This window comes from Homo sapiens, chromosome 4, assembly GCF_000001405.40.
Source record: "Homo sapiens chromosome 4, GRCh38.p14 Primary Assembly".
Classification (NCBI taxonomy): Eukaryota; Metazoa; Chordata; class Mammalia; order Primates; family Hominidae; genus Homo; species Homo sapiens.
Window position 1 is genome coordinate 17,793,240 of NC_000004.12, and position 576,716 is coordinate 18,369,955.

Consider the following 576,716-nt stretch of genomic DNA (forward strand, 5'->3'; position numbering starts at 1 on the left):
CACACCAACATGGCACATGTATACATATGTAACAAACGTGCACATTGTGCACATGTACCCTAAAACTTACATAAAAAAAAAGTGTTTGGCAGTTTTATTAAAAATAAATACACAACTACTCTGATATAGCAATTTGGTGCCTAGGTATATACCCAAAGGAATGAATACACATATCCACAAAAAACCAAACCAAAACAATACACACAGAATGTTTATTATAGCTTTATTCATAATAACAAAAAATTGGAAATAAATGTCAACAGGTAAAAGGATAAATGAATTATGATATATTCATATAATCAAATAGTCTATAACAATAAAAAAAAGAAGAAGTACATTGCTGAAAGAAGCCAGGCATAAAACAATATATACTGTATGATTCCATTCACATGAAATCTGAGAACAACCAAAACTAACAGATCTTTAGAAAAGAAGAGTTATTTCTGCGAGATGTATAGACTAGGAAAGGGCATAAGAGAATTTGAAATTTTTAATACTTTGATCTGAGTGTATACATTTTTATATGATCTTGATACGAATGTATACACATGTAAAAAAATCAAGTACACTTATGATTAGTGCACTCTATTTACTGTATATTTGTGATTTCTTACTTAGAAAAAAGGAGATGGACAAATTGGCCTGGCATGGTTTACTCAATAGATTTGATGACAGAGAGAAAAACCTATCAGCATACATATCACTTGCAAGTAAATAAAAATTCACTCTCAGACTATGTAATATTAACATAAACAAAGCAAAGAAAAAAACCCTGAATCATGACTCATAAGGAAACATCTAAAATATTATATAGGAATATATTATGGACCAGCCACTGTATGTAACCATATCTTGATAGCAAAAATAGCATGGAAGATGAAAAACAGTATCGAATTTCAGAATATTATTTTTAAAAAGTAGATACAGGTTGAGTATCCCTTATCTGAAATGTGTGGGAACAGAAGTGCTTCAGATTTAACTTTTTCAGATTTTGGAATATTTACATATACATAATGAGATATCTTTGGGATGGGAAGTCTAAACATGAAATTCATTCATGTTTCATATATACATAGCTTGAAGGTAATTTTATACAGTAGTTTTAATAAACTGTTGTGTGCCTTTGTTTTGACTGACCTGTCACATGAGGTCAGGTGTGAAATTCTCCATTTGTGCTGTCATGTTGGCACTCAAAAAGTTTTGGATTTTGGAGCATTTCAGATTTCAAATTTTTGGATTAGGAATGCTCAACCTGTAATTCTTTATGCTTTTGATTCTACAGAGGCTAAAATTTAAACAAAAAGCTTGCTGAAATTACTGCTATAGACTATGCATTATTTCTGTAAATAAATACAAAATTGAGATTTCCCTAAGCAAATCAAATACGAAAACAAATTGAAAAACTTTTTATTTTCTAAAAATATCTTCTGTGGCGCACATCTTATTGAAGTCAGCATCTACTGCAATTGTGGAGTATTATGCCGTAAGGACCAATCTAATTATAGCTGACAAGACTCCAATTTGCCTATACTTTTAATGTCAAATTTTTAAAAAACTGATTACTAAATAACATACTTTCTAAGAAATAAAATTTCAAATTTCCTGCTTATTTATACACTTTCCATTGTACTCAAATACTTTGTTCCCAGTTTTCCTAGATACCTACTTCCTGGAACCTCTGTCCTACTTACTTGACACAGTAGTCATCCTGGGACTTTCCTCGTTTTCCTTTGTGACATCTTTTAGTTTCAGGATCCCATGCCTTCTCAGATTACTCCCTCATTTTGGTAAAGCACATCCTCCAAGTGGCTTCCTAAGAAAAGGTAGATGGTGAGATAAAATTCTGAGACCATGCAAGTCTTAAGGTATCTTTATTTTAGCCCCACTCTTGATTGGATTATTTGAGTACAAAATTCTGCGTTGGAAATCATTTCTTTTTAAATTTAAAGACCTTGCTTTCATAGTCTTTCCGCATCCAGTGTTGCTACCAAGAAATCTAAATGCCATTTTGAAAACGTATCCTTTTTATGTAACTTTCTCCGCTACATTTATTGGGAAGCTTTTAGGTCCTTCCATAACTCTAGCATTCTGAAATATCCTAACAATGTGCTTTGGTATTTTTTAATTCATTTCACAGGGCACTTAGTGGACCCTTTTAATTTAGAAGACTAAAGTCTTATTATTTCCGGGAAATGTTATTTTAATTTTTTTCTCTCTTCACCTTCTTTCTCTGTTCTCTCATTTTGGAACTCATTTATTAGATGTTGCATCTTATTCAGGTTTAAGTTTCTTTTTTGTTCTTGCCTGCTTTTCATCTCTTTGTTCTACTTTTTAAAATTTCTTCAAGTTATTTTCTAATACATCTACTGAATGTTTACTTTTGGTTTCCTGTTTTTCCAATAGCTTTTGTTTTTGGATTGGTCATTTTTTAAAATAGCATCCTGATCCTATTTGATGGAAGCAGTATATTCCTTTCTGAGAATATCACAGCTTCTTTATGTTCATCTTTCATGTTGAAGGTTTCCTCAAATATCTAGTGATCCTTGGCTATCTGTGTACAGTGATTCCAAGTGACTGAAAGCTGTATATGAAGGAGCAGGCCTTGTGGACTCTCAGTTTCACTGTAACAAATAATCGAGGGTCAAGCTGTTTTTTTACTGCTTGTCTTTTTCGGTCAGGTGAGCAGGGCTGGGTATAAGCCCCATTGCCAGATTCTGTAGCCAGGTGGAGAAAAGTGGACTGGAGGCTCATAATGTTCAGAATACTCACATTCTGTTAATCATTTTGTCTTCCATATAGCACATCACTACCATTACCATCCTCCCCCTGTCCTCAGTTCTAAGTCTGTTTGGTTTAATTTCTCCAGACAATAAGGCTTCAGTCATCTGCTAGAGAGATAGCTGCCTGCCTACAAAAGAAGAGCAAAAATAAATGTTCAAATAATCCCCTTGTTTCAACTTTCTTTATTACTCCCACCTTCCAGGGTACCTTGTGCCTTTAAATCCTCAAGTCTTTTGGGGGTTCTGGAAGGCAAAGATAGGTGTTCCAAATTTGTGAACCTTTTCTGTGATGAAGAATGGGTATCATAACTGTGCTACCTATCGAGTATTTTTTGTTTTTAAAGAGTGATATACTTTCCCTTCATGGTAAAGAAGAGTGAGAAAGTAACTGCTTAAAACACACACAGATGGCCAGGTGCGGTGGCTCACGCCTGTAATTCCAGCACTTTGGGAGGCTCAGGTGGGTGGATCATGAGGTCAGGAGATTGAGACCATCCTGGCCAACATGGTGAAACCATCTCTACTAAAATACAAAAAATTAGCTGGGCATGGTGGTGCGCACCTGTAGTCCCAGCTACTCAGGAGGCCAAGGCAGGGAAATTGCTTGAACACAGGAGGTGGAGATTGCAGTGAGCCGAGATCGCACCACTGCGTTCCAGCCTGGCGACAGGGTGAGTCTCCATCTCACAACGACAACAAACCACAAACCCAAACTACCTGCTGTTGAGACAGCATTTAAAAAATTTGTGTTTGCAAATATTGTAATGGTTATGTGGTTATTTTAGCTAAATACCACGTGTCTCCTATAAAAACTCTCATATCTGCAATTGGGCCTCCTCTTCTGACACTCAACAACAGTTCTAAGAAATAAATAAATAAATATATAAGAAATACAACTTGGGTCAACTATGTGTGAGCCTTCCTTGCCCCCAGTCTCTTATTATTAAATATTATTATTTTAGAGATGGGCGGTTGCTCTGGTGCCCATGTTGGAGTGCAGTGGCATGACCATAACCCACTGCAACCTCAAACTCCTCAGCTCAAGCAATCCTCCCAATTTAGCCTCCTGAGTAGCTAGGACTACGGGTGTGCACCAGCACTGCTCCTGGCTACTAGTCAATTACTTAGACATAAGAAAACAACACATACTGGAAAGAGTCAAGACAGTTCCTGGGAACAACTACATAGACTAAAACCCAAGCTTAATCCATGCCACTAACATATTTATAGGGTTGCAGATAAAATGCAGGAAACTAAATTTGAATTTCAGATAAATAACATAACTTTTTTTCTGGTATATGTGCCATATTTCATTATTTTTCTGAAATTCAAATGTATTCGGGTGTCCTGTATTTCTTTTTGCTACATCAGGCAACCCAACCCATTTAAAGAAACGTGTCCCAAGTAGGATGTGACAACACAGAAAAACTGCATTCAAAGAAGGAAACTGGGGTCTGGTCCAAAGCTTTCAAGCCATGGGAGTCTACTTAAGTACCAAGTAGGTAGACAGGGATCAATATCATATAACACACTTTGCAGTAAGTCTACATGGAATGCATTGTCTGTGGCCAACATTAATGCCAGCTTTCAATTGATTCAGAAATTAGAGTTCTTCAGGTAGTGGCTGCACCCTTCTTTCACCAGAGCTCTGCCAGTCTATCAGGCCATTCTGGTTACTCAGGGTGCAACCAGAAAGCCCACCTAGGGTCTTTTTTGATGGAAGATGGCCATGCCCTTGGGCTGTTCCACTTGTTTGGGTACCTCTCAAAGAAGTTGCCCCTACTGGTCCATTGCTTAATTAATTTATTGTAAACCAAAACCATCAGCTGATACATTGGAGTGTCAGGTGCCACAGCTGATACCATAGATGGAAGGGTAGTATCAGGCATAGGCTGAGCAGTTAACCCAAACTTAACAATTTCTCCCCAAATAAAACTATAGTACCAGCTCCTTATTTTGCAACACTCATTTGAGGAGTTTCATCTGGTTTCTGTTGCTAATTTGAGAAACTAGCTTGGTTTATGTGTATACTAGGAAGTCAGTTTTAATCTTGTTAAGCTAACCAGTATCCTGAGTCCCTCCTGAATGATTGTTGTTATATAGAGCCTAACTCCCCTAATGATCCCAGGAATTTTCATATCACGTGTCAGAATCTTCCTAAATAAACTGCCCAAATTCCAGTCAACTTCGTTTTATGATTCAACTTGAAACTGTTGCTAACGTTTTTAACTGACTCCACAGTTTAGAAGAAATAACCCTATCGCTGTCTTCCTGTTACACTGTTATTTTCCTTTTTTTTTTTTTTTTTTTTTATACCAGGTACCAGTGTAACACCAGCACTTTGGGAGGCTGATGTGGGAGGATCACTTGAGCTCAGGAGTTCCTGACCAGCCTGAGTGAAACTGCCTCTACAAAGAAATACAAAAATTGGCCTGTGTGGTGGTGTGCACCTGTAGTCCACAGCTACTGATGAGGCTGAGGTGGGAGGATGGCTTGAGCCCAGGAGGTCGAGGCTGCGGTGAGCCAAGATTATGCCCCTGCACTCCAGCCTAGGCAAGAGCGAAACCCTGTGTCAAAAAAATAAAAAAATAATAATAATAATAAAAGAAAACCAGGCATTCATTTTCCAGAGCTCATTGAGAATAGCTGGTCATAGCTCTCACAGAAGATGGGAAGCCAGCAAGTGTCAGGTCACTGTGGTATATCCTCATCCTTTCCATTTCTTGGTCTCAGTTGCAAACTTAAGTCTCACTGCGGCTGCTAATTGAAAGGAAGAGCTTGGCAAACTGCATGGAATTAGCAGACTCAAATATGTAGTCATTAACTCAACTGTATTTAAAATTATTTGAGACACATCATAGACATTTTTCTTTTAGCAACAGCAAGTTGACATAGAAGTACTGGTGGTTGGTCCAGCTAATGTAACTCCCTCAGTCCAATGGGTATCACTGGCGGACAGATACGTTACCAGCTTGCACAGTTAACTCATGAAGTCTGAGAAGTTATCCATACTTCTCAGGCTGTTCTATATGTCCTAGCTACCTGAGCAAAACACTTTTGGCCCTGATCTTTGTGCCACTACCTTGTGATTAGCAGATATAATTTAAATCTGGATACAAAATATCTATATATTTTCTCCATTTCCTTGGCTGAGTATCCGTTGTGGGGGTTTAATTGAAGTCTGCCCTCCAGATGAATCTTCATTATACTTGGATGGCTGCTCCATTCAATTCTTTTATATGATTCTCCACTATAAGCTATTTTCAATATGTGAAGGGCCAACATATGGATTAGGGTTTAGGTTTATTTAATATGACCCTAGACAGCAGAAATGGCTTGGGGTAACATATAGGTTCATATATTTTAAAACTAATTTCCTATGTGTAGTAATCTTATTTAGTTTTGCATTCCCAGTGTCTGCACTAGAGTAGGCACTTCTCCATAGCAATATTGGATGAATGGCTAAATTTCTAACAAGAGATATTTAAAACTAACAGGCTGCTCCAAAAGACATATTCTCTAACACTGGAGCCAAAAGTAGAAAGCCAGATGCAAGCCAACTTACGCATCAGAAAATAACCCAAGTGACTTCTAAAGTCTTTAAATGCTTTAGCTATTTACACTATCAAAACATTTTCATCAGAGACTTTTTTTTTAAAATATGGACAGGTGTGATAGAAGACCCAGCAGGAAGGGCTTCTATCCCCTAGAGGGGACCTATCATATGCCCTCCTGCCATGCATGTATGGATTTTTTTCTTTTCTTAGGAAGCAGATGGGATTAAAAGACGTGATTATGGTCTTTGAGGCTCAAGGTATCTGGACTGTTTTAATAAAAATGTTGCCTATGGCTGGGCACGGTGGCTCATGCCTGTAATCCCAGCACTTTGGGAGGCTGAGGTGGGTGGATCACCTGAAGTCAGGAGTTAGAGACCAGCCTGACCAATTGAGAAACCCCATCTCTACTAAAAATACAAAATTAGCTGGGCGTGGTGGCACATGCCTGTAATTCCAGCTACTCGGGAGGCTGAGGCAGAATTGCTTGAACCCGGGAGGTGGAGGTTGCAGTGAGCCGAGATTGCGCCATTGCACTCCAGCCTGGGCAACAAGAGCGAAACTCCATCTCAAAAAAAAAAAAAAAAAAAAAGTTGCCTATCTGCACTGAGAAAGTAAAAGACAGTTAATGTCCACTGGTTTAGAAATAGTTTCCTTACTCCTTTGATAAATATTTCTATAAATAGAGGATAAAATAATCTTTTTATCTTAATTATGGTGACTGCATTTAACAGAAGCCAACATAGGGAGTGCAAAGGTAGTAAATTCATTCCCAAACCCAGTGTTTATGCCACACAAAAAGTTAACTTAAGGCTTATTTAGGTACCTGTTATTTTGTGCAACCTGGAATTACTTAAAATACATAAACAAATAAGCTCACTTTGAATCTTGACTGAATATCAGACATTTTCTTCTTCAAGTGTGTTTCTTCTCTAGAGACGCCAAGTCATCTCCTGTCAGACATACTATATAGATTCAGGTACTGTATCTATTAACTCTATTCAGTACTTAGTGAATGTAGAATATGCCTTAAGCAAAGTAGGATCTATTTCATTTGTTGAGGACAAATGACCATACTCTGTTCAGCATGTACAAAGCTATTGGTTTATTCAGCTGCCAAGCTGGGGAAAGGCTTCCTTTCGAAGTGAATAGCAAAAATGCATTCATGAGCAAGGCACTTTTATACACACACAGAGAGAAAAAGGAACGTATTATGAACACATGAACATAAACATATTTTAATATTCAGACCTCTTCCCTACCTCCTCCCACCTCCACTTAAACAAACAAACAAAAAAAAAGGAAACAGTTTCCTGTAACATTTTAGAAACCAGTTTCACAGAATACCTACATAGGAACAATTTCTGATACATTCAGTTACACTAACAATATGATATGGTTTCAGGTCAATAATTTCCACTAACAAATACTTTTATTCTACAATTCCCTCTTTTTTCCTTTAGACAAGACAACTAAGGCTCAGCAGAAATATTCACTAGGTTATAAGCATTCTTCTCTCTTCTTAAAGTTGCTATATATTTACACAATTTGTGATTCCTAACCTTTTTTTTTTTTGAGACGGTGTCTCACTGTTGCCCAGGCTGGAGTGCAGTGGCGCGATCTCAGCTCATTGCAACCTCCACCTCCCAGGTTCAAGCAATTCTCCTGTCTTAGCCTCCCAAGTAGCTGCGATTACAGGCACATGCCACCACGCCCGGCTAATTTTTATATTTTTAGTAGAGATGGGCTTTCACCATGTTGGCCAGGCTGGTCACGAACTCCTGATCTCAAGTGATCCACCTGCCCTCAGCCTCCCAAACTGTTGGGATTACAGGCATGAGCCACCATGCCTGGCCTGCTTCAATTTTTTGATGCCACTTTGTAAACGGCACTTAATTATGGAAAATAGGAAAAAGCAAAACTAAAATAAGGAAGAGGATATATATATAACTTTTCACAATCTCTTTTCTGATTCCCTTTAGATGCCCAGTCAACCAGGACCACACACAGATTTCATTTTATTTGTAGAGTATATGAAAAGATTTAATAGTCTCATGCATTTTATTTTACGTATACTGATTTCTACGTTTTGACTGACTATTTAAATAAACAAAACAAGACTCATTTACAAGGGCATATACTCTTCCTTGTTTGGCCAGAAGAAAATCTATAGCTAAATCTACTTAGAAAAACAATGCTGCTAAAACTCTTAACTTCAGATTGTATTAGGCTGAGATTTTCTAATAACAAGGTTCTTTAAAATTAGAAGGGTTCAATCCCAGCACTTTGGGAGGCCGAGGCAGGTGGATCACGAGGTCAGGAGATCAAGACCATCCTGGCTAACACGGTGAAACCCTGTCTCTACTAAAAATACAAAAAAATAGCCAGGAGTGGTGGTGGACGCCTGTAGTCCCAGCTATTCGGGAGGCAGGGCAGGAGAATGGCACGAACCCGGGAGGCAGAGCTTGCAGTGAGCTGAGATCATGCCACTACACTCCAGCCTGGGCGACAGAGCAAGACTCCGTCTCAAAAAAAAAAAAAAAAAAAAAATTAGAAGGGTTCCTGAAAAGTTTGCAATGGATGTGGAAAGTACTTGAGCTTTTACTCCAGGAAATGCTATACAGATTAAAATTTTAATCCATTAGCAGTTAATGCTGAAAGCAGAAATGCTCTCTTAATCATTTTTCCATTCATCTTTTGAAATGTTATTTACTCTTGACAAAAGTCTGAGTACCAAGATTCAGGAAACACATTCCCTACAGAACAGGTGTTTGTTTAATCCCAAGGGATGATCTTATAGGCTGATTTAGTCAGAGACAGCCTGGTGGGAGACTCCGATATAGAACGTTCATGCTGTAATTTTAAGTACCATAATAAGTTTGTAGTAGTATAGGCTAGGCTTAAAACTGCACTCCTCCTGCCTCCCCGCCCCCTTCCAAAAAAAAGAAAAAGTGAAAGGAACTCTAAAGAGTGTCATATGCAGGCACATCTATATAAAAGCTGGGAAAGAAATTCATATCCCTGCCATTTTCCTTTGTGTAGTTACCCAGTTTAATTCAACTACCTCAAAAAAAAAAAAAAAGAAAAAATAAAAGGAACCCTAAAGAGTGTCATATGTAGGCACATCTATATAAAAGCTGGGAAAGAAATTCATAGCCCTGCCATTTTCCTTTGTGTAGTTACTCAATTTAATTCAACTACTTCCACAGAAATGTATGTTAGAGAAGAGTATGCTCAGAAAGGTATTATTGTGGGTAGCTAACTTCTTGCTTTCAACAATGGCTGTTCTAAAGTCTGGATAACAAAAGGGGTGGTGGTCTACTTTTCTTCATTAATAATCAGGTATCTCATTAAAGCCATTCAGAAAGGCAGAGTAAATTGGGGTGGGGAGGGTGAGAAGTGAGTGTGAAGAATATTCAACTATCTTTTGTAATATGGTCCCCTTAACTAATTCTCCTTTTTTTTTTTTGAGACTGAGTCTCGCTCTGTCACCCAGGCTGGAGTACAGTGGCATAATCTCAACTCACCGCAACCTCCGTCTCCTGGGTTCAAGTGATTCTCCTGTTTCAGCCTCCCGAGTAGCAGGGATTACAGGCGTGCACTGCTGCGCCCGGCTAATTTTTTTATTTTTAGTAGAGACAGGGTTTCACTGTGTTGGCAAGGCTGGTCTCAAACTTCTGACTTCAGCAGATCCACCCGCCTCAGCCTCCCAAAGTGCTGGGATTACAGGTGTGAGCCACCATGCCTGACCTTGATATTATCATTTTATCCACAGGGTTTGTCAAAGGGTATCCTCATTGGCTTGCCAGGGCATAAGAGAGTTTGACTGAGAAGGCATTAGTGGGCTGTGTAATGACTAACTTTGTACCACTTTCTCAATTAGCAACATCAGAGATATCAGAGCAAATGGTAGATCTTTACAGTGATGCAGTTAGGAGTTTGTTAACTGCCTTTTGGAAGTCAGTGTAAGAATAAGTAGTGTTGATGGGTTCAGTACGAGTTGTTTCCTTAACTGTTTTAGTCAGCCAGCCACAGCAACACCCAGAAACACATGAATTAGGGATCTGTTTTAGGTATTCAGGTATGGGAGTGGCTCTACTCAATGTTCGGCTTAGCTGTTTGGTGGCAAATTGCAGTGCTCCATTTAGAGTGGCATGATCTCTAGAGAGCCGGCTGGGACTTGTAAGAGGCTTTTGAAAAGGTGGGACTCCACAAGAGGCCAGAGGGGGCCATTCAGGAATTGGTTCCAGTTTGGGGACACAATGGGAACAATGGGAGAGTCTTAGACCTATCTCTCGAAGTATATGGACTGGTGTGCTTGGATCCAACAGTTTAGCATGATACAACCAGGAATTAGGATTTAAAGGTTTCCAAGTTGTGGAATATTTTAAAAGGCACTTAACCTGCCAGGCAAGACTCTCAAGAGGCGATAAGTTGGGCACCATAGAGTCCTCTTCTTCAGAGGAATCCCACTCTTCCCCAGAACTCTCATTTAGGTAACTAATATTTTCTTCTTCCTCACTTTCTGATTCTGACAAGTGGTCAGGAGAGGGATTTCTAGGACCCATCAGAATAAAACACAGTAAGGAACCAGAAAAAGGTAATAATCTAAGCCAGCAGAACACTGACTAACACTGGCAAATAGAAATAAGAGATGAAAAATCCTTTCACCAAGATTAATTTGTCTTTCAGTCCGTTACACACATAAAGTATGCTTGTGGCCCATACCACTGTGCCGTTCTTCAAGATTATGTTGTATATTCTTCACTTACAAAGAAGACATCTCAGTTTCCAGGACCAGTTCAGTGTGTAAAAGTATTAGTCACTTACCACTGGCACAGGTCAGAGTATCTCCTTCAAATCCTGGCTACCCAAGAATAGAAGGGGTCCTCATCTAGGCAAGCTGATTTACTTAGCATAGTCCCAACTGGTAGTGATACTGTGAAGAGACACTTTTTGTGCTGTTTTGCTGGCAGTGATATTATATCTACTTGACAATCAAAAGAAGCTCAGTAGTTGTCTTGCTTGTCCGCTGGTATAGCAACTTTTGTGCAGGGGGGAATGACGGGATGAGCTGTCAAGAACATCTGGTGTATAAGGATCCGATGCTTTCCATAGGTGATGCAAATGCCCTTGGAAACTGGTGATTTAGCTGTTGGATTATCTGGAAAGGTAGCCTTAACCTGTGAATGAGAAGACTAGAGACATGATATTAAAGCCTGAAAGCACTGGATAACATTATTGCCTACCTAACTTCAAGATATCTAAAATCAGAACAAATGCTGAGCAAGAAGTCTTACAGACTCTTCCCTCTCTATCTCACAGACTTAGGCCAATTTACCTGTTGGTAATAGCTCTTACAATCACAATATTGGGGAGCAAAGTCTGGGGCCATTTTAATTCTTTGTTGGTACATAACTGGGCCAGTTTGTATGCAGTTTTAGCCTAGAAAATTACTTTTGCAAAAGCTGATCCCTTATGCCCCAAACTCCAAATAGAGAGCTATAAAAGTTTTTTTTTTTTTTTTTTTTACCTTCAGAGGTGCTTGTTGGAATTAGTTTTAGGGGGCCTGTCCTGGTGGTAGAGCTGCTAGATGTTAGGACTCTTGCTGGGACCTCAGAAGTTGTGATCCTATCACCAATTCTATATAAGCTGTTCCACAAAAAAGAAAAAAGCATGAAAACTGACCAGCTACTTTTATAAAGATAATAAAAATAAATCCCAAACTTAGAGATGAACCAAACAAGAAAAGTATAGGCTCACTTCACTTGCAAAATCCTAAATATCACTTAACAGAATCCAACAGTACATTAAAAAGAATGTTATTATCAAATATGGCCTATCCCAGGAAAGTAAGAATAGCTCAAATTAAAAAAAAGTATAAATTACCAGAACTAAAGGAAAAAAAGAGAGAATTTTATTGAATGTGGATAACTTTTGTTAGTTCCTGACCACCATGTATTTATTATTTAAAAGACAAAACATTTTTACCAAACTAGAAAGAGAATGTAACTTTCTCAACTTGGTAAAGGTTATCTACCAAAATCTTTAAGCAAACATTATCCTGAATAAGATGAGATACATTTCCTTTAAAAGTGAAGTCAGGGGCAGGACACAGTGGCTCATGCTTGTAATCCTAGCATTTTGGGAGGCCAAGGGTGGAGGATCACTTGAGATCAGGAGTTCAAGACCAGCCTGGGCAATATGGCAAGACCCTGTCTCTACAAAAAAATTTTAAAAATTTAGCCAGGCGTGGTGGTGTGTGCCTTTAGTTCTAGCTACTTGGGAGGCTGAGGCAGGCGGACTGCTTGAGCCCAGGAGTTGGAGGCTGTGTGGTGAGCTATGATCACACCACTGTACTCCAGTCTGGGTGACAGAATGAGACTCTTCTCTACAACAACAACAACAGCAAAAAGTGAAATTAGCTAAAGATAACCATGTTGACTGAGACTGATACTGTCTGACACAGTACTGAAAGTTCTAATCAACATTTTTCTCTTTTTGGAAAAAGATACGTTAAGAATTGGAAGAGATAAAACTATTAGCTTACAGATGATATCATCCAATTTAAAAAACCATACAAACTATTAGAGTTCAACAATGTTCCTGATCTGAAATTAACCTATGAATATTCATTAATTTAATTACTCATATAACACTATTTGCCATGTACTACTCTAGTAACTGCACAAATGTTAACTATTTTAAAATTCTTCTAACAACCCTAAAAGTTGGTACTTTTATTGTCCCCATCTTACCTGTGGATTAAGTTACGTGATCAAAGCCATTCATCTAGTAAGTCACGGGGCCAGTGTTTCAACTCAGGCACTGTTAACTTTTATACCAGCAATACTAACTTTTATACCAGCAATACTAACTAGACCATATATAAAGACATTTCACAGAAGGAAAAACAAACAACAAAAACCTAATCCTATAAAGAACCTAGGAACTAATCATGAATATGTAAGACCTAATAAACAATATAGATGATAATTTAAAATACAGACATTCCATGCTCTTGGATGGAACAAATATCATAAAGATATCAACTTTCTCCCTATTAATTTATACAATTCCAATCAAATTTTTAAGGAACTCTATAAACAAACCTTAAAGTTTATATAGAAAGAATAAAATTCCACATATAGCCAAATGAACTGTTTAAACAGTAAGGGAGTTCCTATTCTTCAAGGTATGTCCTATGACTAAAGTCACAGACATTAAAATAAGGTAGGATTAGCATAAGAACAGACAATAGTCCAATAGAGCAGAATAGAGCTTAGAAACAGAGCTATATATAATTTGGGAATGTAATATAAAATAAGGTTGGCACATAAACTAAGGGTGAATGGATATGTTTAGTACATATTATTGGTACAACTGGCTCATTATATGAAAAAAAGTAAAACTGTATTGGAATAAGAATTAAGAAAAAATTAAGAACAAGGTTAAGAAAAAAATGAAAAGTAAAACCATTTAATACATATACATATAATGACATGTATAAGGGAGGATTCATGATGGATTAAAGACCTAAATGGGGATGGTAAAACTATATAGTTAGTTAAATATAATACAGAATATCTTTGTGAAATGAGGCCAGGGAAAGACTTCTTAAACAAAAAAGCATAAAGCACCAGACCAAAAAATGAATTTAATCACATCACAATTAATCATTTCTGGACTGAACTAAAGATACCAAGGACAAAGTTAAATCAATTTTTAAGAAAGCAACTTCAATAAAGAAATGAGCAATGGACAAAGATATCCAAATTATAGAAGAGAAAATCCCAAGGCATGAACAATATGATCACATTATGCTATCAGTTTGGTAGAATAAGAAAGCTGGATAACACCAAGTGTCAGTGAGTTCTTTTTTGGAACTGGCACTGCTGGTGGGATTGCAGAGTGGAGTAACTGTTCGGAAGAACAGTCCGGCAGCACTACTTAGGCAAACTATTTGCACATCTCATGATCTAGCAATCCTACTTTTGGGCATAGATAGCAAAGAAATTCCCGTATGAACAACATGTATGAAGATATACCCTGAAGCTACATCTGTGATGACAGGAATTAGAAGCATTCTAGGTTCCTATCGCTGGAGAAGCGGACTGGTAAAATGTGGAAACACATTCCAAGTATATACAGCAACATGGGTGGCCTTTAAAGGCATAGCTTTAAATGAGAAAAGAGACAATATCAATGTCTCGTTTATGCTACTCTGTAGGGGGGATTTCCAAAATCAAAGTCAGTGAACATTTTCATTATCGAATACACTGAGTTGTGCTAATAAGGTCATATGGTATGGCTTCAGGTCAGCAATTTTCCTCTAATGAGTATTTCTCTGGCTTTCACACACTCCTAGCACAGTGTCTGGCATATATGAGTGGCTCAGTAAATAAAAGAGTCAGAGAATGGCAAAGGCCTGCAGTAAGTAACTACCACAAGCATGTTCTATTTTACTCCAGGGAGAGAACAGTTCCAAGTTATATCTTGGTGATTTGGTAATGTTAGACAAAGACAAATGAGATAATTTTTTTAAGGCAGGATCAACATATATGATGCTACTACAGCAATATAAAGGAAACTGCTTATAACTTTAAGAAGAAACAATGTAATACTTCTAAGTTTAGATTATAGTACTATTACCTTGTTCAATCTGAAAAAGAGTATTCATTCTTTGTCGTGGACCGTAAGTCTTTATTAACTGAGACAGGAGAAGCTGTTGGCTTTTAATTGTGCTGTCCTCTAATATTTTTACTATTTTCACTTCAACCAGATTGCACCTGTGAGATTACTAATTGGCTATACTTCAGTTATTATGTTACTCAGAAAATTTTTAAAAAGGCTCTTACTTTCCCATAATTGTTTTTGTTCTGTTTCACAGTACAAAAGTCAGGAAAAATGTAAGCTTTAAGGCAGTATACTATGTTGTTTAAATTTAATCTAGCACCTTTGAAAAAATATTTTCAGATTATAATATCAAAAAATACTGAACCAATACCCCCATGGCTTTAACCATTAAAACAAAACAAAACAAAAAAAAAAACTAACCGAAATATAGTTAGGCTGACCTCTGGCGGCCAGATGTCTCATTCTTCTGTAACTGACAAAATGGTGTGATGTCTCTGTTGGTGAGACAGCCAAATAGAATATAGTAAAGAAATACTAGCCGGGCGCGGTGGCTCACGCCTGTAATCCCAACAGTTTGGGAGGCAAAGGCGGGTGGATCACCTGAGGTCAGGAGTTCGAGACCAGCCTGGCCAACATGGCGAAACCCCGTCTCTATTAAGAATACAAAAGATTAGCCAGGTGTGGTGGTGCATGCCTGTAACCCAGCTACTTGGGAGACTGAGGCGGGAGAATCGCTTCAACCCGGGAGGCAGAGGTTGCAGTGAGCCGAGATCGCGCCATTGCACTCCAGCCTGGGCGACAGAGCAAGACTCTGTCTCAAAATAAAAATAAAAAAATATATATTAGAAACGTCACAAAGCAAAATTATGGGCAACACAAATGTTACCACATTCTTAACTAGCAGCTGAATATCTACAAAGTTTGAGGAATTAAGCAGGAGAATGGATAAGGTATGGCATATTAATACAATGGAGTACTATAGCAACCTGTCTGTGCCGTAGTTTCCTCATCTTAAAAGAAGATCAAAGTTATCCTACAGGGTTTGTGAGCAGTAAACGAAGTAAAGTGCTTAGCATGGTGTCTGGCACATAATAAAGGTTAATTAAGTGCAAGTTACTATTATGAACATATCAATATGAACCACAGCAATATTGATTGAAAAAAGCCAGATGCACATATAATTATTCATTTAACGGTTAAAACATGCAAAATAGTACAATATCCTCATTCAGGGATTTATTCATGTCATTAATATATTAAAATATGTCATTAAGATATAGAAAGCTGCATGGTAAAAGTTAACAGTAAATTCAGAAAATCCATTACTTCTTCGGAGGGCAGGTAATTCAAAAGGAGAAAGATGTACAGGTGGCTTTAGTAATGTTCTATTTCTTCAGCTGGCAGTAGGTTACTGAGGTGTAGGAGAGGGAAAAACGGCTTCCCTCCATCCTCCTAGGTTCTTTGGCTGGGTTACAAATTAACCTGACATAGACATTAACAAGAAAAAAAACCCGTACTTAATTACATACGCAGAGGAGTCCCACCATGGTCAGATGATTGAATATTATACAGCATCCTACGCTACTCAAGAAATGGGGGCTTGCGGCTTTCTGGGGGATGGTGGCCACAAAGTTGTGGAAAGGTGAGGGGAGGAAATATACGGTGAATAAAAGTTGTCTTGGTATGCAGATAAGATCTCCCAGGTAACAAAAATTATCGCAGAGCTGCCCTCTTTCTGATACAGATCCTTTACTGATGTATATTTCCTCTGTAGATGTCAATTTCTTTTACAACAGGACAGATTTTCAGAGCGACTCCTGTGTCTGCATTTTATCAGAATACCAGCTCAAAATATACTCTAGAAGTATATTGTAGGGTGGCATATTTTGGTCTCCTACAGTCCTATTTTTGGATGGTGCATCCTGAGATCCAACAGAAGTTCTGTCTGATATAATTTCATTTAAAATTTAAAAACCTAGTTCCTACTCTTCTTTATTTTAACCACTACCCGAAAGACCTTTCCATTCTCTTGAGTTCTCCCTTAATACACTGTCCTTATGCACACTTGTAAACAGGGCCTACACAGCTGCACATCTAGAAACGGCAGCAGCTAAGTTAGCCCGCACCCCCCTTCGCAACGATCCCCGGACTGCCTGCACGCCCTGTGGAACCTCGCAGTCGGCTTCACCAGGGCAGGGACTAAGGCCTTCAAAAGACAGCATCCGTCTCCACTAACCTCGGGTCGCCCCGCTCAGCGGACCCAGCAGCGTCGTCTCCCTTCTCAGAGGTGGCCGGGCCTCCGGAACGCGCTACGAACTTTCCTTTGTCGCCGTCTCTCGAAGCGGAGCCCTCGTGTGGGGATCCCCCGCCCTTCGGCCACAAGGGAGGTTGTTATCCTCGGCAGATCTCCCGTTCTCACTCTTGGAGGATCGCTTTTTCTTTCTAGCCTCACGCTCAGCCGCACGACCCAGCCAGGCCTAACGCCAGCAGCCCTTCCCCTCCGGTGGCAAGGCCACTCCGCTCAGCTCCCGCGCCGACGCTACTTCCGGCCGAGTCAAGGCCCCTCCCCCTTAGAAACGCCACTTCCCTCCGTGAAAACGGCTGGACAAGGTTGAACCTAGACGCATGCGCCCAAAGCGCGGGGTGCGAGGTGGGTGGACCCATCGCTTCCCGCTCTCTTCTCCCAAAGCGCTTACGGCAGTCTCGCGGGATTTCCCCCTCTCGCGGGAATTATTTGAACGTTCGAGCGGTAAATACTCCCTGGGGCTGTCATAGAAGACTACTCGGAGAGCGCTGCCTCTGGGTTGGCGGGCTGGCAGGCTGTAGCCGAGCGCGGGCAGGACTCGTCCCGGCAGGGTTCCAGAGCCATGGGAGCGGAAAGGAGGCTGCTGTCGATTAAGGAGGCCTTTCGGCTGGCGCAGCAGCCGCACCAGAACCAGGCGAAGCTGGTGGTGGCGCTGAGCCGCACCTACCGCACGGTAAGCGCTCCCGGCCCCGGCCGCCGCCTCTCGCCCGCCCCGGCCCACCCTCCCTCAGGGGCCCTCCGTGGCCCTCGGGCTCGGCGCACCGTGACTCCAGCCTTGTTCACCTTCGCGACTCACTTCATAGGGATCTGAGGTTCGGAGAAGTCAGGGACTTACCCGAGGTCGCCTGGGCCCAGGCCAGAAAGCCTCCGAAGCCTGGGCGTCGTTCACACGGGCCCCGCCTTGGCTTTTCTGAGCCGACACCCCCAGCTTCTGGGCGGCGTGGACCGTTATTCCTTAGTCCGATCGTGAACGTGGAGAGAAACATTTACGACCACCGAGGCGATCAGACATCAAATATTGAACCGCAGAGTGGATCCTGAATGCGGGGGTTCAGTGGTCGTTGCCCCTGGGGTCATCGCTCCCCGCCGAACATCAAATGATTCTACCCTTGTCCTACGGTTACGTTGAATCCAATCACCAAATACCAAATTATTTTTAGGGCCTGGCCATTCTTATTTATGTACATACTATTTGTTTGTTTTGAGTGGAACCTTGAGAAGAATAGAACAATTAATTTGGGGAAGATGAATTATCTTGAGGTCCAAGAAAAATTGTGAGTAAACATCACAGGGCTTTGAGGATATGAGATAGGATGTGCAAGTTATCTCATAAAGAAACTGCTGGTGATAGGAAGGCCTGAATATGAGAAATATAAAAGCCAGTATTGATTTTGGGTTGTTGAAGAAGCGTATTTGTAACGTACTGGTACTAAAGGCTTATTGAGAATCAAAGATATTGAAAAAAATATATCAAAGGAATCTTTTCACTGTCAAAAGTCAAGCTTGTGTACTCCCATTATAGCCTGGAGAGAAATTCATGCAAATTGATTGCCCTTTGGCTGGTTTGGATAATTAAGAGTTTACTAAATAAATATTTTAATTTGTCTGCATTATTATGGCTAGTGCTTTCATCAGTCTTAGGGTGATGTTGGGAATAAAGGATTTTTATCGGTGCAGTTTATGAAGGGTTTCTTTTGTCTTTCAGATGGATGATAAGACAGTTTTTCATGAGGAGTTCATTCATTACCTTAAATATGTTATGGTGGTCTATAAACGTGAACCAGCTGTGGAGAGGGTAATAGAATTTGCAGCAAAGTTTGTTACCTCATTTCACCAATCAGATATGGAAGATGATGAGGAAGAGGAAGATGGTGGCCTTTTAAATTATTTGTTTACTTTTCTCTTAAAGGTACTATGAAAATGATAGCTTTGGGGAGGGATTTTAGAAAATTTTGCCACTTTAAAAGAGTCGTGGGAGTTTGTATGTTTTTGACAATGAAATATCTAGTGATTGAAAAAACCTGAATGAGTCTACCTTTCATAGGAAATATTAGAATTATCATTATGATTAAAAAGTGGACTTTAACTCCAGCATTAAATTTTTAATGACCTCTTTAAACCAGTTCTCCTTTGTTTATTTTAAATGAGTTCTGTATTTTAGAAGCCTCTACAAAGAGGACTATGTAACTTAGCAAAGACTTCTTTCAGACTGTTCATTTTGAGACTGTATAAAATATATATATTTGCTATACATATGGACCAAGGTAGCATTATAGGTTCTCTTCAGGAAATGAATTGTTGTTGTAACTTCTTGCATTCCGAATGTATAGAGTTCAGATAATATTGATTATTTGGGAGTGGTATGTGACTATGAATAAATTTTGATTTGTTTCTGTTTTAGTCTCATGAAGCAAACAGCAATGCAGTGAGATTTAGAGTGTGCCTGCTCATAAACAAGCTTTTGGGAAGTATGCCAGAAAATGCTCAGATTGATGATGATGTGTTTGATAAAATTAATAAAGCCATGCTTATTAGATTGAAAGATAAGATTCCAAATGTGAGAATACAGGCAGTTCTGGCGCTTTCACGACTTCAGGATCCCAAGGATGATGAATGCCCAGTGGTTAATGGTGTGTGTAGTTTCCTAAATCTTTTTTCAGATTTGTTGATTTTGTTAAATTCTCAGTATTTGAAATTTTTTATTATGGTCTATACATTTGAAGAGTATAGGTAATTAATATATGATTCCGATTAAACAAAAAAAACCTAAGTAGCAACCACCCAGCTTAAAAAAAAAAGTCAGTACTTGCATCCTATCCCAGTTGCATCCCTGTCCCTCAGAAGTAACTATTAAATCCTCAGTTTGGGGTTAATTAGTCTCTTGCTTAAATTAAAAAAAATTTTTTTGCATAAATCACATATGTCTATCTTAATGTTTTCCTGTCATTTTGTGTAAATCATGCTGTATGTATATATTTAGCAGCCAATTATATTTCTATATAATACCTGTTACTGTGTTTTGCCCATTTTTTCATTGGGTTTTTAATTTAAAATACTATTTTAAAAAATTCATTTGCATTCTTTATATATTTTGAAAAGAAATCCTTGGGTTATATGAATTGTAGATCTCTTCCTGTTTTAGGTGGCTCATTGGGGTATCATTGTTTCACTCCCTTTGGGGTATCTTTTTTTTGAACAGAAATTCTTATGTCAAAAATATAAATCTCTGCCATTATGATTCGTATTTTTTAATCTCTTTTTTAAGGAACTTTTTCTTACCTATGGGGTCATAAAGGTAGTTGTATTTCATTTTTCCATATATGCCTAGGTATGTTTTAGGCACTCTTCTGTCCTTTTTGTCCCTATTACCAGTTTTATAATCACTGGTATATTTATCACTATAGTAGTTGGTATTTTTTTTGGTGTTAAAAGATACCCATAATAATATTGTGTAAAACATAGGTATTTGATAGTCAACCTGTACTTAATAATTGAGGTAGGAAAGATGTGAGAAGTACAGATAAATATATTTAAATATAAGAAATGGGTTTGTTTCAATGAATAAAACCAAAAAATATTTCCTTTTAGGTCTCATTAAAAACCAAAATAATGGGCCCTTATAAAGCCATATCAGTTTAAAATAAACTGTCTGCTATAGTAAGCTTTCTCTTAAATATTGAGGAGTAGCACAGACATAATCTTAATGATGAATTTTCTGTGACTTTTAGGGCTATTTGTTTTCACTTTTGGCCTAAGAGCCAGTCCGTTGACTAATTCCCCCTTGTGTCTTTAGAAGGGAAGTTGGTGGCCTGCGCAGCAGTGACTCAGGCCTGTAATCTCAGCACTTTGGCTCCAACCTGGGCAACATAGTGAGACCTTGTCTCCAAAAAAAAGAAAAAGAAGGAAGTTGGTGGGAAAAAAACTTCAACTAAAATATGTGAGACTAAAAAAATGACATTACTTTCTATTACAGATGGGTTCTCACTCGGGCTGGATTGCAGAGGTGTGGCCTCAAACTCCTGGGCTTAAGTGATCCTTCCACCTCAGCCTCCTAAGTAACTGGAAGCGCCACTACCATGCCTAGCTAATTTTTTATTTTAAAATTATTTTGTAGAGACAGGGGTCTTTCTATATTGCTCAGGCTGGTCTTGAACTCTTGGCTTCAAGCTCTCCACCTACCTTGGCCTCCCAAAGTGCTGGTTATAGGCAGTAGCCATCATGCCCAGCCTATCTTTATCACATTAAAGGCATTTTAAAATATCAAAATGTGTGTTATTTTATGACTGTAGTTAAATAAATAATTTCATCAGTACTAAAATGTATTGCTTTATTTTTAGCATATGCTACTTTGATTGAAAATGATTCAAATCCAGAAGTTAGACGGGCAGTGTTATCATGTATTGCACCATCAGCAAAGACTTTGCCAAAAATTGTAGGGCGCACCAAGGATGTGAAAGAGGCTGTCAGAAAGCTGGCTTATCAGGTAAATAAGTTCAATGTCTTGTGTTGGCATATTCTTAAAGGACAAGGAGCCATTTTCTTAAAGTGCCTTTGAAAAATACTTGGCATGTAATAATTTCTTCAGTTGAGGTTTTATGGAGAACACAGGTAATTTAGGTAGAATCTTACTGTATTAAGTATGTTACCAGGTATTAATTTCTTTTGGAGATTCTGGGTAATTTTCTAAGATGGTGATATTCTTATGAAATCTATAAATTGTGTTGAGGTTAATGACCATCTTTATAAATTATTTTTAAGGTTTTAGCTGAAAAGGTTCATATGAGAGCTATGTCCATTGCTCAGAGAGTAATGCTCCTTCAACAAGGTCTTAATGACAGATCAGGTAAGATAAACAACTTTATATATACAAAACTTTAGTAGATTTTGAGGTCAGACTTAACAAGGTTTAAGAAACGAGTGTCAAATCAGGTCAAGTAAGCCTGCCAGTCCCATGAACCTGGTGAAATTTATCTTGATGTATTATATAGAAAACACAGGGCTAAAGATTTTGATATATATATATTTTTGAGACAGAGTCTCACTCTATCACCCAGACTGGAGTGCTGTGGTGCAATCTTGGCTCACTGCAACCTCTGCCTTCTAGTTTCAAGCGATTCTCCTGCCTCAGCCTCCTGAGCAGCTGGGATTACAGGTGAACATCACCATGTCTGGTTAATTTTTATATTTTTATAGAGACGGGGTTTCACCATGTTGGCCAGACTGGTCTCGAACTCCTGACCTCAAGTGATGCACCTACTTCAGCCTCCCAAAGTGTTGGGATTACAGGTGTGAGCCACCGCGTCTGGCCAAGATCTTGGTATTTTGAAGGAGCAGAGCTTATTTCTTTCACCCTTTCTGTATTTTACAGATGGAGAAACAATACTTAAGTCTGTAGAGCTAATTCATGTCAGAAGTAGGAAAAGATCTATTTGCCCTCTCTCTCTGACTTAAAAAAAAAATGCTGTTCCTTATGTGTATACTTTGGTATGAATGTGTTCTGTGTATCAGAAACAACAAATAGGAATGGTCAGACCAGTATAATTTTCTTATTTTTTTTTTTTTCTGTTAGAGTAGAGTTCCCCAACATTTTTGACACCAAGGATCGATTTCATGGAAGACAGTTTTTCCACAGAGGGCGGGCTGGATGGTTTCCAGATGAAACTGTTCCACCTCAGATCATCAGGCATTACTTAGATTCTCATAAGGAGCGTGCAACCTGGATACCTCATGTGCGCAGTTCACAATAGAGTTCCTGCGCCTGAGAGAATCTAATGCATCTGCTGATCTGACAGTAGGAAGAGCTCAGGTGGTAATGCTCGTTAGACCACGGCTTACCTCCTCCTGTGCGGCCCGGTTCCTAACAGGCCACAGACTGGTACTAGTCCGTGGCCCAGGGGTTGGGGAGCCTGAGAGAATCTGCTTATAGGAATGATATTTTTTGAAGTTTTTAACTCTCATGAGAAGGCCAAGATGGCTCTATTGCGCTGTAGTGAGAAAACCGACTTGCGTTTGAAAACATTGTCAGAGGACTAATTAGTAGGATGACCTTAAAAGCTAAGACTAAGGTTTGTTCAGTGACGTGTGCTTGTATAGTTCACTACTGCAAATAGCAATCGTGTAATAGATAAAATCAGATAACAAGTGAGATAATAGCTATTACATATTCTGGGCTAACACCTGAAGCCCATTGAACCCAGGGGAGAAGGAATGTAAAGATATTTTTGTAGGCTGTGGTATTTGGTGCTGAACCTTTTCCATTTTTATTTGTAAGTGACCATTACAGTGACTTTTGCAGTATCATGGTACTTCTTTTTTTTTACCTTTAATATGCTTAGTTGGCTGGGCGCTATGGCTCACACCTGTAATCTCAGCACTTTTGGAGGCCGAGGCAGGCGGATCACGAGGTCAAGAGATTGAGACCATCCTGGCCAACATGGTGAAACAAAAATTAGCTGGGCGTGGTGGCGCATGCCTGTAGTCCCAGCTACTCGGGAGGCTGAGGCAGGAGAATCGCTTGAATCTGGTAGGTGGAGGTTGCAGTGAACCAAGATCGTGCCACTGCACTCCAGCCTGGTGACAGAGCGAGACTCTGTCTCAAAAAATATATATATACATGCTTAGTTGTGCCTCTTAACCTCTACTATTTCTATTGTAAATACTGACTTTGTTAATTAAAACAGACAAAATACAAGAGATGGAAGCTAGAGGGAGCCTTTGTTCACCTATGTTTCAAATGACTCAATAGATGCTGTGAAACAAGCTATGCAGAAGCATCTTCTTCAAGGCTGGTTACGGTTCTCTGAAGGAAATATCTTAGAGTTGCTCCATCGGTTGGATGTAGAAAATTCTTCTGAAGTGGCAGTCTCTGTTCTCAATGCCTTGTTTTCAATAACTCCTCTCAGTGAACTGGTGGGACTCTGTAAAAACAATGATGGCAGGTACATAAAGGATTCATTCTTTGAAATGTAGTACTGATTAACTTGTGCAATTAATTTGTTTTTTTTCCTCCCCATAGCTTAAGATTATATTAATACCTTTAATCTTAACTCTCTTTTGTTTTCTTTTAGTCTGATGAATATCCTTTTATCCTTCCTTTTTCCCCTCCTGGTGTAAGAACTCATAACTTTATCATAGACTATCTACTTTAGCTATGCTTTTCCCCCCTTCAGTTTCTTACTTTGATTTTTGAATTAGCCTACCATGAGAAAATCCAGCAACATGCACCCCTAGTATATGTTTGCTTATTTGGTTCTTTTTTGTTCTAAGTTTCTTCATTCCTTTTTGTGTGGATACATTAATGACTCTAATTAAAAGGATAGTGTAGTGGTTTTAAAGCAAATCTTATTATTCTCATTTTTGTACTCTTCAATTCTTAATGATAAAAAGATCATGCTTTCTCTCACACTCTTTCTTTTAAATGAAGGAAATTGATTCCAGTGGAAACATTAACTCCTGAAATTGCTTTGTATTGGTGTGCCCTTTGTGAATATTTGAAATCAAAAGGAGATGAAGGTGAAGAATTTTTAGAGCAGATTTTGCCAGAGCCTGTAGTATATGCAGACTATTTATTGAGGTAAATTTTTTTTCTTTTAGTTTGGAGAGTGATTGTGTTGCTGCATGTGTCAATCTCCCAGTCCCCTTCCTCAAAGTCATGTTTGATTGTGAATATGTTAAAAATCCTTTTTTTGTACATGTAGGGATAGTTATATACATCGAGTCTTTTTGAATATCTTGTGCTGGTCTGTATACTGAAAGAGCAAGTCACTATGTTTAGGATCATTTCTTCAAAACTGTTAAGATATGATTATGACCATTTCTGCATAAAGTTGATGATGATGATATATTATTTCTGAAATTGGTTGGCACATTTTCTGTTAAGTGTCAGATAATAAATATCTTAGGGTCCTGTGGGCCATACCGTCTGTCACAATGACTCAACTCTGCCATGGTATTGTAAAAGCAGCCAAAGACAATGTAAGTAACTGTTTTTCAATAAAACTTTTATTGACTTTTATGGCCACTAAATAGTTGAACTTTAATATTCATGTGTTAACAAAATAAGAAATTTTAAAAAATGATCAGTTAAAAATTTAAAATAGTCTTAGCTTGCAAGCTATATAACAGGTAATAGGCTGGATTTGATGCACGGAACATTGTTTTCCAATTCACAGCGTGGATCTTTGTGGCCAGTTTTATTTATTAAAAACTTACTATCTAGCTTCATGTTTTAAAGTTTTTTCAAAATATGCCTTTTTAAAAAACAATTTGGATTACCATAATTATACCTCTTAAGAAATTATTTGGATTACTTTATTTCACTTTAAAATTATACAAGAAAAACATGAATGCATTCTTGTCAAAATTCAAATACAGAGGTATAAGGAATAAAAATGTGGAATTCCCTCTTTTATTTCCTACTTCCTCAATCCCATTGATTAGCAACTAAGTGTATATTCTAGCAACCCTTAGAATTAGCAACTAAACAATATAGGGTGTATATTCAAACCTCTTTCTCTGCATTTATATACATTTTTTGAGTACAGGTTTCTTTAAAAATATAACACTGTGTATATACTTTTTTTTTCAACTGATAACTGAGATCATTATATATTGGTGCATATATAATGTAATAGATACTGTTACAGTCTTAACAGCATATCATTCCGTAGTATGGTGGTAACATTTAATTTATTCCTCTGTTGATGGACATTTAGGATGTTTCCATTTTTCACTGATAAAAGCAAAAGTATGTTAAATTTCCTTTACATTTTTGGGTACCTTTGGGATTTTTGGGGGTTAATTCCAAGAAATAAGTTGCTACACCAAAGGATAATATATGTATATTTTGATAGATATTGGTATGTAGGTTTTTAACTTCAACTTTATGGTTTATTTTTTTTTTTTTGAGACGGAGTCTTGCTCTGTCGCCAGGCTGGAGTGCAATAGTGCAATCTCGGCTCACTGCATCCTCCGCCTCCCGGGTTCAAGCGATTCTCTTGCCTCAGCCTCCTGAGTAGCTGGGACTACAGGCACGCGCCTCCATGCCCAGCTAATTTTTGTATTTTTAGTAGAGATGGGGTTTCACCATGTTGGCCAGGATGGTCTCAATCTCTTGACCTCGTGATCTGCCTGCCTTGGCCTCCCAAAGTGCTGGGATTACAGGCGTGAGCCACAGCGCCCAGCCTGATGTATTTTTTTAAAAAAGCTTCCATATAATATGAATTATGGACCTGAATTATCTGTATGAAGTACAGTTCTCTGCTTTTGTTTAAAATGATCTCACATAAAAGTTAGGCAGCAAAGCTGTGCATGCCTCTAAATTTCCCCTCAAAAATCCTAAATCTAGGATAAGTATCTCAAATGTGAGCCAGTAGGGAAACTATAGCTCAAGCCCATGTTAACATCATGAAGAACCTGTGTGAATCTAATGAGCATTTTAATGTTAATTATTTCAGACTTTGACATTTAAGTAGGGAATTCATTATAATGCTGTTTGGGCCATGTTGAAATGTTTCCAAAAGGAATGAGTTTGTGGCAAAGTTTAATAATATATATAAATATAAAAGATGTTTATAGAAGGTAGTGAAAATATAAGAAAATATGAGGAAATGTTAAATATTTAAATGGCATAAAGGGGGAGGAGTTTTCCTCAAGGACAGCATCAGAAGGTGACTTGTAAAAAGCTTGATTCCTCCCTTCTGAAAGGTCAGGGATTAACATTTCCTTTGTCACTCTCTTAGTTTTGAAATAAGTAACTTTAACCTCTTCGACTTATTTTCTTCACCTTTAAAGAGGAAAATTTTCGGCTGGGTGCGGTGGCTCATGCCTGTAATCCCAGCACTTTAGGAGGCTGAGGCCGGTGGATCACGAGGTCAGGAGATCGAGACCATCCTAGCCAACATAGTGAAACCCCGTCTCTACTAAAAATACAAAAAAATTAGCTGGGCGTGGTGGCAGGCGCCTGTAGTCCTAGCTACTCGGGAGGCTGAGGTAGGAGAATAGCGTGAACCTGGGAGGTGGAGCTTGCAATGAGCCGAGATCGCGCCACTGCACTCCAGCCTGGGCAACAGAGCAAGACTCCGTCTCAAAAAAAACAAAAAAAAGAAAACTTTCAGAAATTTATTTTAGTGATTGTTGAAAGAATACCTAAAAAATAGAATGAGTGTCTTTTTGGAGGAACATGACTAGATGGGATTAGTATACTTGAGTACAGAAACAAAATTAAATTGAAAAATTGTTTCCTGATAATCTCAGGAATATGTTTTCAGGCATACTGTATATTTTAGGCAGTAGATTCAATGACTAAGAACTCTGATGTGAAACAATTTTGGTTAACCAAGGTGCTCACTTAAAGAGCAAACGAGGAAATGAGGATTATCAAATTAGAGTAAGTAAAAGGGACAACAATAAAATTTGTTGAAAGCCATCTTAAATATAAATTCTTAGACTTTAAAATACTTTCTTGAGTGGTCTCTTCATTATAATAAATGTCTTTATAAATGGTTAGGATTTCATGGTAACTAAAATTGGTGGGTCAGTTTTAAGTTGTATTTATGCAGTTGAGGATTTTTAATCTATTAATTAAACAACTGTTTGAATTTACTTAAAAAAAAAAACTCAGTCAAGATGCTGTGCATTTTGCTAAAGCTGGGCTGGAGAAGTGGGGAGAGATACAAAGATGAGTATAAATGAAGGTTTTCTTTTAGCCTGTCAGAAAAGAGTAACTCTACTGATTGGTTGATTTTGATAGTTATCGGTAGTGTAGTTTTCCTTAGTTTCCTACTAGAACCCAAAGGGTGGCTGATGTCTTAAAAGTCCTAATCTTGTGGCCAGAAATTTATGAGCTTTTATTTACTCTTGGTCATCACTTTGTAATACATGAGAGTATACTCATTATACATTATACCACAATTTCTGTAACTTGGTTTTTGTCACCCCCGCCTTTTTTTTTTTTTTTTTTTTTTAAGAGACGTAGTCTTGCTTTGTTGCCCAGGCTGGAGTGCAGTAGCGTGATCTTGGCTTACTGCAGCCTCTGCCTCCCAGGTTCAAGCAATTCTCCTGCCTCAGCCTCCTGAGTAGCTGGGATTATAGGTGCCTGCCACCACATTTGGCTGGTTTTTATATTTTTAGTAGAGATGGGGTTTTACCATGTTGGTTAGGCTCTTCTTGAACTCCTGATGTCAAGTGATCCTCCCGCCTCAACCCCCCGAAGTGGTTGGGATTACAGGTGTGAGCCACTGTGCCCGGCGACATTTTTGACATTTTTTAAATGACATTTTTGATCAGGATTGTTTTTCATGTTACTTCCATCTTAAAGGCACTTCGCTGTCTAAGCTTCAATTCTTAGTTCTGCTTTTAAGTAGCTTTTTTTATTCCACACAAAAAGCAGAGGCTACTGAATATACAGCCTTCTTGGTGAGGATTATAAAGGGCTTTAGTTTGGGTGGTGATGTCTGTAGTAAGAATAAAAAGTTAAAATAAAAGGTAGCTGATGGTGGTGGTGTATACAGAGATTAGTAGGGTTTCTAAGAAAGAATAATAAAAATTTGTGAAATTGTTTCTATTTTTCTGATTTTTTTCAAAAAAGATAATTGTATTCATGGATTACTTGTGTAACTATTGTTACAATTTTTAAAAATAAAAGAATGATAATTAGGCATGATGAAGATTAAATCTTTTTTTTTTTTTTTTTTTTTGAGATGGAGTTTTTCTCTGTCACCCAGGCTAGAGTGCAGTGGTGCGATCTCGGCTCACTGCAACCCCTGCCTCCTGGATTCAAGCAATTCTTCTGCCTCAGCCTCCTGAGTAGCTGGGATTACAGTAGCCACCATGCCTGGCTAATTTTTTTGTACTTTTAGTAGAGACAGGTTTTCACCATCTTGGCCAGGCTGGTCTCGAACTCCTGACCTTGTGGTGCACCTGCCTCGGCCTCCCAAAGTGTTGGGATTACAGGTGTGAGCCACTGTGCCCGGCTGAAGATTAGATCTTTATGACTAATTGGATTTTTGGGTAAGGGATTCAGAACTTGATAGATGCTTCTTGACTTAAAGTGGGGCTATGTCATAAGTCAAATGAGTTTAATTCTCAGATAAACTCATCCTAAAGTTGAAAAATTGTAAGTTGGGCCACCTGTAATTGGGGACCATCTGTAATTGGGAGAATGCTAGTGACATTGAAATAATTAGTTATCAGTTAGACATAAATATGTACCTTTTGAAAATTTCCCATAGAAAATTTGAGTCATTATTGAAAATACATTTTCAAATTCTTTTGATTCATCAATAAGTTTGTTTGCAAAAGTTAATGACAGTGGCATAGAATTGAGTTTGTAGACCAAATTACATGGCATAGATATGTATTTAGACGAATATGACCTGAAAATGGCCCTTTTCTGACCTAATGGTGGGAATCAACTCTTGTTTGATGTTTCTTAAAAGATTCTACTTTATTAATTCTGCTTGTTTTAGTTACATCCAGAGCATTCCAGTTGTTAATGAAGAACACAGAGGTGATTTTTCCTATATTGGAAATTTGATGACAAAAGAATTCATAGGTCAACAATTGATTCTAATTATTAAGTCTTTGGATACCAGTGAAGAAGGAGGAAGGTATGTCTAAATGTTAACACTCATTCTAATTTGCCCTTCTAATTTCTTATATTGAAATATAGTCCTTTTACAATATAACTAAACATATTTACCCTAGCTCTCTAAAGTGGTATAAAAAGTTTTCTTTTCCCTTCTACATATTTCCATATATACACATACATTTATATTTCTAGTTCAATTTCCTCAGAATAAATCAATGAAATTGCAGTTTTTGGTTAAAAGTTTCTGTTTAGATTTATTAAGGCTAGTAGCATTTTCTAAAAGGTTTAATCATTTCTGGTATTTTGTCATTTTATCATGTTGATTTATTAAAAATCATAGGGTGTTTTATAAAAATTTTTTTTTGTGTGGAATAAGAATATTTGACCTAAAGTCTGTACATACAGATTTTTGTACCTATTATAGTGATAAACCTAAGTGAAAGAACTGAGGCAAATGTAATTAAGTTTGCAGAGTAGGTGAATGTTAGAGATAAAACATGTTTTGTCATAATAATATTTAAATTAGTTCTTTTTGACTGCAGAAAAAAACTGCTGGCTGTTTTACAGGAGATTCTTATTTTACCCACAATCCCAATATCCCTGGTTTCTTTTCTTGTTGAAAGACTACTCCACATCATTATAGATGATAATAAGAGAACACAAATTGTAAGTAATTTTCCTCATTGTTGATAAAGAGGTTTTGGTCAATGACATTGAATACTGTCTTATTTTCTGTTTAGAACTTTTTGTTTTGTCTGTTTTGTTTTAGGTTCGTCTCTTTAATGAGTTTTAAAATTTCTTAAAACCATTATCTATCTCTTACATACACAGAATATTTGAAAAATGTCACCTTCTTCCTCTTAGTGTACCTGTTATTGTTGAATCAGTTTGAAATGGAGCAGGTTTGGTAGGAAGTTACAAGTGGGGATATGGTTTTGTCCATGAGGCACTGGGTGCTAGTGTTTTTGAGAGCTTACTCAAATTGTACATACTAGGGTTTAGAATCTCATCTGACACTTTCTGGCTTTGTGGCTTTGGACAAGTTATTCTGCTGTTTTACTTGTCTGCAAATAAGAATAGCAATGAAATCTACCTTTCATTTTTCAATGAGGTATTGTTCATAAAGGTATTGTTCTGTATTGCTTGATAAATACAGAAATAATTGTTTACTATAATACTATTTCAGTGTTATTTTTTTCTGGCATAGCCAAAAAAGACAGATCTGTATCATTTATTTCATAAAAATCACATAATTTCAGTTGCAGGTTAATTCACAGATCATCTCTTCCATCCTCTCCTTATATATACACCCCTTCTACAACATGCTTAGTTGTTATTCAGCATCTGCTTAAATACTTTCATTTGGGAGGCAGCCTTTTCCTGATCAGCCAATTCCAATATACAAGTGGTTCTGAAAGGAAAGTCCTTCCTTATGCTATTATTATTTATGCATTGTCTACCCAAAGGAAGAATAAAAGGATATTCCATTTTTCTGTGTTTAACTCCTACAGAGCTGAACAAGAGAAGGGTTGAGGATTTTAGGCAGAGAATTTAAGTGTCTCATCTTAAGCACCATAATTCATATTTCTGTTTTTCAAACATTATATGAGGGATAATTTACTTTCACTGTCTGTGTGCCTATTTCCCTTCCATTCAAATAATTTCATTTTGTAGTCAGATATATTGTTTTGTTTTGTTTTTTTCTAAAATTGTCTAGCAAACAGAATGTGTGCTATTTCTACCAGTATGTTTTTGCTCCATTATTCAATATATGGTGGATACTACTTGGAGTTTTATATAGAATTTTGATACTATTTGCTGATATATCAAACATATATTAAAGCATGTACTCTGAACTTACAGGTTACAGAAATTATCTCAGAGATTCGGGCGCCCATTGTTACTGTTGGTGTTAATAACGATCCAGCTGATGTAAGAAAGAAAGAACTCAAGGTAAGTCTCTTTTAAATGAAAGAAGTGCTTGAGTGTAATGTAGCTGGGCAAGTCTATTCTTTCCTCTTGCTGTGCAGTTCTGAAATGTTTCTCACATAATCAAATTATTGTTTAATTGTTAAACTATAAGAATATTTAAAATGTTACCACATATGTCAGTCTCAGAGATATGCAGATCTCTGTGTCAGGAAAACTACAAGTTTGCATATGCCTGACTCATTAAATTCTGGGCAGTTGAGATATTAAATAATACTCCTGAGTTGCTACAGATATTCATATTAACAGTTTTTGTTCAGTGTTGAAACAATTTATATCTTCCCTTAGATGGCTGAAATAAAAGTTAAGCTTATCGAAGCCAAAGAAGCTTTGGAAAATTGCATTACCTTACAGGATTTTAATCGGGCATCAGAATTAAAAGAAGAAATAAAAGCATTAGAAGATGCCAGAATAAACCTTTTGAAAGAGACAGAGCAACTTGAAATTAAAGAAGTCCACATAGAGAAGGTACAGGTAACTTTTTTCATACTAAATCTCAGGTGTTATTAATCATCTCAACTAAATCTTATTTTCTCTAACTTCTAGAATTGCCAAAATATATTTACTTTGAGCACTTTGTAATAGTGACATGAATTAAAATGAAAAAAGTTTTTCCCTGTTTCTATTTTTGGACTTTGAAAGGCCTTAATTAACTTTAATTATTGGAGGTAGGACTTTATTTGCTTCCTTGTCATGCTAATCTCTAGAATCCGAAGTCTTTCTTACCAGGGAAGCTAGCTTTCCAGTGGTTCACATCTGAGTTTTCTGTTTTTTGTCTTGAATGGTTTAAAAAAGGAAAATACATCCATTTTCCTCTTATTTGTGGAGGATCAATGACCTTTCTTTTTTATTGCTAGCAAAATAATTTCTATGGTAACGTGCATTTTTTTAAAGCTAAATTACTTTTGTGTTTTTAGAAAAAGCTACGCAGCTTTGTTATTTTTAATGAAATACTGAAATATGTCTAGTAACATTTAAAGCTTGCTTTTCAGTAGTTCGTTTTTTAAAAAATTAGTTTGTTAAAGTACTCTCTTAAATGGAGTATGTCTTTCCTTCTGAAAGAAATTTTTTGTTAATGGTATCGATACCATTCTGTCTTACAACAAATGATAAATATGTAAACATAAGATAGGTATCAATTAATATTTGATATTAACTTTAATTTCTTTTGGGATCTTGCCTTTTGTAATGAACATCATTTATTGTTGTACTTTTGGGATGTGCTGATTATTCTCATAAAAAGAATGCTAAATAGGAGACTCTTTTATATAGGAGAGTTTCATGAGTTATGTTTCTGATCTCTTTAGCCATAGACATCCCAACTCCAACACCCACCTTCCCAGAGTGTATGCCTGAATTTTATTTTGATAGCTGGTGGCTTCTTTTATTTGACGAAGTCTGTGGGCCATTATAGGCTATTAAATTTGGAAAGCAAATTTAAAGCAAAAACTGAAAATATCATCTGAAAAATGACAAACTTTAGGTCAAAATTATAAAATTAGCAAAAGTAGTCTATCATGGTTAATATCGTCTGTTTAACTTGACTTGCTTTGACCATTTATGTGTCTATTTGTCCTGTTCGAGGGCTACAAATCTGTTAAAATGCAACTACAACAGAGCATAATAAATGCTATGGTCAGGGAAGTATAGAGGTTTTATGGAGAGGTTTCTAGTGCTGGTAGAGTATTGTTGGCTTCCCCAGAGGAAGACATGTTTTATCCTGAGATTAGAATAAAAATAACAATATAATCTAACAGTCAGAGGATACTTTTTCTGTGGTAGTCACAGCATTAATTACTTCACAAATGTGAATTCATTCTTTTCTTCCTATAGGCCTATGAGGTTGGTACTATTATTATCTTCATTTTACAAAGGGCAAGTAACTTGCCCAAAATCACACAGATAGTAAATGGTGGAGGCAGGATTTAAACCCAAGAAGTGGCTCTAGACTTGTGCTTTTAACTCACTCTGTGCTGTCTCTCCTCAATGAATTATGGAAGGAATGTTGTAGACAGATGGAGCAACATCTGTGATGGTCCAGAAGTTAAAGAATGCCTATTATGTTTTAAAACTTCAGGTCCATGTGACTAGAGAATTGATGGGGAGAAGCAGGAGAAAAATCTGGGGAAAAATTAAGGGCTAGGTCATGTAAGGCTTTGCGTAAGCAATATTAAAAATTTTGTATTCTAAGGATTGTGGTGAACCACTAGTATTTTAAGTGGTTAGGTAAGTCTTATGTCTCAGATCACTGTTGTTTAGGAAATGGATTGGAGAGTAGTAAAAGCTTAGACAGGCATAATAGTTGGGAGACTTACAGTAGGGTTGGGAGACTTACAGATGATGGTAGTCTGAACAAGATAATGACAGTGGATTTGGAAAGTAGTGATGAACTTGAGAGGTATTTAGAAATTAGTAACGGAGAAAAGGGAGTCAGGAATGTATCTTAAGTCTTTTGGTTTAGACAACTGGGTAGATGGTGATGACAGTATGAAGATAGAGAACAAGGAAGAGGAGAGATTTGTGTAATGATGAGTTCCCTTTTGGACATGTTGAGTTTGAGGAAACTGTGGAACATCAAGAGGAAATGTCTTTTAGCAGTTATATATATGAATCTGAAACTTAGAAAATAGCTGGGCTAGCTCATAGATGATAAACGAGGTTGTCAGGTTTTTTTTTTTTTGAGGTGATAATTAGGCAAGATGAAGATTAGACTTTTTTTTTTTTTTTTTTGAGACAACGTCTCCCTCTGTTGCCCAGGCTGGAGTGCAGTGGCATGATCTCAGCTCACTGCAACCTCCACCTCCCGTGTTCAAGCCATTCTCGTGCCTCGGCCTCCCAAGTAGCTGGGACCACAGGTGTGCACCACCACACTAATTTTTGTGTTTTTAGTAGAGATGAAGTTTTGCCATGTTGACCAGGCTGGTCCTAAATTCCTGACCTTAAGTGATTTACCTGCCTTGGCCCCCCAAAGTGCTAGGATTACAGGCGTGAGTCGTTGCGCCTGGCTGAAGTTGCCAATTTTAAAATCCTGCCTCTACCATTTACTATCTGTGTGATAGCTGTAAGATCACCTACAGAGTCTATATAGAGTGACAGTATGCCCTACACAAAGCCCTGAGAAAGCAAACATTTAAAGGATGGGGAGAAGATATTACTAATGCTGAATATTTTGTCTTCATTTTAGAATGATGCTGAAACATTGCAGAAATGTCTTATTTTATGCTATGAACTGTTGAAGCAGATGTCCATTTCAACAGGCTTAAGTGCAACCATGAATGGAATCATCGAATCTTTGGTATGTTGATGGCCTCTTGGGCTTTATTTTAGTCCACTCCTTTCTTATTTTGTAAGTGATATGTTCTTTAGAAATCAAAATAATGAAAAGATTACTGTCTTAAATATCTGATAAGTATAAATGATAAAATATATATATATAGCAGCTACTTCATATTGTGAGGATTAAATAAGATGTCTGTAAAGGACCTGATATGTAAATTACAGTCTTTTACATATTTTAAAAAATGATTTTATACTGGAAAGAGATACAGAATATCTTCATTTTTTGAATAGTAAGAGAGGAGATACTGAAACATACCAAGAATATTTAAGTACTGGAATTGTGCTACGTAATGAGACTGAGACAATCACATTTTATGCCCTGGGAAAGGAATTTATTTATTATATTTAAAGGGCTTTTAAAATAACCCTTTGTAGGTAATTCCCATAGGGACACAAGTACTGTAAGACTCTAGAACATTACTTTCTGATAAGGAATATAGTGCAAACCATATGTAACTTTACATTTTTTAGTAGCCACATTAAAAAAAGTGGCTTTTTTTTAAAGCCACTGTTTTAAAAAAAAAAAAGAGGATAATTTTAGTATATTGAATATATCCAACTGTATTATTTGGATATGTCCAATATATCCAAAATATTAATCATTTCATTATTTACTCACTATTAAAACTGTTGCAATGTTTTACATTCTGTTTTGCATACTAAGTCTTATAGCGCATCTTAAACTGGACTAGTCACATTTCAGGTGTTCAGTAGCCACATGAGGCTAATGGCTACAGTATTAGTGCGCTGTTTTGTTGTTGTTGTTGTTTTTGATAGTACTACTCATTCAAAGCAAATTCTGTATGTAGCCAGGTTCTTACAGAAGTCTCTCAAAACTGTATTTACTTGGTATTAGTGAGAAATAGCCAATGAATGTAATCTGAAGTCTAATTCCTTGGGTTGTCATGAGTTCCTGAATGTAGTAAAGAAAACCAATTTTAATAGTTTAGAGCTTCTGGAGAAATACTGTTTTGTACTCAACCATTAGAATTTAGCTTTATTTTTGGAAAAGCAGTTATCTTTAGTGAAAAGTGATGCTTAATTTGTGCTTGGGCATTTTATGTCTGGTCCTACAAAATTGAAGTAGTAAATACGAAGACTGTATATATGTGGGAAAGGATATACAGTGTTATGTGAAGAATAAACACAAAATTGAATGATCATAATGATTTTAAATGTATAAAAATCTGGTTAAAGATTGAAAGAGATTAGTAGAGGAATATAAAAGATGTTTGGATAAAAGTTATATTTTTATGAAGTTACTGTGTTTTAAATAAAAGATTTAATTATTCATTGGGAAAATACAAATTATTCATTGAGCAAATATTTACTGAACATCTATTACATACTAAGTGCTGGGATGGTACATGGTATACAAAATAGATATAGATTGCCCACGTTGATCTGGTCAAGTGAGAGGAGCATCGATTAAGTAAAGAAATAAGTGAAACTTTGTGCTATTAGTGCTTGCTATGAAGAAGAGCTATATGGCCGTATGTGAACTTATAATAGCAGGATTTGAACTATTCATGGAAGGTGACCCTGGTCTGATATTTGAGTAGACATTACATGTATGAAAAAGTGAGAGAAGATTGTTTAATATGGTAGCTGTCAGCCACACATGGCTTTTAAAAACTAGACCAAAATGAGATATGCTGTAAGGATTAAAAACATGTTGGGGGTTGGGCGTGGTGGCTCACACCTGTAATCCTAGTACATTGGGAGGCCAAGGCGGGATGGCTTGAGCTCAGGAGTTTGAGACCAGCCTGGGCAACATGGTGAAACCCCATCTCTGCAAAAAAATAGAAAAATTAGCCAAGGGTGGTGACTCGGGCCTGTGCTGTCAGCTACTTGGGAGGCTGAGGTAGGAGGATCACTTAAGCTTAGGAGGCTGAGGTTGCAGTGAGCCGAGATTGCGCCACTGCACTCCAGCCTGGGTGACAGCGTGAGACTCTGTCTCAAAAAAAAAAGAAAAGAAAAAAGAAAAAACCATGTTGGGTTTCAAAGACTAGTACAAAGAACAGAAGGTAACTTATCTTGTTAATAGTATTTATATTGATTAAATACTACAGATACGATGTTTTGGTTATATTGAGTTAAATATATTAAGACTAGTTTCACTTTTTTTTTTTTTTTTACTTCAATGTGGTGGCTACTAGAAAATTTAACATGACATATGTGGTACCCATTTGTGACTTCTATTATATTTCTGTTGGATAGCATTGAATCCAAGCCAGACTAGTTGAACAAACTGAGCAAGAGGTAGCATGGTATAAGAAGATTGGGAAAGAAACTACACAATAGGGAATAGTATATATCATGTTAAGGAGTTTTATCTTGTTCTGTGAGCATTGGGAAACCATTGAGTCCCTTTTAGCAGGTGGAGGGGAGGTATCATGGTCAGACCCTATTTCAGGAAGGTCACTCTGGCTATATTGTTCTGTTTTAGCAATTTAATACTTACCTTTTCTTTAAAAGTGAAAAATGACACCTTTGAGGTAATAGACAATAGGGAAATGAAGTAGATCTATGAAATCATATGGAAAATTTCTGATTCATTTTAGATTCTTCCTGGAATAATAAGTATTCATCCTGTTGTAAGAAACCTGGCTGTTTTATGCTTGGGATGCTGTGGACTACAGAATCAGGATTTTGCAAGGAAACACTTCGTATTACTATTGCAGGTAGGATTTATCTTGTGATAAATCTCAACTGTATTTCCTGAAATACTCTGTGGCGATAATGCTAATACTCTGAATTTATCTATTCTGATTCTTATTGATGATGATTATTATGGATAATCTTTGGAGACACAATACTTTTATCTTTTGATTTCTTATTAAAATGTCTTTGTAGAAAAAGATGAAACGCCAATTATGTAAGATATTCTTTTAATTATTCACATAGCAAATACTTATTGAGTGCGTATTATGTGCCAGCAACTGTTCTAGACTTAGAAGAAATAAAGTAGGTAGGTAGTGAATAAAACAAGATAAAATGTGTTGTCTTAATGGAGCTTACATTCTAGAAGGGGAAACACACAGTGAAAAATAAGTATACAATGTATCAGATAGAGAAAAATAAAGCAGAGAAGGGGATTAAGCAGTGGGAAGGAGGAGAGGGAACTGTTTGGTTGAGAAAGACCTCACTAATAAGTTGACATTTGAGCAAATACCAGAAGGAAGTACAAGAGCGAACCACGTGGTTATTTGGGTTTCCAAGGAGAGGCAAGAATAAGGGAATAGGCACTGGGGTGTAGGACTTTGGGTGTGTTCAAGGAATAAGAGAACACATGGCTAGGAAAGATTGAGCAAAGGGAAGAATAATAGGAAAAAGGGTTTGCTGGCAGCAGGATGTCCATGTCTTCTAGGACCTTATAGACTGTAAAGATGTCAGTTTTCACTATAAATGAGATGGAAAGGAATTCGAGGGCTTTGAGTAGAAGATTGTTATGATCTGACTGGGCATAAAGTGGTGTAGACCAGGGAGGGTTTGGCAAACCTTTTGTGTACAGGGCCAGAGAGTAAATATTTTTAGATTTTTGTGGGCCATATGATCTGTCTGAACTCCTCAGCTTTGCTTTTGTAGTGTGAAGACAGCTGTAGATAATACATAAATGAATTAGTATGGCTGTAGTCCAGTAAAACTTTATGGACACTGAAATTTGAATTTCATGTAATTTTCACATGTAATACATTTTTTTAAACCATTTGAAAATGCAAAACTTCCTAACTTGCAGGCTATGCAAAAACAGGTGGTTGAATGGATTTGAGCTGTTTGCAGATCCCTAGTATTAAGTAGGGGTACAAGTATGGAAGCAGGGATACTAATAAGGAGGGTATTTGATAATCTAGGAAAGCGATGGCGATGGTTTGGACGAGGGTTGTGGTTACTGAGGTTGTGAGCAGGATGGTAATCTAAGTTTGAAAATAAAGTCTAAGATTTGCTAATGAATCTGACATGGTATGTGAGAGAAAGGTGGAGGATAATTTAAAGATTTGCGCCAGAATAACTGGATGGATGAATTTGCGTTTTCCTATGATGGGGAAAGCAGAGGAGCAGGTTTTGTAGCAGATAGGATGAAATAAGGAGTTCAATATTGGGCATGATAAGTTTACAGTTTAAGGTACAAGTGGATATATTGAATAGGCATTTATATATGAGTTTGGAGTATAGGGGAGAGGTCCAAGATGGTGAGATGGAAGTCTTTATTCTTTTGGTAGTATCTGATAGTATGCAACGCTTAGAGATAGGATGTTGCCTGAGGAATGAGTATAGACTGAATGAGTGTAGGGTCAACTTTATAGGACCCTAAGCCTCAGATAAAGGTAGGGGAGATGAAGAGGAACCAGTAGGGGCTAAGGTGAATTGGACAGTAAAAGAGGAATGGTGTGATTTCCTGGAAAGCAAGTGAAGATAATATTTTAAAGATGATAGAATGACCCAGCTGTCCCGTGTTGCTTCATAATGGACCATTCTGGATTTATAATGGACCATTTCTGGCAATCAGGAACTGCTCTTGAAATTTCTTTAAAAGTTTTGAAAAATTGAGCCATTTTTCTCAATTCATTATTTACAGGTGATATTTATTTGTTCTAAAAGCCAAGTTATAGAGCCAAGTTATTTTACCAATTACCTAAATTTAATTACATTAAAGAATATAGTAAATTGGCACACACCCGTAATCCCAGCACTTTGGGAGGCTGAGGCAGGTTGATCATGAGATCAGGAGTTTGAGACCAGGTTGACCAATGTGGTGAAACCCCCATCTCTACTAAAAATACAAAAATTAGCCAGGCATGGTGGTATGTGCCTGTAATCCCAGCTACTCAGGAGGCTGAGGCAGGAGAAACCCCCATCTACTAAAAATACAAAAATTAACCAGGCGTGGTGGTATGTGCCTGTAATCCCAGCTGCTCAGGAGGCTGAGGCAGGAGAATCGCTTGAACCCGGGAGGTGGAGGTTGCAGTGAGCTGAGATTGCGCTATTATGCTCCAGGCTGGGCAACAGAGTGACACTCCATCTCAAAAAAAAAAAATATATATATATATTTTTGTTGTTGTTGTTGTTGTTGTTGTTATATATATCTTATTTTTCCTACTGGATTTTAAATTTGGATAGACATTTTTATTTTACTTTTTTAATATCTTAATTAAATCCTAACTTTCACTATCATACTTAATTTCTCACTATATATATATATTTTTTGTAATATAAATACTGAGCTCTGTATTTTTTTCATGGCTTTGAAATTTGGTGGGCATTTTTAAACTTAAGATAGACTCATACAAAGTGCTGTGTTTCGTGATTTACGTCTTTTCATAAAGGAGTCTAGTTGAAAACTGAGTTTACTGTTAAGGAATTCTAAATTCATTGAGCTAATGAGAGAAAAATGAAACTTGATAACCTAGAAGAATACTGTTCTAATGAATGCCTTTCATTGCTTAGAATGTAATGTTTTTCTCTTGACAGATGGGCTAGAACACTTTCAACATAATTGAACAGTTTTTCTGGATCTTAAAAAAATAAAATCATAGTTGAAGGCATTGTTGATTCTTTTTTAAATAAAAGGAACAAATAATATAATTCAGCCTGACTCCAACTCCAGAAATTTTTATTGACTGTGAAGATTAACTTTGTCTTAAAGTATATAGCTCTATTATATGTTATGGTTCAAATAAATAAAAATAACATTTTTTTAAATTGAAATTTTAACTGTATTTTTGAAAAGTGATGTTTTCTTTAGACTAGACACTGTCATTAAAATTTGACTAAGAAAAAAACAAGATACATATTAATTTTATGTAAACAGAAACAAAACAGTTTACTGAATTTACTTTTTTTGGTGGGGAATATCTTGATTTAGGTTTTGCAAATTGATGATGTCACAATAAAAATAAGTGCTTTAAAGGCAATCTTTGACCAACTGATGACGTTCGGGATTGAACCATTTAAAACTAAAAAAATCAAAACACTTCATTGTGAAGGTACAGAAATAAACAGTGATGATGAGCAAGAATCAAAAGAAGTTGAAGAGACTGCTACAGCTAAGAATGTTCTGAAACTCCTTTCTGATTTCTTAGATAGTGAGGTAAGAAATAATCCAGTCCTGTGATTATGAAATGTCATTTTCAGCATGTATTTGTTTATTATTATTATTTTTTAAATTTATTATAGTTTAAGTCCTGTGATACATGTGCAGAACATACAGGTTTGTTACATAGGTATACATGTGCCATGGTGGTTTGCTGCACCCATCAACCCATCTACATTAGGTATTTCTCCTAACGCTATCCCTCCCCTACCCCCCTATCCCCTGATAGGTCCCAGTGTGTGATGTTCCTCTCCCCTATGCTCTTTATATCTTATTTTTCCTACTGGATTTTAAATTTGGATAGACATTTTTTATTTTACTTTTTAAATATCTTAATTAAATCCTAACTTTCACTATCATACCTAATTTCTCACTATCAAATTGTATATGCAAAGAAATGAAGTATAAACAAAAATGAAGTGATTAAAGTGGGTTGTTATTTTTTATTTCTTTATGTTGTATTTGTGATATAGAGACTCTAAGATTTATCCCCAAGACTTTTAAGAAATAGTTTAGAATAATTTTATATTGGGTGGGTAGAAGATGTAAGATAGGGTATGGGATTGGATCTCTTTTAAGTACTCTTGAACTACTATTTTTGTAGCACACATGTAAACCAACTGATTAAAAATTTTTTATACTGATTGTAGTTTTTCATTGAGTTAGAAGTGATATAACAAAACTTAATTTTATTTTTTTGAGATAGGGTCTTGCTCTGTCATCAGGCTGGAGTGCAGTGGCGTGATCATAGTCCACTGACCCCTCACCTGCTGGGTTCAAGCAATCCTCCTGAATAGCTGGAATGACAGGCATGTGCCACCATGCCCGCTGATTTTTAAATTTTTTGTAGAGACAGGGTCTCGCTCTGTTGCCCAGGCTGGTCTTGAACTCCTGGCCTCAAGTGATCCTCCTGCCTCAGCCTCCCAGAGTGCTGGGATTACAAGTGTGAGCCCTCGTGCCTGGCCCAAACTAATACTGTTAATGTGAACAATTCATTGGCATTTAGTACATTCAAAATGAAAGGCAACTACCACCTTTATCATCTAATTTAAAACATTGTCATCATCCCAAAAGGAAACTACTCATTAAGCAGTTGCTCCTCATTCCCCCTTCTGCCAGCCCTGACAGCAACCAATCCGCAGTCTGTTTCTATGGATTTAACTGTTCTGGATATTTTGTGTAAGTGGAATCATACAGTATGTGACCTCTGTTTAGCTTTTTAAATTTAGCATAACATTTTCGAGATTCATCCACATGGTATCTTGTATCAGTACTCCGTTCCTTTTTGTAGCCGAATACTCCATTTTATGTATATATGGTGATTTGTTTATGCATTCATCCATTGAAGGACAGTTGGGCTGTTTCTACCTTTTGGCTATTGTGAATAGTGCTGCTTACTATGAACATGGCATGTATATGTATTTGTTTGAGTAGCTGTTTCAATTCTTTTGGGTATCTGTATACCTAGGAATTGTGTTGCTCAGTCATTTAACTTTTTGGGAACTTGACAAACTGTTTTCCACAGTGATTGAACCATTTTAAATTTCCATCTTCAGTGTAGAAGGTTTTCCATTTCTCCACATCCTTATTGACACTTAGGTTCCATTTTTTAAAACATTATAGCTATCCTAGTATATATGAAGTGCTACTTCATTGTGGTTTTGATTTGCATTTCCTTAATGACTAGTGATGTTGAGTATCTTTTCATCTGCTTCTTGGCCATTTGTATATTTTGTTTGGATAAATGTCTGTTCAAGTCCTTTGCCCATTTTTAAGTTGGGTTGGTTGTCTTTATAGAGTTCTTTATATAGTTTGGGTAGTAGATCCTTATCAGGTATAATTTGTAACTTTTATTTTACAGGTTGTCTTTTTACTTTCTTGTTAATATACTTAGATGTATTAAACATTTTTAATTTTGGAGATACACTCATTTTTTTCTTTTGTTGCTTCTGCTTTTGGTGTCCTATCTAAGAATCCAGTGCTAAGTCTAAGTCATGAAGATTTATCCCTGTTTTCTTCTGAGAGTTTTCTGGCTTTAGCTTTTATATTTAGGCTGTTGATGCATTTTCAGTTAATATTTGTATATGGTCTAAGGTCCAGCTTCATTGTTTTGCCTGTGTACATCCAGTTGTCTTTTCCTTTGTCTTCTCTAGACTTTTGTTTACTTTTTCTAGGAATGCCTTCTGCTTCAACACCTTCTGTTCACATTCTATCCATTATTCAGACAAATTGCACTCCTACATATGGAGCTTTTGCTTATAGATAGGCACCTTCCTCTAATACCAGGGGCCAGGGTTTTCTATGTCTTAGAAACCCTAAGCATTTAAATATATGTTTTGCTCTTTTTTTCCAACAGTTATAAAAGGCCTTTTGGTTCTTCTAAAAAGTTTTAAGATAATTGAATTTTTCATGGCTAGACTAAGCATTTGTCTAGTCTCCTAGTCTTTTAGATTTGTCTAAAATTGTTATTCTAGCTTTGAAGAAACAGTCTTTTTATTTGCCTTTAAAGAATTTGTAATAACTCGAATGGTTTTTGGATGGTTCGTGTAAAAATACTGTAGGACAGGCTACATTGAGAGGCTTAAAAAGGAGATACAAATAAATTTCTTCTAATGAATGTCATCTTTGTTAGGTATCTGAACTTAGGACTGGAGCTGCAGAAGGACTAGCCAAGCTGATGTTCTCTGGGCTTTTGGTCAGCAGCAGGATTCTTTCTCGTCTTATTTTGTTATGGTACAATCCTGTGACTGAAGAGGATGTTCAACTTCGACATTGCCTAGGCGTGTTCTTCCCCGTGTTTGCTTATGCAAGCAGGTATTGAGTCATACTGATAAATCAAAAATCTGACTTGACATCAAATTCAAGTCCCCCATGAATTATATCTATAATGATATTTTGTTGTTGATACTTTTTCTGTCTTTAGTAGATAAATGATGAAATGACAAGAACGATACAGATTTTATCTATCTGAATTTTTGGCTCTTTCCTAGATGAAAATGCACTTAATGAGTGAATTTCCTACATAGTAGTTTTGAATTTCATACTTTTTCTCTCATCAAATAATGTTCTGCCAACATACTTTGAATTTGTTTCTCAATAGGACTAATCAGGAATGCTTTGAAGAAGCTTTTCTTCCAACCCTGCAAACACTGGCCAATGCCCCTGCATCTTCTCCTTTAGCTGAAATTGATATCACAAATGTTGCTGAGTTACTTGTAGATTTGACAAGACCAAGTGGATTAAATCCTCAGGCCAAGACTTCCCAAGATTATCAGGTGAGTGACTGTGGTAACTGCATGCAGATCACTGTTTTGGTAAAATAATCTCTCTCAAAGATCCCTTGAAATACTGAGGAACTGCATTTTGGTCTTTAGACTTCTGTCTCAAGCATATACCACAAAGCACGAAAGAAACATGACCTTGGGAAATGTGGAGAAATCATATGAAAACAGAAGTAATCAATGCTAACATTTTTGCTACTGAAAAGAAATTACTAAAAATCCACCACCCACACCATGCCCACCTAGTACTGACTGTTAATCTGAAGTAATAACCTATGTTATCTAGGACTCACAGAGTCTTCAAATGTTGGCTTACCTGCTATGCTTCTGGCACAAGAAAGGAGAATTCAAAGACTAGAACTCACCTCAAGCTTTTTTGGCTTTTAATTCAAAGAAGATAAATCAATTGCACACTGACTCACAGACTGAACTTAAGCTGGGTTGTTTTAATCCTTTAATGGCATTTGGTCAAACTTGTTACCATTTTTGAAATTTAATGTATTAGTGATTTCAGATGCTAACAGATTAAGTTGAAAGTATTACTCTATTTTATTTGATATTTAGTGATAAGCTACTCTGTTCAATTCATATGTTGTATATTATTGGAAAGATAAGATTACAAAGGATATTAGGCAAAATTAGGTAAGGGTCAGTAATAGAGCTATTAAGCACTTCATGACTTGAGACAAGGGCAAGAGTCATGTGGTAGGAATGATGAGTACAGCATTAGTTTTAAAACTCATTGACCAAAATTCAGTTAGGCCTTGTTGGTATTTGGGGAGTGGTTTGGGTAGAGGAAGGATGTTTTAGTAAAGGTGATATATGTAGATGGTTATGCAAATATTGGGGAACTGTAGAAAGATGACTTTGGCTAAGGATCCTGAATAGGACTGTTAGGGCACAACACTGGGGGTAGATTATAGATTGCTTTAAAGGCCAATGTAGGGAATTTGGAGTTGGCCTTATGTGCAATGGATAATTATGCAGGGCTTATGATGAAAGGGTTAATGTCATGAAAACCACTTATTGGAAAGATTAATTTGGTGGTCAGTGGTGGTTATATGAGATGAATTGGTGAGCAGAAAGAAAAGAATATTAATAAAGAAAGCAGCTGAAAATCTGTATAATTCGCTTGTAGAAAAAGTACTAGAAAGTAATAGTAGAAAGAATAGAAATTGACCTAATAAAGAATTATGGGTACAAGAATCTAAAAGAAAGAGCTTGAGAGGCAAGGGAGATGGAGGAGTCCAGGAAAACTCTAAGTATGTGTAACAGCAGACTTCAAAGGAGCTGTTGACATAGTTTAATTGGGGAGTACTCTCATGATCAGTGTCTTGGAAGAGTAAGGGAAAAGTAGATTGGGGCATAGCCCTAAGTTCAACTACTGCTATGCAAACAAAGGCCCCAGCCAATCCCATAGGGAGTTCCGGAACTGGGATGTTCCTTTGAGTTGTCCAGAATGGAGACAAGCTGAAACACTGTACTTGTGCACGGGCCAGTCATTGGATTTGGACAAATCTTTGGGAGAAGAGGTATGATCTTGGACAAGGTCCACCAAAGTCCACCATTGTCAGCCTGGATCAGTACTGCAGCTGGGAACTTTTACCCTCCAAAACATGCAGCAACTGGGGGATGAGTGCATCTTTCCTAAAGGGAGTGGAACTGGGCCCTATATCACAACATCCACAACAAGAAGTCAAGAAGGGGAGCTTATTTTGGGGGTAGGGAGGATGTTAAATTTGGTTTTAGACATTTTATATTTGGGATTATGGCAAGAAAATTAGTTGGAAATATTTGTTAGATGTGTAAGACTATATAATAATCATAATCATCTTCAATTTACAGAGAATTTTCTCTTAATTTTTTAGGCCTTAACAGTACATGACAATTTGGCTATGAAAATTTGCAATGAGATCTTAACAAGTCCGTGCTCGCCAGAAATTCGAGTCTATACAAAAGCCTTGAGTTCTTTAGAACTCAGTAGCCATCTTGCAAAAGATCTTCTGGTTCTATTGAATGAGATTCTGGAGGTAAAGTAGTTTCTCATTACTCTAAATTAGTTTGTGTTTATATTTATACATGTAGAATTTACATGGTTGTATTAGATTATACATATGTTAGCATATTGTGACTTATTTGAAGTATTTTCTTCATAAATTTCATATAATTTAGTGTTTTTAAACAACTTGATATGTATTGGTACTATTTTCAAAGATTAGGGAATGCGGTGTTTACAAAATGTTAATAATGTTTTCTTTTATAGCAAGTAAAAGATAGGACATGTCTGAGAGCTTTGGAGAAAATCAAGATTCAGTTAGAAAAAGGAAATAAAGAATTTGGTGACCAAGCTGAAGCAGCACAGGATGCCACCTTGACTACAACTACTTTCCAAAATGAAGATGGTAATCACATACTGAACAGAATATTTATAAGGTTCTGTTTTTTTTTTTCCATCTTTACTGAGACATATTTTTTTCTACTCTAACATGTTTGGTTGGACATCAGAAATGAATGAAATTTTTTTTCTAATTAATCCTCTTGGGAAAGAGCATTACTGATAAATGTTTATTCTGCTTTTCAAGTGTTTTTTGGCATGCATTTCTCAACATATGACCATCTTTTTAAGAGTTTTGCTTCTTTTTCCAATATTCAAATTTTCGAAAGGGTGATTTATAACTTTTCACTAGCTGCTAGAAGGACTTTGTCATTTCAGTTTTATAAAAACTGGTCTTAAAAAGACAATTTAAAATATTTCATGAGGTTATCTTATTTATATTGTTGTATTATTCCCTTTAATAGAAAAGAATAAAGAAGTATATATGACTCCACTCAGGGGTGTAAAAGCAACCCAAGCATCAAAGTCTACTCAGCTAAAGACTAACAGAGGTAGTGTGTGGATTGACCATCTTTATGATAAAAGTTTTAAATTTTATCTTCCAATGAAAAATACTTGTTTTGCAAGTTTTCTTATCTTTGTTTCCTTAGGGATAAAGATTTTTTTTAAAATGTCTTTGGTATCCTTTCTTTTTAATTCTTTCTGTGGATGTCAGTTTTTGCCTTGTGTCTAAAGATTATAAAATCAGTGTTGCTCTTGGTGCTTTAGATTGAAAGAAGTATGATGCAAAAGATATTACAAAAGACAATTTGGGTTAAATTAAGATTTGGTTAAATGATGGTTTTATATTAGTTATTTGTGTTCTATCCTTCCTGTAACTAAGCATTTTTAAAAAATCCCTGTAGTATTTTTCTGGGCTTTGTTTTCCTTCTATTCCCATCTTATTTCATATTTTCCCAACTTATTTCCCAAGGGCTATCCAACAATAGGGGATCTGTTGGCAAAGTAAATGCTGACTATTAGGGGGTCACTTGGAAAAAAATCTGAAATTCAAGATCTTTTTATTGTTTTATTATTTCCTCATTACAAAAGCAATGCATGCTTATTACAGAAGAATCAGAAAGTACATCCAGACAAACTACTATAAGGAACACTAATAATCCCACCCATGAGCCAACCATGATTTTGATTTTAGAAATCTATTTTTTAAGGCCCTTTTCGATGCAGATTTAATTTTTTCTAAAATGGAGTCTGGTCATAATATTGTTTTGTAACCAGTAAATTATTTAAATACCAATTGCTGGATATTGTTCCAAATTAGTCCCATATTGTTGGATGTTTTCTTGGGGATAAATGCATTAGTAAAAGCAGGTAAGGAGTAGAAAAAAGTGTAACATGAATGAAGTAGAGTATATAATTTTCAGACTGTCACATTGAACAGTTTGGTTTTGATCAGATTTTTTTTGTGGTATATCACACCATGAGAACACCATCCTTTTTAATAGACCAAACTTCATATATTCATATTGTTTTATTCCTTATAAATGAGAAACATCACAAGCCAAACTTTGTCTTACTCCTTAACCTTGTAAATTTCTAGTAAGTAGAATCTTATAATCCCCAGTATATAAAGGTTCTAGTTTTTACATTGAAATATATTTTAGAACACATTTGAATTGGTCATGTATGTTATTTTACAAGAAGCCATTATTACCTTACTATGTTTTATCACCTTCCAAGAAAAAAAAAAGTTGTTTCTTTAGCACCTGTTTATGCACCTAACCTACCTTTCTAACCCTTAATTTTCATGAGTCTCCACAGACTTTGTGCTATAGCAATAATAGAGGTACTTCATTATAACACATTTTTCATATACTGTCCTCAAATACATTGAACTAAAATTTGCCTTCTTTTAACTTGCTTGAAATTTCCTTATTTTCCCTTACTCATTATTAGTGCTTACAAAATAAATTAAGTTTTAATCTTGCTTGGGTTCCTTTTTCTGTGGCAGTGATAACTGGTACCAAGATGGCTAGAACAAGTAGGAGATACATGTGTTGAAAGGATTGTTGTGTTGAAGACAAAGGATTTAGTTAGCCTAGAAACTAGATTAAAAACAAAAAGCAACTGATAATAAATCCTGATAATGAATTATACTATCTTCAAGGACAGAGAAAAGTGACAGTTTCAGCTAGGACGAACAGGAGGTGTCAGACTGCTGAAGCCGACTCTGAAAGGTATGTCATGCATGTCTAGAATATATGGAGGCCTATCTTCACTTTTTATTTCTACAAGTAGAAAAAAACTAATTTTCTTGCGAATGAGAGAGAATATATAACAAGATAGTGAAAACTATAAATAGCTGTCTTAGGTATATAGTCTAAAATTCCATCATCAAGAGCATTTGACTTCTTACGGCGTGTTTGCTTTTGCCTATTAGCTGGCATGGTCTTTAGTACTATCTTTAATATGTTGTTTCAATTTTTAATTACATGATGTGACTCCTCTTTGATCTTCAGTTAGCAAACTCTTGATTTTGATAATATTTGGGTTCTCTACACTTACATACTGATAGAATAATTCTGTCTATAATTTGGGTATATTGTGTGGTAGAGTGTTTTATTTTTGGCTTCTGTCAGTCAAGCCACTGTTAGAGCTGAAAGTTGGTAGCTGTCTTGTATTCATTTGCAAAATTGTATTGTGTGTATTTTCAGTACATAGTTTTACACTGTTGATTAAATTTGTCTTTTTTGGGGGGAAACTTGTTTTTTACTATGTTTTTGGAATTTATTGCTTAAATCAAGAGAGAGAACTTAATTTTTTTGTCACTTCTTGAGTTTCAAAGAAATCTCTTTTGGACAGTTATGGTCCTCGTTTAATTACAAGCTTCATTACAAGTTTGTGGCTTTTTTTCCTGTATAACACCAGGTTCTGTTATAGTATATAAAATCATTAGCTAGATTTTCCCTGATTCACTTTGCTAGATAGCCAAGTCAGTGTTTTTTTGACATTGAGATTTTAGTTTTAAGCTAAGTCAATGGAATCAGGCTATCAATTAAACACTGATAGAATGTGAGTCAGAAACAAAAAAGTTTTATTTATAAATAAACTGGTTTTAAAGCTTGTATCTAAATTCGTGTATTTTCAACATCTATTTAGTGATCATGAAGTTCCAGAACCAGAATCAGAAATGAAGATGAGACTACCAAGACGAGCCAAAACCGCAGCACTAGAAAAAAGTAAACTTAACCTTGCCCAATTTCTCAATGAAGATCTAAGTTAGGAAAGACGATGGAGGTGGAATCCTTTAAGATTATGTCCAGTTATTTGCTTTAATAAAGAAGAAGTTACCCTTGTCAAAATCAGAACAAACCTGATGTCTTTCTGAAGATTTTCTGCTGTGCGCTTCCACGTTACTTTGGCCTGTATTAAAGCAGTAGAGCAGCATCAGTTATTATAGTCCAGAAAAAGTGTGCATCAGTCAGTCACACAGATTTATCACAATCTGAGGTGGGCCTAGGAATCTCATTTTTAAATAGTCTCTCCAAGTGATTCTTATGAACTCTTTATGTTTAAAATCATGTCATTATGGAAAACTTACAAGTGTAACTAGCTAGTAGCTTGCATTTGAGAAGCTTATGACTTAGATGGGCAGAATCAACAAAGATGAAACCGCCTGAGGACACATTTAACAAGTAACATTTCTAGGGAAAATGAAGGAAGTACCACAAACTGGCTAGAAAGGAGCTTATCAATCACCAGTGAGGAAGACCAGTATAACGTTCAACAACAGTTATTTTGACAAAAACTTATTTTGTGATTCCTACAGTGAAAACATTTTTGGTGATATCTGCCTGGGAAATCTCTCTTCCTAAAGTATTTGTATATGGGAGTCCTTGTTTGTGAATGTTTCCTGGATTAGGGAGGTGTCAACATAAATGTATTATTAACCATGAAGCTGCTCGCTATATTTTTGGCATAACAAAATAATATTTATTTACTGTGGATAATAATTCTAGTGGGAATATAATGTGACAGGAACTTCTCTTTATATACGCTACCAATTTATGAGCACTATTCACTGTCAATTTCATTTCTTGTCTTTTGAAATTGACACTTGGCCTGACTTACGAAACTTGTACTATATGAAATTGGTCCTCTTTTCTGCAATACCCAACGAAACACCTTTTCTCTTTATTATTCAGAAATGTCCTAACATGGATCTGTTTGTTTTAATAATTGTGCTTTTTTTAGGCTTATCATCTACTAGAGGCCATTTACTTAAGGTGAAATTTTAAGATGGAGCTAAAGTAAGATCACTGGTTTTTAGAACCAAATTGCTATACATATGTGCCTCATAGAACTTATAAAAGGAGTCAAAGTTTCAAAGCAAGATAGTTATTAAGCAAAAGGAAAAATGGTAATGATAGAAAGTCAGTTAAAAATAGATGATTGTTCTTCATTCTGTTTGTTGGCTCTGTGTTCTCCTGTGCTTCAGATTCCTTATGTGTTGTTGTTTTAAAGACAATTTGCAGGGGGTTGGGAGAAGGACTGAAAAGGTACATTAAGTGTGCTGTAAGGAAAAGTCTTAGAAACATAATAAGCTAAAATCCCATTCACACATGGCCAGGCTATCCAAAAAGAAAGGAGCCATGTTCTCATGTGGTTTACCATACCAAAGCTTGCTTTCTCTGGCATGGGAAAAATAAATTTAAGCACCAAACCTTTAGTATTCTGAGTATTCAGTTTTTAGACATAGTCATGTAGCCATTGCTGAAACTGTGCTTTGCACTATTAAAGGTAGGGAATGTCCTGCTTTTAAAAGTCATCCCTTTAACTTTAAAATAAAAGGCTAAGGTACAATAAAACAGATGTAAATCCATTTACCATTTTTCATTCAAAACTGGTAACTTACAGAAACCACATAGTATTTTTCTCTATCAAGAGGCACAGATTTGCTGAACAGTAAACATGCAATTGTGCCATTGCTCTTAAAGCCCACAGACTTAGATTTAAAATACAGAGAAAGAACTGATAAGCTCACATTTTCCTGTGAATGGGAAACATGCTACTTGACAAAAAGCTATGATCAACTTTTTTTCTTCTGTACATATATAACGTTGAAGGAGATTTACTTCTAAGAGATACCTTTGCCTTTTCTTTCACCAATTTGCTTCGAGGTAGTTGGTATCCACCTGTTTTACAACTGCTCATGGGTCAGGTTATCATCACAAATCTTTACAATACTAGCTTTATAAATCACAATGTGTTATATATTAAAACTTTGTGCACAGAAATAAAACTAGGGACAATTACGTATTTAAACTTAGGGCATAAAAAATTCACATAATACCACTAAAAGAGAAACATCAAAATCCGTTTACAAAATTCCACAATGATCTGATGTAAAACATGTAAAAAAAACATATAAAGAATATAATCAAAATGATTAATGCTAATGATTTAATATAAAGACAAATCACAGGACTAGAAATACTTCAAGATCAATTGATAAATGCTTATTGTTCAGAAGGAATACTGACATACAAAATAAAGATAGTGCAAGAAGAACTGCAATCTATTTCTCTTCGCTTTTGAGATTTTGGTTATGAACTGTACAGCTCGTTAGAGATGCTGTTGTCAAATTCAGATTCCATTCAATGGGACGATTAAGGCACATCTTAATGGGGCTCAAAGGGCAACTTGCTGTATTCTCATCAGACACATTCAGTTTCTCATCAGTTTTCACTTGTAGCATGCTGGAAGAAAAAGTGTAAGGCATTTTAGTTTTACTTTAATTTCAAAGTAATTATCAACCTTGTAAAAGAACATTTAGTTGTAGTAGTGTTTGGACCTCTAAATTTTAGCATACATAAAGCATTTATCCTGAAAATACAACAGTTTTCTCTCCCGCCTACTTACTGAACTAAATACAATGAATAATGCCATGTAACCTGTGTAACTTGAGAAGTTACATATGACTGAAAAAGTAACATTGCATATATGGATTACATCAGTATACATCAGAAATTATTTAACCTTGTGAGCCTGGTAGGATTCAACCCTTTTAACTTGCCCTTTTGTGGATCAGAATGAGAGCCACTTTGAGAAAAAAAAGGGATCAACATTTGTTGAATGCCTATTACGTTCTAGCCACCTTCACATGTATTGTCTCATCTGAATTTTGCAAAAGCCAAGTAAGGTTGGTATGCTTATCCTCATAGTAAACAATAAAATCAAGACTCTGAGAGTTAAGTACAAATATGCCTGAGGTCATACAGTCACCTGCCTGGAACTGGAATACAGCCCTTTCTCTTTTCCTTATGCTTGTCTACTAAGCTCTCTGATGAGGCTGGAAAAACATCAGGAATTAAACTTATGGCCAGCTCATCAGAGGAGCATGCGGCATCCACAGGATACTCTGGTTGTTTTTTCTGTTGAAAAAAATTTCCAAGAATTTTTTACATTGATGGGAAAGTTGGCTTATTTGGCTTTACATTAGGTTGGTCAGATCTCTTCAACATTATTCTTTAATATACACCCTCTGTTCTGGACTGGTGTCTTATTCCACAAGTTCATGAGCACAGTCCTGTCTGTTCCTAAATGTTCCCACATAGGGAACCTTGCTCACCACTCTGCTTAACCAAACCTTTACCCATGCCTAATCCAATCTCACATCTCTGAACTTGCTCTCAGTAAAACATTGCATTGGATTGTGAACTATTTGGGGTTCTCCACTATTGTTTCATGTCTAATAGTCTGATAACCCCCTCTAGATCAGAAGGAAAGGATGGTAACATTCTTTTCTCTGTGAAGATAAGCACAGTGCTAAATACACAGTAATTACTCAAAAATTCAATAAACATTTATAAAAAGCCTGTTGTGAAACATCTGGAGCAGAGTGCTACTCTTCAGAATCACAGACACGTGACAGTCAAAAGGGGAGCTAGTCCACTCTGTGTAATGAATACGCCATCCCTAGTTTTAAATATTACTTATAGTCCACATATTCAGATGTGAATCCTTATGTTTATAAACTATTCAACAGCTCTCTAATTCACTTGACATTTAACTATGGTTAGTTCATTTGAACTACATCATTCCTAAACTTCCTCCAACTGTAGCTCTACAAGTCTTCCTATTAGCAATGAGGTTCAGGGTCTCATATTTAAGTGACTTGGTAGAGTTGGGAAATGGGAGCGTCCAGACTCCAGTAGATCTGTCCTTGCAACCTCAACCAACCAACTCATATGCCATTCAATAAGCTAAATCCGTTATATCCTGTTTTACCACCACTAACATATCTAACTGCATTCTCCCCAAACAGTCCCAGTCCCACAGAATACAGTTTCAATTTGTATAAATAGATACTAGACAAAATGACAAACTACCAGGTAGCTTAGTATGCATCAATAGTAGTAAACCACTTTTTTGAAAAGCTAAAACGGATGTGATTAAAAAATAATATAATTAAAGTATATGTGACAAAGAGATCCAAAGTACAGTATTTTCATACATATTAGAAATGATAACTGAATTTAGAAAAAATTTACATTATTATTAAAATGTCCTCAGGGACCTCATTTTTGTTTTTCAAGTTAGCAAAACTCAGATAAAGCCATTTCCTTCCTCCAAGGACTGCTAGTCTTCATATTTGTATTGCTTGTATTTTCAAAGCAAAAGTTTGATGTACACCTTTTTGAGAAACTCTAAGGCAAGCTATAAAAACACAATTATATTAATCAAGATAGCTTGGTAGGCAAGTATAGTAAGTATTAAACTCCAAAAAATAAAATGAAGGCATAGAACAAATAATCATGGTCACAAATAAAAACAAATTTTGTTTTGTTTGCTATTTGACTAAGGTGTTTTCACCAGAGAAGAATACTTTAATAAACTACATGATTTTCCTTTTCAAAAACATACGGCGGTTTTCTTAAGTAACTTTTCTAGAATGGTATAGTATAAATTTGGGTACACAGATCCCACAGGTGCACAAAACTATACTTATGTATGGGAAGAAAATGTCAGTTTTGAAAAAAACCTAAATTTACTAATATACAGCTTGACATTTAATTCATATATACTTAAAAAACAGTGGATATGCAAAGTTTGGGCAGTACTGCTCTACAGAATTCTTAGAATACAGCTATCTTAGGAAGTGCTGGAACCAGGGGCATTAGAACATTACAGCTAGAAAGTATCTTTCTAGATGTTTGCTTTTTGAGACAGCGTCTTGCTCTGTGGCCCAGGTTGGAGTGCAGTGGCACCATCATGGCTCACTGCAGCCTCCAACTCCTGTGCTCAAGCAATCCTTCTGCCTCAGCCTTCTGAGTAGCTGAGACTACAAGTGTGTGCCACCACACCCAAATAATTTTTAAATTTTTTTGAAGAGACAGGGCTGGAGCCAAGATGGCCAAATAGGAACAGCTCAGGTCTACAGCTCCCAGCGTGAGCGACGCAGAAGACGAGTGATTTCTGCATTTCCATCTGAGGTACCAGGTTCATCTCACTAGGGAGTGCCAGACAGTGGGCGCAGGACAGCGGGTGCAGTGCACCGTGTGCGAGCCGAAGCAGGGCGAGGCATTGCCTCACTCGGGAAGCGCAAGGGGTCAGGGAGTTCCCTTTCCTAGTCAAAGAAAGGGGTGACAGACGGCACCTGGAAAATCAGGTCACTCCCACCCCAATACTGTGCTTTTCCGACGGGCTTAAAAAACGGCACACCAGGAGATTATATCCCACACCTGGCTCGGAGGGTCCTACGCCCACAGAGTCTCGCTGATTGCTAGCACAGCAGTCTGAGATCAAACTGCAAGGCAGCAGCGAGGCTGGGGGAGGGGCGCCCACCATTGCCCAGGCTTGCTTAGGTAAACAAAGCAGCTGGGAAGCTCGAACTGGGTGGAGCCCACCACAGCTCAAGGAGGCCTGCCTGCCTCTGCAGGCTCCACCTCTGGGGGCAGGGCACAGACAAACAAAAAGACAGCAGAAACCTCTGCAGACTTAAATGTCCCTGTCTGACAGCTTTGAAGAGAGCAGTGGTTCTCCCAGCATGCAGCTGGAGATCTGAGAACGGGCAGACTGCCTCCTCAGGTGGGTCCCTGACCCCCGAGCAGCCTAACTGGGAGGCACCCCCCAGTTGGGGCAGACTGACACCTCACACGGCCGGGTACTCCTCTGAGACAAAACTTCCAGAGGAACAATCAGACAGCAGCATTCGCGGTTCACGAAAATCTGCTGTTCTGCAGCCACCGCTGCTGTTACCCAGGCAAACAGGGTCTGGAGTGGACCTCTAGCAAACTCCAACAGACCTGCAGCTGAGGGTCCTGTCTGTTAGAAGGAAAACTAACAAACAGAAAGGACATCCACACCAAAAACCCATCTGTAAATCACCATCATCAAAGACCAAAAGTAGATAAAACCACAAAGATGGGGAAAAAACAGCAGAAAAACTGGAAACTCTAAAAAGCAGAGCGCCTCTCCTCCTCCAAAGGAACGCAGCTCCTCACCAGCAATGGAACAAAGCTGGACGGAAGAATCAATATCATGAAAATGGCCATACTGCCCAAGGTAATTTATAGATTTAATGCCATCCCCATCAAGCTACCAATGACTTTCTTCACAGAATTGGAAAAAACTACTTTAAAGTTCATATGGAACCAAAAAAGAGCCCACATCGCCAAGTCAATCCTAAGCCAAAAGAACAAAGCTGGAGGCATCACGCTACCTGACTTCAAATTATACTGCAAGGCTACAGTAACCAAAACAGCATGGTACTGGTACCAAAACAGAGATATAGATCAATGGAACAGAACAGAGCCCTCAGAAATAATGCCACATATCTACAACTATCTGATCTTTGACAAACCTGAGAAAAACAAGCAATGGGGAAGGGATTCCCTATTTAATAAATGGTGCTGGGAAAACTGGCTAGCCATATGTAGAAAGCTGAAACTGGATCCCTTCCTTACACCTTATACAAAAATCAATTCAAGATGGATTAAAGACTTAAACGTTAGACCTAAAACCATAAAAACCCTAGAAGAAAACCTAGGCATTACCATTCAGGACATAGGCATGGGCAAGGACTTCATGTCTAAAACACCAAAAGCAATGGCAACAAAAGCCAAAATTGACAAATGGGATCTAATTAAACTAAAGAGCTTCTGCACAGCAAAAGAAACTACCATCAGAGTGAACAGGCAACCTACAGAATGGGAGAAAATTTTCACAACCTACTCATCTGACAAAGGGCTAATATCCAGAATCTACAATGAACTCAAACAAATTTACAAGAAAAAAACAACCCCATCAAAAAGTGGGCAAAGGACATGAACAGACACTTCTCAAAAGAAGAGATTTATGCAGCCAACAGACACATCAAAAAATGCTCACCATCACTGGCCATCAGAGAAATGCAAATCAAAACCAGAATAAGATACCATCTCACACCAGTTAGAATGGCGATCATTAAAAAGTCAGGAAACAACAGGTGCTGGAGAGGATGTGGAGAAATAGGAACACTTTGACACTGTTGGTGGGACTGTAAACTAGTTCAACCATTGTGGAAGTCAGTGTGGCGATTCCTCAGGGATCTAGAACTAGAAATACCATTTGACCCAGCCATCCCATTACTGGATATATACCCAAAGGATTATAAATCATGCTGCTATAAAGACACATGCACACGTATGTTTATTGCGGCACTATTCACAATAGCAAAGACTTGGAACCAACCCAAATGTCCAGCAATGATAGACTGGATTAAGAAAATGTGGCACATATACACCATGGAATACTATGCAGCCATAAAAAATGATGAGTTCATGTCCTTTGTAGGGACATGGATGAAATTGGAAATCATCATTCTCAGTAAACTATCGCAAGAACAAAAAACCAAACACCGCATATTCTCACTCATAGGTGGGAATTGAACAGTGAGAACACATGGACACAGGAAGGGGAACATCACACTCTGGGGACTGTTGTGGGGTGGGGGGAGGGGGGAGGGATAGCTTTAGGAGATATACCTAATGCTAAATGACGAGTTAATGGGTGCAGCACACCAGCATGGCACATGTATACATATGTAAGAAACCTGCATGTTGTGCACATGTACCCTAAAACTTAAAGTATAATAATAAAAAAAAAATCAGTGAAAAATGTCATATAATGGAAAGAAGTCTATCGGTGCTCCAAGCCCCTCTTCTGGGGCAACTATTGTTACCATTTTATTGTCTATTCTTCAGATAGTCCCCTCACATTGAAATATGTAGGTATCTGTGTTTCAACTCTCTCCTTGTACACAATTCTACCATTCTATATACTGTTCTGTATCTTGCTTTAAAATATGTATTTTGGATACTGTTTCATATTTGTACAATGAATACTCAATTCTTTTAACAGCTAAATAGAATTCTACTTTATGGATAAATCTTAATTGATTTTATCAGTCCTCAATTGACAGAATTTTTGGCTGTTTTAATCTATTGCATAAAATAGCAATGATGCATTGAATATTCTTGCATGTGTTCAAGTATATCTATAGAGCTGACGAGGAGTAGAATAGCTGGGTCAAAGGGTGCTTTTACATTTTTGATATTATCAAAGTGCCCTTCGGAGACTGTACCATTTTACAGTCTAACCAACAATGTGTGAAGAGGTCTTTCATTCCTCTTACTCTAACCAATAATGTATAATAAAACTTACAGATCTTTGAAAATCTGATGTTAAAAAGTGGCATACCATTGTTTTAATTTGCATTTCTCTTATGAATAAGGTTAAGCATATTTTAATGTTTTAGAAGCCATTTGTGTTCCCTTTTTATGTGTTCTTTGCCAATTAGTATAATGTTTTTCTTGTGTTATGAAAATCCTTTGTTCTATAGTGATTTGTGATCCCACTCTCCTCCCACCCTATCCAGTTTATTAGTTTATATCTCTTATGGTGGTTTTCTCAGGAATACATTCTAAATGCTATGTCATCAGATTTATCACTCTTATGTCATGGCTTCTCTGTTTCATAAAATGATTAGAAAGCTGAAAGCAGCAGCAGTTAAGTCATCTGAGAAAGTGACTTTATATATCTATATCCTGGATTCTAATGAAAGCTCAGCAATAGTATGTATACAGTGGTACTCTTGAGAGTAGAGTTGGGGGGAAAAATGTAAAGACCTGGGCTCAATTTCTGACAATAATCACAATAATAATGACCCTGGACAAGTAACCTTAACCTCTTGCCTCATTTTCTTCATAAGAAAAAAAAAAGGTACTTTCGCTGCTTATCTTACAGATTTGTTGTGACAATTTAATGAGAGCCAATTAGCATGCTTTAAAAACCATATGGAGCTCTATACAAATACAAAGCCTTAGTTTTGCCGCATGTTTTGGTGAAAAGAGAAAGAAGTGGGAGGAGAAGTGCTTATCATAAGTAAGGCCTCTTCTCTATCAAACTAGGAAACTAATGCAGGTGAGGGTTGAACAAGGGCAAGAGGAATCTGAAATGGTTACGTAGGCATCTAAGCCTATTTTCAATACTTTGGTAATCCCATGGACCCCAAGATAGAGTCCATCTCCACCATCTGAATGGAAGTTTACAGAGTATGTGCATTTGCAAAGTGTGAAAGATGGAAATCTTTTGGGAGTCATAGAAATCCAAATAATTATTTGTGATTTAAATTAATGATTATTGATAAGTCTAATCTTCACAAAAGTAAAATTGTATCTAGCTCTAATAATTTAAACTTGCATTACTGGAGATATGCAATGTTCATTTCTGTCATAGGGACAATAAACTTGAATGTTACCTAGCCGACTCTTACAGGAATCAAATTTTGGTGCAACCAAGACAGGTCTGAAAATATCACTTACAGAACAGTAGCTACGTACCAGGCAGTGTGCTAAAAGCTTGATTTTTTTTTTTTTTTTTTTTTTTAACAATACAACATTCAGTCCTAACAACTATTCACTGAAGCTCACAGAAGTAAAATGACTTACCCAAGCCACATAACTAGTAAATGGAAGTCTCCAGGGCCTATGATCTATCACCTTGTACTGCATACTAACTCTTGGATTGTTCTAATTCTGTCATGATTCTCCATGTTAATACCCATTTTTCTATTCTTCAGAAGGCTTAACATGTGAGATTAGTGGACAAGTGTATGGTTTATAGGTTTCAAACAGAAAGATATGCCTAAGGCTATAGTTGTAACCCCATCCAGGAGAGTTAAATATTTAATGCATGAAGTTTCCTCATGGCATTAACTAAATAAGTAGCAGCTACTCATATCCTTCAATTCCTGAAAGAGGAGAATAATGTTCGGGCATAGACTGACATGTTTTTGAGAGCTAACAGAGTATTCTTTAGGTCAAGAGTTTCAGGGAACACCAAGTTCATCTTTTCAAAGGGAGAAGTCAGCTGTATCACAGATAAACTGGGCTCTGGTACAGGATTTGGACTTGGAATAGTTAATGTACTTGACACTGTCAAATCTGAACTCATCTATTTAACTCCAAATTCTGGATGACAGCTTACTTTCTTCTGGAATGGTGTCTTCTAAATATTACTAGAGTAAAAATTTACTGACTAGCTATTACAGCTCAGCTCTGTCCTGCAAATTGATGTCTCCACAAATCTATCCAAATATCACGATAGGTTTGTTAAGTGCACGAACCTAGATGAGAGAACCTTCATGAAGGTCACTTATCCTTTCTTCTAACCCTCAAGCAGTACTTACTTAACATATTAGGAGTATTTAAAAAAAGTGATGGTATCTATCTTTCAGGGGTTTGCGGCTTGGTAAGGAGGCAGAGTGAGAAAGTATTCATAAATTACCAGAATAAAACAGCAGCATGCAATAAATATAAAGGAGTAACTAAGGACTAAGGGATTACAGAGAAGGGAAAGATTAATCCCAGCAGAGCAGGGAGACAAGGGGAAGAAATATTTGATAACGGTCTTTAGGGATAAGGATGTTGGTAAGCTGGGGCAGAAGGAAGATTTGTAGAGCTCGAGTTCTGATCCTGAGTCCAATCACTGGCCAGCTAAATGCACATTTCTTAATCTTTCTAAGCTTCAGTGAAGATAATGAAAGTCACTACCTTTTATGGGTAATGGGATTGTTAAAAGAATTTATGTAAAGCACTTGGCACAGAGAATAGAATGCACATAAAATGCCTGGCATTTTGACTGGACACATAATAAGGACACAATAAATGTGAGTTAATGTTAGTACTATTAGCAAAACATAAGACAATCAAAGATATCCGTGTTTTCACTGGGGATAAAATATGGCAAATATGTGTATGATTTGTTTCTGCATTGAACCATATTAGGTTATTCCTGTAATTCTCATAATCAGATATAAAGATTAAATTTGTGTAGACAGATAATACAATCGTTTAATTTTGAGTCCCTGGGCTTAAGGGAGATCAAAATATCTAGCCAGGTAAACACAGTTTCTAAGGGTGACCATGAGGTCTAAAATTTGAATAAATCCTTTCTTTTGGTTGGTAAACAGGTAAGTTTAGACTGCAATTGCTTTTTTAAAAAAAAACAAAAACAAAAAACTTAGTTTTTCTCAAAATTTTCCTTTGGTAGGATACTGATGAATTTAAAGGCTTTGGTAGATTAAGTAGAAGATTTTATAGACTTTTTCTCTACTTGCTTGTGATTACTGTATTTGGAGTAGAAGAACATGATGGTTAAGAACCAGACTCTGAAGACCAACAGTCTTGGGTTATAATCTTAGATTTGCAATTTGATACAGCCAATTTTAGGAAAATTATTTATATTAACTTTGTTTTGAATATAAAGGTGACACAAAGATTGGCACTCTGGTGCATAGTGTGTGCTTAATAACTAGTAAGTATTATGACCATTAGAGCAAACTATGGCAGTCAAGAATTCACAAGAAAACATTTAGAATAAAAAAAACAGTTTTCTCCTTAGAAATGGGAGAGCCACCTGAATTTTTAATAGAATGGAAATGAAGGAAATTATAGTCGGATTAAGGGCAGAGAACCAACAATCTTCAGAAACTAATGAACACTGCACTGTTATGCAACTTAGAAATGACCCTTGGCCATGTAAGAACAAAAAAAGACTCCCTGAATTTCTATAATAAGGTATTCAAATACCCAAGAAATATATAAATATGATTCAGCTACATTTATAAAAAGAATAAAAATAGGAAATTTTAGTAATGTGAAATTAAAAACAATTAACAAGTTGTTGATCTAAAACACTGCCAACCAACTGTAAAAGACTGCAAAAACTGACATGGTTTATAACGTTCCGAAACCCTGTTTGCATCTATCTGCCTTCTCAAGAACTTATCAATGATCATAATCCTTTTTTTGATATACTATCAATATCAAATTGATTGCATTAATAGTCCCAACTCTTTACTCATCCTTAAATTTACTTTCTTTGCCCTATAATTTTGCAGTGTCTTCCCATTCTGCCTTACCCACGTGATTTGCTCTGGCCAACAGGATCTTAGCAAATATGATGGAAGCTGAAGCTTGAGAAAAATTGCTTGGGCAAACCTGCTGAGTTAGTGTGAGGGACACATGGAGCAGAGATAAATGTCCCACCTGTCAGTCAGCTAACACCAGGACATATGAGGGAGCCCAGCCAAGATCAGAAGAACATCCTAGCCTATCTGCCAACCACAGACTCATGAATGAAATAAAAACTGCTCATTTATTTAAGCTAATAAATGTTGGGGTAGTTTGTAATATAGCATTATTGTGGCAATAAATAAACCACCTCTTCTCAATTGGATCCTCACCATGATGCTTAAAAAAGTACAAGGTCTCTCATTCTTTAAAAAATAAGACTTTACTCAATCTTTCGTTTTCCTCAAGATAACAGTTTTATAACTAGATTACTTTAAGCAGTTATCTTATACTTGCTATCACGATTTCCTTAGCTCCTCATTCCTTAAACGATTCCAGTATGGCTTCTAGTGCTTTTACTCCATTAAAATAGCACTTAGTAAAGCCATGAATGACACATTGATAATTCCAATGAATTTTAGTTTTTGCCCCCTTGGCAGCATTCAATATTGCTGACCATTTCTTCTGCTATGGACTTGAGTTTCTCCTAAATTCATATGTCGAAGCTCTAACCCTGAAGGTGACTGTATTTGGGGATAGGACCTTTAGGAGGTAATTAAGGTCGTAAGAGTGAAGCTCTAATCTGATGACGCTGGTGTTCCTGTAAGAGGAGGAAGGGGTACCAGAGGGTCCTCTCTGCCATGTGAGGACACAGCAAGAAGGTGGCTATCTGCAAGCTATCTATCAGCTTGCAAACCAAACCTGCTGGACCTTGATCTTGGACCTTCCAGCCTCCAAAACTTTGAGAAAATAATTTTCTGTGGTTTAAGCCATGCCATCTATGTTATTTTGTTGTGGTAGCCCAAGGAGACTAAAGCACCCTCTTTCATGAAACTAATTTCTTTTGGCTTTTGAGACAAAACACACTTTCCTTTTGCCTCTTCCATCCCAAGTCATCCTACTTTACTTGGATAATAAAAGTTCGAATTTCTCAAGGATGAGTCCTAGTCTTTCTTTTCTCCTTTATTCTACACAGTCTCTTTGGGGGTCCTCATCCCTACTCACAGTTTCAGTCATCAATGATAGCCTAGATGTCTCAACTCCATTCATAGGTTATGCATTACTTATTCAGAAAGGATTTCCCAGACAACTCAACCTAAAGTAGCTCCCCCTAGAAACTCCTTTCTATCATCCAATTTCATTAACACAATTTATCACTGCTTTGTTTTCTATGTTTGTTTTTCTCTCTTACTAAAATACAGACTGGTGAGAATAGAGATCCTCGTTGTTCTTGTTCAGCATTTTATCTGCAGTACTCGGCACATAGAAACTGGACAAATATTTGCTGAAAGAAAAAATATGATTTCTGCTTCTGGCCATGATGAAGTAACAGGGTAGCAGGGACCAGATACGTGGCTTACTGCCTGGAGAGTTTTCAGGCTGCATGATACGGAGAGAACCCCAACAGAGCTTGGAAATATTCCTGAGTTGGGGAGACAGTGACTGGAGTTCACGAAGTCCCAGGTGACTAGAATCTGTGGGTTAGAGTATAGGAGAGACATGGGGGTGGGGGGAGAAAGGAGAGAGAAGGAGACAGACAGATCTGCAGAGGATTTTCCTTGGGTTAAAGATAAATACTGATCAGTGGATAAGTATTTCCCAAGTCTGTGAAAAGAATCAATGAAAAGAACCAGGTAATAATTTTCTGGAGGCTATATATAGCTGGATATAATTGACCTTCTGACACATGGAGCATTTGGTAAAGTCCGCAGGTGGGTACTGGATTGCCTCTATAGTGAGGTCAACTTAGCCCTACCACAGGGCTTCTTAACATCAGCTTCACTAACATTTGGGACCAGATAATTGTTTTGGGGGGCTGTGCTAGACACTGTAGAATTTTTAGTAGCATCCCTACATTTGGGACCAGATAATTCTTTGTTTTGGGGGGCTGTGCTAGACATTGTAGAATTTTTAGTAGAATCCCTAGACTTTATCCACTAGATGCCAATAGCACCTTCTAAATGTAAGAGCACAAAATGTCTCTGTATATGCCCAAATATCCTCTGAGACAAAATCATCCCTGGTTGTAAACTACTGTCTGAGATTAAAGGGTGTTCTGGCTCTGGCCAACAATGCTTAAGACATGAAAGAATCAAGATATTTCTCAATAAGTTAACAGTGTCCCAGAACAGAGCCCAAGAACATTTAACATTGCAAAAATCCCAGCTCACAATAATATAAAATTCACAATGTCTGGCATCCCACTGAAAATTACCATGCATGCATGCATGCAAAAAACATATATGATCCATAATAAGGGGAAAAGTCATTAAAGAAATAGATAAATAAATAACACAGATTGTGAAATTGGTACATGAGGATGTTAATGGAGATATTTTAAATACACTTCATAAGTTCAAGAAGTTGAAGAAAGCATGAGCACGACGTGGACAAATATGGTAGATATAAAGAATACTGAATTTGAACTTCCAGAGTTGACATACCACTTACGAAATAAAAAATATCCTAGATGGTATTAATAGCAGATTAAACAATGCCAAAGAAATGATTAGTGAACTTAAAAACACAGAAATAGTAATATGCAGAATTAAAATAAGGAGAGGAAAAAAAAAAACTAAACAAAAGTGAATCGCGTATCAGTGACCTGTGGGATAAATACATGTGATTTATATTCCAGAAGGAGAGGAGAGAGGAGAGGGACAGAAATACATTTAAAGAAATTGGCCAGGTGCAGTGGCTTATGCCTGTAATCCCAGCTCTTTGAGAGGCCGAGGCAGGTGGATCACCTGAGGTCAGGAGTTCGAGACCAGCCTAACGTGGAGAAACCCTGTCTTTACTAAAAAAAAAAAAATACAAAATTAGCCAGGCATGGTGGGGCATGCCTGTAATCCCAGCTACTTGGGAGGCTGAGGCAGGAGAATTGCTTGAACCAGGGAGGTGGAGGTTGCGGTGAGCCAAGATCGCGCCATTGCCCTCCAGCCTAGGCAACAAGAGTGAAACTCCATCTCAAATAATAATAATAATAATAATAATAATAGCTAAAAAATGTCTAAATGTGATTAAAAATATAAACTGACATATTCAAAGAGTTCAACAAACTCCAAGCAGAGAAAACATAAAGGCAACCATGCCAAGCCCTTTCATAATCAAACTGTTGATAACCAGTGATAAAGAGAAAATCTTAAAAGCATCTGGTGGAAAAAAGAACATACAGAGGAGCAAATATAAGAATGCCATACCCATCTTCTGAAACAATACAAGCAAGAAGCAAGTAGAACAATATCTGTAAAGTACAGTCTCTGGCTTAGGATGATTTAACTTAGAGTTTTTCAACTTTACAGTGGTGTGAAAGTGATAGGCATTTAGCAGAAACCATGCTTTGAGTACCCATACAACCATTTTGTTTTTCAATGTCAGTATTCCGTAAGTTACATGAGATAGTCAACATTTTATTGTAAAATAGGCTTTGTGTTTAACGGTTTTGCCTAGCTGTAGGGTAATGTAAATGTTCTGAGAATATTTAGGGTAGGTGAGGCTAGGCTACGATGTTAGATAGGTTAAGTGTATTAAATGAACTTTTGACTTACAGTATTTTCAACTTACAAGGGTTTATTGGGAAGCAGCCCCATCATAAGTTGAGGAGCATCAGTACTAAGAGAAAAATATGGTCAAATCTGATATCCATATTCAGGAAAAATATATTTTTAAAAATGTGATATACAGACTTTTATAGACATACAAAGGCAGAGTGAATTAATCAACAGCAGACGTGCACTACAAGAAATGCTAAAGGAGTTCATTCAGGTAGAAGGAAAGATATGGGATAGAAATCTGGATCTGTCCACAAGAATGAGGAGCACTAGAAATGATAAATTCATGGGGAAAATACTTATTTTCCTATTTTAAAAATCTCTGAATGATAACTGTGTAAAGAAAAAATAGGAACAATGTACTATGAGGTTTATAACATTTACAGAAGTAAAAGCACAAAGACTTGGAGAAGAAATGCAAATGTATGGTTGTAACAACTTCAGTAAAGTTTCAGGATACAAAATCAATGTACAAAAATCTGTAGCATTTCTATACACCAACAACAGTCCAAGCTGAGAACCAAATCAAGAAAGCAATCCCATTCACAATAGCCACAAAAGAATAAAATTTGTAGGAATTTATTCTTCATTCTTAGGTATGGCTAACCGGAGAGGTGAAAGTTCTCTACAAGGAGAATTACAAAACACTGTTCAAAGACATCAGAGATGACACAAACAAATGGGAAAACATTCCATGATTATGGGTAAGAAAAATCAATATTGGGATAGGAAAAATCAATATTGGGCCATATTGCCAAAAGAATTTTAGAGATTCAATGCTATTCCTATCAGACTGCCAATGACATTCATATGGAACCAACAAAGAACGTGAATAGCCAAGGCAATCCTAAATAAAAAGAACAAAGCTGGAGGCATCACATTACCTGACTTCGAACTATACTACGAGGCTACTGTATTAGTCCATTTTCACACTGTTGATAGAGACATACCCGAGACTGGGCAATTTACAAAGGAAAGAGGCTTAATGGAGAACCTACAGTTTCACATGGCTGGGGAAGCCTCACAATCATGGTGAAAGGTGAAAGGCATGTCTCACATGGTGGCAGACAAGAGAGCTTGTGCTGGAAAACTTCCCCTTATAATAACCATCAGATTTTGTGAGACTTACTATCACAAGAAGAGCATGTGAAAGACCTGCCCCCATGATTCAATTACCTCCCACCAGGTCCCTCCCACAACACATGGGAATTCAAGATAAGATTTGAATGGGGACACAGCTAAACCATATCATTTTGCTCCTGGTCCCTCCCAAATCTCATATCCTCACATTTCAAAACCAATCATGCCTTCCCAACAGTCCCCCACAGTCTTATTTCAGCATTAATTCAAAAGTCCACAGTCCAAAGTCTCATCTGAGACAAGGCAAGTCACTTCTGCCTATGAGCCTGTAAAATCAAAAGCAAGTTAGTTACTTCCTAGATACAATGAGGGTAGAGGCATTGAGTAAATACAGCCATTCCAAATTGGAGACATTGGCCAAAACACAGGGGCTAAAGGCCCCATGCAATTCCAAAATCCAGCAGGGCAGTCAAATAAAGCTCTAAGATGATCTCCTTTGACTCCATGTCTCACATCCAGGTCACGTTGATATAATAGGTGGGTTATCATGGTCTTGGGCAGCTCCACCCCTGTAGCTTTGCAGGGTATAGCCCCCCTACCCTGGCTGCTTTCATGGGATGGCTTTGAGTGTCTGAGGCTTTTCCAGGTGTATGGTGCAAGCTTTTGGTGGATCTACCATTCTGGGGTCTGGAGGACGATGGCCCTCTTCTCACAGTTCCGCTAGGCAGTGCCCCAGTAGGGACTCTGTGTGGGGGCTGTGACTCCACATTTCCCTTCTGCACTGCCCTAGCAGAGGTTCTCCATGAGGGCCCTGCCCCTGCAGCAATCTTTTGCCTGGGCATCCAGGCGTTTCCACACATCTTCTGAAATCTAGGCAGAGGTTCCCAATCCTCAATTCTTGACTTCTGTGCACCCACAGGCTCAACAGCATGTGGAAGCCGCCAAGGCACTGGGGCTTCCACCCTCTGAATCAACAGCCTGAGTGAGCCGTACCTCGGCCCCTTTTAGTCACAGCTGGAGTGGCTGGGACACAGGGCACCAGGTCCCTAGACTGCACACAGCACGGGGACCCTGGGCCTGGCTCATGAAATCACTTTCTCCTAGGCCTCTGGGCCTGTGATGGGAGGGGCTGCTGTGAAGACCTCTACCATGCCTTTGAGACATTTTCCCTGTTGGCTTGGAGATTAACGTGTGGCTCCTCATTAGTTATGCAAATTTCTGTAGCCAGCTTGAATTTCTCCTCAGAAAATGGGTCTTTCTTTTCTATCAAATTGTCAGGCTGCAAATTTTCCGAACTTTTATGCTCTGCTTCCTTTATAAAACTAAATGCCTTTAACAGCACCCAAGTTTCCTCTTGAATGCTTTGCTGCTTAGAAATTTCTTCCGCCATATACCCTAAATCATCTTTCTCAAGTTCAAAGTTCCATAAATCTCTAGGGCAGGGGCAAAATGTTGCCAGTCTCTTTGCTAAACATAACAAGAGTCACCTTTGCTCCAGTTTCCAACAAGTTCCTCATCTCCATCTGAGACCACCTCAGCCTTGACCTTATTGTCCCTATTGCTATCAGGCTTTTGGTCAAAGCCATTCAACAAGTCTCTAGGAAGTTCCAGACTTTCCCACATTTTTCTGTCTTCTTCTGAGTGCTCCAAACTGTTCCAACCTCTGCCTGTTACCCAGTTCCAAGGTTGCTTCCAGATTTTCAGGTATCTTTTCAGCAGCACCCCACTCTTGGTACCAATTTACTGTATTATTCCATTTTCATGCTGCTGGTAAAGACATACCTGAGACTGGGCAATTTACAAAGGAAAGAAGCTTAATGGAGAACCCACAGTTTCACATTGCTGGGGAAGCCTCACAATCATGGCAAAAGGTGAAAGGCACATCTCACATATTGGCAGACAAGAGAAGAGAGCTTGTGCAGGAAAACTTCCCCTTATAATAACCATCAGATTTTGTAAGACTTACTCACTATCACAAGAAGAGCATGTGAAAGACCTGCTCCCATGATTCAGTTACCTCCCACCAGGTCCCTCCCACAACACGTGGGAATTCAAGATGAAATTTGAGTGGGGACAAAGCCAAACCATATCAGCTACAGTAACCAAAACAGCATGGTACTAGTACAAAAGCAGACACATAGACCAATGGAACAGAAAAGAAGGCTGAGAAATAAAGCTGCACATCTACAACCATCTGATCCTTGACAAAGCTGACAAAAACAAGCAATAGAAAAAGAAGTCCCTATTCAGTATATGGTGCTGGGATAACTGGCTAGCCATATACAGAAGATTGAAACTGCGCTCCTTCCTTACACCATATACAAAAATCAACTCAAGATGGATTAAGGACTTCAATGTAAAACCTCAAAGTATAAAAACCCTGGAGGATAACCAATGAAATACCATTCTAGACACAGGCCCTGGCAAAGATGTCATGATGAAGATGCCAAAAGCAATTGCAACAAAACCAAAAATTGACACATAGGACCTAATTAAACTAAATTATCAATAGAGTAAACAGACAACTGACAGAATGGGAGAATATTTGCCAACCATGCATCTGGCAAAGGTCTAATATCCAGAGTTTATAAGATGAACTTAATTAATAAGCAAAAACCAACCACATTAAAAAGTGGGCAAAGGGGTCGGGCATGGTGGCTCACACCTGTAATCCCAGCACTTTGGGAGGCTGAGGTGGGTGGATCACCTGAGGTCAGGAGTTCGAGACCAGCCCGGTCAACATGGTGAAAACCCATCTCTACTAAAGATACAATAATTAGCCAAGCATGGTTGTGGGTGCCTGTAATCCCAGCTACTTGGGAGACTGAGGCAGGAGAATCACTTGAACATGGGAGGTGGAGGTGGCAGTGAGCTGAGATTGTGCCACTGCACTCCGGCCTGGGCAACAGAGTGAGACTCTGTCTCAAAAAAACAAAATATGTGAGCAAAGGACATGAACAGACACTTTTCAAAAGAAGACATTCACACAGCATATGAAAAAATGCTCAATATCACTAATCATTAGAGAAATGCAAATCAGAACCACAATGAGATACCATTTCTTATTAGTCAGAATGGCTATTATTAAAAAGCCAAAAAAATAACAGATGCTGGCAAGGTTGTGGAGAAAAGGGAATGCTTATACACTGCTGGTGGGAATGTAAATTAGTTCAGCCATTTTGGAAAGCAATGTGGTGATTTATCAAAGAGCTAAAAATAGAACTACCATTTGATCCAGCAATCCCATTACTGGGTATATACTCAAAGAAATATAAATGATTCTACCAGAAAAGACACATGCACATGTACATTTATCACAGCATTATTCATAATAGCAAAGACATGGACTCAACCTAAATCCCATCAATGGTAGAATAGGTAAAGAAAATATGGTACATATAGACAACGGAATACTATGCAGCCATAAAAAGCAATGCGATCATGTCCTCTGCAGCAACATGGATGGAGCTGGAGCCCATAATCCTAAGCAAACTAATGCAGGAATGGAAAACAAAACATTTATAAGCATTCTCACTTGTAAGTGGAAGTTAAATACTGAGTACACATCGACCAAAGAAGAGAACAACAGAAAGCAGGGCCTACTTGAGGGCAGAGGGTGGGAGGAGGGAGAGGACTGAAAAACTACCTATTGGGTAGTATGCTTATTACCTGGGTGATGAAATAATCTATACAACAAATCCCCGTGCCATGCTGCATATGTACCCCTGAACCAAAAATAAAGACAAAAAAAAATTTTTGGCTACCCATGAAGTACTATATTATTATTTGAAGGTAGAACCCTGATAAGTTAATGATGTATACTATAAACCCTATAGAAGCCACTTTTTTTTTAAAACAGTGTCTCATTCTGTTGCCCAGCCTGGAGTACCATGGAATGATCTTGGCTCACTGCAACCTCCACCTCCCAGACTCAAGTGATCCTCCTGCCCCAGCCTCCCCAGTAGCTGGGGCCACAGGCACGTGCCACTACATCTGGCTGATTTTTGTAGAGACAGAGTTTCACCATGTTGCCCAGGCTGGTCTTGAACTCCAGGGCTCAAGTGACCTTCCACAGTGGTGGGATTACAGGCATGAGCCGCCTCACCTGGCCAGCAACCACTTTTTAAAAAGCAAATCAGGAGATTAAAAAAATAATAAAACACACTGTATTGATCCAAAAGAAGGCTGGAAAAGAGAAAAAAGGGTGGAACAAATAGTAGGTGGGACAAATAGAAAGATGGCTGATTTAAACCCAACCATGTTAATGGTGACATTAAATGTAAGTGGTCTACTGAAAAGGCAGAGATTGTCGCACTGGATACAAAGGCAAGCCTCAATTCTGTGTTGTTTAATAAAAGAGATCATCTTTAAACATGAAGACATAAATAGGTTAAAAATAAAAGTATTGTGAAAAGATACACTATGATAACAGTAGTGAAAAGCAAGCTGGAACAACTCTAGTAGTTATCAGATAAATTAGATTTCAGAGTAAGGAACATTTCCAGGATTAAAGAGGAGGTTAATTTCATAACGATAAAAAAGCCAATTAATAAAAAGTACCTAACAATTCTAAATGCATATGCAACTATTTACAAAGCTTCAAAATACGTGAAGCAAAACCTAACAGATCTGAAAGGATAAAAAGGAAAATACACAATCATAGTCACGGATTTTGATATCCCCCTTTCAAAAATAGAACAAGTAGACTGAAATTCACCAAGATGGAAAAATCTTGAACAGCACTAGCAACCATCTTGCTTAACTGACATTTATAGAACACTTCACTCAACGGCAGTAGAATATACATTATTTTCAAGAACACACAGAACATTTACTTAGATTTGCATAGATTCTCGGCCATATAAAACATCACAAAAAATTCAAAAAGACTGAAATCACAAACAGTATATTAGAATTAAATTAGAAATCAGTACCAGAAATATATCTGAAAAATCCCTAAATATTTGGAAACTAAACAACACATCTCTAGGCAGGGTCTTGCCATGTTGCCCAGGCTGGTCTTGAATTCCTGGGCTCAAGTAATCTTCCTGCCTCAGCCTCCCAAAGTGTTGGAATTACAGGCGTGAGTACTGCGCCCAGCCAACATGTCTCTAAATAATCCATGGGCTAAAGAAAAAATCACAAGAGAAATTAGAAAATATTTTGAATTTAATTAAAATGAAAACACAGCAGAGCAAAATTTGTGATATAGCTGAAGAAGTGTTTAAAGGGAAACTTATAACATTATGTTCATATTAGTAAATAATCTTCCTTCTACCACTATAACACTTACACTCTATTACCAGTGGTTCTCAAAGTGTACTTCCAGGTCCAGAAGCATAAGCATAAGTATCACTTGGGCCCCACCCCATACTCAATCAAACTCTGTAGGTGGATCCGCACAATCATTTTAACAAGACTTGCTGGTGATTCTGATGCACACTAAAGTTTGTGAATCACAATGGTCTAAGTGTGGTTAGGTGTCTTGCCCTACACCCTTCCTTCTTCACAATGCAACCAGGGAGATCTTCTAGAAAGCAAAATCTGATTATGTCATATCTTCCCTGTCCACTTCCAATTTAAATCTCCGCCCTAAGTGCAATGGGGAGCCACTGAAAGTAGACAAACTTCTTGGCATGGCTCATAAGAACTTGTATAGTCTGTTCCTTTGCTTCCTTCTCAATCCTCCCTACATCTGACATCATCTCCTTCTTTCTTGACTAGACACACTGGCCATGACTTACACCTCTAACCTGCCAAGAATCCCACACCTCAGCATTTTTTCCACATCCAAATCCTTCTTCCTACCCTACTGGTTCTCCACCACTTGGCCTAGTTAATTCCTCCTCACCCTTCACAGCTTAGCTTAATGGCCATTTGCTCAGGGAACTCTTCCTTCACTTGGTAAAACCTCCCAAAATTAAATTCCTATAGCACCACATACTGAGAATGTAACAGATTTGTGTATTTACTCAATGTCTGCCTCTCCAAATAAACTTGAACCGTGAGGGTAGGAACCATATCTGGTTTTGCCCCCACTATTTTGCATGTGTCTAACATACTGCCTAGCACGCAGAAGACAAACACTTTTGAATAAATAAAAAGAGTTTATAGGTACAGGCTTTTAAAATCTAGCTTTCTATGTTTGCATAACACAGAAAAAAAGTAGCAAATAAATGCATTTTCCAGGTTGCCTGGAACTGGGAGAAGGAAAAAGAAGCCAAGGTCTGGTTTAAATAAAACAAACACAAACAAGAAAAAAAAAAGTGGCAAGATGAAATCATTCAGACACCTACCCTTGCCTTTTTTGTTTGTAATTAAACTATAGGTGAATTCACTAGGCTTAACGTTACGATAATCACAGAATGCTCAGCTCCATGACAAGAAAACTGTTACTGCCCAGGAAAAACGAGAAGAAAAAATGGTAGTTAGGAGAGCTGAACTAAGAATTTTGAATTCTTAAGAAATAAAGAAGGAAGAAAAAAGGAGAAAGAGAACATTTAGACCTTGAGGCAGGAATTTATCATGGTGTGAGGCATTGAAACCAATCTCCTTCTAGCAGGTGGTAGCAGCTGGTTAAAGAAGAAAAGGGTGACCCTTGAACTTACCTCAGATAGAGAAAGCAGGTCTGGAGGCTGCAGGGAGAGAATAAAGATTTACAAAACAGAATACAACTGGTGTTCATGGCTCCCCCAGCACCACTCTGCTGGATAAAGACAGATATTGACCCGTAAAGATCAAACAAAACAGAACAGCTAACATGTCAAATACATTGTATTGTGTTGAGGGAGCGAGTGTTGAGGAAGAAGTGGATGGGGTGTTGGGGACGAACAAGATAGGATGACCTTAATATATTTTTTAAAAGCCAACAACTTATTTTTTATTTTTTTCAAGCCACACCATATCAAAATTGTAGTGATACGAACAGAGTCGGCAAACTTTTCTGCAAAGTGCCAGGTAGTAAATATTTTAGACTCTGTAGGCTTTATGGTGTCTTGTTGCAACTATTCAGCTTCTGCAGCACAAAAATAGCAATAGGCAATATACGAGTGAATGAACATGGCAGTGTTCCAATAAAACTTTATTTACAAAATAGGCCATGGGCCAGACTTCCCAATTTAGAGAATTAAATCTATGTCTGAAAATAGTTCTGTTCTCTACAACCACCAGTATGTGGAATCAGCCAAATTATGTTTCTTTTACTAATTATGTTGCCAAAGTAAAAACTTGAAATATCTTCTAGATAAATTCCTTGAGTTCCTTTGTGACTTGAACATCTAACACAACACCTGATACATCAAAAGAAAAAGTATCCAATGTTTGTTAAATAAACTGAATGATTTTCTGAGAAAGATATGGGGCAATTAGTAAAACAGAATATCCTGAAAACTCAGTAATAGTTGAGAAAGCAATGGAATATAAAATATTCAAGAAAAATTCTAAGAAAAAACATCAAGACAAAGATTGTTTACCTGTTTTACATTTTCACAAAATATTATGGCAAAAGTTAGAGACTCTTTAAAACCTAAACTCTTCTCTTAATTCCTAAGAAAATTACAGGGGAAAAACTCAAATATAAACAGAATGTATCTTTATTAAAAATTCCTCAGGGGGGTTGGGTGTAAAAAAATTCCTAATTTCATTAGAATACTTTAACAGAATCAAATCTTAACAGTTGTACTTAAAGTAATCATTTCCTTTTATCTTGTGTTCAGTGTTCAAAATATGTGTTAAAATGCTCATAAGCAAGATCAGAGGAGTATGTATGGTTAGTCTTGGTTTCTGGTAGTTGAAGGAGTATATTACTTAGTTAAAAATCAGCCATCAGTTACAAACCTGTGTGAAAACCAGAATTCTGAATGGGAAAAATGTAAATTCAGTTATTTTTGACGACAGATGGCAAAATAGAAGAAGCTGACAAACTTTTTTTTTTCAGTCATCTCAGAATTCGATTCAAAGTGTCAACTGAATTCAAAATTTTTATGGGAAAATTTAATGTTTTAGGATGGCTACTATTATTACAGGAGCTTCAAGACCACATTAGGTTATTTGATTCTTAAAAGTTTACTCAGAGGTGTCCAGAGTCAGCTTATTTATATCGAGATGTTTATCAATTAGGAAAAGATATACACCTGCTTTGGGAACTCAAAAGATACTGACATTAAAAAGGTCTATATTATTTCCAACAGTCGCACTCCATTTTTAGGCCATTACCATCTCAAAAATCATCTCCTGCAACTGACCTTTCACACATCACATTTCCCATCCTCCACCCCCTGGATCTATATTTGTGCTACTATTAGAAAAGATTCTCTAGAACTCTGCTTTGATCATATAGCTTCTCACTATTCACAGAACAGATATATTCTTGGCTCGATCTCTTTGTCCTGTCATCCCCACGTGGTGAACTTGACTATTACTAAATCTAAGGGCCCACCTTTCTCCAGGCTTACATTCTGGCAGCTGAGATAAAACCAGTTGTTCTATCCTATATTTCTTGAGACAGCTATTTCAAACCTTGTCCATATTCCCCAATTACCCAATCCCACATACTACTCTTGATTACCTCTTGATTCACAGAAAATGGACTCTAATATCTCAGGATTCTGCCCACAAATTACCGATTTGCCTTCCCACATATTGTTCCCACTACCTTTTTTTTTTTTTTTTTTTAGAGAAAAGTGACCCTTTTGGCTAAGACCAATCTCTCTAACCATGTCCTAGATCCTATACCCAATAATCTACACAGGGGCTTCACTCCATTTCCATTGGTTGCCATCTCATTTCTTTATCTTCAATTGTTTATTCCCTATTGGCTTTTTTCCATTAGCATGTAAATATATATCTTTTAAACCTGTCTTCAACCCCAGCTTAATCTAGCTAACCTTTGTATATTCTCTCCATTCATGGTCAATTATAGTTTTCTGTGCTAATTTTCTTTCTCTTCCTTCATTTAACTCATCTAGCCTTGAATATGACTTGTGGCTCTGTTAGTCCACCAAAGCTACTCTTTCCCAACAACTAAGATAAACTCTTGTTGCTATATTCAATGGAACCGTTTCAGGGCTCATCTTAGTTGACTTCTTATCAACAGTTTACATTGCCTTCTCCCTTCTTACAACACATTTCCATTCACCACATTCTCCAGGCTTTCCTCTTACCTCTCAACTACTGTCATCTGTCTCCTTTTGTATACATCCTTCCTTTTTCCTAAATCTTTGAGGCTCCGACTCCCTAGGCTCTTTCAATCTTACAATGAGTAATCTCATTGTAATCTCTTCCACTCTCATGGTTTCAGTTATTTGTTGATTCACAAATCCTTATTTCAGCTCAGGCCTTTTTCTTGGGAAACAGATCCGTATGTTTAGGAAGCATATCCATAACTGCTTCCTAACATCCTTTCTTGGATATCCCACTGAACACCTCAAATTTCTCACATCTAAAGAGCATTCTATCTTAGTAGATCTTACTATCCTCTACCCAGATGTTCAAGGCAAAAACCTGGATGTTCTCCCTTTTTTCTTCTAATCTTTAAGACATTGATTTTACTTTATAGATCTCAAATCTATTCTTTTCAATTACTGCTACTATTAGGGCTTAAAACATTTTTTGTTTCATTATTTGATGCTGACCTCACAATATGGGCTATGCTTCCCTCAGTAGCTTCATTGTTTTACCATTTTCCCACTCCCTCCTGATCCATGATTCCTATTTTATGCCTCAGTTCTGATAAATTACTCAATATTCCACATATGCTTGCTCTTTTTTAAAAAAAATTTTTGAGATACCTAGGTTGGAGCACAGTGGCACAATCATGGCTCACTGAAGCCTCGACCTCCCAGGTTCAAGCAAGGTGTGGGCTACCACACTTGGCTAATTTTGTTTGTTTGTTTTGCAGAGATGGGGTCCCGCTATGTTGCCCAGGCTGCTTGCTCTCTTTTGTCATCCAAATTTTCCACATCGTTTGCAACTGCCTGAAAACACTCCTCTTCCAACTTCTACTACATCAGCCTCCTTCAAGCCTCAGCTTAGATGCAACAATGTAGGAAACCTTGCCTAATTCCCTAAATCTGAGTTCAATTCCTCTTTAATGTGCTCTTACAATCCATCGCTCTCTCTCTGATCATAGCAGTCATCATCCTTCTACTGGAATTGGCTATCCATTTTTCTATCCTTCATGACATGGAGGAACATATAAGAGCAACAACCATAAGAGCAACAACCATGACTTTAACCATTCTATCCCCTTAAGGCATATAATATCCCACTTAAAAAATGAAATACATTCTATTTACTGAATAAATGATGTAGCTCTTGTTTTCTCCCTTAGATGGAAAGGAACTATTTGAACCTTCCACAGTGCTTAAGAGCATATTGTAGACATTCATTAAATACTTGTTGAAGTAAGAATAGAATGGGATTGCATTTTTCTGCCTCCTTTCCATGTGCACACTTGATATATACAGCAGTACAAATGTGGTGAAGTATAAATTTAAAAACTCATAAATTATATCTGGACAGTTCATCTCAAAATGTACCAAACAAGATATTTGTGATAGAAGCAAAACTTTTCATCAACAGTAATATTTCAAAATCTCATATACACTGCCTTAGAAATTTTTCTAGAAAAGTCTGGTTGTTAAGTCTCTTAAGTCTCCAGTCAGTAATTTATTCTACAAAGAAGAAAAACACATATAAAACTAATAATGAGTTTTAGCATCATTTCCAAAAAGGCAAAAAGAAGTATGAGATACCAAGAATGAGAAAAAAATAATACTTTAAAAATCAGATAAATATTAACAAATATTTCTATAAATACAACTTTATAAAAATAATGTCCTTGTTGATTGACTAAAAAAAAAGAATGTTAAAAAATAAAGAAGGAAAGTTATCAGTGAAAGATAGATAAAACTTTAAGCAGAACAGGAAATAGTATTAGTAATTTTAAAAATGAGAAAGATCAAAAACAGCTCTTCAAATGATACTAAAAATTTTAAAACTGCCCAAAAGGATTTTGAAATTAATTTGAAAAAGTAGTCACTAGGCATCTTCCATCTTATTTTTTCTAGGATGATTTCATATTTAGTGGGGGTAAATAATCACATTAAAATAAGCTTGATATTTATTTCTTAGGAAGATACAATGATTAAGAAGCTAAAAGGACAAAATACGGTTCTGTTGTAAAATGAATTAATGCATTTACTTCTGGTTAACTGTAACAGCATGATATGAGGATGATATAAAGAATTAAAAATGAAGCTTTACATTTTATTCTCCATTCATGACAGTCTTTAAGAATTATGTGTGTATATTTTCAGATGAATTATAATAAAAAAAAAACCACTATCAGGTTTTTTTGCCTCTCTTTTTCCTGACATGGCATTTGATATTTTTAGTTATCCTAAGAACAAGAAACAGGGCACTTTTTAAAGTTTTGATTCATCGTTTATAATGGAGAATCTACTTTGGCCAACCTTTAAAATTTTAATCATTGCATGTTAGATATTTGAAATTTTAATCACTACTTTCTGAAATAGGTTTTAAAGTTATATAGTTGAATAACTGAATCTTGGGGGTCATAAAATCATTAACTTATTAAAAATCAAGAATTTACTGCTTTTACTATTTTAATATAAGACCTGATACTACCTATTTTAGCTTTTAAACAAGTTTTAAAAAGAGTAGTAAAAATAAAGCCAATACTTCCCCAACCCCCCCAAAAACACCCCTAAAATATATAATGATGCAACTATATAATATCTTTAAATTTCCAAATGTAAAATTTCTTTCATGTTAAGCAAGTAATCAATAAGTACTTCCATACTCCTCAATATCCCTCATTGTCCAGTACTTATCAATAAGAAGAGCTGGAAATGGCTACACTGGCAACTATAGTGTTCCTATATTATTTTTACTAGGTTTTAGCAGGGGTGTCTAATATTTTGGCTTCCCTCGGCCACACTGGAAGAATTGTCTTGGGCCACACATAAAATACACTAACACTAACAATAGCTGGTGAGCTACAGAGACAAAAACAAAAACAACAACAAAAAAACACAAACAAATCTCATAGCGCTTTAAGAAAGTTTACAAATTTGTGTTGGGTCACACTCAAAGCAGTCCTGGGCTGCATGTGGTCCACGGGCTGTGGGTTGGACAAGCTTGTAGGGTCCCTGAGTCTCCCTGAGGCACCAACATCTGGTCAGTATAACTGAGTAAAGGATGTAATTGTTTGCTAAGGTAATTCTGGTTTGCATTTTGAATTTGGCATTACCTTAACAATAACTTGTATATGATTCTCTTTTGCTAGTTATGGATTACCTGTGAAAAAGAATCCTCATCTTTATATCTGTGGAAATGAGCTCAATGTCTGATATCAAAAAACTACTCAACAAGTTTGCTGATTTATTTTAAAAAATATTGTTGCTCTACCACTCTTCAAATCATCAGTCTTAAAGTGAGCTCCAAATGACATAACAACTTGGTGGGTGATGTGAGATTAGGATTATCCTAGGATATGTTACAATCTATCAATTTAACAGATAGTCTTTACTTTTTTAAAAACATGGTCTCATAGTTGTGGTTGATTTCTCAATTGAGTAAATATTTACTAGTTTATAGTGTGGTACTTAATTTTTAGTTAGTTACTTGGTTATATTTATCTGTCAAACTGCTTACTGCTTTTATTAGATCTACCAAATGCAAAAGGAGATAACATCTACATTATTAAAATAATATATTTTAAAGATGATTTCTATGTCTCTACTATATATATTTTTATTTGTGTGAAATCCTGGACATATTAAGAGGTGGGGAAGCGCACTGGTACATTTAGCAGCACCTAATTTCACGAGTTTCATACTAGGTGCCAAGAAATTAGGTTGTCCAAATATTTTGGAAACTAATTAAAACTGCATCAGCTGTTCCTTTTCTACCTGTTATACTTTACTCAAGGCACCTACAATGAAACTTTAAAATTAAGTAGAGAAGAACTTACCTAGGGATTTGGAAAAATAGTTTGCCATTTGTCCACTGTTGCAAGACTGTCGTTTATGTCTTTTTGTTGACATTTCTGTGATCTTCCATGGTGGTCTTTTTCTTTTGTTCAAATTGCTAAGAACTTCAAAACTATCAGGATTCTTGTCAAAGTTAACACATTTGCTTAATTTACTATTGCCAAGATGGTCAGCAAATTCATCAGCTGAAGGATTATTTGTGTTAGCATTTTCTATTTCTTTAGATTGCTTTTTAAAAGAATTTTGCCTAGCAGAATGAGATCTTAAAGTAAAGCGCTTTGATTCTTCCATATGAGTCTGATGAGTATTTCCACTGTCAGTAGATTCAGGAGAGTAAATGATTGTATTTAGCTTAAAAGTATTTCTGTGTTCAAGACAGTTGAGCTTCCTCAAAAATATTCTACAGTCTTTTAAGGTTTTTGACCTCCAACTATTAGGACATACATTTTCTAGTCTTGGTCCCTTTTGAAAGTCTTTTTGGCTGCAATTTGTTCCATTCTCTTTTGCTTCTGACTTAAATTTATTCTCAAAACTAGCATGTATTTTGAAGTCAGGCATTACTACCCTCTGCTGCAAGTCACCCCTGATCTCAGGTGGCAAAACACACTGATTATCTACTATGCTTTTTCCTTGGAGTGGGATGTCAGCATTTGTTTCTCCCTCAGTCTTATTTAAAAATTGGTTCTGGCAGAAAAATCTTAAGTTTCTCCTTTTAGAGTTCCAGTCAACTGTTCCATGGTTGTGCAGCTTTCCCTCTCTTTTCCACCTTTCATGATGCAACCTCTTAAACTCAGTCCTTTTTAATCTAGCTATTGCTAAATTACTTTTCACATTTAAGAGTGGAGAGTTAGCCACTTTATGCAGTATATGCAATTTCTCTGCTGATTTTGAAGGAGAAGAGAGTGCAAATTTTTTAAAGTGCTTTCTGAAGGGGCTGGCATTAAAGTCAGAATATTTGGTCCCTAATTTGATTCCCCTGGTATTTATTACTTCCAAAGGGTTTCGGGCATTTGCTTTTCTAACTAGTGAAAGAGACTGTGTTTCTGTTGTTTGCATAAACCAAGTACAGAGTTCATTCAAATCATACTTTTTCTGAAAAAGCATTTTTACAGGTGAAACTTCAAGTTCTAAAAGACAAGTTTCCAAAGGGCTTGCTACTTTGAAATGATCATTTTCAATGTGTTCTCTTTTTTTATGAATACAATTTTCAGCTTCATCTCCACTTACTTGCACCCAAGCATTTGTTATTTGCTCAAATCTATTGTTTAATTCCTCTAATAAGGAATCATTTGAAGCAGAAGTAGCCCACCACCTGAGCAAAGGGTTTGATGAAATTATAGGATCCAAGGATACTTCAGAAATAGGTACTAATTTATTATCTTCCAAACACTTTTTTGCATTCCGCGAAAGTCTGTTTCTTGGGGTATCTTTGTAAGCTATTTTCATCTTTGAGTGCCTATGTTTTTCCTTCTGACTTTTATTTTTCTGCAAATGCAGTTTATATGATTTATGGAGCAGAGCGTTTCTATAAATAAGTGAGCTAGAAGATGCTAATGAATGTAAGAAATGCAGAGATGGTTTTCTATCCCTAATAGAATGTCTCAAAGGTACAGTAGCAATCATACGTTTTGATCCATTTTTAAATATATCAGCTTCAGTGTGCCTTATTTTATCCATTTGAGTGCACTGTTGGTCATACTTTTCTTCAGGCAGATTTTTTCCTGACGTATTATCCTGTTCTAAAGGAGGCAAGCAGCTGCTAATACTTACTTCTCTTTCCTGAGGTGAAGTTCTATTAATAGTCACAGATATGCCAGAGATTTTCACTTTTGCCGGTCTACCAGGCTTCCTACTTATTGCCAAAGGCTTCTGATTTGGTCGAATAATGTTCTTGGAAGGCTGAGGTATCACAGATTTGTTCTTGATGGGTCTCACATATTCAAAGCCAGACCCCAAGATCTCACTTTCAGTAGTCAAGCTTGCTACAGCACTTATTCTTTCACCCAAGTCAATTTTGTCTTCACTAATATTTCTGGGACTATTATATTCAGTTGGAAAATCACCAGCATTATTGTTTAAAGACATAAGGTTGCTTATGTTTACCCTTCCTTCAGAAACATGCCTTTTAGTTCTTCTTGACCTTCCGTAAATAACAGTTACTGTAATACTCTTTTTATAAATACCTTCTTTTACTTCTGATATGAGACATTCTGGGCTTTTCCTTCCAGCACTAAAGGGCTCATTCTGGCAAACAGTGATGTTTGTTTGATCAATTTTAGGCTTTGGTGGTCTTCCAATTGGTCGCTTAATCTGTTTCACAACTTGGGGACCTATTTTTTTTGGTCTACCTGGTTTTCTTTTAAAAGATGGATCAGTAGCACTGCTTGAATTGTCCTTAGGTTCTTCTTGTGGCTTATCACTATTTATATCACCTATAAACATTGTAGAGGATCCTGCAGTTTCTTTTGCATGACTGAATTTGTTTAGTTCTCTTTGAAAAGTATCAGTATCATAATGACTGGAGTGATAATTTTCAGAGTTCGCATTTGAGATATCCTCATTTGTTTCTGTTTTTTCTTCAGTTACGTGATGGGTTGTAGGTTTTTCAGAAGGGAGAACAACATTTGAATGGGAAGTGCCAACTGAAGTTAAAGTATATTTGACCCCTTCACTACTTTTAACCTCAGATAAAAACATGAGTTTGATAGGACTAGAATAGTTGGAAACAGATGAACTTTCAGTACCTTCATATTTTGCTGGTACATTTTCAACACTGGAAATCAAGCGACCCATATCTAAAATAGATGACTTTTTCAGATTTTCAAGTCTTTTGTTATTCAAATCCACTGTAGGCATGCAGTGACTATTGATAATATTGCCGGATGCTACCACAGATTTTGATAAGCTCTGTTCTTTGCATGTCATTCTATTTAGAGTAAGAGTCATATTTCTGTCAGCATGTTGGTCTTTACCATCAATTTCTATCAATTTCTTGGATGCTTTATATCCTTCTGATAATGGCTGATTATTCCAGGATTTTTTGGCTATACTTATTGTATCTTCCAAACGCTTCACAACCACTTGTAAATTAGAATTCATTGCAATTTTGTTTAGGTCTATATTGTGTGAGCTTTCAATGTGAATATTTTTCACTGGATCGTTTTTTGTTGTGGATTCGGATACTTTTTTGGCTTTAGGGGATTTTTTAAAAACATAATTATTTGTTACATATACAGAATACCACCCTGGAGGCACAATATTTCGTTTAGTTCTGCTCAAAAGTCCAGAAACATCATTTCTCAAAAGAGTTTGAGTATTACCTAACTTTGGATTTTTCCTATCATTTTGCAAAAATTGTTTTCCATCTGCAGATTTCTCCTGTGGCTTTCTTATGCTCATTTTCTCAGGGGAAGTTGTTTTAAAGCTTTCTGAAAATTCATTAAAAGACAAGTTAGTTTCTGAACTATGAAGAGGTAGTTGCAGTGACTGTAATGCATAATTTGGTGAAAATGATGTTTCAGCATGATTTTTACCTTGAAGTCTTTTAGAATTTTGTAAAGAAGGCCCTTGGTCATGATAGAATTCTCCTTTGTCTGATGAAGATATCTCATTGTTTTGTGTCAATTTCCTTGAACTTTTTTCGGTGTATTTTTTTCTTGTAAAATTTTCATCAAGACTAGCAAGTTCTCTTTTTATCTGTAAAGACTGCCTTCTAAACATGGGTGAATCAGAGGAGTTGCGCATTGCAAATAAAGTTTCTTGACGCTTTCGAAATCTTGTCTGAATAATTTTATTTTCTACCTTTTTATCATGTTGACTCAATAATTCCATAAAACTATAATCACTGGCTTTTGCATTATGCAAGAGAGATGTTATGAAATCTCCCAATTTTAAATCATTATATGTATTATAATCACTGCTAGATAATTTTACAAGGCTTGTCATATCCGTGGTTTCTATTGATTTTAGTTTTTCATTAATGCGATCCATTAAATCTTGAAAAATTACAGCAGTTTCACCTTTTTCATGATTTGTAGTAGAATTATTGCTGTCATTTGAGAGTAAAGAATAAGAGTTACTGGATTTTTTAGTTTTAAGTATTTTATCTTGATGATCACTCTTATTGCTGCTGATTTCTGCTGGTGTGAGAGATGGAGGCTGGTTAATGTTTGCTTCAAGTTTGTTATTTTCTAAGGCTGAAATCTCTGAGATGACGTCTTTCAATTTTTCAAATCCTTCAGTTTCTATAGGTGATAATGGTGGGGGTGAGGGACTTCGAGATCTACAGGCATCTTTAAGAGTGACTGAAAGATCACATACTTCCTTTGACAAAAGAGGACTACGAAAGGCTGATTTTGTAGAGTGAATGTTTGGTAACAGTCCAGAACAGCACCTGTGAGAATTATAACTGTCTGCAATTCCTCTATTCACTACTGGCTTAACGTGTTCAACAGTTACAGTTTGGCAAGATAAACAATGTAAATCTTTAATACAGACTGGCAGAGGTTCTAAACCAGGGCTTTGTTTTTCGTTTTGTAAACAACCTCTTTCTGCCAGCCTATATTCACAACTACAGAACAGACCACATAAATCATCTTCGATTAAGGGCTTTTGAGATTCTGAAGACACAACACATGATGTATTACAACAGCAAAGAGAAGCAGCATTCTGCTCTTGGACTAGAAATTTCAACATAGCCAAAACTTGTTGCTGGTGATGTATGCACAAAGATTCCAAAACTTTGTTTAATGCTGATTTTCTTTTTTCCATTTTAGTAGCTTCCTCTGATTTTGCATCAACAGTTGAACTAAAAATAAAAATCAAACAAAAAATGAATTGCAGCAAAAATACCACTATAAGGAGTTATAATTTTAACAGTGTTTGAAAAAAGATATTTTGGTATTGCTGGACTCCTGACTCCTAGAGAGCTGCAATAATGGCATTTTGATTATTGTTTAGCAAAAATATAATGAAGCACTGATAATTAATTTCCTATGACAAAGTATAAGTCAAAGCAAAGCCCTATTTTTGCAATATAAAAGCTGATGATTATACATATGATTACATTTATATATTGTCTGTTTTTAATGTATTAAGAATATTTAATGGAAAGTGCTTCAGAAGGAGTTAAATTTTTATGAAGTAGCCATTTTATAAATTATTCTGATACATAATTATCAGTCTACATTAGTGCAAATAAGGAAAATAAAATGTAGGAGTACAATCTTTATTTAAAATAGATATTTTTTCCAAGGCAGTGAAAATAATAAAAGCTTTCCATAATCACAAGGAAAATTAAGGGATTTAGATTTTATGTAAATAAGAGAATGTCTTTCCTAAGATTAAGCTGCAGGCGTTAGCTATTTAAAAATAAAATCTATTTTTAATTGATGTTAAATACTAAAGTAATTTCATAAAAGCTAAAGGCATTACTTACCTAATTATTAAGTTTCAAATGCTGGAAAATGGCCCACTACAGAAACTAATATACATCTAACTTTAACTAAGAACCGGGCTTGCTTATCGACCAATATAGAAGTCTACACATTTTTTTTTAATCCAATACCAGCAGCAGGAAGAATAAAATATATTTAAAGAGTTCTGTTTCAGAAAAGTATTTTAATTAAACATATCACCAAACTCTGTACATGAAAATTGCCTTTCACTTACAGTTTATTACATTTGTTGTTTTTAATAGTTCCTGATTTCTAGAAATTTTAAGGTTGGAATAATGCTGATTATGAACTACTATTGAAGAATGTATTTGTTTAAATGCAGAATTATGCTCATCTATATTAAAAATTATAAGATTTTTACTTTAAAACAGGAAGTGGAATATTTTTATTTTGCTGCCTAAAACTGACATAGCCTGTTTCAGAGGTAATATTTCACTTATATTTTATAAAAATTATGTTATTTGAGTAGCAAAAATAAGGAAGCAAATTTTAAACATGTGATCAAAACTTTTCTGGAAAAAAAGATAACTTTACTAGATTCATCCAATGTTCCACTAAAACTAGTGATCTGACATAAAGAAGCTATCAAACAAAGTGAGAAGAGATGTGAAATTAAAATAAAACTTTTAAAGTCACTGCCGCCTCTAGACAGATGAAGATAGGACATGACCCCAGTATCCTTTCCTTTTTGAAAATAATTTTTTATAAACTTTGTCATGGTTGGGAGTGTAAAATGATGCAACTGACTCCCAGGATTCAATTACATAGTTTTAAAAAATATATGTAGAGAGCAAGGGCAGGAAGAAATGGTTAACTACCAAAGATTACAATATATTTTTTTCCAGCAAATTAAAAATGACTAATTTTCACACAAGCAAAAGAAAACCCAGAATGTTGTGAGAGATGCACTTCAGTAGTTTCTAAAGTGATGTTATGGCATAATAAAGAGAGAATTTACATGTTTCTTGGAAAAATATGTTGTATTTTAACGATTAATAATTGTTTATAACTCTTCCTGAAATGCTCAAAGGCTTTTTTCTGTTAATAAAGCCAGGTATGTGGTACAAGTAATCAAAACTAATGACTAGTGTTAAGTATTCTGAAACAATGTTATAATACCAACTTGATTAAGCTCACAAAATTACAAAAACCACTGCTTTTTATATCCCTTTTCTGACATTCTAAGCAAAGCTTTTAGAGTTTTCTTATTCAATTTATTAATAATGGAATTTCAAAAATACTATGGTAGCCAGTAATTCCCATCTAATGCTATAAGAACAGCTTAAAAAAGGTATAAATTAGATATTCAGATATTAGATTCTATCTTATGTATCAGATATCAGAAACTAAGATCTCAAATTACAGAACTTCACAATATGCTTATTTGGCTTCAAACATTCTCCCCCATATTTCTTGCATGTTAGGATCTTAAAGAAAAACCTAGTAATGAGTAAATAATAGTTGAACACACATATAAATATCCAGTCTAGAATTTATTCTCAGGTGATTATATAAGGTTCTAAAATTGTATTTTTTTTGTAGATCCTTTGCTTTTAAAGTTTTCTAACCTTTTCCTGTTTGATTTATAAACCAAACATACTGCCTATTTTTAGTATGTTACTATCCATTTTGCCCACTAGAAACTTGTTGGAATATTTCTTCAGAAAAAGTAAATTAGAATACTATATTTAATAAAACTGCTTCCTAAAGTAAATCAAACAAGTCAGTGTAGTCAGTTTTTTTCTTTTCTTTTCTTTTTTTCTTTTACTGAATGAGTAAATCAATCACACACCAACAGTGTTGTAAATTTAAGTGCAAAAGCATTGAAGTGCTTTACTACAAATTACAACCTAGAAACACGTTAACTGAACAATTAAAATTCATACAATCAGATTTAGATATATAACAACACAAAGTAGGAACAGAATTACAGTACATTTACAACACAAGACAGATACATGAATTCATTAGAAAATATTGTAATAAATAATTCATGAATTATAGTGCAATTGATTTATGCATAAATATAACTAATTGCCTAACAATCAGTTTATATTAACAAAATCTGTCAAAATCAAGGCAGCCACAGAGTTTTACTAAATTACTGCGACATTGGAAATACTGCAATTAAAAAACAAATACAAGTATTTGTACTGTAAACAACTAAAAAAATCAGTCTCACTAAAGTTAGTATACAATTTAATATAAAATTGTCATTAGCTACCAGAAATGGTTTAAACAACTTTACTGAGCAGTAGTTTTCTAAAAACAGAGGCACTGTTTTCTCTTTTCCTTCTTTTTTTTTTTAATATAAAATACTTGAGGAACATTCAAATAAGTAGAAAGCACATAAGGGTTGCTTTCACCTTCATTAAGTCTGCTGAAACGGGATTTTTCAGAAAATTGTCAATTAATAAATAGTAACTGGTAACTAAATTCATAAAGTACTTTGAAAGTTTAACATAAAGGTCATCTTAATAGAATCACTGGGGAGAAGGGGAATTTCCCTGCCTTTCCTAGTTTGTATAATCAAATGTTAACTCAATAATAGAAATGTTTTGTTTCTTTTAAAAGTTATGGGTTGATTATTACCTATAAACTATCAAAAAATATTTTAATTTACTATTTCTGACCAAAAATAAATAATACAAGTACTAAAATGCTGCAAATTAACTATAATATTACCTATAAAACTACTGATTACTGTGAAGTCAATAGCAAAATGATCCCTGATTTATGAATCCTGTAAAGTTTTTGGTCAGGTCATCTTTTAAATGATACAAAAGTGTTCTGTAAGTTTCCCTTTACTATAAACTTCTCAATCAATTTATTAATGTAAATATAGTGTGAGGAATAAAAAAGCTCAATACAATATAAATATTATGTAATGCATTCAAAGCCCCCAAAGTTTTCCAAGTAAAATTCTGTATAAAGAGGTCAATAAAATTGTTTTGAAATATGTACTTTACCTTTAACTTTGCTTTCCATTGGGGGAAGGGGGAAATATACTAAATAATGCAAGTTCTGGCCCTCACAAAATATGGCTTAATTCTTTAAAAAGAAAGATGACCCTGACATCTGCTGTTCTGTAATCTATTATGTATATTTTCTTGGGGTGAAAAAAAAAAAAAAGAGGATTCATACCCTAGTGTGCAGGTAACATTAATAGCTGAAGAGGGTTAAGTATAGATCTCAGAGACCAAATAACTGCTTGGTTGTGTAGTTTCTCACTCTTCAGTTTCTTTAAACATGTAAGCAGTTTTAAAATTTAATAGCTGAAAATCTCTTTAGTATTACACGTATATATGATTATTAAATACACACAAACACAAGTGTAAAAACACAAGCATTTGACAAGGTGCACTTATTTTTTAAATTCAGCTAAAAGTATTCCTTTTGGACTTAGGAAAACTGGCTTAGAAAAATGATCAGAACCTGAATTTTAACAGAGAAAGGGGGCACTCAGAGAATTTTGAATACATAAAGCAAATCCCTATTCTTTATATGAAGGCATATGCTTTATAACATTTTACCACTACAGTTGCATACTCCATAAATCCAACAAGGATACTTTGACCCATATTTTAAAACTGCTAGGTAAAAATGACCAGTCTCTCTTATGAGTCTAGTAAAAGTTAAAATGCACTGCCCAGCTTCTAACTACCCAATTAGTAGAGAGTTTACATTACTGAAAGTTCAAAACAGCTTCAGTGTTAAATATTTGTAAATCTATTCAAGACCCTGAACAAACTGCAAATTTGGTTATTAGCAAAATGATAATGTATCGCCCACCAAAATGAAATCTGCAATTCATTTTGATAAACTGAAAATGTTTTGAAATGTCACAGCAGCAAATATATTAAAGTTACACTGAGGTTTTTCAATAGTAGGAGTGTGTCACAATCCTTAAAATTTAAAGTAGTCATAACATCAACTAACCAGCACATTTAAACCAAAATTATCATTCTCAAGCTTTTTCTGTGCACATTATAAACATGCTCTAAGTTGCATTCCAACTTTCTTTTCTAACCTTACACATTAGCTTATTTTTCAAATGAAAAACAAAACTAAATTATTTTAATAATTAAATTTAAATTATTTTTTGTTCTTAGTACTCCATCTTATTATATTAAAGGGTTCTATAGCTGCTGGGGTTAACTATGTGTCAGTTTTTTTAAAGTATATACCTTATAAACCCCAACTTCTTGCTAAATCAACTATTAAATGATAAATATTAAATTTCATTATACATATCCTTTAAGGTTTTCTTTTCTATTCCTGGTGGATGCACTTGAGTGCATTTTGTATTTCATAGAATGCACTGTCGTGTACTAATACTGTATATATTAATTTTTCTTAGTATGGAGATAGCTATTTAAACTTTGATTGGTTGCTTGACATACATACAACAAGTGTTAAGTCTGTTGTATAGAATGTTTATAAACTATGAATATCATATTTCCATTATAAGATGGTTCAACTGAATGGCTGGAATGGTCTTTCACCAATAAAAATGTTTCACTTGACAATTACTCGTTTTCCCACAACGCTTTATGCTATTGACTACTAAAGAAAACCTGAATCTTTTTCACCTATTTATACAAGGATTAAATACAAACTATCAGAATTAAGTAAGCAACTATATAATTCTGTCCACAGTGAAAACCCTGAATAAAACTTTTTTTCAAAAGGCATGTAAGTGGTTTTTGAACTGTAAAATTTCATGTCTCCTGTCAGAGTGAGCATTTGTAATTCCCACGTGTGTATATAGACACACAAATACACACCTGTGCACATACACACACACGCAAACACACACACACACACACACTCACAAACATTTTCCTAACAAGTAATCTACACAGGCTTGCTGCTGTTTTTGCAGCTGCCAGTCCCTGAATCTGTCATATTATATAACCCAGTGTCTGGTAATCGTAGTTTCTTCTTCGGAGGAGTCTTCAGTGTTCCAGATCTTTCTTTTACCTTGTATTCTAAAGTGCTGTGAGGTACCCCATAAATTCCTTGTGCTTTGGAAACACTCATTTTTCCGCTCATTACCATTGCAATAGCTTCTTCCATTATTTCATGATCATATTGCCGATAGCGGCCACGTTTTTTCCTGGGCTGCTTACTGTCTTTTCGATCTAATCCATCTTCAGTATTTTCAGAGGTTCCATCAACTGTTCCATTTTTAGAATTAAGACACAAAGGAGAGAGGTCCCCATGTAGAAAGTAAGAGTCAACACTTGAGTGAGTTACAGGCCCAGAACATTCTATTTTGTTCTGTTTAGGGAGTATATTTTTCAGTTTTTGGAGAGCTGATCCTTCTAGGACTGAAGAGGTTTTGGAAACTTGATACATAACATCCAACAGACCAGAACCATCAGGTTGTGATTTTGAGACAGAACTTACTCGTAGCTGAGGAATTTTTAACTGTACAGTAGGATTTGAAGTTTCATATTGGAGGCTTTCATTTTTTTCTTTAAACTGAGTGACCATTTTCTGTAGAGTTAGCTGATGGAGGTAAGTGGAAGCTGTTGGGAATTTTATTTCTGAGGTTTCAAGTAGATTGAGTTTACTTTTTTCTGTGCGCTCTGCTTGAGCTCTTGCCCACAAGGCTACTTTTTGCAGCACTGCACAAGTTTCTTTACTGTCCTTATATGAATAACTATCATGGAAATCTCGAGTTTTGTTTTTAAAAGATGCAGGCTTCCCTGCTGGTAAGGCTTCTAAGTGAAGAAGTAAAGTTTTTTGAGGTATGCCATAAAGTATGCCTGCTTTATTTATGTCCAGTGCTCCAGACTGAATGTCTTTCAAAGCTTTTGAGAGCAAACCATCTGCAAACTCAGCACTTCTTTCCACATAGTCCTCTCTGTTTCTGTGTAGTCTCCTGGATGGATGGAATGAAACGATGGTAAACTGATGCATGAGAGACTCTCACACAGCTATGGAAGGGGAGGGTCCACTCCTTTATTATACTCCTTGCTTAGGTAACATCACTGCTTATGACACTTTTAAGTCTGTGAGATGTAGTAGTTACTCCTTATCAAAGCAAACGCTACAGTCCTGGTAGGACAATGTGACAATGATACGGTGGCCTCAACGGGCAGACCTTCCAAGAACATAAAATCCTAACTCAGTATTTGTAAAAATATTCTCATGATGTTGCTATTCCTCTGATAGATGCTTGCAGAGCAACACTTATAAATTTTATTTATACAATTAGAGCTCCATTATAAAAAGTACCCAAATCCTAAAGGAGTTTTTGTTAGTACAAACGTGACGTTACCGCTAAACAAGTAATAAAAGAGTCAACCCCTTTAAAGGAAATTTGTAGCAGCAGGAATATTTCCAAACACAAACATCCCATATTTCCACAAGACTAATTTTTCTCTAGACAAGAGCTTAAAACTTGAAACAAGTAGATGTTATATTTGAATAATTTAATTTTAGATATTATAAATGTCACTATTTCAAATTATCATTGTAATTTTCAAAGTTTCTCAAACAGAAAGCTTACTATACCTTACGACTCAAATACTACTACAGCCGTAGTTGAAACAAATTACAATCTACCTCTAAGATTTAAATGTGACAAAAAAGCTTCCTATGCAGTTAGTTAATGGGAAGATGCAAAAAAGTTGTAAAAAAAAATCCAAAAATCCAACAGAACAGCATTTCACTACTAATTATTTATTTAATGATTAATGACACTTTTCAAAACATGAGAGGACTTTTTGTGGTGATTACTAGATATATTTAAGTAGTTTGCCACCACATCTAAAGTGCAATAAAAAAATCTAAACACTATAAACTAGCATTAATTAGTAAGTACAGTGCTTTTGGAATTTGTTCATTGTTTTAAAAAATTAATAAATTACATATTTCCCTTAAAATTGCGTCCTGAGTATTTAATTTAATATTCTCTTACTCGTCCTGCTTCTTAGTTTGTATTCTATAAGTTGGTAGTTCATTTTAGTAACATGAACTAAAGTTTGGTGATTGTTCTGATAACTTTTCTTTAACAGAAAGAATAAAAAAGAAAGAGAAAGGACAAATGAAAGGTATGAGAGAGAGACACTTATGAGTGACAAAAATTCTGGAGGAAAACTATATACGTCAATACTACTCAGAATAGTATTAAGAGTTCTCTGCAGAGATAATTTTATATTAATATTAAATTATATTTCCTAGATATTGCTTACCCAGCCACTGAATTTTCAGAAGAAGGATCACATATGGATGACTCTTCAGATTTTATGCTGGTTTTCTTTGTAGAGAGATCTAACACTCCATCCCCTATAATTTTTGCAAGAGAAAAAACTTTATATTTGCAACAGATAGGCAATCCTTACATTTTAATATTTCATATTTTGTTGATCTAATTCATAACACTAGTATTTGATATGTGGCCATTACCTATTCATCTTAAACGGGTTTAGGAACAGGATATGACTGGGAAGGCACTATATAGGAAAAAAAGAACAGAGGAGGAGCTGGCATTGCCAGGTGATAGGAAGAAACTAACTAAATATATGATATAAAATTTGTCTAAGATAAACTTTTAGTCACCTCTCCACCATTTTGTAGTGAATAGCCATTGATTGCTCATTCATGACTGTTTTCCATTCAAAGCTGCCCAGATAATGCTTTGGGAAGGTGGGAGTGATGTAAATTGTACAAAATGGAGAGAATAGAAAATGTGATGATGAGTAAGAGAATTGAATAATTAGCATTTACTAGGACTAGCAAAAGGTAAACTGTGGCTGTACGTATAAACATGTATTTTCTAGAACTCATAGTGTAAAATTTTACTCTTTTAAATTATTGAACTATACAATAGTTAAATCATTGCCTACATAATAAATTGTGCTTATATCTACGACTAAAGACATAATTTACGATAATGCAACTTTAGAAAAATAATGTTATAAAATAACTGCCTACGCATGTTATTAAAATGTAATTATAACATTTACATAAATAAAAACTCAATGATTCAGACTTGTTAATCTGGCATGCTTCAGGATCAAAAAGGATAAAAATAAACCATGAATTTAAAACCCAGCAAAGAATTCCGTGAATGTTTTTATTGTTAGCTAAAAAACTGAAAGTTTTAGCTCTAAGAAAAATTATTATTGAAAAATACATGTTTAAAAATATACTAATTCAACTGGGCTTAAAAAATTCAACTGGGTTTTACTGTAACCATAATCAATCCATGAAATATGTATGTTCCTGGGCAGATACAAAGATGAAAAATAAAACAAAACATCCTATCTATAGCCTCCTATATAGACTTCGACAATAATTTATTGAGCGCTCACTATATGCAAAGCACTATTTTAGGCACTAGAAGAGCATCAAAAAAAAAAGTCATACAAAGTACCTATTGTCATAGTCATAGTGCTTAGGATCTAATGAGATAATTCATACAACACCACAACCAGCACCACTACCACCAGCAATTATGATAGTGCCACCCTGGAAAATAACACAGAGTAAGCTGATAGAGTAATGAGGGTGGGGCTGAGAATGCTGCTGTTTTACACAGTGTTATCAGTGCAGGCTTCTTTGATTTGAACAGGGCCCTGAATAAGGTGAGGATCACCAACTAATCAGATACATGGGAGAACGTTTCCAAAAGAACAGTCTGTATAGGGGCTGTGATATGGAACCATGTCTGGAATGTCAGAGGAATAGCAAAGGCCAGGGTATCTGAAATGAAGGAAGCCAGGCCAAGAGTGAGCTGAGATCAGAAATGTTATAGGAAGAGGTTAAACAGGGCCATTGGGCCATGGCAAGAACTTCGCATTTCATTCTGACAGAGACAGGAAGCCACTGGAGAATTCTGGGTGGAAGACTGACATGATTTCAATTTAGGTTTTTAAAAGATCAATCTGCTATGGGAGAATGGACCGCAAGGAGCTAAAGGTGGAGCAGGGAAACCTGCTGGGAAAGTGCTATGCTATTTCTCGTTTCTGGGCTTTCACACTTGGAATTGGTTTCCTCTGCCTAGAAGATTCATACTCTTCTCCTCCTGACCCCCGCCTCACCCCGGCAACCCCTCCTAATTCTCACCAAATCTAACTCATCAGCCCCACTCAGAACACAATGTAGAGTTGGCTGATCATCATAATAGGTTACTATACCAGTAACACTTACTTACAGTATTTAGTGGGTTGTAATGCTAGTTGTTCATATACCCACCAGTGCTAGCCACAGACTATAAGCTATGTGAAGGCAGAGACCATGCATATTTTATTCATCAATATATTCCTGCTGCTTAGAATAGTGCCTGGCATACAATAAGTATTCAATAAATGTTTGCTGAATAGAATTTCAAAGAACTGGAAAAATTCAGTGTGGCTAGAGGTTAGAGTCCACAGATTAGAAGGGTAAAAGGGGGAGACTGAAGAAGCAAAGTACCTGGCACAGAGTATCTCGAAAAATTATTAAATACAGTTTATTGCCCCAGTTTACCCATCCAGCTTAATTTTAAGCTTAGTCTCCAACTCATCTCAAACCTCACGTCTCATTTATCTATGTAACTACTTGAATTCCCTCAAACGTGCTATGCAGTGTTATGCCTCTCAAACTGCAGTACATTGTTCCCTCTGCCTAGAATGCTCTACTTATTCAACTTGTCAAACTTCTACTCATCAAACTTCTACTTATCCTTAAAGACTCAGATCCCCTGCCCAGGCAGAAGATGCTTATTTTGTCTTCCTGCGTGGACAGCATCCTATAATACTTATGAAACTATCATGCAATTATTGATTTATAAATCTTTTTCTCCCATGAGACTGAATCCCTCAGGGTTCAGGATCTTGACTTATTCATTTGTATTACTAAACATTGGTAGAGTGCTAAAACCTACTAAAAGGAGAAAGAAATGTTTCCTCTGTTCTGTCATCTCATTTCTCTTTTTTGGCAATTAAAATTTTACTACTTTAAGAACTTATAAGAAAGGATAACTGCCAAACTCATATTCAAGTTTATAACTTTATTCACTCATTTTGATTTTGCTCATTTTATGTACAGTTTATGGCATATAAAACACATTCCCCTAAGTCTGTTACTCTTAGTCTCAGAATGAAGTAATGAAATTTCCCCCATTCTAAGCTCTCTTAGACTTGATATGCTCCACTTAAAATTATTTCATAAAATAGAAATTATGGAAGGAGGTACAGGAACCCCTTTCTCTCCTTTACAGATACTATAAAAACTAGGCTGCAGCTCTCTACTTGGGGCAATAAAGGTTTCTTTTCTTTTTTTGGACTACTCACACACGAAGCACCAACTATAGCGCATTTTAATCTGAATGAGCTACATATAAGCTCTACTCCATCTTTCAGAAACCTATGCAAATAGGCTTATACTTCTGATTCTTTCTCTTTAGGAAGTCTAAACAATGACCCTATTGAGAAATGCTTTTATCTCTTCTTCATAGCCCTTTCTCCACATCTAGGCTATGTTAAAAGTTTTATTCTAAAAGGATTTGACAAATAAAGTAATATATTATGGTATCTAGTGAAAATGAAAAATGTACTCCATATTTCTGTCACATTGCATTAAAATTCTTTTATCAATTAATGTCTACATAGTAAACACAAAATACATAAATATGTAATAGTTGCAATACCATTAAGAATTTTAGATCAATTTTAGTTATCTATGGAAAATCTCACTTTTTGTTAGCAGTATTAACCATCTATACTATTTTGCTGATAGCATGATTCCCTTTTCTTCATAAAGCCTGTAGTTCAAGGGCTGGAAAAGTCAAAAGAAGATACTCCTAGGATTGTCTGAATTAGAAAAACAAAAACAATGAGACAGCCAGCTTGGGAAGGATAGAGAAAGCCCAGGAATGGTGGGGGTGGGGGAAGGATATTTTCTTTTTCCTCATAATTTACATTTATCTGAATGGTGATTACATCACTCTTTCACAATGGAGATATAACTAGATTTTGTGTGTACATCATTCCAAAGTACTAAAATTAACTCTAAATATATGATAAAAATCTGTTTAAAATCAACTCTTGGTAACCTCTCCCACCATTTTGTAGTGAATAATGTAGATAAAATTAAGCGCCCAGCATGCTATTACAAGATAATACAAACTAAGTAAGGTGGAGGGGGAGGTAATTAATTCAATTTTACTAGTATATTCTCTGCAGTCTATCTTATTACACTGTAATTTATTCCCCATTTATTTACTGTTGGTATTCAGGTTGTTTTAGTTTTTCACTGTTACAATGCTGAAATGAATATCCTTCTAAATTTTTCTTGTGTTCATGTACAATAATTCTCTAAGATAAACTATCAGAAGTGCTGAACAATAGATATTACCAAATTTATTTCCCACATCCTTGATAACACTTGGTGTTGCTGTGATTTTTAATTTTTGGTGAATAAGTAAACTTCAGGATTAAGTGAAAAAGACAGTGTATTTATTATGCCATTTATGTGAATATTTAAAGCACACAAAACTATTTTGTTTACAGATACATAAATAGGTGGTATCATTGGTTGCTTCCAAGGGTAAACAAAAAGATCTAAAAGGATCTTAACTGTATTTCTAGAAATACTTTAGTTCCTTAAGAGAAGACAAATCAGAGGTAAATATGAACAAGTAACACGTTTATTAATTCTGGTTAACAAGTACAGGATTATTACATTGTATTTTTCTGTATATTCAAAATTTTTACTAACATTTAATAAATACAAAATTGTTTTCATTTACTGGTTGGAGACGGGTCATTTAACACTATAATTTAATTATTTCTGACCAAACGCTATTGTAAAATGTACAGAATTAAAGATAAGCCAATCTAATCTTTGAACAAGGTCAGGTAATTGTCTATATAACACTACCGGAATTCAATTTAAAAATAAACTGACGTTTCAAAAATTGAAGTCATGGCCACATTGGGCAATTTCTTGAATACTGACACTTTATTGGGTTTTTAGTTAAAATTCAGATTTCAATTTTTCATTTATAAACTGTTTTCTTTCCTGTATTGTCATGCAAATTTCTGATACAGGATCTATTCAAAAAGGACAACTGGAACCTTCATAATATAGAATTGTTTTCCACCCCTCCAAGGAAATCATTCTGTTTCATCTCTTATCTGGCCTTTTGCTATTCTCCTCTCTAGGAAATTCTTATGGTTTTGTTAATTATATTCGACTGATTGCTAGAAAATATTAGTAACTTACATTAAACCTAATGTGTTTAAAACTCTATTTTTCTATAGTGTACTTAAAGTGTGCGAAGCATTTGCTACAAACATTACATGTCTTAACTCATCCAGTTCTCACAACAACCGGATGGCATAAATAGGTTTATTAATGTGCAAATTTTGATAATAAAACTGAAAATGAAAGAGAAATCAACTACTTGAGAGGCTGAGACGGAAGAATTACCTGAGCCCAGAGTTTAAGTCCAGACTGGGCAACATAGTAAGACTCCTGTCTCTTAAAAAACACAAAAACAAAAAACGATGTAGCCATATGTCTTCAAAAATCTTAAAAATGTTTACACTCTTCTAGGTATCTATTTTAAGAAAATAATATTTAACATAAAAAAGGTTCTATATAAAAAGATATACCGTAGATTGTACAATTTTTTAAAAACACTAAATATTTAAAAAATGGTTACATAAATTATGGTCCCTTCACTTGTTTGAGAATTAGATTTAACACTGCCAGTAAGGCATTAATAAAGCATGAAAAAACTGCAAATGCTACTGTAACGTTTTTAAAAGGTATGATATAAAAATCTGATATACAGATGATGTAAACATGTAAATGCAAATGCTACTATAACATTTTTAAAAGGTACGATATAAAATTTGATATACAGATGATGTAAATATGTTTTGCATGTAAAACAAGAACCCCCAAATAAAATGAAATATAGAATAAACTGTGGAAGTAAATATACAAAAATGGGAACAATGGTGATCTTTGGTTGATAAAGCGTCGAGCAGTTAAAATATGTGATTGTGTGCATGCACATACCTAGGTATGTATGTGCCTACATATACACTTACACATACTTTTCTGCCTTTCCCAAGTTTCCATAATAAAAAAAATCCGTAAACTTAATTAGCAAAAAAATCAACAAAGTGTAAAAGCATTCCCTGGGTTTATCCAAATTTCGATTTTAAAAATTTGAAGTCTTATGCTCACTGCAAATAAAATTGTTTTGATTGTTACTGTTTAACTATGGCGTTTCAGTCATGGGAGAAATAACACAAGAGTAGCACATTATTCCAGCCTTAGGATTGGTTTTTCCTTCATTTGCCTACCTCTGCAAGTCAAATAGTATTTTTTTTTTTCTTTTTTTTTTTTTTTTTGAGACGGAATCTCACTCTGTTGCCCAGGCTGGAGTGCAGTGGCACAATCTCGGCTCACTGCAACCTCCACCTCCTGGGTTCGAGTGATTCTCCTGCCTCAGCCTCCCAAGTAGCTGGGATTACAGGCACTGGCCACCAAGCCCAGCTAATTTTTGTATTTTTAGTAGAGACGGGGTTTCACCATATTGGCCAGGCTGGTCTCGAACTCCTGAGCACCAAATGATCTGCCCGCCTTGGCCTCCCAAAGTGCTGGGATTACAGGCATGAACCACCATGCCCGGGCTCAAATAGTTTTTTAACTGGAAGGTTATTTTCTTCCCGATGTGTTTTGTTTTGTATATATATAGCTGAAATACTACAGAATTCATTAATCTACTATTTATTCACGATGAGATGATATAAATCAAAGTAAAGTGCTTATAGTGAATTTAAGATGTAAACATTTATAATAGCAAATTTAGGAAAATGCTATAGGTGAAATTAAAATAAGGCTTCAACATTTCCACCAAATGCCACTTTAGACTTATTGTAATTCTTTTTTCTTTCTTCAGTTATTCCTGCAAGTACTGAATTAAATCATGGCTTCAAAAGGTTTCAAGTCAGTACCTATGAAAAACATTTTAAAGAACATGTTCTCTTTTATCCTCTATATTACATTACCTTATTCTGTAAAAAGTTTTAGCCAAATATATTATTTAAAACATGGTTTGTATACTTATTGCAACATCATAGTGGAAGACTTTAGATTTTTTTAACCATGCATTTGAGACTCCTTGTTATGCTCCTCCAAAAATGATTACTTTTAAAAAACCTTTTATAAATGTTTTACATAAAAGTACAATCTAACTATACAGTTTAATGAATTTTCATGAACTCAACCTTCCTGTATAAAAACTACACCTACTTACCAGTGTCAACCCTGATGCTCCCCCACCTCAGTATCTTCTTCTGGTCACCACCTTGCCCCTACCCCTACTACCATAACTTTCAACAGCATTATACATTCTTTTAGATCCAGCAATTTCACTTCTAGGAATTTGTCCTGAAGTAAAAATTAAGATTGAGTTTAAAACCTTAGCTCAAGAATGTTTATTTATATATACAAGACACACAATATGTGATCCTTCCATACTATTGAGCTAAGTAAATGAATTTAAGTATTAAAATGATTCTGCAGAAAAATACTTAGTAACATAAGGATGTCAAAAATATAAATTATGCAAACAGTTTACAGAGGATATATATCTCATGTGGTAGGTCAGTGGGGCTGAGCACTGCGAGTGTGTTTTGTGCACAGGTAGATATTCTTCAGAAAATGGTTTGGAAGGACTGAACACAGGAGCACCTGCAGATAGCTCTGGGTGGAAGAATACAGGAAAATTGTTATTTTCTTCATTTTCTTATTTGTTTTCTAGTTTTGCTACAGTAGGTAAAGCTATCTTCTAATGCATAATTTGCATTGAAATTTCTTGAGTCCAAAATGTGTTTTTACAGCTGGTATCTTCAACTAGAATCAAATAATGTCTCTGTGTTACATTTGATTCTTAGTGTGACACATTTGATTCTAAGGTTATTTATTTATTTATTTTTGAGATGGAGTCTTGCTTTGCTGCCCAGGCTGGAGTGCAGTGGCATGAACTTGGCTCACTGCAACCTCTGCCTCCTGGGTTCAAGCGATTCTCCAGCCTTGGCCTCCTGAGTAGCTGGGATCACAGGTGTGCGCCACCATGCCTGGCTAATTTTTGTATTTTTAGTAGAGATGGGGTTTCACCATGTTGGCCAGGCTGGTCTTGAACGCCTGACCTCAAGTAATCCACCTGCCTCAGCATCTCAAAGTGCTGGGATTACAGGCGTGAGCCACCACGCCTGGCCATGGTCTCTAATTTAGGGCAGCACTTTCCCCAATTTATGATGGGGCTATGTCTTGATAAACCCACTGTAAATAAAAAAATATAGTAAGTCAAAAATGCATTTATATCCCAATACACCCATTGTAATGTTGAAAAACTGTAAGTTGAACCATCTTAAGTTGATGACCATCTGCACTATTTTCCTGTGGTATCATTTACTTTGCTTCAAAAAATTTCTTGTATAATAATTCTGATAAACTTGGAATTGGCAATAAAGCAAGTAACTCAAACTTGGATTTCACAATTCCTTTTTACTCTTAAAAATTATTGCAGACCTTTTATGTGGGCTGTATCTACTGATATTTACCATAACAGAAATTAAATAAAAGGATTTTAAAAGTATTTATAATTGATAACAATAACAACGCTAAAAATGTTAATGTTCATAAAAACACTTATGAAAAACGTTTTCAAGATGAGTAAAAAGAATTATATTTTAAAAACAGTTTTGTAGATCTCTTTAATGTCCAGCTTAATAGAAAACAGCTGAATTCTCACATCTGCTTCTGCATTGATTGTGTTGAGATATCACACATCATGTAGCTTCTGGGCGACTTTACTATACACACTTGTGAGAGAATGAGAGTAAAAAGAACAAATAACATATTACTAATTTTAACCTGGTATATCTCCTGAAAGGGTTTCAGGGATTCTCAGGGCTTCCTGACTATGCTTGAGAACCAGCGGTCTAATAATTGTTTAGATCCGTGTTCAACATTTTTGGTAAGAATACTTCACAGGTGAAGTGACATATCACGAGGTACATAAAGTCTATTTTCAATGATGCTCAAGTGATCAGTGTGTTCTGATGGTGACAGTCTGACCCCTCTGTTGTAAAGTTCTCAAAATAATCTTTCCTCTGATATTTATCTTTATATATATATGTTTATATATATAATATATATAAAAAAAGTTTTATTGGTTTGAATTGACACATAATTGAACCTATTTATGGGGTACATACATGTATACATGTACACATTGTACAGTAATCAGTGTAATTAGCATATTCACCTCAAACACTTGTCTTTTTGGTGACAACATTCAAAATATTCTTTTAGCTGTTTTGAACTATGTTACCATTAACTATAGTCACCCTATTGTGCAACAAAACACAAGTATTCCTCCTACCTAACTTTGTACCTGTTGATCAACCTCTGTCCATTCCCCTCCCCACACCCTTTTCCAGCCTCTGGTAATCACTATTCTACTCTCTACTTCTATGAGATCGACTTTATTTAGATTCCACATGAGTGACAAATACACATATTGTATTTGTCCTACTGTGCTGGACTTATTTCATTTTACTTAATGTCCTCCAGTTTCATCCACGTTGTTGCAAATGACAGGATTTCATTTTTTATTGGCTGAAATAGTATTCCACTTTGTATATATACCACACTAAAAAAAACCATTCATCTGTCGATGGACATTTAGGTTGATCCCGTAATCTTGGCTATTACAATTCAGCAGTTTTCTCTGTATTCAGAGTTGTGCAACCATCACAATTTTAGAATATTTTCTCCACCCTAGAAAGAAATCCTGCACCCTTGGGCGACTGCTCTCCCTTGTCCTATGACTCCTGGCCTTTGGCAACCAGTAATCTACTTTCTATGCCTATGGATTTTCCTATTCTAAACATTTCATACAAATAGAATCATATATTTGGTCTTTTTTGACTGGCTGCTTTTACTTAGCACAATGTTTTTAAGGTTCACTCATGTAGCATGCATCAGTACTCCTTTCTATTGTTGAATACTATTCCATTGTATGGATGTACAATATTTTACTTATCCTTTCTTCAGTTAATGGACATTTGGGTTGTTTGCACTTCTTGGCTATTATGAATAATGCTGTTATAAACATTTGTGAACAAGTTTTTGTGTGGACATATGTTTTCGATTCTCTTGAGTAGGTTCCTCAGAGTAGAACTGTTGGGTTATATAACTGGATGCGCAACCTTTTGAGGAACTTCAGACTGTTTCCAAAGGGGTTGCATCATTTTATATTCTTACCAGCAATGTATCAGGGGTCCAAATTTTCTGCATCTTTGCCAACACTTCTTGTATCTTTTAGATTCTAGCCATCCCTAGTGGATGTGAAACAATGTCTTTCTTTCTTTCTTTTCTCCTCTCCTTTCCTTCCCTCTCTCTCTCTCTCTTTCAAGAGGGAGTTTCGCTCTTGTTGCCCAGGCTGGAGTGCAATGGCACAATCTCAGCTCACTGCAACCTCCGCCTCCCAGGTTCAAGCGATTCTCCTGTTTCAGCCTCCCAAATAGCTCGGATTACAGGCATGTACCACCACACCCAGATAATTTTTTTGTATTTGGTAGAGACAGGGTTTCACTGTTAGCCAGGCTGGTCTCGAACTCCTGACCTCAGGTGATCCACCCGCCTTGGCCTTCCAAAGTGATGGGATTACAGGTGTGAGCCACCACGCCTGGCCTGTGTTTCTTTTGTAAGTTTTAATTTTTGTGGTTACTGAGTATGGGGTACATGAGACATTCTGACACAGACATACAATTGTATAACGATCACATCAGGGTAGACGGGGCATCCATCACTTCAAGCATTTATCCTTTGTGTTGCAAACAATATAATTATACTCAGTTATTTTAAAATGTACAATTAAACTGTTATTGACTACAGTCATCCTATTGTGCTCTCAAATACTAGATCTTATTCATTCTACTTTTTTGTACCCATTAACTATCCCCACTTCCTCCTTACCCCACCCCCCACTATCCTTCTCAGCCTCTGGTAACCATCCTTCTACTATCTCCATGAGTTCAATTGCTTTAATTTTTAGCTCCCACAAGTAGGTAAGAACATGAAAAGTTTGTCCTTCTGTGCCTGATTTTGCTTAACATAATGACCTCCAGTTCCATCCATCTTGTTGCAAATGAAAGGATCTCATTCTTTTTTATGGCTGAATAGCACTCCATTGTGTATGTGTACCACATTTACTTTATCCATTTGTCTGCTGATGGACACTTAGGTTTCTTCCAAATCTTGGCTATTGTGAATAAAACTGCAATAAACAGGGGAGTTCAGACTTCTCTTTGATATACTGATTTCTTTTTTTTTTTTTTTTTTTTTTTTTTTTTTTTTTTTTTAGGGTATATACCTAGCAATGGGATTGCTGGATCATATAGTGGCTCTATTTTTAGTTTTTTGAGTAACCTCTAAACTGTTCTCCACAGTGGCTGTATTAATTTACATTAGTCTTTATCTTCTGATTCTGTTGTTTGATTCAATTATCTTATTGGGGTGGAAAAACAGTAATATTTTAAGTCTATTATGCCTTCCATATTTATTAGCCAACATTCTTCAAGAATTTTCTTTAAATGATTTGGTTGTCCTGAAACACAATTTGTATAGAAAAAGCAAAATAAATACTTAACACTTTCCTTTAATTGTTAATTTTCACAGTAAAGAACTGGTGTGGTGTGTACCTCCAATAGAGACTACTAACTCTGGGGGACACTTTCAGTTTCTGGTTCTCATAAATGAGTACATTTTAAAACATTCAATATTTTTCATTCCACCGAAATTGTTCTTCTACTGATGATCAAATATTTTCATACTTGACCACCTGGGAACCTTTAACATTGACTCCTGTATTCTTTTAACAAATTCGTCTTTGGGCTTCCTTGCCTGCTAGCACAAGATGTTCCAGGCTCATCTTGTACATTTCCTAGTCCAAACCTGAAGTCCAAAGAGGCCTGCTTCCTTTCAAAGGGAAATAATGTTTAGAGACCACACTCCAGGTTTAGGTTCAATGCCACTGAGTTTTCGTTGCTTATAGGCTATTTCAGTGATCAGATGAGGAAATGTGTATTTTTGAAAATAATTCATGGTTTGCACTGCGTTTCCAATCCACATGTAATATAAGGTTTTTTACTTGATGTTGCTTGTTTTTTCTCTTACACTGAAAATACTGGTTTCATAATGATGTTAACATGATTACATATTTGGTTTGTTCTACAGACTCAAAAAATAATGACAACATTATTACTAGTATTACTAAAAAAAAGGTTTAAGGGTTCCTTAAAGTATTTTTTTGCCCTTGGAATATATTCTATTGCCCTTGGAATGTATTTCACTAAGAATGTATAGTCAAAATGCTGGGTAAAATCACTTGATATAATTCTTTTCTCAATGTTATGTTACTAACATTATGTTACTAATTTGACCCAGCCAGGTTTATTTGTTATATTCTACTTCAAGTTTTTGGGATTGCTCTACTTTAAAAAAATGTTTATCCTTTGGAATATACAGAATATTTACATAAAACTCAATAACAAGATCTGTTGAGAGCACTTCCATTCCTGTCTCATCTGCCTCATTTACTTCATCCCCTTCTTGGTAACCACATTCATTGTCGTTAGTTTTTGGCTTATCTTCCCTGCTTTTCTACACAAAAGAGAGCATGTAATATATGTATTTCTGCAACTTGCTTTTTATTACCTCACAAGAAAACCTGGAAATTCACTATCAAGAGATCATTCTCACCGTTTTTTTTTTTTTTTTTTTGATGTTTGCCTTCCATTGTGTGGATATAAATAATTTAACTAACCAGGGCACTACTGATGGATATTTGGATTATTTCCAATGTCCTGCTATTACAATTAATGTCCCAGTGAATCACCCTGAATGCATATCATTCCATATTTGTGCAGGTGTAATTAAAGGCTTGATTCCCTGAAATGGGATTGCTAGGTCAAAGGACAAACGCTTATAAAATGTAAGATACTGTCAATGCCTCCATAAGGACTGCACCAGTTTGTATTTCCACAGTAATGCATGAAAATGTCTGTTGCTTAACAGCTTTGACAAACAGGGTATATAGCTAAACTTGAATTCTTATCAGTGTGACAGGTGTGAATCACATGAGTATGGTTTAGAGTATTTTCCTATGTTTAAGGGCTTTTAAAATTTCTTCTATGAACTGACAGTATAATTATGCTCATTTTTCTATCAGGCTGTTCATATTTTACATTTCAATTTTTTGAAACTCTTAATAGATTAGAATCATTCATTTTTTATTTTATAAGGTGCAAACATTTTTTCACAGACTGCCACTGTCTTTTGATTTTTCTAATACTGCTTTCTTCTGTGTCATGAAGAAGTTTCTTTTGTTTATACATTGAAATTTGGAATTTATCATTTTCTTATTGTTAAGGGGATACTCTAGCTAAGACAGAAATGATGAACAGGGGGCAAGCCAAAAAAAAACAAGAATATGTGAAGGCAGAGTAACCCAGGCAAAGGGATCAGCAGCCCTGAAGTACAGTGGGCTTGGCAAGTGTCAGACATAGACAGTGTGACTTACACCTAGGCGAAGAAGAGAAGGAAACGGAACAAGTCCAGAGTGGTAGGCAGGAACAAAATCTTGGCAGAACCTAGTAAGTCATTAAAAGAAATGTAAATTTTGTTCTTAATGTAACAGAAAACCAAGAGGAAGATTAAATACAAACTATCAGCTTTATTACAACTGGGCATAAGAACCCAATTTTGGCATATTGATAACTTCAAGGTTATAAAGTAGGTACGAAAGTTATCTCTTTGGGGAGAGAATACTTGGAGAAATTACAAGGGAAAAGAAAAAAACAAGAATTGACACTTGGAAACCCACAGGGTTGGTGATCAACTTTATATCATATGAGTACTTAACATGAACTGCTTCATGCACAAAATTATTTAAAATATTATATAAAATTACTTTCAGACTGCTTGTATAAGGTGTATATGAAACAAATGAATTTTCTGTTTAGCCTTGGGCCCCATCCACAAGATATCTTACTATGTACATGCAAATATTCCAAAATAAGATAAAAATCCAAAATCTGAAACACTTCTGGTCCCAAGCATTTCAGATAAAGAATACTTAACCCATATAACAAATTTTTGTAAAAAACTGAATGGCAACAGAGGACACTAATTTCTTTTTTCTTTTTCTTTTTGCTTTATATACCTAATAATTAAGTTAGTCAAGTGACATTTTAGATAGCATTTATGGAACTTCTGAATTTAAAAAGTGCACTTTTTAAAAAAATGACATTCTTTACAAAACAGAAAAAAGAAAAATCCAGCTTATATATACTGTAACAATTTTATTTCTTCACATTCTATAATCTCACCTTATTAAAAAAGCTTTGAACAATCTCTTGATTTTCACCTGAGACAATTTTCATACAGTTCCTCAAATATATCTGATATATTCCTGCCCTGAGTTTTGATATTGTGTATTTATATTTGATATTTCTTCTGACTTAAATGCCCTGACCTTAGATCTTCATATGGAGGACTTCCTCTCATTATTCAAGTCTCAGCTCAAACTCACTTCTTTATGGAGGTCTTCCTCAACGATCTTATCTAAAATAACCTCTCAGTCACTTTTGATATCTTGCTTAGTGATTCTTTTGTAAAATTATGGGCATGCTGACAGGCATATTTGGAAAAAGTAACAATTAACTTCTGGAAATGAAAAGTATAATGACAAATTAGAAACTCAAGACACAGGTTAAATCATGATTAACATAGCTTGAAAGAGAATTAGTAAATTGGGAAATATTTCTGAATAAACTAATCATGATATTACACAGAAACAAAGAGATGGAAAATGTGAAAAGGAAGAGGTAGGGAGGATAAAATAAGAAGATCCAAAATATGTCTAAATGGATTTTGACAGGAAATAAAAGTGAGAGTAAAAATATATTTGAACAGATAATGGCTGAAAAATGTCCACAATTGATGAGATTTCTCCTTAGTTTTAGGAAACATATAACTCTTAAGTAGAATAAAGAAAGGAAATCTGCTTCCCCTGTCACCTCATCAAACTGCTTGTGACCCATGCTGCCTTGGTTGGATTGTGACCCGTGCTGCCTTGTTGGATTGCCGGAATGTAGACAGAAATGTATTGTTCTTTTTTTTAAAAAAAATGTAATTGCTACTTGGTAAGGACAGAACATTATTCTAGTTTCATGTTTAATCTGAATTAAATATATTCTGTGGCTTATATGAAGAAAAAAAAAAGAAATCTGCTTCCAAACATATCCAAGACAACCTGCAGAATACCATAAACAAAACAGGGAGAGAAAGAGTGAGAGAGAGCCCAAAAGTAGAGTGTGTAAAGTTACCTATAAGGAAAAGACTATTCGTTGGCAGTCACAACAATCATACCAAACAGATAATTATGTACCTAGAGAAAACGTCTTTTAAGAATGAAAGTGAAAAAGAAAATGAAATAAAAAAAAAAACAACAAAATCCTGAGAGTTTACTACCAATAAACCCTTATTTAAGGAATGTCTGATCCCAGAAGAACATGTGAAATATAAGAAGAAATGATAAGCAAAAGAGATGATAATCATGTATGTAATTCTCAACAAAAATTGATGATATAAAACAAATGGTTGTGTTTAAGTTGTGATGTCACAAGAAGGGAAACACAGCACACAAGGGAAACACAGCACTCAATATAGCTGTAAGTGTCAGGGCAGGTGACTCTAAATTTTTTATATTAACTATACCTTTAAAACCTTCTAAGGTAACTACAAACTTAATAGCAGTAGAGTATATAACTTCAAAGTAAGCAAAGAAAGAAAAGTGAGGAAACCCAATCCAAAAGAAAATAAGGAGGAAAAAAAAGCATAACAAGACCAAATAAACAGCAGATAAGATGGTTGAAACAAATAATTACAAGGGTAACAAATGCTACAAAACAATATAGGATATTATATAAAAATACTGTAAGAACCCCAAACTAAATATGAGTAAGAATAAGAATATCAATGTGTGTGTCTGTGTACATCCAATATGGGAGGTGTGGAGGAGGCTTTCCTAAGAAACTAATGTTTAAAAGGAGACCTGGAAAAAAAATAAGTAATATGTACTTACAAAAAAAAACTGGTTGGGGGTAGAAGGTAGCTTTTTTGTCAGTGTTCTGAGGTTCTGAGAGTGTATGACATATTTAAGAAAATGAGAAAAAGCCAATATGAAGACTAAAGAAAGAGAGACACAAGATGTGGCTGGATAGGTGGGCAGGGGCTGGTTCCTGGAGTTTAGGATTTTAGACGTTATCTAAAGGGCAATATGAAGCCATTAAAGGATTTTCAGCAGGAGAGCGTAGGCCTAGATCTGGAATTTTAAAGTATCACCTGTTTCTTCTATCCCTGCAGTCAGAGGAGGTTAGATTAGAAGGGACACATAACCATCTAGACATATGTTTTATTTTTCAGGTCGACTAAAACATGGCATCTTCCCAAGCATGGAATATAACATTTTCTTCCACATGTTTTTAGCCACAGAAAACAAAAGCTCGGCATAGAAAAACAAGATAGACAATTTCGTTAGCGGACATAGAAATTTTTTTGAACTGAACTTTAAAAACTGTTTAGTGATTTCCAAACAGAATTACAAAACTTAATTTATAAACCACATAATTAAGCATACATAACATCATAAAACTATACGTGACTCTCTTACACATAGTAACACCTACCTTAATCACAGCCAAGAAAGCACAACAGTGGTGGTGGCAGCAGCAACAAAGGATACTTAATGACAACTAAATATGCGGCTGAAATTCATATATTTTATTCAATATAGTCTCTCAAATAGTCACTTGAAGCCTACTTAGTATTAGTCCTATACATAATTTGTTAAAAAGAAATTTAAACTAGAAGTTATGGATTCCAAAGTTGACCCTACTGATAACATTTTGAAGTAATTAAAAAAAAATCTTACTCATCTCTTGCTAATTAAGAGAAAATAATCCTAAAATTTTCAAATCATTACATGGTGGTACAATAGTTAATGTCCATTATCATGACACAATGTTCCACATGGCATTTTAAAAAGTATTAAAAAGTATATTTCAGAATATTTTGCAACCAAAATGTTTAAAATGGAAAATTTCACTGCAGAAACGCCCTAAATGCAATGGTCAAGTCTCAACTCTCATTTTAGTTATCTGTGGCGTCTGAGGATGGTGAAGATTTTTAATTTAATAAATAAATCCAATATACTGTGTACCATACCAAGCAGTGGAGACACAAAAGTGAAAAAAGACAAGTTTCCTGCTCCCAAAGGCAGATAAACATGCAAACAATTACAATGCATTGAGAGGTTTACTATAATGAAAGTTCTACCAGAATATTCATCGGATCTTATGGCAGAAGACTGTATTAACAAAGTTAATGAAGTATTCCATCTCTGCCCAATCTGATCTTGTTCTGTATAGGATTGCCTATGCTTCATAGTTGTTACAGTAATGATAAAGGTCTCTAAGTTGCAAATTTCTTCTTGTACATTGGAATTTAGGAGTTTTTACTCTGGCCCTAGATTAAAACTGATATTTAAAAAATATATACTTGACACACTAATGTTATTTATATCTGTTTCTTAACTCAATGTACTAGGACAAAAAAGAATCCTGGGTATAGGCAATGCATGCCTCACCCTTCTACCACTTTCTGAGGCTCAGAGTATTTATACAAATCTAAATAATTTAAAATGCACAAAGAAATATCCTCAAATATTTGAAATGCCTGGATAGAAAGTACAATGGAGAGGAAAATAGGCATGTTTTCCTCAGGGTAACCATATTTTAAGTGAGTGTAGAGTTTGTGAAAGAGAAGGCAATGACAATGAGGAGGATGGAAACTGACTTATGAAGAACAATTAAGGAAGTTGAAAAGATTTGTAGAGTAAACAGACATTTGAAGAAACCTAATAGTTTCAACAAACATTTACAGCATTACTATGTCAAAGGACTAGAGTTTCTCATATTGTTGCAGAAAGAAAAACAAAACAAGATGGAAGAAAACCCTAAAGGTTATCATGGAAAAGGGAAGTCTTGGAGACATAATAATTTTTACAAGTATTTACAGTAAAGTAAAACGCTGTTGCAGATAAAAAAAATATAAAACAATGAGTATATTCTTCATAGATATGAGCCTAACTATTAGAGTTGTCAAAGATTTTTGGTAAATACTTATTCACTCAGAGGCTGAATTACCATCTCTTATAATATAGAATAAAAGAATCCTATATAGGGAAGGAGGCTAGGCAAGATATTCTTATAAGTATCTTTTTCTTTGCTTATTTGCCTATTCCAATATCTTCTTCTGAGACTTGTCTTTGCCTATTTTTCTTATCAGTTGTCTGTCTCACTGGCTGTAGTTTTGTTAGCTGAATGCTTTCTAGATACATCAGTTACAGATGAGGCTTGACATTTCACTTTCTTCAGTGACTTTATACTTAAGTTTTAGATTTGAGTATAGTCAAATATACAAAATTGTTGTATGGACTGTGATTCTTGCATTTTAAGAACTTCTTCCCTACTTTGAATTAAGATATTATCCTATAATTTCCTCTCTTTTAGTTTTGCTTTTCACATTTAGCTTTTAAACCCAACTAGAACTACTTTTATGAGTGGTGTAAGGTAGGGATCCGCCCCTTATCCCCCTTTTGGGTAATCAATTGCCCTGGAACTATTTATGAATACAGTATCTTTCCCCGTGATTTATAATGACATTTCTGTCTTGCACTAAGATTCCACTAATGTTTGGGAGCTTCTGGGCTTACTGATCTGTCCTACTTATTTTTATCCTGGCCAATAGCACCCTGTTTTAATTACTGCACTTAATTAATGCTGCTACGTTTAGCAAGACTTTATTTATCACCTTGACTTGGTTACTCTTGGCTCTTTAAGTCTTGCTTGCAAATTTTAGGATCAGCAAGCCACATTTAACAACAAATCCTGTCAGAATTCTGCCTGGAATGACACTGAATCTGTAAGCATCAGTCCTCACATTCATTTAAAGTATAATCATTCATTTTGCTGGTCTTCTTTTACTTCCTTCAATATATTTTTATAATATTCTCCATAAGACCTGACATAGTTTATCCATTTCATTCTTAGGCATTTCACTGTTTTTCCTGTTGTTGCAGCTATTGCAAATGTAACTTTTTTAAAACTAGATTTTCTGATTGGGTGGCTGAGTAAGGACCTCTCATCAAATGTTTAAAACTGATGATAGTGTGCATTTTTTGTGTTATCTTTTATTTTAAATCTTTAGGTTATAATGTCTTTGGTAGTGGAAGTGCCCATCTATTATTCTTTGTTTGATATTTTTATCATAAATATATCAGCTTTTGTAGAATAACTTTTTTTGTATCTATTAGGACATAATTTTTAATTTAGAAAATTAAGAAAAGTTTTCAAATGCTTAATCATCCATGCCTCCTTAGTCATTATTTATTATGTTCTTATACCTCACTTTACTCAATTTGCTGATATTTATTAAGGATTTTTGCATCTAGGTTTGTAAGTTGAAATATTTCTTTCTTTTGCTATCTTTGTCTGGTTTTCGTATCAAGATTATACCAACATTTCTTTTTTTTTCTACTCTTTGAAACAGTAGAAAAAAAGGAAAGCACAAAATAGGAATTATTTGTTGCTTTAAGAGTATATAAAGTTACCTATAAAACTATTTGGCATGGAGAATTTCATAAACTTATGGTTTATACTATCCATAAATGTATCTACATCATTTATGGATAGATTATCTATTGGATTTATGGATTGTCATCTAATTTGAATAAAGCAACTCACCAAATAAATAACTGGCTTAAATGAGTATTGCTAAAAAATTACAGAGTGAGAATAATATGAAAAATGTAAGCACTAGCAAATAGCAACATAAAAAAAGGCATAACTGACACTGCTATCACTAGTATGAGCTCTTCATTGACTATACTATGAAGTAAAAACAGTGAAATCAGGCCAAAAAAAGGTTAAATTCTTAAGGAAGCTATGTGAAATATGGGTTTATACTTTCTATCATTGTTAATGAAACTCTTCTAAAGTATATTATCATTCAATAAGATACTGGCAGTGAAGTCATCATGATTAGCAAGACATTTAAAAATTGTTTATAACAACTTTGTTTAAATCCTAAAATATTTATAGAAAGACTGGTACACATACTGTGTTAGTGGGTACATATACACACATCCATATGTACACACAAATGCATCAAAGGGTATGTGCTTCATTTTTCCTTGTTTGGTATGCAAGTAGACAAATTTTAAGAAACTACCCATCCATACCATGGCAGAATGCTTTCATAAAAGAAAATCTGATCTTGTTACTTTCAGTCTGGTAGCTTTCTATGACCCTAAGAAAAGTCAAAATTTGGTCCCTACCTACTTCTTTAGCTTCATCTACCATCACTCTTCCCCGTGCCCTCTATACCTCAAACCACATTAAACTAAATAATTTCTATCCTCAAGAAGACTAGAATCACATATGACAATAAGTCATTCAAAAACTTAAAATTATCAAGAAGACTAGTTATAGATTTATATCCACTATCACTACTCTTTCCAAACTCAGGATTTTCACATATATTTGCACTTTGTTTAGACTATTACAATAATTTAAATAATTACATGACTTGTGTTCTACATATACATGGATCTGTCTTGCCACTTAACTTCATAGAATCAAAGATCTAAGGACTGGAAATTTACTTTTAAAATGCCTTTTTTTTTTTTTTTTTGAGACAGAGTCTTGCTCTGTTGCCAGGCTGGAATGCAGTGGCGCGATCTTGGCCCACTGCCACCTCTGCCTCCCGGGTTCAAGCAATTCTCCTGCCTCAGCCTCCCAAATAGCTGGGACTACAGGCATGTGCCACCACGCCCAGCTAATTTTTGTATTTTTAGTAGAGACGGGGTTTCACCATGTTGGCCAGGATGTTGATCTCTTGACCTCGTGATCCACCCACCTCAGCCTCCCAAAGTGCTGGGATTACAGGTGTGAGCCACCATGCCCGGCCAAAATGCCAACTATTCTAACCACTCATCTGATGCTTTTCAATACCTCCAATGACAAGGCAATCAGGGAATCATTCCTTCCTTCCTTAGCAATTTCCTTAGAAATATTCTTTCTTATCTAGACCTGAAATCTGTTTCCCTCTAACCTCTAGCTAGTGATCCTAACTCAACTCACTGGACCATTCACAGAAAACTCAGTCCTACGTTACTGTAACAGCCATACAAGTATTTATAGATCACTATCACGTTACTTCTAAGGCTTCTTCTGTGGTGATGAGGAACGGGGGGTAGACAGTGCGGTGAGAGTAGTATTTGAGAATCTTTCATGAGTTTGTTACTAAATATTTAATTCTCACATTGTTCCAATGGGTCCATTATTATTATGGCCAAATTACAATTGAAGAAATTAAAGGTCTGACAGGTAACATTACTTGTTCAAGTAACTTAAGTAAGTAGCAGAGCTGGGATTTCAACCACTAGTCTGTCACATACCAAAGCCTATGTTCTAGTCTCTTCAGAAATCCCCAAAAGGAGAGGAGATATAAGGGAATATAAGGCATGGAAAAGCAAATAAAAAAAATTCTAAAAATCCTCTATTTTCCGAGTTCCAAAATTCTAAGTACTGATATTTTTTTCCTTAAGCCTTCACAGGTGTCCAACCCTTTGATTGTGAGGATTTTTTTTACCCATCTGTGGTGGCAGATATCATAAAAATAACACAGGGAACCCCCCCACCGGCTTTTTAAAGCTCATCAGCTATAGTCAGTGTGTTAGTGTATTTTATGTGTGGCCCAACACAACTCTTCTTCTTCCATTGTAGCCCGGGGAAGCCAAAAGGTTGGACACCCATGCGATATCATAGTTATCTTTTGACATTTCTTTCCCTATCTTATAAGCTATTATCTTAAAATCTGTCAGATATTGTCACATAAATACTTGCAACCTAGTATTAGGGAACAAAAAAGGAATAATTATTCCCATATTTCAGCCCCTCTAAATTTTAATCTGATTTACACACTGAAAAGACTGTATCTTCAAACACTAACTAGTATATTCTTCTTTTTTTTTAAGAGACAGAGTTTCGCTCTTGTTGCCCAGGCTGGAGTGCAATGGTATGATCTCGGCTCACGGCAACCTCTGCCTCCTGGATTCAAGCAACTCTCCCGCCTCAGCCTCTCGACTAGCTGGTATTACAGGCATGTGCCACAGTGCCCGGCTAATTTTGTATTTTTAGTAGAGATGGGGTTTCTCCATGTTGGTCAGGCTGGTCTTGAATTCCTGACCTCAGGTGATCCACCTGCCTCGGCCTCCCAAAGTGCTGGGATTACAGGCGTGAGCCAGCGCGCCTGGCCTAACTAGTATATTCTTCTTAAGAGCCCCAAACTAACATCACTGCCTTCTGGAATCAAATTTAATGATGACTTTTTTCTTATGGCTTCAAAGACTGACAATACTATTCCTAGTCCATATTAACAAAAGCTACCTAAATTGTCCTTTGTTCTGATAAACACTTAAGTCCTTCGCACACACTTAAAAGGCTCTTCTTCTTGCCTTTCCTCTGTGAAGTTATGGTTCTCTTTTAATTAAACTCTATAAGTCCAACATGGTCTTCATCATTCAGGTTCCTTATGACCAATGTTTCTCCATATAGTTAGTTACATGATAACATTATATTTGTCACAGACATTCCATTTCCTCTGTTCCAAGTTATATTATAAACAACTGGAAGATAAATAATCTATTTTTTTCTCACTTAAATACAAAAAAAACGAACAAGCAAGTGCTTACTGTTTTCAGCTTTCCACTATAAAAATAATTATTTCTTATAAAAATCTATTTATATCCTTTGTTTATATGCTTTATTTTTAAGCTGTTTATTAGGATACACTTTATTGCAAAAGGAGTTGAGAGCAACTCAGATTTTCTCTTTTATAAACAAAGATGCAAGTACAAAAGCTGTAAATAGGTACTTCTCTCCAGCACATATTACATAAGCAAATTAAAAGTCATATTACATCCAAAATAAATTTCCCTATGAATATAAAAAGTTATAAATATACATTTAACGATATAAAACATCAAATTATATATTAAATGCACACAAAAAATCTTACCTTGCTGAGTATTTTGTTCTTGCATTCGATTCACAGTGAGGTCTAAGGGGCCTTCCTGCTCTTCCTGAAGGGAGTTTTCTGCTTGATTCATTTGGATACTTTTACATACTATACTTGGTCCAATTGAACCATTTCTATTCTCTTGAGTTTTACCACTTTTTGAAATGTACTCAATCGCAAATTGACGTATCATCTTTTTCATTAATTCCTGAGCAACTAGGGGAATGTTAGGATCACAGTTCTGAGGAAGATCTAGGGAAGAAATAAATATAATAATCATTTTAAAAAGAGAAAGGCAAATCACCAACATTTAAATTTATTTTTATTACAAATTAATGACTTCAGAAGTCTTTTAGCATCAGTCCATAACTCCCAATGTTTTCTGGGAATTAGCAATAAAAGCTTTGTAGATTTAATCAGCTTTATAATAATATATCAACCAAAAATGTGGCATATTTAATTACTTCTTACAATTAAACATTCTCTGGTCCCAAACTAAAATACAAATAAAGAATTAGACATAGAAGCGGAACAACTTATTCTCAAGAGTTTTAATATTCATTCAGATATATTTTACTAGACATTAAAACACTCAGTATGTGAATATAAATTGTATAAGTAACCAATTTTTATCCTAATATACAATGTGCATGCATTAACTAGGAAAACGTCTAAATTCTTATAATTCTGTATCCATTAAATTCAATTCTATAAAATGTGCATTTCATATATAACCTGAATTTCATCATCAAGGATTTTCTTTTGATTTTTTATATAGAAAAATTTTGATTATAAATAAAAAATGAAAGAATAGTACAATGACATAGCTTCCACTAATATTCAAGAACTGTCACTAGTCTGCCAAATTAGCTTTCTTTTTACTTTATTTTTATTTGTAGAACCACTGAAACTGTAGAATAATTACAATTTACTTCTAAATATTTCAGCACGGATATCCTAAGATACTTCTGTAAAATGAGAATATCACTGAGAGTTTTAACCAAAACATTTTGATCAAGTACAACTATAATAAAGTTCAACAGTAATAATACAACTCTGTCTGAAACTTATATAATTGGTAAAACAACTGAATGATTTTAGTAAGAAGTGTGGGATAAGAACAGATCACTTATATACACAGTGCACAATAGCGATACAGAGATTTAGTATTGGGGGTGGTGGCTTTTACACACACATTTCTGGTTTGGCTCCATTCCCTTTATTTATTCTGCCCCTTTAGATGTAAGGTGATTGGTAAATTGGGAAAGATGACTAGAGAAACTTGTTTTTTGAGTAGGGATATACTTTTTCCTCTTAGAAACGGGCCTACTTGTAGAGATACTAGTTCTCTACTCCTTAAATGTCTAAACCCTTACTCAGGTAGATCAGTGTTATATGAATAGGCTTTCTCTGATCCATGGCTGTCAGAGACTGAAGTGGAAGTCTCCCTAGTTTTGTGTTTCAGTATTAGTTAAAATACTTGTCTAAAAGACTTAAAGAGAAGTCTTCCAAACAGCATCTATCATTAGTTGGTCCATGGCTGTAAAATACAAGAAGGTTTCAAAATACACTATTTGGAGGTGAGGAGAGGCAACAAACCCACTCTCACCACAACTATTGTCACATTTGGTAGCAAAACATGACTTAAGCTGATATAAGCTGGTCCTGCATAACTGTCAATATATTTGATCACAGGGTGCTATCTCAGACTTGTTGGAGATATTACAAAACATTGTATTACCTGTTTCAAAACAAATAATTTTGAATTCTGAAAAACATCTGAAAGAGGGAACTATGGGCCTATAAGAAAAATACAATTTTATCCTTCACTTCCATTGTTTGTTTAGAACCTGATAGGAAAGAGGGACACTATTCGTTTTGGGGCAGTGGCGTAAAAGACCTAGCTATAGTTTGGGATCTTAGCCATCTTTATGAACTTAGGCTAGTTACATATTCTCTCCATGCCTCAGTTTCTACATTCATTAAGACAGAAATAATAATAGAACCTGGGATACTATTTATGGGGCTTGCTCACTGGATGCTGTAAGGATTATATGAGATTGTAGATAAAATACTTAACTCTGTACTTGGCATATTAATAGTCCAGTAAATGTTAGCTGTTAGTAGAAATAATATGACAAAAAAAAAGATGCAGGCTGAGCACTTATATTTTATTTAAATCACCAAATGGCAAATAAGTAAAAGTACGAGGGGTCTTCAAAGTTCATGGAAAACGCATATTATAAAAAACCTATGCATAGGTTTCAAAAATGTTTTGCACCAAAATAAACTACTAACTTGTTATAACATGTGTAAACGGCATCTAGTTTGAGGCACTAAGAAGGATAAGACATCAGTCTGAAAACATCCAGTATCAGTGCAACATGAGTTCTGCTAAAATTGAAGCAAGAACAAATATTAACTACACGGTAAAGCTTGGGTGGAAGAATGGTAAAATCACTGGTAATTTTGAAAAAGCTTATGAGGATAATGGCCTAAAGAAATCAGCAGTTTAAAAATGGATAACTTGGTCGTTGGCAAAGTCTGAGTCCTGTCCTCTCACTCTCCTCCCTGGACAGCATGAGCTTCACCACTTGCTCCACCTTCTCCACCAGCTACTGTTTCCTGGACTCCGTCCAAGCGCCCAGCTATGGTGCCTGGCTGGTCAGCAGCGTGGCTGGCGTCTATGCAGGTGCCGGGAGCTCTGGTTCCCTGATCTCCATGTCCTGCTCCACCAGCTTCCAGGGCGGCTTGAGGTCCGGGGACCTGGCCGTGGGGATGGCCGGGGGTCTGGCAGGAAAGGGAGGCATCCAGAACGAGGAGGAGACCATGCAAAGTCTGAATGGCCAGACCATGCAAAGCCTGAATGACTGCTTGGCCTCCTACCTGGACAGAGTGAGGAGCCTGGAGACCAAGAACTAGAAGTTAGAGACCAAAATCTGGGGGCACCTGGAGAAGAAGGGACCCCAGGTCAGAGACTGGAGCCATTACTTCAAGACCACCAAGGACGTGAGGGCTCAAATTTTCGCAAATACTGTGGACAATGCCCGCATTGTTCTGCAGATCGACAATGCCCGTCTTGCTGCTGATGACTTTAGAGTCAAGTATGAGACAAAGCTGGCCGTGCGCCAGTCTGTGGAGAGCAACATTATGGGCTCCTGCAAGGTCACTGATGAAACCAATGTCACTTGGCTGCAGCTGGAGACACAGATCGAGGCTCTCAAAGAGGAGCTGCTCTTCATGAAGAACCATGAAGAGGAAGTAAAAGGCCTACAAGCCCAGATTGCCAGCTCTAGGGTGACTGCGGAGGTAGATGCCACTAAATCTCAGGACCTTGCCAAGATCATGGCAGACATCTGGGCCCAATACGATGAGCTGGCTCAGAAGAACCGACAGGAACTAGACAGGTTACTGGTCTCAGCAGATTGAGGAGAGCACCACAGTCATCACCACACAGTCTGCCGGAATTGGAGCTGCTGAGATGGTGCTCGTGCAGCTGAGACTTACAGTCCAGTCCTTGGAGATGGACCTGGACTTGATGAGAAATCTGGAGGCCAGCTTGGAGAATGGCCTGAGGGAGGTGGAGGCCTGCTATGCCCTGCAGATGGAGTAGCTCAATGGGCTCCTCCTGCACCTGGAGTCGGAGCTGGCACAGACCCGGGCAAAGAGGCAGCACCAGGCCCAGGAGTACGAGGTCCTGCCAAACATCAAGGTCAAGCTGGAGGCTAAGATCGACACCTGCTGGAAGATGGCGAGGACTTCAATCTTGGTGATGCCCTGGACAGCAGCAATTCCATGCAAAACATCCAAAAGACCACCAGCCACCGGATAGTGGATGGCAAAGTGGTGCCCGAGACCAGTGACACCAAAGTTCTAAAACATTAAGCCAGCAGAAGTAGGGTCCGCTCTGGGGAGGAGGAGGCCAATAAAAAGTTCAGGGGTCAAAAAAAATGGACAACTCATTTTAAAGGATGAGATGATGTTGAAGATAAAGCCTGCAGTGACGGAACATCCGCATCAATTTGTGAGGACAAAAATCCATTTTGTTTGCATCCCAACTGAAGAGGACTGGTGATTAACAACAGGAATGACAGTCAACACCACAGACATCTTGACGGACGTTAGCTTACACAATTCTGACTCAAAAATTAAAGCTGAGATTTCCACTCAATGGGTGCCAAGACCATTGCGACCAGATCAGTTGCAGACAACAGCAGAGCTTTCAATGAAAAATTTAAACCAGTGGGTTCAAGAGAAGCATGTCTTCAAAGAATTGTAAAAGGTGATGAAACACGGCTTTACCAATATAATCCTGAAGATAAAACACAATTAAAGCAATGGCTACCAAGAGGTGGAAGTGGTCAAGTCAAAGCCAAAGCAGACCGGTTAAGAGCAAAGGTTATGGCAACAGTTTTTTGGAATGTTCAAGGCATTTTGCTTTTGACTTTCTGGAGGCCCAAAGAAATAACGTCTGTTTATTATAAGAGTGTTCTGAGAAAGGCAGCCAAAGCTTGAGCAGAAAAATGCCCAGGAAAGCTTCACCAGGGTGTCCGCCACAACAATGCTCTTGCTCATTCCCTTCATCAAACAAGGGCAATATGGCAAGAGTTATGATGGGAAATCATCAGGCGTCCACCTTACAGTCCTCATTTGATGCCTTCTAATTTTTTTGTTTCCTAATCTTAAAAAAACTTTAAAGGTCACCCATTTTTCTTCAGTTAATAACGTAAAAAAAATTGCATTGACATGGTTAAATTCCCAGTTCTTTCCAGTATGGACTAAATGGCTGGTATCCTTGCTTACAAAAGTGTCTTGAATTGGATGGAGCTTATGTTGGGAAATAAACTTTGTATTTTTTATTTCTACCTTTGAATTCCATTTTTCCACGAACTTTTTAAAGTCCCCTCATATTTGTTAACTTCGTAACTGGAAAAATATAAAAGACATACTTTATAAACCCATGTGATACTTTTTTAGTCCAAACTAGATTATATTAGCACATGTAACCTAACTAAAGTGCATTATCAAAACAAGAAATATCCATGTTGCAGAAAGGATTTCAAAGATATACCATTGCTTGATGATTATCTTTAGAAATCTTTGAAGGCTTCTATGAACATTCTTCTTCACCTTTTTTCAAATCTAATCTTGCTTTGTATTATGTATTTAAAGGAGATACCAGCTTTACTTTTAGGTATTTTAGCTAACTGTCCTGAATTGTATTACTAACATCATCACTTTATCAATTCAATATGATTATATCTGTCATAAAGGACAGACATTATTAGACCCATATCATGTGACTAGGGCTATACTTTAGGATTGAATTTACAGCAAAGTTTAAAGCACAATACATAGTGCTACTCTGTTTTATTCACCCACTCACTTTTTGTCCCTTTATACTATATTGTGGAATAAGTCCATGTTTGAGACCAAAGGACCTGGCAAAAGAGAGGGAGCAAAACAGACAGACAGACAAAGAGAATGCTTCTCAGCTGCTGACTGGTTAGTCAGCCTCTTAAATCACTTGCACAAGTTGTCATAACTACAAAAAAGCAAATAACTGAAGATCTAGATGTAGGTTAGGAATTGTAAACTCAAATTTTTACAAGGATCAGGCTAGTAGTAAACATTTGCCTAGAAGAATGTTGCCACCCGGAAATAGGGTTTACTGCCCCCTATCAGACAAGAACAATTATTTTTTGCCTTATTTCTTCACTTCCCAAAGTTAACTAATTTAAAAAGACCTGTGTGGCTGCTGCTTCAAGATGGTCCTCAATAATTCCTGCCTCCTGATATAACACTGCTGTGCAATACCCTCTTAGCCTCCATGTTGTATCATGGGTGGTCTGTGTAACCAATAGCGTACTGCCCAAGTATTTGTCACTTTGGAGATTATGTTATAAATGAATGAAGTTTTCATACTGGACACTGATGAACATTGATGCTCCTGGTTGTTTTCTCTTTTGCCCCTCTTCTCCCCTCCTTTTATTTTCTCTTTCTCCCCTTCTGTTTCCCTCCTCCTCTATCTCCTTCTCCCCTTCATTTGTCTATCCCTTCATCTCTCTCTCTCTCATCACTCCAGAGAAAGCCATAACTATGAGCAGTCCCATGAGGTGGCTCATGTGAAGAAAGATGGAAGCCTCCTGCAAGCAGCCAAATGTGTGGACTTGCAAGACATTCTACAGCAATCAAATCTCCTATGACCACAACCCAGCTCACTCCTTGATTGTAGCCTCATGAACAAGTGAGCCAAAACCAACTAGCTGAGCAATTCTCAGGTTACTGACCCCAGAGAAAATATGAAATAATAAATGTCTGTTGTTTGAAACTCAATTTTGAAAGTAATCTGTTATAGAGTCATAAATAATATAGATTTTGGTGCATATTAGTGGGATGCTGCTGTAATAAAAAACTGAAAAGGTAGGTGTCACTTTCAAACCAGGAAGTGGCCTTTGGGAATAGTATTAATGAAAGTCTGAAGTAACTTCAATAAGCTGTTAATAGCCACAGCCTTTAAGAAGGCTGCAGAGTAAGAACCTCTAGAAAAATGAGGTAAATATTACTGGAATTATGTAATGGGAGAGTTTCACAACACTATTATCTTCAGTAACTTAGGAAGTAGAAAATGTGTCCAATGAATTGGATGATCTATCTAGGGAAATATCTAAGCAAAGTGTGAAAGGTGGCCCCTGGTTTCTTCTAGTTAATTAAAGTGCAAAAAGAAAGAGATAAAATCAAGGAAGAACTGTGATATGGTTTAGATGTTTGTCCCCTCTAAATCTCATGTTAAAATGTGATTCTGAATGTTGAAGTTGGGGTCTGATGGGAGGTGATCGGATCATGGTGAAACCAACCCAACTGCCCCCACAGACTGTTCTTTTTGATAAACATAGAAATTGCCCCTTCTGGTCTTAAAAAGCTTGAAACTTGTATTTGTTTTATCTGAGTTCCTTCCTCAGAAAAGAACCTTCAGGCCTCTCAAAGAAAGTATCAAAGAACTGAAACTCACCAGATGATGGCACCACATCATGAATCCCTCATTCACCATGATTGCGTCCTTGACCCTTCCCTAATTTTTGTTTTCTTACACACTGTTACGTTTCTCCCCTGCTATACAAACTCTTAGTTTTAGTCAGGCAGATGGATTTGAGACTGAGCGCCCATCTCCTTGGCTGCAGCAACTGATTAAAGCCTTCCTTGGCAATAACTGTTGTTTCAGTGATTGGCTTTCTGTGAAGCAAGCATCAAGACCTACATCAAACCACTGGTGTTTTGGTAATAATGGGGCAGATCCCTCATGAATGACTTAGCCCCATCCCCTTGCTGATAAGTGAGTTCTCCCTCAGTCCACGTGAGATCTGGTTGTTTAAAAGTCTGGGACCTCCTCTCTCTTTTTCTTTTGCCATGTGATGTGCTGGCTTCTGCTTTGCTTTCTGCCATGATTGTAAGCTTCCTGAGGTCCTTACCAGAGCTGAGCAGATATTGGTGTCATGCTTGCACAGACTTACAGACTGCAAAAGCATGAAAGCATGAGCCAATTAAATGTCTTTTTTTTTTTTTTTTTTTTTTTTAGATAGTGTCCCCGTCACCCAGGCTGGAGTGCAGAGGCATGATCTTGGCTCACTGCAACCTCCACCTCCCGGGCTCAAGCAATTCTCATGTCTCCATCTCCCGAGTAGCTGGGATTACAGGCATGTGCCACCAAGCCCAGCTAAGTTTTGTATTTTTAGTAGCGGCTGGGTTTTGCCATGTTGGCCAGGCCAGTCTGAAACTCCTGGCCTTAAGTGGGCTGCCTGCCTTGGCCTCACAAAGTACTGGCGTGAGCCACCATGCCTGGCCAAAGCTCTTTTCTTTATAGATTACTCAACCTCAGGTATTTCTTTTTTTCTTTTCTTTTCTCGAGACAGTCTCACTCTGTCACCCAGGCTGGGGTGCAATGACAATCTCGGCTCATTGCAACCTCTGCCTCTTGGGTTCCAGCGATTCTCCTGCCTCAGCCTCCTGAGTAGCTGGGATTACAGACATGTGCTACTGCGCCCAGCTAACTTTTGTATTTTTAGTAGACGGGGTTTCACCACGTTGGCCAGGCTGAGTTTTTTTTGTTTTGTTTTGTTTTTTTTTGAGAAGGAGCCTCGTTCTGTCACCCAGGCTGGAGTGCAATGGCACGATCTTGGCTCACTCTGCCTCCTGGGTTCAAGTGATTCTCCTGCCTCAGCCTCCCCAATAGCTGGGATCACAGGGGCCTGCCACCACGCCCGGCTAAGTTTTGTATTTTTAGTAGAGATGGGGTTTTGCCATGTTGGCCAGGCTGACCTTGAACTCCCGACCTCAGGTGATCTGCCCGCCCTGGCCTCCCAAAGTGCTGGGATTACAGGCATGAGCCACTGCGCCAGCTGAGATATTTCTTTATAGCAATGCAAGAGCAGCTTAATGCAGACTGTTAAACAAAGAGACAGCAGGTTTTGATTGTTTTGAAAATTCTCAGTCTATACAGAAAGCAAATGATGCCAACATTAAGAAATGCTTATTGAGCTAAGATTAAATCAGGAAAACAGCTAGGAAAATATACTTCAGAAAGGTGACTGGTTGTCTTCCAGTTTTGACACTTAATGTTGTGGGTCTCTTGCGGGTTGTTGTTGCTGTTTTGCAGGGTGGGAGGCGGAATGCAACTTCATTAAACAAAAGAACTCTGGGAATTAACCAAAAGCTTATAGCCATCAAGGAATGTCTATTAAAGAAAATCAGCTGAATCTCAAAATCAACTGAATCTCAGTAAGTACAGCAAGCTATCATGGCACTTTAAATTGCACTATCCTTCCTTTGCGCTGAAGTTACAGGTTAACAAAAACAAAACAAAACAAAACAAAACAAAACAAAACATCACTGAAACAAACAATTGCACTATTCTCAGCCTTCCTCCTCAAGACACATGGAGCCCCCATGGCAAACACTGAGAGTCTTACGATTGTAGACGTATGAGGAAACATCTGTTCAATCATTAGTTGATTGATCACTAAGCTAACTAGGTGAAGATGTCAGTGGGCACAGAATACAAAGAATACTATCTTCACAGAATTAGTTTAGAAAAGTCGCTAAACAAAGAATAACAACAATGACACAGCAACAACAAACCTTGGGGTGGAGGATAATCTGATTTCCTGTTATCACGCTGTATTATTTTAAATATTTTGTTTTTAAACAAAACATTATGGGACATGCAAAGACATAAAAACGTACCACACATGGGGGAAAAAGTCCACAGAAAATGTCTCTGAGAAAGCCCATATATTGAACTTATTAGACAAAAAAAACTTTAAATCAGACATTTAAAATAGGTTCAAAGAATGAAAGGAAACCATGTATAAACAACTAAAGTATGAGGAGAATATTTTACTAAATAGGCAATTATATAAAGTTATAATAAAGAACCAGACAGAAATTGTGATGTTGAAAAGTATACAAATTAAAATGAAAAATTCACTAGATATACACTGGTAGATTTGACCTGGCAGAAAAAAGAACCAATCAACTTGAACATAGGCAGGTTGAGATCATTCAGTCTAAGGACAAAGATGCAGAGGGTAGGTAAACAAGTAGGTGAACAGAGCCTCAGAGACCTGTGGGACACCAATCAAATGTATCAAGATTTGCAAAAGGTATTCCCAAAAGGAAAGAAGAGACAAAAGTAGAAAAAATATTTGAAAAAAATGGCAATGCCCCCAATTTGAAGAAAACATTTATTTACACATCTAAGAAGCTCAACAAATGCCAAGCAGAATAAACTCAGAGATCACATTTAGATGCATCCTAATCAAACCAAAGACAAAGAATAAATTTTGAAAGCAGCAAGAAAAAAAAGTAAAATAAAGTCATCACAAGTAAGGGACTAAACAAACCTTTAGCTAAACAGACCAAGAAAATAACTAAAGAAGGCCTGAGTTATTTTCTAAAACCAGAAATGAAAGAAGATATATCACTACTGATCTTAAAAAAACACAAAAGATTATCAGAAAATACTATAAAAAACAGTACACCAATAAATTAGATAACCTAGATGAAATGGCCAAATTCCTAAGAGGACACAAACTACCAAATTGACTCAAGAAGTAACAGAAAATATGAATAAATCTGTAAAAAGCAAAGGGACTGAATTCATAACCAAAAATTTACCCCAAAGAGAGGCCCAGGAACAAATGGCTTCAATGGTAACCTCTACCAGATATTTAGAGAGAAATTAATCCCAATCCTTAAAAGCTCTTTAATAAAATGGAGGAAACACTTTCAACTCTATTTAAGGGTCAATATTATCCTGATATCAAAACTAGAGAAAGCAAAACTATCAAATAAAAAAAACCTATCCATTAGTAATACACATATTAGATATTGCAGGTTCAGTTCCAGATGACTGGAAAAAAGTGAGTATTGCAATAAAGACAGTCACAAGAATTTTTTGCTTTCCCAGTACCTATAAAAGTTATGTTTACACTATAGCCTATTAAGTGTGTAATAGCACTATGTCTAAAGAAGTACCCATATCTGTGGTATAATGCTACATATTGGTTCTCATCCATGTTTCTTGGATCATAACTTCCACAGCCCTTGTTACAGTCTTTTATTAGGGTGTTGTGTTGGGTGTGTTAGGTCTCAGGAGCAGGCCCCAGGAAATAGAATCTCTCCTGCCCTCCTTTCACCTGCCCTGAAGTAGGACTCCAATTCCCTGCCTTTCTAACTGTGGGTCTTAAGACCATCCTTAGAGATGGTCTTGCCCTATACTCTGGAAGACAGAATGCTGATGTCATGAAGCTTCCATAAAAACCCAAGAGGGCTGGGTTTGGGAGGTTCCAGATAGTTGAACATGTGAAGTGCCCTGGAGGGTGGCACACCCAGGGAGGGCATGGAAGCTCCACACTCCATTCCCCATGCCTTGCCCTGTGCATCTCTTCATCGGTATCCTCTGTAATATCCTTCAGAATAAGCCAGTTAAGTGTTTGCTTGAGTTCTATGAGCCATTCCAGCAAATTAATCGAACCCAAAGAGGGGGTCATGGAACCCCAACTTGAAGCCAGTCACCCTGTGAGATGTAACACTATCTCCAGGTAGATAGTATCAGAATTGAATTAGAGGGCACCCAGGTAGTAAGCACTGCTTGGTATGTGGGGAAAACCATCCAGGCCTCTGGTCACAGAAGTCTTTTTCTGCATTATGGTGGTATGGAAATAGAGGAAAAAACGCAGACATTGACAGAGTTTTTCCTGACCAAATACCTTAATTTAAGAATACCTTATTGTTAAAAATTTCTAACAATCATCTCAACCTTCAGCAAGTGGTAATCTTTTTGCTGGTGGAGGGCTTTGCCTCAATGTTGACACCTGCTGAATGCTCAGGGTGATGGCTGCTGAAGGGTGGGGTGGCTGTGGCAATTTCTTACATTAAGACAACAATGAAATTTGCCCACTGATTGATTCTGCTTTCAGGAAACATTCCTCTGTAGCATGTGATGCTATTTGATGGCATTTTACCCCAAGTAGAACTTCTTTCAAAATTGGAGTTAATCCTCTCAAACCCTGCCACTCCTTTATCAACTAAGTTTATGCGATATTCTAAATCCTTTGGTGTCATTTCAACAATGCTCACAGCATCTTTGCCAGAAGTAAATTCCCTCTCAGGAAAGCACTTTCTCTGCTCATCCATAAAAAGCAACTCTTCATCTGTTAAAGTTTAAACATGAGATTGCAGCAATTCAGTCACATCTTCAGGCTCTACTTCTCTTTCTAGTTCTCTTGCTGTTTCTACCACATCTGCAGCTGCTTCCTCTTGAAGTCCTCAATGTTATCTATGAGGGTTGGAATCAACTTTTTCCAAATCAACTTCTTCTGTTAATTCTGATATTCTGACTTCCTCCCATGAATCAGTAATGTTCTTTTTTTAATTTATTTTTTATTTTTTGAGACAAAGTCTCACTCTGTTGCCAGGGTGGAGGGCAGTGGCGCAATCTCGGCTCACTGCAACCTCCACCTCCTGGGTTCAAACGATTCCCCTGCCTCAGCTTCCCGAGTAGCTGGGACTACAGGCACACACCACCACACCTGGTTGATTTTTTTTTTGTATTTTAGTAGAGACAGGGTTTCACCATGTTGGCCAGGATGATCTCAAACTCCTGACATTGTGATCTGCCCCCACCTTGGCCTCCCAAAGTGCTGAGATTACAGGCGTTGAGCCACCGCACCCAACCGAATCAGTAATGTTCTTAATGGCATTTAGTGAATCCTTTCTAGAAGCTTTTCAATTTACCTTGTCCAGATCTATCAGAGGAATCACTATCCATGGCAGCTACAGCCTTAAAAAATGTATTTCTTTTATAATAAAACTTGAAAGTAGAAATTACTCCTTGATCCATGGGCTACAGAATAGATGTTCTTGTTTTCAGGGCATGAAAACAACATTAGTATCCTTGTATATCTCCATCAGAGCTCTTAGGTAATCAAGTGCATTTTCAGTGAGCTATAATATTTTGAAAGGAATTCTTTCTTCTGAGTGGTAGGTCTCAACAATGGATGTGATGGTTAATATTCAACTTGACTGGAATGAAGGATGCAAAGTATTGTTCCTGGTTGTGTCTGGGAGGGTGTTGCAAAGGAGATTAACATTTGAGTCAGTGGACTAGGAGAGGAAGACCCACCCTCAGTCTGGGTGGGCACCATATAATCAGCTGCCAGTTAGGCTAGGATAAAAGCAGATAGCGGAATGTGGAAAAATTAGTCTGGCTAAGTCTTCTGGCCTCCATCCTTCTCTCGCGCTGGATGCTTCCTGCCCTCGAACATCAAACTCCCAAGTTCTTCAGCTTTTGGACTCTTGGACCTACACCAGTGGTTTGACAGGGGCTCTCAGGCTTCTGACCACAGACTGAAGGCTGCACTGTCGGCTTCCCTACTTTTGAGGTTTTGGGACTCAGGCTGGCTTCCTTACTCTGCAGCTTGCAGACAGCCTATTGTGGGACTTCAACTTGTGATTGTGTGAGTCAATACTCTTCAATAAACTCCCTTTCATATATACATCTATCCTATTAGTCCTGTCCTGACTAATACAGATTTTGGTACCAGGAGTGGTTCTAGAGGAATAGAACTTTAAAGATGGAGTTTTTAAGTTGGTTTTGGGGTTTCTGGAATTGGCTGCTTAATATGATTAGACCCAAAAATGTTAAGGACTCTACTTCTAAAAGTATGGAGAACACTGATAGTCCTTGGCATGAACTGTTTAAAGAGTTAGGTAAAATAAATGCATTTGATACTCCTGATTCACTGCTTGTGAGAGGCAAGTTTAGTGACTCTATACATAATACATTTGACCATATGTAAAGAACCAAGGAATATAATGAAGTCGGTTGGTTGCTCCTAAGTTCACTAGAGAAAGTGATGAAAGAAAACTATGAACTCAGGGATTCTATCTCCCGGCTCAAGAGGAACATACTGAGTCTCAATCTTCTAAGATTGCCCTGAGTGACAGTTTTATCTCCTGTCAAGAAAGAGCTGAAATTGTGGAAAATCAGACACAAGCTCTTATCATGCGAGTGGCTGACCTTCAACAAAAGGTGCACACACAGCCTCGCAAGGTATCTAGTGTTAAAGTGAGGGCAGTGACTGTAAAAGAATGGGGCCTTGCAAATTGGAATGGGGACTTGTGGGAGAAACCTGATGAGGCTGGGAACACTGAGCTCCTAAATTCTGATGAGCTTTTAGTCAGAGGAAACAGCCTCCCCACTCCCAGTGGTGTCAACATCCCCAACACATCCCTTCCCCAACCTGGGCAGCCATCAGCATTTCCACCTTTGTCTGAGGAGATTAATCGTGCACTGCCTGAGGCAAAAGTGATGGCCCCCCCAAGGCAGCTTCCAGGAAAGACAGTGACGATTCTCCTCAGGACCCAACCCCAACACCCCTGTTTGCTTCTAGACCTATAACTAAAGTCCCGGCAGGCCCCTAGAGGTGAAGTTCAAAGTGTGATCCATGATGAGGTGTGCTACACTCCAAAATAACTGCTTGAGTTTTCTAACTTATATAAGCAGAAATCTGGAGAACAGGCATGGAAATGAAAATATTAAGGGTGTGAGATAATGGTGGAAGAAACATAAAGTTGGATCAGGCTGAATTTATGGATTTAGGCTCACTAAGCAGGAATTCTGCATTTAATGTTGCAGCTTGGGGAGTTAAAAAAGGTTCTAATAGTTTATTTGCTTGGTTAGCTGAAATATGGATTAAATATGGGCTCAAGGCCAGGTACAGTGGCTCATGCCTATAATCCCAACACTTTGGAAGGCCAAGGCAGGCGGATAATTTGAGGTCAGGAGTTCGAGACCAGCCTGGCCAACATGGTGAAATCCCATCTCTACTAAAAACACAAAAATTAGCCGGGTGTGGTGGCGGGTGCCTTTAATCCCAGCTACTTAGGAGGCTGAGACAGGAGAATCGCTCGAACCCGGGAGGCGGAGGTTGCAGTGAGCCGAGATTGTGCCACTGGACTCCAGCCTCGGTGACAGAGTGAGACTCAATCCCCGTGCCCCACCCTCCCCCAAAAAAAGATGGCCCTCTGTGAGCGAGCTGGAAATGCCTGATCTTCCTTGGTTTAATGTAGAGGAAGGGATCCAAAGGCTTAGGGACATTGGGATGTTAGAGTAAATTAGTCACTTGAGACCCACTCATCCCAGCTGGGAGGGTCCAGAAGACATACTCTTGACCAATACTTTGCAAAATAGATTTACAAGGGCAGCACTGCGTCTTTCCCGAATTTCTTTGTCACCAATTTCCCAATCATGATTCTTCCAAGTCCATGCAGTGTGGGCTTTCCCTTCCAAGTCTAGGAAGGGAAATCTTCCTAGTGGGCAGAACTTCGAGCAGTGCAACTCGTTGTGCACTTTTCTTTGAAGGAGAAATGGCCAGACGTGTGATTATATACCGATTCACGGGCTGTAGCCAATGTTTTGGCTAGATGGTCATGGACTTGGAAGAATCATGATTGGGAAATTGGTGACAAAGAAATTTGGGAAAGATGTTGTGTGGCTGGACCTCTCTGAGTGCTCAAAAATTGTGAAAATATTTATATCTCATCTGAGTGCTCACCAATGGGTGACCTCAGCAGAGAAGGATTTTAGTAATCAAGTGGATAGGATGACTTCTTCTGTGGACACCACTCAGCCTCTTTCCTCAGCCACCCATGTCATCGCCCAATGGGCCCACGAACAAAGTGACCATGGTGGCAGGGATGGAGGTTACACATGGGTTTAGCAACATGGACTTCCAATCACCAAGGCTGACCTGGCTACGGCCACTGCTGAGAGCCCAATTTGCCAGAAGCCGGGACCAACACTGAGCCCTCAATATGGCACTATTCCTCGGGGTGATCAGCCAGCTACTTGGTGGAAGGTTGATTATACTGGACCTCTTCCATCATGGAAAGGGCAACAGTTTGTCCTCACTGGAATAGACACTTACTCCAGATACAGGTCTGCCTATCCTGCACGCAATGCTTCTGCCAAGACTACATTCATGGACTCATGGAACGTCTTATTTACCATCATGGTATTCCACATAGCATTGCCTCTAACCAAGGCACTCACTTTATAGCTAAAGAAGTGAAGCAGTGGGCTCATGCTCATGGAATTCACTGGTCTTACCATGTTCCCCATCATCATGAAGTAGCTGGATTGATAGAATGGTAGAATGGCCTTTTGAAGTCACAATTACAACTCCAACTAGATGACCATACTTTGCGGGGCTAGGGCGAAGTTCTCCAGAAGGCTGTGCATGCTCTGAATCAGCATTCAGTATATGGTACTGTTTCTCCCATAGCCAGGATTCACGGGTCCAGGAGTCAAGGGGTGGAAGTTGAAATGGCACCACTCACCATCACCCCTAGTGATCCACTAGCAAAATTCTTGCTTCCTGTTCCTGTAACATTATGTTCTGCTGGCCTAGAGATGTTAGTTCCAGAGGGAGGAATGCTGCCACCAGGAGACACAATTATTCCATGAAACTGGAAGTTAAGATTGCCACCTGGCTACTTTGGGATCCCCCTACCTCTCAGCCAACAGGCTAAGAAGGGAGTTACAGTGTTGGCTGGGGTGACTGACCCAGACAAACTATGAAGATGAAATTAGTCTACTGCTCCACAGTGGAGGTAAGGAAGAGTATGTGTGGAATACAGGGGATCCCTTAAGACATCTCTTAGTATTACCATGCCCTGTGATTAAGGTCAATGGGAAACTACAGAAGCCCAATCCAGGCAGGATTACAAATGGCCCAGACCCTTTGGGAATGAAGCCTTAGGTCACTCCATCGGGTAAAAACCCACAGCCCACTGAGGTGCCTGCTGAAGGGAAAGGGGATACAGAAGGGGTAGTAGAAGGTAGTAATTAATACCAGCCAGGACCACGTGACCAGTTGCAGAAATGAGGACTTTGTCATAAGCATTTCCTCCTCAATTTGTTAAGAACATGTTGTGGCTGGGTGCGGTTGCTCATGCTTGTAATCCCAGCACTTTGGGAGGCCGAGGCAGGCAGATCATGAGGTCAGAAGATCGAGACCATCCTGGCTAACATGGTGAAACCCCGTCTCTACTAAAAATACAAAAAATTAGCCAGGTGTGGTGGCACGCACCTGTAATCCCAGATACTCGGGAGGCTGAGGCAGGAGAAACGTTTGAACCTGGGAGGTGGAGGTTGCAGTGAGCTGAGATTGCGCCACTGCACTCCAGCCTGGGTGACAGAGTGACAGAGTGAGATTCCATCTCAAAAAAAAAAAAAAAAAAAAAAAAAAAGAACATGTTCTGCATGTATACACTTGTACTAAGAAAATACCTTCATTTCCTTTCTTTTCCCTTTATCGTGTGTCATAAGATTTACTGACCTAATATCGGCATTGAAGTGCTGTTAACTTTATGTAATAGCATTTGGATTGGGGACTGGTGCACTGTATGAAGGATAGCTGTATTATGTTAGGCATAATTATTACATTACTGTCTTTATTTGAATATTATGTGTGATTTCAGATGTGTATGGGCTCAAGTTGACAAGGGATGGACTTGTGATGGTTAATACTGAGTGTCAACTTGATGAGATTGAAGGATGCAAAGTATTGTTCTTGAGTGTGTCTGTGAGGGTGTTGCCAAAGGGGATTAACATTTGAGTCAGTGGACTAGGAGAGGTAGATCCACCCTCAATCTTGGTGGGCACCATATAATCAGCTGCCAGCTCGGCTACGATAAAAGCAGGCAGCGGAATGTGGAAAAATTAGTCTGGCTAAGTCTTCTCGCCTTCCTCTTTCTCCTGTGCTGGAAGCTTCCTGCCCTCGAATGTCAAACTCCAAGTTCTTCAGCTTTTCGACTCTTGGACCTACACCAATGGTTTGACAGGGGCTCTCAGGCCTCTGGCCACAGACTGAACGCAGCACTGGTGGCTTCCCTAACTTTTGAGGTTCTGAGATTCAGACTCCTTTTCCCTACTTTTGAGGTTCTGGGATTCTGGCTTCCTTGCTCCTCAGCTTGCAGACAGCCTATTATGGGACTTCACCTTGTGATCATGTGAGTCAATACTCCTTAATAAACTCCTTTTCATATACACATCTATCATATTAGTCCTGTCCTTTTAGTGAACGCTAATACAGTGGGCTTAAAATATTCAGTAAACCATTCTGTAAACAGATGTGTTGTCATCCAGGCTTTGTTGTTCTACAAATAGAGCACAGGCAGAGGATATTTAGTGTAATCCTTACAGGCCCTAGAATTTTTGGCATGGTAAATGAGCACTGGCTTCAAGTTAAAGCCATAGTTGCATTAGGCCATAACCAGAGAGTAAGCCTGTCCTTTGAAGCTTTGAAGCCAGGCATTGACTTTGCTCTAGCTATGAAAGCCCTAGACGGCGTCTTCTTTTAACAGAAGACTGTTTCATGTATTAATACATTGAAAATTTCTTGTTTGGTACAGCCACCTTCATCAAAGACCTTAGCTAGACCTTCTGGATAGCCTGCTGCAGCTTCCGTATCAGCACTTGCTGCTTCACCTTGCAGTTTCATGTAATGGAGACAGCTTTCTTTAAATCTCATGAACCAATCTCTGCTAGCTTCCAACTTCTCTCCTGAAGCTTCCTCTCAGCTGTCTCGGCCTCCAACGAATTAAAGAGACTTAGGCCCTTGCTCTAGTTTAGGTTTTGTCTTAACGGAATGTCATGGCCGGTTTGGTCTTCTACCCAAACCACTCAAACTTTCTCCCTATCAGCAATAAGCCTGTTTTGCTTTATTATTCATGTATTCACCGGATTAGCACTTTTAATTTTCTTCAAGAACTTTTCCTTTACATACACAAGGTGATGCATTGTGCAGAAACTGTTCGATGCAATAGGAGTAGCTTTTGGCCTATCCTGACTTTTGATATGTCTTTCTCACTAAGCTTAGTCATTTATAGCTTTTGATTTAAAATAAGAGGCATATGACTCTTCCTCTCACTTAAATACCCAGAGGCCATTGTAGGGTTATTAACAGGCCTAACTTCAATACTGTTGCATCTCAGGGAAGAAGACAGCCTGAGATGGGAAAATGACTGGTCAGTGGAACTGTCAGAACACACACATTTCATCTTCTCATATGGGAGTGGTTCGTGGTGCTCCAAAATAATTACAATCATAACATCAAGGATCACCATAATAGATATAATAGTAATACTAAAAAAGTTTGAAATATTGTGAGAATTACTAAAATGTGACACAGAGACATGAAGCGAGCACGTTATAAGGAAAACGGCGCAAACAGACTTGTTCAATGTACGGCTGCTACGCACCTTCAATTTGTAAAAAAATGCAAAATCTACAAAGCACAATAAAGCAAAGCATAATAAAATAAGGTTTGCCCCTCTAGACTCAGTACTCAATAAAATGCTATCAAAGAGAATCTAGTAACACATTAAAAAGAATTATACACCACGAACAAGAAGGATTTATGTCAAGAATTCCAGGTTGGTTTAACATATAAAAATCAGTCCACCCTGGCTGGGCATAGTAGCTCAAGCCTGTAATCCCAGCACTTTGGGATGGTAAGGTGGGTGGATCACTTGAGCCCAGGAGTTTGAGATCAGCCTGGGCAGTATGGTAAAACACCGTCTCTACAAAAAATACAAAAATTTAGCCAGGCATTAGTGATGGCTGGTGCCTGTGGTCCTAGCTACTTGAGAAACTGAGGTGGGAGGATCACTTTAGCCCAGGCAGGCAAGGCTGCAATGAACCATGGCTGCACCACTGCCACCCCAGCCTGGGTGACAAAGCAAGAGCCTGTCTCAAAATAAAAACAAAACAATCAATTCATATAATTCAGCATGTTAACAAACATATTAACAGAATACAGAACAAAAGCTACATAATCTCCATACATGTAGAGAAAGTCCTTGACAAAATATAATTTCCTTCCATGGCAAAAACAGTGAACAAGCTAGGAACAGAAGAAAATGTCCTTAATCTCATTAAGGGTATCTGTAAAAAATCCACTGGAAACATGGTACTTAATGGTGAAAAGCTAAAAGCTTTCCCCCAGAATGCTTTGTCAGGAACAAAACAAGGATATATGCTCTTATCACTTCGACACTGTACTGGAGTGTTCCAGCCAAGGCAATAAAGCAAGAAAAATAAATAAGACATCTGGATTGGCAAGGAAGAAGCAAAACTCTCTTTTTATAGAAATAATATAATCTTGTGATATATAAATTTAATTTAGATTACCATTGTATAATCTTGTATATTTGCATATAATCTTATATACATAAATTTCTAAGGAATCTGTATACAAACAAACATTAAGAACTAATAGTCAAGTTCACAAGGTTACAGGATACCAAATCAATATACAAAAATGAATTTTATTTCTAACCAATAGCACAAAACAATTCCAAAATGTAATTTTTAAAAAATCACATTTACTACAGCATCACAAATAAAATACTTACAAAAAATAAACTTTAAAAGGCAGAAGAGTTGTACACCGAAAACTGGAAACATAATAAAGACTTAAAATAATAGGAACATGTCCTCTGTTCACAGATTGAAGAACTTAATATTCTTAAGATGGTAATACTCCCCAATTTTTATCAACAGGTTCAACAGAATCCCTATCTAAATCCCAGTTGGTAGTTTTATAGAAACTGGCAAGCTGATCCTAAAATTCACATGAAAATGCAAGGGACCCCGAATAGCCAAAATAATCTCGAAAGAGAACAAAATCGGAGGATTAGCATTTCCTAATTTCAAAGCTTACTATAAATACAATAGTCAAGACTAGGTGTTACTAGATAGACATGTAGAACAATGGAAAAGAATCGAGTCCAAACATAAACGCACTCATATACAGTTAATTTATTTTTGATGAGTACTAAAACAATTCAATGGGTGAAAGAATAATCTTTTCAACAAATTATGCTGGGATGACTGGATATTTCAATGCAAAATATGAAGCTGGGCCTCTACCCCACACTATATACAAACATTAACCCAAAATGGATCAAAGATCCAAATATAGGAGACCAAATTATAAAACTCTTAGAAGACATATGTGTAAATTTTCATGACCTTGGATTAGGCTATGATTTCTTAGATCTGACACTAAAAGCACAAACAACAAGAACAGAATGGATAAACTGAACTTCATGAAAATTAAAAATTTTAAGCTTCAAAGGACACTACCAAGAAACAAAGACAGTCCACACAATGGGAAAAAAATATTTCTAAACCATGTCTTATAAGGGTCCAATATCCACCATACATGAAGAACTCCTACAATTCAATAATAAAGACATGCCAAATTTGAAAAATGGGCAAATGATCTGAACAGACATTTCTACAAAGAAGATGTTACTGATGGCTTATAAGTACATGACAAGATGCTTAGCATGATTAGTCCTTAGGAAAATGAAAATCAAAACAATGAGATACTATTTCATACCCAGTAAGACTGTTGTAATAAAAAAAATACAGATAATAACAAGTATTGTGGAGGATGTGGAAAAACTGGAACCCTCATACAATGTTGGTGGCAATGCAAAATGCTATAGCCACTTTGGAAAACAGATTAGCTTTTCCTCAAAAATGTAAATATAAGCCAGAGGAAGTGGTAGAATGCCTGTAGCCCCAGCTACTCAGGAGGCTGAGAACCGAAGACTGCTTGAGCCCAGATGTTTGAGTCCAGCCTGGGCAACATAGTGAGACTCCGTTTCCACACACAAACACGAAGTAGAGTTTTCTACTGTTTAATTGCACAAGCCCAAAACTTCAATACAGTGTTAAATAGTAGAAGAGACACAGGAGAATAATGTCTTGTTCCAATTTTAGTTGGAATGCTGCCAGTGTTTCCACATTAAGTATTATGCTGGATTTAAACCTAGGATATATGTGTTCTACATTTAAAAAATACATCAATTCCTGTTCTACTGAGTATTCATTTTTTGTTCCTCTTTAGATTAACAAGTGAATAATATCAAAGGATTTCCTAAAATTGAACCACTTTTGCATTAATGGAATAAATGTCATGACTGTCATGTATCATTTTCTTAATGTAGCATAGGATTACGTTTGACGCTTTTGTATTGACATACGTGAGATTGTTCTGTAGTGGTATGTATGATTAGTCCTTAGGAAAATGAAAATCAAAACAATGAGATACTATTTCACGGATACACACACAGTGTGTGACTGTCACATGATTTTTATCTAGATTAATACCATACTCAAAAGTAATTTGAAAACTGTCTTTTTCTATGTTCTGGAAAAATGTATAGAGCATTGAGATGATCTGATCTTAGAAGTTTTGGTAAAACATTCCTTTGAAACCTTCTGAGCTTGGTGCTTTTACTGAGCTTTCTTGATACCTTTTGCTATTTCTTCTGAAAAATTTCATCTGTTTAACTTTTCTATTTCTTCTGGGACAATTTTAACAAACTGGATTTTCCAAAGAAATAATCCATTTCACTTAAGTTGTGCAAAATAAAATCTTATCATTTTTAAAATTCTCTGTTTCAATAGTTGTTATTCTCCCCTTGTCATGTCTTGCATTTTAATACTTTCTCTCTATTACCCCCTCTCCTCCTCCCACCTCTACCACCACCAATTAGGTTAACTAGTGGTCTATTTTGTTGACTTTTTCAAAGAATCAGTATTTTTTTCTATTTACTTTTTAGTCCTATTGTTTTTGTCTTCAACCTCATTAATTTTTTGCTTTAATCTTTATTATTTCCTTCCTTGTTCTTTATTCGGATTTACTTTGCGATTTTTCTTAGCTTTTTTTGATGAAAATGTAATTTATTTTTCTTTAATTTATGGCTGTAAATACATAAGGCTGTTGAATCTTTTTCTAATCTGTTTTAATTATATCCCCTAGATTCTTATATGTAGTTTTTTTGTCATTATCAATATTTTGAAGAAATTCTGCAACTTTGCTTTCTTCACTATACACCTAAAGTTGTTTAAAATAGTATTAATACTGCAGGTAAATAAGACTTTTAAAATGTTTTGTTATTGATGTCCATCTTTATTGCATTATAATGAAAAAATGCTTTTTGTATTGTTTCTACTTTATGGAACTTAGGATTTCTTTTTGACTTAATATATAAAAATTTTTTGTGAATGTTCCATGTATACTTGGGAAGAAAATATATTTTATGTTATTTGAGAATTGAGTTCAATATATATTCATAAAATATCCCTTGCTGTGCTTTTAGGTCTTTTATATCCTTACTTACTTTAGATTCACTTCACATATCTTGGACTAAAAGTGATGGGTTAATTCTGTGTATTTGTCCTTCTGAATTCTCTGTAGTTTCTGTTTAGGAGGATGGTTGCTAATGTTATCTGGTACACAGATACTAGTAAATGTTACATCCACACACATTATGAATTACGGTCTTTAACACTATGAAGTAGCCCTTTCCGCCGCTAATTTCTACCCTGGGTAACATTAGAATTAATCTTGGCTTTCTTTATTGTTTTCAATTTGCCGTCCATACTTTTTCTCACTCCTTTTAGTCTTTTAAAATCATTTTATTTTAGGCATGTCTTGTCAATATATACACCTCAAACCTGAGTCTTGCTTCATGAACCATTCTGGACATCTGTTTAACAGGGGAGTTCAATGTTTTCACATGTCCTACAATGACTCATATATTAGTGTCAGCTTACAGATTTAAGTTTTATTTTTCTCTCTTCCTGTGGTCCATTTTCTTTGCTTTGTAAAATTTTTCAGTATTTAAGAGAGTTTGTCTGTTTGTTAATTACCAGTTTTACCTACTACTTCTTATGATGCCATTAGTCCCCCTTTCCCTTAGTTAGGCTGTTTGGTATTCAGGCTTCAAATGATATCTTTGATTCCTAAATAATACATAAGTGACACTCAGTGAATTTTTCCTACTTCATTTCCCACTCTTCCCAACCTTCACTCTGCTTTAGCCTTAAATAAAATATGGCCAATGCTCACAATCACTCCTTTTGCCATTTATTCATTGCAAGAAATGTGCCATAGAGTACGAGGCTGAGCAAGCAGGGGGACATACGTGGCCCATCATCACTTTTTGTAGATAAAGTTTTATTGAAACACACCCATACTAATTCATTAATGTACTGTCTATGGATATTTTTGTTATAATGGCAAATATGGTGAATTGCAACAGAGACCATATTGCCTGCAAAATCTCCAATATTTATTCTCTGGGTCCTTCACAGAAAATGTTTGCTGACTACAGCTCCAGTAGATTATTCTAGCAGTGCTTTAAATACAGTATTTCTTGAGTTCTTACACATTTAATTATGTTTTGACCATCTTCATACATGAAATAGAACTTGACTGAACACAAAAGTTTCACTTATTCTTTAACTTCTTTGAAAATGTTGCTCTGGGGCTGTCTTTCTTTAAATGTTCTTGTTGAGAATTTTGATTTACCTGATTTTTATCTTTGTGACTTAGTATTTTTGTCTTGAGGTCCATTGGGTTTTTCCTTTTTTAAAATTATCATACTTTTACCAGGATGTCTCAAAATTTGTTATTCTGTGTCAATAATCCCAGGTATGTAGTGAGCTATGTAGTTTCAAATATATTTCTGGAAAGCTATGTAGTTTCAAATATATTTCTGGAAAGTTTTCTCAAATTATAGTTTCAACATGTTCCACTATTTTGTTTTCTTCTTTGGGTCTCCAATTACACCTGTGTTGGACTTTTTGTTGTTGTTCAAGCACTGTTCTAGCAACAACTTTTTTCTCTACCTTTTTACCATTTTATTTCATTTTCATTCTCTTAGCCATTTTCATAGCTTTCTCCAAAGACTCTATATTTTCAGTCAAATCTATTCTCCTTTGAAATTAAGTCTTTATTTCTAAGCAGATTTTTTTCTAAAATTGTATTCCTAAGTTTAGTCAATTCTCCATTCCCATTTTCCTTTTTATCTATTTCTTTTTGAATGCCTGGATTTTGTGTAAGGTGTTTTATCATATCTGCCAATGCTTCTTTTAACAATATATAATTCACTTTGAGGTGTTATGATGTACTATTCTTCTGTTTTTCTGCTTGTTTTGTTTTTAGAGAGAATTTCATATGTCCTATACTCTATTCATTTTGAATTACTTTATATTCCCAAACCAGCAATTACTGTCATATGTAAAAACTGTTGTATACAGAGATAATCTGGATGAAAAGAACCCTTATGCTGGTATGGTATAGTTTATTTAATTAGTGGTGCATTTGAATGGTAGAATGGAATGAAGAGTTGATATGTTTTCAGTTTTGTGATTCTCTTTTGTTTCTACAGGACCCTTAATTTCTTCCTTCTACTTATTAACAAGATTCTAAGTAACAGTCCTTTTAGCTCACCCTTCTCTTCATTAGAAATGGTACCTTGCCAAGACTGCTACCTCTGGTCCTATGATTTTAAGACTCTTCCTTTTTATTTCCTAGTATCAAGTACTCAGACTTCAGGGATTTTTCACAGATTACAGGGATTTTTAGGGAAGTGATATATTATGCATGATACTGTAATGAAGGATACATGACTGTGTATTTGGCAAATCCACAAAACTGTACAACATACACAAACTGATTCTGATGTAAACTATGAACTTCAGTTAATAATAATGTATCAGCATTTGTTCATCAAATGTAACAAATGAAATACACCAATGAAAGGTGTTCTTGGTGAAACTGAGGGTATGGGGGAAAAGTGATTATATGGGAATTCTGTACTTCCTGTTTAGTTCTTTTATAAACCTAGATCTGTTCTAGTAATTGAAAATTAAAACAAAACAAAAAATTGAATTAAGTGAAAATCTATTATTTGATTTCATGTTTTTTCCTTTAAAAAGCATTCAGTAGATGGCACCAGAGATCTTTTAGAATAAGGAATCACTAGATGCACTGTATAATTCATAAAGCTTAGTTCTGATGTTGATACATGCTTTAGAGATGCTATTTATTCCTTAATGAATAATGTAATTGATGCTCTGAGAAAGGTGTGTTGAAGACAAATTTAGCTGCAAGTTTTATCATTCAGTAAGTAAATAATCATGGAAATGCAGGAATGCAGATCTGCAGAATTATGGAGCAACAGTAATTCTACATTATGGGTAAATTTTTAAATTCCAATTCACATTTTGACAACTACAGAGCACCTTCATCTGGCACTTCTTTACTACTAGTGAGCAAGTATCTCATTAGTAAAACTGTTTTTCTTCATAGACTAAAAGCATTCACGAAACATGGTATCAAGGTATTTTAAAATATATTTTATCCTCAGGCTAGAACAGAATAAAGTATTAAGTCTTTCTAAAAAACGGAGGGTGAAAACCAATCAGTTACCCACTATGTAACTAACTGCCCACTCACTGGCATTCAAACTGACATACTCAATATGTAGTTTCATAGAGAACAAATGAAACAGTTCTGACTAAAAAAAAGTGATATTATACAGATGCCTGGTTATTACATACTTTGCCCATTAATGAAGTCTCAGTATTATATAGGGCCGCTTTGGTAGGTACAGAAGAAGAAAGAAGGAATCAAAGTAACATCTGGAGAGAAGACTAAAATGTGTTCTTGTTCTTCCAGATTTAGAATCCAATTTTCAGAAAACTATCAATGATAGCAGTGCTGAAATAATACAAATCAAATATATTAACCATTACTTGCCATTATAGTCTTTTGTAGCTTAGAAAATAACTACTACTTAACATATATTTCCATGAAAAAAAATACTACTCATGAGTTCCAAATGAATTAATCAGTAACATGGTTTAGATGTTCTGTCCCCTCCAAATCTCATGTTGAAATGTGACCTTCAATGTTGGAGATGGGTCTAGTGGGAGATGTTTGGGTCATGGGGCCAGATCCCTCAAAGATGGCTTGGTGCTATCCTCAGTAATAAGTGAATTCTCACTCTCTGGGTTCATGTGAGATTTGGTTGTTTTAAACAGCCTTGCAGCTTCCCTTTCCCTCCCTCCCTCTTCCTTTCTCTCTTGTTCTTCCTCTCTCACCATGTGATACACTGGCTCCTCCTCCACCTTCTGCCATTACTATAAGCTCCCGGAGGCCCTCACCAGAAGCAGATGCTGGCACCACACTTCTTGTGAAGCCTGCAGAACCGTGAGTCAAAATAAACCTCTTTATAAATCACCCAGTCTTAGTTATTCCTTTATGGCAATGCAAACAGACTGACACAATCAATAAATTTTTAGAGCATAATTTAACTACAGTTGAAAAATAACAAAAATATGGAATGAAATTAAGTGTAGGTACACAGTAATTGAAAAGCAATTTTGGAATTAAATCCTCTGAAAGTATATTACACATTACTGGGTAATAAAAAACCATGACCACTTAAAGAACTCTGAATTCTCCAGAAATAAATAAGAGTACTAAACTTACAAGAGTAAACTATTCACCTATACCTTTGGAAATACACATTAGAAAACATATAGCTAATGATTTCCAATCTTGTATAATGTAATTCCCTACTTTTAATTCAAAGACATTTTCAATAAGACACAAGTAGCTTGGTGTGGCAATTTTTATAAAGAGTAATATCAATTTGATCCAAATATAAAAGAAATTTGTTTGACCTACAGTCTTAGTGCAGATAATTATATGACTTCTTAAGGCTTTTTGAAATGTTAAAAATAGCTCCTAAACTTTTATCCACTTTTCAGGACCACTAGAATTTTGGAACTACCAGATTTTAGATAAAATCTAATCCAGTCTCATAATGAAAAAAAAAAAAAAAAAGAAACAAAAATCCAGAAAGATCAAATCAGTGATAGTGGCATAGTGGCATAGTGGCAGGGCGTAGAACACTGGTTTTCCCATCTTCCAGATCAGTATTTTTTTTCCACCAGATCATGTGGTCTCACCAACAAAAACAATAAAATGTGTATCACTTCTTATTCAAATCTATTTAGTTCTTGAGTTCACATAGTTTGAAGAAAAAGTTCAGATAGCAATGGATATTGCAGAATCTGAATCTGTTTGGTTCTTGAATTTTCAATAGCAAGGAATTTATTTGAAAATTTATGTGAACTTATTTAATTCCTGAGTTTAGATATTTTATGAGAGGTTAACGGAGAATATTTTGATGCATCACTTTCCTTTTCATGTATGTGTTTCTAATTCTATCCTTCCCTCCCCTTCCTATTTTTTGCAGTAGGGGTGGCACAATAACTTAGTTTAATTAGAAAAGATCATTTCAGTTTCCCCCAACTCCAAATGTCTCTTCACACAGAATATTGCAGGAAGTTCCTAATCACCACCAGCAGTAACATGTACAATAAAGTTGAACAAATATGTAAGTCAATATGCTCAATAGTCATGGGTCATTTTTTATTATCCTGCAATAGTTTCATAATGCATTACATACATTTTATAATCTATGTAATTTACATATAGGGCTAAAAAATTTATAAAATCACATATATGAGATACCCCCATAATCCTTCTGAACAATTCACAGGTATTCATCCCCAGCTTAGGTGGGTCTTTGTTTCTTGTCCCCATTTCTTAATGCCAAAATAACACTGCTCTGGGTTAACATTTTAGTCATTTCCAAGTTTTCTGAAAAATTTTGCCAACATTCTATTGCAATTGTTTTTCTAGCACATTGTAATATGCTTCCACTGCTAGATACAACTCAACGAAACAAGCTCTAGCAGCCATACTATATCAGACAACTGGGGAAAAACAGTAAAAAGGCAGTGTCCATTAATAAAAAGTGTTATCTTCCACAACCATTGTATTATATCATCAAAACCTGGTAATCCCTCAATATAAAGAGTAATATTAATAAATCTAACTTTTTAAAGCATTTGTCACAATAGAATATAAGAATAGCAATAATCTGAACTTCTCAAAGTCATAATAAACAACTGATTTTTCACTAATAATTTCATTCTTCCCTTACCGAAACCTCCTGTGATGAAGGGAATAAATGAAAAACCTTACAGACTTAGATTTCTTCTCCTTTTTCACATCATTCTCCATAGAAACATATTAACAAGTATGCTAGTTAGAACACCAGAAGGGAAACAGCAGCATGCACCCTTGCCCCCATAACTAAGAGGTACAGTTAAGCCATATAAAAAGACAAATTTAAATTCATTATATTATTACTTTATCTATGGATAAGCCTAGCTGTATATTTTTCAAACAAAAACAGGAACTAAAGGGCAATACAATAGAACAAAATCTGGTCTACTTTCATATCTAGCATGGAAGCAGCCAGGGGAGTCATTTGACCTGGGCTGCACTTTATAAATTTATAACATATTTAGAATTTTAATATAATTTTCAAATTAGGTTACATATTTACATGTGGCAGGAATAAAAGGAAGCTTTAGACTTATAAATTTAAACAATTTCTTTTTTTTTTTTTTTTTTGAGACAGAGTTTCGCTCTTGTTTGCCCAGGCTGGAGTGCAGTGGCGCGATCTCAGCTCACCGCAACCTCTGCCTCCTGGGTTCAAGCAATTCTCCGGCCTCAGCCTCCCGAGTAGCTGGGATTACAGGCATGTGCCACCACGCCTGGCTAATTTTTTGTATTTTTATTAGAGATGGGGTTTCTCCATGTTGGTCAGGCTGGTCTCGAACTCCCAACCTCAGGTGATCCTCCTGCCTGGGCCTCCCAAAGTGCTGGGATTACAGGCATGAGCCACCACGCACAGCCATAAATTTAAACTTCTATCCTACTGGACTTACCTTGATGTTACAAATTAATAATAGATCCTTTAATGATCTTGGGTGTGTAGTTTTACTTCATTTTGTAACTGTTTCTTTCTTTTTTTTTTTTTTTTGAGATGGAGTTTCGCTCTTGTTGCCCAGGCTGGAGTGCAATGGTGCGATCTCGGCTCACTGCAACCTCTGCCTCCCAGGTTCAAGCAATTGTCCTGCGTCAGCCTCCCGAGTAGCTGAGATTACAGGCATGCACCACCACACCCGGCTAATTTTGTATTTTTAGTAGAGATGGGGTTTCTCCATGTTGAGGCTGGCCTTGAACTCCTGACCTCAGGTGATCCACCCGCCTCAGCCTCCCAAAGTGCTGGGATTGCAGGTGTGAGCCACCGCGCCCGGCCCTGTAACTGTTTCTAAAGTTTAATTTATTATACAAAATACTTAGAAGATAAAACAATTTTTATAACCCACTCAAAAAGTAAAGTTGCTAAGGCTCTCTCAATCTGTTTCAGAGTTCCCCTTTCTTATTTTCTTAGTTGTCTTAGTCTTAATTTAGTTTCTCCTGTATGTCTAGTTTCTTTACCTACCCTAGGGAGGGCATCAGAACTAACACATCTTCAACCTCACAAGGTTAATCTACCCAACTAATTAGGGACAAAGTCTATAAAAGCACTTCAACCAGGCTAAAGCATTATTCAACAAACATAAAACATTAGTAATTATCTGACAAAGGACTTTTATCCAGAATTTATAACAAACACCTACAAATCAACAGAAAGCAAACAACCCAATTAAAAATGAGCAAATGACTTGAACAGATCCTTTAAAAAGGAAGATACATGAATTGTCTGTAAGAACGTGAAAATGTGCACAACATCATTAGTCATCAAAGATATGCAATTTAAAGCAAAATGAGATACCATTTCACACCCACTAGAACAGCTAGTAACGGAATGATAACATCAATTGCTCAAAGGCATGTGGAGCAACTGTAATTCTTACATATTGCTAGTAAGACTCAAATAATATATTTTCTACAACAGTTTGGCAGTTTCTGATATAAATAGCTTTCATATTAGATAATATAAATAGGTTTTATGTTTTATATTTTAAATATACATTGATCCCATAACCCAGCAATTCTACTCATAGGTATTTTCCCATGAGAAATGGAACAGATGTCTAAAAAAGAGACTTACACAAGAATGTTCATAGCAGCCTCATTAATAATCCCTAGCTATTTATTATAACTCCTTTCAGAGAAAGTAGTAAGAAGGTACAAAGAATAAAAAATTATTCTTGCAATTTAACTCTGGGTGAGTAGGAAAGTGTCAATGGCACTAATTAAAGGAGAACACAGCAGAAAAAAGAACAAGTTTTAAAAGCAAAGTAAGTTTAGTTTTAGATCCAGTGACTTAAAATTCTTCCCATAATATATATGTGAAGGTGTCTAGAAAAGAATAATGAAAGAGGCGGTGGTTCATCTAAACAGAGGTGAAGTGTTGAAGCCAGGAGAGGGGATGAAATCTGGAAAAAAATAAACCTGGGGAAAAGGAATAGGTACATGTACACACACACACACATATATGTATATATACATATATGTACCTACATATGTATATGTACTATATATTCATATACTATATACGCATATACACACTATATGCATGTACTATATATGCATATATACACTATATGGTATATATGCATATATACACCATATGCATATATATACACACTATACGCATATATACACTATATGCATATATACTATATATACATATATAGGTAGATATATGTGTGTGTATATATATATGTATATGTGTATATATATGTATATATGTATATATATGTATACATGTATATATATATATATACACACACACACATATACAGGTAGATATATATGTATATAAAATCTAAGGACACTGTCCTTAAGGTATGACATTCTAGGGACAGTATAAAGATTAAATAGTAAAGGAGGTAAACAGAATTCTTAACTATTTTGTGCAAGGACTCCTCTGTCAGTGTGGTTAAGCCCACGGGCTCCTTCTCTGAATCATGTTTTTAAATGCATGAATATATAGGAAACAAACTATATTAAAATAGTTTTATATTACTATAATATAGTAATATATATGTAATATATATTATGTAATATATGTAATATATATGTATTATGTAATATATGTAATACAGATGTAATATATATGCCTCTTTTAATGCATTAAAATATAAAATCTAGTAGTAAGTCCAATGTCTACCATAATTTCAAAGTAGTTGAGAATGTAAAAAATAATTAAAGATATGATATAAAAATATTTATGATTTCTATTATCGGAACAGGTACTACTAATACCACTGTTGTTTGTTGTCTATGCTTACAGTTGAAGTAAATGTTACATTTCAACCAAGGGTCAATGAAAATAAAAATGTAATTTTTTCAACCATTCAAGTTCATGGACCCATGAAATCCTATCTATGAACTTTTGGGCAAACTATGTGGATCCCAGGTTAAGAATCTCTGAGCTAGAAAGTAAAATTAAAGATATATAAAAATCTGATAAATAGTATCATGAAAATTACAGCAGCAAAGTAGTATATGCTGATTTTAAGTTGCAATTACGAAATGTTATATCCACTGTTTCACTTCTTGTAACTGTGAGGTAGAAAAAGAGAGGTCAGAGAACAACCTGCCAAGCAAAATAAAGTAGAAAAGATTCAGAGGTTTCTGAATATTATCAGAAAAAGAAAACAAATGTTTAAAAATGCATCCCCATCAGGGCCGGGCGCTGTGGCTCACGCCTGTAATGCCAGCACTTTGGGAGGCCGAGACGGGCAGATCACGAGGTCAGGAGATCAAGACTATCCCGGCTAACACGGTGAAACCCCATTTCTACTAAAAATACAAAAAATGAGCTGGGCATGGTGGTGGGCACCTATAGTCCCACCTACTCGGGAGGCTGAGGCACTATATATGCACATATACACTATATGCATATATACTATATATGCACTTATACATTTTTATATGCTACTCAGGAGGCTGAGGCAGGAGAATGGTGTGAACTCGGAAGGCGAAGCTTACGGTGAGCCGAGATTGCACCATTGCATTTCAGTCTGGGCAACAGAGTGAGACTCTGTCTCAAAAAAAAAAAAATCATTGATAACCACCATAACCATAGACTGCCATAATTATTCTGTATCAATGTTCTCAGACATTCCACTCCCATCCTGCTTCATCTAGCTTCCACTTCTTATATAAGCTAACGATATATTCCACCATGCAAGACAAGTTCAGAAGAGATGAATAATAATGGCACAAGTCTTCCAGCTAGCCTCTTACCCTTGATATACAAAACACTTAAGTATTGTAATTGAAAAGGAAGGGTAAACCATTTTCTTCTTATAGGAAAGCAGTCAAGCAATTTACTCTAGATACATTACCCCAATGTTCATATTTCTCTGCACAATAGTCTGAGTTGTAGTGGAAATTTGACCAGAGATTATTTGGAATGCTGAATCATTTCCCATGATAGAATTTTTTTTTTTTTTTGCCTCCTCAGCAGTGATGACACTTGCTATTAAGTATCATAAATCTCTGAACCATCAGAGTCATTTAGATAATGCCTTATTCCTATCACAGCCACTTTCAACACAGCTTTAAAGTTATTGTCTAGAGGCTATTGTGGAGAATTATAGTTAGGGGTGCCACAAATATCTGACTTGTTAGAACATAACCAGTCTAACCAGTATGGTACTCAAGAAATGTCAAAACCTTTATATAAGCTTTTAGATCTACTATAGCTGGGGCATTCTTATGAACAAATGTAAAACAAAGTAAAAGTGTTAAAAAGCAGATTTGTTTCCAAAGAAAAGCAAATATTTTGACAATAGAGTGAAACCCAAATAAGGGTAAAAAGTCAATTCTAAGTCAGTTAAGTTTTGTAAGGACCACTATGGACTACTATAGGATTTAAATGCATTATTCTCTGGTCATGACAAGACCATGCAAAATATCTAAATGCTACAAAGCAAGCAGAAAGGTAAACTGAGGAATTAGGCTTAATAATCAACTACCAAGACTCATACTATTGCTCTATTTTATCTACTGAATGAGCCATAAAAGACCCTCCCAAATGTTGCTTTTTAATCATCTTTAATTTTCAAATAGCATAAGACTGTAAGCAAAATGCAAACAAATTACTATTAGTATTAAGAAAAGCATTTACCTAGAAAATACTGTAATAGGATAATTACAGAGGCACAGAGCTGGGTTTCAACTAGAGATCATCTTTCATTTTTATAAGTTACTAAAAATCAATTATCAAAACTCTAATATAACTATGATACTTGCTCAGGGTAATAAAAGATACTGAGAAAATCTATGTATTTTCTGCTCTCTAGGAGTTAACAACCTAGTATGGAAGAATACAATATAAAGATTATATATTTCTTGGAGACGTCCCCGACCCCTAGGCCACAGACTGGTACCAGTCCATGGCCTGTAAGGAACTGGGCTGCATAGCAGGAGGTGAGCAGCCAGCAAGTGAGCATTACCGCCTGAGTTTGCCTCCTGTCAGTTCAGCAGTAGCATTAGATACTCATAGGAGAACCAACCCTATTGTGAACTGTGCATGAGAGGAATCTAGGTTGCATACTCCTTATGAGAATCTAACCAATGCCTGATGATCTGAGGTGTAACAGTTTTATCCCGAAACCATCTCCCTGCAACACCTTGCCTGAGAAAAATTGTCTTCTACGAAACCTGTCCCTGGTGCCAAAAACGTTGGGGACTGCTGATCCGGCGGCTCATTTTGTCTTCAGTTTCAACACCCCTGAGATGACAAGAGAATCAAGAGCTCATATATTATTCTCCCTATTGTATCTCCACCGTATCCTACTGTAACAAGCAATGTCCTCCTTGAGACTAAACACTAAACCTTACTCAACTATTTGGTGATCAACCATGGTAACCACAACTCAGTAAGGTAACTCAGTGAGTATCTCATAAATGAAATGACTCTTCACTCTTCAAAGGGAATAAGGACTGCATTAATAATTGAGCAATAAACTAATCTTTTAAAATTGGTAGTTCACAGAAAAACAAAAATGAGAAAACATTCCTTTATTCTCTCACACCTTATACCAAAAGTTACTAACACTCGCTGAAAGGAATTACTAGAGAAAAATGATTTTTCTTCTGGAAGGCTTATGAGTTAGCTGGTTCAAAGGCTGGCAAGAATGAAGACTTAACACATTGCTTATGTTGCTTTCACTTTGGCTTACTATTTCACCACTGATATGCGCTGCAAAGAATAAATACAAAATCAAGGATAAAGTAAGTGGACATGGGCTTCCTGAAATTTCTTTTTATTCTACAGATTTGATGGTCTCAATAGCCCATGTAGAATGAGGAATATGCCAGGTCACAGGAATATAAAGAATACAGAATCATAGGACCTTTGGTTTTTAAAACATTTTAGGAGTTTTTGGCGGGGGTAGGTTAAGGGGTACAGACACATTATCATAAGAATCCATACCATTATCACAAAAGAAAACTTGCCAGACCCATTATATACTTCCAAATTTCATTTGTTACTCACACTTTACTTAAGGTTTTAGTGAAAGCCATGTCCTACCATAGCTTAATGAAGCTACCCACCCTAGGTGGTTTTCCTCAAAAGAGGATATGGGCATGGTATCTTCTTTTAGTCTTAAATCTAGTTTACCCATACTTATTCATGCCACTGTCCATAGTTTTTTGCCTAATTAAAGCCAGGACCTGACCACTGTATTTGTGAATGTCCTAGACTTGTTAAAGCAGAAGTCTGATTCCCTTGTGACTACAGTTTTCCCTATTACATTCTTTAGCAGATACATAGTCTTTTTAAGTAGGCTCATTGATTTTAGTTACTTTAAAATGTACAATTAAATTATTATTGACTATAGACCCCTGTTGTGCTATCAAATACTAGGTCTTACTCATTCAATCTTCTACCTTTTCTTTGTACCTATTCACTATCCCATTCCACATTTTTTAACTGGAATATTTATTTCTGTAAGAAAGAACTGCCCCTTCCTTCTCATTTATTTATTCACTTATATCAGTATTAAAACATGGATATTAATTTTATTCTACAGGTAATAATCCAAATTATTGTTATAACTATTGTTGTTTACTTTGTTGCTCAAATTGTTGCAACTCTGGCCATCAGGAGCTCTTTCAGGATGGCTCCTGTGTTCCCATACTTTTTTTTGAGCACTTCCTTACTTTCTGGCAACACAAAATGCTCCAAGCTCATCTTTATTTTCCTAGCCCCAGCCATGCAAACAACCACTTCTCCAAGGGGCTTTGGTTCCTTTTATTGGAGAATTCTTATTTTATGAAGGATATATATAAATAGAAGTCCTGCACTTCAGCGGACATCTTAGATAATAACCCCTACCTATACGCACATACTATTTTACAGAGCACTTGTCTTAGTCTATTTGGGTTGCAATAATAAAATACTTTAGACTGGATAGTTTATAAACAACAGAAATTTGTTTCTCACAGTTCTACAGGCTGGAAAGTCTACAGATAAACTTTACAAAAACAGTATGAGCAGGCTGTGGATATAATATACAACTAGCCAATAGCAGACAGTAAACTGCAGCAGACAGTTCATAATTATATGTAAAATAAAAATGGTGAAATAATATACAAAACTAATTTATCACACTTCCCAGGTACAGTATTTAATCACACCCTCTGCAAGAATTATAGATTCCTTATATCTTAGCAAATTAAGAAACACAGAGAAAGAATAAGACGCTGAGGTTCCAAAGTACTTTAGAGATAAGGGTAATTCTTGACAGCAGTTAACTACATCACATTATTAAATGAGGTACATGGGAAAACTCATGTATTATTAGAGCATGTTTTACAGAGTACTATTATTATAAAAATTACATTTAAAAGATGATAATCTTTTAAATTATGTGAGAATACAAACAAAAAATATCAGAATCACTCATGACACGACAGAACTTCAACATTTTATAAAATAGTTGAGATGTTGGATTGATTCAGACACTGACTGGCTTATAAATTGGGGTTTTTTTTTTTACACTAGAATTTATCGTCAATACAACTAGAATATATGGAGTATACAGAGAAAATTATCTGGCAAAAAAATAGCTGACCCAGCAATATACCCCTCCTTTTCTCCCTTTCCAAGTAAAGGAGACTTACAATATTTCAGTCCTTGGTTAATTTCTACAAGCATTACAAATTTTACTTTTTCCTTAAAAGGCCCTGAACTTAAGATTCTAATACCACCTAATTTAGTATGTTGGGCTATCTTAAGTTTGTAGGCAGACTACAATCAAATTAGTCTTATGGTTAAGATATCAAGAGGAAATAAAGTTTTAAGAATTCTGGATTAGAGTTTTAGATGCATTATATATAGTGGCTATGAAAATTTTCTGTATTTATGCTTTGACAACGTATATGTTAAAAAAAAAAACTAGGCAAAATAATTGTCACAGTAGTTTCACTCTAAAGTTACCTAACAGCCTGCTGTTTTTATGACAGACATAACCACTGTTTTAAACACATTTAAATACCATGAAGAACTTAGAAACTTAATGAGACAAAATTTAAAAAGAAATAAGAAATAGAAAAATCAGAGAAAAGCAGACATCTAAGACATATAGATTTTTCTGAGGAGTTTAAAAAAACCAAACTCTTGTTTCCACGGCATCCTCTAACACAAAATTTGTGGCAGGAAAACTGCATATGTAAACATCAGTTCTCATAACAAAACAAAACCATGAAAACCCACCTTAGAAACTATTATTTTATAGAGCAAAACGTTAAGATATCTAAACATATGGCAACTAAGAAGGTGAATGCTGACCAGTAAACTGCTTTCACACCATCTTTTGAGTAGGTTCCTCCTTTATTTCCTTGGCCTTTTAGCAATTTTTCTGAACTGTATTACTGTATATGGTATCCTAAAATTTGTTAGACTGCTTTAGCCATGCTATTTTAAAAACCACACACATGCATGTAATGTGTATAAACATGCAGTTTTTTAAAAAAGATTTCATTTTCCCACCACTTATACCTAAAATATATAATTTAGTAAATTGAGAAGCAAGTATGTATCCCATGTTGAAGAGTATGTTATGTTTTTGTTTTATGTCACAGACTTAAATTCATTTAAAACATAAATGTATTATACAAGGAACTGAAAATATAAATCTTATTTAGGTATTCCTTGCCTTTAAGGAGTTTAAAATTTACTAAGATCAGTACTCTTAAGAAGATAATGACAAAATAGTATCTAAAATTGACAAAGAAAGGTAAAACTCATGGTAGAGTCAAAATTATCCTTAAAAATCCCTTAAATAGCCCATAAGTGCAGTCTGCATCTTTTAAGGCCTACAATCTCATACATCATTGTGTATTAGGAAACATAACATCTTTTAAGCATGGGAATTACACTCTATTTGCAGAGATACTTAGAGTATGTGAGGCATATAGAAACTAAGAGCTATTAAAAGAAGAAAAAATTGCAGAGAAAAGGGAACCCATGTGCACTGTTGGTGGAAATGTGAATTAGTACAGCCATTATGGAAAACTGGATGGAAGTTCCTCAGAAAAACTGAAAATTGAATTACTGTATGATCCAACAATCCCACTTCCGGGTATTCACCCAAAAGATTTGAAATCAGTTTGTTGATAAAATGTCTACACTCCCATGTTCATTGTAGCATTATTCACAACAGCTGAATCATGGAATCAAGCTAAGTGTCCAGCCGCAGATGAATCTGAAAAAAGAAAATGTGGTGTGTGTACATATGTGTATGCGTACACACACACATACAATGGGATACTATTCAGCCTTAAAGAAGGAAATTCTGTCATTTGCAACAACATGGATGGAATTGGAGAACATTATATAAAGTACAGTAAGCCAGGCACAGAAAGATAAATATTGCATGTCTTCACTTATATGTGAAATCCAGGAGAATCAAATTCAAGAAGCAGAGAGCAGAATAGTAGAATACAAGAAGTACAGAGTAGAATACAAAGGCTGGGGGTATGGGAAATGGGGAAACAGAGTCAAAGGGTACACAATCTCAAAAGGAATATGGATTTGTTGGTTTTTTTTTAGATTTATTGCACAATGTGATGAATAGAGTTAAAAATAGAGTACTATACCTTTCAAAATCACTAAGAGAGTAAATTTCAAATGCTGTCACCACAAAAAATGTTAGGTATTTGAAGTGATGGATGTATGAACTAGCTTTATTTAATTATTCCAAGTTGTGTCCATAGATCACTTTGTACCCCATAAATTTATGCAATTATAAATTGTCAATTTACAATAAGAACATTTTTTAAAAAGACCAGTAAATCCATTAACTCCAGTATCACCATCTGTATAGAGTGTATTCTCACCAATCAGAACAGATACCCACGTGATATAGGTTTTAGTTTCTTATTATCCTCTCTTTTTGGCAAAGCACATCTAATTTATGTTCCATTTTGCATATACAATGTGTTACAGGAAATCTAAGAGGGAAACTTTTATTTTTGCCTGGAGGTAATGAAAAGAAAAACAGGAAAGGAATCAGGGAATATGAAACATTTCTTCCTTGAAAGATGATTTAGAGTTTATCAAGCAAACAGGAAATGAGAAGCAGCAAAAACACTGAAGTACACATAAATATAATTGGATTTTAGTGTTGATACTAAGCAGCAGCAGATAAGGGAATAATGGCTTTGTTTTAAAAGAAAGTGATAAATATGTGGAGGGTTATAGTGAAGCCAAGAAAATATGAACACCTGCATGGTCGATAAAAAAATAGTATTTTAAGTAGAATCAATAGGATTGAGGGGACCTGGTAGATTCAGTTACTCAACAAGTATTTAGTGTGAAGTTTCTAATCAAGGTAACTGGAGGTATGGGTTATTTATGTAAGGAATCTGGGCCACAGAGTAGGGTTTTAAACTTCTCATTTTCTGGAGAGCAGAATAGGAAACATTCATTACACATGTATTGAGCATAAATACACGTGCTAAGTACTAGAAAAAAATGATGAAATAAAAGACAGTGTCTATCCTCAAAGATTTCATATTTTAACGGAGGAGACAGGAGTAGAAGTCAAAAGGAATAACTAAAATTTTCCAGTGTTATACATATTACCTCCTTTGAAATTCTTGTGGGTTGTATCTGGAAGTTGATAACCTAGAAGCAGCCAGGAATATGAACTTGAAAAATCAGGACTAGCAATGCAGATTTTCTATCACTATGATGTGAGAGCCTGAAGCTTAAGGTTGTTCAGGGAGAATGCATAAAATTAAAAGGAGGCTGAGAATTGAGCCTTAAGAGAATAACATTTAAGGGATGAAACAAAGAATAAGAAAATCTACCTTACCTGACTTATTATACCTTCCTCCTCATATCAGGGAAAAAAAAAGGGAGAAAATGGGAAACAATTTTCAGAGGAGTAAAGAGACAATTTTCAGAGGAGTAAAGAGACAATCTTCAGAGGAGAAAACGGTACAGTGAAAGCCAAAGGAAAGAGAGTTTCCAAGAAAGAGAGGAGTGATGAATGAAGTCAAATACTGTAGGGTCTAAGCAGCGTAAGGGCTGAGAATATGTCCTTGTTTTTGGCAAATTAAGGGGTTTAACAGATATCTGGCTTTGTGTGTGTACTGTCCAGCAACAAAGTCTCCTATTTTTAGTACCCTAATTCCCCCTTTTCCAGGATTTAGCTAGCAGGTAGAGAGTACCATCATAAAAAGCATACACACTTCACCTGACAACTCTAGAATCTTATGCTTTTTATACACTTGGTCTCTTTGGGCATATTCATTTTCCAGAGTGCTACTCTCATCTTTTGACTACGTGTACAATTGATGTGGAAGAGGCCAGATCCCTCCTCTCCTTCTCAGCCATAGTGATGCTAAGGGTGGGCAGACAGATGTTTTAGAATGGGCCAATTAAATGAATCCTCTCAGGACTTGGAAAAACGAACACATTATGGAAGCATAAACCTCAGGTCATGCAGACTTGTTTATTATAATGCGTCCTTGACTGTAGTTCCTCTGTATTCTTGGATTTTTTATTTGCCAACCTTGGCCCTCTAGCCTCTAGATAATTGTGAGAGCCCTGAATAGTCTCCCAATAACCCCCTCTTCCTTAACATGGCCAAAGTTAGTAACTTTAAATCAAGAACCCTGATACGGGAGCTATCCATTTTCCTTTGCTTTCTTTTACTGAGGGAATTCTGCTCAACTGTTATCACTATTGTAAAGCCTGTATTGGAAACAATACACTTTCTTCTCCTAGCTCTTACTTCAAGTAGAATTTATACTTCTTGTAATTCCATAAAATCTATTTCTTAAATTCTGTTATAACAAACAATCACACTGTATTTATAGTGTACCTCAGCTGAAGAAGGCAATGATTCAGTAAAAGAGTTGAGTTTTAAAGGATGTACAGAGGGGTTTGAGAAACTTAAGAACTGTACAAACTACATAATTTGAGGATCACAGTTCAGTGAGTAGTTTCTGCTGTCAGTGAGGCTGTAGCAGCACTCCTCACTGAATGTGAAAAACTACAGTATTGACAAATGTGTTTAAACCACTATGCACATTTTCAATCCTGATGAACTAGAGCTTTTATGGGGGAAAAATGCCACCTCAATTTTTTTTTAGACAAGAACAGCATTAGAACATCAAGAGGTCAAAGATAACTCAACATTACTTTTTAAGTGGAAAGTGTAAAGATGATATTAAGCTAAAACCTTTTTTAGTATACCACTTGAAAAACTCAAGAGCCCTTAAAGTAATGTTAAAGGAAGCAATGCTTATTTTATGGTGTTCAAATCATAAAACTTGCATATGAAGGTATTCATGATGTTGTACAGAACCATTCTTTATTATTCATCAAGGAACATATGGAGAAAGAAAATCTTAAACAAGGCACTTCTGATAATAGAACATGCTTATGTATATCTCTTTCTGGTTAACATTATTTCTGAAGACAATATTTAAATGGACTCTTTTGCCTTCCAATTGAATGTCATTAACGCAGCCTATAGACAAAGGACATATCACGCTTCAAGCATATTGATGATGAATATCTGATGTGGGGTGCTAATACATTTAATACTTCTTTAATGTAGGATTTATAAAAGAGTTTTCATAAGATGATACTATTAGCCAATCAGGCTTGGAGGAAAATATCACTGCAAACAATGAATGGAGTACGGAAGAATCCAGTACATATTTTGCTAACTTCCAGGAGTTAATGGAAATGTTGACCATAAAGCAAAAGTCTTACATCTTGCTAAAGGAGGCTGAATTTAATGAAATGGACAGTAGAAATGTTGATGTTTATAAGTGAAAAAATCTTTCCACTTGATGTTCATCATTAGTCAAGCAAAGAAAAAGGAGTCACAAATACTTGACACCGAATCTTAAAAAAAAAAAAATTTAGACCACACAAATAAAATGTTTGTTGTTACAAGTGAGTTTGATCATGACAGGAGAAGACTCACCACATTAAAAAATTAAACTACAAATAGAGTATTGGGCGACCAGGAGCTGAAAAAGTGCAAGTAAAGTAACTTTAAACAGTTTATTCATTCTGAGTTTTTTCATCCAGTTGGTTTGTCTATGGCTTCAGTTGATGGTTCAGAGCTACTTCCATGGATTCAGACATGGATGAACCTCAGGCATCTATTTCACTACACCAGTTCACTCTGGCTTAACTCACTACCAAACAGCAATGGGCGCTAAAGCTCCTATTTCTTTTTTTAACCACTATATTTCACTCAACCAACTCTATAATCAATTAATCAGACATTTTAAAAATTGCCTTATTTATTTTGCAAAGTGCTATTGACGATCATTAATTATCTAACATTATTTCGTTATTTGTTTACACTATAGTACATGTTCATTGGTGAAGTTAACTATTTCTTTGTATGTAAAGAAACACAGACAATCTCTAACTCCTCTTCCTGCTTTAAAATGCTACAATTTTAGATTGTTCTTTAGAGAAAAACAAACATTCTATAAAACTAAAGAATGGGAATGGCAATCACCTACCACATGCCAAATCCATAATTTCTCAAAATTGTTATTATTTTAATTCCTGAAATATATTTCTCCTAAGATCTCTATGGTTTGCTACCTCAACTTTTTTTTACATCTCTGCTCAAATGTCATCTGATTACCACTTATAAAAATGTAATCACCATCTCCATGCTTTATGTCCCTCTCCATTTTGTCTCCATGGCATTTATCTATATTCATATACAACCAGCCTGTGAGAGGTTTGGATGTGTGTATATACACATTCAACCACAGGTATAATTTACTTGTTTATTATCTGCCTCCCTTCACTAGAACATAAAGGTCCACGAAGACAGGGATATTTTTTCTTTTGTTCACTAGAGCAGTGCCTGGCATGTAGTAGGAGCTTAGTAAATCTTTCTTAAATTAATGAACTAGTCATGGACCAGAAATATGTTTTATAAAGACCAACACGCTAGTTGTGCTTGGGAGAAAAGTCACAATTGGGGAAAAGAAAAAACTAAATTAGTAGCATTCTATACAAGAACACACAGGTGATGATACAGTTGGTAAATTCATGAGTTACTCAAGAAAACTGGGAAAAATATCATTAAAAAGCCTTATTTAAGACACTATAATACTAACCAGTCATATAGCACATATTAGTTCTTCTGTTACTTCCACATAAAAGTGCTTCTTCCCATAAAGTACTTAAATATAAAGTATTTTGAACAGCACATACAGATTGCTATATATTAAATATAGGCTAATTTTACTGACTGCCATATTAGAGACAGCACAGGGAAGAAGCATTACCTAAACACAGACGGTAATTCAAAAAACAGGGCCCCAAATAGAATTACATCTCTTTTGATGATCAGGTCTGCATTCTCACCTACTATACTTTCTCAAATGAATTAGAATACACATTAGAATACAGAAAGAAATTATTTAGAAAAACTCCTAACAAATTATATAAAGATAAATAAAAAACCCATTTTCTTTCCCCTCAAAAACAATTTTTTTTTTTTTTTTTTTGAGATGGGGACTTGTTCTGTCGCCCAGGCTGGAGTGCAGTGGCGCGATCTCGGCTCACTGCAAGCTCTGCCTCCCAGGTTCACGCCATTCTCCTGCCTCAGCCTCCCCTGTAGCTGGGATTACAGGCAGCCGCCACCACGCCCGGCTAATTTTTTGTATTTTTAGTAGAGACGGGGTTTCACCGTGTTATCCAGGATGGTCTCGATCTCCTGACCTCGTGATCCGCCCGCCTCGGCCTCCCAGAGTGCTGGGATTACAGGCGTGAGCCACCGCCCCCGGCCAAAAACAATTTTTTAAAACTTTTATTTTACGTTCAGGGGTACCTGTGCATGTCTGTTATTACAAGCAAACTCATGTCATGGGGGTTTGGTGCACAGACCATTTCAACACTCATGTACTAAGCATAATACCCGATAGTTATTTTTCCTGATCCTCTCCCTCCTATCACCTGCCTCCCATCCTCCTCCCTCAAGTAGGCCCCAGTGTCTATGGTTCTCCTCTTTGTGCCCATTAGTTCTCATTACTTTAGATTCCCACTTATAAGTGAGAACATGTGATACTTTTTTTTTTTCCTGTTCCTGCGTTAGTTTACTAAAGATAATGGCCTCTGGTTCCATCCATGTTGCTGCAAAGGACATGATCTCATTCTTTTTCATGGCTGCATAGTATCCTATGGTATATATGCACCACATTTTCTTTATCCAGTCTACCACTGATGGGCATTTAGGTTGATTCCATGCCTTTGCTATTGTGAATAGTCCTGCAATGAACATATGTATGCATGGGCCTTTATGGCAGAACAGTTTATATTTCTTTGGGCATACACCCAGTAATGGGATTGCTTGGTTGAATGGTAGTTCTGTTTTTAGCTCTTTGAGGAATTGCCACACTGCTTCCCACAATGCCTGAGCTAACTTACACTCCCACCAGCAGTGTGTAAGTGTTCCCTTTTCTCCACAACTTCGCCTGCATCTGTTCCCCTCAAATTTAAACATTTACCCCAAAGGATATTAGGGATGTACAAAATCACTGAAAGAATAATGACTAAACATTTCTGAAAGGAATTTAGAATCACTTATATTTTCAGTATTTTTGGCTGATCCCTAGAACACCTTAGAATATTAGCACTTACTTGTCATCTGCAAGGACTCCCTCATGATGTTTATCTAAAGGTCTAGCATACTGCAGCTGTGAGTTACGTTTTTAAAAAACCGTTGAAAGGCCATCATGATTTTAAAGCATTGCTTTTGATTCTGAAAACATTTCTTTTCTAAAAGATTTAAATGCACTCAATTAACTGATTGAGTGTTAATGGTGCCAGGTACTATTCTAGGTGCTAGGGATATAACAAAACACAAAATCCCTGCCTAATTTGTTCTTATATTCCAGAAGTGGCAGATAAACAGATTTTAAGAGGAGTAAGGGAGAGTTTATAAAAATAATGTGAGGGCCAGGCGCGGTGGCTCACGCCTGTAATCCCAGCACTTTGGGAGGCCGAAGCGGGCAGATCACGAGGTCAGGAGATCGAGACCATCCTGCATAACACGGTGAAACCCCGTCTCTACTAAAAATACAAAAAATTAGCCAGGTGTGGTGGCGGGCGCCTGTAATCCCAGCTACAGGGGAGGCTGAGGCAGGAGAATGGCATGAACCTGGGAGGTGGAGCTTGCAGTGAGCCGAGATTGCGCTACTGCACTCCAGCCTGGGCAACAGAACGAGACTCCATCTCAAAAACAAACAAACAAAAACAAACAAATAAACAAAAACGTGAAAGAGTGACTGAGATGAATTATCAATAGGGTGGTGAGGGCAGTGCATCGTCAGGAGAGAGGCAATATTTGATGATATGAAGAAGTTAGCAATGTGCACTGGTAGAAACAGGATTCTAGACAGAAGTAACAGCAAGTCTAAAGATCCTGAGAAGAAAATAAGGTTAGCTCATTTGAGGAAAAGCAAAAAGTCAGTAAGTATTCAAAAGAACGAATAATAAGATGTGGTCAAGGAGGAGACAGAACCAGACCACATAGAGTCCTTGAGAGATTTTATTCTAAATAACATGTAAAGCCACTAAATGTTTTTGGACAGAGGAATAATGATCTGGTTGAGGCTTTAGAAACATCATTTTTCTTTTTGCATAGAAAGCTGAATTGGTAAGATGGGGGGAGAAGTAGAAACAAAAGGACTAGTTAGAAGGCTCCTTAGTAGTATAACCAGACCAGATGGGCCTCAGATTAAGGTGGTAGCAATGGAAATGATGAGACATGGTGAGATTTAGAGTAGATTTGAAGGTACAGACTTGATAATAGGTTGCATGTGGGCTGTAAAAGATACTGAGAAACCAAAGAAGGCTCCTGGCCTTTCAGCTTGACCAACTGAGTCACGAGTGATACCTTTCACAAAGATGGAAAAAGCTGGGGAAGGGAAATAGGATAAAATCAAGTGTTCTGTTTTAGACAGGTCATTGTGGGATGCCTATTAGCCACTGTAGTGAAGAATTATCAACTAGGCAGTTAAATATATGAGTTGGTAAAGCAGGAGGAAAGGTCAGGATTAGATTGAATATGTAGTTATTATCAGCACACACATGATAATTAAACCCATAGGACTGAGTGAGGTTATCAAGTGAGTGAATGTATATCAAGAAGAGAAGACAGCTGAGGACTAACTCTTACGGCTCTTCAACATTTAAAGGTCAAGAAGAAGAAAACCAGCAAGGATCATGTGAAAGAAGCAATCTGTGAGAAAGGCAAAAAAAATCCAAAGGGTATAATTTTCCAGAAACCAAGAAAGTGATCAGCTCTATCAAACGATGCTGAAAGGCTAAGATGAGAAATGACTGGCATTCCTTTGAATAGGACAAGATGGAATTACCAGTGAAATTGATAAAACAATTTCAGTGGAGTGGTAGGAAAGAAAGTCTAACTAGGATGGATTGAAAAGAGAAGGGAAGGTGGAAAGTGGAGATGGCAAAAGTATGGACAATAACAAATATTGTTACTAAACACCTACTGTGTGCTAGTTCTTGAAATATATTAGTTAACAAAAATTCAGTTCCTCATGGTGCTTATATTCTAGCAGAAGGCAACAGATAACAATAAACAGAATAAGTAGAGTATATAGTATAATAGAAGGTGATTGTTCTATAAAAAGGAAGGAGAATTTTTAGTCGGTGGAGGTTTGAGGAGAGAGAGAAAATAACTTCCTATAAGAGAGGAAATCGACTAAATAAAGGAGACTTAGAAAAACAGCATGATTGGATGTTTTCCTCATCAAGTTCAGCTATTCTAGAGTAAGTGTGTAGTAAAAGAGAACTGAATTAAAACACAGATAAGATTCTGAGTGTTAAATATGACAAAGGCAAAGAGAGGAAAGGGAGTTAAGATCTTACATGAAAAATGATCATGGTTATCAAGCACAGTATCTGAACTGAGTACAGAGAGAAGTGAAATCATGAGGAGATAGTCAACAGTGAAAGTGGTGTGGTCTATACATTGAAGGCTGCAATGAGGTGAAAAAAGACTGGATACCTGCATAAATAATCCCATTAAAAAGTGGGCAAATGACCTGAATAGACATTTCGCAAAAGAAAGCACACCAATGGACAACAGGCATATGAAAAAAATGTTCAACATCACTAATCACCAGGGAAATAAATGCAATTCAAAACCACAGTGAGACATCATTTTACCCCAGTTAGACTGGGTATTATAAAAAAGACAAATAATAACAAATGCTGGCTTGTGTGAAGAGGAAAGGCAACTCTTTTACAGTTTCTGGGAGTGTACATTGTACAGCCACTATAGAAAATAGTGCGGAGGTTTCGCAAGAAACTAAAAATAGAACTACCATACAATCTAGCAACCCCACTACTGGGTATCTACCCAAAGGAAAAGAAATCAGTATATCAAAGAGATACCTGCATCCCCATGTTTACTGCAGTACTATTCACAATAGCCAAGTTATGAATTCAACTTAAATGTCTATGAATGGATAAAGAAAATGTGGTATATCTACATAATGGAATACTATTCAGCCATAAAAAGAATAAAATCCTGCCGTTTGCAGCAAAATGGATGGAACTGGACAGCCATTATGTTAAATGAAAAAAGCCAGGCACAAAAAGACATATATCACATGTTCTCATTCATATGTGGGAGCTTAAGAAAACGCTGACCTCATAGAGGTAGAGAGTAAAATGATATTTATCACAGGCTGGGAAGGGTGGGAGGGGATGAAAAGGTTGGGTACAAACCTACACAGTTAGCTAGAAGGAATAAGTTTTAGTGTTTGATGGTACAGTAGGGTGACTACAGTTAATAACAATATATTGTATTTTTCAAAATAGAAGCAAAGATGTGAAATGTTCTCAACACAAAAATAACTATTTGAGGTGATGGATATTCTAAATACCCCAATTTGTTATTACACATTGTATACATGTATCAAAATATCACATGTATCCTGTAAATATGTATAAATATTATGTATCAGTACAATAAATAAAAAATAAATATTGGAATGAGAGTATTGGGATAAGATGGTAGTCAGAAAAAGGGATAGGTAAAATTAGATTTGGGAGGTGATAAAGGTATAGGAATGTGGGAAAAGGTGGCTAGAGTAGAATAAAGGAAAACAGCGTTGGAAATGAAGAAATCAAGTAATGGAGAGGCCAGGGTGTTGGATGTATCAGCTACATAGAATTTGAAGTCAACATGAGCTATGATGGGAATAGTATTTGGGAGGAAGAAAGCAAAAAGCCTGGTAGAGACAAAAATGTAGATGGAATACTTTAATGCCATGGCTTCAAAGAAGGTTACGGTTTTGATCAAGCAGGGCAGATATAAAGATCTTGAAAGTTGCCTGCCAGTTGCCTCCTTATGTTACATAAAGTAAGGAATTAAAAACAATAGCAAGTGAGAAGTCTACAAAAGCATCCTTTATGAACACATAAGTTTCAATTAGAGCAATAAAGAAAGAGGAACACTCAGAGAAGAGACTGAGGGATTCTGTTGATGGAAGACCAGAAGCTCCAGAAGACAAAGTAGAAAGAATTTGGGTGATTGTAAAGGGGTAGGAGACTGGGTCAAATTAGGGAATTAAAAAGCCAAAGGAAGAGGAGAATCTGGGTGATGATGGGATGAACTGGTAGATTTCCTTTAATTCCTTCTATGGATGGACTTGCAAATAAAAGGGAGATTTTTATCAGAAATGTAAAAAGTCTTCAATCCAGTTCTAATTTTAAGTGTGTTCTTAGAATTTGTTTACTATCTTACAGGTACCTGGTAAGAAAAGAAGAAAAATCTTTTCATGAACACCTCTAAATGCAGCTCATAATGGTATATCAGTTATTTTATGGCAATTACAATTCCCTGAGAGTTCCAAAAGGGCAACCTATATAAGAGAAATTCAAAGTATGACCACGATGACATCACAAAGGAACACTTACTAAGAAACACTTAAGGCCTGAATGAATCATGTTAAATTTACATAGTCAATCAAGGATGTCTGCATTTAGAGAAAAGCACTCTAAAAGATTAACACTACCTGTTTTTAAGAAATCAATTACTTTATCATCAGTCATAACCCAACTGGTTAATGAACCATACTAGTATTTATATCATGCTAGAGTACAAAACAAAACATTAACAGTTTAAAAGGAAAAGGGTCAGTGTTCCCAAAAGGCACGGGAAAATAAAAAGGTTTTTAATATAAAACCTGGCTATCAATTAACTTAAGGGAAAAGAGTTTGTTAATAGGAGCTTTCAACTAACGGCATCAAATCCATCAAGAAGGTCCTTCAGGAAAAAAACAGAATTGTGGGTACGTGAATGCTAAGCATGTGTGGGTATTAAAAAAAAAAGCAGGAAAAACATATTACATTTTGATGAAGGATGACTTTGTTATATAGATAGCAGTATGATTCGTTCAGCTACTATGTACATATTATCTGTTCAATTTAGTCCAGTCCAGCAGCCTTCAATTTAAAAATAAAAGATGAGACATCTTCCTGAATCATAAGCCAGTGACTTAAACATTTCAGGTGATTAGAGAATCTGCAGCTAAAGGCCAAAATAACTTAGTTTACATTTCATAAGGATATCTGTAAACAAGGCATTTTATATCTATATGCCTATGTTTATCAACATTCCAAACAAACTGGCTGATATTCAAACTATACACAGTAATACTTTAAGTACAAAGCAGAGAAAGGTTAACTATATGTACGTACAAAATAATTTACTTCTTCAAAACGAACAAAGGAAGTACTAATACTACCGAATATTCTGAGAAACTGAAAGATATCTATCTAGGTAGAGTTTATCTTAGTATTCATTTATTCACCCAAGAAATACTAACTCAGGACCTAACATGCAGGTACAGTCCTAGTTGCCGAGATTCTGCAATAAACAAAACAAAGTCCCTGTTATTATGGAGATTTTCATTCTACTCTAGCACTCTAGTTAATTTTAGTGTTAACCTCTAGAAGGAATTCAGTTTTTAAACATTTCTAAAGTAAAGAATATACAAAATTAGTTAAAGTTCACCTTTGTCCTAGAACATCCTCCTCTGCATTTGACTTATTCAACCCTGAAAGAGTATTTTTGACTAGCTTCTAAATACAATGAATTGCTTGAGCTGTATTTAAGTAATACGCTTCTTCCAGTCTTGAGACGGTTTAATGCCAGTGGCATTCCTACAACCTATTTATTATTAAGCACTATAAGGGAATTAATCACTGAAATTGTTCAGAGGCCACATGAAGAAAAAATAGAAACCTATAAGAAATATAGAGTATTCCCCATAGTTCCTCTCTAGTCTGCTTAATTCAAATAAAATAATTCTAATCCTAGTCTGCTAACTAGTGGAGAATGGGAAGTGTTTTCTACTTAGTACTTAAAAGAGTCTAGGTGCTCCTCACACAGAACACTGTTCATTTTTTGAACTTCTTCTGGACGGCTCAAATGTTCAGCACACAGAGCTAAAAATCATGGTATTTAACTTTTCTGAGCTTCACAGTTCCTACCTGTTAAACAGTACTTACCCTCTTAATATTGTTTTGGCATTAAATGAGATAGAGCATAAAAAAGGTTTAGTGCTCAATCACAACTGATGATATCAATCATCATCATTATCCCAGGTAGTGATATTCTCAATAGTAATAGCTTATATTTATCATTAGCACCATCTCAAAAAGCATAAGTTGGGAAAGACAATAAATTAGTTACCATAAGGATATTAGAAGATTTCTTTGTGTTTTAGCAAGATGATCAACATGCACATGTTCCTCAAACTAAGCAAAAGATTTAAAGTACCAGGAATACTAATGCCATCCATATCCAGGATCCCTAAAAATGATTGCATTTGGGATATTTTCAGGGAAAAAAAATCTGCACTAAAAAGATGTTTTAACAACACGTCATAATACTACTCCAAAGACTCAGAAGTATTTCCTGTCTTTAAAATAATATTTCTTGCCTTTTACTTCAAAGTAGAGTTAATAGTAGAACTCAAATGGCAAACTAACAAAGGAGTTAAGACCATTTAAAAGATATTGTTACTATCTTCTAGCCCCATCTTGGTCAGACCATTTGGAAATCTCTAAAATGATTTTATTGAAAGCAAATTTAAAAAGCCCAAGTAAACAAGCAGAAAAACTTTTATGTTTAATTAAATCTGGAAAGTGATGAACTACAAATAAAGAAATTAACAAAGGCCTAAAATAAAGCAAAAACACTAAGAAGAATCTTTAATTTAAAAACTCTGCAATCTTTCAAAAGATGTTGAAGAAATCCAGAAATGGAGAGGTCACTAAATATCCAAGAACACTCACCCAACCATTGGTAGGAGACCTCTTGGAGACCCAGATGCTTGAATCAGCTGAAATAGTACCAAGTTTTTACTGATTACTCTTAATAGGGCAATGGAGCATAGGCTAACTCCATAATATCAAAAATTAAAGGCTATTATTATTGATAATTCTAGTTATTACCATTACAAATGACTCAAAGGAAAAAGAGACTGAGTAATGACTTCCAAGGTAAATGAAACTTACTGTGTGCATGTGTGTAAATGTGTATATTTCTTCCAGTTCTCTTAGTGATACAAGTCTGATAACATAATTTTTCCTGTAAGTGAATACTAACAGAATAAAATTTTCTACATTAATGTTACAAAATCCTTAAAGAAAGTATGTAAAATTATTGTTTTAAAGAGATGGGGTCTTGTTGCCCAGTCTGGCCTTGAACAAATGGGCTGAAGCAATTCTCCCACCTCAGCCCACCTGTTAGCTGGGACTATAGGTACGTGCCACTGTACCTGGCCATAAAACATTTTTAACACTGTACTAAAAATTTTGAAAAAAGATTTGATTTTTAAAGATAATGCAGATTTCTCAACAGTAACACAAAGGAAAAGATTTTCAGTCTCTTGCTCTTAAAAATTATAGTTCTTAATTTTAGGCCTTTAAATTATATTAAGACTCTTCTAATAAGAGGATTTCCATATTCCAACATATAAAAGAACTTAGAACACTTAAGACTAAACAAAAGACTCTTGTATCACAGTCAAGTACTATTTTAAACATTATTGATTTAAACATGAAAGTTATCAATTTAGTAGAAAAATATCTAGTGATATCTCATTCCAAAGAGGAGTAAAATAGGGTCAACAAGTAGATGATGACAATATGGTAATGTTTTCTTAATCTCAAAGTTGAGAGAGAGAATAATCCCCCAACCTAAACATGCACCATAACTTAATCCAAAGGTCCAGGTGGTAAAAATAAGACACTCTATTACTGTGGGAACAGCCAAGAACAAAACATGAAAGGTCCTACATTTCTCTAATTCTCCCAAGTAACTAAAATATAAAAACTACTACTGCTTGATACATGAGTGTAAAGTAAGGGAACAAGTAAAACAAAAGCTATTTGGTTTGAGTAGTTTGGAGAGACAAGAAATAAAAAAGAACATTGATTTTTTTAATGTCTACTAAGCAAATTAAAGTTACCAAATAAATATTGAAATAGCAAGTCAGCAAATATACTCCAACCAAGCTGATAAGTGATTTCACTATTACATTATCAGGCATAGCTTTGCAATATAATATTATATATCTGTAACTTATTGAACATCAAACAAATTTTGAAGTGTTCAAGACAGCAATACAATAAGGAAGACCAGAAGCATAAGAAAAATTTTTAAAGGTTCCTATAATAGATGAGGAAAATGTGTGATAAAGTCAGAGAGATACTTGAAAATAGAATGCTGAACAGGAATGCCTAATACAAGACTAGTACTAGAATGATTGAGACTCCTACTGTCCCTAAAAATATAAAGAAAAATTAAGAATAAAGAAACAATAAAGAGTGAAGTAGAGAGACTGACATATAAAAAACTTTTGTGTAAAAAAATTCCAACATTTTACATCTCTATTGCAAATTTTAAATGACAAAGCATACCAATATTACCTTTCTTTCGAAAGAGTGCATTTAGGTAATTTTCTGCTTGGCATTCAATCTTATCAGTGTTGGACTGGCCCTGAGATGATAGCTCCTCTGTTGGTGTTGACTGTGAAGAATCAAGAGATGGTATACAATCCTAAAAGTATAAGAAAACAACAACATACAGAATTATTTTTTAATTCAAACATGGAATTCCATTAAAAATGACAAAAAATTAATGCTCTAAATGCCCATTTGTTCTGCTCTTTAAATTGTATCAAATTAGATAGAGGGAACATAAAATTCAGAATGAGTCAGGAAAAAAGAAATAGCTCTGATAGAGAGTCAAAATAACCTTATTCCTTAGCAAAACTACAGTCAAAAAAAAAAAAAAGAGCATATGAAACATACTGGTGAATAAATTCACTATATTGGCATGCCAGTAATGCAATCCTATCGGAGAGTTTTAACAACAAAGCAGATGTGTTTACCCACTAATCTGACCAAAATTGGTACAGGTTCTCAAGTTTTCAATTCTTCTCAGCCCTTCTCACAACAGTAGAAAAGAAATCAGAATTTCCCACCACACAAGAAGATGCTGGTTGCATAGTTTATGCCCCGTATACAGTAGACACTTACATATTTCATCATTTACACAGGAGATAATTATGATATCCAAAAGACTTCAAGAGTAAGTGAAAGGCTAAAACAGCACATTATTCCCCTACTATTAATTTCTAAGAAATCAGATTGTAGGGTGGTCTCAGACCAAAGTAGGCCTTCAAGCTCATCCCTCTATACCTAAATACAAAATAGACCTGAACTAAACTTAATGAGTCAGGGTAAGTAAGAGTAAGAAAGAAATGTGAAATAAATAAGTAAAAAAAAAGATGAGTTTTCTAGGATTTTCACCTGCAAGTTAAGCTAAATGTTAGATTTCTAATATGACTTTAAAATATTATTTTCGTTTACCAAAATCAAATACTTAAACTTCCACTGTGAGTCACAAATTTTCAAAACAAATTAAGATAAAAAAAAAACTGTGTTACAATTGTGCATTAGTTTAAAGATAATTTCATAGCACTAAAACTTACACTGACTGCTTCTCTCTGTAGGTTACAAAATGAACATTTTTCATCCATAGACCAGTCAGTCAGCTCTTCTGGTTCACAGTCTTTAAAAGAGGGAAAAAATTCATTAAATATACTAACTTTATTAAAACAAATAAAATTACCACTCTCCACAGCAATGGCTCACATAATAATAATTTTTAAAAAACTAACAGTAATGGGAGAAGAACTAACTTTAAAATTAAACTCACAACATCTAGAAATAAACAGAGAAGGCTGTAAGGAGAGTAATCTGCACTATTATGGGACAAAATAGCAAGAACAATGAGCTGGTTATAAATTAACAATTTTCCAACAATAGGGTTTTAAATATCATCTAACTTTCTGAAAGATTCAACTTATCATTGTGCTTTAATTTTATTTTTGCTATGAAAGGAATCAGAACAAAGGGGGAGATATCTGGAGGAAATAAACTTTGCACACCATGAAAGACAACATAAAATAGAGAAATAGAAGAAAGCACTAGAAAAGCCCACAGATTTCAGAAAATGGAATGATGCCCAAGAAAACAAGTAAAAGTCTATAGCTCAAAAGTCAGAACAGATTTTTATTAAATTGTTTAAAGGCTTTGTTGCAAGAATTAAGAGTAAAAATCAGGTAAACAAATAAGGTATATTATTTAATATAAAACATAGATTTTTTTTTTCCAGAAGAATATTCCTTATAATCCAACTGTCGTAATATATTAGAGAATTTCTGGAAAACTAAAATAGTTCCTACTGAATTTTATGAAGGCATAATAATATTGTCATCCTAAATATATCTGGCATAGACATGATTTTAAAACTTAACCCTTGCAGCAGAAACTCTCCCCAATTTCTATTCCCAAATAAATTCATATGCAGAACCTCAAACATAAAAACCATTATCATCTAAGGCAGCTATACTGTGACTGATTTGAAAAACACTGGTCTATCACTGCAATTTTCATACTTTTGAAATACATGATGAAGTTGAATACACATCTCTGCTAAAATGCACAGATAATAAAGTTTTTCTTTTTTTGAAATGCTAATGAATAAATACTAGTTAGGATCAGTAGCTAGGACTCCCCTAAATCAACTCAGAAACACTGATCAGAAAAGAAGATAATATGTTGGAATATAAAGAACATAATAACAACTCCCTTTAATTTCTGCAGTAGTACACAAACTTATTACTAATATCTACATAAACTTGGACAGAGCAGGGAATGGAAATTAAGATGCGGTGTAGGGTAATGGAAAGATAACTAGATTTGAAGTTTCTGAAAATGTGGGGTGGAATCTCAATTACTAGTTTAAGCTTTTCAAGCCACAAAGTTGTTTTAATTACCTTGTATGTGAATAAGGATCACATCATCTAACTTATTTATGGATTAAATGAAAAAATGTAAAAATACTTTATAAACTATGAAGCACCATACAAAAGCCAGTTATAAACAAGACAGAATTACCAGTCGTTATTTTTTAATCCTATATGATTGTATGTGATTTAATAAGGTCAGTTTGCAGAAAGATTTTAATTAAATTTTAATTAAGAAAACTGGTCACCTTCTGTAAAACCTGACAAATCAAAAAGTTTCAACATTCTATATAATTAAAAACCCAGCTCCTATAGAACTGTAGCTATGTAGGCTTACGTAGGTTTCAAACTTTCACCCCCTCACTAGGACAGAATCACCATACAACGTAAGAAGAACTTGGGACCTCACGCTCATGTGAAGATGTTATTCCCCACTCACAGCCTGAAGTCCAGCTGAACCAGATCACCCATAAGCGTGCAAAAGATTTTGGAGTTGTTTTGGAACTGTTGTGCCAAAAACATGATTCCTATGCCAAGCGTAACATAATTCTGATAGGTCAAGGAAATCTTACTGCCCTTTTTTTTTTTTTTCTTTAAATCAGTGTCTCATTAAAGAATTTTTGGAAAATAGCTTGTAGGCTTCGGGAAGGGGTATTTTTAAAAAATAGCTGTACGGTTTCATAAAGTTTCAGTGATAAATATCCTCAATCAAGGGCCAACAATTTTAGATTAAGACAATTGCCAGTTGTAAGATAATATCAAGGCATCCTGAGATTGTCACTTATTTTAGATATTTTAGGAGTTCTTCAAGAAAATGTTAATTACAACAAATGTTTACACAGTCAAATAAATGGCAATGAATAATCAATTGAATATAAAGACCATTAAATTTTTCTGAATTCAAAATGTATAGCTTTATAGCTTTACTTACAAATATTTAATCACTCTTTCTATATTAACTTTTTATTTTAAACCAAACAAATGATGTTTGGTGGGATACATTTTTCTACATGGAAAAATAGCTTTTGAAAAATCAACTCTAGGCCAGATTTTCACTCTCCCCAGGTTATCTTTCATGTCATTAAAAACTAAATAAATGCTGAAATAAAACATTCATTTTAATCTCTCAAACAACGAATAAGATACTCATCTCTAAAAGATGTTATCTCTCTTTTTGAAACTGTAATGCATAAACTCAAAAGAGGTTAAATTATATATCTTATAGAAATAGCTTCATTAGTAAAAGGTAACGTCATAATTAAAACTAATAGTCAATGAATGACAAACATCAACCTTTCCACCATGGATATATACTCTTATAGTTAAAATCTGGCTTGAATCATTTTATCTAATCCAGATTTTGAAATAGGAGAACCCTAGTACTGAACTTTTTGTGGCTTTTCCACATACTCATGTGGCCTCAGTCAGGCAAGTTAACTTGAGTTTCAGATTCTTTGTTTGAAAAAGAGAATAATAATTACATGTTAAAGCTGTAGTAAAAATTAAAGCATGTGTGAAACACCTCAACAGATGTAATTTTTATTTTCTTCTAAATAACCTCATTATTAATAAATAATTTTTGAGTGTTTTAATGCTTTTTGGTCCCTTTAATCCATAGGCTGTAAATTTAGCGTTTCCAAAGACAAAGTTCAGTGAAAAATGAAAAAGAAGAATATTGAGCTAGATTTTTCATGAAGATCATGAAACACTGGTTATAACTGTATTGGTCTGAGGGAAAGATACTAATCCTTAGGCAATACAACTAAAAACTGATTTTTCATTATGGAATTACATATTAACTATATTGAAAAGTACAAAGGAGAAAAGAAAAATTCATAATCCCATCATCCGTAGACAATGATTAACATTTTGTTATAGATTCTTCTAGTTTATATTTTATGCCGCTTAAAAAACTAGGATCAGCTGGTTCATTGGGGAAAAAAATCAGTAAAATAAACCTCCAGACAAATCTGGCTAGCCAATGAAGAAAAAAAGAGAAAGCACAAATTTTTAATACTAGAAATGAAAGACTGGCCATCACTACTGATCCTATGGGCATTATAAGGATAATAAAGGAATATTATGAACATCATGCTCACAAATTTGATAACTTTAAATAAAATGGACCAATTCCTCAGAAGACACAAACTACCAAATCTCACACAAGGTAAGATAGATAACCTCAACAGCCCTGTATCTATTAAAGAAATTAATAATTAAAAACCTTCTGAAACAGAAAGCACCAACCCAGATGATTTCCATACAATCTGTCTCTAAAAACAGCAGCAGGGGAAATATGTCTTCACTTACTCTACGAATCCATCATTGTCCAAATATCAAACTCTGTCTGAATAGATACATCACCCAAGAAGATACATAGTGGCAACCAAGCATATGAAAAGATGCTGAATGTCATGTCATTAGGGAACTACAAATTAAGGCAATGAAATACCACTATATACCTGTTAGAATGGTTAAAATCCAAAACACTGACATCAAATATTGGTGAGGATGTGCAGCAACAGGAACTTTCATCCATTGCTGGTGGGAATGCGAAATGGTACAGCTACCATTGAAGATACCCTTACAGTTTCTTACAAAACTAAACATAGTCTATCAATGATGCTCCTAAATATTTACCCAAATGAGTTGAAAAAATTTGTCCACAAAAAAATTTGCCTGTGTTTATAGCAGTCTTATTCTAAATAGCCACATTTTGAAAGTGAGCAAGATGTGTTTCAATAGGTGAATGAATAAGCAAACTGTGGGTACATCTATACAACGCAATATTATTCATCAAGAAACAGACATGAAAAGTAATAGAGGACCCTTAAATGCACATTTCTAAGTGAAAGAAGCAAATCTTTAGAAGCTACATACTGTATGATTCCAACTATATGACATTCTAAAAAAAACAAAACTTTAGAGACCATAAAAAAATTAGTGTTTGCCACAGGTTTGGGGAAGTGGAAGGTATGACTAGGTAGAGTTTAGAAGACGGTTTTTGGCAGTGATATGCACTGTGTCTGATACTATAATGATGGATCAATGACACCATGCATTTGGCAAAACCCAAAAAACTGCACAACACATAGAGTGACCCTAATGTAAACTGTGGAATTTTGTTAATAATAATTTATCAATTGGGTTCAATAAAATATGCTAATATACAGGGACCTGAAGGCAGAGGAAAGAGAGTACATGGAAACTCTCTGTACTTTCTACTCAATTTTTTCTGTAAATTTAAAATTGCTCTAAAATATTTTAGTTAAAAAAATTAAAATCATATTATACCTTTATACTTATTTACCACAAATATTTCCCATACTCAAAGTAATTTTTGGTTAAGTATAGTCCATCAAAAAGATGCACTACAATTTATTTAGCCAAATTCTATTACTGAATATTTAGCCTGTTTCTCCAGTCTTTGTATTACAAGCATTATGATGAATATACTCAGGTAAGTCTTTACTTCAGATAAGTATGTATCAAATATCAGGTTGGTGCAAAGGTAATCGCAGTTTCTGCCTTTAGTTTTAATTGCCATTTGCCATTACTTTTTTTTTCTTTTCTTTTCTTTTTTTTTGAGATGGAGTTCCACTCTGTTGCCCAGGCTGGAGTGCAGTGACACAATCTCGGCTCACTGCAACCTCTGCCTCCCAGGTTCAAGCGATTCTCCTGCCTCAGCCTCCTGAGCAGCTGGGATTACAGATGCCCGCCATTACACCTGGCTAATTTTTGTATTTTTAGTAGAGATGGGGTTTCACCATGTTGGCCAGGCCGGTTTCAAGCTCCTGACCTCAAGTGATCTGCCTGCCTCGGCCTCCCAAAATGCTGAGATTATAGGTGTGAGGCACTGCACCCGGCCATTTGCCATTACTTTTTATTGACATTACTTTTTAACGACATTACTTTTTAACATTAAAAGTAATGGCAAAAATCACAATTACATTTGCACCAACTTAAACATACATATGTGATAAGAGCTAATATAATTTGTAACTAAAAATAACATTAGATTCTCTGGCTTTAATTGTATAATATAAATAATCATCAATTCATATTAGAAAACTACCAACTTCTGAGTAAATACTAGGCCATGAGTTCCTAATAAGAAGAGAACTTACTTATGCACCTTTTATTCCTTATTGCTAATCACAGCATCTAAGACAAAATAAGCATTCAAAATATTTCATTAAACAAATGTTATTAAAAAGTAGTTTTGTTGTCTCCATCATAGTGTTAACAGGTAGAAAACATGATATTAAGCCAAGTATATTAAATTTCAGTCAGTATTATAAGTCAGGGGTCAGCAAACCTTTTCCATAAACAGCCAAATAGTAAATATTTCAGGTTTTGCAAGCCATACAGTCTCTTCACAACTACTTAATTCCATCATTATAGTATAAAAGCAGCCATAGTCAAGGAATGAGTGAGACTATGTCCAATAAAACTTTATTAACTGAAAAATTAAATTTGAATTTCATATAATTTTCATGAAATGTTAACTTTTTTAACCATTAAAAAATGTAAGAACCATTTTTAGTTCATAAGCCATTCAAAAACAGTCAACAAGCTGGATTTAGCCCACATGCTGTAACTTGCAAATCTCTGATACAAATAATGCCTTTGATATGTTGCCACACCTAGAGAAAAAACAGTAAGCATTTATCAGTTTCTACAGGCCTAATGCATTGAGGTTCATGCCACATACAATCTATTCATATTTTTGTAAATATACACAGTCAGGTATATAAAATCAGATGGCCCCAACCAGATGAAAGAAACTGGCCTACCAATAAGACATAAAAGATTAACTAAGGTAGGAAATGAGTAGTTTTTGATTAAAAAGTCCTATGACACCAGAAGTGCAGTTAGGGTAGATGGAGGAGCAAGACAGGCATAGAGTACTGGGAACTCTTCTAAAAGTACACCAATGTGTGAAGTTTGTGACTTCTTGGAGACCTCACTCCAAAAAGAGAGAATAGTTATGCTTTCTTCATAAGGACAGTCATAAGACAGACTAAAGAAGATTTTGTTTCTAACAAATTAAAAATAAGCAGCACTCAAAAGTTTCTTTCAAAACCACTCAATCTGGAGGTGGTTGCGAATTAAATTCAAAAATTAAAATGTAAACCTCTCAAAACACTAGCGTGTAAGATAAAAAGTCTTTACCTTTAAAATGCTGTGCCAACGTTGATTTTTAAGGTAGTAGGATGAACTTTAGAATATATTTTTCAAGAGAAAACAGTAGGTTTGCAAACTAAAAGTATAATTAACTTAAATGTATATAATACGCATTTAATTTCATAACTAAAAAGAATTCAGGATAATATACAAGAATATACAAGAATTATATTATCCTGAAGGATGGCTGAAGAAACATCAAGCATGGGTTAAATTCTTGATTCTTTAGATTTTTCCTTTGTTCATTCGTAAACTCAGCAGAAAAACTGGTTAAACTAAAATTAGCATTGCTTAAATATTTCAGATAAAAATACTTAATTCAGTGCAAAACTATGTTAAAATAAGAAATGATTAAAATTAAGAGATTTCAGAAAAAAAGCTCTCTTAAGCCATAAGAATAATAAAACACTGGAATGGGTACATTTTGGAGTCTCCACCCTTAAAGTCGTGTTGTGTATGGCTATCATTCCATCTGACTGGTAATATATTGCTGGGATATCTTTCGTATGTACTTTCAGCTTTGTGATTCAAAACTGAATTACCCTGCTCAACATTAACAAAGACAAGCAGAAAACTTCTATCACCACTATCACTTCCTTAACTTAAAACATGTATTTATACAAAAGAGAGAAGGATCCTTAGAGATACTTTGTGTCTCAATAGAATGGAAAGTACCATAGTACGGTGGAAAGTAGCAACAGCACATAAAACTGACCAGATAGAAGATCCAGAAATAGCTCAATCAAAAACCAAAGCAGAAAATCTAAACCAACACTACTCATTTTGTAAATGAATTGTACTATAACATTTCAGATATATCTACAAAAATGTTCTCTCCTTGTGCTCTACATTTCCAAGCAAGCTATAAAACAGCTAACCTGTTTATGTGGTATTGCAATTACATCACAGATCAAAAGCTTCCAAGAGTATCTGAGCTAGAGCCTTTGGAAGAGAAGGCTATAATAAATAACAAACAATCTAATGTAAAATATAAAACTCTGAATACACAAGGTAGTATTTCTTGGAGTGGCAATCCAAGTTCCACGCTGCCTGTATCATGAGAAATAGAACATAACAGCTGCAAACCTGTAACCTACATTGCCAGACAGCAGCCAGGAGCCCAAGGGCTTCAATGGGCAATAAAGGCACTTTTGAGCACTGACCAGTTGCTACGAATACAAGGTTTAATGCCATATCCTTGTCTTCAAGGTTTGAGAACCTCAAAGGCCTTAAAGCTGTTGCAATACATTTAAGATAATCCACAAGTTCTCTGAAAACCTCATGGGAAAGACTGAAAACATGCTATGTTCCTATATTCTTGCAAGATCCCATTCCCTTCCCAAGGACAGTTTAAGAAAACACAGGTTATATGTCAAAGAAAGTGTTTATACATATGAGAACCCAAATAAAATTCTATTTCCTTTATGGTTCTGTAATTTATAATATTGGATAAAGTTCATCTGATATTCCACACTAGCATTACACATATAATATGATCAAAATGACTGGAAAAACTAATTGTTGGTAAAAATAGATAACGCTCTAAGGGAGGTCTCAGCCATAGACCTCCCTTTCCAATACTGGTAAGAGTTTCAGTAAGAAAAATACGAAGTGTGCTATTTAAAAGTTTCATAATTTTCATATTTTAAAAATTATATAACACATGTTTGATTTTGGAAAAAGCCACATATATAAAAGGAAACCATAACTATCCATAATCCATATTTCAAATATAACCACGACAAACATTTTGGTGTCTTTTCTTTCTAGTCTAAAATATACACACTTTTCTCGTTTTTGTTTTGTTTACAAAAATAGAATGAGTCAATATACAGTATATATACACTGCACTTGCTTTTCTTCAGTCTAACAATTCTTCCACATCATTAATAAACTCAACAACATAACTGTTAATATCTGCATATATCCGAATTATAAATATAAAATATTAAATAGCCCCTTTTTAAATACATAATAGCAAAAAAAAAACACTAGAAACAGCTTTGAATGACCTATAATGAGCAGCCTTATACAGAATACATCTTTTGCATACTTATTTGATTATTTTCTTGTGATACCTAAAAATACAGTGTAGTTATGTGTTTTTTTTTGGCTTTGAATATTTATTGATAAAACTGCTTCTTTTAGAATGGCTGTACTAGTAATACTTAGGAGCTCAAAATTGCATTAATACACAAAAAATCCTTTTCCCAACCATACTTTAAAAGCATTAGATTTTATCATTAAAAATACTTTCAATCTGATAGTAAACTTGTTCTTTGGCCTAAACTGTATAAAATATAATGATAATTAAAAAATTTATAAGCAGTATGTAACACTTTGGGAACATCCTAAAATAATAAATTGTACTCAATATTTAAAATTTATATTAAGAAATTAAGAAAATCTTTTAAGTTACTACTTAGTAATATCCCTTGGATATGATAGTTGAAAAAAAATCAAAGCAGGTCACGCCTAATAAGAAATGTATTCATGTTAAGTTAAAAAAATTTTTTTAATTGATCAAATATTAGCATCATTGCTACAATACCACTACCAAGGACACTTCTCCTTTGAACAATAGCAAAAAAGGCTCTATTTAATTTTGAAAACTATGCCAGTGAAGAGACAAGTTTATAGGTTAGAAATATGTTGACCTTACAGGTTTAGGTGACTAAAGTGACTGCCAAACTCAGTAAAACTAGAAAAAATTAATCTCCTGACTTCTACTCAATATTTTCTATAAATTCCTCATTTAAAAAATGTTTTACAACTCTAGCTCTTCAGATATTAGAAAGACATGTCCTAACAAAAACAAATAAAAGGAGTCAATATATTAGTTCACTTAGCCATTGTTTCTTCCTTCCCAATATTCACGTGTTTCACTAAGACAAATATTAAAAGAACAAACAAAAGTAAAAATGGGTGATAGCTTTTTAGAAGGCAATTATTCAATTGAACATTTAAATTGAATCAATTAAATAATTCAATTAAAGTTTAATAATTTGATTAAGCAATTACCTAACTCAATTTAATTAACATTTATTTATTTAAATCTTATTTAAGAGTAAGTTAGGGCGTAGAATCAATAAAACAACAAAAATTAAATTACACCATTGACCTCCAAACAAGCTTTATTTTCTATTTTGATTTAGTATATAAAATTTTTTAAAAATATGGTATGTAATAAAAATATCTGGATTACTTTATTAATTTTAAAATATTTTCTAATTAAATTGGATCATAAATTCATGTTTAATATAAAGTTAGTATAGAACAACAATTTTTCATTTGTTAAATAGGATGGGAAATGACAACTTTTAAATAAAATTTTAAAAATTACCTTCAAATAAACTGAGGTCTCTTCGTAGCCGTGGTCCATAAAGCCCTTCTAAAATACTCTCAAAACCTGTGTTTTTAGAGAGAGAAAAGTATATTAACTACTAGAAAAGTTACATTTTACAATTTAAAGTCATAAACTCTGTATCAATCAGCAAATTAATTTAACATACCATAAATATTTTTCCTCTAGCTGCATTAAACTGAAGTAGGCAATATACAACATAACAGTCACACAATGACTACCAGAAATTACATGACTGTAAAGAAATTAAAATATCAAAATGGAAATATTCACTACTAAAACAACTAAACAACTTTATCATTTATAAGTATTCCTGGGTAAAATATTATGGGCAGATTTTGTATGTAATAATCTTGCAGAGAGGGGAAGAATAATTAGAAGACACATAATTGTTTATGTTTGTTTTAAAAAAGTAAACATGAAAAATAGCATCTTTAACATCAATTACAAGAATGAGTAAATGAGGGTCAATAGGGAGAAATCTTTCTGTTAAACATATGATGTATAAAATTTAAACCTACTTGTAAAAATCAAAACACAACAATTTGGTCATTGCTATAGACTGCCCTAAATTTTAGGTAAAAAAAATTACTGAAAATCTTACCAAGTTAACAAAACCCTAGTTTATGCATTTCCCAAGTATTCCACTTTCTGGATATACTAGTTTTAAGATTTTACAATTTTCAACTTTGAAGTCTGTAACATATTTAATTTTAAGCAACAATCAACTACAGACATCCAAAAAAAAATATGATCCTGATGGCAAAATAATTGAGAAGCTAAGAAAAGGAAATAATGTAAGCCGTGTGTGGATTTGGGAGGAAAAAACTAAACATGGCATGACAGACCCTATAAATCAAAGAAAAAGTAGATTTTCTCAGTGGTATTCCTAAAATGTAAAACATTATTAATACTTCTATAGAAATATTTCATAAGTTATAAGATGCTTTTGAAAAACATTAACATCTCCAAAATCAAGACTCATCTTAGAATCTACTGTCATAGTAAAAAACTAGCCACAGTTTTTCATTTAATAAAACATGAACTACTGATGCATCCTACAACTAATAATGTCTTAGATTTCACAAAGTAAGGTAGCTATCATGATACTTGGTAAATATGTAATGAAATAAAATCTTCTGTGAAATGACAGTACTAGTTCCCATGAGTAGAAATTTCCTGGTAAAAAAGTGAATGAACTACCTACTACTCGAGCAAGCTATCATACTGGGTAGAGACTCAGACAGATTAAGCCCAAATCCTTCTATAGAAGGGTTATTCTATTTTAGAGTAGAAGATACTCTATTTTTCTGTCATCAACGTGCTTCAGAAATATTACTGCACTTGTGAGCATCTGTTGCTGATAACATAGTTCCTAAGACTGATCAAAAGTGTATTAGTTGGTCTCATTATAGTCTTCATGCTACTATCTCTCTTCCGCATTTTATGTCTCTTTAGCTTTCTTTACTGCATTTTAGTTAACTTCTTCTACTATCTATTCCACTTCATGAAATTCTTATGGTTCAATCTGCTGACAAATACATCTTTTTGTTTAAAAAAAGTCAACTTTATTGAGGTATAATTTTCATACAAGGTATCCATTTTAAAAATAAAGTTCAGTAACTTCTGAAAATCCATACTTTCATTTTGCCAAGAACACAACCAAGACAGAAACTATTTCCATCAACTCAAATGGTACCCTTGTGCCCTTCTGAGTAATCACCTGGAACATTCCAAAGCCCATTCCAAAGCATCTTTTCTCCTGTAATGGTTTTATTTGGTTTTGGTAACAGAGTAATGCTGGCCTCATAAAGCAAACTGGGAAATGATCCAAACTTCACCATTTTTTGAGTTTGTGTATTATAATATTTATTAATTATTAGTCAGACTTGGAGCTCTCTTTGTGGTAAAATTTTAATCATAAGCCCAGTTTTTAAAAATCAGTAAAAAACTATTTAGGCTATCGATTTCTTATTAATTCAGTTTTGGTAATTTGTATAAATTACAGCACTTATTGGCAAAAAAGTTGCTCAAAAGATTCTTTTAATACCTTTCACCATCTGAAGAATCTGTAGTTGTGTCCCTCTTTCATTCCTGGTATCAGTTTAGGTATCGTCTCTCCTTTTTCACTGATTACTTGACTAAAAATTGAGTAATTTTATTGATCTTTTTACAAAAGATCAATTTTTGGTTTTAATTATTTTCTTTCTTGATCACTCATTTTCTATGTTTTTCATTTCTGCCCTTTCCTCTTTATATCCTTCTAATTATTTTTTATTTTCACTGAAACTTATTTTTCTAAGTTTTTAAGGTGGAAGCCTAGATCACTTATTTGAGACCTTTGTTCTTTTCCAATAAAAGCATTTAAAGCTATAAATTCCCCTCTATTCACTACAATAGCTCTATCCCATAAACTGTGATATATTCTTTATTTTCATTTAGTTCAAATTGTTTATAATTTCCCTTATGATGTCTTATTTTACACATAGGATATAAATGTGTTGCTTAATTTCAAATATTTAGGTATTATTCAGAAATCTTTCTCTTTGCTGAATTCTTTTGTTTTTTTTTTTGAGACAGAGTCTTGCTCTGTCACTCAGGCTGGAGTGCAGTGGCGTGATCTCGGCTCATTGCAACCTCCACCTCCTGGGTACATGCGAATTCTCCTGCCTCAGCCTCCTGAGGAGCTAGGACTAAAGGCACATGCCATCACGCCCGGCTATTTTTGTATTTTTAGTAGAGATGAGGTTTCACCATGTTGGCCAGGCTGGTCTCAAACTCCTGACCTCAGGTGATCCATCCATCTCAGCCTCCCAAAGTGCTGGGATTACAGACGTGAGCCACTGGGCCCAGCCTGTTATTGAAATGTACAAGATTCTTTGTGGTTGTAAAACATGTAAGATTACAGTCATTGTAAATTTCCTGACACTGAATTTATGGATAGCATATGATATACACTGGTGAATATTCCATGTAACACGGAAAAGAATATGTGTCTGTAGTTACTGGGAGGAATGTACTATAAATGTTAATTAAGATTTAGCTGATTGATAATGTTCTTTGGGTCTTTTATCTCTCATGATTTTCTGTCTTTTCTCCTTTTCTGCCAATTTTGATGCTCTGTTATTGGGTACATTTATATTGCATATTTTTATGTCCCCTTTGTGAATTGATATCATCATTATAAAATGCTCCTCCTTGTCCTTGTTCTATTGTGTCTACTGTTATATCAGCTACACCAACTTTCTTATGATAAGCAGCATTTTCATTATGTATTTTTTTCCAATTGTTTAACTTTTAACCTGTCTTTATATTCAAATTGAGTTTCTTGTGGACAATAGAGTTGAATCTTGCATTTTTATTCAGTCTGAAAATATCTGTTTTTTGAGGACAGTGTTTTAGACCATTAAAATTGAATGTATTTATTAAAATAGTTGGATTTATATCTACCATCTAATTTGCTATTTATTTCCTCTGTTATACATTCCTCCCCATTCTCCACTCCACAACATTATTTTAAGTTAAATGAGAAGTTTGTAGTATTCCATTTTGTTGCCACCATAAACTTAATAGCCATACCTCTTCTAGTTTTTTTAGGGCTTGTCCTAAGGTTTACAATATTCATTTTAGCTTTTCACCATCTACTTTAAAACATTATAGTACCACTTAGTATGTAATGTAAGAATCAATACATAGAATGTAATATAAGGATCAAATCTCATTATATATAACTTACTTAAAAACATTTTAAATATATTAAAACATTAGAAAGTCTTTTAAATTTACTCACAATGTCACTTTTTTGTGTTTGTAGACCTATGCTTAAAGATCTACTAGCTACCATTTTTCCTAAAAGACAAAATCATTTGTCTCAATTTTTTAAAAAATGTTGTTTTGAGTATAAAGTTGTAGGTTGACAGTTTTGGTACACTGAAGATGTGCTTTCACCGTCTAGTGGTTTGCATAGTTGCTGGCAAGTTTACAATCTTTCTTTCCTCTGTTCCTCTGTACTTCGTAATGTGCCTTTTTCTGACTGCTTTTAAGATTTTCTTTTTACCATTGATTTTCAGCAGTTTCATGATTATGTGTCTTGGCATGGTTTTCTTTGTTGAGCTCACTAAATCTGCGGAATTATTTTGATTATTGAGCTCACTAAATCTGCAGAACTATTTTGATTTCTATGGCAGATTAGTTTCTATTTTCTAGACTTTCATGAGAATCGAATCTTACAGAACAGACTCTCTTTTGTGGGGGCTGGTCTTTTTCACTCAATAGAATAATTTTTAGCTTTCTCTGTATTGTTGCTGGTTATCACCAGTTTATTTCTCAGTATATTCCATTATATTAGATATACTACAATTTTTAATCTATTCAGAAGTTGGTGGATATACGTTTTCATTTTTCTTGTGTAAATAATTAACAGTGTAAATGTAGGGTTACAAAGTAGGGTTACATTTAGTTGTTTAAGAAACCAAACTGTTTTCAAAGTTATTGTTATCATTTTACATTTCTGCCATCTGCCATCCATGTATGAAAGTTACCATGGCTGATTCACATCCCAATCACCACTTGGTTAGTTGTGTTTTTCTTTTGCTTTCTTCTAAAAAAATAATAATAAAAAACAGTGATTTGTAGAAAACATTCTAATGTCTTCATGTCTCCACGTGGTTTTAATTTGTATTTCCCTATTGACCATCTTTTCACAGGCTTACTTCAGATACCTCTGTTCAAATCATTTGCAAAATTTTTAACTGGGTTGTCAGACATTTTATTACAGCATTATAACAGCCTTTCCTATTTTGTTTTAAAATATATTCTGGATACAATTCCTTTGTCTAATAATATATGTTGTGAATATTTCTCCTAGTCTATCATTTGCATTTTTGTTTTCTTAGTGGTGTTTCCCAAAGAACAACAGTTGTTAATTTTGATGATTAATTTACCCAGTTTTTTCTTTACAGTGGTTTTTCTGCTCTAACAATCATTTTCTTTATCCCAAGGATGCAAAGGCTTTCTCCTAAAAGTTATAGAGATTTAAATTTTACATTTAGGTCTGTGGCCCATTTTGATCACTTTTTGTGGATGGTGTGAAATGACTGATCTTTTTTTTGTTTCTGTATTGGTATCTATTTGATGCAGCAAACTATTTGTTTCTACCCTAAATCCTCCATTTCCCTCTTATGTTCATGTTACCTTTTTAGTCCTTGAACATAACTTAGCAAACTTTAATAGCAGTTTTAGTATACTTCTTTGCAATTTCGATCATCAATTATTTCTGGTTCTACTTCTACTGATGTTCTCCCAATTACGAATCGTATTTTTCTGCTTTTTTGCATATCTAATACTTTTGCTTGAATGCCAGACATTGTGAATTTTACATTGTGAGTGCTGGGTTCCCCATTTTTTAAAGGGAGTCAGACCATGTTTATTCAGGAAGGTAAGTTACTTAAAGTTCATTTTGAGGTTGTTAAGGGGCTGGGCACAGTGGCTCATGCCTGTAATACCAAGAACTTGAGAGGGTGAGGTTAAGAAGATCACTTGAGACCAAGAGTTTGAGACTAGCATGGCCAACAAAGCAAGACCCCTTCTCTACAAAAACATCTAAACAACTGGCCCAGAGTGGTGGCACACACCTGTAGTCTCAGCTAATTGGGTGGCTGAAGTGGAGGAATGCTTGAGCCAGAAATTGGAGTCTGAAGTGAGCTATGATCACATCACCATAGAGCAAGACCTTGTCTCAAAAAAAAAAAAAAAAGTTTAGCTTTCTTGGCTTCAATGACTGCTTTCACTTTGGGTGGTGGGAACTTGAATAATGATTGCCAGCCCTATATAAGTTCTGAAAATTGTTTACATTATAGGTTCCAGAAACTGCTTTCCCAAAGGTGTTATTTGTCAGGTTTTATGGATGTCACCCTACACACACGAACTGGTTTTCAGCCAGATTCAAGGGCACTGCATGCTGATTTCTTGAGCTCTTTCTCTCTGCAGCTCTCTCCGTTCTGGTACAATGCCCTCATAAATTCCGGCCACTCACAATACACTAAAGGCAGATCTCTGCCTTCTTTTTTTTATTTTTTATTTTTTATTATTATACTTTAAGTTTTAGGGTACATGTGCACAACTTGCAGGTTTGTTACATATGTATACATGTGCCATGTTGGCGTGCTGCACGCATTAGGTATATCTCCTAATGCTATCCCTCCCCCATTGCCCCACCCCACAACAGGCCCCAGTGTGTTATGTTCCCCTTCCTGTGTCCATGTGTTCTCATTGTTCAATTCCCACCTATGAGTGAGAACATGCGGTGTTTGGTTTTTTGCCTTCTTAAGTCAGCAAGCCCACTGGGCTCTTTTTAGGCCAACCCTGCCTGTGCTATAATCTGCAAATTACCTACAGGCAAAAAAGCTGGCATGATCATATGGCCTAAATCATTAGTTTCCTTCTTCTCAGGGACCAGTTTTGTGCTCCCTGTTTTCCACTGTCTGTGCATATATGGTCCAGTTTCCTAGCTGTCTACAGGAGAAGATAAGTCCAAACTCTATTACTTCCTCATGCACAGAGGTGGACGTTCATCCTCTGACTTGTTAATCTCAGCAATTTATACAAGCTTTATTCTGTTATTTTTGAAAACTTAAAAACTTTTTAATAGCTCTCCATACCTTACAGATATTCAGGTCTATAATTTATTTCTTTAAATATGAAATATTTTAAAATCAGTGTTAAAAAATTAAATTGGTATCTAATCATTTCAATACTTTTTCTTGAATAAGTCTGTTTCTGCAGTCTGATGCGTCTTGCTCATCTTGCCCTGTTTCTTCATGCAATTAATTCAGTACTTACTGGCTTTTGCCCTCAAAAGATCAAATTCCCTAAGGCCTAGAATGGAAGTGCTCTCCTCCAGAGAGTTCTAATACCCAGTACCCTTGAGCAAACTATGCTACATGGCAAGGGGGAAACAGGCTGCAGATGGAATTAAGGTTGTTTATCAGCTGACCTTAAAATAAGATTATCCTGGTGGATTCTACATAATCACAAGGGTCCTTAAATTGGGAAGGAGGCAGAGGAGTCAGAAAAAGAGAGATGAAATTGTGAGAAAGAATCAACCAACCACTGCTGGCTTTGGAAATAAAAGAAGACCTCATGCCATGGAATGCCAGCAGCCTGTAAAAGCTGGGAAATGCAGGAAATTTGATTCTGGCCTAGAGCTTTCATAAAGGAAGACGGCCCTGCCTACAGTTTGATATTAGCCCAGTGAGACCCATTTCAGATCTCTGACCTCCAGAACTATAAGATACTAAATTTGTCACGTGCCACTAAACTTGTGGTATTCGTTACAACACTAATAGGAAACTCATACCTGCTTCAAACTAATTTCATGGCTTGAAGTTCCTTGATTGACTCAGGGTACAGATCTACTAGAGGGCTGGTCTGTGGCAAATTCAATATTTGATATTCTTCTACCTTTACTTTTCTTGTCCCGCTCTGATCATCACCAAAGCAAACTTCTGGGACTGGAGAAAGGCAAGATGATTTAGACTGACTTGCTTTTATTCTAAAGCATAACTCTTTGATGTCACAGCTTAACGTAAAGACAATCTCCCATAGAATTATTTGGACAGGCTATTGCCCTAGAATTGTGATCCTCTTGTTTAAACAGCCATGAAAACACAAATACGTGGTACTCACAAAGACTTCGAGCTTAAGCAGCTTTTTACCTCTGATTTTCTACTTATCTCTAAAATTAGCTTGGGTATTCTCAACTGCCTTTTTAACTCTTAGCCATTTTTAACTTTTTAAAAATCCAGCACTTTTCATTGTTTTTAGAAGAAAGGTTGATTCAGAGCAGGAGTCCCCAATCCCCAGGGCCATGGACCAGTACCAGTCTGTGGCCTGTTAGGAAAGGGACCACACAGCAGGAGGTGAGCAGCGGGCAAGCGAGCATTACCTCCTGAGCTGTGGCTCCTGTTAGATCAGATTCTCACAGGAGCGTGAGCCCTATTATCAACTGTACTTGTGAGGTATTCTGGGTTGTATACTCCTTATGAGAATCTAATGCCTAACGATCTGAGGGGGAACAGGTTCATCCCAAAACCATGCCCCTGTCCATGGAAAAATTGTCTTTCACAAAACTGGTCCCTGGTGCCAAAAAGATTAGGGACCACTGACTTAGATAACTTAATCCTTCCAAAGACCAAAATTCATAGTTCTTTAAGACTAATTACACTATAGAGTTCATTTGTATAAGTACATAGTTACCCATTTCCCTACTGAAAGCTATATAACTTTTTTGTTGTTATTGTTATTACAAACATTGCTGCACTGGAACCTTTCATAAACGGCTTATCCTGTCCAACTGGTAGTTTCTACTGAGTAGAAATCTTTAAGTGGGATTACTTAACCCTAGAGTATGAATATTTTAAACTTTACTACAATAAATATTGCATCATATGGCTGAATCATCTTAACAATCTTATCAGCAATGTTTGAGTTCCTATTGTCCCCAAATGGTCACCAAAAGTTATCATCAGACTTCATATTTGTCCAACACATGAATACAAAATTATCATTTTAATTTGCAGTTCTCTATTACTGAGTTTCAGTATATTTTAAATATTCTACTTTCAGATTTCCTTCAGCCAGACACGGTGGCTCACGACTGTAATCCCAGCACTTTGGGAGGCTGAGGTGGGCAGACTGCTTGAGTCTGGGAAACATGGTGAAATCTCATCTCTCTCTCTATAAAAAAAATTAGCTGGGGGTGGTGGCATGCACCTGTAGTCCCAGCTACTCAGGAGGCTGAAGTGCGAGGATCACCTGAACCCAGAAGGTTGAGGCTGCAGTGTGCTAAGCCATGATCACGCTCCTGCACTCTAGCCTGGATGACAGGCTAGAGTCATCCAGGCTTTTCTTATTACTTTTATTTTAGGTTCAGGGGTACATGTGCAGGTTTGTTACATAGGCAAACTGATGTCACAGGGGTTTGGTGTAGACTATTTCATCACCTGGGTAATAAGCCTAATACCCAATAGTTATTTTTTCTGATCCTCTTGCTCCTTACACCCTCCATCCTCAAGCAGGTCCCAATGTCTGTTGCTCCCCTCTTTGAATCCATGTGTTCTCATCATTTATATGGTAGAATACATGGTATTTGATTTTCTATTCCTGTGTTAGTTTGCAAAGGATGATGGTCTCCAGCTCCATTTATGTCCCTGCAAAGGACATGAGCTTGTTCTTTTTCATGGCTGCATAGTATTCCATCGTGTGTGTGTGTGTGTGTGTGTGTGTGTGTGTGTGTGTGTGTGTGTATACAAGATATTTTCTTTATCCAATCTATCAATGATGGGCATTTAGGTTGATTCCATGTCTTTACTATTGTGAATAGTGCCACAATGAACATATGCGTGCATGTGTCTTTACATACAATACAACAATTTATATTCTTTTGGGTATACACCCAGTAATGGGATTGCTGGTATGAATGGTAGTTCTGCTTTTAGCTCTTTGAGGAACTGCCCACAATGCTTTCCACAATGGTTGAACTAATTTATCCTCCCACCAACAGTGTGTAAGTGTTCCGTTTTCTCTGCAACCTTGCCAGCATGTTATTTACTTTTTAGTAATAGCCATTCTGACTGGTGTGAGATGTTATCTCACTGTGGTTTGATTTGCATTTCTCCATTATCAGTGATACTGAGCTTGTTTTCATATACTTGTTGGCTGCATGCACACCTTCTTTTGAAAAGTGTCTGTTCATGTCCTTTGCCCGCTTTTTAATGGAAATTTTTTTTCTTGTAAATTTAAGTAAGTTCCCTATAGATGCTGGAAATTAACCTTTGTCAGATGCATAGTTTGAAAATATTTTCTCCCATTCTGCAGGTTGTCTCTTTATTCTGTTGACAGTTTCTTTTGCTGTGCAGAAGCTCTTTAATTAGTTCCCATTTGCCAATTTTTGTTTTCATTGCAATTACTTTTGGCATCTTTGTCATGTAATCTTTGCCCGTGCCTATGTCCTAAATGGTACTGCCTAGGTTGTCTTCAAGGGTTTTTATACTTTTGGGTTTTACATTTAAGTCTTTAATCCATCTTGAGTTAATTTTTGTATAAGGTATAAGGAAGGGGTCTAGTTTCAATTTTCTGCACATGACTAGCCAGTTATCCCAGCACCATTTATTGAAAAGGAAGTCCTTTCCCCATTACTTGTTTTTGTTAGCTTTGTTGAAGATTAGATAGTTGTAGGTATATGGCCTTATTTCTGTGCTCTCTATTCCATCCAATTGGTCTATATGTCTAGTTCTGTATCAGTACCATGTTGTTTTAGTTACTGTAGTCCTGTGGTATAGTTTGAAGTCAGGTAATGTGATGCCTCTAGCTTTGTTCTGTTTGCTTAGGATTGCCTTGGCTATTCAGGCTCTTTTTTGGTTCAATACAAATTTACAAATAGTTGTTTCTAGTTCTGTGAAGAATGTTATTGACAGTTTGATAGAAATAGCAGTGAATCTATAAATTGCTTGGGGGAAAATGGTCATTTTAATGATATTGATTCTTCCTATCCATGAGCAAAGAAGGTTTTTCCTTTTGTTTTTGTCATCTCTGACTTATCTGAGCAGTGTTTTGTAATTCTCATTGTAGAGATGTTTCACCTCCCTGTTTAGCTGTATTCCCGGATATTTTATTCTTTTTGTGGCAACTGTGAATGAGACTGAGTTCCTGATTTGGCTCTCGGCTTGCTGTTGTTGGTGTATAGGAATGAGGGTAATATTTGTACATTGCTTTTGTATCCTGAAATTTTGCTGAAGTTGTTTATCTGCTGAAGGAGCTTTTGGGCTGAGACTATGGGGTTTTCTAGATATAGAATGATGTCTATATCATCAGACAAGTATAGTTTGACTTCCTCTTTTCATATTTGGATGTGCTTTATTTCTTTCTCTTGTCTGACTACTCCGGCCAGCATTTCCAATATTATGTTGAATAGAAGTAGTGAGAGAGGATATCCTTGTCATGTGCCAGTTTTCAAGGGTAATGCTTCCAGCTTTTGCTCATTCAGTATGATGTTGGCTGTGAGTTTGTCATATGTGGCTCTTATTATTTTGAGGTGTGTTCCTTCAATACCTAGTTTATTGAGAATTTTTAGCATGAAGGGAAACTGAATACATTGAAAGTCTTTTCTGTATCTGCTGAGATAATCATGTGGTTTTTTGTCCTTAGTTCTGTTTATATGATGAATCACATTTATTGACTTGCATATGTTGAACCGATCTTGCATCCCAGGGATAAAGCCTACCTGATAGTGGTGTATTAGCTTTTTGATGTGCTGCTGGATTCAGTCTCCCAGTATTTTGTTGAGGATTTTTGCATCTATGTTCTTCAAGGATATTATCCTGGAGTTCTCTTTTATTGTTGTGTCTCTGCCAAGTTTTGGTATCAGGATGATGCTGGCCTCATACAATGAGTTGGGGAGGAGATCCTCTTCCTATATTTTTTGGAAGAGTTTCAGTAGCAATGGTACCAGCTCTTGTTTGTGTATCTGGTAGAATTCGGCTGTGAATCTATCTGGTCCTGAGCTTTTTTAGGTTGGTAGGGTATTCATTACTGATTCAATTTAGGAGCTCATTATTGGTCTCTTCACGGAATCAATTTCTTCCTGGTTCAGTTGTATGGGGGGGTATATGTGGCCAGAAATTTATCCATCTTCTCTAGGTTTTCTAGTTTGTATGAATAGGGATGTTTGTAGTTGTCTCTGATGGTTATTTGTATTTCCATGGAGTCAGCAGTAACATCCCCTTTGTCTTTTCTAATTGTGCTTATTTAGGTCTTCTCTCTTCTGTATTATCTAGCTAGTGACGTATTTTATTAATTTTTTCAAAAAGCAACTCCTGAATTCGTTGATCTTCTGAATGGTTTTTCTTGTCTCAATCTTCATCAGTTAAGCTCAGATTTTGGTTATTTCTTGTTTTCTGCTAACTTTGGGGTTAGTTTGCTCTTGCTTCTCTAGTTCTTTTACTTGTGACGTTAGGCTGTTAATTTGAGATCTAACTTTTGATGTGGGCATTTAGTGCTACAAATTTCTCTCTTAACACTGTCTTAGTTGTGCCCCAGAGATTCTGGTATGTTGTATTTTTGTTCTCATTAGTTTCACAGAACTTGCTGATTTTTGCTTTAATTTCATTATTTATCCAAAAGATAAACAACGTGCTATTCAAGAGCACGTTGTTTAATTTTCATGCAATTGCATAGTTTTGAGTGATTTTTTTTGTTTTAATTTATATTTTTATTGAGCTGTGGTCTGAGAGTTTTTAATATGATTTTGGTTCTTCTGCATTTGCTGAGGATTGTTTTATGTCCAATTGTGCAGTCAGTTTTAGAGTATGTGATGTGCCATGTGGTGATGAGAAGTAAGTATACTCTGCTGTTTTGGGATGGAGAGTCCCGTAGAGGTCTATCAGATCCATTGGGTCCAATGTTGAATTCAGGTCCTGAATATCTTGTTAATTTTCTCCCTTCATGATCTAATACCCTCAGGGGAGTGCTGAAGTCTCCCATTTTTATTGTGTGGGAGTCTAAGTATCTTAGTAGGTCTCTAAGAACTTGCTTTATGAATCTGGTTGCTCCTCTGCTGGGTGCATATATATCTAGAATAGTTAGGTCTTCTTGTTGAATTGAACCCTTTACCCTTATTTAATGCTCTTCTTTGCCATTTTTGATCTTTGTTGGTTTAAAGTCTGTTTTGTTTGACATTTCGATTGCAACCCTGGCTTTTTTCTCATTTCCGTTTGGTAGATTTTCCTCCATCCTTTTATTTTCAGCCTATGGGTGTCACTGTGTGTGAGGTGGGTCTCTTGAAGATGGCATACCATTGGGTCTTGCTTTTTTATCCAGATTGCTACTCTCTACTTTTCAAATAGTGCATTTTACCCATTAACATTCAACATTAGTATTGATATGTGTGGATTTGACCCTGTTATTGTGTTGTCAGCTGGTTATTATGCTGGCTTGTTTGTGTGGTTGCTTTACAGTGTCACTTGTCTGTGTACTTAAGTGTTCTTGTATTGGCTAGTAATGATCTTTCCTTTCTACATTTAATGCTCCTTTCAAGATCTCTTGTAAGGCAGGTCTGATAGTAACAAATACCCTCAGTATTTGCTTATTTAAAAAGGATCTTATTTCACCTTTGCTTAGGAAGCTTAGTTTGGCTGGATATAAAAATCTTGGTTGAGAATATTGTTATTTAAGAATGTTGAGTATAAGCTCCGAATCTCTTCTGGCTTGTAGGGTTTCTGCTGAGAGGTCTGCTATTAGCCTGATAGGGTTCCCTTTTGTAAATGACCTGCGCTTTCTCTCCAGCTACCTTTAACATTCTTTCATTCCAACCTTGGAAAATGTAATGATTACATGTCATAGGGATGATCTTGCACAGAATCTTTCAGGGGTTCTCTGTATCTTCTGAATTTGACTGTTGGCCTCTCTAGTGAGGTTGGGGAGGTTTTCATGGGTGATACCCTGAAATATGTTTTCCAAGTTGTTTTCTATTTCGCTGTCCCTTCTAGGGATGCCAGTGATTTGTAGGCTTGGCCTCTTTACATAATCCCATATTTGTTGGAGACTTTGTTCATTCCTTTTCATTCTGTTTTCTTTATTTTGTCTGACTGTCTTATTTCAGACAGCCAGTCTTCAAGTTCCAAGATTACTTCCTCAGCTTGGTCTATTCTGCTGTTACTACTTATGATTGCATTGTGATATTCTTGTAGTGTGTTTTTCTGCTCTATCAGATCAGTTAGGTGTGTTGTTTGTTTGTTTGTTTATACTGGCTACTTTGTCTGTCAGCTCCCGTATCATTTTGTGATTCTTAGTTTCTGTTGATTGGGTCTTGCTGTTCTCCCGAATCTCAATGATCTTTTTTTTTTCCTATCTATATTCTGAATTCCATTATTGCTATTTCAGCTTTGGCTACTTCTCAACTGAACTGTTGGTCTTTTAAGAATTCAGGCATAGTTTTATGTATTCTGGGTAACAATTATCAAATTCATAAATTACAAACATTCCCAATTATGACTACACTTTTCATTTTGTTTTTGAGTGGTTCTTTTGGTTTAATGTACCACAGTTTAACCTTTTTTTTGTATCTTGTTTTATGCTTTGTATATTTTTTCTTACATAAGAAAAATTTTTGAAAGTCAAAAATCATTTTATGTGTGAATACGAGTGTGCATTTGGTTTTCACATGTGGTTCTTTAATATAGTGGAATTAATTTTCTTATAAACTTATAAACGGTATAAAACAGAAAATCAATTTTATCTGAAGCACCATTCATTTTCAGGCCACTTTTATTACTCATGAAGTCTCAAAATGATGTGGGTCTGTATTTCTTGTCCATTCATAGCTTTACTGAGATATAATTTACTACCATAAAATTCACTCACTTTCCATTTCTATACATTTGCCTTTTCTGATATTACATATAAAGAGAATATCACATATGCACTTTTGTGTCTGGCTTCTTTCACTGAGCATAATGTGTCTGAGATTCATCATGTTGTAGCATACATCAGTACTCCAATTCTTTTTATTGCTGAATAGCAGTCCACTGTTTGGATATACTACATTTGTTTATTGATTTGCTAGCTAATGAAACTTTGGGTTGTTTCCACTTTTTGCTATTGTGAATAACACTACTATGAAATTTACATGAAACAGATTTTCATTTCTACTAGGTAAGACTATAGGAATATAATTGCTGGGTCATATGGTAAGTTTATATTTAACATTAAAAAAAACTGACAAACTGCTTCCCAAAGTGGCTTCACCATTCCTATAACAATTTCTCCACATCCTTACAAACACTTTGATTATAGCCATTCTAGTGGATGCAAAGTGCAGTCTCATTTCCCTAGTGACTAATGATGTTGAACATTTTTTCATGTGTTCATTGGCAATTCATGTAAGTTCCTTGGTGAAATGTCTATTCAAATTTTTTGCCCATTTTTCAATTGAGTTATTTGTCTTTTCATTATTGAGTTGTAAGCGTTATTTTGAACATAAATCCCTTATGAGATATTCACCCATCTGCAAATATTTTCTTCAAGCCTGTGGATTGTCTTTTTCTTGATACAGGATGATATGGTTTGGCTCTGTGTCCCCACCCAAATCTCATCTTGTAGCTCCCATAATTTCCATGTGGGAGGGACCTGGTGGAAGATGACTGATTTATAGGGGCGGGTCTTTCCAATGCTGTTCTGGTGATAGTCTCTGATATTTGATGCTTTTAAAAATGGGAGTTTCTCTGCACTACCTCTCTCTGCCTGTTGCCATCCACGTAAGATGTGACTTGCTCCTCCTTGCCTTCCGCCGTGATTGTGAGGCCTCCCCAGCCATGTGGAACTGTAAGTCCAGTAAGCCTCTTTTCTTTTGTAAATTGCCCAGTCTCGGGTATGTCTTTATCAGCAGTGTGAAACTAATACACAGGGTCTCATTCTGGAATTCAGGCTGAAGTCCAGTGGCACTATCATAGCTCACTGCAGCACTTCCTGGGCTCGGGTGATCCTCCTGATCCAGCCTCCTGAGTAGCCAGGACCACAGGCATGCACCATGCCTGGCTTATTTTTTTATTTTATTTTAGTAGAGACTAGGTTTCGCTATGTTTTGCATGTTTCTTTGACTTTCTTTTTAGACTTTCCATTCATCTGCTCATCTACTCCTAAGCTAATACCACAGTATGTTAAACATCACTATTTTATGATTTTAAAAATATTCTTAGTAACATTTTATCATTTCTTTAATAAAGGTCTAGCACATTGTTTACTGGATTTATTCTTGCTTATAGTTTTTATAATCATCAAAGATGTTAACTTAAAAATAATCTTGTTTCTGGCCGGGCGTGGCAGCTCACGCCTGTAATCCCAGCACTTTGGGATCAAGGCAGGTGGATCACTTGAGGTCAGGAGTTCGAGACCAGCCTGGCCCACATGGCGAAACCCTATCTCTACGAAAAACACAAAAATCAGCTGGGCATGGTGGTGTGCGCCTGTAATCCCAGCTTCTCAGGAGGCAAGGCAGGAGAATCGTTTGAACTTGGGAGGCAGAGATTGCGGTGAGCCGAGATCACGCCACTGCACTCCAGCCTGGGGGACAGAGTGAGACTCCATCTCAAAAATAAATGAATACAAAACAAAATTTAAAAAAACTTTCTTTTTGGTTTCCATGGATGTGGCCAATTTATATCCAAAACACTTGCTAAACTATCCACCAGCTTTAATAGTATATCTATAGATTCTCTTACACTTCTATACAAATACCTGTGGAAAACGACAATTGTAATTCCTCTTCCAAATCGTTTTCCTTTATTTTATTGTTTTGATGATCTCCTCAAGGTAATGTTAAACAAAACTGGTAATAATGAGCATCCCTCCCATTTTACTGATTACAATGAAGTTCTTCTAACATTTTGAAGTCACATACTATACTTGTCATAGATTTTTTGTAGATATCATATCTTTATCAGAATAAAGATTTCCTTCTATGGCACCTCTTTTTATTTTGATCCAGAGTAAAAGAATTTGTTAATTGGGCACATGGGGAAAGAGATGGACAGTGTCAAGGGCAAAATATTTCAATGACACCAAAGTAAGTTTACTCAGTTCGAGAAAGTAATAGACAGTGAATTACACTAGAGTTTATGATTTCAGATATTGAAAAATTCTAGGTACAGAGTCTGCAGAAGTATCTCCCAAACTTTTGGAACACAAGCCGCATCAGTAAAAACTTGACTGTGTACCCTCAATATCTTCATATATGTCCAAAATAAAAAAGAAAAAGTTAAAAATACTATAAAATGTCTTCATATTGTTCAAGTCATAAAAATCATTAGTTGATCATTCAAGGCATGTGTATTATTTATCTACTGTGATATAACAAAAGACCACAAACTGTGCCTTAAAACAACACAAATTTACTCATCACAGCTCCTTAGGCCAGAAGCCTGGTATGATGTGGCTGGTTGACCAAGCTGAGTTCTCATCTGGAGGTACCAGGGAAAATCTGCTTCCAACTTCATTCTTGTTAGCACAATTCAGTTTGGTGTGGTTGCAGGACAGAGGTCCTCATTCTCTTACTGTCAGCCAAGGGCCATCCTCTGGCTCCTAGAGGCCACATTTATTACTTAATATGTAGCTCCCTCCATCTTCAAGCCAGCAACTGTGCAGAGAATTTGAATCTCCCACTTCGTCTTCTACCACCAGCAGAAAAAAAGAAAACTCTCTGCGTTTTTTTTTTTTTTTTTTTTGAAATGGAGTCTCGCTCTGTCACCCAGGCTGGAGTGCAGTGGCACGATCTCGGCTCACTGCAAGCTCCGCCTCCTGGGTTCACGCCATTCTCCTGCCTCAGCCTTCCGTGTAGCTGGGACTACAGGCGCCCACCACCACGCCCGGCTAATTTTTTGTATTTTTAGTACAGATGGGGGTTTCACCATGTTTGCCAGGATGGTCTTGATCTCCTGACCTTGTGATCCACCCGCCTCGGCCTGCCAAAGTGCTCGGATTACAGGCATGAGCCACCACGCCTGGCCAAAAACTCTCTGCTTTAAAAGGGCTCATTTAAGTTTAGGTCAGACCTACTCACATAATCTCTCTCTTAATGTCAACTGTGCCTTATAACAAACTAATCATGAGGTGAGGGAGTGGGGTGGGGTGGGAGGGTTGGTCTTGAGGGCTGTCTTAGAATTCTGCCTACTGTATCATGATATGCACTAAGGGTAAACTTCATTATTAATGACAGTGGCTATAAATTCACATATTAAATTCCCATCTTGGTTTTTTTTTTTTTTTTTTAGAGAATTCTTTTTATTACAAGTGAACAGGTACAGGTAAGCAGGTCTCAGCCTTCTGCTGGTGGTGCAGCATCTCCACAAAGGGCCTCAGCCCGGTCCTGGCCCTGACTGAGGACTGCACTGTCAGGGTTTAAAGTAAGGATGGGAGATTAAAAACTAGGTGTCAAAGCCACCAGTGAATGTGGAAAGATATCTGGCTTTTAGCACACTCATGCCATACTAAAAAGTCCACGATCCTCAAAAATAAAAGGCATTTTGTATGGGGGCACAACAATGATTTGAAAGCAAAATCATGTTACAGAGTACACACAGAAAAACTACCTTCAAAAAAATAAAAATAAAAAGCTTTTTGAGAGTAAATGTTAAGGATAATGAGGTATGGTCACATGAATATAACATTTTATAGAAGAGCCTAAGGAAATTACAGGAAAATTCAAAGAAATAAAATTTTTTAATAAATAAAAGATGAATAAAAGAATTTAAGTTAGTCCTAGTTTACCTAGCATAACCTCTCTCATCACTAGTTAATCCTCCACTCTACTCTGGTGCTCCTCTGTTTCAATTCTTCCCAAATACCCTGCTCATTCATTCTTCTTTGCTTTTAAAGACTCTACTCCTTGTTCTTCTCCATCCCTTCTTCTAACTCAAATTCTGTGTCTTTAAGGAAGGCGCCTCTAATTAAACCATTCCTCATTAATATCTGTTCATCTTTAAATGTTTACCATACCTATTTGTGTCACACAATTCAAAGTATCTAAGCTATATCAAAGAAGCTTTTCTAATCCCAAATGTAGCTAGAGTCAACTGAGTTCAGAAAACTGGGGTTCTGATAGTCACACATTCCAAGTTGGAATATTTGAAATCAGAAGTATCTTGGGAAATCTATTATTTCCCTAAGGCATTCTGATAATATTTGGCATCTAAACTTATTCCATGATAGCCTCATATTGCTGAATGAACAAACCCAAAACCACAAATTTAAAAACCTATGTCTTTTTAGAACACATATCCAGATCTCTGGTAAATAAAATACAGTCACCAAATTTATTACAAATAGACAAGAGGAAGAATATGTCATTTGCCCCTTTCTTAGGGCACAAGACCAGCCCTGGACAAAAATTTCAAGCATGCCCTCCTTAAAAAAGAAAAAAATCAAATATTTTCTAATACCCGCTAATACCATATCTGAAGCCCTAAACTTTGCTCAATCTAATCTCTCCTCACCCTCACCCTCACAGAGAGGTGTATCTGAAATTAATGATTACGGAAGTGAAGCACACAAAGTGATGGTGAGACACAGAGAGTAATGGATACCTAAAGGGGAGCAGAGGTAAAACCTTCTGATGACAAGTAATCATACTATAAACTTCAGAGTACGTACCATAACGTTTTTGATATTCCCTAATCTGCTTATATTAGTTCATTTTTATGCTGCTATGAACAAATACCCATGACTGGGTAATTTATAAAGCAAAGAGGGTTAATTGACTCACAGTTCCACATGGCTAGGGAGGCCTCAAATAACTTACGATCATGGTGGAAAAGGAAGCAAATGTGTCATTCTTCATATGGCAGCAGGAGAGAGATGTGCTGAGTGAAGTGGGGAAAAGCCCCTTATATAAAACCATCAGATCTCGTGAGAACTCACTATCCCAAGAACAGCATGGAGGAACCGCCCCCATGATCTAATCACCTCCCACAAGGTCCCTCCCCTAACACGTGGGGATTACAATTCAACATGAGATTTGTGGGGACACAAAGCCAGACTATATCACTGCTTGTCATAATGCTATTTAAACTGATCTGATGGCTACAAATTTAATGCTGTGTTTTCATAATGAAAATACGTCTGATTTCATTACATTGTATAATTCTGGTGCAATGCTTTTCTATCTACCTGTAAATTTACCTATTTATCTTTGAACAGATTCTTGAGTTGCTAGATTCAATTCTACATTATAAAATTTGCTTAAGTGTATGCAATTATTATCAGTCAAGGAGCAAATCTGATAACTTTGACCTCCATAACAAACAGACTCTATCTTTTCCTAAGGTCACACTTAACTAGTGAAGTGCTTCTTTACTCAGTACTCAGACGATAAATCCATTTAAGTGTCACTCATGTGCTGGTAAATCCAAGCACCATACTCATAAATGTAAAACTGTAATTTATAAAAAATCTTTATACTTTGTTAGAATTTTGCTATTAAGCACTGACTCCTGGGTTTAAATGCAAAAAGACATTAAGACAAAAAGTAACAACACACAGACTTTAGGGTTAGGGGAGAGACAGAAAGATGTCATTTGATGACATTTGATGATGATGCCCAAGTGGAGTCTTAATGGAAGAGTAAATGTTAGCTAGGCAAAACAAGGAACGGCACATTACACGTTTAGAAAAGGAGAACAGCATGTATAAAGACACAGGGACAAGAAAACTTGATATGTTTAAGAAGAGCACTATCCAATAAAATTTTCTGTAATGACAGAAACATTCTGAATCTGTGCTGTTCAATACAGTAGCTGAGAATATTTTATTTAGTTTTATTAAATTTATTTATTTTAGACAGACTCTCACTCTGTCGCCCAGGCTGGAGTGCAGTGGCATAACCTAGGCTCACTGCAACCTCTGTCTCGGGTTCAAGCAATTCTCCTGCCTCAGCCTTCCAAGCAGCTGGGATTACAGGCATGTGCCACCACAACTGGCTTAATTTTTTTGTATTTTTAGTAGAAGCGGGTTTCATCATGTTGGCCAGGCTGGTCTTGAACTCCTGACCTCAAGTGATCCTCCCGCCTCAGCCTCCCAAAGTGCTGGGATTACAGGCGGGAGCCACCACACCCGGCCTAATTAAATTTAAATACCTATGTCTACAAATTGAAAAAAAAAATGGTATGAGTAAAGAATGTGATATGAAAGGAGGACAATATAAAAGGCTGAAGATGTGTGCAACACAGATCCTGAGGAGCCTAGTTATGTTTTGCCAAGGAATTAATTTTTATCCTGAAAGCCAAATGAACCATGGAAAGTCTTGAAGAAGTCAAGAAACAGGATTAGCTTTACATTCAGAAAGGATTGTTCAAGCAGCAAGTGGCGAATAGAATGAAAAAAGAAAAGAATGAAGACAGGATGGTTAGAAAGCTTGCAAAAATACATGAGAGGAAAGACAAGAATGTAAATTTAGGTGATGGAAGTTTACCTGAGAGAAAGAAGACAGCTTTGAACAATACAATTAAATGGAAAGAATTTAGTGATACAGCGTCATTATTTTGAGGTGGGAGTGAGAGAAGTTAAAAAGTTCTGGCTTGAGAAATAGAGTGATTAAATATTCACTAAGACAAGAAATTCATGAGGTTTGTTTTGCTTTGAGTGGTTGTTTCAAATGAAGTTCATTTTTGGTTGGATATGTGGGGCATAAATTAAACAAATATATCAGGAGGTAGAAACAAAGACTTAGAGAAGATCAGTATGCAGGTGGAAGATGGGGTCTAATTTCCTAATTAAATTAATTAAAACAAGTTTTCTTCAAGTATCAGAATCAAAATATTTTTAAATTACCATTTAAAAGCTGCTTTTCTATTTTCATTGCTATATTGTCATGATGCTATTTTGTTTTATAATATTCCATATTTCAGTACAAAATAAAAGAAAAATCAATATTCCGTCTCATGTCATGCTACTCCCTGACCCCCGCACCTGCCAACACCCAAACCCTATAAAATGTGGATACTTCAGGTATTCACAGAAGCTGTTTAATCAGACACAATACACTCCAACCCCCATTTCCATTCCCAAAACATGTCTGGATGACTCCTACTCATTCTTAAAAATTGTAGTTTAAGAATCACTGCCTCAATTTAAAGTTTCATCTGATCTATTTTGCTTTAGACTAGATTAATTGTTACATGCTTTAAATTACATAACACCCTGTATTATTCCCTTTGGAACACTGATCACAACTCTACTTCATCACCTGTAATTTTTTAATGTCTCTTTCAACTAATCAATTATTCATTTAACAAAGATTTCCCTGTTTACCAGGTGCTCTGGGGATACAGCAGTGAGTAAAGAGAAAAGAGTTGCGCCCTCAACTCAAACTGGGAGAAGGGGAGTAATAGGGAAAAAAAAAATCACATAAATGTTAATTTATGTGATTTTTTTATTTGATAAATGCCATACAATACTATAAGCTCCAAAGAAGCAAGGATCCTGTCATCCTGCTGGCTATGCTAGCCCAATGCCTGGTCCATGCTAGGCACTCAAATATTTGTTGTATAAATGTTTGAGGGAAAATGTCACTCTGAAACCAAAGCTATTCATCCTCAAAACAACTTTTAGAATACAGCCCAATTTGCAAGTTAAAAACTGCCTATTATTAATAATTATCTTTCCTCACATCAGGTAGCTTTCTGAAATTCACAGCCACAGTGCCATATTTACTTACATCCTACTTTCTTCTAAGAAAGACAACCCATTTTTTGTCTGGCTTTGTTTAGTGCTTTTTCAATTTATTTAGTTTCAGGGTAACCACTACCTTTCTTTTAAGCATTTTTTTTTTTTTTTTACTATTCTGTTCAGTCATTTTTTTTAGGCATATGTCAGATGTATTTTCTGCTATGACTTAAGGACTACAGTGTCTCCATTAATAAAGGTGTTGCTATTACAAGGTCCTGGTCTCCTTAATCCCAAACACAAACATATAAATGGAACTACTGGCATCTTGTGGGAAGAGGCCAACTGTGCTGCTAAATATCCAAAACAATTCACAATAAAAGAGAATTCACCGGCCCAAAATGTCAATAGCACCAAGGCTGAGAAACTCAGCATTAAAGAAACCGGATCAATGTATCTAAATAGATACTAAAAGAGAAAAATCCAAAGAACACTTTAATTATCCACTGATTTCCCTAATTTATACTTATGCAACAAGTAGAAACCAAACTAGTCATAAAGAATTACTGAGGAATAAATACATGTACAAGATATATGGTTCCCCTGTTGAAGGCTTAAACACAACTGATTTGATACTAGAATATTTTGCTCTATTTAAATGCTTCTTAGTTACCATTGGGGAAACTAGTCTCACCCTCTCATTAGCGTCCCCTGAGTTTTATATCTAATATTATATAAGTTTGTTTTGCCCTCTCATGAAATATAGAATGTAATGAATATGGAGTGAAGACTCAGGTTGGAGTCCATGATTTGCCATGGTACTAGCTGTAGTAATTCTGGACAAATGTATCTCTCTGAATCACTGAGATAGATACATCCTCTTCTTTAAGACTTGGAATATTATCAACACCTCATATATTGAAAATTTAATTATTTCATGAAAAACATTTAGTAAAACAGATATGTTCCAGATACTGAATTAATTTGCATGGAACTTCTTGAAAAAATGTAATGCAATAAACAAATGCTAGATGCTGTCAGAAACTAGAAATATACAATTCAAATGTGTGAACCAGATTTACTCATGCCTAAGTTCTTAGGCACAAATTCAGGAGATATATTCCAACCAGGATATATCCATATTATTTCCCTTTATCTTTTACCAGCTCTGTAAATTATTACTTATAAAGTTGTAATACTAGAATTTTTATATTTATAGCACTGATATGTATCATTTTATGCAAATGTAGCTAAATAATCTAGATGTATAGAGAAATGAAAGGACAAAATCTGGGGTTAATAGCATGCTTTAAAAGAAGAAACAATTTAAATAGGAGGTTTGTTTAGCAAAATAATCAGACACAGAAAAACTCTTATAAAAGATACCTAGTAAATAAAGTATAACTGATTCATTATACTGAAATAACTTATAGAAAACAGACTATGAATACTTTATAGAAGACTGATAGTGAGTGAAAAATATATACCTCCAGGATGGAAGAAAGGGAAATGGACTGGCAAATGACAGATGGGAATTTCAATTTCATCTGTCATATTTTATTCCTTTAAATGCAAGGTAGTTGAACATACACTATATTCCTCTGTAAAATTTCCAGAGGCCTGACATATTTCATAAATTGAAAAAAAAAGTTTTATAATTCCAAACAGTAAGCTTGATACATTAAAGATTCAACTCTGTTGAACATCTTTCTCAGCAGTACAGAAAATTCCAGGTTCACTAAAACCTCTCTCTCAAGGCTTTTATAATGGATATCAGAATCATTGTTCTAACCAACTTTTACCATTCAGAAAGGAAAAAGTCTATACTAACTCTGGTTCTCTACTGTCTACAAAATGAATTATAAATATTCTAAGTTAGCATACGTAGCCTTCCCTGATCTAACTCCTGCCTTTTCTCCAACCATTCCGTAAGTAAATTATATGCACTTATAAGAAACAACTAACCCATGACGCTGTTTAAACATTTGAACTTTTGCACATACTATCTGAAATGTCTTTTTCCCCATCTCTGTTCATCTGTCAAGTGTCCTGTCTTCCAAACTAAACTAAAACAGTTTCTTCTAGTTTTATCACAAACCGAACAATTACCTAACCACACTAAACAACAGTTTGTTCATACGTAACATACGAACAAGTATGTACTGGTCTAAATGATGTCTCAACGCCTTCTCCAATCTTACTTGTTGGAATTCGTTGTTACCAACACCACATTCTCCAAGCACATTCACATTCTAATTACATTTATGATTTGAGAATTTGGGGAAAGGGAGGGTTGGGGAGGAGGGCTAGAATGTTTAGCTCCTTGACAACAGGAACAATATTACTGCCTTTGTATTACCCTCTGGATCTGTCATAGTGATTCACCTAATAAAAGTAATTGAATTTTATGGCTGATAAAGGGTTTACTTAACATAATGCTTTTTCAATAAAGAAGCAGAACAGTTTTTAAATAATAAGAAAGATGACTAATACAAAAATGAGCACTTGTGGCAAATGATAATGCTTTAGAGAACACTAAAACAAGTGACAAAAGTCTTCAAATTTTTTTTAAAGTTTTATTGAGCTCCCAATAAACACCTACCTTAAACTCATAGTTTGGTGGGAAAGATAAAGATGCATAAAACATCTGAGATCAGCAAGAATAAAGAGCTAAAGCCTAAGAAAAACTGGGAGAAAGAGGATGGTAGAAGGTATACTACCATTATTGTTTGTTTGTTAGTAATGGACACAATGGTTAAAACAAAGATGAAAATTTTAATTTCAGAGAAGACAAATTCAGGATAAAGAAGGCTAAAAATGAAAAACAAAATACTCTTGCAAATTGAAGAAATAATATTCAAGTATAAATTAAGGGCTTGTGCATTGCTTAAAAATGGAAACACATTCTGATAAATGCATCTTTGAGGTGATTTGTTGTTGTTGTGCTAACATCAGAGTGTACTTACACAAACCTAAATAGAAGAGCCTACTGTATACAGTCTGTACAGAACGTTACTGTACTGAATACTGTAGGCAATTGTATTTGTATACCTAAACGTATCTAAACATAGAAAAGAACAATAAAAATATGGTATAAAAGATACAAAATAGTATACCTGTATAGGGCACTTACCATGAATGGAGCTTGAAGGATGGGAAGTTGCTCTGGGTGAGTGAGTGAATGTGAAAGCCTAGGACATTACCATATACTACTGTGGACTTTATAAACATTGTACGACTACACTAAATTTATTTCCTTTCAAAAATAATCTTAACTTACTATAATTTTTTTACATTATAAACTTTTAATTTTTAAAAGCTCTTTGGTCTTTTGTAATAAGACTTCTTTATTGATAGTCTTATTCTATAATTTTTTTCTATTTAAACTTTTTTTTAAAACTTTTTAACCTTTTTTGTTAAAAACTAAGACACAAATACACACATTAGCCTAGGCATACACAGAGTAAGGATCATCAATATTACTATCTTCCACCTTAACATCTTGTCCCACTGGAAAATCTTCAGGGGCAATAATAGGCATGGAGCTGTCATCTATGATAACAATGCCTTCTTCTGGAATATCTCCTGAAGGACTTTTTTTTCTAAATTAAAATAACAATAAAAACTATAGTACATGTTCGGACATGGTGTTCATGCCTGTAATCCCAGAAGTTTGAGGCTAAGGTGGGTGGATCCCTTGAGCTCACGAGTTCAAGACCAGCCTGGGCAACATAACGAAACCCTGTCTCTGCAAAAACCACAAAAATTAGCCAGGCATGGTTGTGCACATCGGGAAACTTAGCTAATCAGGAGGCTGAAGTGGGAGATCACCTGAGACTGACAAGGTCAAGGCTGCAGTGAGCCATGATCACACCACTGCACTCTAGCCTGGGTGACAGAGTGAGACCCTGTCTCAAAAAAAAAAAAAAAAAAAAAATATATATATATATATATACACACATATATATATATATATATATAGTATAGTAAATACATAAACTAGTAACACATTCACTTATCAAGTATTATGTACTGTACATAATTGTATGTGGTATATTTTTGAAGGGCAGTAGATTTGTTTGTACTAGCATTACTACAAACACGTGAGTAATGCATTGCACCACAACCATTAGGATGTCTAAGCCTGTAATCCCAGCACTTTGGGAGGCCGAGGCGGGAGGATTACGAGGTCAGGAGATGGAGACCAGCCTGGTGAACACGGTGAAACCCCGTCTCTACTAAAAATACAAAAAAATTAGCCGGGCGTGGTGGTGGAGGTGTGTAGTCCCAGCTACTCGGGAGGCTGAGGCAGGACAATGGCGTGAACCCGGGAGGTGGAGCTTGCAGTGAGCCGAGACTGCGCCACTGCACTCCAGCCTGGGAGACAGCAAGACTCCGTCTCACAAAAAAAAAAAAAAGAACAGGATGTCGAAGACATCACTAGGTGATAGGAACTTCCCAACTCCATTATAAACTTATGGGACCACCCTCTTATATGTGGTCTGTTGTTGACCAAAATGTCTTTACGTAGAACATGACTATACAAATAAGTAATTTGCAAGAGCAATCAATTTTTAAGGCAAAAGAAACTCAAAAGCACAATAAACTATAAACTCTGGTTTATCTCAGTGATTTAACTTAACCTAAATTCAGCGACAATTTGGTAAGAAGAAATTGTTTTAAGGACACTAGTAGGTGGGAAGTAGGGGAAGAAAGCCAATGTTCCTTAAAATCTCAGTTCATTTTTGATACGATTTCTCAGTCTTTTTGGCAGTTTCCAAATGTCTTTTGGCAATTTTCAACACTCAAGACTACCCATGAAGAGCACATACTAAGTCTGCTACAAATAAGGTTGTTAAATGTCCCACAAGTTATAAAAACAATGTTCATAAATACTTTATACAATAGCTGTGGGGTAGAATGAGTGTACAAAAGGGATAAGATGCCTGGCACATTAAAAACTTTTAGCACAATTTGACAATAACACATTTTAAGGTAACTCTGCACATCTAACCGAACAAAACAAAGACAGAGAGTAACTAAGTTTATTACTCAATTTCCATTAGATTTGTGGTTCTTTTTTTTTTTTTTTTGCACTGAAAGAGTGAATGTATTAAAAATTCATTCACTCAACAAATATTTATGTATTTGGTAAGTGCCAGAAAGATAGGGAAGGGGAAAATATGGTACACACTTCTTTGTGGACACACACACATACACTTTGAACTTGGTGAGAAAAAAACAAGCAATTAAAAAATAGCATAAATGCTTATGATAAAGGAAACAGAGTGATTATCACTGCACAAAGAAGGGGGCAAATCTCAAACTTGGAGAGGCTAAGAAAGGATTCCTGGAAAAAGTGAAATCTAGACAACTAAAATGAAGTTTAAAAATATTCCAGGAGTTGAATCAAAATTAAGAATGTGTAATGTCTAAGAATGTTCATTGCATTGTTTCTAAGAATGTAAAATGAAAACAACCTAAATATCCTTCAAAGATGTTTTGATACAGTTACATATTAGAATATTATAGAGCATTAAAAGTGAACGAACTATATCTACAGGCAACCACATGAATGAATTACATAAAATACTGAGCTAAAGAAGCTAAACACAAAATATATACTACATAATCCCATTTCAAAGTTTCCCAAAACAGGAACAAATAGTCTACTGTGTTAAAAAGTGAGAATACTATTCATATTTTACAGGGAGTGGGAGAGATTAGTGACTGGATGGGGATATGAAGAGACTTCTGGGGGTTCCATTTCTTGATCTGGTGGTGGTTATAAGAGTATGTTCATTTTGTTCACTGAGGTGTAAGATCATGATCTGATACATTTTTTCCATGTAGTTCTATTTAGAAACAACAGTTTACAAAAAGTAGCAATGGAGCAGCAGCTACTGTAATCCAGAAAGAAAACAAATATGCAAAAGCCCACAGGCATAGTGTTTGAGAATCCAAAAAGAGTTCAAGCTGAGTGAGTTGGCTCACACCTATAATCCCAGCACTTTGGGAGGCCAAGGTGGAAGGACTGATTGAACCTAGGTGTTCGAAGCTGCAGTGAGCTATGACAGCACCACTGCACTCTAGCCTGGGCAACAGAGCGAGACCCTGTCTCATAAACAAACAAACAAAAACCAAAAAGGATTCAGTGTATGCTAAAGACAATGCCTATACTCAAGATTATTGTGAGGATTAAAGGATATAATACATGTAAAGCATATACCTGGCATAAGTATTAATAGATAGTCAATAAAAGCTGCTATTATTACCATACTACAATTACTCTGCTACTGATACGCTCTTTGACTGCAGTGCTCAAAGTAGAATGAAAAACGGAAAGGCTAAGGCAGTACAGAGCAGGTAGGCTATGCTGAGCTTTCTAAGCCATATTATAAATTTAAGGCTTTATCCTAAGGTCAATGGAGGAACCAATGAAGATTTTTATTCAGGGGTAACATGAACACATTTGAATTTAGAAAAGTTATTCAATAAAAGAACTTAAAAAAAGAAGTCAAGAAGAAAGGGGCTACCAATATTCTTGCAGAGAAAGGTTCAGTATAAAGAAAGAAAGAATGGAAGACAGAGAAAGGCACAGATCTGGAAATCAGTATGCAACTATTTTTGAGAACACAGCTCGTAAATTTTGCAAGGTTACACAGTTAATAAGTGACATCTACAATGTGAACATAAGGTGTTAACTCCAAGATCACAATTCACTACAAAATCACAATGAAATACATTTTATGGATTTTAATTCTACACAAATGGTAACAGGTTCATTAAAATAAAACAAATTTTTTTTAAAAGTCTCCCAGAATCATTATACTTGTTACTAACTACAAATTATATACATATATGGAAATAGACAGTCCTATACACACATCTATATATCTATGTTTATCTATATCCATCCACACACATATGTTTGTTTCTCTAAAATTCAGATTTTCCAAGGCATAATTTGGTGTGGATCTTTAATAAACACCCAAGACATAAGTACCAAATTATCATGAGTGCTGACAAATACTGTAACACTAATGTGAAAACATTTTCATTAAGTTATTGTTATTTCAACAACCAAGTAAGATGAATGCTCTGAGGTCTTTCTACCCATTAGTTACATCACTGTTAATTTGGTGGCTCTACAAGATTGAAAAACAATGAACCACTGTTCAGCATATGCTATGGGTCTATAATAAGCAATATCTTCTTTGGTTTGCTTCATGAATGTAAACTGTCAGATACATCCAAGACATAAACAATGCTTTCTTACTGGGTTTTAGAGTTACTCAAAATGCATTTCATATACAAGGTGCTCTCACCAGCACCACTCCCGCCTCTCACAAAAGAAAAAAAAAAACCTTCTGGGTTCTAGAACTTAAATTTTTTGGTTTATAACTAAACCATATAGTACAAACAAAAATAGTTAATATTAAGCTAAAAGCAACAGTAAGACAACATGTCATGATGTTAATACTTTTCACTTTCTGTTGTAAATTTACAACTCCAAGAAAATGTGTAATTTGGGTTTATTCAGATGAGAACATGGAATGAATTACAGTACATCAGACAACCAACATATAAAATGTTTTGATAATTTTTATATTAAAAATTAAGCCAGAATTTGTTATATTGTTAAAGCTAGGTCACAAAAACATTGAGATTCATTATGCTTTCTCCTATTTTTGTACATATTTAAAATTGTCCATGATAATTTTTAAAACTCAGCCCAAGTCTTCATATATTCTCTTGGGAAGGTATTCTCTCAGGAAAGCTTTTGATTTCTCCAAAGAAAGAGTAATCAGAGTTTGCATGGGGTTGGTATAAAACAGAACTGCACCAGTGAATTCACTAAACGGAATGTGGAAAGTGGCATCTCTATCAATCCCACTGCTTAAAAACAAACTTAAATATCAATTTAATCCCAATTAGCAACAGAAAAAGAACCAAAGTCCACAGGACAATACATATTTTTTTAAATCGCAATCTGACCTCAAGCCAACTTTTGTACAGCCATGGTTTCTGCCACACTGCAAATTTGGGGGTGCTATAATTTTCCAAGAACAGAATATATCCATATCTCCGTGCTTTTGTCGTTGGTGCAGAAGTCATTAAAGGTTGAGAGCAGAGCAAAGTACTTAAACAGATTTTTCTTTGCACCATGGAAGACTAAACTAGAGAGAATAAAAGGAGAAGACAGGAAGCCATATAAGAATTTTTTGCATCAGTCTAGGTAAGAAATGAGGCTGACTTCAACTGGAGTGAAAATAAAGGGAAATGAATGGGTTTAAGATATATTTGAAAACATAATTGGTGGATTGGCATAGCAGATGAGAAGGAAGATAAGTAAAAGATTACTTTCAGGTGTTTGACTTGTGAAATTTAAGGTACGTTGAGATAAAGAACACCAGAGAAATAGACTTTGTATTTGGTAGAGAGAGATCAAGAGTTAACTTTTAGGTATGTTACATATTAGGTTGGTGCAAAAGTAACTGCAGTTTTTGCCATCAAAAGTAATGGCAAAATATCCTAATATTAGAATACCTGAGAGACATACAAGTGGAGAGAGATCAAGTAAGTTAAATATTGGGATAGGTAACTGGTAGGGAGATAGAGAAATGAAGATCAAGGAAGTGTTTTAGGTTTTAAGATGTAATCACTATATGTCAAAGCTACAGGGATCTAAGACCTACAATTTTGAAGCACGTTACAATCACTCTATCAACTGAAAACTGACTTGAGGTGTAACTTTTCCAAATAACATTTGTTATTAAATTATTCAACATATCACATAAAAATACCACATAAAGTTACTCAGTTTATCTTGGATAAATTTTCCTGACAGAATAAGTGATCAAACCTGGGGGAGGGGTGCACCACACACACCAATAAAGTCCAAAGCCACCTGTGGATCTTCAAATGTTAAGAACGCAAGAATGCAAAGGTGCTACATGCATTCCTGCAGCAGAAACACAAGAGCTTTTGAACCAAAGCACAGAACTTGTAAGTAGAAGGGAACTCCATTCTATAATTGCTTTCTCTGGGAAGTATTGGTGTACATATCCTTGCAATGACTGGCTTTAAGACAAACTAGCAAATAGCAATGTGTTGATCCGATTTCAGTCTATATATACTGACTCCACCTACCACATATACTAAATGAAAATACATGTATTATGTGAAAACATATTATTCATATATGGATTTCACATTGTACTAGCCCATTTTCATGCTGCTAACAAAGACATATCCAAGACTGGGCAATTTAAAAAAGAAAGAGGTTTATCAGACTTACAGTTCCATGTGGCTGGGGAAGCCTCACAGTCATGGCAGAAGGTGTAAGGCACATCTCAGAAGGTGGCAGACAAGAGAAAAGTGCTTGTGCAGGGAAACATCCCTTTTTTAAAACCGTCCGATCTCATGAAACTCATTCACTATCATGAGAACAGAGCAGGAAAGACCCACTCCCATAATCCAATCACCTCCCACCAGGTTCCTATCGTGATACGTGGGAATTGTGGGAATTACAATTCAAGATGAGATTTGGGTGGGGAAACAGCCAAACCATATCATTCCACCCTGGCCCCTCCCAAATCTCATGTTCTCACATTTCAAAACCAGTCATGCCCTCCCAGCAGTCCCCCCGCAAAGTCATAACTCATTTCAGCATTAACTCAAAAGTCCACAGTCCCACATCTCATCTAAGGCAAGTCCCTTCTGCCTATGAACCTGTAAAATCAAAAGCAAGTTAGCAGATACAATGGGGGTAACAGACATTGGGTAAATAGAGCCATCCCAAATGGGAGAAATTGGCAAAAACAAAGGGGCTACAGGCCCCATGCAAATCCGAAATCCAGCAGGGCAGTCAAAGCTTTTTTTTTTTTTAGATGGAGTTCCACTCTTGTTGCCCAGACTGGAGTGCAATGATCTTGGCTCACTGCAACCTCCACCTCCTGGGTTCAAGCAATTCTCCTGCCGCAGCCTCCCGAGTAGCTGGGATTACAGGTGCCTGCCACCACACCCAGCTAATTTTTTGTATTTTTAGTAGAGACGGGATTTCTCTATGTTGGCCAGGCTGGTCTCGAACTCCTGACCTCAGGCGATCCACCCGCCTCAGCATCTCAAAGTGCTGGGGTTACAGGCATGAGCCACCACACCTGGCTAGCAGTCAAATTTTGAAGCTCAAAAATGATCTCCTTTGACTCCATGTCACACATCCAGGTCACACTGGATGGGTTCCCATGGTCTTGGGCAGCTCTGCCCCTGTGGCTCCGCAGGGTACAGCCTCCCTCCCAGCTGCTTTCACAGGCTGATGTTGAGTGTCTGCAGCTTTTCCAGGCACATGATGTAAGCTGTCAGTGGATCTACCATTCTGGGGTCTGAAGGACGATGGCCCTCTTCTCACAGCACCACTAGGCAGTGTCCCAGCAGGGACTCTGGGCTCCAACCCCACATTTCCCTTGCACACTGCCCTAGCAGAGGTTCTCCATGAGAGCCCAGCCCCTGCAGTAAACTTCTGCCTGTGCATCCAGGCATTTCCATACATCTTCTGAAATCTAGGCAGAGGTTCCCCTAAACCTAATTCTTGACTTCTGTGCACTCACAGGCTCAACACCAGGTGGAAGCTGCAAAGGCTTGGGGCTTGCATCCTCTGAGGCCACGGCCCGAGCTCTATGTTGGCCCCTTTCAGTAATGGCTGGAGTGGCTCGGACACAGAGTACCAAGTCTCTACACTGCACAGAGCACAGAGACCATGCATCCGGCCCATGAAACCACTTTTTCCTCCTAGGCCTCTGGGCCTGTGATGGCAGGGGCTTCCGTGAAGACCTCTGACATGCCCTGGAGACAATTTCCCCACAGTCTTGGGGATTAACATTCGGCTCCTCATTACTCACGCAAATTTCTGCAGTGGGCTTGAGTTTCACCTCAGAAAATGGAACTTTCTTTTTTTCACATTGCCAGACTGCAAAATTTCCAAACTTTTATGCTCTGTTTCCCTTTTAAAACCAAATGCCTTTAATGGCACCTAAGTCACCTCTTGAATGCTTTGCTGCTTAGAAATTTCTTCTGCCAGATACCCTAAATCATCTCTGTCAAGTTCAAAGTTCCACACATCTGTATAGCAGGGGCAAAATGCTACCAGTCTGTTTGCTAAAACATAAAAAGAGTCACCTTTGCTCCAGTTCCCAACAAGTTCTTCATCCCCATCTGATACCACCTCAGCTTGGATCTTATTGTTCATAACACTATCAGCATTTTTATCAAAGCCATTCAACAAATCTCTAAGAAGTTCCAAATTTTCCCACATTTTCCTGTCTTCTTCTAAGCCTTCCAAACTATTCAACCTCTGCCTCTTACCCAGTTCCAAAGTCACTTCCACATTTTCAGGTATTTTTTCAGCAGTGCCCCACTCTACTGGTACCAATTTACTGTATTAGTCCATTTTCACACTGCTGATAAAGACATACCCAAGACTGGGCAATTTACAAAAGAAAGAGGTTTATGGGATTTACAGTTTGAAGTGGCTGGGGAAGCCTCACAGTCATAGTGGAAAGTGAAAGGCACATCTCAGATGGTGGCAGACAAGAGAAGAGAGCTTGTGCAGGGAAAGTCCCCTTTTTAAAACCATCAGATCTCATGAGACTCATTCACCATCACAAGAACAGCGCAGGAAAGACCCATTCCCTATAATTCAATTACCTCCCACCAGTTTCCTCCCATGACAGGTGGGAATTGTGGGAGTTACAATTCAAGATGAGATTTGGGTGGGGACACAGCCAAACCATATCACATATATTATTATATTATATGAAAATACAATGCTCTATATCCTACTCTGGATAATGGTCCCATAATCCAGTTAGGCCTCCTAAACAGAAGCTTGGAAATGATTCTCTGTTCTTTCTCCTTTTTTCTGTATGGCCATATCTAATCAACAACTAAAATCCGTTTATTGTAACTCCTCTTGTAATAGTCTCCCCCTCTTCTCTGTTTCCACTACTACCCTCAAAACTTGCTTGGTCTATCTTGACATCTCCTGATTTGCCTGTTATATTCTCCATACTAGCAGAGTAATCTTATAAAACCACAAATTAAACTATATCACTCCCATGCTTAAAATTCTTCAGTGGTTTTTCTCCACCTCTAGTGTAAGTGAGTTAATTGCCTTATCTATAAAGTAGGATGAAAAATATAGTTCCTGTCTTATAAGACAGTTATGAAAATCAAATAAATTCTAAGTATAAGCACTTAATGCCTAATCCACAGTAAAATAATTTAAAATAATTACTACTATATCCTGCTTACATGTTTCTTCATGATTCAATTAAACAAACTATCTTTTCTCATTTCCCACAATCATCTTATGATTGTTCATGGACTCATATAAGGAAACCTCACCATTCCCCTCCTTTATGCTACAAATTTAATACTGTATATGCTTCTATTATCGCATTTATCGTATTCTGTAGTCAGAGAGCCTTGTTTTCCCCAGGAGATTGTGCTTCATGAAGACAATCTAATACACCTGAGTCTCCTAGTACAATGCCCTGTCCATAAATAATTACTGAAAAAAATTATGAGGAAGAAAATATAAGCAAAAGGATTTTAGCAGATGGCCATGCTTCTTTCAACACTGAAAATACTATTATTCTTTATATAAAATAAAGGCAGCAATTTTAGAATGGGTCTGAGGAATGAGTAGGTCAGCAGAAACTCACTCTGACAGAGGATGAAAGGATCTGTGGGCTCAGACTGTTAAGAGTGAAAAGTTAGACAAGCAAGCTAATATGTACTCATAGGCAAATTCTATTCTATTTATGTGCTATGCCAGAACACAAATACTAAAAGGTTAAGAAAGCAAAGAAGAAAAAAGTAATTATTGGGCTGATCCCAAAAGAGTAGTATGTAAAAAAAATACAGGATTTTACCAAGAAACTACTTTTCCATACCCTAAATTGGCACAGATAAGTACAAGGAAAGGAAGGTTAAAATGAAACAATTAGCTATATCCTATTAATTCATCTGCCATTCTTGAGGAAAGTTCAAAAGAGATGGAAAGGTATTGCTCATCATTCTTAGAATTAGGATAGAAGGTAACTTTATATCCAGACTAAAACTTAACACTGCAAGTCTGTGCCATGGAAAAGCCTTGCCCACTAACTCCATGTTCTCATCATCAGTTGTAAAAGCAAGAAAAAAATTAGTGGATATTTTCTCTGATTAATCCATCACAGGGGAATCCTTATCTCTGACACTGTGCATTCAAATACAGAAGTCCCGGTTCTCTCTCACTCCAGGACAGGAATAAAAGGCTGAGGAGGCCTAAACCCAGAATACTTTTTCCCACCCCTGAAACTCAAGTTCTAAAATAAAATGAAAACAGCACTACTAAAGTTTTAGATGTAACAATCTGACCAGAAAGGATGAGACTTGCTAATTTTTAAATGAGGTTTGACCTGGTATAGTGGTTAAGACTGGATGTGAATTCTACTTTTGAATTTGCTAGGCAGAAAGACTTGGGCAAGTCACTTAGCCTCTCTAAGCCTGAATTTTCTCATTTGTAAAATGAAGATAAAAATTGTACTATTTCATATGGAAAATTATATGTGATAATACATATAAAAACTTAGAATCTGCCTAACACACGGTAAGCACTCAATAAATATTATCTATCATTATTTCAAGGGGCAATTCTTGGTGCTGGAAAATCTGTAAGACAACATGTATATTACTAACTATGGTAGTTAGGGCTGAAAGTGATTAATTCACAAGAACATACGTAGACTAATGACACTGTTTTTAAATACTTTTATGTTTTAACAATCTTTAACTTAAAAGTTTTAAGTATAGTAAGGAAGACCTTTATCTTCCCAACCATTTGAGAGTAAATGTCTACATAATGACCCACCACTCTTGAATTCCTAGTATTTCCCAATTCTCTCACAAAAACAACCATTAAAATCAGGAAATTAACGGTAATACACTATGCTCACTGCTACCGTACTGCCACTGCTCCTAAGCCCCTTCTCAATGACCAGTATAGGGCATGTGTATGTATACATACACATACATTTCTATATCTATATATGATGAAAACCATGAGTTCGCACAAGTACTTCATTTCCTATCCAACACTACAGACAGCATTCTAATTTTCCCTACTTTCATATTAGTAAATCCCTTCTCAGACAATGAGAAGCCTGGCTCCCATTATTCTTAATACTGATCAATCTTCATGTACGTAACCAATCTCCCACTGTAGCTGTCTCTTTCCCTACACGGACACCCTCCTCACCTCTCTTGGCCCCAAAATCCCTACCCCATGTATATAATCTCCTTACCCTGTTCAGGTCCCTATTCCTCATGCCTGGCATCCCTCCTACAAGAATATCCTCCCTACCCTGCTCAGGCTATGAAATCCCATATTGTACCGAGCTCCACTGAGAGGCCTTCCTCCCTTTACCCTCAGGCTCTAATACCTTGGACTCAGATACCTCTATGTATGGACTCCCTCCTCATCTCACTTGAGCCTTAATATACCTACACCAGGCTGCAATCCTACATGGGTCACTCCCTACCCCCTGGTATCTACTGGGGCCCTGAGAGCTCATGCAGGATGACATCCCACCCCAAGTAGATGTCCTCCTTGCTGGGACCAGCTGACCTTCCCCCATACCAGGCCACTCTCCTTCACAGATACCATATCACCCTGCTTGGGCTCCAATACCCTGCCTTAGCATGCCTTCCAATGGAGAGGTGCTCCTTACCCTTCATTCCATCAACCCCCATGGACACCCTCCTCACCCTATAAGGTTCTGAGATCCCACTCCTCTTACATGACGATGTGGCTCTGCCTCCCACGCACCCCACCCAGTGTGGATACCTACCCTTGTTTTCTCCCACTTGATGTTTTAGTACTGAGCTGTTCAGAAAGGGAGGAGGAAGAAGACATTGAAGAACAATTAATTATATTTTAAAAAAAGAGACACCAGTGAATAAACTGTGTAAGCACCTATAATCAGAGCTAATTAAAACAACAATCTATTTGTCAGAGTACCTGCTTTTTTTCCATGTAAACAGTGCTCTATTCTTTTACACTAATTCCTTCTAAGTTTAAAAAGTTAATTGAAAATTATAATACAGAAGAGAGCACTGGGTTTCCTTCTAACCAAACATGCATTTTACTTAAGTATCTTACATAGGCCTGTGGAAAATCTAGTTAATTTAAAAAGAAGAAAAAACCCTACTAATTTTATTTTGAGAGTTTAAAAAATACAGTTGTTCCAAACACTAAAATATACATAAATGTGTGTATGGGTACATATATATATGTGTGTGTGTCTGTGTGTGTGTGTGTATATATATATGTATGTATGTATATATGTATGTATGTGTGTATATATATATATTTGAGATGGAGTCTTGCTCTGTTGCCCAGGCTGGAGTGCAGTGGCATGATCTCGGCTCACTGCAACCTCCGCCTCCCGGGTTCAAGCGATTCTCCTGCCTCAGCCTCCTGAGCAGCTGAGATTACAGGCACCTGCCACCACGCCTGGCTAATTTTTGTATTTTTAGTACAGACAGGGTTTCTGTACATGTTGGCCAGGCTGGTCTTGAGCTCCTGACCTCATATGATCTGCCTGTCTCAGCTTCCCAAAGCGCTGGGATTACAAACGTGAGCCACCGGGCCCGGCCATAACATATTTTTTAAAATATCCAGAACAAGTAAATTTGACTTGTTTTCAGAATATTAACAGTTGTATTGTTTCCAGTATACTTACCCCCAGATACAACCCTGCAAAAATTAACAGCCATGATTGTTACAATACCTTTCCCTTGCTCCTGGTTTCTATGAGGAAGGATGCATCAAAAGCACAACCTGAGCCTCTTTTTACCCTTAGCTAGTAAAGTGAATTATCCGATTGGTGATTCTGGATTTGAGGAAGAGCTCAGTTCTATTCCTCTTGCCCCTGGGGTTGAGCTTTCAAAGGAGAACAAACCTCCAAAGACTCATATTCAGCTCTGCTTCTCTACTGAGCCTAGGACTGGATGGATAAGTCAGCCTATGCCAGACCACCTGACTCCCCCATCAAGCTATTCCTCTAACCTGGCCTGTATCGGTAATAGAAAGATTATTTTGGCTTCCATCTTTCTCCTTGTTTTATTTCTCAAGTTGTTCAGAGCCCAAGCAGAATGTCTTAATACATTCAAGTGAATGAAGACTGCTCATTTTCCCAGTTTTGATTTAAAAGGGCTGCTTTAATTTGAGCTTCTTAAAACTATTGCAAACAAAAAGCCCTCAAACCTGCACCAACAACAGATGTTCCAAATGAAAATAAGCTGACTTATCTGATCATGCTTATTACCCATTTTAAAAAAAAAAAAAAAACAACTTCAAAGGCTTACAATTTCCTCCTTGTAGAAGCTATAATTTATACTTCCAGTCCTACTTTCTGCTGCTAACCTATAAACCAATGGCACTGTAATGCTAAATATTTTCAGAATATATCATTATTTATACTTAAATATATTTGCTTATACTATCTCTGCCCATTCCCTCCACTCTACTTTCCTGCTGTATCCTTTATCCCAGAGATCAGCAAACTATGGTTTATAGGCCAAATCCACCTATTTTTATAAATAAATGTTACTGAAACGCAGCCATGCTTATTAATTTATGTCTTTCTTTTGGACTACAACAGTGGAGGTGAGTAGCTGCAATAGAGACCAGATGGCCCACAAAGCCTAAAACATTTACTGTCTGGCCCTTTAGAGAAAAAGTTTGCCAATCCTTGCTTTCCCTCAATGTTTTGAAGCCTAGTCATTTTGAATCCTTCAAGTCAAAATTAATTGTTCCCACTTCTGTCTTTCCATTACATTACACCAAGTCTAATATTTAACATCCCTGATCACTGTGAACTCTTTAAAAGCAAGGTAAATCCTACTCCTGTGTAAACAGTAAGCTTTTTGAACCACACCACAGTTCCTGTCTTTTCCATAAAATAGAACTCCCACAAACACTTTTCACATTCTTGGGGGAAGTACTTTGGAAGAAACTTGGCTCTTTTCTCTACTACTTATTCAGTTCTCCCAAAAGAAGGAAGAATAACTAATATTGGCAACATCCTTACAGTTGGTCCCTAGTGGGATGGATTAATGTTTTAAAAGTCATTTTTCATTCACGGCCAAGCCTCCTGCTCACTCCTACCAACAAGCATGGTAAACTCACTAGGGTACAGCTTCCTTGTATTTTAAGACGCCTGCAGCTCCAGCTGTACTGTCTTTGATAGGCTGATAAGTTCAATTCAGGGAGTCAGGCAGTAGGGCAATCTAATGTCTAATTTTGGCCTCAGTTCCAAGCCAAGTTCCTCAATGCAACCTTACCATTTTAAAAAGCTAATATTTTGATTTTTTATTCCAAAGTCTATTTCTAGTTCAGAATCCAGTAAAGAAGAAACATAAAATTATACCCCCAAGCAATGGTCACACGTAGGACTCAAGATAAATGATGACTGACAACAGTAAATTAATTGTAGAAAAAAACATTCTTTTAAAATGTGTAATGCACCAATGTTACACATACCACATCTCAGTAACTTGATTAGGAAACTTTTTTGAAGGGGAAAAAAAAATACATGTAGAATCCATACTAAGAGATTAAAACCAACTCTATCCCATTTCTTTATCTAATATATTTGCCTCAGTATTTTGTTACTATCAGCTCTCAGCTTAATGAAATTAACATATAAAAGAATCATGGTTATCACTGATACAGAAAAGTATTCCCCATCTTACTAAGTATGGTAAATGGTAACGCCCATCTAAAAAACAAATATCCCTAGACCCCAGATGTCTCCAATTACTGCTGTATTTATCAGTTCTTCCTCAAAATATAGCTCTTAAATTAGTTTACGACAAATGTTATCTCCACTTGCACATATCTTAATTACTTTCTAACCTATTATAATATGGCTGCCATCTCCCTCACTACTGAAATTTATCTAGTCAAGGTCACCTAGAGCCAAAAACAATGTACACTTCCCTGTTTCATGGTACTTGACATCTCATCAACACGTAACAATCCCTCCTTATTGTAATATTTTTCTCTCTCCTCTTGGATTTGGTAATACCACTCCCTCCTGGTTTTACTCTTCAGCCAGTGACCTTACTTTGAGGTTTCTCTTCTTCTGCCCAAGGAAGGCTAAGATTCCTTAAGGTGTGGTACTGAGTCACCTACTAGTTATACTATCTAAACTATCTCTGATATACTCAAGTTATACTCTAGATATACTGTCCCCTATTCCTAAGTAATCTCATCTATTTCTGTGGATTTAAATATCATCTTTATGCTGGTAATTTTCTAATTTATACCTTCAGCCCAGATACTACTACTACATAAATATTATAGCATCTTTCATAGGAATAAAAATGGCAAACATTTGAGGACAGATATTATCCCAGTTTCATAGGTTTCCATCTGTAAAAAGTGGAATGATTTGTGCCTAATGTTACAATGATAGGGGCTAAGAAGAAACTGGGTTATTTCCATTAAGTCCTTTCTACCACTTGTGAGGACTTATTAGTTACTGTCACTAAACAGTTTATAATTTAAACATGAAGACTACTGGACAAAATTACGTCCTATGTGCACACCTTGCACATACTAGTCAGAAAAGAATTGGCCAATTTGAATTAATGGAGAAAGCTCTTAAATTTGCTTTTCAATAAATACTTTAGAAAAGCCTCTAGGTTGCAGTTGAATTTTTTTTTTTTTCGGAGTCTTGGTCTGTCACCTAGGCTGGAGTACAGTTGCATGATCTCATGCACTGCAACCTCCGCCTCCCGGGTTCAAGCGATTCTTGTGCCTCAGCCTCCCGAGTAGCTGGGACTACAGGAATGTGCCACCATGCCCAGCTAATTTTTGTATTTTTATTAGAGATGGGGTTGTGTCATCTTGGCAAGGCTGGTCTCCAACTCCTGGGCTCAAGTGATCCGCCTGCCTCAGTCTCCCAAAGTGCTAGGATTACAGGGATGGGCCACCGTGCCCGGCCTGCAATTTAATTTTAAAGGCGACTGAGGATGGAGGGTAGAAGATATAAAAAGATACTCAAGAATTTGGGGCAATGTGGATAAAAAAGGACAAAAGTCTATGAAAAAGGTTGAGTTGTCTAAAGAAGAAACTAGACAAACTGAAGAAGCAGGCTGGTAAACTATGACCAACTAGATAAACATGGCTGGCAGCTTTTATTTCATGAAAAAAAGACAAATGGGAGATACTACAGCTTTGTAAACTATGAAATCAAAGCAGCTACTTTAAACAATGATTTACTATTGGTTGTAAGTCAGACTGAAAGACAGTAAAACCAGCAATGCAGACACTGATATAAACCAGAATCTTATCTGGATCTGTCCTAATGCTTACTGCATAAAAAAAAAAATTGAATCCATGAGATACTGTAAAGAAAGTAATAATAGCTTGGCAACAGATTAAGGTAAAAAAAAGAAAAGTAAGACGCAAATGTAGCAAGCAGGATAGGGTTGCTGCCAATTATGGGGAAACTATATGAAAGGAAAGGAGATGAGACACAGACAATTCCTCATTTTAAGTTTTGTTTTCTATCAAACACAAAAATTCTCAAAACAAAATTTTTATTTTGCTTTAATTAAGAACAAAGTGGTATTCTTCAAATACAAAGATGGCATTAGTTTGTTAATCAGTTTTCTATGGGTAGCAGTAGGCTGGTCTGGGCCCCCCATTCACATTCTCTTATCTAGATTGCATTGTGAATAAAAACTCTTGCAAAGATTACTTGATTACAGATTCAGCTCTTAAGTATGAACTCTATACAGTTAGGCAGGTCCTTAAAATTTTGGACCTATGTCCTTGGTGCTCTGTTATCTATCAGCCATGAATGCTAGTTATATATACCAAAAGGAAGGAATACTACTAAAAAGAAAAGATAGAAACTTCCCACCAAAAATGTAGGTTATTACAATTGAAAGATGAGATTTACTAATGAGGAATAAAAAGTTACATAACATAACCAAAAATCTATATATCTTTGTTGCTCCTCCCAAGACTGCACTATGACAGAAGAATTAAAGACCAGGGTTGAAAGTCAGACAAATGAGAGGAATGTAGAGGACACATAACAGCAATTTATCATGCGCACAGCCAATCAGGAAGCAGCGCACCCATGTAGCCAAACAAGGGATGTAGTATGTGCACAAAGAGGGCATCACACAAAAAAGACTGGTTAAGACCAGTCTGTAGCCCATATCTAACATTTACAAAATATAAAATTACACACTGCTTGGTTCCAAAAATGGCAGAATTTTACTCTTTCAAATATAAAAAGATCCAAGAGTACAGAGAACTTCAAAATTTGCATGCAAAATTCATCAATATGCCTATTTTACAGAAAGACTTGATACATGTCTTAACCATCCAACTACTCATCAGCATCACAGATTCCATTTGTCCAATGCACACTATTAGAAGGTGCCACAATTTACATCTTTTAAAATAGAAAACATTTGATAGTGCTTGAAAAAAACAGCTGTATAAACAAAGTCTTTTGGATAGCAGACCCATCCATACCAGTCCCATCAATCCAGATTTCTAAGTAAATCTACTCTTATGGGGTTTACATGGCAACAGTGACAAGATGAGGGAGAAGTTAGTGGTAAGATAAAGGAGCAGGAGACAAGAAGCATCCAGAAAGTAGCAACAAGTTGATTAACAGGAAAAGTAAAATAGAGAGTAGATACCGACAAAAAGCAACTTCAAGATGATCTAGTATGATATAAATTTTTTAAATGAGCTAAAAATAATTTATTGTATTCAGTTACCACATAGCCAAAAGATTCCTTTCGGTATCAAAGGCCTTCCTGGTTTCATACATAAAAAGCCAGGATTAGACTAAGTGATACCCTGTGATTCTAAAACTATAATTCTATGGCTCTAGAATAGTCTAGAATACAGACCATTCAAGCCCTTACTATCTTTTCTTTAACATGTTCCATGATCTTTTCACTGTTCATCAGGATTCCTACCAGAAAGAATCTATTGGCAAAAACGTTAAGAGTTCAAAGCTGCTAATAACCTGTGTAAACCAATCATACTAGCAAACACTTAGGGAATGCTTTCTATATGAAAGACACATATCAACATATATTAACACAAAATTAGCAAACAACCTGATTATCTCCAATTTACAGATTAAGAAACTAAAGTATAGACAGGTTAAGCTATTTGACCACACTGCTAAGTGGTAACAACAGGATTCAAACACAAGTAGTCTAGCTCTAGAACCTTTATGTTTATTTGCTGTTTTACACTACCAAAATAAAAGATTTGAGGAAAAATAAATTAAGCTATAGGTTTGGTTATTATTAACAGGCTTTAATTAAGTGGTATCATGGTAATCAAGAGTTGGCTGGAGCAACTACTGTACAGAACTGAACTATGCAAAGTGAAAGCCATTTGCTACATGTGACTATTAAGCCACCTAAAATGTGTCTAGTCCAAATTGGGATGTGCTATCAATGTAAAATACCTGATTTTGAAGACTTAATATTTTTGAAAAATATAAACTAACTCAATAATTTCTATATGGATTGGTGTTAAAATGATAATATACTTAACACATTAGGATAAATATGCTTTTTAAATGTGGTTATTAGAAGACTTAAATTTACATGTTTTACTTCCATTATATTTCTACTGCACAACACTGTTATGTAGGAAAGATACTGAAGTTTACAGAATGATTCTAAACCAATCTTTGTCATTCTGTTTTGCTGCTGTGCCCTTAGACAAAATGGTTACAGTGATTATCAGCTTCTGTATCATAAAAATCAGGTTTAAAAACAGTCCTAAAACCTACTGCTTATATTTTGGTATCTAAGTCTATTTTCCACTGAAAAGAATGGAGGTAAATTTGGAAAAGGAGCTCATGCCACAGCTTGGACAGATAAAATACAAAATTAAGCTGGAGTATCTTGTTTTTGCAGAAATAACACTGGAACCAGCTTGATGAGACACCCATTGGCCAAACCTGGGACAATTTGTGAATCAAAATAATGACAGCAATGGATTTAACCACTGAATAAAATTAAAAATCCATGAGTTCATACAGATAAAAACAACTGAGTAAATAATGGAGATGGGAAAGATTACCTTATGTCTGAATGTCAACTAATAATTATAGAAGGAATGAAGTCAGATAATCATCAACTGATGCTAAAACTTGTGGGTGAAACTTTGATTATACTATGTAAATATACTGTTCCCCAAAATAATTTTTCCACAAATTGCATATTAGTTACAATGAGATAAATAATAACTTTCAGGGATACATATGAGGAATACCAGCTTAACAAAATTTTCAAAGCTAACATCACCAACATTGGTACACACCAACATCATGAATCTCAAGATATGATGTACTAAGAAGGGCAGAACATCTCTTAAGTGGTATTCCTGCCAAAATGCATAACCAATCTAATCATGAGAAAGCAACAGATAAATTCAAATTGAGGGACATTCTACAAAATAGCTGCCCTGTACTTTTAAAAATGTCAAGGTCAAGAAATAGTAAGGTTGACGAAGTGTTCCCAATTGAAAGTGACTAAGGAGACATAATTACCAAATGTAATGCATGATCCTGAAGTGGATCCCAGAATAAGAGGAAAAAAAGCTAACAGAAAAAATAGATAAACAGATATAATCTGAATATGGACCATAAATTGGGTAACAGTGTATCAGCATTAAATCTTCTGGTTTTAATAACCTCACTGTAATTAGGTAAGACAGTATCCTTGTTTTTTAAAAATATACACTGAAGAATTTAGGGGTAAAGAGGTTGATGTCTCTGAATTACTCTCAAACTGTTCTGAAAAAATATAGAGAGATCAGTATAAAGCAAGAATGATAAACACAGCAAAATGTAAAACAACAAATGTAGGTACATAGGAGTTCTATTCTTCCAACTTTTAAGATTGAAATTACATCAAAATACAAAATTTTTAAATATTGGCCAGTCTCCCAGATCAGATATCCTAATGGACTATACAAGTCCTGATGATGTTTAAAAATATACAGGTGTATTTATTTTATTCTAGACCTGTTTTAAATTGTATGACTTATCAAATGCTAATTATATTATACATTTCATAAGATCCAGGACTATATTTGCTATTTCTCAATATCATAGTTAGTACTAGGATACTATTTACTACATCCAATAAGCACTCGAACATTTGTGACATGAGCTACTGAAAACTATAACACAGTACAGTATAGGATAATTATAGAAAAACAGTCAAATTATAGAAAGTACCACAATGTAAGTAGAGATATTAATTGGGACAAAAGGTTGTAGGACAACTCTTCAATGAAAAGAAAACTATGTGGAATGAACCAGAACAGTAGTTAAAAATCTAACATAAAGAGATGAATGCCACAATTAGAGGAAGGTAAATATCTCATTCCATATTAAGAGTTAAACGTTTACCTTTGTGGCTAACTACAAGCAGTCATGACAACTAAAACAACTTTCTACCCTATAAAATTAGAATATTATATGAGTTATAAAATGAATCAGATTAGAGTTAGGCTAAGAACTGAGATTCAAAATCTCATTAGGGGCTCAATACTAATTTGCTGTACAACCCTGAGACGCTGCCTACAATTCCATATCTCACTTAAAATTAAGATGTTTGGATCATTTCCTTTACCAAAAGACAAGAAGGATATTATTTTATAAAAATGATTGTAAGCAATGAGAGCACCGAATATTATATATATACTGAATATACACATATGTGTACGCATATATATTCACACATGTATACACATGCAAAGGGAAAATAATATGGCTTTTTTATAAATATGTTTATAAAGTAATGAATGTAAGGCACATTAATAGCAAAAGGTAATTATCCAAACTCCATTTAATCCCAATTCACACTATAAATAAGTGCTTAACACCTAAGATGCTAAAAAAAGCCCAATCGACAAGTGTATACTCTGTTTAAATGGATGTTATTGTTTATTTTAAAATAACAATGGGATTCGAGACCAGCCTGGCCAACATGGTGAAACCTAGTCTCTACTAAAAATACTAAAATTATCTGGGCGTGGTGGCGGACGCCTGTAATCCCAACTATTCGGGAGGCTCAGGCAGGAGAATCGCTTGAATCCAGGAGGCGGAGGTTGCAGTGAGCTGAGATAGCACCGCTACACTCCAGCCTGGGCGACAGTAAGACTCCATCTCAATAAATAAATAAATAACAAAGAATATGAGACAGGTTTTAATAGGGCTTAATTAGGATGGAGACTGTGGGAAACAATTCTCAAATATAGTTAGAAGCCAGGGACAAAATTTCTTTTCACATACGATACAATGTAATCACATATTGCAATAAAAGTGTAATACAGTAGTAACTTTCAATGTCTTCCAATTTTACTTGAATATACAAGTAGGTAAGGCAAAAAGATATTCTAGTCCCCTTTTCCATCAAATCCAATGAATTGTGTTTCATTTAAAGTTTGACTATTTTTCAAGTCTATCTATTTTTATGATGCAAAGCTATACTTAATGTATCTAAATAAGCAAGAAGACCAGAAAAAAAAACCAACCAAAATATTCCAAAACATAAAAAGACATCCTCAAATCACTTTGTGCCTTGACAAAACTTAACAGTAATATCATAAGCCAGTGTTGCAATGCTGTCATCCTACCTAATTCTACCTAAATGAGCTCAGTAATTTCTAAATTGGTTTCCAGAAGAGATCTTTACATAAGCAATTATCAAAAACAGCCCATTTTGTATTCAAGAAGCACAAACAACAATATTTAGTTTTTTAAACAATTTATATAAAGAATACCTAGAGGTTTTTTTTTACACTTCATAAACTAAAATCACTTACGAATACTTGACTAAAGCTATTTCTCATCATCTTTCCTTAGAGAAGACCAAAATACATTTTTCGTAAGGGCAAAACAAAAGCAGTAAATTACTTAAACATCACTTAAATGCCCCCTAAAGTAACCTTCCTTTCTCATACATTTTCCTATATTCATCGCGTTCTGCGGTACACATTTCTGAACTGAAATTGTATTAAGTTTAACCTAATACGATCTCTTCTCTACTAGTCAAAAAAAGATCTTAAGACGTTAACCAAATACATGGGAGGCGGGGTCGGGGGTGCGAGGTGGTGCCAGAGCAGATGGAAACAAGGTAAGAGAGTTGTTTTCTTAAGACACTAGGGTTACTCCCCAACTCCAAATGCCAAGATTCACTCGCCAGTAGAGCAAGCTGCTGCCACTATCCACTGCTTACACAATACAACCTTCCTTTCTACCTCTTCCCCTACACTCCCACCCATAACCCCCTTCCAAAACAAACACCCACAACGCGCCCCATTCCATAATCCGTGTTCGCCCCTCTAAGCCCACTAAACCAACCTGCTGGATAACAGCTCTATGCATTCGTCTTAGGCAAAAAAAGAAAAAAAAAAAAGCGACTGCAGCAAGGTCGGGAGTCCCACCATTCCTGTCACCCTAAACAATCCACAGGGTGAGAGCCCCAAGCCCAGAAGTTTGAGGCAAAACGATTCAGATCCAACCAAAAAGAGGGAATTGCAGTTGAATGGGGATGGGAGGTGGGGAGGGCGATGCGTATGCGTGTATATGTGTGTGTGTGTGTAAGGAAGAGTCCATCACATGACAGTGAAAGAGGACCAGAGTCGTCGGGGCGTCCGCAAGCAGACGGGGGGGAGGGTGTCGTTGCCGTGGCAACACCCCCCATCCGTCCAGACTTCCAAAGAGGGAGGAAGAACTTCAAATCCCAACCGTCAGCGCTCAAGCGGCTCCTTCTTAAAGGGGTACACACAGCGCCGCCGCCGAGCGCGAGAGGGCAGAGTTGGGCGCCCCCCGCCCCTCGGACGACGCCCCCGCCGCCCCTCGCCCCCAGCCGGCCCATCAGCGGCCCCCGCCCTGCGAGTGCCCGTGGGTCTCCAGGTCCAGGTCCCCGGGAACTGGCCGCGTCTGCTCACCCGGCCCCCGGCGGCGACAAGGGGGTGTGTGTGCGCTCGGCGGGGGCGCGGACCAGCCCGCCTTCCTCCGGCCGCCCTGCCCGCCGGCTCTCCTCCGCCAGGGCGCCGACCCACCGGGCCGCTTCCTCCGTCCTGTCAGGGTGGACGGCGGGCGACGGCGGGCAGCGACGGGCGCCGAGGAGTTTCGGGGAGAGAGCGAGCGGGCGGCTTCCGCGGGGGCTCAGCAAGCGGGTCCAAACTAACAGTTCCCGGGGAGCCCAAGAGCTGGGAAGGCGAAGGAGCGCGGACCGCGCCGGGCCAGCAGCCCGCAAGACAAAAGGCGAGCGCCGGGGCCGCCGCGCCGCGCCGCTCCCATCTCGCTCCCCCACCGAACTAACCCGAACGGGAGATTCAACTAAACCCCTCAGCCACAAACTCCTCGGGCTGCGACAGCGGTCGCCGCGCGGAGCCCGGGGCCCCGGCCCGCGTCTCTCTTACCTACACAGTGCATGAGGCGGTGGCGCCAAGAGTCGAGTTCCCGCCGGAATCCTCTTCTCTCCGCCGCGCACCGAGGGCTCCGGCACTGAGCGGCGGCGGCGGCGGCGGCAGCAGCGGCGGCGGCAGCGGCCATTCTCTCTCTTCCCTTGTCCATCTGCGTCCCGCGTCACGCGCCCTCATTTACATACGAGCAGCGCAGGCACGAGGCAGGGGCGCGAGCCCTCGGCGCGAGCCCCGGAGCGCGCGCCCCCCGGAGGGGGGTTGATTGACACGTGTCACTACCTTCCCTCTGCCCTGCCCTCCCCCTCCCACCGCTCCCTCAGGGAGAGGCGGGGAGGGAGCCAGAGGAGAAGGAAGCAACCTGCCGCTTCCGCTGACCCCGCCTCCCCACCCACTACCCTCCTCCCCCTCCCGCTGGAGTTTACTCAGGCGAGCCATACCGCTCCCGCCGCCCGCGAAAACCCTGAGCGGGAGCGAGAGACCCGGAGCCCAGCCAGGAACCGGCGTGCTAGTGGAGCGGACTAGCAACGCCTACTTTCTGCCTTCACTACGGGACTCCGACAGTCCGGAGACTTCACTTCCCAGGCTCCATTTCGCCAGGATCCCGAAGCTGAACTTGGCGCCGTGGCGCGTTGCTTGCCGGTCATTGTAGTCCAGAAGAAAGGATTTTTTTTGTTTGTTTGTTTTTCTTCCCCCCCGCACTTGGGTATGCAGGCTGGCCTGCAACTTCTCTGCGCCGCGCCGCTGGGGGGCTGAGTCTGTCGCTCCCTGCGCCCGGAACCATGCGCTGCCCGGTGGCCGGGTCTGACCCGACTGCTTTAGCTTCCTTAGGCTCCGCGATAGAAGGGTGGTGGAAGCCGCAAGAGTTGTCGGCTCCTTGTGGGTTCAGGCTGCGCTTTGCGTTTTAAGTGCTGGAAACTTTCCGGGGTCGCTGTCTTCCTGTCACTCCGCAGGGAAAGGGCAAGCCGGTCATTCGGCTACATCTGGAATAACTGCCAAACGTCCAGAGAGAGATCCCGGAGTGACTTCGGTATTCAAGGCGAAGAGATCTCGGAAAGCCAGAATATTTGCAAGGACTAGGAAAAAGATGCGGGTTTTTTTCACTGAAAATTACTTGCAGGGGACTGGGTGTAGCCGGCTGAAAACTGCAGAAGGAAAATTTTCTTTATAAGCTCCTGGAGGGCAGCGACCCACTGAGATCTCTGTACCGTGACATCTGTCACTCGCTAGACCCTAGTACAGTGCGTGACACGGGATTAAGCACTTTACAAAGGTTAATGGAATGAATTCTACCACGTGCTAGAGAAAATAACTTCTTCAGAGAGAGCTAGAGAGGAATCTTACGTTTAAATACAGACTCCAATCACAGTTTTTACTTTTGCACCAGAGCGATTGTGCGTTTGTTTCCGTATAAGTGCAGTTTATCAAGCCGAAGCTAAGCTACCCAACGTTTGCTAAGAAGTACTGTGTATTTCTGGAAATTTATTCACAAGTCTGTGGGAAATATGTTTAATTCTTCTTGGAAATCTCATAAACTCTGAATTCAGTACCACCTTCCCTGTTTTGTGGCTTATCCTTATCCACCTTCTTTTTCTTCCTATGAGAAAGTATTTCTTTGCTCATTATGACTTCAGTAGTGAAGATGTAATTTTGCATCTTCATAAGTTAAAAATAATAAAGTTTGAACGCATAATCACCTTTTCTAGAACGGTCACAATTGGAGTGCAGGTGAAATCACTAGTGAAGGTGATTTTGGAATTGTCAGTGGATGGTTTTAGTTAACCACTTCCACTCACAATTGCCACGATGATCAGCCTTTGCAGTTTTCCTGATCACTTTTATAGTAATCTACATTAGTTAGGATGGGAAAAATTATGGTGCAGTAATAAATGATCCAAGAATCTTAGTGGCTTAAAACAACAACAAAAAACTATTTCCTGATTATCTACATGTTCATCTCTGGGTGGCAGGAGGAGGGGGCTTCATTCCATGTGGTCTCACTAAGCAACTGGATCCTTAAAGAGGCTGGAATCTCTGCAACGTCCCCCCTTGGGTGATAGGCAAAAGGAAGATGAAGAATGGCGAACTGGTTCTTCCTAAAAGTGATACAAGTCAGTTCTCACATTTCATTGACCAAAGCGAATTATTCGGGCGTATCTATCTTAAAGGGAGCAGGGAAGTGCGATCCTATTATATGTGCAAAAAGAAGATAACCAGAATTTATTGGTAAATAGTATCAAGGATTACTGTGATCTATCCTTCTGGTCACCAGTTTACAGTTCACTTTCTTCACACTACAAAATAGATTTACTCCTATCACAAAGTGAGACAATCCAAAAGTTCTGTTCAGTAAAGGCATTAATCTCAAAGTCTGGCATCTCTGGGTGATGGTTGGTAGTCTCCATATTGGAACTGGATAAAGCTTCTCTTGTTATAGACAACTAAAAAGATAAGGTATTCTCCCCAGATCTCTCTCACTCGCGATCTCTCTTCTCTCTCTCTCTCTCTCTCACACACACACACACACAGACACACACGCACAGTGATGGAATAGGGACTAAATAGACATGGTGTCTTAGTCTATTTTGTGCTGCTGTAATGGAATACCGCTGACTGGGTAATTTATATGAAGAGCAGACATTTATTGCTCATGGTTCTAGGGCCTAGAAAGTCCAAGATCAGGGTGCTGGCATCTAACAAGGGCCTTCTTGTTACATGGCCCCACAGTGGAAAGGCAAAGAGAAGGCAAGTGAGTAAAAGGGGGCCAAACTCATCCTTTTATAATGAACTCACTCCTGCTATAAAGAATCCACTCCCTTGATAATAGCATTAATCCATTCACTATGCCCTCATAGCCTGTCACTTCTCATTAGGCCACAGTTCCCAACACTGTTGCATTGGAGTTTATGTTTCCAACATGTGCTTTTTCGTGGGCAAATTCAAACCACAGCATATGGTAAACATTCCTGTTTAGAAAGGAGAAAAATGGGAGACACACATGAACCGTTTCAGCAAATATTTTACGACAGTTAGCATCTCCAACTTTCCAGCCTCTGACAATTTCCTTGCTACCACCCACTGAGCCTCTAAGTTAAAGCCACATATTTTAGATTTTCTGTTATAACTGTACCTCCTTCTGGGTGCCAATTTATATATTAGTTAGAATGTGCTATGTTCTGCTCCAGTAACAAACCCAAAATCCAGTAAACTCAAAACCTCAGTGATTTAATACAAAGGTTAATACAAAAGTTTATTTCATAGTACACTATCTGTCTTCCAAAGGTCAGTGTGGAAAAGGGTGGAAAGAACATGAGCCCTATAAGCCTCATGTCCATCTCGGGACTGAGGCTTCTGGGGCTATGCCATTTGGAAGCTCCCCAGTCACCATGACGAGAAAGATGATGCTAAATCACAGTCCAACTCTTAAAGGCTTCTACCAGAAGTGACACATTTCAGTAGATGAAGCAAATTTTATGGTCATGCCTGACTTTTAAGGAGTTATATATTAGATAGCTTTGAGGGCAGGACAAACTACCCCACAACTTAGTACCTTGAAACACCAACTAATCATTTAGCTCATAATTCTGTGGAATGAAAATTTGTGCTAGGCTCAGCTGGACATTTCTGTTGGCCTCTACTGGACTCACTCAGGTGTTTGTGGTCAGCTGCCTGTCAGCAAGGCAGCTCTGTTTCTGAGGATTCACTGACTGTCAGCTAGGAACACAGAGCAATGAGGCCAAGTATCATCAAGAGGCCAGTCCTAGCCCTAGCTTATTCACATGGTGGCAGTCAGAGGGATCCAAAGTGCTGCAAGAGAAGAAGTCCCCATGCACACTTTTCAAATCTCAGTTTGAGTCACATTTGCTCTGGTTTCAATGGCTAAAGCAAGTCACATGGCCAAGCCCAGAGTCGATATGGGGAGATAGATTCTACCTCTTAATAGAAGGATCTGCAAGTCACATTGCAAAGGGATTTGGACAGAGGGAAATAAATAATTTGTGGCCACTTTTGTAGTCTACCACATTTCGGGAAGTGCAAGATTACCCTATTCTCCAAAAAAAGGAGAACTAAAGATATAAACAGAACTAATGAATATCACATATCTAGAATTTCTGGGAGAAGATAAAGATTAAGACCAGAAATATTGAAATACACAAATGGAATTAACTTTGGAATTCAGCGTCACTTTGAAGAGCAAAGAAGTTTCCACAGAATGTATTATAATTACCCAATGAACATAAAAATAGGAGTCTAACTGATTAACCATTACATTCTAAGTATCAAGTGCTGGGCCAGGCACTAATATGGTGTCTAATATTTATTTATTGGTTTGATACATGTTTGAGTTATCTATAAGTTCAAGTATAAAAAGAGGGCCATATCAGCCAGGAGCAGTGGCTCACGCCTGTAACCCCAGAACTTTGGGAGGCCGAGGTGGGTGGATCACCTGAGGTCAGGAGTTCGAGACCAGCCTGGCCAACATGGTGAAACCCCATCTCTACTAAAAATACAAAAATTGGCTGGGCGTGGTGGTGGGCACCTGTAATCCCAGCTACTTAGGAGGCTGAGGTGAGAGAATCGCTTGAACCAGAGAGGCGGAGGTTACAGTGAGCCAAGACGGTACCATTGTACTCCAGCCTGGACAACAAGAGCAAAACCCCGTCTCAAAAAAAAAAAAAAAAAAAAAGAGGGTCATATCAAAAATTGTCTCCTACACTGAAAATCCAGTTACTCACAAAGGATTTTCATATAACAACAGGTATATGATATGAAATGTTAATGTTCTTTGGAAAAATAATTTTGTTCTACTATCTACTTCCTATATATGTTGTACCAGTTATTTATTGCTGTGCAGCAAGCCAATCCGTAGGGTAGTTGCATAAAGAACAACCAGTAGATAATATTCACAAGTCTGCAGGTCAGGTGGGCTGTTCTGCTGATCAGGTGAAGCTCTGCACATCTTACCTGAGATTGCTAGTCCTGGAAGCTGCGTGATCTAGAATGGCCTCACTCTTGGTGTGTAGTTTGGCTCCCAGTTTGCTGGGGTAATGAGAATGACTGAGTCATGTGTCTCTTACCATCTAGAGACTAGCTAGAGCCAATAATTTATGTAGTAGCAGCATGTGAAGCGCAACATAATGATAAGTACTAATGTAGAAGTGCTTTTCAAGTCAGCTTGCATCATGTTCTGCTTGCTACTATCCTATTGGCCAAAGCAAATCTCATGGTCAAGCCCAAAGTCTGAATATAAGGACACTAACGAATGGCATGGATTCAGAAAGGTGTGAACAAATCTGAGTCATCACTTCAAACTACCATAAATAACTATCCAAGTTCACTATTATCCACCTAAAACTGATGAGCACATCTACAGAGTTCTTAGACAGCACCAAGACATATAAATTGCAGGGCCAAATAACAGTTTATTAATTTATTTACCACTTAGTCAATTGCAAGCTAGGGTGCTTTTTAGGAGGACATGATATAACAAATACTAATACATTGGAGTAGTTTGAAATACATTTCCATGATAGAGAAATACAAAATTACAGAGGGGTATGACTAGAGTCATATTTTTGAGATATTAACCCAAAATTAAAGCTATTCTTATATTTTGTAACAAATATAAACAATCCAATATACTAGTAGGATTGTAAAATACCTACTCAATTCTATATTATCCGTATGTACCAAAAAACGATATATTTTATAATTTAATAAAATCTAAACAATTTTGTATGCATTAGATATTTACAGTTGTAAAGCGTAACTACTAGATACCTTAATTAACTGTACAATGCTTTATAATGCTGAGAAACTATCTTTTGAGTAAATTATATCTGTCTTGTAAAGAATCGCATTTTACTGTATTTCCTTTGGTTCTGACCTGTAATACAGTTCACCGATCTAAGATTAAAACATCAGAGAAAAATTTGATAAACCAATTATTTAGGACATAGAACAAACTTCCCTTCCAAAAAATTTCTAATTAACTACATAGTCATATTATACTAAACTTTATGCAAACATCTTAGATTCATCCAGGCTCATGAGTCAAAGATTTCTCAATAGTCTTCTCCCTTATGGAAGTATAGACTCTAAAGACATCATTAACTGAAATACATACATGTTAATGTATTTATTTTCAATACTGCAGTTAAATAGTTAGAGATATCTAAAATATATGATGATTTTGTCTTCTTGATGCATTTCCAAATACTATCAACACTTTTTGTACATTTTGTAGGAACAAAGATAAAATTTTACAACAGGAATAATGATTGAAAAAACAGAAATATAGTGATAATGTACTTCATTTCTTAGATTATAATGTCTCCTTTTTTCCTATTCTAAGACTCCTTAGTATACATAATAATGGGCATGATAGCTGGTCCAATTCTGTCACTCATATCAGAGTGGCATCTCAGATTTTTGTTCTTTACTTTCTTTGTTGAGTTCAATCACTGGATACTTTAAAAATATTACTGTTACATCCTGTTACTGTCTTTATAGTAAATATCACATAGTTGGACATAAGTTTTACTATATTAGGACAACTCAGGCCCTAAACTGTCAGGATAATTAATACCAAAATTAGCATGAGTATGTTTTCTGATTTTTTTTTACATAAAATCATACACCTTTGAGCTTGGCACCTGAATTTAATACCATTTACCATCTACTTTCTCTTACATCCAGACATGATGATAGGACCTGATCTACCACTATTCTTTCTGTGTCCACTTGAAATCACTTCCCTGGCCTAACGCATTATTGTCACTTTCATTTTCAGCCTTTTAATAAAATTTCAATGTATTAAAGGCTCAATGAAGGCAATTTTATCCAATTTAATCCAATTGCACAGTTCAGTATCAAAGTAAAATAAGAATGTCATCTATAGTACCTAGACTATCAGAGTTTAGAGGGAATACAGATCATCTAGGTCAACCCCCTAATTTTGCAGATAGGGAAATTGGGCCCAGAGAGGATGAGCAATTTATGTAAGTCACAGGGCTTATTAGTAGCACATCCAAACTAAAGATCAATTTCTTGATTCCTAATGTTGACTCTTTTTCCTATAATAAGAGCTATCAGTGGTTTGGCATTTATACACATTATTAATTCATTTACCTTTTACCATAATCTTATGCAATTAAGTACTCTCATTATTATTATCCCCATATCAGAGAGAAAGAAATATAAATTGACTTAGAGATGTTAAATAACTTAAACAAGTTAGCATCATCTAGCTAGTTGCTGATGAAACTAGAATTTTAATCTTTGTCTTTCCAAATTTAACTACTGCTTTTCACTGGAGAACAGGAAAGAAGGTGAAAAGCTGCCTATTAAGGAGTCAGAAATTGAGGAAGCTGGATTTTTTTCTGATTTTCAGGAGTGGCTACTGATAATGTCACTATCTTTGGGGGAAGATAGATAGTGACATTTTCAGTAGCACACAAAATTATGGTCTCTCAATATTTAACCTATCATTCAGCCAAACTGGGGTTTTTGCTGTCCCCATCTGATATTCCATGCGATTCTACTCCCATAAAGAACACTTCTCAACTGAGTGGTGATTATTACTGCTTTCTATGCTCTTAGAACACTTCATTTTTCTCATGAGTCTTACCGCATTTTTTCATGTAATATAATTATCTGTGACTATTTCTTATTGTTTCTCTCTATAACCTTGTAGACTGTGAAGTCAGAGCCTGGTATTCACCACCTCTGTATACTTGCATTCTACACCTAGTTGGTATCAAAGAGACTTTTGTTGAATTGAAATAAAAGAGTAATTAATTGAGATTTTTTAAAGAAAGAAACATGGAAGATTATAGGGCTTCCTTCACCCATGATCTACCCTTATTCTCAAGTTCTACTGGTAAACCCAAACTTATTTTTCACCCAATGTCAGGACAGTGACAAAAGGTGGTCACACAATTTCATTTTACAGAGGTTATATTTCAAACCAAGAAATTAATATCATTTGGCCTTTCTGCATGTTGAAACGCCTGATACAAACTAAGTCATAACACTTATATGAACAAAGCATATCATTTTACTTACTAGCATGCCTTAGGCAGACAGAAATATTAACAATTTATGAACTTGACAATTGTTTCTCAGGCTGTTGACAATAGGATTTGGCTCTCTGTTTCAAAATACAGAAAAATTTTTATATGAAAATAGTACAAAATACCAATATTTCATGGTAAAGAGGCCAAGCAATAAACCTCTGAAGTAAAATCCATTGGGTTAAAGAAGTTTATTTTAACATATTACTATAAGGAAGGCTTGTTTAAACTGTGAAATCTGATAATGGCCCATATTAGTATCTACCTGGAGAATACATGTGCATAAAGAGAAAAGAATAAGGCAATTAAATTATGTTGTGATTTTCCCTTATAAAAAAGAGTTGTGAATGAAAATGTGGAGTTGGTAAAACTTTAATACCTTTTAACTTAGCCAAAATTGTATAATATTTGAAGATTTAAGTTATAATAAGTTTAAATTAAAATTAATAATCACCCTATGCAACAATGGAAAGTAAGAACCACCTAATATCCTATTATAGGCTTTCAAATTCAATAGGCAAAACCACCTGATTTTATATACTAAAGTCATTAAGCTCTAAACCTGAAAGTTGAAAGAAAAATAAATCTAACTATAAAACAGTATGGTTTGGCCCTGTGTCCCCCACCCAAATCTCATCTCAAATTGTGTTGAGGGAGGGACCTGTAATCCCAACATGTCTAGGGAAGTAGGTGATTGAATCATGGGGGCAGTTTCCCCCATGCTGTTCTCATTGATAATGAGTGAGTTCTCATGATATCTGATGGTTTTATAAGTGTTTGAAACTTCCTCCTTTGCTCTTCTCTCTCCTGCTGCCATGTGAAAAAGGTTCTTGCTTCCCCTTTGCCTTCCGCCATGATTGTAAGTTTCCTGAGGCCTCCACAGCCATGTGGAACTGTAAGTCCATTAAACCTCTTTCCTTTATTTAAAACAAACAAACAAAAAATCACCCTCATGATCCAATCTCTTACCTCCCTTGACACGTGGGGATTACAAGTCCTTCCCTCAACACATGGGGATTACAACTCAAGATGAGATTTGGGTGGGGACACAAAGCCAAACCATATCAAAACTCTGTAACTATTTTGAATATCAGTGATCTCCCCCAATCTCTTTTTGTTTTTCGTTGTTCTCAGGAAATAGAACAATTGTAAAGCAGAAAGTAAGGGTAAGAGTCAGAGCTGATGGCCTGGGGATTTGTTGAAATGTTATATAAGGAGCTGTGAGAACCACCTGCTCCTCCAGACTTTGTCTCCACCATAATGTAGTCAGGGATTTTTATACCAACCCCTGCAAGAAATTTACTCTGTGGAAAAATTGGACTGAAAAGATTATGGATTCGAGGACACCAAGCATGGTAGAAGGGTAGGGCAAATGTTGTAGCGTGAACACAGATTAAATAGTCAAAGTTTGCTGAATTCCTCCACCTTGTTCTTGGTACACCTGTAACCAGATTTATTCCCTTCAGCAAAAAATTGGCAATCCCTCTCAAGAGAAACTCAAAGTCTCAGAAAGCTCACCTACCCTGCAGACCTTTCCATAAACATTTAAGGACCTCACTCATAAATATATATTGACATTTGAGGAAAATATCCAACTTGAAAGAGAGAGAGAGACCAAAACAAACAGATAAAAGAAACTCAGAGAAAAACAGAAACATTTCAAGAAATAGAACAAAGCTTCCAATTAATTATAATTAACATTTTCAAAAAGATTAGAAAAGATATTGCATCATTAAAGAAACAATTACTTTGAAACAAGATGCTATAGAAAGAGAGAACAATGAGAACAAGAAAGAGCTCTTGGAAATTAAAAATATGTCAGATGAAATTAAAACAAAATTTTAAAGAAGTGCTGAGAGATAAAGATGAGAAAGTTTCATTGAAGTAGTATTAAAAAATATGAAGGCAGATAATAGGAGATAAGAAAATTTCACAATCAACCTAGGAAGCCCAATGTTTCGCTGACATGGGTTTCAGAAAGAGAGACAAAAGCAAACTTAGGAAAGAGTATTATCAAAGAAATAATAAAGAAAAGTTCCCAGAATTGAAGGAAATGATCCTCCAGATTAAGTAATTTCACTCCAAGACATGTAATCATGGAAGCTGAGGATTCTGGAAATAATGAGAAAATTCTTAAAACTTCCAGGGAGAAAATATAGACCCTGTGCAAGGGATTAAAAATCAGAATAGCATTGGGCTTCTCAACAGAAAACAATGGAGCAATATCTTCAAAATTATAACTGAAAACAATACCCATCCTAGAGTTCTAAAATCCATCAAACTATCAGTCAGTTGTGGGAATAGAGTGGATTTTTCAGGCTTGCAAGTTCTCAAAACATTGACCTCACAAATACTGTATCCCTTTTCAAGATACTACCGGAGGATGTGCTTCCTTATTACAAAGAGGTATAGTGATCTAGGAAGTAGGAATCTAACACAAGAAAAAAGTCAAGGAGTTCCTAAGGGGAGGGAGGGCAGTTACAGATCAGAGACGACAGCAAATCCAGAAATTAACAAGTCCGAAAGCAAGTAAGGTGATGGAGGGATCCAAAATAGAATTTCCTGGTACAAAATGGAACAGAGATTATATAACAGATTTGACTTGTGGAAAATTGAACATTGAAAGTATATTGGGGAGAGCAAGAATAATTAGCAATAGGCACATTGTTAATGTAATTCAGAAAAATAAAAGATCCTCAATATCTGTGACTTTAATTCCTGTCTTTTCTTCTCCAGTGCCTAAGATAGTGCCTGGCACAAAAGAATCTCAATGAGTGTTTCCTGAATGTATAAATGAATGAATGAGTGAATAATAATAATAATAATAAACTTTGCGGCTTCCTCCACCAGCACCCAATGCAGTTACTTGAACATAGACAAGTGCTAAGAATGTTTGTTGACTTGTATGAATGCAATTGTTTATTCAATTATTTGTTATTTATATTAATCAGTCTTCTTAGTGAAAGACAGAAATTAAATTTAAATTTGTTTGATCAAAGAAGGGTAACTATTAAACTGAAAAATTCTGGCTGGGTGCTGTGGCTCACACCTGTAATCTAATCCCAGCATTTTGGGAGGCCAAGGTTGGTGGATTGCTTGAGCCCAGCAGTTCGAGACCAGCCTGGGCAACATGGTGAAATCCTGTCTTTAATAAAAACACAAAAAGTATCTGTAATACCAGATACTCGGGAGGCTGAGGCATGAGAATCGCTTGAACCCGGGAGGTGGAGGTCGCAGTGAGCTGAGATCCCACCACTGCACTCCAGCCTGGGTCACACAGCAAGACCCTGTCCCCACCCCCCAAAACAAACAAACAAACAAACAAACAAACAGAAAAATTCCAAGTGGCAGCTTTAGTAACAGAATGGATCTAGGCATTCAAACAGAACCTGTTTCTTCTTGTCTCCTCTTGTTGGTTTCCATTTTCAGGTCATGTGCTGGAAAAGGTGTGTGTAAGTAGTTGCAGACTTAATCCCCAAGATGAGCAACATCTCTTTTTCTGTAGTTACTCAAAATCACAGAACTGATTCAATTGACCAACTTTTATCAATTTCCTGAGTCAATTATTGTGGCCATGGGAGTGGAATATTCTGATTGGTTAGTCACACATTCAGCTCTAGAATCATGGGTCAGCCTCAGCCAAACCACAGGGTCTCAAAATCAAGGAGGGAGAGAGTTCCTCAGAGAAGACCAGTACACTGTTAACAGAAAAAGAGAATATATCTACCCAGCAGGCAAAAACAATTAGCAACTTTATTGAAAAACTGCACCTACTTTATCTTGACCTCTACTAGAGAGACAAATATTTCTCCAAAGAAGCCTTTCAAAACAAAATAGCACTGAGTATACTGTTAAATATGACTTCAACCTCATTATATCTCATCTCTGAACATTCTAGCTTCTTGGCATGTACATTGTGTACTAGCACTGCTCAACAGAAACATAATGTAAGACACAAATGCAAGCCACATGTGGAATTTAAAGTTTTCTAGTAGCCGCCTTTAAAAAGTAAAAGTGAAATTAATTTTAAGAATATATTTTATTTAATACAACATATCTAAAACATCATTTAAAAACATAAATATGAAAGTTATTACTGTGATATTTTACTTTTTTTTCTGTATTGTCTTTGAAATTTTATATGTATTGTACAAAACAGTACACTTCAATTCAGATTAACCATATTTCGTAATCTCAGTGGCTAGAGGCTATATTTGGCAAAGCAGTTCTGGACTGTGAAAGATCTCATATACTACTAAGTAGAGTTTTCTTTTTCTCCCTCCTTCAACCAATTTCTCCTCTTAAAAACCTTCCCTTTCCCTTCTAGTAATTTTTATGCTTCCAATAAAGTAGTACAATGTATCAAACAGGACAATGTTAATTTATTCACAGTCTTATAATTTGGAAAAGGGAAAAGAAGTGTTCTTTTTACCACTTTTCTACTTTTCAATTTTCTACTTTTCAAGAATAAGAGCTGAAATAAAATGGCAAATCACACTGGTGCTTTCATTCAGCATAAGTAAAAGCAATATGAAACAGATGATCCTGTCTTGATGACAATTATGGTACTACTTGGCAGGAAGAAGTGAAGAAAGAATTTGGCTTGTTAGCATTAAATGGCTGCCCAGATAGGTTCTACAAAGAATAGAGGGAGTGAGAAAAATCAAGTTACCCACACGCAGCTAATGAAATAGTTGCGTCATGCTGTTGGGGGACTCTCAAATGCTAAGATAGAATACTTGTTAGCACACCTTTATTCCTCAGAGAAGTCTGGTTTGCACACACTTTTGAGAATAAATCTTCAGATGTACTTTTTATTACATTTAAAAAGAAAGATTTTTTTTCTGTTATGAATCCCTTGATCCAAGAGTTTATTTAGGCACTTGGAGAATTATGTAAAACTTATTGCCAAAGCAGCATTTTCAATTAAAGCATAGGTTTCCAAGCACTCCTTAGGTTAAGAAAGATTTAAAAAAATAAAAATAAAAAGCCCTCCAAAATGTCAACTACTTTGGGATAGATTTTTCATGACTTTCTCAGTTCAGACAAAACTACAGTATATATAAAACTGTGACAGAATTTTACTTTGCAAATTTAGTATGATTAGAATTTATATCCAACTATAAAAATTCAGTTCATTTTTCAGACATATCTTAAACAATTTGAACTCATTTGAACTGGGTGATTTAATTTTAAAATGTCAATATTTAAGATATATACTTTATCATAAAGTATATCTTTTTGTCAGAAAGCAACACCTTACAAATAAAAATTCAACAAACATTTTCACACCTAATGTTAGTCAAGTGCTATACCAGGTGCTGAGTCTTTGGAGATAAACAGAATCTACTCTTGTGTTCATGGTGGTTTGTCTGTAGTATTTGTTGCAGAGCATTTGTAAACCTTCTTTTTGGAAACATGAGTTTTATTTTTTCCTGAAGACTATCCCCTCTCCTGTTCTTAATTTATCTGCTTCCTATGGAATTGACTCCGCCCCGACTGCAAACTAGAGTAGGTGGCTCAGGACTGGCCAATCAGAACATCGAATCACCCTGGCCATAGAGATTGGCTCAAGCACAGGTACACTACCTAGTCAGAGTCAATGAGACACAGTGAGATTTGGGAAGAGACCCTTCCTCTTTTCCTTTAACTGTGCTACAACTGTATTAATCCATTTTCATGCTGCTGATAAAGACATATCTGAGACTGTGTAATTTACAAAGGAAAAAGAGGTTTAATGGATTCACAGTTCCACATGGCTAGGGAGGCCTCACAATCATGGTGGAAGGCAGCAGGCACGTCTTATATAGCAGCAGACAAGAGAGAATGAGAACCAAGCGAAAGGGGTTTCCCCTTATAAAACCATCAGATCTGGTGAGACTTATTCGCTACTATGAGAACAGCATGGAGGAAATTGCCCTCAGGATTCAATTATCTTTCACCAGGTCCCTCCCATAACACGTGGGAATTATGGGAGCTACAATTCAAGATTAGATGTGGGTGGGGACACAGCCAAACCATACCAACAACCGTCTTGCCACTACATGTAGTTTGAGAACAAAAACCAACGCTAAAAAAAAAAAGCTTACCAAAGGACAGAGGATAACCAAGTCTGTAATGAGCTTGTCTAAAGCCAATAAACTTGGAATAAAGGAGGAGAAGAAGAAAGTAAGCTGAATGAAGGCAATTAGGTTGAGGAGAAGAGATGTTGGAGTTTAGGAGAAGAAGAAATAGAATTTCAGCCAGATAAATACAAGACAAAAGGCAGATACAGCATGATGAGTGGGGAAAACCTCAAACAGTTCATTTTGGGGGACATAAAGCAGTAATACTGGAATGATAAGTGAAAAGAGTGGAGAGGTAGGCAAAGAACAAATGTTGGAAAATCTTATTTCCCAGAGTAAGGAACATCACGCAGGGGATGGCAGGATCACTGACATATTTTAAGCAGGAGAGTGACATGGCCATATTTTTGTGTGAAACAAAGTACTCTAGAGGTGTTGTAGAAAGGGTCGGAGGAGTCTAGAGACAAGAAAACACTTAGAAGTCTTTACTACTGTCTATTCCAATGACTATAATGGGGCAGGGGCAAGGAGAAGGCAAAGGAGAAATGAAACATTTATCTCTTTATTTTATTAAATTGAAGCCTAAAATATTTTTAATCAAAGTAATATGTACATATGATTTAAGAGTAAACTCATACAGAGTGGTTTACACTGAAAAAAGGATAGTCTGTTTTTGCTTTTCTCAAGCTCAGTCCTATTCCCCAGAACAAATGACTTTTAACTTTTTAAACTGTTCATGTCTGTAGCTATTCTTGGCTGGGTGCAGTGGCTCATGCCTGTAGTCCCAGCACTTCGGGGAGGCCGAGGCGGGTGGATCACCTGAGGTTAGGAGTTCGAGACCAGCCTGACCAACATGGTGGAACCCCGTCTCTACTAAAAACACAAAAATCAGCTGGGCGTGGTGGCGCATGCCTGTAATCCCAGCTACTCGGGAGGCTGAGGCAAAAGAATCACTTGAACTCGGGAGGTGGAGGTTGCAGTGAGCTGAGATAGTGCTATTGAACTCCGGCCTGGGCAACAGAACAAAACTCCATCTCATAAAAAAATAAATAAATAAATAAAGCTATTTTTGTGGTCGGTCAGGACTGCCATATTTAGTTGTACCCTTACCAATCTGTACAACTCTTGTGTGGCATCCCTCAATTAGTGCCATATCTCTAAATTATATTTTCTTACCACCAATTCTTCACTTCAATTTTAGACATTATCAAGCTATCCATTTTCCCCTCCTCCTCTCTTTCAATAGATCCATATCTTAATACATTAAAAAATACATTTGTGATTGCTATAGGCTGAAATGCATCCTCCCCAAAATTCACGTTGAAGTTCTAACCCCTAGTACCTCAGATTGTCACTGTATTTGGAGATAGGCCCTTTAAAGAGGTGCTTAAGTTTAAATGAGGCCATTAGGATGGGCTGTAATCCTATATGACTGGTGTCCTTACAAGAAGAGGAGATTAGGACACGGACACGCATGGGGGGAAGAACAAATGACACATGGAGAGAAGGGACATCTGAAAGCCAAGAAGACAGGCCTCAGGATGAAATGAACTCTTCCAATCTTGAACTTCTTCTAGTCTCCAGGACGGTGAGAAAATAAATTTCTGTTGTTTACGCCACCCAGTTTGTAGTTCTTTGTTATGGCAGCCTTAGTAAACTCATGCTGTGATTAAAATTTTAGAAATGTGTAATATACTTTTATTGCCTGTTTCATCAACCACAGACAATATATTTGATTCTCCATTTCTCAAGATGAGGGTTTTTAGCACTCATTTCTGCTTGCTCTTTCTTACCCTCTCAATTTCTACTTTTCATTTTCTGTACTTTCACGTCAAGTTTGATAACATTTACAATATATTCTGTAACCATATTTGAATCTTCTATGCTTTATTTATAGGTTGGGCCTAAAAATCAGTAATCAATAAAAGTCATCTTCATGTAATGACTATGTTCACTGAGTTGCCAAGTAGTTTGTTTTTTGTTTTCTTTAGGTTTCCAATTGCCTTGTCCTTTTGCACTATGAATCCTAACAGAACCTTGAGGGCATTTTCAAGGATACTTGCAAACCTGAATTTCCCCTTTCCCCCAGGTACCTCCTCTGGCTGTCCTCTTTTCTCCTATTCCAATACGGACTGGCTACTTTTTAGGCAGGTAGGCACAAGCACTTTCTGTCCTTGCTGTGCTTGATAGGAGCCATGGGTGAATGCCTTCTCTTTCTTGGTTTACTCCTTCATGTAGTGGGATTATATCCTCCAGGAATTTCCTGGTAAAGGGTGTCTGAGTGCATTTTCTTAGGTTTTATATTTAAAATTTTAAAATTCTGCCTTCATGCCTGATTAATATTTTTTATCCAGAACTTTGAAAAACATTGTTCCAAGGTCAGCTAGCACCCTGAATTACCAATGAAAATTTTCATGGTATTTTCATTTTTATTCCTTTATAGGATTTTCTTAGTCCATTTTGTGTTGCTGTAACAGAATGCTACAAACTGGGTTTTATAAAGAACAGAGATTTATTTCTTACAGTTCTGGAGGCTGAGAAGTCCAAGGTCAAGGGGCTTGTATCTTGCCAGGGCCTTCTTGCTGCATCATCCCGTGATGAAAGACCTCATGTAGGAAAGAGGATGTATGTGGTGAGTGAGGGGTGGGTGGTAGCACAAACTGGCTTTTATAACAAACCCACTTTGAGATAAGGATGTTGATCCATTTCTGAGAGCAGGGCCCTCATGACCTGATCACCTTTTAAGGCTCCACCCCTCAGTATTGTTGTATTGGGAATTAAGTTTCTGACACGTGACCTTTGGGAGACACATTCGAACCATAGCAAGAACGATTTTAAAAAAACCTGGAAGCCCTTAAAGTTTCTTTATCCTTAATGTGCTGAAATTTTATAATGATATGTAGAAAGCTAAGTCATTCTCCATTCATTATGTGGGATATGTAAAAGGATCTTTCATTTTGATGACTCAATATTTCTGCTCTGGGAAATTATTTTTTTTTTTTGAAAATTTTTTCCCTTCCATTTCCCATTTCTCCCTTTCTTGTACCCCTGTCAATCAGGATTCATTCCATTTCTTACTTTTCTCTCATATTTCTCATTTCTATTCTTTTCTGTACATTGTGGAAGATTTGTTTATGTTTCAAACTATTCTACTGGTTTTTTTTTGACTTAAACAATTATTTATTCATATGTATGTTGTAATACAATGACTGTTGTTTTTCATAGCATCTTATTCTTGCTTTATGTTACATTTTTTTAAAAGCATATCTCAGGATAGTAATTCAAATTCATTTTAAGTTAACTTCTCCTTCCTGAATTGTTTCTTCTAGTATCCCAATCTCCTTCTCTTTGTTTACCTTATCCCCTATGTTCATGTTTACAGTTTCCTTAAATGATTGGTGACCCTTAGTTATACTTTTATATTTAACAATGAGATAATATAGAAACCTGTTAGAAACACTGTGTTCACAGACTGAGTTTCTAAACTAGCAATCTATGCTTTAAGGTGAGCTGGTGAGCCAGAATGTGGAGGTCTTTGCTCTCAGGCACTATTAGTCAGCTATTGCTGCAATTCTGTGGTAGAATACCTAACTCTCAAAACTCTGTGGTTTACAATAACAGCAAACCTCTCTCTCTCTCTCTCTCTCTCTCTCTCTCTCTTTCCTCTCTCTCTGCCCCCACTCTGTCTCTCTCAACTTGATGGATTTGTGTAGTTTTTCTAGATTCAGGTAGACGTGGCTACAAGTTGCAAGTCAGGTTTACGTATGCTCCACCTGTTTCACTCTGGGATCCATGACTACTTAGGACATGCCTTCATCACAAAGATTTCAGAATCGTATAACAGCAAGAAGGCAACATGAAACATTAAAGCCTCTCCTTATATCACATTAGCTAACATTCCATTGGTCAAATCAAGTCACATGGCTGAGGCCAAAGTCTGTGAAGTGGGATTTTTATTCTGCCCATGATGAATCTTGGCAAGCACTGTGGGGATGGAAGGAAGGATTATGAGCAAATCATATAATCTCACACAGTTACCAATGGCTGTGATAAACTACCATAGTTTTCTCTAGATTATTTGCTTGATCCCTTTGGAGAGTAAATTATATTAAAAATAACTTATTTAGAGTCAGGCACAGTGGCTTATGCCACCCAGCTGCTGGGAGGCTGAGTGGGGAGGATCTCTTGAGCCCAAGAGTTTAAGGCTACAGTGATCTATGATTGTGCCACTGCACTCCAGCCTGGGCAGCAGAGTGAGATCCTGTCTCTGAAATAAATAAATAAATAAGTAAGTAAATAAATAAATAAATAAATAACTTATTTGATTAAGCTCCTTGGCAAAGAGAAAAAATAAAAAAGCAATTTGGGCAAGCACGATGAATTCTATTCATGAAATGAGGCCAACTGAGCAATGGCTGCAACAACCCTGATCTGAGTTCTTTCTGAAAGTGCTCTTATTATTAAGTGATGAATTTTGTAATTCAGCAATCTCAGTGATGTTAATGGATGCAAGTTTAAACTGTAGTGATGGCATTTCCATTCTAAAGGGCATGGTTTGGTTGTACCATTTTGTTTACTTTGTTGAACTACTTTCCTCTGTCAGTGTGAGACTATTGTTGGAGAAAACCAAAGAGGTCTGTATTCACATCTTGGCCTGAATGTATCTCATTGTTTCTTTGGCCATTAATATTTTTGTATTTTATAAACAAAATTATCCAGGTGTGGTAGCCCATGCCTGTGGTCACAGCTTCTTGCGGGTCTGAGGTTAGAGGATTGCCTGGGCCTGGGAGGTTGAGGCTGCAGTAAGCCATGATTGCACCACTGCACTCCAGCTGGGGTGACAGAGTGAGACCTTGCCTAAAAAGAAAAAAAAATTGTGTTTTGACTAGTTATTTTTTCTCCCACCTGTCTATGAAGCAGACATGGAAAGATCTTACAGACAGGTGAAGAAAGTTTCTGTTGTCATGGAATGTTTCAGATTTATTCCTGTATCAGGAATATTCTATTTTTGAGAGTTTAGAACCAGAAATAAGTTGCCAAATCATATTTGTGACAGCCATTAGTAGCTAATCTCTGAATTTATTTTGAAAGAGTAGTTCTATGTAGTAGGCAGCAAGGGAATTTGCATAGTCAAATTTTTGAGCTTAAAAAATGATTCCACAATATGCTTTATGTGCAAGCTCAGGTGCCAATCAACTATCACTGGTTATGTAGAGAGAACAACCTTAAATTCACTGTAGTTTCTTCCTTGGAGTAGCAGTCTTTTATTCAACTAGAGGAGGAAAAAGGATGAAGCAAGGGAAATGGTAATTGCTAAGTTGGTGGTGGGCAGGGTATTTCGTTTTTTTTCTCTCTGTTTTTTCTGCCTCACCTGATAAAGTAAGACGGTATCAGGCATGTGAATTAGTTTCTAGGGCTGTCATAACAAAGAATCACAAACTGGGTAGTTTGAAATGGCATATTATTCTACAGTTCTACTGGCTAGAAGTCAGAAATCAAGGCACTGATAAGACCATTCTCCCTCTGAAACCTGTAAGATAATCCTTCCTTGCCTCTTCCTAGCTTCTGGTGGTTTGCTGAAAATCTCTGCAGATCCTTGGCTTGCAGTTGCGTAACTCCAATATCTGCTTTCCTTATCACTAGACATTCCTCCTTTGTGTCTGTCTTCACATGGTATTCTTCTTAGAAAGACACCAGTCATATTAGAGCAGGGGCCTTACTCCAGTATGAGGCCCACCCTACTCCAGCATGGGGGGAGCATACAAGATTCAACCCATAACAAAGTGTAAGGGATAAACTCAAGAGCAGAAACAAGTCCTGTCCAAAAAGGGCCTCTGTTCACCTGTATGGAGTCTGTGTGAATTAGGAAATATGCTCTCTTTGGGTGGACACATGCCAGGGCTCACAGCAAGAGAGCAGAAAACCAGCTGGATTTCCACTCTCCGTGTTCCCTGGGCATAGCGTCTTTACGTAGTGCACAAATAGCCCAAACTAACAGTGGCTCAGAGACTGGAAGTAGATGATGATGGCAAGGTGTGGGCGGCAAGAGTGTTAGCAAGGTCAAGTTCATGAAAATGGAATTTTTTGGTGGGAATGGAGTAGAGTAGGAAGAAAAGATGATATTTATTCACTCATTCAACCAGTATTTATTGAGTATCTGTTTATACTAGGTGCTCTGATGTATCTCAAGGAACTTGATATACAGCCCAGAATGGATTGGTATAGGCATGTTTCCCCTCCCTGTTTAATTTTTCTACTTTTTGATACATATGTCATGGGGGTGTGATAGGGGGAGATGGCTGACCAAAAAATGGAGTCCCAGACCTCAATACAGAAACTCAGTACCTACCAATAACTGATGTGTGTTAGTTGTCTCAGGTTCTCAATGACAAATTCCAAGTAAAGAGAGCTCAGTAATACATTTTGTCTCAGTGTCAACTCTGGTCTAATTGACTGTGGTTGGGCAACAGAGTTGACCTAATACAAAGGTCAATACTTGGAGTGAAGTAGTATGGGTTTGGGAGAAGTCCTTAGTAAAGGGAGCAGGAACTGGACATATACCCCGTAAGTGTTTACTATGACTTGCAAGTTGACAACTTTGGGGGAAATAGCCACATATTTAAAGTATAAGTTTTTGAATGTTTGCTTTAAAAAGTTACTTTCATTTATAGTCACCTCTTCTGTACAATTTGTGAAATTTTGACAGAGTTAATGTGCAAACAATTCATAGAAGACTCTAAGTAGGTAGAATAAATTAATTATTAAAAGTCTTACAAAATCACTGCAAAAGGTACAACTTTATTATTTTGTAATTTTGAAAGTAGGAGAGATTTTATTATGGCATTCCAAAGAAGACAGTTTAGAAAGGTAACCAAGAAAAAGTATAGAAATTATTCAGTACATGTTCCTTATTATTTGCAATAATTACTGAGAAAAAGAAAAATGAAATATACAATAATAATACAAATAGACCTAAGAGTAATGTTAACAAGAAAACGTAATATATAGAAAACTAAAAACTTTGTTGAGACATAATAAACAGAAAGCTCAAAAAAATAGAGATGTATCATGTTCATGAATGGAATGGCTCCAGTAGATACAAATTTGTTAGGGATGCAGAGGTGAGTGCATAACCAATCTTGGGCCAAATGCAATACTTTATTTCTCCTGCAGGAGTAACTGGACCGAAAGGTGAGTGCTCAGACCAAACTGCAACATTCAGAAACTTTCTCAGGATTAAAAAAATTGAAGCTAGGGGAGACATTCCACTAGTTTTCAGGTCTTGGAACTGAAAGAATGTGAATCTTGGAGTCCTGGCAACTATGTTTTCTACCGTTTTGGAGAAAGTCAATCTGTGGTAGCAGAGAATGAAGCCCAGAGAGATAAGCAGTGATAAGACAAAGTCAGCAAAGTTTGAAGGAGTCAAGTTCCTGGGGCCAGTCATTGAGCACTCCAGAGCTACTGTACTCCTTACTTTGTTAATTTATTTATTTTCCTTCTGTGAACTACTTCAGCATCCTTCCAGTGAATTCTCACATCTTTGTTTTTATTTTTTCCACATTTATTAAATGTCTAACACATATAGGACAAGCCTCCTTTTGCTCGTAGAGCTTAAATTCTAACAGGTGGTGATAGGCTATAAACAAATAAATCAAAAACTTGAAAATATTAGATAGAGATAAGGGCTGTGATGAAAATGAAAAGGGAAAATAGAATGAAAATTGATGGGAGAACTACAACTTAAGATGTTAGGAAAAGACTCTCTGATGAGAAAATATTTAAGATGAGACCAGAACAATAGCTTACTTATTAATTAAACTGATATTTTGACTATATACCAGATAATGTTTAATATGATTTACAAAGATTAAGTTAGTTTTCCCTGGATTTCTCTCACCAGCAATGGAAAGAATTCAGATTAATACAAATGTCAATTGTTCTCAAATTTAGTTCCAATCAAATTTTCAGTTTTGTCAAATTTCTTGTCAGAAATCTATAAAATACATAATTTCAATAAACATTCCAAAAGATTATTTATTATTATTATTTTTAACCTGAGGGGAACACAAAATATCAAAGCAGCCCAAAATATGGGAAAGGGTAAGGAATGGGGGAAAACTTGCCATATCAGATAATAAAATACATCATAAATATTATAGTTAAAAATTATTACATGGAAATGCTGTAAAAATTAGATAAGCTGATCAATACAAAAGTACTAATGGCCTAGAAACAGGATCTTAGTATATATAAACATATACAGTATGATGGCAGTGGCATAAAAAAAGAGGCAATGGGAGAAATTATTAAATAAATTAAGCTTGATCATTAGGTAAATGTAGAAGGCAGAATTTACAATGACTCCCAAGATTTGTGGCTCCTGGTGTGGACAAACATTCTTTGAATAATTCAGTCAAAGATGAATCTAGGTGCTGCTGTGAAGGGATTTTGCAGATGTAATTAAGTCCCAAGTCAGTTGGCCTTAAAAATAGGGAGATTACTGAGGTGGACCTGACCTAATCAGATAAGCCTTAAAAGGGACTAAGCTCTTTCTGGAAGGAGAGTTTAAGTGTGAACAGGATTCCAGAAGAGGGAGATTCTCCTTTGAAGCCTCCAGGAGGCAAAAGTAGCCCCCAGCTGACAACCTGCCAGTAAATGTGAAGCTCGGTTCTACAACCACATGGGCCTGAATTCTGCCAAAAACCTCAATGAACTTGGAAATGGATTCTTCACCAGAGCCTCCAGAAAGAAAGGCAGCTCAGCTAACATGTTGATTTGAGCTCTGTGAGATCCTTAGCAGAGAACTCAGTCACACTGTGGTTGGGTTTCTGACCTACAAAGTTATGGGCTTATAAACGAATGTTGTTTTAGGCTGCGAAGTTTGTTGCAATTTGTTATGCTGCAATAAAAATTTAATATATTAATTTAAAAAACATGGAGAATCACCTCTCTATAATACATGAAAATAAACCCCATAAGTGTTGATGCTTTAAATGCAAGGAATGAAGGTGTAAGACCAACCTATTTGATCTTAGAATGTGGAAACATTTTCCTCAATTTTTTATTATGTAACATCAAATACAAAAAAATACATGCAATATATAAGATTTGATGCATAATCACAAAATGAACACCCTTAAGCCCACCACGAAACTTAAATAGAGTATTAGTATTACCGGTGCTGTAGAAATGATCTGTGTTCCTCAAGGATGCTTTTCTTCGTATTCTGGGCCTCCCCTTCTCTATCCCAACCAGGTAAACTGTGCTGAAGTTTATGTTTATCCTTCCCTTGCTTATGTTTGCATTAACAATAAGTACCATTTTTGTTTGCATCCTTAGAAAACATATTGTTTAATTTTCCTTGTCTATGAGCTTTATAAAATATCACACTCTGTGTAGCCATCTGTGGCCTGCATTTTTCCCACTCAAGGTTATGTTTTTAACATTTTATTCCCATTGTTGTCTATGGCTTTGGTTCATTCCTTTTAAAATCCAATGTGTCAACATATTACATCTAATCTTCTGTGATTGTACATTTTTGTTATATCCATTATTTTTACTGTTATAAACTATGCCTCTATGAATATTCTGATCCATGTTTCCTGGTTTTTCTAGAGTATATAAATAAGAGTCAAGTTGCTGGGTTGTGTTCAACTTTACAAAATAACATCAAATTTTTTTCTAAAGTAATTACACCAAATTATAATCCCACCAACAGCATTCTTGTGAATATTCATTATTGTTCTATTTTTCCCCCTCTGATAATCTACTGGGTATATGACGTGCCTTATTGTGGTTTACTTGTCTCTGTTATTAATGGAGTTGAGGACGTTTTCATATACTGAACAGATCTCTTTCCAGTGCAATGATTGTCCATATCTTCCACATAATTTTCTTTTTTTTTTGAGACAGTCTCGCTCTGTTGCCCAGGCTGGAGTGCACTGGCACACTCTTGGCTCACTGCAACCTCTGCCTTCTAGGTTCAAGTGATTCTCCTGCCTCAGCCTCCTGCGTAGCTGGGACTACAGGCACACACCACCGTACCCAGCTAATATTTTTTTATTTTTAGTAGAGACGGGGTTTCACCATGTTGGCCAGGCTGGTCTCGAACTCCTAACCTCAAGTGATCTGCCTGCCTTGGCCTCCCAAAGTGCTGGGATTGCAGGTGTGAGCCACCTCTCCTGGCCATCTTTCACACATCTTTCTACTGAATTATTTGGCTTTTTCTTATTGATTTAAAGATGTTCTCGATATATTCTGGATACTAATCCTTTGTCAATTATTCGTGTTGCTGTTCTCTTCAATAGTTTCTGGTTTGTATGTTCATTTTATTTACGGTGTCTGTAATAGGTAGAACATTTGTGTCCGCCACCCCCAAATTTAAATGTTGAGGCTCTAACTCCCAATGTGATGGAATTTGGAAATGGAGCCTTTCATAAATAATTAGGTTTGGATAACATAATGATGGTGGGGCCCTCATGATGAGATTCATGACCTTATAAGAAGACATACCAGAGAGCTTTCTCTCTCTCTCTCTCTGACATGTGAGAACACAGCAAGAAGACAGCCACCTGCAAGCCAGGAAGAGAGTCCTCCTCATCAGAACCCAACCATGTTGGCATCCTGATCTTGCATTTCCAGCCTCCAGAACTGTGATAAAATGTCTGTTGTTTAAGCCACCCAGTTGATGGTATGTTGTAATGGCAGTCTGAACAGACTAACACAGTGTCTTTTGAGGAAAATAAATTCTTAATCTTAATATAGTGGAATTTATACGTTTTTTCCTTAATGACTTTTATCTCATTTAAGAAATCCATTATCCTAAGGTCATACTATATTTTCCAAAATTTTTCTTCTATAAGTTTTAAAGTTTTATCATCACATATATGTTTCAAACACATTAGAATTTGATTTTTATGTATGGCATAAGGTAGGGATTTAATTTTACTTTTTATTTTTTCCATGTGGATAGCAAATGGCTGTTTGGCCAGTTGTCTCAGCATCAATTGAAAAGTCTGTTCTTCCAATTATCTGTAGGGTTGTTTCTGCCAGATATCAATATTCCATACATGTATGGGTTAGTTTTTTGGCAGTCTATTTTGCTCAATTGAGCAATTTGTTTATATCTATGCTCATAAGTCACTATCTTAATTAAAATAATTTCATAATAGGTTTTGATACTTGATAGAGAAATTTCCTGCACTTTATTTTTCTTTTTCTGGGTGTTTTGCTAGTTGTGGCCATTTATTTAGCCATATGAATTTTAGAATCAGCTTGTTAAATTTCTAGGAAAAAAATCCATTGAGACTGAGGAAAAACTTTTTGTTTTAAAAAATTTCTAATGCACATAAAAATAAAGAGAATAGTATATTGAATATATCAATATATCAATCAACTAAATTTAACAGGTATTAACATTTCCAATATTGCTTCTCTTTTTTTTCTTTGCTGAAATATTTTAAAGCAAATTCCAGATGTCCTGATATTTCTCTCCTCTATATTTCAGGAAGCATCCTTTTAAAAGAGGGGGCATTTTCTTGTATATCCAACAGACCATATTATGCCTAACAAGAGTAACAATAATTCCTTTATAAAATCTAATATAGTTTATATTCAAATTCTCCTAATATCCCCCCTTCTTTTGTTTTACAGATGATCTGGTAACATCTAATACAAATAAGATGTTCACACTATATTTGGTTGTTATGTTTCTTAGGTCTTTTTTAACCTAGACAGTTCCTTTTAAAGCCAATGACCTTTTAAAAATGTCATTGGCTTCTTGTAAAAACCTAGTCACTTGTTCTATAGAGTGTCTTATGTTTTGAGTAGATGTCTAATTGCTTCTTGGGGTTTCCTTCACCTTATTTCTCTATCTCCAAAATTTCAGATTTAAAGTCTTGCTTTAATTCAAGCTCATGATGAATATAATGACTGGTTGTATCACTTTCAGGGTTCCTAACCCAAATCACACAAAATGAGGAGAAAGCAGTTTCCAAAAGGAAAGGATGCAGAGAAGATGACACAAATGTGCAAGAAAGTTTGTGTTTGGGCTGATGCCACATAGTGGGATGTGCATGTGCAAAGCACAGAATAATCGTGAGAATGTGATCATATAGAGAAATATGGAAATTCAGTGAGCCTAAAGCCCAGTTTTCACATTTAGAAATGGTTCTAGAAGAGGAGATTGAGGAGAAATAAGGTCAAAGAGGAGCACATGGGCCCCATAACGTAGGGCCATGTATGCCGTACTAAGGAGTGTGTACACTCTCTCTAGAGGCAAAGGAGAGAGCCTAAAATTGTTTAGGTTATAGTGAAATGATCAGATTTATATCTTGGAGGGAGTGTTTTGGTGGCTGTGTCAGGGACAGAGGATTAAAGAGAACAGCCTGGAAGTCAGGACACTTGTTAGGATGTTGCAGTGCTCTGAATGAGAAAAATGTAAAGGGCTCAGTAAAACTAGGGCAGTGTAGCTTCAGAGAAAAAGATGCATTTGAAGGATATTGAGGACTTGGAAACCCTAGAACGTGTTGAATTATGTGAATCAAGGATGACTCCCGGGCTTCTGGCCTAAGCTGTCCATTCTCTGCCCGTTTCAACTGGAACATGTCTTCCATTCATAATGATAGGATTTAAATAGAAATCACATGCATCCACCATTGGTCAATTCAGAATTATTACAGGGAAGCCTTTTCTCCTGGTGAGTACTGGGGATAGACACTAGCATATCATATCTGAGGTTCAGGAATCTCAGTTTTGAAAGTCATTATCATACAACTATTAGTTAACACCATAGGAATGGATGACCTAATTCCAGGAAGGGGTGTAGAGTAGATTTTGAAGACAGCCTAACTCAGACCCCAGGAGGACAACAGCATTTGGGTGATGAGTGAAGGAAGGAGAGCTGAGTTACTGTGGCCAGACTAGTAGGAGGAAAATCAAAAAAGAGTAGTAGTATGGAAGTTAAAGAATGAGAAGCTTTTAAAAAGGAAGGAGTCTTTTTCCGCTCTGGCTACAAAAGGAAAACACCACAGACTGGGTGACTTAAGCAAAATAGACATTTATTTTCTCACAGTCTAGAGGCTGAAAGTCCAAGATTAGGGTGCAAGCATGGTTGGGTTCTGATGACGGCTCTCTTCCTGGCTTGCAAATGGCTGCCTTCTCTCTGTGTCCTCACATACAGTCACATTGGGGTTTAGAGTTTTAACATATAAATTTCGTGGGGTCTGGAGTGGACACAATTTAGTTCATAACAGAAAAAGTAGCAAATTTTGTCAAATAGAATAAAAAGTTCCAGAAAAATGAAGACCAAATAGTTGTCCATTTGATTTGTCAACAAAGATGATATTTGGGACATCAGAGAAGGTAGTTTCTGTAGAATGATGGCAAAGAAGACTTATTGCTGGAGGTTGATGGGCAAATAGAATTTGTGAATGTAGACACATGAGCATTAATTATTTCTTTAGGAAGGTTGTCTGAGATGGAAAAGAAATATAGAACAAAGGTACAGGATATAGGACAATAGTTGAGTCTTGAAGATTGGATAGGATTTAGATTGAAGAAAATAATGGGGTGAAGATGCCAAGATGGAGGGGCGTGTCATGGTAACAGGTATAGAGGTAAGAAGGTAGTTGGTCTTTTATGCTCTAGTGAGTCATTATTGTACTGGAAAAAATTATTTTTGTAAGACAGTTGTCGGGGGCTAGATGTCAAAAGATAGTGTGTTTACTGGCTAGGGCTGCCATAAGAAAGTACCATAAACTGGGTGGCTTACACAACAGAAATTTCCTTTCTCACAATTCTGGAGGCTGGATGTCTGAGATCAAGGTGTTGGCAGGATTGATTCCTTCTGTAGGCTGCGAGGGAGATCTCTTTCGTGCCTCTCTCCTAGTTTCTGGTGGTTTGCTGACAATCTTTGGCATTTCCTGTAGATGTCATTTCCCATGTGTCTTCCCATGATTTGCCCTCTGTATGTGTCTTTTTTCAAATGGTGTTCCTTTTATAAGGACAGGAGTCATATTGGATTAAGGGCCTACCCTATTCCAGTATGAACTCATCTTAAGTAATTATTATCATTATTATTATTTTTTGAGACAAAGTCTCGCTCTGTCACCCACACTGAAGTGCAGTGTTGCGATCTTGGCTCACTGCAACCTCTGCCTCCCAGGTGCAAGTGATTCTCCTGCCTCAGCCACCTGAGTAGTTGGGAATACAGGTGTGCACCACCAGACCCATCTCATTTTTGTACTTTTGGTGGAGATGGGCTTTCATCACGTTGGGCACACTGGTCTTGAACTCCTGACCTCAAGTGATCCACCTGCCTCGGCCTCCCAAAGTGCTGGGATTACAGGCATGAACTACCGCGCTTGGCTATCTTAAATGATTATATCTGCAACAAAGCTAGTTCCAAATAATGTCACATTCTGAGGTACTGGGGGTTAGGACATCAACATATGAATTTTTGGTCGAGGGAGAGGGAGGAAACAATTCAACCCATAACAGATAGTTTGAGACCACAATGTGGAGGGCATTAAAGGACATTTGAAAGACTTTTATTTATTTTATGGGAAGATTTGGAAAGTTTATGAACAGAAGAGTAATATGATTAGATATTTCAGGAAAATTAATTTGACAGCAGTGCTTTATTAGAGAGTTATAGTGGAAAGCTAACTTAAGCTCAAAAGTAGTTTTGAGCTTGGGCGCAATAGCTCATGCCTGTAGTCCCAGCACTTTGCGAGGCCAAGGTGGGAGGATTGCTTGAACCCAGGGGTTCAAGACCAGCCTGGGCAACATAGTGAGACCCTGTTTCTACAAATAATAATAAAAAAATTAGCCGGGCAAGGTGATGTGCACCTGGTCCCAGCTACTTAGGAGGCTGAGGTGGATGGATTGCTCGAGCGTGGGTGGTTAAGGCTGCAGTGAGCTGTAATCACGCTACTGCAGTCTAGCTTGGGTGACAGAGCGAGACCCTGTCTAAAGAAAAAGTAATTTTGAGGGGAAGAATATGGGGGAACTCACATCAGGGAAGCCTAGAGAATCAGTTTTAGATTCTCACAAGACCAAGTCCACTACAGGGATCTAGGTAGAGAGATTACAGAACTGCCATGATATATCACCTTAAATAAATTAGATACAACCATTTGCAGTTTTTGCAGTATGTCTGCTCAATATTTGTATTTCAAGAGGAAATGTGTGATAGTTTATTTTAGTCATGGATCTGCTTTTGGAGGTTGGAGTTCACCTTGATTAATAGTCTCAGATGCAATGAAGGAGAGGTAATTATCTAGCAAAATGGGGGTACTATTACTAAATGAGAAAATGTCCACAACAAATGTTTAGGAGAGACGCTAAAGATGGAGCCAGTGAAAAGATGATTTCGAAAGTGCCATATGGGGTGATGAGAAATTGGACTAGAGTGAAGAAGATACCATGAGGAAAGTTTTGATAATACCCCAAAACCAATTGATAATGATGAGAGTATCCACATGAGTGATTTGAGGATAATGACAAAAGCCACATGGTTAGGAGGGAAAGCTAGTTTTATAGGAAGGTGCAGAAACATTTGCTGGTTTTGGCTGCCCATGACCCAAATACTCAATTCCTATTGTGTTTATTAATTTTATGTGTCAGCTAGACTGGGTCACAAGGTGCCCAAGTAATTGGCTGGACATTATTTCTGGATGTGTCATCGAGAGTGTTTCTGGATGAGATTAACATTTGAACTGGGGGACTGAGTAAAGCATATTGCCCCACCCCTCCACCCTGCCCAATGTGTTTGGGCATCCTCCAATTTGTTGAGGGCCTGACTAGAACAAAAAGGTAGAGGAAGGGAGGATTTGCTCTCTCTGTCTCTGTGCCTGACTGGCTGAGCTGAGACATCAGTCTTTTCCTGCCCTCAGGGTAGGACTTGCACCATCAGCGCTCCTGCTTCTCAGGCCCTTGGACTCAGATTGGAACTACACTACTGGCTTTCCTGGGTCTCCAGCTTGTAGACTGCAGATTACAGGACTTCCTAATTTTCCAATTTCCATATGTATATATCCATCTCCATAGAATATATATATTATATATTTTTTATATTTTGCTTTTTTGGAGAAAACTGACAAATATTCCTACCTCCACCATGGGAGCCAGAAGTGTGTGTTCAGGAGCAGATAATCTCTTTCCAAGATTTTGCATACAGTAGCTAGGTACGTGCCCTAGTAGTAGTAGCTATGTGACCTAAGCTAGGCCCACTTGATACTCCCATCTGGAACTCTGATGCTTGAGGAAGTAATGAAAAGGGGCAGTGGATGGTCAGACATTTTTTGTGTGTGTGGCAGAGTTGAGAGTCCAACCAACGCTTACTTATAATAGTAAGTGTTGGATGATGGTGGCATGAGGGCAGCATCTTCAGCAGCCTGGGTCTGTGGTGGGGTGTGCCTGGGTCTTGGCTCCCATTGGCTTCTGCCTGTTTTCTGAGTTTCATTCTCCAGCCCTCCCATTGATCCTGGCAGCTACCCACACAGCCTTCCCATCAATTCATTTTCTCCTTCAGCTGAGAGTTTGTTTTTTGTTTGCTTGGAAAGTTGGATGATGATGTACGGAGGATACAGTGAGGTTAATGGTGACTGGCATTTTAGTCATGATGAGTGATAGCAAATAGCATGACAGTCACACTGAAATGTCCAGAGTCAGCTAGATAAGCACAAGGAAGGCATGAAAGGATGCAGGAGTGAATGCAGATTTGGTTGTTATCTACCTAGATGTGATTCAGGCAGTTATGACAGTGAATGAGCTTGCTGGGGAGACAGAGTATGATGAGATAGAAGAATGCCAAGGACTACTCTTTGGGTTAGCCCACAGTGGGAGAAAAGAAGAAAGGAATGAATAACAGCATTCACAAAAGTGGGTGGAAGGATAATATAGTTCAATGACATAGACGTTAAGGAAGGAGAGAAGTTCAAGGAGAAGCTAAAGGGTCAAATGTGTTGTGAAATGTTCAAGGAGAATGAGAACTAAGTATATTTTTTTCAATTTGTCAGTTGAAGCATTTAAAACATTATAAATACTGAAGTAAAATATAACCTATGTAATATGCCGACTAGTTGGCAGGCCCTGTGATAAGCACTTTATGTATTATTGTATGTGCAATTAATAATATTGGTATTACTTAGTGAAATGAGGTAATGTGCCTGTGTTCACATGGCTAGTAAGTTGCAGATCTGGAATGAAAATGTGTTTGTAGGACACCCCATTACAGTAAATGATATGGTTTGACTGTGTCCCCACTCAAAGTCTCACCTTGAATTGTAAACCACATGATGCCCATAATCTGCATGTGTCAAGGGAGAGACCAGATGGAGGTAATTGAATGATGGGGGGTGGTTTCCCCCATGCTGTTCTCGTGATAGTGAGTTCTCACGAGATCTGATGCTTGTGTAAGTGTTTGGTAGGTACTCCTGCGTTCATTCTCCTTCCTGCTGTTTTGTGAAGAAGGTGCCTTGCTTCCCCCTTGCCTTTTGCCATGATTGTAAGTTTCCTGAGGCTTCTCCAGCCATGCTGAACTGTGGGTCAATTAAACCTCTTTCCTTTATAAATTACCCCCTCTCAGGCAGTTCTCTACACTGTGTGAAAATGGACTAATACAGTTAATAAGCTTGGCAAGATGGCCATATTTTAATAGACACCTTAAAGCAGCGTATTTAAGTTCTATTAAGCCTTTTGATATAACACCTCTAGATATAATATCTCATTCCCTTTGCTGTTGGGTCATTTGTACCTTGTACTACTTTAGAGTTTGATGCTAATGGAACTTTGCCATTTATAAATGCAGCCAGATATGGCTGAGTTTTAAAAATAGGGTCTGATTGCTTTTTGAATATTTGGACTTGAACAATTCTTAGCATCAGAAAATTTTTCAAACTTTTGTAAAACATAGAAATCTTTTTCTTACGATTTAGTTGTTTTGACTTAAAAAAATTTTATACAATACTTTCAACAGTTTTCTTAAAATTTTTCAAAAAACTGATAAAAATCATGTATGCAATGATTTGTTTAGATGTACATATACAATATTTACATACATGCAAAATATATATTTGTGACATCTTTAATACAACATTAAAATTTTAAGCCTATAAAGAGATAAAACATTCAGAAGGCATCATTTCCCTTGCTTTTTTCCTCTCCCTGCCTTCCATTGTAGCATGATAACTTGTTCTAGCCCTAATGTTAGACTACCTGGGGTTCACTGTTGGCTGTGCCACTTTTTAAGTATTGGTCTATGGGCAAGATACTCAACCACTCTGAACTTCCATTTCTTCACCTGGAAGTGAAGATTATAATCACAGCTGCTTTGCTGGGTTCCTGGGAGGACTGAAAGAGAAATATTGGGGACAGCCCAGAATAGTGTTCAACTCACACATAGTAGCTCCTCATTAAATGTTGAGTGTCTTTATTCCAAATTATCTCAAACCCTATACAGCAGGCCGGGAAACTTGTTTGCTGGTTTTGGCATGAAGTTTGTTTAGATCCTTCAAATTTCTGCTATCATCCCTTCCTCCCACTGGCTGCCTTGTCTTCTTCATATTTCCACGTCCCATTTTTTTCATCAAAATACGACTTAAAAGCATTTTTGTGTGCTTTTAAGAATTCTTTTAAGAATTCTTAGTTCTTTCTGTGCTTGTAGAACTAGGTCACTGAGTAATATTCAAGGTATTTTTTATTCTTAAGCTTTAAGAAATTATGTTGACATTGGGATAAAGAGTTGTATGTATATCTCAAAAACCTGATAAAGATGGCAAATTGGTGTTTACACAGTCTGAGGAAAATAGACTATTAGAGAACACGAAGCTAGACCATCTCCTACAATTGAGCTGGTTAATATACCCATAATGTCAGGAAACTGAGCAACTGTAAGAGGTTTTAAGGTCTCTACTTTCCTAACAACCCTTTCTAATGGGAATTAGATAAGAGTCTAATAACTGGACAAGGGTCTGATTGCTTCCAGGAATACTCAAGATTCCAGAGAATTCAAACAAAATATTCTCTAATCTGTAGAGCAAAGTGGGTTTTCTTTGGCTTGACTTACGGTGCCCATCAACATTTCCTAGAATTTGATGTAGAAAACACTGTTTCTTTGGCATATTTAGAGATGTTCCTTGAAACAAGTGTTCTTGGTTCAGATATATTTGGGTAAATCCGAGTGAAGCAAAACTGAAAAAAAGAAAGGTTTTAAATTGTAGTTCTCAGTGTTTAGAATTAAATATTAATTTAATTTTTTGCTTTACAAATATTTGTTAAGTATCTTCCATAAGTCACTAGCAGCCTTTTGGACATAGTAGAAGCATCTTGCATCTTTCCTACTTTTAGGGAAGTTAAGGGTGTGTGAAAATCTCTTGTCAATCTGCAAGCAAATGGTAAGGTATGCAGAATTTCTCATACTTTTGTTTGCTTGCATTTTGTTTTTTAGCAAAATGTCATCAGTATTACTTATTTCCAGATTTGAGACAAAATTAACAAATAAAATTGCATAAATTTCAAGTGTGTGACATGATGTTTTGATTTACATATACATTGTGAACTAATTACCATACTTTTTTTGATCACAAGAATATTTCTTTTTTTCTCTCCCTCAACCATTTTTCCTTCCTTCCTTCCTTTCTTCCTTCCTTCCTTCCTTCTCTCCTTCCTTCCTTCCTCCTTTCCTCCTTCCCTCACTCTTTCTTTCTTTTTTCTTTTTTTTGGTGGAGCATCTCCAGGGGCTAGCTTTCTGAGGGACATGCTTTCGGTAAAGGTAGGACCACATCAATTAATTGATTCCTTGGATATTACCTTTCTGTAGGGAAAAGAGTAATTTTTTGTTTTCCCTCTGAAGTCCAGATGTTAGAGAACAAGGCCAGGATGAGCAAGCAATGAAGTAGACCCAACTGACAACTTTACACACCAATGTCTCTATGATGCACCCAGCCATGGTGAGGTAGCACTGGGAACACAGGGGCAAGATGGAAAACAGAGTACTTGGAAGTAGTGAAGATTTTCAGCGGTTTGATATCAACAGGGATGCTGATGGACAACACTGACATTTAGAAGTTTTCAAAACATCAATTATCCAACCTGAATTTGAATCTGAGAGATTCTGTGGGAACCACATCTTTTCTGTCTGGGGTAGAGGAGATACTATCAGGAGACTACTTTGTGCTTTAGGGTTAAAGGGCTCCAGGTATCTTTTCTTTGTGGAAAAGACCAACCAGGCAAAGGTTTGAGAGGTAGGAGCAGTGAGAAGAGCATGAACCAGGAACACAAGTTGGAGAAGCCAAGTGTATAGGTTAACTGAAATCTTACATAAGTGGAGGACCTGCTACCAGTAGAACCTTACACACTGTTTTGCAAAATGAGTGACTAGTTTATGGTGCTGGGATAACATCAGGAAAGGGTAAGACTGTAATGTTAGATAGACTTGGATCTGAAGCTAAGCTGTTTCTCTTTCTGTTGGATGCCTGTGGCTTATAATAACTGTGCTTTCAACTATGTGTGCAGGCGCTGTGAAGGTTGCAAAGATGAAACAAACAAGAACACTGTCTTCAAAGAGCTTATGATTTGAATGCGAGATAAGGCATGCACTTTTTTCCATGATAAGTTAAAAAATAAATATCAAGAGAGTTATGAAGTTCTATTTAACCCAATTTTTCAATTAATAATTTCATTCTTTTTGAAAATAAGAGGGCTTCTCAGTTTAAAGACTGTGTCACAGTGAATTTGATTTATTAAGAAAAAATATTTATTTACGAAGCATATAAAATTACACACATCTTCACTTTGAATATATTTCTATTTAATAGCAGGTTTTGATTTATTTGTTAAAATTAGGCATTAAACAATTAATGGTATTTCTAATAATAAACAATGTGAATAATTTGTATAGTACTTTAAAAATTTCATCCAGATTTTGCATCTATTTTCTAATTTGTTCCTCTTAATAATTACATCTGGTAAGGAATGTACTAGTGCTTGTTTTTGACAGATGAGGAAACTGAGGCTCAAGGTCATTGGGCCAAGTTCAACAAATGAAGCACAGTCAGAAATAAAACCAGAGTTTACTGGTTTCAATACCTGTAATTTTTTTTCTTGCGTACTGTAGTTTCCCACATTTTGGGCTTCTGAGTCTTAAAAAGGCTATGAATTAATTGCAATAGAATAGTAAATCCTATCAGTTTATATGAGAAATCAAGAGACTAAAGAAATTCATTCTCACCCATGTATTCACTATTATTCCTCCATTCGGTTAAGATGCTATTATGACATGTATAGTGCAATCTCATTTAAGAGTGTAATTAATTCACAGGTTTTTTTTGTCATTAAGCATTTTCTTTAACTATTATATGGAGTATCTTTTACTGTTATTATTTTTTAACATGGAGAAAGAATCCTTGCTGCCTCCTCCTCTGGAAGGAAAATCATCAACTGTTTTAAATAAAATGCAAGTCAATCAATTGAAAATAATATTGCAGAGAAAGTTTGTTTTTTGTTTTTTTTTAAAAACAAAACTTCCAGCTAGGTGCAGTGGCTCATGTCTGTAATCCCAGCACTTTGGGAGGCTGAGACGGGTGGATCATTTGAGGCCAGGAGTTCGAGACCATGCCTGGGCAACATGGCAAAACCCTGTCTCTACTAAAAATACAAAAAAAATTAGCTAGGCATGGTGGCCCACGCCTGTAAACCCAGCGACTCTGGAGGTTGAGGCATGAGAATTGCTTGAACCCGGGAGGCGGAGGTTACAGTGAGCTGAGATCATGCCGCTGCACTCCAGCCTGGGTGACAGAGCGAGATCTTGTCTCAAAAACAAAACAAACCAAAACCAAAACCAAAACTTCCTGCTGGTTACTATTTTGGAAGCCTGTGGTTTCTTTGTAGTTCAAAGTATTACTTGTAGTTTGCACCCCAAAGCTTGGGATTCTCAAATTGACACAGAAGACCAGATTTTCCTTTTGACGAAGCTGTTTTTGAGACAGGATACAAAAGTTCCTTTATTTTTGCAACTGCTCTGAAAATCTTACAAAATATTATAATATTTAAGGTTAGGTGATCCAGAAAACAAACAAAAACATCTTATATTTTTCATGAACTAAAAACTAGTTCTGCTACTGTTGTACAAAATGATAAAATCTTTCCAGTTAACTCCTCAATAAAAAGAAACAGCTTTTGAATTAAGGTTTTAAAAAAATCTATATTATCTTGGGCCAGAAGAAAACAATGGCAGACCAGGGAGATGATAACTGCGCAAGAGATGTGTGAAACAGCAAAGAGAATCATGTCAGCCCCCTCGGGCTCTTCTTTCCATCCCCCTCCACACAAATACCTCATCACTAGGACACTTTTGACTGAAAGAAAATGCTATTAAAATTGTATATTTTTTAATTTTTAATTTATATCTGGTATATATTGGTCAGTCTGCCCCTAAAAAACAGGAGTAGGGTTCAGTAAGGTACATTTTAGAACAGTTAAAGAATTTTTAAAATTCCTCTTCCACTCTCACAGTTGAGCTTTGACTACCTGTATTAGCAAAATGGTATGCAAATTTAGTTGCTTTCTTGTTCAAAGACAGCAAGAATAAGAAATGCCTTTCAGTATGTGTTAGAGTGATACTTCCATTAACCCTTGTGTTTTAGCTCTTTCAAATGTCTCAGCATTATAGATAAGTGGTTGACAGAAGGAAGTCTTGCCAAATATGCAAATGAGAGAAACAATTACAATAAAAGGTTATTTTATATAAAAATGAATGTATTCTATTTCTTAAGGGAAATAAAAAGGAAGTTCAATTTAAAAAGATATTTTTATAAGAATTAATATGAATATATATTTTCAAAGTATTTAACATCTTTCCCCAGTTGCTTTTCATGAATCTCACCATTGCTTGGTACTGTACTTTTTGTTCCATTTAATTAATTTTTTTCTGTGTTGCTATTTCTCACTGGTTAATAATTGGCAAATTTATAAAAAAATTAAAATGACCTTAAAAAGATAAAAATTTATAAAAGAAGAACATTTATTTTAAAAGATGCAAAGCTGACTATTCTGTAGATTAAAAAACAGAGATTTTTCTCCCTCATGAAATGAAGGATATACTGAGCGTATTAGTCAGCATTCTCCAAGCAGACAAAACCAATAGGATATATCTATTAATGTATTTGTCTGTCTCTATCTCTCATCTCTCTTTATGTCTATCTATAGATAAATATGTTAGGGAAAATTTATTAGGGGAATTGGCTCATGTGATTATGGAGGCTGAGAAGTTCCAAGACAGCCCTCTGCAAGTTGGATGCTGGAAGCATGGCTCAGTCCAAGTTTGAAGGTCTAAGAACCTGTGGGGGCCACTGATATAAGTCCTAAAGTCCAAAGGCTGAAGAGCCTGGGTTTCTGATGTACGAGGGCTGGAGAAGAAGAGTGTATCCTGGCTCAAGAAGAGAGAGGGATCAATTTGCCTTTCCTCTGTTTTCATTCTGTCAGGGCTCCCAGTTATTTGGATCATGTCTGCCTATATTGAGGGTGGATCTTCTCCACGTAGTCCACTCACATTCACATGCCAATCTCCTCCAGAAGCAACCTCACAGACACACTCCTTAAAATAATACCAGTTATCTAGCTATTTCTTAATTCAGTCAAGTTAATACCTGAAATTAATCATCACACTGAGATTTCTACAGAAGATTCCAAAAGCACCCAGGAAAATAATTCATTATTTTTAAATTTAAAAAATACACAAAGTGAGATTTAATACCCAGAAAAATGGCTGACACAATAACATAAATACAGATTCCCCTCTTTTTAAGAATTTAAGGATGCTAGAACTGACAGACTATATTTAGAACATTTTAGATATTGAAAGAATAAGGAAAGCAGCTGGTAAAGTTTAAAGAATATAGTTGGAACTACACTTTTCAAGCTTTTAGATGGCTCACTTGGTTTTTATTTATGAAAAATTATATATTATTTAAAACTTTGTACTCTACTTGAGGACAAACAAAATAGTCAATTCTTGTTATTCATGGTAAAGTTCTGTAAACATCGAGTTAGCAAATACAAAACTATTACTCCCGGGAAATACAGGATTAGGTTCCTGAAAGCCTCTGGTCACATTTTCATCAGTTGATCAATACATAACATTGTTGTATGTTCATTTCTGTTTAAAAACACCCCATTTAATATACATTGCTAGTTCATTAACATTGAACTCAGTGGCTGACAGTACTATAACTCATGTCTGAATGAAGCTTCGCTAACATACCTGTCTTCTCTGTGAGGCACATCACAACCTCCTTGCACTTAGAAACACTAGACAACACTTCAGTACTATGCTTGGGGACCATATTAAACAAGGAGATTACAAAAAAAAAAAAAAAAAGCACAAAAATCGGCACTAAATAGACCACTAAAAAGACACATTTATAGTATGACAGCTGAAAAAGAAGACAGAGATTCACCTTGTTCAACTTCAGCTGGAAATGTGTGACTCAAATTTTCACTGATCTGTGCATTCCCACAAATGACAATGAAAGTGCTTGGGGATTCCAAATTAATTTTAGGGAGTAGGCTAATTTGAAAATATGGAATCATGAATAAAATGAGATTGTATCTTGTTCACCTTTGTGTCACTACTGTCACTACTGATTGTAATATTTTCTGTCATGTGGTAGTAGTTCAATATATATGCATATATATATTGAATAAATGGAAATAGTGTTCCTTAATTTTTAAATGAACCCCATTGTATAGTCCTATTTTGTTTTACGCTCTTGAGAAGTTTGTGATAGTCTGTAAATATTCAGTTAGTTTTCAAATACAAACATTTTATAATAATATAAATGCTTGTTTTGTTAGGCTTACATTTCCCTTTGGAACTTTGAAGATATTGCTCCCTTACCTTTGGCATTTAAAATTAATACAAATTCTGATGCCACTATAAATCTCAGTCTTTTGTGGTATTAATGCCCCTCCCCTCCCTACTTTGGAAGCTTTTAGGATATTTTCTTTTGCTTGAAATTCTGAAAATTTATAATAGGTATTTATACTCCTTATAATATGTACATTAGACTCTGGAATGTTCATATCTTTTATCAATTTGGGGAAATTTTCTTCTTTTATTTCTTTGGTTGTTTCTTCTCCATTCTTTGTTATTATTTCTGAAAAATCCTATTAAATATGTTCTAAACTTCTGAATCCAGTTGAAGTATTTCCTGAAGTTTTGAAAATACATTCCTCTTTGTCCTTTTATACAGTGTTCTGGGAGTGTAAGTTGACTTACATTTCCAACTAACATATTTATTTTCAGCCATATTTATTACACTATTCAGTCCATCATTTGAAAAATTATATACATCTTAATTTTGAATTAAGTTTTATAAATGGCATGAAGGGTACACCTTCATTCTTTTGTGTGTGGATATCTAGTTGTCCCAGCACCATTTGTTGAAATGACTATTCTTTTCCCATTCAATAGTCTTGGCACCCTTGTCAAAAATCAGTTGATCATAAATGTAAGGGTTTATTTCTGGACTCTTAATTCTATTTCGTTGATCTGTATGTCTTTCCTTACATCAGTACTACACTGTCTTGGTTACTGTCGTTTTGTTTGAAGTTTTGATATCAGGAACATTTCCAACTTAGTTCTTTTTTAAGATTGATTTGACTTTTCTAGGTTCCTTACATGTTCATATAGATTTCAGAATCAGCTTATCAATTTCTGCAAAAAAAAAAAAAGGCAGCTAGGACATTTTTTTTGAGATGGAGTCTCAGTCTGTCATCCAGGCTGGAGTGCAGTGGTGTGATCTTGGCTCCTTGCAATCTTCACCTCCTGGGTTCAAGCAATTCTCCTGCTTCAGCCTCCTGAGTAGGTGGGATTACAGGTGGATGCCACCACACCCAGCTAATTTTTGTATTTTTAGTAGAGACAGGGTTTCGCTATGTTGAACAGGCTGATCTCAAGTTTCTGAACTCAAGAGGCCTTAGCCTCCCAAAGTGCTGGGATTACAGGTGTGAGCCACAGCGCCCAGCCCACAGGTGGGATTTTGATAGGAATTACATAGAATCTGTAGATCCATATGTTAAAAACACTAAGCCTTCCAAATCATAAATAAATGGTGAATGTGTGCATTTTTATCTTATTTCTAATTTTAGGGGGAAAACACCCAGTCTTTCACTATTAAGTATAATGTTAACTCTGGATTTTTTTTTTTAGGGTATATTTATCAGATTAAGGAAGTTTCTCTCTACTCCTAATTTAAGTGTTTTTTACAATGACTGGATACCAAATCTTATCCAATGTTTTTTCTATACTTATTGAGATGACCAAGTGGTTTTCATCCTTTTTTCTATTAATATGGTGTTTTATATTGATTAATTTTTCTGCATTAAAACAAACATGCATTCCTATGATAAAATTTGGTTGGTCATAATTGTACTCCTGGCCTCCAACATAACATTTTTTTTTAAAAAAAGATACAGGTTCTCACTCTGTCACCCAGGCTGGAGTGCAGTGGTGCACCTCGAATGCCTGGGCTCCAGTGATCCTGCCACCTCAAACTCCCAAGTAATTGGGACTACAAGCATGAAAAACCATGCCCAGTAAATTCTAATTTTAATTTTTCTTGGTAGAGCCAGGGTCTTGCTATGTTGCCAGGGCTGGTCTTGAAGTCCTTGCCTCCAGCAATCCTCCTGCCTTGGTCTCTCAAAATACCGGGATTATAGGTGTAAGCCACTGTGCCTTGCCTTTTTTTTTTTTTAACATAGACATTTATAGCTATAAATGTCTCTCTAAGCAGTACTTTAGTTGCTATGTTGCATTTTTATTTTCATTAACCCCAAAGTATTTTTTAATTACATTGTGAGTTCTTTTTTGACCAGTAGATATTTATAGTATGTTAATTTCCATATATTTGTAAAATTTTCAAATTTTCTTCTTCTTGTTTTGATTTCTAATTTCATTCCATGTGGTCAGAGAATATACTGTGTATGATTTTAATTATTTGAAATTTATTGACACCTGCTTTATGGCCTAACATGATTTATTTTGGAGAATATTCTACATACACTTGAGAATATGTGTTCTGATGTTTTTAATGGAGTGGTATTTAGATGTCTGTTTGATCTAGTTGGTTTATAGTATTGTTTAAGTCAAGTCCTGTATTTTATTCTTGATCTTATGCCTAGTTTTTCAATTTCTGAAAGTGTAGTATTGAGTTATGCAATCATTTTTGTGAATTATTGATTTCTATCTTCAAAACTGTCAGTTACATGTATTACCAGTGATCTTTTATTCTCATGTGGATTTAAGGTACTTTTTAGTATCCTTTTATTTGGCTTAAATAACTTTTTTTTAGTATTTTGTTTAGGGCAGTTCTGCTTATGATAAATTCCCTTGGTTTTTGTTTATCTAGGAAAGTCTTTAGTTCTCCTTTGTTTTGGAAGGATAGTCTTAATGGATATGGAATTCTTGGCTGATATTTTTCTTTCAGCATTTTGAATACATTATTTCATTGCCTTCTGACCTCCATGGTTTCTGATGAAAAATCAGCTGTTCATCTCATTTAGGCTCCCTTGTGAGTGATGAATTGCCTCTTTCTTGTTGCTTTCAAGATTGTGCTTTTGGCATTGCCTTTCAGCAATTTATTTATGGTGTGTTTAGGTGTAGATCTCTTTACCTTTATCCTACCTAGAGTTTATTGAAATTTTTAAATAACTAGGTTAATGTTTTTTATTAATTTCAGAAAGTTGTTGGTAATTATTTTCCCCCCTTATCTCTTTCTTCTCCTTCTGCAACTTTCCTTATGTGTATATTGGTACTCAGTGGTGTCCCACTTGATGGTTTTCATTAGAGTTTCTTCTTATTCCTCACACTGAGTGATTTCACTTGACCTATTTTCAAGTTCCCTGATTCTTTTCTTCTATCATCTAAAATCTGCTGGTGAGCCTCTGTAGAGAATCTTCATTTCAGTTATTGTACTTTGCAACCTCAGAGTTTCTGTGTGGTGCCTTTTGTTGTAATTTTAATCTATTTATATTCTCCATTTGGTGAGACATTGTTCTGATGCTTTCCTTTAAATTTGTGACATGATTTCCCTTACTTCTTTGAACATATTAATGATAGCTGCGTGCATTACAGAATTAACTCAGTGGGCTTGGGATGTTTAAACCCTGCACATTACAAAGAAAAAATTGGCCCTGGGAGATAACCTCTAATCTCTCAGAATATCCTGCCTGATAAGATTGTCTTTGTATACCTGGTGCCTTGAGCCAGTCCAGATAGATTATGCTAGCAATATGCTTCATGGTGAATGCCTGCTTTTGTTTCCCTGGGGCTGTAGGCTATGCTGTATCAGTTTGACCACTGTGAGGAGGTGCTGGGACTACGTAGGTAAGATGAGTCACATGGGTGCCTCGTGTCTACATGATTAACTCCCAGTAAAAACCTGGAACTCCAAGGCAGGGGTTTGCTTCTTTGATTGGCAATACTTAAGATACACATTGTCATAGGTCATTGCTGGGAGAACTAAGCTCTGACTGTATGACTCCACTTGGAGTGGACAACTGGAAACTTGGGCCTTGTAGCTCTTGGACTCTGCTGTATGTACTTTTTCCCTTTCCTGACTTTAATTTGTATCCTCTCTTTTTAATAAACTATAATCATGAGAAAGACAGCTTTCCTGTGTTCTGTGAGTCCTTCTAGTGAATCACCGAACCTGAGGGTAGTCTTGGGGACTCTCAATCCACTTTACTTCCTAGGAAGTAACCCAAAGTTTGGGTTTCCTCAGGGACAATTTCTATTCATTGCCCATTTTCCCCATGTATGGACCACACTTTCCAGTTTCTTTTCATGTGTCATAATTTTTGGTTGAAAACTGGATATTTTAAACAATATAATATGGCAATTCTGAAAATCAGATCCTCCCTCCTTCCTTCCCCATGGTATGTTGTTGTTTATGTTTGTTTTTGTTGCTCTTGCTCTGTATTTACTGAGTGATTTTCTTGAACAAATTCTGTAAGGTCAGTATTTTTTGCCATGTGTGGCCTATTAAGTCTCTGCTCAGCATAGTGGTCAACTAAGACAGGAATTTCCTTGAACCCTTCAAACCTAGTGGTTCTACCAGCCTTTGCCAAACGGTTATGCGCATGTTTTGGCACACTTCCAATATTCAGGTAGTTCCATTTTGTTTTTGTCTTCACTTCCTGCTTGCACAGAGCCTCAAGTTCCACCAGACATCAGTTCTTTCCTGGGCATTTGCACAGCCCTATGCATGTACTTTACCTTCTAGATTCACAGGAATATATTGGTGCCTTCTCAAAGCCTCCTGTGGACACTCATGACTCAGTATTTAAAATTTTTTTTAGAAAAGTTATTTAGTCAGCTTCTTGTTTATTTGCCCCTGCTGTTAATTCTAACTTGGACAGCTGTGATATTAAATAATTGTCACTGGTTTTTGTTTCAACAAATGCTCTGGGGAAAAGGCAACAGCTAACAGCTCCAAGTGAGGTCAAACAAAGACAAATTCTATGAGTGGAGGTTTCTAGGGAGCTGCCATAATAATAATAATGCTCTTCTAATGAAGATTTGCTGGGCACTCTAAGCATGTTCTGCCTCATCCACTGGCTGTAGGCTGTTTTTCACAGTTATTATAGTTGCAAGACTGTTGGTTTTCAAAGCTGCTATAGAACTAGGGATAAGGAGATGGGAATAGGGCAAGTGAAAATATCACAAGGTTCACATTCTTACTGAGCTTTGATCATTTTTCCTTAATAAAAACTCCTTGGCTTGTCTTAAGCCTTTCACTAATTTCCAGAGTTCTGAGATGTTGATTTTGATAATTTTTGCCCGTGTTCTCTTTGCTTTTATGTAGGAGCTTACCTTCAAAAGTCCTTATTCTGCTATTCCAGAAAGGTTTCTTCTCCTCTTCTGTTTTTGTTTTTGCTGTTGTTTATTGTAAGTGTTTAGCGACTCTTGTCTATTTATCTTTGTGTTGGAAGAAATCCTTTTTGCTTCAGTATGAGTGATGATTTGGTTATGAAATTTTGTGATTATGGGTGAAAGGCAAGATGTGTACGTAAGTAGGTTACACTGAACTTACGGATATGGGGGCCTGGGTGGAACTAGCAACCCCAGTCACTACCCTAACTCTTTCTCACAAGAATTTTCATAGGCCAAAGTGGTGAACCCACTGTTTATTATTCAACACAAGGAAGTATGGAGGAAGGGATGACTTGCATAGCTGCTCTGATTGCTGTTCTCCCATTAGCCACCCTGATGAGTGTGGGAGGGCTTCGGCTCCTTGTACTGGTTGTATCTGACCCAGAACACTACTAGGACTTCCACAGCACCCCTCCTCAGAGCGTATTTTGTGTCATGGTTCCCTCTGTTAATCTGATCCCTTTTCTTTTCTTTTCTTCTCTTTTCTTTTCTTTTCTTTTCTTTTCTTTTCTTTTTTTTTGAGATGGAGTCTTGCTCTGTCTCCCAGGCTGGAGTGCAGTGGCGCAATGTCGGCTCACTGCAAGCTCCGCCTCCCGAGTTCACACCATTCTCCTGCCTCAGACTCTCGAGTAGCTGGGACTACAGGTGCCTGCCACCACGCCCAGCTAATTTTTTGTACTTTTAGTAGAGATGGGGTTTCACCATGTTAGCCAGGATGGTCTTGATCTCCTGACCTCGTGATCCGCCCGCCTCAGCCTCGCAAAGTGCTGGGATTACAGGCGTGAGCTGCCGCGCCTGGCTGATCCCTTTGCTTTTTATATTTCTGGTCCACTGATGATATGCTTACTTCTCGCCATTAACATCAAAATAATTTCTTTATCCTTTTCCGTTCCTTCTCCCTTTTGTCGTCGTCTTCTTTTTTTCATCCTCCACCTTCTCTTCCTCTTTCCCTCTTCTTCCTATATATTTCTTCTATGATTTCTATAGATTGGGGTGGATAGGAAGGGGAAGTTGGCCTTGTTCACTATCTTAATCCAAGTCTTTGCCCTGTGTAGAATAGTAAAATGTAAGGAACTTCTAAAATGAGGAATGATTAACTAAATTGAAGCACACCTACATAATGGTACATTGTACAACTGTTAAATAGATATGTTTAAAAAATGCTTAAAACCATGCAAAATTTGGATGATGTAAGAAGTATAAAAAGCAAGATTTAAGAGTGTATTTATAAAATAATCACAATAATGAACAAAAGAAAGCATGATTAAATTCCTAGGAAGAAGAACTAGATGGAATATGCCACAATATTAATCAAACATCAGGAGTATAATATTCAAATATGTATCCTATCCCTTGAAGATTAGTTAGTAGCTAAGATTAGTTAGTGGTTAAGCCAAGGCCTGTAGCTTCTTACAGGCTGTAGTCCCTAGGCAATTGGTGGCTTCATTTTGGACTTTGTCGCCCTTGCTCTCTCAGTTACAGACACACTGGCTTCGTTTCTTGTTCCTTGGATACATTGAACTTGCTTCTACCTCAGGGCCTTTCCCTTACTGTTTCCTATGCATGATTCATCATTTCCTAGGTATCCTTGTGGCCTAGTCCCTTATTAATTCAGGTTTCTAATCTAATGTTACCTCATCAGACTATCCTATAAAAAATAGCATCTCTGTCTTCACTATCACTCTGTGTCCCCTTACATTGTTTTTTCTTCACAACACATTATTATCTCAATATGTTTACTTTTTCCCACTTGGTACATATAAATGCCACAGAAACAGCAACTTTGTTTTGTTTTCTACTGTATTTTCAGAACAATGCCTAGCCCATAGTAGACACTTAATAAATATTTGTGAAATAAATAATTTTATGAATGAATACCTGACAAAATAGACAACCTGTTATTTTAGTCTATCATTTTAATTAAAAAATATATCCAGGCCGTAACTTCCTATTGAAGTTTGGGGAGTTAATATGGTAATAAGTATGGAAATAATAGTGTTTTAAAATGTAGATTTCTAAGCTCCTTTTTTACAATGCATATTTTATCTAATAACTGCTAACAATGATTGAAGCTCTCATTCTGTTACGAGGTTGGCTTTTTGACTTGCCAGAAAACTTAAATAAGGTAAATGAGTGTGTAATAATTTGTTGAGTGCCTACTCTATTGTATTTTTATACATAAAACTAATTAATCTTTGCTACATACATATGAAACAGATATTACTATCCTCACTTTTTAGATGAGGCAGCTCAGGCTGAAGAAGATTAATTATATGCCCAATGTTACAAAGAACATAACTCATGAAGCCTGGGTTCAAACCTAGGGTTCTCAAACTCTTAACTCCTGGGCTTTCTTCCTAGATTGATTCATTAGTTAAAAAAATATTTAATGAGAACTATGTGTCAGGTTCTGTTTTATGCACTAGGAATACAGCAGTGAACAAAACAGAAAAAAATACTCATGGCTTGTTACATTCTAGAGGAGGTGGCAGGAGAGACAGAAAAACAATAAATTAATAAGGAAAAAAATAGAACATGTTAGATAATGATGAGTGCTATGGAGAAAATAAAGCAGGAGGAAGACAGGGTGTTTTGGAAAGGGCATTGGTAGCATTGGTGTAATATTTTAAATAAGGTGGTTAAAGATGATGTCAATGAGAAAGTGAGATGAGATAACCTGGGGAATGAGCATCCTTAGCAGAGAGCACAGCAGGTGCAAAGGCCCTGAAGCTCATGGGTGCCTGATGTATTTGAGGACAAGCAAGGAAGCTATTGTGGGTGGAGTGGAATGATCAAGATGGAGAGTGTCAGATCAATTTCAGGCAGGTAAAGGGAAGGAAATAAGACAGAGCTTTGTAGGACATCGTAAGGGCTTTGGCTTTTACTCTGAATGAAATGAGAAGCTATTAGACAGTTTTGAGCAGAGGACTGAAGTGTTGTGATTTATGCTTTAAAATGATTCATATGATTTATGTGTACTGAACAGGCTTGTCTCAAAAGAGCAACTGTTTGTTTCTAATTCATCTTACATTTGAGATGCCTGACATCTTGAGGAGAAATACTGAGCAGGCAATAGGATATAGAGTCTGTAATCGAGAGGAGAGGTCTGAGTTGGAGATATAAATTTGGGAAAGCACATAGATAGTGTTTAATGTAATAAGTTTGGATGAAATCACTTAAGGAATGAGTGAAGATGGGGAAGAGGTCCAAAGATTGAGACCTCGGGCTCCAACATTAAGAAGAACCAGCAAAGGAGGCTGAGAAGGCTCACTCTGCAAAGCAGGAAGACAACCAGAAGAATGGGATGTCCCAGAAGCCAAGAGAAACAAGTACTGGAAGGATGAGGGAATTGTCAGTTGTGTGAAATGGTGCAGAACTGGCATGTGTGAAAGAGAGAGGAGAGAAGTATTTGGGGGATTATATTCCTTTGTTTTAGCTAAGAAGGTTTTCTTTCCTCCCAAAGTCTCTGTAAGTTCAGCCATGTGGTGATGTAAGGTGATGGGCTGGGTTGTGTGCTATGGTTGACTTGTTTTTGGTATGTGTAATCTCCCTGTTCCTACTCTGCCATGATTATTGATGATCCTGGCGAGCAACATTTCCACGGGGATGTGTGCATTTGCTATGTCTGGCTTGTAAACAGTAAATACAAATGCTGCTTTATCAATTTACAGTACAATTGCCCTATGGCCAAAAGCAAAGTTGGAAGTCTGCCTCTCACTGCCTTCAGGATAAAGGCCAAACTTGGGAGCATGCCATATCGGCTTTCAGAAGATGGCTTTACATCTTACCACCCTCTCACATCTCCACCTCCCCTACCTCCCTCCACCTCTCTTCCCTGCCACACACTCCTATGCTCCTTTCACCCTGGACTCTAGGGACATTGTGCTTGTGCCTCTTCATATATGCTATTCCTTAGGCTTGCCATGCCCAACTCTGCTTTTGTTCTCAGGAAAGTACCACTGATGTTCTGAAGTCCAGCTCATGTGAGATTCCACTGTGAAACCTTCCTGATCCCCAGGCTAGAGTACTTATTCTTTTCTCTGCTTCACCTTCTTTTATTGTATTTCCACTATAGTCTCTAATTACTCAACCCAACACTCATCTAGATGTTGCTGTGAATGTATTTTATAGATGGGATTAACATCTACCATCAGTTGAATCTAAGGGGAAACTGTTCCAAATAATTGGGGTGAGCCTGATCCAATAAATTAAAAGGCCTTAAAAACAGAACCCAGGTTTCCCTGACAAAGAAGAAACTCCGCCCGTGGACTGCAGCATCAGCTTCCGCAGGAGAGTTTCCAGCCTGTGCTTCCTGACATCCTGCCCTACAGATTTCAGATTTGCCTAGCCAGGTCATTGTGTGAAATTGTGTTAGCCATTTCCTTGCAATAAATCTCTCTCTGTCTCTGACTTTCTTTCTCCATACAACACACACACACACATACACACACACACGTGTACATATACATAGACACACAAATCCTACTAGCTCTATTTCTCTGGTGGAACCCTGATTGATACAGAGAGCAAATAAAAAAAGTGACTATAAAAGGAGACAAAAAGAAAGAAAGTAGCTGAGTAAACGGAGGGAAGAATATAGTATCGTAATAGAAAATATGTAGAAAGGCGGAAGAGTGGAAACATCAAAGGAATTGAAGGGTTAATTGTCATCCTTTAAGACTCTGCTTAGATGCTTCCTCATCTACACAATCTTCCCTTCTCTAGGTATTCTTATTCTCTCTTGCATCTTGTCACCTATCACAGCACAAGTATTATAACTTCATGTTGATACCTTTGTGATTCCTGTTTTGTGAGTTTAAGACCTCAGAGGATAAATTCATCTTTCTATCCCTAGCACCTAGCTTAGTGCTTGGCTTATAACAGGGGCAGAATAAAACATTGGATAATAAGTGAATGAGAGTTTGCAGCCTTAGGTGCTCACAGATGCCCAGCTCAGGCCAGCCCATGGACCAGAGAAGGTTTTCTGAAGGAAGCAGCCTGAGTACCATCAGAGGGAAACTCCAGTCAGCTGTTCTAGCTCCTTCCCTCCATGCATTCATTGGCACCTTCAGGACCACATGATTTGCTGGGTCTCCTTCCCAGTATGTTGTGATGCTACCAACATACTTCCAGTGCCCTTAAGAAATGGCACTCAGTTCCTCCTACTTGAGGCTGCTTCATGGAAAGATCCACAGGCCACTTAACACACTGTGGCAACTCTCATAAGGGCATCTGAGTTGAAGGGCTTGTGGATATTTCTGTCTTCATTAAAGACTTTCCCTGGGCTCCTTTTATCCTTTTTGTTGACACCAGAGTTTGGACCATCTCTGGAGCACATAGATGTGCTGGATGCTTGTCGTCTCTTTGCAAGATGAGATGCAAGAACACTTTCCTGCAGGAAGGAGAAAGCAGAGGGTCTTTTGGAGGCAAAGGACTCTCTAGCGATGCTCTGAGGCATTCCATGTAGTGACTTCCTCTTGCAGATGGATTTCCCCTTTGACAGCCTGAGAGTGTGTCTTACTTGCGGGGAACAAGCATAGAAAAGGAGATGCAAGTCTGCTTCGTTCTCCCATAGGAATCTACAGCTTTTGAGCCTATTTCGTTGTGTCTGCCTCTCATATCTTCTTTGTTGGAAGTGAAAGGAAAGAGGAACCTCATGACTATTTATTGAACAGATAACTGTTGAAAGAACTAAAATTGATAGTAAAGATGAAAATACAGTACAATTGGAGAAATGGCTGATACTAGGATTAGGGCAAGGAATAATACATAATGAGCCTGTGACGTTTTACAGTGTCAGGAAGTAAGGAAATTCTGAAAAACAAAACAAAACAAAAAAACCCGCATTGATGTGCATGTCAAAGGGGCACAGGAGCCAATTGAGAGAGCTGCCAATGGCCAAAGTGGGAAAAATTTGAGCAACAAGATAAATAAAATAGTACTGGATTATAGCTCAATGTACAAAATAAATATCCACGAGTCCACACTGATATACATACATTGTTGAATAACTTAAAAAAAGGTAGAGAAGAGACAAATCTCCCATGCAGAAGAATTTCAAATAAATCATGTAGATTCTCCATCCTAAAGGGGAGGAGCATAATCCTTCATTCCTTAAGTGTGGGCCAGACATAATATGTCCCAAAATGTAGAGACATTATGGAAAGAGGAAGAAAAGCTTAACTTTACAGTGGATAAACCCGACAAGCACTGCTTCAGCTAGGTGATCAAGGTTGACATCAATAGTGATAAGTCATGTTGATAGTATGTGCCTTGGATATGATGTAGTAAGAAATGATCTTTTGCCTCTGTGGTCTTCCTCCAAAAATGCATAACTCCAGCCTAATAATATGAAAAACATCAGACAAATTCCAATACAGGATCATCCTACAATATGCCTGACCAGTACTCCTCAAAATTGTCAAAGTCATCAAAAATAAGGAAAGTCTGAGAAACTGTCACAACCAAGAAGAGCCTAAAGACACTTCATGACTAAATGTGATGTAATATCCTGGATGGAATCCTGGAACAAAAAAAGGACATTGGGTGAAAACTAAGGAAATCTAAATAATTTATGGACATTAGTTAATAATAATGTATCAGTATTGGTTCATTAATTGTGCCATACTAATGTAAGATGTTAATAATAGGAAAAATTGTGTGTCAGGGAGGCTATTTGGGAACACTGTACTATTTTCTCAATTTCTCTATAAATCTAAAACTGTTCTAAAAAACCTATTTTTAAAATTTTATTTTTAATTTTAATGGGTACATAGTAAGTGTAAATATTTATGGTTTACATAAGATATTTTGATACAGGGCATATAATGTGTAATAATCACATTAGGGTAAATGGGGTATTCATTACCTCAAACATTTATCCTTTGTGTTGCAAACAATCCAATTATATTCTTTTAGTATTTAAAAATACAATTAAATTATTATTGACTATAGTATTTGTGCTATAAATACTAGATCTTATTAATTCTTTTAAACTATTTTTTGTACCCATTAACCATCCCTACTTTCTCCCTATGTCCCTCACTACCATTCCCAGCCTCTGGCAACCATCCTTCTACTCCCTATCTCCATGAGTTCAATTGTTTTAATTTTTAGCACCCACGAATACATGAGAACATGTGAAGTTTGTTTTTTTCTGTGCCTAGCTTATTTCACTTAACATAATAACCTCCAGTTCCATCCAAGTTATTGCAAATGACAGGATCTCATTCTTTTTTTATGGCCAAATAGTACTCCATTATGTATATGTACCACATTTTAAAAAAATCCGTTTGTTGATGTTTCCAAATTTTGGCTATTGTGAATAGTGCTGCAATAAACATGGGAGTGCAGATATCTCTTTGATATCCTAATTTCCTAGCAGTGGGATTGCTAGATCATACGGTAGCTCTATTTTTAGTTTTTTGAGGAATCTCCAAACTGATCTCCATGGTGGTTGTACTAAATTACATTCCCACAAACAGTGTATTAGGGTTTCCTTTTCTCCACATTCTCACCAGCAGTTGTTATTGCCTGTCTTTTGGATAAAAGCCATTTTAACTGTGGTGAGATTTTTAAAAATCTATTTTAATTGACAAGCAAAACCTAATTAAACTAAAGAGCTTCTGCACAGCAAAAGAAATGATCAACAGAGTAAACAGACAATCTATAGAATGAGAGAAAACATTTGCAAACTATGCATCTGACAAAGGTCTAATATCTGGAATCTATAAGGAACTTAAACAATCTCACAAGCAAAACACAAATAACCCCATTATAAGATGGGCAAAAGACATGAACAGACACTTCTCAGAAGAAGACATACAAGCAGCCAACAAACATAGGAAAAAATGCTCAACATCACTAATCACCAGAGAAACGTAAACCAAAACCACAATGAGATACCATCTCACACCTATCAGCATGCCTATTATTAAAAAGTCAAAACACAACAGATGCTAGCAAGGCTGCAGAGAAAATGCAACACTTACACACTGTCGGTGGGAATGTAAATCAGTATGGCCACTGTGGAAAGCAGTTGGGAGATTTCTCAATGCAGAGAAAACAGAACTACCATTTGATGAAGCAATCCCATTGTTGGGTGTATATCCACAAGAAAACAAATTGTTCTACCAAAAATACATGTACTCGTGTGTTCATTGCAGCACTATTCAGAATAGCAAAGACATGGAATCAACTTGGATGCCTATTGATGGTGGATGATATAGACAAAATATGGTACATCTGCACCCCAGAATACTACACAGCCACAAAGAGAACGAAATCATGTCTTTTGCAGAAACATGGTTGCAGCTGGAGGCCATTATCCTAAGTGAATTAACACAGGAATAGAAACAAAATACCACATGTTCTCACTTATAAATGGGAGCTAAACAATGGACATAAAGATGGCAACAATAGACACTGGGATATTCTAGAAGGGAAAGGTAGGGAGCAGGGCAAAGCTTAAAAAACTATTGGGTACTATGCTTAGTAACTGGGTAATAGGACCCATATCTCAAACCTCATTATCACACAATGTATACAGGTAACAAGCCTGTATCTGTATCCTCTGAATTTAAAATAAAAATTGAAACTATATAAATATAAAAGAAAAGGTGAAACTCTATACCCAATAATAACTCCCCAAGCTTCCCTTCTTTCAGCTCCTAGTAACCATCATTCTTCTATATGTTTCTGTGAATTGGACTACTCCAGTTACCTTGTGTCAGTGGAGTCACACAGTATTTGTCTTTTTTGTGGTTGGCATATTTTACTTAGCATAATGTTTGCAAAGTTCTTCTATGTTGTAACATGTATCAGAATTTTCTCTCTTTTTAAGGCTGAATAAAATTATGTTGTATATTTATAAAATTAAAAAATCTTATTTTTAAAAACTGAGAAGAAAAGAAAAAAGCATAAGAGCTTGCTATGGTTGTATAAGTGTGTAGAATTAGGTGCACACACACACACAGACACAATCAACACCTTATGACAATCTGCTAAAATGAAAGGTAAGATATTGCATGGTAATTATGAGACATCACCTGCTTCTTACCTCAGATATCTTTCTGGTAAGGCTTTGTCTACTGGAGCTTGATCACTCTTTCTCATGGCCATTATTTCTTGGAGGGAAAAGGACAGGAAGAGAGAGAGGGAGAGGAGAGGAGATGCTGGGTAGTATGTTTATGTGGAACACTTTCCAGTCTTCTTCAAATTGACTCATTGGTAAGATTGTATTTCTTATGGTTAAGATAATATAAGGTAATCGTGAGGGAAAGAGTAAACAGCTCACAGACAAAACTCTTAGGATCTCCTAACCCTCACTTTTGAAATTCACAATTGCTTTGAATGAAAAGGGAGTAGATAGTCTATTGAAGGAGAAGATTATTACAGATGAGGTTTAATATGCCCTCTTGACATATCCTATTCAGTAGAGCCCAAGAGTGATTGCAAATCCCCCAAAATGTTAAACTGAATTACTGAAAAGGATAAAAGTTTGGCAAAATGGTGAAAAAGAAAAACTGCAAGGGGTCCTCCTGGAGCCTTAGGTTTAGAGTCAGTTGTACCTGAATCAAGAGTTAAGAGGAACTGGAGTTTTTAAAGAACACACCACAAAACAAGTAAGCAGTTTATATTAACACGTATTTTCCAAACCAAAGTCAGCACACATGAACTAACAAGTATGAGGGCGTTTGGGGACAAAGGGGTAGAATACTTTTAACTGAGGCTACCTTGGGAAATCTGGGTCACAGAGACAACAGAAAGTGAAGGGGTGATAGGCTATTGATCCTGCCTGTCCTGTCTCTTGTGATTGACATGTGTTAATCACCAAACCAATATCCATACTCTCTTCTTCTTTTTTCTTGTTTTAAAATTGAACTCTTCTTTTATTGGTTGGCAATAGGACCAGCTTAAAAACAAACAAACAAACAAACAAACAAACAAAAAACCCAAAACATTTCCCAGGCTCCCTTTCAGCTTGTGCAGCCATGGGATTGAACTGCATGAGACATATTATGTGTAACATTTGGCGTGGTTATGTTCAACATTTAGCATGGTTCCTGGCACACTGTAAATAGTGGTAAATGGTGGTTATTATTGCAAATGAATTTTTAAAATTTCAAGTGTTATATAGTATAAAGGATCATTCTTCTGATTATAACTGTGCCAGTTATTAAAGTATTGTCTTTGAGCTCCAAATCCTCTTTTCTAGATTTGTCTCCGCAGTGTTGGGGCTAAGACTTTGCAAAACGTATTTCTGCTTTGTCAGCAGTTCCTCGTTGCTCTTCCATTAGGGGGCACTAGAGGGAGACTGAGCGTGGAGGAGGAAGAGGGTGAGCGCCGCTTCCTGTCTGGTTCTTGTTGGCTTCTGATCAGCTTCCTGTTCACGTGAGCTGCACTCTAGCAGTGCTTTTCCCTCCTGGCACTGGCAGTGCTTTTAAGAATTGAATCCAGTTTGCAGTTTCTCTGACACTTTCAAATATTGTGCTCCACTTCAGAGTCACTGGCACTGCCCATGCCTCATTTTTCAGAGGTCTGTGTCTCAGGCCTATGGGGCCTTTTCTCAACTCTTCTCAACAGTACCAGTTGAGCTGCACCCCCTCCTGAGAACTCTCACTTCTGCACAGGGCCACTCTTCCAAGCTCCTATGTTTTAATAATTCCAGCCTCTTCCTGTCAGCCCTAGGGGTGTCAGGTGTTGCCTGAAGAATTTTCAGGAATTTTGCAAGTAGCTAAACCATTGGCGGCAGACCCCTATTTGGAGCTCTGGCTGGTGTTCTGAGCCTGCATTGTACACTGGTTCCAATGTCCCCAGACACGACATTGTATTGGGGCCCTGAGTCTTTTTCCTCAACCATGGTGGAAGGATTTACATCATAGAATTTGGCAAATGGTACAAATAAGATTTCCTCAACTAAAGGGCAAGTTGTAATCACTTGGGAGCCTATCACTACTTTAGAGTTTATTTTTTATCCAATCAGTTACTCAGTTAACACAGTTAATTTATATTCATTTCACATAACTATTGTGGTTGTGTGTTCTGGATCGACCTTGAATGATATAAGAACCTTGTAGAGTTGTTAACCATCAACCCTGGTTGTACTCCAGGAAAACTGGTATATGTGTGTAATTTTCTTGACACATAATTTTTTTTTGAGACAGTATATCCCTTTGTCTTCCAGGCTGGAGTGCAGTGGCACGAACACAGCTCACTGTAGCCTTGATATTCCAGGCTCAAGTAATCTTCCCACCTCAGCCTCCCAGGTAGTTGGGACTACAGGTGCACACCACCATGCCCAGCTAATTTTTTTTTCATATTTTTTGTAGAGATGGGGTTTCTCCATGTTGCCCAGACTGGTCTCAAACTCCTGAGCTCAAGCAATTCACCCACCTCGGGCTCTCAAAGTGCTGGGATTACAGGCATGAGCCACCACTCTGAGCTGACAAATAACTTTTGTAAAGATTGCCTGACACCTAGAATATTAGAGACATTTGATTAATTGTGTTACTAACATTAGTTAACATCAGTAACATGAGTTGATGCTGGTTGAGTCTCCAGGAGATATATAGAAAGCAATCTTGCATGTTTTAGAATATAGTTTATAATTTTGTCTTTTGTGTAGAAGGGAATGAGATGTAGCTACTAATCACATTTTTGCTGAGCAAGGATGACACGTTTCTTGAAAAAAAATAAATCAAACATTGTTTTAAATATGTTAGGGTACTATGGGTCATAAGGTGTCCTATTATAAATCTATTGTAAAGGAAACAACCATTTCCTATTTTGGCACTGGTGTAGATTTTGTTTCACAAATCAGGTTTCTAAAAAGCAAGGTATACGTGATATCTCTTGATTCCTTAAGATATACAGTCTGGATCTTTGGATAACTATATGCTTTCAGTTAAGGTTTTTGATCTCCATTTTAACTGCATAATTTTGCTTATTAGACTTGGAGAAACCTTTCGTTGGCTCTCCAAAGCTTTGATCTTGCTCAGTATGCCTATGTGAGTCTCCACAAAGTTATATTCTGAAAAGAGATGCCAACATTCTAATATAATCGTCAAAATGACTTGTAAGAAAAAGCAAACTTTTCATACAAATCCTACACTTAAAGATGCCTTCCTTCCAATAACATTCATTAAGGGACCATCTGTTTGCCTTTCATTATCATCCGGACCACTAATAAGCGAGTTTAATTTGAACAATGTTATTTGCACGCTACTTCTAAATTTAGTGCTTTTCAAAGAAGTCAGCAAGGCTGGCCTCCAGGAAATAGTGACTTTGATGTAACATCTGGTATTCAGGGAGTTTCTGTGTAGTGCCCAACTAGTGGGTGGACCAAAGGGCAAAGGGAAGTCAAGCGACTTGCCCAGAGTCATGTAATTAGTTAATGACTTAACCTGGCATATCTGCGGTTTCTATCTGTGGCTAAAAGTCCTAGCCTGTGTATTTCTATTCTGTATGTTGTATAGATAATGTGTATGCAGACATAGCACCCCCTTTCCAGCTAATATTCACAAACAGATAAACAAATGTGTATTGATCGGTAAGACTAATTATAGACTTATTTATTTGCGTCTTTCTCTATGGCGCTCCCTCCCTGTATTGTGGGAAGGAAATAAATTTCCTTGTATTAACCTTCCCTTCATTAAAAAATGGTTTGAATTAACAGGAAATTGTTATTGCCTGCAAAAACTTCTCTGTAAGTGAACTGATCTTTTTCCTTGCAAGAAAAATGGAAGGTTACACTGAACTAAGAGCCCACTTGATTTGCGGGAGACTGGAAGGCATCAACATTCAACCTTTTTTCCTTCTTAATTGTTTACCCCATTCTGCTTCCCTGGGCTGGAGATCAGAGATGTCAACACCTAAAATGTAAGATTATAAAGAAAGTTTGAGGTTATGATGCTTTTATTATAAAAAGCAATTCTTTTTTGCTACTTTACTGGGTCAATACATTTTATAATCAACGTGTCATTTTAATATCCTTGCACCAATTATAGCATAATATATTCCATCTGATTAGTACTTTTAACTTTAGCGATTTCACATCTATGATTTAATTTAATCTTCTCAGGTTTTTATTAAAAAATTATTTGCATATTATGCATATTGTATATGCTTAGAATTGTTTTTTCATTACCAAAATAACTGTTTCAAATTTTATACGGTCAAGCATATCTTAATATCTTAGAAATTAAGAAAATTAAAATTCTAATCTGAAAAATTGGAGTTTAAATCTCAGCTCTACTGGCTGTGTGACCTTGAGCAAATTATTAGATCTTTGTAACTTCAAAGTCCTCATATGTGAAATATTTCACAGCATTGAGAGAATGAAATGAAATCACATGTAAAGCTGTTAGCACAGTGTTCTGATAAACGTTAAAAGGTCGGGAAATGGTTATTAATTGTTTTTCCCATTCTTTTTCTTTTTCCCTGTAAAGTATATTAGTGTTCTGTGCTGGTTCTTGCCTGACCCTTAGAGAGTTTATGAAAATCACAGACACATCGTGGAATGAGAGGGCTCTTGAAAACCTTAGAAAGCTTAATTATAAAGTTAAACGGTGTGGTAGAGACTTGGTATTTAGCTGGACAGGATCCATTCCCTTTGCTTTGGGTGATGCCACCATGATTTACTTTAAGGTCATTCCTTTTGCTCTTTTCTGTGCAGTATTGGGACTACTGCCAGAAAGTGACATGGTCTCCCTTGGCCAAGGGCTGGGCATGAGACCCAAGCTGTTCCAATTGTGGTGCCTCTCCTGGAAATTTGAATCCTGGTGAAATAACACAAAAATTGGAAAATGATTGAAGCCAGTGGGGCCCTGAATTGATTATCCATCAGAAGAGCTATGTAGTACACTTGAGTGTCTAAGAGCAGTGACTTAGAGCCAGACAGCCTGGGTTTAACTCCTGGTTATATCACAGTTAAAGCAAGTTACTTATGGTTTAAGTGACCATAGCTAGGGCAAGTTACTTACCTTCTTTATGCCTCAGTTTTTTTTTTATCTCTAAAGTGAAATCATTAATAGTACTGAATTCGCAGGGCAGTTGTGAGTATTAAATAAGTTAATACTATTTAATAGATGTTTAGTGAATATCTAAAGGGCTTAGAAGGTACCTGGTATATATTAAGTAGAGTATGCATTATAACTGCAACTGCATATACTGGTACTATTATTACTACTCTGTTCTTGCCTCAAGATGCCCAAACCTACTCTCATTCCTGTTCTTCCCTAATTTTGGTTCTCTAGCCTTCCCTTTAATTCACTGCTTGAGGGCAGTGAACAAGAAGAGTAGTGAGGTCTGAGGGGCCATAAGCGGAAACCATGCAGGGCATGAATTAATAGTAAGGACGTTGGATTTTTTTCTAAGTGTAATGAAAGCAGTGATGTCCTGGAACTGGTTTACACCATTAATGAGACCTGATTGTTAGCTCCTCTTCCCAAGCTTGTGTCCAGTGATTTCAAGCTGGTTGTTAAATATTGACCAGCATACCAATGGATAGGAAGCTCTTGGATAAGGGAAGGAGAGTGGCACAATCTCATTTACCTTTTAGGAGGATCACCCTGGCTGCTCTGAGGAGAACAGTTTGCAGAAAGTCAAGAGTGGAAGCAGGGAGACCAGCTAGGAATCTATTGGTATAGTCCTGGGAGTGTTGATGCTGGCTCAGGGGTTGAGAGTGGTGATAGAGTATTAACAAATAGTGAAATGTAGGACACATTTTAGAGTCAGAGTGACAGTATATGCTGATGAATTAAATGAAGGATGTGCATGAAAGAAAGGAATCAAGAATGACTTTATATTTGGGTTCTGAGCAACTGGCTTAATGGAGATGCTGATTATTGAGATGGGGAAGGCAGAGAAGTAGCATATTGGTGTTGAAACTTGTAGTCAAAAATTGTAATTTGGATCTCTGTTTCCAGTGTAGAAAAACTGAGGAACAAAAAACAATAATCATTGGAAAGCGTGTTGTAGTCAGCTTGGGCTGCTCTAACAAAATGCCATAGACTATCTGGCTTAAACAACAGACATTTATTTCTCACAGTCCTGGAGGCTGGGAAGTCCAAGATCAAGGTGCTAGCAGATTCAGTGTCTGGTGAGGTCGCCCACTTCCTGGCTTGCAGACAGCTGCCTTTTCCTTGTGTCCTCACTTGACAGAGAGAGAGTTCTAGCTCTAATCTCTTCCTTTTCTTATAAGAACATTAATCCCATCATGGGCACCCGTCCTCCTGACCTCATCTAAACCTAATTACCCACCAAAGACCCCACCTCCAAATACCATCACATTGGGTATGAGAGCTTTAACATTTGAATTTGGGGGAGATACGAACATTCAGTTCATAGTAACAAGTGACTATTGTTAAAAAGCCATACAAAGAGGACGATGAAACTAGGGATTTGTCAGTTGGTAGAAGCAAAGCACTGGTGAGAAGCCAGATTATAGCTGAGAGTGAAGAATTGAAATTAAAATCCTTGAGGTCAAGTGTTAGCCTATTAGACAGAGAGCTGGCCACTTCTTAAAGTCTAAATAGGTTTCCAACTAACATTAAAAATGTACCTATTGCAGGGCGGGAGTGGTGGCTCATGCCTGTAATCCCAGCACTTTGGGAGGCTGAGGCGGGTGGATCACGAGATCAGGAGATCGAGACCATCCTGGCTAACATGAGAAAACCCTGTCTCTACTAAAAAAATACAAAAAAATTAGCTGGGTGTGGTGGCGGGTACCTGTAGTCCCAGCTACTTGGGAGGCTGAGGCAGGAGAATGGCATGAACCCGGGAGGCAGAGCTTGCAGTGAGCTGAGATTGTGCCACTCCACTCCAGCCTGGGTGACAGAGTGAGACTCTGTCTCAAAAAAAAAAAAAAAATTGTACCTATTGCATAAAGAGCTTGAACAAACATACGTACAGCGAATAAAAACATTTAATTATTGCTTTTCTAAGCTTACACTAGATTATCTCCAATGACTAAAGAAATTGCTGATTATAAGGTTTCTATTTAACAATTCATGGTGACTCTTCAGGCCACGCTATTACAGTGGTAAAAGTATAGAATAATGGCTAAGAGCACAGGTGCTGGAGCCCAGATGCCTGGGTTCAGATCCCAGCTCTGTCCATTTCTAGCTGTGTGACCTTCAGAGAATTGATGGAGCAGTTTCTTATCTGAAACTTGCAGGTCTCATGGCAGAGGGAAAATACAGTTGGCTAACAATGTGTTAATGCTTACAGTTTCTTCTCAAAAGTGACAAATATGACTTTTGCTCATATTTCATTGGCCAAAGACAGTTAAATGGTCAAACCTGATGTCAACAGCATAGGGATATTTGATCACCTCGCAGAGAGGCAGTACAAGTCACAACGCCATGCCTGACTTCGATCTCCTTCAGGCAGTGACAACCAATATTTTGAACAATAGCACAGGCTACCTATATATACATATACATGTGGACCTCATTGTTAGTATTTAACGACATATGATCTTAAAGCTTTGGCTCCATGTTTATTACTGACAGCATCAAGATTCTCTAAAAAAAATTAAAAATTCTCATTAACACCTAGAAGGAACAGACCAGAGAATTATACTCCTGGCAGCTCATTAGAAGAGAATGGCTGGCTTTCTTATCTATCTTGGAATTTTAGAATGTGTTATAATAGCAAATTTCTTTTGGGGACTTGAGTTTCTGTGGATTTCATGTCTAGGTTTTTGCTAGCAAGTGCTTGGATTTCTTCCCTGGCTGCCCTACAGGCATGGTGCTGCAACTCTGCCACTCATCACACTCCCTGGGTCTCATCATTTTTCTGCAAAACAGGGTAGACCAGTTGTCATCCACTTGACTCACAGTCATGTTGTGAGGATTAATGAGTTAAAGTTTGTAAAATGTCTCCAGCTCCTGAAAGGTGATAAGTAGAAGGCATAATTATTGGTATTTTCCCATCTTTATTTAGACTTGAAAGGCCTTTCTGGTCACCTTTGAGATTTTGACATAAGCAGGCTACAGTGGTGAATTATTTGTTTTACAGCCTTTCTGTTTGACATTTCTCTACCCTCACCCCATCACAGTGACTTTAAAGAAGGAATAGTCAACGTTAACCTTTCCTGTCTCCATCTGTTGAGATTTTTGGCTTGTCTTATTGTTATTTTGTATATTTTATTCTACCATTTATAAGAACATGCGCTCAGACCTATGCTATTAGCTAACTAACATGGAGACATAAAGGGCAAACTATAGTCACATGTTTTATTCTATATAGTACCTGGTAAGTTCATAGGGTGGTTCAATGATTAACTAATATTATTCACAAACACAGGCTTCCAGTGAGCTCTCAATATAAACACCTCGTTACTAATTTAAAATGGAGTTCAAAACAAATGTTTATTATTAATATATTCAGTACATTAACATATAGGCACTTTCCATCCCTGGCTTTGACCAGATAGCATATAGAGAAAGGAGAGAGAGAGGAATATTCTATCTAGAAGTCATTTCAGGGATGTCATTTAAGTTAGCATTATTGTATCCATTGTGATTTTGCCTTTGGGGTACAAAAATAAGCTGCAATACTTTTCCAGCCAGGCAAATTTGGTTTCTTTTAAGAACATACAAATAGATAGATTCCATGTTCCTATCTAAAGTCAGTACCACTTCAGAGTCACCTTTCTCCTTTAATTCTTGCTTCTGCAAAGCTGAATTTGGCTTTCCTTTAGTTCTAATGGAGGCAAGTTGGTAAATCCCTATCTACAATGAGGCTCAAGAAGTTACATGTAAAATTTGAATCAGGAAGTTGAGGATTCGAGTTTTGGCTCATTTCTCTATTCAGTCAACAAACATTTCTAATGTGTTTGTTAGATATGGTACTATCTACCACACCACCCAGTACTACCTATCTAGCCTCCAGTGAGTTCTTGATTCACGGCAGTTTATTCAGTATGTAGCGATTGAGTGCAGGTGTAGGAGAAGCTATGGATTCTTTTTATCAGTCATCTTTCTATGCTGTGTACAAATAATAGATAGACTGGTTATGGGTTAGGCTTTCCTGGGATCGAGTGATTTAATGTATGTTAATTTCTACCTCCTAAGCAGTTTTTGAGAGTTAGAATTTAGATGCACAGTTGTCACTGTTTTCTTAGGCAGACTTCTTATGTTCCTTGGCTGTTTAAAAGCTAAAGAATATTAATGACAATGAACAACATTAGTCATTACTCAGCTCTGATTAAACAGGCATTCTAAATTGCTCAATGTATTGGTCTATTGATGCTTCCAAAATCCTCTGTGACTGATCTTGGGCAAGTTATCTACCCTCTCTAAATCCTAGATTCTTTATCTATGCAGTGCAAATGATCTTGGTTACTTTCCAGGATTGCTACAAGTACTAAATGAAACCATGCAGTCTTCGGACGAGTATTTATTGAGTGCTTCTTATGTGTTAGGTGCTGAGCCAGCTCCTAAGGGTATGGCCATGAAACAAATCTGGCATTGTCCCCATTGTCATGGGGATTAAAGTCTAGGGAGGGAAATAGACATTAAATAATACAGATCATAATTACGATTGTGATCAGTGCTACAAGGTGAAAAACAGAGTAATATTGACAAAGATTCTTTGCTTGACCAAACTCCTGAGCTTTCTCCTCGGCTTCTCCTAGGGACATCCAAGTACTTCTTTGTAAAATCCAGTTTTAGCAAGAACTCTGCTAAGTCAGTTACCTCCATCCTCCATATCTGATTACCCTTGATAACTAATTGCATTTTTCATCCTCTACCATTCCCCAGGTGATGTCTGACCACACTGACCTGTCTTCAGCAAGAATCCCATTAAGTCTGTTTAGCCAGAATCCCCCTTACAGCTGATGTTGCCTGTCAGTAATTTCCTAATCACTGACCCCCACACTACTCCTTGGCTATAAATTCACACTTACCCATGCTGTATTTGGAATTGAGTCCAGTCCTATACAGAGGCCTCTTTTCTCCTATTGCAATAGTCCAGTTTTTACCACCTTAACTGTGATCTGGTTCTGTTTTCTTTTTCACTATAAGTGAGTCTTACAGAGAAACTGAACAAGAATGTGGAGGTGGGGAAGGAAGATGCCCTTGGGAAGGGGACCTATAAGCTAAGACTTGAGGATAAGTAAGAGGAAGAAAAGGGGAGAATCAGGGAGGAGCATTTAGGCAAAGGAAATAAGCTGAGATGAGATGGAGTTTGGTGCCTTAAGGCTATAGTGAGATTTCAGTGAACAAGAGTGAGAGGGATGCAGATGAGCTCGGGCGGCTGTTCAGGATTTGATCGTGCAGAGCTTTGTAGGCTGTAGAAGAACTTTCGATCTATTCTAAAGGTTATAGAAACTGCTGAAACACATTAAGTAGATTTGAATTACAGTACCTTTTCATCTGACTGATAGCAGTGTGGAGAAAAACTTAGAAGGAGGTCAGAATGGGTACAGCAAAACCAGCTAGGAGGCTGCTGTAATTGTCCAGGTAAGAAATGCTGGTGGCTTGGGGCTTGTGACGTCTTCATGGATGCAGAGAAGAGATGCATTGGATATGGTAGGCAAGGTCAGGGGTGGGGGGGCAGTTAAGAAAGCTGCCCACGTTTTCTGGGATGAGCTAACAAATGGAATATATTAGTGCTGTCTTTATTCAGAAATGGGACACTCCAGGTTAGACAGAAAATACTTTGGGGTAGACAGAGAATGCTAACTTCATCTTCAGGTATGTTTAAGTTTGGGGTGTCTGTGAAACATACAAGTGAAGACAACAAGTACACAGTGAATATATAAAGATCTAGAGCTTAGAAAATAGGCCTGGATAGAAAATAGATTTTGACATAGAAAGGATGGTTATTAACATCATAGAATGAATGAAGTGGCTTAGGGAAAGGGCACAGAGTAAGAAAAGCAGACCTAGGACCACACTTAAAGGAATATCAGTATTTAAAGGCTAACTAGAATAGTATTGGCCAAGGAGGCTAGAAAAGAATAGTAAAAAAGATAAGACAGAAATTAAGAGTGTGTAGTCACAGTACCAAACAAAGGTAGTTCTGAAGAAAATAGGCATGGATAGGCCCAAGGAATATTTTTGAAAGGATGGAAATGTTTTATTATTGACTGTGTTGATGATTAAATGGCTTTGTAAATTTTCTAAAAAGAGTTGAATTTTATACTTAAAAAGGATGAATTTTATGGCAAATAAATTATATCTCAGTACACGGTAAAGGAAAAAAAAAAGAAAAAAGGCATGGTAATCATGTGGACAGTTGAAGAAGGATTGAGACAAAGACTAAGAAGTATCTCTTCTTTTTCCATCAAAAGAAGCCTTTCACTTATCCACCACGATCAAGTCGGCTTCATCTTAAGGATGCAAGGCTGGTTCAACATATACAAATCAATAAATGAAATTTATCACATAAACAGAACTAAAGACAAAAACCACATGATTATCTCAATAGATACAGAAAAGACCTTTGATAAAATTCGACATCCCTTCATGTTAAACACTTTCAATAAACTAGATATTGAAGGAACATAGCTCAAAATAATAAAATAATAAGGACAATTTACGACAAATCCACAGCCAATATCATACTGAATGGGCAAAAGCTGGAAGCATTCCCCTTGAAAACCGGCACAAGACAAGTATGCCTTCTCTCACCACTCCTATTCAACATAGCATTGGAAGTTCTGGCCAGAGCAATTAGGCAAGAGAAAGAAGTAAAGGGTATTCAAATAGGAAGAGAAGACGTTAAATTGTCATTGTTTGCAGATGACATAATCCTGTATCTAGAAAACCCCATCGTCTCAGCCCAAAAGCTTCTTAAGCTGACAAACAACTTCAGCAAAATCTCAGGATACAAAATCAATGTGCAAAAATCACAAGCTTTCCTATACATCAACAAAAGGCAAGCCAAACCATGAATGAACTCCCATTCACAATTGCTACAAAGAGAATAAAATAACTAGGAATACAGCTAAGAAGGGAAGTGAAGGACCTCTTCAAGGAGAACTACAAACCACTGCTCAAGGAAATCAGAGGGGACACAAACAAATGGAAAGACATTCCATGCTCATGGATAGGAAGAATCAATATCATGAAAATGGCTATGCTGCTGAAAATAATTTATAGATTCAATGCTATATCCCATTAAATTACCATTTATTCTTCACAGACTTAGGAAAAAAACTATTTTAAAATTCATGTGGAACCAAAAAAGAGTCTGAATAGCCAAGACAATGCTAAGCAAAAAGAAAAAAGCTGTAGGCATCATGCTATCTGACCTCAAAGTGTACTATAAGGCTACAGTAACCAGAACCATCTGATCTTCGACAAACTTGACAAAAACAAGCAATGGAGAAAGGATTCCCTATTTAATAAATGGTGTTAGGAGAACTGGCTAGCCATATGTAGAAAACTGAAATTGGACCCCTTCCTCACACCTTATACAAAAATTAACTCAAGATGGATTAAAGACTTAAATGTAAAACCCCAAAACTATAAAAACCCTAGAAGAAAATCTAGGCAATACCATTCAGGACATAGGCACAAGCAAAGATTTCATGATGAAAATGTCAAAAGCAATTGCAACAAAAGCAAAAATGACAAATGGGATCTAATTAAGCTAAAGAGCTTCTGCACAGCAAAAGAAACTATAATCAGAGCAAACGGACAATCTACAGGATGGGAGAAAATTTTTTCAATCTATCTATATGACAAAGGTCTAATATCCAGAATTTACAAGGAACTTAAACAAGTTTACAAGAAAAAAAAACAACCCCGTTAAAAAGTGGGCAAAGGACATGAACAGACACTTCTTAAAAGAAGACATACATGCGACCAAGAAACATATGAAAAAAAGCTCAACATCACTGATCATTACAGAAATGCAAATTAAAACCACAATGAGATACCATCTCATGCCAATCAGAATGGCAATTATTAAAAGGTCAAGGAACAACAGGTGTTGGTGAGGCTGCAGAGAAAAAGGAATGCTTTTACACTGTTGGTGGGAATGTAAATTAGTGCAATCATTGTGGAAGACAGTGTGGTGATTCCTCAAAGACTTAGAACCAGAAATACCATTTGGCCCAGCAATCCCATTACTGGGTATATACCCAAAGGAATATAAATCATTCTATTATAAAGATACATGCATACATATGTTCATTGCAGCACTATTTGCAAAAGCAAAGACATGGAATCAACCCAGCTGCCCATCCATAATGGACTGGATAAAGAAAATGTGATAAATATACACCATGGAATACTATGCAGCCATAAAAAGGAATGAGATCATGTTCTTTGCAGGGACATGGATGGAGCTGGAAGCCATTATCTTCAGCAAACTAATGCAGGAACAGAAAACCAAACACCACATGTTTTCACTTACAAGTGGGAGCTGAACAATGAGAACACATAGACACAGGGAGGGAAACAACACACACTGGGGCCTGGTGGGGGCAGGGGTGAAGGAATGGAGAGCATCAGGAAAAACAGCTAATACATGCTGGGCTTAATACATAGGTAAGGGTTTGATAGGTGCAGCAAAACATGATGGCACATGTTTACCTATGTAACAAACCTGCACATCTTGCATATGTACCTAGAACTTAAAAAAAATCCTCCTGAAATTAAAAAAAGGAGGGTTTAATTAGAAAGGTAAAAGAGTGTTTGGGAGGAACTGAGAACTGAATGAATGGTGAGGAGTGAAGGTAGTGTGTGTGAACGACTGTTCTTAGATACGAAAGTGCTTTGCAAACTGTAAATCACATTGTATTGTATTGGGATTGGATTTTATTTTTAAATTTAAAAAACAGATTTATGGGGTCCAAGAGAAGTTTTGTTATGTGGGTATATCACATAGTAGTCAAGTCTGGGCTTTTAGGGTAGCCATCACTTGAATAGTGTACATTGTACCCATAAGTAATTTCATATCCCTCACCCACCTCCGACCCTCTCACCCTTCTGAATCTCCATTGTCTATTATTCCATTCTCTATGTTCATGTGTACAAATTATTTTATTATTATTATTATTTTGAGATAGAGTCTTGCTCTGTCACCCAGGCTGGAATGCAGTGGTGCAATCTTGGCTCACTGCAATCTCTGCCTACCGGGTTCAAGCGATTCTCCTGCCTCAGCCTTCTGAGTAGCTGGGACTACAGGCGTGTGCCACCATTGTCTAATTTTTTTTTTTTTTTTTGCAGTCTTAGTAGAGACGGGGTTTCACTGTGTTAGCCAGGATGGTCTTTATCCCCTTACCTCGTGATCTGCCCGCCTCAGCCTCCCAAAGTGCTGGGATTACAGGCATGAACCACGGTGCCTGGCCCCATGTATACAAATTATTTAGCTCCCACTTATGAGTGAGAACATATGGTGTTTGAGTTTCTGTTTCTGGGTTATCTGAAATTTTATTTTTTGAAGGCGTAACAGGCTTTCTCCCTAGAACAGTGATTTTCAAAGTGGAGCGCACAAGTAAATATTAGAACTTGTAGATATTAATTTAATCTAATAATAAGAAGACAGTTGGCTTTGCCAACTTTTGATATATGGATTGAGAGTGGTGCTCTCCTTTGGTCCATGAAGCTTTTTCATGAACAATGTGTATGGTGTTGGGAAAATGTAAGGGTTTTGCCAGGTAGAAGGTGGATAGTGATCCTGACCTCGAGAGCTCATTCACCTCCAGTGAAATACAGGATGTTCCAGTTTATGCCTTTGCAAGAAATTTCACAGGTTATATTACCAGGCTTTAATGAAACAAATCTTCAAAAAATGGACAAGTTTCTTAAAAATATTCCTATAAATAAACTTCATATTAAAGAGAATTTTAGTAATTTTACTACAAAGAACAAGAAAACACCTCCTCTCCTTCTAGTACAGACTCTCTGTCAGTCAGAATAATGGTTTGATCTGACCAAAAGGGGCCAAAACACCTGAAACAATTACAACAATCTGAAATATTAATCTATTGTTATTAGTAGTGCTACCACACTTTGTCCCATTTGTTTTCTATTGGGTTTACTGTGCTTTTGTGAGCTATATTTTCTAGCTGTAAACAAACAGCTATAAATCCATTAAAACCACATATTGAAATAAACTGAACTCAGTAGCAAACCTTTGAACTACTATGTCATAAATTGAGAAACCAAGGTTTTTTGAAAAACCAAGTTGTAATCAATGCATTGCTTATATCAAAATTAATATTAATTATTTAAAAGGGCAAATTCATGTAGTAAAGTCTTAAAATAAATCTATGCTACCCCTACAATACTACTATTTACTTGTTTGGTCAGTTCAGGGCAAAAACTGTGAAGGTAAGTTTTGATTTTAGTATCCCCCTCCCCACTGGCACCCAGGTTTGATGAGTGCCCTTTCCCTCCCCGCCTAACCTCCTTTACCCATGCTCCTCCCCATCCACCCCACATAAGCTGCCTCCTGATGGCAGTCCTTCTTATCCCACTGAGTGGCTGTGGATGACAACAGCAATTCTCAGTGACCTCTAAAATACGTCCTTTCCTGTCCTGCCCAGGAGAGTGGAAATTGACAGTACCTAGGGAAATCTTTAAAACTCTGCATAGGAGGCAATTCCAAGATCGCCGAACAGGAACAGCTCCAGTCTACAGCTCTCAGTGTGAGCAACGCAGAAGACGGGTGATTTCTGCATTTCCAACTGAGATACTGGGTTCATCTCACTGGGGCTTGTCAGACGGTGGGTGCAGGACAGTGGTTGCAGTGCACCAAGCATGAGCCAAAGCAGGGCGAGGCATTGCCTCACCAGGGAAGCTCAAGGGGTGAGGGAATTCCCTTTCCTAGCCAAGTGAAGCTGTGACAGACGGCACCTGGAAAATTGGGTCACTCCCACTCTAATACTGTGCTTTTCCAATGGTCTTAGCAAAGGCACACCAGGAGATGATATCCTGCGCCTGGCTCAGAGGGTTCCACGCCCATGGAGCCTCACTCATTGCTAGCACAGCAGTCTGAGTTCAAACTGCAAGGCAGCAGCGAGCCTGGAGAAGGGGCACCTGCCATTGCTGAGGCTCGGGTAGGTAAACAAAGCAGCTGGGAAGCTCGAACTGGGTGGAGCCCACTGCAGCTCAAGGATGCCTGCCTGCCTCTGTAGACTCCACCTCTGGGGGCAGGGCATAGCTGAACAAAAGGCAGCAGAAACCTCTGCAGACTTAAATGTCCCTGTCTGACAGCTTTGAAGAGAGTAGTGGTTCTCCCAGCACGGAGTTTGAGATCTGAGAACGGACAGACTGCCTCCTCAAGTGGGTCCCTGACCCCCGAGTAGCCTAACTGGGAGGCACCCCCCAGTAGGGGCAAACTGACACCTCACACGTCCAGGTACCCCTGTGAGATGAAGCTTCTAGAGGAACGATCAGGCAGGAACATTTGCTGTTCAGCAATATTCGCTGTTCTGCAGCCTCCGCTGCTGATACCCAGGCAAACAGGGTCTGGAGTGGACCTCCAGCAAACTCCAACAGACCTGCAACTAAGGGTCCTCACTGTTAGAAGAAAAACTAACAAACAGAAAGGACATCCACACCAAAACCGCATCTGTATGTCACCATCATCAAAGACCAAAGGTAGATAAAACCACAAAGATGGGGAAAAAACAGAGCAGAAAAGCTGAAAATTCTAAAAATCAGAGCGCCTCTCCCCCTCTAAAGGAACGCAGCTCCTCACCAGCAATGGAACAAAGCTGGATGGAGAATGATTTTGACGAATTGAGAGAAGAAGACTTCAGACAATCAAACTTCTCTGAGCTGAAGGACGAAGTTCGAACCCATTGCAAAGAAGCTAAAAACCTTGAAAAAAGATTAGATGAATGGCTAACTAGAATAACCAATGCAGAGAAGTCCTTAAATGACCTGATGGAGCTGAAAACCATGGCACAAGAACTATGTGATGAATGCACAACCTTCAGTAGCTGATTCAATCAACTGGAAGAAAGGGTATCAGTGATTGAAGATAAAATGAATGAAATGAAGTGAGAAGAGAAGTTTAGAGAAAAATGAGTAAAAAGAAATGAACAAAGCCTCCAAGAAATATGGGACTATGTGAAAAGACCAAATCTACGTCTGATTGGTGTACCTGAAAGTGACAGGGAGAATGGAACCAAGTTGGAAAACACTCTACAGGATATTATCCAGGAGAACTTCCCCAATCTAGCAAGGCAGGCCAACATTCAGATTCAGGAAATACAGAGAATGCCACAGAGATACTCTTCGAGAAGAGCAACTCCAAGACACATAATTTTCAGATTCACCAAAGTTGAAATGAAGGAAAAAATGTTAAGGGCAGCCAGAGAGAAAGGTCGGGTTACCCACAAAGGGAAGCCCGTCAGACTAACAGCGGATCTGTTGGCAGAAACTCTACAAGCCAGAAGAGAGTGGGGGCCAATATTCAACATTCTTAAAGAAAAGAATTTTCAACCCAGAATTTCATATCCAGCCAAACTAAGCTTCATAAGTGAAGGAGAAATAAAATACTTTACAGACAAGTAAAGGCTGAGAGATTTTGTCACCACCAGGCCTGTCCTACAAGAGCTCCTGAAGGAAGCACTAAACATGGAAAGGAACAACCAGTACCAGGCACTGCAAAACATGCCAAATTGTAAAGACCATCAAGGCTAGGAAGAAACTGCATCAACTAACGAGCAAAATAACCAGCTAACATCATAATGACATGATCGAAGTCACACATAACGATATTAACCTTAAATGTAAATGGGCTACATGCTCCAATTAAAATACACAGACTGGTGAATTGGATAAAGAGTCAAAACCCATCAGTGTGCTGTATTCAGGAGACCCATCTCACATGCTAAGACACACATAGGCTCAAAATAAAGGGACGGAGGAAGATCTACCAAGCAAATGGAAAACAAAAAAAGGCAGGGGTTGCAATCCTAGTCTCTGATAAAAACAGACTTTAAACCAGCAAAGATCAAAAGAGACAAAGAAGGCCATTACATAATGGTAAAGGGATCAATTCAACAAGAAGAGCTAACTATCCTAAATATATATGCACCCAATACAGGAGCACCCAGATTCATAAAGCAAGTCCTTAGAGACATACAAAGAGACTTAGACTCCCACACAATAATAATGGGAGACTTTAACACCCCACTGTCAACATTAGACAGATCAATGAGACAGAAAGTTAAAAAGGATGTCCAGGAATTGAACTCAGCTCTGCACCAAGCAGACCTCATAGACATCTACAGAACTCACCACCCCAAATCAACAGAATATACATTCTTCTCAGCACTGCATCACACTTATTCCAAAACTGACCACATAGTTGGAAGTAAAGCACTCCTCAGCAAATGTAAAATAACAGAAAATTTTTTATTAGCTGTTAAAAACTTTACTGAATCATTGATTTCAAGAGTGATTTATAATCTTTGTTTAATAATAGAAGTTATACATCTTATTTTTAAGTTTGTCTGCTTCTGTATGTCTGTTTTCTTTATTCCCTATTTGCCTATCAGTATTCCAGAAAATACCACAAAAAATTAAGTCAAACCTGAATCGCTTAACAAGCATTTAAATAAAGAAATAAAGATGCCCTCAACAGAAAACAACAAAACACAAAAGGAAATCAAACCACAGTATTCTATATAAAACATCACAAATGTTCAAGTATAGAAGAGTGTTGTTTAGCTTATTAATTTCGAGATGGTTAAAAAAATCAATATCTTAAAAATGTGTATACATTAAAAATTCATAAATATGTTTTTACTATTTTGATTTTCAACGCTTAACAAACTGTCTCTCAGACCACAGTGCAATCAAACTAGAACTCAGGATTAAGAAACTCACTCAAAACTGCTCAGCTACATGGAAACTGAACAACCTGCTCTGGGATGACTACTGGGTACATAACGAAATGAAGGCAGAAATAAAGATGTTCTTTGAAACCAATGAGAACAAAGACACAACATACCAGAATCTCTGGGACACAGTTAAAGCAGTGTGTAGAGGGAAATTTATAGCACTAAATGCCCACAAGAGAAAGCAGGAAAGATCCAAAATTGACACCCTAACATCACAATTAAAAGAACTAGAGAAGCAAGAGCAAACACATTCAAAAGCTAGCAGAAGGCAAGAAATAACTAAGATCAGAGCAGAACTGAAGGAAATAGAGACACAAAAAACCCTTCAAAAACATCAATGAATCCAGGAGCTGGTTCTTTGAAAAGATCAACAAAATTGATTGACCACTAGCAAGACTAATGAAGAAGAAAAGAGAGAAGAATCAAATGGACACAATAAAAAATGATAAAGGGGATATCACCACCCATCCCACAGAATTACGAACTACATCAGAGAATACTATAAACACCTCTATGCAAATAAACTAGAAAATCTAGAAGAAATGGATAAATTCCTGGACACATACACCCTCCCAAGACTAAACCAGGAAGAAGTTGAATCTCTGAATAGACCAATAACAGGCTCTAAAATTGAGGCAATAATTAATAGCTTACCAACCAAAAAAAGTCCAGGACCAGATGGATTCACAGCTGAATTCTACCAGAGGTACAAGGAGGAGATGGTACCATTCCTTCTGAAACTATTCCAATCAACAGAAAAAGAGGGAATCCTCCCTAACTCATTTTATGAGGACAGCATCATCCTGATACCAAAGCCTGGCAGAAACACAACAAAAAAAGAGAATTTTAGACCAATATCCCTGATGAATATTGATGCAAAAATCCTCAATAAAATACTGGCAAACTGAATCCAGCAGCACATCAAAAAGCTTATCCACCATGATCAAGTGGGCTTCATCCCGGGGATGCAAGGCTGGTTCAACATACGCAAATCAATAAACGTAATCCAGCATATAAAGAGAATCAAAGACAAAAACCACATGATTATCTCAATAGATGCAGAAAAGGCCTTTGACAAAATTCTACAACCCTTCATGCTAAAAACTCTCAATAAATTAGGTATTGATGGGAAATATCTCAAAATAGTAAGAGCTATTTATGACAAACCCACAGCCAATATCATACTGAATGGGTAAAAACTGGAAGCATTCCCTTTGAAAACTGGCACAAGACAGGGATGTCCTCTCTCACCACTCCTATTCAACATAGTGTTGGAAGTTATTGCCAGGGCAATGAGGCAGGAGAAAGAAATAAAGGGTATTCAATTAGGAAAAGAGGAAGTCAAATTGTCCCTGTTGGCGGATGACATGATTGTATATCTAGAAAACCCCATCGTCTCAGCCCAAAGTCTCCTTAAGCTGATAAGTAACTTCAGCAAAGTCTCAGGATACAAAATCAATATGCAAAAATCACAAGCATTCTTGTACACCAATAACAGACAAACAGAGAGCCAAATCATGAGTGAACTCCCATTCACAATTGCTTCAAAGAGAATAAAATACCTAGGAATCCAACTTACAAGGGACGTGAAGGACCTCTTCAAGGAGAACTGCAAACCACTGCTCAATGAAATAAAAGAGGACATAAACAAATGGAAGAACATTCCATGCTCATGGGTAGGAAGAATCAATATTGTGAAAATGGCTATACTCCCCAAGGTAATTTATAGATTCAATGCCATCCCCATCAAGCTACCAATGACTTTCTTCACAAAATTGGAAAAAACTACTTTAAAGTTCATATGGAACCAAAAAAGAGCCCGCATTACCAAGTCAATCCTAGGCCAAAAGAACAAAGCTGGAGGCATCATGCTACCTGACTTCAAACTATACTACAAGGCTATAGTAACCAAAACAGCATGGTACTGGTACCAAAACAGAGATATAGACAAATGGAACAGAACAGAGCTCTCAGAAATAATACCACACATCTACAACCATCTGATCTTTGACAAACCTGACAAAAACAAGAAATGGGGAAACAATTCCCTATTTAATAAATGGTGCTGGGAAAACTGGCTAGCCACATGTAGAAAGCTGAAATTGGATCCCTTCCTTACACCTTATACAAAAATTAATTCAAGATGGATGAAAGACTTACATGTTAGACCTAAAACCATAAAAACCCTAGAAGAAAACCTAGGCAATACCATTCAGGACATAGGCATGGGCAAGGACTTCATGTCTAAAACACCAAAAGCAATGGCAACAAAAGCCAAAATTGACAAATGGGATCTAATTAAACTAAAGAGCTTCTGCACAGCAAAAGAAACTACCATCAGAGTGAACAGGCAACCTACAGAATGGGAGAAAGTTTTTGCAATCTACTCATCTGACAAAGGGCTATTATCCAGAATCTACAAAGAACTCAAACAAATTTACAAGAAAAAAACAAACAACCCCATCAAAAAGTGGGCAAAGGATATGAACAGGTACTTCTTAAAAGAAGACATTTATGCAGCCAAAAGCACATGAAAAAATGTTCATCATCACTGGCCATCAGAGGAATGCAAATCAAAACCACAATGAGATACCATCTCACACCAGTTAGAATGGCGATCATTAAAAAGTCAGGAAACAACAGGTGCTGGAGAGGATGTGGAGGAACAGGAACACTTTTACACTGTTAGTGGGAAGGCAAACTAGTTCAACCATTGTGGAAGACAGTGTGGCGATTCCTCAAGGATCTAGAACTAGAAATACCATTTGACCCAGCCATCCCATTACTGGGTATATACCCAAAGGATTCTAAATCATGCTGCTGTAAAGACACATGCACACGTATGTTCATTGCGGCACTATTCACAATAGCAAAGACTTGGAACCAACCCAAATTTCCATCAATGATAGACTGGATTAAGAAAATGTGGTCCATATACACCATGGAATACTATGCAGCCATAAAAAAGATGAGTTCATGTCCTTTGTAGGGACATGGATGAAGCTGGAAACCATCATTCTCAGCAAACTATTGCGAGGACAAAAAACCAAACACCGCATGTTCTCACTCATAGGTGGGAATTGAACAATGAGAACACTTAGACACGAAAGGGGAACATCACACACCGGGGCCTGTTGTGGGGTCGGGGGGCGGGGGAGGGATAGCATTAGGAGATATACCTAATGTAAATGACGAGTTAATGGGTGCAGCACACCAACATGGCACATGTATACATATGTAACAATCCTGCAAGGTGTGCACATGTACCCTAGAACTTAAAGTATAAAAAAAAAAAGAATCCAAAGAGAAAAAATGAAATAAAATAAAACTGCGTAGCCACTGACTCCCGAATCCCACGTTTAGGAATTGATCATAAGGAAATTCTTATAGTAGGCTAGAAGTTTTAACTTCAAGGGTATCACCTAATACAGAAAAATTAGAAACTACTTAAATATATATGTATATAACAATATACAGGCTTAAATTTTGGTACTTCTATCTAATGGGTATTACCCAGCCATGGGAATCATTCCATAGAAGAACATTTAGTGGTGAAGCTATTTGTGATATACAGCATTTAGGGTAGAAAGCAAGATATAAAAATATTTACCTTATTCAATTATTAGAATGAATATGAATGAGATAATGGCTGGAAAGTTATGCATGAGAACACTAAGGATCATGACCCTTTGCTTAGAGTATAATTGACGATTTTTAATTTCATATTTGTTCTTATCTTGATTCCTTACATTTTCTAGAAGAAATGTAACATATTGCTTTTGTAATTAGGAAAAATAAGTTTTTGAAAAAAATGGCCTCATTCCCTGTTCTCTGTCCTCCTTCAAAGATAGAGAAGTTGAGCTGATTAGGAAAATCAGAGCTTCCGGTGAGGTCATTATTGACTGCAAATGGTCAGGATCCCTGATATTCAGGCCCCTTCACATGTAAGCTAGAACCTTTTATCACAGCAGAGGGAAGGGCAGTGAGCACCGACCCTCCAGCAATAGTTACTGTCAGGGCCAAGCATCCATCCAAGCTCTTGGGACACAGCAGTGACCAATTTGATGTTTCTGGCCTCAGGAATTTTTACATTCTAGTGAGCAAAGACAGTTATAAATAAACAAATAAATATATAATGTGTAAGGTGAAGTAGCATCGATGGAAAAAAACATAGCAGGTTAAGAAGGCAGAATAATTGGTCGTGTGATGTGCATGCATTTGTGGGCCACATTAGACAGGGAGACGACAGAGAAGTGAACTCTGGTAAGCTTGCATTTGAGCAGACACCTGTAAGAAATGAGGGATGGACCCATGCGGTTTTCTGGCCATCCAGGTTGAGGAAATGGTCAGTCCTGAGGCAGAAGAGAGCATGTGAGGTTTGAGGAACAGGTGGGAGGTCTGCAGTACTGGAGAGGGAGCAAGAATTGAGAGTGTCAGAAGGCTCCATCAGGCAGGCATGCAGGGGTGAGATCACAAAGAGTCTTGGGGGTCATGGGAAGGGCTTTGGATTTTATTCTGTCGTCAGACACTCCTGGAGGGCTTAGAGCAGGAACATGACATGATATGATTTAAGTTCTAAAATAATTGCCCTGACGGCTGTGGGAATAATGGACTGTGGATTTGCAGGGGTGAAACAAGAAGCCCAGTTATAGTAATAGTGTCATTGTTCAATCAAAACATGACAGTGAATTATCACAGGATCCATCAATTCTACTTCTAGGTATTATATACCCGAAAGAATTGAAAGTAGGGACTCAGTTCCTTTATACTTGTACAACAGTGGTCATAGCAGCATTATTCACAATAGCCAAAAGGTGGAAACAACCCAGGCATCTGCCAACAGATGAATGGATAAAGAAAATGTGGTATAGGCTTATAGTAGAATATTCTTGAGCCTTAAAATGGAAGGAAATTCTGGCACATGCTACAACATGGATGGACCTTTAAAACATTATTCTAAGTGAAATAAGCTGATCACAAACAGACAAAATATTGTATGATTCAACTGATATGAGGCACCTAGAATAGTCAGATTCATAAAGAGAAAGTAGAGTAGAGGTTACCAGAAGTTGGAGGGTTGGGCTGTGGGAAGGGGTCAGGGATGGGGAGTTACTTTAAATGGGTACAGAGTTTTTGTTTAGGATGATGTATTAGTCCGTTCTCATGCTGCTAATAAAGACCTACCCAAGACTGGGTAATTTATAAAGGAAAGAGGTTTAATTGACTCACAGTTCAGCATGACTGGGGAGGCCTCAGGAAACTTACAATCATGGCGGAAGGGGAAGCAAACACATTCCTCTTTACATGGTGCCAGCAAGGAGAAGTGCCAAGCAAAAGGGGGAAAAGCTCCTTATAAAACCATCAGATCTCATGAGAACTCACTCACTGTCATGAGAACAGCAGCATGGGAGTTACTGCCCCCATGATTCAATTACCTCCCACCAGATCTCTCAAATGACATGGGGGGATTATGGGAACTACAGTTCAAGATGAGATTTGGGTGGCGACACAGCCAAACCATATCAGATAATGAAAAAGTTCTGGAAATTGATAGTGGTGATGGTTGTAGCACTCTGTGAATGTACTTAATTATACACTTAAGAATGGTTAAGATGGTAAAATTTATGTATATTTTGACACAATTAATGGTTAATTCACTGGTAAAAAATATAGCAGTGGCTTGAACTAAGAGGCAGAGGAGGAGGTGGTAGGAAGTGTTGAATTTTGGATATGTTTTGAAGGTTGAGCCAACGGGATTTTCTGATGGTTTAGATTTTTATGTGGGAGAACAAGAAAGGAATCAGTGATAATACCAGGTTGGTGAGCTTGAGCAACTAGAGGCATGGAGTTGCTGTTTCCTGAGATGGAGGAGACTTTGGGAGCAGACGGTAAGGGAAGCAAGGAGGTTTAGTTTCAGACTTACTAAATTTGAGATGCTTATAAGACATCCAGATGAAGATGGTGAGTTATCCATATACTAATCACTGGTCCATCCAGCCAGGCCTTTCCTTGGTGAATTCATCTGGATCTTGCCACAAGAAGTCACATTACAGGGTTTGTTATTTAAAATACATCAATTATCTAAATTATATCAGATTTTATTTGAGCATATCATATGAAACACAAAAACAATCAGATACATAAATAAATAAGTAAATAAAATAGAGCAAGTCAGCTTTCCAGGATAATCAAGAAGGAGCTATGGTGTTTTGGTGATTATTCCTAACATAGAATTTGTGGCTGTGTAATCTGGGGCAAATTGTACTTTTGAAATAAGTACATTTCGTTCATTATCTTTTATCATGAGGTGACCCTAATTCACTTGGTGCTTCAGATAATATTTAATCAAGAATCTCAGAGTCACCCTGATCTCTCTTACCTGACAAATTATGGTAATATAGAACTCAAATCTAACCCAAGCTCAAAGTTGTTAAATACTTTTAATTTTCATCTGTGTTTTGTGTTGGAAAATAATTTTAATATTAAAGGACAGCTGTAGACTGCTAATGACTTGAATACAGTTTGACTGTTTTCATAAAGTGCTCTGTGGGATGTCAGAATATTTAATTCAGGATGTTAAAAACATCCCAAAATGTCACAATAATTATATCACAGCAGGCAATTAAAACACTGGAAAATGCCAACTGACTAAGAGTGTTCCTTGTTATTTAGGAAACGATTAAGAACCTGACATATAAAGTAAAAAACACTGGTTATAACTTTCTCTTTCAATAGACAATTTCTTCATCTTCTATGAAATTGACACTTGATACAGTCAGGGTCATGCTAAAAATGCAGCTTAAGGAGGCACCACGGATGAGGTTTCCATGTGATCTTTAACTTTATAATATCTATATTCACACATTGTAAAAAACATTGTTTGGTTTTACATATCATACCATATGTGCTGCAATACCCTCCACACAATGGCTGTGTTAATTATATCTTATGTTGGCAGCCTTAATTAATCTGATTTTACCATCTTAAATTATGGGCAATGGAATTATTTCCTCATTTTTCAAATTGTACTTTTGTAAATCCTGATGGATTAACGATGTAACACTGAAGACCAGGGGCAGTGTTTTCATAATCCCCGAGGATTAGAGTGTCATTCTCAGTGGGGATGTTAAGAACTGACTATGATGAGCTGCAAGGGAATATATTCAGGCAGAGTGAGGTACAGAAAACCAAGGGTACCAAAGTCCCAAGAGTTCAAATGCAATTACAGGCGTGTGGTTATCTCGAGTGTAAGTGAACAATTTGCTCATGCAGTTGTAACATTTGGAAGGACTGTGTTTATGGACAAAGAACCTGTGAAGCTGCATTTTAAACCTGAAACCGCATTTTGGGGAAGTATGGCCAAGTTTAAAATGGGTCACCTGAGGGTTAAATACTATTTTTAAGTAACACACTTAAGCAGGACTTGTTAGGATATATAATTAGCATCATAGCATTCACAGAGAGCAAGAATGATTACAACCAGCATTTATTTTTGATTTATGGGAAATATCACGGAAAACAATTGCCCTGACTGTAAGAAATACATATAATTAAATATGTTAATGTCATAGAGCTCCTAACATGAGGTCCAGCAAAGAGTAGTTGTTTAAAACATTTACTTCCTACTTTCCTTTGTGAATACACACATCACCATAAGGAACTATGGTGTAGAGGGCTAAGCATCAAAAGATGAATAGACTAGGGAGAAGAGGAAGACAATGTCTTAGAATAATGTCCAAACACAGCAGCATATTTCAGTATTTATACAATTTGGGGGGTCTTCTTTAAGAAAAATAACACAAAATTATCACTTCAAAAATCAGGAACAAAAGTATTTAATTAAGAATGAGAAAAGAAAACACAATAATTAACAATTAAAAATTCTGACAAATACCACAAGTATCTCGAAATCAAGAAAAATAATATTTTATTTTTATTATTTATCTATCTGCCACACCACTAGGATACCTTTTTTCTTCATTTTTAAACTGCATACTTTTTTATTATGTTTTCATATGACAATGATTTATAACATTTTTCTATAGAATGTGGGATATAGGTTGATAATTCAATCTTTTCTTTTATGTGGTAATCAAAATATGATTTTTTAACATGATTGACTTTTTAAAGAAAAGTTTCAACTTCACAACTCATTATTTATATGCTGTGTAGTTATTTAAGACTGTTGACAAATTTGGGCTCTACTAAGCTTCTTCCAAATATGAGTTGTAAGATTTCAGGGCATTTCAGAATTTTTTGTGCAGTGATGAATCTTCAGTGTTGGCAGAATTAATGACATGCAGTAAGTAATTTGTCACTGATAACTCCTTTGCAGTGGAATATTAAAAGTTAACTGTCATCTTTGTTGACACGAGAATTTCATGTCAAATCAGCAAGAAATGTAAGCCTTTTCTCAATGCGTTCACATTATTCACTCTTCTTTATTAATTAGATGAAATATCTAAGAGCCTATTCATTACCTCTATTCAAAATTTATTTCTTCTTCTTAATCATTTCGTTTGGTATGATCTGAAAGCTTCTTGTCACAATTTGCTTTCCAATATCAGAATAAGTTGTTGAATTCATTCCCTATCTTTATTGCTTTTATTTCATACTTATTTTAATCTGAAATTTATCAGTTATTTAAAAAATAATTTAAAAGTGATAAGAAATGGTAGCCTTCCTATGTACCCAAATGAGGAGTAATTCCTCACTTGTTTTATGTAAATATTTTTCTAAGTGGCAATAAAAATTGTGCATTTGAAATTTGTCAAACGTCATTCTCATCAAAAAAAGAAAAAAGGTAAAAAGGTCTTTCTTACGTTGAGATGTCTTGCAATAAATTCACATACTTGGAAATTTTGGTGAACACCAAACCCAAACTAAATATATAGCCAACTCTTCCCTTAGCTAGATCCCAAAACATGCCCTAGCCACTCCACCACCAGCTGACACTAGAGGAGGTTTGAAGGAGGGGAATTCAGAGTGGAATGGACAGCTGTCTTTACCACTTATATTGAAAGTGTTTTCCTTTTCTAAAATTTTAAAAATATGAGACTATGCGAACACCTTGCTAGGGCCCCTCTCAGGGCCTTGGAAGGATTCCATGGAAGTGGGGCCTTGAAACTGAAGCTTCATTAGTTTTAATGTGATTCTGCCCTTGTTTAAACTTCTGAGTATAGTTATTATAAATGGCTTCTGCTAACTTCTCTTATCACTTTCTTCCCTTGCTTTCTCTGGCTGAGCCTCACTCAATTTCCTTCAGTTCCTTGACTCTACCATGCTCTGTCTTACCCTGGGGCATTCACCAGAGCTATCCCTGTCTGGCTAAATATTCATCCTCCGTCTGTCACTTGAGAAGTCCCTTAGCTTTTCATGATGACCCATGTCTATCTCCTTTATTTACTCTTATGGTATAGTATATTAATACTAGTAATAATAATACTAACAAATAATTGATGGTCCCATGGTATGGTGTCATAATAATAACAATCACAAATCTGTGTTGTATCTAGTGATTTAGTGTGCATATGCTCTGTCATTTGCATTCATTGCTAGAGGTCAGCTTGTGAGAGAAGGGACTTTGTCTTTCTCCTCTCTATTGTAATTCCACCTTCAGGTACGTTTCTGGAATATTCAATAAATATTTCTGGAAATGTCAAATGGAGGAGATAGAGTTTTCCAGGCTGAGGGAATAGTAACAACAAGAGTGTAAGCTTAAAAGGCAGTATAGTATTTGGGAGTCTAAGCTCTGGAGTCAGACTTCTGGGGTTTCATTCCCAGCCCATCAGCTGCATGAACTTGGTCAAATTACTTAACATTTCTGTCTCAGTTTCCTCACGTGTGAAATGGGGATAACAGTAGTATCTACCTCATATGGGCTCTGAAAATTAAATAAGTGAAGATGTGTGAAGTGTTTAGAAAAATGTCTGATACATAGTAAGCACCCAGTGGATGTTAGTTATTATGAAAATTTATAGCTTCATCCCTGTCAAAAAGTTTACCTGTTTTAAACGAATCACCTTTCAGCTTTCACATCAAGCCATCATTTATAAGATATGAGGTCAGGTTTGAGCTAAAAAGACTTTAGAGATCATCACTCCAATCTCTTCATTTAACAGAGGAGGAAATTTAGTGGACAGAATATTAAATGGATTTTCCTTTAGTAATCTGGCTTTAGAATTCATCTTAATATGCTCAAGGCTGGATGTTGCTTGGAAGACTATTCCTTGTCTCTCCAAAGATTTTTCTGAAGGAAAGTCTGGTCCTGGCACTCCAGGTCCTGCCAGATCAAGCTGGTGGCGATGGCAAGTTTAGAACCAGAGGCTCGGTGATGCATGGTTGGAAGTGACATGAGTGTTGAGGTGGTTGAGCTGCTCCCCTAGAGATGGTGGTTGTGTTTTGCTGTTGGATGAGTTGTCACCTGCCTCAGTGACTCTATACTGCCCATTATATTTATCAATCTGGGTACTAAGGTTCTGGAATAGCAGAAACAGCTTGACAACAGACTTGTGTCTTGTGATGCAGCCTATACTGTTTTATTCAGATGCCAGAGGCTGATGCAATGGCTGAAAAACTATCAAACTGATCCTGGATTTTGGCTGTTAGCCTCTAGGTCAAAAAGCCACATGAATGTTGCTTGTGGTTTACTTTCACATGCTTTCACTATTAACAGTATATTAATAATAGTTATTAAAATAGTTTAATATTTAATAATATTAAAGCCACATGAATGTCACATATGGTTTACTTCCACATGCTGAGACCCTCTAAATCAGAGGTGGTCAGTGTCTCTGTGGAATTTGAAACAGGCAAATGGAATCTGGAACACTGAGTATCTCAGGGTTTACAGCTCACGTTCTTAGGGGGATAATACACGCACAGAGTTAAAAAGAAACAGTGCTTTCTGAAATGTTTGGCTTGGGTGGCTGGCTTTAGAATTCATCCTAATGCACTGTAACTATTTGGCATGTCTTGTAAGATGTTGCTTACGCAAATAGCAGGAGTCCCAATTCATATATAATTTGGTTAGGAGGATTGCTTATCATTTCTGCTCAAAGTAAGTAATAGGGCCTTAATTAAAAATATGGATTTAGTATATCTCTTAACAATAACTTTAAAGGACTCTAGCTCAGTAATTTGAAACAGAAAAGATTGGTTGAGAAATACAGAATGGACAACAAGGAGTTAACTCTATTTTACTAAACTCATATTTATATACCCAGAACACTGCAAATACTACAAAGATAAATGATAGATAGATAGATAGATAGATAGATCAATTAATAGAACCAGGATAAGGGTCTGGGTCTGGTTTTAAACTATCTTCAGAGTGCTAGTTGGTAGACCATGACTTTATCAGAGAAGCTAATATAGTGCCTGCTATTTTATTTATTTATTTTTAAAATTTATTTATTTATTTTTTATTATACTTTAAGTTCTAGGGTACATGTGCACTGGGACACAGGGTGGGGAACATCATATAGTGACTGCTATTTTATTTCAACTCTGCTCATTTAAGTTAAATATATTAAAAATATATTTGTTGAACACATTATGTGATAGAAGCTGCACTGTGTCAATTATTGTGAATGTAAGGATAACTAAGGTGTGGTTCTTGTCTTCAAGCAGTTTACCTTTGAAAGGAGCTGGTAGAGGTTCTGTGACCTGAGCCAGATAGGGATTATTTGAGGTTTCCTTTTTAAATTGTTCTTTTTACTTTCATGTTGAATCATATCCTTCACTGGACTAGTTGCTTATTGGTGTCAGAATTTTTTTTTTTTCTCATTGTAGAGCAAGTTCAGTTGGTTAGAGGTCAACTTTTAACCACCAGTTAGAATTCAACTACTATCTATTTATTGCATTCGCTTATTTCTGTTCCCACTTGCTATTGCACAAATATAAGCCATGCAGGAAATGATAAAGTGAGAAGATGCTCCAAATAATGCCTTTTCCCCGTGATTGCTTGTGAACACTTTGTGCTTTGCTGAGGTGGGAAGGTGTGTTATAGTCCACTCTGGTTTGGAGCAGGAAAAGATACACGCTCAAGGCTGGGTGTTGCCTGGAAGACTACTCCCTGTCTCTCTAAAGTTTTTTTTTTTTGGAGTGTTTCCTGTCTCCAATAAGCAGTTAAATTCCTTCTGAAATAGATAACATTTAATAGTAAGAACTTTTCCTTGTGAAAAAGTGCTATACTTGTAGGCCTTTCCTGTTTAAAGTCTTATGCATTTTGTCTGTAGGTTACACCTAAACAAAATAATATTTTTATTTTGGTGTGTGAAGGCTGACTCATGACTACGAAGACTAGGTGAGTAATTTTGTTTGCTTACAGTCCCAAGTATTTTTGCAAAATTCCCACACTTATACCACAGGGCTGTGTGTGGCTGTGTATATGTACATTTAAATTTTATGTTTTATTTTATGTACTTTTTTAACCACATAGAAGAGAGCTTTGATTCTTTTTCTTTTTTTTTTTTTTTTTTTGAAACAGAGTCTTGCTCTGTTGCCCAGGCTGGAGTGCAGTGGCATGATCTCGGCTTGCTGCAACCTCCGTCTCCTGGGTTCAAGCACTTCTCCCGCCTCAGCCTCCTGTGTAGCTGGCATTACAGGTGTGTGCCACCACACCTGGCTAATTTTTGTATTTTTAGTAGAGACAGGGTTTCACCATGTTGGCCAGGCTGTTCTCAAACTCCTGACCTCAAATGATCCACCTGCCTCGGCCTCCCGAAGTGTTGGGATTACAGGTGTAAGCCACCGTCCCTGGCCAGCTTTGATTCTTTTCTGATCTTCAGTTCTGCCTGGTCATGTAATGAAAGTGTGAGAGATGATTACCCAAATGCAGTGTATAAGATGACTACCCAAATGCAGGAAATAGCAACTCAAAGAGTTGACTTGCCTGAGGCAGAAGTAATTAAGCAGCAGACATAGGACTAATTAGGTGATTGTCTCACTAGCATCTCTTCCCTCTTCTTTCATCAGTAACCCCCTAGTTTCATTTGGGGAACCATGCCTTCCCCATCTTCTGTCTGTGTGGACTGGATGAGATTCCTTTCATAATTTCAGGAGTGTATCTTGTCCTGCAGGTCCAAGACAATCTTATCCGCATTGCCAGGTCCCAGTGATGAGTTCAGAATAGGCAAGTGACTAACAAGGACTCATCCAAAGGGAGGCTAGGCTTTCGGGAAGAGGTATAGGAAATATATCCTTTTGTTTTTTCTGGGCTTAGTTTTGGGAATTGGCGAGCTAAAGCTGCTTACCATCACATGGAGTCTTGGACGAAAGCCAGGAGAGCAGAAGGCAGTGCCAGATAAGAAGAAAAAAAGAAACGACCTGCTGGTAACATTTGAGCACCTACCGCCAGCCACACCTCAAAGTTAGCCTTACCTTTGGACTTTTTAAGTTCAGTGAAAAGCCTTTTTCTGCTCAAGCCTGTCTGGGTTGGGTTTTCAGTCCTAACTGGTATAATTACATAGGTGAGTAAGTCACAATTCCAATTTTCAAGGACCTAAATTTCTCACTCTAGAAAAATGAATGTGCTTTTATAGTCTGTTGTAGCTCTAAAGTCATGATTCCATCTTGATCCTCTAAGGCTCATCTCAACAACATGGTGAGATGAGAACTAATAGGATGGATGTATACATAAAGGGGAGTTTATTTGGAGTATTGACTCATGTGATCACAAGATGAAGTCCCACAATAGGCCATCTACAAGCTGAGGAGCAAGGAAGCCGTTGGAGTCCCAATACCTCAAAAGTAGGGAAGCCAACAGTGCAGGCTTTAGTCTGTGGGCAAAGGCCCAAGAGCCCCTGGCATTCCACTGGTGTAAATCCAAGAGTCCAAAAGCTGAAGGACTTGGAGTCTGATGTTTGAGGGCAGGAGGCATCCAGCACAGGGGAAAGATAAAGGCCAGAAGACTCAGGAAGTTGGCTCCTTCCACCTTCTTCTGCCTGCTTTGTTCTAGCCATGCTGGCAGCTGATTAGATGGTGCTCACTCAGATTGAGGGTGGGTCTGCCTCTCCCAGTCCACTGACTCAAATGTTAATCTTTGGCAACACCCTCACAGGCACACCCAAAAACAATACTTTGCATCCTTGAATCCAATCAAGTTAACATTCAGTACTAACCATCACAAGTCCACCCCTTGTCAACTTGAGCCCATACACATCTCCTGAAATCATACATAATTTCCAAATAAAGACAATAATAAGGTCATAATTATGCCTAATGTAATACAGCTATCCCTCAGACAACTGGAAGTGCACTAATCCTTAACCTAAATGTTGTTACATAAAGTTAACAACACTTAAAATGCTGATATGAAGTCAATAAATCTTAAGTCATGTGATAAAAGAAAAAGAAAGGAAATAAAATGAAGACATTGTCTTAGTACAAGTGTATACATGCACAAACATATTCTTAACAAAATAAGGAGGAAATATTCATGACAATTACAGTCCTCGTTTCTGCAGCTGGTCACTTGGTTGTAGCTGGTATTGATGACTACATTTCTACTACCCATTCCACATTCCTTTGCCGTCTGCAAGCACCTCAGTGAGTTATGTTTTTTTTTTCCTGGTGGAGTGACCCAAACCTTCATTCCTGAAGGGTTTGGGCCATTTTTAGCCCTGCCTGGATTGGGTTGTTATAGTTTCTCATTGACCTTAATCACAGGGCATGGTAATACCAAGAGACGTCCTAATGGATCTCCTGTATTCCATGCATACTCTTCCTTACCTCCATTGTGGAATAGTAGACTGATTTTGTCTTGATAATTTGGGTCAATCACCCTAGCCCACACTGTAACTCCCTTCTTAGCCTGTCGATTTAGAGATAAGAGGAGCCCAAAGTGGCCAGGTGGCAATCTTAACTTCCAGTTTAGTGGAATCATTGTTGTGTCTCTTGGTGGCAGCATTCCTCTCTCTGGAACTAGGATGTCTAGGCCAGCAGAATGTAATGTTATGGGAACAGGAAGCAAGAATTTTGCTAGTAGATCACTAGGGGTGTTGGTGAGTGGTGCCACTTCCACTTCCACCCCTTGATTCCAAGATCCCTGAATACTGGCTATGGGAGAAACAGTACCATATATTGGATGCTGATTCAGGGCATACACAGCCTTCTGGAGAACCTTGCCCCAGTCCTGCAAAGTATTGTCACCTAGTTGGCATTGTAATAATTTAAAAGGTCATTCCACCGTTCTATCAATTCAGCTACTTCAGGATGATGGGGAACATGGTAAAACCAGTGAATTCAATGAGCATGAGCCCACTGCCACACTTCTTTAGCTGTAAAGTGAGTGCCTTGGTCAGAGGCAATGCTATGTGGAATACTACGATGGTGGATAAGGTATTCCATGAGTCCATGGATGGTAGTCTTGGCAGAAGCATTGCATGCAGAATAGGGAAACCCATATCTGGAGTAAGTGTTTATTCTGGTGAGGACAAACCGCTGCCCTTTCCATGATGGAAGAGGTCCAATATAATCAACCTGCCACCAAGTAGCCGGCAGATTACCCCGAGGAATGGTGCCATATCGAGGGCTCAGTGTTGGTCCCTGCTTCTGGCAAATTGGGCTCTCAGCAGTAGCCATAGGCAGATCAGCCTTGGGACAAATTAAATGTTTGACAATTTCCAGATAGTGATTATTTGTGGTTCCCTAAACACTACAAGATGTTTCATATTTCTACACCTTCACATATGCTGTTCCCCCAGCCTGAAATACCATTCCTTCTCTGGCAAATATAACCTTGCACTTTGTTCTACCTGGGGTCCTACTCTAGGCATTTGATTGCTCTGTTCATGGTCACACTATGGTGCCATTTTTTTTTAAACTGTAGAATCAGTCAAAATATATTGCACCATCTTTCTGCTCCCGGTGTCTCTGCCACTGCATTTTGAGGACCTTGGATTCTACGACTTGCTTGACCCTTCAAGTGCCCAATACGTGTTTGCTGGATGGATAAATAACTTTTGTGGTCCTCATTTGAGTGAACCTTCTAACATAATTATAATAGCTACCCTTCTGGAATACCTAATAATAACCAGACACTATATATTATAATTAGTTATAATTTAATTTTTAACCCTGCAAAGTTTATATTATCACTAACCCCTGTTTTGTAGATAAGAAAACTGAGGCTCAGAGAGGTACAGAAATTTGCCCAAGATGCCACTAGTAAGTGGTAGTGCAGCGATTAAAAGCCTGTGCTATTTCCTTCACATTATATCGCCAACTTTGCTTGAAATAGTTATTTAAAAAATTTTCTAAAATGCTTCCTTTTGAACATTCCTTGAATATTCTCTTGAGGGTTCTGTTTCCTGCTAGATTTGTGCTACCTGCTTCCATCTGCAAAATCAAATAAACCACTTTGTGCAGCTCCTTCCTCAGGAAATCTGGAAAACTGAGCTGTTCTTTCTAGGAACACTAACAATTCATCTCAATTTACTGGCTCAGTTTATAATTTTTAGTTTAACCCACTGTGGCTCATGTTCCCCTGGGCTGGTGTTGTTAGCATGCTAAGTCTAAAAAAGTTTCCTTTGCCAGCAAATAGAAGCCAGAAACAAAAGCAGAATTCGGGGAAGGCTGGCCGAGAAAGCAGTTATTTCAGTAATTGAAGCCAAACAAATGTTTTTATTAAAACGATCTTACTAATTCCAATTCTTACTTTGCTCTGCCAGTGCAAGTCTGGTCTACACCTGTTATACTCTGCAGTGCACTTTACTCCAGCAATTGCCAAATGCTGGTCTGTGAATTTGTCCCGCTCAAGGCTTTGATGAGGTTTTCACTAGTCTGAAGATAAACTAGAAACAAAGGGACAGTGTTATATATGCATGTGAATATACGTATACATCTGCACAGCACGTGCGTGCACGCACACACACTCACACATATTTTCTCTCTCTTTTACAATCATTGGTTCCCTTTTTGATAAGGATTCTTTTTTTATTCTATAATTATGTCTTGCCATCTTTTATTGGCATTAAAATATCCTTTCTTTTTAAAAATTATGGTGTGAGTAGAGGGTAGGTAATTTTGTTAATGTTTCCATTTGACAGAATAGAAATGTCTCAGAAAGCCCTATTTCATTCCCTCGATTTTTAATCACATTTTACAGGTCTATGAAATTCCAGAGTCCTGGAACCACGTCTCACTTCCTTTTTTTTTTTTTCACCTTTTTTTTTTTCAGCCATAAAATAACAAATTTGCTCTCAAAGAGGGAAGACTAACATTTTCAAATGAGTCCTTCCTCTGAACTCTAGTCTCACCTGTTGTCTTTACCCTCCATTGGCAGTTAGAATATGACACACTGTATTATTAGCTATAGATTTATGTCCTAGCTAATAAAATAGGCTGTAACTGACCCTACCCAAGGCAGGAAGCATCGCTCTCTATGTATTGCCAGAATCTACACATAATCGATGTTCAGCTGTTTCAATATAGATTTATTGTCAGGAACTCGAGGGCAGAGAAGTAATAAAATCATAATGACAATAATTACAATCAATATTTATTAAGTGCTGTCTACACACTAGCCACTATTTTAAGTATTTCATGTGTGACTCACTTAGTCCTCCTGATGGCCAAAGGAGAGGTTTCCTTGTCACTGCCTTCATTTTACAGGGGAGGAAACTGAGATAATAGAGGGTTAAGTAACTTGTCTAGAGTCACATGATTGTACTTGGTAGTACTGGGATTTGAACCTAGATAAGCTTAGCTTGCATGCTCGACATTCCTAACCACCACACTATGCTGCCTTCTGCAAGAACAGCTCCGGGAGCTGCATCTGGAGAATGACAGTAACAGCAGTCGCAACTGCAACAACTAGAATTAGGATGGCCCCAGGGCAGCATATGTGCTAAGAACCTTATGTGCGTTACTTCATGCTCACAACTTTTGCAACCTGGGTCCTATGATACCTGTTTTACAGATGAGGAAGCTGAGCCACAGAGGTCTTAAGTGGATTGCCCAAGACTGGAGAGTGGCAGAATTTGAACTCAAGCACAGTAGTTTTGTCTGACTCCAAACCCTGAGAACTTATATGATGATGATCTGTTTGTACAAGCCTGGGGTTTGGAGTGAGAAAATTCCTTCTCCAGGCCCTCCAGTAGCTGAGTGGCCATGATCATATTACTGGACTGTCTGAGATTGCTGATCATCTATAAAGAGAAGGATACGTGTGTAAGGTGCTTAATAAACAACAATGTACTGCTTAAATGTAATTTATTTATGTATGTATCAGAGGCTTATTCCACCTCCTGATCCTCTGAGCATCTCTGTAGGTCCAGAAGATCACTGTCCTTCATCTTTGCTTCCTATACTAGCAACCACCTCAGAAAGGTTGGGCTCCTCTTCCTGAGTAGCTCTAGGAAATACATTTTGAGTTGCCGATCACCTATAGCCACAGAAAGAAAATCAAAGCCGACAAGCACTGTGCTCATTAGGCAGACGTTCAGTTTTATCCAGTCATGAAGATATTAAGAAAAGATATTTATAGCTGACCTTTCAAGATTAATAATTTCAGTGAAAGAGAAACTGTGGTATTCAACACAATTTTTAAAAATCCTTAATATTGAAGGAAATCATTATTTTACTGCTTGTAGTACAGTTTGTCATTTATTAAAAATTTAATAAAATGCATATGCATTTCCAGCAGACTTTAAAGACAGTAACAAATAGTACAAATCAGTTCAGTTTTCTAATTTAAAATTGTATGTGTAACATTCTTATAACTCCTAGTTATTTTAATATTTTTAAAAAATATGTACATTAATCTTGTAATTTGAGAAAGTGAAATTCCATAACAACCAGTTAATAAGTAACTCAAAATTGGATCACTTAGGCATATTAAAATCAAACCCTAAAGCATTCATGATTTTAAACATTAGGAAATAAAACTAGAAAAAACACAAGGAATTAACATATTCCCTTTTCTTAACCTTTGATCTTCCCTTCTTTTTTTCTTCATACTCCACAATAGATTGGCAAGTAATCTCATGTTTACATAGCTAGCATGTGTCTGGTGAAGATCTTATCTTATTGTCTTGAAAAGGCGAGAATCAGGAGAATCCATTTTGTCTCCAAATAAATATATTCTCATTGAGGTAGCTGCAGTTGAAACTCCTTATACTGTAAGTAATGAAATAGTCCGTGCTATGAACATAAAGTACGGCATATGCTGAGTGCAAAAACTCACAACCCTTCTGGAGGGGAGTAACTTGAGTTTTTGAGGTGTGGAAAGTGAGGGAGGAGATACCCAGGACCCAGAGTAACTTAACATTGTGGAAATATTTGCTTAAGTGCTGCATTTTTGCTTAAGTATTACATCTGGTTTGTTGTTTTTAGTGGAATACGAATGTTGTTATAAATTTAGCTGAAAAGCAATTTAAAATAATTTTGTAAACATAAAAGAATTTCCTGAATTTAAACCTTATTCCTTTTTATAAAAATAGCAACTTATGATAAAACATTTAAAACAATTTTGATTAAAAAATCACCATGAACACACCAGCCATTTTATTATATATATTCCTTTAAAGTCTTTGTTCACATATTATAATCAGAATCATCAATTTTATACTATTTTTAAAATATGCAATGTCTTACATTTTCTTTATTATTGCCATTATGAAAGTCTATTTAACACCTTGATTTGGTTAGTCAGTAGTTATTTAACCATTCTTTATTTTTTGATAATTAGATTTTTGTTTATTTATTTTGCCTTTCCGGAAATCACAGCTACACATTCTAGATTTTCTAAATATTTTGCTACCATTTCTTAAATTTTCTTTGTATTTGTGTGTCTTGCTTTTTGCTTAAAAATATGGTCTTGATAATCATAGTTAAAAATGCAACAAGCCTCTATATGCCTACAGATTTTTTTTCTGTGGTGAGTTGTTTCTTTAAGACAAAATTTCCTCCCTCTCCTTGTTACTTTATTTTTTTGCCACATTCTCATCATGAAGTCCTACTAATTATTTAATATCCAACTTAAATATCTTTTTGTTGAAACTTCTATTGATATTCTCTAGCAGTATTTGTCATTCTGTCTTTTATATATTACTTGCTTAAGAAGAGAGTACATTGTGGTGTCATCATGTTTAATTTCAAATACTTCTGCCCCTAATACACTATGCATTTGTTAGGACAGGCTCTGAGTATATTTTGCACATATATTCCAACTTTATAGAACAGTTTTTGACAAATTCAATGATTATTAAAATAATTGAATGAATGAATTAAATAAAAGAGCGTACAAGAACCTGGAAAAGTGGAAGAAGAAATAAGATTGTATGTTAGAGTAGTTAAGGGAAAGGCAAGACAATTACAGGCTGGAGGAGAAGAAGAAGGGGAAGGGGAAGGGAAAGGGGAAGGGAAAGGGAAGGAAACCTGTTTGTATTGAGCTTTGTGTGTATCAGGCACTGTGCCAGGTACTTTACATGTCTTATCTCATTTAACCCTGAGAACAACTCTGAAGTAGGTTCTGTTGCTCTCATATTGCATATTTCAGATAAAGAAATTAATGTTTAGTAATTACGTAAGGTCATTCTATTAATAAGTGCCAGAGCTGGGAGAATGACAGAAAAAGGGGAGTTTTGCTGACATTCAAAAGAAGGGATGGTTGGGTGGATTCTGCAGAGGCAAATGCCCACACACAGATGGGAGAGATCAGCTAGTTTTTATAGGTTACCAAGGAGGCCAAGCTGGCTGACTTGGAGAGGTTTTATGAGGGTGAGAGATTGGTAATCTGGGTTCATGATGTTACATGCTTTAAGAATTATTAAGTCATTAAGGCCTCTGACAGAGTAGAAGGAGTTAAGGCTCTGCTGAAGGGTGCATCTATATAAATAATGGTTACAACTAGGTTGAGCCTGGGCAACTCCTGATACTCAAGGTAGTTCATATTCTCACTACTGCACTATTACCAGATGATTACACTGAGCCCATAGGAATTCATTTACATTGGCCAGAGCCTTTGTGAATACCCAGTTGGGGGTTTTAATGAAACAAAAGAGATAATTGAACTAAGGAAAATAGTTCAAGATAGAAGGTAGACTCTGATATTTGAAGGATGACATTAAAAATCAAAGTGCTTTTAAAGGGAAAAGAGGATTAACAAAAGTTGTTCGTTTAATCTCCATTTTTCTTGTCTATAGGAACACTTGTAAAATGAAATGCAGCTTTTAGGCATGGGTGGTTATGGGCACCTTTTTAAATCAATGGCTTATCATTGTGTTTTTGGGTCCCTACAGCCATGACCACCAAGTCATCATCACTATCAACAAACATGGACCTGCTGATGTGCAACACTGGGCATAAGGCCCAGTCTCTGTTTCTGAATGGCCTATGACTGAGGACATGAGGTCTTCAAGGAAGGCAATAAGGGAACAAACATGTATTGAGCATGTTCTATGCGCGGTCCACTTATGCGAAATACATCACATGAGTAGAGACTGAAAAATATCACTCTCTGGACAGCTGGCACAAGAGTTATTTTAGGAAGGAGAGAGTATTTAGAAAACACTGTTAGGCTAGTTAGTGGTAGAAAGTGAGGCCTGGAGAACTGGTCTGGAAGAAGACTGTGTTACAAAGCAATGGCAAAAGTGAAAATTTAAAATTTGGGAATTAGATAAGCAAACATGGGAGAGGTGGTGTAGTGCTCCACATTTCTCTCTTCTGAAGTGAAATATAGATGTTTGATAGTTAAAATATAGAGATCAAATAGAGTCTGATTGTATTAATTCATGTCACATGCTTATATGTGCTTATCCTCAAACTGCCTATGCAAGGGGGACTAGAAAAAGGAGTTTTGAATTCTATCTTGGAGAGGTGAGAGATATAATTTGGAGCATTCCTGAAACACACAAAAGCTGTTCAGAAGATGCTGGGGGGTGGGGTCGGGGCAGGCAAAATACCATAGGTTCCTTAGAAATAGAAATCCTCTTTTGAATTTATTTCCATCCCTTCCTTCTTGAATACAGAGACCCACAAAAAAATAGTGCTGGGGGACACCATGTACAAAGAGGAAACATGACTTCTTGGGGTGTACCACTCAGATAGACTCTGATATGAATGGCTCTACTAGGGTTGTGCGGCTTGGAAGCAGTTGAGGTTCCCCTTGCATTTACAATATTAGTTAATAAGAAAAAGCATTACTGAGTGCCTACTGTGGTTCAGGGACTGTCCTACATGGAGAGGTCCAGTACCTGGACTTTGGGGTCTGATAGTCCTAGGTTTGAATTTCACGTGTGCTTCTTATTAGCCATGAGGCCATGGTCAAGTTAGTTAAACTCTCAGAATCCTTCTTACTTTGTCTGTCAAGTGGAGGTCCTCATCGTGTTGTTCTGCATACCTTGCCCAGAGCGAGCACATGGGAAATGGTAGCTCTAATTATGATGCACAAGCATTTTCTCATTTTATTCCCTTTACAGTCTTGTAATTCACTTCTAATTCGTGGGTACATTGAGGTTCAGAGAACATGGGACTTGGCCAAGATAAGACAACTGAGTGGCAGAGGATTAATTCGAACTCAGATTTGGGAGCCTGTGTTCATTCTACACTAAGTCGATTTTTACCTATTTCCAAAGATGAATCTCCAATCTAAAGTCCTTTTCCTCCAAGCCCCTCTTACCATGTCCAACATAAATATTAATGCAGCTACCATCTGCCACTACGTAAAAACACTTGGTCAAATCTATTTTAGCAATTGAAGCAAAATTGCTTTTTGTTTGGTTAGCGTATCTGTGTTATGCTTTCTTTTGACTATCCAGTCCATTTTTGAAGTGGAGTCTTGGTTACCTAGGGAACTAGCATACAGCATTGGTAATTTTTTTTAATGAGATGTAAGTTCAAAGTTGTTAGAATTGTTGGCTGAATTTCAAGTGGTGACCTCTGTACTCACTGGAAAGTAACATAACTATATGTGTATATATATATATATATATATATATATATATATATATATATATAATTAAAAGTGTAAGAAAATTAGGGGAGTTGATGAGAGTTGGTGAAAAATAAGATTTTTAAGTTGCAGATATTCTGCCTGTAGTGGGAAGCTAGATAAATCAATATCTTTATTTCAGGCTATATAATTTGCACATAATTCTTATTCCTTTGAGACATGTTTTATGTGTTTTTAAATGGAAGTAAATTTTGTGTGCTATGTTATAGGAAATATGTAGCCATGAATGGTTTTGAGTTCCTTTCTGGAATGGCCCTATAAAAAGTCCACAGGATTTTGCCTCTCTCTAGCCTTTGCTTTCTTTTTAAAGAAGCTGGGCTTAGTTCAGTAATTCAAAACTCTCACATTGCACGAGCTATCATAATAAAGATAATTGAAAGAAAAAAATAAAAAAAAATTACTCAGAGCCCCTTCCTCTGCCTCAGATAAAGATAAGGTCAAGGTAGAAGGATCCATCCTGAAGGACTTTGAGAACTAAAGGCATGAGTCAAAGCAAGTCTTGTCTGAGAAATCCAAAGCACTTATCCCAAGAAGTATATCATGGGTGCCAGCTTAAAGGGCAGGGGGATGGAAATCTAAGGATTCAGAATGAAATATTTGCAGCTAGGTAGACTCAAAGTTGTGAACCTGAATTGCCATTGAATGAGGAGAAAGTCGGGTGGTATTTGTCTTTAATGACAGCAGATGATGGAAACTTAGGTTGATCAACCTATGTTAAAAGGCTAATGTTGACAGAAGGATAAATATTGCATGTTCTCACTGATACGTGAGAACTGAAAATATTTTTTATTTTATGTATTTATTTATTTAGCTCATGGAAGTAGAGAGTAGAACTGTAGGCATTAGAGGCTGAGAAGGGTGGGAGCAGGGGAGGATGGGGAGAGGTTGGTTAACAAATAAAAAATTATAGCTAGATAGGAGGAATGTATTCTGGTATCCTATAGCACTGTAGGGTGAATATAGTTAACAATAATTGTTTGTATATTATCAACATACATTAGAGAACTAGAAGATTCTGAGTGTTCACAACACAAAGAAGTGACAAATGTTTGAGGTGATAGATATGCTAGTTACCCCAATTTGATAATTATATATTTTATACACATATCAAAATATCACCCTGTATCCCATAAATATGTACAATTATTATCTGTCAACTAAAAATAAAAAGAAAATAAAAAAGATCAGTGTTGGGACAAACATGTCCTCACCAAGCATGTGTTTTAGTTTTTCCATGTTTCCTTCTTATTTACATGAAATAAAATTAAGCTTGACTATGAGGGACTCAGTCAGGTTTCCTAAAAGCAGAGCCTGAGGACATGGAGCCTGGGGACGTATGCGAAGAAGTCCAGGGCTGAAGTTGGTATGAACAGCCAAACATAGAACTACCCAAGCATGAATTTAATGAGTCTGGGCAAAGGGAGAATCAGTTATGTGGTGGGAATCAGAGACACCAAAACAGAGCTGGTGGAATGGGAACATAAAGCAGGAGGTACCCCAAGGTGCTGGGTGTAGCCACAAAGGTGTATTTCCTAAGGAGCCTCTGGCCTGGCTGGTGAGAGCTACGCAGGAAGTCCTTAAGACTTATTGGACCTTGAAGATGGATAAGGTCTGATGGAGTAATCTAAAGGGGAGGGCATTTCAGTGGAAACATACCCATGAGGAGCCAATATGGTAGGGGTGGTTGAAATGTTCCGTAGATCTCTCTTAACCGTTCTCCTCAGCTGTGTGACACCAACATAATGCCATGTAAGAGTCACTTTTCTGGCACATCTGAGACCTTTCAGCTGAGCCCTTGCCTTAGCAAATGCTGAGATAATAAAGCCAGCAGTTGGTGACGCCATGGGTTAGGAGGGTAGCCATTAACATTGTTCTGAAACATCTCCTTCCCTCATAATGTTATTCTGATTGGTGGTGAAATACCACAATAAAGTAACCTCTCCCTATTATTTAAAGACATTCAGACTGAATAGACAAAGGATGTTCCAGAGGAAGTTCACTGGCAGGCAAAGTACTTTCAACCTAAAAGGGGCAGTGGCAGTGAAGTGCAATGCCTACTAAATGCAGAAGGGAAATGTGTTCAAGGATCAGCAATTACAGGAGAAGGGGACGGTGAGCTTCTAAGAGCTAGTCCAGGAGGAAGAAAGTCTGAGTAATACTATAAAAGGGCTTGAAGTAAATGCAGTGGGAGTGTGTGGGTGCCCTGCAATCCACACAGGAGGAGTCACAAGGAAGGGAACACAGGCTAGAGAGAGCAGCAGTCAGACACCGACCGCCATGCCCAGAGGAAGTTTGTGGACCAGCTCCTGGTGGGAAGAAGAACTGGCGATCAAAACAGAAGACACAGGTGCTTCATATGTACACGACAAGTATCTTAAATAATCGTTCAGCAAAAATTATTTAGTATGTATATGTGCTATTCCCATTATGTGTTTTCTAAAAAACTTATGTGCTCCAGTTGAGAATACCAGTAAGTTAATGAAACACCTCAATCCGGGTGGATTTTTCTAGCCACTCATCCCCTGGATTAATGCTCAGACTGGACAGTCTCCCTTAATTTATATCAAAGTATATCCTTGTTTTCCTGATCGGAATGAAGGGGCTTTGGGTATTTACTCATACATTTGAAATAAATGACCTTTGATGTAATGGAGTTGTGTATATTAATGTAGACAAGCTGCCTACTCTTAAAAATACTTCACTTTTCAAATGCAGAAAGGTGTAAATTTAATGGCAAACTTACATAAATAAATCACTCCATATGCACTTGGTGATATGTGAATCTACAGTGCTTTCAGAAACAAAAATCGACTAAAATGTTTATATGAACATGTAAGTTCTTCATATTTGAAAAATGTGACCAAGGACATGAAAATACTTGTAGAGGCCCCTTTTTGGCAGAACTGACATAAGACTTCCTTCCCTGCAACAGACCATATATAATTGTTATGAGGAGGACTAGAAATATCTACGTCTTTGTCCTCCACAACAGGTATGAAGGCAAATGCTGTGTTGGAGGACCACACACTTTGAAACCTGTTCTGAGTGAATTGTTGGTACACTATAAATCTCCTTGAAGCACTGAATTATTAGATTTAAAAGAGCAAGCATGTATAGTCGTCAAGTAAATGGTTTATAATCTTGTTATAGTTACATGTGGCTCTATTTGATAATCTAAAAAGCATGTCTCGGAGGCATAAAAATGCATCTTTGAATAAGGTGCCAAGGAGAGAAAACCTTCACATTAGTGGTTTTAATATTTCCATTTTCGGATATTTCTGAGTCACCCTGGAAATGCATTAAACGTAGGGCTTTGCCATGGTGCATATTACGTAGAACTTATTTTGGCCACAGAATCCATGTTAATAACCTTGTAGTTTATTTATTTCTGTCCCTATACAATTTTTATACATTGGCTGGAGAGGATGTGGAGAAATAGGAACACTTTTACACTGCTGGTGGGACTGTAAACTAGTTCAACCACTGTTGAAGGCAGTGTGGGGATTCCTCAAGGATCTAGAACTAGAAATACCATTTGACCCAGCCATCCCATTACTGGGTATATACCCAAAGGATTATAAATCATGCTATAAAGACACATGCACACGGATGTTTATTGCAGCACTATTCACAATAGCAAAGATTTGGAACCAACCCAAATGTCCAACAATGATAGACTGGATTAAGAAAATGTGGCACATATACACCATGGAATACTATGCAGCCATGAAAAATGACGAGTTCATGTCCTTTGTAGGGACATGGATGAAGCTGGAAACCATCATTCTCAGTAAACTATCGCAAGGACGGAAAACCAAACACCGCATGTTCTCACCATAGGTGGGAATTGAACAATGAGAACACTTGGACACAGGGTGGGGAACATCACACACCAGGGCGTGTCGTGGGGTCGGGGGAGGGGGGAGGGATAGCATTAGGAGATACACCTAATGTAAATGACGAGTTAACGGGTGCAGCACACCAACATGGCACATGTATACATACGTAACAAACCTGCATGTTGTGCACATGTACCCTAGAACTTAAAGTATAATAATAATAATAATAATAATAAATCTTTATACATTGGAAGGGGGTCAGTGGAAATTTCCTGGTTATACTTGACTCCATTTTTCTGGGAGAAATTATATGTTGCAGTGACATTCTTAAACATTCCTCATGGATGTTAAGGGTCTGTCATATGAATAAACATACGGAAAACATTTTTCCATTGTGACTGGAATTCCAGAGAGGGAACAGAACCTGATAACTATGGATCATTAGCACACGAGGCAGTGGTCTGTGAGTGGTAATAAAGAAGTTATATGACTTGCTGTCTGTAGCTATTCTCCAAGGTGGCTTCTGTGTTTAATCCCTAAAGAACAAAAATGATTCCAAGGACACAGGAAAGCCAAACCTGATCTTTGAAGGCTCAAGTTCAAAGACTAAGGCAAAGATAGAGGGCAGTTGGCTGCCATGGTAATAAGAGCAAGGAGAGCAGGGCATCTGATATCCAGCATGGGTGCTGAAGAACGTGTTAATTAATTTGATTGTGGTAATCATTACCCAATGTGTATGTCTATCAAGTCACCATGTGGCACACCTTGAATACAGTCAGTCTTTATATGGCAATCCAATATTTTGGATAAAAAGCGTGGAGGATAGGAATTGAAAAATGGTCAGGGTTCACAGCAGCAAATACAAGGAATATAAAAGAAGGAGAAAGATTGGAGGTTGACCATACTGCCTGAAAGTAAGATCCTGATCTTTCATTAACAGGTGCTTGTATAATCTCTTTTTAAATACTGCTCTTAGAGATGAGACAGTCTATTTTGGTGCAGTTTTCATTTTTTAAAGGTTACCTTTTGTATATTGAATACAAAGCTTCATTTTCTTTTTATTTATTAGTACTAGATAATTTCCAGATACCTCATAATTCTTTCTTTTCCTAAATATTTATGAGGACCTGACACCCGCAGGCACTGTTATTGGTGTTGGAAATACATTGTTAACAAGAAAGACAAGGTCTAAAGACATGGAGCTTACCTTTTAGTGAGGGCAGACAAAAATATGCAAGTAAACAAGTGAACACAAACAAAAACATCCAAGAGTGAGGAGCAGTGTGCAGATAATTGAACGGGTGACATGATGTGGAGTGACTGGGAGGCCATGGGAAGGCTTCCCTGAGAAGTAACTTACAAACTATGCAAAGACTGCACGCTAACTTAAGAGACAGCTATGCTAAGCACCTAAGGTGCTCATGAACTTTGTTGTGTTGGAGGAGCTTAAGCAAGATTTTTGTGGTTGGAGTATAGTGTGTGAGGCAGAGAGTAGCCCAAGGTGAGGGTGGAAAGGAAAGGCAAGGGCAGATTGCAGGACTTTGTGAGCTAGGAAAGGGGTAGGCTTTTATTTAACTGTGATAGAAAGCCATCAGAAGTTTTAAACAGGGGAATGAGGCCATGCTACATGCCTTACAAAAGGATCATCCTGGCTGCTGAGTGGAGAATGGAAGTTAGGGAAGCCAGAGTGCACGGGCAGTGACACCAGGGGACTATACTGGTACTTGTGGTGGGAGATAATGGGGGCTTGGATTAGAAGGGTAGTGATGGAACAGTAGAAAAATGAACATATTAGAGATACGTTTTGGAGGACTTGATGGATAGATTGGATATTGAATATAAGGAAAGAGAGGAGTCAAGGATAACACCTAGACCCTTTGCTTGCAAAATAGGTGGATGATGCTTCTGTTCCTGAGAGGGAGAATATATATTGTCATTTCTCCTCTGTACTTAAATATAAGTGATATGGTTTATAAATGAATTTGACATATCAGATTAAGAGCAATTAGGAAGATGCTTACCATTATAGAGTTTATTCTATTCTTGCTAGAATCCAAATACTCCTATGCGAAATTTATTTATCTAAAATTTTACATTCACTTTAGAATTCTAAAGTTGTTGTTAGAGACAAAGTGTTTATAGCACACATTAATGTTTTCTTGATATGTAAAAACCTCATAGTCAGTACTTAACAAGGAAAAATTACACATTTTGAAAAGTTTTAAAATAAAGTGAAAAAGTATGAAATATCAGGTGATAAAAAATACTCAGAGATTATTTCAATAGATAAGATTGATAAAAGGTTAAAGTGTTCAGAAATCCCTGCGACTGGGTAATTCATAAAGAAAAGAGGTTTAATTGGCTCCTGGTTTTGCTGTCCAGGCATGGGGCTGGCGTCTGCTTCGTTTCTGGGGAAGCCTCAGGGAGCTTTTACTCATGGCAGAAGGCAAAGTGGGAGCAGGCACCTCACATGGCGAGAGCAGGAGCAGAAGAGAGGGCAAAGCGAAAGATACCAAACACTTTCAAACAGACAGAGCTTGTGAGAACTCACTATCATGAGGACAGCACTAAGGGGATGGTGCTAACCATTCATAAGAAATTTGCCCCCGTGATCCAATCACCTCCCACTAGTCCCCACCTCCAACACTGGGAATCACATTTCAACATGAGATTTAGGGGGAAAAATATCCAAATTATATCAATTAATATCCTTAATTTATGAGATATTTTTACCAATCAATTTTTTTAAATGACAAGAAGAAAAATGGGCAAAGAACACAAAAAGGCAATTTACAAAAGAAAAGGTCAATAGCATGAGAGAAAGCTAAACCACACCCACAGCAATAATCCAATCATTCAATATGTTAAAATAATAAGAGAAACAGCACCAATAGTGGATAAGAACACAAACTGTAGAGCTAGAATTTCTGAGTTTGAAGACCTACCTCTAAAATTTACTAACTGGGTAACTTTGGGCAAATACCTTGATCTTTGTTTCAGTTTCCTCATCTGTGAACTGGGGGTCATTAGAGTACCCATGTTATCAGGTTGTTTTGTGTGTTAAATGGGTGTTAATACAGGTAGGTTACTTAGAACAGTGCCTAGGGTATAATAATTGTGTGAGTTTTAGAAATTACTGTTATTATTGCTGTTTAGTATTTATATTATTCTTAAATGTTTATAAAATGACAATACCTAATGTTGGCTAAGTGGGGGAAATGAGTATTTTCATACATTGTAGGTGAAATTATATATTGGATTATTATTTTGGGAAGAAAGTTTTGCAATATGTCTCAAAAGTCTTAAACTAAGTGAAATCTTTAATAAATAAAATTCTACTTTTGGGAATTTAACCAATAATCTATACAATTATTTGCCCCAATGGCTAGTCACAGCAGCATTACTTACAATGGTAAAAAGTTAGCAAAAACCTGACCTCCAGGTAAAGAGGTGGTTTGGATTTATTATTTTCATTTACTCTCTAAACTTCATTAAAACTATAGTAAAAGTATTATTTTATTGAAATTTATTTTATTTTATTAAAATTTACACACAGGAGAATATATTAAATGGAGAATTTGATGAGTTTTGAGAAATGTAGACACCCATGTTAGCAAGCTCCCAATCAAGAATATCTCCATCCTCCTAGAAAGTTTCCTTTTGCCCTATTCCAGTCAATCTTCACCTCCATGGACTACACTGTTCAGATTCCTCTCACTATAGATTAGTTTTCCTTATTCCTGGACTTCACAAAAATGAAATAATACAGTGTGGGCTTCTTTGTGTCTGGCTTCTTTCATTGAAGATACTATTTCTGAGAACCTTTTTATGTCATTGTTATATCAGTAGTTATTCCTCTACTTTTGATTCCCATATCCTCTGTTCCTTTATTGCTGAGTAGTTGCTAATAGAAAAAACATTCGATTTTTGAATATATTATAATTGGTTTTTTCCATTGCTGATACACTTTTTGTTGTTTTTGACTGTCATGAATAAAGCTGTTATGAACATTCTTGTACAAGACATTTTGTGGTCATATTTTTTCACTTCTCTTGGGGGAAGATAAATACTTAGGAGTACAATTGCTAGGTCATGGAGTGAGTATATGTTTAGTGTTATAATAAACTGCTAAACAGTTTTACAAAGTGATTGAACCATTTTATACTTTCACCAGTATTGTTTAATATATGTTGCTTCATTTCTCTGTGAACATTTGGTGTTGTCAGGGGTTTTTTTTTTTAAAAGCTATTTTCCTATGTGTGAAGTAGTATCTAATAGCAGTTTCAAAGCATTTCTCTGCTGAGCACCTTTACATGTGCTTATTGACCATTCACACATCTACTTAAAACTTTTGCCTAAAGTTGTAAAGATGTTCTAAATTTTCTTATGGAAGAGTTACAGTTTTGACTTACACATTTAGGTTTATCGCATATTGCTAATTAATTTTTGTGTATGATGTGAGGTAGAGATTGAGGCTCATGTTTTCATAGTTTTTTTCTGGTTGTTTCAGCTCAATCTATTTTAAACTTTCCTTTCCCCATTGATATTTGGGTATCTTGGTTGAAAACTAATTAACACTAAATGTACAGGTTTATTTCTGAACTCTATATTATGTTACATTCATCTATTCATTCTTACACTACACTCTTGATTATTGTAACTTTATAGAAAGTCTTGAAATCAGATAATGTGAATAATCCATTGTTGTTCTTCAAAATTGTTTTGACTGTTCTAGGTCCTTCAAATTTCCATATAAATTCTAGAATCAATGTGTCAGTTGTTTCCTAAAAGCCTAGAGATATACTTGTATACAGTACAAAGACATACAACTAAGCGTAGTCATTTTTTTAGTTTGATGTAGCAAATGATTGAAAATAATCTAAATGCTGATCAACAAGGAACTGGTGCAATATAGTACATAACATTTACACAATGAAATTTTATGCAACCATTAAAGAATAAAATAGATCTATATGTTCTAATAAGGTAGATCTATATGTGCTAATTCTAAAAGATATATTAAGTGAGAAAGTCAATAGGCAGAACAGTGTACAGAGTATGCTCTCATTTGTTTTAAAAATAAGGGTATAGATGCATATATATGTACATATATATACTTTCTATATATGCATAAAACTAATTGGCTCATTTAACTGAAAAGTTGAGGGTTGAGTTGTCCTTCAGACTATGTCCAGGGGCTCACAGGATGTTACTAGAAACTGCTCCTCACTCTGTAGCTTGACTGCACTTTTCTCTGTGTTGGCTTCATTGTCAGCTTCTTCCATGCCATGGCAGCTCCAGACTTTCACAGTTACTGCAGTTCATGGCAGACACTATTGATCTCACTGTTCCTTTATTAAATATAACAGAGGATTTCCAGTCTTGTTTGAGTTATTTGCCCATCCTGTGGATCCCTCACTGTGAATGGAGGGATGAAGAACCTTGATTGGCCAAGTGGATCATGTGCTTACATCTGTAACTAAAGGAGAGAAGGACACCACGGGGGAAGGAGCCATTCAATGGAAGGGACAATGTGCAGATTAAACCACATATGCCCAGATACTGACCTTAATAGTGTCTTTTTTGTTCATGTGTAAATATGGCAATTTTCTATAAAATTGTGGCTAAAATTGTACTTCTGTATTTCAAGAAATTCTTTCATGCTTTGCCTTTCACTGTCCAGCTTGAGCACACACATCATTCTCTTATTTCCCTGATTTCCAGCTGTGGGCTCTTACCTGTTTCTCCCATTTTGCCTAGTCCATTTGCACTGATAACCAGCTTGCTTTTGACCCTCAGATCATACAATTTGGCCTAATGCAGTAGAGCTCCTGGGAAAATACACTTTACCTCTGTGATTAGTCTCACTTGAGTTCAAACTCTGGGTTGCCCTATGTTTGGGTAGGAGATCAGACAAGATTGTTTGATCTCTTATTCTGGTCACAAGGGTCCTTCTGGTCACATTAATCCTTAATGGATCTGCCAAAGTGGCTGCTTTCAAGCCTGTATGTCCCTGCTAGGTTCTCTTGATTCCTATGAAGTTGCATGAGTGGACACGAAACTGGAAATAGCACTTGACAACCTGCTTGTTTCCCAGTAAGAATCAGGTAATATTGCTGTGTGATAATAGATATTAAATTATTCTGTAATATATTCCTATTTTATTTAAAAATATATTTTATAATAACTGAAAGAGTAGATTTGGAATGTTCACAGCACAAAGAAATGACAAATGTTTGAAGTGATGGATATCCCCATTATCCAGATTTGATCATTACATACTACATGCTTGCATCAAAATGTCATATGTACCCCATCAATATGTACAACTATTACATATATATACAAATTATTTTGAAAAAATAATAGGGAAAAATTGAGTAGCTAGTTCTGTTTCTGAATGGAACAATTTATTTGTTGTAGAATAATATATTAATCTGGAATTGGTTGGAATTAAAATTCTTCTAATATGATTATCACTACCTAGAGAGGAGCCAAAGACAGTGAGATAAAAATAAGTCAAGAGATGATATAATAGTAAAATAAAAAGGATAAAATTGAATATTTGGGTGAATTTTAGGATTTTAAAAATATGTGTTAAATGAGCTGAGCTGTTATCCAGATTAAGACAACCAGTAGATACAAGAAGCTCAGAGAGCAAAGCTTCTAATTATAGAAATACATCTATTCAAATAATGCATTGCTAATTTTGAAATAAATTGGGGTGCAGAGAAAGGGACTGCCTTGGCTTACAGTTCCCAGATAAACTAGCAAATGTAGTAATTAATTTGCTTGATACATTCATTCACCAATTCTTAACTAACCAGGGAAACATATTCTTTAGTCATATTTAGTTTTTAAATGGAAAGGATGATCAACTCATTATAGAGCTGAGAACATGTACGAGTCTGCCCCTGCAAATAATCCCCTACTTCCCTCTTTAGGACTGAGTCACACTACCGTTTTGCTTGGCCTGGCTCTTTAATCTTTGGACTAATGTACTCAGGCCATCCTTTTAGATATTTTATTTAGATTTCCTAGCATATTGCACTATCCCACTGGAATATTTAAAATTTATATTATGCATCTAATTTTGTTTATTGCAGAAAAACGAGCAATAGGTAGAAGTTTAAAGAATGAAATAAAGACCAATTTTAATTCTAGCTATGCAAAAAACTTATCAATGTTAAATAATTAATAACATTTTACTGTACATCATCAAATCTGAGACCATTGAATATAATTTGCATTGTTTTGCTTACCACTAATAGAGAAGAAGTGCTGTAAATTTAAGTATGACATATTGCTCTGTTTTTTATTTAAAAAATTATACTCATTTAAAAACTTCTCTTTAGGCTGGGCGTGGTGGCTGGTGGCTCATGCCTGTAATTCCAGCACTTTGGAATGCTGAGGTGGGTGGATTGCTTGAGCCCAGGAGTTTGAGATCAGCCTGGGCAATGTGACAAAACCCTGTCTCTACAAAACTTAGCTGGACATCACAGCAAATGCCTGTAGTGCCAGCTACTCAGGAGGCTGAGGTGGGAGGATTGCTTTAACCTGGGAGGTTGAGACTGAAGTGAGCCGTGATCATGCCACTGCACTCCAGCCTGGGTGACAGAGTGAGACCCTTTTGATACAGACTTCTATCACATATGACTTTGGAACATATATAAGAAAGAAAACATAAGAAAAATACATTGGGTAAAGTAGTCCTAAAACCTCTTCACATTCAGAGTCTAACTTTACTATGTCATTTTTTGAATCCCAGTTGTCAATATCTGTGTTTTTGCTTAGATTTTCATCCTCTGTGCTATCAAGAACATTGACAATGTGGCATTTGTTGAAAGGGTGCTCCACTCTTGTCTCCTAAATTTTCATCCAAGCCCATCCATTCTCTTCTTCCTTTTAGCATCAAAACTTTCCACTTTCCAGTTTAAGGTAAGCATGTAGTAGCCCAGCTGGAGACATTTCTGAGCCTCCCCTGGTAGCTTGGCATGACCAAGGTCTGACAGGTGAAATAGGAGAAGAAGTGGTATGTAAACTTATAGTTCACATCCCTAAAAGGAAGCAGCTTTACTTGCCACTTTCTTTTCATCCTTTCTTTGGGCCAAAATGCAGATATAGTGATAGTGAGTCAGCCTTAATCATGTAGAAGAACATACCCTACAAATGATGGAGCAACTAGATAGAAATAACCTGGATCTCTTTGGATTACCTGTGGAGCAGAGCTGCCTACCTGCCAAACTGCACAGCTACTCTTACAGAAGGGGAAAAACAAAGCTTCCATCTTGCTAAACTATGGTTATTGTCAAAGCAGCCAAATCAATATTCACATTGTATGTGTTTAAAAATTCTTCTATTTAATATCATATTGAAGAATACTTCTATATGGCATTAACTTTCTATGGGTTTCCATGGGTTTTTACAACTTTAATTCGGACATAGTACAATAGGCAACTCCAAAGGGCTAACTTCTGGGCTGCAGCAAAAAATCTGTTTTTTTTTTTTTTTGAGATGAGAAATTACCTTAGCAGTGCTGATCTAGGTTAGGCCTATATGTTATTGGCCTAACATATAGGCCAATCAAGATTAGAAGATAAAAGAGTTATTGGCAACTATCAATCTGTTTTAAATGAGTAAGGATTTGGACTGACTTATGAAGCCTTAAGATGGCCATATTTGTATGATGTTGCTCAACTATGGCAGAGGTTAAAACATAAGTAAATACAAATTATACCAAATAATGTAGAATAGTTTAATAACTGTTAGATCTGTAGAGCATGAGGTATGCTTGCTAGGGAAACAAAAACAACTTGTTTTAAATATATTTAATGTAAAGATATAAAGAAAGATAGAGAATCACATTTTTAGGAAGTAGCTTATGCAGATAAGTTAAGCCAAATTACTTTGGTGATTTCACTCAGATTTTTATGACCTCCAAAAATAGGATCCATCCTCCTGATGTCAAAGTCTGAGATTCTCAAAAAAGAGTAAGTCTCAGCTCCACTGAGTTTTTCAGTGATGATACTATACATAGATGCGATAGAGCTCTAAGGAGAGTAAAATATTCACATTCATTTTGGAGGGTTAATAGCTGAGAAAACTGACTAGCTAAGCAGCTATAATAATTCCAATAGAGAGCCCCTTTACATTTTTCTAATAATATAATTCATGTAATTCTTTATACTACATAAATCTTTTCCACATACTTCCAGATCTTTGGCTTCAATATGCTCTGTAAAAGCTGGAAGATGAGTTCAAATCTTCCTTTTCTCTGATTTTTTTTATGAGTTAACTTCTTCCCATGACCTGTAGTAAGACGTCTTGGTGGCTGAACTTAGAACCCTGAGTAATTTTTCCTCCTTTCTCCCCACTTTCTTTTCTGACAAATGCTAAGCTTTATTATTTAAATATATTTCTTACATATATTTTATTAAATATTTTGCATTTGGTAGCTCACCACATCTTCATTTCTTATTTTTTAGTTGGTGACTAAAAGATAATGCAGGGCTTTACTACAAAGGCAAATAATTGCCACAAAAAGAGGATTGTCATATTTTCCCCAAGGAACTCTATCTTGTTAACTCCTTAAAATTGCTGAGCACGTTTTTCTTAAGGGATTTAGCATTTATTTTTTCAGTACTTTTATGTGGCTAAAAAACAATTCTATGTGTTGAATAGAGTGCTAGTAATATCTGTGATGGCAGTCTTGTCAAAACACTCAAAATGTATCTCACTTGTTATGGAAATTTTGAAAACCTCTGTCCCTTCAAAAATGTATATTTTGCTTTGGAAGCTATACCAAACATCTTAAATTTCAGAATGCCATTGGGAACAATCCTCATAGAACAATCCTCATTAGAAAAAAAAAAGTTTTCTAATTAGACAGTGCAGGACAATGTTACAGGAACCAGCCTAGATAACATCGCTTTATCTAAGACAATTCTAGTAACACCTTCTAATACATCCCATGCAGCAGAGAAATTTCCATTTTCTAGCATTGCCCTAACAATATATCGGCAGCTTAAAGAATTGCAGTGCCTTAAATGCAAGCCATTGAAGATCCAAATGCTGTGAATTGGTCCTTTCTGACAGAGGAGAAAGACCCATGAGCCAGTCCCAAATGGTGTAAACAGGAGCAGTGCATAATTAAAAGCCATCTGCATGTCTTGTGTGCCCCTTTCTGTAAGTGAAATAGGGCTAGCACTATGTAAGTACTTAAAAGCTCCTTTCAAAAATTTCAAATCCTTATTGAGACATTACCCTACAGTGCAGAGAACAAGACAAACCAAAGTATTCATGACCAACCCCCTCCCACTTCTTATTTTCGCATAGGATTTTCTCGTAAGATTTATAACCAAATTAACATAATGCCATACCACCACATTAGATGTGTTTATTGTAGATTTTAAAATATTCTATAGTTCATGAAAAAAAGTTGAGCTGTAGGAGCTAGGAAAATAACTTTGTTGTGTGTATCCACCAAGATTATACTCAAAAGTTCATTCTGAATTCGAATGGAGGCTGTGCCCTACTCCCACAAACAAATGCTAGTTCCTAAGCCTTCAGATTCAGAAGCTTTACTTTTTAATTTTTTTTGTCTTGGAAATGTTATTGTTTTTTTTAAAAAAAGGCTTTATATTTTAAGAGAAGTTTTAGGTTTACAGCAAAATTGAGAGGAAGGATCAGAGATATCGCCTTTGCCCTCTGCCACCACATGTATGGTTTCTCCCATGGCAACATACCCCCACACAGAGCAGAAGTATTATTTTATCTTCTTTAGGATGAATTTGACTTCTAGGCACATGTTTAATATTTTTTCTTTGCTAGGAAGTAACTGGTAAAGGAGTCTATTCATTAGTTCTTGTAATAAGTTTGAGTTATAACTAGGTGGTGCTCCTATTAATTCCAAAGTGATAGCCTGTCTTGCTTGAGAATAGATGTGTTTAGCAGGCAATTTTAGAAGATGGATTCATTCTACACAGATCATCAGTACTATCCAAGGACACATTTTGTTGTGTTCTTGTGGTTTGGGATGTTTAGGGGGGAATCTGAATTGTTATGAGGGGAAGTTGGCCCTGATATCCTCAGAAGTTCCTTCCAACTCTTAGATGCTATGACTTTATGAAAATTTTATTTTTGAAATGCTGTATTTCCAGTCAGTGAAAGTAGCAGGGTCCTTATATAAATACATATAAGGATACTCCAAGATCTTGAATTTAAAAATGTTTACCCTTAAATTTTTAAAAATTAAAATAATTTTGCTTTCTACGTTTTGTACCTGTAGAATTTACACCACGGTTCCACTCTCTCAACATTTCCCATGACATGGAATTCTTTAATATGAGACTTCAAGCATAACTTTTGAGGTTCCATTTAATTCTTCTTTTCAAGAATAACTGATACTGTGTTCAGGATGGGATACAAATGACTGATATTCTAAAATGTAACTTTTTTTTACACTATCTACCTGGAGATAAAAAATGTAACAATTCTGAATTCCCACAGACCCATAAGTTAGCAGAGCATGCAGTCAGTCTTGCCTTACAGTCTCTCTATTGATTTGCCTCATAATCCTTGGGCTTACTGGTGTCTCATTGGTCATTTCTGGTTGTTTTTGTCATTCATGAATGCAGCCAGAATTCAGCCCCTCCCACGCTTTTGAAGTCAGAGGACTTGGTAACCCCAGAACATCATTCCTTGTATATGTGGCTCCTGCTGTTACTGCCACAAAACTCCGTCTTCATAGAGCCACTTGGTCTTAGTGTGGTTTTATGTGGCTTAGAGGTGTAGTACCCAATGCATTCCATGCCTCCCTGGAGCTCAGAGTCTTTGTCCAGTTGGTTTTAGCTCTAGGGAGAGGAACAAGTCTTGCCTTTCTCCTGTCTTCCAACTCTGTTTTCTGGCTCAGGACTAATCTAATGGGATGATTGAGAGGAATGATGCATTTCCTGCAGACAAGTCCTTATCCACTACCTCGAGAGAGTGGTCTGGCTTCTACGGACCTGAAAAGACAATTAGTAACTAACTTGACGTGCATATCAGGGTTATGTGGCTACTTCTTATGCATAAACAGTCTAATGAAGGGACTTGCTGCATTGATATTTACATAGACCTTATGGGGAAGGAAATGCAGGTGTGTTAAATTCTTTTCTTTTTTTTTCCTTTATTCAAGACTACTCTTTCTAATTTAAAAAAATTGTGGTTTCCCCAAATTTTGTACCTCCATGATAACTCCCAATTCTAGAGTGCTCTTTATTTAACAGTGATTATTGTAAGTTCCACTTAGGAGAGAACAATCACAGGCTCTGTAACTTATTCAGCAATAGTTATGTGGCTCCATTAACTGAAATAATATATAGGTGGTATCAAATTTCATTAATTCTATAAATATATATTTTATTTCTACAAGGTGTCATTGCTGTTACAGATCTGTGGAGACTGTGAAGAGTATGAGAAAACCTTGAAGATCATTGTTTACATTGGAAAACCTGGGAGTAAAGTGGTTATAAAATGATTCACATTAGTTCAGAGTCAGAGTCAAGGGCTGTATCTGTGATAATAATATGAAACAAATGGTTTATTAAAGAAATTGTTTTCAAAGAAGTATAATAAATGTCTATGGAAATATGGATGAAATTCATAATGATTCTAAAAGCTATGAAAATTAATGTGGCAAAGATCTTGTGCACTGTCACTTACATAAAAGGGGAAAATAAATTTTTCAGATAATTTCTGCTTTCTGTTTTCCCCTGGCTATGTTGCTGCCTTGCCTTATTTTCTCATTTTTTCCCAAGCTGTAGCATGAAAACAAGGCCTCTATCAAAAGCACTAAAAATGTTTCATTGCAGTAGTTTAGGTTGAGGAAGCAAGGTCTATGGATTCATTGTCTGAGTAGTGTTTTATGTGATTGGAAGGAATGGCTTCAAGGATGTTGGTAGTGAAAGAAAATTTAATTGCTGATTTCATTTACATCTGTGACTACTAACATTGAGGGGATTAACTCTTTTCTTTCAAAAGTAGATGTTTGCTGCTTTTAAAACCATGTTTTAAAATATGCATTAAATTAAAGATTTTATTAGACTGAATGTTTGCCATCAGAAATGACAGGGAGCTAATATATATATATATATTTTTAGGTCACATAGTACTTTGTGCCAGTCACTTTCCATGTATTTCTTCATGTAATTTTCATACCTTTAGGGGGAAGCTGCTCTCTAATCATCTACCCATTCATCCATATATCCAATAAATGTTTATAACATGCTTATGATGAACTAACCATAATGATAGCAATAATAATTACAATAGGGATGTGTCTTGTGAGTTAAGAGAAAAGTCTGCTTATGACTGGAGTGATTGGAAAGGGGAGGGCTGGTTCTGGACTCAACACATCATTGATGCTAGCCAAAATTTCTCTTAATCCCACTCCTTGAGGAACTGTTATAGGAGGCAGCAATGAAGACAATTATTGAAAGTTTGGTTGGAATTTCCCAGCATGCATGGGTTTAATGTCTATACCATATGGATAATCAGCATGAGGGAAGAGGTCCTTTTCATGGGCTGATGATATTCTTTGGCAGTGGGACTATTGCTATGGACAGAGAAAGCAGCACTTGTAATCCAAGGAGTGTCTAGAAGGAGTATGGACTGAGATTCACAGGATGGAATTTGAGATGCACAAATTTGGACATTAAAAGAGTGACATCACCGTGTGCACAGGGTAATAAAGGTGGACATATGGGTTGTATACATTTGAAGAAAATGAAGCTTTGAGAAGTCATAGGAGATGATAAGCAGAGATACTGGGATTCAAATCCAGGTTTATATTACCTCCTTTGATAGTTTTTTAAACCATTTGTAGACACTGGTCTGAAATACTTTCCTCAAAAACTGCCTTAGCTATTGCAGGAAAAATAATCTGTATGAAGTGGAACACTTTTTGTAACAGTAATATCTTTGGTAAACAGTGAGAAAGTCATTCCAAGTTGTACTCTGACTCTCTGTCCTTTGTCCAAATTGTACTATTCACATATCCAGAGACAGAGTGTCTCTATGACTTAATTATGATGAGTATAATAATTGAGAGTAGGTAGTTATATTATGCCAGAGGAGATAATTAAATGGGGGAATTGCACTATTAGCTGGGCTTTTAGTACCATGCATTATCCTTATGAAAGATGATATTATGATTCCACTATACATTGCTCAGATAAAAAATATTTACCGAGTCAACACTTCAGATCAGAGGTCATTAAGAAATACATTAGAAATAGAAGACATCCTAGAGAAATCATTAAAATACTTTGGAAATTTTACAAGCATAAATGCAGGGCATAGATTTACTTTATGACCAGCAGTTTTATTATCAGTAGGATTGGCAATTCTTCCTGCACCCACAATTTTAGCAGAAATAAATTAATCATTCAAGTGAATATTATAGGAGCATAGTGCATAGTGGTAGCTTAGGTCCAAATATTCCCACTTCTTTTCTTGGAAATCACATACACGAAGAATAGAAAAAATTGTCCTCACATTAGATTCTCATCAATGCTAGGAAACAGAGAGAATCTACAAACTCTAAGTTTTGTATTATTGTAGCCCAAGCAAATTAAATCAGCATTAACTTCATGGAAATGATGGGGCTTTTAGGGGCTGAAGGTGAGATGAAGAATGGAAGGCAGGAAGGGGCCTATCAGTGGCAGAGCTTAGAAATCAGAAGGAAATACTAAAATATTTACTCCCAGAAGGAGCGGGCCCCTCTCTGGATTTTGCTGTGAATTGGACTGATACACAACAGGGTGCAATTGCTAAGGAAGGTGGGTAAAAAGTTGCAGAAAGCAATCAGGCAAAATCAAGAGGTGACCGAGTTGTTTTAGAAAATTCCATGTTCCAGATTCAATGCCATCCCCATCAAGCTACCAATGCCTTTCTTCACAGAATTGGAAAAAACTACTTTAAAGTTCATATGGAACCAGAAAAGAGCCCGCATCGCCAAGTCAATCCTAAGCCAAAAGAACAAAGCTGGAGGCATCACACTACCTGACTTCAAACTATACTACAAGGCTACAGTCACCAAAACAGCATGGTACTGGTACCAAAACAGACATATAGATCAATGGAACAGAACAGAGCCCTCAGAAATAACGCCGCATACCTACAACTATCTGATCTTTGACAAACCTGAGAAAAACAAGCAATGGGGAAAGGATTCCCTATTTAATAAATGGTGCTGGGAAAACTGGCTAGCCATATGTAGAAAGCTGAAACTGGATCCCTTCCTTACACCTTTTACAAAAATCAATTCAAGATGGATTAAAGACTTAAACGTTAGACCTAAAACCATAAAAACCCTAGAAGAAAACCTAGGCATTACCATTCAGGACATAGGCATGGGCAAGGACTTCATGTCTAAAACACCAAAAGCAATGGCAACAAAAGCCAAAAATGACAAATGGGATCTAATTAAACTAAAGAGCTTCTGCACAGCAAAAGAAACTACCATCAGAGTGAACAGGCAACCTACAAAATGGGAGAAAATTTTCACAACCTACTCATCTGACAAAGACCTAATATCCAGAATCTACAATGAACTCAAACAAATTTACAAGAAAAAATCAAACAACCCCATCAAAAAGTGGGCAAAGGACATGAACAGACACTTCTCAAAAGAAGACATTTATACAGCCAAAAAACACATGAAGAAATGCTCATCATCACTGGCCATCAGAGAAATGCAAATCAAAACCACAATGAGATACCATCTCACACCAGTTAGAATGGCAATCATTAAAAAGTCAGGAAACCACAGGTGCTGGAGAGGATGTGGAGAAATAGGAACACTTTTACACTGTTGGTGGGACTGTAAACTAGTTCAACCATTGTGGAAGTCAGTGTGGTGATTCCTCAAGGATCTAGAACTGAAAATACCATTTGACCCAGCCATCCCATTACTGGGTATATACCCAAAGGACTATAAATCATGCTGCTATAAAGACACATGCACACGTATGTTTATTGCGGCATTATTCACAATAGCAAAGACTTGGAACCAACCCAAATGTCCAACAATGATAGACTGGATTAAGAAAATGTGGCACATATACATCATGGAATACTATGCAGCCATAAAAAATGATGAGTTCATGTCCTTTGTAGGGACATGGATGAAATTGGAAATCATTATTCTCAGTAAACTATCGCAAGAACAAAAAACCAAACACCGCATATTCTCACTCATAGGTGGGAATTGAACAATGAGATCACATGGACACAGGAAGGGGAATATCACACTCTGGGGACTGTTGTGGGGTGGGGGGAGGGGGGAGGGATAGCATTGGGAGATATACCTAATGCTAGATGACGAGTTAGTGGGTGCAGCGCACCAGCATGGCACATGTATACATATGTAACTAACCTGCAGAATGTGCACATGTACCCTAAAACTTAAAGTATAATTAAAAAAAAATAAAAATAAAAATAAAGATATAAACTTTATTTCATCCAAAAATAAAAAAAAAGAAAATTCCATGTTCCAGAAAAAGGTGAACACTTTCAAAGGCAGGAGGTATACCCCTTAATAAAGTGACAAGAAGAGGACCAAGGGAAATTATAGCTGGGAGTAGAAGCTCTTCTGAATCAGGTTAGGTGCTAAGAGACAAAGGAGATGTGGGTTGTATTATAAATAAATAGCCTACTACTATTTTAACAATATCGGGGAGAGCTGTTGAACAAAGAATCCTAGAGAATGATCTACTGGCTCTCTTATTAATAGCTGGCCCAAGAAATTCCAACTCATTTAAACATGAAAAAATGGAGTAAAAATATAGACAAAAATAGTTTAAAAAGTGTGCAAAAGATCACCCAAAATGTAATAAGAAAACTCATTAAAATGTCACCCTAAAGCAGATAAAAATTTTACAATCCAAAATTTCAATGGGAATTAACAAAATTAATGTAGAAATTGCAGCTGTGAAGGAATACCATGAAGCAGAAATCAAATAAATCAGGGAGAAATTGAGCAGTCAACAGAAGGTTTGAGCCAGACTGTCCAAATAGTTGAATCAGAGAGTGCTATATTTCAAGAAGGAATGAGAAAGAAATTATGTAGATGTTAATACTAAGTTTTAAGGAGCAGGAGAGAGAAGAGACATCTTACGAAGCACAGTAAAAGTCACAGGAAAAATAAGTAAGAAAAACAATGAAGTATAAATAGAAACAATAATTAGAGAGAAAAGAGAGAGAATAAAGACAAAGGAGATCTACCATATGCAGAATTGGAGTTTCTGAAGGAAAACACCGAAAATAATGTAACAATTATATAAAATATAATTATAAAAAGTCTCCTGAAAAAAAAAAGAGAAGAAAATCTGAAGTAATGTGTTGAAAGAGTGCACTAAATTCCATGGAAATGTGACCCAGAGTGGTCAATGCCAAGATACAGCAGAATAGGCTATAAAGATAAAGGATCTACATGAGACAAATAATTGTGTCATCTATAAGTGAAAGACAATCAGGCAGTCAGACTTCTCCACTGCAACATTGAATTTCAGGTGACAGTGGAGCAACACCTAGAAGTTATTCAAGGAAGTAAGTGTGACTCAAGAATTTTATATTCAGTCTAGCTGTCTGTGATGGTTAATATTAGGGGTCAACTTGACTGGATGGAAGGATGCCTAAATGGCTAGTGAAGTATTGTTTCTGGGTGTGTCTGTGAGGTTGTTGCAGAGGAGATTGACGTTTGAGTTGGTGGACTCGGAGAGGAAGACCCACCTTCCTCTGTGGGTGGGCACCATCCACTCGCCTTCCAGCCAGCGTAGCTAGAAAAAGCAGGCGGAAGAAGGCGGGATAACCTTGCCTGCTGAGTCTTCTGGCCCTCTTCTTCCCATGCTGGCTGCTTGCTTCAGGTCCTCCTGCCCTTGGACATCAGACTCCAGGTTCTTTGACCTTTCGACTCTGGGACTCATGCCAGCAGCTTGCTGGGGCTCTTGGACCTTTGGCCACAGACTAAAGGCTGCACTGTCGCTTTTGGCTTCCCTGGTTTTGAGGCTTCTCTCTTCTCCAGCTTGCAGGCTTATCATGGAACTTTGCCTTGTGATCATGTGAGCCAATTCTCCCTAATAAACTCCCTTTTATATATACATGTATCTTATTGGTCTGTTTTTCTGGAGAACCATGACTAATACGTTGTCTTTCAAGTATACAGTTTGAACATGTAAAAACTGAGGGCCGATTGTTCATATAATCCCTTCTTAAAAGAATCTGCTGGAGGATAAACTCTGCTCTATTAAGGGATGATAAAGGAAACTCCAGCAAAACAAATAAGCATTAAACACATTTAACTATGGTTCTAAGACAAAATCGTAGGTGAAACAAGGGTGTGAAAGTGACACGTTAATAGCATGAGCTCTGACAATGTAAAAATATAGCTATAAAAATGGCTGAGAAGAGGTCTGAGACTACTATCCTTTAAAAGTCCTGCTAGAAAGGTTGGTCCTTGGACTGCATCTGGGAACTTGAATTTGGGAAGCATTCCCACCGTTCAGAGCTAATAAAAAGGCTTACGGTGTCTAAACTGTTTGTGCAAACATTATGATTTGTACTGAACAACTGCTTTCCTTTCAAAAGTCTGAAGCTTTGGTATGTGCTAGGCAGAAAGTGCCTGTGTGACCTGCCCCTGCAAAAATCTTGGGCTCGGCGGGGCGCGGTGGCTCACGCCTGTAATCCCAGCACTTTGGGAGGCCAAGGCGGGCGGATCACAAGGTCAGGAGATTGAGACCATCCTGGCTAACACGGTGAAACCCCGTCTCTAATAAAAATACAAAAAAAAAATTAGCTGGGCGTGGTGGCGGGCGCCTGTAGTCCCAGCTACTCGGGAGGCTGAGGTAGGAGAATGACATGAACCCGGGAGGCGGAGCTTGCAGTGAGCTGAGATAGCACCACTGCACTCCAGCCTGGGCGACAGAGTGAGACTCCGCCTCAAAAAAAAAAAAAAAAAAAAAAAAAATCTTGGGCTCTTGGGCATAGAGGCTTTAGTGAGTTAGCTTTTCTGGTAGACAACATTTCACACATGCCGTTACAACTTGCTGCTGGAGGAGTGAAGTGTGTCCTATTTAACTCCATTGGGAGAAGAATCTTGTATGGCTGTACTTGCTTTTCTCTAGACTTTGCCTCATGTGTCTTTTTTCTTTGCTGATTTTGTACGTATCCTTTCACTATAATAAATTCAGCTGTGAGTACAACTATATGCTGTGTCCTTTGAGTTTTTCTCATGTGTCATTGAAACTGGGGGTGGTATTGGAGACCCCAACACTGACCGAGGGTAACCATTGAAACAAAATACAAACCTTCTGAAATATCAGAAGAATTACTATAAAAAGAAAGTAAGAGGCCACATAGAGAGTTTCTGTCTATCTATCCATCCTTCTACTTGTAACATGATAGAACTAAAATAAAAAATCAATTATAGTAAATCAATAATTGTAAATGTAATTAAAAGAAAAACAGATGTTCATTTTGGATCACTAAACAAAACCCAATTCTTTGCTGAATCCGAAAGACATACTTAAATTAGTTCAGAAATGTTAAAAATAAAAGCATAAGCAAATGTATACAAGCAAGTGAAAACTAAAAACAGTAAGCAGGAATCTGAAATATATATCAAAAAATTTAGACCCAAAGACATTAAATGAGAAAAAAAAAATCATTCAATTTACTATGAAAATATAACAGTTATCGTGATGGTTAATTTTGTATGTCAACTTGACTGGGCCCAGATAGCTGGTAAAAAACTGTTTCCAGATGTACCTGTGAGGGTGTTTCCAGAAGAGATCAGCATTGTAATCAGTAGACTGAGTCAAGAAGATTGCCCTCGCCATGTGGATTGGCATCGTCTAACCCACTGAGGGTCTGAAGAGTGAATTTGCACTCTCTTCTTCAGCTGGGCTGTCCATATTTATCTGCCCTTTGACACTGGTGCTCCTGGTTCTGAAACTGGACTAAGACTAGGCCTTATACCACTGGCGCCCCTGGTCCTCAGGCCTTTGTGCTTAGATTGCAATTACAACACCTGGGCTTCCAGCTTGCAGGCAGCAGATTGTGGGACTTCTCTACCTTTTCATAGTCTTATGAGCCAGTCTCTTGCAATAAATCTCTTTCCCTGTATGTATATCTAATTGATGCTATTTCTCTGGAGAACTCTGAGGAATACAGTTATATAATGTTGAAGAATAAAATTCAGAATGAAGATGCAATTAAAATCATTTTCTATGTACCAGCTAGCACAATTTCATGAAGAAGGGAATAGATGCGATTAATAGAAAATAGACAAAACACATTAGTAATAGAAAGCTTTATTTTTCTATGAAAGATGTGTAAGATCAAGAAGTTAAAACTAAGTATATAGATAACCCACAACATGTAATTAATAAGGTACCTCTGTTGGGATGTGCATCAAACTCTGTACCTTGATAATAGAGAATATCTTCCTTTTGAATTTCTTTGAAACCATCATAAAATTGACTATATATATTAGGCCACAATTCCAAAAAGAAGAAAAAAATCAGATAACATTAGCACAATACAGTTATATAGTAATTAATAACAAAAGCACAAAATGAAAAAGCTTTTCCACCTTGAAATAATTTTTAAAGCTGTATTAAAGGACTCTTGATGAAAAAGAAAAATTTAGCAGGAAATGCAGAATTTCTTGAAAAAAGTTGTCAAAAAACACCACATATCAGAATCCATGAGATAATCCATGCTCAGAAGAAAATTTATAGCCTTAAATACTTATAGCAAGTAAAAGAAACAGTAAAAATATGAAAGGAAAGGTTGTACTCACATCACAAAAATTGATGTCAGAGTTTTCCTTCTTTCTCAGCACTCTAGAATAGATTAAATAGTAATAGAAGCATCTGCATGTTAAAGTTTTTGTAATAGTCCCCTGTAAATCTGTCAAGGCCTGGTGCTTTTTTTGGGAAGTTGAAGTGGGTGGGTAAATCTTTTTCATAATAATTTATAGTGGGCTATAAAAAATAATAAAATAAATTTTAAAAAGTCAAAGGAAAGGATTAGTGACGATAAAAGCAGAATGAAAGTTAGAGAATCTAACGAATAAATAAAATAAAAATCTGGTGATTTGAAAAATAATTGATTGAACAAATAAATTACTAATCTAATTAAGAAAAAAGGAAGAAAGCACAAATATACAAGATAAATGACACAAAAAAAGAAAACAAAAAGAAGACCCTAAAACATGAGGTATATTTTGTATAACTCTATGAAAGTAAATTTTAAAGCTTGAATAAAATAGTTTCCTAAGAAAATATTGTTTAGACATATGACCTAGGGGAGAAAGAAAATCCCCTTTCTTTCTTTCTTTTTTTTTTTTTTAAATTTAATTTAATTTTAAGTTCTATGATACGTGTGCAGGACGTGCAGGTTTGCTGCATAGGTAAATGTGTGCCATGGTGGTTTGCTGCACCCATCAACACATCATCTAGGTATTAAGCCCCACAGGCATTAGCTATTTATCTTGATGCTCTCCCTCCCCCTGCAGGCCCTCCACCCCTGCCAACAGGCCTGAAAATCCCCTTTCCATAGGAATAAAATAAAGAAATGGAGAAACTCAGCTTTCCCATATTTACTGTCCCTGAGCTCCAAGTCCAACCTTCTAAATTTTTCTCCGTTGTGCTGGGGCTGGGGCCGGTTCCCAGGTTCAAACTGCAGTTCATAGGTTCCTTTGCCTGCTTTCTTCTGTCAATAGGGAGCACTGAAGGAGGTTGGGAGGCAGGAGCACAGGGAAGGAACTTTCTTGCAGTTTGTTGCTGTTTATGTCTGTTATCCCTGCAGCTACACTGCCCCAGTAGGGGTGGTTAGTTCTACTCTTCTGCTTCCAATGGAATCCTTGGAAATAGCTTTGTTTTTCCCCTGAGGTATGAGCCTCCACTCTTCTAGCCTCCTCTTCTAAGGTCCTAGGTTCTTATAACTCAACTCTGTTTCCCTTTGCAGCTTCATTTCTAGGGATGGTACCAGCATTCTGCAGTTATCTCTTGCTGTACCTCACTGCTCCCTTCTTGTTCTTTCATCTTTTCAATACCTATGTAATTCATTCCCTATTTTAAATTCCAGCTGATGAAATATGCAGTGGTTCTTTTCCCCTGACTTACCTTTTTGTGGTTCAGTTTCCTCAGACGTAAAATGGAGATGATGATGGTGATGACAGTGATGATGACTGACAGTGATGGTGACAATAATCCTTAACTCCTTAGCCTGTTGTAAAGATTAAGTGAGTTAATGTATGTGAGTTCTGAGAACTATGGCACAGAGTAACCCCACTATAAATTATTATGAAAAAAATTTACCCACCCACTTCAACTTCCCCAGAAAAGCACCAGGCCTTGACAGATTTACAGGAGACTATTACAAAAACTTTAACATGCAGATGATTCTATTGCTATTTAATCTATTCTAGAGTGCTGAGAAAGAAGGAAAACTCCCACATCAATTTTTGTGATGTAAGTACAACCTTGATAACAAAGCTTAAGAAAAATTTTATAAAAATGATAATAGTCTCGCTTTACAAATAAAGATGAAAAATCTTAAATAAAGCATTCACAAAGAAAACTTCCAGCACATTAAGGAATAATACATCATGACCATGTCAGAAATGAAAAAATTCTCAATATTAGAAACTCTCTTAACATAATTCATCATATTAATAAGTATCATTAGTGTAATTTACTGTTTGAGGCCTCAGGCCTGGCTTAGTCTGTGATATTCTTCTCTCTATCTTCACTCCCTTGGAGATCTCAAGTTCTCTTGACTTCAAATGCTATCCATGTCCTGTTTTTCTATAGACTTCAAGTTAAGAATTGCTTTTACATTTTTTTTGTAAAAAATAATAGAAAAACAATGAAAAAAAGCCCCAATAGAGACCATGTGTGCCTCAAAAAGCTTAAAATGTTTACTATCTGGCTGTTTGCAGAAAAGGTTTGACTGCCCTCTTGGATACAATATAATGGCTTTTGGGGTGGACTGACTTTAACATTTAAAAAAATTTAAACATAGCACACATTCAGAAAAGTGCACACACCCTATGTGTACTGCTGTATGAATTTCACAAACTGATCACAGCTATGTAACAAGCACTCAGCTCAACAAACAGAATATTACTTGGTCTCCAGAAGCTACCTTGTTTTAGCAGTGGCCTGGCTTTTCTACTTCATTATAATCTTTAGAGTACAGTTTTCAAATGTGTCCTCATATTCTTGATTAATTCTTTACTAATTCCCTTCCCACCAGAAATAAATATGCCTTAATTTTATCATCTTGCAAAATTCATTTTAACAACTTGAAAATTTTAACAGAAAAGAAAATTCAAAACTATATCAAGTTGAGCAGCATGAAACTAACACAACAGCATCGTGTAGGATGGCAGTTTATATTTTTTCCTAAATAGACCAGAACATAACGCTGAGAAATAACATAGTACTTCACTTTAAATAGATGAGAGGGAATTATGCTTTGTGTCTTCAAGGTAGCACATACACAATTTAATGCCAAAGTCGCTATGGAAACTATTGAATGATAGGAAAAATAGTTGCATAAATCTGTATAATTCATGAATTTCTGAGAATTTTCAGCTTTAAGTTTATAATACACAGAACTTCTTACCCAATAAAGCATTCATCTATTTGGTAAACAAATTTTTTTTTGTCTATATGTGCTGAAATACTTCTATTGATTGAATTAGGCTGAAAAACCTACCTGAATTTTCAAAATTCTGTTTTGAAGTCTTAAAATTGTTAAACATTTTTTATTTTTTTGAGGAGCCTCGCTCTGTCTCCCAGGCTGGAAGCGCAGTGGCACGATCTCGGCTCACTGCAACCTCCGCCTCCCAGGTTCAAGTGATTCTTGTGCCTCAGCTTCCTGAGTAGCTGGGACTACAGACACCTGCCACCACGCCCAGCTGCTTTTTGTATTTTTAGTAGAGACGGGGTGTCACCATGTTGGCCAAGCTGGTCTTGAACTCCTGACCTCACGTGATCCACCTGCCTTGGCCTCCCAAAGTGCTGGTATTACAGGAATGAGCCACCTTGCCCGGCCCATATATATATATATATTTTTTTTTTAAAGAAAAATATACACACATCTTTTACTTATGTAAAGAATCAGTAAAGTTCTATCAATAATTTAAATTATTATATTAAAGGCACTGTTTAGCCTTTTAGAAATGTAACAGGGATAAGTGATCTGTGGGACAATGAGAAGCCTGATCATTTAGAAATCAATATATTACAAATACTAATTTTTGATTCCAAAGTGGATCTGAAATCAGTTTAGAAAAGATGGGGGGAATCTATGTCCTAGACTACAGAGAGTTTCATTTACCTTTTAATATGAAGTTGTTAATTCAATAAGCCTTTACTGAAGCCTTCTTTCTCAGCGTTTATCCAGGCACTGAGGATAGGGCAGAAAACAAGACCTCAGGAGCAAAATCACTGTTCTCACTGATGCTTTCCTTCTGCCAGTGGTAGACGAATGATAAACAAAAATATTAGCTAGTAATAGGTGTTCTAATGAGAAGCAAACAGAAGGGCTATTTATTTTACTAGTGGGCAGTCAGGGAAGTTCTCATCAGGGGATTACATTTGATCTGAATTCTGAATTGCAAAAAGGAGGCAGTTGGGTGAAGATTTGGGGAAATACTACTCAGGTGGAGGAAAACCTGGGACAAAAGGCTCTAGGAAATGGATGAGTACAAGAACTGCAAGCCACTTTTAGTACTTAGCGTCCAAGTCCAAGTAAAATTCAGAGATCATTGTGTTTTTGGACATTTGGGGTATGCCATTAAAAGGAAAGAAAAGTTTTGCCTTTTCTGTTGACTACCTTCTCTGCAATCACAGCCTTGATGCTTCAAAGTGATCTCCTGCCCTCAGATAGAAACAGAGTATTCAACCACAGTATTCTAGCTCAGCATGCACACTTAGACATAAACATATCTTTTTCTTTTCCATTGCCTCCTTTTCCTTGCCCACTCTCCTTCCTGCCTGCCTTCCTGCCATCTTTCCATCTTTCCTTCTTTCTTTCTTTCCTTCCTTCCTTCTTCCTTCCTTCCTTCCTTCCTTCCTTCCTTCCTTCCTTCCTTCCTCTCTTCCTTCCTCCCTCCCTCCCTTTCTTCCACAAACATCTGTGAAGTGCTCAGAGTGTATGTATGTGACAAAGACACAATAGAGGAAGTTTGGAGGGGGCAGATTCATCAGTTGGAGTTCACCAAGAACAGGTGGTCCTCATCCAACAAATTCAAATGCACAGCTTGCTTCAGCCTTGGCTGATTTTCCGAGGCAGAATTTAAAAGTTCCAGATTCCTAAATTTCAAAACACAATAACCTCTTCTGTTTGTTTCACTTATTATAGCAAATGTCTCTCATTTGTGAGATCAACATTTTTGGTGTGCACATTATGAGGTAGGAGTGTGGGGGAAAGTGTTATGCCAACAGTGAGGGGGAAACCAAACTTCATTCTCTAGCATGAAAATAATGACTCATTCCTTTACATCAGGGTTGGCCTTTGGGATATTGGTTTTAAAAACTTAACTCATTGGCGGCAAAAATGTAAAAAATAACATACACACAACAGACATACCCACGAAGCCATTAAAAAGTCCAAAGTGGAAAATATGCTGAAGATGACTATAAAGACATATCATAGCATGTAGCTCATCCAGACAGGAATACACTTTAGAGCATCTTCACAAGGGTCTTGGGAAGGATGACTTATCTGTTTTACCCCCTCTGGGTTACACAATGTTGAATACAACTGTTAACAGTGTCAACAGCATTTGGATATTATTATTACTATTATTGTTGTTTTAATTAACGCTATGAGGAGCTTCTTTAACTGGAAACGTTATGAAGATAATTGAAGGCTTAGCTGAGAATAGCTGAATCCACATTAGCAAGTGAAAACTATGTACGGTTTATTCACTACATATATAACTTAATTTGAAGTTCATTATAAATAATAACTAGATATTAACTCTCTATCTCCCTCCACTAAGAGGTAGTGTAACCCTTAGTTTTGCCTTGCAAGGGAAAGGGCAGCTCTGGGCTGATGTGGATTCTCTCTTTCTTCAATGTCTATTGATCCACGCCCGGCCCCCCACGAGTTGGTCATGGAAAAACTGCTTCAGTGCACTTGGCATATGAGGTCAAGAACTATTTGGACAATTCTCAGTCTCTGCTTCTCCAATTTTGGATGTTCAGTCTGTAACCACAGTTTTTGTTGCTTTTCCTCAATGTCCTTTTAAAAACACTGGCTGCTCCAGGCTGCTGTTGTGTGGCTCAGTGTTCTCAGCAACATCTCTCTTCTCTCTCATGGGCCCTTCTAGACCTGAGCATGGGGAGGGCTTGATCAATCCTGACTTTTTTTGTGTGCAAAGCAAACACACAAATGATTCCCCTTTTCAGTGACTGTCTGTAGACCCTGCACTTCTCCCTGGTGCCTTGATGAACACCCCCTCTAATTGCCTATAATCTCTGGTCACTGTCCACCTACTTCCACCTACCTTCCTACCTACTTCTGCCTACATTCTTGCTCTCTGTGCTTCAGATACGCAGGACTTTTCCTAGTTCCTGGAAAAGGTTGCACCACATTATCTCCTGTCTCAGTGCTGTCTTACATGCTGCTGCCTCTGCCTGAAAAGCTTTTCTGCTGTGATCAACCTTTTCCTCTGCTCCAGCATCCCTGCCTGCTTGTGCTAGCTGATTCCTCCCCATTTCTCAGATCTCTGTGAAGTGCCTCTGCCGTAGAGATGCTGTCCTCGGCCGTGTAGTCTATACTGGACTTGCTTACAATATGTTCTCTACATTAGTCAGGGTGGTGCTAACTGTTGCAACAAATAAACTTCCAAATTTCAGTAGTTTTACACAAAGTTTATTTCTTCCTTACTGTTTTAGGTTCTTAGGACTAATGTAACAAAGTACCAAAACTAGGTGGCTTAAAATAACACAAACACATATTGTCTTACACTTCTGGAAGCTGGAAGTCTGAAATCAAGGTGACAGAAAGGCCATGTTCTCTCTGATGGTTCTAGGGGAGAATCCTTCCTGGGCTTTTCCAGCTTCTGGTACTTACCTGTAATCCTTGGCTTGTAGCCTCATCACTCCAGTTCCATGGCCCTGTTCTCCCTGTGTCTTCACATTATCTTCCCTCTGTCTGTGTCTGCCCGTGTGTCCAAATTTCTCCTCTTTATAAAGGACATCAATACTATGGGATTAAGGCCCACTCTAATGACCTCATTTTAAGTTGATTACCTTTCTAAAGACCTCTTTCCAAATAAGGTCACTTTTTGAGGTACTAGGAGTTATGACTTCAACATATCTTTTTGGGGACACACTTCAACCCATAATACCCACAATACTTTCAATGTTTTTGGTCAGTGGGCAGCTTTCCTACCCATGATGAAGGAGGAACCAGACTCCTCGCACTTTATTGCACTACTGCTCCCTTACGCTTTGGCATCATCTGTGTCTAGCTGATGAACAAAGAAAATGTGCAAAGGCACATTACCCCACACCCACACTGGCCCAAGAGGTGGTAACATCCTTCTCATCCACACACCCTTCTGGAGGACGGGTCTCAGGGCCTCACCTAGATGCAAGGGGAGAATGGAAAACGTAGTCCCTGCTGGGCAGTGCTTCTTAAGCCATCTGTGGTGAAGAGCTGCTATTTCTATTTACAATTCATCACAGGCCAATATTTTATAAAACAGAATTAAAAATGTACTATATTTAAAAAATGAATGAAAAGCATGCAAAATACAAATTCCATTTTAGAAATTATTAAATTTAACAAACCTAAAGTTACTTCACCAAAATTCTGTAAGTTGCTAAACACTTAAATTCTCAATTTCCACACGTATTCTTGTCATCGACCACTAACAGTTTGCAGATGGGCACTAGTCCATGGCCCACACTTTGTGTAGCACTGCCTTACGTTGTGGAAGGAAGTGTCATATTTGTCATGTAGATGGCCTTCTCTGCCTCACTCTAATAGCCCCTGGCACTTACCCTAACCCTGTTGTCAGACTTTAGTATGCTTATCTGTTTGACAGTTGTCTTTCCTGCTCATCTAGACTCCAAATTCTGTGAGGTCAGAGACCATGTTTGTTTTGTTTATGGCTGTGTCTTTAGCACTCAGTTGAGTGACTGGCATAAAGTTAGAGATTAAGAAATACTTGACAAAATTTTGTTTCTGGTATGTACCTGGAAGAATCCCTAAGAAAAATATGTTTACATAAAATTTGTGACATTAATTTACTTAACAGAAGCTCCATTATTTTCATCTGCTTTTAAATGTTTTTCTTTTGCCTTGTTTATCAAACACTCATGCCCTAGTTCTATATAGTACAGAAAAGAAGGGGCTCTTTGAAACAATGGGCCAATGAAATGACAAGCAGGGGGTCAGGCTGGATGGCTGGCCTTTGTTAAAGCAAGAAGAATGGTAATAGTTTTCCAAACTCTTGCTGAAATTAGGAAGAATAATTTTGTAAGCAAAGTAAGAATATTTTGCTAAAGAAGTAAATACTGAGAAATAAAGAGAGGGCCCAGTTAGTTGCCATAATCAATGAGAATTCTTCCATGAAGACAGAAAAAGAAAATTATAGATAATAGCGTTTGAAAACATGTACCTATGGAGAATGGAATATTGCTGAGTTCTGTAAGGAAAAATTTAGTGACTATTCTAAATGCAAAATTCAGAAGTGGCCCCGTTAGTCAAGCAAGAATCTAATAAATGATTTGAGCAGGATTATTTGTAATATTTTTCTCCAATAGCTGGAAATACTATTGTTTCGTAGAAAGAACTTTGGTGGATTTTTTTTTTCTAATTTTATATCTCATAGTCTTTTTCAAGAGTATAGTCGCTACACACAGAAAGGAACATATAGTTAACATGTATACATTATGAAACATAGCTAACATTTATTCAGAGATTACTTGTGTCAGGTACTGAACTACATACTTTTCTTTTTGTTTTGTTTTGTTTTTGAGACAGACTCTCACTGTGTCACCCAGGCTGGAGTGCAGTGGCGCAATCTCGGCTCACTGCAACCTCCACCTGCTGTGCTTAAGCGATTCTCCTGCCTCAATCTCCCAAGTAGTTGGTACTACAGGCACCTGCCACCACTGGTATTTTTAGTAGAGATGGGGTTTCACCATGTTGGCCAGGCTGGTCTCGAACCCCTGACCTCAAAAGATCCACCCTCCTCAGCCTCCCAAAGTGCTGGGATTACAGGTGTGAGACACCATGGCTGGCGTACATACTTTTTATGCATTGTTCATTTAACCTCCACTATAGGTCTACAAGGTATTATCATCTTCATTCTACAGGTGACAGAACTGAATCTGCAAGAATAAGTAATTTTCCAGAGGTCTCCAAACTAGTTAAGTGAGAAATATTTACCCAGTTATTAATAACTTCCTATTTGAACAATGAATTCAATCAACCAAAAGTCAGTCCTCCCCCAAGGACAAATCACCACAGATTTCTTTTAGTTTTAGAAACAGTGACATCTGTGAGCATTTATTTTCTTTCTGAAACTCTTTATATGATCTTAGGTTATATTATGTTGTGTTGTGTTATACCATATTGTGTTACTTATTTTGGGTGACAAAGATTTTCTTAACTGATAACTGTGATAACTGATGTGGGATCACACAGAATTTTCAGAGCGAACACAACTCAGAGTCACAGGAACAAGATAATTTATAAGAATTTAAATTAACGTCACTCAGGGTCTCATAGGCAACAATTGCTTTCATATATTACCCCCAGGAGAAGATCTTGGGGAGAGAGAAAAATGTGAAACTCCAGCGACAATAAACCAGCAAAATAATGTGTTAAAAATATTTACTGAAGATATAATTTGATGAAATAAAAGTTGTTGCCGCAAGAAAGGAGATAATGGTGACTTTCAACGACTTAATTTCCTTCTGGAAGCTAAATGTGTTTCAAACTCCTAGGCTTCTGTTGTGTATTGCTTGAGTTTCCTGTTTAGCAATCTCATTGATTTAGTATGTCATGGCCTTTCTTTATTCCTTTAAAGAGACAATCAACTCAGGTTTGCATGTTCCTTCCCTTCTTTTCCTCTGTATCCTCTGGCTTTAGGACAGATGTGTGTCTCATTAGTTTTGCAGGCATTTCCAGGCCACTTGGAAGTGAACTCTGCAGTTGGAAGGCACCTTGCTCGGCGTATTGTCTGGGATGCAGTAAACCATGATACAGTGTGTTATGTCTCTCAAAGTACTAAGCATAATGGGTGGACAGAAGAGGGAATTAGTTATATTTATATGAATGAGGACACATTTAACAGACAAGAACAATTTTAAGGCTGAGTTTTCAATACCTCAGACAAATAGCTCCATGAAGACAAAGCTACTGCTATCTGTTGATCACTGTATTACACAGAGCTTATGACAATTCTTGAAACATAACACATTGAAAAAATATTTGCTGAATGGATCAATAAATGATTTAAAAATCATTGTGGTGTAATGGAGAAATGTAAGACCAGTAAAGTTAAAAATTCTAGGATTATTTCCTTCTTGAGTGTGCTCCTCATGGGCTGTGCAGTCTTGGTAACGTCACCTACTTCTGAATGTTAGCTTCCCTCCCTATGAAAAAGGAGAAAGCAAAGTAAATGCTCAAATATTATTGTGAATATTAAATGAAGTAAAATGTGTCAAAACCACACACAAATACACACACACACACACACACACACACACACACAACATACCAAGATCTCTGGGATGCAGCAAAAGCAGTATTAAGAGGAAAGTTGATAATGTTAAATGCCTACCTCAGAAAGTGAGAAAGAGCTGAAATTAATGATCTAACATCACACCTAGAGGAACTAGGAAAACAAGAACAAACTAACCACAAAGCTGGCAGAAGAAAAGAAGTAACTAAAATCTGAGTAGAATTGAACAAAATTGAGACCCCAAAATCCATACCAACAAATCAACAAAACTAAAAGTTTGTTTTTTGAAAAGATAAATAAGACTTATAGACTGCTACCCAGATTAACAAAGGATAAAAGATCCAGATAAACACAATCAGAAATGAAAAAGGTGACGTTACAACTGATCCCATGGAAATACAAAAGATCCCCAGACTAATATTAATACTCTACACACAGAAACTAGAAAATCTAGAGGAAATGGTTAAATTCTTGGAAACACACAATCTCCCAAGATTGAATCAGGAAGAAAGTGAAACACTGAACAGAACGATTTTGAGTTGTGAGATTGAGTTAGCAATAAAAAACCTACCAACTAAAGAAAAAGCCCAAGACCAGATGGATTCACAGCCAAATTCTATGAGACCTGTAAAGGAGATCTGGTATCAATTCTAGGGAAACTATTCCAAAAATCTGAGGAGGAGGACCTCCTCCCTAACTCATCCTATGAAGCCAGCATCACTCTGATACCAGAACTTGGCAAACGCATATTAAAAAAAGAAAAGTACAGCCAATGTCCCTGATGAACATAGATGCAAAAGCCCTCTACAAAAATGCTAGCAAACCAAATTCAACAACATATCAAAAAGTTAGTTCACTGTAATCAAGTAGGCTTCATTCCTGGGAAGTAAGGTTGGTTCAACATACACGAATCCATAAAATGTAATTCACCACATAAATAGAACTAAAAACAAAAGCCACATGGTCATCTCAACAGATGCAGAAAAGTTCTTTGAGAAAATCCAACCTCCCTTTATGATAAAAACCCATAAGAAGCTATGAATCAAAGGAACATACCTCAAAATATTAAGAATTATTCATTATTTTGATGATATATCCACAGCCAATTGCATACTAAATGGGTGAAAACTGGAAGCATTCTCCTTGAGAACTGGAACAAACAAGGATCCCCACTCTCACTATTCCTATTAAACATAATATTGGAAGTCCTAGTGAGAGCACTCAGGTAACGGAAAGAAATAAAAAGCATCCAAATAGAAAGAGAAGTCAAACTGTCTCTCTTCGTGGATGATATGATCCCATGCCTAGAAAAACTGCAGACTCACCCAACAAGTTTCTGGAATGGATAAATGACTTGAGTAAAATTTCAAGGTACAAAATCAATGTAAAAAAATCAGTAGCATTTTTATACACCAACAACATCCAAGCTGAGAGCCAAATCAACCATGCGTCCCATTTACAATAGACACACACACACAAACACACACACACACACACACAGAAACATCTTTAATCACACCACTTTGTGAGACCAAGGCAAAAAGATTGCTTGAGCCCAGCAGTTCAAGACCATACTGGGAAACATAGGGAGAACTTCTCTCTACAAAATAAATAAATTAAATAAATAAATAAATAAATAAATATTTTGGACATGGTGGTGCACACCTGTGGTCCCATCTAAACTCAGGAGAATGAGGCAGGAGGAATATCTGGGCCCAGGAGGTCAAGGCTGCCATAAGCCGTGATCACACCACTGCACTGTGGCCTGGGCTACAGAGCAAGAGTCTGTCATCAAAAAAATTAATAAATATATTAAAATAAAATATACTATAATTTACAGAATACGGTTCATGTTGTATTAAAACTCTTGATACTTCAGTTACGTGCAAAGAAAATAATAAAAACAAAGCAGTGAAAAAAATAAAAATATGGTATTATAATCTTATGGGACTGCTGTCTTATATGTGGTCTATCATTGACTAAAACGTCATTATGCAGCACATGACTGTATACAGCCATATACAGATATATAGGAATGAGGAAATATATACACACACATATATATATGGGCATATAAAAATGAAGGAATGCAATTCCTTCAATATAATAAAGTATAAATAAATGTAACCTTAATATAATGAAGGCCACATATGACGAGCCCACAGATCATATCATACTAAATGGTGAAAAGCTGAAAACTTTTCCTCTGAGATCAGGAACAAGCTAGGGATGCTCGCTCTCACCATTTCCATTCAGTATAGTATTAGAAGTCCTAGTCAGAGCAATTTTAGGCAAGAAAAAGAAAAAAAGGCATCCAAATTGGGAAAGAAGAAGTTAAATTGTCTCTGCAGATGACATGATCTTATGAAATCCTAAAGACTACAAACAATAAAACTATTAGAACCAATAAACAAATTCAGTAAAGTTGCAGGATACAGAATGAGCACACAAAATTAATACACAAAATTAATAACATTTTTATACACAAACAATGAACAAGAAAACAATCCCACTTATAATAGCATAAAAATACTTAGGAATAAAGTATTTAACCAAGGAAGTAAAACACTTGCACACTGAATAATATACAATATTGATGAAAGAAATTTCAGATGGCACAAATAAATGGAAAGATACCCTGTGTTCATGGACTAGAAGAATTAATATTGTAAAAATGCCATGTTACCCAATGTGATCTACTGATTCAATGCAATCCTTATCAAAAATCCAGTGACATTTTTTCAGAAAAACAGAAAAAAAACCCCTAAAATTCATATGGAACCACAAAGGACCCTAAATAATCAAGGCAATCTTAAACAAAAAGAACAAAACTGAAGACATCACACCATCTGATTTTAAAATATACTGTAAAGCTATAGTAGTCAAAACAGCATGATACTAGCATAAAAACAGACATATAGCAGAATGGAAAAGAATAGTAAGTCCAGAATAAATTCATGCATTTATGGTAAATTAGTCTTTGACAAAAGTGCCAAGAACACATAATGGGGAAAGGACGATCTCTCCAGTAAATGGTGTTAGGAAAGCTGGATGTCCACATGTGGAAGAATGAAATTTTACCCTTATTTCACAACATAAACAATAATCTGTTCAAACTGGATTAAAAACTTAAACCTGAAACTGTAAAACTACTACAAGAAAACAGGGAAGAATCTTCTTGACACTGGTCTGGACAATGACTTTTTGAATATGACCCAAAAGGACAGTCAACAGAAGCAAAAATAGACAAATGGGATTACACCAAACTAAAAAGCTTGTGTATAGTAATGAAAACAATCAAAAGCATAAAGAGACAATTTACGAATGGGAGAAAATATTTGGAAAACATACATTTGATAAAAGCTTAGTATGCAAAGTATATAAGGAACTCATACAACTCAATAGCAGGAAAACAAAGTAACTCAATTAAGAAATGGGCAAAGGACCTTAACAGACATTTCGTAAAAGAAGATATACAAATGGATAATAGATATTTTAAAAAGCTCAACATCATTAATTATCAGGGAAATTCAAGTGGAAATATTTTGTTTTAAAATGGACTCTTTCAAACTTTTCTTAGGGTTAGTTTTCAATTACTATTTTAAGAAACCTTTTAAGCAGAAATACACTTAGACATCACCCAGTGTTGTATAGTAAGTGGTGATATAAAAATAAAATATTTCCTCTCATAAGGGCAGGTATCCTTTCTTCTTGTTGGGAAGTGGCTCAACATAGACAATTTACATAACATATGTAAAAAGTGTGCTGTCATTTTCTAAATACAAATATTGATTTTTTTCCCTGATTGACTGTATTCATTTGAAAGGATATAATTAAGGAGTCTCATATGACAATACTTGCAACTAGACCATTAGAAATGCAAAGAGCTTATCACAAGCTAATCAGGCCTTTTCCATGGTTTAAGACCTGTGTCTATGAAATCTCTCTCTCTCAAATAAACCGAGAGTCCCAGTGTTTGGTTTTCTTACGAAACACAATTCAACAAAAATATTTAAGTTAAAGAGAATTCCATTATTTATTGTCACTTCTAAAAATTATTAAAAGGATTCAAACTTACAGGGCAATGAACAGTACAGTATTTTAAGATGACTGCCAAGATTCCCATCCTGTGGTTCACATATTTTATATAGTCTCTGGAGCCTATGACTATGATGCAATATCATTCACATGATTGGGTTACTAATTAACTCTGAGTTACTCAAAAGGGGGGATTATCCTGGATGAATCTGATCTAATCAGACAAGTCTTTAGAAGAAGTACTAATGTGATGTGATGATGAGACATGAGGCAAAGAATTGAGAGTGCTCTCCAGCCTCTAAGAGCTAGCAAGAAAATGGGGACTTTTCCAGTCCTGCAACCACAAAGGGAATCCAGTCAACAACTGAATTCAGTGAACACCTTGAAAGAACTTGGAAGAGAGCCCAATGCTCCAAAGGGGAGCTGTAGCACAAGAGGCACCTTGATTCCAGGCTTGCGAGAGGCTGGACAGAAGATCCAGCTAAGGTGTGCCTGGACTCCTGACCCAAGAAAACTGTGAGATAATAAATTTGTGTTGTTTGAAGTCTCTACGTTTGGGGTACTCTGTGATGCAGCAATAGAAAAACAAATAATACAGTTTTTGCAACATTTACTAGAATCCCTTTTCCTGCTCTATACTGTTCTCTCACCTCCACAGGCTCATTCAACTCATTCACTTCTCTAAAAGCTTCCTCCTTTATGTCCAGTCTGATTAGCTTTCTTATGCTTTCCTCCCTTCTAATGCCCACTCAGCATTTTAATAGGAAGATTAACTTAACTTTCCTTCCAGCAGAAATCTTTCCTCCCCTAGAAGAAGTAAGGAGGTGGGTTAGGCAGGCAATTTTAGGAATCTCTTGCACCCAAAAAGGAGTGGATTAGTCTATGTCCAGTCTTTTGTGACAGTTTTTGGACCTATGTGCACACACTTACACAGACTGCACATGCATGATGATGCTTAACCATTTGCTTTTGACTTCTAAGTGAAAACAAAGCATATTTAGCCCACTCAAGTTTTTCCCCAGACATCCAAGAATGGCTTATCTTCATTTTGGATCCTTGGTGAAAATGGAATTCTCTTCCAATATCTCTTCACTTTTTTCCATATAGTAGAAGTTTTATCATTGAGCACCTGACCAGTCAATTATATAGATTACCTTTTCTCACCTCTCTTATAGCTAGGATATGATGAATAGGATGTATGAGAAGGTGATATTTGCAACTTCTAGGGCATGTCTATAAAGGAAAAGGGTTTGCCATTTCACCTTTTCCATTTCCTATTGGCAGGAATGTGGCAATGATGGCAGGGCACTGTTCAGCCATATTGGATGAAGAGATGGAAGTCACATGAGGACAATCGCAGGGCCACAAGATAGAAGAAACCTGGGTGCAAGGGAATTTAAGGGTAGCTTCTTGTGACAGCAGCTACTAATTGTCCCCAATATTTGTTCTCCATTTCTTCTCCTTTTTAGTATTGGGTGTCTGCCTCCAGACTTATCTAGACACATAGGAAACCAGCTGGATAACTCATTTCCTAGCCTCCCTTGCAGTATGGTCATGTGACCAAGTCCTCATCCATGAATTTTAAGCAGGAATGGTGAGCTGAAGTTCTGCCTTTTTCTAATTAAAACATGGTCATTACCCTTGTTGTCTTTTTGGGATAGAAGTTAGGTCAGTCCAGTCCTGGAGATAACCAAGGTGGCTTACTGTTTGAAATTTTTGTATCAATTGGACAAATCATCTAGTATCTGTTACCAATATGTAGAATAACAATAGCAAGCAGGCCATTTGGTTTACCTGCTCTTCCTTTAGGCTTCTTTGGTTCACTGTCAGACCTTTATAAAATACTATACTGGCATTGTTTCTTTAGTTGTCTGTTTTGTACACTAGATTGTGGTTCCTGGAAGACTAAAATTTATCATCATATTTCTCTGAATTCCCAGTTCCTGGAATAGCACCTGATACACAAAAGGCATCCAGCCAATGTTTGCTGAACAAAGAAATGAAGGTAATGTTTGAAATGAAGGTAATGTATGAAGTTGAGAGGGAATGAAGGGAAGGCAGAATAAACACAGAATTGAGAATCAGGAAAACTTGAAGAGATTATTTCCAAAGCTCTTATTGGTTACAGAGTTGGTTGGTGACATATCCAGAATATGATTTTGCTGGCTAACTTCTAGTCTATACTTTTACTACACCCATGTAGCTACAATTACATTCAGATCAGGAGACGTTTAGGAAGGACATCTTCTTTCTTTCTTTTTTGAGATGGAGTCTTGCTCTGTTGCCCAGGCTAGAGTGCAGTGGCATGATCTCAGCTCACTGGAACCTCTGCCTCCCAGGTTCAAGCGATTCTCCTGTCTCAGCCTCCTGAGTAGCTGGGATTACAGGCACCCACCACCGCACCCAGATAATTTTTGTATTTTTAGCAGAGACAGGGTTTCATCATCTTGGTCAGGCTGGTCTTGAACTCCTGACCTCAGGTGATCCACCTGCTTTGGCCTCCCAAAGTCCTGGGATTACAGGTGGGAGCCACTGCACCTGGCCAGGAAGGACAGCTTAAGGAGAGGTTATAGACAGGAGCAGGAGACAAAGGAGAATAGAAGTGGGTACACATACCAATGAGCATGGGTGTTGATATGGTTTGGCTGTGTCCCCACCCAAATCATCTTGAATTCTAACTCCCACAATTCCCTTGTGTCATGGGAGGGACCCAGTGGGAGGTAATTGAATCATGGGGGTAGGTCTTTCTTGTGCTGTTCTCATGATAGTGAATAAGTCTCACGAGATCTGTGGTTTTTATAAGCAGTTTCCCCTTTCGCTTGGCTCTCATTCTCTCGTCTCATGCCATGTAAGACATGCCTTTTGCTTTCCACTATGATTGTAAGGCCTCCCCAGCCATGTGGAACTGTGAGTCAATTAAACCTCTTTTTCTCTGTAGACTGTCCAGTCTTGGGTATGTATTTATCAGCAGCATGAAAACAGACTCATACAGGTGTGTACCCCTAGAGTGGATTTTGGCAGAATACATTAATGCCTGAATTTTCATTTCTCTATTTATCCATGCCCATTGCCATGTAACTTTTCCGTTTATTCCATTAAAGAGGCAGAGTATGTTTCTCTGCCCCTTTATTTTGGGTTTAGTCACATGACTTGCTTTTGCCAGTGGAATTTTTGTACTAATGACGTGAGCAAGCTTGCTCTATTTTGTCTCTGCTATGATCACAAAACATGAAAGGCTGCCTGCATTTACTAGGAGAAGGATGACAACCACATGGAGCAGAGAAGAGTTTCTATGGTTGAACCCAGGCCGGTGTGTCCGGAATTGGTGGGTTCTTGGTCTCACTGACTTCAAGAATGAAGCCGCGGACTCTCGCGGTGAGTGTTACAGCTCTTAAGGTGGCGCCTCTGGAGTTTGTTCCTTCTGATGTTCTGATGTGTTCGGAGTTTCTTCTTTCTGGTGGGTTCATGGTCTCACTGGCTCAGGAGTGAAGCTGCAGACCTTCGCGGTGAGTGTTACAGCTCCTAAGGCGGGGCGTCTGGAGTTGTTGTTTCTCCCGGTGGGCTCATGCTCTCGCTGGCTTCAGGAGTGAAGCTGCAGACTTTTGCGGTGAGTGTTACAGCTCATAAAAGCAGTGTGGACCCAGAGAGTGAGCAGCAGCAAGATTTATTGCAAAGAGTGAAAGAACAAAGCTCCCACAGCGTGAAAGGGGACCTGAGTGGGTTGCCGCAGCTGGCTCGGGCAGCCTGCTTTTATTCTCTTATCTGGCCCCACCCACATCCTGCTGATTCGTAGAGCCGAGTGGCCTGTTTTGACAGGGCACTGATTGGTGCGTTTACAATCCCTGAGCTAGATACAAAGGTTCTCCTTGTCCCCATCAGATTAGTTAGATATGGAGTATGGACACAAAGGTTCTCCAAGGCCCCACCAGAGCAGCTAGATACAGAGTGTCGATTGGTGCACTCACAAACTCTAAGCTAGACACAGGGTGCTGATTGGTGTGTTTACAAACCCTGAGCTAGATACAGACTGCCGATTGGTGTATTTACAATCCCTGAGCTAGACATATTCTCCAAGGCCCCACCAGACTCAGCAGCCCAGCTGGCTTCACCCAGTGGATCCCGCACCGGGGCTGCAGGTGGAGCTGCCTGCCAGTCCCGCGCCGTGCCCCCGCACTCCTCAGCCCTTGTGTGGCCTATGGGACTGGGTGCCGTGGAGCAGGGGGCGGCGCTCGTCAGGGAGTCTCGGGCTGCACAGGAACCCACCCAGGCGGGGGAAGGCTCAGGCATGGCGGGCTGCAGTCCCGAGGCCTGCCCCGCTGGAAGGCAGCTAAGGCCCGGCGAGAAATCGAGCGCAGCGCCGGTGGGCTGGCACTGCTGGGGGACCCAGTACACCCTCCGCAGCCGCTGGCCCGGGTGCTAACTCCCTCATTGCCCGGGGCCGGCAGGGCCGGCCGGCTGCTCCGAGTGCGGGGCCCGCCAAGCCCACGCCCACCCGGAACTCCAGCTGGCTCGCAAGCGCAGCCCGCAGCCCCGGTTCCCGCTCGCGCCTCTCCCTCCACACCTACCTGCAAGCTGAGTGAGTGGGCTCCGGCCTTGGCCAGCCCAGAAAGGGGCTCCCACAGTGCAGCGGTGGGCTGAAGGGCTTCTCAAGTGCCACCAAAGTGCGAGCCCAGGCAGAGGAGGCGCCCAGAGCGAGCGAGGGCTGTGAGGACTGCCAGCACGCTGTCACCTCTCACCGGGATCTGCTGCGTCCCTGTCCGCCTTCAGATGTGTTAATGAGACCAGGTGAGAGCAGTTGAGTGGCTCAGTTGAGTCCAGGGTAAATCAATCTACACTGTAGCCATGAGATAAATTTTTAAAAATCCCTTTTATTGTATGCTGCTGATATAGCACAGCACAATCATAACCATAATTACCTGATGGGGGTTATGGCTAGAAATAGGTGATATGGATGAAGGGGAATGATGTCAGCAAAGCTCTCTTGAAAAGGACTTGTTGGAATTTAGGATTGCATTTCAGTGGTAGGGTGAAGCCTGTGAAATGCCACATTTGCATGTTAGTCTCCTAGGGGTGTCCTCATCACACATATTTCAGTTCTAGATGACAATATTTCAATGTAGGAGTGATTATTTTCATTTTACAAAGACCAGAGTCATGAAATAGCACCTTTCCTGAACTATGCCATAAAGGCTAGATAGGGATAAATGAGAAACAAGATAAATAATTAACTGACTCTAACTGACTCTCAATTATTGCTACATGGTTGGACAATTAGAGGAAAATGTACTTTATTAAAAGATGTGGAACTCAAAATTATTTGTAATATTTGAACAATAAACAGCCTTTGCTTAATGGATAGAGATACTATTTCACTTCACCAACACGTTTGCCCTGTATGATTGGAGAACTTGGGCACTGCCAAAAATACATTATTGGCTTTAAATTATCGTAGAAAAGTGAAACGCTCCTAGCTAGGTATTTTTCGAATTCCTCTTAATTTACGTCCAGGGGCTCAATACTGAGAAGACACTCTTTTCTCCCATTTCTCCTTCTTCAGCCAAGTCCTCTGCCTCTATCATCCTTAAATCTCTTCTTTTTCTTTCATTTTGTTTTTGCCTCTAGAAGGAATTTCCTCCCATCAAAAAGGCTTTTTTTTTTTTTTTTTTCTTTTTGAGATGGAGTTTTGCTCTCTCACCCAGGCTGGAGTGCAGTGGCACAATCTCAGCTCACTGCAACCACCACCTCCCAAGTTCAAGCAATTCTCCCATCTCAGCTTCCCGAGTAGCTGGGATTACAAGTGCATGCCACCATGCCCGGCTAATTTTTGTATTTTTGGTAGAGACAGGGTTTCACTATGTTGGCCAAGCTGGTCTCGAACTCCTGACCTCAGGTGATCCACCCGCCTCGGCCTCCCAAAGTATTGGGATTACAGGTGTGAGCCACTGTGCCCGGCCCAAAAAGGCTTTTCAACTTTAGTATTCTCATATTCCCATGCCTTTTATTCATAACTCATCCCACATCTGGTTCGTTCCAAGAAAAATACCAAATTCAGTTAGGGTAAGGCTCCCCAATTATCTGAGAAGAGGCCAAGCTACTATAATAAGGAGACTCCTAACTACAGAGGCTCATGGAAGAGAGGTTTATTTCTCTTAATTAATGGTTCAAAGGGAGGCAGTAGTCCAAGACAGGAAGATCACTCTGCCTCACGAGGGTCAGCTGGGAATCCAGTCTGGGTCCTTTGATCATGTTGTCCTGCTATTGACTAGGGTGTTGTCTGCATTTTTGACAGTGGTGTTCTATGACCACATTTATGTTCTAGTCTATAGGAAGAGGAAAGCAGAGAAGTAGAGGAAAAGTGATTCCCATTTAATGAAGTGATATAAAAGCTTCATGCAAAACTGCTGTTTACATTCCACTAGTGAGAACATAGCCACATTGCCATATTTAGCTGCAATGGAGTCTTGGAAAATGGATTAGACAATTAGTGGACTACATGTCATGCAAAACTGTGTTGTGGGGATGCAATATTAAAAGAGAGAAGGGAAGTCTGGATATTATGGTCAATTAGCAGGCTCCCTTAATTTCCCGGAAGGGCACACGTATATATTGCATGAGTGCTTTTCTCTAGTACTAAAACTCCTTAGTGGAGCTAAGGGGTAGATCTTGATAGACCAGCTACTCCCATCTTATGAGGGATAAGAAATGCTGTAGAAATCTTCCAGGTCGGATTTGAAGATCTTGTGATGCTGAGCCTACAAGCCAGTCAGTGAACTGCCCCCTCCTTCAACTGAACTAGTCAATTAACTACTTAAAATAGGAAAATGAAGACATCACCATACTTATAAAATACATAGGGAAGAATTACAGAAAGTCTTTTCTTCCTTCAGAAGTACTTCCCTTGAACAAAAGGTCTGAGGAAAAGTTTAGCAAAACATATTACTGTATAGTAATTGTGAATCCTGTTTCACCAAATACTAAAGCATCCTGAAGATGTTATCTCCTCATATATTGCAATGATAAGGTCCCTAATAATTTTCTGGTTTATTTGGAGAGGTCTTGGTTGGGGGGGTCTTTAAATTTTTTTTTATACATTCAGGGGGTACATGTGCATGTTTGTTATAGGGATATATTGTGTAGTGGTGGGGTTTGTGCTTCTAGTGCACACATCATCCAAACAGTAAATATTGTACCCACTAGGTAGTTTTCAACACTCACTTCCCATTTTGGAGTCCCCAGTGTCTATTATTTCTCTCTGTATGTTCATGTGTACCCATTGTTAAGCTCCTACTTACAAGTGAGAACATGTAGTATTTGATTTATTTTAATTAATTAATTAAATTGTAATTAATTAATTAAATTTTGTTAGAGACAGAGTCTTGCTATGTTGTGTAGGCTGGTCTTGAACTTCTGGCCTTAAGTGATCTTTCAACACCTCACTTGGGGCCAGGAGTCATTTAGGATAATGGCCTCCAGCTCCATCCATGTTGCTGCAAAAGACATAATCTTATTCTTTTTTAGGGCTGCATATTATTCCATGATATATATGTACCACATTTTCTTTACCCAATCATCCGTTGATAGACACTTAGATTGATTTCATGACTTTGCTATTGTGGATAGTGCTGCAATAAACATGAGTGCAGGTGTCTCTTTAATATAATGACTTCTTTTCCTTTGGGTGGATACCCAGTGGTGGGGTTGCTATGTCAAATTATAGTTCTATTTTTAGTACTTTGAGAAATCTGATTTCCACAGTTTGCTCTAGTTTACATTCTTACCAACAGTTTATAAGCATTCCCTTTTCTCTGCATTCTTGTCTACATCTGTTGTTTGACTTTTTAATAATAGCCCTCTGATTGGTGTGAGATGCTATCTCATTGTAGTTTTAATTTGTATTTCTCTGATGATTAGTGATGTTGAGCATTTTTTCATATGTTTGTTGGCTGCTTGTGTATCTTCTTTTGAGATATGTCTGTTTACATCCTTTGCCCACTTTTTAATGACATTGTTTTTTCTTGTTGAGTTATTTAAGTTCTTTGTAGAGTCTGGATATTCTTTGTCAGATGCATATTTTGCAAATATTTTTTCTCATTCTGTAGATTATTGGTTTACTCTTTTATTTCTTTTTCTGTACAGAAGCTTTTTAGTTTAATTAAGTCCCATTTATCTATTTTTGTTTTTGTTGCATTTGCTTTTGAGGCCTCTATCATAAATTCTTTTCCTAGGCCTATGTCGTGAAGAATTTTTCTAGGTTTTCTTCCAGGATTTTTTATAGTTTCAGGTATTACATTTAAGTACTTCACCCACCTTGAGTTATTTTTTGTATATGATGACAGATAGGAGTCCAGTTTCATTCTTTGGTATATGGCTATCTAATTTTTTCAGTACCACATGTTGAATAGGCTGTCCTTCTGTGGGGGATCTTTGAAATAAATGCAACTTTTTCATTTTGCTTCATTCTGTTCATTTCATTTTACTTTCCATTTAATTCCAGGCACATGTTTTTTTCCTTTTTCTTTTTAAATTTGTATAAATTTAAGGGAGTACAAGTGTAATTCTGGCACCTACATATATTGTATAGTGGTGAAGTCCTGGCTTTTGGTATATTCATCACCTGAATAATGCACACTGTATCTATTAAAATTTCTCATGACCCTCCTCCCTTAAACCTCCTTACCCTCTGAGTTTCCAGTGTCTATCATTTCACACTCTATGTCCACATGTACACATTATTTAGTTCCTGCATATAAGTAAGAATATGTGGTATTTGACTTTGTTTCTGAGTTGTTTCACTTAAGATAATGGCCTCCAGTTTTATTCATGTTGCTGCAAAACACGATTTTAATCTTTTTTATGGCTAAATAGTTTTCCATTGCCTATAAACACCACATTTGCTTTATTCAGTCATACTTTGATGGATACTTAGGTTTATTTCATATGTTTGCTATGTTTTTTCCCTCCCTCCCTCCTTCCTTCCTTCCTTCTTTCCTTCCTTCCTTCCTTCCCTTTGTTTCTGTTGTAACAGTCAATGTTGAGTCGGGAGACAGACCTCATTCAGTTATTTATTTTATAAACAATCTTATTGACGTAGAATTGATTTATAGTGAACTGTGCATATTTAGTGTGTAAAATTTGATGTTTTGACGTATGCATACATGTACAAAATCATTACTATAATCAAGATCATGACCATCTCTGTTATCTCCAACAGTTTCTTTGTGCCTCTTTGTAATTTCTCTTTTCCTTCTACCCAACACCTGTCTCATCCTCAGGCAACCACTGATCTACTTTTGTTATTGTAGATCACTGTTTGCATTTCCTAAAACTTAAGAAAAATGGAACAATGTGATATAAGTGTATGTTTTCTGTCTTCTTTCATACATCATAATTATTTTGTGAGTAGTCTATGTTGTAGCATGTATCAATAGTTCATTCCCTTGTATTGCTGAATAGTACTGATGTAATTTGAATTTATTGGCACATAATTAGTCACAAAATTCCTTTCTTATTTTTTAATATCTGTAGAATCTGTGGTAATTTCACTTCTCTCATTCCTGATATTGTAAGTTGATATTGGTCAGGCTAGAATTTTATCAATTATTTTCATTTTCTCAAAGAACAACATTTTGGTGTAATTGATTGTCTCTATTTTTTTTCCTATGTCATTGATTTCCACTCCAATTTTTGTTATTCTTCCTTTCTACTTAATTTGAGTTTAATTTGTTCTTCTTTTTCTAACCTCTTAATGAAGAATTAAAGTTTATATATTTGAGAACTTCCTTCTTTTTAATGTAGCATTTAGTGCCATAAATGTCCCACTAAGTACTGCTTTAATGGCATCCCACAAATTTTTACGTGTTGTGTTTTCATTTTCATTTATTTCAATTAAAAACACTTTCTAACTTTTCTTTTGATTTCTTTTTTGACCTGTGTGTTATTAGAAATTTGTATTTACAATTCAAATATTTTTGTGTTTTCCAGAGATGTTTATACTACTGGGTTCTAATAAAATTCCACTCTGGCCAGATAACTTACCTTTAAATTCATTAAATTTTTTAAATGCCCAGAATATGATAACTCCTAGCAAACGTTCTGTGTACATTTGAAAAAGAGTTTACTCTGAGGTTGCTGTGTGGACCATACTACAAATATCAATTAGATCAAGTTGGTTGAAAGTGTTGTTCAAATCTTCTGCGTTCTTACTGATTTTCTGCTTATTTGTTCTACCGATTATGGAGAAAGGGGTATTGAAATATCTCATTAAAATTAATTTCTTTTTTTCTACCTTCAGTTCCATCAATTTTTGCATCTTATGTTCTGAAACTCTGTTATTGGTGAATAGACAAACCTAAATATGAAAGCCAAAATGTTAAAACTTCTAGAATAAAACACGGAAGTAAGTCTTCGTGACTTAGAGTAGGCAAAGAGTACTTAGGTCAAGCACAATAATCATGCATCAGAAAAGAAAAACTGATAATTTGGAATTCAACAAAATTAAAACCTTCTGTTCTTGGAAGACACAGGAAATAAAATGGGAAGCTCTGGTGTATTCGTTGGCTTGGGCTGCCATAACAAAATCCCATTGGTGAGGTGGCTTAAGTAACTTATTTCTCACAGTTTTGAAGGTTGGAAGTTTGATCAGAGTTACAGCTTGGTTGGTTTCTGGTTAGAGCTGTCTTTCTGGCTTTCAGATGGCAGCCTTCTTACTATGTCCTCAACTTAGCAGAGAGACAGCTCTGGTATCTCTTCCTCTTCTCATAAGGGCACTAATCCCATCATGAGGGCTTCACCTCCTGAGTGCATCCAAACCTAATTATCTCTCAAAGGCCCTATTTCCAAATTCTATTACACTGGGGGTTAGGGCTTTAACGTTTGAACTTTGAGGAACACAATTCAGTCAGTTGAGCATGAACTCTGAGAAAATATGACAGTATATAAATCTGATAAAGAAGTTGCTCTTAGAATCTATAAAGAACTCTTGTACATCAATAGCAGAAGACAAATTACTTAATAAGTGGACAAACAAAATATTTAAACAGGTACTTTACAAAGAAGATATCTGACTAATAAACATTGAAAAAATGCTAACAATTATTAGTTACTAGAAAATGCAATTCAACCACAATGAGATACCCCTACACACCCCTGGAAAGATGAACATTAAAAGATTGACCACACCAAATGCTGGTGAGCGTGTGCAGGAGCACAAAGGTACTTTTTGAGATGATGAAAATGATCTGTATTTTAATTGGAATGATGATTACTTTAGTATATGTGAAAACAAAACTTTAAAATGGAACTAGAACTTACATGCACTGCTGATGGGAATATATTACAATCACTTTCAAAAGCAGTTTGACAGTAAAGCTAGATATACAACCACCATATTACTCACCAATCTCATTACTAGATATTCACCCAAGAGAAATAAAAATATGTCCATTCAAAGACTTTTACATGAATGGCATAGTAGTTTCATTCATAATAGCCCCAAACTGGGAACAGCCATATGTTCAACAACAGGTGACTAGATAAATAAACTATAGTACATCTATGCGAAGAAGTATTATTGGCAACAAGAAAAACATTACTGATTCTTGCCACCATGTGGATGAAACTTTAAGACTGAGACCACATTTGCAAAATTATGACTGAGACAGTGAAAGAGATCTGACCTAACCAACTCCATCTTGCTTCTAACCTCTAAGCTATTCTTGTTCATCCTTGGGTGTAGGCTAAACTTACTTTGGGAGAAACTTAGTTTATAATTTAAAACAAAGACAATAACAGCCCTTTCCCAAAGCAGACCTCCTTCTTGTCTAGGGACTAGATTGCCTTTGCAGGACTAATACTAGCCACAAGGTTAGAAATTATGGTTTAAGAGTCAGGCAGCTGGAGGCTACAAGATTCTGACCCTCCCTAAACTGCTCCTAAGATCAGTGACTGAAATATTTTGCAGACTCTGCACTTAATGGATCAGTTGGCACCACCCAGATTGATTAACTGGCTCATCTAATCTTGTGGCCCCCACCCAGGAACTGACTCAGCACAAGAAGACAGCTTCAACTCCCTATGATTTAATCTCTGACCAATCAGCACTCCTGGATCACTGGCTCTCTCCCACCCACCAAATTGTCCTTAAAAACTCTGCTCCCCGAATACTCAGAGACTGATTTGAGTAATAATGAAACTCTGGTCTCCTGCACAGCCGCCTCTGCGTGAATTATTCTTTCTCTATTGGAATTCCCTTGTCTTCATAAATTGGTTCTGTCTAGGCAGCGGGCAAGGTGAACCCATTGAGCAGTTACAATACATTATATTCAACAAATGAAGCCAGACACAGAAAGATACATACTTCATGATTTCAATATACGAAATTGTAAAAAAAAAAAAAAGGCAAAATTAGACAATGGTGACAGAACATACATCATTTGTTTTCTGAGACCATCTGTGAAGTGGGGTATTGATTGTAAAAGAGCACAAAAGTACTTTTTGGGTGATAAAAATGACCTGTATTTTTATTGGAATGAAGATTACATTAGTATAGGTGAAAACAAAACTATTAAAATGGTTACATTTTATTTTATGTAAATTATTACTTAATAAAGTTGATTGGAAAGAAATATAGGGAATTTTGAAACCGATTGAAACTCAGACTTTAGTGGAGGTGCACTAATTTCCTGGTACTAGTCTCACCAAGGTGGCAGGGTGAGGCTGGTTCTACCTGTTGGAAAAAAAACCCGAACTGCATTCAGCTGCTGTTCTAGGAAAGAACTGCTGGGAAAGAAGCTTTTTTAAGGTGCTGTTCACCTAGGAATGGAGAAGAGACAGGATGTCAACAGGAAGCAAACAAAAATGAGCAATTCCTTTCCTCCTCTTCAGGCCTTGTATTCTCCCTCTAGTGTGCCCCAGAGCAGAAGTGGGTTGCGTAGTCTTGATTCCAGCGTCATGTAGTGACTATAGCATCACAGGTTTGGAGGTGAGAAACAATGGCTTAATAGCTGGCACCCCTAATATGCGCCAAACAGTGTACTAAGCCTTGCAGGTTGGACAAAGATGGAGAGGCTAGTGTTTGCCTTCAAGGAGCTTACAGCATCACAGGGCATATAAATCTCTGTGTCAATAGCTGTAACCAAAGTTACAGTGAGATATTGCTATTCTGGGATTGTGGAAACAAAGTGCTGTGGGTGTCCAGAAGGATCATGAGTCATTTTCAGATGGGGATTTGGAGAGAGTTCTTTAGGACAAGTGGTGTGTCAACTGGGGTGGGAAAGTTGGATAAAATTATGACTGTTAGAAGTCAGGTGACAGTGGAGTTGATGGTGAGGATGGTAATGGGTATAGCAGGAAGAGCATTCTACCCTGGCTGGTAAAGTTCATGTTATTTAATTCGAACTTAGGATATTAGAAGAGCAGCCCAGAGGAATTGAGATGAGTTGAGGCCAGATCATGGGGAGTCAGTCATAAATACCATGCTGAGAAATTTAGGCTTTTTTTGTACAGGCAGTGGTGTGAAGTCAAAGCCTTCTAACTTGAACCATAAAAATTATTGTTTTATCATTTAAACTAGTGATTTTAAAACCTGAGTGTTTATCAAGCTCAGTTGGGGCAACTTCTGGAACTTTCATACACTCAGGTACTATTCCAGACTTTCCTGAATCAGATTGATAATCAGCTCAAACTCCATTTTTCTCACGGAGTACTTTCTTGATCACTGTACTGAAAGTGGCTCCCCAGTTATTCTATATCACATTTTATTATTTTATTTGCATAGCATCACTTAATCGTCATTTGTACTGATCTTGTTTACTTATTTGATGACTTGTTTTTGTTTGTTTCTCCCAAGTAAAACACACGTTCCGTGTAGGGAGGGACATGGTTGTCTTCCTCACTGCTGAAACCATGGTGCCTGCAGTGGTGCTGGACACATGACAGACCATCAGAATAATATTTTTGGTGAGTAGATGAAAAGTGCAGGTTGTATTTTAAGAAAATCTGTTTTAAAAATGCTCATCAGTCTATTTCTGCTTTATTTTTGAACCACCGATTTAAATAACCCCAAATCTGTTCCAATTTAGATGACAATAAGATATAGCGGTAGTCACTCTAGGAAATTAACTATACTTTCAGGGTTCCTGGGGCTTTCTAAACCTTAGAATATCAGGCTGGCAGGGGGAAGATAAATGTTAATTGAATTAAATTAAATTATTTTAAGTTCATCCAAGTGAGCGTGAAAACTTCTTGAGCAAAGAAGCCATGTTTCTCTGCTTAAATGTCTTTAATTCTCCAGGTGACTTCTTATTCTTCTTTCAAGAGTCCTTGGAAAGGTCTTCTCTTTTGGGAAAGCTTCTGTGACCCTCAAAGTAAATGGATGTTCTTTCCCTTGCATTTCCATAAAAGTAATACCTAGCACTTATTAAACATTTATTATGGGCCAGACCTGCACTGTCTAAACTCCAACGTAGGTATTATTGCTTTTAATCTTTACAGTAATCTTATGAAGTTGTTCCCATTATTCCTATTGTATCAAGGAGGTAGCTGAATATAAGTAAATTACTTTATTGATAATAAGGGCGCAAGGCATCAATTCAGTCCCTCTGACTCTGGAATTTTGCACTGACTTATCAAATTTGGCTGATTTTCCACTAAGCTCTATTCATATCTTCATTAGAGAACCTTACTATATGCTTGTTATTTGTATAACAACCTGTCTTCTTTGGGTTTGTTTTATAAAGTATTATTCAATTTTCCAACCACAGTATCTAGCCCAGGGTTTGGGCACAGTAGTTCTTCCATAAAGGTTTTCTGAGTGGATGAATATGGTTGCTTCTATAGTGCTTGGATTGTAGGAAGGAAATTACATAGTGGTTCCAACCTAGTAGACTCAAAGAACAGGGGAGTATATAGCACTCAGTGTTCATCCAGGAAAATGGAAAACATTAAATATTTAAAACAGAGGCAATTTAATGCGGAGGGTTGGTTGTGTGAGTTTTAAAGGAGGAGCTGGGAAGTCAAAGAATGATGTAGCAACCTCACAATTAGCAATGGCTGGAAGCCGTCACTGCCTTAGGCAGAAGGGACACATGGAGGAGGTGCAGGTGGAAACAATGCCAGGCCTGTGCTGAGGGGACTTGAGGATCTGAGGAGTTTCACTGGCTACTGGAGATTCAGCCTAAGGCAGAGTGGGAAAGTGAGGCCTGTCCTACTTCTCTTTCTTCCTGTCTTATAATCTTTTTCCACTACCTTTCACTGGCTTTCCATGGGCACCTGGGAAACTGAGCCTGCAGGAGTCAAGGCCCCTCTAACACAAAGCAGAGCAGGTAGAAGGTGAGAAAGATCTCAGGGCAAGCAGATCCAGCCCTGGCACAGAGTAGAGGGCTTTGGCATCAGCAGAATGTGGGTTGAAATTTGTAGTAGGCTGCAAAATAGCCTCTCATGAGGTAAAGGCTCTCTCTACTGTGAGCTTAAATCTGGGCTGGTTTGGGGACTGGGTTTGGCTAATGGGAGAGTAGCAAATGTCATGCAAGCAGACCATTAAGGGGCTTGGGCTGTAATCCTGAAAGACCTAATCCCGAATGCCATAACATCAAAAATAAAATTCTGGGAAACAATTTAGAAATTATTTAAAAGACATTTATTTTCATTTATAAAAGGGGACTTACTTGAGAAACATAAGAAAACATGACAGAACACTTCATAGGCCACTTTAAATGATAAAACAGGTAATAATAACCTACATATTTTTGTAAGCATAAAGACTCAGGTACACTGACAGTGCCAGGAGTATAACAGTTATGGGTAGATGAACCATAGTCATAAAGGAATAGCTTATATAACTGTGGTCATCTGAAATACCATGATGAACGACCTGTCTTTTGTTGAGATCAAAAAGAGCTGAAGAAAAGTCTGTCCCAGCGCTCAGAGGGAGACGGATTTTCTTTCTGTGTGTGTTCTCTCTGGGCCCCTGGTCAATTGGATGTTGCCCACTGATATGGTTTGGCTGTGTCCCCACCCAAATCTCATCTTTAATTGTAGCTCCTATAATTCCCATGTGTTGTGGGAAGGACCTGGAGGGAGATAATTGAATCATGGTGGCGGTTTTCCCCATACTGTTCTCATGGTAGTGAATAAGTCTCATGAGATCTGACGGTTTTACAAGGGGAAACCCCTTTCATTTGGTTCTCATTCTTTCTTTTTGCCTGTTTCCATGGAAGACATGACTTTGCTCCTCCTTTGCCTTCTGTCTTGATTGTGAGGCATCCCCAGCCATATAGAACTGTGAGTCAATTGAACCTCTTTTTCTTCATAAATTACCCAGTCTTGGGTATGTCTTTATTAGTAGCATGAGAACAGATTAATACACCCACCAATATTGAGGGCAGATTTTCTCCCGTAGTCCACTTAGACTCACACAGTTATCTCTTCTGGAAACACTCTGCAGACACACCTCAAATAAGGCTTGACCAGGTTTCTAGGTATTTCTTAATCCAGTCAAGTTGACATTTAGAATTAAGTTCACAAGTCTACCCCTTATCAACTTGGCACATATATGTATCTCCTTAACTTTACTAAATTCCCAATAAGATAACAACAAGGTAATAGTTCCACCTAACATGATGAAGGTAACATGATGCAACTATCACATATACAATAAAAAATGCACTACTTGTGATTTTCAGAATTTTAAGATGCTAGATATTTCAGACTTTAGGGATTTAAATTTTAGGGACTTTGATCATTTGGGATTTCAACATTTGGGATTGTGTCTTTTGAGATTATGATTAGTACGGAGGATCAAAAAGTGTGAGCACATTGAGACTTGCCCTCTCTAGCTGTGAGTGGAACCCTGCAACTACCATATGAATGAGTCCAAGCTAGGTTTCTGCAAAATGGGAAGCCACGTGGATGAGAATCCAGGTATCCCAACTAGCCAATAGCTGACTGCGGGCACATGGGTGAGGCCCAGGTGAGATCAATTGAGTCCAGACCAAATTGCTGACCTAAGGATTTGTGAGTTAAATAAATGGTTACTTTCTTAAACCACTACATTTTGGAGTAGCTTGTTATGCAGCAAAGCTAACTGATAGATAATCCCAGCTCTGCTACTTACTAGCTATATGACTTTGTGCAAACTATATAATCTCTAAAGGTCACTTTCCTTCTTTGTAACATGGGAATAATAGTAATCCTGGCACCACAGGACACTTGGGGAGATTCAATGAAATAATGCTCGTGAAATAGAGCCACAGTGCTGGACACATGATGAGTGCTCAATAACTGTAGCCAGGACAATGATGATTTTAGGCTTTTTCAGCCTATCTGCTCTAGTTGTTGACCCTCCCTATGTGAAAAAAAAATAAGGAGGTTATTACTTAACAGGATAGGAATTGACACAAATGTCTTATTAAGAAGCTGTCTTAATTTTCCTACTGGCAGGAGGCAAATGAAGAGGGAAGATTTTTTGTTAATTAGAATTTAAAAAATACACAATTGTCTCATCAGAATAAGTCTATATGTAACTCTAAAGCTAAATCTCTGAAACAGAGAGGACATTCACTAAGGTGTGGCTTGAATGACAATTGTGATTCACATGGATTGTACATTTGTATTAGAGATGCTGTGGATAATATTATGTCAAAAAGTGCAGGATTCTAAATTGCTGAAACTCATCAGTTCACAGAAAACCGACATGCACTGCCATATTCCAGATGCTTGATTGTGGTTCTTTAATATAACGAGTTGCCAGTTCCTCTCTCTAGAGAACGATTGACAGATTGTAATGCAATCTGTTGATGTTCTTTGATGGTGATTCTCAGTCATTGCCACCACTACTAAGGAGCTTGGGAGTCTGACCACGGAGCTTTGCTCTGGAAACTGTGTGTCAGTGTTGGGTGTTGCGGCAATTCCAATTGATATTAAAAAAGATAAACTATCAGCTAAAGAGTGGGATTTGAGGATCTTCAAAAAATAAGCAGAAACTGGCTAAGTATATTACACACAGAAGCCAACAATTAAATTACTGTGTGTGTTTTATGCAACAAGATGTCTTCACAGGAGACAAAGAAAAGCTGATAAAAATGAATTATAGAATGAATTATAGGAGGATTAAAAGACTGTAAAATCTAGATCTTGTTGAAGCTTGTATCTTTAAATCTTTGGGCAGGGGTGACGCTGGGAAAAGTCTTGGTGTGGCTAAGAAGGTAAGCCTCCCCCTGGGAGGAGTAAGCTCACAGGTCGCAATGCTATTGATCTTTGGTTATTATACATAATGTTGCTTTCAGTTGATATTTAAATATTATTTTATTTAATCAAATTATAAAAAAAGTACATGTTCATAGGTGGTAGTATGGTACAGTAGTTAGTTGTAGAATCAGCCTGCCTGTGCTCAAATCCTTCATAGCTATGGGATTTGGGGAAAGATATTTCACCTCTCTTAGTCTTGTGTATATTATAGGAAAAATGGTGGGACTTGCCTCATCTGCTCGTTTTGAAGATAAAATGAAATAAAGCTTGGAGACTGCTTAGAACAGTGTCTGGAAAATAGAAAGCACTCTACAAATATTAGCTATTAGAGAAAACTTGGAAACAACAGCAAGGATAATAAAAAAATCACCTATCACCCAGAAAGCAATTACCATTAATATTTTGATGTATTTCTTTTTGGAGTTCATGCCTTCTTAAAAGGATGTAGGTGAACTCAGAGAAACTCTGAAGAGACTGGAATCTCTATTACTTAGAAGAATTTCTTTAGGGAGAAAATGGAAAATAAAATCAGTTCAAATGAAAACAATTTATATACTCTAGCAGGCGGAGATTTAATAGAATGCAAATTCAGAAGATGCATTGGGATTGAAGGATCATTTTTATAAGATGTTTTTGAACATCTACAACATGCAAATTTGGAAAGTTCTATTATAAACAGCGTGGGTGACGGTATGGGGAAAAGGATTAATTTTAACACTGTTTTTGGAGTGAAAATTGGTGTAGCCCTTTGAAAGGGCTGTTTGGCAATGCCATTTTTAAATGTAAGATTTTAATGTACATGCTATACCCTTAGACTTAGCAATATCATGCTTGAATCTTTTCAAAACAGGGCAAACCCAAGAATTGGCCATTGTTAGCAATAGTAAAAGATTAGAAACAACCTAAATGGCTGTTTAAAAAAAGGGGTAATTATGACAAATGATGGCATTTCCATAATATGGAATACTATGCAGGCATTAGAATTAGTGAAGTAGGTCTACCTAAATGGCTTCGTAAGAATACCTGCACCATAACACTTTAAGGGGCAAAGGCCAGTTGCAGAATAATACAGATATTACTGTATTACTCCATTCTCATGCTTCTATAAGGACATACCTGAGGCTGGTAATTTATAAAGGAAAGAGGTTTAATTGACTCACAGTTCCACATGGCTGGGGAGGCCTCAGGAAACTTAACAAAATCATGGCAGAAGGGGAAGCAAACATATTCTTCTTTACATGGTGGCAGGAGAGAGAAGTGCCAGCACTGGAAATGGCAGAGGCTTATAAAACCATCAGATCTTGTGAGAACTCACTCACTATCATGAGAACAACATGGAGAAAACCACCCCTATGATCCAATCACTTCCCACTTGGTCCCTCCCATGACACATGGGGATTATGGGAACTACAATTGAAATGAGATTTGGGCGGGAACCCAGCTAAACCATACCAACTACAATAGCATTGATGTTAAAAATAAAAACAAGTCGTACATTTCTATGTATACACAAGGTGAAATTGAACAGAAAAAACGCTGAAATGATACACATCAGACTAAGTGCTTAACTCCAGGTCAGGGAGGGGAAGAGGTGGGGAATTGGGACTCAAAAAGGGCTTCACCTTGTTTATATTATTTGCATTATTTACAGGGAGAGGGCAGTTATGTATTTTTTGAATCATTATTAACTGAACAGATTAAAAGTTTACAAAAACCTGAGTGTAAATTTATAAAAATATTTTTATGGAAAATGACACTTCTGATTATGTTAAGACATATTTTCACAAAAGTCTCTAATTTTGCAAAAGGCTGGGGAAAACCATATTTAGTACATTTGGCAAGTCATTTATAAATAAACAGAAAAATACTCAAATATAAGATAGTTTTTATAGTTCTGATTCAGAACTTCTCCTCTATCTCCATTAAGAAGTTTTTAAAAAAAAGAATTAGAATTTCTTTTTTTTTTTTAATTATACTTTAAGTTTTAGGGTACATGTGCACATTGTGCAGGTTAGTTACATATGTATACATGTGCCACGCTGGTGCGCCGCACCCACCAACTCGTCATCTAGCATCAGGTACATCTCCCAGTGCTATCCCTCCCCCCTCCCCCAACCCCACAACAGTCCCCAGAGTGTGATATTCCCCTTCCTGTGTCCATGTGATCTCATTGTTCAATTCCCACCTATGAGTGAGAATATGCGGTGTTTGGTTTTTTGTTCTTGCGATAGTTTACTGAGAATGATGATTTCCAATTTCATCCATGTCCCTACAAAGGACATGAACTCATCATTTTTTATGGCTGCATAGTATTCCATGGTGTATATGTGCCACATTTTCTTAATCCAGTCTGTCATTGTTGGACATTTGGGTTGGTTCCAAGTCTTTGCTATTGTGAATAATGCCGCAATAAACATACGTGTGCATGTGTCTTTATAGCAGCATGATTTATAGTCCTTTGGGTATATACCCAGTAATGGGATGGCTGGGTCAAATGGTATTTCTAGTTCTAGATCCCTGAGGAATCACCACACTGACTTCCACAATGGTTGAACTAGTTTACAGTCCCACCAACAGGGTAAAAGTGTTCCTATTTCTCCACATCCTCTCCAGCACCTGTTGTTTCCTGACTTTTTAATGATCGCCATTCTAACTGGTGTGAGATGGTATCTCATTGTGGTTTTGATTTGCATTTCTCTGATGGCCAGTGATGATGAGCATTTCTTCATGTGTTTTTTGGCTGTATAAATGTCTTCTTTTGAGAAGTGTCTGTTCATGTCCTTTGCCCACTTTTTGATGGGGTTGTTTGATTTTTTCTTGTAAATTTGTTTGAGTTCATTGTAGATTCTGGATATTAGCCCTTTGTCAGATGAGTAGGTTGCGAAAATTTTCTCCGATTTTGTAGGTTGCCTGTTCACTCTGATGGTAGTTTCTTTTGCTGTGCAGAAGCTCTTTAGTTTAATTAGATCCCATTTGTCAATTTTGTCTTTTGTTGCCATTGCTTTTGGTGTTTTGGACATGAAGTCCTTGCCCATGCCTATGTCCTGAATGGTAATGCCTAGGTTTTCCTCTAGGGTTTTTATGGTTTTAGGTCTAACATTTAAGTCTTTAATCCATCTTGAATTGATTTTTGTATAAGGTGTAAGGAAGGGATCCAGTTTCAGCTTTCTACATATGGCTAGCCAGTTTTCCCAGCACCATGGAGGCTGGTTCAATATACGCAAATCAATAAATGTAATCAAGCATATAAACAGAGCCAAAGACAAAAACCACATGATTATCTCAATAGATGCAGAAAAAGCCTTTGACAAAATTCAACAACCCTTCATGCTAAAAACTCTCAATAAATTAGGTATTGATGGGACATATTTCAAAATAATAAGAGCTATCTATGACAAACCCACAGCCAATATCATACTGAATGGGTAAAAACTGGAAGCATTCCCTTTGAAAACTGGCACAAGACAGGGATGCCCTCTCTCACCACTACTATTCAACATAGTGTTGGAAGTTCTGGCCAGGGCAATGAGGCAGGAGAAGGAAATAAAGGGTATTCAATTAGGAAAAGAGGAAGTCAAATTGTCCCTGTTCGCAGACGACATGATTGTATATCTAGAAAACCCCATTGTCTCAGCCCAAAATCTCCTTAAGCTGATAAGCAACTTCAGCAAAGTCTCAGGATACAAAATCAATGTACAAAAATCACAAGCATTCTTATACACCAACAACAGACAAACAGAGAGCCAAATCATGAGTGAACTCCCATTCACAATTGCTTCAAAGGAATAAAATACCTAGGAATCCAACTTACAAGGGATGTGAAGGACCTCTTCAAGGAGAACTACAAACCACTGCTCAAGGAAATAAAAGAGGATACAAACAAATGGAAGAACATTCCATGCTCATGGGTAGGAAGAATCAATATCGTGAAAATGGCCATACTGCCCAAGGTAATTTACAGATTCAATGCCATCCCCATAAAGCTACCAATGACTTTCTTCACAGAATTGGAAAAAACTACTTTAAAGTTCATATGGAACCAAAAAAGAGCCCGCATTGCCAAGTCAATCCTAAGCCAAAAGAACAAAGCTGGAGGCATCACACTACCTGACTTCAAACTATACTACAAGGCTACAGTAACCAAAACAGCATGGTACTGGTACCAAAACAGAGATATAGATCAATGGAACAGAACAGAGCCCTCAGAAATAACGCTGCATATCTACAACTATCTGATCTTTGACAAACCTGAGAAAAACAAGCAATGGGGAAAGGATTCCCTATTTAAGAATTAGAATTTCTGACAAGGGGAAGATTTTCAAGCTTTCAGTAAGAGTTGTTACAAAACATTTTTGTTACAAAAAATGTTCAGTAAGGTGGAGCATTTTTTGAGTTATTTTTTGAGATATTAGTGTAAGGATTATGGGTGCTTTGCAACAAGGCTCTTGGCTTCCTCCTCTACTTTGCCAGTTTCTTTCAAGAATTCTCAGGAATCCACTAGACTAGTGGTTCTCAAAATATGGTCCCAGCGACCAGAACCTACATTACCTGGACCCATGTTAGAAATACAAATTCTCAGCTGCACTTCAGCTCTTCGGGTGGGGTAGTTGCTCACTAATGTTTGAGAACCATTGTCTTAGACAGTAAATACTTCGAAGTCAGGGGCCATTGAATTGCCAGATGCTCACTCAAGCCCTAGGATGCTATATTTATTCAATGAATGAGCAAGTTTTGGAGATGGAGAAAGTGTGGGTATAGCAGAGAGGTGTTTGTAGGCTACAGAGGTCAATGTGATAAATAACTAACCTTGGAGGTACTGAGTTAGCACCCATCATACTGGAAAATTAAATAAAAAGTAGGGCAAGATCTCTATTTTCTGAGAATAGAGATCTTGCCCTACTTTTTGTTTAATATTCCAGTAGAACTGTATATTCTTCCTGGAAGGAAAAAACAAATATATGTGGAATATTCAGAGGCTAATAGAAGTGCCGATTTTCTCATTTCTTAGGTTGAGTTTAGAAACAGGAGAATTTTCTGATGGGTTGAATCTGAATTGGTCTTTCTTTGACCTATTTACTAAATTGTAGACTATTATATATTGCACCTAGGAAACTAGTAATGGTTAAATAAAATAAGCATGCTCTTTTAAAATACCAATCTGACGATGCCATTCTCTTGCTCCAAGTTTTTTTTTAAACTATATGCCCACTTTCACAGTGATTTTGCACATTAGCCTTTAAAAATACAAACCTTCATTCAATTATTCACTTATTCATTCATTTTTCACAAATATATATTGAGCATTTCCCATGTGCCAGGCAAATAATATTTTTTCCAAATGTGAGTGATAGTCCTCAAAGTGCTGAATTTAAAAAATGTAAATGATATGTAATAAAATCCTTCTTTGCCTCAAGTGAAATCGCTCACTCATATAATCAGTCCCATTATGTAGTGAAGATTTGGTGATTATTTAATAAATTTCAATCACAAGGTCAAATGGGAAAGCTGATGCTGCAGAGTTGGTTCCCTGGATCAAAAGACCTGATTTTGTTATCTGCAAAGATCAAATAAATGGAGAATTTCCAGATATCTACTTTATTTTGTGTTTGGTGGATACAGACAGAGATGAGCAATAAAGCTGAATTTTAAAAGATAAGAAAACCAAACGCCGCATGTCCTCACTCATAAGTGGGAGTGGAACAATGAGAACACATGGTCACAGGGAGGGGAACATCACACACCGGGGCCTGTCCGGGGCTGGGGGGCTGGGGGAGGGATAGCATTAGGAGAAATACCTAATGTAAATCATGAGTTGATGGATGCAGCAACATCAACACGGCACATGTATGCATATGTAACAAACCTGCACATTGTGCACATGTACCCCCAAAATTAAAGTATAATTAAAAAAATATAATTTCAAAGATGGAATAACACTTAGGGGAATAAACTTTATGTTATATGAAGAGCATTGATTACATTAGGTCAGAGGGAGCTGGGTTGATAGACAGGAAGACCAGTGATCTAAGACTCTGGAATAATCAAGGGGCGTGCTAGCAAGTGGTACAGAGGACACTTGGGTATTAAAGTCTAACCATTAGGAAAAAGGCCTCCATCATAAAATGTCTTTTGTTTGCTGCTGAAACCTTCAGATTCAGGTACAATGGGATGAATAGATCAAAGTGAGTTTTCTGTGATCTCAGATTTGGCACTTTTATTTGTGACCCAGAGTTAGTGGCTGGTAAACCTGGCTTTGGAGTTTACCAGGAATGGAGAATTCAAGATTGTTTTTAGGTGGCAAGATGGGTCAGAAATCATAAATTGCTCACAGTTCTGGTCCGTGATCTCCTCCAGCACAGGGTCTGTGTCCAGCTCACCTTTGTATTCTGGGGGCACCCAGAACCAGCTTAGTGAAGATCACTAAAAGTCATTGGATTGACTGAATCTCTTGTTTCTTTATCACTCTTCAGATAAAGTCCCCTCCTGAAAGAACTCTTCCCAAAGCTGGAAAGACCAAGAATACCCAAGAAAAAAACACTTGTTTCTGAAGATATATTTTCACCTTAGAATGTCATCTTTATAATTTTAATAGCAAATATCTGACCATCAGTGCAATGAATTTTAAAGACTTTTAAAGAGTTTAAAAAAATGTAGCAGCTTCTTGCAAAATACACACTGATTTATTTACTTTAATATTTATTAAAGTCACCAAAAGTAATTTTTAAAACTTTTTAAAAAAGTGGTAAAAAATATTCTGACTAGTTTATTTAAATTCCTCCCTTTGCTATCTTAGTGTGTTTGGGCTGCTATAACAAAATCCGTGAACTGGGTAGCTTATGAACAACAGAACTTTATTTCTCACAGTTCTGGAATCCAAAATCAAAGTACCAGCAGATTTGGTGTCTGGTAAGGGCTTGCTTTCTGACTCATAGATGGAGCACTCTAGCTGTGTCTTCGCATGATGAAAGAAACAAGGCAGCTCTGTAGGACAGCTTTTTAAAGGGCTCTAAATCTCATTTATGAAGGTTCCACCATTGTGACCTAGTCACCTTCCAAAGACTCCACTTCCCAACATCAACACATTGATGACTACAACGACTACAAATTTTGGAAGAACACAAACATTCTGACCATAGCAACCGCCCACAAACATCCAAATACTACCCTGGGGAGTGAGATGGGAGGAGAAAACCTGAAAAACTGAAGATTTTTCAGAATCCTTCAGGAAGACACTAAGATTTCTAAAGAAAATAGTAGGGTGTGGGAACCTGGCCTATACTCCTTTGATGAGCTTGAGGCAATTAGGTAAAAAGTTTGTCTTTACCTCTTCAAATCCCAGCTCCTCATCTTTCTCTCTGTGCCTTTCTCTGCAACAGAAAGACCAGATGAATGAGGCACGTGGCTAAAGAAGGGACTGAAACTTCCTCTAACAGAATATACTTGGTGCCATTGCAGTACAGGTGGACTTAAAGAACTGCCTGCCCCTTTTCCTATCCTCCCCTGCATGTCTTTCTTCAAGACTCGACTTTTATATTATCTTGAAGACTTCATTCCCTTAGGTAGAATTTCACTTCTGGGCAAACTGTATTGTAATTATATGTCTTCATGTCTATATTCATGAAGGCAGTGAGTCTATAAGATAGCACTTTCTGATTTACTGTTGTATCTCCAGTGACAAGTAAGGGCCTAATCTATAAAAAGCATTCAATAAACTGAATGAATAAATTAGTCATAGGTTGAAGCATCTGCATTGGAAACTATGACTTTTCAAGCTTAAACATTAAAAGGGGCATTCCATGAATGAAGAACCCATGAAATGTTAAGATCTTGACATCATAGCTGGGACATGTTTTGAGCCCAACAGTTGAGTGTAGGTCACTCTAATTTAAAGAGTTCTATGAAAGGTTTGAAAAACTGCTCTAAAACTTTATTAAAAGTGACTGTAACATATTGTATGCAGAGGAGACATTGCTTCTGGCCATTGCCCAGAACTCTTGGGAGAAGTGGATGAGAAAAAAATCAAATGACAGATTTATACAGTGCTTTACAGTTTATGAATTCTTTCCATAGGTTACTTCATTTGATACTCATAAAACACTGTGAAGTAGGCACAGATTTTTGTTCTCATTTTAGAGATATGAAAAGAGAGGGTCAGAGATGGTAAATGACTTGCCTAGGTCTCAGAGGCCTGTGCTTTTGTCATTTCACTTAGGCTCTGAAAAGATGCCATCTCTTCCACCTCTTTTATCTTTATTTTTATATGTCTGAGCAGAGCCAACATATAACTTCTGTGGTGGAATAATAAGAGCTAACATTTACCAAGTAGCCATTTTATGCCAGATGCTGAGTTAAACACTATTTGTGCATTGACTCATTTAATGCTAATAAAATGCATCATTATTGCTATGGTTTGAAAAGATCTGGATAGACATTTCTTGAAAGACATACAAATGGGCAACAGATATATGAAAAAATGCTCAGCATCACTAGTCATCTGGGAAATTTAAATCAAAACCACAATGAGATATCATCTCGCCCCACTTAGAATGGCTTTTATAAAAAAGACAGGGAATAATGGATGCTGGTAAGGATGTGGAGAAAAAGCAACCCTCATACACTATTGGTGGGAATGTAAATTAGTACAGACACTATGGAGAACGGCGTGGAGGTTGCTTTAAAAACTAAAAGTAGAACTATTGTATGATCCAGCAATTCCACTGCTGGGGATATATCCAAAAGAAAGGAAATCAATATATCAAGGGGATATCTGCACTCCCATGTTTACTGTGGCACTATTCACAATAGCCAAAATATGGAGTCAACCTAAGTGCCCATCAATGGCAGACTGGATAAAGAAAATGTAATATACATACATAATGAAAGTTTTTTTAGATATAAAATGATGAAATCCTGTCATTTGCACTAACATGGATGGAACTGGAGGTCATTATGTTAAATGAAATAAGCCAAGCACAGAAAGACAAATATCATATGTTCTCACTTGTATGTGGGAGCTGAAAAAGTGAATCTCATAAAGATAAAGAGTAGATTGGCGGTTGCCAGAGCCTGGGAACGGTATGGGGGAGAGAGGGATAAAGAGATATTGATCAATGGGTACAGATATACAGTTAGATGGAAGAAATAAGACCTGGTGTTCAATAGATCAGTAGGGTGGCTATACTTAACATTAATCTATTGCATATTTCAAAATAGCTAGAAGAGAATAGTTCAAGTATTTATAGCATAAAGAAATGATAAATATTTAAGGTGATGGATAGCCTAATTACCCTGATTTGATTATACAAATATATTAAATTATCACACATACCCAGAAAAATATGTATCTATTATGTATCAAAATAAATAAATAAATAAAAGGTACAAAAGAAAAAAAATAAGCACATAAAATACTATATATAGTATGCCACAATTTGTGTGATAGAGGAAAAAAAGAATGTGCATACATTTATGTTTATAAATTCACAGAATCTTTCTGGACATACCTATAATAAACTGGCATTAGAGGTAGTCTTAGGGAGAAAGATTAGGAAGCTGCACACAGCAGAGAAAGGAAGACTTACTTTTGACTGCATTCCATTTTGTGGTTTTAAAACTTTTTACTATATATCTATATAACCTCTTCACAATAAACAATACATTAAAACGAAATTAAATATAATAAAATTATGAGAATTTTTCTTTTTAAAAAGATTAACTTCTGTTCTTTATAAATTACTCATTCTGTTGTTATCTGTTACAGGAGCATAAAATTGACTAAGACAATTATTATCCCCATTTTATAGGTGTGGAAACCAACACATAAAGAAGTTAATCACCTTGTCCATGTTTGTGTAGCTGCTAAACAGCAGTGCTGGGTTTAGAATTTAGGCAGTCTGACTTCAGAGAACACACGCTTAACCAGCCGACTACATTGTCATGCAAGAATACAGGTTCTGAAGTTAGACCACCAAGGCTGGAATACTGGCTGTTACTCTTGCTAACTGGGTGGCCTTGGCCAAGAAATGTAATCTCTCTAAGCCTCAGTTTTCTGATTTATAAAATGAGATTAGAAGAATGAAATAAGCCATACCATCTGGCACACAGTAAATGTTTATCAAATATTAGTCATTTATTTTGTCATTTATTATTATTTATTCTGCTTTTCAGCCCTAGACCTGTTAATGGCAGACAGTGACAGAAAGTCATTTCTGGAACTCTAAGAGTTTGGTCCATGAAATCAGAACACAACAGATGAGAAAAGAGCCCTGTAACTCACTCTAAGGAGGGAGAATAACTCTCGGGTTACCAAAACTTGATGATAGCTTTAACAATAGAATGCCAAAAAGTGTGAGGATGAAAGAGCAGTTCTCAGCAAGGAAGTACATAAATATATACATTGATACATGAATGCATGCATAATTCATTTAGAGTGGCAACACTTGGGTGTGTATGGCCAACACTGTCCAGGGAAGAGGACCTAACTTGGCTATCTCCTTTCTGGTGCTTGGAAGATACATCAATTAAGGATTAAGTATGGCTGCATAAAATACAATGCTGACTCCCATGACTTAACCCAGTGGAGGATCATTTTTCTCACATGGAAGTCTGGTGATAGACCATATGGGGCTGCTACTACCAGAGATCCAGCCACCTTCCATGTTTCTGCTTTGCTGTCGTTGGCTGTCATCCTCAGTTTGCCTCATGGTAACAAGATGGCTGTTATTCCTCTAGCTTCTGTGTATTCAGGTAGGAAGAAGAATAAATGAAGTACAAGAAAGAAGAAATGGCATTTATATTTGGAAGAGAAAACATTTCCAAAAATTCTTTTTTTTTTTTTTTTTTTTTGCGATGGAGTTTTGCTCTTGTTGCCCAGGCTGAAGTGCAATGATGCGATCTTGGCTCAATGCAACCTCCACCTCCCAGCTTCAAATGATTCTCCTGCCTCAGTCTCCTGAGTAGCTGGGATTACAGGCGTGCGCCACTATGCCTGGCTAATTTTGTATTTTTAGTAGAGACAGAGTTTCACCATGTTGGTCAGGCTGGTCTCGAACCCCTGACCTCAGGTGATCCACCCGCCTTGGCCTCCCGAAGTCCTGGGATTACAGGCATGAGCCACTGCACCCGGCCCATTTCCAAAAATTCTAAGCAGACTTCTTACATGTCGTTGTCCAAAACTGTGTCAGCAGGAGCTATTAAAAAGAAAATAAAAACAACCATGGGAAATAGATAAGCAGTTGTGCAGAAATTTTGTCCCCGTTGATCCATTTTCCAACCTTCTCCATTCTTTCTGCTTGTGGAAGCTGATCTTTATGGATTGCATTATTGTGCTCCCAGACCTTTGGCTTACAGGCAGGAGACTGGAGGGAATAAAGGGAGAGAGGTCAGGGTATATTTCTTCCTCAGCTCTTTCCATGCAAGGTTACCCAGGGGTGGCTGTGCCCTCAAACAATGATCATGCATTTTCTCAAGATGGCCCTTTATATAAACCTTTTTCCTGGGTTCCAGCAGTCATTCCTTCCCTTGTCTCTTGAGGCTTATGAGGTGGCGACAGCCTGAGGATTATGCAATTTTCCTACATCTTCCCCACACTTTTGTAAATATTAATATTCCCCTTATTAAATTTCCCTCAACTCATCCTAACGTACATGTATGCTCTTAGTTTCCTGATGGAACTTTGGCTGACATAGTAATTATCAGTGTCTTCCACACAATACATATTCTTATGATGGAAATAGGTACATTAAATAACTACAGAAAGTGCCATTATTTATTTGGCCAGTATTTATTGAGCATCAATGTACCAGACACAATGCTAGATAAAAGTTCAATTTCTTTCCCTCAAGTAGCTCACAGTTATTTGGACATATATGTCACCCAATTCACTCTTTTTGCTTCCTTTCTAAGCTTCTTGTCAACTCTAAAAATGACAATTTGGCTTTTCATGTAGCCAAATGGGCTGGCATAAAGACTGAATTTAATATTTATAGGAAAATTGAAATTGAAAATTGTATGGCATTAATATTTGGGAGAGAAAACATTTCCAAAAAAAATTCTAAGCAGACTTCTTCTTACATGTCATTATCCAAAACTGTGTCAACAGGAGCTAGTAAAAAGAAAATAAAACCAACCATGGGAAATACATAAGCAATTGTGCAGAAGTTTTCCTATAGGTATAAAATTCACTGCTTATGCTATCCCAAGATCTGGCTGACTAACAATTATATTCTTACTGAAAATGAAGACATCTAACATGGTGTCTGAGCAAGAATTTTGGAGTCAGATCAACATTCAAAATGAACTCACCAAATGTGTAACCACAGGCAAATTACATAATCTCTGTGAACCCAAGCAGCCTTACCTAAGATGGGGGCTCACTTGCATTTACTTCCTCTGGTTGTAGTGAGAACTAAAGGAGTTCATGTAGTTCATGTCCACAAAGCTCTTAGCACAGTGTCTTGTTCAATAAATAAATGGCAGCCATTCCAGGTTATTTATTACTTTCTTGTGAGTTTGGTCGAAGCTATCCTTAAATGGCTGATCGTCATTTGAGAGACTGACTGCTGAATTTCTTGACCTGCACAACTTAGGAACAGATCCCGGTCTCTGATGACCTCAACCAGAAAATGCGACCAAGGAAGACTTTGTCTCTGGGCAGCCAGCAAGTTAGTCTCAGTCCTTTGCTTTGCTTGAGGATCCAATCCACCTTAACAATAAAGTCCCAGTCATTGGAAGTTTGGAGTTTGGAGACTAGATGAGGCATGATAGTTAAGCAGGTAGGAAGCAGAATATTGAGGGTGAGCACAGGTTAACAGGACTAGATAGAGGCAGTAGGGCCAGGCAGGCTACAGGCAGGGGGCTATTTGAGTTCAGGTAAGTCAGAAAATGAGGGAGGGAAGCATCAAATAGCTTAGACGAGCTCAATCCAGGGTACAGGAAATCAAAAGGCTAGGAAAAAATGCCTCTCAGGCAGGGGACACCAAAGATGAATCCTGACTACTTGCTTTCTTCAATCTTTTATGTTTTTTGCTCTGGCATAAGCAGGCAAGTTCAAAGATATGTGATTTTAGCCAGAGGAGGAAAGAGAATTGAGAAGGTACAGTTTGAATCGGATGAAAGCAAGAAGAGAGGGTTAGGAGTTCCAGAATTTTTTCCAGTAAGACTTTGGACAGTTAACAGCCTATTTTGAAAGAATTTCTTCCTGCTTGGCTATTTAATTCACATAACCAAAAGGCTGGAAATAATTCGAAGAGTCTCTCATCATTAAGAATCCACAGAAAAGCAGCATTATACTCATACTCTTCTATGTGGTTTTGATTGTACATTGTTTTTAACTTAATAATACCTTATGACTCCATAGCACATTATAGTTTTCAAAATGTTTTTACTTGGATGATCTAATTTAATCCTTACAGCCACACTGTGTGTGTGTGAGGTAGTTATTATTATCAGTCTGTTGTAGATTCTGATCAGCTCAATTCCACTGAATGTTTATGGAGCACCTATTCTGTGCCTGGCATTCTGTTTGCTGCTGCAGCTTAACTTCCTTCATGCATAAACAAAAGCCACCCTAATGAGACTAAACAAAGGTTATTTATCCAGAGCTTGCTATAGCAAGGGAGTCAGCTACCATTGCTCATGTTTGGCAGATCTCAAAGGCAGTTAGAGGAGTGAGAAAGCTTTGGTGTGAATAAAGAAGGTTTCAGCTACGTCCTGATCGGAGTTCATCACAGGGACTCTGGAAGTGGGCTATCTAGAAGAGGGTTAAGGGATAATAATATCTCTAATATTGGTTAAGGGAACAATATTGGCTTTCTTTGGTGGGCCTAAATTGTAAGTGGGGACAAAAATTAGGAAAGCCATTAATTATTTATCAAATCCTGGATAGTATGGGCAAATTGCTACAGAGATTGTGGTTCATCTCTTGGACTGGTGGCTGCTGAGATTATGGGTCAGGGCTCTATATCTATAGATGGTCTGGCTATTGTCTGTTTATAGCCAGTTTATATATTCAGTCTCTTAATAGTATGGGTGACAAACATGTAATGACACTAATCGGCCAAGGAGCAGTGAGCATCTGCCTGAGAGGATGAAGACATTGATGCAGGGGTGGAGGGCTGCTGATTTGCCCGGAGTCATGAAGCAAATGGAGTGAAGAGCTGGAGTTTGAATCTGGATTTTCCAACTCTCTGTTTTATGTGCTTCCTGATCATGGCTTCAGGAGTGTCTAATTAAGTTTGGGGAAGAGGCGAGCACAGAGCTTTCTTTTAATTTAATAGCAGGCCACTTCTGAGCATGAGTAAAATGTGCCTTTTGTATCTTCTATCTGTGTGGCTGTAGATGATGATCAATGAGACAGCTTCCTATGTCTACTGAAAATTTGGCAAGAGAAATCTGGTACAATTAGCAAAGATGTTGCAGAGACTAGCACCAGATCTCTAACTTTCCAGCCCCATGTCTCCTTTTGGGGGCTGCTTGACTGTTTTCCATTCTCCTGGAGATTATCACCGTTATTTGCTAAACTCCTGGACAGACTCTCATTTCTTTTTTGGTTTTAACGTCTTTCTATCTTACCCTACACTCCATCTCCCTCCACCATCCTCAGAAAGTGTGACAACTGTGCTGACCACTCTTCCGTTATTATGGCTTCACACATCCTATCTTGTTTTTTTCACTAGACAAAAATTTAGCAGGCGATGACTAGGTGTCAGGGACTGTTCTATTGTGAGGAATACAGAGGCGAAAGATAGTAAAAGTCCTTGCCCTAGTGGTGCTTACACTCTGGGGGAAGCAGACAAGACACAGATAAGAAAATGGATAAATATGTTATGCCAAGTAGTGATAAGTGCTATGAAAAATACTAGCAGAGGTCAGAGTAGTACGGTCTGGTGTGTGTGTGTCCATGTATGTGGGTGCAGTTGCTTTGGGTAGCATGGTCAAGGTGGTGACTTTAAGCAGAGGCTTGAATGAAGAGAAGGAGTGAGCCAAGGGATGTTCTAGAGGGACATCATTCCAGTTAGCAAGAACAGCAATTGCAATGACCTGGGAAAAAGTTTGGTGTATTTGAGGACTAACAAAGAGGTTTATTGGCCTAGAGTGGGTTAGTGAGGGAACTTGTGCTATCAGTTTAATAAGTAAATTTTGAATCTGAGAAAGAAGTGTCAATAAAAGCAGGAGAGCATTTGTTTGCTAATCCCACTGGTTAAACGAAACACACATAACTGATGCCCATTATGTTTTTGGTAACGAGGATGCATGTGTCTCTCCAGTTCATTGCTCCTTTCTATTAGGAATATTATCATGTGTTAAAGAATCAACTTTGAGAAACATCATTTTTTAAAAATTTTATTGTGTTTTGTTATTATGCCCACATTTTTTGACCTTGACCTAAAGTTGTATATTGTTCATGAACTTGAGAATATATATTCAATAAAGAAATATATATTCAAGAAATACAGCAAAAAAATGAGAGGCATGAAAGGAACCTGGCATATAGTAGACGCTGTTGGGTTGCCTACCTGGCACTTCCTCCTCCTTCTTACAGCACTGCCTTGCCCTTTCATCTGAGAAATGTGCTTAACTCCACACCAACTGTGTAGTTTTAATAAAGCTGCCATCTTCTTCTTATGAAAGTCCCTCACCCCCTCACTTCCAAACTCTAGGCTCTTCAGCACAGTTGATGATCCCAGATGGACAGTTGAACTAAGCTAGCTAAATAGAGAATTTTCATAGATGTTTTCTGGGCTGGAGCTTGAGAAAAAGTTTCGAATCCACTTGGATGACAAAACCCGCAGATGAGTGGAGGGTTGAGATTTATTCATAGCCATGTACTTGGCTTTGAGGAGGTACCTTCCCAGAGAGAATGAAGCAGACAAGCTGAAAATAACAAGGATGAGAGGCTGGTGGCATTTTATCTGGTTCTATTAATCTAAGAAGCCTGTGTTCTTATTCTTCCCTTGGTAACCTGAGCCTTCACATTCATGTCTCTTTTTAGTTTAAGCAGGTTGGAGTTGTCACTTTCAATCTGAAGAGTTCTAAGAAATGCAAAGTACATTGTAAAATATATAATAATGAGTTTGGGTACGTGGTTTTTTCTTTCAAAATTGTGGTTGCAAGTACAGTCATCCCTCAGTATCTGAGGAGGATTGGTTCTAGGACCCCTGCAGATATCAAAATCCATGGATACTCAAGTGCCTTATATAAAATGGTGTAGTATTTGCCTATAACCTATGAACATCATCCCATATACTTTAAATTATCTTTAGATTACTTACAATACCTAATACAATGCCATCACATCACTGCATGGCAAATTCATTTTGATTTGGAACTTTGTGGAATTTTTTCCATTTGCGGTTGGTTAAATCTATGGATGTGGAACCCAAGATATGAAGGGCTGACTGTAATCCTGTAAATACCTGAAGCAATCCTTAGAGTCAAGTAGAACAGAGCTTCTCAAATTATAACGTGCATGCAAATCACCAGGAAATCTTGTGCAAATGCAGATTTTGATTTAGTTGACCAAGGTGTGTCCGGAGAGTTTGCATTTCCAGCAAGCCCCCAGGGGCTGCTGATGGTGCAGGTTTGCAGACCACAATTTAATAAGAGAGGAATCAGACTGCAGAAGTAAATCACCTAGCATAGAGGACTGGTGGTCACAAATCTCCTCTGTTACATACACACCTGTTGAGCTAAGAGAAAACTTTCAGATCCCCAGCGATCTGTTGAGTTTGGATAATTACATGATGCCGTCAACTGGAAAAACAGTTTAATACTAGCCATTATGAAGTTTACACACCAGAAAAACACTGTTTTTGTAAAAATATTTGGAAATGTAAATAACAAATTAAAAAAAAATCCTCTGACAAGCTGAGACAGAGTCTTTTACAGGGACTGCACTGTGCAGTGGAAAGAACAGTCATTCCGGAGCCACGCAGCCTGGGGTTGGAAACGTGCTCCGTTACATTCCAACTGTGAGTACCAAGAAAGCCCTAGTTCTCTCATCTGTCTATTATGGGTAATTTTATGGTGAAAAGTACAAATATGAAATTTTCTTTGTTTCTCTACAACTGAACTGAGCTTAATTTTAAAACCTCCCTGTTTTCCTAAGAGCAGAAATTGCAATCTTACCAAACCTACATATATTCAGTCACATTTCCCTTAGTCCCTTTGGGATAAAATTCACTCAATTAAAGATTCCTTCACCCCACTTCTTGTCCTATTCTCTCAGGAGAGGTCTCAGTTCTGGAGGGCTCAGGTATGGTCAGGCATTGTTGGAAGGCACCTCTACTTCTCACGCTCAGTCATTCTCATTTCTGTGACGGTGTCTGATGCTACTGTCTTGTACATTCCTTATCAATCTCTTTCCAGGAAGTATCTGTGGCTAAAGTAGCTACAGTGCCCTGTGCTTCTGAGTCCTAGTTCCTAGTTCCTTGCAGGCCATTTTGCATCCTTTTTGCCTACTGGACGACCTTTATAGGTCAACTGACACATTCTTGAGAACTCTCGAATTTCTCAAGGATGTATTTTATCCATCTTTTATGTATTGTTCAATAAATATCAAATGTCTACTATATAAAAGCCCTGTGTTAGGCACTGAACCAATATTCTTTTTTTTTTTTTTTTTTTTGAGACGGAGTCTCACTGTTGCCCAGGCTGGAGTGCAGTGGCGCGATCTCAGCTCACTGCAGGCTCCGCCCCCCGGGGTTCACGCCAATATTCCTAACATAGTACTTAGCTTACAATAGATGTTTACTGAAAGGTTATTGGACAAACAGGTATTTATTAACATAGAAAACTTCTAAGAAGAAGTGGAGATATTTGTACAGATAAATGTTACCCAATATAACAACTGGTCATCTATGAAGATAAGTTGAAATGTTTCAGAATATTTTATTTAATACAATACAGTCTTTCCAATGGCAGAGTGAAAATGTCCTCTGATATTTTAACAGGGCACTGAAGATGCACATTTGGATTATATTTGAGGCTTTAATGATGTCAGACTTTAGGCATGGGTAAAAAGTTCTACAGTGTTCAACTGTGGTATTATTATTAATATTTTTTGAGATGGAGACTTGCTCTGTCACCCAGGCTGGAGTGGAATGGCACGATCTCTGCTCACTGCAACCTCCACCTCCTGGATTTAAGCAATTCTCCTGCCTCAGCCTCCTGAGTAGCTGGGATTACAGGCGAACACCACCAAGCCCAGCTAATTTTTGTATTTTCAGTAGAGATGGGGTTTCACCATGTTGGCCAGGCTGGTCTCGAACTCCTGACCTCAGGTGATCCACACGTAGTATTATTGACCGACTTAATTGAATCCTTGATTTACTTCAACCTTAACTTGCTTTTAAAAATGTCACTAATTTTAATACTTGATCATTCAAGACTGTGATAGTCTCTGCTTCCTGCCCCTTCTCCTTTACCTGGGCTGTATCCATTCCTCTGTGTGCATTTTGTCATTTATCAGCAACATTCATGCAAGTGCATGGGGAGGGACACATCACCAGACACACTTATCAACATGGAACATGTCTGATTGTGTTATTGTGACATCTCTGTCGCATGCTATTCTTGAGTCTTGAGGGCTTGAGGAGAATTGGAGTTGCTCAAGCTTTCTTTGCCTAAACATGGCTCTTCAACTTGTCTGTGGCTACTTGATGTTGGAGCATGCGAGGGATCAGGAAGGGGGCTTCATCTGGAAGGAACTTACAGATTGCCTCTCCTCAGGAAACACCTAGCCTACATGGAGGTTTTACTAGTTTTTCTTGATCTGGCTAGATATGGGCAGAAGGGTCCTTTAGACAGCCACTACCTAAAATTAAGTCTTATTCCTTTGACTTCTTTCCTTTACTAGCTTTTTGAAATTTAATAGCTTTTTATTGAGAAAAAAAAGAAAGAAAGGATTGTGAAATACACTTTACTATATACTCTATTTTGTAGTTGATGTTATAAATTTTCTTCTCCGAGTCTCCCAAGCCATTAGCTTTTTAGGGTTCAAACTCCACTTTCTCTCTCTAAAAGTCTGACTTTAACATAGGAAACTTCAGCTTTCAAAACGATTTCCCCAGCTCTGAATTTTAAAAACTCCATTCAGAGCCTCATTCCTGGCTCTTAGCTCTTATTGCTAGGAGGGCTCTTATTTGCCCTCTTAGCAAAGCTTTTGAATCTACAGGGCAACCTGAAGATTAAGGGGAAGATAAACCTCATTCATTTTCCCAGAATTTTATCTCTTCACATGTAAAAGGGGCACAGGGTCATGAAATAGCCTGACATGGGGCAGGGATGGCTTTCTCCAACAGGGACATTAGTACCTCTTGGGCTTCCAGAAATGCACTACAAAGCATGGAGAGGAAAGAATAAAGGCAATAAAAGAAATGAGCAATCAATTTTTATCACCTGGTTAAGTAATCTAAACTTTTTAAGCACATACTTTATAGGTACATGTATGTATAGTAAAAAGTTTTCTTCAAATTTCAAGGTGACACTCATGATTAAAATATTAAGCTTGAGGTGGACTATTTAAGCCTCTCCCTCCAGCCCCTGAAGGTACCTGCTGGTGCTTTTCTGCTATTAGGTGTACATAGTGGATGTCTTGCAAAAAAACTGGATAAGGAAATTGTTTTAAACTGCTTGGCTGTGTATTAAGACTTAATTCGCTGCTCCCTCTTGAATTAAATCCTCTAGTTTATCAAATGGCTAAAGCCCAATCTGTCTAAAAGAGGGAGCTGGCTGTGCTACAAGAATTTATGTTTCCATCCTCCCAAGTCCCATCTGTGCCCCGGATGTCACCTGGAGAGATGGTGTTTGGAAGAGCAAGGCAGGGACAGGCCAAGGACAAAACGTGGATGAGTCAAGCAGGAGCCATCAGCAGGGAGCAAGCCCTCTTCCTTGTCTTCTAACATTGTTCCAGAAAATGGGGGGGTGTTGATTTTAACTTTCCTTCTTTCTGCTTTTGGAGGGTGCTTTGTGAGATTGCCAAAGCTGTCTGAGACCTTTGGAAACTGCATGTTTACTTATCTCTGAGCTCTTTTGAGGTGGAACCCAGAGACATTTGATTCTCTCCCCAGGATTATATTTATGATTTTAAGGTTGTTTCTAATGGGCCATGATTGAGAAAAAACAGAAAAAAATAATTTTTTCATGGAGTTCCCTTCCCCCTACCCAATACACACACACATGCACAAACACTGCAAATGGGAAAAATGTTCGAAATAGCGGCAGACTCTAATTACCCAGGTTGGAAGAGGGCCAGGATATTGGTCAGTGGATTCTCTCTCTTCTCCCCCCGCCCCCTCCCCCAGTTTCTTTTCTTCTCCCTTCTGTCATCTTTCTCCAACCATCAGGTGGGTGGGTGGGTTGCTGGCTGGCTGCTGCTTGGCAAACAGAAATAGTTTAGGAGCAAGTGTTCTTGGGGTATGTTCACTGAAGGATGAACCAGAGCAACAAAGAATGATTTTTCTCTCGACATTCAGCCAATTTACATCCAAGGAGAGCAGGTGGGGAGATGTGATGCATAAAGGACGCAGAAATTTAAATCTGAGTGAGTGATAGTAAGACTTTCCAAAGTGAAGAGTTGGAATGTAGAAATTAAATAATCTTGGAGAAATATAAGCAGGATGGGAAGTGTTTGACCCAAAGAGCAATAGAGGATGCACATATCTATCTCTGCAGACAATAAATAAGTCCATTCTGATGGATGCAGGAATGAATGTGGATGCTTCAAAAGAAAATGAATTCCACTGTGAGACGGGCAAGAGGGTAATTAAAACCCATGAAGTTGAAGACACCAGAAGTTGAGCAACTAAAGTGGGCCAGGTGTGTTTAATTAAGTGGTTATTTCTTGTTCGGTGATAAGTCCTTATGTTAGCAACATCACATTGTGTGTACAAAAAAATTTCGGTTCGCAGATTAATTCAGTCATCAAAGATACTCCAAGTGAGTGTTACGATTTGTAATATGGATTTCAAAGCTGCAGTCTGTTGATGTTCAGACAGTTTAAGAGGATTTGCTCAATAAGCAGAGATTTGTCTTGCAACAAGACTGTCTGGGCCACCTACAGAAGAAAGCAAGTTACACTCCTCAGATTTGCCTTTGAAGAATTCTAGCAACTGGCTGTCTCACACCTACCCTTGCACATGCGTTGCTGGTTTCGTTCAGCTACATGATCCCTTTGCTGTAACTAGGATGGTCTCCTCACCACCACCGGCACCAGTCTGCCTGATTCTGGTCAGTGTATCTTGGCTGATGGTTTTTCTCTTTTTCTTCAATCTTGGCCAACGTGCGTACATAATTTTTCTCTGGGCTTCTCTTTTGGAGAAGCCTATAAAACATTTCCATTCTGGGATGACAGAAACTCCTGCTTGGGAGGGAGAGATCTCAAAGATTATCTACTGGAATGCACTATGCATTACACAGTGCAGCGAAAGGGCACAGCCTTCGAAGCGTGAGCTCCACTCACTACATTAGCTATATAGTTTAGGCATTTCATTGAGTCATAAATAGTCACTATCTCATTTATTCCTCACTAGCAATCCAATAGGAGAAAAATAAAGCACAGAAAGATTAAATAACTTGCCGGGGTTCTGTAAAGTAAGTAATTGATCCGGAATTATAACCAAAATCTATCTGACTCCCACGCCCAATGCCTGCTGTTCCTCTTGTCATTTTGGCTTTGGGCAAGTTATTTTCATTCTCATTACCTTCTGGGCCACATTCATCAAATGTAGATGAGGATTAGAGACTATGCACATTAAACACCTAGTACAATGCCTGACAGTATGAGGTGTTTCCTAAATGCTCATTAGATTGTTCTTAGTTTTCATGTGTCTAGTTCACTTTTTTAGTTTGGTGTGTGGGCTGGCAGCATCAGCTTCACCTGAAACCTTGTTAGAAACACAGGAACTTTGGCTGGCCCCAGACCCACAGAATCAGAATCTGCATTTTAACCAGATGCCCAGGTGAGATCTGTAGGCACTTTAAAGTTTGAGAAACACTGGGCTGGCCTATGCGTCTGTATCCACTAAAAATGAAATTTGCTACCTTTTTTTCTTTACTCTTTATTTAGAAATAATTTCACACTTACTGAACTATGTCAGTAGTACAAAGAATCCTGGTTTCTTTAGTGGAGAATGGTATTTATAATTTAAAAGACATGTGCCAGGTGTGCCCAAAACCATAGGATTCATTCCAGCTTCCCCTCTTTCTGTAGCTCCCTTCTCTGATGGTGAAAAACTGTCTCCATTACCCTCATAATGTATATGCATTTGTTCACTCCATTCGTGGGGTACCGATTTTTCTGATCTGCTTATCTTCCCATTTGACCACCTGCCTTGTGAGGGTCCCTCCCTCGCCTGCCAGCTCACCATTCTCTACCTGGCAGCCTGTTTGTTCCTTCTTAAAGCAGCTTCTTCTAGCCCAGAACAGCACGTACCAAGAAAAGATTCTTTCTTACATTGAACTAAAGCCATCCTCCTGTAGCTTCCTCTCCCTGCTCCTCCTCCATAGGAGTCTGAAGCGTAAGTGTGCTTCGATGTAGTGTGATGTGGTTGCAGAGAGTATGGCCTGGGGCGTGGAGACATTGCTCTATACTTGGTTCCTTTGAGAATTGCTCAAGTTATTTAATCTCCTCTTGCCTTCGTTTCCTGCAAAACTAGAGATAACATGTCTACAGACGGCCCCCAACTTAGGGTTTGTCGTGAGATTTCTCCACTTTACTATGGTGCGAAATTGAGATGAATTCAGTAGAAACTATACTTTGAATTGTGAATCTTGACCTTTTGCTCAGTTAGCAATATGGGGTATAATATCCTCTCATGACACAGGGCAGTGGGAGTGAGCTTCAACTCCCAGTCAGCTAGGTGATCACGAGCATAAATAACTGACACTCTACCATGTCTGCGATACCAGTGTTTTTTGTGATATTGTCTTTTGTGTTTTTGAATCCCTTCATGTCTACATAACACCCATTTTCCACTTAAAATATTTTCGACTTAACAGTGAGTTTATGGGGATGTAACCACATCACAAGTCAAGAAGCATCTGTATTTGCAGGTAATTGGGGACAAAATGAGAAAAGAATATAAATGGCATGGCAGAATGCCTGGCCCATATTAAGGCCAAAATAAATGAGCTCATTTTTCTTTGCCTTCTTCATTGCTTCTTTCCTTCCCTTCCCTCTTCTTTTTGCTTTCCTCCTTTCCTTCCTTCCTTTAATAAAATATGTACTAAGTGCCTAATATGTGTTGCGTAGCAGTAAGCTAGACAGTCATGGTTCCTTCTCTCACGTATCTTACAGGATAGAGGATAAATAGGTATTTTTTTTAAAAAAAATTACATAAACTTGCAATTTGAAATTTTGAAAAGTATATATTCTAGGTCCTGGGATACAGAAGCAAGCTGAGAGAGAAGCTCTGCTTTTGTGGAGCTAATACTTTAGGGGATGAGAAAGATAATAAACAAGAAACAAACAAAGGCATTAGGTGATATCAGATGATAACCAGTGCCGTGAAGAAATGCAAGCAGAGACTGGAGCTCAGTGGGTGAGGAATGAATGGTGTAAGATGGGGCTGGAGAGACAGCTCCAGCTGGGTCATGGACAGCCTGGGAGGCAGAGTGGGCTGTATTGTGCCATGTCACCATAGACAAGAAGTGCAGTCTTTTCAGTGCTCTGTTTCCCTGCCTATAAAAGGGAGATAGGAATATTTGCCAAACTGACTTTGTAAAATTTGTTGTAAATATCAGCCAAAATGAAATATGAGAATTTTGTAAAGCACAACATGATTTTTGTTGTCATATCTAGTAGGCATTTGATAAAACTCTTCGTGGGTAAAGAGAGATGAACAAAAGAATAAGATAACAAAGGTGTAAAAGACGGCCAACTGTGCAGTCTTTCTTTGTCATTCCTAGAGGGAAAGAACGAGAGGCTCTTGGAAAAGGGCTACACATTTGAGATCACAAGAGAAAAAGCTTTTTTTTTTTTTCAAACAGAGACATAATGAATTTTTAGAGTACATTTTCAGGGAGGCAGGTAGACAGCATTTAAATGGCTTGACAGAAACACTTTCTTTAAAATGCAGAAGTAAAAAGGTTAACAATTTGAATCTATCTTGACATTTCCGAGTGTCAGCCCCAGGGCTATTTTCTTTCTTGCTTAGAATCATCATCTTTCATGTTTGTTTGAGATTGCTATTTCCTGGGCTGGACCATCCGCCCCGGAGTGGAGGCTGAGCATGCATGGAAGTGTGGAAGTGGGAACCGTGATTGGGCAGCATCCACACCCTCATGTGCTTTTCTCTCCTCTTCCTTTCACTTCCTCATCCTGTGTGATTGTGACCTGGTGGCCACACGGACCACTGTGGTCTTGGACTGGAGCCTATCCTTACATGTGCTACAAACATGCCTGCTACATGGAGCAGGTCCTGTGCGCCATTGACACCTAGATGGCCCTCCAGGGAGCTTGGAAACCAGCATATCTGGTAACCTTCAGGAATTGGGTTTGTCTTAGGCAAAACCAGGAAGAAGGCAAAGGTGTTTTTCCCAATTTTGTCTTTAAAAAAACAAAACCAAAAACCCAGGGCAATGCTGTATATCTTCCATTGGCTTCTCCTGACCCCCTCTCCATTCTCTTTTCCCAGTTCTGTGCCCCTGGAGGCTGACTTCTATGGACTACATCAACAGAGCTACCCTGACTCCTGGCTTCTAGTTGGTCTGCCTAATGGGTCCCTGACAGGAGATAGAAGGGAGAGAGGAGAGTAAGGTTAGAATACTTTAGCCTTGTGCCTTGGGCTGAAGGTCACTACTTCTCAGGAGGGGGTGATCTCCTTCTTCTGAAGGTTTGGGTGACCACCCCCTCCCTTGATCTCTTTTGGCCTAGGGATGATAAATAATTGTTGCTGCAGTTAGTTTCATGTTGTTGCACTATCCCTATAGTTCCTATACACCCACACTTTTATGAACTGTCCCTTTGGTAAATAAACAGTTTTCAAATCCTCCCTCCTATAGTTAAGTGTCCTGTCTGTTTGGGACCCCATTGAATACAGATGCTAGAGTTCCTGGCTGACAAAGCCTGTAAGCACAGCCTGTCCTTGGAGGAACCCCAGCTTTGAGCGCACGTGAACAGTGTTTGAGTTCAGTTTTGTGACATCCAAGTTTGTAACTGGGCAAACTGCGTAATGTTTCTGGTCCCCAATTATAAAAATAGGATATCTCTTTATAGAGTTGTTTTAATGATTATGTAAAATGCTCACAAGTAGAAGAGCCTCAAACAGTGCTGGTTTCCCCTATTTTATCAATGCTCTTTTATCCAAGACAAAAGGCCAAATGGGATTAGGAAAGAGACAGACAAGCAAGCTGATGAAAAGTCAAGTTAGGCCAATGCCTAAAGATCTCTCAAGCCAGCTGCAGCAGCCTTTGTTTCTGTCTTTCCAGCAGGCCCCTCTGCAGTTGAGGGACTGAGGGTGGGTGTGTTTCTCGTCAGGGTGGGGACACGTTACGTCTGATTGGAGAAGTCCTTCTCAAACAGCCAATCAGAGCCAAGCTCAGCCACCACTGTTGTCACCCAGGCAGGGAAACGCTAGTCTCCTGGTGCTCAGCACGTGGCAGCCATGATTGGCTGCTATAATGAAAATACCACAGACGAGTGACTTAACCAACAAACCTGAATTGGTCACCATTCTCAAGGCTGTGTTGTCCTAGAGCAAGGCATGAGCAAATTTGATGTCTGGTCAGGCTCTGCTTCTTTATTCCTAGAAGGTCGTTTTCTCACTGCTTCCTCACATTGAGGGCAGGGGCCAGGCAGCTCCTTCAGGCCTCCTTTATAATGGCACCCATCCCATTCATGAGGGCTCTGCCCACATGACCTAATCACCTCCAAAGGCCCCAACTCCTAGCACCATCACTTTGGGGTGGAGGATTTCAGCATGTGAATTTTGGGGATACACAAACATTCAGTCTATCACAGAGGGTGACTGGTTTAGCCAATGGTGATACCGGAGAGTGACTGGGTTCGAAAATGCCCCTTAGACTTGGAATTGTGTTGAACTTCTCTCAGATGCCACATGTCTGTGGCCATGTTTTGCCTCACAGAAGATTTGCTTTTCATGGTCATCAAAAGTCTGCTTTTGAAGAGCAGAACCAAGGGATACTTGGGGTAGGGAGGGCAGCTGTAAGCCGCTTCCCCATAACCTCTATCTGCGACCCCATTCCAAATCAACACATGATTTAACAAAAAAACTGAACTCTTACACAAATTCGAGCCATATTTTTGTAGTCTCACCTAAGTATGCTGCCCCTAAGTCCTTCCCCCTGGGAAATTTTGGAGGCCTCCAGGGCTTCTCTCCGCTTTTCCTGAACCATCCCTGAATTCTCATGTCTTATACCAGTGCCCACCTTGAAAGTTCTCTGAGATCTCCAACTTTCTGAAATAACTGACAACTTTCTGAAATAACTTATTACTGGATGTCTGATACAGAGCAGATATTTTATTTTCTTTTTTCCTGTAAGCTTCCAGAAAGCTACATACAACCTGATTCATTTGGAAAGCTGGGGGCCATCTAACCATCTTCTCCTTCCCTCTTTTCTGAATAAGTCTGTCTCAAAAGAATTTGGAGACACTCCAAAAAATAGTTGTTTTCAATTTTTTTCCCTTCTCAACAAGCATACATTTTTGTTTTGTATAATGATTAGTGTTCACATGTATCAAACGCTACTAAGTGAATACATAGATTTATCATTTACATTGAATAAATGCATTCTGAGCATCTATGTGCTAGATTCTGTTTTAGGCACTGGGGGATATAGCAGGCAACAAGGCAGATAAGGGCCTTGACCTTTAGAAGCTTCTATTCCCAGAGATTAACGATCTCTTCCGCTAGTCAGCAATAAAGCAAAGCAAAGCAAAACAAAAACACACAGAAGTACAAAACAGGGTACCTCAGCCTTTTCTTGATGATTGGAGAAGGGACTTCAGTCATTGCAGTTGGTGACAGGACATGCAATAGGAACTTTGCATGTCCTGCCACCTCCCTAGGTATTTGTCTTTGGTGGTCGAGTGAGCAGAATCTGTTACACAGAAAAATGAGGATGCCCCACTGGTTTATGTTACAGCCTTATGGCATTTTTTTCTATTCCCTATTTACTTCTTAATACAGCATAATTTATGCACTTTTTTGATCGTGGCCATGCATTCAGCAAATGTCTTTATTGGGTGGTCCATAACAATGCCTGGATCTGTTTCCTGTGAGGTGGCTATAAATTTAGATTTATTGGTATGAGAGCATTCTGGTCTTCTCTCCAAAGTTCTTCTATTGAAATCTGAATGTGAAAGATTAACACATTTAATTAATAGACAAGACTCATTTGTTCCTAAGGCTGACTATTCAAATGGGAGATACTCATTTTATAAGATATAATTCTAATTGTGGGCTAGGAATTTTACTGATATTTCTTTATAATGTATATAAGCATGGTATGGCAATTTGAGATGTTATTATTCCTCAAAAGCAATTACATATGGAGGTATTTTTGAATGAATCAAATAGTCTCTGACTTTCTCTGCTTTTTGTTTTACACACATTTAACACATGTACATGCCTTAAATTATGACACATGTGTACACACACTCATACCCACACATGCACTCACACAATGCTGTTGACCCAAATTCAATAGAGTAGGTGATTTTTCCTACCCCTGCTAATAGATTTTTACTGATTTATCCATATCATTTTTTCTGGTAGCTGTAATCATCTCTTTTTGGAATATCTTTCCATCCTCTGTCTCCTTAGAGATTCTTTCCCTCCTTTAAAGCTTAGATCAAATCCCACTAGTAAACCCTGCTTTGATTGGCCCACTCTATTTTCTCCCTTGTTTTTGTTCACATGAGATTCACAGTCAATAACATACCACCTGAGATGGCAGTTACTATCTAACTGCTTCAGGTGAATTATGTTGTCCCAAAAAGATTAGGAATCCATGAAGAACTCTGATGAGATGGATCTGATAGTGCCTGGAATAGAGTAGGTCTCCAAAAATTTTAGTTGCTTCCAATATGAAATAGTAACTGTATTATTTCATTTTCCCACTGCTACGAAGAACTACCTGAGACTGGGTAATTTCTAAAGAAAAGAGGTTTAATTGATTCACAGTTTTGCATGGCTGGGGAGGCCTCAGGAAATTACAGTTGTGGTGGAAGGTGAAAGGGAGGCAAGGTACGTTTTACGTGACGGCAGGAGAGAGAGGGATGGAGAAAGTGCCACACATTTAAACTATCAGATCTCATGAGAACTCACTCACTATCACGAGAACAGCATGGGGGAACTGCCCCCATGATCCGATCACCTCCCACCAGGTCCCTCCCTCAACATGTGGGGATTAAAATTCAAGATGAGATTTGGGTGGGGAGACAGAGCCAAATCATATCAGTAACACTTTTTGTCGTTTTTATAAGCATTGACTAAAATTCTGGGGCTACAACTGATGTCAGTAAATATTTTTGTGGGTGATTCATTGCTAATTAAGTAAAGACAATAGCCTGTGATTAAATACTAGACTAAGAAAAATTGCAACATGTTTAGCACAAGGTAATTTTTTTCCTAGAACAGGAAGTTTTTCACCAACATAGTTTATATGAAACTACATGTGCAGGAGTAGCCTTTGGGGGTGTTTAGAAAAGATTTGTCTCTGAAGACTTCTTAAAAAGCTGGCTTACAGTCAACATTGCCTCTGGGTTGTCCTCTGCAGGGAGAAGCTGATGAATGCAAAGGGCTGGAGGAAGCAAGGGCTGGAAGCAAGTGAAAGGCGACAGGATTCCTCTGTCCTGGTGCAACAAGCCCATTTTTCTCAGTACCTAGAGTGGCGCCTGGCCCTAGTAGGGATGCGATAAATATTTATTAAATTAATATAGATATACTTTACCAAAGCTGATGTCAAGCAAGTTTTGTGATTTCTTAGACTATTGATCATAAATATTTATGCCATACAGTACTTCTGGAGGAAATTACATCTACAGAATGTGAAGTCCCAAGACAATCTTTGGATAACCAGTTTTTTGGTTTTGTGTTTTGGTGTTAAGCACTGACATGTTCTATAGATTACTTTACATGGTAAAATTACAATTTCAATACCAGTTAGGAACTTGAATAAAATGTGCCAGCGTCGGGACCTGTATATTTCTATCAGCTGGTGGATTCCTGTTTATTACTTACACAATTTACCGTTTTGTCTAGAGAAAAGGCTTACAATGCAGAGAAGCTTGTAACAGGTGTAGTGTACGTTCTTGTTTTTCCTAGTAGCAGATGGTGCTGAAAGAAGATCATCTCTGTGGGGCCATTACAGGATAATGCACAGAAATAAATAAGCACAATGATAGGTCTCAGCAAATGCAGCCAGGTCTTGGGGTCGGTCTAGCATTTGGAAGTGATACATATACACAGAGTGGGTTTATCTATCTGCTCAGCAAGGCCTATTTAAAACTCGATTTCTTTCCTTTTAATTTTCCTCCATATAAAATCCCCTCCCCTCCCCGGATAAATCAACCAATCTTCTCACTTGAATTATAGGTAGTATATTAAAAAGGATCTAAATAAAGGGAAGTTCTTTCTGACAGTGCTTTGTACTAAAAGGGAGGAGGTAATTTTCTTTGGAGTTCTTCCCCAGCCCCCAGCAATTTCTGTTTTTATATTAATGGATTTTATGGGACCTTGTCTTTGATCTTGCCCTCTTAAAAACCAAAGGAGGAATGGAAGGTTAATTCCAGCAATTCTACCCTAGTGTACCTCTGCTATTTTGCATGAAGAACACAAAATGAATATAATTGAGCCTAGAATTGTACTGAGGATATGATTATTTTCTTCTGTGCTAGGATAATTTTCATCTTTCCTGAAAAAAAAGAACCCCCATGGTTCTCAGTATATATATATTATATGAAAATATTGACTAAATAGTATATATACTGATATATATTATATATATATAAATTCAGTAGATGTACTCATATATTTCTCATATTTAAATATATGCTTAAAAACTTGACAATGCCAGGGCAGTATTTAGCAGGACCTAGGCTCAGCTTCTCTCTCCCCTTGTATAAATTTTATTTCTTATTATCCTAGCCTCAGCAGTATTTGAGGAATATTGTTCCCTTGGCCTAATGCAATTTTTTCCACATGATGTATTCTTGGTCTGTCCCTTATCTCCCCTTCACTTGCTGACACCAGTGTTTAGTCCATTTGGAACTAAAATGCATTGAAAGCAGATACATACTATTTTAACATTTTGCCTGATTCTTTAACGTAGCTGTGTTCATTAGCAACAAATTCTGTCTAGCAAGTTGGTTAAATGGCCTTCATCCCTTTTAAGAAAAAAAGGCAAGAATTTTGTCAAAGACGTCTTTGCCAAGTGTGGAGCCTAGATACAAGCTTCTCAAAAATATTAACATTTTCCAAAGCATCTGAGTGTGCATGTGTGTGCATGCACATGTGGCTTTATGTATATAATAATTATTCACAACTAGATTTATTTTTCTTATTTCTCAACATCCTAATTATTGACATTTCCTGAAATTTCATTGTGTATCTGAATCTAATACCTATGAAAGTTTTTCATTTCCTATATTTAAAAAAATTATTGTACTTAATACAAGCATTTAAAATGTAGCTTTTGTGTGGCCAAACTTTACATTAATGTAGGTGTTTGCCCCATGGTTACCCTCTGCAGTGCAAACTTCTGTGGGCCCCAGTGGGTTAATTTTTTGATTGCCTGCTCTACCTGCATCCTCGGAACTGAAAGAAGCTTTCGTGCATGAGAAAGAACAAAAACAGACTGTCTTTGTGATGTCACGTGCATCTGCCTCTAAATTTCAGTATGGAACATAAATGGCAACAAGAATTGAAAGAGAAAACAGAAGAGAGCTCTCTTAAACTGGGAATATTCCAATTTAAATCTTGAAATTAATTATCTCTTTAGGTTTTGCAATTTCTCAAACACTGGGTGCATGGCATGTATGGGTGGTGATGGGGTGTGTGGGGCAAAAGAAGATTCATAAGAATTGGCTAAATCTGAAAAAATCCTGTGTCATCTTCCTTCCCCCTACTCCCTCCAATTTGGCTAAATTGCCAAACAATAATCACTGGAGTATAAACAAAGTTAAGATAATAATTTTTTTTCAAGGACTTGTGTCAAACAGTAAGGAACACACAGAGAAGCAAAATTGTTGTAATGCTGATCATATAGACTAAGCTTATTAAATAAAAACAATACATTCTATAACAGAATCACATAGAAGAAAATCACTGCTTCAGTTGGACAACTCAATATGAATTCCTTTTATTGTTTACCATGTCTAATTAGTCTTAGCTCCATTTTATAGGCAATATTTAATTCTTGGTATTTTTAATTTATCTTTTTGTTAATATTATCATCTTACCTTGAGTACAATTATCTATTCCTGTCTAGTAGGAATAAATTTGCTCAGGGGTGACAACAGCAAGATAAGCATTGCTTAGAAACCATAATTTTTCTATTGTATTTGTCTAGTTAATAAAGAGAGGCATTTTATTTTTCCCTGGTGACCACTTGTACTTTGTTCAGTAATTAAGGAAGTAAGTCAGTGCTCCTAGATTTTCACCTATTCCATAACCTCTGCAGATTTGTCCAGGGTGCCAGAGGCAATTGTGTTATGTTGTTGGGTAGTTATGAAAAAGCCTGAGATGAAACCAGGGAGGGTTCTAATAGTAACACCTTAAACTAGTATCAATAATTTTCTCAGTATCAAATATATCAAATATATTCTGCCTGAGAGTAATCTGCAGGTTTCTTTTCAGCACTTATGTTTTAGATTTTTCAGAAACATCTCTTCAGCCTCAGTGAAATAAGTTAAAAAATGCATGTCATCCCTGTATATTTTCACGTATACATTTGCTTATAGGGGAAGCTGCACCTTTGCTGTTAAATGATGGTTTGAATCCTAGCTCTACTAGTAATTAGCTGCATGACCTTAAGCAAGTTACTTAACCTTCTTAAGCCCTTGTTTTCTCTTCTATAAATTGATACTAATGACATTACTTACCTCATGGTATTGGGGTGAGGGTTAAATGAGGCAATGCACGTAAGATACTTTCTATGGTGCTTAACACACAGTAAGTGTTTAATAAGCATTTTAATTATTACCATTGTTAAAGTGTATTTATATATAGACATATGGACTCTGCATTGCACTCTGAATTAATGATGCTGATTTTTGCACAAAGTTCATAAATTCATTCTACTTACATTCTTCTCACTCTATCAAAACAAAACAGTTACTAGCAATCGTCGTGAAGTGTGCTTTTTTGCCTTGTTTTTGCCTATGTTTGAAGTCTCCACACTGGTGTCCTCCCTTCCTGGAAGCTTCTCCTTACTCCACTCCCTCCAGCTGGTACCCTTTATTCTGCACAGCACAGAACTCTGAACCCACCTTGGTGAAGGCTCTGTCATTATAAGGACATCGCTGGTTTCCCTGTCTTTCTCTCCAGACGGTGAACATCATGTCTCGTTAATCTCAGCATTCCTGCTGCTTTGTGCAAATGTGGTTATAGTAAGAGACCAATAAAGGTTTCTTGAACAAATGAGTGTAAAATACCACTATTTATGTTATGCAAAGACTGATCTTCTTTCAGTGTTGTTGTCCTCTTTTATATTACTTTTAGCTGTAGTTTTGTTTTTTATTCAAATAATCTTCAGAACTTGTGGCACATCCTTTAAAAATTTTATGTCAAAGTGAAAGGCTTTTACACTGAAAATGACAAAATGTTGCTGAAATTTGAAATGAAAGAAGACACAATTAAATTGGAAGACATCTTGTGTTCATGGACTGGGAGACTTAATACTGTTAAGATGTTCATACTACCCAAAGCAATCTACAGATTCAAAGCAATCCTGATCAATACCGCAATGACATTTTTGCAGAAATAGTAAAAGTCATCGTAAAATTTCTATGGAATTTCAATGTACCCTGAATAGCCAAAACAATCTTGAAAAAAAGATGAAATTGAAGGTCTCACACTCTGTGAATTCAAAACATTGCAAAGCCACAATAGTAAAGAAAGTGTGGTAGTGGCATAAAGACAAATAATCCAATGGAACGGAGTAGAGAGCCCAGAAATAAACCCTCATGTATAAGATTAAAATAATCTTCAGTGAGGGTGCTGAGAGCACTCAGTGGGGAAAGCACAGTCTCTTCAACAAGTAATGTTGGAAAAACTGGATACCTACATGCCGTACATGTGAAAGAATGATGTTGAATCTTTATCTTATGCCATTTACAAAAATTCAATAAAGAATGGATTAAAAACCCAAATGTAAGCTCTAAAACTATGAAACTCCTAGAAGAAAATGTAGGAGTAATTTCACAATATTGGACTTGCGAGTAATTTCTTGACTATGACAACAAAGGCACAGGAAACAAAAGCAAAAATAAACAAACGGAATTACATTGAACTTAAAACTTTTGTGCATCAAAGGATACAATAACAGAGTAAAGAGGCAACCTACAAAATGGGGGAAATATTTACAAATCATATATGTAATGAGGGGTTAATGTCCGGCATATATAAGAACTTCTACAACTCAATAACAACAACAACAAAATATACAATCTAATTTAAAAATGTACAAAGGACTTGAGTGGACATTTCTCCAAAGATAATATACAAATGGCCAATAAGCACATGAAAAGATGCTTGACATCACTAATCATCAGAGAAATGCAAATCAAAACTAGGCAACATAGTGAGACCCTGTCTCTACAAAAAAATTAAAGAAATTAGCCAGGTGTGGTGGTGCATGCCTGTGGTTCCAGCTACTGGGATGGCTGAGATAGGAGGATGACTTGATCCCAGGAGGTCAAGGCTGCAGTGAGCCGTGATCACACCACTGCAGTCCACCCTGGGTGACAGAGCAAGACCTGTCTGTAAAACACACACACACACACACACACACACACACACACACACACCACAAAAAACAAACCACACCCCAGTAAGATATCACCTCACAGCCACTAATTGACTACTGTAAAAAAACAGAAAATATAAAGTGTTAATGAAGATGTGGAGACATTGGAACCATTGTAGACTGTTGGTAGGATTGCAAAATGGTGCAAACATTAGGGAAAATAGTATGAAGTTTCCTCAAAAAATTAAATTACCTTATGATCCAGCAATCCCACTTCTGTGTATCTCTCTAAAGGATATAAAATCAGTATGTTAAGAGATATCTGCATTCCCGTGTTCATTGTAGCATTATTTAAAATAGCCAAGAAGTGGAAGCAACTCTTTTTTTTCAGTTCTGTCATATATATGTATTTTTTCTTTCCAATTTTTGTTTCAAGTTTGAGGAGTACATATGCAGGTTTGTTATGAGTAAATTGCATGTCACAGGGGTTTGGGGTACAGATTATTTTGTCACTCAGGTAATAAGCATAGTACCTAATAGGTACAATCCTCACTCTCCTCCTACTCTCCACCATCAAGTAGGCTCCAGTGTCTATTGTTTCCTTCTTTGTGTCCGTGTTTAGCTCCCACTTATAAGTGAGAATATGCATTATTCGGTTTTCTGTTCATGTGTTAATTCACTTAGCATAATGGCCTCCAGCTGCATCCATGTTGCTGCAAAGGACATAATTTTGTGCTTTTTAATGGCTGTTTAGTATTTCATGGTGTATATGTACCACATTTTCTATATCTAGTCCATTGTTAATGGGCATTTAGGTTGGTTCCATGTTTTTGTTATTGTGCTGCAATGAACATACAAGTGCGTATGTCTTTATGGTAGAAAGACTTACATTCCTTTGGTTATGTACCCAGTAATAACATTGCTGGGTCAAATGGCAGTTTGTTTTAAGTTCTTCGAGAAATTTACAAACTGCTTTCCACAGTGAACTGAACTAGTTTACATTCCAACCAACAGTGTATAAGCATTCCCTTTTATCTGCATTCTCACTAGCATCTATTATTTTTGACTTTTTAATAGTAACCATTCTGACTTGTGTGATTTGCATTTTTCTAATGACTAGTGATGTTGAGCATTTTTTCATATGCTTGCTGGCTGCATGTATGTCTTTTTTTGAGAAGTATCTGCTTGTGTTCTTTGCCCACTTTTAAATGAAGTTGTTTCTTGCTTATTAATGTATTATTAAGTTTCTTATAGTTTCTGGATATCGGACCATTGTCAGATGCATGGTTTGCAAAAATTTTCTCCCATTCTGTAGGTTGTCTGTTTATTCTGTTGATAATTTCTTTGCTGTGCAGGAGCTCTTCGATTTAATTAGATCCCATTTGTCAATGTTCGTTTTTGTTGCGATTGCTTTTGGAGTCGTCATGAAATTTTTGCTAAGACCTATGTCCAAAATGGTATTTCCTAGCTTTTTCTAGGTTTGTTTTTTATAGTTTTAGGTTTTACATTGAAGAGTTTAATGCATCTTGAATTGATTTTTGTATATGATGTAAGGAAGGGGTCCAGTTTCAATCTTTTTCATGTGACTAGCCAGTAATCCCATCATCATTTATTAAATAGGGAGTCCTTTCCTGGTTGCTTCTTTTTGTTAGCTTTGTTGAAGATCAAATGGTTGTAAATGTTCAGACTTATTTCTGGGTTCTCTATTGTGTTCCATTGATCTATGTGTCTGTTTTTGTACAAGTATCATGCTGTTTTGGTTACTGTAGCCTTTGAGTGTACTTTGAAATAGGGTAGTGTGTTGCCTCTGGCTTTGTTCTTTTTGCTTAGGATTGTTTTGGCTATTCAGGCTCTTTCTTGTTTTTGGTTCCATATGAATTTTAAAATCGTGTTTTTCTAATTCTGTGAAAAAGTCATTGGTAGTTTGATAGGAATAGCACTGAATCTGTAAATTGCTTTGGGCAGTATAGCCATTTTAACAATATGATTCTTCCTATCCATGAGAGTGGACTGTTTTTTATTTGTTTGTGTCATCTCTCATTTTCTTCAGCAGTGTTTTGTAATTCTTGTTGTAGAGATCTTTCAACTCCCTGGTTAGCTGTATTCCTAGGTATTTTTTGTGTAGCTATGATGAATGGGATTGTGTTCTTGATTTGGCTCTAAGCTTGGATGTTGTTGGTGTATAGAATTGCTACTAATTTTTGTACATTGATTTTGCATCCTCAAACCTTGCTTAAGTTGTTTATCAGATCCAGGAGCTTTTTGGCATAGACCATGGGGTTATCTAGATATAAAATCATATTGTCTACAAAGCAAGGTAGTTTGACTTCCTCTTTCTTTTAGATGTCTTTTATTTCTTTCTTTTGCCTGATTGCTCTTACTAGGACTTTCAGTACTATTTTGAATAGAAGTGGTGAAAGTGGGCATGCTTGTCTGGTTCCAGTTCTCAAGGGGGAATTCTAGCTTTTGCCCATTCAGTATGATGTTGGCTGTGAGTTTGTTATAGATGGCTCTTATTATTTTGAGGTATTTTCCTTCAATGTTTAGTTTGTTGAGGTTTTTAACATGAAAGGATGTTGAATTTTATTGAAAGCGTTTTCTGCATTTATTGATATGATCATGTGGTTTTTGTTTTTAGTTCTTTTTGTGTGATGAATCACATTTATTGATTCGTGTATGTTGAACCAACCTTGCAACCCAGAAATAAAGTGTACTTGATCTTGGTGGATTAACTTTTTGATGTGCTGCTGGATTTGGTTTGCTAGTATTTTGTTGACGATTTTTGCATCTATGTTCTTCAGGCATATTGGCCTGACGTTTCCTATTTTTTGTCTTTGCCAAGTTTCAGTATCAGAATGATGCCGGCTTCCTAGGATGAGTTAGAGAGACATGTCTCTCCTCAGTTTTTTGGAATAGTTTCAGTAGGCTTGGTACCTGCTCCTTTTTATACAACTGGTAGAATTTGGCTATGAATCCATGTGGTCCAGTGCTTTTTCTGATTGGTAGGTTTTCTTTGTTATTACTGATTCAGTGTTGACACTTATTATTGGTTTTTCAGGTTTCAATTTCTTCCTGATTTAATATTGGGAGGTTGTATGTTTCCAGGAATTTATCCATTTCTTCTAGGTTTTCTAGTTTGTGTGCATGGAAGTGTTCATAATAGTCTCTGAGCCTTTTTGTTTCTCTGTGGGGTCATTATTAATTTTCACTTTGTCATTTCTGATTGTGTCTATGTGTGTCTTTTTTTCTTTATTAGTCTAGCTAGTGGTCTGTGGATCTTATATATTCTTTCAATGCACCAACTTTTGGTTTTATTGATCTTTTGTATGGTTATTCACATCTCAATTTCATTCAGTTCAGGTCTCATTTTGGTTATTATCTTTGCTTCTGCTAGTGTTGGCATTGGTTTGCTCTTGTTTTTCAAGTTCCTCTAGGTGTGATATTAAGTTGTTAATCTGAGATCTTTCTAACTTTGATGCGGGCTTTTAGCACTATAAACTTTCAACACTGCTTTAGCTGTGTTGTAGAATTCTGTTATGTGTTATCTTTGCTTTCACTAGTTTCAAATAATTTCTTGATTTCTGTCATAATTTCATTGTTTACCAAGTCATTCAGGAGAAGTTTAATTGCCATGTAATTGTATGGTTTTGAGAAATTTTCTTAGTATTGATTTTTATTTTTATTGTGCTGTGGTCTGAGAGTGTGATTGGTATGATTTGGCTTTTATTTTTTTGAATTTGTTGAGAATTGTTTTATGGCTGAGGGTGTGGTCCATTTTGGAGTATGTGTCATGTGCAGATGAGAAGAATGTCTATTATGTTGCTGTTGAGTGGAGTGTTCTGTAGATGTCTGTTAGTTCCTTTTGGTAAGTGTGAAGTTTAGGTCCCGAATACCTTTGTTGGTTTTCTGCCTTGATCTGTCTAATACTGTCAGTAGAGTGTTGAAGTCTCCCACTATTATTATGTGGTTATCTAAGTTTCTTCATAGGTCTCTAAGAACTTGTTTGATGAATCTGGATGCTCTTGTGTTGGGTGTATATATATTCAGGATGGCCAAGTCTTCTTGTTGAATTGAACCCTTTATCATTATGTACTCCTCTTTTTGTCTTTTTCAATCAGTTTGTTTAAAGTCTGTTTTGTCTGAAATTGGAATAGCAATTCCTGCTTTTTTGTGTTTTCCATTTGCTGGTAGGTTTTTCTCCATCCCTTTACTCTGAGCCTATGAATGTCATTGCTTGTGAGATGGGTCTTTTAAAGACAGCATACAGTAGAGTCTTGCTTCTTTATCCAACTTTCTACTCCATGCTTTTTAATGGGGTCTTTAGCCCATTTATGTTCAAGGTCAATATTGATATTTGTGAGTTTGATCCTGTCATCATGTTGTTAGCTGATTGTTATGCAGATTTGATTGTATTCTTGTTTCATAGTGTCAATTATCTACGTACTGAAGTGTGTTTTTGTCGTGGCCAATAATGGTCTTTCCTTTCCATATTTAGCACTCTGTGAAGGACCTTTTGTAAGGCAGACCTGGTGTTAATGAATTCACTTAGCATTTGCTTGTCTGAAAAGAATTTTATTTCTCCATTGTTCATGAAGCTTAGTTTGGCTGTACATGAAATTCTTGGTTGGAATTTTTCTTTAAGAATGCTGAATATAGGCCCCCAGTCTCTCTTCTGGCTCGTAGGGTTTCTGCTGAAAGGTCTGCTATTAGCCTGATGAGGTTCCCTTTGTAGATGACCTACCCCTTCTATCTAGCTGCCTTTAATTTTTTTTCTTTCACATTGACCTTGCAGAATCTGATGAGTATGCATCTTGGGAATGGTCATCTTGTATAGTATCTCACAGGGGTCCTATCAATTTCCTGAATTTGAATGTCAATCTCTCTAGCAAGGTTGGGGAAAATTTCCATGGACAATATCCTCAAATATATTTTCCAAGTTGCTTGGTCTCTCACTCTCTTTCAGGTACGCCAATGACTGGTAGATTTGATCTCATATATAATCCCATATTTCTGGAAGGTTTTGTTCATTCTTCTTTGTTCTTTTTCTTATTTTTGTCTGACATAGTTGACTTGAGAAACCAATCTTCAAGCTCTGAGATTCTTTCCTCAGCTTGATCTACTCTGCTGTTAATGCTTCAGATTTTATTATGAAATCCTTGTAGTGAGTTTTTCAGCCCTATCATATCAGTTTGCTTCTTTCTTAAAATGGCTCTTTCACCTTTAACCTTTTGAATCATTTTATTGGATTTCTTAGATTCTTTGGATTGGGTTTTAACTTTCTTCCAAATCTTGAAGATCTTCATTGATTTCCAGATTCTCAATTCTATGTATACTATTTCAGCCTGGTTAAAAGCCATTGTTGGGGGGCTAGGGTAGTCATCTGGAAGTAAGAAAACACTCTGGCTTTTTGAGTTGCCAGAGTTCTTGTGTTAGCTCTTTCTCATCTGTGTGGGCCCAGATCTTGGAGTTGCTCTCCTTTGGATGTGTTTTTTTTGCTTTTATATCCTTTGGTGCCCTTGAAGTTTGATTGTCATATAAGCTGGGTTTAGTCTACTGGCTTCATTTCTGGATGATTTCTGGGGGCCAAGGCTTAGCTCTGCACCCCTGGGCTGCATGCCCTTGGAGGGCTGTTATTAGGACCACAACTTTATTCTCTGACCCCTTGAGGTTATGCACCTGCTGTGCTGGAGGAGCCAAGGTGTTCCTGGTGGGCTGGCAACAACACTTAAATGGGGGTTGCTGGCAAAAGTGCTTTGTTGGTGCATGTGCCACACATGTGGCAGTGAGTTCCACATGTGTGTGCATGCTCCAGTAGCAGAGGTGTGGCAGGGTCTGCACATATGTATGAGTGCCAGGGATGGTGGGGCTGCAGGGTCTGTGTGCATGTGCTGGCAATGATGATGTGGTGGTGTCTGTGTGTGTACATGTGCTGGCAATGACAGTGATTCAGTGGAGTGTGTGCGTGCTGGCAGTGGCACAATGGTGGGTGTGCATGCTGTTAGGGAGAAATGGTGGCATTCACACTTGAGCTGGTGGCAGCAATATGGCTGTGTCCATGCATGTGTATGCACCAGTAGCAGTGGTGGCACAGCAAGGTGTGAGTGTGTATGTTGGTGGTGGGGGTTGGTGATGGTGAGGTTTGTGCCTGTGTGCACTGGTGGCAATAGGGTGGTGAGGTTGTGCACACACACCAAAGCAGTGGGAGGCGGCTGTGGGTGGGTGCATGTCAGTGGGGGCCTGTCTGCTTAAGTTCTCCGATGGTTAGGCAGGGTCTGCCAGCAAAGGAGTTATGGTAGTGGCCATCAGGAAGCACCCCAGTTGGACATCTCAGGATGCATTGCAAATAGGAGTGGGCAGGCAGGGACCTTGGAAGAGGCCAGCAGATAGCGGGTGCTCAGAACAGACTGGCCCCATCTCATGGGCAAGACTTCCCTTCTCTGTTCAGGTCCAACAGTCAACAAAGGCCAAAGTCACGTAGAGGAGTGTGTTGAGACTTGGGGGTTGGGTATCCCTGGCTGTGCTCCAGTGCAGCTGTTGCTGTGTCAAACCCTGTAGACTATGCACAGGCTGGAGTATTATCCAAGAAGCAACTCTTAATGTATGAACAGATAAACAGAATGTGGTGTATATACATGCATAGAATATTATGCAGCCTTAAAATGAAGAAAATCACTCTGTGATTGCACAGAGTAAAACTTGAGGGACATTGTGCTAAGTGAAACAAGCTAGTCACGAAAGACAAATACTGTATGATTCTACTTATTTGAGATATCTAAAGTAGTTGAATTTTTAGAAACAGAAAGTAGAATGGTGGTTTCCAGGGGCAGAAGGGAGGGGAAAAAGGAAATTATTGTTTAGTGGATATAGAGTTTCAGATTCACAAAATGAAAAAGTTCTAGAGATCTGTTTCACAACAATGTAAATACACTTAACACTACTGAACTGTACATTAAAAAATGGTAAAGATGGCAAATTTTATGTTATGGTTTTTATTACCACAATAGAAAATGTATATCATATAGAATTTAGGAGAATTACATGTCATTTCATTTTCTCCCTTAAGATCCCATGAAGTAGATATTTATCTGGGTGGGGAAGCAAACGTTTCTGAAATCGTCACATATCCAACTGTTTTAGTTAGTAAGTTGACATGCCAATTGTTAAGACTAAGATGAGCAGAGACTAGAGGAAGTGGAGTAAAAGTGAAATTGTCATTCAGGGATGGCATTGTTTACAGAATTTGAGTTGCTACTTACCAATAGCACAGATGCCAGATCTCCAAATAGGACCCACGAACAGATTTTTTTATCCCAAGGCGAGAAACTGGCTACATGCCTTCCTCAGGCAAGGTTTCATTAGTTTACACATGAACATCTAAGGCTCAGAAGGATCATGTACTTGCTGAGGGTTGCACAAACAGCACAGAATGTGTGGTGATTCAAGCCAAGGTTTATCTGGCTCTAGTCAGGCTCTAAGCTTTCTCTATATAACAGCTTCAGGGTTGAAGTGAAGTCATCATTTCATTTGCCAGTGGGGTCAGCGTAGCCACTCCCCTAAGGTGCCTGCTTGGCCACTGTCTGAAGAGCCCCATGCATTGCTGCAGCATCAGCAAACCTGAGCTGAAGAACACAGCCCTGGAGAGCCTCTTCTGTCTCGGGCTGGGAGATCAGCAGGAGGGCAGGAGCAAGGCTGGGTGGAGGAGCAGCAAGTGGGGAGTTTCCAGGGTTGCCGATCAAAAAAGAGGCACACATACCTGAAATAAATCAGCAAAATACAGTATTTTCTCTCTTGCCAAAATAGACAGCACACCTGGTCTTCCAGTGTGTACATATGTGTGTATTTGTGTATGTGTGTGTGTGTTTGTACTGTGATCTGTCTTCTTGGATGCATGTACAATAGCAGTGATTTAAAGTCTACAGACCCAGCAAAAATTCTGTAACTGAAATGCAAGAGTCTGTGTTATATGTTATTACCAAAATTTCAAGCCCTTAAATATGTGTCCTTAGACTTTTAAAAATATTCCCCTTCCAAACAACTTATAAAAGAAAACTGGAGAGAGAACAAGTATTACACAAAAGTGGGGAAATGTTTTATCTGTGCTCCCTCTGCCCAATTTTTTTTCTGGCTATAACTGAATTTGGCTGTGTCAATAAATTAGTAAATCGATTTATTTTTTATAATTTTATTATGTTATATAAATATAATTATATTTTAATATAATTTTATTAATTTTTTTCCTGCTTCTACCAAATAACTGTTGGATGAATATTTAAAGAATATTGGTTTTGAGGGGTCCCAAATGATTAGCTAGCTCTGGGAACCAAATTGTGTGACTGCTGGGGTATTGTCACAGCCAGGAAGGAAGCTTTGCCCCTGTTGTGGTTTTGGGCATTTGGGTTCTTTAAAAGTTTCTTTCCTTCTTCTTAAAGAACTCCTCTACCTAGCATAGTGGCCCCAGCCCCAAACTTGAACATAAACTTTGATTGTTTCCTCTCTGCTCACCAGCTATACCAGGTAATCCATCAACAAATCCTTTCAGATGTACATCTACTTTTAAAACTTGTCTGAGTTTTATCCATATCCCTTTTCTGCTTTCCCCCTTCCATCTTTTTGCTACCTACTAATGCTTGAATTGAGTTGTGTCCCCCAACCCAATTCATATGTTGAAGCTTAACCCCCTATATAACAGTATTAAAGATAGAGCCTTTAAGGTTAAATGAGGTCATGAGGATAGAGCCCTAATCCCATAGAACTAGTGCCCTTTTAAGAAGAAGAAGAGATTATGGAGATCTCTCTCCTTGTGAGAACACAGCAAGAAGGCAGACGTCTGCAAGCCAGGAAGAGAGCCTTCACTAGAACTCAGTCTTGCTGGCACCCTGATCTTGGACTTCCAGCCTCCAGAACTTTGGGAAAATAAATACTATAGATTGTTAAGCCACCCAATCTATAGTATTTTGTTATGGCAGCCTGAGCTGATTAATAGAACTACCTTAGCTCAAGACCTCACCTGGATTACTATATAAATTTCTTACCTTGTCTTTCTGTTTCTAATATTGTCCTGAGCTTATTCTCAATAACTAGTCAATGCATGACATACTAATTCTTCTTCTAAATATTTACTCAATAAGAAATGAAAATATATGTATATAAAAAAGGCTTGTATAAGAATGTTTACAGCAGTTTCATTCATAATAGTTCAAAACTTGAAAAAATCCAAGTGTATATCAATAGGTGAATAAACAAATTATCGTATTACTATAATGAGAAACTTTAGGGTAAGTAAAAGAAAACAATTATTGATACAGCCACATTGATTAATCTCAAAAATATGCTGAGTGGATGATGCCAACCACAAAAGAGTATTTTCTATATAGTTCAATTTGTATGAAGTTATAGACCAGGCAAAACTAAGCTATAGTGTTAGAAATGAGAGTGGCAGTGTAGGAGGAGTTGTTATGAATTAGAAAGGGGCATGAGGGAAATTTTTGAAAGTGATGGGAGTGTTCTATATCTTAATTAGAGTGGTGATTACATATATGTACATTTGTTAAAACTCACAGAACTGTACACATAAAATTTATGCATGTTACTGTATTGAAATTATATGTCAATTTAAAAACTAGATACACGCAAGAGCTGCTAATGAACTAAGCATACCTTCTCTGGGTCATGGAAATTGTCACAAACTGTAGTCTTTGTACAATTTGGTTCCAAATAGAAGTATGACCAGCGAAGGTAATATTTCAGTATAATATTTCAAATGTTGGCATAATATTTGTAAAATGTAATCGATCCTATTACTACCACTTGTTTCTGCGTTCCCAGCATCCAGACCCTCTTAATATAGTTTGCAATATCCCACTTTTTCTTTTCTTTTTTTTTTCTCAGAGATGGGGTTTCTCTCTGTTGTCCAGGCTGGAGTGCAGTGATGTGAACATTGCAGCCTCTAACTCTTGAGCTCAAGCAATCCTCCTGCCTCAGCCTCCTGAGTATCTGAGAGTATAGGTGTGTGCCACCACATCCGGCTCCACTTTTTGTTTTGGAAGATTCCCCTCAGCATTGTAAGTGATCTTCTTCATTAAGTTGTCCTGACCACTTCCAATAAAATATTGGGCAGATGACCCAAGGAAATCGGTCAATGAGTTATTATTCTCTCCTGGAAACCAGAGTCCCTGAGAAGAGTGACACACAGTTGGAGCCCAGTTATTCTGTTGGCAGTGCCCTAAAATATTTCTCGCTGAAATCCTCAGGACTCCCTGGCTCCTGCCTTTCCTGAGGCTTGGAGTATTAATGTGTCCTTTGTGTCTATGAGTTTCCTTGCATTTTTCCAAAAAATTGTTTGACTTTCTGGTTTATATAGGTGGAGTTACTTTCTGTTGTTTGTAGCCAAAACCCTAAACACTTGTCAGTGGCTTCCCATTGTCCTCACAATAAAGCCCACATCCTTTCACATAGCATTTTCGGTTGGGTTCCCTGAGAAGGAGAACCTGAGCAGGGATTAAGTGTGAGTAGTTCTTTTGGGAAGTGATCTCAGGAAGAACTGGCAGAGGAGTGGCGATGTAAGATGGGGAAGGGAAAGAAACTAATAAAGGGCTCAGAATCACTTCTGTTGACCTGTGGGTGACTGAGATTCAGTTTGGCAGGGAGTTCTGGGAGACAGTGTAAGAGACAGTAAGACCGATTTCACCTGCAAGGTAGGGAAGCTGGAGGTATTTGTTTATCCTCCAGCTCCCATTCATCATTAGTCAAGGGATGCTCCTGCTGCCTGAACTCCCTAGAGCTCTGAGCCTGCTTCTCTTAGGACTGAAAGAAAACTCTCAGGTACAGAGCCACAGATGTGGGTATTAGAATGTGATCAGCATGGACTGGAACAGTGGTGCCAAGATGATCTGGTTGGGCAATGAGGACATCTGCCAGAATAACTTATGGGGCTCCTGACCCATGTAACCTTGACTCCTCCCCTTGTAGCCTATGCTCTCACTGTATAGAATTTCTTTTTGTTGCATGAGTGCACCACACTATCTCAGCCCTCTAATCCTCATGCCTTTGAACAGGTAGAACGTCCTTCAGTCTGGGACACTCTGCCTTTTAATCATAAATCTCTATACAATGAAATTTATAAATATAATTTATACATCTCTTTACAATGGTTAGTTATTATGGAAGAGGACATATTGACGTTGTCTAATCCAAGGACTACAAATAAAAAATCATTGCATAACACCAACTAAAAACTGTGAATATTTATTTATTCTGGAGCAAATAGTTCTCTGTATCTTAGTTTGTTCTCCTCATTCTTTTGTCTTATAATGGGGTGGGAGACACCTCTTTGAGCCTCAATTTTCTTACCTGTAGTAGGCAGAGGGACACGGTAATCACCAATTCCACCATTGGGATAAGTGATAAGATTCAGAGAAAAAGGAGCAACATGCTTGGTGGTAAGGGACAGTTTCCCTGAGGATGTGACATTTAGCTAAGTTGTAAAGGAAGAAAAAGATATTAACTGGCTGTGGGGGTGGGACATGGGAGAGCAGGAAGCATCCTAGTGCCCCGCCAGTCTGAGAGAACCCACGTGTGCCTGCAGAGAGACAATGCTATGGAGAGAAAGGAGATGAGAAAAGTTGCAGGGGCTTATAGACCATGTCAAGAATTTGGGATTTTATCCCAAATCCATGGGAGATCCTGCACACACTGCCAGAGGAGCCTTCCTGAAACATAGCAAATCCTGCCATTTCTCTGCATAGGTACCTCTAGCGATTATACCCCTCAGACCAAAGTTTCAATTTCTTAACTGTGTTGTTGTATTTCTTCATGATTGGGAAATAACCTAGGTGTTTGGATGTTTCTCCCATTTCTCCCCTATGTAGCTCTTACTCCCACCAACTCGTGTATTTCCTATGCCTCAACACTACCCCATAAACGTCCTTTTTCACAGCTTTGGTTACATGAGTTCCTCTTCCTGAAATGTCTTCCCATTTCTTTCTGTCCTTCTACTCCTGGTAAAGTCCTACTCATATATATATATATTTTTTTTAATGTGAATTTTTTTATTATTATACTTTAAGTTCTGGGGTAAATGTACACAACGTGCAGGTTTGTTACATAGGTTTACATGTGCCATGTTGGTTTGTTGCACCCATCAACTTGTAATTTACATTAGGTATTTCTCTTAATGCTATCCCTCCCCCTGGCCCCCACCCCCAACAGACCCTGGTGTGTGATGTTCTCCTCCCTGTGTCCATGTGTTTTTATTGTTCCACTCCCACTTATAAGTGAGGACATGAGGTGTTTGGTTTTCTGTCCTTGTGATAGTTTGCTGAGATTGATGGTTTCCAGCTTCATCCATGTCCCTGCAAAGGACATGAACTCATCCTTTATTATGGCTGCATAGTATTCCATGGTGCATATGTGCTACATTTTCTTTATCCAGTCTAGTATTGATGGAATTTGGGTTGGTTCCAAGTCTTTGCTATTGTGAATAGTGCCACAATAAACATACATGTACATGTGTCTTTATAGTAGCATGATTTATAATCCTTTGGTCATATACCCAGTAATGGGATTGCTGGGTCAAATGGTATTTCTAGTTCTAGATCCTTGAGGAATCACCACACTGTCTTCCACAATGGCTGAAATAATTTCCACTCCCACCAACAGTGTAAAAACATTCCTATTTCTCCACATACTCTCCAGCATCTGTCGTTTCCTGACTTTTTAATGATCGCCATTCTAACTGGCATGAGATGGTATCTCATTGTGGTTTTGATTTGCATTTCTTTAATGACCAGTGATGATGAGCATTTTTTCATATGTCTGTTGGCTGCATAAATGTCTTCTTTTGAGAAGTGTCTGTTCATATCCTTTGCCCACTTTTTTATGGGGTTGTTCTTTTTTGTTTTTTTGTTTTTTTGTAAATTTGTTTACTTTCTTTGTAGATTCTGGATATTAGCCCTTTGTCAGATGGATAGATTGCAAAAACCTTCTCCCACTCTGTAGGTTGCCTGTTCACTCTAATGGTAGTTTCTTTTGCTGTGCAGATGCTCTTCAGTTTAATTAGATCCCATCTGTCTGTTTTGGCTTTTGTTGCCATTGCTTTTGGCGTTTTAGTGATGAAGTCCTTGCCCATGCCTATGTCCTGAATGGTATTACCTAGGTTTTCTTCTAGGGTTTTTTTGGTTTTAGGTCTTACATTTAAGTCTTCAAACCATCTTAATTTTTGTATAAAGTGTAAGGAAGGGATCCAGTTTCAGCTTTCTACATATGGCTAGCCAGTTTTCCCAGCACCATTTATTAAATAGGGAATCCCTTCCCCATTGCTTGTTTTTGTCAGGTTTGTCAAAGATCATATGGTTGTAGATGTGTGGCGTTATTTCTGAGGACTCTGTTCTGTTCCATTGGTCTATATATCTGTTTTGGTACCAGTATCATGCTGTTTTGGTTACTGTAGCCTTGTAGTATAGTTTGAAGTCAGGTAGCGTGATGCCTCCAGCTTTGTTCTTTTTGCTTAGGATTGTCTTGGCTGTGTGGGCTCTTTTTTGGTTCCATATGAAATTTAAAGTAGTTTTTTCCAATTCTGTGAAGAAAAACAGTGGTAGCTTGATGGGGATGGCATTGAATTTATAAATTACTTTGGGCAGTATGGCCATTTTCATGATATTGATTCTTCCTATCCATGAGCATGGAATGTTCTTCCACTTGTTTGTGTCCTCTTTTATTTCATTGAGCAGTGGTTTGTAGTTCTCCTTGAAGAGGTCCTTCACATCCCTTGTAAGGTGGATTCCTAGGTACTTTATTCTCTTTGTAGCAATTGTGAATGGGAGTTCACTCATGATTTGGCTCTCTGTTATTGGTGTATAGGAATGCTTGTGATTTTTGCACATTGATTTTGTATCCTGAGACATTGCTGAAGTTACTTATTAGCTTAAGGAGATTTTGGGCTGCGATGATGGGGTTTTCTAAATATACAGTCATGTCATCTGCAAAGAGAGACAATTTGACTTCCTCTTTTCCTAATTGAATACCCTTTATCTCTTTCTCTTGTCTGATTGCCTTGGCCCGAACTTCCAATATTATGTTGAATAGGAGTGGTGAGAGAGGCCATCCCTGTCTTATGCTGGTTTTCAAAGGGAATGCTTCTAGTTTTTGCCCCTTCAGTATGATATTGGCTGTGGGTTTGTCATAAATAGCTTTTATTATTTTAAGATATGTTCCATCAGTACCTAGTGTATTGAGAGTTTTTAGCATGAAGGGCTGTTGAATTTTGTTGAAGGCCTTTTCTGCATCTATTGAGATAGTCATGTGGTTTTTGTTGTTGGTTCTGTTTATGTGATGAATTACATTTATTGATTTGCATATGTTGAACCAGCCTTGCATCCCAGGGATGAAGCTGACTTGATTGTGGTGGATAAGCTTTTTGATGTGCTGCTGGATTTGGTTTGCCAGTATTTTATTGAGGATTTTCGCATCGATGTTCATCAGGGATACTGGGCTAAAATTATCTTTTTTTGTGTGTGTCTCTACCAGACTTTGGTATCAGGATGATGCTGGCCTCATAAAGTGAGTTAGGGAGGATTCCTTCTTTTTCTATTAATTGGAATAGTTTCAGAAGGAATGGTACCAGCTCCTCTCTGTGCCTCTGGTAGAATTCAGCTCTGAATCCATCTGGTCCGGGACTTTTTTTGGTTGGTAGGCTCTTAATTAATGCCTCAATTTCAGAACCAGTTATTGACCTATTCAGAGACTCAACTTCTTCCTGGCTTAGTCTTGGGAGGGTGTATGTGTCTAGGAATTTATCCATTTTTTTCTAGATTTTCTTGTTTATTTGTATACAGGTGTTCATAGTATCCTCTGATGGTAGTTTGTATTTCTGTGGGATCGGTGGTGGTATCCCCTTTACCATTTTTTATTGCGTCTATTTGATTCTTCTCTCTTTTCTTGTTTGTTAGTCTTGCTAGCAGTCTATCTATTTTGTTGGTCTTTTCAAAAAACCAGCTCCTGGATTCATTGATTTTTTTGAAGGGTTTTTCGTGTCTCTATCTCCTTCAGTTCTGCTCTGATCTTAGTTATTTCTTGTCTTCTGCTGGCTTTTGAATTTGTTTGCTCTTGCTTCTCTTGTTCTTTTAATTGTGATGGTAGGGTGTCAATTTTAGATCTTCCCTGCTTTCTCTTTTGGGCATTTAGTGCATAAATTTCCCTCTACGCACTGTTTTAAATGTGTCCCAGAGATTCTGGTATGTTGTGTCTTTGTTCTCATTGGTTTCAAAGAACATCTTTATTTTTGCCTTCATTTCGTTATTTACCCAGTAGTCATTCAGGAGCAGGTCGTTCGGTTTCCATGTAGTTGTGCAGTTTTGAGTGAGTTTCTTAATCCTGAGTTCTAATTTGATTGCACTGTGGTCTGAGAGACAGTTTGTTGTGATTTCTGTTCTTTTACATTTGCTGAGGAGTGCTTTACTTCCAATTACGTGGTCAATTTTAGAATAAGTGCCATGTGGTGCTGAGAAGAACTTACATTCTGTTGATTTGGGGTGGAGAGTTCTGTAGATGTCTATTAGGTCTGCTTGGTCCAGAGCTGAGTTCAAGTCCCAGATATCCTTGTTAAGTTTCTGTCTTGATCTGTCTACTATTGACAATGGGATGTTAAAGTCTCCAATTATTATTGTATGGGAGTCTAAGTCTCTTTGTAGGTCTCTAAGAACTTGCTTTATGAATCTGGGTGCTGCTGTATTGGATGCATATATAGTTAGGATAGTTAGCTCTTCTTGTTAAATTGATCCCTTTACCATTATGTAATGCCCTTCTTCATCTCTTTTGATTTTTGTCGGTTATAAGTCTATTTTATCAGAGACTAGGATTGCAACCCCTGCTTTTTTTTTTTTTTTTGCGTTCCATTTGCTTGGTAGATCTCCCTCCATCCCTTTATTTTGAGCCTGTGTGTGTCTTTGCATGTGAGATGGGTCTCCTGAATACAGCACACTGATGGGTCTTGACTCTTTATCCAATTTGCCAGTCTGTGTCTTTTAATCGGGGCATTTAGCCCATTTACATTTAAGGTTAATATCGTTATGTATGAATTTTATCCTGTCATTATGATGCTAGCTGGTTATTTTTCCTGTTAGTTGATGCAGTTTCTTCATAGTGTTGATGGTCTTTACAATTTGGCATGCTTTTGCAGTGGCTGATACTGGTTGCTCCTTTCCACGTTTAGGTCTTCCTTCAGGAGTTCTTGTAAGGCAGGCCTGGTGGTGACAAAATCTCTCAGCATTTGCTTGTCTGTAAAGGATTTTATTCCTCCTTCACTTATGAAGCTGAGTTTGGCTGGATATGAAATTCTAGGTTGAAAATTCTTTTCTTTAAGAATGTTGAATATTGGACCCCACTCTCTTCTGGCTTGTACGGTTTCTGCAGAGAGATCAGCTGTTAGTCTGATGGGCTTCCCTTTTTGGGTAACCTGACCTTTCTGGCTGCCTTTAACATTTTTTCCTTCATTTCAACCTTGGTGAGTCTGATGATTATGGGTCTTGGGGTTGCTATTCTTGAGGAATATCTTTGTGGTATTCTCTGTTATTTCCCAAATTTGAATGTTGGCCTGCCTTGCTAGGTTGGGGAAGTTCTCCTGGATAATATCCTGAAGAGTGTTTTCTAACTTGGTTCGATTCTCCCTGTCACTTTCTGGTACACCAATCAGACGTAGATTTGGTCTTTTCATATAGTCCCATATTTCTTGGAGGCTTTGTTCATTTCTTTTCACACTTTTTTCTCAACTCTTGTCGCTTTATTTCATTAATTTGATCTTCAATCACTGATATTCTTTCTTCCGCTTGATCAAATTGGCTATTGAAGCCTGTGTATGCTTCACAAAGTTCTCGTGCTGTTTTTCAGCTCCATCAGGTCATTTATGTTCTTCTCTACACTTGTTATTCTAGTTAGCCATTTGTCTAACTTTTTTTCAAGGTTTTTAGCTTCCTTGCAATGGGTTAGAACATGCTCCTTTAGCTCAGAGAAGTTTGTTATTACTCACCTTCTGAAGCCTACTTCTGTCAACTCATCAAACTCATTCTCCATCCAGTTTTGTTCCCTTGCTGGCGAGGAGTTGTGATCCTTTGGAGGAGAAGAGGCGTTCTGGTTTTTGGAATTTTCAGCCTTTCTACTCTGGTTTCTCCCTGTCTTTGTGGTTTTATCTACCTTTGTTCTTTAATGTTGGTGACCTACCAATGGGGTTTTGATGTGGATGTCCTTTTTGTTGATGTTGATGCTATTCCTTTCTGTTCGTTAGTTTTCCTTCTAACACTCAGGCCCCTCAGCTGCAGGTCTGTTGGACTTTGCTGGAGGTCCACTCCAGGCCCTGTTTGCCTGGGTATCACCATCAGAGTCTGCACAACAGCAAGTATTGCTGCCTGATCATTCCTCTGGAAGCTTCGTTCCAGAGGGGCACCTGCCAGATGCCACCCATAGCTCTCCTGTATGAGGTGTCTTTCTCCCATGCTGGGAGAACCACTGCTCTCTTCAGAGCTGACAGGCAGGGATGTTTATGTCTGGAGAAGTTGTGCCCAGAGCTGCCCCTTCCCCTAAGTGCTCTGTCCCAGGGAGACGAGGGTTTCTCTATAAGTCCTTGACTTGGGCTGCTGCCTTTTTTTCAGATATGCCCTGCCCACAGATGTGGAATCTAGAGAGGCAGTTGGCCTTGCTGGGGTGCGGTGGGCTCTGCCCATTTCAAGCTTTCCAGCAGCTTTGTTTACACTGTGAGCATAAAACCACCTACTCAAGCCTCAGCAATGGTGGACACCCCTCCCCGCTCCAAGCTCCAGTGTCCCAGGTCAATCTCAGACTGCTGCACTAGCAGCAAGAATTTCAAGCCAATGGATCTTAGCTTGCTCGGCTCTGTGGGTGTGGGACGCACTGAGCCAGGCACAGGAGAGAATCTCCTGGTCTGCAGGTTGTAAAGAATGTGGGAAAAATGCAGTATTGAGGCAGGAGTGTATCCTTCTTCCTGGTACAGTCTCTCATGGCTTCCCTTGGCTAGGAAAGGGAAATCCCCCAGCTCCTTGTGCTTCCCAGGTGAGGTGATGCCCCACCCTGCTTTGGCTTGCCCTCCATGGGCCACACCAACTGTCCAACCAGTCCCATTGAGATGAACCAGGTACCTCAGTTGGAAATGCAGAAATCACCCATCTTCTGCGTCAGTCTTGCTGGGAGCTGCAGACTGGACCTGTTCCTATTTGGCCATCTTGGAAGAGTTCTCCCAAGTCCTACTCATATTTTGTGACCTAGTTTCAAGGCCACCATCTCCAAGAAGACTTCGTATATGCTCCCAAACATAAAGGGTCTGTCAGGGCTCTGAACTTGCTTACAACCTGATGCCTTTCCTAATGTGGCTGATCATGTTCTGTCTGGTTATTTCTCTTCTCTCCTGTACTTGATTTGAAAGCTCTTTGAGCACATGGGCTATGCCTCAGTTGTCTTTGTGTTTCAAAGACAAAGACAAACAAAGGCCCAAAAAATTAACCTCATCATTAGCCTCTGTTTATTCAAAGATAAACAAAGGCCAAATAAATTAAACTCATTGCTCAGCCCAAAGTATTGCATTTTAATTCTTTTGTGTGTTTTGTTTTGTTTTGTTTGAGACAGAGTCTTGCTCTGTCACCTAGGATGGAGTGCAGTGGCACAATCTCAGCTCACTGCAACCTCTGCCTCCTTGGTTCAAGCGATTCTTGTGCCTCAGCCTCCTGAATAGCTGGGATTACAGGCATATGCCACCATGCCCAGCTAATTTTTGCATTTTTAGTAGAGATGGGATTTTACCATGTTGCCCAGGCTGATCTCGAACTCCTGGCCTCAAGCAATCTGCCCACCCTGGCCTCCCAAAGTGCTGGGATTAACCATGCCTGGCTGCATTTTTAGTTGCTAATATGATAGTCACTGATGTTATCCTATAAAAGTAAAATAACATCTGAGAGACTATCATTTTTAATTGCAGTTAATTTATAAAATATCATTTACATAATACAATTTTCACATATTTTTGCTGTCACACAAAATGTCACCTACAATATGTTAGAGAGCTAGCAAGTCCTTCCACAAACTAAGAAATATATTTTCTCTATGAGAAAGAGAGGGTGTTTTCAACAGTTCTTGGTGAGTTATTTAAAGAAAGCTAAAATACAAATAATCAAAGCTACATAAATTACATAAAATCTACCCTTAAGCATTTGTTTTTCTCCCTGCCGTTTATATAGTATCTAATCAGTTACCATTAGTTGGTTTTGAACTTTCATACAGGTTAATCTTTCAAATCTACTGTGCACATTCGTTAGAGACTCACCTATGGTTAAAAAAATAATAATTCCCTTTTCTTGGTTTCATACATTTTTAGGAAGAGAGAGACATCAAGTAATTGCCTAGTTTGGACCACATTCTATAAGCAAGACTCTAGGTTTTCCCAGAGACTTGAGCATCCATGACATGCTGAAATATATACTGGGAAAAAGACCCTGCAGCCCCTTCATGAAGGTAAAACATTCCACATCCAATAACATTTAAGCAGCATTTAAGATTTTATTTTTAAAATTTAAAAAACTAGCTTTAAAATTCAGGCCAGAAAAATATATATTTATAATATTAAGTAGAGAAGTATGTGCAGAATTTGGTAAAATACAATACAAAAAAGTCCAAGTTTATAAAGAGACATTATCCTGAGACAGGGTATTGCAGTGTCTTTGAAGTGAGAAACAACTGTGCCCTCAATGGACAATAGTAGAGTTGCTCATAAGAAATTAAGGATCAAGAAAAAGGGCAGTGTATAGTAGAGCATGGGGAAGTGATAGAGTGGGCAGAAAAAAAAACAGTATGCCCATAGTATTGGCAGCAAAGTTACCAACCTGATCCTGAAGCCTTAGGTCTCACCTGTCCATCCACAATTGATACCGCCAACAGCAAACACGTGCCAAGAAGCCAGGCACAGTGCACCATTATGTTAATACTCTTATGTCCACCAACGTGGACCCTCTTATTTCATTCCTACTCTGTCCCTGCCCTGTGCTCATTTATCTGTTTCTTCCATACACTGATTCATTTGGACATTAAGTGCTTAACTGCCAGACTCTGTTCTTGAATGTGGGAATACCTGGTCAATATGATGAGGTTTTGGCCCTCATAGCACTAAGAATATAGTAAGAAATGCAGAGAAACAAACATTTAGTATAGAAGCATTCAGTCCTGGGATACATAAAAGATGGGCTACAATGGAAGCCCAGATAAGGAGGACCTACTCCTGCTCTGTGGTTGGTTCAGGAAAGGGTCACTGGAGCAAGAGGTCTCTAAGCTGAGAGCTAAGGTTAGAGTTAGTTAGGAAAGGACAGAAGGAAAAGAACAAACTGAGATTTTAGTTTGTCCCTTTTGACATTGAGTCCTGGTCTTTTGATTGAGTTGTTTTTCCTCTTAAGTAGAATATCATGAAAAGAAATTAATACAAGTGCAAAAAATGCTGTGTAGTGTGTAGCACAAATATTCAATATTCAATTAACGTATGGAGAAATGGTAGAAGAACAGATAGCCTGACTAAAAGAATGAAATGAAGTCAGATTAGGACATTGATGCACTTCCAACTTCTTAGAGAGCAAGATTTCTTAAAGTCAATTAGAAAAATTGGCTAGGAAAAAAGTATTTAAATCCTGCCTAAATGACCTCAATTTCTATTCCAATAAATTACTGGTCTCTTTTGCAATTAGTCATCCAGCTTGTCAGCCATATGAACAGAGGATTTATTTTCTGTTTCAGGCATTGAGCAGATGGGCAGCCTGCCACACTAGAACCTGGCTGTGCTTCCAGGTAATATGGGGGGAGGGGGCATGGGGGAAAGGAGGTAGGAACTGGGATTATCACCTCGAGAAATTTCCTTGTAGTTCAGTCAGCTCTGAGTTGATATTCCAGCTTTGTTCTGAAATTCAGTTTTAGATCTGTTGTTTGAAAGTTGAGAGACTTTTTCATATTGTTATGTCTGGCTGGAGGCCAGTGGGCAGAGGGAAAACCAGAATGTGTGCAGTCTTAGTCCTAGAAAGTGGTGAGGGAGAAACATTTAGCTCATCACCTGACAGGCAGGGTCTTGAGAGGCAGCCAGGTTTAAGGACTTGGAGGTCACTGGAAGATGCTGTGGTCTGAAGCAGGAGAGGAGCTAGGGATCAGAGGTTGGGAAAAACAGAGAAACAGGAGACTGAAATGTGGCCAGAAATGGTCACAGAGCTGTGACTGATCCTGCCAGAGGATGTTGCTCTTGCCCAGGGTGATGCTCACTGGGTTGTTGCATGGATGGCCATTCTTGCCCATTAAGTCCTCTTGGTGCTTTCACTCCAGATAGTTTCTAAGTTGCCACAAACACCTCAGGTCAAGTTCCCCACCCCAAGTCCTCCAAAGGCACTGTGCTTAGAGTTCCACCAAACCAGACACCATGTGCAGTAAAGTTTCTATGGGCAATTGTATTTAGTCCATTCTCATGCTGCTATAAAGAACTGCCTGAGACTGGGTAATTTATAAAGAAAAAGAAGTTTAATTGACTCACAGTTCCACACGGTTGGGGAGGCCTCACGAAAATGACAATCATGGCAAAAGGGGAAGCAAACATGTTCTTCTTCACATGGCAGCAGGAGAGAAAAGTGCAGAGCAAAGGGGGAAAAGCTCCTTTTAAAATCATCAGATCTCATGAGAACTCACCCACTATCACGAGAACAGCATGGGGGAATCGCCCCCATAATCTAATCACCTCCCATGAGGTTTCTCCCACAACATGTGGGGATTATGGGAACAATTCAAGATAAGATTTGGGTAGGGGCACAGCCAAAACATATCACTCCACCCCCGGCCCCTCCCAAATCTCACGTCCTTATATTTCAAAACATAATCAGCCCCCTAAAGTCTTAACTCATTCCAGCAAAAGTCCAAGTCCAAAGTCCCATCTGAGATAAGGCAAGTCCCTTCTGCCTGTGAGCCTGTAAAATCAAAAGCAAGTTAGTTACTTCCTAGATACAATGTGGGTACAGGCATGGGGTAAATACACTCATTCTAAATGGAATAAATTGGCCAAAACAAAAGGGCTACAGGCCCCCATGCAAGTCAAAAATCCATAGGGCAGTCATTAAACTTTAAAGTTCCAAAATGATCTCCTTTGGCTCTATGTCTCACATCCAGGTCACACTGATGCAAGAGGTGAACTCTTATGTCTTTAAACAGCTCCACTCCTGTGGCTTTGCAGATTATAGTCCCACTGCTGGCTGTTTTCACAGGTTGGCATTGAGTGTCTGTGGCTTTTCCAGGCACAGAGCGCAGGCTGTTTGTGGATCTACCATTCTGGGTTCTGGAAGACGGTGGCCCTCTTCTCACAGATCCACTAGGCATTGCCCCAATGGGGACTCTGTGTGGGGGCTCCAACCCCACATTTCCCTTTCACTGCTGCTGTAGCAGAGGTTCTCCATAAGGGCTCCACCCCTGCAGCAAACTTCTGTCTGGACATCTAGGCGTTTCCATATATCCTCTGAAATCTAGGAGGAGGATCCCCAACCTCATTCTTGACTTCTGTTTACCCACAGGCCCAACACCACATGGAAGCTGCCATATTCTTTACTTAATACATTTATTTATTGTCTGCTTCTCTCTAATGTAAAGTTCCATTGGGGCAGGGATTTTTGTTTGCTTTTTATTTTAGTTTTTAAAATGTATTTTCAGTACCTGGTACTATGCCAGGCATTGGAAGGCATGCAATACATATTTTGATAAATACATAATCTTACCTTGGGCAGGGTTCTCGGCTTTTTTTTTTTTTTTTTTTTGACAGAGTTTTGCTCTTGTCCATTGTACCATGTGCCTGGAAAAGCCACAGACACTCAATGCCAACCTGTGAAAGCAGCCAGGAGTGGGACTATAATCTGCAAAGCTACAGGGGTGGAGCTGTTTAAAGACATGAGAGTCCACCTCTTGCATCAGCGTGACCTGGATGTGAGACATAGAGCTAAAGGAGATCATGCAATGGCATGATTTTGGCTCACTGCAACCTCCGCCTCCTAGATTCAAGTGATTCTCCTGCCTCAGACACCCAAGTATCTGGGATTACCAGTGCCCACCACCACCCCTGGCTAATTTTTGTATTTTTAGTAGAGACGGGGTTTCACCATGTTGGCCAGGCTGGTCACGAACTCCTGACCTCAGGTGATCCACCTGCCTTAGCCTCCCAAAGTGCTGGGATTACAGGTGTGAGCCACTGCACCTGGCCTGCTCTTTTTGTTTATTTATTCATTCATTTCTCCATCCATTCATTTAAATCAACAATTCATGACCTAGTCTCTCATGACTTCCTCTCATACTGCTTTCTTTCTTTATTATTCTCCAACTTTATTGGCTTCCTTTTTGTTTCCTTATAAATCCAAATTGGTTCCTTCCTGAAAGGCTTTGCACATGTTTTCCCATTGCCTGAGGAGCTCTTTCTCTAGGTCATCTCATGGTGAGTCCATCATACCACTCAGATCTCAGTTCAAATGTTCTTTTTAGAGAGGTCTTCCCTCACCACCCTACATAAATTCTTCTCTGGTCCCCACCTCAATCACTCCTGTCACCTTCACATTATCCTATTTTAGTATCATTATTTTGATAACCTATTATGATCTGAAATGATCATGCTCATTTATTTGTTTGCTTGTTTAATGCCTCTGTCTATCTCCTCCTGTCTTGCCCCCTGGTAGAATATAAGTTTCAGTACAACAGAGAGACCCCAGTGATTTTGTTTCCCATTGTATACCCAATCTCTAGACCAAAACCTGGAGCATGTTTGATGCTTAATAAATATTTGTAATTGTATTATTTGTAGTTAATAACAAATATATGATCAGGATTATGCTTCTTACACTGCCTATATTGAAACCCAGTTCTGCCATTGACTATCCCTGTCACTTGAGAACAATGCTTGACTTCTCTATGCCCAAGTTACTTACCAATATACGAGAACTATAATAGTAAATGTGCCCTGTGATTGTTGTGGGGATTAGTGATAGCAATAATAACAATAGTAATAACTACCACTGAGCAGTTTCAATATGCCAAGAACTGTTTTAATCCCTTTACCTGCATTTGATTGTTTAATTCTCATCACAACCCTATGAAATGGGTGTTATTTTAATTCCCATTTTTTGGTGACTCAGTTAAGATTTGGAAAAGCAAATAACATATAGTTACTAAGAGGTGGAAAAGGGATTGAAACCCAGGCAGTTTGGCTCCAGAGCCTGTACTTTTTCACATGTGCTAGGAACATAGTAATCACTCAATAAATGTCAGCCATTATCATTATTAGCTATGCAACATTACAAGTGAATATACTATAAATCTTTTTTTTCTCAAAGATGTCAACTGTGAAACAGGCAGCTTAATATTAGATTCTATAAAAAGCAACAGGAAATTCATACTGATGTAAAAAAATAATTTGAAAATACAATCTTTTCATTACATGGGGAGCTATTAAAATACATATAAATAATATATTTCATATAAAATAAATATATTTTATTGAACATTAAATCTTATTGAAGATATGGCATGTGCTGCATTATACTGGCAACTGATATCTGTTAAAAACAAGCTTCCAGAACGCCAGTTTGGCTTAGGTAATTCTGTGAAAGAGGTTCTGGATTATTCCCCAACAAAAATATCTTGGCAAATTATGACATACAAGCTTTCAGACTTGCTTGTGAATAGTTAAAACTGAACTGCAAATCCTTAAATGTCAAGGGAATACTATGTTTTTTTCCTTGTACTTTGAAACTTGTATTATGGACATTTGTATACTTATCAATATTTACTATATTGCACTATTTTTAAAAAGCAGGTAATAAATATTTTCTTCATTATTTTTCTCATTATATTTATGTGAGTCTTGCATTTAGTAGGGAGTATATATATATATTTTGCCACTCATTGTTAAATTGTGCATACTTGGGTTTTCTTTTTTATATTCAGGAAAATCGTTTTCCTAAAATTAAATCATGACATTGAGTGATTACAAGTGTACATGTGTCAACTATGACTTACAGCAAGTAACCCAACTCTGTTCAAAAAGATTTATTTAGATTCTCTATTTAGGCAGTGGGTTTACTGAATGAAGGAATTTAGAAAATGACAGGATTTTAGAGTTGGAAAGGACATTGGAACACTATAATCCAGGTTCTCTCTTTTATAGGTGGGTAAATGGAAAATCAGAGAATTTAAGTGACTTGCCTAAAATCTCACAGCTAGTTGGTACCAGAACTGGGACTGGGAGCCAGGTCTCCTGGCTCCTGTTCTGATGCTTTGTTGGAGGGCAGAGATTATATGCTCCAAGAATTTTGCTTTTCTGTTATAGACAGTAGAACTTAGAAAATCTAGATGAATGGATAATGTGCCCATTAAACCATCTGTTTCAAGGAATAAATGTGTTAAGCAAAATTTTCATGAGTCTTTTGATTGAATTTGCTATTAAAAATCTGTGAGTAGAGATATATATTATAGTTTTACTAGAAATAATAAATTTTCCCAATTAAAGTAATTCACATTCATTATAGAAATTAGTAGCATATAGAAAACCATGAAGGTAAAATAACAGGACCCATCATTTCAGCACTCTTAGACAACCATTGTTAACTTATGGCTATTTGGTTTCTATATTTCATGTTATATTTGTGTGTATAAATATGTGTATAAAATAATTATAAATAGTATGGATTATATTTAAACATATATATTAGTATCTATCAATACTAGGTTATATTAGTATATGTAAAACATATTATGAAATGATATATAATTAACATTTGTTTAATTGGGATCATATAATATAATACATTATTTAAAAATTTACAAATGTGTTTGGGAATATTCTTTTTTTTCTTATCCTTTGAGTTTATTTAACTTTGGAATTATTTCACAGTTTGGTAGAACATAATTTGGGCATAATGATTTTTGAGGGGTAGATGTTTTAAATATGAACTCACTGACTCTTTTAAAAGTAGGGATTTATTCTATATTTCTACCTTTTCCTGAGTTACTTTTGCTATGTAATAATTTTCAGTATGTTGGCATACATTTATTTGTACTATTCTACTTTTGAAATTTTTTCCCTTAGTTTTGTCCTATTTTTTTTTCTAATATTTTTGACCTTTTTTTTGGTCTCATTTATCTTGTTTACTTTTGGGTCAGACATGTCAGATGAGAGTCAGTTTTATTACACGTTTCAAAGAACCAACTCTGCTGGACATAGACTTGCACTGCCCAGAGTTTTCTTTCAGGAAGACTTTGTTGCCCCAGCTGCTGAATGTACCACCTTTGGCATCTTCAGCTGTCAACCTGTTTAGGTCCCCCCTCAGCTATAGAGAACCACCTTGGCTAAGGCCACACCCTTTCTTAGGGCATATCCAATGACTGATTGAGATGGAGGTATATAGGCCAGCCATTTTAGTTTAATGTGGGAAAATTTTGATGGGTCAGTTCCTTTTCAGAGCTCCACATAGGGTCAGCTGAAGTTCTTTGGCTTATATTGCAAATCAGTTTCTCTATTTGCACAGTTCTTCTTTCCCTTTCTCCCTTCCACAGGTGTTAATCACAATAGTACTTTCTAACAAATATCCTAAACATTAAACTCTGTCTCAGAATCAGCTTCTTGAATAACTCAAACTTTGGCAGGTCAAGAAAGCTGGTATTAAGATGGGATTTTGGAGTTGTACTATTTACAGCCCAGATGGCAATGAGGATCCCATCACAGGTGGTAGGAGGAGCACAGATAGCCCCTGGATAAAGGTGGTGGTCCAGTTGTCAAAACTTCCATTGGTGATGATTTGGGATATTTTGTTAGAAAGGAATGCACTAGCTGGTGTGAAGTATTAGACATTTGTCAAACATGTTGGAAATAGTAAGTAAAAGACAATGGGATTGGATAGCTATTTTTATGCTTTACTGAAGCTCTAAAAAAAGATACTGAGAGACTGAGAATGAATAAAAGGCTATTTTGAAAGCCAAATGTGAAAGTCAGAGGCCTCTTTTGCAGCCTGTAAAAAGGATCACATCTCTTGCAATGAGAGAGGAAAGAAAACTGAGCAATATGCCTATGACTTAATCAGAGTAGTTGAGCTCCAAAGAGTAAACTTACAACCAAAGCAAGTCTACTATACCAATGGCAGGCCCTCAAGGTGGGAATGAGAGAGACCCTGACACTTGAAATGGGAGCCTCTAGATTCATCCTCCCTTTCCCAGACCTTCATCTAGGAATCATCTGAGTGTGCCTAAGGAGGCTATTATATGAATTAAGAGCCAGCACCTTATCCCCTTGCCTGAGGCCAATGCAGTAGACCCTTTTCCCAGGATAACATGTGTCTCTTCAGAATCTTCTCTCACTTCTCCTGGTCACTAGGCTTATAACTAGGGTTAAGTTGCTGAATAACCCAACTGGGAATATACTAGGCCTGATAAGGGAAGAAAAAGACCATACCCTTAAGGAGCCACAAGACCTAGCCAATATGTACTAGCAGAAGCCAGGAAGGAATATATGAGACTGTGTTCTGAGGGTGCAACTGTGTTCTGAGGGTGCATAATGGAGGTCAGAACATAAAATTGAATAAGGAAGAGTTTATTGATTTTAGAATGCTCTCCTGAAATACAAAATTTGGGACCTTGGCAAGGACTCCTGGAGATAGTGTGAACTTGCTACTAGAATGGCTTCTGTGCATGCTCAGTGACTCAGAGTATTAGAAATCCATGGTAGACAGCAGAAAAAGGTATTAAAAGACCCAGGGAAGTAATCAGATTGGAAAACTATGTGAAGACTGGATAACTCGCAAGATGATTATGTTCCAAGGGGAAGCATGGCATACGGTCCATTTACCAAGACCATCATGTATGCATTGGTGAAACGGACACCAGTAGCATTACAAATTTCACTGGTACTCTGCTCTATAGGCCAGGGGTGTTGGAATGAGAGGCTACTACAGAACAAGACTCACTGGTAGCAGTAAGAATATAGACCCCAAAACAATAGAAGTAAGATGACACTACCTTACCATCAGAAGCCAAGTGGATACGACTGTTGTAATGAGTGACTAAGTCAGAGTGGCACCCAAGGGGGACTGAGTTGCAGAGAGTTATAGAGATGGTTAATAACATTGATGTCCCTAGATGGGTATCCAATAGGGTTCAAAACCATCAGAAGAAATCAATAACAGATGGTCAGGAAGCTGAGGGCAACCACCACAATGAAATTACTATCCTTTGCCCAGTTTTCAGATCTGAGCCAAATTTCCAGAGCTGGAATCTACTGACTGAAGGAGAGGCTGGTGATAAAAAATATAATTACTCAGTTGACTGAGAAATAAATAGAAAACACGAATAGTTCTGTAAGTATTAAAAATTGAGTTGGTAGTTAAAAGTCTTCCAACAAATAAAATAATCTTAGAAAAATCTATAGGTGAGCACTATGAAACAATCAAGAGACAGAATCCCCTGGGAAAGGCAAGGAAGCAGATTTTCCCCTAGAGCCTCCAGAAAGAACATAGCCTTACTGATTCTCTGATTTTAGGATATCTAACCTCTAGTACTGTAAGAAGGTAAGTTTGTGTTGGTATAAGCCACTAAGTTTGTGGTAATTTGTTACAGCAACAATAGAAAACTAATACATAAGCTATTTCCAAATACATATAACAAAGGTGTCTGAAAACTTTATGAAGGGAATTAGTAAAAATGATTAAAGAATTTAAATGGAGATATGTAAGTGGAAAGCTATACCATGTTCATAGATAGAAATACTCAGTATCATAAAAATGTAACTATAAATTAGAGGCAGTTTTACTAATTGAATTATATTCCCTCAAAAGGACATGTTGAAGTTTTAACCCCCAGTACCTCAGAATGTGACCTTATTAAGAAAAAAATAGGGTCTTTACAAAGGTAACCAAATTAAAAATGAGGTTCCTTGGGATGAAACATAATTCAGTATGACTGATAAACTTATAAAAAGGGATTATTTGGACACAGAAATGAGCACGCATAAAGGGAAAATAAGGTAAGGATGGAGGCAGAGATTGGAATTATGTTGCTATAGCCAATGAATGTCTGGGACTACCAGAAGCTGGAAGAGGCAGGGAAGGATCACAATCCTACAGGTTTCAGGGGGAATGTGGATAAATTTGCTACCTTGATACAGGCTTCTAGCCTACAGAATTGTAAGGAAATAAATTTCTGTTGTTCTGAGTGTCATTTTGCTACAGAGGTCCTAGAAAGCAGACACAGAGGCAGTATCAACAAAAGGTTATGAATAGAGTTACTGGAGTGAGACCACCTGTATTTAAATTTTGGCCCTATTACTTATTAGCTATGTAATCTCAGTATTATTTCATATATAATCTGTGTAACCTCTCTCTGGGCCTTGGTTTAATTATGTAAGATTGTACATAAATATACTTAAAAGAGGGCCTGACACATAGTAAATACTATGTAAGGGCTTGCTTTTAATGTTATTCTTTCCATATTAATCTGAAATTCAGTGGAATATCAATAAAAATTCCCAGGAAAGTCTTTTACTGACATAAAATCAACAAGCTTCTAGTAACATTTTTAGAAATAGTTAGGACAATCCTGAAGAAGAACAATGGTTTCAGAGATGCAGTGGGTGCTTGCCCTACTTGGTCTGAAGAATTATTGCAAAGCTTGAATATATAAGATGGTAGTATACTGGTATAAATTTAGAGCAATAGCACAGTGAAAGATAAGAACATGTTTTGAAATAGACCCATACATATGGGGCACTTGATATATGACAGAGTTAGCATTGAAATCTACTGGGGAAAGATAGATTACTCCATCAATACTCGTGGGACAAATGATTTTTTAGGGGAAAAACCTGATGTCTTCTTTACATCATAAAAGTCAGTTCCGGCTGGTGCGGTGGTTCACGTCTGTAATCCCAGCATTTTGGGAGGCCAAGATAGGCAGATCACAAGGTCAGGAATTCAAGACCAGCCTGGCCAACATACAAAAATTAGCTGGGTGTGGTGGTGTGCGTCTGTAATCTCAGCTACTCAGGAGACTGAGGCAGGAAAATCGCTTGAACCCGGGAGGCGGAGGTTGCAGTGAGCTGAGATCGTGCCACTGCACTCCAGCCTGGGCGACAGAGCAAGACTCCATCTCAAAATAAAAACCAACACCAAAACCAAAACAAAAAAGTCAGTTCCAAGTGGATTCAAGATTTACATTTATAGAAAAAAATTTTAGAACTTTTTAGAAGCTATAGGATAATCTCTTAATAGCTCTAGCATAAGTAAAGTTATCCTGCACAACACACAAAACACAAAAAACATTCAGTAAAAGACTGATAAGTTCAAATATAAAAATTAAGATTTAAGGAATCTTATGAAAACAAGAAGGAAGTGAAACTAGAAGCTACAAATTGATATACAAAATTTCAACACATAAAATAGTCAGGATATTAGAATCTAGATTAACAACAACAACAACAAAACTTTCCTAAAAATCAATAAATAAACACAAATAATACAATAGAAAAAAGAGCAAGAGACCTGAAGTTTAATTTCATGAGTAGGAAACAAGAATAACTCTTAAACCTATGGAAAAACATTAAACCTCACTAGTAATCAGAAAAATATTAGTGAAAACTACAACTAGAAGACATACTTGATGCCTATAAGTTAGCAATAAACAAAATATGTTGCAATAAAAATCGCCGATGAGGCTTTTAGTTACTGTGGGTGGAATATACACTGAAAAAACTACTTGGCAAAACCCTTTGAGATGATATTGTATGGTTTAAGCTGAAAGTGGTAGGTAGACTCTAAGGCAGCTCCCAGTGCATCCCTCCTCCTGGTATTTATGCCCTTGTGTAAGTTTCCTTCCCTGGAGTGTGGATAGGACCTGTGACATGCTTCTAACCAATAGAATATGGCAAACGTGATGGGTCGTCACTTCTGTGAATAGATTACATAAAATCTGCCTTCCAAGTTGTTCACAGATGCTCTTTCTTGCTGGCTTTGATGATGCAAGCTGCCATGCTCATGCTGTGAGTTGCCCTATGCTAAAGACCATATGACAAGGAACTCAGAACAGACAGTCTACAAGAAAATGAGGCCTTCAGTCCAACAACCCACAAGAAATTGAATCCCATCAAAAACCACATGAGTTTGGAAGCAGATTCTTCCTCAGTGGAACAGTCCAGTGAGACACCCACTCTGGCCAATGCCTTGTCTGCAGCCTTATGAAAGACCCTGGAGGTGAGGATCCCACTTGTATACAGATTCCTGACCCAAGAAACAGTGAGATAATAAATGTGTGTGGTTTTATGTTGCTAAGTTGGTGGTAACATTGTTACATAGAAACGGATAACCAATACAACAAATTTCCTATAATTCAGCAATTCCATTCAACTAGAAACCCTCAAGAAAGTCTTACACTTCTCCAGGAGACATATACAAAAATATACATTACAGTATTATTTGTAAAATACAGCTGTAAACATTTGAGTCTAAACATAGGATAATGGATACATAAATTTTGATATGCATATTATCAAATACTAAAAAGTGTCAAAATAAATGAACTACAGTCACACACATGAACCTGGATGAAGTTCACAAATACAGTGTTGAGCAAGACAAGAAAGACGCTGAAGAATACAAACAATGATTTCATATGGAGTTCAAACAGTGCAAAACTAAACAATATGTTGTTTGGGGATGCACACTTTTGTGAAAGGTAATTGTAAACATAGAATTGAAATAATTGTTATTTTGGGGTGGGTTATTATAGGAATTAATATTTCTGTAGAAATTTGATTGAAGAGGGGCACATAGTAGCCTTAAGAGCTATAGATAGCATTCTATTTCTTAAACAGGATTAGTGGGTACCCTGATTTTTAAGAAAACTATTCTTTATGTCTTAACATATATTTTATATATGTTCTTTTATCTGTATAAAATATTGCACAATACAAATAGATTCAAGACTGTTCCTATTGTTAAAAAATTTATAGAGAACTATATTAGGAGGGGCTTTTTCTTTGACTTAACTACAACATAGCTCTAAATACTCAAAAAATTTATAGATTCTTGGCTGTCCTATCAGGGACTTAGGGTTAGTGAATACCTTTATCTTCTAGTCTAGAGACAAGGCTTAGGAACTTAGTATCTGCTAGACTTTTAGGGGCTTTTCCAGGTTACTTTTAGTTGTTTTTTTTTTTTCCTGAAACAATTACTAAAAAGGAGAAATGAGAGCATACAATATATATCTAATAGGAACTTGAGGTAGAGACAACTGGAAAGAGGTCATACAGGACAGATACAGACTTGAATGGCACGAACACTAAGGTTCAGGAAATAAAAAAAAAAACTTAATCAGGTTAAATAAGACCCAATCATTTATAATACAATTGTAGAACACCAGAGGAAAAAGAGATCTGAAAAGTAACCAGAGAGAAAAATCAGATTACTTACAAATAACTCTTGTTAGAATGAGAGCTGTTTCATGGTAGCAACAATAGAAGTTAGAAGGCAACAGAATACCTTCTCAAAGAACAGTCTCCAGATTCCTGGAGAATGAAACACTACATATTATTATGTTTAATTATAATCCCAAGTCAAGAAGCTTCTGGTAGAAAACACTGGAGAGAGTAAGATTCAGAGAGCACTTGATTGACATTTATGACCCACTATTTAAGATCATAAAAGCAGCATGTTTGTTTCTTATTGCTATTAAAAAATTATCACAAATTTAGTGGCTTAAAACAACAAAAATGTATTATCTAACAGCTTTGGAGGTCAGAAATCTAAAATAGGCTTTACTGGGCTAAATTCAAAGTATTGGACCATATTCCTTCTGGAAGCTCTACAAGACAATCTGTTTGCTTGCCCTTTTGTGCTTCTAGGGGTTGCCTGTATTCCATGAGTCGCAGCCCCTTCCTCTATCTTCAAAGCCAGCAATGCCTGGTTGAAATTTCCTGGTGCCCTATCATTCTGATACTCCTCCAATGTAATAAAATCTCACTGTGCCTTCCTCTTATAAGAACATTTGTGATTATACTGGGCCTACCTGGATAATCCAGGATAATCTCCCATCTCAAAATCCTTAAATTAATCCCATCTGCAAAGTCCCTTTTACTATGTAAGACAACATGTTCACAGATTCTAGGGATTCAGACATTGAAATCTTTGGGGGCCATGATTCGGTCTAACACAAGCAGACAGAAACCTTTAAGATCAGTATGTCTAACCCAGCTATATTACAATGTGAGGAATGATAGATTGTCAGAGAATCAGGGTGCATTAGTTTCTTCCCTGTCACTAAAAACTATAGAAGTATAGTGACCTTGGGGAGGTCCCTTCACTCCTCTGAACCTCTGATCTTTCCTCCTTTCCTTCCTATATTAATTCAGTAAATATTTCTTGAGTCATTCCTCTATGCTAGGTGCTATTGTAGGCTTTGTAAAATGGTACTTTTTCTTATTCTAAATGAATGAGAAATAATATATATGCTTAAAGCATTCAGTAAGGTGTCTGGCATATAGTGAAAACTTAATAAATGAAAACTGTAATTATGATTCTGAATTGAAATAGAGAATTAAGATATTTAAATTGCAACTATGTCTTTAGAAGTTGAGTCCAAGAGGGTAAACATTTGCATGGCATGCATTTTTGCATAGCACCTACTGTGTGCATTGTGCTAGGCATTGGCAATACAAAGATGAGAAAGCCTTGGTCCCTGCTTTTAAAGAGGATGCATGCACACAAGTAACTCTATACAAGGTAGAGAGTCATAATTTTGTGGTAGAAGTACAGAGGAACTGTCATAGGAGCACAGAGATGAAATCGCATAAGCAGAACCCCAGACTGAGCCTGATCTGACTCCAAGAGGTAGAATTCTTCATTTTATTTTTTATTTTGTTATAATTTCAACTTTTATTTTAGATTCGGGGTACACGTGCAGGATTGTTCCATGGGTATACTGCATGATGCTGAGATTTGCAGTACAAATGATCCTGTCATCCAAATAGGGAGCATAGTACCCGATAGGTAGTTTTTCAACCCTTGCCAGCTTTCTTCTCTCTCCCCTCTAGTAGGTCCTAGTGTCTATTGTTCCCATCTTTATGCCCATGTGAACCCAATATTTAGCTCCCGCTTACAAGTGAGAACATGTGGTATCTGGCTTTCTGTTCCTGCATTAATTTACTTAGGATAGTGACCTCAAGCCACATCCATATTGTGGCAAAGGACATGATTTCATTTTTCTTATGGTTGTGTAGTATTTCATGGTGTATATATACCACATTTTCTTTATCCAGTCCACCACTGATGGGCACTTAGGTTGATTCCATGTCTTTGCTATTGTGAATAGTGCTGCAATGAACATACAAATGTATGGGTTTTTTTTGGTAGAACCGTTTATCTTCCTTTGAGTATATACTCAGTAATGGGACTGCTGGGTCAAACAATAGGTCTGTTTCAAATTCTTTGAGAAATCTCCAAACTGCCTCCCACAGTGACTAAACTAATTTGCATTCCACAAAAGGTGAAATTTTTCTCCTTATAAATGAATCCCAGTTACAGGAAAGGCCAGTCAAGCTGAGGGCTCCACATACCCTTTGTCTTTTATGCTCTTGCCACTCCCCAGCCTCACTGGGGTTGGCTTTCCCATTACCACAATGTTGGCATGTGTGGAATTACCCTCGTTTTGTGCTTTGCTTGTGCTATTCCTCTTTCTGTATATTTTTAGATCCTTACATCAGGGGAGTTCCCTCTGCCCTTTGAAATTTAGATCCAGGTGACTGAAGTCCTATTTTTATATTCACTGGGAAGTTCAGTTCTCTTCCACAGGTCTTTACTCTATGGTGACTTCTGGCTCTGAACACCTTCCTCAGCTGAACTCCGTGTATATATATTTTTTTGTTTTGAGACAGGGTCTTGCCATGTTGGCCAGAGTGGTCTTGAACTCCTGGGCTCAAGCAATCCTTTTGCTTCAGTCTCTTGAGTAGCTGGGATTACAGGCTTAAGCCACCATGGCCAGCTTCTATATTATTTTTGTCTCGCTTTCCATGGTAGTTTCTCTCTCTTTTCCATGACACACCACATATGGAATTGTTTTTGTTCTTTTTCCATGGATTTTTCTCTAAACTACTAGGCGTTCGTGCTTGAAATAGATGATTATTTGCTTTCATTCATATTTTTTTCCCCACTTAACTTGTGAGTAACTCTGGGGAGGGACTAAATTTTACTTTGTATAAAACCAATGTGTTATTTATGCCTGGTCCAAAGTGACTATGAATTGACGATTGTTGAATGAATGCATTCTTGCAGTATTGATGCAGTACCTTAAAACAATTAGAAGGCATGCAGAATTGAATGGACTTCTTTTCTCAAAACTCAGGGTTTCTCACATTTAAGCCTGCCCCAAGAAGGAAGCCTTGCCTGTTTTCTTTGTCCTTTAGGCCCATTTGTATTTATTTAATAAAATATTTGTCAGGAACTTTATATGTGTTACCTCCCACCATCCTTAAAACAACCTGATCATGTGAATATTAGTATCCCCATTTCAAAGATGTCAAAACTGAGGCTAAATAACTTGTTCAAAATCATATAGTTAGAGAATGGTAGAACAAGGATTCAAACTCAGACCTGTCTGACTTTAAAGAGCAGCCTATTCCATTGCATTCCATTCTTCACTTGCCTGAGTTGTGCAGCCGAGATGTGATCACTTGGCTTTCTTTGGGGAGTAGCCTGGGGGATGACGAGGGTCAGTTATGACACTGCCAGAGGGCTGGTGCCATCACGTTCAAGAGTTCATGATGACTGCTGCTGTCAAGATGATCTGTGACCACTTTGAGCAGAGGCCTGGCTGCTGACTGCCTCTTGGGTTAGCAGAATGTATTTTTTTTCCTAAAATAATCCAGTAAGCCTGGTTGCTTGAAGTAGTGCTTTGGTCTGTCTTTATAGCCTTCCTTCTGTCTGCCTTGCTTACAGCTGCCTACTCTCACTTGCCATTCAGTGATATTTTAGACATCCCACAGTGACTACCTGGAGGATACTGACAGCCTTTTCACTGGCAAATGCTCCTGACATATTGACTGTTCTGGAGGCGATCTTAACTAATGTTTCATGATACTAATGAAATTGTTCCTGCTTGAATGATTGGAATTGCATTATTGGAAGATTAATCTGGCAGGCTTGGGAAGGATAGATGGGAGTGGGGAGAGATAGCAAGTAGACAAACCAATTAGGAAAGCATTGCAACTGTCTGGGAGAGAATAGATCAGAGCCTGAACTAGAGTAGCAGCAGACACAAAATAAAAGGCAAATGCAAAAGACTCTGGGGACGTAACTGAGGTGATAGTTGGAACTGTTCCATATCTCTCAAGCATACAGAAGTCAGGGCATTGCTACTGCCTTATCTCTTTACTTTGGTGTTGAATTTGATTAGGCATAAATTCAACTTAATTTAACAACTATTTGTTGAGCACAAGCTATGTGCCAGGCAGGCTCTTAGAGGCTGTGAGACCTTCTCTCAAACATCTTAGAATGTAGTAAGTGATAAAAATAAGATGGTAAAAGATACTTCACCTGAACTGGGAGAACTGAGGGAAAGCCTTATGAAGTTGTTGGTAATAGAGATGGGTTTGACAAGTGGAAATGACTTTTAACAGGCAATAATAAAGGAGGAGAGAGAAGGTATTTGGGTGGAAAGAGACTGTGTGAGGGCAAAAATGGTGTTAAATTTGCAGTACAGGTATCCACAGGAGATAAAACTGGAATCCAGGCTTTAGCCATATTTTTAAGGTGAGGAATTTTATTTCACTTAACAAGAGGGAGTCATTGAAGAGTTTTATGCTAAGGGACAATAATATGTGCTGTATTTTAGGAAGATTAGAATCTGGCAAGCATGAGACAGCATGCTGTTAGGAAAAAACTACCAGATGGGAAGCTGTGTACTTGGGTCCTTGGTCCAGCTATTTTATTCATTAGTTGAGCAACCTTAGATAAATTATTTAGTATCTCTGAATTAGGATTTCCTCATGAACAAGAACAGATAATAATTTCTGAGTTCCACAAAGATTATTATGAACTGATATCAAATAAGAAGTGGGTGAAAGATTTAATAAGCAAGTAAGATAAATAAAATTATTTTTAAAGATGAGAGTGAACCTAGAAAAAAATGGGAGACCAGTTTAGAGCATATGGTTGCTGTTTGAGGTAATAAAGAAATGGATAGGATCAACTGAATTGGCAATAAAGGAAATAGACAGAAATAATTTAAACTAATAGTAGCTAATACTTTCATAGTACTTAGTAAAAGATGTTCTTTCAAGCACTTTGCCTATATTAATTTAACAACCCTATGAGGTAGGAACTATTACTATCTCTACACTTTACAGAAAGTTTAAAAGTCTTTCCCAAGCTCATTCCACTGGAGAGGCTGTGATTTGAACCCAGGTAGGTGGCTCCAGATCTTCTACTTTTACTACTATGGTACTGACTTTCAATGTTGGATGATTTGATTAGCATGGAGCATCTGTCTTCAGTTTTGCTCTTAACACTTGTGTAGAAAAGAAAATATTGTATAATGGTTAGTCTCATGAATCTGGAATCAGGCAGTTTGGATTTATATTCAAGCTCAGCTAGTTTTCTCAGGTCTCTGACCTTTGTTTTTTTCCACCTGTAAAATGGGGATTTCTTTAGTACATGACTCCTAAGTTTGTTGCAGAGATGATTTAAGATTATCTGGTGAAGCGCTTGGTACAAAATTGCCCAGTCAATTTTAGCCACGCTTATTTTTGTTTTCTGAGCTTATTTTTCAAAGCATCACTCAATTTAAGTTACACTCCTCTGGTTGATTTTTTTCTGTTGCATTTGTGTGTACCAATTCTTCAGTATCCTTTGTATTTGGATTTCAATGACAGCTGCATTGCTCAGTACAAGCACTCCACTACTTGTGAAGCACTGTTGTCTTTCATTGTGTGACTTCCGGTAGTGCACTTAACCTTTGTGGGTTTCAGGTAGCTCCTTCAGGAAATGTTGCATACTGCTCTGCAAAAAACTCATTTCACTGGTATGGAGTCAGGGTGGCTTAATCCTGGATGAGAAAGAGTTTCAGAAGGGTTATGAAAGTGGTCAGAGACTTTGATTCCAAGGAAGAGGAAGTGACAGATGGATTGGTTTCTCTCATTTATGGTTTTAGGCCTACAGAGAAAAAGATATTGGTCTGAAGGAAAAGCCACCTCTGGATAGTGGAAAAAGACTGGAATCACATAAACCTGAGTTTCAATCCTGCCTTTTCACTTATTGTTTGACCTTGTGACTTGACATCTCTGATCCTCAGTTCTCCCTCTTTAAAATAATAAGAATAATGATAACCTCATGAGGTTACCATGAGGATTAAATGAGCTAAAATTTAATGGGTCTGAAATGGAGTAGATACTAATGCTATGATCAATTACCATATTTAGGCTACTGAATGAGAAAGGAAAGTATGTGATGATCATTGCATTTTCTCATATTTTTCAGAATGACTCTAAATGCCACAATATTGCCCACTTAAATGAGAACAATTTGAAAAATTTTAGAGAACCATTTCTTTTCAAATTTATTTGGGATTACTGAGGCCATTGATCTTAACTTCAATTAAAATAAAGTTACCTTGCAGAGATATAGCATACCAAGTGACCAACCTTAGCACCACTAATAGTGGGGCACTCTGACATGATGGGTCACCTTGTGTCTGGAGTTGGTTCCTGCTGGTGGGTTCATGACTCTCTCTGACTTCAAGAATGGAGCCGCGGACCTTCGCGGTAACTGTCACAGCTCTTAAAGATGGCACAGACCCATGTAGCAAGGTGTATTGTGAAGAGCAAAAGGACAAAGCTTCCACAGCAAGGAAGGGGACCCGAGTGGGTTGCCGCTGCTGGTTGGGTGGCCAGCTTTTATTCCCTTATTGTCCCCTCCCATGTTCCGTTTTTGTCCTATCAGAGTGCCCTTCTTTCAATCCACCCCGCGACTGGCTACTTTTAGAATCCTGCTGATTGGTGCCTTTTACAGAGCGCTGATCTGTGCATTTTACAATCCTCTTGTAAGACAGGAAAGTTCCCCAAGTCCCCACTCGACCCAGGAAGTCTAGCTGGCCTCACCTCTCAACCTGATGCCATAGGAGTTCTTAGCATCACCTAGAAAGCATTCTCAATAAAAATATTTAACCTGAATTTGATCAAGCTTATATAACTCACCTCTAGTTTACAAGAAACTCAAAGGACAGAGAATTGAGAAAAATGACATGATTAGGAAACAATGTAGAATATAGAATATTCTTTAAAACAGCTGGTATGGACTTTAAAAAGTCAATGTCATGAGAAAAGAAAAGGCAGAGAAATTGTTCTAGATGTAGAGAAATCACAGAGACATGACGATTAAATGTAAGGTGTGATTTTCAACTGGAAAATAAAACAAAAGAGGTATAAAATACATTTTGAAACTTATATTAGTCCATTTTCATGCTGCTGATAAAGACATACCCGAGACTGGGCAATTTACAGAAAGAAAGAAGTTTATTAGACTTACAGTTCCACGTGGCCGGGGAGACCTCACAATCATGGCAGAAGGTGAAAGGCATGTCTCACATGGCAGTGGCAAGAAAGAGAATGAGAGCCAAGTGAAACAGGTTTTCCCTTATCAAACCATCAGATCTCATGAGACTTATTCACTACCACGAGAACAGTATGGGGGCAACTGGCCCCATGATTCAGTTACCTCCCACTGGGTCCCTCCTGCAACACATGGGAATTATGGGAGTGAAATTCAAGATGAGATTTGGATGGGGACACAGAGCCATACCATATCAAAGCTATTGATGAAACTTGAATATTTAAAAATTAGATGTTGGAAAAAAATACTTGACATCCCACCCCCCATCCCATCCTGCCACCAATCTCTACCTCTACCCATATATTTTGATTAGTTATTCAATTACTCTGTGATGGGGCCAGGGCATCAGTAGCTAGTAAAGATTCGACGGGTGATTTTAATGAGCACAACAGCCCTAAAAATAACTCTTGCACCTGTGCGCCAGGAAACACCTAAGAAATAGCTCATAGCAGCAGTGCTTGTAATATCACAAAACAGAAACCACCCACATGTTCATCAACAATAGAATGGATCAAGTGTGCTATATTTATAAAGAAGGAAAGTGATTGCTTTAATGCCTAGGAATACTTGATGGTTAACTTTTTGTCTCCTCCCACTTGAATTCCCAGTTTTCATTTGATCCGGACTTCAGCATTAATTGTATATAATAATAAGGACATTTCTAGACATTTCTTTTGGAGATGGCCTTTACCCTTAATTTCTGCAGATTTCACCCACCAGTTATCAACTTCTTTAGAGTGAATTTTGTCCTTCTGCTCAAATAGATAATTCCCATCTTCCAGTTTGTGGTTTTTGGAGAACAGGAAACGGCTTGCTTCTTTAAAAGCCATTTGCAGTAGTCCGCCTGGAATTTAAAATTTTATGGCTTATTCCATCAGTCCATGTGATATTACCCTATCTGAATTTAGCTAACTGAGCTAATGTATAATTAGCATTTCTCTCCACTCATCCCTTTGCTCCCTAATGAGTTGGGAATTATGTTTTCACAGTGTGTACTGGGAAGGCAGACATGTCTGGGCTGACATTCTGAGCTGCTATTTCCCCTGTTTACCCTGTAAACTCCCACTTTGCTATTTTGGTTATCATTTTTTAAAAGTTTTATTATAGCTGATGGAAATATTATTGTTTAATAGACTTCTCAGGTTTGTGGTTCCTCATAAGCCCAGGTTCCAGCATTCTGACCCTCACTACCAACTTAATTAACTGTGTCTCTCCTAGTGAAAGCAACAGTATTGTTTTATTTCTTACTGTTGAGATGTGTTAATGACTCATCAGCAGGGTATTAATGTTCATTTTCATCCAACAAGGACCAAAGATACACCTTTCACAGTTTATTAATTTTAAGGTTCCCTGGATCAGAATCATCTATGAGGGTTAGAAGCCACTTAAAAATTGTAATGCACTTACCTGGTTCATGATAATTGGATCCCATATTTGTTTTGACAAAGAGAAGTATATTAGTCCATGAAGAGATGATAGTGTGTGATCAAGGTAAACACCTTTGTGAGCTTTCGAGATAATACCAGATGTCACTAATTAAAAATCTATGATTCAGGTGCATTTACCTCTATTAGAGAGAGATCTGTGATAACATTTGGATTTCATTTTTAAAATATTATAGGAGATAATATTGTGGCCCAAAAAAGCATTATCTATAAAAGCCAAAAGGTCTTTATTTTCCTAAAGTTTTTTTCAGAGCACAGGGCTAAAACTCTTTTGTTATTAGTAGTAAGTATATCAGTTAGTTTTCGCTTCTAATAATAAACCACCCTAAGGTTTAGTGGTTAAAATGAAAATTCTTTTTTTAGTTCACAATTCTGTGGGCTGGCAACTTGGGCCAGGCTCAGCTGGATAATTCTTTTGCTGGTCTGAGCTGGAGCTCACTCGTGTGTCTCTGGTCAGTTAGCAGGTTGGCTGGAGGCTGGTTGGTCTAGAAGAGACCTATCATGGGATGGCTGGTCTTTGCTTCATGTGCTTTCACATGGAACAAGCACATGAAGAGGTGCTTCTTTCACATGAAGAAGTTTAGCTTTGGCTTCCTCAAGTGGAGATGGTAACAGGAGCCCCAAGAACATCAAGACAGGGCAAGCCTTTTCAAGTCTTTGCTTGCATTGTGTTTAGCGTTGTCCTAGCGGGCAATGCAAGTTCCATGGTAAAGTTCAGAGTTGGTGTGTTTGGGGTGGGGTCGGAGGATGAGGTAGAGGGAGGGTTGGCTACCAAGGGCAGGGATACAGTGGAGTGTGAACAAACTGGAGCTACTATTGCAAATAATCCACCAGAGTGAGATAGGACAAATATTATTTGTCTAAACTGGTATAGACCAATATTTTACCAAGTGGATTCTAAGGAATTCTGGTTCAGGGAATATATCTATATGTTACCAAAAGGGGAGTTCTAGAGTTAAATCATTTTGAGCAATGCTAGATTTAGCAAAGCGAAAGAGATTTATTTATTGCAGGACATCTCATAGCCATTAATATGCTCAGAGTCATGATCAATCTTCAAAAGTAGATGCATAATTTCCCAAACTTAGACTACAGAATTCTCTGTTCCCCACCTCCACTTTCCATGGGTAATCTTCAGAGATAGATGCACTTTAAAACATATTTAAAATGCTGCTGTACAACAAACAATGAGCTCCTTGACTAGCCTTTTATTTCTCAGTCTTTGCTTTGACAAAGGACAAAGATTGAAAAATAACTATATTACGTTCATGTAATCACCACATTTTTTGTGCCTATTTCTCCAGGATTAAAATAGGAGACAATAAATTGTACTATCAATTTTCTTAGGAAACAGAACAAAACAAAACAATGTGGGCCTCCAATGAACAGTGTGCTTTTGTGGCTGGGCTGGTTGCATTCTCTATCATTGTCTCAGGAACCCATTTGCATGCAATTTTACTATGATTAGATTTTGAATATGGAGACTTTTCTATAATTTGAGCCTTTATTAGAATACTTTTCTCCTGATAGCAACTGCAATAAGCCAAGATTCAGGAGTAAGCGATCTCTATATTTAGCCTTTGGGAAGAATTTGCAGTATGTTTTCCATCAATTGATTTGGCATGTAGATAGTTTATTCCAGTAGAGATGAAGCAGGATGAAAGATATGAACTTTGGGGTCTCCAAGTAAATCTTGGGCTAGTCACTCTTCAGCCCTATGACTTTGAACACATTTCTCAACTGCTCTAAGGTAGATAGAACAGTATCTATCTTTCAGAGTTCTGAGATTCAATAACATAATGTGAGTACATTTTTTAAAATCTTGGTTCTTCGAATATAGAGGATGCTTAATAAAGGGTAGCCTTTTCTCTTGAGGAAAGAATCCTACTTTTGAAGGTGTGATGGCAAAAATTTGGGGCCTTATGATGGATTGGAGTTCAGCCTGAAGCTCTGATTTTGCAGGGTTATGACAGAGAGACTTTCCAGCTCTCACACATGCCAAAGCTTGCTTTGACCCCAGGGCCTTTGCACTTTTAGCTTTCTGCCTGAAATAATGCTCTTCCCAAGGTTTGTGCATGGCTTCATGTCATTTAGGTCTCACTTCAAAATTGGCTCCTAGACACCCTCTAGCCACATTCACTGATGTAGCCATTCCTTTTACTAATTGCCCCTCCCCAATCTGTATCCCATTACCCAACTGCTTTACTATCCTTATAACAGCACTTTATGATATGACCTTATGCATGTATTTGTTATGTGTTTGTTTGCTCCTGTCCAACTAGAAATTAACCTCTGTGAAACCTTATGAGCCCCAGGCCTAGAATGTGGTCTGCCCCATAGTAGCAGGTCTCAGTAAATATCTGTGGTTGGGTGTAGAATAAGAAATGACTGAACAGAAAGCTCATCTTGTGGATTTGGCAGTGAAGGTGTCTCAAGAAGCAGTCCCTGAGCCCCACCCTCCTTCCTGTGGCTATGGATTTTAGTACTAGGAGCATGCACATTTCTCTGTCAGCTTAGAACCTGGAGCAGGCAGAGACCTCCATGTAGAGAGGCCAGAGAGGCTGTAAGTGGACATATCTGTGAAGATTCAGGGACAGCAGAGATGAGGAGGTAAAGTGTGGCCTGATGCAGAATATCCTACACTTCCCCAAACAAGTCAAAATGTTTCATGGCTCACTGCTTTTGCTCAGGAAGCAAACCTCCTTGTCTGTGGAGCAAACACCTACTAACCTTTCATGACCCAGTTCAAGCATGACAAGCCTTTTCTGATTTCCCCTCCCATAGATAGATTTAGCTCCTCTCCTCCATGTCCTCCCTGTATTTTATGCACAGTCCTGTAACCTGTAACTCTTTACCGCTCGCACTTCTCCTTTGTTTGGGATGAGCACTTTGATTTTTTTTTTTTTTTTTTTTGGTTCATGCTCTCAGTTCATACAGTTTAAGTGAAGCAAACCACTCTCCCTGCCTGGGGTGGCAGGCAAGATAACTGGTCCATTGGCAATACCATGTCCTTGAGCAGTGATTGGTTCAGAAAAGGATGCATACAACAAGCCTGATGAGTCAAGCCTGGTACGTTTGCTGAAACTATTAGAAAAGGGATGTTCCCTTTCCACTGGTGTTGCCAGGCTGGTGGAATATAAGTATGGAGTGGTTGGAGGTGATTTTGCCACCAAAAAACATAAAAACAAAAACCAACATGGAAAAAAGCATAATTTATGATGGAGAGAGACAGAATTCAGTTGGATATTTGAATATCTGAATCCAGAAATGCCCAAAGCAACTGAACTTTTCAATGGCATGATGGTTTCTCTTTTTTGTTCGTGTCAGCTTGGGTTGAAATTGTGCCATTTTGTAATCAGTGTCCTGAGTAGTGCAATGCTTTTTTTTTATAGCACAGTGGGAGCACCTTGACAGCGGAGACTGTCTCTGCTCTTGTCTTTTGTCTTGACATTGCACTATGTGCTCAATATCTGTCTTCTAACCTGATTGGAGTGATTGAATGAATTCGTGAATTAAATTAGTAGGTAACTGGACACATCTTTAATGACAAATTCAGGATCTGGGGTTTTTGTCTTTCCTGGTTTTCTCACATAATTAATTCACAGTATCCTGGCCCCATGTCAGCAACTGAAAGTATTTTATTTTTTTCTGGCTTCTTTAAAATGACCATTAGCTTGTTTCACTGTCATCTGATTCTTTCTCTTTGTGCTGAGGTGCAAGGAAAACAAATTCTCTTTAATTGAGGGTTGCTGTTATGAGGATTTGCATTATTGCTTAGTTTTAACAAACAGGATATTATAGCAACTGGTGATTAATGTGATGGGAAAGAGCGAACATGCTACATGAGTCATTACATTAGACTCAACATGTTTAATGGTCTGTTATGCTGAGCAGGGAGCAGCAAAGAGCCTGCTGGGGAAAAGAAAAGGCAAAAAGCTTAGACACTTTTTTTCAAGCTGTCTATCTTACAAACAGAGAGCTGTCATCATTCTCCTAACTGCAAATTAGGCAACAAATCTGAGAAATTATTTTTTTTCCTCTGACCAGTGAATATAGAATGTAAGTTGACCAATGCTGTACAGAAATATTATAAAGTGATACAAGGATGGTCGTGATAGTCAACTCTTGTGATGAGATAAACTCATTAATTCATTAACTTCTGCTTTCCTGCCTGGAAAATGGAAAAGTAATAGAGAACCAGTTTATAAATTCATCAAACTTGCATAATGAAAACTGGGTTTGCTAAAAGGTTCATTTTTAGGAGAAAGGCAATGTAAATCAAAGTACAAAAGTATTGAAGTCTTGGTTTAGTTTTGGCTCAGCCTCTATTTGCATGAACCACTTTTGGTAAGATAGTTAACATTTTGATCTTTAGTCATCTCACTTGCCTGAGAGGGTTTGTACTCTCTTTATCACAGAGTGGCATGAGTATTGAGAAAGAATTTGTGAAATGTAAGCAATAAAATATGTAAAGAAATTTGATTATCATGTAATAGTATTATTGATAATACTGCAGTTCACACGAGATGTCTAGAATTATGAAAGTATGTTCTCTGACATTTTCCAGAAATGTAAATGAAATTTCCCTCCACTCCCACCCTTGGCATCTCCAGTCCATTCTTTACACTGAAGCCAGAGTGATCTTCTAAAAATATATAAATCTGATTATAACACTCCCAATGCATGATGGACTCCAATGGCTTCTCATTGCTGTTATGTTTGGAACCAAGGTTCTCAACATGGAAACAAGCCTGTATACCATCTGGCACATTTTTATGTCTCTCTTTTCATCTCATAACTTTTTTTTTCTGTCTGGGTTCTACCCACATTGTCTTCTTTCAGGATCTGAGTGCACTGTGCTTCTTATCTCAGACTTTGCATGCGCTGTTCTTTCAGCCTAGAATGCTCTACCCACTCTGCTTCCCAACATTCACCTTGAGTAGACTGAATAATGATCCTCTGTCCCCAAAGAAGCCCATGTTCTAAGCTCCAGAAGCTGTGGCTATGTGATATTACATGGTAAAAGGGGCTTTACAGAAGTGATTAAGGATCTTGACATGGAGAGGTTATCTGGATTATCCAGGAGAGCCCCACTGTAATCACAGGCATCCTTATAAGAGTAAAGAAGAAGAATCAGAATTAGTAGTAGATGTGATGATGGAAGCAAGACAATGGCGTGAATGTAGGAAAGCAGTTACCATAATATGTGGCAGGCCTGCTGGTGGAGCACGGGGGGAAGGGCACCTAAACCATTTTTGAGAGTGCAGTGAATGAAGGCTTCTTACAGAAAAAGACACAAGCAGAGCCCTGATGTTTGAGCAGGAGGAGGGGGCTGCTTGAAGAGGTGAGGACAGAGAATGTTCAAAGTAATATAGACAGCATGGGCATATATTCTTGAGGCAGGAAAACTGCAGAGTGGAGAATACTGGTGTGCACAAATGGTGATGGTTGAGGTTGGAGAAGAAATCAAAGGCCAGATTATTAAGAGCCTTATTAGCCAGTTTAAGGACTTAGGTAATTATAGGCCAGAGGAAGGGTTTTAAGCAGAAGGGATAAATGATAAAATTTGAGTTACAGGGATCAAAGTGGAGAAGGGGAGATAAAGTGGCTGTTTTAGTATTTGGCAAAGAGATGGCTTTGGTCTGAAAAAGTTACGGGCGATGGGGATGAAGTCAAATGGACTGATCCTAGAGATATTTAGGAGGAAGATTCAATAGGACTTAGGCTGATAGAATGGAGGAGTGATGAGAAATGAGGAGCCAAAGATTCCTCCCAGATTAATAATTTGGAAAACTGAATAAATAGGTGGTGATGCCATTCGTTGAGATAAGGGAAAGAGGAATATACTAAAGAGAAAAGTCATGTACTGAAAATGTCTGCAGCAAACAATTACTTGTTAAAAGACTATGAATTCGGTATTAATGTAGACAAGTTAACCTGGATGACAGTTGGTAGAAGGGATTATTGCTTGTGGGTATGGCCTGGAGAGGATAGATTTGAAGGATGGGACACATCTAGAAGATAATTGGGTCATACATTTAAGTTCCATAATTTATCTTCACAGTTTAGGATCAAGGAGATATAATTTCCTAGCACATATAAAATGTTTTATATTTTAAATTAGTTTTTATTTTTTTATTTTTCCATTAGTTATTGGGGTACAGGTGGTATTTGGTTACATGAGTAAGTTCTTTAGTGGTGTTTTGTGAGATTTTGGTGCACCCATCACCCGAGCAGTATACACTGCACCATATTTGTAGTCTTTTATCCCTCACCCCCTCCCATTCTTCCCCCTAAGTCCTCAAAGTCCATTATATCATTCTTATGCCTTTGCACCCTCATAGCTTAGCTCCCACATAACAGTGAGAACATATGATGTTTGGTTTTCCATTCCTGAGTTACTTCAGTTAGAATAATAATCTCCAGTCTCATCCAGGTCACTGCAAACGCTGTTAATTCATTCCTCTTTATGGCTGAGTAGTATTCCATGGTGTGTATATGTTTATATGTGTATATGTGTGTATATATATACCACAGATTTTAACCACTTGTTGATTGATGGACATTTGGGTTGGTTCCACGATTTTGCAATTGTGAATTGTGCTGCTATAAACATACATGTGCAAGTATCTTTTTTGAATAATGACTTCTTTTCCTTTAGGTAGATACCCAGTAGTGGGATTGCTGGAACAAATGGTAGTTCTACTTTTAGTTCTTTAAGGACTCTCTGCACTGTTTTCCATAGTGGCTGTACTAGTTTACATTCCCACCAGCAGCATAGAAGTTTTCCCTGTTCACCACATTCATGCCAACATGTACTGTTTTTTTATTTTTTGATTATGGCAATTCTTGCAGGAGTAAGGTGGTATTGCATTGTGGTTTTGATTTGCATTTCCCTGATCATTAGTGATGTTGAGCATTTTTTCATGTGTTTGTTGGCCATTTGTATGTCTTCTTTTGAGAATTGTCTATTCATGTCCTTAGCCCACTTTTTAATGGGATTTTTTTTTCTTACCAATTTGTTTGAGTTCATTGTAGATTCTGGATATTAGTTCTTTGTCAGATATATAGATGGTGAAGATTTTCGCACACTCTGTGTGTTGTCTGTTTACTCTGCTGACTGTTCCTTTTGCTGTGCAAAAGCTCTTTAGTTTAATTAAGTCCCAGCTATTTATCTTTGTTTTTATTGCATTTGCTTTTGGGTTCTTGGTCATGAAATCCTTGCCTAAGCCAATGTCTAGAAGGGTTTTTCCAATGTTATCTTCTAGAATTTTTACGGTTTCAGGTCTTAGATTTAAGTCCTTAATCCATCTTGAGTTGATTTTTGTATCAGGTGAGAGATGAGGTCCAGTTTCATTTTCCTACATGTGGCTAGCCAATTACCCCAGCACCATTTGTTGAAAAGGGTGTCCTTTCCCCACTTTATGTTTTTGTTTGCTTTGTCAAAGATCAGTTGGCTGTAAGTATTTGGGTTTATTTCTGGGTTCTCTACTCTGCTCCATTGGTCTATGTGCCTATTTTTATATCAGTACTAGGCTGTTTTGGTGACTATGGCCTTATAGTATAGTTTGAAATCAAGTAGTGTGATGCCTCCAGATTCGTTCTTTTGGCTTAGTCTTGCTTTGGCTATGAAGGCTCTTTTTTGGTTCCAAATGAATTTTAGAATTGTTTTGTCTAACTCTGTGAAGAATGGTGGTGGTATTTTGATGGGGATTGCATTGAATTTGTAGACTGCTTTTGGCAGTATGATCATTTTCACAATACTGATTCTATTCATCCATGAGCATGGGATGTGTTTCCATTTGTTTGTGTTATCTATGACTTCTTTCACCAGTGTTTTGTAGTTTTCCTTGTCGAGGTCTTTCGACTTCTTTGTTATGTATATTCCTATGTATTTTATTTTATTTTATTTTATTTTTGCAGCTATTATGAAAGGGATTGAGTTCTTGATTTGATTCTCTGCTTGGTCACTGTTGGTGTATAGAAGAGCTACTAATTTGTGTACATTAATCTTGTATCTGGAAACTTCGCTGAATTATTTTATCAGTTCTAGGAGCTTTCTGGAGGACTTCTTAGGGTTTTCAAGGCAAATGATCATATTGTCAGCAAACAGGGACATTTTGCTCTTTACCAATTTGGAGGCCCTTTATTTTTTTCTCTTGTCTGATTGCTGTGGCTAGGACTTCTAATACTATGTTGAAGAGGAGTGGAGAGATTCTTGTCTTGTTCCTGTTCTCAGAGGGAATGCTTTCAACTTTTCACCATTCAGTATTATGTTGGCTGTGGGTTTGTCATAGGTGGCTTTTATTATGTTAAGGTATGTCCCTTGTATGACGATTTTGCTGAGGGTTTTAATCGTAAAGTGATGCTCGATTTTGTTGAATGTTTTTTCTGCATCTATTGAGATAATCATGTGATTTTTATTTTTAATTTTGTTTATGTGGTGTATCACATTTATTGACTTGTGTATGTTAAACCATCCCTGAATCCCTGGTATGAAATCCATCTGATCACGCTGGATTATCTTTTTGACATGTTGTTGGATTTGGTTAGCTAATATTTTGTTAAGCATCTATATTCATCAAGGGTATCAGTCTGTAGTTTTCTTTTTTGGTTGTGTCCTTTCCTGGTTTTGGTGTTAGGGTGATGCTGGCTTCATAGAATGAATCAGGGAGGGTTCCTTCTTTCCCTATCTTGTGGATTAGTGTCAAAGGATTGGTACCAATTCTTCTTTGAATGTCTGGTAGAATTCTGCTGTGAATACATCTGGTCCTGGAATTTTTGTTGGTAATTTTTAAATTACCATTTCAATCTCACTGCTTGTTATTGCTCTGTTCATGGTATCTAATTCTTCCTGATTTAAGCTAGGAGGGTTGTATTTTTCCAGGAATTTATCCGTCTCTTCTAGGTTTTCTAGCTTGTGTGCATAAAGGTGTTCATAGTAGCCTTCAATGATCTTTTGCTTTCAGTGGTGTCAGTTGTAATATCTCCTATTTTGTTTCTTAGTGAGGTTATTTGGATCTTTCTTTTCTTCTTGGTTAATCTTGCTAATGGTCTATTAACTTTATTTATCTTTTGAAAGAACCAGCTTTTTGTTTCATTTACTTTTTTTTTCAATTTCATTTAGTTCTGCTCTTACATTGCTTATTTCCTTTCTTCTGCTGGGTTTGGATTTGGTTTGTTCTTGTTTCTCTAGTTCCTTGAGGACCTTAGATTGTCTGTTTGTGCTCTTTCAGACTTTTCGATGTAGTCATTTAGGGCTATGAACTTTCCTCTTAGCACCGCCTTAGCTGTATCCCAGATGTTTTCATAGGTTGTGTCATTATTGTCATTCAGTTAGAAGAATTTTTAATTTCCATCTTGATTTTATTTTTGATCCAATGCTCATTCAAGATCAGGTTATTTAATTTCCATGTATTTGCATGTTTTGAAGGTTCCTTTTGGAGTTGATTTCCAGTTTTATTACACTGTGGTCTGAGAGAGTGCTTGATTTAATTTCAATTTTCTTAAATTTATTGAGTCTCGTTTTATGGCCTATCATATGGTCTATCTCAGAGAAAGTTCCATGTGCTGTTGAATAGAATGTGTATTATGTGGCTGTTGGATGAAATGTTCTGTGTATATCTGTTAAGTCCATTTGCTCCAAGGTATAGTTTAAATCCATTGTTTTTTTTTGTTGTTGTTGACTTTCTGTCTTGATGACCTGTCTAGTGCTGTCAGTGGAGTATTGAAGTCTTCTACTATTATTGTGTTGCTGTCTATCTAATTTCTTATGTCTAGTGGTAATTGTTTTATAAATTTGGGAGCTCCAGTGTTAGGTGCATATGTGTTTATGATTGTGATATTTTCCTGTTGGACAAGGCCTTTTACCATTATATAATGTCCCTCTTTGTCTTTTTTAACCACTGTGGTTTTAAAGTTTGTTTTGTCTGATATAAGAATAGCTACCCCTGCTTGCTTTTGGTGTCCATTTGCATGAAATGCCTTTTTCCACCCCTTTACTTTAAGTTTATGTGAGTCCTTCTGTGTTAGATGAGTCTCCTGAAGGCAGCAGATAGTCGGTTGATGAGTTCTTACCCATTCTTCAGTTTTGTATCTTTTAAGTGGAGCATTTTGGCCATTTGCATTCAACGTAAGTATTAAAATGTGAAGTACCCTTGCATTCATCATGCTCTTTGTTGCCTGTGTACCCTTTTTTTTGTTTTTGTTTTAGCTTTTTAACTTGTATTTTTGTTTTATAGGTCCTGTGTGATTTATGCTTTAAAGAAGTTCTGTTTTGATGTGTTTCCAGGATTTATTTCATGATTTAGAGCTCACTTTAGCAGTTCTTGTAGTGGTGGCTTGGTAATGGCAAATTCTCTCAGCATTTGTTTGTCTGAAAATGACTCTATCTTTCCTTCGTATATGATGCTTAGTTTCACTGGATACAAAATTCTTGGCTGATTATTGTTTTGTTTGAGGAGGCCAAAGATAGGGCCCCAATCTCTTCTAGCTTGCAGGGCTTCTGCTGAGAAATCTGCTGTTAATCTGATAGGTTTTCCTTTATAGGTTACCTGGTGCTTCTGTCTCATAGCTCTTTAGATTCTTTCCTTTGTCTTAACTTTGGATAACCTGATGACAGTGTGCCTAGGCAAAGATCTTTTTTGTGATGAATTTCCCAAGTGGTCTTTGTGCTTCTTGTATTTGCATGTCTAGGTCTCTAGCAAGGCCAGGTAAGTTTTCCTCAATTATTCTCCCAAGTATGTTTTCCAGGCTTTTAGAATTGTCTTCTTCCTCAGGAACACCAATTATTCTTAGGTTTGGTCATTTAACATAATCCCAGACTTCTTGGAGGCTTTGTTCATATTTTCTTATTCTTTTTTCTTTGTCTTTGTTGGATTGGGTTAATTCGAAGATGTTGTCTTCAAGCTCTGAAAGCTTCTTTCTTCTACTTGTTCATACCTATTACTGAGACTTTCTATAGCATTTCACATTTCTAAAAGTGTGTCCTAAGTTTTCTGAATTTTTAATTTTTTTAAATTTAAGATATCTACTTTCTTGAATAATTCTCCTTTCACTTCCTGTATCATATTTTGGATTTCCTTGCATTGGGCTTTGCCTTTTTCTGGTCCCTCCCTGATTAGCTTAATAACTAACCTCCTGAATTCTTTTTCTTCTTGGTTGGGATCCATTGCTGGTGAACTAGTGTGATCTTTTGAGGGTGTTGAAGAACCTTGTTTTGTCATATTACCAGGGTTGGTTTTCTGGTTCCTTCTTATTTGGGTAGCCTCTGTCAGAGGGACAGTCTAGGGCTGATGGCTGTTGTTCAGATTTTTTTGTCTCACGGGGTGTTTCCTTGATGTAGTACTCTCCCCCTTTTCCTATGGATGTGGCTTCCTGTGAGCTGAACTGCAGTGATTGTGGTCTCTCTTCTGGGTCTAGCCACCCAGTGAGTCTGCCTGGCTCTGGGCTGATACTGGGGCTTGTCTGCACAGAGTCCTGTGATGTGAACCATCTATGAGTATCTCAGCTATGGATACCAGCGCCTGTTCTAGTGGAGGTGGCAGAGGGTGCAACGGACTCCATGAGGGTCCTTAGCTTTGGTGGTTTAATGCTCTATTTTTGTGCTGGTTGGCCTCCTGCCAGGAGGTGGCACTTTCCAGAAAGCATCAGCTGTAGTAGTGTGGAGAGGGACTGGTGGTGGGTGGGACCCTAGAATTCCCAAGATTAAATGTCCTTTATCTTCCACTACCAGGGTGGATAGGGAAGGACTATCAGGTGGGGGTGGGGCTAGGCATGTCTGAGCTCAGACTCTCCTTGGGCAGGTCTTGCTACAGCTGCTGTGGGGAATGGCGGTGAGATTCCCAGGTCACTGGAGTTGTGTACCTAGGAGGATTATGGCTGCCTCTGCTGAGTCATGCAGGTTGTCCAGGAAGTGGGGGAAAGCCGGCAATCACAGGCCTCACCCAGCTCCCACAGAAACTGAAGAGCCAGCCTCACTCCCACTGCCCTCCTCCAACATCCCCAAGTCTGTTTTCAGGTGGAGGGTCAGATGGGCTTGAAAACTTGCCTGAGGCTTTCTGCCTCCCAACTGCAAGAGAAAAGGGCTTTAGTTCTTCCCCCGCCTGTGATGTCTGCACCCCATATTTGCACGCTCCCCCGAGTTCTGGCCAGGAGGCTTCTTGACCCATTCAGATTGTTACAAAGTTCAGCTAGAAACCTTCTTCTCCCTGTGGAGTTTTAACCCTAGCTCCTCTGGCCACCCTCCCAAGAGATCCCTGTGGTGTCAGGCAGGAATGGGCTTCTTGGTGACCCAGTGAGCACTCAGGGCCTTTCTGCTGCTTTCTCTACTGCTGTATTTCACTTGGCTCAGCTCTCTAACTTGACTCAGCTTCAGGTAAAGTCAGAAACTTCTCCTGCAAACGGACCTTCATCTTCTCCAGTGGGGGTGTGTGTTTGAGAGAGGAGGGTCTCCCTTTCCCAATTCCACAGTTGGGGCACTCACAGTATTTGGGGTATCTCCTGGGTCCTGTAGGAGCAGTCTGCTTCCTTCAGAAGGTCTATGGGTCCTCTCAGGATTGCTGGTTTGTTCTTGCAGTTGATCTGGAGCTAAAATTTTCAGTGCCAGCCTCTACATGTTGTTCTGTCTGGAGCCATAATCTAGTCCTGCGTGTATTTTATTTTATTGTTATTATTTTTTGGAGACAGAGTCTTTCTCTATCACCCAGGCTGGAGGGCAGTGGCCATCTTGGCTCAGTGCAACCTCTGCCTCCTGGGTTCAAGTGATTCTCCTGCCTCAGCCTATGGAATAGCTGGGATTACAGGCACATGCCACCATGCCCAGCTAATTTTTGTATTTTTAGTAGAGATGGGGTTTCACTATGTTGGCCATGTTGGTCTCAAGCTCCCGACCTCAAGTGATCTGCCCACCTCAGCCTGTGAAGGTGCTGGGATAACAGGCAAGAGCCACTGTGTCCAGCCAGTTTTTTAACTGACAAATAAATATTGTATGTATTTATTGTTGTACAACCTATTGTTTTGAAACATGTACACATTGTGGAATGGCTAAAATGAGCTAATTAACATATGCCTCACCTCACATACTTATCATTTTTTTGTGTGTGGTGAAAACACGTAAAATCTACTCTGTTGGCAATTTTCAAGAATACAAGACATCATTATTCTCACAAACTCTATAATATTATGTAGTTTCTACAAAGCAAACATTATCTTTGGTAGTCATATTGGAAGCATAAAATTTAAAATAAACAAGGAGATGTTTCCATTCTACCCTGGGCTGCTTAGTCCATTTCTGGAGTATTATATTCAGTTTTGAATACCAAAGATTAATAATAACATGGAAAATCTTGAGGATATTTACAGGAGAGTATCAAGGACAGTGAAGCAATTTGAAGCCATTGATACGGAGGATTTTTTCAGGAAATTGACAGTGTTTGCTAAGAAGAGAGACTTTGTGTATATTTGTGGGGTATTGGGAAAGATGTGTAATATACAAAAGCTGTAATGTGAAACAATGATTAATCTTATTCTGTACTATTTCAAGGGATGTAAATGGAATCAATGGAAGTAGTTAAGGAGGTCAAGAGATTGACAAGCTTCATGTGCAATACATGGGGAACAGTTTTGCAGTAAGTATTGAATAGAGTTACAGCATTCCATTCTATGGAAAGGGAGACCATTGGAATAATTGTTTTTTCCAAAGGTGGAATTAGCTGCCTCAATTTAATAGTTATGGAGGTTCATAAGGGGAGGTTCATGTTCAGTTCCCAAAGGATCATTGGGATAAATGACTTACTGTCCCTTTTGTCCCTGAAGACTACTGGTTGTGTTGAGGATGAGGGTCTGAGTAAGCAATATGCTCAGCTAGGGGTTCTAAGGACGAGGGGCAGGGAGGAGGAAATAGTCATGGCTCCCAACTCCAAGCATTCATAACTGTTGTATTGGCTTATCTTTACTAGAAACCAAAGGAGTTTGGGGTTTGGGGACTGTACTGTCCTTGAGTGTCTCTGTTTACCATCTGTAGTTTGGCTGAGTGAGCCATGATTATGCACTGAATAGGTTTGGGAAGAAGGAAAACAGAGGCTGTGTGACCTGCACTAGACTGGTCCCAGGGCCAGTCTTGATTGATCTGTTTCATCATTTTTTAAAATGCAATATCCTGGAATCTCAGTGATTCAAAGGACTGTAGAGGTCAGCTTCCCAGGCAAGTTCTGATTCAGAATCTGCTCAGAAAGACGGTGGCTTCTTAGAGACTGGAGTTCCTGAAATAACTCAGGATGACTGAAGAGTCTTGGATGAAAAAAACTAGTATTAAGTTTTGGATAAAATGGAAACATGTATATGAGTATTTTAAAGTCAGTTAGAAATTGCCCTACTACTCCTTTATGGAATATATAACACATGTATAGATACAGTCTGTATCTGCCTACTAATATAAAACATTTGCATTTTAAATGCATTTGGTTATCTGTATGAATTTTCTTTAGTTTCTGACAGCCCCCCAGATAAAATTTTACCAGAAGCTAGGGAGGGGATGTAGGAGATTTTCTCCTCTTCAGGCCCTGGAAACCACACATTATTGCACAAAAGACAGAATTGAGTTCATTGTCTGCTGCTGAAGGGATCAGCTATTTCCCTGTAAGAGCTGTCACGGAGACATATTTCCCCCTCATTTATACTGGAAAGTAGGGCATTTGCTTGTAAGACAGGTTGAAAACAATTTATTTGGCATTTCGATAAAGGTGGAAAATGAACCAACATTTCTCCTTCTCTCCCTCCCTCCGTTTCCTTCCTTTTTTGACAGTTTGCATGTAGGTAAAGAATATTACAACTGTAGAAAGGCTAATTAAAACCAATTATAGCTTCACTGACCTGTCACCACAATCAAAGTACCAAAAGAACAACATAGCATATTTGGAAAACAGTTTCTTCTAGAGCACATATGCCTGATTTGGTCACATTTTATTTTAGGGATCTCAGTACAATGATTACTTGGCCACAAACACCATTTTTCCATGATCTCTTATGTATTTATTTTTCTACAGTAGGTCCTACTTTTAGAAAATCTAAAAGAAAGTGAGGAAGGCATGAGGAACAAAAGGGAAAGTAAGATAAGGAAGTCAAGGTTGCTTTAGATTAATTGGGATAGAAGAGATATTTTTTAGACTTTACCTTTAATTTAATTATTTTTATCCTGTGGTTTGTAGAGTCTTCAAACTCATTAGTGTGCCATAGGGAGCCCTCGTGGTCTGACTGGAACATTTTTCTCCAGCCTCATTTCTTTCTCCAGAACACAATTCATGCCAGACACACCAATATGATCTCAACACTATTTCATAAAAATTTCCAAATCAACTAAAATAGCTGTATTTCATTCCTCTTGATTGTTACATAATATTCCATAATGAGAATGTACCATAATTTATTCAACCATTCCCTTGTCCATGGATGTTTACATTGCTTTCAGTTTTTACCACCACAAACAAAATTGCAGGAAGCAACCTTTTACACATATCATCACACATTTGTGGCTCTAAGACAATTCCAGGAGTGGGGTTTCTGGGCAAAAATATGTAGATTACTAATTTTAATACATATTGTTCAGCTTATTTTCAAAAGAACTGTGACATTTCATATTTACACCAGCAATTTAATAAAGTATAATTTCCCCATATTATCATAAAATAGGTGTATTAGTCCGTTTTCACACTGCTATAAAGATCTACCTGAAAATGAGTAATTTATAAAGGAAAGAGGTTTAATTGACTCATAGTTCCACAGGGCTAAGGAGGCCTCAGGAAACTTACAATCGTAGTGGAAGACAAAGGAGAAGCACCTTCTTCACAAGGTGGCTGGAGACACAGAGAGTGAAGGGGGAAGTGCCACTTTTAAACCATCAGATCTCATATAAACCCACTCACCATCATGAGAACAACATGGGGGGAACTGCCTCCATGATGCAATCACCTCCCACTAGATCCCTCCCTTGAGACATGGAGATTACAATTCAAGATGAGATTTGTGTGGGGACACAGAGCCAAACCATATCATTCTGCCCCGGCCCTCCCAAATCTCATGTCCTTTTCACATTTCAAAACCAATCATGACTTTCTAACAGTCCCCCGAGGTTTTAACTCATTCCAGCATTAACTCAAAAGTCCAAATCCGAAGTCTCATCTAAGACAAGGCAAGTCCCTTCTGCTTTTGAGCCTGTAAAATAAAAAATAAATTAGTTACCTCCAAGACACAATGGGGGTACAGGCATTGGGTAAATATTCCTGTTCCAAGTGGGAGAAATTGTCCAAAACCAAGGGGCCACAGGCCCCATTCAAGGTTTCATTTAATGAGTGCAGGGCCCTCATTAAATCTTAAAACTCCAAAATGAACCTTCTTTGACTCCATGTCTGACATCCAGGGCCTGCTGATGCAAGGGGTGGGCTCCCATGACCTTAGGCTGGTCCACTCCTGTGATTCTGCAGGGTACAGCCCCTGTGACTGCTTTTGTAGACTGTTGAGTGCCTGTGGCTTTTCCAGGTGCATGGTGCAAGCTGTCAGTGGCTCTACTATTCTAAGGTCTGGAGGGTGGTGGGCCTCTTCTCACAGCTCCATTAGACAGTGTCACAGTAGGGACTTTGTGTGGGTGCTCCAACTCCACATTTCCCCTCTGCATTGCCCTACTAGAGGTTCTCCATGAGGGTTTCACCCTTGCAGTAGACTTCTGCCTGGACATCCAGGTATACCATACATTTTCTGAAATCCAGATAGAGGTTCCAAAAATCTCAACTCTTATCTCCTGTGCACCCATAGGCCCAACACCAGGTGGAAACTGCCAAAAGTTGGGGCTTACACCCTCTTAAGCCATGGCCCGAACTGTATGTTGGCCCGCTTTAGCCATGGCTGGAGCTGGAGTGGCTGAGTTGCAGAGCACCAGCTACTGAGGCTGCACACAGTAGCAGAGCCCTGGGCCTGGCCCATGAAGCCATTTTCCTCTCCTAGGCCTTCAGGCTTGTGATGGGAGGGGCTGCCTTGAAGATCTCTAAAATGCTCTGGAGACATTTTCCCCATTGTCTTGGTGATTAACATTTGGCTCCTCATTACTTATGCAAATTTCTGCAGCTGGCTTGAATTCCTCCCCCAAAAATGGGTTTTTCTTTTCTACCACATGGTTTGGCTGCAAATTTTCCGAACTTTTATGCACTGCTTCCTTTTTAAACATAAATTCCAATTTCCAATCATCTCTTTATGAATGCATATGACTGTATGCTTTCAGAAATATCCAGGCATGCATGTAATCTCAGCACTTTGAAAGGCAGAGGTGGGCAGATCACTTGAGGTCAGGAGTTTGAGACCAGCCTGGCCAACATGGTGAAACTGTGTCTCTACTAAAAATACAAAAATTAGCTGGGCGTGGTGGCAGATGTCTATAATCCCAGTTACTCAGGAGAATGAGGCAGGAGAGTCACTTGAACTTACGAGGCGGAAGTTGCAGTGAGCTAAGATTGCACCAATGCACTCCAGCCTAGTCAACAGAGCGCGACTCCATCTTAAAAAAAGAAAAAGAAAAAAAATCCAGGTCACACTTTGAATATTTTATTGGTTAGAAATTTCTTCTTCCAGATACCCTAAATCATCTCTCTCAAGTTCAAAGTTCTACAGAGCTCTAGGACAGGGGCAAAATGCCACCAGTCTCTTTGCTAAAGCATAGCAAGAGTGACCTTTGCTCCAATTCCCAATAAGTTCTTCATCTCCATATGCAACCACTTCAGCCTAGACTTCTTTGCCAATATCACTATCAGCATTTTGGTCAAAACAATTAACAGGTCTCTAAGAAGTTCCAAACTCTCCCACATCTTCTTCTGAGCCCTCCAAACTGTTCCAGCCTCTGCCCATTACTCAATTTCAAAGTTGCTTTCTCATTTTCAAGTATCTTTATAGCAGTGCCTCAAACTCCTGGTTCCAATTTTCTGTATTAGTCCATTTTCACACTGCTATAAAGAATTACCCAAAACTGGGTAGCTTACAAAGAAAAGAATTTTAGTTGACTCACAGTTCCACATCACTTAGGGGGCCTCAGGAAACTTACAATCATGGTGCAAGGCAAAGGAAAAGCAAACACCTTCAGAAGGTGGCATGAAAGAGAAGTAAAGCTCTCCTCAGCAAATGTAAAAGAACAGAAATTATAACAAACTCTCTCTCAGACCACAGTGCAATCAAACTAGAACTCAGGATTAAGAAACTCACTCAAAACCACTCAACTACGTGGAAACTGAACAACCTTCTCCTGAATGACTACTGGGTACATAACGAAATGAAGGCAGAAATAAAGATGTTCTTTGAAACCAACGAGAACAAAGACACAACATACCAGAATCTCTGGGACACATTCAAAGCAGTGTAGAGGGAAATGTATAGCACTAAATGCCCACAAGAGAAAGCAGGAAAGATCCAAAATTGACACCCTAACATCACAATTAAAAGAACTGGAAACGCAAGAGCAAACACATTCAAAAGCTAGCAGAAGGCAAGAAATAACTAAAATCAGAGCAGAACTGAAGGAAATAGAGACACAAAAAACCCTTCAAAAAATTAATGAATCCAGGAGCTGGTTTTTTGAAAGGATCAACAAAATTGATAGACTGCTAGCAAGACTAATAAAGAAGAAAAGAGAGAAGAATCAAACAGACGCAATAAAAAATGATAAAGGGGATATCACCACCGATCCCACAGAAATACAAACTACCATCAGAGAATACTACAAACACCTCTATGCAAATAAACTAGAAAATCTAGAAGAAATGGATAAATTCGTCAACACATACACCCTCCCAAGACTAAACCAGGAAGTTGAATCTCTGAATAGACCAATAACAGGCTCCGAAATTGTGGCAGTAATCAATTGCTTACCAACCAAAAAGAGTCCAGGACCAGATGGATTCACAGCCAAATTCTACCAGAGGTACAAGGAGGAACTGATACCATTCCTTCTGAAACTATTCCAATCAATAGAAAAAGAGGGAATCCTCCCTAACTCATTTTATGAGGTCAGCATCATCCTGATACCAAAGCCGGGCAGAGACACAACCAAAAAAGAGAATTTTAGACCAATATCCTTGATGAACATTGACGCAAGAATCCTCAATAAAATACTGGCAAACCGAATCCAGCAACACATCAAAAAGCTTATCCACCATGATCAAGTGGGCTTCATCCCTGGGATGCAAGGCTGGTTCAACATATGCAAATCAATAAATGTAATCCAGCATATAAACAGAACCAAAGACAAAAACCACATGATTATCTCAATAGATGCAGAAAAGGCCTTTGACAAAATTCAACAACCCTTCGTTGTTGAAAACTCTCAATAAATTAGATATTGATGGGTCATATCTCAAAATAATAAGAGCTATCTATGACAAACCCACAGCCAATATCATACTGAATGGGCAAAAACTGGAAGCATTCCCTTTGAAAACTGGCACAAGACAGGAATGCCCTCTCTCACCACTCCTATTCAACATAGTGTTGGAAGTTCTGGCCAGGGCAATGAGGCAGGAGAAGGAATTAAAGGGTATTCAATTAGGAAAAGAGGAAGTCAAATTGTCCCTGTTTGCAGATGACATGATTGTATATCTAGAAAACCCCATCGTCTCAGCCCAAAATCTCCTCAAGCTGATAAGCAACTTCAGCAAAGTCTCAGGATACAAAATCAATGTACAAAAATCACAAGCATTCTTATACACCAATAACAGACAAACAGAGAGCCAAATCATGAGTGAACTCCCATTCACAATTGCTTCAAAGAGAATAAAATACCTAGGAATCCAACTTACAAGGGACGTGAAGGACCTCTTCAAGGAGAACTACAAACCACTGCTCGATGAAATAAAAGAGGATACAAAGAAATGGAAGAACATTCCATGCTCATGGGTAGGAAGAATCAATATCATGAAAATGGCCATACTCTCCAAGGTAATTTATAGATTCAATGCCATCCCCATCAAGCTACCAATGACTTTCTTCACAGAATTGGAAAAAACTACTTTAAAGTTCATATGGAACCAAAAAAGAGCCGGCATCACCAAGTCAATCCTAAGCCAAAAGAACAAAGCTGGAGGCATCATACTACCTGACTTCAAACTATACTACAAGGCTACAGTAACCAAAACAACATGGTACTGGTACCAAAACAGAGATATAGATCAATGGAACAGAACAGAGCCCTCAGAAATAACGCCACATATCTACAACTATCTGATCTTTGACAAACCTGAGAAAAACAAGCAATGGGAAGGGATTCCCTATTTAATAAATGGTGCTGGGAAAACTGGCTAGCCATATGTAGAAAGCTGAAACTGGATCCCTTCCTTACACCTTATACAAAATTAATTCAAGATGGATTAAAGACTTAATCATTAGACCTAAAACCATAAAAACCCTAGAAGAAAACCTAGGCATTACCATTCAGGACATAGGCATGGGCAAGGACTTCATGTCTAAAATACCAAAAGCAATGGCAACAAAAGCCAAAATTGACAAATGGGATCCAATTAAACTAAAGAGCTTCTGCACAGCAAAAGAAACTACCATCAGAGTGAACAGGCAACCTACAAAATGGGAGAAAATTTTCACAACCTACTCATCTGACAAAGACCTAATATCCAGAATCTACAATGAACTCAAACAAATTTACAAGAAAAAATCAAACAACCCCATCAAAAAGTGGGCAAAGGGCATGAACAGACACTTCTCAAAAGAAGACATTTATGCAGCCAAAAAACACATGAAAAAATGCTCACCATCACTGGCCATCAGAGAAATGCAAATCAAAACCACAATGAGATACCATCTAACACCAGTTAGAATGGCAATCATTAAAAAGTCAGGAAACCACAGGTGCTGGAGAGGATGTGGAGAAATAGGAACACTTTTACACTGTTGGTGGGACTGTAAACTAGTTCAACCATTGTGGAAGTCAGTGTGGCGATTCCTCAGGGATCTAGAACTAGAAATATCATTTGACCCAGCCATCCCATTACTGGGTATATACCCAAAGGACTATAAATCATGCTGCTATAAAGACACATGCACACGTATGTTTATTGCTGCACTATTCACAATAGCAAAGACTTAGAACCAAGCCAAATTTCCAACAATGATAGACTGGATTAAGAAAATGTGGCACTATACACCATGGAATACTATGCAGCCATAAAAAATGATGAGTTCATGTCCTTTGTAGGGACATGGATGAAATTGGAAATCATCATTCTCAGTAAACTATCGCCAGAACAAAAAACCAAACACCGCATGTTCTCACTCATAGGTGGGAATTGAACAATGAGAACACATGGACACAGGAAGGGGAACATCACACTCTGGGGACTGTGGTGGGGTGGGGGGATGGGGGAGGGATAGCATTAGGAGATATACCTAATGGTAAATGACGAGTTAATGGGTGCAGCACACCAGCATGGCACATGTATACATATGTAACTATCCTGCACATTGTGCACATGTACCCTAAAACTTAAAGTATAATAATAAAAAAAACTAGCATTTTTTAAAAATTAAGTTTCTTTCTGACTAGTGTCTTCCCCAAAAAAGTAACTTGTGGATAAAAATAAAGTAACTGAGATAAAGTAAAAAAAAAAAAAAAAAAGCGAAGGGAGAAGTGCCAGTTTCAAACCATCATATCTCGTGAGAACTCACTCACTATTACAAGAACAACATGGGGAAAACCACCCCCGTGATCCAGTCACCTCCCACCAGTTCCCTCCATCAACATGTGGGGATTAAAATTTGAGATGAGATTTGGGTGGAGACACAGAGCCAAACCATATCAATAGATATTATAGTTCTTTTCAATTTTTGTCCATTTGATGATTGTATAAGGTGAATTTAATCTCCATTTTCCTGGCTACTAGCAAATTTAAGTGTTTAAAAAAATTTGGGGGAGACATATAAATTTACTTTTAAGTAAAATATCTGTTCAGGTCCTTCGCCTGTTTTTATACTAAATTTTCTGTGTCAGTTTATAAGAGCTCTTTGTATACAATAGATATTATATTTGAATTACAAAATTTTTCAAACAATCATTTGTCAACTGGCTGTGATTTTATCTTTTGTCACATTTGAATTTAAAACATCTTTATATGACAAATGTTGTCTTTTTTTACTTCTTAAATATCTTCTGGCTTTCCAATCTTGGTTAAAGCTTCCCCCTGCTCCTAATTTGATTATGTAGTTTCCTGAATATATATTCTTGCAATATTTTTGTCTATCTTCTTAGCCAGCTTTGCTAGTTTAATTTATTAAACAGGATATATTATTTCCTGAATGAAACTACTGTGTTTGTCATATATTAAATGTTCTTATATCCTGGGATTATTCTCTATTGCTATGCCAATGTCATCCTCATTTGATTAAAGTGGCTTTATGATATGTTCTGATATCTGGTTGGGTCAATCTTCTCTCAAGGTTGATTGCATTATATTTATCTATTAATTTTAAGATACTTGTGGTTTTATATTAACTATTTTCACACAGGAGAGATGGTGTGTCTTTAAATATATTCAGATCTTGTTTTAAGTACTTCAATAATATTTTATTATTTATATGGATCCTGTGTCTTTCTTGTTAAATATGTTCCTATGAATTTTACAGTAAATGGAATATATTTAGTTTTTATTGTCACTTATTGGTGCTTACTGCTTAAATAAAACTATTAAATATATTGTTTTAAAAAGACTATCAAATATACATATATCCACTTATAACATTTAAAAAAATTAATTATAGCAGTTTTTTTTTTACAAAAACTATAGTCTCTTAATTTTGCCCTTACCCTTGACTGATAGTTTGACCTCTTATAGAATTCTAGACTGAAATTATTTTCCTTCATAACCTTGAAGGCATTAGTTCTTTTGTCTTCTATGTTGCTGATAAACTTGATACTGGTTGGATTCTCATTTCTTCATAGGTATGTTTTATTTTTTCTTGGAGAAAACTTATAGGGTATTTCTTTTTATCTGCAGTGTTCTGAAATTTTACATTTCTGATTTGAAGTATTTCATTTTGCCATTTACTCTGCTGGAAACTCAGTGGAACATTTCAATTTAGAAATTTTGCTTTTTTCAGCTCTATATATTTTCTTCTTTAAAGATGTATTTTGTCATTTCCTCACATTTTTTTTTTCATGAAAGTTCTTACTTTCTCAAATTCTTTTTAGTCTAACATTGAGTGTCCTGAATTCATTTCTTTTGTTTCTATTTTTTTTTATCTTCTACTTTCTAGAAACAGGAATCTGGGCTTAGCTTCCCTGATCCAAACCCTTCATGACCACCTGCATCCCTCATGTAACATATGTAAGAATATGTTTGTTGTAACCCACTGAGACTTCGAGTTGTTTGTTACAGAGCAAAAAGTGACTAAGACGATGTGTCTATTTCTTTGTCTTTTTGCAATATATACCGATAGGTTGCCTTTTAAATTATTTGATATATATCTTTCTATTTTTCTAATTGCCCCTTTTTCATAATGATTTGTATTTTTATTTCTTTGCATTTGTATTTCTTTAATTTCTCTGAGGACAGTATTTAAGTATATCATCTGTTTTTTTTTGAACTGTATCTCTTTGTGATCATCAATTTATAAGTACTCAAGTAGAGTTTAAAGTAAAAGGATTGAAAAAAATAGATCATGAACCACTGTAAGTGTAAGAAAGTGAGTATAGCAATATCAATAGAAGACTAAGTAGATTTCAACACAGAGCATTGCCAGAGATAAAGGGGAGATTTCTTCATGATAAGAGACTGCTTGAAGCTATGATAGAGAAAGACAGATTTTTTTTTCACTGTTGTGGGAGTAGATGAATACTGTATTTTTTAAATCTGGACTTTCACTGAGGATAGAGCCCCATTACAGGTCCTGCTTCATGCAAAGACCTAGGGTTTATTTTCAAGGGGTCATGGTCTCTTCTCTGTGTGACCACCTGTTGTGGTTTTCCTAGGTTCTGTCATTATCACTCATCAGCAGAGAAGTCTTAGCATCTGCATTTACTTACCACTCACTTACAGCATAGGGCTATTTTTTGGTTCTGGTGGATTTATCTTGCTTTCTTTTATACTCAGAAATGCCTTCTAAGCCATATTTATCATAATTCATATAGTATCTACATAATTTTATCTAGTATCTACATAATCTAGTATCTACATACATCTAGTATCTACATAATCTAGTATCTACATAATTCATCTAGTATCTACATAATTTTCAGTGGCAGGGCTTTTTAGAATATCTAGTCCAGGCTACTGCTCAAAGAGGAAGCCGTATCTTGCCTTTCAAACTCTAGCTGCATCATTTACAAGTGATCTTGGGCAAATTAATCTCTATGATCTCCAGCTTCTTCACCTATAAAAGAAGACAGTAATATCTAATTCATACTTTTGTGTTATATGCTACTATAGTATAACTGGTAGCTACTTATTTTTTCTGTGGTTTACATTATTAGTAAAAGTTAGGGGTTAAATGTATGTATCTTGAATAAAGTAGAATCATGAAACATTCTGCTACAGGGGTTGGCAAATGACTGCATGTAGGCTGGTCACCTGTGTTTAGAAATACTGGAACACAGTCATGCTTGTTTGTATTTATATTGTCTATCACTGTGGCTTTACAATGGCAGAGTTGAACAGTTACAACAGAGACTGACACAAGTTTAAAATGCGTAATATATGACCTTTGAGGAAAAAGATTGCCTATCCCTGTTGTTGTATATAGAAGCAATGAATTTTCAAGGCTGAGCTCAATGCTACACCACCTGAAGACTTGTAAATATTTACATTAGAACTTCAATTATACTGTGTGGCATTTAGCTTTTTGAGTAATCCACTTAGTTACTTCCCTTCCATTCCTTCATCAGCCATCAAGCTTTCCACTGTCCTAAACTCAATTTGTCCCACCAACTCCTCAAATAGAAAACTTCTCAAGCATCCTTTTTATCTATTCCTCAGATTAACCTCATCTTAGCTCATTTTCTGTTGCTATAATAGAATACCACAGACTGGATAGTTTATGAAGAAAAGAGATTTGACTCATGGTTCTAGAGACTGCAAAGTCCAAGAGCATGGCACTGGCATCTGGTGAGGGTTATCTCATGGTGGAAGTGGGAAGTGGAAAGTGGAAGTGAGCATGGAGACAGAGAAATGGAGGCTACATTTATCTTTTTATCAGGAGCCCACTCCTACAATAACTAACCCACTCCTACAATAACTAACAATAACGGTATTAATTCATTCACGAGGGTGGAGCCTTCATGACCTAACCACCTCCTAAAGGTCCTACCTCTTAATACTGTAACAATGGCAATTAAATTTCAACATAAGTTTGGGAGAAAACATTCAAACCATGACAAACCCCTCTTACTATATCCCTTATTTTTGATGTTCTCATGATTTTCAAATATTTTATTTCTTTTTCTTTATTTTACATTTTGTTTCAAACAAAAACAAAAGCACCAAAGTAAAATAGCACATTTGTGTCCAATCAGTTTCCCAGTTGTGACAATTCTTTTCTCAGCCTGCTGTCATTCTCAAATCTGTTGACTTTCTTTTCATTTTAACTGCTACTGCTCTAGTTTACACCTTGTTTCCTCATGTCTGGATGTTTTCCCTGTTCTGGGCTTATCTTCCATTCCATCGTCTTATCCCACTGTAATCTTATACACCTTAAACTCTATCTTCTTGGGGCTATTCACTGTTCTTCAAGCACCTCCTTTCCTTCCACATCTTCTTGCCTTTGTTTCTGTGATTATATCAGGAGGTTTATCAGCCTCTTCATTTCTCCACCCATCAGTATTTTCCTGCTCATCATTCAAGGCTTAACTCAAACTCTCTCTTTTTCTAGAATTCTTTCACTGTCTCCCCTGGAAGAATTTCCTTCCTTTCAATAACTAGTCCTCCCCCAGTACATTAGAGTGCTGAGTCTATTCTTAGTGAATTGTATTAGTATTATTTGTTTAAATCTCTCTCTCTCTGCCACTAGATTATAATTCACCTTAGGGTAAGTGTGTGGTCTCATTCATCTTTATGCTTATTGTGGTGCCTGGTACAGGAGCCTGTTCAATAAAGGTTTGCTAAATAAAAAGGCAAGTTTAAATAGCCTCTAAAGAATTTTAATCAAATTGTGAATAATTGCTCAGAAATACTCTTTTGGGGTTGATGACACAGAAAGACAACCACAGCTTCCCACACAAACACTCAGGACTCTTGGACAAAGCTATTACCAACCCTGGATGGCAAATTTTTACATCCATAAATAATCCTGAGCAAGCTGCTCTGTGAAAATTCCCTTTTCCTTTCGGGAGTGAGTAAGCCAAAGATGTTAATTGTGAAAATTCAGAGAAAAGTTGTAATCTGTAGGATGATGGTTTGAACATCTCAAACTTTAGCTAAAAATTAGTAGTTTATTCAGACACTTTTCCTCTACTCATCTTGAACAGTATAAAAGCCTCATGATAAAGATTCAGTTAATAATTTCCCCTGAAGAGTAAATAGCATTTGGATACATACTACTTACCATTTTTATAAGAAAGGTGTCTATAAATACCATTTTACAGAAGGATAATCCAATGCCCATAAACACTGAAAAAATTAGATCTTTTAGAAAGTCTGTAGGAATTAAGGTTAGACAAAACTTATTTTCTGTATTACTTATTCTGGCTGTAAAATAACCTCATGGGCTCTTGCAGGAGAGCTGGAAAACAAATGCTGGAGGCTATGGAAGTAGAAGGTCTGAGAAAACAATAATAGAATATTTATACTCCTGGCTACCAGACTCCTAGGAGCCTCAGCCGTGACTCCATGCCTAGGGTAGGTTGTGGTTTTGAGTAAGCTTCCTTGGGAAGGTGAGCCTAGTCTAGGGTGGATGGTAGAGCCCACCATTAAGCCTTGGGGTCTCAAAACCCAAGGATAACCTGCTGGCTGCTAGTTTGGTTTGAGCCCAGTGGAACTGATCTGAATAAAGAGTGGACTGCACCTACTAATAACTACAATAAAGTATGATTAAGTATAAAAGTAGAGACATTTATACAATGCAACAAGAAATGCAGCTCCATTTTTCTCAGATGAGGAAATCAAAGCTGAGTATCTTTTCAAGGTCACCCAGTCAACAAATGGCAGAACTAGAATTTGAACACTGTTCTGTTTTACTTATAAGTCTGTGTTTTTTTTTGTTTTTTTGTTTTTAGACGGAATCTCGCTGTCACCCAGGCTGGAGTGCAGTGGTGCGATCTCGGCTCACTGCAGGCTCTGCCCCCCGGGGTTCATGCCATTCTCCTGCCTCAGCCTCCTGCGTAGCTGGGACTACAGGTGCTCGCCACCTCGACTGGCTAATTTTTTGTATTTTTAGTAGAGATGGGGTAGGTCTGTGTTTTAAGTTAGTATGTGACTCCACATTTCTGATAATATATGTATATGTATACATCTTTACACACACACACACACACACACACACACACACACACACACACACACACACACACACATTATTTGCAGTATGTGGTAAAAATTTAAGTGGCTCACCACACCTGGGGGACTCCGGAATCTTTAATCTCCATCTGTGTTTAAGGAATCTGTACTATTTGGCTCTTGCTATGTAACAAATTTTTCTAAAACTTTGTAAAAGCAATTATTGGTTGTGCTACATTTTCTGTGGGTCAGGAATCTGGGAATGGCTTATCTGGTTGCTTCTGGCTCAAGATTTCTCGTGGGCTGTAATCAAGCCATTGACCAAGATTGTGGTCTCAGAAGGAGTATGGAATGAGAGGGGGTTCTACTTCCAACACACTCATGTGGTTATTGGCAAGCCTCAATATTTCACCACATGGCCCTCTACACAGAGTTGCTCCATAACATGGCATGAGCTTCCCATAGGGTAAGCAATCCAAGAGCAAGCAAGAACACTGCAAGACAGAAGCCAGTCTTTCATAATCTAATCTCTGAAAGTGACATATCATTGCTTCTGCCATATTCTCTTCATTAGAAGTGAGTCACTAAGTCCAGCCCTCACTCACTTGGGGAGAATTACTCGAGGGCATGAATACCAGAAAGTGCACACCACTGGGGCCATCTTGGCAGTCTACCACAGGAGATGTTTCTAGTCTTTTTATCATCAGCCTTTTCTAAGAGCAGTTTCCTGGGCTCATCAGTACTTGTATTTAGAGTATTGTAGAATCACTATTGCAGGCTTCAGACAGAAGTCAATGCAATGTGGCATCACATCTTATCATCCTGGGCAATCCTCACAGCTAGTGTTTCTTTCTGGTGACAGATCTGTAGGTAGTAAAGCATTCTGCTAGGATCAAGAAATCAGGTCGTTGTTATTATTAACACAATTGTCTTTGAGAAAAGCAGAGGCATAATAATATTTATCTGTTTTCACACTAAATGAGATGTTAAAAATTTTGTATCCATGTGTTCCATTGTATTGCTAAGAGCAAAATTTACATGAAGAAAATTGGTGCTGTGGCATGGCATAGGAGACTTGGGTCTCAGTCCGGATCCTAGCTGTGTGAACATAATACTTAATCTCTCTGGTTCTCAGTTTCCTTATCTGTAAAATGAGGTGGTTAAACAGGAGCAGAGTTCAACCAAAAGCCTACACAGAGCTTTAGGAAGCAAAGAGAGAGTAAAGAGATCACCTGTAGCACAAAAGGGAGTAATGGAACTATGAGAATTGGAGGATGCACACGCTATCTCAAGAAGACTACTAAAAGTACAAAAATTAGCTGGGTGTGGTGGCATGCACCTGTAGTCCCAGCTACTAGGGAGGCTGGGGTAGGAGAATCACTTGAACCTGGGAGGTGGAGGTTGCAGTGAGCTGAGATCACATCACTGCACTCCAGCCTGGGCCACCGAGCGAGACTCCATCTCAAAAAAAAAAAAAAAAAAAAAAGACATCAGCCCATTATTGTCACAGGGAGACATGGGCACAGTGTTGCTGGTTCTTTTGACTTTTCAAAAGAAGTTGAAAATTCAGGCCTTTTGTACCTTTTTTTATTTTAAGCTTTGTATAGGCCAAACAATATTCAGCTTGTGAGTGGTCAGTTTGAAATCCCTAGAACATATTTTTCATTTAAAGATATAAACTTAGGAATGAATACTATAACATATAACATATTCATTGCATACATTGGGAAAACATCTTTTTAAGGTGAGGCTGTTATAGGTACATGTAATATTCTTTGTCTTCCTTTAGGTGGTTTGTTTTTCCAACATTCCAATCGGTTTAGAAAAATCTACATTTCTGCTCCAAGGAAATCAATAAAGAACCATTAATGTGGAAGACACTTCTCATTTCATTTATATTTGACCCTTAGTGCTACTAGAAAAATAGAATAGGAACCACAAAATGAGAAATTTAAATGAATCTTGATGCTATCTGATAGGAATCTTTACCACTTTGGGTCATGGACTTAGTGAGAACATCTATCTAATACTTGTTAAAATTAAGTCATAAATTATGTTCATAAAGATTTTTATAAATAACCTCACACAGGGTCAATGTCAACAGAAGAAATTAGAAAAGCAATTGAGGAGTCCTGACGAATGAGCTTGTGGGCCCTGGAATTGATGGCGTGATTGTCAGGACCCAATTTTTATCTAATAAACACGCAAATGCCATCGTTAATATTGACACAGGGAAGTTAAATGGAGATACTCTCTATGATAAAATGTCATTTTGGAAGAATTAATATGAATATCATGAGTTTAAATACACAGAAGAGACATAAAATTGAAAATTCAGGGCCCTGTGAGCTGTGAAAGTGATAATTGGGAGGTAGCTATTTCTACAAGGTTCTATGCATTTTCTTTCTTTTTTTTTTTCTAAGTTGGTTAGATGGAAAGGATTGCTATTGCACTAATTTTAGGGAAACTATTGTCTTCATCACCAGTTTCAGGTTTCAGAGCAAGCACATCTAACCCCAAAGAAATACATTGCCATTTCTGCCTTTACATCAGCTGCAGGCCCCCTACTTCTGTGTTGCGGTTTGCCACAGTTGCTACTTGAGACCTTCACTACAACAGTTACTACTGTTACTACTTTAAACCATCAATACGAGACTGAACGAAGGGGGACGAATGTAGAAATGAAAACTTAAGACAAAAGAAGCTATTTTAAAGGAAGGGAAGTGGGGAAGAAGAGGAGAGCTCCCTGATTCTAGTGAGCAAAGGCAGCCCCTGAGCTTCCAGAGCCCTTCTTATTTATTGGGTAGCAAGAGCAGGGAGGAGGAGGTAACGATTGGTCAGCTGCTTAATTGATCACAGGTTCTCGTTATTACTAACAGGCTTCAATTATTACGCCTAATCATAAGAAACACTTGCAACTGGGTCGTGACTGTCCTCAGCAGTCCTTCCAGGCGGCAGACGCAGTTTGTCAGTTTGCCAACATTCTGCACCCAAAAGAAACAGTTTGCTGCCCACTCATACAGCCTCCAGTGGTATACCGAGTTGATCACGACCCTCAATCCTTCTGCCTCCAACACTTCTGGTCCTGTAGGGAGGGCAGTGCACAATATAGATCCAGTGACTTATGTTTCAGGACCAAAGTTGCCTGGAATCCTGTCCAGATCACCTACTTATTGGCTCTGTGGCCTTGGGTAAGTTGCTTAACATCTTTCTGCCTTTGTTTCCTCATCTGTCAATTAGGGATAATCCTCACACATGAGATTGAAGATTAAATTAGTTGATGCATATAAAGTGCTTGTAAGACACAGCATAGCTAACAAACGGTAAGTGTTCAATTAACTTTAGCTATTACCATTACTATTGCTTTTTCCTAATGCATTTGCTCACCTCAGAAGACTTCCCTTTCTTGCTGCATTTGCTGTATCTACCATGGTGCTTCCGTTTGGCTGGCTCGTGTTTTCTGGCTAGTTATCTTTCATTACTATGTGTTCTTTTTTGTGGGGTGTGTGTGTGTGTGTACTTAGAATTGAGTCTGCAGCAAGCAATTCCTGGTGCCAAACTTACTTGAAAGGGGTTTTCAATGGCGAAAATTTCTTACAGATAACAGGTACCTGTCATACTTAATAGATAGAAGGGCTCCTGGATGTGTTTCCGGGGAGCTGGCTTACCACAGAGCTCTGTATGTAGGCCCCAAGATTCTGATAAGAGGCCACCACCACTGATTTGGATCTTAGTATTGAAAAATTTCCAGCTTTCTCTCTGCAAGAAGGGAGTTACACTCACTTCTCTTTCTAGATTTTGCTCATGTTTTACTGTCTTTAAAAAATGTTTCCAGAGTCGTCATCTTTCAAGTAGAATTGACCACTTTCTCTTTGGTGCTGTCACTTCATCCTACACCAACTTTAGGGACTAAAATGACATGGGACGCATGCCATTTTAGTGTAAGGTTTTGTGCCCATGTCTGATCTCCTCTACATATAATTCCCTGGAAGGCAGATATCTCCAGTGCTAAAATCAGGCCTGGCATAGAATAGGCCCTTGGAAAACACTTCTTGAGTGAGGATGAGGAGCAGGTAGGCTGCCAGGAAAATGGCTCTGTTGGTGAGGAAACTTGATGGAGGAACATTCATTTGTTCATCCGAACTGGATCAGATTCTGTTCAGACATCATTTTTTAAGGAAGATTTCTGTGTGACTACCAAGGAAGTAATTCCCAGGAAGGATACTGTCACCTGGACTTGGCACGGCTACCTTTAACAACATTTGAGTAGGGTTATCTATCTCAAGCATAAAATCACACACGCATACACACAGTAATGCACAGATATATAGAAGAGTATTGGGATCTGGTTTTAAATACCAAACTCATACCAACATATTCCATGGTATGCTGGACTCCTTGGCCAGGAGGTTAGTATTTCTTCTGGCCTTACTAAGGTTCTTCTTGTCTTTGGATCCCTGGGTTTTGAGTCTTAACCCATTTGGTCCCCTCTGAGTCTCATGCTAGTCCTCTGGTCTGGAAGCCTCCTTATGTCTGAACTAATATTTTCCATGTAGACAGGTCTCATCCACTTGGTCTATAGGCAATGTTGTAAATTCTTCTAGGTTTTCTAATTTGATTATGCTGAGTATAGCAACTGCATTTCAATGGTCATTGCTATTTTTATAACCAATTGTTATTACATAGTTAAGTTTTAAAAGTTAAGAGATGGCCTAGAATGCCTTCTCATATCTTCTTCATGCCTTCTGAAGTGGTTGTGATTTCAGTTGAGTATAAAGAATACCTTTCAGGTTGACTGATGGCTGCAAGATTGTTTGCTATTCAGATGTCCTCTTTCCTCTCTGTTTTCTGTCTATCACCACAAATGTCTCCGGATAGCACTAGCTGAGGTCAAATCTGTCTGCTCAGGAGTCTGTTACAATATCTCAGTGAATATAACATATTTGGGCCCTTGTGAATTAACTGTTTCATTCCAGTCACATATGGTAATGTAGTTTCGGTACAGACTTGATATCTAACCAAGCAACTGTCCAGTTAAGCCTTTTACTATTTGGATAGAGGGAGAAGATTAAGAGAAGAAGGTGGAAAGGCAGTGTGATACAATAGAAAGAGTGTGAATTAGGGTTATACGGACCTGACTTTGAATTCTAGGCCCATTTCCAAGCCATGTGATATCAGGCAAGTTATTTAACCTCTGTGAACCTTAGGTTTCTCATCAGAGATGTGGGAATAATACATAGTGCCTATTTCATATGAGTATTGTGAGTATTAAATGAGATTATACAAATTCTATGGAAGTCAATGTTAGCCTAAAAAATAAAACCCATCAATCATTGAGGCATTTGTCTGAATTAGATGATCAGATTCTTTCTACTCTGAGAGCAAGCTTGAATTTAAATAAGGAGAAAGTGCAAGTGGGAGAGAGGTCTAGAGACTGCAGTAAGATTGAAGAGCAGATGGGACTTTAGGACAGGGAGTACCGTAAAGGAAAGAAAAATAATGGAGCATTGCCACTTTGTCATAGACCTGGAGCTAGGCTGCTTAACTCATATTATCTCTTCCATTTTTGAAACCTTTTGAGTACACATTCAGACAATTGTACAAATGAGAAAATTAGAGGGTCCCACAGAGAGGGGGAAGGATTTGGGCATTATGTCAAAGGGAAATGATAAAGCTTAAATGACTGAATAGAGATTGACTCTGAAGTTCACAGGCTGAGTTGTAAACCTTTTCCAGAGAGGAAGCTGAGGGGAGTGCTGTGGTGGGATTAAGGGGTCAACCAAAACCAGCTTAATTCTCATTGTTTCAGAGACAGCAGTTCATATGGAATGACATGATAGCATTTGTTCCCCCAGGAAAAAGAGTCCATAGAAAAATTTCCACGTTTCCAAGTGTTTTAAGAGACAGATGATTTCTTGGATGATTTAAGAGACAAGGTTTTGTTGGTTTTTAGTTTTGTACTTTCCTTTTCAAACTCGACCAAAAGGAAAATGTAAGGCCAAGATGCACTCAGACACTTGGTCCTTTTAAAATATTGCTTGAGACTAGCTCCACCACCCACCAAAATGTCATTGGAATTAATGAGTCCATACTGCATGCCAGGATTGTGCTAGGCCCTGGAAACACACAGTTGAGCAAGGCAGCATTGCCTTAGCCCCACGGAACTTTCACTCAAGATGAGAAGACAGGCCCTGAATAATTATGCAGGTAACTCTAATTACAATAATGAGAAGAGCTATGGAAGAAGAGTGAAGATTATTAAGATAATAATATCAGGAAGAATAACCTACACGGCAGTGGGGAGGGATTGTCAAAAAAGCTGCTACAAGGCTGTGACATTTTAGTAGAGCCCTGAAAGGGGAGTAGAATTTATGCAGCAGAAAGGAAGAAGCTCTCCAGGCAGGATACATACTTGTCTGGCATCTGGCATATCGATTTCTAACCTTCTTTTTAAACTTTTTTTAATACTTGCTCATGCTTTGATTTTGGTACCAATCTCACTTTACTCTGAGCATCTTCCATTTCAGATAGAAGGTAATTGTTTCAGGCTTCAATCGGTGACTATCCTTGGCCTCTCTCCCTGGCTTTGGAACTAATTCACAACTCCTTTTATATTGCCTTCTATATGCCTCTTGATTTTTGCTTTCCTCTCTCTGCCTTGTGTTTGCACATTAAAATGAAAAGAGATTTTAGAAAAATACATTTTTCATTTTAGAAAATGCTAGTTGTATTGGAGAGTGGTTCTCTGAGATGCAGATCAAATTTAAATTGCATCTCCTATTTGATGCAACTGCTTGTGAACATAAGAAAATAGCATCCATTTATTAAGGAAGCCATGTGCAAATGCAGAGCATGTTTGCAAAGGCTTATTATAGCACAACAGGCAATTGCTGCCTTGTTTATTTGGTTTGTGGCTAAGTCATTACAATGCTCCTCTTCCAGAAAATAAATATATGTAGACTGAGATGTCTTTGGCAGAATAACTACTTCCATTTTATTTAAAGATAATCCAAATTTTAAAAACCATTGCTGCAGTGGACATTGCTTATTCTGAGCTGTCCCGCATCCATGTTACCTACTCTTAGAAACATCACCCTAACATTATTTGTATGATTGTATTAAAGTAATGCTGACCGCTACAATGAATAAATGGTCAAACTAAGCCTAATAAAAAGTATTTCTTATATGATAGTCTAATATGCATGATCCCAGCAGGGTGGATTCTACTTACTCATTCAGAGAGCCCTGTTCCTTCCATCTGTCTTGGCTCTGCCCTCTTCCAAATTTTCAGAGTCCTTTAATTTTAGCTGGCAGATGGAAAAAATACAGAAAGGATCCCATGTGGGAGGTTGTCATAGGCAAGGCTTTCATGCCATTGGCCGGAACTCAGTCACATTACAACACTTAGCTGCAAGAGAAGCCTGGAAATGCATTCTAGTTATCTGTATGTGAGAAAAAGGAACTACTAGTCTGTGCTTTAGATATCTAACTCTTCCCTATGTTTCAGAAGATACTAACTCCATCCAAAATATATGAAGCATGTGACTTAATCCTTACCTAATCTGGTCAGAGACTGGCACGTGACCTAAACTAGTCCAATCAAACTAGAACTCCAGACTTCTGTTTGGCAGTTGGGTGGCATGCTCATTCCTGTTGGAGATAAACAAGAAAACACACAGTTCTATGGCAGCCATCTTGATATGCGAGACGGATGACAGTAGGTGCCTCAGAGATTGAAGCCAACACCTAGAAGTGGTTGGGTCCCAAAATGGAAACAGAGAAACCAAGTTCTGATTGTTTAGCTGTTTGGTCACACATTTCCTAAAGCCATATCTAGTGTTCCAGTCACATGAACCAATTAATTCCTGTTTTTTTTCTGTCATTTAATTCAGTTTGAATTAAAGTTCCTCTTCTTGAAAACTTGTAGTCTTGCAGATGGTGTCATAAGTGTACAATTTCTCAAAGACATTGGAAATTTGTACTATTTATGTGACTTTATTTGGGACATGGTTTAGTTGGAGAAATGGGCTGTTTCTTAATTTAAGGCATCATAGTTATATCTGATTACGCACTCACTAGTTCGACAGAGACTTTATATGGTGTGTCTATTGTGCCTTTTTAACTCCATCTGGGGCAGTTTATATTATAAACACTGAGTTCCTCACTGTCCACTTCATTGAATTCCTCCTTATTTGCAATATTGGTCATTTCACTCTTTAAACTCATATCTCTAAGTACATTGTGTTTTAAATAAAAGCTAGGTTGGAGCAAGGATCAAACTTCTCTCATGGTTGCACACATGTGGGCAAGAGCATTCAGTGCTTTTATTCAGCACTTCCCGAGGGCTACAAGTTAGTGTGATTGTACATTCAAATCTGTTTGTAAATGCCCTGGTAAAACACAAAAGTTTCCTTCAGTCCCTAGGAAATTCTGAAAGTCTTCTTTGTTACCATGACATCATACATTTCAAACTTTTTTGTTTGAAGAGTGAACAACTATCCAGAGGAGGCATAGCTTATTTTATTAAGTAGGATATATATGTTTTAACAAAACAGATTTTATTATTATTATTATTATTATTATTATTATTATTATTATTTGTAGAGATGAGGTTTCTCCATGTTGCCCAGGCTGGTCTCAAACTCCTGGCTTCAAGAGATCCACCTGCTTTGTCTCCCATAGTGCTGGGATTACTGGTGTAGCCACTGTGCCCGGCAATAAAATGGATTTTAGTTTAAGCAAAGGAGAAGTTTATTTCTCATTTACAGAGATATTTGAGCTGGCATTGTGGCTCTGAAAATTCTTCAGGGAACCAAGCTCCTTCTATTTTGTTGCCTTGTAGCCACCAGGATGTCACTGTTGTTCACAGGTCCCAAGACAGCTCACCATCAAGTCTGAGTTCCAGCCAGGTGATGATGAAGATAAGAGGAGGGAGGATTAGTTGGAATAGGCTAGATTGTGCTACAGTACTAATCATCTTCAAAATACCGATGACATGTGTTGCTCATGTTCCATGTTTGTCATGCGTCACTGGGGGTTCTGCTTCATGTTACTCTCACTGAGGGACACCAGCTGAGGAACCTTCACCATCTGGAGGCTTTCTGGGACCTGTAGTGGGAGAGGGAAAGCTGGGCAGTGTTGCCTTAGTGATGAAATGATTTTGCCTTCTACATGTTGGCCAGAATGGATCATATGGCCACACGTAACTTCAAAAACTCAGAAAGTACAGTCCTCCAGCAGAATGCACATGAGCAGCTCTAATGACTACCACAGAAGGCATGTCCCTTCAAAGCACGACCTGGAAATTGAACACTTAAATTATCCTCACATGCTGTGGTCAGAACCCAGCTGCATGGTTACACTTAGCCAAAAAGGAAGCTGGTAAATGTAGTCTTCATTAATGTTACGGTGATCATGGTTTCCAGCATTTCCTTTGAATTATTTCTTAGAGTTTCCCTCTCTCGGAGCACATTACCCACCTGTTCTTGCATTTTGTCTACTTTTTCCTTTATGGCTCTTAGCATATTCATTGTAGTTATTTTAAGTGTTCTGATAATTCCAGAATCTCTGCCCTATCTGGGTCTGGTTGTTGCTTGCTTTGTATCTTTATACTGCATTTTTTTCTTACCTTTTAGTATAGCTTGTATTTATTTTGGTTGAAAACCGGACATGATGTATTGCGTAATAGGAACCGAGGTAAATCAGATTTTAGTGTGAGGTTTTATGTTTATCTGGCTGATAATTTCGCTCTGTTTATTGTTTGCTCTAGCTGTAGGTGCTTGAGGCTTCAATTTCCTTTTTGTCTCTCTGGTTGTCTTTGGGTTTCCCTAGGTACACCTTCTTAAATAGTGTGTTAGCCTCACAATTCTAGCTGTAATCTTCTGTTACTGTACTGGGAACTTGCTGGTGCAGTGCTGAAGCATGAGAAGAGGAAAGTGTTCTGTACCTCTGTGATTTGCTCTCAGTCTTTTAGTGGCATGTGCCCTTGGCTGTGACCTTTAGGAGTGCTTCTTTTTTTTTTTTTTTTCTTTTGGTTTTCTTATGTAGGTGAGATCGAAAGGTTAGAGAGGGGCTGGAGCTGGATATTTTTCTTCTCCCACATAAGTTAGGCTCTGATAAAGTAGTTTTCCTTAATGGCGGGTAAAGAAGAGAAAACTCTGGGTGTATTTCAAAATAGTTACTTTTCCCTTGGGCATACTTTGACATAGTTATGTCAAAGTATGTCACCTTCCACCTGCTAGAAGCTCAAAAAGAATTTACTCTGATCTTCACCATGAGAACTTGGTGAGGTTCCTGTAGATGCAACTCATAAGATCCTTCCTAAGGTCAGGACCCCAGGAGATGTTAACTCTAAGTTTAGTCCACACTTGGCTTCCAGCAGTTTGTCAATTGCAGTTTAAATTTTCTTACCCATTTCTGGCTCCATTAGCTTTTTCTCCTGGTAAGCTGTGATTCTCTGTATTTTTCTGTCTCTCCAGTTTTTGTGTCATTGGTTTGCTTGTCACCCCAGTTCTCTGATTGATCTAAGAGAAGTTGTTGATTTCAGTTCAACTTTTTTTTGTGTGTGTGTGAGGACAGGAATGATGACTTCTGAGTTATTTACATGTCAAAGTGGAAATCCACTGTTAATGGTGTGTTTATCACTAAAGTAATGTCAACTGGTAAATATGGTCTCGTTCCTGGAAAAACAATATTTTAGCTAACAATCTGAGTACCATTACTATGTAAGAAGATGGTGAGAATGGATACTGGGGGGCATGGCAGTCTCTGACACACCCACACTAAGGGACTCACGGTGAGAATACTGCAGAGCTTCGGTATCTGTGAAGGACCCACGAAACACCCATGAGAGGACAAATCAGCATTTGGAGTCTACTACACACAGAGAGTCCCAATGCTGGTTTACAGCTGTGCCAGTAAAGTTAGAACTTTCTTTCTCTTCCTCGTACAGCTGCAACTCTGGAGAGCCATTGACAGTCTGAGTGGACAAGAGGAGCAGAGATGAGGCAATACAAAAGCTAACTTTGTCCTATTCTCCAGTGGGCATGTGAGAGAGGCTTTAACTCAATGATATTTGTAGTTTTAATATTATAATAGACAAAGCCTTTTATTACTGGCCTGTGACCAGAGGACAATTGAGCTACTAGAAGAGCCGTGGAAGCTGTGGCAAAGATTGCCAGGTGCATATTGACTCTCTCTTTTCTACTTTGTGACAGACTTGGATTTTCATCTAAGCACATTGTAACCTACCTAAAAAACAAAAACAAAAACAAAACAAAAAACCCCCCAAAACCCAAAACCTTATTCTGCCTTCTTTGAAGCTAGATATGGCTGAGCCTCACATAGCTAAATTTCTGGACCATAAAGCTATAGGCAGATGTGTTGCGTCGTACTTCTGGTAGGTCTCTTTAAATATTCCTTTCCTTTCTTTTTTCTCCATCCTACTCCTTGAATGTGGATGTTGTAAGCTGGATCTCCTGCAGCCATTTTGGGGCATGATGGGGTCACACTTTAGGTAGGGGAAGCAGTGGGCAGTCCTTTAGGAACATAACATTGCAATACCAGCCTTGGACATTTCACCCAAAGGGTGGTTTTATATAAGATAGAAATAAGCTTTCATCTCATTTAAGCCATTCAATTTTAGGGTTTCTGTTTATCCTAATAAAAAAATTCTAACTTATATAAAACCCATTCAAGATTATATGCAGGGGAGAGAAAAATAGCTCAGTGGGGGTACCACGGGGAGAGAAAAATGGTTCCATGGGGGAAGGTTTGCAGGTCTGCAGTGTTACAGAAAGAATAAACTTGATTTTTTTAGAGCTTAGCTCATTCTATAAACCAGTTACAAAATAAGAAACTCACCCCTGAACAAGGTCTTTTACACAAACCAGGAAAGAGGAGGTAAGCTGTGTTAGCTCAGGTCCTTTGAGAAACAGATATCAACACAGGATATTATATGCAGAGATTTTATTAGGAGAAACACCTGTATGAGGGAAAATAATGTGGGAACCGAATAAGGCTGGGACAAAAATCAGACTGCTATGCAAGTATGACTTCATGTAGAGAGAAGGGGAGAATGTTGGATGGAAGCATCCCAGATTGTCATGAGTTGAAGAAAGCCTGGGCAAAGCCGCCAAGGAATCCTGGAGCCAAAGCCGACCCTTGGAAGAATCTTGTGTCTCCTAGAAACAAGTCTGTCTTAATATCCCAGCCACACTCAGCTACTGACTGGGGAGCAGCCTGTGGATGGCATACCTAGGCACAAATTCTGCTGAGACTTTAAGAGCTCAGCAGCTAGAACCCTTGTCAATTATACTCCCTAAACTGGGTGATCTGTGAAGTGCATTCTCATGGCCACCACAGAAAATAAGAGTAGGCATCTCCAAATGGTAGGTGCCTAGATGGACACAGTGGGCCACTATGCAAGGGGAACAGACTCATGGTGGGGTGGCTGGGCCAGCCTACATGTAACAGGATCAGGTTTAGCCACCAAGGTTTCCTGCAGAAGGGTGAAGAAGCATATGAGTAATGTCAACTCAAGGGCCACTTCGAGCAGATGCAAAAATACCTTGATGTGGATGGAAACACAGACCGCAAGGACCTATGCAGAAATCAGATGCACTCAACATCAGCTGCAGTAAAATAAGGCTGGCTGCATTTTCTATGTCACATAAGCCACTCAAACCATCACTGGATTTACCAAGATTTTAAATGTACAGTCAAGGATTCTATAATGGTAAAGGTAAGATGATGTATAAAAGTCATCGTAGAGATTTCTCAAAGAGTTGTATGTATAACAGTGACAACATATGATATTAAGGGATTCAGAGATAAAATTATTTTAATAGTTATAAATTTATTTTTAGGATTTCATGGTTATCTATTTTGTTACATGGTGATTTAAAATTTTTAATTTAAATTTAAAATTGTGTTAAAATTTCAATTAAATTTTAAAATTGTGTTAACTTTCAATTAAATTTTAAATGTAGACTTTATTTAGGATTGCACAATAATTTAGAACTTTAACCTATTACAGAGTGTATGCTACCTGATGGGTCTTGTTCTGTTAAGGAATCTAGAGAATGTGGTGTTCATGGCTTGCATACTGTTCTTACGCTTTGGTTTTGCTGGGTCAAAAGGTTTGATATTCAGACTTGTTTTCAGACAGGCTATTGGGCAGATGATCTACAGATAGCACTGATTCTCAGATTCCACCCCTGCCCCCACACCCCCCATGCCCACTCCCATATCTCTTTCAATCAGGAGATGTGTATCTTCTCCAAGAATTCTGGTAGCTATGTTATTTCAACTCTGTAATTGAAAAAATGGTCGATATTAACATAAAACACTGATTCCTCTTTATTATAGCTACACACGATATTTGGCTTATTGTAGATATTTATAAGTGTCTGTTAATTAAATGAATAAGTGTATGTTTCTTACTCCAATTGATATAGACTTTTATGTGTATTTTCAACAATGATTATTATTCAATATCCCCCTATGGTTTGTCAGTTTCTCTGAAGGCAAGTGTATTAGTTTGTTCTTGTGTTATTATAAAGAAATACCTGGCCAGGCGCAGTGGCTCACGCTTGTAATCCCAGCAATTTGAGAGGCCAAGGTGGGCAGATCACCTGAGGTCAGGAGTTTGAGACCAGCCTGACTAATATGGTGAAACCCCGTCTCTACTAAACATACAAAAATTAGCCGGGTGTGGTGGTGCACACCTGTAATCTCTGCTACTCAGAAGGATGAGGCAGGAGAATCGCTTGAACTCAGGAGGCGGAGGTTACAGTCAGCCGAGGTGTTGCCACTGTACTCCAGCCTGGGTGACAGAATGAGACTCTGTGTCAAAAAAAAAAAAAAGAAAAGAAAAGAAAAGAAAAGAAAAGAAATACCCGAATGCATAATTTATAGGAAAAGAGGTTTAATTGACTCATGGTTCTGCAGTCTGTACAGGAAACAGTAATGACATCTGCTTCTGGGGAAGCCTCAGGAAGCTTTTACTCATGGCAGAAAGTGAAGCAGAAGAAGGCACTTCACAGGGCAAAAGCAGGAATGAGAGAGTGGGAGGAGAGGTGCCACACACTTAAATGATTAGAACGATTGTGACAATTCACTTACTATTGGGAACACGGCATCAAGCCGTGAGGGATACACCCCCATGAGCCAACTACCTCCTGCTAGGTTCCACCTCCAACACTGGGGATTACAATTCAACATGAGATTTGGTCAGGACATACTAACTATGTCAGGAAGGGCAAGGTACAGTGTAATAAGCTCAAAGAAGTAATGCACTGCAAGGGTTAAGGAAGAAACACTAGACAAAACATCATAAATCTTGAGTTCTTCTGTTGGCTCTATCAAGAATATTTATTCTAATTAACATTTGTTGCATGCTTACAATATGCTAGGCACATTACATGCAGTATCTTATTTAGCTCTTACGGTAAAGCTATGTAGAAGGTACAACAGGAATGCCTAATAATGCTTAATATTCCACCAGGATTTAGTGTGATGTTTTCTCTTTCTTTGGCACACTGCTAGACACCATCTCTCAGCCCCCTTGTTTGAGGGAGTGGGTGTACAACTATTCCCCTTCATGGATGAGGAACACAAGTAATGTGAGTCACCTCCAGTCAACGTGAATAAGTACTCTTGGGCCTTCTCCATACATTCTTTTCTCTGTCCCCTGACTGAAAGCAGAGATGGGGCCCTACAAAATGATGATAAAGGCTGGGCACGGTGGCTCACGCTTGTAATCCCAGCACTTTGGGAGGCTGAGGTGGGTGGATCATGAGGTCAGGAGTTGGAGACCAGCCTGGCCAACATGGTGAAACCCCGTCTCTACTAAAATACAAAAAAAATTTAGCTGGGCATGGTGGTGCGTGCCTGTAATCCCAGCTACCCAGGAAGCTGAGGCAGGAGAATCGCTTGAACCTGGGAGGTAGAGGTTGCAGTGAGCTGAGATTGCACCATTGCACTCCAGTCTGGGCAATACTGTGAAACTCTGTCTCAAAAAAAAAAAAAAAAAAAGAGAAAAGAAAACGATGATGAAAGTTATCATTATTAGCTCCATTTTATGGATGAGGAAAGCTTAGACTAGAAATATCAAGTAACTTTTATAGAACAAGCAAGTGTCAAAGCCAGGATTTGATTATGTAGTTTAACTCAGCACATCTTCATAGCCACTAAGTGTACAGGCCAGCCGTGCAAACTTGAGTCACTGTGGCTTTCTAAGTCTCAATCTTTTCAGCCAAAAATGAAGATATTAAGACTGTCTTATAGGTATGTATGGGGATTAATGAGTTAACACATTAAAAAAATCTAGAAAGAACACAGTGCAAAATAACGCAAAATAATAAAGATGTGTTTGTGTGCATGTGCACACACGCCTGTATGCACAAGTGAGCTAGCGTGCGTTTGGAACTTTGTCACATCAAGGCTGATTTTAATAAATGGACCATGGTTGAGGCCTCAGAATCTCTTCATCACTCAGGGATTTCTGTTCAGTGACATTTGTTGGATAGGATTTGACCTGTTGTATGAATTATGCCTTCCATGTAAGGAGACTGTTTGGATACTAATTTGCTCGCTTGCTTCTCAGCAACCATGAATACAGAAAGGGTCAGACAACTCCTCAAGCAGTTTTATGGCAGCATTTGTTCCTGGGTCCTAGAGGGAGCTGTGTTCAGTCCTTCTGAGAAGAAGGAAAAGCAGCCAGGCTTAGAATGGCAGAGTGGGAGTGGGGGAGCAAATGCACAGCAGGGCAGGACCCTCCTGCGCTTCAGGACAATGTCGTCAAGATCATCATCCAAAGCAAAATTGATTCAGATTTCTATATGGAATAAAAACATTTCAAGGTAACGTGGTATAGAGGACCAAGAGTCAGAATTGTGGGGTTTTAGCCTTCAGTTGAACTAGTCTGTGGACTCCGGTGTACTTAATTTCTCTAAGCCTCAGTTTTCTTATCTATAAAATGGAGATAACACTGACTCCAACTATCTACCTAGAATTGTTCTGAGGATAGAATGTGGCTATGTTAAGAAGACAATCTGTAAGTGCCAAAGAATTTTATGAGTGTGAGTCCTTGTTGCAGCTATGACATCTTCATGACACCTAAGTGGATATGAATACAGTGATGTGGTAGGTGCAATGATAGAATTAATTCAGGGTACTCTGGAGGAAAAGAGGAGAGGTATTTAATATATCCCAAGGGTTGGATGTGAAGGTCAGGGAAGACTTCCTGCAAGGGGTAACTTCTTGAGTTCTGAAGGGTGATGAGGTGATACTCAGGTAAAATGACCTGGGGAAGATGGGGAAAGAAAGGCATTCTGGGTAGAGGAGTTACCATGATCAAAGTTGAGATAAGAAATAGCACCGTGTAGCGTGAAACCATAAGCAGTTTGGTATTCTTGGGGTATGACAATTGTGTGTTTGTGTGTGTGTGTGTGTGTGTGTGTGTGTGTGTAGGGGTGGGTGGAAAGATAAGGAGAACATGTTAAGAAAATTTGATCCTGAATGGAAATAGAAATATTGAAGGTTTTTTTTTTTGTTTGTTTTTGTTTTTTTTTGACAAGAGTCGCCTCACTCTGTTGCCCACGCTGGAGTGCAGTGGTGCAATAATTTTGGAATACTGCAAACTCCGCCCCACAAGCAAATCTCATGCCTCAGCCTTCCGAGTAGCTGGGATTACAGACATGCACCATCACACCTACTTAATTTTTGTTGTATTTTTAGCGGAGATGTTTTGCATTTTAGCAACATGTTTCACCATGTTGGCCAGGCTGGTTGCAAACTCCTGGCCTCAAGTTGATCTTCTCGCCCCATCCCAAACTGCTGGGATTATAGGTTTGAGTCATGAAGGGTTTTAAGTGGATGGGGGTTGGGTATGTTGTTGGGATTGTTGAAAGCTATATTAGGAGAATTACTGCTGTAGTAACTTTTGTGAGAGATGCTGAGAATCTGAACTGTGGCTGTGGTAGTTGGGATTAATTTTTTTTTTTAAAGAAAATCAAAAGGTATCTTGAATGGAAGATCAGTGTCCCTGGAAGAGGGAAGAGTTATTATTGGATTCTAGTTTCCAGTTTGGACAATGGGGCTGATGGTTTTGTTATCAAATGAGAGGGAAAACTCAGGAAACAATTCAGATTTACAGGAAGACAGTAAATTCAGTATTGTGTTTATTGAGTGTGAAATCAGATTGTGTGTCACCCGGGTGGGATGGCAGCAGGCATTTGGAAACCAGTTGGAGGGAACTTGTGGCTCTGTCCCATGCACCACCGGATCTTCCTGGGCATGTGTGGGTGGACTGGATCCAGTCAGGGACAGGTTAGTAACTAACGGAGAAATTTTCATTCTTTAGAGCAGACACTTCTCCTTGCTCTCTGTGGCAGCTGTAATCTAGATATGGTATTCTCTCAAACTTTCCACCCTTAATTCCAGATAGCATCCTTGTGAATAAAAAGTAAAAAAATGAAATGTGAGGTTCTGTATCCCATAGCAGCAAAGAACTCTGGGCAGGGAGTTGGGAGTCTTGGGTTTAAGTTCCTACTGCAGTTCTGATGAAGTCAGTCAGTTCACCAGTTGGGTCTCTTCTTTTCTATCTTTTCAAGGATGAATTTGGAATTACTGACTTCATGTTTTCCTTTTTTTTTTTTTGAGACAGAGTCTTGCTCTTTCACCCAGGCTGGAGTGCAGTAGTGCGATCTCGGCTCACTGCAAGCTCCGCCTCCCGGGTTCATGCCATTCACCTGCCTCAGCCTCCCGAGTAGATGGGACTACAGGCGCCTGCCATCGTGCCCGGCTAATTTTTTGTATTTTTAGTAGAGATGGGGTTTCACCGTGTTAGCCAGGATGGTCTTGATCTCCTGACCTCGTGATCCGCCCACCTCGGCCTCCCAAAGTGCTGGGATTACAGGTGTGAGCCACCGCGCCCGGCCATGTTTTCTTGAATACTTGACGAGAGCTTCAGGTTCTCTTCAATAATTTCAAGTCTTGAGGTTTTGTGAAAGATCTACACTGTGTTTCTGTTTCATGTACTGACTTTTAACTCTCTGAAATTAGTAAAATATTAAGATATAATATGTCTTAAATAACAAAAAAGCAAAGGTGCAAAATCTTCTAAATTACTGTGTTCCTGGAAACTTGTCATAAATCTGTACACAGCACCCCTCTGCTACCCCGATTTCCATTAACCCAGAGCTCTCTTAACCAGCCCTGCACACACCACATAACCTTAGAGTTGGGATCTAAGTTTATGCTCTCGGTATGTTGATTGATATTCAGCAAGGTTGCCTTGAGGCAATGTGAAAATCCAAAGTCATCAAAGACGGAGGAAATTACGTCCAGCCTAGTTTCAAAGGTGGACGGTATTGCTTTCACATGATTTGAAAATCATTAATCTATGTGTGGTGTATACCAGGGCTCCCTGACCTTTTAGTGAAGAGAATTTTTTAATTTCCGTGAGACAGACTTTTTGATTAACCAGAACTTCCTTTTCACCCCATCCAAATATATTAGATAACAGGGTTTCATATTTACTTATGAGATCCATGGCTATCTTCAGCTTAATTTTATGCCCATCTGATGTTAAACATAGGGGAAGATGAATCCGATCTTTGAGGAACAGTGGGAAGGCCTCTGGATGAAAAGTCAGGAGACCCAAGGTTAAGTCATAGCTCTGTCACTAATGAACTGTGTGGCCTTGGACACACACCACTTTACTTTCCGGGCTTTAGTTTCACTCTCTGCAAAATTAGATGGTTGTGATAGATAATCTTAAGTTTCTTGCAGTTCTAAATTGGCATAAGTATCTGTTTTTCTAATGCTTCAGTTAAATGTAATTGTATTACACAATTTTGCATACAGGCTTATATCTAATCAGCATAATATTAGCTCCATTTTATAACAAAGAAAACTGAGACCTGGAAAGAATAAACATCTTGTTAATGGCAGTGCCAGAGTCTGAATTCCAGTGTTTGGTTTTTCAAGTCCTTGTGTTCTTTCCTGCACACGTTCTGTGGCTCCCATGAGCACAGAGCTGGGTGGCAGACTGGGGCTTTGAGAACAAGAGGATTTGGCTGCCACTGTCTCTTGAGAGGGTGATCTATATTTCAGTGTCTTTCTCAGTTTAAGAAATGCTCTGCACTGCTTTGTTGTGGCTTTTGATTGTTGCTTTCAATCTTTCTTGGATCAAATCATGTCTCCTGGCAGTTGTGATGCTGTAATATGAAGATCAGATCTGCCTGCCTGTCTCAATAGCTGGCAATTTATCTCGGTATTTTTAGGTGCCTCAGATAAAGGTAATATAAATATAATGAAAGAATGAATTTCTTTCTGACACTTTGTGCCATTTGTATGAGAGAATGAAAATCTCCTTTAAGAATATTGTTTTTAAAGCAGCATTTCTCCAAATGTGTTCTCTGGATGTAACTTGATGTTACAAAACCATAAAAGCATTGTACTGACCAAAGAATTTAGGAAATCTTAATGTTAATTCTCAGAACCTTTAAAACAGTAATGTTCAATTTGAATTTAAAAGAGGAGAAAGCTTATGTTTTTTCCCCAACCATAGTTAACTATAGAGTCTTCCCCTAGGCTGTCTTCCTCTCCCAACACAAGAGTACTATAGGGCTCCCTTTCTAATGAACTGACTGTAAGTAGTGCTTGAAAGTACTGTGTGCCAAAAGGCAGGGTAACTACCATTTATCAGCCACCAACTATGCACCGAGTATTTTTACAAATGTTATTTTATGTATCTTTTTCATTTATGAGGTGGTCTTTTGATCTATATTTGTATGTTGAAGAACTCGAGGTTCAGGTGGGTTAAGAAACAGTTTGTAGGGATATAGGCTGGAGTCAGACCTATATCTGTCAAGTCCTACTTGTTCCCTGCACTTCACTGTGTGTATTGAGGTGATGTAGCAATAGTCTAAGGACTTGAGCTAAGGGGACAATATTCTCTGGATCACTCTGACCGCACTGAGACCTGTACACAGCCAGCTCAAGACAACATGGTGGCTCATCGCTAGTGATCTTTCCTACCCATTGCTCTTTTTTTTCCACCCCATTTCTTAGGATTTCTGTAACGGTTTCCTTGATCTCCTGGGAAAATACTTCTTTCTGAGGCTGTGCCTTGATTTGTAACAGTAACAGTGCATCTTCCAACATTTGGTTCCTTTGGAATGGAAAATTTCCCAACAGACAGGAGAAAACCTAAGTGTGTGTCAAGTGTAATAAGTTGCTGTTGATGTCCACATCTTGGATGCATTTCCATGACATCTGAGTTATGCGGGGTGTTTTGTTTATGCTGTTCATTTTGTGACAGTCAGTGGGGGCTGTCTGGAAAGAATGAGGGCATTGGAGTCCAGCAGTGTACCATGTGAATTCTAGCTCCAGCACTTATTTACTTTGAGGCCTTGGATATGTTATTTATGTCCCTGACTCTCAGTTTTCTCACCTTCCTTGCAAGGTAGCTGGAGGATTAGATTAGATGATACATGCATGATTGCTGGCACATGGTAGGAGTTCAATAAATGGTAATAATTATTGCTGTTACTATTGGGTCTATACATACCTGGGCCCTTCCTTTATATATCAGAATAGCTATTCTTTGCTGTCCTTGGTGAAATGGAAATCAAAGGAATCTTCTTGATTATTCACAGTAGGGAGAGTCAGCTGGTGGTCTGTAATCTTCTCAGGATCTCCTCTTTTGACAATGAAAAGGCAAGTTCTTAACCGGGTGATATAGAGCAGGAAGCACTCCTGACACTTCTCTTCCATGGGCTGAGCATAATTGAAGTCTTACGTAGGTTAAAGCTAAAGCTCTTTTTCTACTAAAAGATGAAAATGGGTAACCTACAATCAATTTCAAAGCCCAGGACTATGATGTTACCTAGCAAATCTCTTTCCTGTACCTTAGACATGATTTAGGATATCCCATGGAGATGTATTACATCCCTTTAACCGTTCGTCTTCCTACTGCCCCCTCCTCTGTCCTCAAAGTAGTGTTTTTCTCATTCCTGCTGTCTCCAACACTGGCCTTGGAATCTTCCACTTTTCAGTATAAATAGATTATCAGCTCTGTCTATTTTTCTGTGTTTTGCAAATGCTGCCTCTGTAGGTTGCAGCTAATTATTAAAGGGATTTTCCTTTGTTCAGTCATAAGTGCAGTATAAGTGCTAAACAAGTCTTAAAAGAGAAGGTATATACTGATTTAAAAGTCAAAAAATGATCTAGAACTAAGAGCGATAAATTATCTGAGCAAAGCTAAGATCCTGGAGTGGAGAAAGAGGGAGAAATATTCTCATCTTATTAGGGTGGAGCAAGGAGACGGAATAGAATGTTGTGGTGAAGGAAACTGTATTGTGTTTTCTCATAAGAATAGAGAATTTTTGTGATTATGAGAACAGGAACAGAGAAGGTGGTCTCTATGAAATGCAATATAATAGAACTTCCAAAGAAATAAGGGGAAATAAAATTAATGGCAATTTGATCAAATCAGCAAACAAAAAAAGAAAATTTAGAAAAACAATGTAAAATATCAATCTAAATCTGGAGAACACGGGCAACTTCCTATGGGAAAAAATACTGCAAAGGAAGCTTATTTTCACCATTCTCATGTTGCTAAAGAAACTTTAGTGAGGAATAATACACGTGAAAAAATTGCATCCATTTTAAGTGCACAGATTGGTGAGTTTTGACAAATGTGTACGTCTGTGTAACATACAATAAAGACATATAATATATTCATCACCCCGAATACTTCTTTGTTCCTTTCCAGCCAATGTCTACTTTACAAAAAGAATAAATCATTATGAAAAGAATAAATCAAATCATCCCACAAAATATAAGCAGAGCAGTTTGAGTCTTTCCTTCTAAAAGACAAAGGTTTTTCAAATTGAGTTAATACACAAAACTGAGCTGTATGCCTATATATGTTTTAAAAGGGAGAAAGTAGCATATAAAATTAAGGTGGGTCAAAGAGATACAAAAGCGAAAGAGAAAATGCAAACAGAAAGCAGGAGAGACAGCGTCTGACATGGGGGAATCCAAGGTTACACACATTGAATAAAATAACAAGACATTATGTAAACACAATTTATGAGGGTTATATATATATGTATATAATATATAAATGAATTTGTTCAGCAAGCATTTATAAAACTTAATCACTTACTGAACCATAAATTAAATCTTAAAATATTAAAAAAGTAGTGCTTTTAGGAGGCATATTCTCTGATGAGAATTCAATACAATTGAAAGTAAATAATAAAAAGGCGACAAATAATCTTTTCTTTCTGGGAAATCTGAAATATTCTACTGGATAGAACCATGGAACAAAAAGGAATTTTAAGAGAGAAATTATAAGCTACAAAAACAATGGAATAAAAAACACTGAGTACCAAATTCCGTGAGACATAGAGACGTACACAGAGAAAATTTTAGGGTCTTAAATACCTCTCTTATGTCTTCATCATTAATGAAGAAAAATTATTACTCATTTTCAGAAATCACTAAAATGACAAATCAAACAAAAAGAAACCAAGGAGAAGAAATCAATCAAGGCAAAACTCACTTACAAAAATAAAACAAATAATAAAACAATTCAAGAGTTGATTGCTTAGAAGTCTGCTAAAAATAGATAAACCCACTGTGAGAGTGGTTAAGGAAAAAGGGAGATCAACCATTAGTAAAGAGAAAGAAAAAGATGAAAGAGAGATGAAAGAACTTGAGGAGACTATGACACACACCTCTAGTGGGAGCCATGTTGTGCTACCCAGACCCCCTTTAGGACTGGGACACTTGTTTCCTCCTTGTGGGAAGTGTTGGTGGCTGATGGCTTACAACTGTGTCTCTCTCCAGGAATTGCTTTTGGTCAAGGGGATTGTCTTGTCTAAGCTACCATCCAATGTATAATATGTTGTCCAATGTGTACTGGGGACAACTCATATCTCAAAATGGGTTGACAGAGAAATATAAAATTCTTATCCTCTTGTCTCATTTTGGGATGGCTCCGAAGGACCACAGCTTCCAGTGGAATAGCCAAGGCCTCAGTTGCTTCACAGTTCAATTGCTTCCTCTGCTCAATCATAACTGCCATACTTTCTTACAGGCACTATTCCTGCAGGTACTCCCCAGTAGACCTCCTTCATACCAATCTCCACCTCTGAATCTGTCCCGGGGAGCCTGATGGAAGATACAGCTCAGTGACAACAAGCACACGAAAGTCTAGAGAACATGGACAACTTCCTAGGGGAAAAAATACTGGAAAGGAATGCTTATTTTCACCTTTCTCATGTTTCTAAAGAAACTTTATTGAGCAACAATACACATGAAAAAATTGCACCCATTTTAGTGCACAGATTGATGTGTTTTGACAAACATGTATATCTGTGTAACATACAATCAAGATGTAGAATATTTCTATCACCCCCAAATATTTCTGTGTTCCTTTCCCACCAACCCCTACTTTCTCACCTCTGGCCTCAAGTAACCACTGATCTGCTCTTCATTTTGTGACAGTCAGTGGGGGCTGTCTGGAAAGAATGAGGGCATTGGAGTCCAGCAGTGTACCATGTGAATTCCAGCTCCAGCACTTATTTATTGTGAGACCTCAGACATGTTATTTATGTCCCTGACTCTCAGTTTTCTCATCTTCCTTGCAAGGTAGCTGGAGGATTAGATTAGATGATACATGAGTATCATCCAGATTCAGTTCTGGAGTATGTGCCAGCCACATGTGCTCTGTAGTGTCAGACTTGACTCACATAGCACAATGCTTTTGAGATTTGTCTCAATTCATCAGAGGGCTTTCTTTACCTATTTCACTTCTCTCAAGGATCTTCATCCTGCAATGCTTATTGTCTATTTACTAGATGCAGTTGTTTTAGGTATTTTGTCTAATTATACCTCTTAAAAGCATGATGGTGAATCTGGTATCTTTTAGTATTTATTTTTATGGCTGGAAGTGAGAGCCCTCATCATCCTTACTGAATATTGTCTTAAAAGTTGTAGAGAATATCCTATAAAAATAAAATGAAATAAATAGTTATTGGTAATTAAATATAGGTAAAAAGAAGACAACGCTGTCCCTGTTGATGTTTAGTTTGTTTATTAAAAAAAAATCTAGGCCTAGTGGTTCACACCTGTAATCCCAGCACTTTGGGAGGTCAACGTGGGAGGATCACTTGAGGCCAGGAGTTCTAGGCCCAGCCTGGGCAACATAGTGAGACCCCTATCCAATATGATGGCACATGCTGATACTTCAGTTACTCAGGAGGATGAGGTCGGAGGATTGCTTGAGTCCAGGAGTTCAAGGCTGTAGTGAGCTATGATCATGCCACTACACTTCAGCCAAGGTGACAGAGTGAGACCTTGTCTCAAAACAAAAACAAAAGCAACTCCCCACAACTAAAAAAAAAAAAAAAAAAAACCCTCTAGGGAACCTCTAGGAAGCCTCCTAACAATATTTTATATAGTAAGATAATTTAGTAATTTGCATGAATATAAGATAAAAGTATAAAAGTATAACATTAATTGGTTTTCATTGGTCCAGTAATAAACAACTAGACATGGATATGGGACGATATACTGCTTTTAATAGCACCAAAATCTATAAAATATTTAAGAATAAATTTGATAAGGAAGGCCAGGACTTACAGGAAGAAAACTGAAAATCTTTTTGGTAGACTGAAAAAATGGCTAAGCACTTACTTTGTTTTAGTCACTATTCTACGAGATTTACATGTATTAACTCATTTAACCTTCCTAGAAACCCTGAAAGGATGTTATTATTATTTCCATTTCATAGATGAGAAAATTGAGATATAGAGAGGTTAAGTAGCATGCAGTCCATCCAGTGTGCAAGCCACAGAGCCAGTATTTGAAATCAGGGCTGAACAAATGGAAAGATATCCTATTTTTCAGTGAGGTTTCCTAATGGAAAAATATTTTCTAAAATGCAAATATGATCATGTCACTTTTGTACTTTAATCTCTTTGTTCATGGTCTGCTGCTTTTAGGATAAAGTCAGACCCTTAAGGGTGTCTAAAACTCCAAAATATTTCTCAAATCCATCCCTTCTGTATCACTACTATTGCTGTGCTAGCTCAGGTTCTCATCACCTGCTTATCTACCCATTTATTCATTAAACAAATAGATCATCTTGGTAGTATTGTAATGGGCGTGTTTGAGGGGGCTAGGAGAGACAGGAGTGAGCTCAGTTGAGAGGCTGTCATAGAACAAGCTGAACACGAGAGAGTCCTAGGAATAGACGGGAGGAGTCGTATTTGAAATATATTTAAGAGTTGTATTTGAAATATAGTTGAAATATGTGGCAGCACTTAAAGTCTAATTGGGTGTGAATGTCGACGGACTTGTTTCACTCCCATATAACTCCCAAGATTCTAACTTAGGTGACTGGTAAATACCTTCAAGTCCTCACCTTGTTGGCGAGGATAGGTTCAATGATTGAGGCACACTCTAGAGTTCTTTAGCCAGACTAATATTAATCTATTGATAAATATTCTTTGTTTTAACATCAAAATTGCTTTCATTCCATCAAAAAGTGTATTGCTTCTTTATCAGATTCAGTTCTGATACCTTCAAGATCTAAGCAGTAGAGGAGTAGAACAGTTGAGAAATTTACAGGTGCAAGAAATTCATTTGATACAATGGTTAGAACCGGAAATAGAATTGCCTGGGGCTTAGTTTGTATCCCAGTTTACCACTTACCAACTGTAGTTAGCCTCTCTGTAACTTAGCCTCCCCATCAGTAAAGGGGGGATAAAGTGGATAAATCTATGGAGCTTTGTAAAGACTTTAAAGAGGTGATTTATGTAAAATACTTAGCAAAACACCTGGCACCTGGTTTAAAACTCCCCAAATGCTATCTATTATTTATAACTGATAAAAGTCTGTATTTTTTTACATTTTCCAAAATAAAGCAATAAAACCAGGCTGCAATATAAAGAGACTGTCAATGCAATTGTGTATATGTTAAGTTGTTAAACATAGTGTGCAATGGATTACTATTAGTTATTTCTTACCTGTCAGAGAATTTTTATGTGTGATAAAATATACATAATATAAAATACATTATTTTACCATTTTAAGTGTACAATTTAATGGCATTAAATGTATTTACATTGTTATGCAGTCATCACCACTCTTCACCTCTGGAAGTTTTTCATCATCCCCAACTGTCAAAGAATTTTAACCATTATCCTTTTCCAGAGATACTTATAAATGCATTTTGTCTTTTTGGAGATACTCCAAATATTAAAAGTTAACATGCTCTAATTTTGATCTGCCACCCAAATGTGTTTGATGCCTTTCTTATTTTAGGATTCAAAGATATTGGCTTCTACTTCCCAGTTCCCTCCATGGTCCTGGAGACATAAAGTAATTGTGGATGTTTTATATGCTTTGGTTTGAGATTTGATCTGTAAATCAAACCTTATTTGATTTATATATTATTTCCCAGAAATATCTGGGAAGGTATTCTCCCACCTCTTCCCCAATACCTAGGTCATTTAGCCCTCAGTCTATCCATGAACACATTTTCCCAAAGCAAATGCAGTCAGCCCACCAGAAAAGAGACGGAGCTCCAGATCCCAGGATTCTTTCCCTTTAGTTCTTTTGGAAAGATTTATTGTAAAATTTCTATGCTATTCTGTCATTTTCTATGCTATTTCTGTAACTTTCACTGTCTACTCTTTACATTCCCTACCTCAAATCTTCTTTTTCTAATTATCTTCAACATAATATTATTTCTCAAATAGTGCTTGTATTCTTCCATCACATCTACTCTTCCTCCAGTGTTTCCATGTCCCCATAAATGGTAAAATCATTTATCTACTGCCCTGCCTGTGCCAGATGCCTGAATTTAATGGCCAAATGTTGATTCCAACTTTCTTGGCAATGATTGGTCTAGAAATTAGCAAATGACCCAATCTGGCTAACATGAAGTAGAGACTTAATTGGGCTTTTAGGGAAGTCGTTACTTCTACAAACCCTTTTGAAAGTAATCCCTTTCTTCTCCTGAGTATTGTTGCACATAAGAGCCCATCTTGTCCTCAACCATCTTGTCCTGTAACCGTCTTGTCCTCAGCCTGAAGGTTAGGCCGACCCATGGATTTAGGGTCCACTTCAGCCAACTTTCAATCAAGCCAATGCATTTCCTTCGTGTCCAAGCTAGTCTGAGTTGTTTTCTTTGATTTGCTGTGGACGTTGTTCTAACTGATACTTCACAGCACGGGTTACATTTCTAAAAGTACTGTCAATCAATGGAGTAAATTTTAAGTATCTTGGAAATTCACTTGTGCCAATCTACATGCTATTTTTCTATGATCTTTTTTTTCTCACAGGAGTTTGAGTTACCCTAAATCAAGATGGATGCTATGGTGACAGTCCTGTCTGCATTAATTTGAGGAAACTATGTTTCCCATTTGATTCAGTTCTTGGACAGTTATTCTCATGGGTGCAAAAGAATGCATTATTTAACCTCTTGTCTAGAGCATTCTCATATGAGCTATTGCTTGTGCTCCTCCCTTGGCACCAGAGGACAGATTTTCTGAGTCTTGAGGCCTGCTTTCCAGGGGAATTTAATTATGCTGCATATGGCTTAGCCTTGTGAATTTTCTTCCCATATTTTTCTTCAATAATGATGTCTCTGTCCTTTCCACATTCTAACTGCCCATCAACCTAGGGAAAACGAGATGCTGGGATCATGTTTTTTACTTCTGGACTATTTCTTAATAGATAAAGTGGACTTGAACCTTAGGGACCAGATCAGAAAAATTCTGAGTCATTATCTCTTCAAATATGTTTTTTACTCCCATTCTTTCCATCCTGTTCTTCTGGAACTCCAATTAGGTATTTTTCAACTTTGTCACTTTATTCTCAATATCTTTCTATTTGTCTTCAGATTTTCAGCTCCTCTCTCTATGCTACATTCTGGTAACTCCTTCTGATCTTTCAGTTCACTATTTCTGTCTTCTGTTGTGTCTAAACTGCAGTTTAACATGCCCACTGAATTTCTATTTAAAATGACCATATTTTTCAATTCTGGCAGTTCTACTTTTCTGTCTTCTTCAAATCAGCCTGATCTCTTTAAATAATCTTTTGATCCTTTTTCATACTTTTGATAGCCTATTTTATTACTTAAAACACTTATTTCATATTCTGGTCCCATAATTCAAGTGTCTTTGTTTTTGCAGGTCTGATTCTGCCATCTGTTGCTTCTACTGATTGTTCACACTCACAATGACTGTTTCCTCATGGTTTTCTGGTTCTAATGTCAGTTCATATTCGTTGGAACTTTGTCAATAGAAATCATCTGAATCTAGGGTTTAAGATGTGTTTGCCAGAGAAGATTTGGGTCTGTTTCTGCCTGACTTTTAGTGAGACAAAAATCCAGGCAGAATATTTTGGTTTGGAATTTTTTTTTCAGGTCACACAGGAGTGTGAGTTCTGGCCCTAAATGCCTATAAGTTTGTGGTTAGGAGTTTTCCTTTATTTCCTTTCTACCTGAAGCTGTGGTTGTTCTAGGAGGTATCCTCACTCTCTGCTTATACACACAAAAAAACTGAATATGAGTTTTCTATTTCAGGGTCCAAGCCTTATGTGGAGTCTCTCTTCCAACTGCTCATGTTCTGGGTCTTCTAGTACCTTTTCCCTGTGTCTCTCATGTGGTTGTTGAATGCTCAGATTTGAGGACATCAAATGTTCCCTATGGAAAAATACTTCCTATCTCAATGATTTTGCATTTTCTTGACCTTTATAGCCTTAGGAATTTTTTTGTTTTGTCTTATGATGATTCAGCTATGCATTATCAAAAGACATTTTCCATATTTATCCAGGATTTTGAGTCTCTGGTCTTGGGAGGCATTTTCTGGACATCTAGTCCTCTGTGTTTCCTAACCTAGCAGTGCTCATTTTCATATGGCATAATCTTCCTCCAGATTAATCCCATTTAAAATGTCTGTCTAGCTACAGTTTCTTGGGGCTTCTATTCAGGAGTAATCCACAGCAAGGGCCTCAGGTTCATACTGGCCAAATTGCTTAATCACTGCATTGCTGCCTGTGTGACCGGTGATCCCTCAGAGATTACTGCTGTGCTTGGTGACCATTCCTGGGACAAAACACTGCTCTTCCCTTAGCTACTCTTTTTAGGGCATGGCACAGATCTTATCCATTTCTCCACTTCTGACTGAAGGCTTGGAGGTCTGGAAATAGAATACAAGTTATGTTGCCACTAGAGGTGGCACTCACAGGCCTAAACCTAACCTTAGAATTCTTTACCACGTGGGTGATCTACCTGGACATAGTCACATGCTGGAAGCCCTTCTACCTCATCTGGTGTAGTCACGTGCTGGAGGCCCTTTCATCCTCTATCACTGAGTGTACACACCATCTTCATTCTCCAGAATTCAGTCTAAAGGGAGTGACAGCAGCACCCCCTTTACAATCCCTTACTCCCACATTTCACATCTACCTATTGCCCCATTACCTGTTCCAGGATTTCTCCCTTAAAAGGATAATTGATATGGAAATAGCTATTCTGATCAGGTGACTCCCCTTCTCCTCTCTTAAGAATGTAATCTGGCCACATGGGCCCCCAAGACAATAAACGAGTCACTGCATTTTCTAAAGTCAGGTTTTGTATGTTAAGAGCTCCCCCAACTCCTCTTGTGTAAGGCACAAAACAGTATGGTCCAGGCTATGCTAGGCCAAGCAGAGCCCAGCTCCTTTCTTCAGGCTCTCTGATATGGCTTGGCTGTGTCCCCACTCAAATGTCATCTTGAATTGTAGTTCTCATAATCCCCACTTGTCATAGAAGAGACCTGGTAGGAGGTCATTGAATCATGAGGGTAGCTAACCCTTTGTTGTTCTTGTGACAGTGAGTAAGTTCTCACAAGATCTGATGATATACCATTTACCACATCATATATTATTTATATCATTATAAATGATATCATATATCATTTATATCTGATGGTATATCATTTATAAATATATGATATTTATAAGGGGCTTTTCCCTCACTTCGCTCTGCACTTCTCCTTGCTGTTGCCATATGAAGAAGGACATGTTTGCGTCCCTTTCTGCCATGATTGTTAAGTTTCCTGAGACCTCCCCAGCCATGCTGAACTGTGAGTCAATTAAACCTCTTTCCTTTATAAATTACCCAGTCTCAGGTATGTCTTTATTAGCAGCATGAGAACAGACTAATGCACACTCCTTCAGCACAAGGTAAGAAAAGGCTGGCCCTTTATGTCCATCTGCCAGGGCCTCACTTTTGCCTCTTAGATATGGACAAGGACATGTGCATTTTCTATGAAAAATTAGTATAATTCTGAGAGCTAGGACTGCATCTGTGTTTAGAAGGAAAAAAAGCATTCTCTTACTATACAGGGTACCAGTGTTTAAAGTAACTGTTATGCATTTGTTATGGTTAGTCTTTTGTGTCCACTGGCTGGGCCATGGTGCATGGATATGCAGTCAAACATTATGCTGGATGTTTCTGTGAGACTGTTTTTGGATTTATATTTATATTTAATATTTATATTTTGATTTAAATTTGTATTTAAATTGGTGGACTTTGAGTAAAGCAGATTGTCTTCCATGAGGTGGGTGGGCTTCATCCAATCAGCTGAAGGCCTGAATAGAACAAAAGACTGAGCTCCCCTGCGTAAGAGAGAAATCTGCAGCAGATGGTCTTCAGAGTGAACTGCAGCATTGGCTCTTCCTGGGTTTTCAGTCTGCTGGTCTACCCTGCAGATTTTGGCCTTGCCAGTCTCTATAAGTACATCAGCCAGTTCTTTAAAATATATCTCTTTCTCCTTATATATATACATCCTGTGGGTTCTGGTTCTCTGGACAACCCTAATATAGCACTTGGAAATGGAAGATTTCATTTAAGGCTGGAAGCATCTGCATTCTCTCTCTCTGGGATTCCACAATTCTCTTTCCTGGCTTTTCTTTCTACCACGCTAGCCCTCTCTGCTGTCCCCATTTCCTCTATCTGCTCTCTTGATGTTGCGTCTCTTTGAAAGGAACTGTCCTGTTCTGGTTGTCTCCATCTACTCTCTCTCTCCTAAGAGATTTCAGTTAACCTATGGCTCTATGTTTAAGATGCTTCAATCTATATTTCAAACTTTAATCCATTCTCTGAGTTCCAGATGTACGTAGCCAAGTCCCTACTAGACAACTCCATCTGGATATTTCACAACTCCATCTGGATATCTCACAGACTTCTTAAACTTAGCTTTGTCAAAACAGAATTTACCCCCTCCCAGACCAATTAAGTGGTGGTTCATTAACAATACTTGGGCAAGTTATGTAGCCTTTCTGACCCTCAGGGTCCTGGTCCATAAAATGAAGATAATAGTAGTATGAGGATTAAAATAGCAAATACATGTAAAAACACTTAACACAGTGCTTAGTATGTATCATATGCTACACGCTATTGCTCTGTTGTATTTTATTTTTTTCCTTCAATATGCTACAGCTAGATTATAAACTCCATGAGGTCAAGGATCTTTTCTGCAGAGTCCAGAACAGTACCTTGCATATGAAAGGTGCTCATTAAATATTGGCTAAATGAATATAAAAGAGGAAATATACCCAGGTACTAAAACCTAGGATTTATCTTTGATTTTTTTCCTTTTTTTTTCATGCCCTACTGAACCAATTTATCAGTGAGAACTGTTAACCCTACTTCCAAAATACATCTTAAATCTGTTTCACAAGTACTCCCTAGTCCAGAAAACCATCATCACTTTGTTAGACTACTGTGATAGTCTAACTTTTTTGTTTTGTTGTTTCCTGTTTATTATACAATCTGAAATTTGAAACATATTAGGGAAAATGGCATGGGAGAATATAGGTAGGAGGTTGAAACTGAACACTTCTTCTCACCTAAAAGGAGAAAATGATGCCCAGAGGAGTCCACATCTGGGTATTTCTCAATCTAGGCTCTAGCTGGTACCCTGCTGGCTGGGACCAGGTCATGGCCAGCACCTCTATGACATGTTCAGAGCTGAAGTTATGCTTGGTTGTGTTTCTGAGAAAAGATCTGTCTAGGGAGTGGCTTAGCTGCTTCAGGAGCTGCATCATGATTTGCTTCTGGTCCTTACCAAGTCCTGCCCAGGTAAGCCCTGGTTGTCTGCCCAGTGGGGCCAGAGCTGAGAGTACACTCTTTTGTATGGTGAATGGGATTGTGAAGAAATCCCCCAGTGCAGGACAGCCAGCAGAGCATGTCCTGGGGGCCACAGGCAGCCAAGAGGTCTGGGGTCTGGTGCTGGGGTGGGTGCTGAGAGCTGCCTTAGATATTCTGTGGTTTTCTATCTTCACCTCTGGGCCTTTCCCTATCATCTGTTTAGAGTCAGAAGCATCTCTCAAACAGAAGATGCCACCAGCTCTGTAGAACATGTTCCTACAATTTACCTCCTCGAATGCAGCTTTAGGATAGGGAGAGAGAATACGAGAGAAGAGATGCTTTTGGATAGTCTTTCTATTCCTCCTGAAAACTTTATCCCCTTGTCTTGAAATACCTGCTGAGGAGAAAAGGGAGAGGAGAAAGTCTGCCATTTGGCACTAAATAACTTGTTGGACTGAAATGGAATGAGGATAATGGAGTACGTTCTTCTTGGGAGAACATGACTTTAAACATTCTGCTTTAATATCTGATATCATGAAATTGTTTAGCCAGCTTGCAAATGAATGCTTTACCCAAGAGTGTGTGTGGGCAACAGTGAGTCTCAAGGGATGATGGGTTCCATCTGACAATTAGGTGTCTTTGCCACTGTGGAAGGTTGTGGAATCAGCTGCACTTGAATCAAATAAAATTAGTATTTGCTTCAAACCCATTATATGCTCACTATGGTAACAAATATCAAGAGGATGTAAGGATGCATTTTCCATTGTTACTAGAGAGACAAGAGGTATAGGCTGGGAACAACCTGAATTATGCAAAAATAATATGGTTGCATAGTCTATTAAGGTATCAAACTGTGTCTTTCTTTCTCATATCCTAAACCCATCGGAGTTGTTTTTTTTTTTTTTCATACCCTAAAGGCTTCATCCTTATATGAGTCATGAGGAACAAAAGTTGAGATAAGTCTACAATTGGGTGGCTTGGTTAGGTGACCTACTGTTATAAGAAAATTTCAATGTATGTTTCAGGAGCCAGGTTTTCCTCTTTGAGAGCTAGATTAACTGTGTCACAGGCTGGGAAAGAGATGACTGGAAGGTATCCTAAAGGCTTGAGAGCTACAAGAGAAAAGCTGTGAAGCCACCAGAGTTAGGGTGCTGCGTGGAACCTGAGCCGGGCAAAAGTTGTTCTCTGGCTGCTTCCTGGTGAGGACCAGCTATCAACCATAGGGCTCAGCCTATTGTTGTTAAAGAGTCATCTGTATCCCAAGGCTCTGTCTTAGTCTTGTCCAGTCCATTGAGTGGGTATGCCTTCTCTTAGATTTAGATTCTTGGTAACCCCTCCTGGATGGGCAGATGAGATGCTGGGACCCCTACAAGGTGTTAGTAGTGTGAAGGTATAGCTTTGCCCCTAGTCAAGGGGGGACTTACAGAACTTTTAAAATATCTCCCCCTGAGCCAGGAAAGTGGTAGAACACAACACAAGTGTACCTAAGTTCTCAAGGGGTGAATATTATTAGGTGGACATAAGATATAATATCCAACTTGGGTCTGTAATGGTGACGCTGACTATCCCTTGTGCAGACGCAGCCTGAGTCCCCACAGGTTGGGTAAAACAGATCTGAACAACCATCCAAGAGTCAGAAGAGAGGTTTGAGCCATGGGTCTGACAATTATAAGATCTCTGGCAATTCACTTAAATTTCTGGAATTAATTTCCTTCTATATTAAATGTGGATAGCAATTTTAAAATTAACTTATATATGGAATCTAGAACAGTTGAATTTGCAGAAGTAGAGAGTAGAATGATGCTTACTGGGGGCTGTGGGGGTGAGTGGGTGGGAGGGAATAAGGAGTTGGTAGGAGGGTACAATTTCAGAAAGAAAAGAGGGACAGGTTTTGAGATCTGTCACACAGCAATGTGACTATGGTTAATAATAATTTTTCAAAATAAGAGTAAATTTCGAATTTCATCACAAAAATAAGCAAGGTGATAGATGTGTTAATTAGCTTGATTTAATCATTCTGCATAGTTTACATATATGGAAACATCACATTATACCCCATAAATGTATACAATTATGATTTATTAACTAAAAATATTAATAAAACAATTAAAAAATTAAATTGTATCTGTGAAATCACTTTGGGAACTGTACGGCACCTATAAACATAAGTTTTATTAACCATTTCTTCATGTATAAAATGAGGATCTGAATAATATCTAAACTTAAGGAGTGTAGCAAAAGTTAAATAAGGCAACAAAAATATTTTTGAAAGTACTTTGTACCTGAAAGAGCTTTTGTTATTTTTTTTAGTGCATTTGTGGATTTAGTTGATTTCTTGCTTTAGAGAACAAGGTAGCTTTGGCCTAACTTCCTCTTTCCTACTTTCTTATCACTCCACTACCTTCATACTTCTCATACCAAAATATAATAATATTTTTCCTGCTGCATACAGATAATAAGAGAGACTCTGTTTTGCTTGTAAATATAGTTAAAGGAGCTAAATCCTATCTCCTGGTGACTGAGTCTTACCTAAGCAGGAATGAGCACATCTGCACGGACATTTCCCCTTCTGCCATTATTCTATCTATAAAAAAAAGCTGTCCCCTGAGTGGTGATTTGTTTAACCATCATCACCATAACCCATTTATTTCAATGAAACGCACGTTGAATGCTTCAAATGCAACTTTCTACTCAAATTGTGGCAAAATTGTATCAAGCATCTCTTTAGATCAAAATATCCCACTACTTCATTTATTTTAAGTGGCAGAGGCTTCTGGCATTTGCCTTAGCCCTTTTGATGGAGATACTCCCTGGAGGAAATAGTCACACCCACTAAAACACAATGAATAAATAATGATCAAATCACTGAGGCACATCTTAAAGACTCACTATTTTTAATATCTTATAAGCATTTTGTTAAAACAAATGTAAAGCTGGGCGAGGTGGCTCATGCCTCTACTCCCAGCACTTTGGGAGGCTGAGGTAGGTGGTTCAGTTGAGATAAGGAGTTTGAGACCAGCTTGGCCAACATGGTGAAACCTTGTCTCTACTAAAAATACAAAAATTAGCTAGGCATGGTGGCGTGCACCTGGAATCCCAGCTACTCGGGAGGCTGAGGCAGGAGAATTGCTTGAATTCAGGAGGCAGAGGCTTGAATCCAGGAGCCAAGATCATGCCACTGCACTCCAGCCTGGGTGACAGACAGACTCTGTTAAAAAAAAAAAAAAAAAAGAAAAAAAAAGAAAAAAAAAACTATAATGCATAACACAAAGTGTTACATTTTACTTTTTAAAAAAGTCTCATATATAGTTGTATTAGCCTATTTTCATTCCTGAGAGTGAGTAATTAATAAAGAAAAAGAGGTTTAATGAACTCCCAGTTCCAAATGGTTGGGGAGGCCTCACAATCATGGTGGAAAATGAACGAGGAGCAAAGGCATGTCTTACCTGGTGGCAGGCAAGAGAGTGTGTGTGGGGGAACTGGCCTTTATAAAACCATCAGATCTCATGAGACTTATTCACTAGCACAAGAATAGCGTGGGAGATCCCATCCCTATGATTCAATTATCTCCCACTGGGTCCCTCCCAGGACACTTGGGGATTATGGGAGCTACAATTCAAGATAAGATTTGGGTGGGGACACAGCCAAACCATATCTTTCCCCTATGGCCCCTCCAAAATCCTATGTCCTCATATTTCAAAACACAATCATGCCCTTCCAACAGTTCCCCAAAGCCTTAACTCATTTTAGCATTAACTCAAAAGTCCATAGTTCAAAGTCTGATCTGAGACAAGGCAAGTCCCTTCCACTTACGAACCTATAAAATCAAAAGCAAGTTAGTTACTTTCTAGACAATCGAGGTACAGTCATTGGGTAAATACAGTGATTCCAAATGGGAGATATTGGTCAAAACAAAGGCGCTACAGGCCCCGTGCAAATCCAGCGAGGCAGTTAAATCTTAAAGCTCCAAAATGATCTCCTTTGACCCCATGTCTCACTTTCAGGCCACACTGATGCAAGAGTTGGGTTCCCATGGTCTTAGGCAGCTCTGCCCCTATGGCTTTGCAAGGTACAGACCCCCTCCTGGCTGCTTTCATGGGCTGGCATTGAGTGTCTTTGGCTTTTCCAGGTGCACAGTGCAAACTGTCGATGGATCTACTATTCTGGGGTCTGGAGGATGATGGCCCTCTTCTCACAGCTCCACTAGGCAGTGTCCCAGTAGGGACTCTGTGTGAGGGTTTCCACCCCACATTTCCCTTCTGCACTGCCCTAGCAGAAGTTCTCCATAAAGGCTCTGCCCCTGCAGCACACCTCTGCCTGCACATCCAGGCATTTCCATACATCCTCTGAAATCTAGGCAGAGGTTCCCAAACCTTAATTCTTGACTTCTCTGCATCTTCAGGCCTAACACCATGTGGAAACCACCAAGGTTTGGGGCTTACATCCTCTGAAGCAACAGCCTGAGCTGTACATTGGCCCCTCTTAGCCACCGCTGAGACGCAGAGCACCAAGTCCTGGTACCGATTTACTGTATTAGTCTTAGTCCATTTCCATACTGCTATAAAGAAATACCCAAGACTGGGTAATTTATAAAGAAAAAGAAGTTTAATGGACTCACAGTTCCACATGGCTGGGGAGGCCACATAATCATGGCAGAAGGCAAAGGAGGAGCAAAGGCACATCTTACATGGCAGCAGTTAAGAAAGCGTGTGCAGGGGACCTGCCCTTTATAAAACCATCAGATCTTAAGAGGTTTATTCACTAACACGAGAACAGCATGGGAAAACCTGCCCGCATGATTCAATTACCTCCCACCAGGTAATTTGCATGTCCCTCCCAGGACACATGGGGATTATGGAAGCTACAATTCGAGAAGAGATTTGGGTGGGAACACAGCCAAACCATATCAATAGTTAAAATCTTAGATGTAGACTTAATATTTTTGAAGACAAAAAATATAAAATAAAAAAGTAGTTAAATATTTTTCTAGGATCTCTATCAATGCGTTTTACTTTTACATAGTGATTATCAATGTACACAATCCTTAAAGCTCTATTTTCATTCAGGGGTATATTTTCATAAAGCAAGGCTCACTTTTTTTGTTCGATGTTTCATTTCATAATTTGCATGATCGCTGGCTCTATTGAAACAGTTCATCTGGCTATAAAAGAGTCATTTTCTCCTTATTCATTGCTAATCTCCCCATATCCAAATTGTTTAAATAACTGGTTCTCCCCATTACATGAACATCTGAATCACCCTTGGAGATTATGAAAACAAAGAGGTTATTTTGTCTTATACCAGACTTACTGAATCAGAATCCATGGAGGGTCCCTGCTTGTGATTTTGAAAAAGCTCTTCAGGAGATTTTGATGATGGAAATGATTATATTGATCGAATGATATATACTGTGCAGATACAGCTAAGATCAGCTTCAGAACAAACCATTATCTTCTTTAGCTGATGTTTAAGTGCACACACACACACACACACAGAGTTTAATTGTCATGTAATTCTAACTGTGAAAGACATAGTCAGCTCTAGCATACCATATCTTGTTTTGCATATTCTCTGCTAGCCTTACAGGTTTATGCACCTCATATCTGTTAAACTAGATCATAAACTAAACAATTGGAAACTACCTTTTTGTTTCCTGTATATTGCCAGAGTACTCAAGTACTCAGTACAGGGCTAAGCACACAGTGGGGTCTACATTCATTCTTTTTCTTTTTCTTTTTTTTTCTTTGAGACAGTCTCATTCTGTCACCAGGCTGGTGCAGTGGTGCTATCATGGCTCACTGCAGCCTCAACCTCCAGGGCTGAAGCGATTCTCCCACCTCAGCCTCCTGAGTAGCTGGAATCATAGGCATGCACCACTATGCCTGGCTAATTTTTGTACTTTTTGCAGAGAGGGGTTTTCACCATAGTGCACAGGGTGGTCCTGAACTCCTGGGCTTAAGCATCTCTCCTCACCTTGGCCTCCCAAATAGCTGGGATTACAGACAGGAGCCACCGTGCCCCACCCATGTTTGTGTTTTCTTGCTCTTCAACCACCTTTTTCATGGAACCACTCTGTTGTCTTTTCCACTCCTGGCCTTCTAAATGGAGCCAACCTACCCATTCCTACTGGGAAGCAGGTGGTGAAACAGCTGCAGTCTCAGGTGTTTACTCAGGCTCAACTTAGCTTGCCCATGCAACCCTTCCTCTTTTGAGCTAATCTCCCATGATTCCTTCTCTTGGTTTCACAGTTCTTAGAGATTCATTCATTTATTAACTCATTCAGACCTTTAGACACAATTCCTTACATGTCTATGCCAGATACTGAAGATAGAATGGCAAATACCCTATCCTATCCGCCAGTGAGGATCTTGCTATCTGGTGATCATTCTGGGTAAGAGTTCTTTCTTCAGAGAAGGAAATCAGGCAGCCAGTCCTGGATGCTGCATTAGGGTAGAAGTATCTACTTTCCAAGTTACCAAGCCCTAGCTCACATTTTGTTTCTAAAATACTTGAAATTTTTGCCATAAAATGTAAGTACGTTTTTGTGCAACACGCATTGATTTATGCATTAATCTTGTTTCCCCAGCTAGGCTGTAAGCTCCTTGATGGGTCAAAAACAATGTTATTTGTATTCTCTGTAACAAACAAAGTAACATATAATGTGTGGATTTATTGATTTCTGTAAATAAGAGATGAAGTGGCTCTGAGACTTGGCTCATATTCCTGAAAGATTCGACTTGCCTTGTACTGCTCTACATATCCCACCTCCCTCTCTACTTCACTACATTCCAGGAGTCATCAATTTGATCCCTGTCTGTTAGCACCTGCTACTCTTTTGACTCCTTGACTTGCTCTGCAGGCATTCAACAAATCATCAGCTTTTTCTGCTCTTATATTCTGGCAGCAGAGCCCTTTGGAGAAAAGCCACATCATGATACAGATGGGGACTCCAACACACTCCTGGTCTCCATCTTCAGCCGGGAACTCGGCTCTGCTTGGCACACACTGCATGTTTTTTTTTTTTTTTTAATCTCTCATCAGTGTTTGCTCCTGTTCCCAGGGCAGCTCTTTCAGCTTGACACTTCTTTCCTGAGGTCCTCTTCTTACCCACCTTCTCCCTCTCTCTCTGATAATAAATATCACAGAGAGAATGGAGCTTTATGAATGTACACCTCATCTTCCTAGAAAACCTCATCCTCAATCTCTCCCTTTTGTGAGGAAGGAAGTCACATCTCACCTCTTCCATTTTCTCCTGCTGAAGGCCAGTCCCTTCACCTGTACCCTTGGTCCTCTCCTCTCTTGCCTTTTACAGGCTCATGCTCCATCCATTAATAAACTTCTGGCCTGACTCATCAACCCTCCTCTCTATTGGCTATTTCCCTTCAGCATAAATAAGATGCACTATTTTCCACCCTCAAAAATCAACATTGGTTCTCAGTATCCCTTCTATATTTCTCTTTCTGCAGGATGATAGATTAGAAGTTTTAACTGAGGCAAGCAGACAGATTTGAAATGTCAGCGTGAACTGTGAGACAGACCTAGAATGAGTTATGTGACTGCAACCAAGGTACAAAGATGGTACCAGTGGAAATGGGGAGGACTTCCACCAGATTTCTTCAAAAATTCAATATGTGCTTTCTGTAGTTGACCTGGTGTGGGGTGGTGGTGGGGTCAGTTTTAAGCATCAAAAAGAATGTATAATATCTCATATTAATTTTTATATTGGTTACACATTTAAATGATAAATTTTAGATATCTTGGGTTAAAAATGCATCATTAAAATTAATTTTACTTGTTTGTTTTTTACTTTTTTAATGTGGGTACTAGAAAATGTAAAACTAACCATGTAGCTCACATTTGTGGCTTGCATTTGTTGCTTGTATTTGTGGCTTGCATTCTGTTTCTATTGAACATTATGGATCTAGAGGGTAAGAAAGGCTGAGAGAAGGGGATCTCTTGTTGTACTCATATCAGTTTCTATTTCCAGAGTTTTTAAGCATACCTATACATAAGTGTTTCAGACATAGAGCCATACAGGAGAATGATCCTGGAGCTCCTTTGACTGCTACCTAAGAGGACCACCTGGCCAGGCCAAGATAGGATTCTGAAAGGCAGAATCAGAGTGGAGTGGACTCCTGAAAACCAGGGGTTTGTGGGGCAGCAGCCACAGGAGGAAGGAAGGAATTACCTACTTCATAGGAGTGGCCATAAGGGGGGCCCAGCAGAGGAACCACAAACACTCTAAGAGGAAGACTCCGCTTGAAAAATCTCCCAGACCCTACTAGTTTGAAGCTTGGTTACTGAAGTACCAGTCAAGAACTTTCTGGCCCCCTGAATAGCATCTAGTGAGTGGCCAAGGAGGTCAATGTGAACTGGCTGAGCATATTTCGATCTTCGCAGTTTGATTAAGGATTGTAAGGTTAAGGAAGTAGATCTGATCTCAGAGCAGTGGCTGTCTATGATTTTGCTGGCCCTGATCCCTGGTCAATTTGGCTTTGTTATGTAACAAACCACACCCAAAACACAGTAGCTTCAACTTCTGAATACCTCCACAAGACTGATTTGCTTTTCCAGCTTCCATAAATATTTAGTGAATAAGGTTGTTCCCATATCGTTAGATACATAAAGCTCTTGGCACTGTATCTTTATTATTGATTGAGTTATTATCTAGCAACTATTTGCTCTTCAATCCCCTTCTCTAAGGCACAGCAGCAGTTCTCAAATATTTTGGCCTTAGGGTATCTTTTACTCTTTAAAAATTATATATATATATATAATATATATGTGTGTATTAATGTATTATATACAAATCTAAATGTAATAGAAATTAAAACTGAAAAAATTTAAAAGTATGCATTCACTGAGATTCATTGACAAATAATAATTACATGTTAACGTAAATTTTTTTAGAAAAATAAAAATATTTTTCAAAATAAAAAATAATGAGAAGAATAACACTGTTTTATATTTTCAAATCTCCTTAGTGTTTAGCTTAACAGAAATCAACTGAATTCTAAGATCTCTCTCTACATTCAGTCTGTTGTGATATATTATTTTCTGCTTAAGTTTATGAAGAAAACCTGATCTCACACTGGTAAGTAGTTGGAAAAAAAAAGAGAGTATTTTAAATCCTTCTTTGATACTACACCAAAATGCCACTGTATACTCATGGGAGACTGAGGGTAAGCAAATATACACTTTAATACAATTATGAGAAAAATTTTGGCCACAGGGCCCACACTTTGGAAACCATGGGAGTAGAGGATACTTTCTTGTCTCACTGATTTGGTCAGCCAATAGAATGTGTGTGAAAACAGGCCTTAAATGTATCTGCTCAATTTGGCTTGGCTCTTACACTCTTGTGAGCTCCCATGAGCAAAGGAGGTGCTGGGCACTGGCTTGATGTGAGGAGAATGTGGAAATGTGGAGAAAATCTGAATCCAACCCTCAGACTGAAGCCTGGGTCCCAGAGTTCAGCTGAGCCCAGCTGTGTTGCAGTGGACAGATGACCTGTGAGCAAGAAATAAAGGTTAATAATTTGGAGGTGGTTTGTCATGCAGCATTAGTGCAGCAATACAATCTGGTACTTAAAAAAATAAAACCAACCAACCAACCAACAAACAAACATAAAAATCACAGGGTGGAGAATAGATTGGCTTCTCTTCTTTCCATGTCCAGATTATCATATATTTGTAAACTTTCTGGTTGCAAAGGGAAGAAATTAATCTACCACAATAATGATTGTGTTAATTCATCGAAGTCCTTTCCTTCTAGTTTGTTTTGACTTCCTTCTTCCTTTCTCCCCCTCCTCTTATCTTTCCTTTTTTCATTCTTTATGTCTTTTATCTTCTTTGACTACTGAACCTTTCAAATTTGTTGGGCACCAGGAATACAAAACAAATAGGATCAGCCTTCTGATTTGGAGGGGGAAATAGACTATAGACAAATAATGGAGCCCCATGTAAGGGGTCCTGCAGTAAGTTGCTTATAGAAGGTAGTTGTATACAGAAGGTAGAAAAAAGGGAAAGGTCACCTCTGGCTATTCCTCCTCAGAGTCACTGAACACTGAACACAGGGCCTTCCCTGTGCTAGGAGCTGAGGTGAACAAGGAGAGTTCCAGCCCTTGCTCTCTTCCTTCCAACTTTTTGGAGCACGGTAGTTCCCTTCTGTGAAGCCACCACACTCTTATTTTATTTTATTTTTTGGAGACAGAGTCTTGCTCTGTTGCCCAGGCTGGAGTGCAGTGGCAGGGTCATAGCTCACTGCAGCCTTGAAGTCCTGGGCTAAAGTGATCCTCCCACCCCAGCCTCCCGAGTAGCTGGGACTACAGGTAGTGCCACCACTCCCGACTAATTTTAAAAATATTTTTGTAGAGATGGGGTCTTGCTGTGTTGCCCAGGGTAGTCTCTAACTGCTGGTTTTAAACAGTCTTCCCACCTCGGCCTCCCAAATATTGGGATGACAGGCGTGAGCCACTGTGCCAGCCCAATCACACTCTTATCTCAGGGTTCTTCACACACTTTATTCCCTCTTCTGGAAATCTCTCTCTTCCTCTTCACATAGCTACCAACTTTGGGTCCCTTCCCTAGGAAGGACTTCTCTACATCTGGGAGTAAGTTAAATTCCTCTTCTAGTTTTATTCATAGCATTTGATCTATCTTTCACTGTAATGTTTATCATACTTGCATTACTAATTAAATGTCAATTTTTCCTGCTGGACAACTAGTCCAAACCAGCTTTCTCTGGGTTAATGCCCTGTCCCCAGCAACTAGGAAGTAGCTCAGCACAGAACACATAGAAGGGACTGTCAGTAAATATTAAGTGAATTGAACTGAAATGGCTCAGGCCTGTTATGTGTGTGAGATAATAGGCATGTGGGGAGGAGGCAGGGAAGAGAATGTACAGAAATTGCATCAACAATCAGTTCACTTCCTAAGTCCTTGAAGAAAATGCCTAAATTACTACCCAAGTTGATCCCTAAAGTTAGGGGAAAAAAAGAGAAATCCAATTTGGGTCTCCAAAGAGTTGAGCAGCACTGGGCACTGCCGAGAACTCCAACAGCTGGAAAATTCCACTCCGGAGCAGCTGGCCTTACGGATGGCTCATGACGCAGGCAGTGTTTGGCGATAACATTTCCTGGAATTGATGCGTTATCTGCAGCGTGTGCGGCTCAGCAAGCTTGCCTTATTCACAGGAATACAAAAGCCCGTGCAGCGCAGCGCTGCTTTTGTATCGAGCTCATCCTGGAAGGCGAGGCGGGAGGCTGCGCCCAGGGAGTTCTGCGCGCTCCGTTGGCGGCTCACGCAGGTGCTGGGGGAGCAGGAGCGGGGCCCTGCCTGCCCCAGCACCTTGTCTCGATTGTTATCGCGAGGGGTCACTGCTCTTGCCCTGTCCCCGCTATGCTGAAATCCTTTCATTCCTTCTCTTATTTGTTGGACCCAAACAATAACAATACTAAAAACTTTACGTCCTGGCAACCACTAGTCTTCCTGCAGCATCTATCCGACAAATTGAAAAGATTGTTCAGAATGAAAAGGAGTATTTTGCACATGCAACAAATCTTCCTATTTTCAATGAGTTTCCAGTCATCATGGCCACGTGGCCTTGTAGACTTCTATAGAATGTGGCATCACGCGATTGAATAGCTGCAGCCTTGCTAAGACAACAGGGCGGACAAACCTCTGTCTGTTTTTGTGTGGCAAGAACAGTTATTACACTTAAATGGCTGCAGAAAAATATCAAAAGAAAAATGGTATTTCTTCATGAGTGAAAGTTAGTTGAAATCAAATTTCAATGCCTATTCATAAAGTTTTGTGGGAACACAATCATGCCCATTTGTTGGGGGTATTGCTTATGGTCGCTTTCTTGCAGGGTTGAATATTTGGAACAGAGACAGTATGGCTGGCAAATCCTATGCTATTGATTGTCTTGCCCTTTACAGAAAAAAGTTTGCTGACCTCTGCACTAGAGGGATATGGATTTTTTAACTGGCTCAGCCTAAATTTACCAGAGACTTGTTCAAGGGCCCATCTTGTGTTTCCAATAGATTGAATTTATATTCACCCTCTGAGGAAAGATGTGTGGCTGTAGACGTCTCTGCTTGCTCCTGGGCTTTCCTTCTCCACCCTACTTTATATTATGGGGGTGTGTGTGTGATAATCACAGCCCAAAGGAAATGACTGACTGGCTGGGACCACATCACGATCCAGCAGAGAAGGTAGGGCCATGTGCAAATCAGCTGCTTATGAGTGTAGTGGGGCCATCTTTAATGGGGGCCCTTAGATATTCAAGAAAACCCAAGTTCTTTTCTCCTTCCTTAAAGGGACTCTGCTTCCTTAAAGGGACTCTGCTTCCTTAAAGGGACTCACACCTCTCAGAAGAATAATTAAGCAAAGACCTTTGTCTACATTATCTGAGTGCACCTTCAATAGGTCTTGTTGTTGTACACTGTTCTCTATCAGCCTGTCCTTCCCTTTGCCATTGCACACCCACACACAGAATTATGACTCTTTACTTCTCTATATCTTCTAGACAGTGAGTTCCTTGAGGGCAGGTTTTTTATATCTCTGTATTATCAGTACCTGGCAAAGGCAAGGCGCATGGTAGACGCACACAAAATGTCCAAAGAACCAACAAAGTCTACCATGCTTCTCACACAGAGTTACAAATTTTGGGGGGTCCAGGGTGATGTGTGATAAGAAGAACCTACATTATTAATTCACAGATTAAGCATGATGTGGCTTTCTGTGTATTGATTGTACAGGTTGAGCATCCCAAATCCAAAATGTTCCAAAACTTGAAATATTTTGAGTGCCAACATGGCGATCAAAGCAAATGCTGTTTAGGGCATTTCGGACTTGGAATATTCAGATTTGGGATGCTTAACTGGGTAAGTATAAATTGAAAATTCTGAAATCTGGGGAAAAATTGAAATCTAAAACATTTCTAGTTATAAGCATTTCGGATAAAGGATACTCAAGCTATGCTTGAAGATCTATAATAAAAATCATAATTTTTATATCTGAACAGCATGACTGGATCATAGGGTAAAAACTCAGAATGCTTAAAAATGTAGCACAGACTTCAAAGAACTTGATGTGCTTCAAAGATCATGACCATTTTGAGCTCTGCCTCAGATCCCTGGAGTGGAGAGAAGGGGGTAGGTTCAAATTCATTCTCTCCTGCAATTGGAGGTCTTCAGGTGAAATTGTTGGAAAAGGACTAAAGTACTACATTTCTGCAAGTCCTGAACATAGCACTATTACCAGTGGGGTTTTGGCAGTTAGGTCAAGCCTCTTGGTCTATGCAGGAAGCAAGAAAGTGGAAGAGAAAGATCCTTGAAAGGACAAGGCCAACTCTAGTCTATACTCACAGATGCACCATGTGCTTTGTCAGAGAGCCTCCAAGGAGTCCTTTGAGAATCTGCTAAAAGTTATAGACTCTTCAAGAAGTTGCACTGTCTACCATGGTGTAGAAGGATGCAACTTTAACTTAATGTTTGTTATAATCTTCTTTACTGCTGAGCGGGGGAACTTAATTTCAACCAGTTTTAGGTTATTCTCTGACAGTGCGACTAAAGCCTTAGTAACATGGGGAAGGGTGAAAAGTGAGTTCATGCTTAATGAGGCATATGGTCTGAGTTGTTATCTTTGTTGGCATTGTCTTCCACTCCATGTGGTTGTCAGTATTTTTTTCAGCAAGTCACTCCTAAGCAGTTCCTTACTCCTGTCTATTCTTCTCTCTTTCTGCTAATATCCTTGTTCCTTTTTAGTTGTTTTTGTTCCTCAACTCATGCACTGGGCTACTAGAATCTGGATGGAGCAAGCTATAGTTGTTCCCCACTTCTCTGTTAGTCTTGCGGCCCATTGGGGGTCATGCAACATACATCAAACTTTTGCATACTGTTCTCCTGTGCCCATGGAATTCTCAGGTTATTAACCTCTGTCCAAGTCAAAATCTAAAAAAGGGGGTCTACTATTTTCAGAGTGAGTGGAGGTGAGGAAGAAAGGATAAAATGAACCGGGAGGTTTTCTCCTGTTTGAGCTGCCAGTGAAGGGGAGGGGAGAGGAGCAAGTGGGTGCCAGGTTATAGAACATCACTAGCAGCAGGCAACAGCCATCACCCAATCACAGCCACGTGCCTACTGCACTGTGTAATTCTATAGCTCTTTTGACTGGGCTTACAGGCACGCTCTCTCTGAGTGCTATTGATTTCTTGGGGAAAGGAGATCAAAAACAAGCGTTATACTTGGTGTCGTGTGTTTTCTAGGGGAAGTAAATAGATTAGCCAAAATGGACAGACAACATCAGGGCAAAAAGAGAGGAGGCTCCCTGGAAGTGCCTGCCCTGAAATGGGATCTCTTGAAATGATCCACAGGGGAAAAAAATAATTAGGCAGGGCAAGAATTTGTCTTGTACACAGATCAAATGTCACATTTCATTCCATCTCAGCTTTGTGTCCTGGGACTCAACTCTCTCTCTATTGGGTTTCTGTTTGATAGTAGCAGCTCTGCTTTCCTGAATCTCAACCATTCTCAGCTCCCAAGCTGCTGGGACCAATCGTCACTTTGTGCTTCTGCATGTTGCTCTATGGTAGCACTGTTCAATAAAACTTTTTGTGATGATGAAAATGTGTTATGTCTCTGTTGTTGAATACAGTAGCCACTGGCCTCATGTGGCTTTTGAGCTTATGAATTGGAGCTGGTATAACTGAGGAACTGGATTTTTCATTTTATTCAATTTTAGTGAATTTAAATTTAAACAGCCACATGTGGCTGTTTGCTATCATTCTAGACAGTGCAGTTTTAGACTCTTGCAATACAAAAGTGTGAATCAGTAGCATCTGTACCACCTGGGTTTGGGAAGTTGTTAAAAATATAGTGTCTTGTGTCTCACCCCATACCTTCTTAACTAGAGTCTACATTTTAACAAGAATTCTAAGTATAAGGGTGTGCATTAAAGTTTGAGCAACAGTGCTTGAAATGACGAGGTCTCAGGAGAACACATGACATCTGTTGGGGTTACCTAGGTTATACCATGGTAACAGACAAGTCCAAAATCCTGGTGACTTAAAATAAACAAGTTTTATTTTTCACAAATGCTTCTTGTCTATCATGGCTCAGAAGGAGATCTATTCTACATCATTCTCACTCTGGGTCCCAGACTAATGGACCAATACTCTGTAGATCATTTTTTGTTGCCATGGGAGAAGGGAAAACAGGCAGTGTGGTGAAACCTGTCATTCCTACTGACATTTCATTAGCCAAATGAAGTAACATGACCACACCTAAATCTAAGGAGGCAAGGAGGTGCAATCCTACCCTATGCCCAAGAGAGGAAGAAACAGAATATTTGGAGAATTTATTTGGTGAAGAGCACTAATGACTGCCACACACAGCAAGCCTAATTAGAACTTTTTTAAAAAAAATAGCTAATTCTCAGAGCATCATCACCTCAAGTTTTAACGTACAATAGTCTTCTGATTGGTGCCTCTGCCATCCTTTATTCCTTCACATTGCTACCATATTAATCCTCCTAAGGCATAGCTCAGAGGATGCCATTTTTCTGCTCAAACCCTCCCATGATACCTCACTGCCCACCAAGTTAAGTAACCTCCTTTTAGCATGATGTAGTAGAAAGAATGCTACTAATTTATCTGTGCAACCTAGGACTATGTTGCTTAAATTATCTGAATCTCAATTTTCTCATTATTTAAGTTGGAGATAAAAATATCTTCCTTCAAGGGCTGGTCTGAGTCTTAAATGAAATAATGTCCATTAGAGTCCCTAGGGTAGCAGACATTTAGTAACTGAGAGCAGTACCATTCTCTTGAGCTCCTAGAGCATACTGTGCATATCAATACCATAATATTTACCAAAGTCATATTGAAATGACATATCACATGTCTGTTTGTCCTAGTAGACTTGAATTCCTTAAGGGTAGAGTTTATGCCTTTGACTTTGTCACTACTGTATTTAGCACAAGGCCCTGCAACATTTAGCTTATTAAATGTTTTAAACTTTACATCATTAGTCAAGCATGTAGAGCTCTCCCTAGCAAGATGGCCTTAAGTGTGTATACTGCGTGATAACCAAGCTGGACCATTTGCTGCCCATTGAATGAACAACACATTTCTCACATCTCTGCCTTTGCTCATGGTGTGTCTTTTACACTTTTTTCCTTCCTCTACCTAAGACTTTCAAATGGTTACTTATCACTTAAGCTCATCTAAAATGGCACCTCTGCAACTAACATTTTCTGATTTCTGCACCTGAAAACAACATCTCCATTATGTGAACATCCATAGTGTTCAGAAGAGACTTCACACTGAAGGTGATGACTTGGGATTTCTCTGGGAAAGTGATGATCAGGGATTTCTATTGGGAAGACAAGGTTGAAGACAAAAGACAGGGAGGACATTTCAGAGTGACCAAGGTGGGCTTACACATCTACAGAGAGCTAAAGTGTGGGGGAGGTGGGGAAAGAAGGCAGGAATGAGAGGGACAGGCAGGGCCTTAAGGAGACTGGCCTTATAGGCCATGGTGAGGACCTTGACCTTTAATCTGAGCAGTGGAGTTGGCAGTAAGCAGGGACATGATATGACTACTTTTGTGACTTAGAAGAACCAGTTTATTGAGAATGAGGGTCTGATATGAAAAGACATACTTAATCATCGAGCTCTAATTGTCTATGTTGAGCCAATTAGTGTTCTCTCTGTTTTCTGATCACATTTTGGCCTGCCCAATTCCTCTTCTTTATTTATGCCACTTATTTGTTCTAATTATCTACCTATCATTTGAAGACATTTGCATTTTCAACTCCTTTCCTAGGCCTGCATTCCAAGTAAGTATTATCTCCTGATAGCTCAAATGTCTGTCAGTTAAGGATTGCATTTTGCTCTTTACTACAAAGACATTTCTCTGAATAGTGACTTCAGTAAAATAGAAGCTTATTTCTCTCCAATATATGCTTGGAGGTAGGTTTAATGATTTTACCATTTCATCAGGGACTAAGGTTTCTATCTTTGGCCTACAGCATTTATTCTCAAGATTATCTGGTACAAAATGGCTCCTAGCTTCCTTTGGCCTACAGCATTTATTCTCAAGATTATCTGGTACAAAATGGCTCCTAGCTTCCTACCATCACATCTTCATTCCAAGCTGTAGGATGGAGGAAGAAAATAATGCATGCTTTCTATGAGTTCTAGATAATGCATTTACTTATAATCATTGGCAAATACTCAGTTACAGTGCTGCAATGGAGGTGGGAAATATATATTTTTATTCTAAGTGACAGTGTGCCCAGCTAAAATTTAAGATTTCGATTTGTTTTATTTTGTTTTAAATAGCAAGAAAGAATAAGAAACTGGCAGCCTCTACTATGAGACTTATGAGAGTAGAAAACTGACAGCCTCTGCTGTAGTATATGACTCCAGACTTCATTCTGATGCTTTTTTAAAGAAACTTTATGATTCCATTAGTGCATTTTGTCAAGAGTTCCATCCTACCAAGTCCTATCACTATGTAGTTCTTGTATTTAATGTGAATTTCAATTTATGTATTATTTACATTGTGTGCCTTGATAGATGCTCATCTGATTGTCCAAATTTGACAATTCTTGGTCAGATTCCATCCTTCTTAATCTTTTAATACTCCAGCTCAATGAGAGGGAGAAGAACCAGAAACTACTGGGCAAGCTGAATGCAGAACCTCAAACATACTTGAACAGGCATGCTTTAGTTGATGCCCATCTAGATGAGGAAAACATTCCTTTCTTTGCACAAATTTATTGTCCCCTAAGTGCCCTTGTTTGGGTTGTTTGCTGTCAACCTGGTACCCCTACACCTTCTTCCTAGGGTTTCCTCTGCATTGTGGAAAAAGAATCAAAAACAGGATTTATCCATGTCCCCTTTCCTATACTGCTCCAGTTGCAAAAGAAATAATGCTTGTAAATGTGAAGGGCTACCCCAGTCAAGGGTCATACTCTCAAATACCTGCAGGGGTTAACCCAGTGACATAAATAAATGAAATAGACCAGGATGAATGGGAATTGTGTGTCCAATGTAAATGGGAATCCTCAACTTACTGTATTTGTTAATGTTTGGGAGTGAAATCAGATGTCTCTATTTTTGAAGAATACTTAAAAAATAGATTTTTGGGGGATGGGAGGGAATGTCAGGATTTTAAAGTGATGACAGAACTAGTTTAACTCTTAAAAGACCAAGCAAAACACATTTGCTCATTTATGGGTCTCCTTGAATGACCTTTGAGTTACACAGATACCAATTCTCATTATTTGTAATGAAAGTTGAAAGCTATTGTTTTTAGCTTTCCTGCGAGCTTGCTATCTCCTTGCTTTTGCTAACATGCCTTTCCCCTTGACCAGTGTCTGGCCTATCTTAGTCCCCTATCTAATAGTAAATATTTGACTTCAGTAGAGCTCATCATGTTCTTTCTAGGAATCTGTATGTGGACCATGGGGAAAGTAGGCTATCCTTACTGACTTGTATTGCTCAGTGGGTCTGGTGTAGGCCTGAAGATGACAAGATGGTGGAACTGCATCTATAATGGCAGAGAATGAGGCCAAAAAGCAAAGGCAAGCAGAAGTAAAGGAGATTGGGAGAGTCAAGGCAGCACTCAGCCCACCCACAGTCTTAAAACTCTTCTTGGAATCCTGTGAGTTAATAAAATATTCTCCTGAGCCCTAGGAGCCAGTCAATTCCCTTTTAGTTTGCTCATGCTAATTTGAGCTGGCTTTGTTTCAATAGCACCCAACCAAAAAGACTACAACTATAAGTAGTAATAACAGTATTAGTAGAACTAAAACTTGATTATCCATCAATTCCTTTAGAAAGAAGGCAAAAAGGCTGGGCGTGGTGGCTCATGCCTGTACTCTCAGAATTTGGGGGAGCTGAGGTGGGCGGATCATGAGGTCAGGAGTTCCAGACCAGCCTGACCAACATGGTGAAACCCCGTCTCTACTAAAAATACAAAATATATTAGCCATGCATGGTGGTGCTTGCCTGTAATCCCAGCTACTCAGGAGGCTGAAGCAGGAGAATTGCTTGAACCCAGGAGGTGGAGGTTACAGTGAGCTGAGATTGCACTAGTGCCCTCCAGCCTGGGCAAGAGAGTGAGACTCTATCAAAAAAAAAAAAAAAAAAAAAAAGAAAGAAAGAAACAAGGCAAAAGAAGTAAATTTTTGTATTCCAAAGAATTTTCCTTGGACTACAATTTTTTTCAAAGGGTTTAAGAACTGTAGTAAGAGAGTTGGTATTTGGACTAGTGGAATGATAAGTATAAAATGAGACTTTTTATCTTATTAGGCACTGGTCCCTCATATGTTCTCTCCAGTCCATCATCTCTTCATGACTCTTGTTAGAAAATTTTCCATTGTGTGAACAGTTCCATAGATTTTTATTCTCCCATAAGAGAAACCAAGAGAACAGGTCTGGAAGAAAAGATTCAGTAGGTGCTGCATTATGTGTCTGGGATAAGTACCAATTTGATGAGAAAATGAAAAATAATTTCTCAAACAGCACTTTCTGAGATGTCATGTGTGATGTATACAACTAAATAGGTATATTTGTCTTTTGCTAAATATAACTTAATAGCTCTTAAAACTAAGCTATGAAGGGAGAATGAGAAGATGTAGAATAATATGTGGGATTCATATTTGAGAGAATATAAAGGCAAAACATAATAAAAAGTGGAAATGCCTCTCACTTAGTATAATAGGAGATTATCTAGGCCTGGGAGGTTTAGAGAAATGATACAGTGGTAAGAAAAACTATACATTAACTTCATGACACTTCATAGGGAAGTCGTGATTTCTGAACATGTGCAGTTACTTTTACTATAAATACTATCAGAGTGATCAGAGATTTGATAGAGGAAAACATCTTCCCCAGACATAAGCGAGCATCTCCCTGGGAGCACAGTTTCCAAATGGTCTTCAATGATGGCTGCACTCTCCTTAGACATTCTTTAGGATGTCTCAAGTGCCTTCTCCATTCAAGCCCGTGACTTCTTGAAGTCTTTAGACGTCACTGGATTTGGAAACTTGGGTGTCAAAACAGAGCTGAACCAGTACATTCTGTGGGTGCTTGGGTTAAAACTAAACCTCTCAAGATACAGCACCCTAATTAGGATTGTTTTTGTGAAATTGGTCACATTAATCTCTGTCTCAGTTAATTATGCAATAACATTTACATGCCTGGAGGCCAATTTACAATTCTTGCTCAGACTTCCCTGAAAATGTGCCACTATGCTCTGAAAACAGTGCCAAGACATTAATTGTAAATCAATTATTTTTGAAGTGGGGGTGCTGTTATAATTCCTAGTCTGGTTTTCCCACACATTAGAATATAAGAAGTAGTCCCTGCCATTCTACCCATCCCATGATACTAGACAAAATTTTGTATTAAAATTTCAAATTTTACCTGACTTCCCTCCTGAAAAAGTTCCTGTATCTTCTCCAGTCTTCACATTATGGAGGTCTACTGGCAATGTGTTGGATTAGATATAATCTTGAGACATATTCTAAACTCTTCCCCTGGTCCAAGAATAACTATGCTTAAATAATCCCAAAAGGTTGTTGGTTATGTTATTAATTTTTTCTAAAAGGAGAAGTTCCACAAGTTTTATGATAATATATTTTAATTTATCATAACCTTGAGATTCAGAGGATCACTGAGTCTGGGAGGAGAAGAATTTTTAGCTCATTTATTCAAGGCTTCAACCTGAGGCAGAAATCTCTTCTTCCATGTCTTTTATGCTTTCATCTAGTTGGGAAATACTTATTTAGTGTTTAGGATGAGTGGGGGAGTGTGCCAAGTTTTGCCAGAGACCCTAAGGTAAGATAAGCTCTGATAATTAGGGATTATAGTCTCATAGCAATTATGCTTCACATTTGTAAGTATATTAGCAGATGAACAGGGATGGATAGCATAGTAGAACTAGAAATAGATGGAATGCTAAAGGAGTTTCAGGGTGGGAGAGATTTATTTTGGCTGATAAAATTAAAAAGTATAGAGGAAGTGGCTTTTCAGCTGAGGCTCAAAGAAGTGGAGTAAGGTTTGAACTTACAGGGATGGGAGAGAAGAAAATTCCACATGGAGGGATCATGTGTGAAAATAAAGAAGTTAGGTGTGGTTTCATCATCAAACATGATTAGAAGGGTAACTTGTTGGAATCATGGTTAGAAGGTTACATATAGAGAGGTGGTTTTCTACCAGGTCATTGAGTCATTTGAAAGGCAGCCAAAATATGTTGTATGCTAGTCTGCAGGAGCAGAGGAGCCTCTGCCTATTTTCAAGCAAGGAAATGGCATGACCAAATTGTATTAGAGGAAGATGGCTGGGGTCCAGGGAGGGTACTAAATGTCAGGTGGATTGGTGAGCAAGGAGACTAGAGTCAGGGAACAAGCTAGAGTTTATTACATGGTTCAGGTAAGGGGTAATTAGAGATGAAACTAGAAAAGTAGCTAGAGTAACCGTAAGAAGGGGATAGGTGTTCAACATATGGGATTTAATGACTGAGTAATTGTGGAGGGCAAGGGAAAGCAAGAGACAGAAGTTACCTTAGCAGTTTTTATCCAAGTACATGGGAAAGTGGTTATGCTGAGGAGGAATAAAAAGTTTGGTGGAGGTAATGGTGGAAGTTGATATAGTATGCATGAGAATCTGGAAGCATATCAAGGTGAAGATGTCCAGGAAACAATGGAAGATATGAGAATGAAATTAGGTAAAAGTATCAGCGGTATAAGCAAAGACTTCAAAATCACTCATGTAGAAATGGCATTCAAAGCCATAAAAGGACAAGAGGTCACCCAAGAAGTGTAGGGTATAGAAAGGAAGAAAAGAGGGACAAAGCCAGATTTGGTTGAAGGAACTCATACATTTAGGAGGAAGTGGGAGCTCCAAGAAGAGTGACTATGACATAGACAAGGAACAGTTACAGAGGAAGGAAGATAATCAGGAATATAATATATAGGGTAATGAAACACAAGTGAGGTGAGAGCTTCATGAACCAGGGCTTGTGCTCAGTCTGAATTGTCCCAGGAAGATCAACAAAGCTAAAGTTGGGGAGAAATCCAGTAACTGTTAGATAAAGTAGCTATATGGTCATTTCAGAGAACCCTTTTTGGAAAGTGTTATTGCTATAAATCTGATTGTAAGGTCTTAAGGAAATAGTCGAGATATCTGTTCAAGATGGGGCAATGAGCTCATGCTTTTTTTCCCCCAGGGATATAATAATAGATTTCTAAAAAGTAAGAAAAGACTTAGTGAGAGGTTCTAAACACAAGGCCAGTAAAAACACACAATGTTGATGACAGTTGTAGCTCAAGCTTCTGGACTTTCTATTCTAAAGCAGGAGGTGGATCTGGGACCTTGGTTTCTGAAAATATGCTTCTTGTGTGGGAGAGAGCAGTGCTATGGCCACCGATGAAGGTTTCACAGTCTCCACCACTTGCCAAAGGAGACAGGAATAAAAAAATGTCTCATAATGTAGGATTGGCAATTGGCTTAAAAAATCTGTGGGCTGTGAGGTAGGGAAGAGTTTAGGAAGTGGAGGCGGGAGCAGAGGTTCAGGATGGACAGACACAGAAAGCCTTATGACTAAGAACTGGGTTCCAACTGCCATCTGGGTTTGTACCGCAATGACAAACATAGACAAGAAGTATATGAGTGTAAGCAGCTACAAAACCACATACACACATGGCAGTAAAACAAACACATTTTAAAACATCTATTCACTCCAAATAAGTGTGTAAACAGAATTTTAAAACAGATGGAAAAAATGCTGAAAAGGACAAATGATCAAAATTTTAAAATCAGAACACAAATTTACTCCCAATGAAATTATTTTGTAAACTAGTCTGACAAAGACTTTTGGATAGTGTATTTAAGACATTCCAAGTAAAAAAAAGAAACAGAATATACACCATCTATTAAAAATGAACAAATGAGCTAAAGAAATACATGCAAAAAAACCTACCATATGATTGATTTTATAAAGTTTAAAATCAAGCAACTCTCATGTGGTTTTAGAAGTCAAAATAAGGATAGTGGATATTTTATAGAATGAGAAAGAGCATGAGTGTGAGTTGGCATAAGGAGGCGTTTGAGGCAATTTTGGGATGGTAATGATATTTTATTTGTGGATTAGGTTGTTATAATTTATTGACTTATATATACTTATGATTTATGCTCTTTTCTGAATGTATGTTATAATACAAAAAATATTTTAAAATGGGAAAAGAGCCAGGTGCGGTTGCACATCCCTGTAATCCCAGCACTGTGGGAGGCCAAGGCAGGTGGATTGCTTGAATCCAGTAGTTTGAGACCAGTCTGGGAAACACAGTGAGTCCCCATCTTTATAAAAAATTGTTGTTGATTAAAAAATTTTTAAAAAAGAAAAGAAATAGTGTAAGAACTAATGAAAAGAAATAATGAAAAAACTAGGCAGAAACTAGAAAGAACAAGTGGCTTCATAAGTAAATCTTAGGAATTAAAAGTATAGTCATTAAACTGACTAAAAAGTAGAAAATTATGTGGGGTTTTATGAGTTCCATAAATAACACTCCTCTCTACACCACTGTGTTTGAAACAAATTTTAAGATGGATTCAGAAGCCAAATAGACTGAGATTAAGAGTGAATTTCATTAGGTGGAAGAAGGCCACAATTATTATATTATTATATATATTATTATATAATATATAATATAATATATATATTATATTATATAAAAATTATATTATTCCCTTTGTATGAAATGATCAGAATGGACAAATCCACAGAGACAGGAATAGTTTAGTGGTTTCCAGGGGGCTAGGGGTGAGGTGTGATTGCTAATGGATAGGAGGTTTGATTGGGGGTACTGAAAATGTTCGAGAAGTAGATAGTGAAGATGGTTGCACTATTTTTTGGATATGCCACAATGAACAAATTAATTGTGTACTTTAAAGGGGTGAATATTGTGGTTTATGAGTTATATCTCAATTTTAAAAAGAGTAAAAAAGGAGTTTTGTCACTGATACAAAAACCGTTGGAGGACAATGCCAAACTCATGACAAACGAGTTTGCTGATGTTCCCTGCCTGCCCTATCTCTAGCTTACCCCTACCCAAGAAAAAGTTTAGGGTGATAGACACATTTAGAATTGCTGCCTCACACCAGTTCAGAATGTGGATAGAGAGATTGAATCCCTAGCACTTACAGTCTTTTTAGTGGATTAGCCCCATCCAAAGAATGTAATATAAAGTTCAGGTCATCATCCACCTATCGGGTCAGAGGAGTAAGTAAGGGGTGGAGCAAAAAGAAAGTATGTGTTTATCCACTGATCTGTTGATGAACACTTAGGTTGATTCCATATCTTTGCTATTGTGAATAGTGCTGCAGTAAACATGGGGGTGCAGGTTTCCCTTCGATATACTAATTTCCTTTCCTTTGGATAAATACTCAGTGTGTTACATATACAGAATGGAATACTATCCATCAATAATAAAGAATGAAATTATGTCATTTGTAACATGTATAGAATTGGAAGTCATTATGTTAAGTGAAATAAGCCAGGCACAGAAAGACAACTATTACATGTTCTCAGTCATATGTGGGAGCTAAAAAAATTTGATCTCATGAAGAAAGTAGAATGATAGTTACCAATAGATGGAAAGGTTGTTTATGTATAGGGATGGTGTATTAGGCCGTTCTTGTGTTGCTGTAATGGAATCTATGAAACAGGGTAATTTATGAAGAAAAGAAATTTAATTGGCTCACAGTTCTGTAGGCTGTACAAATGTGGCACTGGCATCTGCTCAGCTTCTAGGGAGGCATCAAGGAACTTTTTTTTTTACTCATGGCAGAAGGTGAAGGAGTAGGCACATCACATGGTAAGAGCAAGAGCCAGAGAGATAGGGGGAGGTGCCACACACTTTTAAACAATCAGGTCTCAGAAGATCTCACTATTATGAGAACAGCACCAAGCCATGAGGGTTTTGCTGCCATAACCCAAACCTCTCCCACCAGGCCCCACCTCCAACTTTGGAGAGTACATTTTAACATGAGATTCGGGTGGGACAAATATCCAAACTATATCTTCCCACTCCTGGTCCCTCAAATCTCATGTTCTTCTCACATTCCAAAATACAATAATCTATTCTCAATAGTCCTCCAAAAGTCTTAACTCATTTCAGCATCACTCAAAAGTCCAAAGTCCAAAGTCTCATCTGGAAATGAATTTCTTCCACCTATGAGCCTATAAAATCAAAACAGCTTATTTACTTCCAAGATACAATGGGGTACAGGCTTTGGGTGAACATTCCCATTCCAAAAGGCAGAAACTGGCCAAAAGAAAGGGGCTACAGCTCCCATGCAAGTCAGGAACCCAGCAGAGCAGTCATTACATCTTAAAACACCAAAATCAGCTTTGAGTCCATGTCCCACATCCAGGGCACAGCCCTGAGAGGCAGGAACTCCCAAGGCCTTTGGCAGCTCCACCTCTATGTCTCTTCAGGGTGCAGCCCCATAGCTGCTCTCATGGATTGGAGTTGAATGCCTGCAACTTTTCCAGATGCAGGGAGCAAACTGCCAGTGGAGCTACCATTCTGAGGTCTGGAGGATGGTGGCTTTCTTCGCACAGCTCCACTAGGCAGTACCCCAGTGGGAACTCTGTGTGGCCTGCAAACCATATTTTCCCTTCACACTGCCGTAATAGAAGTTCTTGTGAGGGCTCTGCCCCTGCAACATGCTTCTTCCTGGACACCCAGGATTTCTCATATAGCCTCTGAAATCTTGGCAGAGACTGCCAAGTCTCTATCACTCTTGCACTCTATGCACCCACAGGCTTAACATCACACGAAAGCCACCAATGCCTGCACCCTCCAGAGCAGTGGCTTGAGCTACACCTGGGCCCCTTTTAACTGAGGCTGGAGCTGGAGTAACAGGCATGCTGAGTGATATGGTTTTTGTCCTGTTCCCCAACCCAAGTCTCATGTTGAATTGTGATTCCTAATACTGGAGGCGGAGCCTGGTGGGAGGTGATTGGATCATGGAGGTGGTTTCTAATGGTTTAGCACCATCCCCCTAGTGCTGTCTCATGATAAGAGTTCTCATGAGATCTGGTTGTTTGAAAGTGTGTAGCTCCCCTCAACCCTTGCTTTGCTCTCTCTCTCTCTCTCTCTCTCTCTCTCTCTGTCTCTTTCTCTCTCTCCTTCTGGTCATGGGAAGACATGTTTGCTTCTCCTTCGCCTTCTGCCATGACTGTAAGTTTCCTGAGGCCTCCCCAGCCATGCCTTCAGTACAGCCTACAAAATTGTAAGTCAATTAAGACTCTTTTATTCATAAATACCCAATCTCAGGTAGTTCTTTATAGCAGGATGAAAATGGATTAAAACAGAAAATTGGTACTAGGAGTGGGGCATTGCTATAAAGATACCTGAAAATGTGGAAGCAACTTTGGAACTGGGTAATGGGCAGAGATTGGAAGAGTTTGGAGAGCTCAGAAGAAGACAGAAAGATGAAGGAAAGTTTAATTGTTGTGTCCAAAATGCTGATAGTAATATGGACTGTGAAGTCCAGGCTGAAGGTCTCAGAGGGAGATGAGAAACTTATTGGGAACTGGAGTAAAGGTCACTCTTGTTATGCTTTAGCAAAAAGACTAGTGGCATTGTGCCTCTGCTCTAGAAATCTGAATCTTTGAATTTGAAGGAGATGATTTAGGGTATCTGGCAGAAGACATCCTAAGCAGCAAATCATTCAAGTTGTAGCCTGGCTTCTTCTAAAAGCCTATGCTCATCTGCATAAACAAAAAAGTTATCTGAAACTGGAACTTATATTTAAAAGGGAAACAGAGCATAGAAGTTTGGAAAATTTGCATACCCAACCATTTGGTAGAAAAGAAAAACCCACTTTCTGGGAAGGAATTCAAGCTGGCTGCAGAAATTTGCATAGGTAAAGAGGAGCTGAATGTTAATAGCCAAGACAATGAGGAAAATGCCTCCAAGGCATTTTGGAGAACTTTGTGGCAGCTCATCCCATCACAGGCCTGGAGGCCTAGGATGGAAAAATGGTATCATGCACCAGGCTCATGACATACTGGGGATTACATTTAAGCATGAGATTTGGGCAGGATAAATATCCAAATTATATCAGTTGGGATGAATAAAGGTTGATTAGTGGGTACAAATATACAGTTAGGTAGAAGAGATAAGTTCTAGTGTTTGATAGCATATTAGAATGACTATAGTTAACAATAATACATCATATATTTCAAAATAGCTAGAATATTTGAAATCTTTCCAACACAAACAAATGCTTGAGGTTATGGATATACTAAATACTCTGTTTTGATCATTACACACTGTATGCATGTATCACAATACACATGTACCCCATAAATATGTACAAATATTATGTGACAATAAAAGAACAACAATAACAAAAAAGAAAGGATGTTATTTTTTAGCAGACATCCTTTCATGTAGATATCTGAGGAGGTGGGGACAAATGTTACTTCCTAACAAAGTTATCTCTAGACCGGGTACCATGTGAAAATTAATGAATTAAAGATAGTATTGAGAAATTCACTTTGTGTGAAATACTGTTTTATTATTGTGAGGAAACTGCAAAATATCACAAAGAAAGGAAAATATTAAAGCTATGACAAAGAAAATACAGACTACCTATAAGAAAACAGCAACTGGACTCACAATAGACTTTTCAATTAGCAAAAGCAGAAACCAGAAAACTATTAAGTACAATTGCAAAATGTCAGTCAAGATTAATCACACAGCCAAATTATTATCCAGTAATGAGGGCAAATAAATATGCTTTTAGAGATATAAAAGTACAAGAGTTTACTACACAGAGATTGTCAATATAAGAATTTTTAAAATATGTTATAGAAAGTAGAATAGTAAGTACAGTTGGAAGCTCTGGGACACAAGGTACAATGGAAGACATTGAAAGTAATAAACTGTTGACAATTTTCATTGAATTGACGTAAAATAAATAAAATAAAGAACCCAATATTGTTGATAGCATACAATGGAAAGCACCAAAATTAATAAACTGTGTTGAAAAATTTCACTGAGTTGACATAAAATAAATAAAATAAAATACCCAATATTGTTGTGTTTTTCTTACAGGTAAAACTAAGTGGGAAAGGTATTTGATAACATGCTAAAATCCTTGTGTCTGGGAAAGACAGATAAAATATTGTGATCTTTAGATCATTCAAAAATGTGTAGTTAATTCTATATACTAAAAAGTTAACTAAAAGTATAGAAGTAAAATCCACGGGTAGAACACAAGGGTCATGCAAAAATGTTTATTCACCTAATAGAGGCAAGGTAAGAAAAGGAAAAAATATATATAAAGAAGTGAAGAAAATGGTTGGTAAACTCCAAATACAAGTAAGATGCAGAAATAATTCCAAATATATCAGGCATTATGGTATGTGTAAGTAGACTAAGCCTTCAAAATACAGAGATTACTAGATGGATACAAAACCTAAATCCAGCCATATGCTGCTGATGAAGGACATCACAAAACAAATCACACAGAGAGGTTAAAAACAAAAAAGAATGGAAAATATGCTAAGTAATTTAGCAATATTAATATCGTACAAAATAGATTTAAAGTATTAATAGAAAAAGAAAAGAACTGTGCAAAAAACAATCCTCTAAGAAGTAAGAATCACAATCCAGTTGTATATAATGGCATATCCCTGAAAAATGAAAAGTAAAAATAAACAAAATTTTAAGGAGAGGTGGGAAAATCAACAATTTTAACTGGAGATTTAACACGTAGCTATCAGATATTTACAGAATAAGCTGAAGAGGTGTTTGTAATAATAGAGAAGATTTAAGAGATGTTTGTAATAATAGAGAAGATTTAAGCAACACAATGTAAAAAGCTAACTCTAATGGAAAGCATAGGACTCAGTCAAACAAATAGAGAATATTAAATGCCATTCAAGTACACGTGGATTATTTACACAATGATCACATTGGGACAGAAGGGAAGTCACAATAAATTTTAAAGGTCAGTATAATAAATTCTATGTTCTTTAACCAAAAGACAACTAAACTAGAAATCAATAATAAAATATTTAAAAAACAGTCCCCATAGTTTTAGAAAAATAAAATGATACCTTAAATACTTAATGAGCTAAAGAGTAAAAGCCAATAAGAATTACAAAATATTGGAAAGATGTCCAAACAATAATTCTCTCAGTTCATTTTATTTTTAAAGTAATTAAAATTTTTTTTTATTTATTCTTAAAACATCCCAGGATACATGTGTAGAACATGGAGCTTTGTTACACAGGTATACGTGTACCATGGTGGTTTGCTGCACCTATTGACCCATCCTCTAAGATCCCTCCCCTCACCCCCTACTCCCCAACAGGCCCTGGTGTGTGTTGTTCTCCTCTCTATGTGTGTGTTCTCATTGTTCAACTCCCACTTATGAGTGAGAACATGCGGTATTTGGTTTCTGTTCCTGTATTAGTTTGCTGAGTATGATGGCTTCCAGCTTCATCCTTGTCCCTGCAAAGGACATGATCTAATTCCTTTTTATGGTTGCATAGTATTCCATGGTGTATATGTACCACATTTTTTTTATCCAGTCTATCATTGATGGGCATTTGGGTTGGTTCCATGTCTTTGCTATTGTAAATAGTGATGCAATAAACATACATGTGCATGTGTCTTTAATGATTCTATAATCCTTCGTGTATATACCCAGTAATGGGATTGCTGGGTCAAATGCTATTTCTGGTTCTAGATCCTTCAGGAATTGTCATACTGTCTTCCACAATGGTTGAACTAATTTACACTACCACCAACAGTGTAAAAGCATTCCTATTTCTCCACAGCCTCGCCAGCTTCTATTGTTTTCTGACTTTTTAGTAATCATTGTTCTGGCTGGCCTGAGATGATATCTCATTGTGGTTTTGATTTGCATTTCTCTGATGATCAGTGATGTTGAGCTTTTTTTCATACGTTTGTTGACGCATAAATGTCTTCTTTTGAGAAGTGTCTGTTCATATCCTTTGCCCACTTTTTGATGGAGTTTTTTTTTTCTTGTAAATTAGTTTAAGTTCCTTGGAAATTCTGGATATTAGACCTTGGTCAGATGGGTAGATTGCAAAAATTTTCTCCCATTCTGTAGGTCACCTATTCATTCAGAGGATAGTTTCTTTTGCTGTGCAGAAGCTCTTTAGTTTAATTAGATCCTGTGTGTCAGTTTTGACTCTTGTTGCTTTTGGCGTTTTTGTCATAAAGTCTATTCCCTGTGTCCTGAATAGTATTGCCTAGGTTTTCTAATAGGGTTTTTATGGTTTTGAATTTTACATTTGTGTCTTTGATCCATCCTGAGTTAATTTTTGTACAAGGTGTTAAGGAAGGGATCCAGTTTCAGTTTTCTGCATATGGCTAGCCAGTTTTCCCAACACCATTTACTGAATAGGAGATCCTTTCCCCATTGCTTGTTTTTGTCAGGTTTGTCAAAGATCAGATGGTTGTAGATGTGTGGTGTTATTTCTGAGGCCTGTGTTCTGTTCCATTTTTCTATATATCTGTTTTGGTACCAGTACCATGCTGTTTTGGTTACTGTAGCCTTGTAGTATAGTTTGAAGTCAGGTGGTGTGATGCCTCCAGCTTTGCTCTTTTTGCTTAGGATTGTCTTGGCTATATCGGTTCTCCTTTGATTCCATGTGAAATTTAGAATAGTTTTTTTCTAATTCTGTGAAGAATGTCAATAGTAGTTTGATGGGAATAGCATTGAATTTATAAATTACTTTGGGGGGTATGGTCATTTTCATGATATTGATTCTTCCTGTCCATGAGGCTGGAATGTTTTTCCATTTGTTTCCTCCCTTATTTCCTTGAGCAGTGGTTTGTAGTTCTCCTTGAAGACATCCTTCACATCCCTTGTAAGTCGTGTTTCTAGGTATTCTATTATATTTGTAGCAACTGTGAATGGGAGTTCATTCATGATTTGGCTCTCTGCTTGTCTGTTGTTGGTGTAAAGGAATGCTTGTCATTTTTGCACATTGATTTTGTATCCCAAGACTTTGCTGAAGTTGCTTATCAGTTTAAAGAGTTTTTGGTCTAAGATGATGGGGTTTTCTAAATATAAAATCATGTCATCTGCAAACAGAGACAGTTTGAATTCCTCTCTTCCTATTTGAATATGCTTTCTTTCTTTCTCTTGCCTTATTGCCCTGGCCAGAACCTTCAATTCTGTGTTGAATAGGAGTGGTGAGAGGGCATCCTTGTCTTGTACTGGTTTTCAAAGGGAATGCTTTCAGCTTTTGTCCATTCAATATAATATTGGCTGTGGGTTTATCATAAGTAACTCTTATTATTTTGAGATATGTTCCATCAATGCCTATTTTATTGAGAGTTTTTAACATGAAGGGATGCTGAGATTTTTCAAAGTCCTTTCATGCATCTATTGAGATAATCATGCGGTTTTTGTCATAGGTTCTGTTTATGTGACTGATTATGTTTATTGATTTTCATATGTTGAACCAGACTTGCATCCCGGGTATGAAGCCAACTTGATCATGTTGGATAAATATTTTGATGTGCTGCTGGATTTGTTTTGCCAGTATTTTATTGAGGATTTTTGCATCGACGTTCATCAGGGATATTGGTCTGAAGTTATATTTTTTTGTTGTTTCTCTTCTCTGTTTTGGTATCAGGATGATGCTGGCTTCATAAATGAGATAGGGAGGAGTCCCTCCTTTGGAATTGTTTGGAATAGCTTCAGAAGGAATGGTACCAGCTCCTCTTTGTATTTCTAACAGAATTCAGCTGTGAATCCGTCTGGTCCTGGGCTTTTTTTGGTTGGTATGCTATTAATTACTGCCTCAATTTTAGAAGTTGTTATTGGTCTATTCAGGGATTTGACATCTTCCTGGTTTAGTCTTGGGAGGGTGCATGTGTGTCCAAAAATGTAGCCATTTCTTCTAGATTTTCTAGTTTATTTGCATAGAGGTGTTTATAGTGTTCTCTGATAGTAGTTTGTATTTCTGTGGGGTCAGTGGTGATATCTTCTTTATCATTTTTTATCGTGTCTATATGATTCTTCTCTCTTCCCTTCTTTATTAGTCTAGCTAGCGACCTATCTATTTTGTTAATTTTTTTCAAAAAACCAGCTCCTGGATTCATTGATTTTCTGGAGGGTTTTTTTGTGTCTCTGTCTCCTTCAGTTCTTCTCTGATCTTAGTTATTTCTTGTCTTCTGATAGCTTTTGGATTGGTGTGTTCTTGCCTCTCTAACATTTCTAATTGTGATGTTGGGGTGTCAGTTTGAGATGTTTCAAGCTTTCTCATGTGGGCATTTAGTGCTATAAGTTTTCCTGTTAGCACTGTTTTAGCTGTGTCCCAGAGATTCTGCTATATTGTCTCTTTGTTCTCACTGGTTTCAAATAACTTATTTGTTTCTGCCTTAATTTTGTTATTTACCCAATAGTCATTCAGGAGCAGGTTGTTCAATTTCCATGTAATCGTGTGGTTTTGAGTGAGATTCTTAATCCTGAGTTCTAATTTGATTGCACCGTGATCTGAGAGACTGTTATGATTTCAGTTCTTTTGCATTTGCTGAGGAGTGTTTTACTTCCAATTACGTGGTCAATTTTAGAATAAGTGCCATGTGGTGCTGAGAATAATGTATATTCTGTTAATTTGAGGTAGAGTGTTCTGTAGACATCTACTATGTCCGCTTGATCCAGAGCTGAGTTCAAGTCCTGAATATCCTTTTAATTTTCTGTCTCATAGATCTGTCTTATACTGAAAGTGGGGTGTTAAAATCTCCCACTATTATTGTGTGGGAGTCTAAGTCTCTTTGTATGTCTCTAAGAACTTGTTTTATGAATCTGGGTGCTTCTGTATGTGGCACATATATATTTAGAATAGTTAGCTCTTCTTGTTGAATTGTTCCCTTTATCATTATGTAATGACCTTCTTTGTCTCTTTTTTTTTTTAATCTTTGTTGGTTTAAAGCCTGTTTTGTCAGAGTCTAGGATTGCAAATCCTGCTTTTTTTTTCCATTTGTTTGGTAAATTTTCCTCCATCCCTTTATTTTGAGCCTATGAGTGTCTTTGCACGTGAGATGGGTCTCCTGAATACAACACACCAATGGGTCTTGACTCTATCCAATTTGCCAGTCTGTGTCTTTTAATTGGGGCATTTAGCACATTTACATTTAAGGGTAGTATTGTTATGTGTGGATTTGATCCTGTCATCATGCTGCTATTTGGTTATTTTGCACACTAGTTGATACGGTTTCTTCATAATGTCATTGGTCTTTATATTTTGGTGTGTTTTTGCAGTGGCTGGTAACAGCTTTTCCTTTCTATAATTAGTGCTTCTTTCAGGAACTCTTGCCGGGCAGGCCTAGGAATAACAAAATCCCTCATCATTTGCTTGTCTGGAAAGAATTTTATTTCTCCTTAACTTATGAAGCCTAGTTTGGCTAGATATGAAATTCTAGATTGAAAATTATTTTCTTTAAGAATATCAAATATTGGCCCCCAATCTCTTCTGGCTTGTAGTGTCTGCTGAGAGGTCCACTGTTAGTCTGATGGGCTTCCCTTTGTAGGTGACCTGGCCTTTCTCTCTGGCTGCCCTTAGCAGTTTTTCCTCCATTTCAATCTTGGAGAATCTGATGATTATTTGTCTTGGGGTTGATCTTCTCATGGAGTATCTTAATGGTGTTCTCTGTATTTTTTGAATTTGCATGTTGTCCTGTCTTACTACATTGGGGAAGTTCTCCTGGATAATATCCTGAAGTGTGTTTTCTGGCTCGTTTCCATTCTCCCCATCTTTTTCTGGTATTCCAATAAATTGTAGGTTCAGTTTTTTTTATGAAGTCCCATATTTCTTGGAGGCTTTGTTCATTGCTTTTAATTCTTTTTTCTCTAATCTTGTCTGCATGCTTTATTTCGGCAAGGTGGTCTTCAAACTCTGATATCTTTTTTTCTGCTTGGTCGATTCAGCTATTGATACTTGTGTATGCTTCATGAAGTCCCCATGCTGTGTTTTTCAGCTCCATCAGGTCTTTTATGTTCCTCTCTAAACTGGCTATTCTACTTAGCAATTCCTCTAACCTTTTGTCAAGGTTCTTGGCTTCTTTGTGTTGGGTTAGGACATGATCCTTTAGCTCAGCATAGTTTTTCATTACCCATCTTCTGAAGCCTACTTCTGACGTTGCGATCATTTGGAGGAGAAGAGGCACTCTGGTCTTTTGGGTTTTCAAAATTTTTTCATTGTTTCTTTCTCATCTTTGTGCATTTGTCTAGTTTCGGTCTTTGAGGCCGCTGACCCTGGGATGGGGTTTTTCTGGGGGCTTTTTGTTGTTCTTGATGCTGTTGTTGTTGCTTTCTGCTTGTTTGTTTTTCTTTCAATGGTCGGGTCCCTCTTGTGTAGGGCTGCTGAAGTTTGCTGGGGGTTCACTTCAGGTCCTATTCATCTGATTCACTCGCATGCCTGGAGATGTCACTTAAGAAGCCCGGATAACAGCATAGACAGGTGCCTGCTCCTTCTTCTGTGATCTCTGACCTCGAGGGGCACCAACCTGATGCCAATAGGATTGCTCCTGTATAGGATGTCTGACAACACCTGTTGGAGGGTCTCACCCAGTTGGCTGGCACAGGGAACAGGACCCATTTAACAAAGCACTGAGTCCGTTGGTGGAGGGGGTGTGCCTTGATGGGGGGAAACCCACTCATCTGGGCTGCCTGGATTCCTCAGAACTACCAGGAGGAAAGTCTAAGTCTGCTGGTCGGCAAAGACTGTGGCCGCCCCCTCCCCTAGGGGCTCAGGCCCAGGGAAATCCAGGTTCTGTCTCTGAGCCTCTGGCTGGAGTTACTGGAGTTCCTGCAGGGAAGCCCCACCCAATGAGGAAGGATGGGTCAGGGTCAGGCCTAAAGAGGCCCTCTGGCTGCTGACTGCCACAGCCGGTGTGTTGGGCTGTGGGGACAAATCTTGACACCAAACCGTCCAGCTCCCTGGCTCCAGCAGGGGAAAAGCACAGCCTGGAGCCATAGAGATGGATGCCGCCCTTCCCCTGCCCAGGGAGCTTAGCGTGTTAGGCACTTGAGAGTCCCAGTACTGGCTGCTGCCCCCTCCCCCAAGGAGCTCAAATGGCTTAGACAGCAGGCAGCTGCAGTGGAGGAGCTGGTTGTCCCTCCCCATGGGAGTTTGGTAGGCTTCAACAGATTCCAGCAGAGAGGCTAAGAGTCTGCGCATTCCCCGGCTAGGCCCCAGTGGCATGGGTTTGCCAGTGAGATCGTCCAATCCATGGATTGCACAGTTCTGTGGAAAAAACATGGTTTCCCTAGCTGGGTAGCATGCTCACTCACCACCACTCACTCTCAGGTGGGCCGCCGCACCACACTGTTCTTCTTTCTCTCCATAGGTCACACCAGTCTCCTAGTCAGTTCCGATGAGAGAACCTGGATACCTTGGTTGCCTGTAAAGGATTCACGTGTTTATTATGGTTTTCTTCAATGGGAGCCTCTGAACGCTGCTGTTTCTAGTTGGCCATCTTGGCCCCGCTCCCCACATTTTTTATTTATTTTTATTTTTTGAAACAGAGTTTTACTCTGTTGTTCAGTCTAGGGTTCAGTGGCATGATCTCAGCTCACTGAAACATCTGCTTCCTGGGCTCAAGCGATTCTCCTGCCTCAATCTCTCAAGTAGCTAGGACCGCGGCCGTGCACCACCACACCCAGCTAATTTTTGTTTATTTTGTAGAGATGGTGTTTCACCGTGTTGCCCAGGCTGGTCTTGAATACCGGGGCTCAAGCAATCCACCCATCTTGGCCTCCCAGAGTGCTGGGATTACAGACTTGAGCCACTGCACCAGGCCTAAACTCATTTCTTAGTAAATAAATGATTAAACATAAATGAATTATTTGAACCAAAAGCTAAAAAAAAAAAAAAGGTGAACTTAATGTAGGTACAAGAAAATAATGCAATAAAAAACAAACAAAAAATTTAAACATAAAATAAAGGAACTATAGAAAGAGCGAGGAAAATCCAAATACCATTCTTTGACAAAAACTAATAAAGTAGATAAACCCCTAACAAGACTGAAGAACAAAAAGGTATAAAAGAATAAACAAGCGTATGTAATTATGTATAAAATAGGAATTTAAAAACAACAGAAATCATATAAGCATATTTTTGCTACAAAAGTAAATTTCAACACTTAAACAATTTTCTAGAAAAATATATTTAAAACACCAATCTGAGTCAAGAAGATGTGGAAAACATAAATCAAAAGATAGTTATCCAAAACTGAGACCAATAATTAAAATTCTTCCCCTCTTCCCCTATTAACCCAAGTTCCCATTACCCCCACCACACAAGGATCACAGTCACCTGTCTTTTGGCCCAGATTGTTTTAACAAGGACATTATACCAGTCATTTGAAGAACAGACTATCTCCATCTTAAAAAAAAAAAACAACCATTTCAAAGAATTAAGGTTGAGAGCTCTTCAACTCATTTTGTGACAATTTGTAATTCTGATATTCAAACTAGACCAAGAAAGTAAAATAAAATAAAATTATAGATCAGTTTCACTTAAGAGTACAAATGCAGAGAATCTAGATAAATTATAAACAAACGGAAAGGGCCACATATATGCTTTTATGTATATAAATGTCAAGTGATTATTCCAGTAATGTATCTATATGGGAAAATTAAATAATGTAATTCATCATATTAACAGATTAAAAGGAAATACCATATGATCATCTCAACTGATGGATACACAGTCACAGTTATATATTAAATTATACTATTTATTTAAATATTATATTTAAAATATTATAAATCAAATCATAACTATTACAATATTATAATACATTAAAGACAGCCAACTGAAAATCAATGGAAATGTCCCTAAATTGTTTATTTCCATTAAAAATGTATAACAAATATTATGCTTAATGGTAACACTACAATCATTCTTACTAATATCAGAAAAAAATAAGGCAAATTTTAGTTGTTCCTGTTATCATTATATTAGAAGTTATATCTGATGCAATAAGCCAAAAATAAGAGAGAGATTTGAAGGGAGCAGAACAAATATTCTTAATCACGGAAAACATGATTGTCTCTAAAGTAAATCCAAAAGAATCTATAAACTATTAGAGATACTAGAATTTAACAAAGTTGTCAGATAGATAGGGGAGCAATGTGCAAACATTAACACCATCCTAAACACCAGAAAACACAAAGTAAAATATGTAATAATATGTAATATGTAACATATTGTAATGTACCAAGGGGTACATTTAACAAAATATATTTAATATCTTTATGGAGAAGATTGCAAATATTTCTGAAGGTCACAAAAACAGGAAGAAATTGAGAGATATACAGTCACTCCCTGATACCTGCAGGGGAATGATTACTGGACCTGCCTTGAATACCAAAATCAACAGTCCCTCTAGTAAAATTGTGTAGTATTTGCAAATAATCTATACACATTCTCCTGTAAAATGATCTCTAGATTACTTATAATTTAATACAATATAAATGCAATGTAAATAGTTATACTGTACTTCTTAAAATTTTCATTTTTTATTGTTGTGTTGTTATATTTTTCCAAATATTTCCAATCTGCATTTGGTTGAATCTGCAGCTGGAGTAGCCATGGATAGGAAGGGCTAACTATATTATGTTCATGGCTAGAAAAATTACGTCAAGTTATCAGTGCTCCATAAGTTATTCTAAACATTCAATGAAATTCTACTTAAAATTATAATTTTTCATGGAATTTGATAAGCTTCTCCTAAAACCCATATGGAAAAAGAAAGGGACAAGCATTGTTAAAACACAATTTTTGAAAAAGAAGATGGCAGATTGTTTTCTTTTTCTATTTTTTTTTTTTTTTTTTTTTTTGAGACGGAGTCTCGCTGTCTCCTAGGCTGGAGTGCAGTGGCGCAATCTCGGCTCACTGCAAGCTCCGCCTCCCGGGTTCAAGCCATTCTCCTGCCTCAGCCTCCTGAGTAGCTGGGACTACAGGCGCCCGCCACCACGCCTGGCTAATTTTTTGTATTTTTAGTAGAGACGGGGTTTCACCATGTTAGCCGGGATGGTCTCGATCTCCTGACCTCATGATCCGCCCGCCTCGGCCTCCCAAAGTGCTGGGATTACAGGCGTGAACCACTGCGCCCGGCCAGCAGATTGTTTTATAGACATCGAGAATGACTATAAAACCATAATAAATAAGAAATAAAGCATTGGTTAAGAGATAGACAAATGAATCAATAGAACAAAAGAGGTCTATGCATTTGTGGAAGGTTGATATGTGGCACAAGTGGCATTAAAAAGTGGTGGCGAAAATTTATTTGAAAAAAAAAAAAACTATCAGAAAAAATAATCACAGTCAAATCCCTACCACACACAATACATAAGATGATTAAAGAAAAAATGTGATAAGCAAAATGTTTAAATGTTTAGAAGAAAATATAAATCATTCTATTACAAAGATATATGCACATGTATGTTCATTGCAGCACTATTCACAACAGCAAAGAAATGGAACCAACCCAAATGCACATCAATGATAAACTGGATAAAGAAAATGTGGTACATATACTCCATGGAATACTATGCAGCCATAAAAAGGAATGAGATCATGTGCTTTGCAGGTACATGGATGGAGCTGGAAGACATCATCCTCAGAAAACTAATGCAGGAACAGAAAACTGAACACTGCATATTCTCACTTATAAGTGAGAACTAAACAATGAGAACACATGGACACAGGGAGGGGAACAACACACACTGGGGCCTGTTGGGGGTGAATGGGAGGAGGGGGAGCATTAGGATAAATAGCTAATGCATGCTGGGCTGAATACCTCGGTGATGGGTTGATAGGTGCAGCAAACCATAATGGCACACATTTACCTATGTAACAAACCTACACATCCTACATATGTACCCCAGAACTTAAAATAAAAAAAATTTAAAAAAGAAGAAAATTTAGGAGCAAATCTTTATAACTTTGGGTTAGGAGAATATTTCATAGAAAAACAAAAAAACGGCCAGGCGTGGCATCTTACGCCTGTAATCCCAGCACATTGGGAGGCCGAGGTGGGTGGATCAACTCAAGGTCAGGAGTTCGAGACCAGCCTGGCCAATATAGTGAAACCCTGTCTCTACTAAAAAAATACAAAAATTAGCTGAGCATGCTGGCGGGCACCTGAAATCCCAGCTACTCAGGTGGCTGAGGCAGGAGAATTGCTTGAAGCTGGGAGGCGGAGGTTGCGGTGAGCTAAGATGGCACCACTGCACTCCAGCCTGGGCAACAAGAGCAAAACTCCATCTCAAAAATAAATAAATAAATAAATAATAAATAAAAAATAGAAAGGAAAACAAAAAAGCACAAAGTATAAAGGAAAAGGTGAGTAAATTTGAGTATATTAAAGTGAAAAAATTTTAATCTAAGCTAGCATAAATTTAAAAGACAAGTCACAGACTAGGTGAAGATATTTAAGACATATATGTTACAAAGGTTTAACCTCCAGAATTTATAAAGAACTCCTACATACCTGTAAGAAAAGACAAACACTTCAATAGGATAATGGATAAAGAAAATAAATAGTCGTCCACAGAACAGGAAATGTGGCCAAGAGACTTAAGAAAAAGAGGTCAAGCTCACTAGCAATCAGGGAAATGCAAAATAAAACAGTAATGAAATACCCTTTCAGAGTTATCAGATTTGGAGGAAAAAAAAACCATAACTCCAAAATGCAGGAGTTGGTGTGGAGGCTTGGTTTAACTCCCATAATATTGTTAAGGATGGAAGTAGGAGGTATAGCCACCAGTTCAATTTATTTGGAAAGCTATGTAGCAGTGTTTGGTGTATTTGAAATATGCCTTATCTTTGTCCAGGTTCCCTAGAGACTGATTCTGAAATGAGAATCTGTGCTTTATTAAGTGATCTCAGGGGAGGCTAGTAAAAGTGCAAGAAAGCAGGACAGGGAAGGGGACTAAGACAACTAACAGTGAGATCTCAGGCAAAGTCCTGTAGAGTTGTCTTCACCCTGATCCCAGATGGGAGCTCTGCAGTGAAAATTACTCCTCAAAATTGTTCAGAATAGAAGCAGGGGAGTTTTATCTTTCTTTCCTTCCACCTGCCCCCCAGTTACCGGTCAAGAGCAGATGAGATGGATGAGCAAATGCTTCATATTTCAGGGTCTGCCTACAGGCAGAGAAAAGATTCAGATGCTCTGTATAAGATTTCATTTCTAACATCTGGGATTGAGGGATAACATAATAAATGGTGAAAAAGACTTGGGTAAAACATGAACAGTGTTAACAGTGTAATACATGTCTACACCACAGTCCAGCAATTCAACTTTCAGGTATATACACAATAAATCCTTGCTCATTGTACACCGTACGGTTTTCTATAATGGCTGTACCAATTTACATTTTCATCAACAGTGTGCAAAGATTCCCTTTTCTTCTAAACCTTGGAATGCTTGTTATTTCTTGTCCTTCCAATAGTAGCCATTCTAACAGGTGTGAGGTGATATCTTGTAATGGTTTTGATTTGCATTTCTCTGATGATTAGTGTTGCTGAGCACTGTTTCATATACATGTTGGCCATTTGGAACAATGTCTATTCAGGTTCTTTGCACACTTTTAATTGTTATTGATTGATTGCTATTTAGTTGTGTGAGTTTCTTACATATTTTGGATATTAACCCCTTATAAAGTATATGGCTTGCAAATATTTTCACCTATTCTATGGGTTGCCTTTTCATTTTGTTGATTGTTTCCTTTGCTGTGCAGAAGCTTTTTAGTTTGTTGTGCAGAAGCTTTTTAGTTTGTTGTAATCCCATTTGTCTATTTTTGCTTTAATCGCCTGTGCTTTTGGGTTCATATCCAAAAAGTCATTGCCAAAATTAAATGTTAACTTTTTTTCCCTATGTTTTCTCCCACGAGTTTTATGGTTTCAGATCTTACATTTAAGTCTTTAATCCATTTTAATTAATTTTTGTGTATGGTATAAGAAAAACATCCAACTTCACTCCTTTGTACGTGGATATTCAGTTTTCCCTACTAAATTCTTTATTGTAACTCTTATTTCCCCATTGTGTATTCTTGATGTCTTTGTCAAAGATTGGTTGATCAGATATGCATGGGTTTATTTCTGAGCTCTCTATTCTGTACCATTGGTTTATGCGTCTGTTTTTATGTCAGTACTCTATTGCTTACATTACCATAATTGTAATATAGTTTGAAATCAGGGTATGTGATGTCTCTAACATTGTTTTAGTTCTCAAAATTGCTTAGACTATCTTCGTTCTTTTTTGGTTTCATATGAATTTTAGGATTGCTTTTTCTATTTCTGTGTAAAATGCCGTTGGAATTTTGATAGTGATTTCATTGAATCTGTAGATTGTTTTGAGTAGTATGGATATTTTAACAGTATTAATTCCAATCCATGAACATGGGCATTTATTCTCCCAATTCATAAACATGGCAAAGCTTTCCATTTATTTGCATCATCAATTTCTTTCATGAGTGTTTTGTAATTTTCAATGTACAGATCTTTCACCCCCTCGGTATTTTATTCTTTTTGATGCTATTGTAAATGGGGTTATTTTTAAAATTTCTTTTATGGATAGTTCACTGTTAGTATATAGAAATGCAACTGATTTTTATATGTTTATTTTGTATTCTGTAACTTTTCTGAATTTGTTTATTAGGGTTTTTTCCCCTATATTCAGTCAATGTGGATGTTTATTAGTTTTAATAGATTTTTTGGCAGAGTCTTTAGGGTTTTCTATACATAAAATCATGTGATCTACAGAGATAATTTACTTCTTCCTTTCCAATTTGGTTGCCTTTTATTTCTTTCTCTTGCTTAATTGCTCTGGCTAGGAATTTCAGTACTATGTTGAATAGAAGTGGCGAGAGTGGGCAGCATCTGTCTTTTTCCTGATCTTAAAGGAAAGCTTTCATCTTTTCACCACTGAGTATGATATTCCCTGTGGGCTTGTCATATATGGCCTTTATTATGTTGAGATACATTTTTTCTATACCTAATTTGTTGAGGTTTTATCATGAAAGGATATTGAATTTTGTCAAACACTTTACCTGCATCAATTGAGCTGATCATATGATTTTTGTTCTTCGTTGGGTTAATATGGTATATCACATTAATTGATTTGATTTGTGCATGTTGAAACATCCTTGTATCCCAGGCAAAAGTCTCAATTAATAATGGTGTATGATTCTTTTCATGTGATTTTTAAATTTCATTTGCTTGCAGTTTTTTTGAGGATTTTTGCATCTATGTCCATTAGGAATAGTTGCCTGTGATTTTCTGTTCTTATCCTTACCTGGCTTTGATATAATCATTCTGGCCTCATAAAATGTGTTTAGAAGTGTTCTCTTCACTTTGATTTTTTTTTGGAAGAGGTTGAAAAAGATTGGCATTAATTCTTCTTCAAATGTTTGGGAGAATTTATCCATGAAGCCATCTGATTCTACCTTTGTTTACGGTTGGGAGGTTTTTGATTACTGATCTAATATTTTTGTTATCTACCTGTTCAGATTTTCTATTTCTTTATGACTTATTCTTGGTAAATTATGTGTCTAGGGATTTATCAATTTCTTCGAGGTTATCTAATTTGTTAGTATATAATTTTTCATAGTTATCTCTTATGATCCTTTATATTTCTGTGGTATCAGTTGTAATGCCTCCTTTTTCATTTATAATTGCATTTATTTTTTATTTTTAAATTTTGTGGGTACATAGTAGGTGTATATATTTATGGGGTACATGAGGTGTTTTGATATAGACATGCAATGTAAAATAAGCACATCAGACTTCTGAGAAGTGTCTATTCAAATCTTTTGCTCATTTTTTTATTGGATTATGTATTTTTTCCTATAGAATTGTTTGAGCTCCTTATATATTCTGGTTATTAATCCTTTGTCAGATTGGTAGTTTGCAAATATTTTCTCCCATTATATGGGTTTTCTCCTCATTTTGTTGATTGTATCCTTTGCTATGTAGTAGCTTTTTAACTTCATGTGATTTGTCCATGATTGCTTTAGTTGCTTGTGCATGTAGGGTATTGCTCAAGAAACTTATGGCCAGATCGATGTCCTGGAGATTTTCCCCAATGTTTTTTTCATAGTAGTTTTTGAGGTCTTAGATCTAAGCCCTTTAATCAATTTTGATTTGATTTTTGTATATGGCAAGAGATGGTGGCCTAGTTTCATTTTTCTGCATATGGATACCTAGTTTTCTGGGCACCATTTATGGGGAAGACTGTCTTTTCCCAGGATATGTTCTCGGCACCTTCAACAAAAGTGATTTTTCTACAGGTGTGTGCATTTGTTTCTGAGTTTTTTTAATTCTGTTCTATTGGTCTATGTGTCTGTTTTTATGCCAGCAACATGCCGTTTGGGTTACTATAGCTCTGTAGTATAATTTGAAGTCAAGTGATGTTATTTTTCCAGTTTTGTACTTTCTGCTTAAAATAGCTCTAGGTATTCTATGCCTTTTGTGGTTCCATATAAATTTTAGGATTTTTTTTTCTCCTTTGTGAATAATGCAATTGGTATTTTGATAGGAATTGCATTGAATCTGTGGATTGCTATGGGTAGTATGAACATTTTAACAATATTGATGCTTCCAATCTGTGAACGTGGAATATTTTTCCATTTTTTGTTGTCCTCTTCAATTTCTTTCATTGGTGTTTTATAGTTGTCATAGAGATTTTCACTTCCTTGATTAATTCCTAGGTATTTAATTTTATATGTAGCTATTGTAAATAGTATTCGTTTTGTATTTCTTTTTCATGTTTTTCACTGTTGGCATATAGAAATGCAATTGGTTTTTGTATGTTAATTTTGGTATCCTACAACTTTACAGAATTTGTCAATTCTAATAGTTTTCTTGTGGAGTCTTTAGGATTTTCCAAATATAAGATGATATCATCTGAAAAAGAGGATAATTTGACTTCTTTCTTTCTAATTTGGATGCCCTTTATATCTTTCTCTTGTCAGATTGCTCTAGCTAGGACTTTCAGTACTATGTTGAATAACAGTGGTGACAATGGGCATCCCTGTCATGTTCCAGATCTTAGAAAAAAGGCTTTCAGTTTTTCCTCCTTTAGTATGATACCAGCTATGTGTTTGTTGTATATGGCTTGTATTATGTTGAGATACGTTCCTTCTATGTCCAGTTTTTTGAGGGTTTTTAATCATGAAGTGATGTTGAATTTTATTAAATACTTTTTCAGCATCAATTGAAATAATCATATAGTTTTTGTTTTTCATTCTCTTGACATGCTATATCACATTAATTGATTTGCATACATTGAACCACCCTTGCATCCCAGGGATAAATCCCACTTGATCATGATGAACGATTTTTCTAATGTATTGTTGAATGTGGTTTGCTAGTATTTTGTTGAAGATTTTTGCATCCATATTCATCGGAGATATTGGCCTGTAGTTTTATTTTTTTAATGTGTGTTTGGTTTTGGTATCAGGCTGATACTGGCCTCAGAGAATGAGTTTGAAAGTATTCCCTCCTCCTCTATTTTTCAGATTAGTTTGATAAAGATTGGTAGTTTTTCTTTAAATGCTTTGGTAGAATGCAGCAGTGAAGCCATAAGGTCCCAGACTACTCTTTACTGGGAGACTTTTTATTATGGCTTCAATCCTTTTACATGTTATTAGTCTAATCAGGTTTTGGATTTCTTCCTACTTCAATCTTAGTAGGTTGTATGTGTCTAGGAATTTGTCCACTTCTAGATTTTTCCAATTCATTGGCATATAGTTTTTCACAGTAGCTACTAATGATCTTTTGAATTTCTGTAGTCTCAGTTGTAATGTGTCGTTTTTTATTTCTGATTTTATTTATTTGTATCTTCTCTCTTCTTTTTTTAGCCTGGAATTTTTGAGCTCCAGGATTTTCACTTGATTCTTTTTTAATAATTTTAATCTCTTTGTTAAATTTATCTAATATAATTCTGGATTCCTTGTCTGTGTTACTTGAATTTCTTTGAGTTTCTTCAACATGGCTATTTTGAATTCTCTGTCTGAAAGGTTACATTTCTCCAGGATTGGTCCCTGGTACCTTATCTATTTCATTTAGTAAGGTCATGTTTTCTTGGATGGTGTTGACACTGGTAGATGTTCTTCAGTGTCTAGGCATTGAAGTGTTCAGTATTTATTGTTTCTGATTTCGGGAGCACCCTGAGACCAGTAACACTGTGGTCCTTGCAGACTTGTGGAGGTACCACCTTCATGGTCTTGGACATGATCCAGGAGAATTCTCTGGATTACCAGGCAGAGACTCTTGTTCTCTTCCCTTACTTTCTCTCAAGCAAATAGTCCCTCTATGCTCTGAGACACCTAAAGCTGGGGGTTAAGTGACACAACAACCCCTGTGGCTGCCACCACTATGAATGTGTTGGGTCAGACCTGAAGCTAGTATGGCACTGGGTTTCACCCAAGGCCTACTGTAGCCACTCTCTGGCTACTGCCTATGTATACTCAAGACCCCAGGGCTCCACAATCAGCAGTTGGAAAATCTAGCCATGCTTGTGTCCTTTTCTTCAGGGCAGCAAGGTCCCGGGGGCCCCAGGTGGGTCCAGAGTGCCATCTGAGAGTTAGGGACTAGTGTCAAAACCCTTAGAAATCTACCTGGTGTTCTATTGTATTGCAGCTGAGCTGGCACTCAAACCACAAGAATCAGTCTCCCCACTCTTCCCTCTCCTTTCCAAAAGCAAAGAAGCTTCACTCCATAGCCGCCACCACCTCAGGCCATGAAGAGTACTACCAGACTACCACTGATATTCTCTTAAGGCCCAAGGGCTCTGAAATCAGCTTGTGGTGAATGTTGCTTGGTCTGGAACTCAATCATCAGGGAAATGGGCCCCCCTCCAGCCCAGGGCAGGTCCAGAAATGCCATCCAAGTGTCAAATCCTGGAATCAGGGGGTCCCAAGAGCCCTCTTGTTATTCTACCCACCTGTTGCTGTGCTGGTACCTAAGGTGCAAGATAAAAGTATGTACCCTTTACTTTTCCTTCTCCTTTTCTCAAGCAGAAGGAGTGTTGCCCCATTGACACCACAGCTGATAAAGTGCTGAGTCTCACCTGAAGCCAGCAAGTCTCAGAAGCTCACTCAAAGCCCCCTACATAGTACCTGGGTATCACTGAAAGAGCTCTTCAGTTAACAGGTAATGAATGCTGCCAGAACTGGATTCTTTCCTTCAAGGCAGCAGGTTCCCTTCTGGCCCAGAGTGTGTCTGGAAATATTGTCTGTGAGCTAGAGCCTGGGACTGGGGCCTAATAACTTTGACTGGTGACCTATTGTGCTGTGGCTGAGCTTGTATCCCAGATGCAAGACAAAGTCCTCCCCACTTTTCCCTCTCCTCTCCTTAAGTGGAGGGAAGGGGTCTCTTTTGGAGCCACGAGATTAGCCGTGCATCCTGGGGTTAGGGGAGATGTGATGCCAGTACTCCCTTGGCTTCCCCAGCTGGTGTCTCAGTATGTCATGTGCCCCTCCTCCAGTCCACTGTCTCTGGGCCTAGTTCAGCACTAGGACTAGCCTAAGACTTGAAGTACTTATGGCCTAGACTGCCTTTCAAGTTTAGTTAGCAACTGAACACACTTTGGCCCTTGGTGGCAAGGTTTGCAAGGAACTCAAGTTTGGACCACTGGGATCAGTAAATCACCTCTGGTTAGGACTGGTTTAAGTGCTCCCTCCGTGAGTGAGTGTCAGTTGAGTTTGGTCTGGTTTTCCTTTCTGCTCTAATGAACAGCACTGAGTTAAATGCCTCACAGTTGCTGTGTCCTCCTTCCCCCGGTGCCTAGAGAGGCTCTTTGCACCATGCCGCCACTGCTGGAGTGTGTGAGAGGGGTGGTGTTGGCGATTCCAGACTGTTTTTTCTATCTCTTTATTGCTTCTTTCAGTGATATGCAGTTAAAACCAGGTACTCTAAGTGCTTACTTGATTTTTGTTTTTTATGAAGGTGTTCTTTCTGCGTAGATAGTTGTTAAGTTGGTGTTCTTAAAAGGGGGACAATCAGTGGAGCCTTCTATTCCACCATCTTGCTCCACCTCCTAATTCTATAGTTGCATTTATTTAAGTCCACTCTTATTTTCTTGGTTGTCTAGCTGTTTCTCAATTTTGTTTATCTTTATAAAAGACCAACTCTCATTTTTATTGATATTTTCTATCATATTTCTAGTCTCTATTTCATTTATTTCTGCTCAATTTTTTTTATTGTTTTCTTGTTTCCACTACTTTTGGACTTAGTTTTTTCTTCTTTTTCTAGTTCCTTAAGATGTGAAGTTATATTGTTTATTTTGGATCTTTCTTTTTCTCTTAATGTAGGCATTTATTGCTATAAACTTCTTCCTTAGTGCTGCTTTTGCTGCATCCTAAAAGTTTTGATATGTTGTGTCCCTAATTTCATTTGTCTCCAGATACTGTCTTATTTCTCTTTTGATTTCTTCTTTGCCACATTGGTGTTTGGGAGTGGGTTTTTAAATTTTCATGTATTTGTGAATTTTCCAAGATTTATCCTGTTATCAATTTCTAGTTTTATACCATTGAGATCAGAAAAATTAACTGAGATGATTTCAATCTTAAATTTGTTAAGACTTGTTTTGTGTCCAAACATATGACCTATCCTGGAGAATGTTACATGTGCCCTTGAGAAGAAGAATATGTATTCCACTGCTGTGGACAAAATGTTCTATGTATGCCTGTCAGGTACATTTCGTCTATATTGTTATTTATGTCAGCTGTTTCTTTATTAATTTTCTGTTTGGATGATCTGTTGAAAGTGGGTTATTGAAGTTTGCTACTATTATTGTTTTGCTGTCTGTTCCCTTCAGTTCTGTTAATATAGTTGTCCCTTGATATCTATGGGGGATTGGGTTCTAGAGCCCTTGCAGACACCAAAATTTATCATACTAAAAATTTATGATATATAATTACTTTATATAAAATAGTGCAATATTTGCATACAATCTGTGCATATCCAACTGTATACTTTAAATATTCTCTAGATTACTTTTACTACCTAATACAATACAAGTACCATGTAAATTGTTGTTAGACTGTCTTGTTTAGAAAATCTTTAAAGGAAAAATATTTTTTTGGACACTACCTTTTATACTTGTGGGTTCCACATCCTTGGATTCAACCAATCATGGGTTGTTGATCCGCAGTTTGTTGAATTCACAGATGTGGAACCCATGGATATAGGTGGTTAATTATACCTGCTTTACATATTTAGATTTTCTGATGTTGGGTGCATATATATTTATAATTGTTATATCTTCTTGATGAATTGACCCCTTTATCATCATCTAAAGACTTTATCTTGTCTCTTTTGACTAATTTTGTTTGAAAGACTATATATATAGCCACCTCTGTTCTCTTTTGTTACTATTTGCCTGCAATATCTTTTCCCATCTCTTCACTTTCAGCCTACGTGTATAACTAATGTAAAATTATTTTCCTGTGTACAGCATATTGTCGGATATTGTCTTTTCCTCTTACCCATTCAGCTTCTCTGAGTCTTTTGATTGGAGCAATAAATGCATTTATATTTATTGTAATTATTGATAGGTAGAGACTTACTTCTGCCATGTTGTTAGTTGTCTTTTGACTATTTGGTAGTTTTTTTTTTTTTTTGTCTTTTTCTTCTTCTCTTGTTGCCTTCCTTTGTAATTTGATATTTTTTTGTAATGGTATGCTTTGATTTTTTTTTATTATTTTGCATCTACTAGAGAATTTTTTTGTGATTACCATGGGGCTTAAATAAAATGTGTTATAATTTTCTATTTTAAACTGATATCTCAATCATATGCAAAAATCTTATACTTTTGTTCCCCACCCCTATTTTTTGCTATTGATGTTATACTCTATATTTTTTAGATTGTGTATGCATTAACAAATTATTGTAGCTATGGTTATTTTTTAATATGTTTGTCTTTTACTTTTATACTGGAGTTAAAATGATTTACCATCACCATTATAGTATGATAACATTCTGAATTTGACTATGTATTTTCTTTGAGCATTATGAATACAACATTCTCCTCTCTCTTGGCTTGTGAGGTTTCTGTTAACAGTCTTCTGGTGATAGCTACCTTACAGATATTTCCTAAGATATGAGGGAAGTTTCTTTTCTCTTGTTCCTTTCAAAGTCCTCTTTCTTTGGCATTGACAGTTTGATCTCATTGTGTCAGAGTATTCTTTTTTCATGGGTTCTGCTTTGAATCTTTTGAACTTATAAATCTGGGTGTCCATATTCCTTCAAGATTGGGGTTTTCAGCCAGTATTTCTTTAAATAAACTTTTTCTTCATTGTTGCTCTTATTCTGGGACTTCTATAATTAATCTATTCATGTGCTTGATGGTTCCCTTTATGCTTTATTCAGTTTTTTAAAATTCCTTTTTAGTTTTGTTCCTACAATCGGCTAACTTCAAATAATCTGCTTTCAAGTTTGCCAATTCTATTTTCTGCATGATTAAGTGTGCTGTTAAATCTATTGAATTTTTTAGTTCTGTCATTGTATTCTTTAGCTCCTGGATTTCTAATTGGGTTTTTAAAAATTATTTCTAGTTCTTTATTAAATTTTGATTTTTTTCATGCATTGTTTTCCTATTTTTGTTTAGTTGCGTTTTTCTCACATCTCATTTAACTCTTTTAAAATGATTGTGTTGAATTCTTTTTCAGGCATTTTATCAATCTCTCTTTCCTTTGGTGTCCATTATTGGAACTTTATTAGTTTCTTTTGGTGGTGTCATGTTTGTCTGGTTCTTTTTCACTCACATAGCCTTGAGTTGGTGTCTGTGTATTTGAAGGAGCAAACATCTCTTCCAGTCTTAAAGACTGCTGTTGACTGGTAAAGGCTTTCCCCTCTCGAATCCCCAGGAACATGAGATTCCCTCTGGGATTGTAGTCAAGTGGGGTTGGAGCTGGGCCACATGACTGCTGCTGGGTTCACAAGTGGCAGACTTGTTACCACAAGTGGGCACAGAACCTGCCTGGTCCCTGTACGGACTGGGTTGACTCCAGGACCTTGGTCATTAGGGCTGGTGCTAACATAATGCTCTACTTCAGGATTTGCAGATGGTGGGTCAACTATCAGGTATGTGGTCTGTTGTGGTTTCCTCTGGGTTCCTAGGAGCTCTGGTTGTGTCACTGCGTGTGTCCTTGGGCAGGCTGTACTGAACCTAGACTGTGGCTAAGAGGGATTGGAACTGAGTCACAGGGCTGCTTCAGGGTCCACAGCTGAAACTAAGGTCTACAGGTCTGCTTCTGGGGGCATGGACTTTCATATATCCCTCAGTGAGCAGAATTGTTCTCAGACTGCAGTGGAGAGGGTCTGGAGCCAAGTTTCAGGGCTGTTTTCTCCTCCATATCTGAGACTGAGATTGGCAAACCTGTTACTAAAGGCACAAGTGGGCATAACTCCTCCTAGGTCCTTTAGCAGACAGTTCTAAAAGCAGGATCAAGGCCAAATGGGTCTGTGGCATAGTCCACAGGAGGATGGGGTCATTTCTGTATCTAGAGCTGGGACCACAATTAATGAGCCTCCCATCTGAGTACAGTTCTGCCTTCTCAGAACAGCCCTATTAGTTCTTAGGCTCCACTGGGTTTTCGCAGTCTCCAACATGAATCCCAAAGCTCGCACAAAGGCACTTTGTCGCTCGGTAGCTGCCAAATTATTGTTGCTGGTGAGAATATAAGTGGAGGTCTCCTATTTCACCATTTTTCTCACAGGATATATTTAAATAATGCACTCAATTCTGGTTAGACCTCAACTAGTTAGTATTTGGCTTGGAGTGACCCAAAATAGACACACAAAGCTGTTATTCCCTGAAATGGCCTTTGTTTCCAATGCTTCTCATTTTGTGGTTGTACTTAGTGCAATTCTAATGTTTAAAGCTAAATAGTTGCTGTTTCAACAGAGCTGTCAAATGCAAGCCAACTACTTCATCTTGTCTTCAAGTGAGCAAAAGCCATCTTTTTCAACACTGGAGAAGAATCTGGCTCTGCTGGACTTAATTAAATATGTAAACCAAAATAGCAGTTTTTAAGAGAATTTTTAAAAGATCGACATGACTTTTGTCTTATAGTCTGAATAAAGTCTAACCATTCAGTGTGTCCCACTAGTATTATTTTCCCTATTCCTAAAATGCTGAAACCAACATCCATAAAGGATAATCCGCTTTCTCAAGGTCACACAGGAGATAAGGGCTGAGTTGGGTTGAGCTAGAAATTAAATTCGCATCCCTCTCTTCAAAACTCTGCTCTTACATGCTTCCTCTTGGTGATTTTAGAACAAAGGTTGGCAGGTATCTTCTGAGTGCCAGAGAGAAGAGAAACAATGCATAGGTTTTCTTGGAGTCTAATTGCAGCAAGTTGATGAAATGACTTAACAATATTAGATTCAAAGCCATTGCTGGATTCATTGCATGTAAACTCTAAACTTTAATTTCTGCAAAATGATCACTTTCCTCAGATATTACTATTTTGTTGATAAAATAGCTTCCTAAGGCATGTTTTTTTTTTTCCTTTAGGGAAGATAGTGAATTTCCTAGAAATAAAATAGTCCTACCACTTGAAATGGCCCAGTGACTTAGAATAGCAGTGCTTATTTCTGCAATTTGTCTTTCTCTTGTGTTCACTATGGTCATCTGGGTTTAATATCCTGGGTGGTGGGAAATGAAAGGCAGCATGTATTTTTCCTTGAGATTTTCAAATTTGAATTTCCTGCTGTGAGCTCTCTTGCTGCTCAGTTGAAATTAGAGCAGGATGAACTTCTTGAACTGTCACCAACTTGGCCACAAGCTGACTCCAAGACCTCCTGCAAGGAAAGTTCCCTGAGGGGACATCATGAAATGTCTCTGCAGGAGAGATTAAATGGTTTAATAATGTTCTATTAAACCCACAGCTTTCAAACAAAACCCAGCCTTTCAATAACACTTATCACCCCAAAGCTCCTATTTAAGTGATTTTTATCTCAGATAAGGATTTTACCACCAGGAAAGAAGGTACATGCTACATTATCACTTTTTAGCCTTTTTGGGGTGAGGTATGTTAAGCTTTTGCCAAATTCTCATAAAACATGTTAGAATGGTAGCTTATGTAGACAAGAGGAGAAATGAGTGTTTTATGAATAAACAGGAGTAAAGATAATGAAATACAATAGAAGGACAAATCGAGCACCAATGATAGCAATATATCATAAACTGAGAAGTTTGCTTCAATTCTCTGCGTACAAATTTTTAAAAGAAACAAACAAGCAGAACAAAACAAGGAAACAAGCTAGATCCCACCAGAACAGAACATATCCATGTTGTTTTCAATCCCATTAAACAGAGTTTCAAAGATAAGTGTGTAACCCCATCAGGGGAATCAGTAGAGAGACTCCAAGTCCAGTGTGTTTTCTTGTTTCAAAGCCTTTTGGATGATCCTTGCTCCTACTTTCTTAGAACTGTTGGATTTCAGTTTTCTTTAAAATATTTTTCATGCTCATTGTAATTAGATAATTTTTCAAAAATAAATATTTAATTTTAAAACAGCTTTAGATGTACAGAATAATTGTAAACATAGTACATTTCCATATACCCTATGCAGGATCCTCTATTATTAGAAGCTTACATTGGTATGGTATATTTGTTACAATTAATAAATGAATACTGATGCATTATTCTTAACTAAAGACTAGAATTTATTCAGATTTCCTTACGATTTGCCTGATGTCTTTTTCTATTTTAGGATTCCATCTAAGATGTCACATTACATTTACCTGTCATGTGTGATTAGGCTCCTCTTGGCTTTGAGAATTTCTCAGCCTTTTCTTGTTTTTGATGACTGTGATAGTTTTGAAGGGTGCTGGTTAGGTATTTTGTTGAATGTTCCTCAATTTGAACTTGCCTGATGTTTTTCTCATTGTTAGACCGGGGTTGTGTGTTTTGAGGAAGAATACCACAGTGGTAAAGGGACATTTTTATCATGTCGTATCAAGAGTACTTACTATAAATGTGACTATTTTTGATGTTAACTTTTATCACCTGGTTGAGTATTTTTTGTTAGGTTTCTTCATTGTAAAGTAACTTTTCTTCCTTCTGTTTTTCATATTGTGTTCTTTGAAAATATATCAACACATGGAGCCTACACTGAAGGAATGGGGAACTGTTTTGTTTCCTGAAGGAGAGAGTATCTACATAAATTATTCAGAATTCCACATGGGAGATTTTGTCTTCTCCAAATCTATTTAGTCATTCAAAAATTTATTTGTATTTGTATTGATTCATCAATATTTAATTAATTAATTAATTAATTTTCTTGAGATGGAGTCTCACTCTGTCACCCAGGCTGGAGTGCAATGGCGCGATCTTGGCTCACTGCAACCTCTGTCTCCTGGGTTCAAGCGATTCTTCTGCCTCCGCCTCCTGAGTAGCTGGGATTACAGGTGCGCACCACCATACCCAGCTAATTTTTTTATTTTTAGTAGAGACGGGGTTTCACGCTGTTGGTCAGTCTGGTCTCGAACTCCTGACTTCATGATCTGCCCACCTCGGCCTCCCAAAGCGGTGGGATTACAGGTATGAGCCACTGCGTCTGGCCTATCAATATTTATTTTATACTTTGAGCTATATCTTAGTTTGCTTTGTACTGCTATTATAGAATGCCCAAGACTGGGTAATTTATGATTAACAGAAATTTATTGACTCACAATTCTGGAGGCTGGGAAGTCCAATATCAAGGTGCTAGCATCTGGTGAGGGCCTTCTCACTGTGTCATCACATGGTAGAACAGCAAGAGAGGGCAAGAGAGAGGGGGAAAAAGGGATGCAAACACCCTTTCATAACAACATCAATCCTATCCACGAGGGTGGTGCCCTCATTGGTTAATCGCCTTTTAAAGATCCCATTTTTTAATACTGTTACAATGGCAACAAAATTTCATCATGACTTTTGGAAATGACAAACATTGAAGCCATAGCAGATTTCATCTATTACTTAATTTATTTTGTTATACAAACTTTTCCAGTTTTGGCCATTAGGAACTCTTTCAAGTGACTTTTGTGCCCTTTTGACATATTCTCATAATTAACTAATTAAAATTTGAGCATTTCCTTACTTTCTGGCACTACAGGATGCTCCAGTCTCATTTTCTGTATTTCCTTTCCCAGTCCTAGAATCAGGCATTTCTACAAAAAGAAGTGCTGAAGAATGATACTAACCCCAAGATCTAGGTACTAGGCTTGTTCATTGCTACTGGGGTGTTGTCACTTTAGGCCCTATCAGCTGACAGACTAAGGATATATTCATACATAAGAACCAGTCTATACTCTTATATCTATAAATATTTCTATGTGGAACTATTTGTGTTAAGCTAAACAGAGTTGTTACCGATGTCTCCAGCCCTAAAATGTAAGCACACAGATTACTCTAGACTGTCTCTTGCTAATTTGTAACCTCTAACTCCAACAGTATGAAGTGGCTCCCACTATCTTCCATCCATCTACCTAATTGTTTAATTTCTGTTTACATTTATAATTGTATAAGAATTGTAAGTCAATACCTCTGTGGTAAACAACTTTATTCATTAGACTACAATACCTAGATATAATTTCTTTTGCCTTTGCTCTTACAGACTTCACACATTTCTAAAGTTGTTTAGATTACCACCTTTATTCTTTCATGTCCTTCAGCGAAGTTGTTTTGTACACTTGTAGTACTGTCATAATGTTTTCCTAAATTCCAGATTCCATTCTTGGATTCCAAAATATTTAGTTAAAAATTACAATTATTGATGTTCACTGTGTTTTGAAATTCAATGGATTTTTGACACAAGAGTATAATGTATCCGTCATCACAGTGTCATTCAGAATAGTTCCACTGCCCTAAAAAAGATCCCATCTTTCATGCTTCACCTACACAACCCTTACCTTTCCCATCTTCTCTCTGAAATCTGACCTTTTTACCACCTCTATAGCTTTGCTTTTTCCAGCATGTCATAGAATTGGAATCATACAGTATGTAGTCTTTCCCCATTGGCTTTTTTTTTTACTTAGCATTATACATATAAGGTTCATCCTTGTCTTCTTGTGACTTGAAAGCTCATTTCTTTCTATCACTGAATAATATTCCATTGTATGGGTCTACCATAGTTTGTTTATTTATTCACCTTTAAAAGACATCTTGTGCAAATTTTTGTGCAGACATAGTCTTTCAACTTATTTGGGTAAATATTTAGAAGCATGATTGCTGGATGGATGGTGATATGGTTTGGCTGTGTCCCTACCCAAATCTCATCTTGAACTGTGGCTCCTACGATTCCCACGTGTCATGGGAGGGACCCAGTGGGAGGTAATTGAATCATGGTGGCAGGTCTTTCCTGTGCTGTTCTCATGATAGCGAATAAGTCTCATGAAATCTGATGGTTTTATAAAGGGGAGCTTCCCGGCACAAGTTCTCTTCTCTTGTCTGCCACCATATGAGATTTGCCCTTCACATGATTGTGAGGTCTCCCCAGCCATGTGGAACTGTGAGTCCATTAAACCTCTTTTGTAAATGGCCCGGTCTCCAGTATATCTTTACCAGCAGTGTGAAACGGTCTAATACAGATGATAAGACTTTGTAGAAAACTCAGTTTTGCAAGAAACTGCTAAACTGTCTTCCAAAGTGGCTGCACTATTTTTCATTCCCATCAACAATGAATGAAAGTTCCTGTTGTTCTACATCCTAATCAGTAATTAGCATTGTCAGTTCTATGAACTTTTGCCATTCTAATATGCATATAATAGTATCTCATTATTGTTTAATTAACAATTCTTGATGACATATAATTTGGAGCATCTTTTCATAAGCTTACTTGCCATTTGTTTATCTTTCATGAGATGTTTGTTAAGGTCTGTGACCCATTATTTAATCAGGTTGTTTACTTAATGTTGAGTTTTAAGTGTGCTTTGTATATTTTGGATAGATGTCCTTTATCAGATATGAGTTTTCCAATTTTTTCCCCAATCTGTTGCTTATCTTTTTATTCTCTTACAGTATATTTTGCATATCAGAAATGTTAAATTTTAATTAAGTCCAATTTCTTTTTCTTTCATGAATTGTGATTTTGATGTTGTGTCTATAACATAATCACTAAACCTAAGTTCACCTAGATTTTCCTCTGGAAATTTTATAATTCTAATTTTACATTTAGGTTTATAATCTATTTTGAGTTAAATTTTCTGAAACATGTAAGGTCTGTGTCTAGTACTTTCTTTTTGCATATGAATGTCCAACTTTTCAAGCACCGTTTGTTGAAAAGACTATCCTATACTTTTTTATTTTTTTGTTTTTATTTTTTTACCAAATTGCCTGTGTTCCTTTGTTAAAGATCAGTTGATTATATTTGTTTATGTTCTTTCCCAGGTTCTTTTCCAATGATATATGTATCTATTATTTTCCAATATATGTATCTATTATTTTCCAATGATATATGTATTTATCCTTTTACTCATGTCACATTGTCTTGATTATTGTAGTCTTATATTGAGTCTTGAAGTAGAGTAATGGGAATCCTCCAACTCTGTTCTTCTTTAGTATTGTGTTGGCTATTCCAGATTTTTTTCCCTTTCTCTATAAACTTTAGAATAAGCTTGTCAATATTTTTAAAAAGAGCTTTTTGGATTTTTGATGGGATTATTATGAATCAATAGATCAAATTGGGAAGAAATAACATTTCAAATGCATTTATTCTTCCAATGCACAAGCATGGATTATCTCTCCATTAATTTAGATATTCTCATATTTCTTTGATCATTGTTTTATAGATATCTGCATAAAATTTCTGTCCATATTTGGTTAGATTTGCATGTAAGTATTTCAATTTTTTTATTATTTATTTTCTTCTTTTTTCTTTAGGCTTTAATTGCTCTTTTTTATCTAGTTTCCTAAGGTAGAAATTTATGGCATTGATTTTAAATCATTCTTCTTTTCTAATATACATGTTTAATGTTATAATGATTCCTTCCAGTACTGTTCTAGTTGTTTCTGATAAATTTTGATTTGTTATATTTTTATTTTTATTCAGTTGAAAATGTTTTCTAATTTCACTGTGATTTATTCTTTGACCTTTGGGTTATTTAGAAGCATGTTGTTTAATTTCTAAATATTTGGGGATTTTTCAGCTTTCTTTCTATTGTAGGTTTCAATTTTAATTTTTCTGTTGTCTAAAAACATATTTTATTTCTGGTATGACTTCCATTTTTTTTTGAAGATGTTAAGGTGTAGTTTTGGACTAGGTTGTGGTCTTCTGGTGAATATTATATATGGGAACAATATCCATTTTGTTGTCATTGGATGAAACATTCTATAAATGTAAATGCCAATTAGATCAAGTTGATTGATAGTGCCATTCTAACTAATTTCTTGCTGACTTTCTGCCTGCTTGATCTATCAACTACTACAAGAGAGATGTTGAAATTTCTAACCATAATATTAGATTTGTCTCTTTCTCTTTTCAATTCTATCAATTTTTACCTCTTTTGTTTTGACACTGTGCTGTTAGGTGCAAACACTTTTAGAAATGTAATGTTGTTTTCAGATAATTGATTTCTTTATCATTATGTAAGGCCTCTCTTTGTCTCTGATAATATTCCTTGTTTTGATGTCTACTTTGTCTGAAGTTAATATAGCTACTCAAGCTTTCTTCTGATTTTTGTTAGCATAGTATGACTTTCTCTCTCTTTTTTTTAATCTATCTGAGTCTTTTTATTTAAAATGGTTTCCTCATACATCTCTTAGAGTGGATATTGTTTTTTAAAACCATTTTGGCAATCTGTCTTTTAATTAATATATTTAAACCCTTTATTTAAAAGTTTGATGGATTAGGTGGATTTTTATATTCCATGTTTGGTTGTTCTTGTTTCTAAGTGTTCCTTGAACACCATTTCCATTTCCCCCACCATTTCTGTTTCATCTTGTTTTAACTGAGTATTTTATATAATTTGGTTGTATCTTCTTTCTCAGCAATTGATTATGCTTTTTTAAGAAATTATTGTAATGGTTACCCTAGAGTTTCCAATTTACATTTTAAGATAATCTAGAAGGTTTTATCCCCAAGGTGCTGAATTAGAGGCTTTCAGCATGCCTCAGCCACTTGGAAATAGCAAGATAGTGCACAAAGATAAACTCTGTGAGCTTTAATTCAAGAAAGAAAACAGGAATCCACTGGAGTCATGAGGGTACGCTAGATTCCAGGGAGAAGAATGTGGGCAAACAGGCTCCATGATGGAGTCTCGATGATAAAAAGATCCTGATACAGGGAGGCCCTCTCTCCCTTATGCCTGGGTAGACCTCCAGGCATTCAGACCATGCACACTTCTGTTTCAGCAGCCTGAGCCATCCCACCGTTCCTGGACATAGCTCATGGTCCAGTGAGACCCTCTCCACCCCCAGGCAGATTCCCAGGCATTTGGAGCACCAGCTCACCTAGATCAGCAGACTGAGCTGCCCTATCCTTCCTGTGCAGAGATCCTGATGCAGGAGGGCCCATTCTACTCTATGCCCAGGCATCTGGATGACCCACTTTCTTGAATTAGGAGTTTAGGCCACCCCCATCCCCACGTAGAGAACTTCAGGCCAAGGAGGTTTCCCAGTCTCATGCCAGATAAAGAAATAAAAAGAACAAATTCTACCTGCATGAAACAATTACAAGACTTAGAAGTGCCAAAATCTTCAGATGAGAATAAAACAGCACAACAATTCTGGCACAAAGTTGGTTTTCCAGCTCCATGCTTAGGCACACCTCTGGGTGCTTGGTGGCCATCCACTGGATTCTCCTTCAGCACTAGTGCTTGTGTCTGCCATCAGGGGACTGGTACTCAGACCTGCCCGATCCTGTCTTGCTCATTGTGGCTCCCACTCTCCAAGGCTAAGCAGGGAGTTTGGACCATTGTGCACTCTATGAATCAGCATTGTCTGAAGCAACAGAGAACTTCTCCCAGAAAACAAGGATCATATATACACACACACACACACACACACACACACACACATACATACATACATACATACATACATACATACATACATGGCTGCAGCCTGCTCTTACCCATAAGTGCCATCTACTGGCTTGTAGGTTAAACTGCACAGCCCAATATATAATAAAACTGTCCGACAGAAGTGCATAGGGCTAGAGAAGAAAAGCCAAAAGAGCATACCTAGCATTCTCTACAGTCACACTCCCTAGAGAGATGAGAAAAGGTAAAAAGAAAGAAGAACAAAAAAATAATATTATGGGGAAAGAAACAAAAATTCTACCTGCATGAAAACAATATAAAAATTAGATGTGCCAGTGTCTCCACATGAGAAGGAACCAGCACAAGAGTTCTGGCACCATGAAAAATCTGAATGTAGTTACAGCAACAAAGGATCACATTAGCTCTCCAGCAATGGTCCCTAAACATAATGGAAACCCAGAAGTGACAGATAAATAAAGCAAAGAATGGATTTCAAGGAAGCTCAGTGAGATCCAAGACAAGGTTGAAAATCAAGAAAAGGAAACCTTTAAAGCAATCCAGGAAATGAAGGAAGTGATGAACATCTTAGAAAGAAATCAATCATAGTTTCTAAAACCGAAAAACTCACTTGAGGAATTTCAAAATACATTTGAAAGCTTTATCCATATACTGGACCAAGCAGAAGAAAGAATTTCAGAGCTCGAAGACCAGTCTTTTGAACGTACTGAGTCAGACAAAAATAGAGAAAAAAGAATTTGAAAAGAAAACAAAATCTTCGAGAAATATGGGATTATGTAAAGTGACCAAACCTACAGGATATTGGCATTCCTGAGAGATAAAAAGTAAACAATATGAAAAACATATTTGAGGAACTAATAAAAACCAAACATTAATCTTCTAGAGAGGTAGATATCCAGATACGAGAAATCCAGACAACACCAGAGAGACACCGTACAGAACAAACACCACCAGAACAGACTCTCCAAGGTCATTGCTAAAGAAACATATCTTAAAGGCAGCTAGAGAAGAAGGTCAGATCACATAACAGTGGAAAGTACATCAGGCTAACAGAAGAATTCTCAGCAGAAACCTTACAAGCCAGGAGAGGCTAGGGGCCTATTTTCAGCATTCATAAAGAAAAGAAATTCTAAGAATTTCATATCCCACCAAACTAAGCTTCGTAAATGGAGGAGAAATAAAATATTTTCCAGGAAAGCAAGCACTAAGGAAATTCTTTACCACTAGACCAGCCTTACAAGAAATCCTTGAAGGAGTTCCAAACATGGAAATGAAAGAACTATACTTGCTACCACAAAAACATACTTAAGCACTACATAGCCCACAGACCTTATAAAGCAACCACATAATAGAAACTGCAAAGCAAATAGCTATCAACTTCATGATATTATTAAAACCTCACATATCAATATTAATTTTGAATGTAAATGGCCTAAACACCTCACTTAAAAGGAACAGAGTTGCAAGTTGGATAAAAAACAAGTTATCCATCTGCTGTCTTTAAGAGACCCATCTCACATGTATCAGCATGTAACCACATCCATAGGCTCAAAGCAAAGGATCAGAGAAAGCTCTAACAAGAAAACAGAAAAGAATAAAGAGCAGGGGTCACTATTCTCATGTCAAATAAAACAGATTTTAAACAAACAACATTAAAAAAAGGGCAAAGAAGGGCATTGCATAATGATAAAAGGTTCAATTCAACAGGAAGACTTAACTATCCTACATGTATATACACACACACACACACACACATATATACACACACACACACACACACACACACACACACATAAAAAATTGAGGAGGAGGGCATCCTACCTAACTCATTCTATGAAGCTGGTTTCTGCATATGCTCTGTGTTCTGTTCTGCATATGCTCTATGTATATATGCGTATATATATACACCTATATAGGTGTGTATATATATACGTATATACACATATATAGGTGTATAATATGTGTATATATGTGTATATATGTATATCTGTATGTGTATATATGTGTATATATGTATATCTGTATGTGTATATGTGTACACATACGTATGTGTATATGTGTACACATACGTATGTGTATATGTGTACACATACGTATGTGTATATGTGTACACATACGTATGTGTATATGTGTACACATACGTATGTGTATATGTGTATATATACTGTATATATACACACATATATACGTATATACACATATATGTATATACGTATATGTGTGTATATGTATATATGTGTGTATATATGTGCATATATATGTATATGTGTATATATGTATATATGTGTATATATGTCTATATACGTATATATACACACATATACGTATATATGTGTATATATACATATATGTGTGTATATATACACACATATATGTATATATGTATATATAGGTGTATATATGTATATATGTATGTGTATATATGTGCATATATATGTGTATATATGTATATATGTATATATGTGTATACACATATGTACACTTATATGTATATATACGTGTATTTATACACGTATATATACGTATATACGTGTATATATATGTGTATATGTATACATATATACACGTATATACGTATATATCTATATATACGTATATATGTATACGTATATATACACGTATATATGTATATATCTATATATACGTATGTGTATATATACGTATATATGTGTATATATGTGTGCGTATATATGTATATACGTATATATACACATATGCGTATATATACACATATATACACACATATATACACATATACGTGTATATATGTGTATACATGTGTATATACACACACATATATATACACACACAGATATGTACATATATATATGTATACACACACCCA

The 576,716-nt window shown here is 37.5% G+C and overlaps 3 protein-coding genes, 2 long non-coding RNA genes and 1 pseudogene across 42 annotated transcripts, besides 11 other annotated features; 4 read left to right on the top strand and 2 right to left on the bottom strand.

Moving 5' to 3' along the window:
* Window positions 1-206: 206 nt before the first annotated feature.
* DCAF16 (DDB1 and CUL4 associated factor 16) lies at window positions 207-17,518 on the bottom strand. 13 transcript variants are annotated; one of them, NR_144310.2, is made up of 4 exons: window positions 17,208-17,518; window positions 11,868-11,986; window positions 11,165-11,517; window positions 207-1,813 (listed from the first exon to the last, which is right to left on the bottom strand). NR_144310.2 is itself a non-coding variant. In NM_001345880.2 (4 exons), exon 4 carries the CDS (start codon window positions 10,900-10,902, stop codon window positions 10,252-10,254), a length of 651 nt encoding a protein of 216 aa, NP_001332809.1. In that variant the 5' UTR covers window positions 10,903-11,532; window positions 11,868-11,986; window positions 16,298-16,453; window positions 17,208-17,518; the 3' UTR covers window positions 7,416-10,251. The 13 variants fall into 13 exon arrangements, 9 of the variants coding, with proteins under 9 accessions (NP_001332809.1, XP_047271816.1, NP_001332814.1 ...); NR_144301.2 differs by having other exon boundaries at window positions 11,165-11,532; NM_001345880.2 differs by lacking the exon at window positions 207-1,813 and adding an exon at window positions 16,298-16,453 and having other exon boundaries at window positions 7,416-11,532.
* Window positions 15,287-15,436: an enhancer, noted in NCBI's record as "active region_21354". NCBI's record gives its function as "activates an Ori minimal core promoter by ATAC-STARR-seq in GM12878 lymphoblastoid cells {active_cell/tissue: GM12878}" and the evidence as "EXISTENCE:reporter gene assay evidence [ECO:0000049][PMID:35858748]".
* Window positions 17,056-17,145: an enhancer, noted in NCBI's record as "active region_21355". NCBI's record gives its function as "activates an Ori minimal core promoter by ATAC-STARR-seq in GM12878 lymphoblastoid cells {active_cell/tissue: GM12878}" and the evidence as "EXISTENCE:reporter gene assay evidence [ECO:0000049][PMID:35858748]".
* Window positions 17,187-17,698: an enhancer, noted in NCBI's record as "H3K27ac hESC enhancer chr4:17812049-17812560 (GRCh37/hg19 assembly coordinates)". NCBI's record gives its function as "activates a minimal SCP1, AML or CMV promoter by ChIP-STARR-seq in naive H9 embryonic stem cells {active_cell/tissue: H9 hESC(naive)}" and the evidence as "EXISTENCE:reporter gene assay evidence [ECO:0000049][PMID:30033119]".
* Window positions 17,266-17,425: an enhancer, noted in NCBI's record as "active region_21356". NCBI's record gives its function as "activates an Ori minimal core promoter by ATAC-STARR-seq in GM12878 lymphoblastoid cells {active_cell/tissue: GM12878}" and the evidence as "EXISTENCE:reporter gene assay evidence [ECO:0000049][PMID:35858748]".
* Window positions 17,699-18,211: an enhancer, noted in NCBI's record as "H3K27ac hESC enhancer chr4:17812561-17813073 (GRCh37/hg19 assembly coordinates)". NCBI's record gives its function as "activates a minimal SCP1, AML or CMV promoter by ChIP-STARR-seq in naive and primed H9 embryonic stem cells {active_cell/tissue: H9 hESC(naive and primed)}" and the evidence as "EXISTENCE:reporter gene assay evidence [ECO:0000049][PMID:30033119]".
* On the top strand, window positions 17,740-51,626 carry NCAPG (non-SMC condensin I complex subunit G). Of its 5 annotated transcripts, none has more exons than XM_017008543.3 (21): window positions 17,740-17,949; window positions 18,982-19,185; window positions 19,678-19,906; window positions 21,614-21,759; window positions 22,035-22,119; window positions 24,022-24,214; window positions 24,700-24,849; window positions 29,744-29,884; window positions 30,408-30,531; window positions 31,729-31,818; window positions 32,143-32,328; window positions 35,039-35,149; window positions 37,758-37,877; window positions 41,060-41,284; window positions 43,920-44,101; window positions 44,388-44,562; window positions 46,437-46,598; window positions 46,832-46,970; window positions 47,368-47,454; window positions 49,071-49,140; window positions 50,063-51,626. In XM_017008543.3, the coding sequence occupies exons 1-21, from the start codon at window positions 17,839-17,841 to the stop codon at window positions 50,184-50,186; spliced, it is 3,054 nt and encodes a 1,017-aa protein (XP_016864032.1). In that variant the 5' UTR covers window positions 17,740-17,838; the 3' UTR covers window positions 50,187-51,626. The 5 variants fall into 5 exon arrangements, 4 of the variants coding, with proteins under 4 accessions (XP_016864032.1, NP_071741.2, XP_047272028.1 ...); NM_022346.5 differs by having other exon boundaries at window positions 32,143-32,322; NR_073124.2 differs by lacking the exon at window positions 22,035-22,119 and having other exon boundaries at window positions 30,433-30,531; window positions 32,143-32,322.
* LCORL (ligand dependent nuclear receptor corepressor like) lies at window positions 47,948-228,636 on the bottom strand. 20 transcript variants are annotated; one of them, XM_047449965.1, is made up of 8 exons: window positions 228,363-228,636; window positions 179,581-179,646; window positions 169,731-169,810; window positions 168,664-168,793; window positions 115,855-116,106; window positions 92,829-92,922; window positions 80,149-84,974; window positions 47,948-52,662 (listed from the first exon to the last, which is right to left on the bottom strand). In XM_047449965.1, exons 3-8 carry the CDS (start codon window positions 169,776-169,778, stop codon window positions 52,649-52,651), a joined length of 5,364 nt encoding a protein of 1,787 aa, XP_047305921.1. In that variant the 5' UTR covers window positions 169,779-169,810; window positions 179,581-179,646; window positions 228,363-228,636; the 3' UTR covers window positions 47,948-52,648. The 20 variants fall into 20 exon arrangements, 13 of the variants coding, with proteins under 13 accessions (XP_047305921.1, NP_001381375.1, XP_016863454.1 ...); NM_001394446.1 differs by having other exon boundaries at window positions 228,359-228,516; NM_001365660.1 differs by lacking the exon at window positions 80,149-84,974 and adding an exon at window positions 73,760-73,786 and having other exon boundaries at window positions 47,960-52,662; window positions 228,359-228,636.
* KRT18P63 (keratin 18 pseudogene 63) lies at window positions 118,385-119,798 on the top strand (annotated as a pseudogene).
* Window positions 227,728-228,057: a silencer, noted in NCBI's record as "silent region_15313". NCBI's record gives its function as "represses an Ori minimal core promoter by ATAC-STARR-seq in GM12878 lymphoblastoid cells {active_cell/tissue: GM12878}" and the evidence as "EXISTENCE:reporter gene assay evidence [ECO:0000049][PMID:35858748]".
* Window positions 228,378-228,837: a silencer, noted in NCBI's record as "silent region_15314". NCBI's record gives its function as "represses an Ori minimal core promoter by ATAC-STARR-seq in GM12878 lymphoblastoid cells {active_cell/tissue: GM12878}" and the evidence as "EXISTENCE:reporter gene assay evidence [ECO:0000049][PMID:35858748]".
* Window positions 228,888-229,147: an enhancer, noted in NCBI's record as "active region_21357". NCBI's record gives its function as "activates an Ori minimal core promoter by ATAC-STARR-seq in GM12878 lymphoblastoid cells {active_cell/tissue: GM12878}" and the evidence as "EXISTENCE:reporter gene assay evidence [ECO:0000049][PMID:35858748]".
* Window positions 264,256-264,415: an enhancer, noted in NCBI's record as "active region_21358". NCBI's record gives its function as "activates an Ori minimal core promoter by ATAC-STARR-seq in GM12878 lymphoblastoid cells {active_cell/tissue: GM12878}" and the evidence as "EXISTENCE:reporter gene assay evidence [ECO:0000049][PMID:35858748]".
* On the top strand, window positions 362,094-364,159 carry LOC107986220 (uncharacterized). Its single transcript, XR_001741499.1, has 3 exons — window positions 362,094-362,375; window positions 363,329-363,453; window positions 363,800-364,159. It is a non-coding gene; the product is annotated as an uncharacterized LOC107986220 (long non-coding RNA).
* Window positions 366,071-366,577: an enhancer, noted in NCBI's record as "H3K27ac-H3K4me1 hESC enhancer chr4:18160933-18161439 (GRCh37/hg19 assembly coordinates)". NCBI's record gives its function as "activates a minimal SCP1, AML or CMV promoter by ChIP-STARR-seq in primed H9 embryonic stem cells {active_cell/tissue: H9 hESC(primed)}" and the evidence as "EXISTENCE:reporter gene assay evidence [ECO:0000049][PMID:30033119]".
* On the top strand, window positions 374,426-433,526 carry LOC107986262 (uncharacterized). 3 transcript variants are annotated; one of them, XR_001741598.1, is made up of 3 exons: window positions 374,426-375,815; window positions 396,990-397,072; window positions 433,405-433,526. It is a non-coding gene; the product is annotated as an uncharacterized LOC107986262 (long non-coding RNA). The 3 variants fall into 3 exon arrangements; XR_001741599.2 differs by lacking the exon at window positions 433,405-433,526 and adding an exon at window positions 400,776-401,337; XR_001741600.2 differs by lacking the exon at window positions 433,405-433,526 and adding an exon at window positions 400,807-401,337.
* Window positions 574,042-574,101: an enhancer, noted in NCBI's record as "active region_21359". NCBI's record gives its function as "activates an Ori minimal core promoter by ATAC-STARR-seq in GM12878 lymphoblastoid cells {active_cell/tissue: GM12878}" and the evidence as "EXISTENCE:reporter gene assay evidence [ECO:0000049][PMID:35858748]".

What these genes read in the sequence shown, in the direction of transcription:
- DCAF16 (NM_001345885.2), bottom strand. Translation starts at nt 10,902, where the DNA reads ATGGGTCCTAGAAATCCCTCTCCTGACCACTTGTCAGAATCAGAAAGT.
- NCAPG (XM_017008543.3), top strand. Translation starts at nt 17,839, where the DNA reads ATGGGAGCGGAAAGGAGGCTGCTGTCGATTAAGGAGGCCTTTCGGCTG. An exon ending in TGTTTACTTTTCTCTTAAAG is followed by an intron (nt 19,186 to 19,677) that starts GTACTATGAAAA and finishes TTTCTGTTTTAG; the next exon opens with TCTCATGAAGCAAACAGCAA. An exon ending in TCAGCTAAAGACTAACAGAG is followed by an intron (nt 47,455 to 49,070) that starts GTAGTGTGTGGA and finishes ACTATCTTCAAG; the next exon opens with GACAGAGAAAAGTGACAGTT.
- LCORL (NM_001394446.1), bottom strand. Translation starts at nt 228,512, where the DNA reads ATGGACAAGGGAAGAGAGAGAATGGCCGCTGCCGCCGCCGCTGCTGCC. An exon ending in CCGCCTCATGCACTGTGTAG is followed by an intron (nt 179,647 to 228,358) that starts GTAAGAGAGACG and finishes CTAAAAACACAG; the next exon opens with GTTTTGAGAGTATTTTAGAA. An exon ending in AGAACAAAATACTCAGCAAG is followed by an intron (nt 92,923 to 115,854) that starts GTAAGATTTTTT and finishes CAAAAATTATAG; the next exon opens with GGGATGGAGTGTTAGATCTC.